The following is a 526178-nucleotide window of genomic DNA, read 5'->3' on the forward strand; positions in this document are numbered from 1 at the left end:
TATTTTGCATTACCATATAATTTAAGACTACAAGTCTGGCAAAGGGCACTGGCCATCTTTTGTAAATGCAGCCAAATCCTCCTGCTGAAAAATGTTCTCTTACACCATCACACTCTGCAACAGCATCAGCAGATCCAACCTCACACTTAAGCTGTTATCAGCTCTTTGCATTAATGCTGACCAGTGTCCATTTTGTTGGTAATACTATGAAAAAGCAGTAGAAATGCATACGGGGCCATTTGGGGAAAAAAAAAAAAAAAAAAAAAAAAAAGTATGTAAGTCAGTTCAGCAAACAATTATTTCAAAATATTAAATGTAACAAGCTCAACAAGCAGACCAGTCCTGTAAAACTCATGGTCTGTTAGAGCTTCAGGAGATCACTAAAATTGCCACCTTAAAGATCCCAGCAGAGGCTCCACACTGCCATTCAAAAGGGTTTTTTGGTTTGGGGGTTTTTTGAAAGAAAATTACCAATAATCAAAAGTAGCATATTCCAGTTCCAATCAGGAATACTGTCGGCACAGTAGTGTTGAATCCAGTCTGGGAAGTTACTTTTCATAAAAATACTTGAAACTTTATTTACCATTGCCTTACTCAGTTGGCATCTATTGCCTCAACTGCTGCAAAAGCAAGAATAAAGCAGGGCTCTCATCATCATCATCATCATCTTGGAAATTTCTGTACTGCTTCATCAATTTACTGTGAAGAGCTAGTCACAGACCTACCTAAGAGTCAGCTAAATACTGAACATCCTAGAAACAGCTGAGAGAACAGATTCAATTCTGAAGACTATGTAAGGATGATGAAAAAAAAGAGAATGGTACATATCAAATCTTATGGCATGAAAGAAAAGAGTTACCAGATCTACAAACTGATGTTACTGTGGGAGCAAGGACACTCTGAATTCACTTGGTCTCTTACACAGGAGGAGTACACAGGAAGCAGAGTAAATAACTGGTTTATAAGAATTCTTCACATTACACTGAAGTGAAAAAACAGTGGAAGAGATGAGAACAGTGGAGCAGTTTTGTGTGTCAGCTGTGCTGCTGGACAGCCGTGACTCATCCAGGACCCTGCAGGCTATTAACTGAGCAATCCATTAACCACTGCTGATTTTCTTTTTGAAAGTCACTTATTTTCCTGTATAAAACAGGGAGGCAATTGTTCCTTGCAGTGGCCAGTCTAACACACACACACACACACACACACACACAGGGCTCTGTTGGTGTTTTGGTTACGTAGCACTCTTGTGCTGCTGAGACAGCTCGGGCCAGGCTGGTGTTTCACATTTCAGAGCTGTGGGCACTCGGCTCAGCTGGCCAGATGTTTCATGGTTCCTTCTGGGTAAGGTCCCCAGTCAAACCAAGACAGCCAAAAAGAAGAAACCTTTTCTTTCCCTTGTTCTTCCTTTTTTTATTCTTTAGTAAGTAAAATGTCCTTTAACTGTGTATCCCTTTTCCTAATTGGCTTTCTAATTATGAAGGTAGCTGATTGTAGTGCATATCAGCTGTGGGTGAGAGCATCCCATCTATTTTAACCAACTTGCTCTTCATATTCCTGCTCTGGAAATCTTAGCCAACCTTAGTCTTGTTATTGATTATCAGATTATCTCATTTCTACCATTCCTGTGCCCGGAAAGATATTTCAGCCATTTCATCCTGCATGCTTTGCTTTTATTTATTTTGTCTCAGCTGCTCTCCCACTGAGAATTCACACTGTTTGTTACTTTGCATTCAATCTTCAGTATTTTTAACACCAGTAGCAGAAGTTAGCTGAGAGCATTGGAAGGAAAGCAGCAGTGTAGATAAGAAAGAGGACAACACAGACACAAGCATTTTATGCTGGATATTACCGTAATTTAGCTTTTCTTTACTTCAGTTAGCTTTACTGGAAGGAACCCTGGACTTCATTCTGGTTAAACATCTGTTGTATCATAATTCTCTCCTTGTTAGGTGACAGCAGGAGGTGACCTACACACAGAGGTTGCAAACTCTCAAAAGTTAAGAAATGCCAGATTCAGGGTTGCCTAATTCAGCTTCTGTATTGTGATACATGCTGTAACTATGCAACTGCATTTTTTCCCCAGGCTTCATGAACATCACGGCACAGATAGTTCTTCTGTCAGAATTTCTTCAGTAATATTTTTATACATATTTTTTCCAATATCTGACCTCATGACTTCAAATATTTCATGAAATAACCTCTACTGGACTCTAAAAAGAACTGCCATTTTACAAAGACAGACACATTAAGAAAGAGGAAATATTAAACAAGAGACAGACCTGCAAAGCAATTTCACTCATTTAAATAAATAGGAATTTAAGCAATTAAAATAGACAACTCAGAATTATAAAAAGAAAATATTTATTAAAGAACAACAATGAAAACTTCAGAGTATTTGGGGACATTTCTGGAAAATAAACCATGTTATCTTGTCTTTAAAAGAGATATATAAGAGCTGCCTTCCCAGTGCAATTCAGAGCTCAGAAGTAACATCAATAATTCTGTCTCTGGCCTGCTGCTGAGCTCTGTTTCCTCTGCATTTTGTGAGATAAGAGACAATCTGAAGCACCAGGCAGGTTTCCCAAGTGTTTTTCATGCAGCCCAAATGGCCCTGTGGTAGAACAGAAACCACCTTTGAGCTGCCTTTGAGTTGGATTGGGTTGTGAATTGGATTTTGAATTGTCTTTCTTTTTACCAGTGCTCAATGTAGCCATATCTTGAACAATGTTTTGTACCTTCAACATGTAAATCACAGTAGCCTTTCAAGAGACTGCCCAATTAGGCAGGAAGAGAGTCAATATTAGCATTTGTTGATCCAGTGCTTCCAGCTGAGAACAGCCCAGCTGGTCAAACACTGTGGGAAGTTGAGGCAGAGTGAGTGAGGATGAAGCAGCAAGGCATTTGTCTCCTGAAAATGCACAGTACATCCTGTCTCCACCCATCATTCTGAGATCCATCTTGCTTTCCACTTGAAAAAAGCTTAGCAGGAGCAAATAAATACTATTATATTGAGCATTTATGGTGAAAAAATAACCCTTTAGAAAGTTATGCCACCTGCTGAGCTCTGAGCTTTCTGCTGGTCATGGAGGGTGAAGCAACGAAAGAAGTTTGTCTTCTCTGGAAGGCAAACAAATCATTTGCCTTTCAAAGCAGATGCTCCAAAGGTAAATATATCTGCAGTTTTGCTTTCAGTTCTAAAACCTTTGTATCTTACCAATAAATCAATGGAAAAGAATAAAGCAAGAAAATATAACCTTAAAAAATAACCTGGATGCATAGAATACAGCAATTTGTGGGTATGCTCTTCTTTTGTAGGAATAAGTCAGAGGTAGTTTTGCCATTGCAGTACTGAATGCTCAGGAAAAAATGAGAAGAAATCTTCTTGTAGTGAGTCAGCTCATCCACCATGTCCCTTTCTTTGTTCTTCAGGTAAGTAAAGTATATTTGCACACCTGACTAAATAGGAAGGTCTGATTTATTGACTTCATTGCTATCTGAATATATAGCACCATTAGAGGAGGAAACTAAGACAGTTATTAAAAGAAGAGCTATGATAAGGCCAAGGAAGTTTCAGTGATATAAACAGAGCCATTTCCTTTAGACTAGCAATTTTTTGTGCTTTATTTAAAGGATGTGACACTATGGTTCAGTATCATTGCCAAATTGGAATGATTGTGCCTGTGAATCACCCATTTCAAAACATAATTCTTACTTACCTTGAAATGGAAAGAATGGAAAATCTAAACAAATAAAGGCATGTGGTTTCCTGGTGTTTGCTCCATAACATGTAGTGCATTGGTAATTAAAGGCATGGCAAATCACAGGAACACAGAATTTAACCCTGAGTCAAATTTCAAACAGGCATGGAGGATGCAGTCTGCCAGCTGTATCCACTTAGGAGAACAAACATTCCTAACAAAAGGCTTCCAAAATCACAACGTGATGCACTACTAACAATTCTACCAATTTATTTTGCATGTTGTGGAGTTCTACATGGATTACAAGCACATAGGCAGAAGATGAGGTAGTCACTGTGAGCAGATTAGAGCATCTGCTCCCCTTGTATCAGGTATAGAAGGAAAAAACCCCAAAAAACTACAACAACAACAATAACAGCAGGGTTCATAAGAAATGAGACAGCAAGAAAGGAATAGCTTTATTGGAGGAGAAATAAAGAGAGCTCCCTCTAGGTGTGAAATGCCTGGCAGCAATGTCTCCTGCATGCTGACACAGGTCTAGTTCAGAAAGTTTAGGAAAATGCAAATGAGTGAGAATCACTAGTATTAAATATTAGTTCCTAAAGTAACATGGAATAATGCTGATCTTTCAGAATTGCATTAAACTGTGCTTAGAGTATCAAATCAAGTGTATTTCAAGTAATTATATATATTTTAGACATTAATTAGCCCATTCTAAGTAAATTTCTCCAGTTAACTGTCCTTAACATTTATTTAGCATAACCATCTCTCTTCCAAATTTGCCACAGTGTCCTCTGTTTTGAGGAATTTCTCTAGTATCACTCCCATTTGAGTTCTGCAACAGCACAGCTTTATTTAAGTATCCACCTAGTCTTTACATTCCAATAGAGAAACCAAGCAGAGAGGAGCAGCAATGCATTAAGGAAGGGTGAAATACTGTGTACATCTGCATTCTGCCACAGCAGCAACCTGCTCTTTCCCTATGACTTGGCAGTCAGGAAGAGCTCACAGACAAGCAATTAACTTTATCCACAAATCAGCTCTATGAAGCCTCATTTATATTGCCTCAAATCAAAAGCACAACAGTCCCACTGCCATAGATTTTTAGAATTCGAAAATAAAACTAGTAATTGCCTTTTTCATTATTGCCTCATGCTGGCTCAAGATACATGTGCAACATTAAACACATTTGCAGCTCTTGGTCTGATTAACTAACTCAAGGCAACAAAACCAAAGGCGTTATGGCCACCATTCCTTCTAGGACAAAAGCTGGAGTCCCCAAAGTGGACTTGAGAGCTCTCTGTTGAATTGATATGGTTTGGGTGTGCTAGAGAATTAATCCTTTCATACAATGTTAGTGCACAGACCAACCACTGAACAATTTCTTTTGCACAATAGAAGGATAAGACTGGATCATTACAATCCTCCTGTGTGACCCCTGGAATAAATTGCGCTATAAGTCTTAATGTATTCATCTTGTTTGAATTGGAGCATTTCCTTCTAAAAAGCATCCAGTTCAGATTTTAGAATGTCCAATAAGGAGAAATTTATTACAATCTTTATTAAATCATTCCACTGGCAAATCACTCACACTGTTTAAGATGTGCCTGCTTGGAATCTAAACTGCCTAGTCTTAAATTTAATTGCATGGCTTCCATTTTACCTCTTTCAGCCAGACAGGAGAGCTGCTGTTATCAAATCTATGCTGCACATAAAGGCAAGCTGCTCCTTTATCTTCTCTTTAATAAACTTTGCTGAATCCTGCTGCAGAGAAAGGTTTCTAAATCTCTTAGTTCCTCTCTTACACCTCCCTGACTAAAAAACTTCCAGATCTGAATGTGGTATTCTGGTAACCTTTGTACCATGGGTAATTACAGCTTGAACAATCTCCTTCCTACTCCTTGGTTCAGACAGGGAAGGACTGGGAGCTCCCTCACCCCCAGAGCCCTTTTCTGTCATTGCTTCCCAAAGCAGCTTTCCCTCACAGAAAAACCCTTCCCTGTTCAGCCTCCAGCAGCGTGGGTTCAGCTCCAGCCCTACCAAATAATGCCCAACACAGGTTTATATACAGAGTCACAACGGGATGGGACTGCTGGGGAGCAGGTCTTGAGCTGTTTATTTTCCAGCATCAGCCTCATGACATGGTTATGACAACGGGAAGATGCCAGCTGCAGCTGAAGCTCAATGTCACAACTCACTTTGAAAGTTTTTTGACCAATCACACAAAGCAAAAGCACATTGACAGCAGTTCTATCCAATCACCATAAGCACACCTACCTTTGTTTAAAACAATGCTTGCTTATTTTGAATACAATACCTGCTTGTAAGCCTTAAGATACAATGCACAGAGCTCCATTAAGCTTAGAACTCTCTCATATCTAGTAGGTATACTTTTCTGTAGCTTAGGGAGTTATTCTAGCCAAGGGCTAACACACAGCATTGTTCTATTTGTCCTTTCTACATCTCACAGAACATTTCTGCTGACCAATCTCATGGCTACTGCTTATCTCTAATCATAGTTCTGCTCTTTCTGAGGCCTGCCTTTTGCAGCTTTCCCAAAACCCTCTGATTTTAAGGGTTCCCTGACCAAACCCCAATTGTTTGGTGCCACCAAGGGCAAAACCCAAGAATTTGGTGCCTGTGAAGGAGCAGCCCCACGTAGATCAGGCACAGCTCACGCTGGGCTGGGCAGAGGCTGCTCAGGGACACAGCCATGCCCCCAGATACTCACCTGGCTGCAGGAAACACAATTCCCAGTCCTTCCCTCACTCTTTGGTGTAACCCCAGCAGAAGGAAAGTTCAGAGGGCTCTCATGAGCACACAAGTGTAATTCAAACAGCATTTACATTTAGAACCATTGTTGTTCTGATACGAGATGGTTTGGGATCTGCTGCAAAGTGTTTACTGAAGACAGAGCTGATAGAAATAGGTAACTCAAGCATGAGCCCAGCAAGCTTTTCCTCAATTACGATTTTAAAAATCTACTAGTTAATGAAAATGCATTTCTGCAAGAATGGGAAAAAATATGGGAGTGAGAAAAAGAATTTGGAAAGAAAATGTAGCATCTGCAGTAGAGACTGGTTGGCATTTTTGTTAGTTACTTACTAAATCTCAATTTATTTCAGTTTCAAATGTATTCTGACTAATTAATCAGCACACAGTCCTGATATATTTATGAAATAGCCAAATACCTGGTCCTTGCATTCAGTTAATGGCCAGTATATCTGTCATTATAGATAAAGCTGCACAGCATGTTAATGTATTTATATGTTGTCTGGTGTATTAACATTTCTTTAAAAAAAGAAGAGAAGAAAGGATTGAAAATAGTAAAACAAGATTTATTGTCTTTAAACATTTAGCAAAGAGATATAAAATGGGCTTAAGAAGTAATTGGAAATTCTGCAGAATAAAAATGTCTGGAACATGAAGAGACTCTCAGTCTCCACTACCATTTAAATTAGCTTTTATATATTCATTGTTTTGTAGATATCCACAACATGATTTTAAGACCTGACAAACAAAGCCACTCTTCATGACTAATGGATATCATTTTTTGGAAGACAAATGCTCCTCCAATAATCATTTTAATGGTCTTTAAATTCTCTAAGTATTGCTCCTGAGAGAAAATATTTAAAATATTTTAAAATATTTGAAATAATGTCTTTCAAATAATGTCCAGCTTTTACATATATAGTCTTGGGCTAAACAATACCAGGGATGTACATACCTGTGAGTGCTCCCTGTGAGGGGAGAGGGGGAAGAGAGGGGGATGTCCATGGGAACAGAACGGCCTGGCTGGAAATGGGAACGGAGAGCAGGGAATTGATCCTGCCAGGGCAGAGATCCGGGGGCCGGGAGCGGCTGAGACACGGCACGGCGGGATGCTGGCACACGGCAACGCGCGGGCACACTCGCTGCTCACACTCACACTCACACACACTCATTCACACTCTTGCACGCTACTCACTCTCACTCTTGCACACTACTCACTCACACTCACGCACACTCGCGCACACACACACACACACTTGCACACCCGCTCACACTCTTGCACACCCGCTCAACTCTTGCACACTCACACTCACTATCATTTCAGACAGGCTGCACTTCACCCCTCAAGCCTGTTTCAGATCTCTTCCCAAATTGCCATTGCCTCTAGAGAATACAGGGACTTTCACTGCCTGCACACAGTAGTTACATGCCTGCATTTTAATCATTCTGCTGCCTTATCATCTATAATCCATCCATAACCTCTTTTGCTTTCATATTTCTAGAAAGAGGTTCATAATTTGGCAGTAAAAATTCATGTTTTATCTGTCTATAGTAAAAGTTGCTTTGCCTCTGCTTCCTCCTGCTTGCCTCTGTGAGATTGTTAATGGACTATTCACTGCCTCACTGCCTGTGCACAATAATGAGTGTATAACAAGATTTCCTATAGAACAACACCTTATAACGTAACCTCATTCATGTTTTCAGGCTCACAACAGCCCAAACCACATTATTTGGAACTCTCATTATGAATAAAAATGAAAAAAGTGCTCAAAAGATCTGTGCAGATTGTGCAGGTTAACCAAGTAGAGAAGACTTGAGACTTTTTTTTTTCTTCAGAAAAACAGATGCGATTGGCTTCTCAGTTCCATGAGCCATGCTAAAAACAGATTCAGGCAAAGAGGGAAAAATTTTATTCTTGTGAGGATGAACTTCCAAACAATAAATAAATGCACAGAGAAACTACAAGCAGGTCTGATCTCAAGGAAAAGCAAGAAAGTGCAAATGAGGACACTGTGGAAAACACTGATGCTTCTTGCACTGAGCCTAGAGCTCAGGGGAAACATTCACACAGGGACATACCTTAGTTTAGCCATTTTTGTACTTTTTCACCAGGCTTGTTGAAGAAAGAAGAAAGGCTCTTTTTTTTAACTTTTTTATTTCCTTTTAATAATACTTTTTTATTCTTTTGCTCTGCCTGAAAGCAAGACAGGCATTCCACTGCAAATAAAAGGACATAAAAAATTTGAAAAAAAAGAGAGGTGAGATCTCAGATCAAGGTTAAAATAAATGAGGAGAGTGGAGTCAGTGGAGAGACCAGCCAGGTGATAACTGCAGATCAGCTCTAATGAGCTGAGATTTTTTTTCCTGCAGGGTATGAGTTACTCTGAGTCAAAGGAATATTTTTAAGTGACAAAGAAAATGCCACAGAGGAATTAATTGTTGCATTGTTGACTACTGGTTAGTCATACATATCACAATATGTGTCTGAGTGATGTCATCTTTTAAACTCCCGTCCCACATGAACATAATGGGGAGATAATTGCAAGAAGCTGGTTGGAATTAATCCAAGGGAAGAAGCAGGAAGCAGAAACTGCTGAAAAGCTTGTTTTAATCTTGAAAAGAGAAGTGTCATTCCATATTTTCCAGGACAAATCCTTCCCTGTCTCTCCATGGTCTCTGACAGAGCAGAGCTCATGTCTTTGTCCCCACATGCTTGTAGGCAAATACAAAACCTTTTTTCTTGTATATCCTACCAACAGTTGATCATACAAATGACTTTTTCTACACTTAGCTAAGATAAGATGCTTTTCAGGACAGATGCTTGAGAGTAGATTTAGGTACTTCCTCAGACAGTGAAAATCTGCTATGAAAATCCAGGTTTATTTACTGCAGTCAATAAAGAATCCTTTTTCCAGAGAAAGGAAATACATTCCTGTTCATAAATTGAAGTGTGTGTAAATAGAATTTTTTTTTCTCCTTACTTAACACTCTCAGCAATCATGACCCCCTTCATTCACAGTGATGGGCTGGAGAAAATAAACTTATTAAATTCATGAAATCCGCACTGTCTGTCCACTTAAATGTATCACAGGACTTGTTTTCTATCTACCACAGTGACAGTATCAGGTAGAAATCATTCCAGTTTGTTTTTTAAGGCTTTTGAGCCAGTTGCCCTGGATTCTAAAGAACTTTCTGTGATGATTTTGAGGGTAGTGTTTTGACAACTGTTTATGATGGATGAGGATCCCTTGCAACAATTCTACACAAATATTTCTCTTCCCTGCCTGTTTGTTTGTGTTACCTGCTCCTGTTCCTGTGTAAATTAGCAAACAGCAATTTGGTAAAGGGGAAAGCCCAGGAGTCTTGGGTATGAGATGGAGCATTGGGAAGAAAGATGGCAACCCTGCAAGCTTCACAGTCCAACTGGTTCAAGGTTATTCATGACTTTATTCTGGTGTTCTTACTAATAGAAGATTAAAATCCTTCTGCAGTGAAACAATTCAATAAAAGGAGTTTAGTGCTATGAGTAAAATGACTGAATTATGCACATAACACTACTTGTCTCATACTAATCCTGGTGAGCTTATTATCTGTTAGGCTTTATTACTGGCACTGGATAAGGGAATGAAGATTTAGAGATCTTCTTAAACTCTTCTAAACTTGCTCTAGAAATGAAGTAAATAATATAGCAGGATGGTAATTTTGGTGGGTTTTTTTTAATCAGGCAATTTCTATGCTACAAAGTCAAGGTGACTTTTGCCATTGCATTTTGTTATGGTGGAAATATTAATGGACACCAAGCAGTCTATTACTCCCACAGAAGGAACAACATCTGTAAAAAGTGTGATAAAACCATTCTTTCAGACTCATAGGCAGGAACATGAGGCCCCAGATACAAGATACAGCTGGAAAGAATGGAAGAATGAGCTGGAGTGCAGAGTCTGACAAAAGCTGAGCTGGGTGGAAAAGTGACTCCCTTATTGTTCAGCGTTGTTTGGCAAAGCCAACAGGCACAGAGAAGAACGTAAGCTGCAAGCAAACGAAACTGCCAAAGGCATCATTCTGACTTGGAGCAAAGATGAAGAAAATAAAGCAGTTTGGAAACAATGAGGGAAGCAAATGCCCCCAACTCTCAAACCATCGGAATAAACCACGATTTTACACACTTCACTCATGCCATCAAAATTTCTTTTACAAATAACTCTGGAAAACTGTAATTATGCATTTAGGACCTTTTGCAAGCATTAACCATGGTTTTACTAAACCAGGCACTGACTCCAGACTTGTTCATCAAGTTATAAAGCTGGTATTTATGCATTGAAAATTGTCGTCATTAAGAAGTGTTGCAAAGGGCTGATTATCACACATTCCACTTGCAAGCAATAAAGCAGCATGCTGGCAATTCCACTCTCATATTTCCAAATGCCATATTAAAAAAAAGCGTATTAATGGTTTGCCACAAATCTTGAAAAATATTCTTTTCCCTATAAATACTACTGAGACAGGCTATTTTCTTGCATATGTATTAATGCATTTAATTGAAAACTCAAGGCAGCTGTTACACTGCTATTCATTTTATTATAATCATAAAAATAATGGATGTTCAACACAGAGCTGAATACAGATTAATGCCAAAGCTATTTACTAATCCCTTTTCCCCTGATCATTCAAGAGACTAACCACAAATTTGAACGGCCAGAAATACAGGAGGAGAACATTTTGTAGCGAGTTCAGCAGGGTACAAATCACAGGCATTTTTTTATTTACTAGGGACTAGAAATCTAGACAATGGAGAAAATAGAGTCCCAAGCAACAGTCTGCAGCACAACCCACAGACACCATTTTGTCTGCAGCCTTTCTTCAGTCAAGCACAGCTAGAAGATGAACAGAGCTTAGCTCTGCCCCCTCCCATGTTCTGGACAACTCAGTGCCTACACCTAATTCCAGATGAAGACTAGATCTTCTCCCACCTGCTCCTGGGGATAGGATGAAACCTTGGCAGCCTCCCTCTCCACACTCAAAAGTTGTAGTGATGGCTTTAAACACAGTTCAAAGATAGAAAAATTAGTGTAGCACACCGAATCCACATAAAAAACCAGGATCTGTCTTTTAACACCAAAAGAAAAGTCCAGTAGCTGTGGATGGAATGATTCTTTCTGACTTCCAGCAGCAGTAGCAAGCTCAGCATTCCAGAGACATCTCCTCCCCTGACACAGCTTCCCATACATTTAGCACACAGAAGAAAAGCAAGAAAAGCCAACACTCAAAACCACCTACTCTGAAGAGAGACCTCAGGAGGGCTTTGGCATTGCTTTTCAGTCAAAAAGGCAAGTTCCTGCATTCCAGTTTTAAAAAATTCTCTACAGTCCTACCTGCATTTTCCAAATCTGTTCCCATATCAATTCAAACTGTGAGAGTTCAGAACACCTGGCAATTAAATACAGATAAAACAATTCTTGGGACCAAAAGGAACCTACTGTGGGATCACACCTTGTTTGCTGGTGCTCCAGCAACCATTTCATACAGCCTCTCTTCATAAAGGTTAGAGTTCTGCCCTAAAATCAGCCTGGATTTTGTCTCCATACTCTTCCCTCGTGCTGTTCCATTTGTGTTAGAAATCCTCCTTAGTGTTTCCAGACCGAAGGCAGCTTGTGGCCACACCTGTATTCCTGGCAGTGCAGTTGGTTTGCTTGAAAAACTCCTCTCTCCAAGATTCTTGCCAACCTAAGAAACTCTTTTTAGCTGTACCAAAGAACACAGGATCTTCAGTCTGATGTTTAAAGGTTCTCATAATCATTTTATTAGGCCTTTTTTCCAAATCTGTCCAATGCTTAAACAACAGGGGAAGCCTGCACTGAGCACAGGGTTGAAAATAAAAATAAAAATTGCTCTGGGTTGCCACATTGCCTCCAAGTTTCTCCTGGTCTTCCCTCCTGTGATGCACAGCAGTCACTTTTTCCCAGATGCAGCCCTCAGGTGGGTTAGTCATTCAATGACTAGAGCAGCAAGGTATTTTCCATGTAGCATCTCCAATTAAGAACTTCCCTCAGTCCCTTAAATTTGAAGTTATGACATTTCATTTTAAAATATTGAACTATTAAAATACTATTGGTCAAGTTTTAAAGGCAAACTTGTTGGACAAGTTTTAAACACAATCTTTTTGGTCATGTCATCTTTCCCAGTTTGTGTCCTCAGCAATCTCATTAACATAAGCCTATTTTTTGTGCCATGGTCTTTTTTCTGCCTCTTTAAAAAAGAAATCATCCCTCAGATCAGTTCTTGAGAAAGTCTTCTGGTAAATTCACTATCTCAATAGTGTGACAATTAGCACAGCTCAAGAAAAGAGCTGATTCCCTCACAGGCAATGTATTATCTGCCTTGGACTTGATGAGCCAAACCACCAATCTGAGCCGAGTTTCATGAACCTTTCCCTTGCAGCAATTCACTCTAACCAAGAACCCTGCCAAGAAAATTGCACATTCAGTTGGTAGCACAGAATTCTAAAAGACAAACATTGTCAAAGCTATATTCACTTATCCTTGACAATGAAGGGAATTAGCTTGTTCTTTACCAAAGGAGAAAGTAGTTATAGCATATTTATCTAGAGCTTCACCTCAATTCACAATGCTCCTATTCCTGGAAAGAGGTCATACTTGTAACTCCCTTTCTTTTCTGGTTTGCTTTATAGATAATGAAACGAAAACATATCAACTGTGAAACAACATGCACTTTTAATTTGTTGACATAAGAAGGACAAGGTTAACCCCACTTTTGTAGTCCTGCAATTAGGATTTTGTCACTATCAAATTTGTACATGCTAATGGCAAACGTCCATTGGGCATTTCAGGTATTGTTACCAACAGAGCTGAGATTTATGTCATTCTGTTGATTGCTTTCTGTATCTGATCATTAAAAATTTAGTTTATTTAGGTTAGAGATGCTTCAAAAAAGGCTTACTGGTTTCAAAACTTCAGCTCAGCAAGTAAAATTATCTCTTAAAACACTCACTGGAAACAAAATCCACATTGTAAAAATGAGAATGTTTGGAAAGTATGTGTGAAGGATTTTAAAAGAGATTTCAATACTATGATATGAATGCCTGGAGACTGTGACTTGCAATGGATTTACCATGCTTGCTTTCCCATTTCAAGCCAGAGAAGGTTTATATATATAAAGTACAAATCTGTGCCTTTACTGGAAGAGCTGTCAAGTGAAAGGATTACACAAATCACTGACAGGTCAGCTGTGTTACAAGCACAACTTGTAACTCTAAGTCTGTCATTAAAAGCTTTTTCCACTAAACTAAGAAGTCTCCTCCCTCACTGTTCACCATTATTTTCCTGTTAAAAAGTAAAGATTTGGAAAAACTTAAAAAACCAATATTTTTTGTAAGCAGAAAATTGCATTATTAGATATTGTGGTGCAATATGTTTCTTCAGCTAGATCTCATCTAAAATTCAAATCCCTGATTTCCTTCTTATCGTTAATTAATGCAGTTCATGCTAAAAACCCTACCCCTAGAAAATTACAATAAAATATTTTATTATTCATCCCAAAAGAAGGCAATAATTTCTATACTACATTCATGAGCCCACATTCCTATCAAACATTAGCAGGGCAGGAGAGCTCCTTGGCAAACACGCCAAGAACCACAGCAGCAGTTCTGCTGACCAGAACCACTGGGGTACCCAACCTCCACACTGATCCTGTCAGGGATTTACATTGAATTGCCTCTAGTCTGACCTGCAGACTTCATTTCAAAGAAAAGTAGACATGTATTTCTCCCTGATTCTCGCTCTCCTTCAAATACTATAGTAAAATCAGCTTACCACAACTTGAAAACCTGCATTGGTTCTCAGGGGACCGGGAGAACCCCACAAAATAATGATCCAGGTACAAAACCAGCAGCTACATCTCTCTGAAAGAGCTCAGACATCACAATAGAGATTTAGGTAAAGAGTGCCATTAAAGAAAACTGAAAAAGCTGTTCCCAACCTCTCTGTTTACTAACAGCAGGAGAGATAAAGACAATATCAATATATCAGGAGATCGCTTCTATTCAATCTACTGAAACTCTGTTGTTGCTTTTAGACACTGTGTTCTATTTAATGACAGTGCATGTTGCAATAGGTGAAAAAAATATATTTTCTGTACATTTATGCAGTCTCAATCTATTTTAGTTGTCAGTGCCTGAATCTCACACATTAAACATTTCTTTTCTGAGGACAAAGTCTGTACTGCAGGCTGCATACTTTTCATTCAAAGTTGTTACTATGTATGAGTATCCTCGTGAAACGTTGAGGATTTTCTCTTTGACTTCCAAGTCTGTAAATTTGTTCACATTTTCGTAAACCAAATCAGAGATCTTTTAATGCATTACAACATCTAAATGCAAAATGCCTTACAAACATATTGAGTCAGAGAATTGGACAGGAAAACAATACTGAATATAAATTTCAGATGAAGCTCTTATTGCCAGAGTTGAGTTCTGAAATTCATGACAAAGATGCCTTTCTTTCAAAAAGGGAAAGAGCCAAGGCCCTGATTTTTAATTGTTCTGAAATATCTCCTGGCCAAAAAAAAAAAAATAGGAAAAATAAAAGCATAATATATCATCTTACTACAATACTCAGACTTTGGAAGAGACATTCTCAGAACTCTTTTCTTCAAAAACAGTATTAAATTTGAAAAGTAGGATAAGTTCTCATTAAAAAGCAGGAAGAAAAAAATCCAGCAAAATATTACAAATTAGCCTAATTTTAACATTAATATTGCACTTTCAAATTCACAAAAACCAAGGTTTTCAAAGCTTTATATTACATTTATCTCAAAAAAAAAAGATAAATTAGACAAATTGTGATGAAAATTATATAAAAAAATAAGAGTATATGCATTATTCAAATCTGACTAGCAGACGAGATTTTCCTAAATAGACTTGATTATATTAATAGCTCTTTGAATAATAGCTGAATGAATAGGGTAGCATAAAATCAGGTTTAACTGAAGCATAATTTGGCATATTAAAGGTGTCACAAAAGATGTACCTGTAATTTGCAAAATTTGTTCCTTTAAAAGTGTAAAATATTCATCGCTCATCATATTTTTTAAATGATGAGCTCAGAACTTTATGAACACCAGATTTCATTAAATCCCCTTGTTGCATCTAAAGACTACCTAACGACTCTGCAAAAATAGAAGAAAATAGAGCTGTGTTTTCCATTGTCTTGAACATAGCAGTAAGTCTGGAAGCAAAGGCACAAATTGCATCTGTCTGCCAGCTCTCTGCTGGCTCTGCACCAAATTACAAAAGTAAGGAATCAGTCACTTTTAGAACAGCTGAGTTTGGGCTGAGTTACTGTTCTGGGCCATTCCACCTCAGATTTTGAGCAGATTATTTACCAGCATTCACCTCCATGTGCAGCACACACTAACAAGATGTTTACAGTCCCTCTGGCCAGCACTTAAATAGAGCTCATGTGCTAGAATTAGTTTGTCTAACTAACCTGGGAGACATTTGTAGTGACATTTAATGACATTTTCACTGTACAAAGCATTAGTGTCATTATTGGTTAAGTTTTAAAGGCTGTATTCTATTAGTGAAACAACGTTAATTTGCTACACATATCACTACAAAGAGAGAGAAGTATTTATCATGCTTTATAAGGCAGTGGGATTCTCACTGTGACAAATTATTCATGCATGCATGGAAAATGCAAATAATCTACCAGATTAGGTAGTGGTACCTGTCTTATGTGCTGCAAATAGTGAGTGCTTTGAGAACACTGAAAAAGTAAGATATATTGACATGCTTTATTGCAGTAAATGCTAGTAAAATTGCAATCACTATTTAAATCTTAGACCTGAAATAAACTCCACAAAAATAGGCCACTGTGACAAGAGGCAGCTCTTTGCAGAATTAGAGCTTCAGAGATTATATTTATCTTACTATTTTATCAGTGTAATGAGACAAATTATTCCCTGAGTATACACTGATTGAACAACATTAATTTCTCAAAATCAAATGAATGGCCAAAACACAAGTTAACAAGTGGTTATCTACTACAAGGCAACATTTTGTACATTATCCATAGTACTTTTTCTCTTTTTTTAAAGGAATTCTTCATTTTAATACATTTTATAACCAGTGGCATGTTGGTAACTAACAGTAGTGTACATAAACACGTCCACAAAATTTGACATTTGAGTTCTATGTTTTGAAACCAACAAGGAATTCTTGGAATTTCCTTTTTGCTTTTCACCTAGAAGTTTAAAGAACAAATCATATGGCCCACAACACTTTAACCCCTCATTACCATGAGTAAATCAGCTAAAGTAACCCTGCACAAGACAGAGAGTGTGCTCAACTGCAACAGAAGATTGTGGGCTCAGACTTGCAATTACTGAACAAGAAGAAATGCTCAAACTCCTTTTGCAAAGTAATACATCCTTGAGGGTCAAATGAGCAATGGGATGTACAAAATTTTACCATCTCCTTAGAATTTCTTCAATTTTATTTTCAAGTTTTACAGAAATTTGCTGAAGTGGAGTTTAGAATCCTTCCTCAAGAACCTAGTAATGAGAACAAGAACCTGTTCGCTCAATGATACTTCCAAGTGTCACAGATTCAGACCAAAAAAAACCAACACTGACATAGAACATGTAAATTTATTGGCATAATCTTTATTTTAAAGAGATCTCTGCAATTCAGTGAAAGACATTTTCTTCAGGTAGTGATTTAGAAAAAAACTTTGTAGTAATTATTACTTTATATTCTTATGCAAATATAAAAATACTAAAAAGATATGACACCTTCCCAGGCCAGAGCCCACATTCTCATTCAATTTCATTTGCAATAATCTCAGATTTAAAAGTAAAAAATTAGTAGTCAAAATAAACATTTATGTACAATTTAATTGGAAAAACCTAACATCTAAGATTAGTTAAACGTATTTTTCAAGGTCTAGGCATGCACTGTCATCCAAACTACAATTCTTTGTGACTTTACAATAATATCTTTTGGGTTTTAACACCTTCAGTATCTCTCTTGTGTAGCCATGTTGAAAAAACACACAGACAAGAGGGGAACTCCATGGGATCTCAAGAAATCATTTAGCATATGCAAAGATCAATTAAGCACTTAGTGATACACTGTAGTCTCCAGTGCAGTCTCCAGATATTATTCAAATGCATTAATATTAATCAAAATTAACATTTATTTCTTTCTGTGCAGTTCCTATTGCAATATTATGGCATCTGAATAAAGCAGCAGCTTCCTGGTTTAAGCATTTCTACTCATCTCAGTAATAACCCAGACAGAGCATATTATGACTCAAATGCAAGCAAGCCTTTCTCATCCAAAGATCTTAGTTTTCATGTTTCAGAGGAATTTTTTTTTTCCCTGAATATTGGTTCTAAAGAAACAGGGTAGCTTCTTCCCAGCTTTGCCTACAGTAAAAACAATGTCCAGGCCAAACTGTAAGAAAACATAAGGCTCTAGGCTAATACATAGAAACAGCAGAAAACCAGGGAACTGCAGCATGAAGCTAGGTACTTTCTCTACAGCTTTATAAACCTCTCTAAAGAGATAAAATAATCCAAACTCCTAGTTGCATATGTCTAAAACTTTTCAGACTATTGGTATCAAAGTGTATGTACAATAAAAATTACCTAATTTTCATAAAATTTCTGAATAAATATATCACCTTGACACTCTCCTCACAGTGACTTCTATGTGTAATTAAATGTTTTAAATTGCAGTTGTCAGAAGTTTGGGTTTACCTTCATTTCTATTAGAAACCTTCCTTTGCAAAGGAAAATCTCAGGTCAGAATACTTGTGCAAAGCAGTCTGAATTCACATCAACAAAATTAGTAACATTCTGATGTATTTGCAAATCATTTTGTATTTCCAAACAGGGGTTGATAAACTGCACAGTTCTCATTCCAGTCGTCCTTGCTTGGCATCACCTATTGCTCCCCACACATCAAATACAAACTCATCTGGAAATGCAAAGTCTCCAAGAGTTTCATCCAAGGCCACTGCAAACTCATCTGGGTTTTTCTTGTCTCTTCCAGCTTCCACAATTGTTGCAGCTAAAAAGCAACAAAACAAAAGAATGTAATTATCATGAAAGTGACAGCTAACACACAGAACCAGGATAGGGATGGATGGGATTTGAGATGTCTGTTTTCAACAGCTGGTGAGGTCAGCTTAGGGACATGCAAATTTTACCAGGTGAATTTAGGATTCAAGAGGAAATTATGCACTTAAAGTTCATGCTTAGGCCTCTAGAAAGTGAAAAAGTTATTTCTGAAAATCTCAGCCAGGTGGGTCAAATTGTACAGAAGGAAGAGAAAGGCTTTGCTGCTGTGCACAAGAAGCTGGAGCCACCAAGGAACATCTTGGTATCCAGGAGAATGAAAGCAGGCGTGATACAATGGAGTTAAACTGTGATATCTTGTATGCCAACACTGTCCAGCATTTTCTCTTTTTTACCAGAGAAGTATCAGGATTTATCAAGTGCCAGAGCACACTTTAGAAATGGCTACACTGGAGCTGCTGCTTAGGACTGACTCCTTAGTTGCTGTGATCATCCCTCACCTTTTGCCACTGCAGCTTCTCAGACTCCAGGAAAACACAGAAGTCTATCCCAAACACTGGATGCTGCCAACCCATGGATATTAGAGCAAATGCAAACCTGTCTTGATCATGACAGGTTTGCACCTGCACCTCCATGAAGGGTGAAAAGAGTCAGCACAGAAATTTCTCCTGGTTAAGCTGGGCCCAGAGCACCACTGGCAGCAAGCTACCATGGTTTGAGGGCAGAATGCTCTGTAAGACACACTCAGCACAAACAGCACTGCTGAATACAGTTTATTTTCTGAGCTGTATCTCTGCTGCACATCCTCTCTTCACAGGAAAATGATGATATAGTACAATAAATGAAACATCAAAGTCTGCTTCATTTTGTGATTACTTTATACCCTTGCCTTAAACTGCTAGACGTCCTCCATCTTTTGTTAAACACCAAATTCCTGCCACTTTCTTCACAAGCATATCAAATTCAAGTGTCAAAGCAAAGGATTTGGTAGCTTCTAGCCTTTTCTTAGAGAAAAGTCCAAATGTAAAATGTGTAATATAGTGCCTGAGAAAGGGAAGGAAGTTTTGAAGCCACAGAAAACATTTTACTGGGACAGTCTGCTATCTACCACATGCACTGTATTGAATCAACATGGCAAAATCTCTCTGAGAAAAATAAAAATAAACATTCCCTGTTCTGAAGTTTTACTACATTTATTTTATTTTGTTGACCTAAAACTCAGCTCAACTTTATTGACAGTTATGAACTTCTGGCAAACAGCACTTGCTGTTGTGCAAACATGTAACAAGCTGTGAGCAAGCGTGAGCCATACTCCACATTGTAAATGTCAACAACAGTAACTCTGAGGAAACTTGATGTTTTGGTTTTAACTGTGTTCAGCTGTGAGGTTCCAATCCCAGTGTGTCAAACTACACAAAGCTGTGCAAGGAAAATGTATGTAAATCTTTACAAATAAACTGCTGTGATGGAAGCAGTTCAAGTGTCCCCAGCTTCCCAGGCACCACTAGCGGTTCTCAAGGACTCTCAAGACCCTACCAGAAGAAACCCTATCCCTGTTGCACTGATTCTCTCTGTGTCCCCTGTGAAGTTCCTCTGACTCTGATTCAGTCAAGTCTGGATGGGAAATGGGCATTAAAGAGGGGACTCTTGTTCTTGGTAAGTGGAACACAAGGATTTGTTCTACAACAGCACTCTCTATTTTCTGACAATGGGGCACAAGAAGGTACTTACAAGGAAGCAAGCCTGGAGATAATGAGGTGAAGGGTATAATTGAAACTTCACAGATTTCTGGATATGAAGCTGGATGTAAACTTACTTTTTATAGACACTGGGAGAAGGGTGGAGAGAAAAGAGCTGTGCGAGGTGGAGAAAGAACAAACACGTCAAGAGATTGTTACACCAGATATTTAGAAATCAAATGAGTAAGGATCTAGACAAGTGTTCAAGCAGAGTGGGAGCAGGAATGCTTTAAGATAAATTGGCCAAGAGATATGGAAGCACCATATGAAGCAGACAGCAGCAATAACACAAGACAACAAGGCATTATATCACAGTCCAGCTGCTCTGGGTGAAGCTTCAGAATTGCACATAGCAAACTGTCATTAACAAAGTGGTACTTCAAACGCAACTTTCTTTAAAGATTTACCTTCCCAAATAACTAAATAGAATTTAAAAAACTGGTTTATTACAGATTTACAAAACTTGAAAACAAAATCCACTAAAAACTTAGCGGATCAACTTTCAACCCAATCAAGCAAGAATCAGAACATCGCCGTGCTAAAGCAGCCTCAAAAAATCCCCCATTTTCACCTGTACTAAGTGTGACCAGCACGGCAGGGCACATTTAATGCAGTGTATTGACTGAGGCACAGCGGCATTCCCAGCCGCTCCTGCAGCCAGAGCCAGGCTCGGTGGCAGCGCGGTGCTGACCTCCAGCGCCGCCCGCCCGCATTGCCGGAGCATCCCCGGGCACAGCGGCACCGCCGGGCTCTGCCACAGCTCCGAGCCCCTGCACTGCCTTCCCGAGGGCCAGCTGCCCTGCCAGCCCGTGATCCCAGCCCCCATTCCCTGCCTGATTCCCCAGCAGCTGCCACAGCCGCAGGACGGTGCTCCCAGGGCGGCAGAACGCGCCCGGTCCCACAGTGACACTGGCGGAATGGATGGCAGAACGCGCCCGGTGGCACGGTGACAGTGGTGGAATCGATGGCAGAACGCGCCTGGTCACACCACTGACATTGGCAGAATCGATGGCAGAACACACCCGGTCCCACAGTGACATTGGCGGAATGGATGGCAGAACGCGCCCGGTGGCACGGTGACATTGGCGGAATGGATGCGCAATTCCCAGGGCAAATCAAAGCCCCTGACTGCCAAGGCATGCAGCAGATACTTGCCAGCTTGAAGGAAACGTTGCTGGTTCTCAGAGGGTGACAGCTTCGTGCCAGATTGTCTCCACTCCCCTCCCTTTTCCCCACTGCTTCTTGTAATCACTTATTGTGCAGCTCTTACAGGAATTTTATTCCAATAGAATATTTTTCCACAGTCAAAAGAGCCTCAATTGTTTTCAGATTTTCTTTTTTTCAGTTCACTTCAGGCAATGTTAATGTCTGATTGATTTTTACATAAAATGTGAAAAGTTCAGCAATCTTAAAAGTAGTGAAAGGAATTAGAAGTCTCATCAACTTTAACTAAGAAGTTAATGTCAAGCTTCCCAGAATAGGAACAAAGTAATATGTTGGCTTTTCAAATACAGTTCCTTTAAAATAATCTCCATGATCTTTCACAAAATCCTTATTTTCATTTTAATGGACACATGGGGCACAAGCCATGTTAGCCACCTTCTGCCTGCCATTCTTATTATCTACCTTACATGGTGGTTTTGCTACCTTTATCCTATACTGTAACTTCTGAAAAAGCTTTTTCGTGACAGAAAGCCTCAATATTTATTTAGCTGTAATGCCATTATAACTTTTGCCTTCATTAAAAGGTAACAAATATTATTGTTCTGTCACTCTAAAGCAGAAAATGAAGCACATTATTGCAGTTTCCAGTATTTAACATTGCTTGGTTTAAGTTTCATGTTGAACATTGTCAGATCTGGTACTCAATAACTATCAGAAATATTTCTGCTTGTTCCATTTTCTTAAATACTAATTCTTCTTGAAGTTTATTTTGTTTAACTGGACTTGCTGCCCTTCCTTTTATTAAAAAAACTCCCATTATTCTCTCAGAGTAAATGAACAGCTGTAAACAATACACTCCTGGATGTATGCAATAAAATCCTTTGGGAAAGGAAGTCTGGTGACAGAAGGAAAAGAAAACAACAGATTCAGGGAGAATATCACTTCAGTTAAAGCATTTAGAGATAAAAACATCTACTGAATATTGATGGGTTGGATTTGCGAGCCAAGAGAAAAAGCTTGGGTAACAAAAAAGGTTTAAACCTGTTAAGATATTTTGACTAGATGGTAAGTTTGAAAAATAAAGTCAAAAATTGAGAAGTTGAGTCCAATTTTTTTAAACAGAAAAGACAGAATATGCAAGGATATTTCAGCCTGATCTCAGTGATAGAAGATTATGAAACAGACTATCTCGTGTGTGATCACATAGCATGGACAGGACAAACAGGGGGTCAGGCCCAGCCAGCATGGGTTTAGGAAAGGCAGGTCCTGCCTGACCAACCTGATCTCCTTTTATGACCAGATGAGCCACCCACAGGATGAGGGGAAGGCTGTGGATGTGCCCACCTGGACTTCAGCAATGCCTTGGATACTGTTCCCCACACCTTTCTCCCAGAGAAGCTGGCAGCCCATGGCTGCACCAGGGGATGTGCAGGCTGGACATCAGGAAAAATTTCTTCACTGAAAGGGTGGTTAAGCATTGAATGGGCTGCACAGGGAAGTGGTGGAGCCACCACAGCTGGAAGTACCCAAGAAATGACTGGGTGTGACACTTAGTCTATGTTTAGTTGGCATGGTGGTGTTTGGTCAAAGCCTGGACTCGGTGATATCAGAGCTCTTCTCCAACCCTAATGATGCTGTGATACATCATGCCTGATAATATTATAGAGAGCAACAGAAAGGAAATAATCATCCAAAAGCAGAAAAACAGAACAAAGGGGAAGAAAATACTGGTGGATGAAGCCAAAAGGTGCTAAAAAAAACTGTGGACAGGAAGCCCTTTTGCCATGATTTACCATCGGTAGCATTCTGGGGTTAGATCCAGGCCTCCTCCCACCCAGAATTTTTGGGATTAAATACAGTCCATAGCAATTCAAGTCTTACTGATTTAAAAAAATAAATGTCAATATTTTTAACTACCACTGTTTCCTGAGTAGCTCCTATTAACCAACTGCTCAAATTCCTTTACCAGAAAGCACTCGTAGAATTTAAAATAACCTGAATTATCTCTCAGCTGTGTATTTAAGTTTTAAAGAATGCTGAAGTCAAGCCTTGGCTCAATTTCTATTATGCCCATAAAATGGCTGAAGAATACATTTCCAGAGCCAACTGCCCCTTCTCTGGATTACATACAGTTTTCAGTACAAAGGGGTAAGGAAGTAAAAAGGTAAAAATGCATCCAAAAGCAGGTATGTAAATCTCAATGGCATTTAGATCTCTGAAAATAAAAACTAAAAACTGTGCCAGAAAATAAGTGCATGCATTTTCTTTAACAATTTCCAAGTATTTTGGTCCAGCCTAGGGATTTGTGTGTAGATTTAGTCAGCCATTCTTGAAACTGTCAAGATACTTAACAAAGCAAAAATTAAGGGCTTTATCTCACCTTTAATCCTGTCTGCAATTTAACATTAGTTTTTCCTTCCTTTCTTTCTAACTTATGTCTTAAAACTGGGGCACTGCTTCAGAATTCAATCACACCATGGAAGTGTCATTTTAATGGAGATGAAAGAGTAACATTAACTGACATCCAAAGATTCTGACAAACAGAAGTGCATGGAAGTGAGCAATGATTGAGATCTTAATCACTTGTCAGCTGCACTTTGTGATGACTTGCATTTTCAACTAATCTGGCTTGAGTAATGAGAGAAATTTCGAGCTAAGTGGTGATTGGCATTCTCTGAATGAATCTTTTCCTCATATTTCACTTTCATGGGTGACTGATCACATCCAGTATGTGAAAAACTGACATGTGTTAATTGAACAGATTTGTGACAGGTGATTAGCTCTCCTTTCCTAAAGAATCCTTGAGCTGTTTAATTGTTTTAAAATGGTAAAGTTGGGGGGTTTGAATCATCAACACTGGCTGTTGTCTCTTAGATTTGAACTTCAAGATATGGCTTCAAAGGTGCAAACTAAAGCTACATGAACCCTACAGTCTTTGATTTCTGACAGTTCTTCTTGGTTTCACTACCTTTTGGGGAGGAAAAGAAGAGGTGAGGGACAAAACAACCACCCAGCTGGGAAGAAAAGAGCCTCTCTATGAACAAAGACCTCTTCTTCTTTGAGTATTCTTCTAAGGCTTTTTTTTTTTTAAGTTTCCAAACTACATACTGAAAGATGAAGGGCATTAGATCTTTTGAGGGGAAAAAAAATTCAAGGAATTCATGGGAAAACTCTACCAGGTGCTTGGCTATTAACTCAACCACATGTGTTGAAAGCTGAACTTCTCAGTCTAGTGTGCAAGAGCCATCCTGTTTACAGTACTGAGAGCCAAAAATACAGGGAACACCAGCTCCCACAGGACTGTTCCCATGGACACCAGAAGCAGAGCACCCACAGCTGCTGATTCCTGTAGGGCAAGGAGCCTGGGGACCTTGGAGGTAACCTGCAAGGACAGGAGCTTCCAGAATCCAGGCTGAGCCAGGGCTGCAACAGCTGCAGGACAAAAACAGCTCCCAGAGGGACAGCTGGCAGGGCACCCAGGGCTTTGAAGCCTGAGCCAGGCTGAGGCACAGAGGTTGCAGGAATGAGATGGACATGGAATCCTCCCTAACCTAAACATGGCTCAGCAGCACACAGACCTCCCAGGAGAGCACTGCATGGCAGCAGCATCACATATTGGAGTGAATGGGAACAGAAATGTTGAGAACTTCTAGATTCCCGGAAATTGGAAAGTTTAGATAGAACCTACAAAACAGAACTCAAGTTTTGGGCAGCTCTGCCCTCTCTTCTATGCCATGAAGCCCAATTCTGCCTTAGACTGAAGCACAAATACTGTTTTAACTACATTTTTTCCTGTGAGAAAACTAGTGGAATCTGCCAAACAGATGCTCGCTGGTAGGAGCACCCACAAAAGGCCTTTTGGCTATTGAGATAACCACCTTTTGTTCTCATTCCATGTGCTAACTGCTGCCCCTCCAGCCCTGGAGCTTCATGCCAGACCTATTTTCTCTTCTGCTTTGCCTTTTCCACTTCTCTCTCATGAAAGGTTTCTTTTCAAGATCACTTTCCATTCAGCCAATTCTTTCCTTTTTCTTGGCTGGTTCTTTTAAGATATTACCATAAGAATAAATACCTTCCTCTTTGTCTCAGTACCAGCAGTTCCACAAGATCCTAGGAGGATTACACCAGCCACAGCAGGCTACAACAGCCAGACTGCAGCTTCTTCCCACACAAACAGAAATTCCTATTTAGTTGTTGTCAGAATAACAAAGAAAAGCAACAGCTGCAAGGACAAGTTTGGTGCATCTTTATGGAACTTATGACACTGGGGTTACATCATTTCTTTCATTATAAATCAATGATTCTTATAACTAGTAAATATTCTGTAAATTTTCTCATGTTCATCAGAACACAGGTTTTAGAGATTTTGATAAATTTGTGTAATTATTCTGTCAGTTGCCTTGCTAAATAGTTGCTTGTTCACTGATGAAGATCTCAGGTTCAAACCTTAGCAATCAACTTTGATGGGTCTATGCCAAGGGGCAAAAAAGCAAATAAACATACTTATTCTGAAGAATTCTTAACCATGGCACACACAAGATCCACTAGAAAATATATACCAGAAAGAATACACTGGTAACAGTTATAGCAAACAACTAAAAAAGTCATGCAATAGTGTATAGCTAATGTGCAGAAAGAATAGAGGATTGATTGAGTAATTACACCATAAGGATCGAAGTGGAAGGGTGATTCTTTTATCAGAAAAACACATTTGTAGAAATACAGGCAAGCTTTTGAGACTGCAGGCTGGACAAATTTTGCTTCACTTACATCCAGAGACTAAAGTACTCAATAAATGTTAGACTATAGAAAATGAGAAATTATTTACTCTTGTAGTAATGTATCTGCTAAAAACTCACCTAATTCAATATCTCTTATGCCCATGTATGTTTCAAGAAGCTCATCCACTTTTTTAATTGCTTTTTCTTCAACTTCAGTTGGCTTTGTTGGAATAAAGGGAGAGAACAAAGGTATGATCATATCCATGCAGATTTCAAAATAACCAGCAATGTGCCAGTGATTATCCTTACTCCCACCTTGGCCCCTAGACTTACAGAATCTAAAACACACTATTCCACTCTCTTTCCCTCTTCTCACAAACATGAGCCTTCCTCCTAATATCAAGCCACACAACTCATGCATTCAAACTGAACAGGAGCCTTGTATCTCCTGACAATACAGACCTCCATCAAATCCTTATCAGCTTTAGAAGAGCCCAGAAGAAATAATATTTATTCACCAAACTCTAATCCTAGTTTTGCACAAATTCATGTCAGTGTATCTAATCAGCCTCTCCAAACAACAACCCTTACACCAGCCCTGTACACTTCAGTGTCAGAAATGGAACAAATTCTTCACAACCATCCCACCTCTTTTTTCCCCCCTTCCCTCTTTTCAGCACCCCTTGGTCTAATCTAAATTCATCCATGCAGTCCATGAACTCAAAATCTGGGTTCTGTACTTCCAGGTTCTTCAGCCCCATCCTATCCCTGCTAGTCATCAACTTCAGTTGTTCTCTTCAGTCCCACAAGCTTTGTAACATCCCATTTTTCCTTCCTACTTATCATCCTTGGGGAAGAATAAATCAGAAGCTGGGTGATCAAACTGCTGAGGGGCAATCCCCACCATACCATCTCCTCCACAGTAGCAGGGCCTTTGGCTCTCAGGCGAAGTGTTTCTCTCCCTTTGGAGATTTTAGCCTCTGACAGAGTTCTGACTTTGGACCTTGGCTCCAGCTTTTCTAAAGACAAAACAAATCCAACAAAAATTAAAAAATCAACCAAAACTACATATACAGTACAATAGAATATGAGGTATCGGTTTTGGTTATTACAGTATCTTCACATTTAGCCTAATTGAGATCTAGACTATGTAAAAACCTAATTATAAATTAACTATTCTAAGTATAGCTTTGCTGACAATTTCTTGTCTTCAAATTGTAATATCTGCTCAACTGCACTGAGGCTAGAACAATTGACCAATATATCTAAGCAGGCCTATGGCATTCATTTCATATATGTACCTTGTGTAATTTGATTTCCCTGTTCTGCAGAGAAGTATTTATACCTTTAAATTAGATAGCAGCTGAAGTCACGGGCCAACTGCTGATTTATTCAGCTCTTTACAGACAGAACACATAGCAGGTTCAGCACTGCAACATTTCTATCTTTCACTGATGCAATGGTGCCAACACTGCTGCTAAGCAGGTGATGATGAGCCACACTGAGCTGAGTTACCAATCTGCTTATCAGCACTCACAGAGCTGAGTGGCCATAAGCAGATCTGCAGGAGGTTTGCCACTGGTTTCACTGAAATTATTTCACAGCTGATGAATCTCTACAAAGAGTATCTGGTTTACACGAAGTTTCCTTTACCTGAATTCAGCCTTTCTTGTTTCGTCCTGGCTAAGGGCACTCCAGTTAGTAGATGGAGCACGGAAGCATTTAAGATTTGGGTTTCTTGTTTCAGGATGCAATTTTACATTCAAGAGTGGCAAGGCTTTAATTTACTTACTGACATGGGAATTACACAGTGAATCTGGAAAGTGCTAGAAGAGAGGAGACAATTCTGCAGAACTGCTTTTATTTGCCCTGTTTTCTCTAACAGATTATTCCTCCTTAATAGCAGGCCTTTCTAATAAGCTCTTCTTTAACATGTTATATTAATTTTGCTCAGATAGACTTCAGCTCATCATTATGCATAAGTGGTCACAAATCTAGACTATTATGCTGAACAGTATGCTTGAAAAGTAAATTTTATTAGCTTTCATGATACAAATAGGTATGTCAAAGTCTCATATATATCCTTAGGATCAACACTTTTTCTTTATCCTTTTATTGCTTCAAGGACAGTTTAAAACATCCTTAAGATTGTCATCATTTCTGCTAGACTTGTTTCAAAAAGTCATTCTTGATAAAAAACTCCCATATTTTTCAAATTCTGTCACCATTATCACCTTAGAACTCATGATTTGAGATAACCTTCGTTTGCAGTACTTTAGACCAAAACACTCTGGCTATCACAGAAACTATTTTTCATGTTCACATAATTAAAATGCAGAGTTTGTTATGCTGCCTTTACTTTGTTTCTATTCATTTTTCACAATTCACAGACGCTTGTGACTGGTACAAATCTTTTATTCTGCGCTACAAGCCTTGCCTAGGGGAGCTGAGACAGCCTGTGTGTATATGGTAGAAGGATGTCCAACCAGTAAATTATGCTTATTTCACATTTCACTGAGAGGAAGAAAAATAAAACTAATTTCACACAGAGGTTTGTCTATTATTTCTGTACCCTCACCAAATTCTGTTGAAATTAACAGGAATTCAGCACCTATTTGTTGAGCAGGATCTGGACCTTGTCTGTCATCTCCTCTGGGGCTATTCTTAGTGCTTAAGCTGCAGCTTAAGCATTATCTTTGTGCCTGAAGCCTGACTGTACCTAAGGCTAAAGGCAGGACGTTTTAACCTACTGAGCACTGCAACTTGCAAGTGAATTTCTGTAGGGTAAAAAATAATGTGCATATTCCAAAAATCTCTCCACAAAGCTCTGGTTGCCTCTTAAATCGATGGCAGAAGAAAGGTATTGCCATGAAATTAGTGCATTTCCTCCTCTACATCAACAGGCAGACTAAAAGGTGTCTTAGTCACCTGACTAAAGTAAAAACTATTAAATTATGACTGAAGTCATCAATCAAATGCTGATTTACCCTGTTCTTTACAAACAGACCATGTAACACTTCTAGCATTGAACACAAATTACAGGCCCATATTAAAAAGAGGTATTGCTGCATTACTAATTGTGATGGACAACACATGCAATTCTTTAGCATAATGTATAACATACACATTTACTTAACAGCAGTACCAACTTACATACAAACACATTAGAGATCAATTCATAACTTCCTTTCCTTACAGAAGCACCAAAAGCAAAAGAAAAAAATCTTTGCATTTCTCTCATTTTCAATTTCTGCTACTATTCTGACACCAAGTGTCAAGACTGGTGTATGACAGTAGCTGTAAACTACTAACACATAAAAAAATTTTGAAAAACGAACATTAAAAATTTTTGCTGCTGTAGTGAAGACAGTGATATTGAATTGACTGTTACTGCAGAAGGCCTCATACAGATTTGTGATTTAGCATCATTTTGAAGTTTTTATTACAGGAAAATGCTATATGGTTTGGGGAGCGGATCCAAACAATTGACATAATAAAATTTGTAACTCGGTCTCTACTTTGACTGCCTGAGCAAAACTTCCCTTTTTTGTTTTCTTTTTTGTTTGTTTTCTCCATTGATAAGAGTTTACATATACAAGAATTAACAGTAGGTGTGCATTCTCCTATTTAAGCAGCACTTCTCATTGCATGCAGGTGGCAAGCAAAGACAGAGCTTTGCAATTCTGCTTTCTTCCAATTCTGTTACCAGCTGCATGACTGGAGATCCACAAAAGGCTGGGGAGGGGGAGAGGGAGAACAGGCAGGCAGCAAAGGAGGTGCTCTGGGGAACCCCAGACAGTGCTTGCTGCAGACTCCTTCTGCATCAGAGAGCACAGACCCCAGTAAAGGGTACAGAAATAGAAAAGCCTGACACACAGAACAACAGGGATTATGTACCAATAGAGGAAAAAAGGAGTTTTGAGGATCAGGACATTAATGAAGTGATCCATGCTTTAAAACTGTGCCTATGAAACAATCCCTGTTCTATTTTTGCAACTTCATGTAGTGGCAGAAGAGACTGAGTAAGGCCCAGGTCAGGTAACCCACACCAGATGACTGCTGGACAAAACAAGATGGAAGACAATCCATTCATAAATCTTCCACTTCAAAGAAAAAAACCTAAATGTACTTTCTTGTAGTAGTTATGTTACCACACATGGACACCTGGCTGCTCTCTGAAAACAAACCCACAATGAAATGCAAGGATGGGATTTTACCACCAAGGTGTTTTACTGAACAAGGTGGACAGTCAGGTCACTCACCAAATGCTTTCAAAGGCTCTACCAACTCCAGCTTAAACTTCTGACCTTTCTCCAGATCTTTTAGCATTTTGGCAACTTCATAATGCCGACACTCTGACACATTTTTCCCGTTTATGGTCTCTATGTGATCACCCACGCAGACAGTTTTGGTTTGGTCCATAATGCTGCCTTCTTTGATTCGCTATTTTGAAAAAAAAAAAAAACCCACCAGAATTAGAAACATTTCTTTAAAAGGTGATTGTTTTTAAGAGGTGACACCACCAAGTTTCAAGAATGTTAGTTAACAATATCAGTATTACTGAGCTTATTATTCCAGCAGTGTGTTTTGTCTATGAGATTATCATAAAACATATTTTGAAAAGCATTATTTTTCAAAGTGTTTTAATAAGCATTGAATATACAATCAGACAGGGAAAAAAAGAATGCAACCACACTTTAGAAGTAAGGAATTCTGAATAACCTAATATTTTTGTGCTTTAAAACTGTTTACAGACATCTCAGCAATGTGAATGGTTATTCAAGTTTTTGGGGGCTTTCTATTTAATTAACCTTGACAAGCATTGGAACCAATTTTTCTCTTCTCAAGTTTAGTCCAGGGACTTAGTAAAAAATTACATACTGTAAAGGGCTGATCTTAACAAGACCCATACTAAGTGCTGAAACTACTGTTCTCCTCATTAAGCTATTCAGCTGTATATTAAAGGATATCCTCTGAAATAATAAAAATTATTTTAACTACCATCTTATGGAAAACACAAATAGTGTAAAGGTCATAACAGAAGTTATAGCTTTTATAAAGTATAATTTTAAAAGTATGGGGAAAAATCTTTAAAATATCTGTATGATTTATGACAGTTTAAATTTCAGTGATTCTGCTTTTTGTTGTTACATACTGCCATATTGGTTCATTGTGTCCATACATCACTTAAGCCATTATTATATAGCTATTGGATAGACAAGCCATGACATAGTAAAATACCTTTTATTTTGCAGACACAAATTTCATTCTAAAGCATTCCTGAAGAACAATCTTTCCAACCAAGACTGGCGTGGCTCAGCTGACTGTGTGTGAGATAACAGTGAGACAAGGCAGAAAAGCAGCTGCCACCTCCCACTGTAGCAGCCAGCCCGGCTGTGCAATCCTCCGCGAGCTGCTCCTGTCCCCGCACAGGGCTGAGCCCACACATGAGAGAGGCAGTGGGAGTGTGAGTGCTCACTGCCACACACTGCACTGCCAGCATTTGAAGCTTCAGGCTCAGTTTAACTCTTTCTAGCCCTAAACAGAAGCCTGGTGGTGACTGTGGATGTGGTACTGTACGTACCAAAAACCAAATGTGCCAAATGCTCCTGTTACCAGGACTCAAAACCTGCCCCACACAGCTTCAATCAATGTTTAGTCTACATGTCAAATATTCATTTAGCTTCTCTTCTTAGCACTTGGATCCACACACTAAAACTGTGGAAATAATATTCACTGGCTGTTATTTGTGTCACTTTTTATCATCACTCCAAGTTAACTGACTGAGACAGTTGAGCTACACTGTTACAGTAATTAAGATGCAATTGCCTGTATTTCAAGTGCTCTACAGTCCATTGAGAAGCTATGAGGATCTATATTTCCCATGCAATGCCTACTCTATTCGATAATGTCTCCTTGTACACCACTCAGTCATACTTCAAGTTCTACTGCTGTTCTTTGAATGCTAATTTGACTCCATAATACCTTTTCCCACCTGCCTGTGTACCCCAAAAACAAATTTGTGAAAGCAGAACGACACCAGGTTTTGTTCTTAGTAAGGCAAAACAAGACTGAATTCCATAGGAAAAAGCCCTGCAGTTCAGTGTCAGGTTTAAAATTGGTTGGGTTACCACATCAAACCTAGAAACTACGGTGTTATTCAAAATGCAGTAAAATAACTACAACCCGTAGCAACCTTCAACAACCTGCCAATCAGTAAATTCAGTATTAATTTTTAATTAAGAACGGGACACAGCCACAATTTTTTAAGGAAAATATATGTACATAAGCAAAAAAAAAAATCAATAACACTTTAGAGACAGTCTCTGCTTAGTCATTTACCTAGAAAATATAGTAATAAAAAAGATGCAGCCTTTACTTTTATATATATGTGTATATATATAAATCAGCATTTTCTATGCTGATTTAAAAGATCCATTAGCTAAATCTGTAACAATAACAAACAAAGTCTGCTCCTAGAAACTCCATAAAACTTCACCTTCATTCCCATGAAGACCGCATCATTTTCATTACAATGCTTATTATTAGACCAGTACAAGGAAAAAGAATATATATTTGCTCAGAGGACTTTTACACAATTTACTGGAAGTTACAGCTTGTCTGGCTAATGTTGTGAGGGTTTTCCAGTGTGCTCCAATTGTGCAGTAGTCTATGTGAGGGCTGTTACCAAGCAAGCACAAAGGGAGTGTCACTGCACAGGGCTGCACTCGCTGCTCACTGAAGCATTGCTTCAATGCCTTCTTTTAAAATGCCACATAAGCAGCAGCATGACTGAATGTTATGGGCTGTATAGATGCCATCACTAGAAATTCACAGTTCTTTATAAACATAAAAGTTAGGCTATGATTTTGCCAAAATGCTTAGTGAAACCTTTATTGCATCTTGACTTTCACAAACAGGACCGCAGTCACATTTTTCCACAACAAAGACAAGCAAACCAGTTCCTAAACCATGTCTTGTTTTATAGCCATGGTAGCTAAGGAATGAACAGAAAATACAACCTCTCCATACAAAAGCTCTGTTTACAGTGAGAACAACGATTGGGGCAGCAGTAATCAAATATAATTGCTAATGCCTCACTAATAATGGGTAACTGGAATATATAAGAGCAAAGAATCTCAAAAAGGCAGAAAATGTGATTAAGGTTCCTAATACCTAGTCTAGCAAGAAGGGCAGCATCATTTCATAAGCCTCTACTTGTCTCAAAACATACTGCCTCTAGGTCAGACAGAAGAGAAGGAAAGCAATTATGATTAATATACTGAGTATGTTACTGCCCATACTTGCTACTCAAGCTCATTGTGGTAATCCACATCCTTGTAATTCACCCTATCTAAGGCAACAATACAGGAAAGCTGAAAAACCACTGTACTTGCCCCTGCTCTTGCACAGCACAAAGGCTTCTACCCTAGGAACAGCCAAAGACTGAAAGAACATGATCTCATTATCACATGAGTGAGAGAAGTTCTATAAGCATCTAATAAATGACATCAGAAAATCAGTTTAAAACAGGAGGGGGCAGATGCAAGCAGTATCTAACACCTACCATCTCAGGGTAGCTCAGGAGATACAATGGTCTCATTGTGAAGCTGGTACACGTTACAGAAGCAACGAAGAAATGAATTGATTTTGAATGACATGCAGTACAGATTAGCTGAACTAATTTTGAATTATGTACCTAAAGAAAAGCAACTTTATTCTTTACTTACCATATATATGATAATAAAAGATCTTATAGTTCTAAAGGATCATGAAACCAATAATTAACCAATTATAGTAACAGGGGCTTCTATAGAACAAAGTATTTCACTGGTAATTAAGTTTACCTTTATAAAGGCACAGCCAGTTCCATTGTCTGTAATGGTAAGTCCCAGCATATCATCAGTTTTAAGAACTTCCACTTCTTTTCGCTGTCCTTTCACATGGGCAAATATGAAATCTTCAAGGCCAATTTGTGCACCTAAGAGCTTGTCCATATCAACTTTATGAGTGTTCAAAGTGCAAAACATGATCTGGGCAGAAGGAAAGCAAACACATTAACAGTGCATTAGGCTTGGTGAGTTTGACAGGAAACCAAAATGAGAGCTCAGTTCAGGCCCTGTGACAGGTCCATAGCTTAAGTGATCCCCTTCTTCTCCAGCTATACCAGGAGAAGGAATGGTCTCCATCCACACAGAAAGCATTGGTAGCTCAAAGTGCAGGTGAGAGCTGGCAGGGAACATAGGAAAGAGCCCTCCCTGAGCCTCTCAAGGCCTGTCTGAGCACACCAGCCCTGAGAGAGGCATCTTGAGCTGCTACAGCTTGCACCAGGTCAGAGTAAGCATACTGAAAAGCCATCACCATCTTTTGCTTCATCATTCACCCACCTCAAATTCCACCTGATCCAAAGATCACTAGGGACTAGTTTAAAACTTATTAGTTGAAAGGAGTTTAATGGGAAGGGGAAAAAAAGAGAGCTTATCAAAACAAAAGAGTCATAAGAGAGCATGAAATGGTTGGTATTGCCCCATGTGTTCCCTCATTAGCTCAGAGCACATTGTCTCCAGTGGGCTTCATTAGTTCCTGCTCTTCCCCAGCATGAGCTGGGGTCATCCCTGTTCCAGTAAAAGCAAGGCTTAATAAAAAAGTCAAATTGCTTCCTTATAAATCAGCTTTTCTGAGGGATTTCCCTTCAGCACTGGATATCAGGCAGTCCTTTTTCTCCCTCCACTTATGCCAGCTCCTCAGCAGGGAGGTTTCCTGTCCTGGCCATAGGCAGGGTGAGAGCAATCCATCTGTGCTGCCTGGGACCAGAGATGCTCCTGCCCACCAGGAGCTGCATGAAGGAATGTGCCAAGCCCAGCACAGCCATCACAGCTGCAGTAATGACAGTGCCCAAGCCTTTCCAAGCTGCAGCAGGAGAACCGTGAGGGCCAAGGGAAGCCCAGCTCCTTCTGGACAGCACGGAGGGCACAGGGCAGCAGCCAAACCAGAGACTCTGTGCTCCCAGAGAAAATTGGGGAGTCCTTAAAATCTACTTGACTGAGGCAAAGACATGGAGTTTCCACATCAGAACACTACACTGCCCTTTTCTTTCCTCCTGGGATCACTGGATGAAAGCAGAAAAATTGAAATGAAAGTAACCAACCTGTTTACATTGATTCCAGGTCAAAAGAAGAGTGGATACTTTTACTAATGTATTTCACAAAGAGCATTCAAGTTTCTGGAGCTTTTTAGGACTTGGATTCTGTAACTATGGGGGTTTTAATCTTAAAAGACTGAAAGTTAATAGAGAGATTGTGTTTCTTGATAGAGGTCTTGTTTAGTTGCTGGTTTTGAAAACAAAACAATAAAAAACCCCCAGCAAACAGCCTCACTTCAATGGCTACTTGCTTATCTCATCTAATCAATCAAACATCCACTGCAATCTAACACCTTATTTAACAATGAAAGTCGGAACAGCACACCCTTAGCAGACATTAGTTTTATTTGCTCGGGTAATGCAAAGGTTTTTAGTTAAACAATACTCCAGATATAACTACACCTAGAGAAATTAATCTGGTTTTAAGTAGAAAATTGAATATAATAATGATGATAATAATAATCTCTAATGATAAACTCCTTTTTAAAACAAAGAAAATTAAAAACAGATGACATCAAGTTCACATACACATTTTCAGCTTTCTCAAGCTACATAACTTTGCCAGTTTAAAATGGTAACTCAGTTCTCTGTTCATTGTTCCTGTGATGAATAACAAGCACTGTCTTTACATTTTAGACATTAGCATCCTTCATCTGACCTTGTCAAACAGACAATCTAGTAAATACTGTCACACCTTTGAATAGATAAAATTGGCAACAGAGCAGAAATGTGATATTTAGAAACTTGATCCAGAGTTTCTCTTTATAGATCTTCATCTGGATGGCATTCCTACTACAGCCTATAAGTCTGCAGAATTTTTTGTGAGTCAGTTCTGTGTTAGCCACAAGGCTGAGAGAGCATCAGCTAGTCAAAAATAAAACTTAAATCATTCTTCATCCTCTTTAGTGAACAACTGCTTTTTCTCAGAAGAGATATATGCAAAGAGTAATGTACTAAAGATGTATCTACCCAGAAGGATATACCAGTACACCATCAACCAGTTATAGCATAGCTTTATTTGTACACAGCTGAGACCTATTCATTCAGAAATGGTACTTTTCATAGATTTTACAAAGGTTAAATATTGGTACCTAATGCCAGATTATATACTTGAATACTTAAACAACAGGTTTCCACTCCCTCAAACTTTTGCATATTTTTAATAGTAATTTTTGTATTCAAAAATGAAACAAGAAAAAAATTCAATGTGCAATTCTCATGGTTAAGTCTTTTCTGTCCTTACCCTAAACCTTCATAGGCATTTGGTCCCTAACTCAGTATACCAGTGCTGTGAATATTTCATGCCAACTTTAGCAAGATATTATAAATCAGAACTGTTACATCAGTCTCAAAGTATCTAGGATACCTCCTTCACCAAGAGTTACCTTCTGCAGCACTCAGAAGAAGGAAATTCCATGTTGCTGGACACTAGGGGCTTATGCACAACTTTATAAAATAGATTTGTCCAATAAGATTACTAACAGATCATTCCCTGTACCCATATTTTCAATTGGAAGAGACCACATTATCCAACAAAACCAGGGCTATATAAAGAAATATAAACATGTGTTATGTAAAGAAATGGTATTAGCTAAGAAAAAGAGGGTTACATGATGTGTTATATAAAGTATGTATGCAGTACCATATTGCATGTTCTATACATTAATTGTACTCTCATCTTCCATATTGAGCTGACACCTTGAGAAGAACTCAAAAATGAGTTGGTTGATAGATTATATACTCAGAAGCTATTGAAAATGTATTCAAAATCTCAGATAACTTTACAGAGATCATAATCACTTTCTGTTTAAGAGGTAGGGAACTGGGAATTTTAATTCTGAGCAAGATGTAACACCCACTGACATATTTCCCTATACATGCAGATGCCATCATATCAAGAAATCACCAATGCATTTTCTAGGTATTACTCACTTTATCTTCCCCAAGGAAAATGTGCGAGCCTTGACCAGCTTCAGCAACAGGAAGAGAGTAACCAGCTCCTCCAAGTTCTAGTGAGCTTTTGGTACTGTCAGGTATTTAGCCTGGTCAATACATTCAAAGGCTTATAAAATTAGCATTCAATGTTTTGCTGTTTGTTTTGGGGTTTGGTTGGGGTTTTTTTCCTTTGGGTTTTTGGTCTTTTTAGACACAAGTATTACAGTGTAATACAGTGTACACAAGTAATTAAAGTGTAAATTTTTCCATCCAATTATTTCCATACTAATATTTCAAATACTTTCAATCAAAGTATTGGAAAAGACACAGCAAGCATCACATGCAATATGGGTGTGACATTTAAGAACTGCTTAGGGAAACAGCAAGCAAACAATTCTTGCCATAGGAATGGGAGGAGGTGTTTTGTAGGGAGTGTTAAGTTTGCTCATTTAAAGTATTCAATCTGTAGGCGTGATTGTGAGCAATTTCTTTCAACAGATAAGCTTAACAATAAAACTTTCAACATTTTGGTGATGAGAATTTCACAAGCTAACCCTTTTCTCTAAAACACACTTCAGATTTTTTATTATTAAAAGGGCAGTCTTGCTCAGAAAGACAAGTTTCAGCAGTGGCTTATTTGTCAGCAGCCTTTCATAAAATTTTAAACTGAACAGGTTTAAATCAAATACTTTTATGAAAGTTTAATGTGGCACAGCCTCACCGTATACTTGACTGTTTTAGCATGAGGAGGCAAGGCCTGTGCAACTACAGCCCACACAAAGCTCAGCAGCTGAATTCCTGCTACTGGAAGAGAAAGAGGGAGCTGCATTTCTGCCCTTACTGCTGCCAGCAAGGTCTGAATTACCCTGGTGATTCCTTACACTGTGAAAAATTCCTCCCACTGTGAAAGAAACCCCAACCTGCAAGGGCTCTGGACAGGCACAGCCATCGAGCATTAAGTTTAGTCCTCCAGCCCCACCACATTTCACCTTTCAAAGCAAACAAAATAATCAAAAGGCAAATTGCAAGTAGGCAAACCAGAAGTCCTTACAGTTTCTATGGGTTAGCATTCCCTTCTTGTCTGATCAAGAAATAGCCCAGCTACAGCTGGACTTTAATATCCACGTTCTCAGTGCCTGATTAGCTACTCTGAATACTTTAAAGCCCTACCATGTGCTCTCACAGGAGAACACCACCACCAAATGCCTTAACAGACCCACATTGTCCTTCAGTCAGTGCTCATTTATTTATCATACAGGCTGCACTCAGCACTTTCACCCGCATGGGGAACATTCCCTGCTACATTCCCAATAGTCAGAGTGGAGTAGTAATCCTAAAAGGCCAAAGCTACACATAAATACTTTTTCCTACTTCAACCTCCATAGAAAAAATAAGGGAAGATATTTCTATTATTTATGCAAACAGAAACATACACGTAACTGTGTGTGGGTTGTGGTTTTAGTTAAGAGTTGCATCTATCTTTTTTTTAGCTCTGTGCTTTCTTGTTGAAAGCTTGTTGAAGTAATCAAGTTAAATGTGATGTACCTCAAACAACACACATAACAATGATGCTGGAAATTATAAAACTTCCTTTTTTTAATGTAACTTTAGCAAGGGGTTTGTTCTCCTTTGCCCAGGGAGAAGGGAATTGAAGTTTCTCTTTACAACACTCTCCACCAGGGTTTAAAATTTTAAATTTTAACATTCACAGATTGGGAGTAGCCAGAAGGTACACAGGAGATAAGAGAACATTATCGACCATTAGCTCCCCAAAACCACCCCCTGGCGTGGCCTGAGACACCTGGTCTGGGAAAAGACTGATAAGAGAACTGAAGAATGAGGACCAACTTAGCAAAGGGATCAATCAAATCAATTGAAGGCAATAGGAGATCGAATACTAAGCATTGTCTAATTTAAGACCAGTAAACAAGAATTTCTTTGGGTTTGTCTGTATCTTTTTTCCTGCAGTTTTGGTGTCAATGACACAGGCAATGTATTGCCAGAAGCGATATTCACTCCTCCTCCCTGGGGAAAGAACAATCACCTTGGACAGAGAAAGTGCTGGACATTGTAAAAGTCAGAGAGGTGAGCAGAAAGGGAGACCTCTGCCTACCCCTCAGCTCAAAAGGGGTAAGAGATATATAAAACACCTACAAGAAAGGATGAGTGCAGGAAAAGCCTCAGAAAGCAGCTGTTGTGTCTCACTCCTTCATAGACACCCAGCAAACATACATCCCCTTTGAAGCTATACCCATCCTGTCCCCATCCTCCCCCACTCATGATCCAGGTCTGCACAGAAGTTTCTGTCAGTGTCTGTCCAACAAATACTGTGTTTTATATAAACTTCTGTCACTGTTGGCAGTCAATCCCAGAACCTGGAATGGATTCTCCAGCAGAAACTGAACTCAGCTGGTCCCGGGAGGTGTGATCCAAAGAGGAAAAGAAGCGCTGTAAGCATGTGGAGTCAAAAGGAGAAGTGACAGATTACAAGTACAGCTCATTCAGAATAGTATTAAAACACTCAGGCAGGAATTTATCCAAGAATCCATTCTGCTGCCTGCCCTGCGGTAACCTCACATCCCATGTTAAATGTATTCACTTCTGCAAAAGGCATCTGAATGCTGTCTGCACAGAGCTGAGCTCTTCCCCTCCACTCCCCCCCAGCATTTTCCAGCCCAGGCACTGCAGGGCGGAGATCCCTGCGATAGGAGCTGTTTCCAAAGGCTGTCACGTGTGGGTATCACACTGCCCGCAGCCTCCAGCAGAGCTGGGTCACTGAAACTTTCCTAGACAGGTAACACCTACAAATGGCATTTGAGTACCTGAGCGTCCTGCAGTTCGCTGAGATGCAGCTTCTGGCATTATTCTTTACACCAGACTATCTGTCCAAAAGCAGTTTTAATGAATAGATACTACAATTTAAAATAAATTCTAATAAATTCACATTTCTTGGCTGTTCACTGATCTATCCCGTTTCTATGCATGACTCTCTGATCTGAATTCTTCACTCTGCCACCTTTACATCAGGAAATATTTTTGTTCACTATTTTCACATCATACAACTTTCTTAAAGCCAACTGAATTTCTGGAGTAGAAGATTTTATGTTCAGTGCCTCCAGCAATAATTCTCCATCCATTTTTAGCAATAAGCCACATTTCAAAAAAAATTAAAGAAATGGAGCACTAGGGAGAAAAAGGAAATAAGAAAATTCTCCAGTCTGGCACATGGCTGGCAATATATGCCATGATATGTGGTGCTTCCTCTAAAACCTCTGAGAGTGTCAGATTATACATCTAACAGGAGAAACAGGAGCACACCATTCAGACAAAATTAAATTTCTCTGTGAAAGCTGCTCTTTCTCAAGTCAGTGGAGCCAAAAGTTTAACAGTGAAAGGAAGAAAACTAAAATAGAAGACAATCTGGTGATTATGAGAACTTGAGAATACAATGTATAACTGAGATGGAACAGAACAAAAGGGAAGCAGCAGCTCAGGATGAAAAGAAAACAAAGGAGCAGAAGGTCAGAAAGCAGCTGGGGAGGTCTGGGACACTGATGCATTGCCTCTTAATTACTTAATGCAACACTGACTGATTAAACTGTATTCACTGCTACCGCCACTTCCCCTTTACAATTTACTATTTGAAATGCTACATCAGGCCACAGCAAACTCAGAACAAAGCCTGTAGTAGTAGTAGTCTTTACAACTTTTTCAAAAGTCATCCACAAAGAAGAAAACAAGTAAAGCTGTACAGCCACACGTAGGCATAATGAAATGTTAGCCCTCTGTTTCAACTTGCCACTCGGAGGTTAAGGTTCAAAGAACCACATAGGAAGAACTTGATATGGCCACTACCTTTTAACTAAGAGAAAACAATGCATTTACAAACACAAATGAATCATTATCCAAACAAATGTTTAGAACATGGCTCAGAAAAAAAAAGATCAAAAAGGCAGCAGAGCTTAAAAAGGAATCCTGTTACAGACTTAAATTTAACTCCATTGGAACAGTGAACACTTTAAAAATAATTACCTGATAAAGCAGAAAACTTTCCAAACATCACTTTCAGCCGAAATTTTAAAATGCAGTACGATTCAGGGCATTTATACCACATGCCTTACCCTTCCAATGCATTCATTCTGGGTATTTAGCCTCATAAATCGTTGTCCCTTTTTTAACTGGAACGCAGCAATGCCCAAGAGCTGTCTCAAACAGCAGCTGGCAACAGGTTAACCGAGACCCTGGAGTTTGGGTCAAGAGGACCATTGTTTTTACCATGCAAGAGCTAAATACAGCCACATGTATGCCTTTTCCCGCACGGTAACGCTCATTTGGAAAAGCCATGGGAAGTTTTTCCTCCCAGGCAGTGCAAAGCAGTCCCGTCCCCACGGGCCCGCGCAAAGGCCGAGGCAGGGCGGTGGGGCAGGGCGCCGAACAGCCCCGGCGCCCGCTGGCGCCCCCGGAGGCCTGGCGGGTCCCGGCCGCGGCGGTGCCGGCCCTACCTGGGCGGGGTGGATGCCGAAGGCCGCCGCGATGCGGGCGTACAGCTCGCGGGCGCTGCCGAAGCCCTCCACGCGGCCCGTGGGGCTGCCGTGCGCCAGCTGCGTGTGGAACTGCAGCCGCGCCGCGCTGGCCGACGGCGCCGGGGCCGCCGCGGGGGCCGGGGCCGCCGCCTCGCTCTCCACCAGCTTGAAGGTCTCCTTGGACTTGTCCTTCTTCTTGTGTCTCAGTCCCAGCGGCATCTTCCGCGCCAGCCCCGGGCTCCTGCGGCCGCCGCCGCCCGCGCTGGACTCTGCCCCCGGCGCGGCGCCGCCCCGGCCCCGCGGCCATCGCGGCCGCCAGGTGCTGCCCGGCCCCGCCCCGGCCCCGCCCCGCCCGGCCCGGCCCGACCGCCCTGGGCACGGAGCGCTGCGGGCCGGGAGAGCCCGAACCGCCCCTGCCCCCTCCGGGCAGCCCGGGGCCAGCGGCGCCGCCCTCAGACCGCTCCAGCGCCGCCACACAGGGGTCCTGTACCCACCTTCCACTCGCTCGTTCATTTCTGCTAAGAGCAAAGCACTGAGTACCGACTAGTATAGATTTATACCCAGCACATAAAAGAAAACCAAAAGTACACAAGGACCTCAGGCTACTCTTTCTCATTTATCACAGACCATAAAACTCTAAGGGTTCATGAAGCAACAGTAACATAACTTAAGAGACTTCCTATTGTACTGGGCAACAGCTCTGAAATATTGAGATTTCCTAGAGAAAATACACTTTTCAAGTCTTTTACACGAATACAAAATATTTCCTCTACTGTGAAATAGAGCTCCATATTGTAGTCGGAAGTTCACATTAGAGGAGATATCTGTGCTCCAAAGTAACCACGCTCACCTCAGTGGAACTGCTCAATAGTGCACTGAATCCACCCAGGATGTGATGAGTGCAAAATTCATGAGCAACATTCAGCACTTCTAAAGGAAACTGCCTGAAAGGCACAGGGAGAAGCAGCAGAGCCTTGCCACATCTTCTGACTTGCACAATAAAAAAGACTAACAGCATTCTGGCACATGGAGTCAGAGCAGGCAGGCAGAGACAATGAATTACTGTGAGGCAGCCCTGAGTCAAAAGTTCTCAGCAGATCTAATCAGAGCACCTCTGATTATATGAAATTACGTACAGATTTTAAACTGCTTATGCTGTGAAGTAAAAAACATTTGAAGCCAATTTGACTTCAGCTTTTCCAAGACAGCATGTAGTAGATTTAAATGAATACTCAAAAATTTATCCAGTTCTGGCTTTTATCCAGTTCTAGTTGAAGACAATCGAATTCAACATTGTTACTAATTTTGTAGGAATTTCCATCAATAAAAAATCTAACAAAACTGCACAAACTTGCCTCCACACTTTAATAGTTGATTGTCCAGTTCAGTTGGAAACCACAGAACTTAAATTGAAGGTTTCTCTGAAATTGCAGAACTGTGTGTACTTTTTCCCCATTACTGGAATGAAATTCAGACAGCATGTTGGCATTCACTGGATCACATTGCAGTGAGATGAGATATTAACTAACAGTACCAAACTATTCATGTTCATCTTGATATTAAGGGGGTTTTGCTGGTTTTCAATTTTAAAAAAGCAACTTCTTTTAAAAGAAGCCTTTTGCCATTTACTAACATGTACTATAAAGGAATTGGTGACAAGTATTTATTTCTTGTCTTGACTCATTCCTTTTCTTGTGAAAAGGTAATTGACTCTTACAACCCAGTTAATACTGTTTATTAATAATTTTGTTAATGAGATTTACTAAATGAACAGTCAAGTTTCCATATATACAGAGGTTGTGCAGATTTATTTAAAAATAATTCACAGACATTAACAGTCCTGATTTAGCTATCTGTTGCAAAACTTTCTTCAGTGGAAGTGTATTTCCGTGTTTCATATGGAGGTGGATGGAGAAAAACAGCTGAAGTTGGTACAAAAACTATGCTGATCCTACCTACAGCTTGGAGCCATGGCATCTGCTTTTAACTATGGAAAGAAAAAATGATGAGGGCAATGGAGCTGATCAAATAAACTGAAGACACAAACAGCAAGGAGCATGTATATGCCATCATTTGTTACATGATGTAACAGGTGAAATGAAACCTTTCTTGTGACATTTAAATCAGAGGAAGATGACACTGCACAATGCCTATTTTCAAAACCTAAACCTAGAAAAGCACATACATAAAATTGCCATAGCAGTCCCCTGCTTTGGAAGGAAGGGTAAAGAAGTGTTGAACACTCAGTTTCATCTCTGTTACTGAAAAGGTTTATTACCATGGACTTCTTTTTCCTAATCTTCAAGTATTATTTATTAATATTGCTCAGATGATGGATTAGCAGTTTCAATGATTTACATTTGATCACCATAACACAATGCTGAGTGGATTGTAGACCTGTAAATTAGTCTGCTGAAGGAGAACCTCAATGAAAAGAAGGCTGTAATGGACAGAAGACATTTGCTCCAACTACAAGAAATCCTATTTTCAGACCCCCTTGAATGTGCACCTTCTAAGGAATCATCTGCCATATTAATGCACACTAGATCAACAGATCCAAATAAGCCTCCAGCAACTCAGGATACTAAGGACCCAAAAATGACTTCAAATTAACTTTTTGAAGAGAGTTAACAACTGAAATAAAATTGCTATTAGCCTTGGTTTTAGAAAGAAAAATAAACCGTGTACTTGAAAAAAAGACAAATTGATTTAATCCCTTCATCCCAAGTATATTGCACACTACAGGCTACCCCATTCCTCACACATACTACTTGGGATGCAAAACTCGTGGCATGCAACAACCATAATTCGTGGAGAATGTATGTGAACAGTCACCTTGCTGGCTATGAAATGCCACTATCAGTGAGTGTTTCACTACACATGGGCTACCTACCCTTACTCAGGTAGGTATTTCAGGTGCTGGTTGGGTGGTGTTAAGGGTTTTTGAATGCAGGGCAGCAGGGTGTGAACGTGGCAGTTTGTCCTTGATAAAGCAATCAGGCATGACTAAACAAGATCCTTGTTTGTACAGCTCCTCCCTTGGGTAAGCCAGAATTTCCAGGGCAACAAGCACAAGGCATTTCCCCTTCCACACCCAAGGGGATCAACAACAGATCTCTATTTTCACTGTTCAAATAATAGAGCAATTAACTGGAGAAGCCTGAAAGAAACAAATCATGCCATCCAAGAGTCAATTGCTGAGCAATCTGACAAATGAAGGGTTGAGATTCTGCACCTCATGAGGGGATTAGTGCCGCTATCTGCCCAGTTTGGGTGCTGAACAGTAAGTGGCTGTATGACAAACTCCCTGGTTCTGTAGGATGTGTTCAGTAAACAATACAGTAAGAACCACTCATGTCAGCTGCAGAAGAAGACTAGCACTTACTGACTGGAAAAGTAGAACTGTCTCTTAAATATACTTACTGTATCATGTTCATGGAAAATATTTTTTAGGTCTAGCACATGAATTCAAGTGCAGAGAATTTCACCCTAAGTTTAGCAAATTTCACTGTTTAAGGAAAACCTATCTGATCCCAAAAAAGTCTGCTTCTGCTGAGTCAGACTAGCATATAAGATGCACATACTAGAAAACAACAGAGTGCATTTCTTCAAATAGGCCTCAGGAAGCTTCCAGCACTACAAAATGGCTGAAAGAATGGAATGCTAACCCCCTCAGGAGAGCAGAAAGCTGTGGAGCAAGCAGAGCACCACAGCAGCAGGAAGGAGAAAGGGTTGCAATGTAGCTTGACCTACTCTTCCAACAGCTTGAGGGTATCCCTAAGGCTTCATGTTGGTGAGATTAGAAAAGGATCTTTAGAAGCAGAGGTTTTCAGACTTGCTGGATGAATTCCAAAGCAAGTAATGACTTCTTCTTTCTATGGCACCTAAGCAATCTTCAAGAGATCAAAAACCCATCCCAGTTTCATGAATGACCATTTTATTTTCATGTATTTCAGTAGTTACAAATATAGTAGTTGACTGAGTATTTGCTTCCTTCTCCCAAGTAGCTTTATTAAATAATCAAGTGGGTTTTAAAACATAGCTTTTAAGCACATTTTTGATTAGAAAAATATTTTTTGTGAATCCTGGATTAGACAGATATTAATGCTTCCTCTCATATTTTGAAGTAATTTTACATGCTGGTTTCTGAAACATATACTTTATCTCTCCATAAGAAAAGAAATACAAGCATTTATTTCATACCAGTTCTATAAGTTTTGTATTTTGAGCTTGAAAACAGTTGGAAAAGTTTAGTTTGCTATACACATATATATATATATATATACACCTCTAAATACACAAGATACTGCAATTCCTCAATTTAACACTACTCCTCTTACCTGAAGATGGTTACAAAAAAAATAGTCTTAGTTGCTGTAACTTTTTTTTTACAAGTTGGATATGGTTACAAGATCCTGGATTACAAAATGCTTGATTCCATTAGCTTTTAAACGGACAAATAGGTATTTTAGGTTGATATGCTTTAAAGCTGTGTAGCTTGTAGCATTTGCCATCATAACAAAATATAAGAGAAAGTTAAAAACCAACTTTACACTTTTTACTTAAAAACCACATAAGAAATGCAATACGGAACATACTGAAATGGAAATTTTTCAACAAACAATATATAGTATTAACAATATGCAGAAGCACTAAGCAGCAATTTTTTTTTCTTTGTAATACTGCTCCAGCAATTGTTTACTTCCTGTAGATTTAGGACTACAACTAACTGGTACTGCAAGAAGAGATCTGCAGTTGAAAAATTGACTTGAACAATAACCCACAGAAATTCTACTCCTTTAAAAAATGGGATTATTCTTACACTCATGTAAAAATTACTGTAAATTAAATCCCAACTTCCATATGATTTACTTTCTGCAGTCACATATACAACACTGCTATTTTGTAGGCTACCCAACAGAGCAGGTAACCTCTACATTTCCACAGGCAAAAGGCTGACAGCAAATCTTGAAATACTTTCTTATGAAAAACAACAACAAAAAAAATCCCAAACCCCAAACCCTTTGAAAGTGTTGTTAAAGCACTGTATTATGGTTTTAAACTCAAGTAATAAAGCATGCCCACAAGGCATTTCTTCCACCAATCCATGCTGCAACCAAGGGAACCAGCCCTATTACTGTATTATAAAACTAGACTATTACAGAGGGCTCTCCATCTCTCTATGCACTTTTGAACTCTAAAGACAACGGACTCATATTTGAATTTTAAAAAAGTAACTCAATTCAAGCATAGAAAGTTTCTGGGCAACCCCTATCCCACACTGACTCTTAAACAAACTTTGCTTTAGATACGACCTAGCTCTTTTTTTTTCTTCGTGGGAGTAAAGTTTGGCCTTTGAAAATAAAGAATACTTGTGATCAGCATGATCCTTAAATACCTGCCCTAGCCAAATGCTTTTACAGGGTTTTTTGTGCATCTTTCCAATCTGGCACAGACCTGCTCCCTACGGAACGGTCACATGAGCACCATCTTTAGGCTAAACCTCATTTACAGAACATGACCCATAGCAAAAAATGCCAAGCCCAAGTTCAAAGAATGATTTTGCTTACAAGAAACCTCCTGGCACCATGTAGTGCAACACCTCTGCTCACACATGGTCAGCTGGAGCAGGCTGCCCTGCACAATGTCCAGTCAGGCTATGAGTATCCAGGGATAGCAACTCCTCAAACTCTTTAGGAAACCTGTTCCAGTGTTTGATCATCCTCTCAGTAAAAATCTGTTTCCTTGTGTTCAGATGGAACCCCTAACTGTGTCCATTTAGTCCAGTCACTGAAAGCTGCTGAGAAGAGCCTGACTCCTCCATCTTCATTCCCTCCTGAAGGAGCCAAGATCTCCCCCAACTCTTTTCTTTCCCATGTCTGCAAGTTCCAGCTCTCTCAGCTTCTCACACGTGGTTCTGTGCTAGAGCTGCTCCACTAAGTTTGTATCCTTCAAGTACCAGGGAGTCCAGCACTCCAGATGGATGCTCATCAGTGCTGAGTAATGAGGAAGGATCATCTCCCCTCACCTGCTAGCAAAGCTTTGGCCTCTGCTGCCACAAGGCTGCATTGCCAGCTCACAATCAGTTTACTGACAGGCTGCTGGCCAGTTACTCCCCAGTGGAGCACTGCCCCTTACAGAACTTGGTGAGAATCCTGTGTCCAGTTGTTCAGCCTGTCGGGGCCCCTCAGAAAGGCAGGACCATCAGCTGGTGGTACTGCTACTCCTCCCATCTTATATGGTTTGTAAACTCCATCCCATAATTCAGGTCATTAATGATGATGACTAGTGTTGGCCCCAGTACTCAGCCAGAGGGTACACCACTAAGTAGCCTCCAACTGGACTTGGTGCCACTGATTAAACTCCCTGTGCCCCATCATGCAGCCAGCTTTTAATCCATCTCACTTCCCACTTATCCAACCTGTACTTCACCAGTCTGCCTGCTGATGTAAAAGGTAAACAACTCAGACTGTTCTCCCAAATCCCCAAAGCTTCTTGGAGATGGCAGTAAGACTGGTCCAGCAAGATTTCCCTGTTGTACAACTATGCTGGCTACCCCGACCACCTTCTAGAAATGCTCTCCAGGAGGATTCTTTTCCATCATATTATCAAGGCCTTAGGTGAAGCTGATTAGCCTGTGGATTCCCAAATCTTCCTTCTTGGTTTTTTTGAAGATCTACTGGAACATCTCTTAATCCCCCTGGCCATTCAAAGATAACCAAGAGTGGCCCTGCAATGGCTTAGCCAGCTCCCTCAACACTTAGGGTGCAATCTGCCAGGCTCACAGAATTCCAGGTAAAGTGCACCCTAACCCAATCCTCCACCACCAACCAAGGTTCCAGATTTCCCCACTAGTCTCAGGGGCCTGGAATTTCTGCATGGTTGTTTTACTGGTAGTGACTGATGCAAAGGCAACACAGAGTACCTCAGCCTTCTCCATGTCATTGGTCACCAGCTTCCCTGCCCCATTCAACAGCAGGCTCATATTTGCTGTTCTTGTCCCTGAAGAACCCTTCTTGCTATTCTGCCTGAAGGCTGAGGAACCATCCCACAGCAAATGGCGACTCTGCCTCCTCAGGCCATGTGCCCTTGGCCACACCCACAATGCAGTCCTGACACTTCTGGAGGCAATAAAGAGAATGCTTTCATTGCACAGGGGAGCTGGTCAGGAGTCCAAGCTGATTTTTCTGGCCTATGCTTTGTGCAGTGGAAGGCAACATACTGAAATGATCTCTCTCATGTGCTCTTTAAAATATTTATACCTTTGTGTATCTCTACTATGATTTAAAATTTCTGTATAAATGTGTAATGTTATAGACACGGTGAGGATATAAGAAATAATGTACTTGGAGGTTCAAGTACTGTATCAGAAATATGCACTGACTTTGTAAAAAAATTACTGTAATTATATTAAGCAAAATAATGACTAAACATTGCTGATTAGGAAGATGTAAAACAAAATGAGTGGTTTTCCCTGTAATTTTTACTGCAGAATTCATCTGTAGGACTTCTACTTAAACCCTTTTCTTCTCATGCAGCATTACAGTATTTTCCCCCCACCCATCCCACAAAACAAAAAAAACCAAAGATTCCACTAGGTGTTACAGATTGCACTTTTAAAGCAGACTCGCCAGTCTTCTGCATTTCCAGTGTCCTATTTTAATCTGTTGACATACACAGTCTTCCATTTTATGAAACTGGAAGATTTCGCCTAAGTACTTCTTTTGATGCTGGAGAAATGTTATCTGGGAAAATTACTTCAAACTCTATAATTAAGTCTCCCCGTTGGTCAGGATTTTTGGGAAATGGCAAACCATATCCTATAATTCTTCTTCTCATCCCAGGCTTTACCACTTCATTGACTGTCATGGGTATGGTTCTTCCTTCTATCGTTGGCACGTTGAAAGAGCTGCCACACAAAGCCTAAAGAAAGATTGTAATAGGAGAAAAAGAAATTGGTCAGAACTTTTTTGTACCTATAATTGAATTTAGATTATTTAAAAGTGACTAGCAATCTAAATACCATTTCTCCTATGCACTTCTCAGATTTCAAAATTTTAATACTGTGTTCCTCTATTAAAAAGAGAAAACTTTAATTTGTTGTTGAGTATCACTGAATTTATGAATGTTACACAATGGCTACTGGAGGGTAATTGAGCTTTTATGTCCTTCAAAGACTTTATCAAATAATAAAGAGAGCTAAGCAGAATGAACTCCTTACTCTCTACAGATGTCAGTCTTCTAAATTTCCAGTGGAAATTTCCATTGGAAATTTAGAATCCCATTTCACTTTTTGTTTGTTTACATTGCACAGGACTTTTTTCCTAATACATTATCAAGCTCTATTATATAAAATTTCAGAACATTTAAGTGTCTATAAGCAGAGGCATTTAGAATCACAGCTGTCTTATGTGAATATTTGTGGTGCCTAAAGAAATTCAAACAATATTGTTGCACCAAAGTTGGAATGTTGCAGACCTGCTTTATCCAACAGTTTATTTTCATTACTAGGATCTCTGAGAGTAAGACTGATTCCTACAACTTCACCTGATTCAGCACACTTAGTATACACTGATAATGTCCAATTTACATAACAATGCAATGAGTCTAAACAGGCTTTTATCTGTGAAGGAACTCTATTACCCACATTAACATTAAATATTGTCTTTTCTCCCTCCCTCACTACTTTAAGTGCTTCACCTCACTTCACACTTTTTGTAGAATTCCTTAAGGTAGCTTAACTTACAAGTTCATTATGAAATCAAGAGTTTATTTCTCTACTTGATACTAATTAAGAAAAAAAAAATACCTTACACACACAGCCACCATACAGCTTTAACCATTGTATCATACTGTAATAACATCAAGAGAATTGTTCTACCACAAGAGAAACTTACCTCCCTTAAGCTGATCTTAACAGGATAGACAATATTTGATCCATCTCTCTTGAAATGAGAGTGAGGTTTATCTTTAATGATAAAAACAATATCAGCTGGAATCGTGTTGGGTGTTTCATCGCCTTCTTTTGGAAAAGTGATCTTGGTGCCTTCTTTCCATCCTCTTTTGATCTCAATAGTGAGGATTTTGTCCTCTGTTCGGACGCTTCTGCCATCTGGGTTAAGCCTTTTGCGTGAAATCCTCATTCTTTTCGTGCAGCCATGATAGATCTCTTCCAGTGACACTTTCAGTTCATGGATTACAGGGGGATCTTGTTTACGACGTAACTGGCTGCCAACTGTATTCCTTTCCCTTGGAAAACCATTCATACTGAAACTACTGAAGGATCCAAATGGGTCACCATCCACCTCCATGTCTTCAGTGTCTCTGCCACCAGGCATCCTCCTCCCAAAGAAGATCTCAAAAGGATTTGTGCCACCAAAGAAAGCTGCAAATGTAGCGTGTGGGTCTCCATGGAAGGAGTACCGGAAGGTGCCGCCCTGGCCATCAGATCCTCCAGCTCCTCCTTTAAGACCTAAACAGGAAAAATAAGGCAAGTTAAAAACAAACTGGGACTTAGTATAAGCTTTCCTGCTGTACAGTGTAATGATATTAGGACTGATGAGTCAGAAAGATATTTGCAGTAGAGTGAAAGGTTTGCTTTTCAGGGAGGATTCACCATGAGAATGTGAGGTACTAACTAGCAATTCAATAGCTTGAACAGCAAGGTTTCTGAAGCTCTACAAAGACTTCAGAAGAACAGGTATTCTGACACTGGCAATTTCATTTCATGTGATTGAAACCAGTTATTTTAATCAATTAGCATCTTAAGAGCAGAAAACAGGTTTGCTTGATTTGAACTCTTCTTACTCTGCAAAGTGTTTTGGGAATTGCATCCTTCTACAAGGTCACTGCTGGGGAAAATTACTCACTATCATATGCAACATATTCCATAGCCTCTACAGCTCAGCTCTAACTCAGTTATTGAGATTTACCCATTTTCCTGCAATTTGTTCTGAGTAAAAGGTAACATGCCAACAGTCAAGTACACATATGCTTCCTTAATATTAAATTTAGAACCCCAAAACTATCACAGCTTGTGTTCCTATGGTACAAAGCATAGGAAGTCTCTTCAATGCAGCCACAAATAAAAGCATCATGGAACTTACTAAGATCCATTTGATACAAAATTCCTTGTAGACACTATCACCATGTCCGTGCTAAATATCAGAAGGTTCTCAACAGTTTTGTTCTCTCTTTCACATGGTGAGATCTAAATCTCATTTTTTCATGCCAAGAACTCTCACTGAAAATCCTCTTGTACTTCCTGCGCTCCCATTTCAAATCAAGCTAAAATCAATTTTTTCAATGCCTCTTTCCCAATAAGTGATCAATTACTTCCTTGTAACAGTGCTCTTCTCCACCAACCATTTTAGGGTGCTTTCTCAGACTATTAGAAGGCTGAAAGTTCTTCTTAAGGTACTTTTGTTTTAAAGTAAACAGTCAAAGTCTTAAACTTCAAATGCTTGTTTTTTAAACTTTTTTTTTCAGTCTTAGATCAACTCAAAACCACAGCTGCTATCATACTTTTATAACCATAGAAAAACGAAGGCTTACAGTATGAGGGAGGCATTCTATAAATTTGAAAGAGGGGTTTGTAGGGGTTTTTTTTAGCTCAGTGTTCTCATGCATAACCTTAATGCTGGGTACCGACATTAACCAGCTAAGACATTAGACATTTCAATACCAGAGCAAAAGTACTTAAACTGGAGTTTGTTGGATGTCAAACATCCTTCTGACACACTACTGTTAATGCCAAATATGCAGATCAGGGGATTCAATCTGTGACAGCAGAAGGACACCTCCTGGAATAGCTGGCCAGAAGTTACTGAAGGTACATCCAGTTCCTGGCTGCAAAAACACTGAGGATTCCTCCTTCTTACAAACCCCAACCCTTTGCATTTCCATTAAAACCCTCTCAAAAGAGCTTAGAGAGTAACTGAGGCATGTGAGATATTCACACATTCAACATTTCAAAAGACCATACTTTATATCTTTGCCCAAAATACTAAATAGAGCTGTTTAATTGTAAAAAACATGGCCCTGAGCAAATAGCAATGAGCAGGCCTACTTGTCACAACGGAAGTTGTTATTTTAAAAGGAATTCCTGATATCATACACATTTATGGAAAGGGATGTTAATGACTTCCTCTGTTGCTCAATCATAAGACTGAAAGTCATGTCGGTCAAAAATTTAAAAAAATAAAAAAAAATCATCCTCTCCAGATAACCATTTTAGGATAAATGTGACATTTCTGAGGCCTCATTCTCTTGGCATGTTATCACTGTTTACAATTAAAGCTAAAAAATTGTTCTGGTATTTCATGACATCAGCCAAATTCTTTCCTCTCTAGGCACAAAGCCAAGGACAACTACAGGCTGGACACCTGGGCTTTTGCTCAGAAGGACTGCTTTGCCTAGATCAAGCAGATTGGCCTTAAGCAAAATTTTTAAAAAAGAATACAAGCCTTTTGAACTGCATCTCAAAAACTGCTCTGGCAAAGGAAGGCAGCAGTAAGAGATCACAGAAAGCTATTCATGGGTGATAGAAACTTATTCTGTTTAGTAACTTTTTGCCTGTCATGTATTTGGGGTTTGAACTAAGCCCCATTAAATAAGGAAATTAAAACTTTACCAGCATTAAAACCCAGCATTTTATACTTAAAATCTCATGAGCAGAACAAATACATTGTAAATACACTGTCTAAAGAGGAACACATACTATGTCTTCACATGTTTACTTTGCTTCATTCAACATGATGAAAGTGACCGACCAAAGCATAACAAAGACATACATACCTTCCTCCCCAAACTGATCATAAATATCTCTCTTTTTGGGATCACTCAGCACTTCATAAGCTTCTGCAACCTCTTTGAACTTTTCTTCTGCATGGGGAGATTTGTTCTTATCTGGATGCCATTTCAGCGCTTGTTTTCGGTAAGCCTTTTTGATATCCTCGTCAGAAGCCCCTTTTTCAATTCCCAGGATAGAATAGTAATCTTTCCCCATCCTGAGCGTTGGAGGAATTCAGATTTTCTTTGCTGTAAAGGAAGCAGCGTCCAGTGTCTTAGCAGGGTGGAGATGCTAGAGAAGGAAAAATAAAAATCAAACTTTGAATCGAAACAAACAGAGCTGCTACAAAACAACAAACTCTAGGCTACATGAAGAAAGCCCGGAGAGGCCGTCCTGTTCCATTCCGTGCCCCGTGGCTCATTTATAAAGCATTACGGAGCGGGCACGCAGCGCCCTCCCCCGCAGGCCGCTCTTTCTAGAACGCCCAGCCCCTCACGTCACTTCCCCGCCGCCGGCCTCGGCTCTCGCCGTCCAGCGCCAGCCCGGCCCCGGAGCGCCCGAGCGGAGCTGAGGGGGGAAAGCGGAGCGGGAACGGCGCCTGCAGCAGCCCGGCACCGCCAGCCCGGCACCGCCAGCCCGGCACCGCCAGCCCGGCACCGCCAGGCGCTCCCGGGGCTCCTCTGCCCGAGCACCAGGCTGAAGCCCACCCAGAGTAATTATAGCGTTTTACTTCACTGTTTCTATAGAAACAGCTGTACATAACTCTTTTCCAAATATATCAACATGGAGCTGTACCCTTTCCAGCAAAGGCTATGAAGAATTTTACACCCGTATCAACGACAAAGCTTCTGAAAGCAAAATTTCCTTTCTTTAAAAATAAAATTAAGCCACTGTCAACCACAGCTGACCATAGCCATATACTATTAAGCAGTAAGAATGAATCTGAGGAAAAAAATACCACTTTGTTTACCACAACTCAAGCCACTAAATTAAAGCAGATCAAAACATAAATCCTGTCTCAGCCTTCTTCTATGGAATAGGAAATACCAAGATTATTATACAAGTATGGCAATATACCAAACAAATAGCTTTCATCTGATGAGATGATAATAACAGAAAAATACTTAGTTCTTACACATTTGTTTTAAAATATATAAAACAAATTCTACTACTGAAGTATTTCTCATGCTCCATAGAGAAAATGCTATGAAGTTTTAGCCTGCAAGATTTCTTTCGTACCTCTGTAAAGAGCTAAAGGTCAAAAAATCAGCTACGTTTGTCAGTAGGTCAATGAACCACATGACAGGTTAACACAACTGAAAAATTACTCCTCCCTGGAACAAAGTATTAGAATACAACACTTTGGGTCATATCCAGATGTTGTCTGTATGAAGACAACTCTAGGCTGAATTATGAAGGAGGCTGCCTTCCTTCTAACAATAAAACCCACTAATCCTCTGACTCAGGGAGCATTACATTTGAAGCCGTTTTCTAGAACCTGCTCAAACTTGCAAGAGACTGGAAAGAAGGGAGAGAAAATGCTTCCTTAACCAGAAAGTACTAGAAAAAGATTTGGAACTTTACTTTCACTTTCTTAGCTTGCATCATCCTCCTAATCCTCACACCATTATCTTTTCTTTTCCAATGTCAGCAACAGAATTTACTAGATTCCTTCCAGAGTTTCTACCTTGATGTGTTCCATCAGTACGCCCATTTCCCAGAATCCTTGCATTTCAGAGCCTGCTGCTTTGTGTCCAAGCCCCACAGGTCCCTGCAGTGTTTGTAACCGCGGCCCCTGGGCTGGGAGCTCACGGCTTTGCCCCGGCACGAGTCAGAGCACAGAGCCCCGGCGGGCCCCGCACACGGCCCCCGGCGCTCTCAGCCCTCACAAACCAGCAGCCGTGAGTCCTGTAAATCATTCAAGCCTTCCAGAAGCACTAAACTACACAGCTAGAAAATTAGTAAGGCCATAAGCCAAGCCTTGATTAAGCATGATTCCGTAAGAAAGCTAAGGAAATTCTCAGATGTACAAATCCAGTAATATACTTGGCCAGAAAGCCACCTCAAAAACATAACAGAAACCCCCTCCCACCATCACTTAACTTTCTCCCTCACTCTACCACAGTAATTCTCCAACTGATATATCACATTATGACTCAATTAACCTTTTACATAATCAGCTATTTGTTTATACAGTCTTCGAATACAACAGCTATATTCCATTTCAGGCATACACAGAAAAAAGTTATCATCCTTCCAGTATCAAGTGGGATCTCTGAAGCTCTTGGATGTAGTCAATCCTGTAAAACAATTTTCCACCAAAACAGGCAGTCTCAGACGTGACTTTCTGTTCTTACAAGCTACTTCAGGGTAATGCCATGGTACTCCTATTCTGTACTGAGAAAGCTAACAGCCTGTATTTGTCCAGTGCTTTTTTACATCACTGGTTTTTGTTACAGTATAAACTAGGGGGGGGAAGGAATTTCAGTTCAAGCTTTATAATGTTGACTGGGGAGAAAAAAAATGGTACATTTTCAAATGTAACAAATTACTAAAATGCCAAACAGACTATTAAAAATGTTATTGCCAGGAAAACTGAATAAAATTTTGAAAACATGCAAAACTTGCCTAATATAAGCAATCTCTTACCTAGAAGATTTTCTATGTTCTTTGATCAAAACCTATGACATTCACTTTCGATACTGGACTTCCTTTTTTTATCAAAAAATGTGTATGAAATACACACTATGAAACTGAAAATTGTTCCTTTAAAAGCTGCACTTCAGAGACAGAGCCTGACTAATGCATTCCACTTGAGAATTGTTGCTTTAAAATGTCTTTTCCATTATTCTCTCAGAACAACTGTAGTTTAACTCACGTACATACGCCAAGAGCTTTAAGTCTTGTTTGGCAGAAAGTGGGGGCAGGGTCACAGGAACAACATCAGCTTTGAATCAGCTGATTTCTTTAAAAAAGCCTTCACAACAAGTGAGAGAAATTACAGAAGCATTCGTAATAACATACTGAACTCAAATTATAGATTAATCATAAATTAGCACCAACGTGTTAAGGAAAAGCTTCTTGGCAGAACAGTGTCAATATTCCCTAGAGTTGAATAAAAATGCTCATTATTTGCTCTAAATTAAACCATTTCTTCTGTACTGCTCACTTATTAAACCACAGAAACAAAACTGAGAAAGACAGGACTAGATCACAGAACAACTTAAAGAGCAAACAAAACCACAAAGGCAAATTCCAGACAGATCACAACTATAAATACACATGTGCACATAAATGTCAAGGCACAGGAGCCAAATCCCTCCCCAGGAAAAGCTTTCACAATTAAGTGCACAATATTTGCAAACCCACATTAATGAATGGAATAAATTCATACTCATCTACAATGGTTTGAAGAAAGCACACCCATATACAATAAAATAATTTCCTGTAACATTATCCATTGTTTTACCTGGAAAAAAAGTCCTAAAACTCTTCTCCCTACCATTTTGAACTGGCTGTAGCTGCTGCCTGAGCTATGTTTGTACCTTATATACAATTTATACTGTGAATAAGACCTGGTACACGCAAGCCCCATTCATGAACTCTATAATTAAATCGAGTTTCAGCACAGAACTATTCAGTAGCTGGTATCATACACAGAAATAAGTTTTGGAGTTTACAAGAGAAGCAATAATTAGTATAAAAAATATATCTAACATAAAATGCAAAGTGGAACCTGCAGAGCATCACAGTTCTTTCTAGTGGATGGCCCTAAAAGAAAAGCTTCATTTAGTAATGCCCTTCATACCACAGTAAGAACCAAATTTATCAAATTTTTACTTGAGTTCTCTGTGGAAACTGCTACTGTGACAGAAGTAAAAAAGTTAACTGTACATAAGAATTCTGGGGCTGACTTTACAGCTAAATGAATAATCATAAAAGCAAAGTGAGATGCCACATGACTTATAATAAATTCATTATATTTAGGTTACACCAGTCCTAGTATCAAGAAATATGTTTTATATTTTCATTGGCAGTATGTCTTTTAAAACAGTGTCTATAATATTACTGGAACATACATTAAATTCTGCCAACAGGCCGAAGGATATATTTTTAAGGTCTTTTGTGGAAAAGCTTACTTAAAATATACATTCCAGAAATTACATGAATTATTGAGTGTAAAATCTCAAACCAGAGATACACTGTTACCACTTCTGAATCCCAAAAATGTATTTTTAAGGATGTGATTCACATAGCCTTCAACTTCATTTGGAAAAGACTACATGACAAGATGTTAGTAATTTTTTAAAAATTAGTTTTAACTTTCTTATTACTTTTTGTAACAATAGACCAAAAGTCAAAAATAAAATGTACAACTGAAAACATTCATCACACTTTAAAACTTACTACAGTTTATGATATGCTAAGTTATGGGTTGGGTTCCTCTCTTCGGGAAATCATTATTTCCATTACACACTGATCAGAACATAGCAAACATACACCTCATATCTGATTCCTGCTGACTAAGTCACAATCTTTACTATGGCTGGAACACAGAAATACTCTTGGAATAAACATCCACATTTTAACTTTTCACTGCTAAGAGGGAATGAACAACTATGTGAAAGCAAGCAGAGCTCCTGGGATTCAGCAGTGATGTACAGATGGATGAAAACACAGGACTGCACTTGGAAACTCAAAAGGAACCATCCAAAGTATGGCCACACAAAGCAACACAAAGAATTTCCATCTACAAGTTAAGACTTCCCCCTTCTACAACAATACACATTCCAAAGGTGCTTTTCAATTCCTTACTCAGATTCTGCCCCATTTCAATCCCTACCCACGCATTTCTCTGAAGGGATTCTTGCTCAGTTCGAGTGATGATCAGCAAAAATGCCAATCCTGCAAAACATTCACCAGGTTCTCTCCCGTAACTGACTATGCCTGTTTAACACACTACTGGGAACTTCAAGGAGTTAAGAATGTCCTCACATTCTTTTGTAAATATCTGTATGGAAAAGCGCAGTGTTTCGGTACAGAGAAATGCCTCCTGTTATTAGCAAAAAAACCCCACATTCACAGCAAAGCTGAAGTTCTCTTTCCTCCGCGAAAGTGTTTGATTTTAACAAGTTCTGCACAATTCACTACTTAAGTTGTAAGTCTGGGGCAAAGAAAACAGAGAAATACTGTAGCCAAACTTCTTTCTTTTAGTTTTACATGTAAAAAGCCCGGGTTTTTGTCCTAACTACCTGCTGCTGTGATGGCTATCACTCAGGAATTTGCCCAAGCCTGAAGGAATTCTGTCCTGAAATAGCCAAATGCAAATGAAGAGTTAGACTCAATCACATATTTATCACACTGCACTAGTCAGGTTTCTGACTCACGTGTCACCAACCTTCTCATGCTGGTTATACAACAAGTAAAGATATTTCACAGAATGAACGGCTTAATGCTTTGTGTGTGCTCTGTTCCCCTCCAAGACTAGCTGCTTTTAATTTGATTGTAAAAAGTCTTATAGCCCTTCTGTTAACTCTTTTAAACAAACATACTGCTGCAATCCAACTCTTTCAGATTCTCAAGTGCCAACACACTGAATGTTTCAATACCATCACAAAGGACTGATTTACTGGATTTATTGGATGTACATATAGTTTATACATAGCCAGGGGCTTGCATGCCCCACACTGTTTTCTCAGCATGAAGACTACACCACTTACTAAAATATACATTGTTTAGAAAAGGTTTAAAAAGTACTGATTAATTCTGATCAGTGACAAAAAGACTACAAGATTGCTTGGTAGCCAGGAAAAAAAAAAAACAACCAAAAAAACAAGTAAACAAGTATTAGGAGATACTAGGACACAAAAATCGCAGAAAACATTACTCATGTAAACACTACAGTGCCAAGAGTCCATCTACACTGTTAACACTCAGCTATTCTGCCCCCTCAACCATGTGTATTATTTAAAATAAAAAATGTTCAGAGAACCATAACAGATAATAAAAAAATGCAACTATTTCCACGTGAGAAACAACTGAGGAGGACTGAATTCTTCAGTCTCCAAAAAACACAGAAGTCACTAAGGTCTGCAAGGTCAACAAATGATGGAGGAAGGAGGAAATGAATCTTTTAAGGTCTATACCCATTGCCAGAGGCGAAGTGTTATCAGAAGAAGCTAGTTTAAATAATGAAATGAAGAAATTCTCTAAGTGATAGAATTCCCTGCCAAAGGACACTGGAGACTCAATAATGGTGTCAGTGGGACACTGAATAAATAAGAATATTCACTGGGACACTGAAAAAATAAAAAAGAGATGCACTGTGTTTTAACAAAAAAACCAGAGCAGGAATGTCAGAAAATTAAAAAGATACTGAAAAAAAATGGGTAGACCTCTACTTGTTTGTCCTGCAGATGTGCTTATTATACAAATATTGGAAAATAATGAATAAGTATACTATACTATATCTGTATTGTTTTCCACCTAAATAGAGAGGTGGTGTTTACAATAAATACACTTTTTAAAAACAGGCATTTAGTTGCACTTGTGAAGATGTTTTCAGTAAACTGAGGCTTAATTTGACATTCACAGTCAAGAGGTTCAGCCCCCCTCGTGCAAAAAGGGGCAGAAATATCTCTAAAAATATAAGGACAGGAGGGGCAGCTCATTGTGCAGCCCAGCACTCCCCAGGGCACAGCCCAGGGCCAGCTGGCACAGCCCAAAGCTCCATTTGCTCGGGGCTGGGCACAGGGCAGCAGCTCAGACCTGAGAACTGGACTGGCTCCCGACCACATCTTCCACCAATGAACCCCGGGGCAGGAGAGCTTCTGTGACCTCATACCAGTGCTATGCACTGATTAACGCAAAAGGACAATGGAAAACCCAGCACAAGTTTCCACAATAAGCCCAGCTGACTTTCCTTGAAGAAACTCGAGTTGAGAAAGCGTTGAGAAGGCATTTATTTCAACACCCTACATAAGGTCAGTTATTACAATTCTGACCCCCAGGAAACATTAGGATGGGCAGTGTGTTTTATTTAGTATCTACTTCGATGGCTGTAGAATAGCACATCATCTCTTTTGGCCTAGAAAAAGGAGGGTATCTAGCACCTGTAACTATTTACTGTTTACCTTAAGCACAGTAGCAATTCCTTCACGCATAACAAAGTTACCCAGTGGGGTTTTTCCACCAAACAATACAAGTAATAACCTGCTGTCTTAAAAAGATACGGAAATAATGAATCAGGGCACCTGTAGAATAAAGATATTCCTCACTGATTAGCTCTTGCAAAAACGTCTCTGTGACTGGCACAGACACAACTCAGATGTGACCTGATCTGAACCTGAAGTCTGTCCTTCCAATGGTTCTCAGCCTACCATTAGGTATTTGGATTTGTTCTATTAACAAAACAAAAAAAAACCAACAAACCACTGCCCCACCACACTGCCGGTTTGGAACATTCATTAGTGGAACACAACACATTATAGAAATATTTTCCTAACGATGAATATACTCCACAGGTTTACACAGAAGGCTGACAAACTCCTGTAGAATTTTATCACTACTTCTGTCATGTTCCATAACTAAGGAACAGACAGAAGTCATGTCTGCAAATTATTTTTTCTTCTTGCAAAAGCATTCGTTTTTTTTTCTGACATAATTAAAAAGCTATCAATAAGAAACAACTGATCAATACAGGCCACACACAAGATAGGGTGGGTGAAAGGTAGGTGGAAGATGCTTGCACAATCCCCATGCAAATTTTCTTTGTTTTCTTGAGGTTTCTTCCCCTTTAATAATGTGAGAAGTTATAGTTTCCAGAAGAAAATGAACTATTTTTTTAGCCTTGATGGAGAGATGAACTGCAAACACAATAAATCCAGCTGAAAAGCGACTCAGCTACACTGTATTGTTTTAATTGCTGTTACACTCATGCAAGATCAAGGTTATTAATGCACTACCAAAAAAGGAACTGCCCACATTTTTGCTGTGGACATGTGATCCCACTGCTCTTACATAAGCAAAAGAAGGTGCTCACACGAGATGCTTTTTCCAGAGTGTGCTCGTCAAAATCCCACCCAGCAGCTCTGATTCATGCAGCCAGTTTTACATGCAAGGCTGAAAACACACACACTGAACGGTGGTACAAAGAGAGGAATTTAAAAAGGAGATGTCAGCACAATGCTGCTCAACGTGAAAGGAGAACAGATGTCAGTAAGAATGTATTTCACCTACAGGAGACAGAAAGACAAGCAGCCCTAGTTATATTTACTACAATCTGCTGGAAGAGAAGTCAAAATAGTTGCTCACTACTCTTTGCAATGTTTTACCACATCCCATAGCTAAGTTATGTTTCATAACTGGTTTCCCCCTTCTCTATCAGCCTAGGAAAGTTTCAAGATAAAAAGCAGCTACTTGGCAGTTAATATCTTAAATTACTTTATTCCTCTAGATTAAATAGTGCATAGCTAGCTAAGAGATAAAGAAGGTAAAACGAGAAAGGTACAACTCAGCAGGAAAATATCTAGGTGTTCTGAAGCAATACCAAATTTCAGTATCTATTCTACCAAGAAACTATCAGAATTCAGACTCAGAAAAGATTTACCTGTTTGGGGTTTTCTTTAATTTATGCTATGATACTCCAACAGTTTGTTTAAAAATAAGATGCTCTGACTCTCACAAATCAAGAAGTACAATTGTTAGCTTAATTAAACAATATCTGAAAGAATACTGCTAGAGATCAGGCCTGGGTAATAAGGAAGTACACCAATCAAGCTTTGGAGCAATCAAGCTTTTCCCACTTCAAGAAGAGAATTCTGAATATTAATTATGCCTTAAATACAGTACTTACTCACTAATTAACAGGTCTTAAATGCATTTTCTTCAGTGCATTGCTGACAGAGGGATATTTTAAGACACTTCCATCCTCTACAGACACTGCTGCATTAATCATTTGCTCTCCTTTCACAGTCTCTCAGTCCCCACCTCAGCCTCTCTAATCCCTATTCATATGCAACTTCCAAGACAGCTCCACCGCCCAACTTTTCAAGCAAGGCCTTTCACTATTCTCCCCCATCGGGGAAGAATTTTTCAGATGCTTACAGTAAATTCTCTGTGCTCTCCAAGCTTTCTTTCCCATGACATGGCCACAAAAACACCCAATCCCCTGGAACAAGTCAGTGCTGAGCACTGATGACACGATCCCGCTGACTAATATTATCCAGCTGCCTTTGGCACAGCGTTCCTTCTACAGAAGGATCCCGTCTCTGCACAGCAGCTGTACCTAAGGAAGGAGTGAGTGTTCTCTGACTTATCCTCCTACATCGGACATACCCAATGCAACGGCGGCTTCATGCCATTTCAGAGCCTCCTGGAAGGTAACCAAAATTTTATATCAAATACATATCAAACGAGATGCACAAGAGTAAAAAAAGCCTGCAAGGGAAGAGCTCTAAAGATTCTTTATTTACTCAGCTTCTCTATGAAGTTTTAATATACTAAAACCTTTTTCTAGGAAAGGCAGAATGACTAAATGTAAGCCAAAATCACCAGCTATGACATTTTTTTCCCCTCCCAAACTCGCTATGTAAAAGTTATCCAAATACTACCCAAATTGTGGATCTGAAAACTGTAATTACTACTTCAGTGCACATGTATTAAATATAAAAACTCATGACAGATCAACAGTTGTTTCTCTCAGCAGTTATTGAAGGGAGTTCCCTACTGATAATGTTGCAGATCCTGGACACACTTTGCCAGTGCAGGAGCAGCAGCTGACAGGATCTGAATCCATTGATCTACACCTCCCAAAGTGAGGAAATCATCAGATTTCAGCCGAGCAGCAATGCCTTGCAGAAAGCAGGGCAGGCACAGGTACAGCGATCACAGTGGCCATCCTTCTCTCAGAGAACATCAGCACTTCTATACAGGCCTTCAGGGTACTGAGGCAGAGCTGAACAAAACATGGTACCCACAGGGTTGCACAGGCAACTGCATGAGAAATGGAATTCTTTACTTATTGACCTTGTGAGAGGTCTCCTTACTTGTACCAGAGAATCACTTCTATCAGAACAGCCTTAGCTTTTAGTCTGGTCACCACAGAGCAAAGCTGAAGTGAATTGTAAAAGAGAAAAACAAAACCAATCAACCCAGCAGAACTCAATGCACTGAAGTGGCTTTGGTTATGCAGAGGATTTGTGTCAGTTCCACACTTTTACACTGATGCTTTTGCAATACCTGAACTAATACAGAAATACCCTGAGGACCTTTTGATAAAAGGATTCTTTCACACACAGCATATGATTACTTTTTCCTCAAAACCATCCATTACTTAAATCTGTGATAACCCACACAAATAAAAGGTTTTCTGACTTGTCAGATATTTACACTCACTGTTTCTCAGTGAATACATCTAGTAGAATATTTTAGTCTGATGATTACTGCAAAAAACAACTTTACGTCCTGAAAACCGTGGGAGATGTCATCATCTGGTAAATTCAGTTAAGGGAGACATCATCCTCCAATCTCTAAAAGAAACAGTGAAGAGACTTTTAAAAATCCATATTCTTCTATTTCTTATACTGCCATCTATCTATCTATCTATCTATCTATCTATCTATCTATCTATCTATCTATCAAGATTCTGAAAGGTAAGATGTTCACTTTTCTACTATTCATCCTTCTTTAGTAAGAGTAGTTACTGTATGAAGTGAACCTTATTTTGCACAGCAAATGCTCTCATGCTCTGGCAGCCCAAGCAAACTACTATTTACATCAAACACATGGAACTTTCTAGAAGGCATCGAGGAAAGAGGCAGTGCAGGCAACTCCTGCAAGTAAGAAGGCAGGACATCCTGCTGTACGCTGCTGTGACATGCCAGCAACATCGAAAAAAATGCAGTGAGCACTGTGAGAGGGTTAGATCCTCACCCCACTCCATTCACAGATTACAGAATCAATTAATCCCTTAGGGATAATTTCTAAACAGAAATATCATCTAATAAAGGGAAATGAAGACAAGAGTGCTTAAGAGATGTGGTTTTCTAGCAGATAGGTTCTAAGTGCCATCATGGGAAACACAGACAGATGAAAGTGCTAATAAAGGTCATTAGATCAACTTAGGAACAGTGAAAATAAAGGCAAAATATTTATATAGCGTACAATACTGTGAGATCGTTCTCCTCTTCAGTTTGCTAAATCTCATACTCTGACTGTAAAGCCTACAGTGACTTCAAGAACTGAGAAGATCGAAGAATAACAGACATCCTAAATATCACTCTCAGCCTTCAAATAAAGCATCACCTCAAAGAGCAGCAAAAAGCTGATAAAGACCCCTGAAGATTAACATTCGCCTATCATCAGTTGTTTATGAATTCCACTAGAACACTTACCATAGCAGACAAGAGTGTTTGTAGTAGCCCAAGGTGTTATGAGTGCCTAAAAACTCCCAGCATTGCATGGCTACTGGCTTGTCTCACAGAACTCAGCAAAGAAACAGCAGCACATTTTGTAACTGTAAAACTCAAAGCACACTGATGCTGCCCTTCATCCAGTCAGGAGAGAGCCAGAAAACACATAGCCACTGGCCAGGAGCGGTTTCAATGTGTCACACTCAACTACTATTGCTCAACTCAAATTATACAAGTAACTACTTGCTACACAGTCAAACTATTAGTAGCTAAAAGAATGAACAAAGAGTGTTTAGCAACAGCAGCAAAGAGCCAAGCATAAGAATTAGATTCCCACACTCCAAGAGTAATTTAACTTTTTCCCCAATCCCTCCAGCTAACACAGCTACATCAATGGAAAGTATAAGCTAATTCTTATATACAGGCTTTTGCAGCCAAAGTCTCAGGGCAGCAAGTTTCACCTGGTTGTAGCAATACACTGTCATCTGCCTAGAAGCATATAGGAATTCTTAACTTTGTGGAATATATTACTCTTTTAACCTTTCTCAACTGCACTACCTCGATAGCATTATGGGAGTTAAAAATCTAGCATTTTTTTAGCTGCCTTTAGTGAAGTTACCTGCACTAGAGAACGCAGGATAATCTGAGCTCAGCAACACTGTGATTTATAGTCTATTGAATTCATCCCAATTACAATCGCCTTAAGGCAGCAAGGAGCTACAAGGCAGCACTGAAGGACAGGGAAGGGAAAACACTGAGAGCTATTTTCTTATGCGAATCCAAGAGTCCCTGCACACAGCCCCAGGCAGACCAAACCCAAACCAACAGCTTCCCAAGTAAAAGCACTGACCACAAACAAACCACACTCACTTCAGGCTGGAAGAGACCTGTCACGCTTCAGTTTAAAAGCAGGTATGGTTAAAAAAAAGGCATGACATTTATGTAAACCAGGAGGCGATGAAAAAGAACAGTTGAATACATAGAAATACTCTTTAAAAATTGTAAAGCATGTCCTCAGAATGATTCAGAACGCCGTCGTACACCGTTCCGCTCTGGTTTTATGCAGTCTATTGCTAGGATTCCTAAGGAAATGTTCTACGACCTTATCCTGATGTGAAGCCTTTACAACACCGTCATACCTATTCAGCACGACACTTCATCCCCACCGGGTCACAGGACCTTAACAGGACCCAGATTAAAGCATTACACACTCCAGTTTTTCATTAAAGCTTATGCTGGCGCAGCCAAGACCACAATCCCCCAGCTCTAAAGATCGTACATTAACAACGAACATTTTCGGCTGTGAAATAAACAACCATGGACAACCGCAGGACGAAGCAAGCGAAGCTCCGCTAGAGGAGAGAGTTGGTCCCGTTTCGCGGGGTGTGGAACGACCCAAAAATCCGTTCGAAACGAGCGGCCGCGCCCGCAGGATGGCAGCGGGCCGCGAGCAGCGGCGGGACGGGCCGGCTGCGGGCCCTGCCCTGGGCCCAACGGCTCGGCCGCTCCGCCGCCTCGGCACCGGCCGGCGAGCCGCCCCCCGCCCCTGCCGGCCGGGCTGCCCCGCCAGGCGCCGAGGCGGCTCCCCCGGAAACGGCGCCCGCGTTATTGGCTGTGACAACGCCCGGCGGCCGCGCATCGCGGGAGCCTCTCCCCGGGGCACCGTCGCGCTCCGGCGGGAAGACAGCCCGGCGCCCCGGACCCCGCCTCAACCCAGGCCAGCGCCGCCGCTGCCACCGCCACAGCCCGAGCAGCAGCTGGGAAGGCAGAGCACCCCTAAAGCGCAGTGCGGCGCGGGCAGGCGGCGCTGCCGCAGCCCCGGGCCGGTCCCGCGCGCCCCCCGCACTCACCGAGCGTCGCCGCCGCCTCAGCCCGGGCCCGACCGCGCTCCCGGCAGCCCCCGCAGCGCAGCCTCCGCTCCTCCGCGCGCACCCGCGGCTCCACAGCAAATGACGCGAGAACTGCGCGCTGCCTCCCCCCACCCCCCCGCGCGCTGTCCTCCCTTCGCCCCACGTGACTCTCCCGGCCCTATCAGCAGCGTCTCCAAGCGCTCGCGCCTCCCGTGGAAACATCGCGATCTCACCCCACCCCCTGCGAGGCGGCCCCGGAGGCCCCGCGGGGCCGGCTGGGCGGGGCCGGGAGAAACGCCGCGAGGCTTCTCCGCCGTTCTCCGGCGCCCACAATGAAATCCCGCCCGAGATCTCGCGAGGTTTCGGCGCGCTCCCCCCGAGCACGATGCCGCGCAGGAATGTGAAAGGCGCGCGCCCGCCGCCATTTTCTCTCTTTCTTGGCAGACAGCGGCAGCGGCCGGAGCGGCGCCGGGGAGGCCATGGCGGACTATTCCACGGTGCCCCCTCCTGCCGCGGGCGCGCCCGGGGGAGGTGGTGGCGGGGCTGGAGGAGTGAACGATGCCTTTAAAGACGCGCTGCAGAGGGCTAGGCAGGTGTGTGTGGCTCCATCGAATCAATGGGGTCTCGGGGCCTGGAGGCCGCGGTCTCGGAGCCGCGGGAACAGTGAGGGCGCTGAGCGCTGGGCTGCGGGGAGCGGGGCCCCTCCGCCAGTGTGTGTGAGTATGAGAGTGTGAGTGTGTGCGTGTGTGAGAGTGTGTGTGAATTGGGGGGAGCTTTGTCCCGTCCCCACGCCCCCTTTGCGCCACCCGCCCGCCCTGGGCCCCGAGGTATTTGTGGCCCCGCTCCGCCATTGCCCGCGAACGGCGCCGGGAGCGGCCCGAGGGGATTCGGTGAGAGGAGCGGCCCCGCGGGCTCCGTCCCCGGCGGCGGGGAGGGCAAATCTCGGCGGGCGAGTAGCGGCGCGTTATCGGGCCGGGCCCGGCGCGGCGGAGGGACGGGCGGGCGAACGGAGGGCGGCGGCTCCGCGGCGCGGGCCGGGCTGTGTTGCCCGCGGCGCCCGCAGCCTGCTCGGACCGGTTGGGCGGCCTGCGGGGCCGGGGCGGCCCTTGCGGAAGCTTTTTATCCCGCAGCTTTAATTGCGGCTTCTGCACCACGGGCCATGTTTTCGTCGCTTCTCGGGAGAAATGTTCGCCTTGCCTGTTAAGCGGTCGCGGTTTTGGCAGTATTAGAGGACGCGGTGTGGTCGGGTTTTGAAATTGTTTGGCCGGTGAGGCCTTGCCGTGAGATACCGCGGTGTTTGGCGAAGAAGGCGTAGAAAAAGTAAATTCCCGTGTAGGAAAAAGGTTTTGGTGTTTCAAGGCCAAGTTTTCGGTTGGGATTTTTTTTTGTAGCTGGGGAAAATTGAGGCGGCTTTGCTGCAGAAGTATGAGCACAAGTCCTTAAATCGCAAAAGAAAGCCTCTATGAACAAAACTGGTTTTGGCCTTTTGTTTAATGATTTGGGGTCTTTTTATTGCGCGTTTTTTAAATCCCTGAAATCTTTTAGAAGACGTGGAATGAACATGGGCCGAATTAATTCCATTTTTTCTTGGCTCACATCTGCCTTTTGTTTAGATTGCAGCGAAAATTGGAGGAGATGCTGGCACAGCAATGAATTCAAACGACTACGGTTATGGAGGGCAGAAAAGACCTCTCGAGGATGGAGGTACGCACTCGTTCCTGCTGCATTTCTTTTCGTGGAGCATGGCCACTGTGATAGAAAGGTTGTTTGTGGATTCGGTTTTTTTTTTCCATAGCAGAGCATTAAAACATTTTGTTCCCCTCATAAATCATGACATATTTTTTCATTTTCAGTTTAGTGGGGAAGTTTTAAATCGTTGTGCTCTAACCTGAAGTGAATGTAAGATTATTTTACAGTATTTTAAATGTGGTTTAAGTGCTGCCAATAGAAAAATGCATGCTGGGGAAAGGGACAGAAATATTCAGGTTGCAAAATGCCTATGCAGGTGTCATTGAAGTCTTTTGTGGTTTTGTGGGATTGGTTACAACTCATAAATTGCAATTAGGGCAGGAAGTGCTGGATTGTTTCATTAACTGTATTACTGCACTGTTTCAAATAAAAGTATTAATGCATTTCATTGTAAAAGCATAGGACTTTAAAAAAACACAGGAAAGTAAATTTACTGCCTTGAAGACGCTTTTGTATAGTGTAATAGTTCAGCCTACAGCACGTGTGAACCCTGATAAGATCATACTTAAATCCTCTGACTTGTTGCAGCTTTTTCGATTTGCCTTGCACTGCAGTAAAGTTTTCTCCTGAAATGTGTGTGTGTCCTCTTCTGTCTCTTACAGAGCATCCACTTTGAACTTAGCAGGGTTTGATATGGTTAATATACACACCAAATCCTATCTAAATTACAGGAAGAAATCTTTAAACTTGCTGAAATGTTCTCATAGGTCTCACAAAAGAGAAATGCCTTTTTTTTTTCTTTTAAGAGGATTGAAACTCAGTCTACAGAATGTAACTAAGGCTTTATATCAGGATTTCTTGTGTCCTACAGTAAAGGTTTTTTTTCTATTAAAGGTGAGGTTTTTAATATACAAAAATGAGCTAATGATGCTTCAGATGATATATGTAATGTATTCTTTTTATTTTATGTGTAGATGGCTCTTGGACAAGTCCGAGCAGTACAACACACTGGGAGGGAATGCCCTCTCCTTTTAAAGGCAGGAATTTTTATTTATTACCTGTGTTTAGTATGTAAACATGACATAAACTAGTGGATCTTTCTGGATTGACACAAATATTTCTTGGAATATGTGGCTGAGTTTTTGCTGCACATAAATAATGGTGGTTCATGTAGCCTTTATTTTGGGGTGGGAAGGAAGCATCTGAAGTGTTATCTTTTCAGATACAGGTTCATGATGCCTTTTATTTCTCTACTGTACAGAAAGGATTTGGACAGTAGTGATGCAGTTACTGTGAATCTGCTTTTTTTTTTTTGAAGTTTTATACTATGAAATGCTTGATATTTGGATAGGGATTTCATATCAATGTTCAGATTGAGATTGCATTGCCATGTGATACTGTTGTATTTTCAGATGTTTGGTCTAGATTTGTGGTCATTGTCAGAATTATTTTTTAAGTTATTGTTGATTTTTGTATGGATTTGATTTTTTTTTTCTTTTTTTACTATAGAAGCATCATTAGCTTGAGCAGCCAACAAAGCTGGACTTTGTTCCTTGTCTTAGTTGAGTTTCAGTGACTGGGTATCTGTGAGCTATCTACACACAGTGCGTTCTGAAAGCTGCCTTTTGTTAAACTGAGAGATACGTGGAGAAACCTAACATCTTTTCAGCTATACTAACCAAGTGCTGAGTGCTCGTCAGATTCTTTCTTTTATTCAGATGATCAACTCCCTGAAATTGGAGGAGGAAAAAGAAAGAGAGGAAAAAAAAGGGGGTTAAAATGCACTGGAAATTTACTATTCACACTAAAAGGCTTAAAGACTTCCTGAATTTCTTGGCAAAAAAAATTTAAAAAATCTTAATTTTGCAGATCAACCAGATGCTAAGAAAGTTGCTCCCCAGAATGACTGTAAGTAATTTTTATTTTGTTGCCAAAAAAACCTTAACAAGTGTAACATTGTCAGAACAACAGTTTGAAAGTGTTCTGGTAGGTGACACTTGAATAAGGGAGATCCAAAATGTGGCTGGGGGTTTGTCTTGCATTGTTGAAGCAGCACGAGTCTGCTTGGTAAAACTGACAGTGGGGGTAGCAACAAGAGAGTCTTTATAGTTTTTAAACCTTTTGATAGCACTTCCTAAAAGTAAACTTGGGCAAAAGTTTGATACAATTGTTATCAAAGGAAAAGCTTAGTTGTAAGCTGTAGCACTTGTTGAATTTAATTTTAACAATGTTTGTTTATAGCTTTTGGAAATCAGCTCCCACCGATGCATCAGCAGCAAAGGTAAGAGTTTTACACTGCATCTTACAGAGGATTTTTATTGAAACAAAGCAGTTTCAAGCAATTTTTCTGAGGAAATTGTATCAATACAGGAAGCATTTATTCTGTCTTTGTGATCGTTTGGAGTTCAGCTTTAGCAAGTCCCAAGTCAGACAGTTAAAATGTACCTACATTGCTCTCCCTTTCTTTCTCCACGGCCTAGGCTGTGGATTGGGCTTAATAAAAGAAAAATATATTGGCTGCTTTTTCTACTTCAGCATAGGTAGCATAGCTAGAAGTTGGAAGCAGATCTGAAGAGAAAGGTGATGCCATCTTGTAAACAGAAAGCAAAGCTGAATGATCTAAAACCAAATAAAATAATTCAGACTACAACTTCATTGTTTTCTCCACTCATTTCTTACCTAAACAACTACATCCAGCTGTTATTCTTGTCCTTTGGACACTTCTGAGATACCAAAATTTGCAACATCCTTTGATGGTATACAGATGAAACTTCAAATGCTACTGAAAAGTAACCTTTTCTGTACTGCATGTCTGTTAATAAATAGAGTGAAGGAAACTTCTGACTGATTTGTACAACACTCGAACCTTTTGTGTTGTTTCTGTGTGTTGTCAGCTTATGTAGAACTGTGCTTGCATAATGACTTTTAAAGTTACTGGAAGACAAATAAGGCAGGCTGATGGTGGGGCAGTAGCTTGCTTTAGTTTAATGGGAGGAGAAATGTAAGTGTGATGCTGGTTTGTTCTCTGCATGGTCATGACTTTGTTTGCCGTTGGCTGTAGGTCTGTGATGACAGAGGAGTACAAAGTTCCAGATGGGATGGTTGGATTCAGTAAGTAGCCCGGCTGTGCTCCTGTGGCATGGTGGGGATGTTGGCAGGTGCTGTTGGTACAAATCACCTTTCTGTCCTTTCTTTCCCCAAGTCATTGGCAGAGGTGGAGAGCAGATCTCGCGCATACAGCAGGAGTCTGGCTGCAAAATACAGATTGCACCTGGTAACTATTTGTTATGGGGGGGGTTTAATTGTCTGTCTGGGGGAATGGGGAGGTGCTTGGTAGGAAGTCCAGAAGATTGCTTCTTGCTTCTCATTGCCTGAACCTTCATTTAAGATACAAGTTAATTTTTTTGTGCTAATCATGACTATGATGGGCTAAAGAAATGCAAAATGGGATACAATGATTATTCTACTTCATTGAATATTAAAATCCAGTAGTTTGTGTATTATGGTTAATTTCATAATCTCTTTCTGATTTAACACTGCTGATGAGTTGGTTTTATTTTATGATTGCAGATAGTGGAGGCCTGCCTGAAAGATCATGTATGCTAACTGGGACACCAGAGTCTGTTCAGTAAGTGTTTTTAACTGATATCAGAACTGTAATCATGATTTTACTCTCATGGCAGCTGACCTGACACACGTGGTGAATGTATACTTGCTTTTGTCCACTGTTGTAGTAGTGGTTACAAGTACAAATGTCCTTACTTTGCATGCTGAATCAAGCAGCAGCTTTTGTTCTGAATTAAGCTTTCATGAGTGTAACTGTATTCAGGGACCTTGAGGAGGTAACTTCATTAAATACAATTGGTAAAGGACCATCTTTTAAATTCCAATATTGGGGTGGTTTTATTATTTTGCAGTTAGTTTAAGTTACTTTTGCAGATTGATTGAGATTGCTTCATATTTCTTAGTGATAATAACCATAATTCTTTTGCAGAAACTTCGAATTTTAAAAATTGCCAAGCAGAATAGGTGTGGGCAAGAGATACTTGCAGGGATACACATTTATGAATGTGTCTTTTCTTTCACAGGTCAGCAAAAAGATTGCTTGATCAGATAGTTGAAAAGGGAAGACCTGCACCTGGATTTCATCATGGTGATGGACCTGGAAATGCAGTCCAAGAAATTATGATTCCAGCAAGTAAAGCAGGATTAGTTATTGGGAAAGGTGGAGAGACAATTAAACAATTACAGGTATATATGTATCATCTTTTAAATATGATGGTTCTGAATGTGGATTGGAGTGAGTATTGACCTCCCTTTTGTCAAACAGGAGCGGGCAGGTGTCAAAATGGTCATGATTCAGGATGGCCCACAGAACACTGGTGCAGACAAGCCCCTTAGGATAACTGGAGACCCTTACAAAGTTCAGGTAAGAGGTGCCTCACAATGAAATGCATTTGAAAATCTGTTTGGATGTTGCAGTACCTGAACAAACTTCTGTTGTTCTTTTAGCAAGCCAAGGAAATGGTGCTGGAGTTAATTCGCGACCAAGGTGGCTTTAGAGAGGTGCGCAACGAATATGGGTCAAGAATAGGAGGAAATGAAGGGATAGACGTAAGCATGGTTGAAAAACTTGTTCACTGTATTTTGAGATGTTCACTTTGAAATGTTAAATTGGGTAATACCACTGAAAGCTTTTAACCAGATTTCAAAAGTTGATTGTGGCATGTAAGTATTACTTGATCATTGCTGGATTTACAACACTAAATTATGTGCAGCTTTCACTTTACATTGCCAGCAGCTATGAATAATTTCAAGTACCTGGATTTTTTTTTATCAAAAAAGCAAGTAAATTTTATGGTCAAGTATATCATGTTACAACATTATTGAAAATTGACTTTGGCCTTTACAGATCTTATTTAAGGCTGGCTGTTAATGCAAGTCACAAGCTAGTAACTTCATCAGGGAGAGGCTTAAAGCTTCATCTGCTGGAATCTGCCTTTTAGATACTCTATAAATTCATTCTTTCTTTTTTATTCTGAGAGGCATAAAATCTGGAATTGCCACCACTATGAGAACTTGTAAAGCATGGGATCACTTTCTTTTTAATGGTTTAGTCCAGTATGTGCTAGGCTTGTGACTTGATAATAAAAAACCCATCCTTAAAAAAGCCTGAAGTGGCATTGGTCTTGCCCTACTTAACAACTCTAACCTTTTCATTATGTGGATATTTTAGTAATATCTATGTCATCAACATCTTGTTTGGTTTTTTTTTTTTTTAGGTTCCAATACCACGATTTGCTGTAGGTATTGTAATTGGAAGAAATGGAGAGATGATTAAGAAGATCCAGAACGATGCTGGGGTTAGGATTCAGTTCAAGCCAGGTTTGTAACATGTTCATAAGTTTTTGTGACTTTACTGTGAATTTACTGAATTGCATATACTGGAATATTCATTTTTATTCCAGATGATGGAACAACTCCAGATAGAATAGCCCAGATCACAGGGCCTCCTGACAGATGTCAGCATGCTGCAGAAATCATTACAGATCTCCTTCGCAGTGTTCAGGTTGGGTAACGTTGTTCAACGTTGTTCAGTGTTTAAAATCTCCTGCCCACCTTTTGGAAAGACCCAAAGTTTTCAAAAATTGTGTGTAACTAGAAAAAAATAATTTAGTTGTGCCATTTGAATCTGCTTCAAAGTTTGGTCTGGAATATGAATGTTTACAGTTACAGTTTTGCAGGTGACCATACTGATTCAAAGTCATGGCATTTCTTGATGTGTCTGGTTTTAGAGTTGGTCCTTGTTTTGAGTTAATTGCTGATATGATCTTACTTTTGGTTGTAATCAGTGTTTAAAAGCTTGTTGTTAGATGAGCCCCACTGCTGCATTTACAGAAGGCAGACAAAAGTTACATCTTTGTATGTGTGAAATTTCTGCTTGCTTCTTTATCCTTTCCTCCTTCACCCTTCATATGCAGAATTGTACAGAACATTTTTTAGAATTTAATTTAGGCCTTCCATAAAAGGTACTGCTTCAACTACCAGACTTGAATAGTGAATATGTTATTTCTTAACAATGATGTAATGTAACTGTTTGCATTTGTTTGCAGTAATTTTATAGAACATGCTCATTTGTTGCTGCTTTTTTTTAGGCTGGTAACCCTGGTGGGCCAGGACCTGGTGGTCGAGGAAGGGGTAGAGGCCAAGGCAACTGGAACATGGGGCCTCCTGGTGGATTACAGGAGTTCAATTTTATTGTCCCTACTGGCAAAACTGGATTAATCATTGGAAAAGGTAATGTATCTTATATATGGACCTTGTGTGTTACTTCAAAAACCACTCAGCTTCTCTGTTTGGACAAATGCCATGCTGCAGAGATATATGATGTTAATAATGCTGAGTTTATATGTTCAGTCCCCATATGGGCCTTTCACTTTAGAGTTGGACTCCATGATCCTTGTGGGGCCCTTCCAACTCAGAATATTTTTGTGACTCTATGGTATTTTTTAAAAATTTTGATTGCCCAGTTTCCCCTGTTTTGAAGACTTTGTATATACTAATGGTACACATAACTTTTCTGGATCCTGGAAGAGAAGGAGCCAGTTACCTTGTCAGCCTCTGTGGGGCTTTTTGTCATTTGGGCTTCCTTGCTCTTTTTATAGGGAGGTTGGGTTATAAATTTATATTTACTGATAACCATGTGTGTCAGTTGATATTAATGTCCAAAATTAGATGTTTACATAAATTTAAAAATACATACAAGATTGTAGGAATTCTTTGCTGACATTTCTGAGTAACTTTTTTATAACCCTTTAATTATTTTTTTTTTACTTGTTTATTGCCATTAAAGCTACACTGAAAAGATTTTATTTGAATTTTTGGAATGTTCTTGAACAGCTCATAAGAATAGGTGCCTTTTCATGTCTTTGTGGCTTCCATGCAGTTGACTTTCTCTGATGTGAATCAATATTTTTTGCTTTTATGCCCATCATAAAAACTCTGTATTGCATTGCAGGTGGTGAAACTATTAAAAGTATAAGCCAACAGTCTGGTGCTAGAATAGAACTTCAGAGAAATCCTCCACCTAATGCAGATCCAAACATGAAGATGTTTACTATCCGTGGGACACCCCAGCAAATAGATTATGCACGACAACTTATAGAGGAAAAGATTGGAGTGAGTGGATAACTGACTGCTTTTTTGTTTACTATTAAACAGAGCAGAAAGCAAATCTCCTTTGTGGAGATTGCTCTTTCCTTTCACTTCCCAGATTAAATTAATCAAATAATAAATTGATAATAATGGTCATCTGGGTTTAAAGTAATAACGAAATATTGAAAAGAAACAGTTCATCTCTTCAACGTCTTACAGTATGCTCTTGAAAATGCCAATTCTGTGTATATGAAAAAATTCTTAAGTTCTAAGATGTCAGTGATACTAAATTGTGTGTTTTGTTTTTCAGTCCAGTTATGTTTGGGTAAAATTCTAATCAAAGTTACACTTTCAGTTTCACAGTGTTTTTGTTTGCCTGTGTGTGCATGTCATCAAATTTACTAGAGGCTTTTTGTGCCTGATCGTGTAAGCAGGTTTAGTTAGTCAGGTTTAGATGTATTGATTTACTTTAGAACTGATAGTCTTGTTAGAGTGTGGGGAGTTCAATGCAATTTGTGGAAAAATCTGTGAGTTTTCTGTAAAATCCTTCACTTTCTCAAGAAGGAGCTGAAATAATTGCAGGTTTTTAGTTGCTGTTACTGCCACAGCTGCCTCTAACTACGTCTAAGCCTAATCAAACTTTAAATAGCCTGTTTTCTGCAGGGAAGTGTCTTTAAAACCAATCAAACCTTTTAGATGTTGAGTGTTTAGACAAATGCTTTTAAAATGCTGGAAAATGGAGACTCTCAAGGTGTATTTTCATCTGTGTCCCACCCTTGTTGCAGGGTCCAGTGAATCCGTTGGGTCCCCCGGTTCCCCATGGTCCCCATGGTGTTGTTCCTGGCCCACATGGACCTCCTGGGCCGCCGGGTCCTGGTGCTCCCATGGGCCCCTACAACCCAGCTCCTTACAACCCAGGCCCTCCTGGTCCTGCCCCTCAGTGAGTATTGCCTCAGCTGGCTTGGCTCTGTGTGGGGTGGCCCTGGCACTGCCTCTCACTGCGTGTGTCATCTTTTCTAGTGGTCCTCCAGCTCCATATGCTCCACAGGGATGGGGAAATGCTTATCCACACTGGCAGCCACCAAACCCACCAGACCCAGGTAAGAAATGCACAGCTGTGCTGCAGTGTTGGAATATTTCAGGTACATCCATTCTGTCCTTACAAGTATATGCATTTTACAGTTACTTGTGTTACACTCCTAAAGCTGAAAAGCTCCTGTTTCTTCTGGCTTTTTTTCACTGATTGTCACTTATGTTTTGCACTTTCCATATGTTCCTTGTGAAATGTTGAAATTTAATTGTTACAGTATGGTTTTTTACAAATGTTACTGATACTGCATCACTATTTATGACACTTTCTGCAAGTCTTGGTTCACTGATTTTGTGCAATTTAGTTTTCTTAAAGTAAATGTTTTTGCATACAGTTCTGTAATAAGGCTGTCTTTAATAGTAAATGACTTTTGTATTTTATTTTAAACAGTCTTTACTGATTTGTATTTTTGCAGTTAATGCTATGATATTTCTAGGTTTTGTTCTATTACAATTTTAAGAGTCTGATGTTCCAGTGTATTTTGTTGACTCCCTTTTTAGGGCTAAAACCTTGGTGAATTGCTGTTAATACAGTAAAACTAGTTAGGGTTGTGTATTTTGAGCTTTTGCTTATCATAGTTTTGTATTTTCTTCTGAAACCTATCTTTGTAGAATTTGTTTCTTCTATTTCTGTTTATCTTTGTCGAGATTGGGAGTTCTTTCTTACTTAATTACAACTTCCAAAGTTGTAGCATCCTGCTTTTCTTAAAGTTTACATCCTTTGGTTGGACTAGAGGATATGGGGAAATGGAACATCAGCCACAGAAGGCATGGTAAGGCTAGATGCTTGAGTTTGTTGTACCTCACTGGTTTGAGGTGGAATTGTAATTCCTCACAATTTGAGCCAAAAGATCTCAATTCCATTTCTGTTATCGATGACAGATATTTGATGATAGCCACTGTTCCTGCCATAGATTCTGTTAGTGGAGAGGGACTCCATGTCTGTATCATGTTTATCTCTTTGCCAAGAGCCCTTGCTGGGTTTAGTTCCCAGACTTCTGCACAAGGTAGCTCTGCATGTGCTCAGTGCAGTGTTTAAAATGCTGCTGACTTCATTTAGAAATAGAATGGCTCAAAGTGACTCAGTATCAGCATAGCAAAGTATTTCATGCAAAACCACTGCTGAAAAGTTACAGCCTGTTTCACACCACCTTTTTTACTCTTCACTTATCTACATAAAGGCTGGGTAAGAAACAATGGCAAATATTCCCTTGATGTCATCTTGATGATTCTGTAACTGGTTTTTTGATGAACACTTACCTTCAAAATCTAATGAAGTTCTCATATGTGCAGTTAAAGTTGATGTTTCTTTTGACTAGCATTTATTTGAATGATTTTTCTACAGTTTTCACTTAGTTACTCATTCCAGTGTAACAAATGGGTTATTTCAGTACTTTTTTCAGAGGTGCTTTCTCCAGAACTGTGCTTGCCCTTGTCATGTGAAAGTGGAGCTAGTTACTACAGTCAATTTTCTTTGGAAATTAATGAATCCAGCTCTGTGTTCTTCTACTCTAGAGAAGTAGCTAAGGAGGAGGGGGAGGAATTGAGCAATGGCTTATTTGATATTTGCAGGTAACCTTAGAATATAGGAAGTGTTAATTTAAATCCACTATTGTTGATGGAAGCAGTGCAATTTAAACAGAAAGTAGTGTGTTAACATTTTTTTCTGTGTGCATTTGAAGTGATTACATCTGACTTTTGTCACAGGATTTCATTTAGCATTAATTTGTTGCTCTGGGTTCTTCTTGAATGCCTTTTTCAGGGGAATTCTTCATCTTCCATTGCTCACTGCCTTACCTGTTTCACGTTTAGGGAGGATTGTATTTCCATTCCCATGTATAGTTACTCTAAAGTATCAGTTCTGTCCATGTCCTTTTGTGAAATTCTCTCCTCACTTGGCTGAGTTTCTTTGCAGATACTTTTATTCTTTAAGACTGCAAATACTGTTCACAATTATATGCTGGTTGTGTAAAACGTATTATGTTCTCTAATAGTAGATTTTCGGGTATTGTCAATTGCCAATCTTGTAATTAATCTGTGATCAGCAAGAATAAGTCATTCCTAGAGGCTAAATGTGAGAAACAGAGCAATAAAACCCTAGGAAGCAGCATCATTGGCCTACCTAGATGTAGATACAAATAATGAATCATGGAGATAGATGCAGAAGATGCAACTGTTTCTATTACTTTTTATACTAAAAAGTTGTAAGTAAACAGTGATGCTTAATAGCCATGTATGTGGATTCAAGTTCTTAAAATGCTGTGTGTTTCTCTATTTTACTGTTACCTTAAAGTTTAAGTGACAAGCATTGCAAACACCTAGTAAGTCTTGTATTCTTCTGTTTCAGAAATATGTATTTGGCATGCCTGCTCCACCGGTGCCAGTGTCATTAGCGTGAGGTTCTAACAAAAGTAAAACCACTGAAATTGTTTGGTGCTAGAGTGATTCATTGCTGCTGCCATTTATTGACATGACTGTTTATTTAAACTTTAAAAATCTGTTTCTATTTACCACATGTAAGATTAATAAGTGGCATTGTAGTAGTAAAGGTTCTAAAGTTATTTTATCTCACCAGCTCTATGAAAGTACAGTTTGTATAGTACATTGGTCTTAAACCTGATCAAAAGTTGATGCTAGAAAGAAAAAATACTTTAGGATGTACATGGATATTTTGTTTAGATGGATTTTTCCTTGGAGGATAATAAGAATGCCTAGGACAGGATTAGTTGAGGACAGCATTCTGTTCATAGTAGTGCTGTTATAAATGCTTGTGTTCTGTTTTCATAGGTAAGCCAGGAACAGATCCCAATTCAGCAGCGTGGGCAGCTTATTATGCTCACTATTACCAGCAGCAAGCACAGCCACCACCTGCAGCCCCTCCTGGTGGACCAGCTACAACCCAAACCAATGGACAAGGTAGATACTGATTGAAAGGGGCACATTTCTCATTGCTGGAGGTGTAAATACCCCATTCTTTTTATTGTTGTCCTCCTGTGTCAGGTAAATTTATTTTAAGCAGCTGGTTTTCTTGGAAAACTGTTGCTTGTAGCCTTCAATATTGCTTTTCATAATTTCAGCAGTAACAAGGGTAATGTATTTGTCTTGGAATATACTCCAAAGAGAATTTTGCTGCAATGTGGGCTGACTTAATGACTACATAGAGCAGTCATAAATAAAAATGTAATGAGCTAAGCTGTTGATTGTCATTTCCTTAAATGGTTGCATCACTTCCCGTGGGTTTAGGACAATTACAGTTGTGGTATGTAGTTGTATTATTTTAATTTTTGTGCCTGGCTGAGGCTTACCACTTGGATTTTGGTATTTTGAATTGCCAGTGGTATTCACTTCCTGAATCTTGGAAACATGTCTTTTTTTACTAGTAGTTTGTAATTGCAGTAGCTTGTACCACAAAGGTTTATAGTGTCAGATTTGAGTCATGTCACGTGGGACTGTTACTGAAATTTTCAGTGATTCTTTGGATTATGTGTGAAACAAACCCCAGTAATTTTAGTTTAACATTTTTTAATGTAATTCAGGAGATCAGCCAAATCCAGCACCAGCAGGGCAGGTTGACTATACCAAGGCCTGGGAGGAGTACTACAAAAAAATGGGTAAGTGTGCTGGGGGTTTTCTGTTGTTTTTTCTGTTCCACATTCACAGTGCAATGTTTTAGGAGACTTGTCTGTTTTGCTGGATGAGATGAGGGCTTCTACCCCCAGAAAGAAATTGAAATGCACAGTCATGTCTTCTGAACCAAATACTGCTGAGAAACAGACTTGAAATTTTGTGTTGTTTTTAGGCACTTCATGGTACTCAGGCTAGTAATCAACTTTACAAAAATGAGATGTCTTTGATCATTGGGAAACAGCAACTTTTAACTGTTTCATTCTGAATATTATAAAGTGCATTTCCTCTGTTTTGAAGTTCACTTTTATCTACTTTATGAAGCTATTTTTTTATGTTTGGTAATTGTTTTCCAGTTCTCTTCAGATTACATATGATATTTTTTCCTTGTGCTTTGCTTTCTGTGTTTCCAGTTACTATACTAAAGCATCATCATTAGCTATCATTTATACTGTGCCTTTTTAAAAATAGTATTTGCTTTGCAGCACTTGAGAGCTGTTTTTAAACTGCAGATTATGTGCTGTTGGTAGCTTTCTTTATAAAACTGAAATCAATGTGCTGGTTAAGTTGATTATTTCATTATTTTGTGTATAAGGAGAGAGTATGTGGCAGAAGGTGTCATTACCTTTTAAATCATGGTTGTGTTCTGTCTGCTGAAAAAAAATGGTTTTATAATCCTTGTGGGAAGCTGAACAAGTTGCCAGTGATATTGCAGTTGGTGTTTTGGATTTTCTTGTACTTAGTCAAGTATGAGTGACCTGAAAATGCTAAAAAACTCCAGAATATGCCCATCCAAACAATAATAGGATTTTCAGAGTGGCTTACTACTGGTGTGATATGACTCTGCTAATCATGGGGAACCCCTAACTGTATTTTTCACTGAACAGTGACTTGAATATTAACCTGAGTCAGAAATACAGTGGCAAAGCCCATGTCCCTTTTCAGACCCTTGTTTCAGGGGCTACTGCTTTGAGTAGCAAATACTCCAACAAGTCTCTCACAGATAACAGTTCCCTTTAAACATGAAGTCATGATCATTAGTAAATGATCCATATGCCACTATCAGAATTTTTAACTTAATCATTTAAAGTCATTCCCATATATTGGGGGCTTGACGTACAGTTAAAGGATTCAGTAATCAAATAGGAGTGGTTTTAAAAGATTCCTTAGCATTGTAGTGGAGAGAAGAAACAAAGCAGTTTACTTTTACTAGAATCACCCTTAATAATGTTGAACTATAAAATCTTCTAGTGTTTCCTTTCTCAGCCCTCCTTAAAGGAGATGTGTTCTGTGTTTCTCATGCTTCCTCTTGTGGTGACAGTAATTTATAAGTAGAGATATTATCTCATAGTAATGATGAAATTGGAAAGAGTGTACCTGGGGATAATTTGTAACCCCGTTAAAGGTAGTTTTTGTTAAAATAATTGTTCAGAAGTGTCAGTTGTAAGCTGTAGTACATTAAAAGTTGTAAAATGTGATAACAGCTCTAAAGATTTTAAGAAATACAAGTTTTGTTAGAAATTCCATTACTGTATAAAAGATGGATAGACTTTCAGAGCTTACCTACAGTGTAAGTGGAAAGAACTAAGTTGTAAGGAGAGTTGGAAAATGGAAGGTTGTCTTTTGATGGTTTTCAGGATCATGCTTTGCCAAATGCTCATGTTCTCTCTCACACTTGGTGTTTTTGAGAGGACTAAAAGATTACACATGGGTAGGAGTAGTGTGAGTAGCTAGGATTCTTCATGTGAATTTTCTTTGTTTAAGTATTTAAAGAAAAACAACCAAGCAAAGCCAACCTTCAGTCTGATACTCTAGAAAACACTTCATTAGAATTTCTGATACTCATGTTCCTTAGAAAGTTGCTCAGTGGACTTGTATTCAAATAAAAAGTGAGTTGGTTTCAGGTAGAACAGGAAACTTTAGGCCCTCATCATGTGGGAGCTGCCCCTGTCTGTTGATAACAGAACAGACAGTTTGGGTGCACATGGAATTGTACAGGGTGCAGGCTTGCGTTTTGCTTGGGTTTGTTTATTTCTTGTGGGGTAATGTGATGTGGTGATTTGTTTTTATTGGGTTTGGGGTTTTTTTTCCCCTAGTATCTTAGAAAAAACTTGCAGAGGTAGTGGTTTTTTGGTAATATCTTAATTCTGACTAGAACTTTGATTTGAAAGAATCCGTTAAGAATATGAATTAATGAGTTTCATAGGACAGTAATAAAAGTTCTGATTTGGAAGCTCAGGAAACTTGAAATAAAGCCCTACATATAAAACCCTTTTGTTTGGGTGCCTGCAAGTGTGTGTGGACAGATACTTAGAGTATAGAGAGTGTTGCTGTGCTTGGAGTCTTGCACATTTAGTAGTGGTAACTGCAAAAACGCCTCTCAGGAATTGTAAAGATTAGTGGTACTGAGAGGGGTGTATTTGGTGTTTCTGAAGTTGGAGGAAAAAGGAAGTAAAGATGTCTGTGACAGATGTTCTGTGGAAGAACAGCACAACTGAAAGGTTGCTGTAATTTTCTTTTTGTTTGGTTTTTTTAGTATGCTGAAGAGTCCCTGTGTATCAGTCTGGCACTGGGATTTTAGTCTGTCAGTTGATTATATTGAAAGAAGTAATTCTGAGCTCTTTTTGAGAGTGTATCTGTACATGCTCTTGTTTCTAGAGATTAGAACTTCCACAAAGTGTGGAAGCACATTTCAGGACTGTATTCTGTAGTGGAGTAAATGTTTACAAAAATTATTGCACTTTTTGAAAAATGTAACCTGCAATAACTTTGAAATTGAATGAAGTATGCCAGCATTGGGGAAGTAAATGAATTGGCATCTGCTGAGCTAATGAATGCAGTCTGTAAAATAAGGTACAATTAGTCTGGGTGGATTACAAAAAGTTTTGCTTCTTGGTATGTATTTAAATACTACTGTTGTTCAGGTCAGCAGGCTTTAAACATAATTCATGATTCTGAATCAAGAGGCTGAAAAAACTGTCCTTACGGTTCCTTAATTTGGATTTACATGGGAGTCATTACATTAAAGTAATAGAATGAGTGTTTAGGCTGAAAGAGGCAGCCACAAGTTTATTCAGAGCCTTGGAGGAATATTGCTGGGTGATATTTGTTGAGATTCTCTCATTTCTGTTGCAACAACAAAGCTGTGCAATTGCAATTCCTTGCAGGTCAAGCCGTGCCTGCCCCTGCTGGGGCTCCTCCGGGCGGGCAGCCGGATTACAGCGCGGCGTGGGCCGAGTACTACCGGCAGCAGGCAGCGTACTACGCCCAGACAAGTCCCCAGGGAATGCCCCAGCATCCTCCAGCGCCACAGGTACAGTCCTGAAGTGCTTTTTGGCTGGCTTCTGTCTCAGTGGTTGTAGATATTTTTTTGCATGTCTCCTGCTTTGTTCCTTTGGGGTATGCATCTTTTTTTCTAGCAAAATAGCTATCAGAATAATGAGTAGATGACTTTGTTTACCTGATAACTTGAGTTCTGTATCTATCCATATGTTTGGTGATTGTTTTTTTTTATTAAAAAAAAGAAGAAAAACTTTCTCCTCCCAGGGGTTTGAAAACCATGCAAGAAGCCACCACCATTTACATTAACCAATTTTTCTTTCTTAAAGGCTTCACTCCTGAGTTAGCTCGATTTAAAGGATTTTCTTTAACTTTTTGTGTATCTCTTATGTATCTCTTCTGCACAGGGCCAATAATAAGAAGTGGACAATACAGTATTTGCTTCATTGTGTGGGGGAAAAAACCTTTGTTAAATGTATGGATGCAGACGCCTTGATGAAGATCTTAAATTTGGTTTAAAAAAATAGTGTTTTTGAAAATGTACAAAATATCTATCACTACTGATAGGAGGTAATATTTCTGTGTAGAAATGAAAAAATGGTTTGTTTTTAGTATTAGTGTAGATGTACACATTCCAGCAAATGTATTTGCAATTATGTGGTCAATGCTTTGTGATATAAATGTACTTTTTCAATGTATACTTTATCACTTTTAAAATGCCTGTTTTGTGCTTTACAATAAATAATATGAAACCTCCTGTGTCGGTAAGTTGGATATGTGGGGATATGCAGTATTGATTATAGGATTGATTTGCAACGCTGAATCAAGGTACCGCTACACAAATGAGTTGGGTTTTTTTCCCCCCCCATAAGCCTTGCTGAGTTTAAAAACTTGTCATTAGCATGTTTTTCCCCTCTTGCAGAATAGCTGTAGATGGAGGATCTCTTTCATTCATTGTATTTTGCTGCCTAGCACCAGTAATCTCGATACCTTAATTTTTTTTCTACTTGATTAAAACTGCATGTGTTTAAGAAGATGATCTTTTGGCATACTTCCATTGCATTAACAGTGAAATTTCCTTTTATACATGACCACTGTTTCAGACCTGTGCAGCTGCTATAACAGATAACTTTTGTTGTTAATTGAATACTTCAAAACTGTTCCTGCATAACTATTCTATGGATTTTTTCAGACTAGTTATAAAACTTACTTTAAGTGTAATGTGCTTAAGCCTTCAGTTTAAAGTAGTCCACTTCAAAACTCAGTGTAGAAAAGTCAATGTGGTAATGCATAGTAGTTACAAAAATTGCGTCTGTCCTTAAACGCTGTTTTGTTTGAGTGATGGGAGTGGTTGAGAACTTCCTGCAGAGCAGATAACTTCTCTTTTTGTAAATATTCAAGTATTTGAATCAACTGATTATTTTTTTATATATACTTGAAGCTTCTTATTGCTCTAATGCTCATACTAAAAAGCTGATTCTCTTGAAATCCTGTGTTTGCTCTTTGCATATTTATTGGCTCTTTGCATATATTAGACTACATGCACTACAGTCTGTCTTGCCATTGTCTGTTGAAGTGCAGGTTTGATCCAGCCAGTATAGAACTAGCTCTATAGGGGTGAGGAGGACTGTGCTGTGTATCATCCTTGATTGTTCCTTCAAGGAGCATTGCACTGTAAGTACATCAGAATGACAAATTGATGAACTGCAACAGTATCTTTTTGTCAATGTTCCACATAATGCAAATGCTGTGCTTGTGTGATATTATGTTGGAATACAGTGCTGGTATCTTAGGAAATCATAATTGCTTCTTAATTCAGAAACATAGGTTTGCTTATATATATACATACACATAATCTGAGTTTTGTGGGTAAGTATTTCTGAAACTTCTAGCAATAGCTAAAGAAAATCATGTTTCTGTTTATCTAAGAGTTTCTTTCATTAGTACTCATGAGACAGCTGTCATTCAGTGTTTTAAAGTATGCATATCATAACATTGAAGTCTTTGAGAACCACTTGTTAGACAGAGTTGTCTTTGTCTCCAGCTAGTTTGCGGATATGTAGTGATGTAGGTATGTTTTAAATAATTCTGTAACTGTTAATTGCTTTCATTTTTGGAACACCATGTTGTTGCTTTGAGAATTAAATTTTTTTAGGGTGGCTGCACAGAGAAGTAAAAGTTAAGGCTTGAAAACTGAAGTAGTTTTTTCAGGTAATCAGCAATGTATGCATTGTGCTGTAGAAATAGAAGGAATTATTTTTATCCTTTTAAAGCTAGGAATTTGCTGGTAGCTTGAAGAAGGCTAGGACAGTATTTGCTATCTTTAGTGTAGGGTATTAAGTTTAATAGTTCAGGTATTTTGCATGGTATTTTGTAGATAACCTTACAGAATGGTGCATTTATTATGTACTAAAGTGAGCAAAATTAAATTCACTGGATTCTTTATCATTCGCAAAATGGAGGCTGTTGATTTTGATTCATTTAAGGTATAAAATCTTTATTAATTGCAAACAGTGCAATTATTTATACTTCACAGTGCCTTCCCAGACCTTCCACCTTAGGTTCTGCTGCAAAAAAGCAACAGGTAAGCACAACCTAAGGAAGTATATAAATTAATATATTTCAGTACATTAATGTTGTCCCTGTGAGATCTTTGTGGTTGTGTATTGAAAAGCAATCTGCTGCTTCCCCAAATGCATTGTTACTCACGGTTCCATTCGAGTGGAAAATCTTAAGTTTTTAAACAACTGTTTATATTTCTAGGTCAATATGTATTTTTTTCTTTTTTTCTTTTTTTTTTTTTTTTAGAAAAGAATGTTAGATTGCAGTAATTGAACTTGATCAGAATAAGTAATTTTTGTTATTTTACCCAAATAGATAATTGTTGCAATTAAAGAATCAAAACCTTTAAAATGTGCAGGAATTGCTTTGGTTAGAAATGTCAACAGCCTTCACAAATGTTTTTTTTATGATAGGGCACTATTCCCATTAATCCGTAAGACCTAAATGTGAAGAATGACTTCTTGTTGTTATCACTGAACTTGATAACTTGTCTTACAGTTCTAGTGTGTTAGTGGAGTTTGCTTATTAATACTTGACATGGTAGGAAAAGAGATTTTGCAGTTTGAGATGAGTATGTTTTAACTGAAAAAGCATGAGCACCAGTTAACAGTACAGCAAATAATATTTTATTGCTATAGCAGTCAGTGTATGCTGTTTCTTGATATTTTTAACTGAATTGCTGAATATTTTGATAGTATAAAATGTTAAATGTCTTACAGATGGTCTGGTACAGGTTTTTATTCTGAGCTTTTGTTGTTGGTTTTTTTTAGCTTAACATAAAGCAGCATCTGTTTGGTTTTTGTTCATTATTCTGCTTCTAAAATGTGCTGCTCCTCTTTCAAAAGTCCTGCTTATCTGTACATCAAAGAAAAATATTCAAAAATACTGCCTTCATTTTCACACACAGTGCTGAAGATGCTGCAAGCACCAAATCATAGCTCATAGAATCAGGTCCTGAGATAGTTACTACCAGTAAAGAGGAATCCTTTGAGTGTTTGCCATTGGTGAGCCGATGAGCATGGACCATAGAAGGGCTCCATGTAGAAGGTAAAATTGGCAAAAGCATAACAGATTTGAAATGTATCCCATACATAATGATATAGGGTATAATTTTTGTTTTGATCACTTTTCATTCTTTAAAGTATTCTTTGTTTGACCATTAATGTTCCATAATCTGTTAAAGTTTTTTAAACTGTGATTTAATAATATAAACCATCTATTTTACTTTATATTCTTCTAAACAGTCAAGCTAATTTTTGAACTGAATTAATAGTTGTGCTTCAGTTTCTCAAGCCACTTAGTATTTCATCTGTAGCTTAACATGTAATTTCATTTTTGATGTGAGAAGAGGGTAGGTGTGTACCATTTGGATTTTGATACTGTGGATTTAGTGTGGGGGTGAGTCATTTGTTCACTTCCTTTTTACATGGTACTTTTTCCTTCAGCTGTTGCTCCTGAAATATCTTGAACAGTCTTTCAGTTGCTAATTTAGCCTGTGGGAGGAGATAGAGAAGAAAAAGCCAGTGTATTGGGATGTTGCTAGTGTGGAAGGTGAGATTTCTTCTGTGTAGCATTTGAGGTGTATTGGCTTCCAGCTTCTCACTGCAGGGCTTACAGGCATGCTGGTCAGTGCAGAGCACCGTGTTCCTTTTCTGTTTCAACTCTTGTCTCCAAACTCAGAGTTCCTGGGACAGCAGTAGATTATTGGAGTTACCCCAGTAGCCAAAAAGATAACTGAATTTGCTTAGAAATGCAGTGAACTTGTCCAAAAGGTGTCTTGAAATGTTTCCTGCTTACCCCACCCATCACCTCTTAGTGTCCCACAGTGAATGTGAAGAGTAAGGAAAGTTTTAAAAGCAAGCATTATGTTCCAAGTAGGAAAAGAATTTTCATATCGCTTTCTGCAGCCTATACTTAATTAGGACATTGAATAAAATACCAGGTGGATTCTCTTTAGGGTGGCTTAATTGTAAGTCATCTGTTTCACTTGTCAGGGAGATAGGATCATGATTCACTTGCACAGCCTATCTTGAATTATTTCATCTTTATACTAGTGATATTTTACTGGATGGTAGAAACTGTTTCTCCCCATTTCTTTCCAGAGTAATTCTTAAGTTTTCCATTGCATGCTAAAAGTTTTTCCATTTTGCTTTTTCTCCAGAAGTGGGGGGAGGAAGGGAGGACTGGGCTTTTCAGAAAGCAAACAGTTGACAGGATTCCCTCTTCCCTAGTAATAGCTTATGAAACTCTTGTGTATGCACAAATATTTCTCTTGCGTGCATGTGAAATGCCTTTTCGTCCTGAGAAAAGTGTTCTCTGCAGAAACTACCCGTGTGTAAACAGAAGATTGGCTTTAAAAGGCAACTGTGATGGGAACAGTGTCTTAGGGAGATGCAGCTTGGACTTGAGGTAAATTGAATGCTTTACAAAAATGTGGTTTTGAGCTTGCATTGACATTGTATGTAATATGGGTACACATTAACTGTATAATGGTTTTGTATGGTTTTTCTCAATAAATGTAAACTGATGAATAATAATAGCAATGGTTTTGTCTTTTTTATGCTCCTATCCCTGCCTTTGTTATTTTGAACTTACAGCTTCAGAGCAAAATTATTGTATCCACCTGTACTTCTGTGAATGACTATCACCCACAAAAAATGAAGTAAAATGTTATTAAATACTAATTTAAAACACCATGCAGCTCGTTACCCTTTTTTAATGAGGCCAGAGAGTGACTTGCAGCAGGCAACTGTAGAAAGAAAGGTTCAGCCACAGTGCTGCGCACAAGTACTTTGAAATGGCACCTTTTTGTGTAAAGTTACTCCTCCCAAAGCTTCACCTTTGTGGTTCAGATGGGTGTCAGCAGAGTGACATCAGTGTTGATGTCAGGAGGACTTAGAAAAAAGTATTACAGTAGGCTTCAGAAAATAGTGTTTATAAATGTGGCAATGAACTGCATTAAGATTGAGAAAATCGGCACTTTGTGAAAATATTCTCATAGATGTCACCGCCTGTTTCGGTGTCATTCGATCAATGAAAAAAAATCCTGAGTCTTACAAGCAGGTGTTGGTACTTTAAAGACTACTATAAACCTAAAGGAGATGGTTTTTATTTGAGATTATCAGCTGCATAGGTTAATCAGAGCAGAACATTTTCAATGTAAACCCATTTTAAAACAAAAGAAGTTATGCTGCTTCAAGCAATGGTGAGCACTTAGGTCATCTTTTATTCTTTAAAAATAGTACACTTGGGTTTTTGAAAATCATCAGGAAGTATTTCCTTTGCCAGTTCAGTGCCTCTGGGATAAGGTAAAACAGCTTAAATATTCAGTGCTCATGCAGGATACACCAACAGATTTACACTACTACACAAGTTCCAGATCGTGTATTCAGCTTTATTCTCTTACACAAGAGTTGGTCTTCAAATGCTGGAGCACTGTGATAATTCAGCTTTTTCCTTCAGTTGATCTTTCATACATTGATTCCTTTTAGTTTCAGCCTTTGATACTAGTTTTTGCATTGAGTAGGGAATTCTCACAATTTGAAGGGTATATTCTTATCTGATGCAGGAATGACAAATTAATGCACATCCTTGCTTTCTTTAGTTGGCCCCATCAGAGAAAGAGATGATGCAGTAAGAAAGTTGAGGGGAAGAAAGATTCCAGCTAAAGTAGAGCATTAGTAGTCATCAGCTAGAAAACAGAAAGAGGGTTAAGAGAGAGAGGAAATTAGATTTTCATAACAGGACAGATAATAAGACTGAGATATAAGCAAATTAAAATGCTAGCTCTTACTTTCAATGGTGAGAATACAGGTGCTAGCAGCTGAGCCTCTATTGTTGACTGCTTTACACATATATTCCCCTTCATCTTCTGGGAAGGTTTCTGGCAAGTAAAGGCAGTAGGTTTCTCCTCTTTCAATGTATTGATAGTCCTCAGAGTCCTGCAACATTTCCCCTTCAAACCACCATGTAACTTCAGGTTTTGGTTCTCCAGTAATTTTAACTGTAAATCTCACTGGCTCGCCATCAACAACTGATGTGTTTTTCAGTGACTTCTTGAACCAGGGAGCTCCAGATCGAGCCTGATCCTCATCTTCACAAGTAGAACCATTAATAATGCTTCCCTCTTCTTCTTCTTCCTCTTCCCTTTTCTGTTTTAAAATAAGTTGAATTTAAAGTAGCAATAGCACTATGACTGACAGTGACACACGTTTCATTACAAGTTACTGTGTTTCTGAGAAGAGGAAATTCCACATCTGTCCTCAATACATTACAATGCACCCAATCTGGGCATGCCACGGGCAGTAAAATGCATTTTAATGAGGCTGGAATGTTGGTGCAAAATACAGGCAGGAATGTCAATTCCATTTTCAGACTATTCACAGGATGTCACATACTCTGACACAGGATGTCAGCAGTGTCTCACGCTCTTCTGCAAGTGTTCAGGTTGGATGGAGCTTTGAGCAGCCTGATCTCATGGGAGGTGTCCCTGCCTACATCAGGGGAGTCAGAACCAGATGATTTTAAGGCCCCTTCAACCCAAACCATTCTTTGATTCCATGGAGAGTATGTGCAAACAACAAAAGCAATTTTATATTATTTCAGCAATTCCTAGCACCTGCTAAAAGAAGCAGAACTTTCCTTTTGCATCTGGTAGTGTTGCCTACAGTGGTAATTTAGAAGCTAAGTTAAATGACACAAGTGGAGAAGATTATTTTGCAATTTATACCTTTTGTAATGCTGCATCGATTTCTTTTTGCTCAAACTGCATGCGTAGCAATTTCTGCTCCTCAATCCTCCTCTGCTCCTCTTCTTCTCTGGCTCTTGCCATTTGCTCAAAACGAGCCTTCATGTTCACTTTGTGAGTAAATGGAGCCTCAGATTTCATGGCTGGTGTCACATCTACATCATCATCCTTGGGAAATAATAATTAAAAACATGGCTTAACTATTATTTATTGCCTTAGACATATATATGATAGCAAAACCAGTATTGTGTTCCCAGAGGTTTTTTTTAACTTAGCAGAGCCACACAGAGACCTGGTTTTTTCAGAAGTTTGTTTGAGTGTAGGGTGAGTTTTGTAATAGTTCATCCAAGGATAGCACAAGATTTTTGCAAAAGTAATTTCAAAAATTCTATGTAAAAAAATATTGCTGAAGTTTTATTCATATAGAAGTTGAGCACTTCTTGGCAATTGTACATCCTCAGTGACTGGATTATTTTGCCATGATGTTGGATTGGGTTTAACACTGAAACAGTTGACCTTATGAAAACAATGAGTGTCAATCATTAAATTAAAAGCTCACAAATAGGACAGACTTGGAGCTGATGCTGAAGTGACTCCTGTGGAGAAGAGCCAGAATGAAGTTCAGATCAGGCTTAGTCCTGTTAAGGTTTTACATTTCATCACAAAAGCTCACACTGAGCATATGGATTCCAGCCCACTTTGGCACTGATAGCTCCATTTCTTGGGGTTTCCCCTCTGAAAAACTGAAGGTTCTGGTCTGAAATACAGATGAATATGAACCCTCTTCTGCTCTACCCTGAGGAGTGAGTGTACATCACAGAGACTTGATCTTCAAATGCTATTGTCTGGATTGGGTAATTGAGTTTTTTATTCCATTCATGTAGTGGAGAATGAATTAAGAGTTCAGAAGGAGAAGCAGTTCAAGTGATGATTAATAGGTAATTCTCAGATATGATGTTTTAAGCCCTCAGACTGGCAGGTTTCAGGTTAAAATGCTGAGTTGTAGGGCTTTGAGCAGAAAAGCAGAACTCTGCTTGACCGAATCACTGATAATAAACTGGTGCTGTCTCTTTAAGGGATGCTGAGGTGTGATGTCCTTAAGCATCCAAAGGAGGGAACACGAAAGAAGGGAAAACATAATTTTGGAAACAGCAAAATTTTATCAAAGCAGCAGCATTTTCCACTGCTGGATCATTAGTGTGCTGGTTAAGTAGATCATTAACATACACAGAATGCAACTTACCTCATGAAATTTTTCAGCTTCCCTTTCTCTGATTTCTTTATCCATGGCTCTTCTCTTTGCCCGCTCTTCTTCAATCTTCTTCTGTATTTCTTCTTGAGACAGTTGTCCTATTTTTTCAAACTTGCTTTTTAAGTTCTTTGCCTGGATAGAACCACTTCTTTTTAGCTTCATCAATTCTTCATATTCTTTGCTTAACTCAAAAGTTTCAGCCTCTTCTTCCAGCTGTTCAGAAATGACAGAATGTGTAAGATGGAAAATGCCCTCATTATTTTTACTACCTATTCTCCCTCCAGATGGTATAATTCAATACATTACAGCTCTGTTAGTTATTTGAAATTTCCCCTGTAATTTTTTTTTACTTTGCTATCTCATGGTGAATGCATTTGTATAATATCTCAACTAGATACAGATTTTAAAATACCTTGCTTGAATATCCCATTTGTTCAAGGGTTGCTGTCAATAAACTGCCCTTCTTGGATTCAGAAAACCAGACACAGACCAATACGAAAAACTTAGCTGGAGTCCAAAATTCACCTCTACTTGCTTGTAACATGATATGAAGTAATCCTCTAAAATACAGCTGTTTTGTTAAAAATAAAATACTGCCTTTTTTATCTTTTCCTAATTCAGTGAAAAAGTAAATGACATTTCAAGATGTTGTGGCTGGAAAAGAAAGGGCAGTTGTGGATCCTGCAGTCAAACCACATGGGAAGCTGTAATTACTGATCTTTTTCTCGCTCCTTTTATGACCCTGATTGTAAAGATGTACATGCATTTTAGCTGGATGTCCCTGTCTCTCCCTGCTTCCCCAGGATTAGTTGAGAACATCACAAGCTAGAGCCTTTACTATTTGCTCAAGCTTTGCAACAAAAACAGTAAAACAATAAATTAATGTTGTGCTCTAACATTCAAAAGGGAACAATAAAAGAATTGCCACCCACAGCCACACTGAAGTGTAAAGTTCATCAGTGTGATGTTTTAAACATTGGCATGTAAAGCAGATTTTGTGTGTGATTTTTAAAATCAACTGTGCCAGTCTTCAAACCCTTGAAACACCAATTAGAAAAAAATTGAGCCCACTGTATTTTTCTCATTAGGTAGCACAGTATCTCTCTAAGGAAAAGCAAGAATATTGCCCTTTCTCTTACTTCTGTTTTTGTATTGTCTTTTGGGAACTAGATATTCTCCCAAGATCATAAATATTATCTAATCATTTTAGTAATTGTCCAGAAATTCAGAAATTATTGCAAAACCAAACTACAAATTCATAACTGTACTTGCTTCCAAGGTGGGAGTGGATAAACACATTTTCCTGATAGATTAGTGACAAAAAAGTCATTATATAAAATGTTTTACAAATAAGATTTTCTATTTTTCTTTCCTTTCACATCATATTGAATGCATTAACTTAAAACTTCTTTCAAAGGAATTTTTCTTTCCAGTCTTAAACTTTTAGTAACAAAGTGATAAATTTTATTTTTACTCAGAGCATACTTAACATATAGTTTGATGTACAAACCTGTCCCATTTCTTGTCTCAGCTGTTTAAATTCTTGCCTTTCCATTTCCAACTTTTGCCTACGCTCTTCTTCTGTGCGCCTCTTTTCCTCCTCCATTTTTTGTTTCAGCAACTCCTCAAAATTAATTTCCAGTTTACCAGGTATGAGAGATTCTTGAGAAAAGGTTTTAAACATTTCTGGTGATTCATCATCCAGCACCTGCTGGAAATTCAGAGCATTAATTATGTCTGTGATGAAATCACAGCATTGTTCAGACACTTGTGGTACATAAAGATAAGTGACTGTTTGTCACATCTGCCCCAGAGCAGACAGGGGCACTGTGCCAGTGTGGCCATTCCTCTGATGCTGTGGGAGGGAGTGCTTTGGGGGTTGGTATTTCACTTTACTTACAGCACTAAACTTTTATAATGAAGATTAGGTGGTTTTTTAAAGTGCAGTATTTTCCCTCTGTAGGGGAGGATGTCCTCTAAATGCACCTTTAGAACCTAAAGCAATTCATTCTTGTTTACTTCAGACAAAGTGTTTGTGTTTAAATGTCATTGCTCTTAATACTGAAGTACATTTATCTGTAATGTTTCTCTTCAGCAATCTGAATTTGTGTTCTAAAGCAGTATTAGTATTCCCAGTAAGGATAAAGGAACAGAACATTCAGAAGCAGCTCTTCTTTTTGCACAAATTGTTTATGTTAAGCTATGTGGCTAGTTTATTGATTTATACACCCACTAGCAGGGGTTTCCTCCTTTCCCTGTCCCTGAATGGCTTCAGAGCAGGGTTAGGCCTGGTTGGCATTGGGAGCAGCTGGCCTATCTTTTGGACTAATCTGTAGATAGTGCCTAGGAAAGGCAGTTTTCATTATGTCCAAAGCAGCAAGTGCAAGAACTAATATTTTATCAGACTGAATTTGTTGAAGTACTAAAATATGAATCTGAACACTACAGAAGCAGCCAGTAGTGACAGTGAGTTATACAGGAATTTTAATGGAAGTTTATGAATAAGAATATATGTGCATGCAGCAATATCAGCTTACTAACAGAGATTGTCTCTACAGGAACGTTCTGTAGCTAAAGGTGAGGTGAGGTCAGGCACTGGTCAGGTACTGAACTGGGGGGTGATGTGGCTTTTGGCACTGCTTGATCAGCACAGGTTTGAAAAGCCTTGTGGCAAACATGGGAGAGCTCAACGTGCCCTAAGTTGTAGGCATTTCTAGCAGCAGTAATCAGTCAAATGACAGCAATAATTAAAGGAGTAATATTTCCATTTGAGAAAGTGCTCTGACTATAAAGGGACAGAGAATAGGCATTTCTGTAAGAGCCTCTGGCACTATTTATATTTATTGCTGCTTACTGCCACTGTAACCCACACCTTTTCTGCTGTTGGTGTTATCTTGGTTCATACCACACTCCTGACCTACTTTGCCCATATCTCTTTATTTGCCACAGCTCTTTCAGTAGATTTTTAGCCCAATCCCACTTAAATTCTACAGATTTTACTCAGATTTTTCTCTCTAAGCTTACAACTGGACTTCAGCACCACCATTCCTTCCATTCTTCATTTGTTTTGTGTAATGAGCATAATTGTTGAAATCATGTTATAGAGAAGTGAAGTCAAAAACCAAAGCTGTGAACTCCTCCCTACAGTGAAAATGATGCCCCACAATTTTTAGAGGCTGCCCATAACTAAATTAGCAAAGCAACATGAAATTCTCTTGCTGGTGGTGCATTAGTTCATAAGCTCATGACTTCAAGAAGATACCAAACCTAAGTGACCACGAGAAGCATCAATTCAGAATTTGCCCTCAAGAGTTCAAAAACTGTGCATGCACTAGCAGCTGTCTCTGTATTTCTAACTGAGTTATGAAAAGCCAGCCACCTTCTCCCTGCTTAAAAACCAGAAAGATTTAGTTGAGCTATGTCATGCACAAAACCTCTGTGGTTAGTTCAGTAAACATTTTAGCCATATTTTGTGAAATTAGGCCATTTTTTTTTTTTCTGCAAAGTGGAAATGGTTGGTAGTGAGAAAATTTCCTGTAACAATCATGGTTTGTAGCGTAGTCAACAGGAAAAGTTTTTTTTGTTTTGTTTTGGGGCTTTTGTGCTAAGACAGGGTTTTTTTGCGGTCTCTACCAGGAAAAGATTGATGGGGGTGAAAGACTGCAGTGTAGAAGTCATCACACTGATGCTGGGGAGCATGGAAATAGCACAGGGAAATGTGAAATAGGGAGATCCAAAAGGAGGTGGCATTTGTGTTTTCCAGCCACAAAACTACCATTTCTACCACTTCCAAAATGAAATTAAAATGAATGAACATTAAAAAGTTCCTGGAATAACAATTTAATGTTCATTTTTACTGCCTATGAAAGGGAGGACTATTATATTTTTAAACATTTTAGGACAATCTTCACTGCTGCTACATTTTGAAGCAGTGGGAAATAAGGAAAACAGATTATTGTATTCTGTTAATAGTAGAAAATGTAGTATTCATATTCAGGATGCTACTTAACAGAGAACTTTCAAGTGCATAAATGCTAAAAATATATTTCAGGTTTTTTTTAGTTACAGACCACTTTGACTGTCTGCAAGTAGAGCAGTCCCAGCCACTGTGCTGGTATGATGGATTACACCCTGTTTATCAGTGAGGTTTTTCTTGCCTGGACACTTGAGTTTAGGTTCCCGCTACACCAAGGCAAAAAAAAGTTTCTCAAGAAAGCAGGAAAAAACAGAAGCAGCACATACTTTCTGGGCTTCCTTTAGTTCTCTGCTGCCTTTTCATAAAAAGTCTCCATAGCATTCTTTTGTTGGATTGAGGGTATTTTTAAGTGGCTTTAGCTTTTGTTTTCTGTCTTTGGAGATACAGACAGACACTATTGTTCAGTACAGCATCACATATAAATCCACATTGTAGCTTCTCTAGGTAGTCTTTCAGCACAAATCTTTGGCCCAATTTCCAGGCAGAGGGAGCCCTGCTGGCAGGATCAGTACTCATACAAAATTTTCATTTCTCTCCCAAGTATTGCTTTGAGTGATCAAGAAAATGTTACTGGGCACACAGTTGGCCTTCCCCAGTTCAGCCACAGAGGATGTAGGAAGGTGCTACCAGATGCCTGGGTTATTCCACAGTTCTAGACTGGCAGGTCCTGCCCTCGCTTTTCAAACAAACACTACTTCATTCCACTTTATACTTTTGTAATTTAATGCTGTATTTCCTGATATCCACCAATAAGTAACTGGCTTATATCCAAAAGCCTGCTGAATCTTGAAGTGGTTGCACTAAGTATGAAGACCACAGTTAAAAGCTCTGTGGCCACTTTTTCTTTATTTTTTTAAATATAAATAGTAATTGCCAACCTCTGAAATCAGGCATCTTTCTGTGCTTTCAAGTAGAGAATGTCAGTCCTAACCCCCTGAAAATTTCTCTCCAGTTTAATCCTAACTCAAATTTTCGAAGTCCTTGCATATGACAGAAATCTGTGTTTGTCAAGGGAAGATAGTATTGCAAAGTGTTCTAATGGTAAACACCACAAGTTATTTTTTGTTTTTCCCTGAACAAGCATTAAAAACATCAAGTAGCAGAGCTCAACCTTTTCATTTTTTCTCCCTGAAGAGCCACAGATGACTGCAAGATACATACTTGCAGTGAGCATTTTTCTACTATGTCATTAATTAGTAGTGCTTTTAGTAGTAAGAATGGACACCCTGTAGAGGTAGGGGAATAAACTTGGAGCTGTAAAAGAAATTGCTCTTCCCAAAAAAATCCCAAAACAATTAACCCTCCTTGTGGAAACATTTTGCTTCCCAAGTATGTTGCATCTAGTGTAATAATACCCACTGGATATGATACCTGCTTTGGACTAAATTATCTGAAATCCTCTCTAGGCTGGCTGTGAGGAGGGATTGTTCTCTGATGACTTTTGGTAAATGAATCTGACTAGTTTACCCCATTACCTTATAATAAATAGTAAGGTGAACTAATTAATAAAGGAGTTGAAGCATGTATTCCTGACTTTATTTAAAAGTTTTTCCCAGAGTTTCTTTCCAGATTGGGATTTAGGTAAAAATTAAATTCTGTGCTAAACCAAAATACCATACCATATTCTTCCTTGCTTCAGCAAATGCTCTTTTCTCCTCTTCTATGCGTCGTCGTGCATCCTCTTCTGCTTTCCTCTTTTCCTCTTCTCTCCTCTGTCTTTCTATCTCCTCAAAACTGAGTCTGAGTTTACCAGGGCGGAATTCTTTAACAGCATTTTCAGATTCTTCATCACCACCTTCATTTATCTTAAGAGAATAGGGAGAGGAAAACGTAGAAAGCACTTATCTAAACAAGAAAAAATATTCTTTATTGCAAATAAATACTCCATTCCTTTCTGATCTTTTCTAAGTACTGTTTTCTCTTTGGGGGAAAAAAAAAAATCAAGACTTAGGTTCCTGTGAGCATCATTTAAATCTTTGTTCTAGCCAGGGGAGCAAGAAAAGAAATTTTCAGTATCCTACACATAGCTTTTATAATTTTTAAAACTGTGTTGAGTGTGTAATTCAAAGAACAGTGTGTTACCAGGAAGAGGCTGAACAGTTAAGTACATACTTTATGGTCTCATTGTTGGATCATTTACTGTAAATCATTCTCTATTCTCTTTATTTACATCATTTTCTTAGATGTTTATATCATCAAGTCTTTTTGTTTGTATAGAAATTGCTTTCATCAGTGCACCACTTAAAGAAATGCTGTACAGTCTTATAGCAAATCTGAATCAGTTAGCATTTTGCTGTTATTCCAGACTGAGATTTTTGTTTCTTTTCTTTTTAGACATTTAATCATCACTGAAGGAGAGGAATTGAGATACTCTGATCTCCTCGCTGTAGCTGCTCTCCAGTGAACTCTTGCGTGCTGAGAGAAGCCTGTGCTTTGCAAGCTGCAATCACGAGCCCCTTTCAGAGGACATCCCAGAGTACTTCATCTGTTCATGGAGGGAGTGACTGGGAGCTGTCAGAGTACTGATAATCCAGATCTCTGTACTCTGAGCAGCCCTGGGACTGGTATGTGGGATAGCCCATTAAGGGAATTAGAGAAATCTTTATTTGAAATTTGTAAGAAAAAAAAAAAAAAGAGAGAATTTAGGGAAATTAACTGCTGAATTCTTAAGAAAAGTGTTTACTTCAAAATTTGGCAGCCACTGGTCAGTAGGTACAGCTTCATGTTAAAAAAAATTCTTTTGATGTAGAGAATTTGTAAATTAATTCATATTACTTGATAAATAAATGCATAAGCATAAGGAAGGGAGATGTGAACTAATCTTCAGTTAGAACACCTAAGTGACTTCATGGAGTTCACTCTACTTCAGTTTCTTCACTCTACTCCTTCACTAGAATCCCTTGCCCCAAACAAAAAAGTCCATTATAGACATAACAGCAAGGTTATTGGTGTGAAACAGCAGCAGGTTATTGGAGGTGGAGATGAAAAAGTAAACCACAGTTTGGGTATCTGCCTAAACCTAGAACTCTCTCAATATGGACCAGTTGGAAATTTGTGTGTTTCTGCTTTCTAGAAGTTCTGTGTTGTTGGTGTTGTTTAATTTTGTTTCTGTAGAATATAAATGTCCTGAATGTTTTGGAAATATAATCGAAGTAGTGATCTAGAGCTGTTTTCCAAAACTGTCCATGCATAATTATTCTCTGTTAAAGCTAGCAAATTTCCTATAAACAATATTTTCCAAGATTTTATGGAAGATTAAAATCTCATTTCTTGTTAATCTTGTTTGTATGTGAATTTTATATGCGAATTAAGAAAGTCATAGTGATCATGACTATACAGGGGAAATGGGGTATGGAAAAATAAGCTAAGCTAAACTATCTGGTTAGCTTAGGTTAATACTAAGTGTATGATTCCTTCAGTGTGATCCAAGAGCAAACTACAGTGAGCTCTGTTTATAGCTGATCTAGCTCTGACTTACGATAAAGAACACATATGGAGGCAGTTTTCTGTAATACAAAACAGGTTCTGTGGGCTGCATTTCTGACAATCTGGGGGACTCCCTCTAGTAATTTATAGTTTGTTGTTGTTTATGTTAGTACATAAAAAAGAGCTGAGCTGTCTTTTTTTTTTTCCTTTCTTCATAAGAGGAGAGTTGTAATTGATGTATATTTCTATCACATTTACAAATAAATATGGGGTTAAGAAACAGCATTCTGTTACTAGGGAATGTTTACATCAAAAACCAATTACTGAGCCATCTGCAGCACTACTTCAGAGAAAACAGACAACCACTCATCTTCTTGAAGGCTTACAGCTTAAGATACTACAAAGTGTAGATAAAAAAATCTACTGAGTTGCTGGCAAAATCAAAATACTGTTATTTTTTGGTTCACTAAAAGAATGTCTAAAACATTATGCCAGTGTGGTTACTGAGTTAGAGCAAAGGTCAAAAATGTCTTTCAAAAACTCATTTCCAGACTCTTAACAGCTTGAAATAGAGATAAGGAAGAAGAAAAGAGAAGAATCACATACAGGAAAGAATGTGCAGATTGTGTACCAGCATGAACAGAACGTGTGCTTACCATTCTCTGCCTGGCTGCTTCAAAGGCACGTTTTTCCTCCTCCAAGCGCTGCCTCGCTTCTTCCTCTGCTTGCCGCCTTTGGTTCTCCTGTCTTTGTCTTTCCAGCTCTTCAAATGTCACTTTCAGCTTACCAGGAGACAGAGGATCTTGAGTTTCACTGTTTTCATTTTCACCCTGGGTAAGAAAAATGAAACAGTTGTATCTTAAGCCAATAAATATCTATTATATAGCTATTTTTGGATCACTGCTTTACCTGGACTAATGAAAGGCACTTGGGTTCCTTAAGGAGTTGGTTTTGTTTCTCATCTTTTAGCGCCATTTCTTCATCCTGTGTCTTTCCTTGTTCTGCTCTCTCTTTTCCTGTGTTCTCAGAGTTTATTTTCATCTTCCCAGATGTCCTGGTGCTTTTTACAGGCACTACTGTAACTAGCAGTGATTCATCCCCTTCCTGTCCAAAAAGATATTTATTACATTTTCATGGCACTTGACTTGTAGGTGGCCTCAGTTCTTAATGAACCTGCTGTTTAATGTGTGTGCACCAAAGCTTCCAAAAGATTTACTTGTATTGAATATTGCCCACAAGAATAAAGTCACTGGTTTTCTTCTAATATCTGAAGAGTATCAAGAACTGAATTATATTTTAAACATAATGGCTGGCAAACTCCTTAATTCCTTTATGGATTTTCATTAACTGTTTGCCATAAAATCTCAAGGTTTGGGAAAGAACAGGTGTAATTTTGAATGTACGAGAATTGTAACCACACTCTACTTCCAGTTTTATATTTATTATGTAAATGATAATAAACTGCAGCTGGAATAAGCCAATAGCTCAACACAGAAATATGTAATTTGTAATTTCTAATATGTAATTTGTCAGGTACAGTAATTGTTTCTTGAAGGATGTTGCTGCTTCAACTCTCTATTTACAATTTATTTGCCAAAATATAATTTACCCATATTTTTCCCTCCTGCCAAATAAGTTAAAACTGATGAATTTGCAGGTTTAGTTTTTTCTTTCCAAAACTGTAGTAGGAGTGTGATTTTCTTGTGTTAGTGAAAGACAGTAGGACCTTTGGGCCCAGTTTTTGAAATGAAACATTTATTTGCAAGATAAATCAAAACCCGTATGGTATATTAGTAAAAAAAATAACAAAGTTAACTGAGTGAGGTGTTCAAACATCTGCATATTGTCAGAATCCCCCTTTAATTTCAAGTTTAAGGCAAAGAGCTTTTAAGATAATTCTTTGCAAAGCCAGAGGACTTAAAAGAATCCCTAATATATATATATATATATATATATATATATATCAGGAAAAGAATTCCTAATATATATAAAATAATTCTGGTGGCTTTGAATATTTACATTTTAGATGTTCTTAATTAGCCACAAAATATTCATAGTGCAGGCTCTGTTTCAGACTTCACTATATTGACTTCAAGTATAGAGATAGTTCCATATACATTAAAAATTTGTTAACTCCTTTGTTGAACTTTAATTAGATATTTCTGTGCTGTTTTCTAAGTTTTCCCAACCCAAATTACAATAATAAAACAAAGTGAATAAAAATGTAGGTGAACATTTCTTTAAAAAAATCTGATTACCTCAGCTGCTGATTCAGTTCCCGTATTGTTAAAGTCATCAATCTATTAAATGAGAATTTCATATGATTACATTAATTTGGCTCTTTGCCTTAGAGTTGCAAACATAGAACTGGAAATTCTTTTTGTATCAGTGATATGTATGTAGCACATAAATTCACAGAGGAGGTAAGGAGCGAGGCTCTGCTGGAATACTTCAGGTAGGTCAGCTTGTCGAGGAAGAGGCAACAAGACATAAAACATCCCACACAAAGTCTGCTAAAGCATTCTCAACACTGCTGAACCAAGAACAGTACTTGAGATGTCCATTCTTCATTTTTTTCAAAAAAAAAAAAATTCAAAAAAACCCTAAAGCAAAGTCATTGATTATTTCTGATTCACATGACATTGTCTTCCCCTCAGCTCCTGAAAAAAGCCCAATGCTGTGTTTGCTTCCTATGCTATGGCCTAAAACTGACACACTTTTTAAAATTCTACATGTAAGTACTTCTGCCTTGCAGGGTACATTAAATATATGCTAGATACAATGCCAATTAAACGTACAATTTTAACCATGTTAGAAGTTCTAGTAGAAAAGACTGTCCAAAAACTGACTTCTCTATAGCACTGCTTTTCATTTCTTACAACAAATTCAAACCTAAATGAAGTACTACTATCATTTGGTTAAACAGAAATTTGCATATGTTTTTAGTCTATAATTTAAATGCTTACTCTCACTGCAGTATTTGCAGCACTGAAGAAAACTTGCAAAAGGGATTAAGTTTGATATCCTACAAAAGACAGAATTTGCTTTATTGGCATCAATAAAAGTTGGAGTCTGTTCATATGTTATATATTTATGCAATGATGATTCGCAAAATGGCAAAGGAATAAAACATGACCTGGATCTTCATGATTTATTATTTTTACTGCATTAGTGTTGTCTCATTTTTACCTGCCACTGGCGTTTTCTTACTACTTCTTGCTTGCCTTAGTTCATGTATCACTGAGCTCTATCCACTAACTTACAGGGAAAGGTTGTCTAAAGTAAGAGTTTATAAAATACAAGAAACATTTTCATATTAGTTTAGTAAACTTATATGCATATGACACCAAAATTTGTGCATGGTTTCTAACAGGTTTATACCTGTGCAGTTTCATCTGCAACTCAACTTTGGAGCTTACAAGAAAATTGTTACTGTAAAGAAATGAAGACTGAACATAATATCTCACTTCCACCCCACTGAGCATCTCCCACGTAAATCTCTACTATGAGAAATCTTAAGATCAATCTTTCTGATCAATACAAAACATTTTTAGTGTTTGTTGTTTACAATTACATCCTGACTGTTGTGATCAGATAAACATACCTCCTGTGCCTTTTTTGCCAATTCTCTTTGAATTTTTCTTTTCTCAATCATATCTTGTTCAATTCTGCGCTTTCTTTCTTCTTCCGTTCTTTTTCTTTCTTCTTCTTGCCTTTGCTTCTCCATTTCTGCAAACTTGCCTTTAACAGTTCCTGTGGACATGAAATGCACAGCTCAGCAGTTCCATCTAACACCTACCCAGGGAATTCTGTGGCCTTTAAAGTCAGGCCTCTCTTACCTATGAGCTTTGGAACATAACCCTTTTCTGTTTTAGATAGTTTGGTCTCATCATCTTCATCAGATCCAAGCAGTTCTTTCATCTAGTTGATGAAGCACAGAAAGTAAAATGTCTTTATAACTTAAATGAAATCCCAGTATTATTGTATTCAAATAATGTGAATTTATATAGATTTTCAGATATAATATTAAATATTATAACACAAAGTATTAGCAAAGAAAATAACCTCCTGCTTTCTCCTGTTCCATTCTCTCTCTCTAACATATTGTTCTTTTCTTCTTTGCTTTTCATCTCTAGATCTCCTTTGATTTCTTTCTTCCCTTGCTTTCTGCATTGCTTCAAATTTATCCTTTACATCACCCTTGTGAAGCTTGGGCACATAGGACTTTTGGACGGGTTTAGATGAAGAAAGCAGAATCTTGGTGAAGATATAGAAGAAATGAAGATAAGAAAAAGAAAGGTGAAACAGATGGACAGAATATTTCTGATAGATTGGATTAGAAAGAATGTAAGAACATAAAACAGAAGTGCAATTGAGATTATGAACTTGGTGCCATGAGCCATCATCAGTTAAGCATCATTATATTTGCTCATAAATAGTCATAAATTGTAAAATATCCAAAACAACATTCAGCATTATATTAAACTATTAAATTAGATACAGATTTTTATTGTTGCTTTCAATCTTAAGCAGTCACCAAAGAGACTCTCTGCCCCTAACATTTAAAAGGGATAAAAAGACATAGATACATAATACAATACATATGAGAGTTCTTCTGCAACACTTCAACAGCCATCTAGAGTCTTGAAATAAACAGTAGTAGTTCTTAATTTAAAACTTGCAATATGCTTACTTTTTCAATATCTAGAAAAAAACAGGAGCCCAGAGATTTTATGTTACAAAGTGCAAAGATCACTGGACCACCAGGGCTCTGATGGTGATGCAGCAAATGAAACTTCTTTGCCAATGGTTACTCTGTGGGTGTCCAAACACCAAAGGTTCCCACTTTCAGAGCTACTGTGAAGTTTTGTCTTTTTACAGTGATGACAACAGGAATGTTCTCAATAAAGTAATACTGAGAAAACTGGCTAAAAACATGCTTTGTTTCATATTTTCCCAGCTACACCAGAAGGTTTTGTTCCTGCTACTCAGTAAGTCTATGTAGCAGAGGAAATACTTGAAGTAGCCTAGTATAATTACATTTTAGCATCAGATGTAAATGTTGCCCGGAATTTCCCCACCAACATTTAAACCTTTTCCATATTTCACCCTCCTCCTCCATGTTTTTCTAATAAGAACATAATTCACAGATTCCATCAAATCTTAAGCTACTTAACAAAACCCCTTTCATTGTCTAAAAATACCAGCAGATTTCCAGTATAATTGTCTTTTACAATTATTTGTAATTATTACTCCTGCAAGCATCAGTTGTAAATTATTACATTGCCTTGATTACTTTAAAATGGGTACATACCTCAGTTTTCTGTGCAATGTCATTCATGGTTACTGTATTGTGCTCTGCACCTGGTATGTTTAAGATGGCTTTCAGTTTCTACCTAAAAGAAACAGTTGTAGTTACATTCCTTTCTTGTCCTTTTAAATGATGCTTTAACCATCTTCCTGTAAATAAGTTTGCATAGGCTGAAATTGATGGATCACAATTTCACTTGGTCCGCTGGGGCTTTTGCAGACATGAATAGGTTCTAAGTATGCCACAGTAATTAAAAGAACAAGCTTATGATTCACTATTCATGCTCATAACTCCTCTATATAGTCCTAGATGTTGGGTTCTAATTTCCCTTTTAAAAAACAACAAAACTCGGAGCCAAGCTCGGGCTGCCCGCGCTGCTCCTGCCAAGCTGCGGTCCCGGGGCTCGGGAGGGGAGAGGGGCCGGGGCAGCGCCTGTGCCATCCCGGCCTGCACCCGGCACACGGTACCGAGTCCCGCTCTCCCTTCCCCAGGGAAAAGGAGCGGCAAAAGCTATGGAATGGGATAGGTAAGCCACGTACAGATAAAGCATTTCTATCATTTAGCTGTCTTCCGGAAATTGCATAGCATTTTTCAGAAGAAAATTGTTAGAAATTTTAAAGTACACTGTATACTAGGAAGCTAACAGAAAGGCACTTTCTCTTCTTTTTCTCTTCTTTTCAGCTTCAGGTCTATCAGAGCTCATGGGAGGAAGGAAATCATGATGTGACTCCAGTGCTACTACTGTTGTATTGTATTGATACTCTGAGTCCCAGGAAAGCCTAAACTGAGTGTGCCAAATATGGTGCAAATAAGGGGCTCAAAGATTTTAAGCAAAAATTCTGGAAAAGCAGCTTAGCACTGGAAGGGATTTCTCACTTGTGGTTTAGAGGAGCTGAAGTCAGGGATTTTCATGATATGGAAAGTTAAGCTCTTATTTTTCAAATTCTCTAAGTGTTAATTGCAAACAGATTATAAACATAGAAATATTTATGTACTTTTGAAAAGAATTAATATTAAGAGTTCTTTTCATGTAACCTCTTCAAAAATACACCAACATCACCAGTGCTCACTGGCACTGCTGTAGCTACACAAAAGGAATGGGATTCTTAGAGATCTTGGGATGTTTTTCCCAATGAAAGCAGTCACAACATATGAAAGGAGAGCATTTAGCTACCAACACTTGTCCTGATTTACAAGTTCTAAACTCTTCAGTTTTGGCTTCAATGGGGATGTTCTGGAGAGCACTTTGGTGCTCCCTTTCCACCAGTTAGTAGGGAAAGTCACACCGTCCTCACCCCACTCCTTCACTTGTAGACTGATAGGAATCCAAGGCATTTCAGTTTCTCACTCATGAACATGTAATCACTAAGTAGCAGTTCCTATTGAGATTTCAGGTCAGCAATAGCATGTTAGAATTGTGTCAAGTGTAGAAAGGGAGATAACTGCATCAGCATTCTGCAGCCTCAGGGTCTCCATAGGCTTTGCCATCCATTTGTACACTGTGCAGGATTTTCCCAGCTCTGTAAGCCTTAGCTGACTTCTATCCATGTAAGTAAAATCCCCACTGTGATCAGTGTAACCTTAAAACTACTGCAAATCTTTTAACTCCCTTATTTCTCTAAGCAGGTCTTAGAGGAAGTTCTCTGTTCTCTTCTTTTGCTGCTCTGCTCATTTAAAGGCTCCTTCCCCACTTGGGGCTGGCAGCCTTTAGCCTTGTACTAAACATCCAGCAGCTGACTCAAAGCTTGACTGCAGGAGCCCATCAGAAAGCAAAGGAATGTCATGAATTGGTGCAATGCTGCACTGAAGTGACCTGGGACACAGACACATGTTACCCTTGACATGGGGCTGGAGCAGAGAACACTCAAAGATAATCTGTCACAAGAAATTCCATCTCACATCAACACCTCAAGGTAAGGTTACCACAAATTGTGACCACAGCAATGTACCCCATGGATAGGGCTTCATCTTAAAGTCATCTGAAAAATTACTATTCCAAAGTCTGGTTTATTAGTGCAATTAATTGTAAGAAGATGTTCCTGAGTTAAGACTTTGTCTTGAACCTTTCTGATAGTTCCAATTACCCGAACCTCAACAGTGGGATAACAAATCTGAAATTTTTCTTAGAAGTGCAAAAGAAGTTGGAAGAAATCTTCTTTGCAAATTCCTGCTGTCTGAACTTCCAAAATAGTGCCAGTCCAACAGGTTGTGGGCCTCCAAGATGGCAGATATGTTTCTGCCATTTGGAATACTGCCATATCTGCTTTTACTTTAGGCTACTTTCCAGTTCATTGGCATCACTAACTCTAATATGTTTGAAGGTTAGCCAGCTGGCTCTAAGGCATTTTGCCTCTGCAAGTCATCCTACCTCCACCTCTGATGCTAAAAGATATTGATATAAAGCACCAGCACACTGCTGAACACGATAGCACCCATGTGTGCACTCCCAGCCCTCTGCATGGCCATTAAACCTTGAGCAGGATGAGCAGCTGGACCCTGCCCCAGCCACCCCTCAGGGCAGATGGGTCATTTCCAATAAAGACAATCAAAATATTGAAGAAAAATGAAGCACTCTTGAGTTTTGGATTGGGTCTGTGAGGCAGTGACCAGGGCTTTGGGAACAACCACTCAGAGAGAAGCTCCTCTGTATCTGCCTCAGCCTCAGGAGAGGCTCACAGTCCATGAACTGGTGCTGAGGAAACCCAAGTGGCTGCATCAGGAAGTCCTGGCACCAACAAATCATGGAAGAACAGTGCCTTCCTCATCTGCCAACAGCCCTGCAGAAGAACGCAGTAATAGATTTTCCAACCCAAGAAACCTTGACCTACTAATTTCCTTTTGAGATGAACTAGTTATATTAAATCACCCATTTATATGTATGTATTCTTGTTTTGTATTTTCATCCAATAAAGGCAATTCTTACTTTTTGAGGCAATGTGAGCCTGCCTGTTTAGTTGCTTACTTCAGAAACTGTTCATCCTATTACAAAGCTGTCCAATCTTAATATTCAGTCTCATCTTTTCTTTCCCAAGATCAACAAAAATGCCCCAGCAGAAGCTGTAAGAGCTCCTCATTGAAGCTTCCCACTCAAAAAGAATCCCAGATGATAATTTTGAACATAACTGTGATCAAAAAACGAGTTCACCTTGTTTCCCTTTGCCATCCCAAACTCATCACTCCAGCATTCACCTGAAAATTGTGTAATTTTTTCTTCTCTCCACATTTTATCTTTCCCACAATTAAATGACATATCTTTGATAAAGTTATCAAGTGTTAGGAGCTTTATACTGAAACTACCAAACTGCAGGGTCCCTTTGAAGGGTCCTCTCCTCAAGAAAAATTTAACCTGCACCCAGTGGTGGTCCTAACTCTGGAACTGGAAAAAAGAGAAAATGCCACTTAATTTGACTGGCTGTTATGCAGAGAGGGAGCTCTAAGTTCAAGTGAAAATTTCACACAAAAGCAATAATACATAGGAAATCAGGAACAGATCAGAAATGTTCTGTAAAATATAAATTACTGCTCTCAAACATCTTACTCATTCACTGTAAATGGACAAGCAATCAGCTCAGATATGCCTTGACCTGTTATGATCACAGCTCTTTTTCAACTTTTCATGCAGCCTCCCTAAAATCTTTGGGGAAGAAAAGTCAAAAAAGAAAACCATTAAGGGGACACAGAAGTTTGATGGCTTACAAGTCCCAAAATCTATCTCCTTAAATTTAATTAATTTCCATTTCTGAAAGCAGGTCATAGTCCTCAAGTGATAAGAAAAAAAAAAAAAGTTGTACAGCTTTAACCAGATTAAAAAAATAAAAAACCTTCCTATAAATAATAAAATTTGCTTTCTTTTTAAAAAAATCTTGTTTTTCAGGGGCTTGATAAGCATCTTCACAGACACAAAAAATACCATCATTTCCCTGAACCAAACAGCACTCTTTACAATAGGAGTATGAAGTCAGGACTTGAAAAAAAGGTCCAGTTCCTCAGTGATTTCTCCTTTCAAAGGGCCCCTGCTCCCCTCCTGGGTACTGTGGGTTATAAATAAGCCCTTCATGGCACGGTCTCAGCTACGTTTACCATCTGTCCCCTCTTTGTGATCTACTTGCAGGGAAGTCTCCATTATATAAGAAAACCAAACTGTGAGAGTTGGAAACTCACTGCTTGCAGCCAAAGCACCAAGCAGAGGCAAACACAGTGCCCAGCACTGGAATATTTAATAAAATATTAAACAGAACTGGACAGAGGAGGGGAAATGGCCATCATTTATGTCCTGCCTGTAACTGCTCTGGAATGACACTACCAGTTGTTGTACCAAATTACAGATACTGAAGTAGATACTAAAATTATCATGCACAGGGGAACATCCTGAGCTGGCATCAACCATCAGCTCCACTGCAGCCAGTGAGTTATGACAATTAATACCAGCTGTCTAAACTTCTCATTTTGTATAAATGCAAAATGCAAAACTACTTCCACTCACTTGTATTTCCTTCATTAAGCCTTCATAATTAAAGACCAGAATGCTTACCAACAAGTGGCCCAGTTAATTTTACAATCTTTTCCTCAATCTTTGAATTTATCACACTTCAGTATCTATTGAGAGTCTTATTTTGTTGTAGAATACTCCTTGCAGATAGGGTGTTATTTATAAAAACATGCATATTATAAAGGATGCCTATGTTTTATACAGCTGTAAACACTCCTAAAGCAGCAGTGCCAATCAGCCCAACTGTTAAAAAATGTGATCACCCTTCTCTGCACAAAAGGTCTGCTGATTCCTTACTCTCTTCTGCTGTTTTGGGGTACACAGGCTCCAGAGCAAACATAATGGGGGTTCAGAGACTGCTCTGGTAGTGGGGAAGCACTGCTGGGATCTTCTGGCCCATGATTTCATGTTCCATGGCATCTGCTGATCCAAATGGAAGTGGCAGTAAATTGTGAACTGAGCTCCCCATGAGATAAACCAGGATATTTTGCCCCACCCCAGAGTTCCTCCATTCCCCGCTGTGTCCAGCAGCTGAAGATGAACCAAGTGCTCTGTTGACTTCAATGACAGGACTTCAGAGACCAAGGAAACACAAATGCTGGCCACGAGGTGCTATTGCAATCTGTATCTTCCCTGCTGACAGGACACAGCCTTTCTGCCTCTTGTCAGAAACGCTCTTGGCCAGCTCAGACTGAAGCAGGGCTGGTCACCCACAGTGGCCGTGGCCTGAGCTCTGCCTCTGCCCAAAGGAGAGGTCTCCAGGGCTTCCTAGAGACACACTGCTGCTTCCCCTGGAGCAGCCCTACCCCGCTGCTGGTGGTGCTGATGCCTGTAAAGAGCTGCATCGTGTGTAGCACCCTCACCTGAGCTGGCACAGCTGCCCTCAGTGCACAGCAAGGGTGGCTTCCATCACCTCCTGCACCGCTCTCCCAGTGCCTCCCCTCAGCCAGCTTGATCACGGCACTGGTTCTCCTTAAAGGAGTTTAAAATCTGGATAACAGCATGAATGCTTGCCTGGCTTCGTTCACTGAGAAAACTACTCATCTAATACATTCCAAACGCAGTCAAAGTATTCCTTACTAATGTCTTAAGCCACCTACCCAGCTCTTGTATTTCACCAGGCTGTGCTTTCTGCATAGACCAGTCATGTTGTCATACTTCTGCATGCTCCTTAATGATACAGTTGGCCCTCCTACAGAACTAATTATAATTCATAATTTCGTTTACTTGGACAATTTTCTAGGAGAGCTAATGTCTCTTAAGACCTGAGATCTAAGGTTAAGAGTACAGTGTTTGCTACCATGCAAGTATTTGCTGATTAACTCTTGAAATTCTAACATGCTTGAAATTAAATATGCTTTTTTCAATACTTGTCAGCTTAAAAGAAGCCCTTATTTACCTAAAACAAACGTGATAATAACTAATTTGCAACCTGTCACAGAAGCCAAATATTTCTTCCAAGCCCCTCTGTTTTACAGCCATCACTCCAGAGCGAAGCAGAACCAATGGACGCATCCAGTACGCCCTCGCTGCTGATACCACACCAACAAAACTGAACTCCGCGCCTAGAGACGCGCGGCTTCCGAAAATCGGGGATTTCGGGGATTTTCAGCTAACTTTAATGAACCGCACATCACTCACCGCGGGTCCCTCACGGCAGGGCGGGACGGCCCTCCCGGGCTCCGCGTCCCCCGGGCCGCCTCACGGGGCCGGGCGGGCAGAGCCCCGCGCACGGCGGCGCCTTCGGTTAAACCGCTGCGGCCGCGCCCGCCCGGCCCGCGCCCTCAGGCCCCGCTCCCTCACGGCTGCGGCCGCACAGCCCCCGGCGCTGCCCGGCCCGGGCCCTCCCGCCGCGGCCGCGGTGCGAACGGGCGGCTGCCCCGCAGCCCTGCGGACAGTGCTGGGATCGGCGGCCGGCGGAGCGAAGCGGTCTCGGCGGCGAAAGGAGACGGCGCTCCCGCCGCGGCTCCGGCCGAGGAGCGCAGCGGGCAGCCCCAGCTCCAGCCCCAGACCCGCCGCAAGCCGGGGCAGCGGGGCCGGCTGAGGGGCGGCGGGGAAGGGAGCGGGGCGGGGGGGCCGGGCCGCGCTGTGCCCCGCGGCGGCGGAGCCGCTCTTACCTGTGCGCTGCCCGCGCTGCGGCTCGGGGCGCTCCGGCGGCGGGCGGGCTGCGCTGCCGAGCGCCCCTTGGCTGCGGCCGCCGCTCCGCCGCTGCAACTTTCCATAAAAGTCGCGACGCGCGCCCGGCGCCCGCATTCCAGGCGAGCCCCGCGCCGCGGCAGCTGGCCCGGCCCGGCCCGGCTCGTCCCCGGCCCCTGCGGCTCGGCGCGCCGTGCCCGGCCCCTCGCTGGCCGCGCGGGGGGCGCAGCCAGCCAGCCAGCCCCCCTCCCGCAGGCAGCAGCCCGGCCAACAGGCTAATTTTGGGCTGGAAGCAGCACCGAGCTATAAATAACCGAGACGGCGAGGCTCAGCTGCGCGTCCCTGGCCGTGCCGGCCCCGCCGCAGGGCAGCGGGCGAGCGGCCGCGGGGGCTCCGCGGGCGCACCGGGACCCACCGCGACCCACCGCCCCCACCAGCTTTCGCCCTGCCCGCGCTGGTCCCGAGCACCGCGGCTTCCCCCGGCTCGGTACCGGCGGGGCTGCGCTTGCCCGGCAGCCCCGGGTCAGCCCCACTCACCGCAACCCCGGCCCCGCACGCAGGGAGCGCTCCGCTGCCCCGGCTCTGCCGGCCCGCGGGGTTTTATACCTACGGCGGTCCGGAGCCGGGTCGGTTAATGGCACATGGAGAGCGACCAACTAATAATAGTAATGTGACAGTCCGCTGATGGAGCGGGGAGGAATCTCCCTAGTGCCAGACTGCGAGAGGCAGAGCGCGGTGGCTCAAAGCAGCGCCTGTCGCTGGGAACTTTACAAAGCAGCGGCCGAAACGTGATTTTATTACATCTGAACACATTCCTTTTCCTGCTTGAAGATGACTTTTTTCCTACATGTTCAGCTGCAAGGTTTCCAGTGCAGAACTTTCCTCTTCCTATCTCCCTTGTATTGTGTCTGCCGGACCGGAGCCCAACTTGCAGTTGGGTTATCAGCATTAGGACAACAAGCACATGCCCTTAGGCTGTGCAGATCTGAAGCACGGTCGCCACAGCTCAGACACGAAAGGCGTTTGCCTTTTGAAGGACAGAGCGGGCACTTTCCCCCAGTGCCACCCCCGTTCTGAAGCACAAGAGCGGCGTGGGGGCTCCTGACTGCCAGGGACCCCCCCGCTGTCAGCAGATGAACACATAAACGTGCAACACACAAAGCAAATCTGGGCAGATCAAAGCACGGGCACGTGGCCCTTCCACAGCAATAGGGGTTAGACTCTTTATGTCCTCTATTTCATTATTTACATTGCTCCATAAAGGAGGTCTAAATCCACAACTGGAACTCAGTACGGCAGTTTGGCTTGGAAATAAGCCTGAAAAAATTGATCTCCTAAAACTAAGTGGAGAGACAACAGCTTGGCTGTTACAACACAACAGCTGTATACAATGAAACTGGACAACCCAAAAGCTGCTCCCATACAATATTTTTTAAATTTATTTAATAAATTTCGTAATAGTAGCTCTTGGTTGATTGCAGGCAGAAAACTCCAATTTCAGGATGACTAACTGGTATCAAAATTCCTCCCATATTAAATGATTTTGCATTAGATTTCAAGAACTGTTCAGATTTAAGTTTCAGATACAGTTATATGAGCAACAGTTGTTTCACTGAAATATTTTATTTTATATACACAGCTGCAGTTCATTTAGGCAATAGAAAGGTCACAAATACTCTTACTGACACTTGATTTGACACATTTACTTTGACAGAAACCAAACTACAAAAAGGAAGAATAATAATCATTAAGAACACATTTAAAGTAAAATTATTATTACAACTAAATTACAAATGATATAAATATTTGATTCTTCATAATCCCTATGCATTCAACATTTCTAATCTTAGGAGTACCGTTATGGAAGAAGAGGATGGCTTTTAAATTTAGTTTGTTCTTATTAGGATCGAAGGTATCATTCAAAACTGCCTAAATTTAGACACTATAAAGTAAATTCTGAGTCTGATCATGAATTACCTAGAGTAGAACTGCATCATGCTATCACTGCTGTGGTGCAGCTCTGGCACTTGTGTTTGCAGAGATGGTGCACTTCTGCATTCTTTAGCCGCAGGGCTGGTTATCAACAAGTGCTGTGTCCAGCCCAAGGGGCAGGCTGTGAGAGCTGGCTGCAGCTCTGTGCTGCAAGGACAGAGCCTTCCCCCACTGCAGCTGGCATCTCTCTGGAGCAAGTTACACACTCAGAATAGATCTTTTAGAAAAAGATTGAAAAAGACTCAGAGGAGACCAAAAGCCCCTGTGCCTGGACATTTCACTGTTTCTCTATCCCCTTCTTTTTTTGGTTTCTTTACCGTTTTTCAATCAAGTCTTTGTTGGTGGCATCTTACAACAACCAGATCCTGTATTTCTTATTTTGTATGGGAAATACATTGGTTCAATTTCCAGTCCAACTCTGTGGACTTTTGAGCTCTGTGAGTGTACAGAAGTGCTCCAGTTTGAAAGGGACACAAATGCTGAAGTCAGATATTATGAAATTCTCCCCATTTTCTAAATAGTATGGTGTTTGATTAGACCTTTCTTATTCTTCTGTTTAAAACAATCCTTTTGTTTTTGACAGAAGACCAAGTTTCCAGGTTTAATTTTTTTCCAAGTGTCTGGAAACATTTATAATCTCATCTGCAACTCCGTTTCTTCAAGAGCTTTTTGTAAATAATATGAAAATCTCAATATACCTCTAATTCCGTGAAGAAGTGCATTTCTGTTTCTTTGTGATATATGTTAAGGTATAATTTTCTTCATACAAATTAATTAGACCAGACAAATCACAGCAGACACTTTGCTCTGTTAGCTACAGGTCATACATTTGCTGTAGAATATGCAGAACACTTACTCTGTTCCTTCTATTTCCAGCTATTCCTATCGATTCTGAATCCAGCAAGACACCCTTATTGTTAAATATAATTTCTTTCATAACTTGCAAAAAGCTGCCAAAATGCACATAGCTTAAACATATTTGTCTTCTCAAAACTTAAGAGAGGTGGGTGAAAAAAACTTCACATGCCTGTATTGAAGACACATTGCAGAGAAAAAAAAATACAGCAAGGAGGATGGTGCCAAGCTCAGCAAGTTAAACAGTGGAAATAGGCCAAGAATAGCATTTGGAATTTCTGGTTTATTACATATAGAGTATACTCTTTTTTGTTAAATAAACTATAATCAGTTGGCATTTCACACAAGTAATATGACACATTTTCATCACTTTTTGTATTTATCAAGTGAGTACAACAAAGGAGCAAAATGCTGGCTTCAGTGAAATCTGTGAATTACACAGGCCCTCATTTTGAATAGCATCCTTTTGGGTTGTGTTTGACGTGAAATTTGAAATGTTGCTAGTCAAAGTTTGTTTTGATATCCTAGATTTTAACAACATGCTTCTCAAGTATCTGAATATTTGAAATTACTCTGTATTTCTTGACATGGGATAGATTCTTGTGGGCTGGCTTTGTGTAGCAAAGGCATGGAAGAGCAGTTTTAGAGCCTAAACTAACTGTGAAGCATTGCTTCAGTTGACAGAAATTCAAAGATCATAATTTATCACCTCTGGAACAGGAAAGGCCATTGCTGCAAGGTGCCTCATACCTTCTGAAGGTGCTGTGCTCCTGTCTGAAGTTCAGGGTTCCATGGCCTGAGCCACAGTTTTACACTGCACAGAGATGGCCACAATTGCACAAATCTCCTCTTAAACAGACACCTGACTTCCCACGAAGAAGGGAGGAAGACACAAATTATTAAATTATAAAACACTGCCTTCAATTCTGTTTCATTATTAATAAATCTTATAATACATACTTATTAAAAATATATTTTGAAATGCTACATATGAACTGAGATTAACATTGGTTCATTTACCACCATATTGAGTAGTAATGGTTTTAGAACAAGAAAGTTTTAAATTAATTGGTGAAGCTAGCTTTTCAAATATAAAGAAGTATTTTAAAACACCTTAGTGATGTTTAGATATTTTAAATAAAAATAAAGTAAAAATTGCATACTGGCAGTCACTCCTGCCCAAATGGTGCTTGCATTTCCTGCACTGCTCCATCACACTGTAGTACAAAATGGCTGCTGACACCCACACAAATGGAGTTCTGGGGCAGGGGCAACATGTTCAGTTCTGTGCGTGTGATTCCTTTATTGCACATGTCACATGAATCAGACACCCCAGTCAAAACACCTTCTAGATCTAGACACCTAATGCTTTGGAGACTCTGCAATGAACATTTTGTACTATAAGCTTTGAAAGGAAACAACTCCATCAGCTTCACTTACGAATTATTTGTGCAAAAGTACAGTATTTCATAAATAAACTTTACCCGAATATTACAGAAAAAAGCTTTGGGATACATGAAATATAAATACAGCGACAGCTGAGCTGCAAAATTAATTTAGGTATATACAGTAATACACTCCCCAGCTCTTTTCACAGATGTACATTTAACCTCCCTGAGTCCTTTTCCATACTTAGCAACACGATGCATTCCCAGATGCTTGCTCAGTAACAGCCACAGTAGAAAAGGGTGGAAAAGAGCACATCTGTGTGCACTCCCTGCCACGTGCCAGGGATTGAAGCTTACTGTACTTTTGCTTCCAGGAGCCCCGTGGTCAGGACAGGCCTGTGGCCACTGACACAGGCCCCAACGTGCCTGAGGGAGTCTGCCCCCAGGTAGGCCAGCAGCAGCTCCGTGTGCCGCATCAGCAGCTGCGTCAGGTCCTCGGCCAGGCTCTCCATGGTTGAGTACCTCACCTTCTCAAAATCAAAAATGTCTTTGAGGAAGAAAAGCACTTGATCCTAGTGGGGGAAAAAAAGGAAGAACTTGTTTTCAGTTACAAAAAGGAAAAAAAAAAGTATGCAATGCTAACAGCTCTTTCTTTAACATGTTCCCAAAAAGCATCCAATTATGTATTATCTTGGTGCTGAGACAGAAGTGTGCTAAAACAGCCTTTGCAAAACAGTTCCAGGCTTAAAACATTCATATGAAAGCACTTACTTCTTATGGTTTCTTACTGTTAGCCTTAATCTTAGGAAAATGCAAATGTATACTAATAAATAAAATCTTAAGTAATTTTAATCCAAAATATTTTAAAAAATTATAAAAGTGGTAATTAAAAAGAAGTTTCAAACCTTGAAGAAGCAGCATAGATCATACAGTGAATTTCTAGGGCCCAAAAAGCCCCAAGCCAAAACAGGGCTGATATGTTCACATATAGCATAGAAATGTGCAAAAAATCCATCAGGCACCTAGTGATGTAAAAATTGTAGACAAAAGTTACACAGTAAATTTAGTATACAGTTCTATTAAGTCTTCCTAAAAGCCTAACACTTCCCGCCTTGGTCTAATAAAATCCCCCAAATGTAGGGAGCTGGGGCACAGAGTTCTACTGCACAGAGAGGTCAGGATGCAAAAGGGGCTGAGGGGAGGCTGCAGCAGAATTCCTGGTGCTGGTGAGGAACCTGGTGCTTCAGGCAGGGAACAGGGCAGGACTGGATGGGATTTGGCTGCGGGGTCATGCAGGGAGCTGGGGCTGACAATCCCAGCACAAGCAGGTGAGATACAAGAATCATGCCCCTGGTGTGCAGAACTCTGACATCTGCATGAGGGGCAGGAAGTCAGAGAAGTGACTGACACCACCACCAAGAGAACCTAAACTAGGTTTGGGAAAACATTTCAGTTAGACTTTTTGCTAAAAATAGGTATTAGGGCCCCAGGAGCTGAACTTCTGCAACTGACAAACCTCTTGTCTAAATTAACAAGTCTACAGGTCTAAAGGCTGATCACTCATTTATTTTGCCAAAACTACAAAAAGAACTTCAAATTTTTAGGAGATGATCAACACCTTTGTTCCATATAATTTGAGGGGCAGCTTACCTTCATTTGCTGTCTTTTTTGCTTCAGTACTGACCAACAACTTGAAGCCACAGCCTAATTGTAAAAATAAAAAAATAAAGCAAGCCTCAAATAATTTTCCATCTCAAAAGAACTCATCTGCAGAATACTGTATTTCTATATTCCACATTTCAGGGACATGTATTTTCTTCAGTTTCAATCTTGTGACAACACAAAGTTTCAAACCATAAAACAGCAGCTGATATAAATAACAAGTTTATATGTAGTTCATATTTGCTATTCCAGATCCATCTTTGCAACATTTTGTAAGTTCAATTCAAATGTAATTTGGCATCCTTGACTGATTTTACAGCTACCACAGTTAGCAACACTCACTGGGTTTAAGTGAGGACCAGTCTTGTATATTAAAGTGTGTGCTCAGACATCAGTAACTATTTTCGATATTAAGTGGCATGTGAACACATTGAAATGTACTTTTTCACTTTAGCAAAAACATTCTTGCAATAGCTTCAGATTCAGCTATGGAGCTTTGTCCAAATATGGACTGTGAAATACAATATACCAACATCAGTACTGGGCTTTTTCCCCTCCCAGCCTCTGACTATCCTCATCTGACTCCCCTCAGTACTGCAAAGAGTTTAATACACACAAAGCACACTGTATCCATGAAACTACAACAATATATTCATGTTATCTTTATTCTTTTCCTCTAGAGGGAATATTTCAATTGAAAAACAAAAAAAGGAGGAGAATTTGCAGTGTACATATAAAAATGGATGAAATGACAGTAGTCTCTGTACCAGCTGACCATGGCACTAGCCTGTGTCTCTAACAGAGGGATGACATCTATCTGGCAAATTAACTGCCACACAGGAAAAATCATTAATTGCAATCAACAGCTGAATACCTGTACTGTATTAATTTACTTTTGTTTCCTTGTACCTTTGTCCCTTATTGCTAAATCTCTGTCTATGAACCAAAACCTGGACCTGATGTCTAAGATGTGGCTAACAGGAACTTCCCTTCTAAAATTCTACTCTCTCAGAGAAAGGGAGGACAAGGTGAAGTATTTTCTCCAATACATTCAATCATTCTCTGTTTTGGGTCAACTTGTAACTTTTAAATTCCTATTATGAAAAACCTGATAGTACAATCTTTTAAATTCTTTTGAGGAAGATCTCAGGCACATACTCAGTACATTGCAATGTACTACAGATCAATTAAGATAATTACACATGAATACTTACAGTTTCTTTAAAAGAGGAATTTAACCAGCGGTTATTTACTACATTCTGTATAGATATTGGTGGATTTTCTAAATCTTCAAATGAATCCATTAATATGAAGTCCAGGACAACATCATAAAAATTCATATTTTTCACCTATATTAAATGAGAACATGATCTAAGTAACCTAGTTTCTCTTTCAGCATGCACCATATTGTAATGCTGTATCAACATGCAGATTAGCAATTGTTTTTAACGAACATTAAAAATACTTTGTCAGTAAAGGAGAAGTTTAAAAAAAAGTGTAGTTTCTGGTACGAAACTGGTGAATGTCATTTCTCTAAATCAGCAATATAAACAATAAAGAGTTGCCTTTCCCACAATTCTGAACTGTAAAAATTTATTTTTAGATCCTATGGCATTAGTAAGAGTAAAAGCACTTTTCAGAAATGCAACTCACTCCTCTAGCAGCAAGTTCCATTTCAGTATTATCCCAGTGATCTGTTTGCTCCAAAAAATATATCATTTCATCAAAGACATCTTCAAATTTCTTTGGATTCTGTAAAGTAAAAGCAATGAGTATCAAGCAAATGTAAAAAGAGATATGGTTGATTTCCCCTGGACAGTGAATTCAGGTAGAAGTTGCATAAACAATAAATCATTGGTAAAAAAAGGATTTTACCTTTCGTGCTTTCACAATTAAAGCAGACAAAATTTTTCTTCCACTTTCAGCAAGAAATATTCTGTTTGATGTTTCTGAAAGAATTATCTAGAAAAAGGTTCAGAAAATATAGACAGGTTCATTCACGGGTTATACCAAATGACCTTAAACATTTCAATCCATTTTAATTATCACCTTTAGTATAGTTAACAAGTTCCTAATAAGCCTTGGTGCAAAGGTTGCAAAGCTAATCATAAAATCTGGACTCCTCTGCAAATACATCTCATTTTAGAATGATAAAAATGTAAATGCAACAAGAAAATATTTAAATACAGATTACATTATAAAAATGCTTGCACAAAGACTAACAGTCAGTTTCAATGCCATGCACAAGACAGACAAATCCCCCCTTACAGTTTACCTGAAAAGCTTGTCGAATACAATGAAGCTTAGCAAGGAAGTCACTGTCTCCTAGACATTCAAACATTTCAGTCCTGTGCAAATAGAAAAGTTTTCAGAGACCATTAAAAAAAAGCAGCACAAGAATATCTATCTAAATCTAATTGCTAGAAAAAATACCTAGTACAAGTAACTTCTAAAAAGTGATTTCTAGACAGGATATTAAACTTTAATTCTTGCTTTTCCTGGAAATACTTAAATAGACATAAATCAGTACCTTAACACCCGTGAATAAATTTTGCCCTCTTCTGCTAAGTGCATGGCTTCTTCATACAGGGGGCAGTGGCAAAGGGAATCCAGACCGTACGTGCTACGAATCTCTCTGTGCTCTGAAAGCTGAAACAACATGTTTTGGAAGTTCACTAAAGAGCTTGCTGATATAATTCTTGTGAAGATAAAACAAATTAAAGAAGTTTTCCTAATGTTCTAATGAAAGATGCATCCTTTTCTGCATCTGCTTTAAACACAGGGGTAACAATTAACAAGTGAACAGAACAGATACACCAGGTCATAAGACTTAACTTTGGGACTCCTAAAATCTGAAAGCTACAGTTTCAAGCTTCAAAAGTTTTTAATTAATAAAATAAAGGCAGCTTACTTCTGTATTTCATTTGCATAGTTAAGTTTTTGAATTGTCTAGTTAAAATAAATTATACCCTAATGGGTCTCAAAGCTGTTAAAAGAAAATAATTGCCAGGACACAAAGTACAGAATGATTGCACCACACAATTCCTTAGGAAGCTGGAAATAGTAACATCCTTCCACCCCTGTTCTAGTTTCACTGGTAAATAAGTCTCCCAGTTACCAAACATACTGTATAAAACATGAATATTCAGTGTTTTATACTACAGGCTCCCTAAATGGCTTTCATTATTGTCAGTGTTAATTCTATGGTTAACATAGAAATAAACATGAACTTGTAGATATTTTTAAAGAAAGAAAACAAACAGATCCATAAATCAAAGCACATAAATAATACAGAGAACTCCTGTTTACAGGGTATCGTGTTCAATCCACAAAACAATGTCTAGCTACAATTTCACTATAAAGATAACATTACATTATTAATAATAATAAAAAAATCTGATGTTTACACATCATTCAGTTTAGTCAATGACCAGAAAATTAATTCTAGCTTTTTTTTTTTTAAATATCCTGCATGGATATTGAAAAAAACAATGTTTCTAGGTTTCTGTGTTTCTGGCCTTTGGGGTCACAGATTAGCACAGGGACTGATACATGGGAATTGGGTGAGGCCCTTGATGATATTTAGCTTTTTTTTTTAAAGAAAACAACAATTCCTCTCAGGCTAACAGTTGAAATAAAATATCAAGAGAGAAAGGTCTAACTTCCTCCCCTGAGAAGATTATTTGAATTACAGATTAATTCCAACAAATAATATTTGGAAAGGGGGAGCAAATTCCTCTACCACTGACTTCTCTTGGCATACAAAAAGTGAAGGGGAGAAAAAGCAAACAAACAGTAAACCAGAAACTAAATGTTTAACTAGAAAAGGTGATTCCAGACAGGCTCTGAAGTTGCACCATTAATGCTCCTGGAGTCATTATGGATTTTCTTTTGATGCTTTCTAGTATTTAAAAATATATTGCTATATCACTATTTTATATGTAAACATATAAAGTACATAGATGAAACAATATAGAGGTGTAACACAGATTATTATGCTTTAAATGGTCTTGCACCCAGTAGGGGCCATTCTTTGAGACTAAATAAGGTGAATGCTTGCCTATATAAACATCCTGCTTAAAGTAAAACTCATTAGAGATGATTTGTAAAGATACATCCACAATTCTAATGTAGAAGAGTTCAGCTACTGGGAAAATTCACAAATTATATTCAATATTTAACAGGATTCAGAGCACACAACATTTTCTAGACAAGAACCTCCCAAGATGGCATCAAAAGGAAAATGAACTCTTCATTGTACAAGTCTCTAAGGACTTGCTGCCTTTGAGGATAAGGTGGGCAGAAGGGTTGGTTTTCAGTTAGATGGCTCACTGTAAGTGCCTTATATCAATTGGCATGTGCTCATGATATTTATTGAGGTACCTGATTTTACCTCACTGTGTACCCCTAAGCACCACATAACTCTCCTCACCAGGGCTTTGGTGCTAACCGCAAGTTCCCAGAAAGCTCCAGCATCCAACACCTTGGCATCACAGGCAAGCTGGACACCTGAAAGCTCCCAGAGTCCCTTCCTGCCGTTCTGCAGTGGCCACCTCTGTGCACACACAGCCTCTGCCACTTTGAGGCTCGTCACAGCCCTCCAGGGATGACAAGGAGCTGTGTCACAGCTACCCCCAGTGCTGGCAGCAGCCAGGAACACAGAGGCTGGGGATGGTGGAGTGGATGTGCCAGCCCCTAAGTGTCTGCTACTTCCTCAGTGTCAGGGAGAAGAAAATAAAAATGCAGACAAAGAAGAGATAGAAGATGATTGACACTATAGCAGCAATCTCATCTTGTAAGGCTTTACTTGTATCCATTCAAGGCTCAAGCAGGAGAGACCTGTTGATGACCACCAAAAGGATATTTCTGATGGCCTGCCCTAAGATCATTACATTAAAATAACACATTCTTCAAAACTCCAAAGCTTGTAGTTCTAACTTGTGTCTAACTGAGCCTGTGTGCTGCAGAGCAGCCTCTGAAGATTACAACATGGACATTGTTCAGATGCTAATCAGATTTCTCTGGACAGTTCAGCTTTAGGGCTGTATCTGCAGTAAGGAGATGCTGAAAACATTGCTCTAAAGCATCCAACCTTTGCCACTTGCAATCATTTTTAGGTCTGAGATGCTCTGACTGCTTTGGTTTAAGGAACAGGCTCAGTACTCTCATTTGCCCCTCACAAGTTGTTTCTTAATAAATAGAAAAAATTCTCAGCTGTGCATCAAGACCTTGTTGACTACTAAAATAACCACCTACGTGAATGTAACAAAAATAAACAATGCTAGACCTTTCAGGAATTCTTGCTTGCTCCCCCTAATAGAGAGGTCACTTAACTGGCACATTCAGCATTCCTTACATTCTGAGAAATTATGTTTACCCTATATTAAAAAAGCTGATGATAATCTCTTTAAAATATAAAGACATTCAGAGAAAAGATTTCCTCAAAAAATGTAAGTAGCTGCAGGATGAAAGTGAAGCATATCTGGGGAGTTGGAAGATGTGATGGTGATTAGTAACTAAAACCTTTGAGATGGCATTTTAATAAATTGAAATGATGAAGCAGGGTGTTCCACCTAAGGTCTGGAAGAAAACAGGAAGGTTATTACTGATAAAAAGCAGCAAAGGCTTTATTCACAAGTCTAAAAAATCTCCCAAGCTTTGGACTAAGGAAAGCAAAGTTTATTTGATAAGAGACCTACAGATTCAGTACTAGTCAAAACATAAAAATAAGATATGATAAATGCATGTGCACTGACAATGAAGAAGCAGCAACAAAGCTCACTGACAGGGAGAGCAGGAAAGAGGTTCTGTTAGGAAGATGGAAAAGAAGCCAGGAAAGAGAGGGCAGAGGCCTTTATTGGCACACTCACTGCTGCATTGTTGCCAAAGGTGGCAGCTATTTTGGTCACAGTAGATGGGAAAGCAAGACTATGAAAAGCATACTAACCCTCATCAACAAGCTGAAGGCAGCCAGGCTCAAATGGGGAAGAAAATACCACTATTTATCACAGCAGGAGTATCAATAACTTAATTAGGGCAATAGTTGTGCTTACCACCCATTCTGCAATGCTTCTAGAGCCTAAGTGTGTTTAAGACTAGAAGCCTGTCTGGTCATGGGGATGGCAACTGTGTCTAAATGTTCTTTAAAAAAGATTCAGGCACCTGTGTATATTGTAGCTGCCAGACAGGCACAACTGTGTATGAGAAGTCATCAAATGAGTGATCCTCAGCACCCTCTTGACCAGCAGCCACAGCCAGATAAGTTTTGGCTCACCCTCCTGCTATCCTGTAGAGCTCATCAAAAGGGCACGTGATGCAAACCCTGCCAAACTGTCCCAGTTTTGTACAGCTCTTTCCTATATTTTGTTCTAACATAACAGCACGACATTCCTGTTGCCTCCTGAGCAGTATCCCTATCAATTTCCATTCAAGCATCTATCTGTGTCTTGTTCTATGAATGTTCTCTCTCCTGCGGGCAGGGAGCTAAATCTGACTGACTGTGTCAGCGCTGAAACATGAACACAGTTTCCAGCCTCCAAAATCAGAGTCACACAAAATACTTAGTCCTGCTCCTTGGGACAGGGTACAGTGTAGAAGGAAGCCAAGGAACTGTCAACACAGAGCTTGCAGCATGATGAGGCCACAAAAAATGGTGCCACGTTCTAATTTCCTGGAAGGTGAAATTATTAATTCCAGTAGGGCATAATCACACCTATGAATTTCAGATTTAAAAATGTTGCTAAACATTTCAATCAAGACATGGAGTTTAGGACAGTTACTGCTATTGTAACTGCAATCAGGGAGCTTATGATGAAGGAACTGCCTTATTTGGCCCTTAGGTGAGACAAATCCAAAGCTGGAAAAGCCCCAGACCACTTAGCCTAAATTAAAACATTCCACTGTTTCCCTAGTGCAAGAAAAAAAAATTAAGAAGTAGATAAGCAAGAGGAAGCTACTTGTCATCATGTCTAGAATAAAAGAATTTGGTATGTCAATTGTAATCCTGTTAAATCAAAGCAATTACTGTTCTCTGCTAACAGCTGAATACACTGGGAAGTTGTTACTGCTCCTTCTCATTGCCATAATGTGAAGCATTTCCCCACCACACACCCTCCTGAGGATGGACAAAATAATAAATCAAGGTAGCAGTGGTTTTGTACCAGAACACCAATTCACAGCTTTATCCTCCCTGCACCACACAATGATGCCCTGTAGCCACAAATCCCTCTAGTTTAGGCCTAGTGGCTCCCACTTAACCCAGAACATTGATGGTGCTCTGGCTCAAACACCAAACTGCAAGTTGTTCATGTTCTATTAATCTTCAGGACTTCTGTCACCTAAGAACTTCACTTGATTCTTCAATAAAATCTGAGAAAAGAGAATTTGTTCTATTGGCAAAGGCTAGAACAACTGGAAAGGATGAGAGAATCTTCATAACTTTATCCTGGAAGAACAAGTTGACAGAAGTGGCTTTGATGTATCAAAATGTGGAGAATATTTTCAGAATACTTAAAGACAATTACATGTCCAATTTTGATTCCAATGGTTTTTTGCAGACACTGGGACAATATAGCTTCAGGAGAGGATGATGATTCCACTGATACATCCTGGGGTTTCTGTTTGCTTGGTTGATTGGTTGGTTTTGCCTTTCCTTAAAGCCAAGCAGCTCAAATGAGCATAAGGGGTTGTTCCCACCCTCACATACTTGCAAAAGCATTATGAAAGTTCATGTGAAAAAATCCCCCAAAAACAAACCAGGTACAAAATGTACAAACCATAATGGTTTACAGCTCCTCTCATGAGCTGGTAGAGCTGAAGCAAGCTTGAATTGTGGTGGTGTCCAAATTACAGCAAAGAGAAACCAGTCTCTATGGATACAGTCCTTGTTAGGAATGCTGGGCACCACAACTTAATGTGAGTTACTAAATCAAGGAAATCACTATTTAATGTGAATTACTAAATCAAGGTAACTGTGTTATGGAAAAACAAACCCCATAAGAGACAGTCAAAACAACTGCAAAGAATGTGTGTGCAATTCTTTCTTTTTGCAACTGACTTCAGTAGCTTAGTTGTGGTGTGTACATGAGAGCAATATCTATCACAAAATGGATCCTTTGAGGCCTCTCCTGGTTTTTGGAGAACAGTGCTATTCAAGATCACTTCAGCTCCTCAGATACTACAGAAGGAGATATTCCTCATTCAACTAAGTGTGTCACTGCTCATGAGTCTCTCTCAAACACCTCAAGGGAGCTGTAGCAGACTCCAGCTAACAGGCTGTAACGCAGAGATGACCATGTGTCCTTTGTGCTCTCATCGCACAGGATTACAGTGAGTTGGATCAGGCACTTTACGTTGCCAAGGGAGCCTCCCAGTGCGGCCGGTCAGGAGGGTCCCTGCAGCCCCACTGCACCTCCAGGGACTGTCACTGCCAGCCCAGGTCCCTTCCCGTGGTGGCTGCAGGGAGCTGGGGGGTCCCTGCACACCCACAGGGCCACACAAGCTCCCCCAGCTCAGCCTCACACCTCTGGCTCCTGCTAAGTCATTTCATCCTGGTGCAACAACAGAGCAACAGCTCAGCCTGCTGCCCTCATATTGTGCATGGAAATAGGTAGCTGTCAACTGTTTATAATTTCCTCCCAAAAAAAAACCCTCCTCCAGGTCTAAACTACACAAAGCCTTCTTCATACTTCTTTATAGTACGGTAAAGCAATAGGAAAAAAGAACAGAAAAATATAAATAATGGTGAAAGGAACTACTATAGCCTCAACTGACTGCTTCTTCACTCATGAAAATGTGATCTATTTTTCAAAAGCAACTTCTGTTTAGGAGGAGTTGGGGATGCATTATGCCAGTACACAAAAGTAAACCCAAAACAACTGGGTCCAATGAAGCCTGTAAATGCTCTATTTTCCCCCACAAGAGAAATATATTTTTGCTTACAACGATTAGCAAAAAATAAGGATTCTTCTGTTCACTGTTGAAATAGATCAATAAATCTTTAAAAAAGCAATCTTTAAGAGTCTTACCTCAGCTGTGGAAACAAAGGAATCCGTGGATGCAATGCTTAACGTATCTCGAAGGCAGAAATCATCCCCATTATCCTTTACAGTAATGTCTGTATTTTTATCTTTAAAATTAAAAAAAAAAAGCTTATTAGACAATCAGAAAATTCCATTTACATCTTGAAAATGTGTTTCATGTGTACTTTAACACAGTATTTCATTTGGAAGGCACAACATTATACTACTGTAAGAGTAAATTCTTTTATGACCCACTAATATAAATGTGACTCTGTTTTTCTGCCTTTAAAGCGGATTTTCAAATATCCAGAATGAAGTGGAAGAAGACAAAAAGACTTGGCCAAGGCTTTGGCCTTTCTTTTATAGACTACTGATGATCTCCTTATCTTATGATATTACTTTGCTACATTGATCTACATCCTCAGTCAAGTTTTTGACTTGGCTGTGTTATGTAACAAACTGCTCCATGTCCTAGCCACCACTTTTATTTTTCTAAATAAAAGTTTATTAATAAAAAAAACACCACCACATTTTAGTTTTACTTGAATTTGCTTAACTTTACTTGAATTTTTTAACATTTGCTTAACTTTCTACTTTTCATGCCTTTTTTCACTTGCAGGTTCTTCTGGAGAGCAAATGAAGCTTTTAATCTTCACTGCATCCTCTTTCCTCAACAAGCTTCATCACTGAAATAGCACATCCAGAAGTATTTCCTACAGTACAAGAATTCTTAAAGCCTTTAAAATAACTGTTATTTTTTCTTAAAATCTTCTGCAATACAGCTTCTCTCAGTTCTGCTTTACTTTAGTCTCAGATTTCAACTCTTGCACTTCTGGGATGGTTTCATTTTCACCATACAGAAACACTTTCACAGAAGGATTAAATTCGTAAGTCAGGAAGTCAGACTTTGGCTTGATGTGACCCATCCTACATTCCCAGTAGAGCAGATACATTTATTTTGGGTTACTTTACCTTCAGACATTACACATGTGTTCCTAAAAGCCTGTTTTATCTCCAAGAGTCAGCAGCAACCAGCTACCCAATGTCATCCAGGCTTGTTGCTAAGGCAATACTTCACTAAAAACTCCGTTACACAGTGGAGTGGCCAAATGCCAATTTACTGGGATGGTTTACTCATCACTTGAAATGCTACAAAGCCACATTACTTAACTATTACTTTGGTGGTTGTTATGGTTTTATTAGTTATGGACTTGGAATGACAGCTCAAAAACTGCACAGAACAAATATCTGTCTTTGGGAATATTCACTGAGGGAAAAAATGATTCAGAGTTTGGACAAAGATTTTACTAGAGCGAGTTAGGCAAATTGCAATCACGACTTCACCACTATTCATATGCAGTCGGATTTTTTTCAGCTCATTCTTACTATTTCTACCTTTTGACCTCTTAAAACCAAGAGGAAAAGTACTGGAGCTTAAAAGTTGGTCGAGAAACAATCACATTCTGAAATGTGAAATGCTGGAACAGAAAAGCAAACTGTGGTTTGTAAAGCACTAGTTTGAGGTCTGCTTAGAATAGATGCGTAACATGATGTTTCTTTCTTATTTCTAACTCGCTATTTGCATTAATTCTCTTCTAATATTACATTAGATGACTTTCTAATATCACTTTTTCACAAAAGTGAAAGTTCAGAGTTTGCTGAACTTGCAATAATACTGTTAAACCCAGGATAGTACAAGCATTCTAGACCGGCTGCAGATTTTTTGGCTCTCCTTTTTTCAACCTCTCCTTTTGCCTAAGCTGCTTTTACTGTTATATGTGAGTTTATAGCTCAATAACAAGAACATATTCCCAGACTGATTCTAAATAGTTTAACTGTGGGTTATGTGGTTGATTACATAGATATGGGAATAATGCTGTTTAACTAAAATGTATTCCACATATGTTAAAAAAATAATTGGTGTAAATGAAGGAATCACAGCCCAGAACAACACAGAATCAGGGGTTCTTCCATAGATCTTGCATTCAGCCTGTTAAAGACTATATGAAGCTCTAGAGTTAATAAAATTTTTACTTAACCTATCTTTGTTGAAAAAGTCATACTTCCAAGTTTTCTAATATGGCCTAAAACTATCATCAAGCCAGTATGCTTTTAACATGTTAATCAGTTGAATATGGAGTATCTGTGTTTTCACTCAAAAAAAACCTCACTGCTACAGAAAAAGACACAAAATTTGCATTTTATGAGGAAGAAAAAGATTAAAAATAAGGCTGGAAATGCTGAGTGAAATAATACCTTTGGCAAGTGATATGTGCACACAAAGCACAGCCTCCCTAAAGAAAACCAAACAGCCTTGTCAGCTATTTCTGACGTTCAGGCCAGCACCACCCTAATACCCTAAAACCTCCTTAGCCAAGCAGGTGCTTATCAATACCCAGGCTGTGAAGGGAGCACGCTCTTATGAAAATTCACCATGGCATTTCACTAGGGTGAAAATTAACTTACAGCTGGAGTACATACCAAGCAAGTACCAGCAGAACATTCTTAGACACAAGAACATGAAAAAAAGAGACAGTGGCACAAAGAGACTCCTGGAATGAACAGCTGCAAGAGGAACCCACCCACCAGCGCCTGCAACTGCTCACACCCTCATCCCTGCTTCTTATGGACTCTAATAACTTCTGGAGGGGAGTTCCAGCAAGTATGTGAGCTTCAAATACACTTCACCTATTTGAGGAGCCAAGGAGTTATTTTGGGTTCACTTCTATTTGTAAAGAGGATGAAGTAGAGTGTCAGATGTTACAATCATGGCTCTTGATTGTAGTGCCTTAAAATGTATCTATGGTCCCTAAATTATACTACAGTGTTAAAAACATGGAAAAGTATGGGGGACTGCTAAAGCTTGTGAAATTACTCCTAGCTTTATAAGGTTTTGCAAACAACTATCTATTTAAAATTAAACAAGATTTAAAAAAGAGACCAGAACCAAGCTATTTTCACATCTATTTACAAATACAAATCCAGAATAATTATTTGTCTTTGTTCTGGTACATTTTCACGATAATACAGAGCACAAAGCTAACCCCCTAAACTCTCAGAGCAAAATCTGACCTTCATAACTGCACAGAAATCAGCTTTTTAGTATTCAACTGGGAAGCATTCACCTTCCCGTAACGTTTTAAAACTCTGAAAACCGTTTCCATGTTATCTTCCTGCCAACCCTGAATGAAACATGGCAGGAGTTCACAAGTGAGTTTGGCACTTAGCTGACACATTTAAAAAAGGAAAGCACTTACCCACTACTAAAGAACTCACTGGGAGTTACAGATTTTTAGTTCCAAGTACCACCATTAAAGTTATGGTTCCCTATTCTGCCCAGCCCTCCCACTTCAGTGGAAAATCAATGCAGTTAAAACATCACAAGCAGAAAAGCAAGATGAGAAAGTAGAAACTTATAAAGTCTGAAGAGGAAAAAACCTTGCAAAGGAACCACTTATGAAAAGTCATGGCACCCTCAGAGCAGCAGGGGCCCAGTGTTCTGCCAGCCCACGTTGTGTGCTCAGAGCCCTTCTACATGTGGCTTCCTGTCCAGTGAAAGGAATTACAATAATCCAGCTCAGACAGCAGCATGAATCAGTTCAGTTCCATGAGAGTGTGCCACAGTCTTCCAGCTAGTCACAAGTGGCACAGTGGTTTGTCACCCCTTGCTGAAACATCCAAAAGCAGCTTTATTTACCTTTATAAATAGTGATAACTCTGAGAGTGCTGATCATCACTTCTACCAAGTAGCTGCTAAAGCATTACATGAAGTCTTAAGAGGATGCACCCAGAAAACAGCGAATTTTACATCATGCCATATTTATAAAAAGAAAACAATCCCAGCCTTCAGGTGCCCCCTTCTTATGACTGGGTCCTACAGCCACAAGTTAAAAAAGCAAGCCAATATTGGAGCAGGGTACCCACAGTGTGGATCTGCTGTTGCAGTATGTGTTTACATTCTCCAGTAACACAAATATCTGGGGGAGCTGGAGGCATCTTATCTAACCACATGAAACCAAAGCTGTTAGTGACTTCAGCATGAAAATGCATTTCAGGTCAGGGTATTTTAAAAATATCTCCCCAAATCTTGTACTCTACCAGTACATCAGCATGTATCAAAGTTCAACATGTCTCATGGTTCTTTATTGTGACTGCTCTGATGCAAACTGAAGTGCCAGATTCCTTTAGGAAACAAAGCCACAGTCCTTCCATGCCCACCAAGCCACAGAAGATACTCCAGCCTGGCTCTCAGCGGGTGCTCACACCTCCAGCAGGGCCCTCTTCTAACTCTGAGCTTCTGCTCACCAGGGTGAGGGCAGGAACTCAGCAGCCAAAGCTGCCCAGAGGGGAAGAGCACAGGAGAGCATCAGACACTCAGTGTTTGCAGCTTCACCCTCCTCCTGGCACTCACAGACCTTTGTCAAGGTAAGCTGTGCCTGGGGTTACTGCTGAGCCTTCAAATGCATCCTTAACAGAAACCTCAGTGGTTTCCATGCAGGGAATAATCTTCTGCTTATGTGTGAATAGAGAGCCAAATCTTACTTCCTTGGAAAAAGTCAACAGAGCTTTCATAATTGTTTCCAAGCACAACTATAAAATTCACATAAAAGCCTTCTACTTAAAACACACTCATACAGGTATGAAAAGATCAATTTTCCAAGACACTGGGTTCTCACCTAATTATCATTATGCAAAACCCAAGATGTTGTTCAGTCACTGTGTTCTGTATCACTTGGATGTTATTAAGACAAAAGTAGTACAGCTGACTAAAAACTGAATTAAAAGCACATGTATAGATGACAGTAATATATTCTTCATAAGTAGAGAATGCTTATAAAAATTTAATAGTACAATCCATTCAGTTTACATACATAAGCAATAAAATGCACCTGAAAACTGTGATGCACTGATTTGCAATATTTCTCATGTGGAAAAAAAGATACAATTTGCCTAAAATTATCTCATAATCTTCAAGAGATTTTCCAAATACTTTGGAAAGAAATAATAACAATTTCTGTGATGTTGATAATAGTTTGACTATTTTCAGACATTCAAGATGCTGACTTTGTCCATAAAGTTATATTACCTGCAGAATACCACATTTAATGGTGTATAAAGCAAAACAACATGGCTACTGCTCTTATATCCTATTGCTCTCATTCTGCAAAGGTAAATAAACAGCACAAAGTTACATGTGTAATAATTTTAGTCTCTTCATGTGAAACTCAAGTGTACCTGAGAAAGGAATGTAAGTTCAATTTATTTCCCATAATCCATGCACACAGGTACATCAAATCAGAGAGAAGTGTTAGGAAATACTATATAAATTTGATATTCTGGAATGGTGATAAATGAAATGAGTCTTTCAAGATTCAAATCTGGTAAAGCATTCTTCCATAAATTTGATAAGAGTTGGAATATTTTCTGATAGTTATTTTTTTAAGCAAAGAAAATACCAAATGGCTAAAAAAATATAGTTTTATTATAGAGAATATGGCATGTGAAAGCTGTGTCTGAATCATCATAGGAGATTTATTGTAAAACCAACATTTCAAAATGGAAAGACCTCATCATGAGAAACTCTATGATCTCAAGGAAGAGGCAGAGTAAACACACGTGGTGCTACATTGCTGAAATCTGGATTTTAAGAAAACACAGCAGCATCTGATATGTATTTTATACCCTGAATTAACACATCATGTGTGCTGACAGCTGAGAAATCAGCTTAGTAAACACAAAATAGATGTATGCATGGGTTTTTCTCTCTGATTTACCTCTCTGACTCTCTACTTTGCAGACATATGATCCTGAAGCAGATTTGAGACATGTATCTTGTGTAAACTACATGTCACTGAGAGGTTTTTCCCTATCACACAGCCTTTCATTTCACTGAAAATGGAAACACTGCACATTACATGGTTCTACACTTACAAAGGGTTACAGTTTTTCACAATTTCTTTACCCTGAACCTAAATATCTTCCCCGATTTTAAGGTTTCAATCCCTATTCTTTATAGAAAAGTTTTGCTTCTGAGCACTCTACTGTTTTCAAGTCCAATAGTTTGGGTAACAGCTTCTGTACTTTGATTTGATTTGAGAGAAAAGATCTGGCAACCAAGTGAATTTGCTCAGCTGTCTAATCCAGACAGTCTGTTTGGGTGGATGTGCAGCACAGAGTTGTCACTGCTCCTCACAGGGGTGCTCCAATCTCCAGCAGCTCAGAAAGAACCACATCTCTGCTGTCCACAGCAAAGCGCAGTTTGAATTCCAGCACTGCTTATTTCAAAGCTGAGACTTTGAGGCCCCAGGCTTTACAGCACAGCCCTGTGGAGCCTGCCAGACACCTCAGTCATCAGATTTAAACGTCACTGCCTTTTCTCAGCTCTTCACTTCTCCAAACCAAGTGCAACCTACTGCTATTTTTGTACAGCCACCTTCCAGTGACAATGGAATGGTCTGTTCAACCCCATTCAGTGTGACAGTACATTAACTCATGGGGATGCAGAGCAGATTGAAGATGCAATGCCACATTTAGAGAAGAAGGAAGCACAAGGTTAACTTTCAGGCTTCCACATCTAGAAATCAGTACCTTCAGCACCTTTCCTATGCCAGAGGCCTCCATAAGCAGGTTAGGTAGAAAGGTCGTCTCGCCAAACTGACAGAGAAGTCTCAAAAGTGAATTTCTCCCTTTGGTCTCAGTTCTTCCACACCTGTGAGTCAGGGGGTACTTAAAAGCAGGATGTTTATACCAGTGCATTACCAAGATTATCCCTTCCTCTTTTCCAAGGCAATTCTCATTGCCCCCTTCTTGCCTTTCCCACTACACATTTCTTCAAAGAGAGATATTACCACACATAGTGATGAAAAGGGACATTAATAACCAGCACCTGTTGCTCAGCTCCTGAAACTTGTGTTTCTAATTATTTCTTCGATTTACTTTTTTTTCAAATCAGTTTCTTAACATGTTATATGAAACCCAAAAGAGCAAACATAGCAGTATTCTGGCACAAAAACTACTTTACTGGACAGAGCATCAGAGTATGGGACCATCCAAGATGATCTTGTTAAACTAAGATTTCTGGGAAGGTTTTTCTTTGGCCAGTACACCATGCCATAGGGATGCTGATATTTCAAAGCAAGAAGGACAGACTGACAAAAGGAATCCACACATTCATTTGTTCTTCCATTAAAAGAAACATATGCTGCCCAGCAGTTGATAATTCCACTTACATGTATGAAGACAGTATCAGAAAAATCTGATACCTTCTCATCCCTGAATTATCAGACAAAGACAGAACCAGCTATACAGGTGGTGATCCTCAGTGAAATAAACATCAAATGGTGCAGACATACATTTGTGTTTTGGGCTCATACTTAGACTCTGTATTCAGAATGTCTGACACAGAAAAACTCTGTAAGAACAGCCTAATAACCTCAGTGTTCCCTTCAATTTCAGGGCAGAACTATTTAACAGAACACTGCAGACACCAGTGACACTGCTCAGGAATGTGACTGGCTTCTGCAAAACCAGCTGCACACAGATACGGTTTAACAACCTAAATTTCTAAGACATATGCTTAATTTAAGCAATAAGACTTAAAGAATATCTGGAGTGCCCCACTGACTGGGACCTACTTGTATTCCACTTGTCCCCAACAATGGGAAAGAATGAGAGAAGAATCCTTATAAGGCTGTACTCTATGTAGAGTTCTGAATGTTTAGTTTACTAAATAAGACAAATTATCAAACTTAAACTAAAAAACCAAATTAATAACACTATAAGGTTGCCAAATGCAGTAGTAACGACATATTAATGCTTGAATCATAATGCAAGTAATTATTAAAGCAACCTGACCATTGCCAATCACCTAAGCTATCTACATTATTATTCAAGCCTTGCTTTATTTCCCCTTACCCTGGTTTACCACAGATAACTAATACATTGACTAGACAGCAACTTTCACTGCATCTGTTTGAGCAGCTGCTAATCAGTGCCAAGCCATGTGGAAATATGCATACATTTACCTTTAAATACTCACAGCCTTTCTCCATGTAGAACAAGGGCAGCTTTAAATAGCAGGAGAGAGAATAAAGCCTGGTGTGATCGACATGTGCTCTTGAATCAGTTACACCACAGCTCTTTGCTACAAAACTGGATTATTAGGTAAGGTGGGACATGTGCACAGTCCAGAGAGCTCACAGAGAATTACAGACAGTAATTTATTTTAAAAACACCCTGTAGTTAGAACCATCAAAAGGGAAATCAGACACATCTCAAACTCAGTTACTTTTTCTAAGAGTTTTAGCAATTAACTGCACAAATAGATGCATGAGAGAAAAATGATACATAAGTAATAAATTTTACTCCCTCCATTGTTATTGTTCACTTTTGCTATAACTTTCTACAAAAAGAAATTTACTCCCACATAGTTTCAACTTTGAAGCATTCAGGCTGAAACAGAAGTTTAAGAAAATTGTAAGATATTAAAAGGCCATTAGAAATTAAATGCTTACACAAGCTACTTGAGCCTTCCAGTTATAGGGTAAACAATTAGAAAAAAATCACACTCCAAACTAAATGCTTGGCAAATAAATGTGCAGAGTTGTAGTGATGGGGCATGGCTAGTGCTAGATAATAATTTAACAGCAATTCTTGAATACTGTGCTGTGTGGATACACCACAATCTTTTATGCCACCTTGATGGGTCAGTCTTCCACTTAAAGAGCAGCAAGATTTAAACATAGTAGACACATTCATTAAGAAAAGTTCTTAGATTTTGGGTATGTGTACATGCTCACAATGTTTTTATATCATTTTAAGTCCTTGAAAATAAATTGCAGGCAGAAGTGTATCTATTTTAGTTCTAACTACTGAATTAATAAAACTATAGTGCAGAGATCTGTATTTGCTGATTTTATGATTCTGTCAATAGTCCATTTTGATATTGCTCTCCAAAGCAATTGGAAAGCTCAAAGTGTTGTTTCTGCACTTCCAAAACTAAGCTACCAAGCCAAGAGAGTTGATTTCCTTGGAAGTCTCTTCAAATTCTGAACTATCACTGCCCTTATCTCCCTAAGCCTGTTCTGGCTCCCCTTTCTTCATTTTGCCCAAAAGTGTTTTAGACAAGCCTCTCTTAAAAGCATACTGCAATGCAAAAAAGAGATTGTTTTCAGAGAAGTCTGAAAGGGGAATTGGCCCCATAGACCAAAACATGTTCCTGATCATCAGTTTCTCTAACCTCACACTGCCAGTACTCAGCCAGAAAAATAAACACTTATCCCACCCTCACTCATTGCCATCTGTCTGATTTTTCCTACCTCTAGACAATATATACAAACTAATAGAAGTTAAGTGCATGTACACCTTTTCTAGTAAGAAAAAGAATCTGCAAACTATAACTTCTTAAGAATGTATCATAAAAACATGAGAGAGGAGAAATAAAAAAACCCAACTTCCTGCATCTGCAGGCCTTTTACCACTTTTACGTAACTTTTCAAAATGCAGGCAAGCAGTTATTAATTCAAGCTCTGACACGTGGGGAAAATAATTACTTTTCTTTACTCAAATAGAAGGTAAATATGTGCTTTTAAAATAATTTTTTAAAAATTGAGAAAGAGACAATTGCAGCTGCCCACATATTGTAAAGAACAAGCAGAATTAGTTGAGATGCATTTTGTGTTAGGAGGCCTGAGCAGGGATGCACAGGAACAGCAAACTGAACAAAGTCTGGGAAATAAAATCATGCTGGGGGATTGTGGCTCCATTATAAGCAGCTTTTAGAGGACCAGCTTGTATTTCATTTGAAGAGAAGTTCCCAAGGGAGAGAGACCTCTTAAGAGAGGAATAATCTGGTCAGAAAAACGAGCAAAGGTGATTTTTATGAACAACAGTTAAGTCCATGTCAGACAAGCAAGTTTTAAATGGACAAGGCAAGACAAAACATGGCAGGAGTCAAGAAGTGAGAGAGACAAGGGCTTAGACAGGAGTTTTGGTGTGGACAGAAAGAAGACAGGGCTCGGGGATGCCATTTAAGGGAAAGCAATGGGGTGTATAAATAGCCTGCACTGCTGGATCTAATGGCAAAGCTGTTGGGCAAACAGTAAGGAGAGTCCTCAAAAACCAGAAACATTCTTTCTCATCTTATTGGAAGTGCTTTTGGAAAAACCTCCAAGCTAATTGACCATAGTAAGTGACCTTGACTTCTCCATTGCTGGGTCAGTGAGGAGTAAAATAGAAATTCTTGAGCCACTTTTGAAAAGATTTCAGTTTCTAGGATTAACATAAAAATACACTCCATGTTAGCAAATAGCTACAATAGATACATATTATGAATACCAATATTTTCCAGCAGCAGTAACTTCTCTGCGTGTCTATGCAAAGCCACTTTGCATTTTTAGTAGAGTACTGCCAAAACTAAGAGTATCACAGAGAAAGTCAAGCATTATAATACTTTTATAGACAAAATGTTTGCAAAAATATTTTGCTTCAGTATCAGACTGAACTTCTAATGACCAATCTTACTCTGTTCAAGCATTGCACCTCAGTGCTTTGTGATAAGGAATTTTATGGACAGCCATTTAGAAAGGAAGTGTTATTAATATTGGACAAAATGCCTTTAAAGGGAAGATTTAAATATTACTGATTAGGGAACAAATGCAATCCAATTCAAACATCTGCACTTTGAGTATCTCTTGGGTGTCAGAAATAAGGAGTTGCAGCAGTAAGTTGTAATATAAGAGACCTCATGTTTTAGCAGTTACTGAACTTCAACAAACTGCAATGGGTAAAGATTATGTTCAAAATATGCATTATTTTTTTAAAAATAGGATTGGAATAACTTCTCTGGGCATTTCCTCAGACTTAGAAATATTGTTTTCTTTCCTTTTCCCTCATTTGTTGGGATGAATACATTTTCACACTTAGAGAAAAAGCTGTTTTCTTTTGTTTCAATTTCAATCCTGTTTAAGCCACTAGAAAAATATTTAGACCTTCTCCAAGAAATTAAGAAATTCTTTGATGGAAATTTATCTTGAAGGAACAAAGCAAGCAAAAGTTTCCAAGCTAACATAAAAAGTTACACGACTCTTAAGTTATTTTATAGAATGTAATACTAGAGCTCACCTAAGTGAAGTATTACAAACTGTTCCTCATTGCAGATTAGGAATTATAATTAGAAACATTTATTGTATATAGGCAAATAAAATACACTCAAAATAATTTTTTTTCCAATAACATTTAGAGGAAGGAAGAAAATACAGGCTGTAGATATTAATCCATGGATAGGAAGACATTAGAGAAGTCTGTGTTAATAAATTATATAAAAATGAGTTTTCAACAGCTTCAGTGATTATGCAAAGATTTTTGTTGGTTTTAAGAGCTGCTGAAGAAAAGGTGCCTAATATGTAAATCAGTTCTCCAAGCAGTTTTGAGACTAGGTTAAAGGCTGTGCTTATTCTCTCCAAAATGCCAGGCATATCTTTGAGTGTGAGAAGAAAATTAAAAAAAGAAACAGACAAACCTTTCAACAAAATCATCCAACAGCACAGACCTTCATGACAGATTTTACTGTGGTAGCTCAAACACTTAATTTGTTTTAAGCTGTGTAACTGATACACAATAAAAAGTAAGTATTATAAAAATTAAAATGTATTAACACGAAAACATTTTAATATTGGCAAAAAGTTTAAGGGCCAGTGTATACAAGTCCCCATCAGTTTGAATGCCCGCATTCCATTTTACAGTAGAAATTAAAATAATAATATGAAGTATTAGGAATTTAGCACTGACAAGGAACAATTTGAGAATTTTCCCCTCTGACCTGAAATTCTGCTTGTAAGTAAAGCTTTTGTTTCTCTCCCAACTCTTTGCATTCCTCCCAAGTTAACTCGACTAACATTTCAGTCTGCTAGAAAAGTACTAAATAGGAAAAAAAAATTGGAGAGAGCTTTCTTCAAGGGCAGACTACTCCAAGTCCTGGAAGCTTTTAACCCTCTACACACCTTTACCTTCATCACTCAGAAATAACAGGATGAATATTTTGTTTCACTGCCTCCTTTCTGATGGAGTGCAGCCTCATGCCTGCCTCAGGACAGCCTGTCTTTGACTTTCCATGCTGGTTCACAGTACTAAAAGAGGTACAGCATAGAAACAACCACAGTTCAGTTCATGATTTGTCAATGGCAGCACTAAGATCTAAATTTGATTTGGTAGAGGGAAATGTTGGGAAGAGTAACATTTAAAGGTTTTGGGAAGGAGCAGCATCTCTGAACAGTAGATAAATAGCAGGAGAGAGGTTTCAGGAACTCCAGAAGTTTGATAGAAAAATTTACAGAGAAAGCCAAAATTGAGAAATTGCTAAAAATTTTCACCTCTCTAAGTTTCCTTCTCAACAAATCTGGAGTTCCTTATAAATCAAATTATAAACATCTCCCATTCTTATAAGGAAGAACAAGAAGTGCCTGTCAGGCATTTATGTAGCACTTGATAGCATCTGTCCAACTGTCAGAGCCTCAACTCCAGCTGTGGCTGATCACAAGCACTTCAGGTAGAGAAAACAGAAGAAAAATCCACAAACCATATCTATCTTTCCTATGTATAAGAGAAAAAAACCAGAGCTAAACATTCTCTGATTATTGGAGCTGGTGAACAGTTGAAACCCTGAAGCACACGAGCTGGTTATAAATGTTTTTAATGAGCTGTAAGTGTCATCACAGAATGGTTTGGGTTGGAAGGGACATTAAAAACCATCCAGTTCCAGCCCTGCCAACACTAGATCAAGTGGCTCAAAGCCCTGTCCAGACTGACCTTCAACACTTCCATGGATGGGGAAATTATGAATTAATATATTAAGGAGAAAGGGTTTATCTTATTCACTCCAAGGCTCACAGAAGAAGGAAAAACAGTAGCAAAGGGAAATGCTGCAATGCCAGAAAGACCACACTGACCATTTAGCCCCAGGTTTGTATCTTCCCCAAAGAATGAAACATCCCTCAAAACAGCACTAAAAACAAATCTTGCCTCTGAAGTGTGTTGAGGGTAGCTTGCTTCAGAACTTCACTTGTTTCACTTGAACAACAAGAAATTTGATCTAGTTATGACTCTGACAACAAGGCCTACAAGTCCCCCAGCACCACATACCTTTTCCATGTGTAAGCAGCTATTCAGAACAAGTCAGTCACCTCTCAGTGTTTTCTTCAATAAGGAGCTGACATGCTCAACATGAACCACAGATTACCTTGTTTTTCCAAAACATGGGAAATTTTTATGGCTTGTTTTGAGCTGTCTACAATTTCCAATCTTCTGAAATACGACCAAGAGACTGGACACAGTATTCTAAAACCACACCAACCCAAGACAGCATCTCTGCCTCTATGCTGCTGCTGTCCTTTGCACACAGCCAAAGGTTAGAAAAGTTTTTTTCTGCAGCAATGTGCCAAGAGCTTACACTGATTATGATGTGCAACTTTCCTAAAGTGTTTCTTTGTGATTTTTCTTTTAAAATCCTCTCACTTATATGTACAGGTCATATCTGAAGGATTGGTAGTACAAATGTAGTTAGTTACTATTTAAAGAGATTATTCAGATCCTTATTACTAATCTTTGCTTTTTGTTAATTCAATACTTTAAATGCCCTAAATTATAAATTTTATCAACTTCCAGCTCTACAATGATTTTATAATCAATTATATGGTTGATAAAATTACAGCATTTAACTAAATATCTTCCCTAAAAGGTAAATCTTTCTTTTAACAGTGGGCAGAAACATAAATAAATGTTCACATCAGTGAGCTAAATATTATCATTTATGCTATACCAATTCACCAAACTGCAGATCTCTCAAAAACCTACAGTCCAAGAAAACTTACCTGCTTTGAAATTGTATCAACTGGCACTAATTAAACACTGTATTATTTTGGCTGTGGTAACATAATTGCAAATTAGCAACTCTTGTTTCACAGGCATGACATGCTGGAGATTGTTCCAAACGATTGGGAAATGCCCATTTATCTCAAAATCTTAACAAACAAACAACCAACTCCCATTCTCTTTTTTCCAAGATAATGAATAGTAAATGGTAGATAAGGATGCTTTCTTGATCTAATTTCTTTAAAAAGTTTTAGGTATTAATTATCCAGGAAAACATCTCAGCTACCTCTTTTGCCACAAATTATAGTCATTCCTACATAGCATAGGACCCTCCATTTCTGTTTCTGTTCAGAACCATAGTTTGTATTTTGCAGTAGAGTATTATTCTTATTCTTAGCAGTACAAAGAAGGCTGTACTATCTTTATTACTTTTGATCACTGGGATTTCATAATTTTCTTGGACTTGCTTATTCTTGTGACTCTTGAACCCTTCCATGCATCACAAGAGCTTTACAGGAGATTGTCCTTCTGATTTTTTATTAAAACATTCTGAAAAAGTGAAGCATCCTTTAATATACTTGCTGTTCAAGTCAAAAATTCAAGAAAGATAATGATGAAAAGCTCCAAATCCTGAACACAGAAAACAGTACCCACTAAACCAGTTCATTACTTTTTCCTCTCTCATCTGGGCCAGCACAAATAAAATTTAAACAATAAAGTAACTCAAGAGATCACAAATTGTTTCTATAAAGAACATCTGAAAGGAATCAAATTCTCATTCTTGGTAAACAAGAATTTAGTTATCACATCTGAAAATGAAATATTAATTGCAAATACTCCCAGGGTAATCAACAAAACAATAACTAAGCACATTGAGCATTCACATGAAGTCCTTTGAGCACCATTTTATTAATTTGGCCTGAAGACAGAAATCACAAATGAAATTCTAATTATAATGGATATACAATGCAACTTGACTGATGGTTTCAGATGAAACCAAACTGAAATGTTCAAACGCGTATTTGCTTTAAGGGTTACATTTCCAGGTGCATGCAGATGAGTCAGAAAGCCAGCTCTGACCCAAATGTAACTCCCCCCTTGTCAAGGCCGTGTTTGGTCGGTGCAGGAGAGGAGGCCAGGAGAGCACAGCACAGCACAGCACAGCACTGCACTGCCACCTCGTGCCAGGCACCAGGCTCCTGCCAGACTGAGCCACAGCCTGCTCTGCCTTCAAACTCTACACTAGTGTGAGAACAGGTGCTTCATCTTGAATTATGACAGGGTACAACAGCATCCATCTTTAATAGCCAATTCTTTCAATAAATATAATCAAACTATCTGTAGTTAATCAGCATGTCAGGCAGCAATTACTCATTATATTCATTGTTGTAACAGCTCAGGCACTCAGAACTGATACATTTCACTCACCAGAGATAAGACCTTTGCTAATGGACATCTGCTTCAGATTAAGTCTTTCTAGTTTAATTTTCCATTTTGATAAAAAAATTATGACAAAAGCATATCAAATTTCATAGTTCAGAAGATGCATAAGACCTCTGAACACCCATGCTATACAAAGGGTCATATATTCTTGCTGTATAAATGTTTAAATACTGATAAGTTACAAAGAAAACATTTCCTTTCAATCCATTGTTATCTAAAATAGAACCACTTCATCAAACACAACATAATAACATAAAGAATGTGATTTTTTGTTGTTGTTGATTTACTGATAAATATAATTTTGCTCAGTGGATTTCTCACTCCTCCCCCCAAGAGCCATAATTACAAGCAAAAGGGATGTAAAGTAGCAGTACTCACCAATATCATTAGCTAGAGCAGCAGGATCAGAGACCCCAAGGGTGGCTTCAAACTCCTCCTGAAGACGATAAGCTCTTTGAAGAAGGGATTCAAGCTTATGAATGAATTCAGCACTAATGATATCCTGCAAGAAGACAGACATTAGCAGCTTTTCTATTTGCTTTCAGCCTGTAAGATTCCTTTGTAAAATCCAAGGATATTAAGCCTTCACAGAACAAACCATGACACATTTCCCACAAACCACACAGGCACACTGTCAGATGAAAACTTCAACATCCACAATAGATACACTTTTCAGAACACACACATATTTTGAGTAATAAAAAATAAAATCTAAATTTAAAAATAATTTAAAATTATCTCTGATGTTTGCTGCACTAGAAATAATGAAAGTAACACATCTGTTTATTTCAAAATATTTTTTAGCATTTCGTTTATAAGAAAGGAGGAAAACAATGAAAGTTTAAGCACATTGTTTGTGAATATGCACAAATTGATTATTTTTCCCTGAGACATTTATCTTTGGCAAGCAGATACCCTCTCACATAATCATAAAAGAAAGAGAGGACCCAAGGGATTACGGGCAGGGAAGTTGTCTGCTTGATAGCTCGATAATACTGTCCAGAAGCAAACACTGATGCATCAGCAATTGCCAAAAGATAAATAATGTTGGCTCCCTTCCCATGCCCTCCTCCAAATAACCAACCAAAAAAGTCAGAAGAAATGAACTCCGATCTCCTTTAAATACAATACAATTAAACTGGAAATTGAATCAATTGTCAAGTTTGGTAATTGAATTTGCAACGATTCAGGCAATAACACAGAACAAATTGTCAGGGCAGCGCCAGTAGATTACAGATGGGATGTACTCACTTCTACACTTTCTTCTGCAATTGCATCTCCTGCTCCCAGCTTAATGGAACCACAGATTGCTTCATCCTCAACTTGCCTGTTACGGAAAGTCAGGGCCTGCTCCCAGCGCCTCAGGGCCTCCTCAAACAGCTCCATACCTAGGGCAGAGCAGGAACAGCTCCAGCTGCACTCACGTGTTACAGACACAGGAAAATATGTAGCTAAAATAAGCATCATTATCACAGAGATGTAAGCTGAAACAACATCACTTCCCAGTCTGTATCAGTATATAGCCAGTACATATTTACCTTCTTTTGGTGTAAAGAAATGTGATCATTTTCCCCATGTGTCAGGGCTTGATTTTAAGGATTACTACTGCAAATAGTGGAGGAAAAAGTGTTCTAGAAAACTAACTTTAGATCAAGTATGATTTCATTATTTTATGGAAATGTTCTCAGACACTTGCCAACAGGACACTGAGAAAGAACACAGTAATATTTTATGTCACTTTACCAAAAAGCTAAGAAATAATTTACATTCATTGTAAGCAGATGCTGAATGTTCTCATTACAACTTACCCATCAAATACAAATTTTCAGGTGTAGTCACTGGAATATTGACAAGCTTAAGGTCATCTTCATCTGCTTTATCCCAGGAATTAGAATTGGCACAAGCACAACTGTGACAAGAGGTGGCACTCTGAACCTTGAAAAACAAAACAGAGTATCCTTAAAAGCACGTTCCTGCCTGAGTACACTACATCCAAGCCATGTGCCCAGAAACTGCTTTCACTCTGTGCTAAGGACAGTGGTTTCTCAGCATCTCTGGCTGCCTGTGCAGTTCATTCAGGAAGCTTCCTTCAGCTCAGTGAAGCCTTTAGATGCGTATCCAATACAAGCTAACAGACATTCAAGAGCCTTAAAACACTTTTACTTACCGAGGCCAGGCTCTGAACTGAACCAGAGTATTTACTGAAAAGTCCTCCATTTGCATAGATACAGGACTGAGATCCTTTTTCCTTGGCAGAGCTCAGAGAAAGAGTCAAGTTTTGTCGACTACTGGAACAACTAGAACCTAAGAGACACATTTGTTTTAAAGTTCTTGCAAACTCAATATTGCTTCTTGTGCAAATCTATCAAGAATTGCATTTACTCTTTCCAATAAAATCCAGTTTAGAAGCAAACAACAATTATTCTTTTATTTACAGTTCTACTTGAGAAATTACACATTAGAATTCATTGTCTGTGACAATAACTATGCATTTTACCTTAATAATTAGCCTATTCTATAAAAAAATCAGATGTGAATTTCTCCATATTGAGATACGCATGCAAGAATGGCAAAACCCATTGTTAACATACTATTGATAAAAAGAGTTTTAATCCTGGTTCATGATTAAAACTTCACCTTTGACAAGAAGCCCAGCTTCTTTAAAAGATACTGTAATTTTGTTTCTAATTTGACCAATTCAAAATTCAAAGTCTAAAAATTTGAACCAACTCAGGTGTTCCATCCTATGGAGATGATTAGAGGGATGGAGCACCTCCCCTCTGAGCAAATGCTAGAAGTTGGGGTTATTCAGCCTGGAGAAGGTTCCAGGGAGACCTTACTGCAGCCTCTCAGTACTTGAAGGGGGCCTATAGGAAACATGGGAACAGACTTTTCAGCAGGGTCTGCTGCAATAGGATAAGGGGTTATGGTTTCAAAACTAAAAGAGGGCTGATTTACATTGGATAACAAGGAAGAAAGGTTTTACAATGAGAGTGCTAAAACACTGGAATGGATTGCCCAGAGAAGTCATGGATGCTCCATCCCTGGAAACACTCAGTGCCAGGTTGGATGGGGCTATGATCAACCTGGTCTAACTGAAGATATCCCTGCTCAATGCAGGGGTTGGATTGGATGAACTTTAAAGGTCCTTTCCAACACAAACTATCCCATGGTCAAAGGAAAATAGTTTGGTTTACTACTACAGTTATGCATACCCATCCCCTCACACAACTTTCTTCCCTCTCCAAGAAAACAACAAATAACCCCAAATTGGGGATTCCATGCCTTACCTTTTTCTGAAGCAGCTGCTTTGGTACACTCTAACACAAGATGAGCTGGCTCCCATGGTGGCACTTTCTTGTTTTTCTTTCCACGTCTTCTTTTAAAGTGATGGGCCAGAAAAATCACAGATATTGCACTCACTGCTGTTACTGTGAAAAGTTTCTTTAACCCTGGGGAAAGCTTTATCTGAAAATAAAAATGTGATTTAATTGCAAATATACATACTGAGAGACAGACTGCAGCACAAAGAACTATAAGTTATATTGTAAATCCACAGACTATGGGGATCTAAGCAAATGACTTTCAAACAAAGATTTGGGTTTTTTAATTTCTTCTTAATGCCAGGACAATGCAGGACTTCAAGTAAATCTCTAACAGCAAAAAACACTGAGAAAGGAACTCACCTTTCCCAACTACACTACTTGCTCTGTGAAAGAGTGGAAGATGCTATTGCCAGCATTAGTGTGGTGTTTCAATTTGAGTAGAACATGTATTTAAACACATTTCTCTAAATTACGTTTTGAAAAAAAAAATTACATTTTATTTTGGATCTCTTTCAGTCATAGGTGTATAAATGTTTAAATCAGTAAATAAGAGCCACATACACAAGCAACTTGTATCAAAAGCTACTAACAAAATTTGTAACATGCAAAATAACAAGGAAAGTGCCATTTAACTGGAAACCACAGTTCACATTCACAAAATCTTCTGGAAACTTATGCTGCTTGAGGAACAGAATGCTGGGAGAAAACCAGATCCACAGCCCTCGGGCCTCATATGGTGTTTGTGTAACACGATTCCTCATACCAGAGAGAGCACACAGAGCACTCTGGCACTCCTGCCTGCTGGGCAGTTGCTAAAGACTATCACCACTGTGCAATGTGAAGAAACACTGAAAGCTTCTCTCTGCACTGAGTTTACAGTCAACAAGTCAAGCACCTTTGGTTTGTTGAGAACCCTGCCCTTCCTGGTACCATGCCTTGACTGAGGTCAACAACTACCACTGGACTCCATGGGGAAAAGGAAATGCCTGGAACACAGCACCAACACAGAGCTTACAAAATTTACAAAAGACTACTGCATTTCACAGAAGAGAGTTAACAACCAAACACCTGAGATTAAAATCTCCAAGATCACAAAATTAAATGTTAGCACATTGCAGTTTCAAAGAACTGCAAAATAATTTTTCTAAATTTGTGTGTGCCTACAAACGTGATCATAAATTGATTAACAGTGAAATGAAAACCTCTAAAAAGAGGAATGTTAATAGTTGCACATAAGGGTATTTAAAAAGGACATGAAAAGAAAAGAGTGATCTTGCAGTGAGAGTTTTGAAGTATTTAATATACAGAAAAAAAGTGGAAATGAGCATATGCAGCTAAGACTGAGAATATCTTACCCTGGTTTTATATGCAGTAAAAATAAAGTACTTACAGGGAACTGTGAAATATGACATAGCTTTTGCTTATAAGTGTGTGATTCAATACAGCAACATTAAAGACCTAGTTTTAAAAGGAGAACTCAGTACTCATTCAAAATTCAATGACAGTTATGTTTAGCTTGTAAGTACAAAAAAATCTACAAGGAAAAAAGACAATTTGAGAATTTTGATATCTTGAGAATCACTGGTTATTACCTGGTTAAGAGAATAGTACCAGGAAAGGGGAAGATGAAACACCCGTAGAGCTACTGTCTTCAGAGAAAATCGTGTCTCAGTAACAGCCTCTTCTGACATGGCTCCTTCTCTCCCATACCTCATTAAGCAAAACTATCTTGAAAACAATCACAGATGGTCTCTGGAATATTCTGGCAAAAGAAGGATACATACTATGAAGATGTAAAGGATGCATAACTATGGAAGGATGCATCCTTCCTAAAAGAAGGATGCATAACTATAGTAGCCCAGGACATTTTTCTTCTACAAGCTTTAATCTCTTCAATCACAGTACATGACTTGTTTGATTGATGTTTTTGACTAGAGGCAAGACTTGGTGCGGAGACAGCAGATTTGCTGGTTCAGCTCAGGCCCCGTGTGTCCAGCTGCTGTGTGCAGATGTGCAGCTGCACAACGCCCAGCACTAAGGAGGGCTCGCTCTGCTTTCATTAGCGGCCGCTCCCGTACTACAGCCTCTAAACCACGCACGGCAACAACCCTGCCTCTGAAACCGCGACTGCTGGAAGAACGTATCTGTCGCCTGAAAGAATTAAAAGATTTGTGAGCAGCTAGAAAAAGTTAATCTCATTCAGCGCCTCGTTTATTTGCAGACACACCACGAGACACAACCACTACAGCCTGACGTAATCTCCCCGCCGCAGGCACACCTCTCTCGCTCCCTGATGCTCAACACAAGGCGAAGCCTCCGAACCGCGACCCCGGCACCGCAACCGCGGCACGGCGGGAGGCCGCGGGGCAGAAGCCACCTCCGCCCAGCCCGGCCGAGCCCTCTCCAGCCCGGGCAGCCCCGGCATCACGGGCGGGCAGCGGGCAGAACCGGGTGCCCTGCGCGCTCCTCAGCCCCCTCCCCGCACCCGCCCGGGTCAAAGCGGCCGCACCTCTCCCCGTGCCCGGGCCGGGTCGCTACAGCTGCCGCACTCAGTTGTCACCTACCTGCCCGCCGAGCACCGGGGCACGGGCAGCTCCCTCCGCTCCGGCCCCGGCGCTGCCCGGAGACCGGCGGGATCCGCTTCCGGCAGAGGGAGAAGCGGCCGCTGTCAGCCGGGAGGAGCGGCTACCACGTGAGGGAAACCTGCGGCGTCAGGACCCCGCACCCGCCATCTTTGCTGCGGGCAGCTCCCGCTGAGGGCAGCCGGGCGGGGACGGAGTGCGCTCCTGGCGCCGCCATCTTTGTGCGGGGCAGCGCTCACATGAGCGGCTGAGGCTCTCGGCGCCGCCATCTTTGTGCGGGGCGCGTCCGCGGCGGCGTCGCGGCAGCCGCGCCCGCCCGGCCGCGCGTGTGCGGGGCGGCACCGGCGGAGCCGCGGCCCGGGCGCGCCCAGCTCCGCCACGGCAGCCCCGCTGCAGCGCCGCTGTCCCCGCAGGCAAGGGCGAGACGCGGGGCTGGTCGCGGCCCGGCTGAGCTCCGGGATCCGTGTGCGGCGCATCCTCCCGGCAGCTCCGGTAAGAGAGGAAGGGCCCGCTGGGGCAGCGGCGGAGGGTTCGGTCTGGCGGGGGCTGGCAGCGCGGCGGGCCGTGTGCCTGGCCGGTCGCACAGCCCGAGGCGCGTTGGGGCGGCGATGGCGGCCGCCCGGGAGCCGTCCCGGCGGTCCCGCAGGGCTGGGCGGGGGCCGGAGGTCGGCGGTGCCCGGCCCGGGGCAGCGGGGCCGTGCGGGGCGGGACCGGCCTCCCCCCGGCTGGAAGCGGCCCCAGAGCTCCGCAGGTCCCCGCTGAAGGTGCGGCTGTGCGGCAGCGGTACCGTGGGCACCGCGCAGTCCCTAAAGCCGGGAATTGACCGAGAAACGGCCCCGTTCGCTCCCCGAGTCACCCGTGCGGATGGATCGTCGGTATGAGGGCTGGAACAGCCTGCGGGAAGAGTCCCGGGTATCACCTAGTGGAAAATCACTGTAGGCTTCTCCTGAGCTTAGGCAAAGCCCGAGTAGGAAAATCCTCTTAGAAATATAGAGGTTAGCTAATGGGTTTCATAGTTAGGATTTAGCGTGGTGGAAGGAAGAAAGGAAAGAGTAGCCTATGTGCCCTGAAAGCCAATATAAAATGAAAACTGTCTAACCTTGTAAGAGGATATACCCTCAACTCCAGAATATTTTAAAATGTCTTTTTTCTGTGGGAACAGTACTTAAGGGCAGAAAAGGAATGTAATGCAAGTGACTTATCAATTTGTGTCTTGCTTGAGTGGGTAGCTCTTGGTGCCTGAGGAGAAAGAGCAGGTACCTTTGACCAGGTTATTGAGTACACTTTTGTCATCTAGTGGGAAAATACCAGGTTTTATGCTAAATATATATAAAGTAAGTTCTCTACCAGAGCTGGAATTGGTGGTGTCATTTTTTCAAGAAATGGGCTGCACTTGTTTATTGTTGATAGGTTAAAAAAAGATAAAAATACGGAGGGATGGGAGATAAAATTCCAAACTGCCTATTGATTGATGGAATATAAAGGAACTTAGGTCAAGAAATAGGAAAGATGAACCTTAATTTGACACAGTAAAAAGACTCATTTAAGTTTGGTAAAAATGTCATTCATGTACAAAAGCAATGGAAGGAATTTCCGTAAAGTTTAATTAAAACAATGCAGATTTTTAGAAAAGTGATAAAAAACATGTATCTTAACAATTGGTATATGCCTAAGGCTATCACTTCAGTGGGCTTTTATAGCTCTGAGTGAATGCTGGTGGGTTTTTTTGTGAATGTGAAGAATATTAATAGGATAAGTAATTACTGAACTTCCAGACCTCCTTAGAATTCTAAGTAATTAAGTGTTCAGGTACAAAGTTGCACTCTGTGTCACTCTTGCTTTGTTGCTATAAAATATAAATAAATGTTAAATGAAATTATTCCTGTCCCTCACTGGTAAAATAACCATGAGTGCAATGAAGGAGCCTGAGCTTACAGATTACTGGTTTGAGATGCTGTTATTCAGAGCTGTACTGACACAATAATAAAAGCCTGTAATGAAGACACAATTGCTGCTTCATATAATTGATGTCTTCAGAATAATCCTTTTATTCTTAAAATCTTCCATCAGCATTCCCTTACTGAACTCTGTAAAATGATCTCTTAAAACAGCTCCATATTTAGAATATCAGTGGAATACATAAAACATACAATTGTTTTTTTCAGTATCTGTTGAAGTGTTAACTACTGTAACTAGGCAGATGAAATCATTAATCCAAAACTTTTTGAAATATTTTAAATTTTGTTTTGTTTCTTTAGGAGATATTGGGTTCCTTCCATGACCCAAAGATAATTTTGGAGATCAGGTGAATTCCATAGTGTTTGATGGGAGTTTTCTGTGGGTGTGATAGGCTTTCCATGGTAGGCACCACACAAGTCTGATGCTGTGGAATTCTGCTGAGCAATAAGCAGGTTGCTGGTCATGATGCTTTGAATTGTAGTCCACATTTCTCTGATGGCTCAATTTTGTTTTACTTGGGGAATGAAAAGACTTGTCAGGAACACAAAAAACCCTCCAAGACTGGACTTGAAGAGCATTTTTTCTTTGAAGTGTGAGTCTGTGCATGCTCAAAGCAAAATTCTGTTGGTGAGTCCTACTTTGGAGCATGAATTGGTTCACTTCATGGGATGGGGTAGTGTGAAGCATTGAGATAGGTGAGCTGCAACCTCTGAGGGGAAGCAATGGGGAGAGCTGGCAATAGACTGCGAGAGAAATCCTCTCCCAGACCTGTGGGAAGCATTTGTTGAAAACCTTATTGCATGAGTGTGGTCACGAGCAGCTGCTGTGGAAACAGGCTGAGAGAGTGGGGCTGATCAGCCAGGGGAGAGAGGGAGACCTTGCACAAGAGACTTGGAGCAGGACTTCAACAAGGGCAAGGATAGGACAGGGGGAATGGCTTTGAACTCAGAGGGCAGGTTTAGTTAGGTATTAGGAAGAAATTCTCTATTGTGAGGGTGGAGAGACACTGGAACAGGCTGTTCAGAGAAGTTGTGGATGCCCCAGGCACCCTGACCTGGTGGGTGGCACCCTGCCCATGGTGGGGCTTTGGAACCAGATGATCTCCAAGGTTCCTTCCAGCCCAAACCATGCTATGATTGTGTGATCTCATGGGATCATGAAATGGAGATATGCTCCAGCCTCAGAACAGGAGTATAGCATGGAATGCAAGGGAAACTACAAATCCTATTGGATTATTTTGGGTTTTTTTTTTCTAGTACTGAAAATGCAGAAAAACAATTTTTGGATGACGCCAACGCAATGCAGAAGCTGGTGTAAAAGCAGATGTGATAATGAGCTGCAGGGGAAGAAAAGCAATCTCTTCACATGGAGTAGGAAGTGGTGAAATGGAGGAAGGTCACTGAGCAAGGGAGGGGCTACCCTGGGCTGGCTAGGACTTAGATGAAGGATGAGTCATGGCTTTTGAATTAATTTGACAGTTTTAGACTTTAACATAAAATTCTACAAAATGTGTTTCTGCAGCTATGTGTATTAAGCTACCAGGGTTATGGCAGAGTTATCACAGTGCTGTGAGATGGAAGGAGGTGTGTAAAGAAATTGTTAACAAAAGGTGAAAGAATGGCCACTCAGCTTTGTTCATATAACGACAAGTGAAGAATTTGTAACATGAACTACACTTCCACAAGGGATGCTCTCCATAAGGACAGGAATAGGGAGCACATCCACAGGGACATGAGTTCGAACAGCTTTGGCCTTTCTGATCATTGTTAGAAGAGAGATGCAGATTGCACCAAGAAACAGAAACTGGCATGAGCAGAACTCCTGGGTCTGGGTTTGTTCAGGACTGCAGGTTTGGATTTGTGGAGTTTTATGTATGAAAAGTTAAATACAAATTAAATACAAATTAAATACAAATCTGGCAGCATGAGGTGAAGTCTCCATTCATTGCTTGTATTACTTATAATAATGCATTCAGAAAGCTTCTGCCATAAAAAAAAAGCCCAAAGCTTTACTAATCCATTATATCAGTCTTTTTAAAGCATTTGTATTAAATCATCTCACTGCATTTAACGTGCTCAGGGCTTTATTTGAAACTCACTTGTCCTTTTTAAACATTTTAACAGACCTTGCAAACTGTGGGAGATGTAACATGCATTCATGTTGCCATTTCTGTTCTGGAAAGGAACCTTGCAGTTCAAAGAGGAATTGCTAATATGATGGAAGTTGAGGAGGTTTGGCATGAAAAACTGTTGCCTTATTTGAAGTGTCTTTCAGTAACAGTGCATATAGATTATAGTCAGTCACTGAACTGAGGAAATGCTTCTCTAGCTGGAGCTTATGTTTTAGAATAATGCATTTTAAGTGTCATGCCACTGGTCCTGGAAGAGAATTCAGATCTCATTTGGAAAAAAAATCCTAAATGTAGTATTTTCAGTCTTGTGAGATAAGTTCTGAAATACCTTATTGAACAACTGTTAACATGATATTAAAAAGACTGAAGCATATATACTTATACTTATGAGTCCATATATACAATTATGTATCTAATAATTATATTATTATATAGTGATTATTTTTATATAAAATGTATTTGTGTATATATATGTGTGTGTACATATATGCATGTAATAGGACATGAAGAAATTTTCCATAACAAATAAGATGTAATACTTCAATAATATTACCTGTGTAACAATGTTTATAGCAATAAAACAGACTATTTATAGACATACACCTATATAGAAAAATGACCAAAGGGAGCTGAAATGGCTCTTGATTCAAAGGGATTTACTGCAAGACAACAGAAGGAACAAGTCAGACATGATAAGCTGAGAGTTTACCTGGGAGAGTGTCTGAGGTGCCCATTAGGCAAGGTTTGATTTCCCCACTCTGTCAGAGCTCTGGGGTGCTCAATATTGAAATGAGTGATTGGTCCTGTAAGTGGAAGGAGCAAACCTTGATCTGCCAAAGCACACAGGCTAAGTGGTGTTGATAGCAGTGCCAAAGGCTGCAGACAGAACAAGGAGGGCACATCACTGAGTTGAAGTTTAGTTGCAAGTCTTGATAAAGGAGTGCTACATTGGACAGATATTGGGCAGAATAATTGAGCAGAACAAGTTAATTTTTTGTGGCCTTTAGAGAGATTGAGTCATCAATAGTAATTGCTTAAGTGACAAAACTGAAACAAAGTTATTGGATAGTCCCTGTCTGAATGAGTCAGTTGGAGTATTTATATAAAAAGAACATTACAGAGTTAGTATTTTTATTTTCCTTCTGTTGTTTTCTGTGCAACTATTGAAATAATAATAACAAAGTGATTGTATGTAGCATTCTTTATTTCTGATAAGTTTCTACGTCTACACCAGAGACCTTGGATGGGCAAAGAGAACAAGATAAAAGTGTTGCTGAGTGTTTAGTGCTACATGTGAGTCACAAGTTTGTCTCCTTTTGATATATAATATGTCTGAATCTAGAATGTGTCTTTGTAAATAAATAAAACCAAGATAAAGTTTCTGTATCCTGTGATAAACAAGTCTTGTGTTTCTGCAGTTCAGCCTCCACAGCTTCAGCAGTGTTGCAAAGATCCTTTTCCAGAACATACAGGCAAAGCCACTGTCAGTTCTAGGTTGGCTTGAAAACCAATGTTTATATCATTTGGGTGCCATGGCAGAGTCTAGAAAGTTAAATAATTGACCCAAATCACCTCTGCTCCATTCAGAATTCTTTTAGTTTGACTTAGAAATCCTTGGATTTCATTTTAGAAGTCAGCAATAGTTTTGGGCTATTGGAGTCTATAAACTTGTTTATATTAACTTAGTCTAAAGAGGCACATTGTTTTATATATATGTTGCATATTTGGTATCTAGTATTGCTGTCTAGTCTAAGGAATTGGGTTTTACTCATTCTTACTTCTCTTGACAGGTGATTCTCTGGTGTTGAAAATTACAGCTACAGCATCTCAGAAAACACAGCTTCAGCCATGTCATCACCCAGCAGCAATTGCCCACACCTGGAATCAGTTGGTGAGATAACAAAGGAGGAATTGATACAGAAATCTCATGTGAGTTGTGGCAATTCACTTTCTTCCTATCACTGTTAACTGGTCAGGTATTTTAGGTACCATGTTAGTGTATCATTAGTTATAAGGTGCATTTAAGTGTCAAGCATGGGTAAAAGCTCCTCTGCTGGAATAGTAGGGTTTAAATAAAGTATGAGAAGAATTGTGGGATTAATGAAGCTGCAAATCTATTTTTCAGCACTTAAAGAGCACCTTTGCCACGATTGATGTTTTATTGGAATCATTAGTTAAAAGAGTTAGCAGAACACCAAGCTGAACTTCTTTTTCATTGAAGCATTTGGTTATTCAGACTGTCAGTGTAATATACCACAACTGACTTCAAGTAGAAACTGTAACAAAGAAATTTATGCTTGAATTTACTTGGGTAACAGTTCTCTTTTTGATGGAGAAGCCACAGTACCAGAAGCCTCCCCTCCCTGAATTTGTTTCAAGCTAGTATTAATAAATGGAACAAGGAAGGATCTTGTAGCTCATTTAAGTAGCTGGGAGGTGATGAAAAGTGAAAACTTTTCTGTCCATGGTGCTTAATTTGTGTAACAGTTCATTTGCTGCTGAGGAGTACAGCATTTCCCTCCTGTTGCATCTTGTTTCTATAAACCTTTGCAGGTAGTGTCTGCAAGAAGCAATTTGAATTTACTAAAAGTTCTATCACTATAATTTCTTTTTATGTTAAATTTATAGAAAGACCAATTATGAGGATTGTGATAGGGTGATATTTATGCCTTGCATAGAAAAGCAATTTTTGGTTTAAAATGAAAACTCAGAGATAAATCTGAGATTTTAGTCAAAAAATATGCTGATCTTGAGATTATGGGAAGCAAAAATTAGATTGCTTGTCAGCATATCCCTTTTTAAAAGCTAACTTTAAAGTCTTAAAGGTATTAATCTGATACTAAGCTTTACAGTATTTTTTTCTCATTTTGTCTTGAAGTTGTGGTTTACTGGTGAAAGTAAGTGAAATAAAACTTGCTTTTGTGTTGAACTTTAACAGGGCACTTGTCAGGACTGTAAAGTCAGAGGACCCAACCTTTGGGCATGCTTGGAGGTAAGTTGTTCTCTTGTTCTGCAATAGAATAATTTTCTAGTAAAGATAAAGTTGGTAGAATTTTTTTAAAGAAACATCTGTCATGAAGTTCTTGAAGTTAGTTTGTTTAACTTATAATTTAAAAGCAAAATTTCATCTGTAGTTCTTTATTTTTTAAATTATTTACCTTCTATCAGGTACATACTTCTTGCAATATGAATAATATGCTTCAAATGAGGTTTTTTATAAGAAGGAAGAAAGCATATTAGTGTTTTTACTTGAGTTATGATACTTTTTAGCTCTTAAGTTTTGAAGGTTTTTTTAATCTTTTCCCTGGGTTGGTAGATCTAAAAAATAATATATTATTCCTGAGTTAATTAAATTACTTTTTATAAGCCTTTCTTAGCAGTTGTAATCATAACATCTAGTAGTAAATGCAGACATTTTACAGAATAATGCATACTCTGACTTTTATTCTTAAGGAAAACAAATAAAAATTCCTTTTTTTGAAACTTGCATAATCTTGTATGAGCATTCTCTTTGTACAAATTTCATACAGTCTTTACCCTGGGTATAGCTCTGTCATAAATATGCTTTTGCCTGACTCTCCTTGCTGTCTACAAAAACCTGTAATTTTCACTGTGTGTAAAGAAAATGCAAATATGTTGCTGAGGGATCTGTGATCCCAACTGGAAAGCATATAGTTAACTTAGTTTTTAAAATGTCTTGCTAGTTCTTTGGATTTTTTGCAGATGTTTACAGAGATTGAAATTTTGCCCTGTAGGCTTGACTTCATTTAATGGCAATTTTTCTTTAAGTCCTGTCAGAAGGATCTCTAGGCTAATGCCCCCTGTAAGTGTTTGTGTGAGCATCTTAAACTGCCCTTCATTTGTGCCCTTTGAGGTGGACAGTGGGAACAATGAAGAGATCAGATTATTTTTGCTCCTTCTTTCAATAACAGAGATGAAGGGGGAAAGCAGCAGTGTTTAATGTCTTTTGTTAGATGGCCTGAATTTTTAATTATGTATAAACAAACCTCTTGGGAGTGGGGAAGAGATGTTGAGGGATGCATCTACCTGGCAGGTGGGAAAATGCTGTGAAACTTAAACTAATGTTTTTTATTTTTCACATAGAGCTCTTAGACTTATTACTGAAAAACTAAATTTTATACTCACATTTCCATAGGAGAGTCTTGTAGTTGCAGTAGGACACTTAATGTCATGCTGTGATGTTTCTCCTCTTGGATGAATTGGCATCTTGTCTTCTCCTTTTTCAGTAGAAAAACCTGGTGAGATCCCAGCATGTAAACAATCTGTAACTTATCAAATAGCTGAGATCATTTAATAGAGAAATTGGTTGTGTTCAGTGACTATTTGATTGTATAAATTAACATGCTTAGAGTTACACAGGTAACCTGCTGTACCCTCCTGTGTGATTGGCCTCACTCATACAAATGAGGAATTAGCAAAAATTGCTTGAAGATAGCAGCTGCAAGATTCCACACTCGACTCAGCCAAATATATTTTGCAATGAACATTGCAAAATGATTAAAATAGGCAATTATTTTGCATGTTATAACTAGAACATGGCAAGTTCTTAGCCATATAGTGCTGGAAACTTATGTAAAGGTGAAGAGGCTAATTAGTTGTGAAGTAATGCTCTGATGAGTAGGCACTGCAGATAGGGGCATGCAGAGATTTTTGTATAAACATGTCTGAGGCTGTTGCCATTCAGTATTTCACCACTCAGACACTGGATTAACTTTGTGTTTTCTCTAACAGTATTTACCAAATAAGGAATTGTAAAAATAGATGTTGTCAGTAATATGAATAAATATATAGGAATTGCCCCAAAAAATTATATTCTGCACATTGCCCATCAGTACGAGACGTTGAGTTAAATCTTGCAGCATTCTTTTTTGCTTTAAGTGATATTTATTGCACTGTTTTCTATGCATGTCTCTTGGTTTGTGTCGGACTCAAGTCCTACAAGTTTGAAATTTGAGTGGATTTATAGGGACTGCCAGTACATTCCTATTCTGTAAACCTTTTTGAGACCACTTTTTAATTCTCTATATTCTGTGTATCTCGCCCAACAGAACAGGTGTACGTATGTTGGCTGTGGTGAATCCCATGATGATCACAGTACCACCCATTCCCAGGTATGTGTTTGCTGGTTACACAGTTCCTTGAAGCAATGCAGTTAAAGAACTTTTATTTCAATGAAGTCAATAACCTGTGCTAGCTAACTGTGGAGGTTTGATTAGCTATAATTGTTTTTCATGTTATAGAGGCAGATCTTGCTAATTTAGGAGTATGTGAGTTTGCAGGTTTTGTGCAGCTGCATAATTATGCAATTCTTCTAAAGAAGATGGTGCAAATGAAAAAAGAAAAGGACAATTAATACTGATGATTTTCAAGATGCCCAGATGAAAGGTTTATTGAGTACCTCAGCTTATGTCTAGTACATCACTACTTCAGTCTAAATTTCTGGGACTGAGGCTGCCTGATGGGTAGGAGCAGGAAAGTTGCATTAATGGGCAGCTGAAGAGGTGCAAGATAGGGAGTGTAAATTACCAGAGAGAGAGCTTTGTTTCTGCAATGTGCTCCTTGTTTCAGATGAAGAAACTGTAGGCTGAGCTGAGCATTTGCTTTCCTGCTCTGTCTGATCTTGGGTCCAGCTTGGTGGGAGCAGTGGAGTGTGGGCACTCTGTCCCCAGCATGCCAAGTTCTGCCAGGGCTGGGCATTCTCTGCATAGGTTTGGGTCTGAACTCACTGTGTGTTCTGGGCACACACGTGTGCAAGGGCAACACGTGCCAAAACAGGGTATTCTGGGCACAGAGAGGTGGCAGAGCTATAAACATGTCATTTCTGAGTTGCTGACTTTGAGACTAATGAAAGTCTTGCCATCAGTTTACAGCTGCTCAGTAAATGCATCTAAAGTTCCACACAGAACAATTTTTGATCCCTACAATTACTGATAAACCTTGGTGAATAGGAAAATGAAAGAATAGTTTATACAGGGGTTTTACAAGAAGTATGTGATGTTATGACTGGGCTTTACCACCACTCCTGATTTTATTTTGTTTTGTTTTGAAACAGGAACTTGAGAAGAAAGAGTATTTATACAAATAGATAGTGCATTAATGTAAATCTATATAAATACCTTCACGGGTTCTTTATCAGCTCTTAAAGCTGAATCACAGTTCTAAAGGCTTTACAATAGACTGAGAAATGAGGTGTTTCTAGAGTAGTTGGAGACCAGATGGTCCCTGAATTTTTGCAGCAAACCAGTAGAAATAAACATTGTAGAGATGGTAGCTCCCATTTTGGCCAGTTACAGATATTCCTTGAAAACCATCTTCATTTCTAACAAGAATAAGAAGGCTTTCTTCTTATTTTTTTAATTACAGAGAGGCATGTTAAATACTGCAGTGTCTTGATTCTGATTGCATCTTATTGCTAGTTTGAGTGATTTGTATTAAAAATGAATGTTTGTGTTAGAATTTAGTAACTGAATTGCTCTTTCTCAATATTCTAATGTGCATACTTGTGTCATTGTTGAAAAACCTAGAATTTTGAAATATCCATTCTAGCTTGCATGTAGCAATATTTAGTTTTTCCCAGTTTGTGAATCCCAGTTGTGGTTTTTGTGCTGTTTCAGGAGACAAAGCACTGTCTGACTGTCAACCTTACCACTCTCCGTGTGTGGTGTTACGCCTGTAGTAAGGAAGTATTCCTGGACAGAAAACTGGGATCTCATTCTCCACTACCAAGTACAAGATTGTCTCACCAAGCACAAGAAAACAGTGTGCAGGTATTTTTTAACCCAAGGGAGCAAAGGCAGCTGTAGAGCTGCAGTAAAAATTATGTTTTCTCTTAAGTGAGACACCAACTTTTCCTCCATTCTTGTGGCTGAACTTTCTGTTAATTCCTCTATATTTTCATAAAACTTTTTTGGCTTTACTGGCATCAGTAGTGTTCACTCTGATTTTTTTTTTTTTCTTAGATAAGTGTTGTCTTGGGAAAAGTTACACTGCAATTGTTTGGAATAATGCTTGTAGCTGAAAAAAGAAGTGCTATTTCTTTATTGTGTGTGTAATATAGCCTGACATACATAACCTGACAGGTAACCTGACAGGTAGCTAGGTTAAAAGTCACAAGTAGAAGTACAGTATTTCTAAATGTGTTCTGCTTGAGACAGGGCAGTAGAAGAGAGCTCATCATGCACTGGTTGAACAGAAAGATAGGCAGTTTTTCAATCTGTATAATAAATATATTTACTTCAAACTTTAGTATTTAATAGTAATGTAATCTGATCATTTTCTCAAACTGCCAGCAGCTCAGTTGGAATATCACTACTGGAATTTAAAAAATTCTGTTGTCTAAAAATTCTTGTCACTTGATATAAAACTGAGTTCAGACTTTTGAATTTCTGTTCTATTATATTTAACCTTCTCTAGTTTTCCAAGGAAACAGGTATAATATGCAGAAAAATCAGCGGAACTTAGAAAGTTTATGAAGCATTTTGTTCAGGGGTTTTATTTATGTGCTCACAAAAGGAGCCTGTAATTCAATAAATGGCTGCCTGTCTACTAGTTTGTTTCTCTATTTGTACATTTTTCTTTCAGGAGTTTTATTTATCTTTATTAACTGTAGTGAGCCATCTGGTGGCACATCAAAAACACCTACATGAGCTTAGGTGATAACTCCTGCCTTAGCTCTTCCATGCTGGCTGCTTTGTTATCCAGGGGGAGGAAATGCCATCCCTGGCTTTGTTTTGGTTCTTCAGCTGTTGTTATAAAATCTCTCAGGGATCTGATAACAAAAACATGAGGGAGTTCTTAGTAAACCTTCTGAGGGTACCTGTGAATTCCTGGTGTTCTCACTTCTGTGCAGTGAGATTTCAAAATACATTCACATAATTTTCCAGTTCTTGATTTGTTGGTAAAATTACACATAAGCTTAATTAAGTGGAAAAGTGATGAATTAAAGTAAATATTCTTTTCCTCCTTTTAAGGATTTTAAAATACCCAGTAATCCCACACTGAAGATTCCATTGGCAGCTGTATTTGATGACTTAGATATAGAAGTGGAAGAAGATGAATTGAAGACCAGAGGTAATAAAAGCAAAACCCCATGCATTATTTTTTTGCTCCAGCTCAGGTGTTTATTTTTGGTTTTGCCCTTCTTGCAGCAATCTTTCTTACTTCAGAGCAGAGGCTGTTGCCTGAGTTTGGCTATTGCCAAAGCATTTTGGAGTAATGTTCACTGCAGTTGGTATTGTAGCCACTCTGGTTCAAGTAGGCTTTTTAAAAATCTGTTCTACTGGTTTTGCCTCTTTGCCCTAAAAGATTCCTGATTTACTTTCCTTCATTTTGAGTAATCCTTTTGTGAGCCTGTAGTATCCTAGTGTGGGTTTTGATTATTTGTTTTCTCCTGGACGTAATTGACTTCATGCACTGCCAAACTTTCTCATATCAAAGATTACCCCACCCTAATACTGAATCTAGTGTAAAGATGAAAATTAGAGTGATGAAATCCTAAGCAGCAAAGCTAATCCCAAGCAGTGAAGCTTTAATCTTTCATTTCATAAGAGAACATAATAATTACTATTTCTTTAAAGCCTCTAATTATTATTGATCTAAAAAACTAAAAACTGTCTGTGTATTTGATGGTAAAGAAAATACTGCTAAGTACCATTTTTCAGAAAAATATGACTAGCAGATTGTTGAGCTGTTATTTTTGAGATACCATTGCATATGTCAAGGCAGTTTGTTTTCCATCAGTGATGAGAGAAAAGTTATTCTAATTTATGCATATGCCACTTTTGGCTGGGCAAGAGTTCTCCTCAGAGTAGCTGCCATGGGGCTGTGGTTTTGGATTTGTGCTGAAAACAGGTTGATAATGTAGAGATGTTTCAGGTATTGCTTAGCAGGGCTTACACACAGTGAACCTTTTCTGTTTCCCACACCACCCACCAGGGAGAGGGTTGGGAGGGGACACAACTGGGACAGCTGACCCAAGTGATCAGGGGGATAATCCATTACATGTGGCATCCTGGGAGAGGAAGAGGGAAGATAGGAACTTTCAGAGTTAGGGTGTTTGTCTTGACAATTATTCATGATGGAGCCCTGCTTTCCTGGAGAAGGCAGAGCACCTCCCTGTCTGGGGGCAGTGGTGGATGAATGCCTTGCTTTGCTTTGCTTGTGCAAACAGCTTTTGCTTCACCTGGTAAATTGGCTTTCTCTCAACCCATGAGTTTTCTCCCTTGTACAACTCCCTGCCCATCCCAGCATTAGGGAGTGAGTGAGTGAGCAGCTCTGGGGTGTTGTGTTGCTGGCTGCAGTTAAACCACAGCAATGGCTCTCATTTCTCCTTCACTCAGCCACTGCCAGCTTTCCTCTCCTGAGTCTGCTGGCATTGCTCAGGAAAGCTGCCTTGTCCCTTCTGTTGTCTGGCACAGCCTTGCAGGATGTGACACCACCCCACTAATTTGCCATCTGCCCTTACATCATTACCCCATGTGTTCTATTCCTAGTTAGTTTCTCCAACCAATGTGTCTTTTGTATATTTTTATCTCTTCTTAGATTATTAATATTTTGGGGAATGTAGCTTACCTTGCAATAATATGCAATTAGAATTGCAGTAAAGTTCCCAGTAATGATGATGGGACTGTTAAGAAACTTATTCAAACTGAAAGGAAGAATCTTCTTTAGCTTTGTTTTAACTTTGCTTCTAAAATTTCTTTTGAAATGCTTTTGATGAAGCAAACATTAGAATATATCTTCACAAGAAGTCTGTTTGAAAACTTTCCTTTTATTACTACAGGCTGGAAAAATGCAGTGAGAGTATCTTCCTGTAGCATGTGCTGCTTCTAAAAAAACGGAAAGAAAATCAAAATCTTCAAACTGTTCTTGCTTTCCAGTTTCATTATAAGAATAATTGTTCTCTTTGTAGCAGAGTTTGGAATGCATGTTCTGATACAGGAAGCAGGATTGTATTTTCATTCAGACAGAAGGACATTGTAAAACTTAATTTTGAAGTCCCATCTATTAGAAATTGTAACTGAAGTAACCCAAGTGGTTTTCAGATGTAGAAAGATTTTATTAGTAACTTTTTATTTTCTGCCATAGACAAAACTACCGGGAGAGTTCCTAGACTTCAGGAATTGCGTAGTCATGAGTACTGATTGCTGAGTGTTTGTCATGATTTTTAATTTTTGGGTCTTACTGATTCTTTGCTTAGAAATGTTACTGTTCCCTCACACAAAATCAATTTTATTTTGATATATTACTTAAATAATGTAATGCTTTAGTAGCCATGAATAGCATAATTCATAATTATGGAGAGAATATATGTCAGTTATAACTTTCATGTGTGTGGAAAAGGTATATGTGACTATCTGTAAAGAATGTAAATAGTGTGACTTAGAAAGTAAACAATGTAGGAAAGTATGAATTGAGCAATCTGTTAATAAAAATAAAGGTGTATCATTGGAATAGAAAAGGACTAATTGCAGGACTAGCCTGGGATAATCACATGTTGAGTAGGTTTTGAATATTGAGGGTAATCTGATTTAGTGTGAATTTGGAACAGAAGAGTGAAATCTTAGAGAAGGTTTTGGTGATGTGATTAGTTACAAATGCAGCATAGCAACAGTTTAACTGAACAGGTAAGTCATTAGGCTGAAGTAAAACTTTGGTGTTGAGAAACATATTTTAAATTAAAATCTGCAGATGTCATAAACCATGGAAAGTGAGTAAGATGAAATACAATCCACTTTTCTGAAGTGTTCTTTAGTTCAGTTGAGATCAGAACACTTCATTACTACTTCTAGTTAGATTGGTATTTGTTTAGGAGTCCTGTGTTTCTTTTCGTTGCAATTCTGCATTATAATTGGCACCAAGTGTTCCATGAGTATTTTGATCAGTATGTATTTTCTAGGAATTATTGGATTAACAGATTTGTATTTATTCTGTTTTCCAGGTCTAACAGGATTAAAAAATATTGGAAACACTTGTTACATGAATGCAGCTTTACAAGCTCTTTCCAACTGGTAAGGAAAATGATAGTTAATGCAATTTTATATTTGCTTATGCATGCATTTTTTCCTGATGGACTTAAGGGGTTTGCAGAGGTGCACTACCATGGAGGAGGACATATATTTGTTGAATCTCAGTCTTGTATACTGCAAGCAATTTATTATGTTATATGGGCCACTCAGCTTTTTCTCTGTTTCATTCTAATGCCTCCTAAATAAGAATATTTTAGAGATGAGAAGAAAATCTGAGAAAAGCTGCAGAAAAAGCAGAGGAAATACATAAAAATAAACTCTTAATTCAAGAGAAGAGATATTAGGATCAGAGTGTGGCTGTACTGCTGAAGTTGTCCTACCAGGAAATGTTTGGTTGCAGCATTTATGAACATAGGAAGTGGAACTGTTCAGTCATAGAATAGCATTACTCTTGTGATATAATCCTGTATGAAATGCAGATTTCCTCCTGTATTTTAACAACCTGAAAAAATTACTGTTTTCTTCTTTTTCCCCAGCCCACCTTTGACGCACTTTTTTCTTGACTGTGGGGGCTTAGCCCGAACAGATAAGAAACCTGCAATTTGTAAAAGTTACCTCAAGCTGATGACAGAACTCTGGCACAAAAGCAGGTATTAAATCATTTTGGTGATGAAATGATAATAAATAAATTCCAGAGTCATGAGGGATGCATTAATCTGCCCTAGGTTTCTAATTTTATTTTATGTGTTCACAGAATTCCTCTTAAAAAAAATTAGGAAGGAAAGACTGACTTGCAGGGCTTAAGCACTCCTTATAACCTGTTATTTTTTATACATAGCAAAGATAGGACAAGAAATAGATTGGATTGCAAGCATTTAGCTCTTAAAAATGCTTATATTTGCCAGAAATACATCTAAAATATTTAGCTATTTTATCCTCTCTGTATCCTTTGTTCCATATCAATATTTTATCAGTGTCTCTTATTTCCTTATATGGAATTTGTGTAATATCTAGCTAAGAAAATACTTCAAAATATAAAAACAAAGGTAAAGAAACAGTAATTATGCACAGAGGCAAGAGTATGTCTGATTTGTTGTCTGATTGTCTGACAAGAAATGTGCCAGAAAAGGCCTGATACAGTCACTGTTTCAGTTGGATGACAGGTGTTTAAAAATCATGTAGTTAATAATTCAATGCCAATATTATGTTTTGTGAAGATTTATTGGTGTTCAATTGCAGGTAATGGTATGATCCCAGTAAAGATAAAAAAAATCCATTTAAATTCTTTATTTTTCAGTGTTTATATATTTAAAACTTTTTTTTTAGGCCTGGATCTGTTGTCCCTACTGGTTTATTTCAAGGAATTAAAACTGTTAATCCAATGTTTCGAGGCTACTCTCAACAGGTAAATCTTTCTGATGCCTTTTAAATCTGCCTAAGCCATAAAATTATCTCTTAATCAGAAATCTAATGCTTAAGATACCTTACTTCCTGTATTTGTTTAAAGCAAATGCAACATAAACTTTAGTTAATATAACTTGAATGTAGATCACTTGAAATGGAATAATCAGTAGTTAGGTCATGTTTTATATTTACTTATATCAAATTCTCAAAAGGCCTTCAGTGTAGAATAACTCCTTTTCTTTCAGGAAAATTCAAGTAATAATATCTGAGCTTCTCCTTTGTGGGAAATAAAGCTGCTAATATTTGAGCAGTCTCAGAAAATAAAGATGCTAAAAAAAAGTTAATATAACAGATTTTTAATATATGTCTGTTAATGATGTTTTAAAAAAAATACTCAGTATTTCCATTTAGTGTCTTGGAAAAAAGCCCCATCATTTGTGTGTTATGGGAACCTCAGGTTGGTAGCTTGTTAAAAGGGCAGGGTTTATTTTATAGGAAAGGCATTCTTCAGTTGCTGCTTCATACAATATCTTGGTGCATTCATACAGTGTGGAGCACTATCATTAAAAGCTTTAGGACTAGGTGAAAAATTTAAACCTTGTAATTAGAAAAGCTTACTAGTGTCTTCTGGGAATCTGCATTTATTAATAGGAACTTTGCTGGTTCCATTATGTTTCATATTTGTGGAGTGAAGGATTAGGACATGTTTTAATGTTCAATTGCTGCATGAGGCTGTAAAGTCAGTGTTTAAATACTAAGCTTAAAGTTCTGTAATCTGCTCATGAATTTCTGAAGTGCCACCTATCTTTCTGAAAAAGCAGAAATTCAGCCTTGAAAACCAAAAAGAAACTGTATGGAAACTTAATTCTTGAAGATATGAATGTTGATGAAAACATCTTTTTCCATGCAGAGCAACACTTAATGAGAACTTTTTCAGTTATGGCTGGATCATAGTTCAGTTGTGTGTTCAGCAGGTTTTGTGGCAACAATTAAAACACAGCAGGGCTTTCATAGCCAGCACTCTCCTAGAGCAAGCTGGGCAGCCATGTCCAATCTTCAGGGAGAAAATTACACTGATCAATGAAGAATGTTTATCTCTTAATTGGTGTCTAGATGGTTTTGTTAATTTTGGTTTTTTGTGAAAGGATTGCCAGCAAGTAGGCATACTGGGGTTTTTTTTCATTACCCAAATCCAAACTCAGTTCTGTAAGTTGCAATTTTTAAGAAAAGAAATGTTTTGTAGTCAGCAGTTTTGAGCTTAATAAGTAATTGCTATGATAGATGGGAATGTTGAGCAGCAAAAATTACGATTATGAACAGCCAGAATACAAAAAGGAAACCAGAAGAAAATAAAAGCAGTAGTAGTTGCCAACAAGAGGCTTTTGTTTTCTCACATACCTGCTTTATTGGATGCTTTCTATTGCCAAGATAGAAATGGATACTGCACTGATTGATGAAATTTGGTGGCTTTTAGGATGTTTTCAAACACAAATTGGACTTGTAGTATTACAGCTCTTTGTGGGAACACATTTGGGAAATCTTGTTGAGGCTTTAGAAGAATTGTATTATTGTTGTCAGTGTGATGCATTGGAAAGTCAGGCTAAGTAACATCATAGTAATTTTACTTCATACCCAGTGAAAGCAAGGCTCTGGTTGATTTTAATGGAGCATTTTATCTCTAAAATGCTCCAGTACAAGCAGAGCTGGGGTCTGACCACGCTGCTGGTACTTGTTTATATTCATCGTTCCAGTAAGCTATGGCAGCATTTTTGCTGGTGTTGTTAAAATAATTTATTTTGGGAATTGGAGTGTTTTGGAGGAAACTTGTGTGATAAGATTATTTGTGACATGCAAGAAATGTATGCAGGAAACAGACATGGTCTGGAAATGAAAGTGGTTTTGAACATTAGACCTGGGACAGAGGAACTGTCTTTATTCCTCATTAACAGCCGGCTTTCATTTTAGTTATCTGTATCCTTTCTGTTGTGAATATCTTCCGGATAAAGTAGAGTAATATGGTAAAACTTGTTTAAAATTCTAGGATGCACAAGAATTTTTACGTTGTCTCATGGATTTGCTGCATGAGGAACTTAAAGAACCAGTTGTAGAACTGGAAGATGCCCAGCCTATGAGTGTTGAAGAGAGTATGGAAGAAGATAAGAGCCAGTCAGACTTAAGCTTTCAGCCCTGTGAATCCTGTGGAAACTGTGATAAAACAGAAAATGACACAATTTTCAAACCTGTCTTAGAGGATCCTGCAGAAACAACCATGTTAATTCAGGATGATGATAACAGTTCAGTCACTTCCAAAGACTGGCAGAAAGAAAAAAGCAACAAACTTAAACGAGCAAATTCTATGGAAGACTTGGAAAAAGACACAAACACTGCTTCAGAGACCACTGAATTTTTAAATAACCAAGGAACTGTCAAAGTACAGATACACAGCAGATTCTCAGGTAATGCATTGCTGAAGTGCCGTTGAAATAGTCAAAATCTTAGCCAGAATATCTGTGGGAGTAGAAGTGAGTTATAGAATGTAGTAGAGGTATAGGCCAAATAAGGTAGGTGGTTTTACTTGTAAACTACGTCCCTACTTAGTAAATTTTTTCAGTTTAGATCTTCTGAATTTGATTTTAATTCCCTTGGTGAGCTAACTGTTTGTACTGGGTAATGTTTCAGATGGAGTGGGGTTTTTTTGTTTCATTCTTAACTTCAAAGGAACTGAAGTGGTGCTACATGCCTGAATGTCCAGTGACCTGACAGTGGGGTTAAATAAGTTACACAACCACTGTGTCTGTTCATTCTGCAGTAATTTTTTTCACAGAATTTGTGCAACTCTGAATTGCAGATTACATCAATGATGTTCACATGAATGATGTATCTGCAGCCCAAACACCATCCTCAGTTGAAGGGATGAACACACGCTTGTCAAACAGCCCTCCAAAGTCATTCCCATCGTGCTCTTCACTGGCACAAGTCCACAAAAAAGGTAGAGGCTCTTTATTTTCTCCTTCCTGGTACTGAATTATTCCACATTATAGTTCTCATTGTGTTTCTTATGTCTTGTGTAACTATGCAGGGTTGTTCCTAAGGGGCTTTTAGCTGGTGGGGAAAAGGGAGTGTTATGTAAGCTGGACATGCAAGATTATTCCCTGTATTTCAATAATCTTCTGATTCTTTTGAAGCATGAATAGTATTTGCCTCCATTTTAGGAAGTCAGATTATTATTTTTAGACAATTTTCTCAGTTGTACCAGTTTGGAGAGAAGAAAAAGGTATGAGAAGTTAGTACCCCCAAAGGTAATGCTGTCCAGAGGATAAGCTCCTTGGTTCTTCAGCAGAAGTTCAGTAAATCACCATTTTAGTCAATTAAGGTTTAAGGAGCAAAGTGTAATTGTACTGTAGATAAACCTGTAAATGCTGGCTGCTTCATGGTAGTTAATGTCCCTGCAGTGCTGAGTATTTCTCTTGGCACTGCAGCAGGAAACCTTTATGAGCATCTGGAATATTTAGACTTTTACTGCCTTTACATATAAGACAGGGCTGCTTTAGGGCATGAGGAACAATATATAATTTTATTTTCCCTGATTTGTCTAACAGTAGATTACTTTAAGCAAAGCTTGTCTTTCATAACTTACTTTTAAGGCATTGCACCAAACCAAATCAAAAAAACAAATACAACTTTAATATTATGATCCTGCTTCATTTGATAGCCTTTGCAGATAAGTTCTGAACATTTTATTATCTTTTTAATGCTTTAGCATTGGTGTTGCATGACAGTGATTTAATGGACTTGAATCATTGACCTCCTTGGCTGGTTTGTTCAGCAGCTTTGACGCTGCATCTGTGCTACTGTCTCCAGTTGTGGCTTTGCCATTACAGGAGGGTTTAGACAACCTGAAGTGAGTCTGTCAGAAGAGGTGCTCGGTCACTGGTGCTTGCCCAGGAGAGGTTGAGAGACCTGGGGTTTTTTAATAAGCAGCTGTTAGGCTGGACTCCAGTTGTACCTTTAGTCTGCCTCAATCCTCTGTCATCAGTGTTGTGATACAGTAATATTGTGATGCTGCCTTTCAGCCCAGCATGGTTGAAACGTCCCAAGAAGATTTGATCAAATTAGGTGTCATATAAAATGTTCCTTTTTATACCTTGAGGGATTCCTGCCAAGATAAATCCATCATGTAGCAATAGGCTGTAGACTTCAAGACTGGCAGTTTGAGTTTTACTTACAGAGGCAAATGTTTCTGGTGATTGTCCCCAATGGCTTGAGGAACCCGCATTAATTGCCTATAATGGCAGTAATGTGATCTCATAATTCCTAAGAAATATTTAGTAAATAGAAAACGGGGCTTGGCTCATAATTTAACTCTGAACATGAGACTTCTACTTATATTACACAAAGTTGAAATGTAATCAGAATCCACTGTGCTTTGCCTTTCTGCAGCATTTTACTTTTGTCATTTTATAGTTTCAACGGTATCGTCACCAAAAAGGAAGAAGCGCAAGAAGTACAGGAGTGTTATCTCTGATATATTTGATGGCACTATAATAAGTTCAGTCCAGTGCTTGACCTGTGATCGGGTAAGAAGAGAAAGTTCTGGCTTTCATTGTGTTCTTTTTTTACTGCTTTATGAATACAGTCATTCTCTGGTAACTTTATATTCTTTTGTGGCAGATTTCCTCAGAAGGTTGGGGTGTTTCATACTCGTTCTCTCAAATTGTAATGATGACTTCTACCAGCACTTTGTGTTTAGAATAGCTTGTATTCATAGAGCTGAATATTTACTCATAGCTAAAAAAACATTCTGAGAATTGATTTACAGCAAGGATGAAGAGAGAAGCTTGCTCTTCAACTTCATTTAGGTCTCATTACTTTTTAATAATGCTCTGAATATCCTAATGCATACATGCTACTGTCTTAAGTTCTCAGGTACCTGATGTTTCAAAGAAAAGATGAGACAGTGATCTAATATAGTGCTGTAACTGTCTTATCAGATAGATTGAGGTTTACAAAATAAGGTCTTTCAAAAAATCCAAGACACTAACTTTTCCAGTGATATGAATCATTGACTGCTTTGTGAAGTTGTCCTAGGGTAATCTGGTGAAGAAATTCAAAAAACAAGCAAAAATTTCTAAACGTGTTTGATGTTTGACTCTGTGGCTATGTGATCACTAAATGAAGCACAGGAGCAAGAAAATGCACAGATGGGTCTCCCTTGCAACAAGTCCAATTGCATCAGGTCAATGTAATGTCAGAGTAAAATGCTGTAGAAACAATGGACTGAAGCTTTCTGAAACAATTTTGTGTAACACAGCCTGAAGCAAAAATCATAGGGCTTTATATGACTGATATGGAGAAAAATAATAATGACCTAAAAAAATATTTCAGTGATAACAATGAGCAAGTTCATTCTAAAAGGTTATTTTTTTGGTTCCTCTTTTTTAGAAAATGAGTTCTTGTTAATGCTTTTTTACAATCATTTCCTACCTAGTGGAATTTTCAGTTATGCAGTGACTTAGTAGTTACTAGTGAATTGTACAGAATTCAGTTTAATTAACCATTTCTCTTCAAGCTTAACTCCACTGTGTTTCATTTATTTTCTTCCTTAGCTGTCTGTAACCCTGGAGACCTTTCAGGATCTGTCCTTGCCTATTCCAGGTAAGGAAGATCTTGCTAAACTCCATTCTGCAAGTCATCAGACATCTCTGGTCAAGGCAGGGTCATGTGGAGAAGCATATGCCCCCCAGGGATGGATAGCCTTTTTTATGGAATACTTCAAAAGGTAAATAATATTTACCTTGTTTGATTCAATTATCTATTTTGAACTTCTAGTTTCTGCTCTTCTGGCAGAACATTTGTTGGTTTTCTTTCTTTTCTGTCAATGATGTTTCAGGTTTGTTGTCTCATGTGTTCCTAGCTGGTTTTGGGGTCCAGTTGTAACCTTACAAGATTGTCTTGCTGCCTTTTTCGCCAGAGATGAGCTCAAGGGTAAGAGGTTAATTACCTGAACATGTTTCTTCTGTGTTTTTTTCCTCCTGTCACAATGAGATGATTAATATCTTCTTAGCTTAATGCAGTTAAGCAGAGGCCACCTGTTAAGGTGTAATACAGTCAGTCCTTGTTCATTTGGGATCATTCATTTCAGAAAGGTAAGCTTCTCATTCAACTGAGTATTTGAGATAAACGCCTATGAAAGCTACTTTAGAAATGTCAAGTCAGTCTGAATTTGGTTTAGTGAAATTGTATCAACTGAAGGCTCATAAAAATTTCAAACCCACTATATTAATATTCATTCTCATAACCTCAATTTGGACATAGTAAATTATTTCCCTTTTGAATTATATAGCATTGCCTCTCCAGATTATACTGTACTGCTTTATAGTTGAAGACATAAAACCTAAGAACCTCTCCTGTAGTTGCTATGTCAACACTATTATGACTATTAAATACTGAAAGCAACTTAAATTCCCTTGACACTTTTTTCTATCAAATGTACACACTTAAAGGATAACTGTTTGGATTTAGAGAATGATGGCTGGTTTTCTTCTCCCTGATGTTTGCAGGTGATAACATGTACAGCTGTGGAAGGTGTAAAAAGTAAGCTGGCTTTTACCTTTGTTTTACTTTGTCTTAATTTGAGGTTTTACTGTTTCTGTTAGTCAAGAGACATTTATTTCTGTTGGGTATGTCCCAATACTGTTCATCTTTTGATATGATCCTGTGTTCTGACTGTCAGAAATTCAGTATTCCCAAGGAATACTTCCCAAGGAAGCACTGACTTACCCTACCACATGTGCTTAATTCTTTCTCATGCCATTCCAATTTAGATGTAAATTGGTTTTGTTTGACAAAATAAAAGTCTTTAGCCCTCTCTAGTACTAGCAGCTTTCCCCTGATATGCAGTAGGTCACTAAGGTGTGTTAAATAAATAATATATGGCTTTAAATACTAAAGAACCAAGAAACAGAAATGGTGTGAAGACTGCTTGAAGCCCTTTATGGTACAGGAACGTTATTCCTTCTTGTATGTGCTGTAGTTAATTTCTTAGAAGTAAACTTAGTTCATTTTTTTTTCCTTTTGCTGGATAATCAGCTTTCATGAAGCCTCAAGTTTTTTCCTGTATGTTAATAGAAACTGTTAGCCAGCTGGGACTCGATTGTTCTGGCTGTTTTGAATTTTTCAGCAGTACAGATTGTCTTGTCTTATGAACCATCATTGTTTGTATCATTTTGGCTACTCCATGTCTAGTCTACATTCCAGAAATATTTTGGGTTTACTAATGCAATGTTCAGCTTAGGCTTTTGCTGATCTAGTGCAATAAAGTAAAACCTTTTCAGAATTAATCATTGGTTGTTTTGGTTTGGTTTTTCCTTTGCTTAGGTTAAGAAATGGAGTGAAATTCTGCAAAGTACAAAAATTTCCTGAGGTACTGTCACAGTATGCACTTTAAAGCATTTTTTCTGCATGATTATGAATGTGGTAAGAGTAAATGAGTTGCACAGAGTAAATTGTGTGTATAATACTGTGTGATGGAAGTCTACCTTTGAATTGGCATTTGTTAAGAATGTGAGCAATGTGGTTGTTCACCCTGTAAGAAAATGAATCTTGTACATGACAAGTGCAGGAATGGAATTTCCCTATGTTACTGCTGTTGGTCTGCAGGCAGTAGCAGCATTTCTATTCTGTGTTAGTATATATTCTACTGTTTATACTGTGTTCACAGAATTAAGCACCACAGCCAGACTGGAAAGCTTTTCTATAGTAACATTTGTAACTTTGCATTTAGAAAGTAATCCAGTGTTACACTTCAAAGCATGAGTTGATATCTGCAATAATCAGGAGGAATTGGTGTCCCCATTACAAGATTGTGCAATATGTGCATTGAGAAAAGGTACATTTTTCAGTGCTGCATCAATGTTAGTAGCCACAGCTGATTAAAACACAGAGTTTATTAATATGCTTGAAGTCACAGGGAAAACTATTCTTTTTGGGATTATAAAAGGAAAAGATGGTACACACAGTTTTTAGGTATTTAATATCAAATAGCATGTATAGTTCTTGACTGAATCTGTCAATCCTTACAGATTCTGTGCATTCATCTCAAAAGATTCAGACATGAACTCATGTTTTCCACAAAAATTGGGACCCATGTGTCCTTTCCCTTGGAAGGCCTTGACCTTCAGCCTTTCCTTGCAAAGGACAGTCCTGCTCAAATCGTGACTTACGATCTCCTGTCTGTCATCTGCCACCACGGGACTGCCAGCAGTGAGTATGGGCTGATTGTTTTATCCTTGCAGCTGCTACATCAGCACTCTTCTTCAAGGGTGATAACTGTATACTGAAGGGTAAAGAGATAAACAGAGGTAATTAGAAAGTGGAAGATGAATGCTGTGATTTTTACCTTGATCCTGAAGATTTAAGGCTTGCTCTGAAAGTGTTGGCACATCTTTGAAATTATATGGTACACCTGAATAAAATTGAAGGTGGAAAAAATTTAACAGGTCCAGGAATATTAAGGAAGAAAACTATTGAACAACATAAATGTGCAAATAAAGTTGCCAGCAGACGACCAGTTGATCAGCTGCTCTACCTAACTGCTGTTTGTGTCAATGCTTTAATATTTGGAAATTGTTTACAAAGAACTACAAAGGTACCAGTAATTTTTTAAAAATATGTTCTTTTGGATGATCACCGCCATTTAACCCCAAAACAGGTGGTAACTGCAATTTGTGGGTAATGAAGAGTAGCTGAATAAACATCTTATTGCTGTCTGTCAAGGTAATTTCTGCCTAGATGATTTCAGCATTTATAAGATTTGGAAAATAGGAGAAAGAAAACATTTAAGCCAGAAATTATATAGGTTTTATGGAAGTTACCCCCTCATACTTCTCAGACTTAAAGTATCCATTGTTTGAGGTTTTTTCCCTTTATTTTTGTTCTACTGGATAGTTTTTCAACTTCTATTTAGTCCTTGCTAAGTCATGCTTCACCTAATCAGTTTAGCAGATATTTGATTATTTACTTACTAGCAGTTAAATATGAATTCAAAAATAGTAATAATTTTAAATATATTAAGAATAGTCTTTGAAACACAGTTAGTTATGATCATGGTATCATGTAGCTGTTCCATATCTGTGCTATTTTCTATTCTAAAGCATACAAAGATTTGAAAAGAGTTTGTTGTGGAGACTGACAAGAGTAAATTGTTCAGATAATCTTGCACTGAATGTCATGGTTCAGGACTGTGTTAAACAGCATGCTGCTTGAAGAGTGTAGGAATGTGCTGAAAGTAGTTCAACTCACCACTAGCTAATAGAAATTTAAGAAAAGCTGATGTTGAGTTTGACAGGAGTTAATTTCAAAGTCGTATCTGCTAACAATTCTGTTTCTCCTATTTAATATTGGGGATTTTATTATGACTTAGTTCCTTTTCATGTGTCACAGAGTAAAATGGCAGCTCTAGACCCTCTTTGCTAACTCTTGCTTCCTGCACCCTAGGTGGACATTATATAGCTTATTGTCGCAACAATTTAAATAACTTGTGGTATGAATTTGATGACCAGAGTGTCACAGAGGTATCAGAATCCACAGTGCAAAATGCAGAAGCTTATGTTCTCTTCTACAGGTAAGGAAGACATCAAAAGTACAATCATACCCCTGTGAGTCATGTATGTAAATAACTTTTTAAGCCATTGGGAAGCTTTCAGATTTAGCTGCCCTGTGAGAATTATAATGGAAGAATTTGACCAATGAGAAAAGCCTATGCTGGAGAAAAACTTATCCTTCAGTTATGTCCTTAACACTTGCTCTGTAAGGGCTAAAGTGTTAATGTTAAAATGAAATCTGCATAGTAAGAGAACTTGAAGCATCAATTAAGAACTAGCCACCTTATTTCCAGTTAGAGGAAGGGAATTCTGCACACAGGGAGGTTTTGCACACAGAAAGTTTTTAACTGTTAGAGCTTTAACTGGAATTGTCCAAAGTATTTATCAGATGGATGGGATGTAGGAAAATAGAGGTTTTAATATATTGTAATTTAATCCATTGTATTATACATTTTATTATGCATTTAATTTAATGCTATTTATAGGCTATTCTGTTTCTGAGAATTTAAATAAAAGGTGAGAAGTCATGTTATGACCATCTTCAGTCTAGGGAACTTTTGTGCTTGAGATAATAAAAGCAACTCAATGTTCAGATTTTAAATTTCTGGTACTAAGATCAAATTTCCACTAAAAGTTGGCTGCAAAATACGTTGTGTTAGAGTTGCATAAAAGTTATCTGCACTGTACACAGGATCTGTATTTGTTTAATGATTCCTGTTTCTGTAATAGAAAGAGCAGTGAAGAAGCACAAAGAGAGAGACGGAGGATATCAGGGCTGCTGAATATGATGGAACCAAGTCTTCTGCAGTTCTATGTTTCCAGGCAGTGGTTAAATAAATTCAAGACTTTTGCAGAGCCAGGACCAATTTCAAATAATGACTTTCTCTGTATTCATGGAGGTGAGACTGTAACTGTGAATCATTTAAGAATAATTTGTCAACTTCTAGCTGTAACAGTGGTGTATACTTGTTTTAATAAAAGGAATTCGACTATGCTAAGTTCATATTATAATTTCTTTGGTAAATTATAACTTCTAAGTAAATTCTTTCTTATTTTAGTAGCTAAGTAGAAATTATACTGTGTTAAGTTGTCCTATTTTTTTCTTTTCTCTGCACATTTGATTTTGTTTATAAACTTTCTTGATTCTTAAGGAGGAACAGTTCCTCTTGTCTGCTTGCTTCTTAAACGTGTATATTCACATTTTAAAACACCCTGTCGCTATATCATCCTCCTTAATACTTTCATCTGCAAATTGAAATTATTTTCTCAGCTTGGGGCTATAAGCAGTGAGAAGGTTTGAAAGCTGCTTTGGAAGAAATTGAGCTGATGCAGCATATCCAGTACATAGCAGTGTGACAATCAAGTAGTAATTCTGTGTATTTTGTATAGGAGCATAAAAATTTTACCTTGTGCTACATGTAAAAAAAACCAAAAATAAGAGCATTGCACTAAGCAAAACACATTTGGGGAAATAGCCATATTTGAGTGCTAACAATCCAAGAAATCATTACTGTGTAGTACCTATTTTCTAATAAAAGTACAATTGTGATAGATTGGAAGATGGAGGTGCTGCCCCTGTTGCTGAACCAAGATTTTAACACAGGATGGTTGTGTCCCTGTAGCCATGTGCAGAGTACCTGTGAGCCCTTTGGCTTTCCCTCTGCAGGGCTTCAGCAGATGACTCTTGATGTACAAGTGCTCAAGTACTTGATTTTCTCTGTTCCCAAGAATTCCTGCATAGTCTGCTGTTGTTTACCATGTGCTTCAACTCAACACTGCTAATTCTGCAAGCCCCTCCATTTCTGCCTTCCTCAAAATCTCTCTGCTCTCAAGTATTCATGCTGTTTGAATTAATTCCTAAAGGTCTGCAGCAAATAAGTGAATTTTGAGTAGACAGTTTGTTAGTGTTTACATGCATAATCAAGATATTTAATCATCCTGACATTTTAACTGTATACCTGAAGAAGCTTTTTGAACTCATTATGTAAAATGGATTCTAGTCCTTTAACTTTAGCCATTCATGTAGTTTGCTTCTGCTTTTTATAACTTTTTCAGCCTCATAAAAGACTAAAATCAGTGGTGTCTGTAAATATAGTAATGGATTATGCCTAGGTAAAACTTATTTAATGTAATTTCTCTGAATTCATTGAAAGGTTCTGTTTTTTATTTATTTAAGGACTTGTAACATAGTCTTCTCCCCTCACTAAAATCCACAAGTGTTTTTTCATTGTTTGGGGGGGTTTGTTTGTTTTTGTTCCTTTTGCAGGTGTTCCTCCACACAAAGCTAACTTCATAGAGGACCTTGTTGTAATGCTACCTCAGAATATATGGGACAATCTGTATAGCAGGTAAGTTTGGAGCTGTAATTGGGAAAAATGCAGTGATAGTTTGAGAGCCAAGCAGCAGCATCAGACTTTAGAATTAGTGGCTCAGGAAAAAGACAGCCCTCTGGGCATCCAGCTGAGTGAAGGGGCTGCCAACAGCCAATTTATAGAATTTCCTTATGCAAAGTAAAAGACTGCAGAGAGTAGTGTGTTATTGGGTTAGTGCTTCAATATTAAAGCAATAAACATGTATGGTATGTATGAAATAACACAAAGTAGGTCAGCAAAAGTACACTTTGCAGAGGTTTTTTGAAAGAGCTCTCTGTATCAGCTTCCTGTTCTCTTGTTGGCTGCAGACAGCTTTTCTTTTATGTTGGCTTTGAATCCATAGCCTCAGCTGCCAGTACTGCTTCAAAATAACTTATATCTGAGTGTTCTGTGTTACTGCCCCACAATTTAATGTCAGTCAGGTTTGAGTGCTTGCTTACAAAGCAGGAATTCTTACAAGCTATGCCTTATTCCAAAGTAACAAAAAGCTGCAGAAGAGCTTTGCTGATGGCTTTCAACACTCTGTATTCCCCTTGCATGAAATATTTTTAACTGTTAATTTCCTGCCACCTGAATGATACATCTAAGGATTTGGGGAGTCTTTTATTGATGTTTTAAAGTTTTGGTGCACACAAGTAAAAAATAAAAACAATGGTATTTGCAGTTTATTTCCCTTTTCCTAGATGTACTGGATTTTTCTTCCATTATCCATTTTGTGTATGTAAAAATAGCCTTCAGAGGAGCAGTGCCCCTGCAGACTTCCATGGATATAATTTCACACAAGAAAAACTTGAGGGAAGGGTCAAGAATAACCTATTAAGAACAAGACTATAAATAAGTTTAGAGGCTGGGGTCAGGGAGGTCGGAAAGCTAGTGGAAGTCTGCAGTGGGATGGAGGAACATGTTTAAGACAGAATTGGCTGGAATTTCCATAGGTTGTTTCTTAGAATAGAATTAGAATCTTCTTTGGTAAAATCACACCTGGTGTATATTGAACAATACTTGCTCGCTGACATGTTTAACCATAGCAGCTCCTTCTGAAGTCTGTGATGAGTTTGAGATGGTTTGTACTGGCATGAGGCCATCAGAACTTGCAAGATGGTCTTAGGATGGAGAACAGAATATTACTAAGAAAATAAACTATGGCTTTTTGGCATCACTGTGACTGGCATGTGTCAGCCTTCTGTTCATACTGACGTTTGCCACGTCTGCAGGTGCTTGATCTTTTTACATGATGTTTTCCACAAGGCTGATTGTTTGGGTTTTTTACTTTTTCTGCAGATATGGAGGAGGACCAGCTGTTAACCATCTGTATGTTTGTCACACCTGCCAAATAGAGTCTGAAAGAATTGAAAAAAGAAGGAAAAATGAATTGGAAATGTTTATACGGGTAAAACAGAACACACTTATCCATTCTGCTACTGGCCAGCACCTGACACTCATGACTAGACCCAAGGGATTACTAGAATTGCACAAGGGATTCCTGTAACAAATGGACTTCATTAAATATCTCTATACCTATATAACACCCCCCTCTCTTAATGGCAGCAGTAGTGTTCTTGTGAAATCCCAGATAACTCTTAGGTGAAAATGTACTTAGAGAAAATTTTTCATGTATTTCTTAAATTGCTTTTTTATAGTATGGAAACAGCCATGTGAGCAGTTACACTGCCAGTGCTCTGTTCTGTGCAGCCTGATACAGTTTAAGTGTAATAATACTGTGCCAAGAAAAATGTAATGGAAATCATTAGTTCTAATTTTAAAGAAAAGGCATTAGAAATATAAACAAACGTAAGTGATTCAGAGTGAAGTAAATATGTTGGTATTGTAATGGATCTGTAAAATTAATATCAAGGAGCTACTATATTTTCCTTGGTTAGAGGATTGTGTGCTTGAGTCTGAATAGTAAAATAACTAGAGGTAATGATTTTGATGTTCCTAAACCAAAATGTGTTTTGAAGTTTTCAGTGAAAATAAGTGCAGAGATACTGGAGTTCCATTTCTGCTATCTCATGAAAGGAAGAAAAATGGAACTGACCCTGTTTTTTCAGTTCTGTTTGTCCTTTAATCACACTTCAGAGATTGTCATATTTTCCATGTTTTTCTAAAATTTTTAGGAATTTTCATTACTCTGGATTATCATGGGATAGAAATTATTATTCATGACATTGAGTCAACCCCATTTGCTTTAGCAGTCAGTGTCTTCCCAGTAAAAGCAGTGATTATATGTGCACTGTTGTGCAAGTATTGTTACTGGTTAGTACACAGAAAATTCTATTGTTCTCTATAAAGATGGCTTTAGGGAATGATTGCAACACTTACTCTTTATGAAACCTCAAGAAGTTGTGTTGATGCTTTAGGTTTATGACTTCAAAGGGGAAGTGTAGCTGTGTTATTACAGAGCTAAAAAGATAATGGTTTGAAGGTTTAAGTGACTTTTTGCTTGTTTCTTCATAATGATGTAAAAAGATCTGTAAGTCATGGAAAGTCCCAGTGTGTTAGTTCACTGTGCCTTGCTTGGAATTGTAGTGCCATCTGCTCAGAATACTTGAGGAAAAAGAAACACAGATGAATATACAGTTCATCACACAAAGAACTTTCCATAAAATTATGGAAGAAAATTTTCAAACCACTTTCATTTTACAAAAATAAAATCTCTGCTTTTTTGCGACTTGAAAGTTCAGCCTTCACAGTAATTATCTATTAGTGTTTGATGAGTAAGCACTTGTGCTTAAGAAGAACTTGTTGCTGCTTTTAGGAAATAAAAGTAATTTCTCAACAAAACAGTAAATCAGCTTTTAGTATGAAGGCTACCACCACTGCTTCAGAATCTCATCTCACCTGTTCACTAGGTGTTTACTTTTTTTATGGTCAGTGATTCTTTAAAATGTTCTGTTACAGTGTAATGGTATGGTGTTAGCACAGTTCAAAGAATTCAGTAGTTTAAAGAAATGAAAGGGCAGAAAACCAGATTTTTTTTTTCTCCCTGTAGCTTAATAGAGCATTCCAAGAAGAAGAATCTCCATCAACATTTTACTGCATCAGCATGCACTGGTTCAGAGAATGGGAAGGCTTTGTAAAGGGTAAAGACAGTGGTAAGTTGTCCCCCATTTCAAAATCTAGGTAATCTTCTGTTGTATTGTTGTTTGTCCCTGCTTTGGTAGAAAACTGTAGGAAGGACAGATAGCAAAGGCAAAGAAAGCTCCTAAACATCTAAGACACAGGTTTTATAGCATCCAGGTTACAGAACATAGGAAAATAATTTACAGCAATGGGATAAGGGGATGGTGTTGGGAGGAATGTTGCTTGTTTGCAGGATGTTTGCTTTTAGTGGCAGCAGGAAAATTGGCTCTAAGTACAGGAGGGAATGGATTTTGTTGTGCAAACTGATGGATGATGCTGCAGCTTCTGGAGGAAAGGTGACCTTGTCAAATGTAAACTCAGATAGCTCAGTAACAACTGTACTGATGTCAGTTTAGCTGACTTCAGATGCCTCTAAAGTTTTAAAATGGAGACTGATAAATTGTTCTACAATCTTATCAGAGTCTGCTCTGGGACACCTTTGGTAAGGGTAAGAATTAGGATTAATTTGTGTTTTATGTTGCTTGAAGACTTAACTGTAATCAGGAATGCTTTGGAAAACTTGCTCTTAATTAAAATGTGATTAGCTTTTAACAACTTAGAATGTACTGTTAAACTGTAGAAGAACAAGCAGTAAACAAATGATCTGTTTTTCCTTTCCTTTGCAAATAGAACCTCCAACCTGCTGTTTGTTTTCAGCTCTCCCAATTTTAATAATTTTTCTATTGCACTAGATCCTCCTGGCCCCATTGATAATGCTAAAATTGCAGTAACAAAATGTGGCAATGCTGTGCTGAAACAAGGTAGGTGTCCAATATTGCTGCAGCCTTATGCATTTGCTGGAAGTTTGGGAAATTTATGATTTTTTAAAATTTATTTATTGTTACAATAAAATGAATGGCAGTTTCTAATTAATCTGTGTTGTGCCCATTTTTGGGTAGTCATTTTATTCTTAAAATGAAGAATTACTATATGCAGTAGACTAATCCAAGTGCAGTTGAGAGTGTAGGAGGTGTTTCAGGAGTAACTTGAAAATGGAGAAAGTGTGCTTTGGCTTTGCATCACTTGGTTTGATGGGGGTTTTCTTAACAAAATTGGGAGACTGTTCTATATCTGTACATAGTTATTTGAATCTTGAAACCTAACTTGAATAGAAGAACATCTCACAGAGAGAGAAAAACCACTGTACATAAAGTCTGTTGCTCATTTTTCTGGAAGTCATTTCATACTGTACATTGCATGTTAGTGAAGTTTTTGCAGATATACAGATTTCTTCATTAATCTTCAGATTTAAATGCTCAATGTCATTTATTTGGAATTCATAGCTACAGAGGAAAACATTCTTATATGACCTGCTTTAGGAAGTCTTTAGACTTTCTAGGAAGCTTTAAATTTATTGCAGCTCAGCCTAAAAGAAGAATCTGCATCAATAAGATTAACATTTATTTAACTGGATTTTTTCCCAATTTTGCTTAATGCCTCAGCATACACTAGATATACCAATAAACCTACCATAAACCTCACCAACTATAGAATGTCAAAAGCTTATTTTAAAAACAATGAGTTTTGGGACTCATGAGTTTTTTAGTGCATTTTAATTATTTAATTAATTTAGTGAATTTGAAATGTAATTAAAATTGAAGCAAATTGGCCAGTTGTTGCTTTACTTTCAGCTACATTGGTACAAATTAGAGCTTGGGTAGAAATAAAGAGGAATAGGATGTATGAAATCTTTCTGATAACTTGTAAGAGGTGGGTATGTCCCTAAATAGGGTCCAGTACTACACATTTCTGTGATTCAGTGCCTGAGTTCACTGTGCCTGTTCAGTTTAACCTGACTGGCTGCAGTCTGGGTGAGTGAGTGAAGATCTACTCCTGTGCCTGCAGAGGTGGAGTTGTTCCTTGAGAGCCTGAAGGTAAAAGAGTAGAAATGAGGCATAACATCATTAGAACTGGCATGGGATCTGCATGGTGACTTCCAGAGGAAGCTTTGCATAGCTGAGTTTGTGTAGCTAAACAGACATGCAGCTCTTTGTACCCTTACAAAGCACCACTGCAGCAGGTGATGAGGACAGAGAAGTACAGGAGGTAGGAGGAGAAGTTTGTAGGGCTGACTTCCTTTTTTTAAAGTATGAGGGTGCTGAAACAAGCTTAACAGGACAAATTAATAATGTCTTATAAGGCTGTCAGGGGAAACTTGCTGTCAAGTAGGGTTTTGATTTGTTATAAGAAGAGAAGGCTTATTCTGGTAGAGCAGAAATGTGACCTCTCTGTGGGTTAATGTGAGGAAATCACTCAGTGACAGATCCTTGTATTGAAACCCAGAGGGGAGGTGTGCTGATGCATCTTGTCTTTGCCACTGGAAAAAGTTGTGGACAATCAGCAATGCTTGAGACAGGAGAGACTTCTAGCCAGAGCATGGACTCATAAGCACAGACTTTAACCAGTGAATGAAATCAGGCTGTGACCCATCAGTGCTACAGGAGCATTGCTGGAGCTCTTATTATCCTGATAATAGTCCTTTGTCTCTGAGAATTTCACTGTGCTTCTCATACTTTTATTCTTTACTATCAGTATTAATTTCTGTGATGAAGCAAGAATCTTGAGTCCTTGAACTTTACTGTGTAATTGATGTGATTGATGTCATTATAATAATATGAGTCATTGTTTCCTGAGTCCCAAGATTTACTGGCTGTGAGCTTGACTGGTGGATATTAGATAAGATATTTATCATAGAATTTTCATGTGTTTTCTGCAATTACTGCATAATTTAGAGCAGATAGTTGTAAGAATCAAGAAGTACAAAACTAACACAAAATAGGTAATTGGTTTTGGCAGCTGGTGCAAGATAAAGCAAAAATAAAGTTTATGGTGTTAAATTTGGATTTGAATGCTTACAGTTTTAAATTTTAATCTGGATTTTTTTTCTATTTTGTATCTGTTCTGGATTTAAATCATTAAAGAATTATTCTAAATAGTAATTAAATCTTAAATTTTTTTCAGGTGCAGATTCTGGACAAATATCAGAAGAAACATGGAATTTTCTTCAGTCAATATATGGTGGAGGTCCAGAGATTATACTCAGACCACCTGTTCCTCCAGTAGAACCTGATATATTGCAAACAGAAGAGAAGATTGAATTAGAAACTCATGGTCTGTAGCTATTGAGGAAAAGATGAACTTGTAAGGAATCCAGCTTCCTTACAAAATGCCCAAAACACATTCCTAAAAGTTTTATTCTCTTATGTCTGTTGGAGGCACAGCTCACTGGGCATTACATTAACTACAGAATAGTAAGTTGAAATATGTATTGCAATTTGTTTAAATAGCGACTGTTTCTCTGTTTTGGAAGGCATGTGGTTTGTACATTTTGGAATGTTTGGTCCATGGGAAAAATGTAGTTTCTGAATTTTTTGCTAAGACTCAAAATCCTATTATATCCTTAGACTTGAAAAACAGGGACAAATTTTAGAGATGTTCAGTAACCCTTCTGATTCCTGATTGGGCTTCTGATATCTACAAACTTTTGCCTGTCTTAATTGTACAGTCTTGACAAGCCTAGGTATGTGAGGAGTATATTTTAAATGGACTGAAATCAAACATAAAGAAAAAGGATTTTCATTTCCTAAATGCTCAGGAAAAAATTGTCTTTTACTTTGCACTGTAAGTATATGAAATGGGTAGTATATAACATCCAAATACTTCTTGTATTTGAGTGGCTCAAACATTAGGGTAGACTGAGTAATGGTTTAGTCAGCAAATGTCATAACTTATTACTACTAAATTTTACATCTTATTATAGTCTTCTGTAACTCTATAAACCTGGCTGGTGTCTTTAATAGTATATGTGGCAAAAAGATTTAGTCTTCTCTAGGGTAACATTTGAGAGCATGAAGTGTGAAATGTAAAATTATTATGGATATGAGTGATATAAATTTCAGAAAATTAAATTGTCTGGTCTCTTGAATTACATTCGTAAGCATTTATATTTGAAGGACTTTATTGTATTGTTAAGAATTTTCATTGGCATGATGACCTTTAATGTCAGGAGCTGGATAAAATGTATATATTGCAAAACTTTATTGAATGATTCATATTGGAATGCAGAATGACACTTGCTCATGTTTTTGCCTGATATTGTTACCAAATAAGCAGCATTATTCAAGACTGGATCAATAAAAAAACCAAAATTAACTGTGGAATAGGCGGGGGGAGCTTTCCTAGATGTTTTTCATTTATTATATAAATACAAAATCCTTTGAAGTAATGCTGTGGTACTGCTCTCACACCCATACAATTATATTTTTTGACCAAGTTTAGACAATGATGTTGACAATTGTAGTTCCAAAGTAAGAAAATGCTGACGTAACATTCCTCTGAATAATTCTATATGTACTTTAAAAACATACTGGTTTGTAGGACTTCATGCTATTCTAGTTCAAAAGCCATCCATCACAGCCCTAGAGAGAATATCCTCTAACAGTAAGTATTTGTAAATGTGATTTGATGTTAGTAGATAAAGCAACTTGAAGCTAATATCACATTACTCCTGTAAAGCATCAAGTGCTTACTGCTGACTTGTGTTACTGATTAAGGTAAAGTTAACTTGCTTATGGACAAGACATTAATAACTTGCTGATGTTGGCCTGTGAGCTACTGTCTGATTTCAAGTATTTTTTTTCCTTTTTTGTTTATTTTTTTTTTTTTGCTAAATTCTTTGATTTAAGGTTCTTTAACATACTAAAGATAAAGACCAATGAATAGAAGAATTTTACCTACACAACGTTCTAAATTGGAAACTCGGGAACTATTTCTCTGGTTAAAGCACAGTACAGTGATCAAGTTCACAAATTTATTCAGTGTTTTCATTAATAGTGCATGGTAGAACAGACTGGCTTTGTAAAATTTGTTAGGGAAAAATGGATTGAGTGTTAGGGGCATCAGCTTGTCAGGGAATGAAGCAGTTCTGTGCTGAGTATTCTGAACATTACAGCAGATCAGACTAAGACTTAAGACCCAGTGATACCAAAACAAAACCTGTTCTGGGTAATAGTAACAAAAGCATCAGATGTGAGGCACAGGAGGTAATTATTCTGCTCTACTTGGCGCTGTGCTTGGTTTGAGATCTCATCTGTACTGTTCCCAGTTTTGAATGCTATATGATGATAAATACAAGTTGAGATTATTTAAGGGAAAAGCAACAAGACTCAGTGTTGAAAAAGAAGTCGTTTTCTCCCTTAAAAGAATGCTGAAAATGCAAGACTTCCAATGTGTAAATAATTGCTGGTTAATACTGAACAGTTTTTTTCTGAGATAAGCAGAGATATTTGCCTCAGTTTTAGCAGCAGGGACATGTGCTGGGTTTAGGAAGCTGATTTCAGGAATCTGGGAGTCTTCTAGTTGGTCTTTGCTTCTGAGTGTCTGACCATAGTCAGACATAATCTGTGATGCATACAGATCAGTAAGGAGACTTTTTACAGCAGCAGAGTTTGTGAAATGCCTTTGTTACTGTGGAAAAAGGCATCTCCCCACTGGAACTCTGTCATACTCAGAAAAAACCAAACCCCTGTGTTTGCAGAGATAAATAGATGTGTTTTAGGACAGTTCCAAAGGGAAGACTCTCTTGCTTTCAGCCCTTTGAGAGCTCTGCAAGGGGTATTATGTCACAGAAATGGAAGTAGTCTTTTCAAGGAAGGCAGTGTGGGAGAACTCCAGATGGATGGTCTGTGTACGCTGGAGGGAAGGCCATAATTCAGAGAATAGGTAAAGGAGAGGCCTTTACTGGGAAAAGCCTACTGTCATGATTCATAGCAAAGAAAGAATGCATCTCAGGAAGAGTCTGTGGAAATTATTTTTTTTCCATAAGCCTTTCACCAGACTATTTGGATTCTTTGTTCATTTGTTTCAAGTTGAGGAAACACAGCAATGTGTTTGTGTGCCAGAGAAAGTGTCACTTCAAGAAGAGAAAAATCCAGTGGACTCCTTGTTTTAGGCCTGGAAATCTAGATATGAGCTGTTAAAAGCCTGCAGTTCAGTGTGGTAACTTGAATCCTCTCTTCTGGGGAAAACTGTGGTGGGTGTCAGCGACTTAGCAGCTCAAAGCTTGATTTCTCTGAATTTCTGAAGGTTTATTGCAAGCAATATAACTAATTGTTCATCTGAAAACCTAACATTGAGGAGACTGCTTCAGATACTGTGTGATGTGGCTGAACAGTGTAATTGGAGGGAAAAAGAATAGCAGAAGAGCTGAATTACTCAGTAGTAAAGTAAGGCAGTTTTGTAATGTGTTTCAAAGGTGAGAGCTACGTTGTCTGGCTGCTGGATGATTAAACTGAGGAGTCCAGAAAGGTGTTTTGTTTCTGCAGGGATCATCCAAGCTGGTCCTGTGTACAGGGATACACATATACTTAGGTCTATTAATATAATTATATTATATATACATATATAAAAGTTATGTGTATGTATATAAACGTGTATAAAAATGCACAACATCTACTTCTCCAGTATCTTAATTGAACTAGAGTCACTACAGTCATTCTTTTGGGGTTTGTGCTGGAATAGTGACCTCGAGTAGCTACATTTGGTAAGGGTTGCTTGGTTTACACTCAGTTCACTGCTGTAGTGGATGTCAGCCCTCCCATCAGTAATGGCTTGTTTCAAGAGAAGATAAAAAAGCATAAAATGTTAGAAATGTGTTTGGCTATATTATAATGTGGATGAAGAGGTTTTCATTTGTGAAGCAAAAGTTCAATATGCCCACAGTTCAATAGTCCTGAATTTTTCTTATGAAATCTAATGTAATTTGATATGCTATGCTAATGCATTATTTAAGAATTCTTCTCAGATTCAGAACTTACATAGTGACTGAGTTTTTCCAGCACTATACATCCTACTTTTCCTAAAGCAGAAGGCATTTATTTTTGATGATACTGCTAACATTTGACTTTTTTTTTTTTTTTAGTACCCCATTACTCATAAGTTCCTTTAGAAAAGCAAGCCTGGGATTTGTAAATTTTATTGAAAAACTTAGATATTATCTGCTTAAAAGGGACCAAGTGCTTTCTTCATATCTGCCATACAACTGTTTTACTGTATTATACTGAACTAAGAAAATTCTATTTCGTTTATTCCTTTTGAATTCCCTATATACATCTGGCTTAGTGCAGTCTAAGCAGTTTTCTCACTGAAAACCTTTCAGTCTTCATTTTGCCCAGGAAATGAGTAAAACAACTAGGCTTTCTCATTCTTCCTAACAGATGGCTTTTCTGGCTTCCCTCTATACTTAAGCCATCCAGAGCTGACAGTTAATAGCAGGAAGCAAAATGAGACTTCTGGGTTTCTGAAGTGTGACAGAGAAAGACAAACCACTTTTAGTGTTAATTCACAGAAATTAATCCAGTTACAAACAAACTTGGTTTATATTAGCCTTCAGAATCTTAGGAGATTAGAAAATAGCCTTGTTCAGTAAAATTTTAGAAGTGCTATTCTCACTAACAATGAAAGCTGTAACTTGTTTTCTTGAATATGTTCTAGTATATAAATATTACATATATATCTCTGTTTAAAACATATGTCTTGTCTTAGGGTAAGCTTCAGGCTAGCTTTAAGCCATTCAACAAGGTGACAAGTCTGCTTCTCCATAGAAACCAGTGAACACTGCCACAGCAAGATAAAATATGCTTCTGCATCTCATGTTACACTTTTGCTTACAATGGCAGAGTCGTGGTTTTTGCAGAAAGTTGGAATTATTTCTTCTATCTCAGAACTTTTCTCTCTTCTGTGTGTCAGCTCAGGCATGCAGCTAGAAAAAGAAAGTCCATTTGTGAGAAACACATCACTGAAATGTCCAGTAGGTTTTCTGCACCTGGACTGATAGAGGTACAACATGCAAAGCCACTCGATGGCAAGTTTCCACATAGGCTGCACATGGGTGTGTGTGTGGGCTTTAAAAAATGCAGTAAGAACTTGATCACTGAAATAGGATGTTAATAAGATGAATAAGCAAGTAAATTCATTCTCTGTTCTGACTTGTTCAAGATTGAGTTGATTAGTTAAAACTTCAACTTCTGATTGTTGAATGGACATGTAAAAATACAGCTGACACTTGACTGGCTGATTTATATACAAGTATAAAATGAACCATCAGTAAAAAAGTAAAGCTGGCATAATAGGAATACACTGGTTTGTTATGCAGTTTTGAGATGCCTTTATGCAATGGTAGTGAATCTTAAAGCACATTTCTTCCTAGTCATTGGGAGCATGGGAGGTACAAAAGTAAAGGAGTCATCTTCCACAAAATATTTTCATAACACAAATCAAGTTGAGAAGATTTCATTTCCAGATAGGTTCCTCCTTCCTCACTTGGAGATCACAAACAATTTGTTATACATAAAAAAAAATCGTAAGATCTGGTTTTGGAATAACTTAGCACATGAGAAAGTAAATCTAAAAGTACTTTTTTGAGAAGAACAAAGAGGGCAGAAGAGAGGAGGCATTTGATTCATAGGTGTAGGAAAAAAGCTTAGAATAAATTGTCAGCTGCCAGAAATGAAAAATAAGAATTTTTGTTTCATATCTCACAGGATACAGCCAAGAGCTTTTCATGTTTATTGTTCATTAATAGTTTTGCTCAGAAATGAATATTTTTCTAGGTGACTAATTTTTTTCTGTCTGGTGTGTTTAATGTTAAACATGCTAAACATGTTAAACCTTATAAAAAAAGATGTCCTGGTTACCATGGGGATACACTGCTTTTTTTTCCCCACCTCCCCTGGGTGTCTGTTAAAATGCCAAACCCAAATGAACATGCAGCACTTGCTCACACTGTGAATGCATGTTTGTTTCCACCACTGCACACTGTGTCTCTTCAGCACCAGAAGTAAGGTTTCTCTGAGATTTTCATTTATTACAAAAGAAATGCACTCATGCATGCCAAAGTGCTAATGAACTGGCAGCTACTAATTCACTTAGACAGTATTTTCAATTTAGTGTTTCATGTACTACCAAGGCTTACAATTTAACTGTAGAGGCAAGAAATAAAACATGTATTAGCCATGAACTCTTGAGTGCCCTGTCTTCTGAATGAATTTTTAGTAAGGGAAATATGCTCTCTTTTAACTCGTTTGCTTGTAGTATAATTAATTTGCTGTCCAACCAAGCAGGGTAGTGGAGATAATCTGTCTTTTGAACTTGATTAGTAGGAATCTGAGCTTCCTCTGTGACCTTACCTTAGCACACTCAAGCGCAGAGACTGGTCTTGCTAAGCTCTTTCTGTAGGTGTTGGAAAAGGCTCAGGTGATAGAGGGAGTCTCTGTGCTTCTGCTCTGCCTTTAAGTTAAATCTGAAAAGGGTCTGCTGTCATTCTGGATTTGAGCCCTGAACAGGAATCTCTTCTTAAACTGTCAGTGGTGCTGGGGTTCACTCCTATGTGATGGCAATTTGTTTGAAATTTTATTTAAATCTTTCACATCCTGTATGCGAGGGCCCAATTCACAAGCTTGTCACTGAAAAGCTTTTCTGTTTGGAGGAAAGGGGCCTAAAGGCTAGGCAGAAAGTGTGCCAGGTCTATTTATTTATTTATTTTATTTAGACACTTCTGTCTTACTTGAAAACTGCTAATTTAATGTTTTTCTGACATTGAACATTCTACATACTGTTTAGAGCAACAACAGAGCCCTTTATTGTGTTGTAAGACCTGAAGGAATATTAAGGTAGCCAAAATAGTAACAGGCATCTTCTGTGACCTGATGCACCTTCATGTAGGTTATGCATAATTCAAAACATTAATGCAGAGCCACTATTACCTGAGAGTGCTCCCAAACATGTAACAAAGGGATGTTCCTGTAGGAGAGAGGAAAGATAAAAGGGATTGTTTGGACAGGAGTTGATAACATCTGTAAGGACTAAAACTCCCTGACAAAACTCACTCCGAGTCTGTGTTGATGGGGATGCTCCAGGGAGGTACATGGAGGTGATGTGGGCTTCAGGCAAAACCACTGTGTCTGTGCAGGTCCAGCTCACCCTCTCATCCTGTTTAGTCAAAACTTCCCTGATTCACGCAAGTAAAATGGCCCAGAACATGGGACTCTCTGGATTGTTGTTTTCTTGAAGCCCGAGTCACATTTCAGACACTACAATAATAACATGCTCGAAGAAACTGCAGTGAAGCAAATTAAAAAAGATACAGTTGGTTGAAAAAGGTAGCAATATTTCTATTTTGAAATATAAAAACCCACTCTTGAGTAGTAAAAACTAAGAAGAATAATACATTCTGAAAAACAAAGATCTTCTTTTTGGTGTGCAGCTTTTATGTTTATTGGGTTGCAATCTAGAAGGTTTTTTTAATAATGCACTACAATCTTGCTGTCATTTCATATCGACCTGACATTGAAGCCTCTACTGAAATTAGAAAAAGCCATTTAAATGGGAATACCTCATATGTGAGGGGTATTTATGCATAGTACTCAATATAGTCTAATGAATTCAGTTATTAAAAACAAGTATTGGATTACTTCACTGCAGCTTCTCAGACCAATTTGAATTAGATTGTCTCTACTTTAAATATACAGACAGAAAATGTGAATAATAACTTCCAAAATTCAGTTAACTTCTGTGATTGGTAACTTGCTTTTTCAACATGGAATATGACTAATTTCAGTAACTAAAGTAAAATCTGCAATAATCTGTGTGGGTTGCAAGACTCCTGAATTGTGTAATGTACTTACCCTTTATCAGTGACTGGAGATAGTTCTCTTTAACTAGGAGCTGAAATTTTATTTCCCCCTACCTTGTTCCTACCCCCCAAAAAAAGGCATAAAACGCAGGCATTCCACACTTAAATGCATCAGTGGAGTATGTCTTCAGGCAGAATAGTTCTTAAAGGTCAGACACAAACCAGAATTGTTTCTCTAAAGGATTTTGCTTCGGGTAGAACCAGTGGAAACATTTCACTGAGGGCAATCTAGCCTTTCTCATATTTATTCTTTATATATGGCAGCTTTAATGGGGAAAAAAAATCAGAATGTGGAGGTCTCCAGAGAACAGAGCAGGCAGAACTGAGCAAAACAGAGGACCTATAACAATATTACATGATTGTGTAAGGATGTGTCATGTATTCAAGCAGAAAATTGTTTAAACTCTGCTAATTTTTTTTTGTTTCCTTTTGTCTCATCAAAAACTATCCTTCAATAACTTTATCTTCTGTAACTATCTACAAGAATGCAAGTACTTTTTCTTCTCTTTCTCCAAAGTGCCACCCCTAATGTACCTCCAGACAAAATTATTGAGGTGATGAAGTAATTAATGGAGAGGTGTCTAAGTGTTGTGCTGAGCCAGCCCTCATCCAGTCCAGGACGCTTTATTAGGTTTGGGCCATGGAAGTTGACCCAACAGAACCTAATCTGGCTTTAGGAAAATTCTCCCTGTCCAAGGCTTGAGTCAGATGAAATAAGCCTCTGGAGCTGAACTGAGCCATAATCTCCCTTGTCCTGTGTGCCCTCTTGAAGAGCCAGTGTAGCTGCAGAGCTGTAGCCAAGGACATAAGCCCCGTTGGAGCAGAGCTGGGGCAGGAACCAGTAATAGCTTGTTAATGCTCTTTGGAGGGCACGGGGGAAAGAGCAGAGCAGCTGTCAGAACTAACCTAGATGTCCTTAGGCTCAGCTTCTCAATTGTGCTGAGTTCCAACGAGTGGGTTTCATTAATCTTTTATCAGGAAAAAGAAATCACATATGATTTGCTCTAATAATAGGAGAAGCAATTAAGCAATTTCAGGGATTGAGATGGGTGGGAACAGTGATGTTGCTGCTGAAAGCAGGAGCTGTGTCACAGCTTCATCAAAGCTGGAACTTGTAATGTTGGCAACTCTCCATGCACAAACGTGAGCTGAGGCATCCCACAAACATGGAGGGATATAAAGCTTCTGCTCTTGTAGAAAATGCTTCTTTGGGAGGGGTCTGATCCATTAATTTATAGCTTGTCCCATTGTAACTTGATGAAAAGTTGTCATTAACACAATTATCCCCTGATCAGAATAGGGGGTGGCTTTGTTGTGCTTTGGGTTTTGTGGTTTGGGATTTTTTTCCCACTACCAACATCGATGAAGCCTGAGAATTTGTTATTGCCTTATAAATGAGTAATACGTAAGGCTGCCCATAATAAATGCAGTACCAGTTACTGGTACAAGATAGGTGCTGTAGCACAGAGGAAGCTGCAGCCACAAGAACTGGAGAGGTGACATAGTTTGGGTAGAGTATATGAGGAACAAGGGACACCAACTGGAAGTGAAAATGTGTTGGAGAAAGCAGTGTGATGCTGCTAGGCAGGAGTATATTCCTTTACACTTAGGAATTATTTCAGAGCTGCTGTAGGATACTGAAGGGAAGGGGCTGCAGGGTAGCACGAGCGGGCGAAAAAGATTTTGAACTGTGGGGAGATCCCAGTAGATGTAGAGCCTGAGGCAGCTTCAAACAAAGCAGGTTTCTCCAGGTTTTAATGTAAATTCTTTTGGGTGGAGGTGTTAGTGAACCAGATCTCAGGCATTTCTACACATGGGCTGCTTTCTCTTCTTTGCATATTGTTAATTTTCCTCTGGAAGATTAACAGAGCCAAACTACACAGTAGGTACACAATGGCTGGATTAAATCCAGGGAAAAGCAGGGAGGGTGCAGAGGTGGGGCAAGAGCCTGAGGAGTATCCCTTTCATTAGCAGGAACCATGACCTCAAACATCACACCATTAGCAGGTTAGCAGGTCTTTGTTAACCTTCCAGCACTAGGCATCCCTGCTTCTTAGGCAAGATGGCAGACCCAATATTTAAGTGTGAATTGAAGGCTAATCCTGGTGTAGGGTGTGGTTACAGGATAGTCGGACTGGTTTAATCCTATTGCCAGAAAGCTACTGGTGCCAAAGGAGGATTGCCTGGTTCCTTGCCTCTACTGGCAGCACTCCCTCCCCCATCTCTCATGCCGGCTCTTGTCACCCCTGTGGTGTGCAGTTTAATTTCTAGATGAAGACGAACACACCAGAAACAGGAACAGATTCTTGGTGGTTTAGGAATTCCAGCTGGTTTAGCGTGTGTGTAGATGAGCAGCAGAGTGGGCAGGAGGAAGGACTGTGGGGCAGGGACGGGGGAAGTGCTGCCTCCCGTGTCAGCAGCCCCTGGAGTCCGTCAGGTCTGCTGCTCAACTGCGTCTTTGCAGGGCCACGGGAATCTGAAAAAAACCCCACCATCAAAACACCCAATCGATTTTACTGAGAAGCAGCTGAGCAGAAGCCTCAGTTCTCCTGTGGAAGCACTAAGGCTTGTCTGCAATGCAATAATATCCTCAGCCATTGCAGCTGTTCAGCTAAGTGAGCATATTTCTAAATGGATTGCGAGGCAGAGCGCTTTGGTGCACACAGGTGCTCCTGCTCGGGCACATGCACAGCAGGGCTGCGAGAGCAGCACAGAATCGAGAGAAAATTCCCTCTCTCTCTTGTGGGATTTCTGTTGGTTTGAATTTGATCACAGAAGACTTCCAAGTCAGCAAGATGTAGGGGAAAGTGAGAACTGCTTGGGAGGCTGGAAAAAGCTGCTGAGGTTTTTCTGCAGACTCTGCAGAAGGAATGTCTGTATGGCTAGACTTGCAATTTGGATAAGTAGGATTTTATTAAATGTGCTTTCTTTACAAAAGTATCTATCATTTGAATACAGTCACTAGCTACCTTTAAAAGCAACTGAAAATATTCTGCAATACTTAACTGTTACAGACAACTGTTTTACCTAAGGATTCTCCAGCAATCTAGAAATGTTAATTATTAAGAGAAAGTTTTTTTTTAATTTAATTAGCATTTAACAGAAAACGGGAGTCTGTGTTTCTTGTCTACACAAAACTCTTCCAAATGCATTTTAACTGTGGTGTTTCAGGAAAAAAGCAATGAGAAGTTCAAGAATAGTCAGAGACAGTAGTTTTGTTGTCTCTGTAGGAGTACAGGTAAATGATGTATTAGAGCAGGCTGTGGGCGGTAGGCAGTAGTAACTCTTGGTGATCGCACACCGGTGGGCTGAGAACCAAGCAGCACTACAGGAAGAAATTTGAAAGCACAATCGATTAATATTTAGTCATAACCCAGAGGGCTGGAGTACCCCACGGAGCCGGTTCTTGCGGCACAGCTTGAGCTCAGTCGGGACACCGTGGTGGAAATTATTTCGGAGCTGCGAACCGAGCAGCCCCGCTTTGGGGGCACGAAGCTTGCACTGGGGGCAGGATCAGCTCCAGCGAGCCAGCGCTGCCCCCGAGCCGCGCTCCCCGTCCCGGCAGCCCTGGAGCGTTCCCGCGCCGCCGGCGGCCGTGCCGGGGCGCCCGGAGCCGCCCGCCGTCCCGCTGCCGCCGCCCGCGCGGGCGGAGCTGTCCCCGTCTCTCGGGCCGCCCCGGCAGACAGACAGACACACACACAGACAGACAGACACCTGCCCGGCCGCGCCGCGCTCCCGGCCCGCGCCGCCGCCGCGCTCCGCCGGCAGGGGGAGCTGCAGGGAGCGGGTCCCGCCGCAGCGCGGGGGGGAGGGGAAGGAAGCGGAAGGAGCCGCCGCCGCGCTGAGGGGAGCAGGCGCTGTGCGGAGCCGCCGCCTGGTGCGGGCGGCACGGAGGGAGCGAGCGGGGCTGCGCGGCCCGGCCGCGCCGAGGAACGGGCGCCAGGTGAGGGCCCGGCCCGGCCCCGGGGGAAGGGGCGGGGGGGGCCCCGGGCGGCGGCGAGTTCGGAACCCGCGCGGGGAGGGGGAAGGAGGAGGAGGGAGCGAGCGGGGGAAGCCCCCACGTGACCAGCGCGTGCGGGGAGGAGGTGGCGGCTCGCGCGCCCCGTTCGAATCAGCTGGCCCGCGGTGGCGCCTCCTGCGCGTGCGCGGCGGCCCCGCCTCCCCCCCGGCTTTACGTGTGCGCGCGCCCGGCGCGGCGGCCCCGGGGCACGTGCGCGGCGCCGCGGCCGCCATGTTGTGTCTGAGCCGCGCGCGGGCACGGTGCGCGCGGGGCGGGAGGCGGGGGCAGGGGCGGGCGGGGAAGGAAGGCAGGCGGGAAGTCTCGCGAGGTCGCGCGGCTCCCGCGGGAGCGGGCCGGGTGCGGGATGGCGGCGGCGCTGGGCGCGCTGGGTAATGGTACCGGGCCGGGGGCGGGACCGGGACCCGCCGCCCCTCCCGCCGCGGAACGGGCGCTCGGGAGCGGGCGGGGCGCGCGCCCCGGGGAGCGCCACTGGCTCCGCGCCGCCGCCTCCTCCCCCCGCCCCGGCCCTGCCCCGCCTCACCTCACATCACCCCGTGCCTGCCCCGCGGCCGCCCCCCCTTCCCTCCCCCGCTCGGGCTCTCCCCGTCCCGCCGCTTCCCCCGCGCTGCTCCGTCCCCGAGGCCCGCCAGCCGCGGGTCCCACAGAGCTCCTCGGGTCTCCCCCGCCGTGCCACCCCCGCAGCGGCTGTCCCCGAGCTCCCCGCGCTGTCCCTGCCGTGCCCGATCCTGGCTGCCGGCCCCTGTTCACAGCCGGGGCTCCCGGGCCCTTCCTCGGCCACCCCGCGGCCCCGGGCCCCCGGCGGTGTCCCCGCCGGCTCGGCCTGCCCTGCGTCCCTGCCCCGCAGCCCCTGCCCCGGCTGTGCCCCCGCTCCCGGCCGGGTTCTCCTGGGCAGCCCAAGCGGTGCCTGCCCCGCAGGGACACAGAGCTCCGAAAGAGAGCTCTTGAACATCCCAAGTCTGCTCTAGATGGAGGCTTTGATATATGTCCCGTTACAGCACAAACTTGTAACATGCAGTTCTGTTTTCTCTTGTGTTTAGAAAAAATTATTCCAGTCATATCCAAGTGTCCCAGCTCAGCAATATTCCCTTTGTCTCCTAATCCTGATCTCTTTTAAGGGAGAGCATATGGTTCTTCTTCTTCCTTATGGTGTTTTGTATTCTGTCCTTGTTTTTATCCAGTAACGTTGGCAGGTTTTGTAGTCTTGGAGTATTTTACTAATCTGGTTCTAGGCTAACACATAACAGAGGCTAAATTTTTTTAAAGGATATATTTTTGAGGCTTTGATGCTCCAAATTTTATTTTGTAAATATGCTTCCAGTTATCATTAAAAAAAACTAGTAGTTCTTCCATGGTTGTACATATATTTGCATGTTTCCATTGGTACTGTCATTATACTGTACTAATCACTACATAGTGATTGTTTACTGAGGCTTTTAAGTGAAGCTCTGCATGTACCTTGTATTTTACATTAAATGCTGACTTGTGCAACCTCTTAAGAACATGCTTTTTGGGTGTATTTCTAACCTGTGGTTGGATACTAGCTTCCCATGCTAGCTGCTCCAAGGATTGGTCATTAGTAGGAACTGGTAGGTTTGGGCTTAGGAAAATTTGATTCTTTACATAAGCAAGTGTAACTTCTGAGAAAAGAAGTTGACAAGGTGCTGTTGTAGTTTGTTTTCAAGCATCTTTTAATCTTACTGTACTGTCTTTTGCATTAATAGTAGTAATACTTGCTTAATCACAAGTGGGAAAATCATGGTATGTGTTAAACAGCAGCAGAGAAAAATGCATCTCTCTAAAGACTATGTGGGAAAAATGTTCAAAAAAACCCCTGTCATCTGAAAATTGTCACTCAAGTGAAGAAACTTCCCATTACCTTAGAAGGGCTTAGCAGTTAAGTCAGTTTGACATGTGACTTCTAGCAAGTCATTAAGAACCTAAAAAACTTTGCTTTCAGGCTTTTTCCAGCACTGTCAGGTTTATTCCACAGAAAAATTCTCTGCTTTGAATGTACAGGCTCGAATTTAAAGGCTTTTTGTGAGGAGTGTTATGCAGTGCAAACGTGTGTGTCAGTAAGGAGCAGCAGTGAATGACCTTACATTGAAATGCTGCTGATCATTTCTGTTTCTGGTGTTTAGTCTGTCATAGGCAGTTGTTGCAATTCTCAGTTGTACCACTGTTAAGTGAAATGATTTTTCCTTTGCCTTGCATACTCCAAGTGTAAGATTGCTAAGTGAGAGGCTATATTAAATAGCTTCATTATTGAGGTATTTAGTGATGGAGCTCAATCATGTGTCTTGTCTCATCACTTTTAACATTTCTGGAAAAAGAGAAATAGCAAATGGGATTCTTTGCCTTGATGTTATTATGGATTTAATGTGCAAAAATAACGAGATCTTTATTTCACAGAATTTGGGAATGTGTCCTAATAAGGGCTTTTGTTCTACAGCTGAGCAGCATGTGACTGCTCTGATGTTTATCAGTGTTTCTAACATACTTGTGTAGTGAGATTACATAGTGAGATATGCTGTCCTTAGTCTCCTACAGAATGAAGGCTTTACACTCACAGCATTTCCAGGAGATTAAAGTTATTGAGGTTTTTTTTGGTTGCTTGCTTGGGTTTTTTGGTCCATTTGTCTGTGACTGGTTCTTCCAGATCATTTTAGGTACTTAGGTTGACTTCTGATCAATAATAGTTGTGTGGTTGATACAAAGTGGAAAGACTTATACTCTGCTCTTTTACCATAAGGGAAATAAGAAATGTGTTTCTTAACATTTCTAAAAGTACTGAGGAAGCTGGAACAGAAGTCTTTGCAGTCTGCCCTGCTTCCAGTTGTGCCTTTTTTCTTGTTTTGTTTTGGGTGTTTTTTCTTCTTTTAAATTATCTTTCACATTTCCCAACCCCTCTTTAAGATGTCTAAGACTAATCTATTGAGGTTTGCTTTGTTTTGGTTTTCCCAAAGTCTTTGCATTGTGTGGGAACTGATGATTTAGATCTCTCTGGTCATAAGGAACCAAATTTGCAAGAGAGAATTTATTCATCAAGTATTTGGCACTTGCATCCATATATAGAGATTGCACTCACAGTTCTAGAAATGCAGTACTGTAGGACCTATCGTTCCCTTTCTCTCAGGTTGGATTAAAACAAATTGTATTATTCCAGACAGATATTTGTAGACCTTGTCCTTAAAAACCTTGAAGAAGAAAATTTCTGTCGATTCTGTAGGCGTGAGTAAAGTTGCAGAAACTGAGAAACTTTCTCACTTATGTAGTGAAGCTTTTTTTTTAAAGTTTCCAAATTAAGTGTTCTTTGCTGTAAGTCATGCTGCTCCTGATAAGAATTTGCTCCTGGTAAATTTTACTCTAACACTTAAGGGTACATTGTTCCAGTTTTAAGAACACTGTAAACATGGGTTGTGGTTGAAAAACTGCTGTGGTTGTAAAAGAACCATGGTAGTTGCAGTTTTCTGAAAACCTTCCTTCTGTTTGAGTAACTCTTATAGACACTTCAGAAGTGCAGAGCTGAACATTGAATGCTGTGTTCTTATTGGACACTTGTGTTCCAAACAAAAGGACCTTTAAAAATATTCCCTTATGGAGTGCAGCTTTGGAATCAAAATACTTAGGGTTTGTAGGTTGATTTATATGGCTTGTGTTCAAAATTTGAGTATTAACAGTTTGCATTTAATTGCTTTCCCTTATACAGACAATTGGTTGTATCTTCTGTCCAAAAGCTTAGTAGCTTAACTTACAATAACTGTTCCTTAGAGTTACTTCAGTGTTTTGTTGCTTATAATGAATTCAGTGAAACACAGACAAACATAAAGCTCAGTGAGTCCAATCCCCTGCCCTTGGAAGCACCCTGGGATCCTTCCCTCTGATGGCAGAGCTCCTCCTTGTGTTGCTCCATCTCTCCCCCCATGGTAAAGTTTTACCTGATGCTGAATTTCAGTATTTTTGCTTTGCATGCAGCTGACTGCTTTGTCTCTTGTTGCTTCAGAAAAGAGTTGATTCTCCTTGTAGCAGTGGCTTGGATTGCTGTTTACTGCTCTCCAGTTTTTCTGGTCTTTTGAACCTCATCACAGGACAAAGAAATATGAATGTGGGCAAGATAGACAATTTGACTGTCCAAGATTTTAAAGATGTTTTTAGTAGTTAAATTTAAATACAGTATTTAAACACAAATATTTGGGTTTTTGGGGGGTGCATATGTGCTGAACCAAGTATCAGTAAGAAGTGTAAAAGTTCATCTTTATATGTTAGTAGCAGAGAAGTGGGATTTTAATAGTATCTTATCATGAGAAGTAGCTGATTTTTTTTAGCTAAGAAGGATGATTCTGATTTTGTTTAAAACACTTCAGTTAGAAAATTTGAAAGTCAGAGAGGAAGGGAGTGTTCCTAAGAGTTTACCTATTGGTACATAAATGATAACATCCTGCTTTTTGTTGATATTTTAGTTTTATTAGCATACATATATGTCCATGAGACCTGAATTTTTCAGAGCTAGTGATGCAGGGGGGTTTTGTGTGAACTGAAGAATCTCTAGTTTAGGAAGGAAAAACAGGGAGCCCAAATTGCAAGTTGGAGGAGCTATGCAACTGGGTTACTGTGCCACACAGAAGTGAATTAAAGAGGGAGGAGAGTGACAGAGCCTCCTGTGTATGTTTGTGTTTGAAACATGCTCTGCCTGTGCAGTGGTGGTGAAGTCAGGAATGTTATCTCCACAGCCAAGGAATCTGAAACACCAAAGATAGATACTGTCAGAGGAGTTCTGCCATGCTGCTTAATTACTTATTAAATAAATGTTTTAAGAACATTGGAGATTGAAGGCATGGGTGTGTCTTTTGCAGTTGTATTTTATGAATTTACTCCTGGTTATTTTTTTGTTTTGTGGCCTGGGTGATAGAACAAAGCAGATTTACTAATTGCCTGGGGAGGACAAATCTGGGAGTGAATGTAAGCATTGGTGTGAAATAGTCTTGGAAAACTGGATCGATGACCTGAACTGTATGGGATGCAGTTCAGCAATCAGAAACACAAACCAGTACCTTTGGCTAGAAATAGTAAATTTAAATATGAGAAACACTTGGCTGGGCAACAGTTCTGTAAATAAGCAGCTGTATCACAAAATGAACACAGTGGAGTCGTGACAATTCTGTGACAACCAGGATCCCAGTGGGATTTATGAACAGGATTGTTGCGTGTGAGAGGGAAGTTGCTCTGCAGCCTCAGTGTAAGGCCTCAGATAATGCAGTGTCTCTGTTCTCTTCCAACACATTTGGAGCAGCTGAGAGGATTTAGAGAAGAGTTGCAATAATGACCTTTGAGAAAGGACTGAAAGAATTGTACTTGTTTAGTCTTTAGCAGAGATGGAGAGACATAATAATAGGCTTCAAATGTGGTAACAAGGTTTGCAACAGAGAATAATGTAATAAACTGTTCTGTCTAGGTGGGAGAAGAAATAATAGTCCTGAGGAGCATTAAAAGAGATTTTGATGTCAGGGAAAACTTCTCAGCTTCAGGAAAGATTATCTATCCAGGACAGATAATCACAGGGTTATATATCTGAGGGAAGTAATGGGATATCTATTGCTGAAAGTGCTCTAGAAAAGGTTAAATAACCTCCTTTTAGAGGTGATTGAAGTGTAGTTTTCTGTCCTTGGCACAGGAGATGACTTTTTAGCATGAGATCTCTATTCATTTTTAGATTTTTGTAATATTGTTGGCCATGATTTAAAAGAGTAAAAAAACAGAACAACATGGTGGAGAAAAAAATTAGTGATGTAACAGGTACAAGATTTAGTAAAAAACCCTCTATCAAATATATTCATTAAAGAGTTTTTATAAAGTATTTATTAAAGCTGACTGTAATGTAATATTGAAGGTCACTTTAATAGAGCTTTCATTGTAGATTTAATATCTGTAACTTGCCTTTAAGTGGTTTTAGTGATCCAAAAGAAAGAAACTGAGCTAGAGTCAAAGTCTTTCAGAAGATTTCATTGAGGAGAAGCAAAGCTCAGAAGGTAAATTCTAATGAGCCAGGGAGTCAGGTGCATTCCAGGCTCTGAAACAGAGCACACCATGCAGCTTCACCTCTCTGTAAAATCGAGATTACAGTTATGTCTGACACATGGATGTTGGGGGTTCATCACCACTGATGAAGTCTTAAGGTTCCTGAAGGGTTTGTTATATATTGCAATTCTAAATTGGTTTGTGTTTCATGTATTAGAAATAGATTTCAGTCTTTTATGCACATTGCTGTGTAATAGCAGTATAAATAAGCTTGAACAGAAATGTGCCTTGTTTACTACATATCCTAGCTTTATACAGAATTTCTTCTTTGGGACTTTTTGGGATGATTTAAAATTATTTGATTAAACTGGAAGAGATAACCTTATTACAAATGAGTTAAAGCTTTTTCAAGTACTGAACAATCTGATAGAACTTTTTGAACTAATTTCAGTTTAATGCCTTATTCTGTGGTTCTTTTTCTATTCAAAATCAGCTGCATACATCCTATGTAACCTTGTTCAAGCATTTCTGATTTTTGAAATTTGACAAAGCTGCCTCGGGGTTAAGGGCAAGTGAAGGATAGGCTTTGAGTCACATATGTGTGAGCTCTGGAATTAGGGAAAGGGTTAAAGGGAAACAAATGTCACATTCTCAGCCATTTCAAAAGAGTGTAGAAGGTTTAGATAAAATTATGCTTTCAATCTATTATAGCCTAATTGTTATTAGACTTTTAGTACATTTTCCCATCTCACCATTTATACAGATTAAAGTTTATGTGTACTTTCACTGCACAGGCTATCAGCATTGTCTTTGTTATACTTGATGGCAAATTGTGACTAAACCATCAAGAAACAAAGTGTTGCTGGCAGGGCACTGGGTTTAGATCCTGCTGGAGTATTTGCTTATATAAACCTGGAAATCAATAAAGAGTGCAAACACTGTTCACCATATTAGACTGATGTCAGAAAAGGAATTGTTCCCTTTCTCAAGTATTTTATATCTTCCAGAGATTTTCCTTCTATGTATCACTGCAGTACAGAGGCTTTTTTGTAGCCTATTATAAAGGGATCATGGTGTCTCATGCAGTAAGGGCACAAAGGCTTAAAGTCTTAGGCAGAGGCAGATGCACCTGAGGAGCTGGGACTGAGGTGCAATTGTCAGACAGAGCAGCTGGCAAAGGCTGCTTTAGCCTGGAGTTGGGAGCAGCAGTTCCTGCAGACCTGCCTGGAGCGGTGTATAGGTGGTGGCTGACTAAAGATTTGGAGTAGAAAGCTGTTAACATTTCAATAGATGCCATGGTTTCTTTGCTTCGGGTTATTTTCCTACTTCCAATGTAAAAAGAAAAGGCAACTTCAAAAATCATATCTTATTGATAATTTCGAAATTAGAATATGTTACTACATGTTTTCCACCCATTACCTTCTTTTCATTTACTTGTGCTTTCTCTGTACATGTCTCTAAAAGTCAGAGTACAACTAGCAGCAAGTTTTACTGGTTAGGGATACATGATTGTATTGCTTTTGTTAGTAGCTCATCTAATTGTCACTTGAAAAGATTTGACAATATTTCTGTGCCTTGCTGTGCTGCCAGCACTGTTCTTTGGGGGTTTCCTTAAAAGCTAGACTTCAGGAAAAAGAAAGCTAACTAGATGTTCTCAGGTTTTCTCAATCCTCACTTATCAACATTTCTGTTTTGTTTATTTATTTATTTAACCTTGGGAAAATAGGCAAAATGAGAAGCCAGTAAAGCTTATGGGTTTTTTTTATTTTTAGCCAGTGTTTTATTTTCAGTGGAATTGTGATGATTATTGCATCAGTTTTCTGGAAATTCTGCTATATTCAGTGCATTCTAAAAAAAGCAGACTGAAAAAAATATCTTTATTCACAGTATTATTGTAGAGGCTGCTACAGTGCAATTACTTTTCATGTGTGTGGATAGTTTTAAATGCACCTGTGAGGAAGTGGTTTCTAACAGAATAAAGTGTAGTTACATAATTTCTCCTAAGTGAGGTCAGGTGAGAGTTTTTCTGGATCATGGGAATTCAGTGATCCTTTGTTAAGAGGATTCCTAAAATACTTCAGATGAAAAAGGTTCTTCATATATCTGCTGTGTGACAGCCAGTGCTGAAAAGGACAATGAGAAACACTCACTCCTTCTATGATGTCCTAGTGCAAATAAAGCTGCCCACACCTCCCCCATCTCAAAGTGAAGTCTGTCTTTTTCAGATTTCTTGACTGTATTTTGGAGATCTGAATTGTTGAACCAAAGTGAATTTTGCAAATCCTTGAGAATCCTCTATTCTCATAAATGGGTTGCTTTTTGGAGTACAGTTTGCTGTCAGGACCATTCAGGTTATACAAGTGTACAGGAACAGATTTGCTGCTGTTAAGATCTTGGTAGGAAGTCTTCTGTTGTTGTTCTGACTGCACCTCAAAAAAAACCAACCAGAAACCTTCACCAACAATACAGGTAACAAATTTCTTCTTAATATTGATGAATTTCAGTTACATCTCTCATGATCTGAAAACATCTCTGGTTGATTCCAGCCCAGAAGCAGTTTTATTGGAAATTCACCTTTTACCTGAAAGGTTTTTTTTTCTTTGATCAGAATTCTGAATATATAGAGAATTTTTTGCCTCTCTTGGGTTCTGGAGGTAAAAGCAGGCCAGTTACTGTCATTTTATCCAGTGTGACTCATGTCTCATTGATTTTCCACTTGAGAGGTAACTCTGATCAGACCTTGTGTTCTGCTTTTAGGGTGTATTTCATAATTGAATTAGTTGCAGTTAGATCAGCTACCCTTTTAAAAAACTTTAACTTAGATTGTTGTATGTCTGTATTTACCTGGGCAAAGAAATTCCCTTGAAGAAACCATCCCAAAAAGTCAGGAGATTGTGAGAAACAGGAGAGCTCTGGAGAAGCTTGCTGTGTGATATTCTTGGGACCATTTTCAGTTTGGATTCATGTGTCACTGCAGCTTTGTTATATGACTTGTACCAAATAATCATGTGGACATTTCTTCTCATCCTGTCTGTTCTGTCAGCAGGCCTGATTTGCAGACGTGGTGTGAGCTCCAGTTTAAGTTGTGTTTGCTTCTCTTCCTTTAAATGTGCCCTTCCTTTGTGTGGGCTGTAGCATGGCTTCCCTGCTTGGTTCACTCCTGCAACTGCCTTGAAAGGAAAGTTTGCTTTTCTAGTACTTAGAAATTAGCTTCTGTTGAAGTGTGGACAACTATTGCTTTTTTGACCTTCACTGACCATACTTTTCATGATGAAATGTCAAAAAGAGTCCGGTGGTTTGAATCAGTAACAAATAAGAATACAGAAAGTTTGCAGGGTTTTTTTCCCCTCAGATGCCTCTCTTTTGTGCCTGAGATTCTGTTAGTGAAGAGTTGCATCAGCTGGATTTCAGTTAAGTTTTCAATAGAGTTTTAACAGATTTGTATTAAATTGAACAGTTAACAGAATGAAAATAGAGTAAAACACGATGCTGTGACCTCTGCTGTGTGGAAACAGACATGAAGAATGTTTCCCCAGCATTCACAATTCCAGAATAATACAGGTTATAGGTGGATATATAGCTATATATAGATGGAAACAATAACCTGCTGGAATTAGTCCTGTGCATCATTTAGAAAACACTTCTATCCTCAGCATGGAAGTTTAGAATTCCAAGATAAGAGGAGCACCCGTGCTGCTTAGGCTTACAGAGCATAAGGGAGAGCCTGAGAGAAGGGCTTCACATTACAGCAAACCTGATCCAAGGACTGTCTGTCACCAAATGCAAAGCCCTGTTTTCCACTGGCACCTGTGCTTATTTCACCATTACAGGGAGCCTGTCTAGGAAGCTAAACTAGAACAAAAATGGCTCTTTTGTAGGGACTTGTTCTTTCCAAATCAGCTGTGAGCTTGGATTGAACACAAAAGCAAATGCATGGGAAAAATAGGAATGATGTGCCTGAGTTACAGGGGAGTGGGATTGCCTCTTTTTGTAGATTAAATCACTTCATGGTACATGAAACCTCACTGGGAAGTCTTGTTGCAAAATTGAAGAGAGAATGATTGAAGGCTCACCAGCAGCCTGTGAATCCACCCTGTTGGTAAAGGAGTGGGAATGTTGATGGTTGTGGTTTTGATTGCTGTGATAGGAAGGTGGAAGGAAAGTGGTGTCTTGGACAAAACAATAAAGAAGGAAATGCTCTTTTGGGAAGTATCTAAATGGATGTGATCAAGCAGGGCCAGAGAAAGGACCACTGCAGTAGTTCAGCTGCAAAATGACAAGGTCCTTATGAGAGTTACCCTCTTGGAGTGACAGTGAAAGGCTTTGGAAGTCAGGCCAGCTGCTGAAAGAGGGTTCAGTCTGTAGAAAAGCTGTTTGCTGTCTTTGTGACCTTCATTGTTGATGGGTGGGTAACCTTTGACATAGGCCCCTGGACTCACCAGTGTATTTTTAATTATGATTCTGGTGTCTCACACATGGATTTGCATTTTTATTTCCATAGTGGCTTTTTAAATACACATACATTGTGGAGTTGCTCCTTTCTTATCACTTAGAGCTTTCTTATCACTTAAAAAAAATAATTTAATACTTTCCTCATTTGAGCAAGGATAATCCACACTGTATGCATGCAGAACTCAGAAAGAAAGCAGCGCCCACCTTAGCTGGCATGTAATTTAAGAGGGGCATTTTAGTCAAAATAGGCAGATGTTTAGAAGATGGTAATTTCAATTTTTATAAATACTGACAGTGATATTTCAATAATATTATTTCAGTGATTGCAGAAGAAAACCCTTTCTCTAGTCTTGTGGTGATGCGAATTTGATGACTCTTTATTTCACCACTGTCTTGAGTCAGAAGAATCTCAAAAAACTGAGCAAATGGGCATTAAAATAGAAACTTATTGTTAGGAATGTGAGGTAATGCATAAGAATAAAAGAACTTTATGCAAAAAAGCCCAACCCTGACTTGAAATCAGCTATTAGTGCTCAGGAAAGTCTTCTGATAGACATTTCTGTAAAGACATCAATTCAGTTTTCACTGTCAAATAAAGTAAATAGAGTTGAGTATTAATAGAAGGGGGTCATGACATAAAATATTAACTATTCTGTGGTAAAAATCTATGACATACATAGGCCATGCTTTGAATATGATTATCCCACACTGATCTGTCTGCTAGACTTAATACAGAAAAGGGCAATAAGAATAATCAAAATTTGGGATAGCTTCTTTATGCAGAACACCGAGGAGATAAACCAGGTAAAGTAACCATTAATTCTGGGATCTTACAGCAAAGGTATGTCCTCAGATACTGTGAAACTTAATTGTTAAAGGTATGAGAGTTTTATGTAGGGTTTTTTCCCTACTGTTATCAAGGAAGGAATGTGTTTAATTGCTTATTGACCTAGGAGAGATAATATATCACTGAGTTATGAGGGCTTTGTGTGTTCAAGATACAGCAAAGGCTGCCTAGGAGATATATTCTTACTGTATTTATTTTTCTTCTTTTATGGCTACAGCATTGTGCTCTGAGTATTACAGTTGTTCACAGCTGAAGAATTTTGTATTTTTTACAGAAATTTTAGATGTTCTCAAAGATAACTGGCAATTAGGGTTGGGCTTTCTTTCTATACTTTTTTTTTTAAAGGTTAAGCAGTTTTATGGATAGTATATAAACTACATTTGTCAAACTCATCCTTACTTAATATTTCATGTCAGCTCTTCAGAGATACTAAGTAAGGAATAAGCACAGTGCTTGTTTTGCTATAATGCTGTTAATTTCCTTAGACTACTTTGTAAAAACTGTGCCTTAGAAAGAGCCAGTTCGGCTTTTTTAGGACATCACTGGCAAACTCTAAGTTATGAATTATTAAAAAGAACCATCTATAAAGCCTTCTGCCTGATATCTTTACTCTAAAAATGTAAATGTGCAAAAGCAAACCATTATGATTTCTAACTTTGTAAATGCTTTTATTGATTATTTTCAAATTCATACTCCAAAGATTCCAAACTGTTTCTATGGCATATTCAGAAAGCTGCTGATCATACTGGTTTTGGTCTTGTAAGACATAAACATTTGGAGTAATCCTATCTCTGTAGCTGAATGTTTTGGAGGGATAAAGTAGGACAGAAGTCAGTTTTATATTGTATTTGTGTAAGTGGGTATCTAAGCCCATAGTAAATAATGTAACCGTTTAGTCTAAGCTTTATCTAATTCCTGCAAATGAGAACTTTCTAAATGTGTTGTCATTTGATACAGTGTGTGAGCAATCCTGGTGTGCAGCTCAGAGACAAAGCAATAAAGAAGAATTTAACTGCAAGTGCAGGTTTTTTACTGCAGTGATGGGTTGGCCATTTAGGGAAGTGTCTGAACTCTGGCAATCTGCTCGTGTTTGCTCAGGATAGGTATGGAAGCTACATAATTCACACTCTCTGACCCACCTTCTGGCAGCTTCTTCCTGCTTCCTGAATCTGTGATAAAATGTGCTGAAGGTATCTTTTTTTTTCTTTTTCCTTTTTTCTTGTGCTTCAAGAAATTCTCTAGTGGCTGAACCTGGAACTTGAATAGCCTTTTAATGTTTCTTCAGTCCTTTAACCTGATGTTACAGGATAATTGCAAGGAATGGTAAAATGAGTGTCTCTCTTTTATTTATGCAAATAGATACTATCAGGAATTTTAGATACCATAACCAGACATGTATTTTTATATAAAAGGTTAAATGTTCTAATTGCTATTCTACTAAAATGTAGTCAGAGTTTGCCCTGAATTATTGAATTAATAAGTGATGAAGTATAAAGTCCATTAAATACTACCATAGTCATGAATCCTATTGTCTTGAGACAAAAGAGGAAAGTCAAATCTGTGAAAAATTGCTTCAGTTTCAGAAAACTAAAATGAGAAAAGGCAAGATGCTATTTAAAGCCTTGAAGTTGGTTTTTTTGTGTGTTTTATTAGGGTAGATAAAACTGCAAACATGCACCTTTGTTACTGGAGCTGAGTGTATGTATTTACAGCATCTATGACATTACAGTTGCAATGGCATGCTTTATGCATGTAGTAGCTTTCCATCATTAATAATACTATGAGGCTTTTTGTTCTCATCCCTGAGAAAGTGTTTCCTAGACAAAGTCAGAAAAACTGAAGTAGAAGGGGAAGCTCTAAATAAAACACAAAAATTTATTCTGCCAATAAAAAAGACAGAGCAAAACAGGAAAAAGCCAATTGAAGGCAGAATGGAGAAAGAGTTAAAATTAAGTTGCTGTGTGAGTTGCATTGGGTATCTATATCTAATCTTGCCTTTTGTTTTTTGCTGGGTGTTTATACCCATTTGTAAAAATGAAAATACAGAATTCTCTTTTTATAAAAACATCAGTGATAGCCTGAATGCTAAAAACTTACGGGAGCTCAAGGGAAGACAAGGAAAATTCATGGAAGAGAAATTCAGTGAAGTTTAGAAAATAGATAGATGTGACATATGACTTAGGAGGACTCTGAGCTAAAAATATTTGGAAGCTATAATGGTATTATGCACAGCAGCTCTTGCCCAACCATCTGCTTATCACGGCTGTTGGAGACAAAGTACTGACTGCAGAGACGTGTGGCTCTGCTCTGTGTGAGAAAAGAGACTTGAAGTTTAATAATGTTGAGCATAATTGATTTGCATTTAAATTTAATGAGGGAGAAGTTTTGAAAGTGAATAGTCAATTAACATGCAAGGGGAATCAAGTGTCTCTGGGCATAGGTGACAGAAATGCTCATGTGCTTAGGCAGGAATAAGTACGTCCCTTTTGCTCTGTAAATGTAGTGCAACATCTCAATATCAAGAAAGATCTTTACAAAGTCCTTGATAAAGTATTCAGCTGCTGGGACAGGGTAACAGAATCAGAATAAATTTTTCGCTTCATAGGCAATCTTTCATTTTATACTTGAACAGTGAGCATGGTTTTGAAAGTAAATTGTCTTGTGTAGTTGCAAGAAATCATAAACTGAGTGTTGCAAAACAAAACCCTGAAGAACAATAAATTGAAAGCAGAATATCTGGGTATTCCTTGTATCACAAAGTTGAATAAAGGAAGCCAAAAGAAAAGCATGTGTAGGGTAAACTGTAGTTGTATTTCAGCAGTGTGTTGACAGGTTAATGTGGGTTTAGAGTAACGGTGTAAAGTCTTAGAAATGCTTTGAAATGTATTTTAAATCTATCAAATATGTATATTTAGCACGTTAATAAGATACCTGGAGAAGAAACAGCTGATGAGTAGTGGTGCTGTATGAAAAGTTGTACTCTCCCAACTTAGTCTTTCAAGGGAATAAATTTGTGACTTTGAAAGATCGAGAAAGTGTGAATCAGACTATTCTGAATTTTTACTGTGCAAGGGCTGTAGGAGCTGCAAAACCTATGAGTAAGCCTGCATCTAGGTGAAAAATGAAAGTGGAGCAAGCCAAAGGTTCTTTGTCAGTGATCACAGGAAAAGCAAAAACCTGTAGGAAAAGAACTAGCAACTCCCTGCATTCTTACAGGGCAATTATGTTAGCAATTAATTAAATTTAATGCCAAAGTATTCAAATGAAAAAATATTCATACTGAGAAAATAAGAGTAACTAAAAGGCTATTATTTTAAATGTAAATGTAGGCTAGACAGAACTTCCTTTGTATTTCCACTTGGTACTGTAAGCATAGGCCAGACAGAACACAGAAAGTGTGGGAAATAAAAAGCAGCATATTGTTTATCAGTAAATGTGCTGGCCTATGAAGACCTTCTGAGCACAGCAAGAGAGGAAAGCAGGGTGGCAATCAAGTAAAACAAAATTACATGTGATGTGGTCATAGTTCTATTTGAATTATATATATTAGACTAGAAAAGTAAATTGGGCTACACAGGTACTGTTAAATCAAGGAAATTGTTCTAACTGTCCTATTTGGAAGTAGTTGGATATGAACAGTAGCAGCTAGAAAAAGGTAGTGTGCTAGTTGAACTGGGAGCAGTCTTGTAATAAAGTCAGTGCTTTTTTTAATAAAGGCCTCTATTAGCTGGAGATGTTCTGTGATTAAAAGGAAGGTATGTGATATTGTTCATATTGCATCTTGGTTTGTTTCCTTTGCCTGAAGACAGGACAGCAGCAAAACAGAAAGCAGCTGCTCCCTGCCCCTTTAAGAGCTTTTCAAAACCACAGTTCCTAATGCACTTAAAACACCTTCAGTACTTGCCAGTGGAAACTCCCAAGCCAAGTAGACTGAAATATGCATAACACTCTTCTTACTCAGAAAACACAAATACAGCCTGAGCATACAGTGAGAACATCAGGCTACAGAGTGTATTGAAACCTCTCTGCTTAACCAGCTCAGTGTCTGTCACAAAGCAGAATGCAGACAGCATCAAAAATAAACATTTTCAGGTGCTGATATCTGCAGTTTTGTCAGGATACCCAAGCATTGGGAGAAAATTTCTGTCTGCCTTCAAGTACTTGAGGGGAGGAAGGCACATCCTTGGTGTAGATGATGCTGACATGCAGCTCACAGAGCAGGAGCGTGCTCAGAGCTGCTTTGAAAGGCTGCAATGCAAAGCTGTCACGGATGGCCAAATATGGCTGTAGCAGTTGTGCTGTGTATTAGACCAAACTGCAGCATGAGGCAATGAAAATAAACAACATCCTCTGTGGAAGGCACAAGGAGGGATGGATCTTTTTACTGCAGATCACTATTTTGAGAACTGCCACAATATTGAGGTTCTAGCATAGAGTACAGTGCTGAAACATGTCAACAGCTGTAGCACCTCAGACAATTTATTTGGAAAATAGATGTTTCTCTGGCTGTTCACCAGAGAAATGACTTGTGTAATACAGTTTTATTAATATGTCACAGTCAGTTGTAATAGAGCCACATGAGCACTTAAAAGAGCTGGGGCTCTTAAAAATAGCTGCCAATCAAAAAGTGACATAAGGCAAGTCATTTACAGTTGGACACAATGGTCTTAAGGGTCTTTTCCAGCCTAAATGATTCTGTGATTCTATGGTAGCAGGCTACTACTGTGTTTAAATTCAAGTTTAAAGCATATTTGGCTTCTAAGCCTGCCCATTACTTTCCCTGGCCCCTTGCATGTGAGAACTCATCTGTGTGCTGGTGGTGGCTGGTGCTATGATTGTACACACAGGATCAGCTGGTGTGCCAAGGGATGCCTGTAATTCTGGAAGCATGAAAATGCACTGGGTGAGAAGACACAGCATGGCCACAGCACAGCTGTGACAAACTGCTTTTTTTTTGCTTGATTGTTTTAGGGATAGTTCTGCATGCCCTCACAGCCCCCAGTCTGTCCAGAATATATTTTCAGCATTTGGAGTGTGATTTAGATCCACTGTTTAGGTGTCCCTCTATTTGTTTACTGTTGTCACTAAGTAATATTTGAATCCTTAGGCCAACTTAGCAACTCCTCTAAATTTAGCTGAGAGTAAACATCTCAGAGCTGTGGAGAGCTTGCAGCTTTCACAAAAATTGTAGCCCCCTTTTTAAGGGGGATTTGAGCCCAATAGCCACCTGCTATACATGGTTTGCAAGCAGTCTGGTCAGTGCATATATGGGTTGGAATTTGTCTCACCATCCTTAAGGTTTGGAGATGGCCAGAGGGAGGAATATGACATTTTTCAGGACATTGGAGGTGTGGTGGGATATGTGGCAGAATGGTGCCACGTTTAGGACTCCAAAGCCAGCCCATTGCTGATCTGCTTCTAGAATAGTGTGTATTCCCCTAGGTAGGGGAAAAAGCCTAGACTGAGGTGAAAGCATTATCAGATGGAAAATAAGTGGTTAAAACAGTTTTCATGGATGTAGATAGCTGGGAAAACAGCCTTCTCACTTTTTGCTTCTCTGGGAAGTGAGGGCATATTTTAAATTTTGAAGAAAAAAATAGAACAAAAACATTTTAAATTTAAAGCAACATTGAAAGTGCTTTACAGGAAATGTTGGCTCACGTGTCCCTTTTCCAAACTCTGGGTTTATGTTTGCCTTAGTATAATATAGGAGCACTTCAGAGCACAGCCCACGCAGGGCACCTGGTTGTGTGTGATGCTGCTCTGAGTTGGGCATCAGCCTTGTGAGGTCATGGAGCTGATGCTGTAATTTTGCATATAAAAAGCTGTATTAATTGTTGCAATTCAAATGCATGCCCTTGACTGAAAAACATCTGGGATAAAAATATGTTCTAGACAGTGTTTCATATAATATGCACTTTACAGTTTACTTCATAAGGTAGCATGTTCATAGTCACTGCTCCAAAAGTAAATCAGACAGAATAATAATTTCCAGTGTAATATTGTACAAAAATGAGCAAATGGTTTATCCTGGCTTTTAAGAAAAAGTATAGGAGCATTGATTTTCTCCCATCAGGTTGCTTTTCATCTGTAAACTGCTAGCAGGGTTATTAAGTACTCGATGAACTCTTAAAATTGCAGCCTACCTAAGCAGCATCTTTTTATGCTAGATATTTTCTGTATATTGTAATAATAACTTCTTCGGGGAATAAATAATAGTTTTCCCATTTATGTAAAACTGTATTCTTTGCTTAAAAGAATAAATCTTATTGGAGCTTTCTCCTAGAGTAACAGTTTGATAAATGGTTACTGTAATTAAGTTAGTGTAATTAATTTTATAATGGCTTTTCAAGAAGCTGTGTGATTTAATGTATCTCAAAGATGTAAGTCACGTGTTTTGGTAATCCTGCACAGGAGATACTCTTTGGATAACAGGACAGCTAATTAGCAATTGAATGGTTTCACATGAAAAAGCCATATTATAATTTAGAGTGGGACTTTCACTTAGGTTGATAAAGTGGATTGGGTAGGTGTGGTGATAAGGATATAGAGGGATGGCCAATAAGTGAGGCTGAGCATATTTTTTTTAAACTGGGGCATGGAATTTATTATAGCTTAAATAATACAGCATAAATAGCTGCTGCTTCAATTTTTACATAGTCTGATTTAATAAGTTAATTCTATCAGACAGTAGTGACTTTATAGTTGTGTTCTTTCTGTCTTCTAGCAGTTCCTCAGGATTTCCTTGTGTCTCTTTCTCCAGTCAGCATCCACTCCTTTTGCCAGTGTAGCTGCTCTCCTTATCTGTGCATTCACATTTAGCATTGCCCTCAGCCTGCCTTCGTCACAGCTCCACCAGGATTTCTGTTCTCAGGCAAACTTCTCTATGCCAAATCCCAATTTCTTACTCCAAAATATGGAGGAAGAAAACCTTCTTGAGGAAACAGTCAGATGTATCTTAAGCAGCAAGAAGGGTTTAAAATAATTTCCATATTTGTGCACAGAAATGAGTAATTATTTTGACTGAAAATTCAGGAGAGAGACAGCAGGGTGGGAATATCAGTCTGAGACAGATGCTTCAATGTATAATTTCAGCACAAACTCTAATTTGGCCAGGATACAAGAAACTGAAAGCAGTTAAAGTGTTTCAGGCTTTAAAGAGAAGAAATTTGAGAAGCAACCACTGTTGCTTTTCTAGAGTTCTGCTGTGAAGTCACACTTGTATAATTCATATTTAGTTTTATGTGAAGTAATTTTTGCAATCTTATCCTGGAATGTCTGGCTGCAAGAGGGGTGATGCTATATCACACCCACCCTCCCAGTAAGTTTCCTCACACAGGTAGCCCAGCAGAGTGAGGAACAGCAGAGCTGCCAGCAGTTGTGCCAGCACTGCTGAGTGAAGGGGTGCAGGGGAGCAGATGTGCATTGCTGCTCATTGCCATGCAACTTTCTGGTTCAGCCTTTTTTGTGGTTTTAGAGAAAGAGTAAGACTGTGTTAGGAGGAGGCTGAGCTTTTGTTTGATTTCATACATCCCGTTATTTAACTACCAGTTCATTCTCGCTGCCCATTATGGGTTTTTTTCTTCAGAAAGAAGTAGAAATAGATCTCCACAAGAAGATTCTTTCTAAAGAGTTTCTTTCCTCTTAAGTAAGAACAGGTTTGTCTAGCCTAGTGAACCCATCTCTTTTAAGGAAGAAAAATAGCATATTGAATTATCCATTCTGGTTCTTTGCAGTTTCAGTTTTGAGTAAAACTTTTCCCTTGCTAGTTTGCTAGCTTTTAAAACCGGTTGATTTATTTTTCCATATGATTCTATTTTTTTCTTTTACTTTCTTTATTTTATCTTACTAGCCTTTTATATATAAGATTAATATAAGTAGTCCCATTCTGAAAGACTATATTTTGACCATATGCAATATAATCCTACCGTGTCAGAGACAGCTGAAATCTCAGAATAACTTCAGTACCATTTATTAATTTTTATTGTTTTTAGGCTTTTGTTATAGCTTTCAGCTGCTTATTGTTACGTATTATTTTAAGATCTCCATAATGTCTTTTGGTGGAGGTTATTTCTGTCATTTGAAAGTACTGCTTGTTTTGATTCATGTAGAATCAGAAGAATAAAATGCTGTTTCCAGAAAACTGATTTCTTGCTAATGTAGTTCTGTGAAACTTGGTGTGTGTGTGGGAAGAGATGCTGGCATACTCTAGATGTGATAGACTGCTGAATATGATTTGTTAAATGTAATTCATCCCTAATTTAGTAATACTACTTTGTTAGGAAGTAATGTATTTTTTATGTGGAGATAATCCAAAATCTTGATAATCTGGTGTCTGTGCAGATTCTCATCTTTTCAGAGGTGCTAATTTTTTTGTCTTGGGCAAATACTTCTGTAAGAGATTAGATTCTGTTTGCATAAATTGCTGCTTTCAGTTTTTCAAGATGTACTGTTGTAACTAACATTCCATTGCTCTGCAGAGAATTTAAGAACTGCTATTTCATACCACAGAGATCCACCAGTTTATTACTTTGGGTAATTATATATGTGTGTCACATTTGCTCTTGTAAATGGTGACTTTGCCTATAGCAGATACTGTCTCTGAAGTAATTTGAGGTTTACTGAAGTATGGTACTAGAGGGTGCTCCTGCTATCAGATATATACAAATACCATATCTGACCTCTAGGAAAAATTTGAATTTCTATCACTGCAGTATTATCACTGAGCGTATTGGTTGTTAGATGAGACTCAGAAGAAAGATAACACATTATTTCTCTTCAATATGAAAATGATTTATTATTCTCTAGATCAGATGAACACACTGTTCTGTTTTCTAGGGTTGAATTGTTGTAGAAGACTTTAGATATTGCCCATTCTCATCAAATAGTGACATCAAACAACTATTGGAGACTTCTCTTGGAAGTCTGTTCTTCCCCACCTGCAGTACGCATTTTTTTTTATTTGTTTAATGTTGTATGTAATATTAATTTATCCATCCTAAGTTCCATATATATAATTCTACCACAGTTACAATAGAGAGCAAATCTCTTGGTTTGCTGGTTTCAGGTCTGGTATACACCCAGTATGTTCAGGTATTCACTGCTTTTTTTCACTGCCTCTTTTCTGGCTTAGGGCCACGTGGAACATGTAACTGCATCCATGTTTCTCAATTCCTTTAAACAGTTTGGCTTGCACTTGACTCTCAGATAGACAGTACTGGCATAATCCAGAAGAAAAGTTGGTTATTCTGTATGTTTGGGAAGGGTTTTCCTTATTCTGCTGTCTTTAACTGTTGTTTTTCATCTCCATGTAAATTTGCTTCTTTGTTGCTAGAAGTTTTCATGCACACAGTTCAGCATCCAGTAGCTTTACTAAATAGGCTTGTGGCTGAGTTAAATAAAAATTATAGCAAAATGTGAATATGATTATATGTATTGGTAGAGTCTGCCTAAAGCTGACTAAGTTTAAGGGTTCTTAAGTGCAAAAAATGCATACCCAGATATGCATCCTATATTGTCATCAAATGCTTGATTGTATGCAAGATATACAGACAATTTTTGCAAGCAGTTGAACTTCAGTCTCACTCTGAAGATTGTCCATACTGGTTAATGTGTGACTATTTCCTGGATGGTTTCAGCAGCAGCATTTGCTCATTGGTTCTTACACAGGTCCTTCCCCACAAGAGACAAATTCAGGGTCCCTTACTTGTGTCAAGCGCTCTGTCTGCATTACACTCTATTTAACCTGTAACTTCTTAATTTTTAGTGGGCTCTGCAGACCAGAGTGTGTTGTTTCTTAGCTGATTATCCCTCTTCAAACTTCTAGTCTTTATTGCAGTATTTCAGTGTTAATGTTGATGTGGTTCTCTGCAGAAAGGCTTTTAGACCTAAAAGCTTACTTAGTTTCCCTTGCACTCTTTATTCCAACTTGTAAATAGCTGCTGAAATGAGTGGTGTACAAAATATTAAATTACTCTTCCATTGAATTTCTCTGCCACAGAAGATGTGGTTGTTCTAAGTGAAAAATGTCATTGTAATTGGTTATGCAATGTAAAGGAATAATAGTTAATTTTCAAGACAGTTTTTCCAAGAAAACTTCAGTGAAAAATTATATAATTGTTCACTTGTTAAGCCCTTGTGAATATTGTTTTTCTAGGTTTTAAGCATAATTAAGGTGCTGTCATTTCACTGTATCCTGATTTAAATTTCCTGGTTTTGTAAATTGTTATTCCCTCCTTCATTCCTGCAAACTGCTACCAGACAAAAAATTCTGACTAAGTAAAACTTTTTTTACCCACCTTGGTTTCTTCTCTGAAGATATTTATGCAGTCTTTTTGCTGTGTCTAAAATGCTTCAGCTGTCCCCAAAGGCAAATGGACACAGCAGGGGTTGTGTCTTTCCTGCTGTGAGTAAAATAGGCTTGTTTTGGGCAAAAGAAAATCAGGAGAGACGAGGTGTACAAGTCTGACAAAATACTGACATTACTATTGCAGCCATTCCTGAAACAACTTATTCATATGTTCTCTACTTAGGACTGGTAAAGTAATTAAAAATTTTGAGATTTGGCCACCTTCTGATTGGCTCACTGTTAATATTTTGTTTAAATGTTTTCTTTGAATGTTTTTTTTTAAATATATTTTGTATTTTTACCAAAGTTACTGAGCTAGTATTTTTATTGGGTATGCTGTTCTTTTGCAATAATTGGTCAAACTTTGTCGTACTTTTAGTGTTTCCAGAGGCATCAGTTAAAGATATCTTTAGGAAAGGCAATAATATGGATTAAGAGTACCATGCATTTTCAAGTGATTGTCTTTGCCTTCTTCTTCCATTCTTTGTTTGTCTTATCATAATGATAGTTCTCTGCTGTTTGCTAAATTGAGAAATCCCACTGAATAAATGAAACCTGATTTGATGTAGTAATCTACATAATAGAATTTGTGGCACTTCATGTAGCATCACTGAAGAAACATCTTCTGTTACTGAACTTCACTGCAATTAGACCTAATTAATCTCATCTCCTCTTATGCAGCTCAGTTTGTATTTTGAATTGCAACTTAATGGTGAATTAATTTTCTGTTCTTACCAGTATGAAATCCTAACTAGGTTGAAAGTAAAGACAATTTTCAGTAATCTAAATATAAAAACTGTGTAGAATGAAGAATATGGAGGAATATCAGTCAGCTTGTGGTTTAGATCATGAAGATTTGAATTGTCAAGAGGAAAAAAAGGTCACTTGTATGAAGTCAATAGAATATGAAGAAAGCTTCAATAACCACTATTCTGTAGTGAATTATGGTGCCTTCACAGTACTAGATGTTCTTAAATTAAATGTGATTGCTGGTGTATTTTTTCAAGTAGTAACTTGGTCTTTGGCACAGATGCCCAGATTGGAGACTATTGAAAGCATTGTGTAACATTTGGATCTGTAGAAGTATTTTGTCTGTCAATATCCAAAATATTTCACTTCCACTACAAACGAGGTGCTACACACTGTTTTCCTTGAATGAAGAACAGGTTTAATGTGAACTCTAGAAAGCATTTTAGTCCCATTGGTCAATGATAGTTATTCAGGGATTTGGAGCCAATATAAGTTTAGAGGTCTGCTCAGTTAATTAAAATTAAACAGCAGAGTTTTTCACTGTGTATCTAATTATAAAATACAGTTCATTTCATAATTCATTAGTTGTAGTAATACCTGTCACAACTTGTTTACTTATGTCTCTTCAAATACCTTCTGAAATTTGAACACTAACACGACTCCTGTGAATAAATTTGCTTGCACATTTAGTGTGATACAGTGAATCACTTAGAAACTACTCAGGAAAGCATTTTACATCTGAAACCTAAATTAACATTTCACATACTTAATTACTTCATAGCATATTAATCTTTCTTTCAGTAGGACACTTTTAAAATTGATACTTTCTTCTTTAAAAAGCTGTTACTCTTTATTTGTCCTGTTGCATTCTTCTTCTTTTCCAGTGTGGCAATTTAAATGTTTTATTGATATCTTTGTCTTTTTCTCAACAGTTTTCAAAATCTGGTTAATGTGATGGCATAAACTAGTAAAGCATTTGGATTACATGATGGATATCAGCAATGGTGATTGATATTATTTGAGTGGTACAGTAAGAGTCTGCTGTATGAAATGCCACAAGTTTACATTTCTTCTAGTTTTGCAATGGTAAGTTTTTTTATATTTTTACTAAGGAAATAATAACTTACTTTCTTGTCACGTAAAAGGTGTATTTCTTGAGAAAGTATCATATCAGCAAATCAGTAAGGATTTCTTTCTTTCATATGATTTCTAAAGTCTCTTGTGTTCAGAAGTAATTACTAACCAAAGTATACATTTGAATTTGGTCAAAGTTATTTTATTGGTACTAATTTGAAATGTCAGTTACTCACCCCTTATGTGTGCTAGCTTAAATTAGAACAACCTAGGGGAAATGGGATCTGTAAATAATGTTTGGGTTCAACCCCAAATGGGATCACTCTCCTGATGGTATTGAGCTTGCATGCAAAGAGGGAGAATATGCAGGCAAGTCTACCCATGTGGAAAATAGGTGTAAAAACCATGATGGAAAACACATAGTGTTGTGCTCTCTTCAGTCAGCTGCTGATGTTTGACCATTTGCTGCTTGACATATTATTTGTATTTTCTCTTAAGGCAGAGTGTGTTGGAGGGCTCACACTTATTTACTTTTAAGTGGACAGAATGAAAGTTAGTGCTGCAGCATCTCTTTAGCTATATTTTCAGGAATACAAACAGTGCACCTTTCCAGGCATTCATCTGAGGCTGCAGGAGTATCTAACAAGCAGGAGGGTTGTAGCAGCACAGATAAATCACAGTTTTGAGAACATTTGAAATTTTCACTTTTTAATTGTCTTTTTCTTTGTTGCACAAAATGATGTGCTGTCATACCAATTGTTTATGAGCTATACCATATTTACACAAAATTAATGTGCTTTCCTCTACAGTTTTGTCCAAAACTACAACAAGCAATGCTGTTAGGATACATTGCTTTCCTTAAGAAATACTGCTTGCATTGTGAATTTCTAAACACACCATACAGTAAATACTGGTAATTGTTAAACAGAATTGTATTGGATGTGAGTGTACTTGTCTTGTCCCATTCCCTTTTCTGTTCTAGGACCATCTGACACTTAAATACTAGATTTGGGAGAATGTATGAGTTTATGTTCTTGTTTTCCCCTTCTGCACTGAAAATGAAAAATGCCTCTTGAAACAATTTTCTCCATTTGTTATTTTCAGCATTTCTAAGTAATGTGTGAAAGGTTTGATTCCATATTTAAAATTTGTAGTCTTCACATCATATGACAGTTGAAAGGATTTGTATAATCTGGAATTTGGGTCGATGAAAAAGGGAAGATGTACCATTATGCACAAATGTGAGATGCATCTATTTGTTAGCAAGGCTATTATGACAGGTCTGTGGTGATATGGAGTTTGACATATTGAACTTAAAAAGATTAAATTAATAGAAGGGTAACAGAGGTAACAGAGTTCTCCTAAGAATTATTTTGAGATGCTGGGTAGGTCAAGTACTCCTACATTTCACCCTGAAATGTGAAATACAGCCACTCTTAAATGGGATGTTTTAAACTTACCTTTGAGTCTGACTTTCCTTAAATCTGATCTGAGTGGTGATCCATCTCAGCAGCTGAAACAGCCTTCCAGTGCCTCAGATGAGATTCCTGATAGAGTTAGGCTTTTGTTGTCAGAAGTCATAAAGAAGTAGGAGAGGCCCCACCTGAAATAAGGAAAATAAGAAAAAATATTTTTGCTTTAAGGACTGGAACAGGTTGCCCAGAGAAGCTGTGGAATATCTGTACTCAGTGTTTTGCAAGACTCAGCTGGATAATGTTCCATGAAACAAAATCTCAATTTACGCCTCATGTTCATTTGAATGGGAGGTTGGATAGAATTGCCTCCCAAAGGCTTTTCCAGCTGGAATGATTTTATGATTCTGATTCAGAAATTTTGTTTTATTTCATTTTTACTAATAACTCTAAGTATTTTTTAGTGGTGTGCTTTATTTTTTTAATTCCTTGCTAAATTAGAATTGCAGTTCTGTTTTGTCATATATGAGAGATTTGTTTTTTCTTTAAGCAACAACTGAGTAAGCAAATGCAGTTTTAATGGTTTACTTCTTAGTCTGTGAAACCATGTAACTGGAAACTGTGGGATATTAAAAATGCAGTCTCGTACTTTTAAGTTGAACAGGAAAATGTAAATAATAATATCAATACGTTATAATATATGTACAATACATAAAAATAGTGTATTTTAGTAACTAGAGCCTAACTGGGACATTCCAGCCTTACATAAGGCACAAATATGAGCAATACTCACACAAGTACTGAAGCCAGAACAACCACAAATACCAAGTCAGCTACTTTGTAGCTGAGATGGAAAAATTTAGTGCACTAAAGAAATGCCACGGAAAGAAGCAGTATGAATACATTGGATGGGCTTATTCAGTTTTACATTGGTACATTTGTGACAATACATTCTTCACATTTTCTCTGTCTCTAGGTGTTATTTAGTATTTTTTCTGACTGTTTTGTTTACATTTTTTTTGAAGGTTTCCCAGTGAGTGGATCACAATGAACATAATTTAGGGACTTGCCATAGTATGGCTGCTTCTCGATCTACTCGTGTTACAAGATCTACAGTGGGTTTAAATGGTTTGGATGAAAATTTTTGTGGTAGAACATTAAGGAACCGCAGTATTGCTCATCCGGAGGAGGTCTCAGCCCATCCTCAGATCCGATCCAGGTCACCAAAGAAGAGGCCAGAGTCTGTGCAAACTCAGAAGGGCAGCAACGGTGGCAGAACTACTGATTTGAAACAGCAGAGTGCTCGGGAGTCATGGGTGAGCCCTAGAAAGAGAGGGCTGTCCACTTCGGAGAAAGATAATGGTGATAAACAAACTGTGGAAAATAGTGAAAAAAAGCAAGCAGAACCTGTTTCACCAGTTTTGAAAAGAATTAAACGCTGCCTACGTTCAGAGGCACCCAACAGTTCTGAGGAAGACTTGCCCACTAAGGCAGAGAAGGAGCCATTGGAGCATAAAAGCTTGGTGTCGGACAATGATGCAGCCTCCACGGGGACTAAGCGAGCTTGTCGATGTCTTATATTGGATGATTGTGAGAAAAGGGAAGTTAAAAAGGTGAATGTCTGTGCAGAAGGGTTTAATAATTCTGCAGTAGTTGAGGAGGTTGCAGGTTATCAGACTGTCAATGGAGTTGGTGAGAGAGACTCAAATTCTCTTAACTGTGATGACTGTCAGGTTGATGGGAGCGCTAAGCAGAACAGTGCTGGTTCCCATACGCCCAAGGACAAAACAGTAGCAGAAAATGGAAACTCATTTGCCCATTCTTCGTTGCTGCTTAATAGCAGCAAAGAGGACAGTGTTGTAGACCATTATGTGCCTTGCACAAACTCTCAAGAACAGGTAAAGTTAGAGGACCACAAACCAATAAATGACTGCTTGCCTGAGGAGCATCCTAATCAGGCATTTGAGCCAGCTACAGGGTCCTTTTCTGAAATCCAGTCATCTTTGTTAAGGGATTCGGAGGAGGAGGTGGATGTTGTGGGAGATAGCAGTGCCTCTAAGGAACAGTGTGCTGAAAACACCAATAGCAACCTGAACACTCACCAAGACAGTGCATCAATCTCAGGTGAACCTGAACCACATTCTTCAGTGCTGAACTGTGTTTCGGCTCAGATGACAAATATGTTGGAACTCCAAGAACACAGATACACGTTGAGAACTTCACCACGAAGGGCTGCCCCTGCCAGAAGTAGCCCTCCTAAAAATAACTCTCCTTGCAGAGAAAATGGACAGGTTGAGGAAAATAATCTTAGTCCTACTGAAAAGAATGTACCTGTAGGTATTAATAATATCAATGGATCTCCCAAAAAGTCTGAAGAAATCAAACAGAATGAAAAAGAGAGAAATAGTAATACAGGGGATCATGGGAGTGATGGACTAAGAAAGCCACTTTCTGAGTCTAGGCTTGTTGCTGGATTTGTACCATCTGCCAAAGAGAGTGCCAACATCCACACTGCAGAGGAGGATGAGGAAGAGCCTGATGTGTATTACTTTGAATCAGATCATGTGGCATTGAAACACAACAAAGAGTATGTGTAACTATGGTAACCATGAATTCTGCTTTTGTTTCTTACCAAAAATTTAATATTATTACCAAAATTATTAAGTATTTAACATAGTTCCACAAAAATTTAAGTGCTTTATAATTTTCATACTCTTCAGTCTTCATTTTTCTTGTTTCTACCTCAAACGAAATTAAACCCTATTTAATATGCAGTATGGTACAGCAATGTGGTTTATACATTTCTAGCAATCAGGATTCTTGAGCCAGAACTTGGTTTTTTTGAGTTTCTTTGGGTATTTGTTTCTTTAAAAATGCATCTGCTATTTATTTTCTCTTAAGAATTAGCCAGAAGGAAAACCAAAGGAATTGCAACCTTTAATTAGATTTCAGTAATTTATCAGCATATCCAATGGACACTGCAGATAAAGCTTATACAGTTGTCATTCTGCTGTACATAAAAAAGTTAGATACTTTTTTCACGTCATGGGAAACAACTCAGCATTATTGTGTTCAGGAAGATGACTTTAACAAATGCAGCAACTTTCTCCAAAGTAAATTGTGTCTACATTGCTGTTTATATTAATTACATGTAAATATAGGAATACCATTATTGTTATTATTGTTATTATTGTTATTATTATGCTCTGAGTCGTTTTGATGTTTATCATGGGAATGTCTGTGAGTAGAACTCTGGTAACTCTGACCTGTGGTAAATGTGCAAGAGCTTTTGAAACAAAAGGGCAATTCACTGAAGAAAGTTTCCATGGAGAAAATTTGTCTTCAGGTAGTAGATCAGGACACAGTTTTTTATTTCAGTCTTTGTAATGCTGTTTTGACTCTGTGTTTTGCTCTTTAGTAGGTGTTCTGTATTTTGTTGTGAGTTCTGAAAGGCCGAGTGCAGATGAGCTTCAGTTTGCTTCCTACAAAGGGTTGAAGCACTGGTAGTAGTTCAGTGTAAATGTTCACAGCACAGTTAATGTGACTGTGGGGCACAAATCACAATGAATGTTTAATCCAGTATGACTGGGTTTCTGATATTAAAGTTGCATTGTTTATATAGTAAAATTTTATTTGGTATTGGATATGGATAAATAATTTTAATCAGAAAATTTTGAATTCAAGCATGGGTTAGACAAACTATGATTTCAAAATAATGATCAAATATTTGCAGCTTCAGCCATCAGTCCAAAGTGGACACTTTCCCAGTAGATAGAAAGAAAATTACAAATGGGGAAAATGGACTGTTGTCTTTTGACTCTCTTAGGATGATTTTGGATCTTTATGAAATATACTTCATCAGAGATGTTAGTACACAGGTTCATTAATAATGTGGTTTGGTGTAGGGAGTCATATTTATTATAAATAGTATAAAAATAGCGGTAGTTTTTTCTATTCTTAAACACAGATCTGAATTGTGCTGGGAAATTCCAGGTGTGTGCCCTAGTGTTAGCTTTTGAACATAGCCAGTTCTGAAGAAATGCTTAGTTGTTGTTCAGATTGGCAGCCTGTCTGTGAGACCTTGTTGGGGAGCTTTTGAAATTGCAAGTAGGACTTGGTAGCTTGCACCTAAGTTGCTGCCTGAATGCAAAATTCCAAAAGCGTTATTGTTTTTATTCTGTGTTATATTTCTACTTTCCCAAAGGGGAGCATGCTACTGAGGGCGGGAGGGAGTGTTAGCCTTATCTTTTCTTCATTTAAAAAAATGTTATAGAACTGGTAAACTACAGCCATCCTTTTTAGTTGTTTGCATTTATAAGAAAATAAGTTTGGTATATTGATGGTTCTGCATGGTAATAGGATCCTTCTGAAGAACTGAAGTCAGTATTTTGACATATAAGTGCAGTTGTCATTTATCCAGAATTTCATGCTTCAAGAGTAAATCAAGTGCACTGCACTATGTCCTCCATCCAGTTTTAAAAATAGCAAAGTTCATTAGAGGATGCTCTTAATTCATATGTAACAGTTTTTGAATAGTGTCTAAATTATACCCTTGTTTAATCATTGGGTACTTATTTTGAAAAGTATTAAAGTAAAAAACTAAAAAAGAAAAACCAAACTCTGCCAGTTTACCTGAAATGTATTCCCTGATGGGTCAGATGCAAAAAATTCCAGGGTTCCCATACTATTAATGCAGGTTCAGCTGGAGGTAAAGGATATTCACTTTGCTTGTGGTAGTTCTGGCTAAGCCAGATGTTCTGGTGTTCTGCCTGTCACATCTTCAGATGGTAGTTTTGGTTTTCTGCCCTTCATCAGTTTGGGATTATTATGGGCAATTATTTCTCTGGTTTATGTTTCTGTTCTCTTTGAAAAGCCAGTTCAGACATGAGCATCTTGGCTAGGTTGAGGAGGCAGATTTTTCCAGGATGGCATTAGTATAATTCTTCAGATGTTCCATGGCAGAAAAAAATACATTCCTCTGTGTCATAGATGCTATTTTATATGGCTGTAGATTTATATTATTTCTTGTTACCTTACATAGCTTGGTGACATATGTATTTGTACACTTGGTTTTCACTCGGCAAGAAATTATTGCGACATTGAGAAAATATGAATATACTGATACATTTAAGAGCTATTGCTATAAGAAAAAAAACCCTAAATGTAAACTGTTGTATTTCTGTATGTATTTTGATGCTTTTTGAATATTAACATGTTTAAGCAATATTCATATATTAATATTTCTGGGAAAACTGGATGATATAATAGGAAAAATAACTATCACATATTATGGAATACTATTACTCAGAGAGAAGGCTGAAATGATGGATGTTCCCACAACTTCTTTATTAAAATAGATCTGTCCTACAAAGACAGAGATGAGATCTCTAAGCAGAAATTTTATCACAACATAGACATTTTTGTAGATAATAACAGACTGATCTGGGGGTTGTATAGTTGTGAAGTGTTGTTAATGTTATCTGTTGCTACACATATAATTGGAATTTTTGTGTATTGTAACTGCTCTTAGAAAAGTATGGTTTAGTGTATATTTGAGATTTTGCTTCTATGTTCTAGCTCAGAAATGTTTGCATTTTCTCCTGAGATACTTTCATCAAGACTGAACTTCCTGATGTAAAACTTTCTACACTGCTGAATTTTATAAGCTGTGCTTAGTATTTTGCATATGTCTTTCCTCAGGCATTTCTCATATCTCTTTGCTGTATCTTTTTATGCTGTAATTCTATCTCACACTGCAGCAGCTTACTTTAATTTTCTGTCTGGTGCAGGATTTTATTCCCAGTACTTTCTGCCTTTGCCCAATGTTTCATTTAGTGGCCTTCTTTGGTTTTGTTTTTTTTTCTTCTTCTTCTTCCTCTCTGTTTCCTTTGAAGATTTGTAATGTTTGGCAGGTATTAGCTGGCACAAAGGCACAATCTGTGTTTGACTCTTAGTCCTGCGTTCTAGATGAAATTGTGATTGAGGAATTGAGGTGTCACAAGCATATAATGTGATACAGATTGCATTTCTAGGACTCTATAAACTGCAGTTGGCCTTACAGAATCCACCTAGACCTGGAGCAAGATCACTGAAAAAGAAGCCTTAGGCATGAGCAGTTCCCTGCAGACATTTAATTCTAAGAGTTAGGACCTTGTTCAGTAGATAGGTATTTTAATATATCTTTATTACTTGATAATATTTAAAATTACAGCTGCTGCACTGGCATTTAAAGTGAAGACAGATCAAATGAGGATTTTAATATATCTCTTAAAACCCAGTCTTGTAGATTCTTACCTGCAATGGGTTGTACTGTTGCAGAGATCTTGGAAATACAGGCAACTGTGCAGGATCATGCAACAATCAGATTTACATATACTTAACAATTGATGATAATACTGTTTATGTCTTTGGATCCACCTCTAATATTATATGAATGTGCGAAAGAAAAACATTTTTAGCATTTCCTGTGGCACAGGTTTATATTTTACTCAGTCACAAACTTTCTGCCTACTGAATCAAATTAAAACAGTTCTGTAGAAAAGTTCATCTGACTGCACTTGAATTGGTAGAATAGGACTTGGTGCACCTTGCCATACCAGTATATTGTAATCATAGAATCATATTTTTATTACATAAACTATTCAGTAAAAGCTAGAGCTCTTAGTTTGCAAGAGGTGATGCCTTGGGCATGTGCTGCATCAGCTTTTTGCTGCCTAGGAATGGGCACACTGTGGGAGCCATTAAATGTCAGGTACATTTGTCACATTCATTTTTCTGCCCTGAACAGAGGCATCTTGCTGGCAGCCACAGCATCGTCCCAGTGAGCAACCCTGGCAAGCACAGTGCAGTCCTCACTTAAATAGTGCATCCTGTGGAAAGTAAAGCTTGATTTCTTTTGGATTTGTGTCCTTTACCCCTTGAACTCCTTCCTTATTTGCCTCCTTTTTCTGCCTGCATCTATGTAGGCACACCGAGAGTCCTCTGTTGCAGCAGCCCACTCCTGGAAGGGAGAGTGAGCTCTCCAGTGCAGAGATGGTTCCTTGTTGGCTGCCTTGGTGTGGTACCTCTGGATGTGTGGGGTGATGGATTGATGGGGGAATGTGACAAGTAACAGCTGAATTCTGCTTGCCTGTCTCTTTTAGTGACAGTAGTTATGGCCTCACCTCCTTTCCAAGCTGCCTGGTTTTGGAGAATGCACAGGAATTCAGTTTGTCTTTCCCATTTCTTTGGTCAACATGGACCAGAAATCTTGGAGGGGAAGAATACACAAATATTTTAAAAAATCCAGCCACAAACAATAAGAAACCTATTATTCTAATACAAGACAATGTAAAAAAAATTGTTTTTCTGCTTGTTCATTTGGAAGTGCTTACCATTTCTAAGAATGCTCATTAGTAAATTCATCTAAACTGGAAAATGAAGGATCAGTAAATAATAAAAATGGTTTTGAGGTGTAGGAAATACCACTTGAAAAAAAATATCAAATGTCATAGGAGTCACAGTCCTGATTTTTTAAAAAAGAGCAAGAAAGCCAAGGAGAGATGGGGCAGTAATGTAGTGACCCAGCACAGCTGTGTGGAGAGTGAGGCTCTGCCTGTGGTTTTGGCTGCTCACACAAGGACTCTTAGAAGCAGAAGCAGTAAATTGTGGTTATGCCAGTTATGTCAGTGTAAAGTTGTGTGGTGGAACAGGGAATAAATTAATGTTACCATAATTGCCTACTTGGTAGGGATCACTAAAATATTAGTAGGCATAATGATGCCACCAAGAAAACAAGAACAAAGTGACTGTCATTTGCTTTGAGAATGGATTGTCTTTATTAGTCAGTTTTAACTAACCCAGCCTGGAATTGCTTCATGACTAATTTTAAGTTTTTGTTCTGGTCTTTCATGAAGTTTTAACAGCATCTCCAGCATGAACTGCAAAACTGACCAGCAGTATCTTTTAAAAATAAATTGCACAAGTACTGCATATTGTACTAGCTGTTTTCAGTCAGCAGGGAGTCCTGATCAATCTAGTTGTTCCTTTGGTACAACAATTCATGCATTTGAGACTTAAAAAGCTCCTTCTTTTTGGTTTCCTTAAAACTTTGTTCTTGGTAGGAATAGCCAACTGATTTTTCATTTTTTGTTATTGCACATCTTTATTTTGCTTTGGATAGCTGAAAGTAAAAACATTGCTGCAGTTTTGTATAGCAGTCTTTGAAAGTTTTGTGCTTCCTAAGCCAAGGACCAGCTGTGTTTGTCCATAGTTTATTATAGTGAGTACTAATAGCACTACATATTTTATTAATTTTCTTACTTATTTCTAACTTTTTTCCACTTGTTCAGCCAAAAAATATCGATGAATGCTTTGTATTGCTGTTAGAAATTCAGCCACTCATGATTGTAGATCATATTCTTGTAATTTGTTTCTAATATTCAGATATCACTGTAACAGATACTTGAGGGGAATTTGTTAATTTGTTCCTATAGCAAGAACACACACCTGAATAATTGAGTGTATGTGTGTGTCTTGTTTGGGTGAAAACCTGCAGAAACTAATTTAGAGTGAGTTGAAGGAGTTCAATAATCAGTGTTGTCAGCTTTCTCTGCTTGTTTTACCTGAGGAGTTCTGTGCAGTTGGGTCAGTTTCAAGGGAACATGGATCACTCTTACTTTGTCTCTGGAATAAAGCTCCTTCTGATTGTTGGCTTTCCCCAGCATCGTTCTAGAGAGGAATATCCAAGTGGGCATGCTGGAGGAATCTGTGATATTTTCCCTCAGTAAAGGAATTGAAACCATTCTCATTAGAGATGATGAGAGGGAACAAGAAAAAGTTTGGGGTTTGCTGTCAGTCTGTCTTTGTGCCATTTGTGAAGAAAACAATTTCTGTCATTATCTCATGTCAGTTCAAGCCTGGAAAATAGAGGAATGACAGGGACCTGTATCTTCTTCCCTGCTGAATGTCACTGTCCTGCAGGCAGATGGTTTAGAGTGCTGTCAACATCAAAAAGCTGTATTAAACTGTGTTAACTGGCAGAGGACTGATGGGTGCTGTTTTGTTGACAAGACTAAAACAAGTTCTGTGTTTCTTTTAGAGGCACAGAGACCTAAATTGCTACTAAAAATTCTGAAAAGTGGCTGGAAATGTGGGTATTTGATAAAGGTGCTTTTGTGCAGCTAATATTAAATCCTGCTGAGTGTGTTGGGCAGGTCTTGATGAAAATGAGGCCTCTAGAAATATATGAGTGTGTGTTCTCTTTATGGGGAAGAGTTAGAAATTTCACAAAGAAGGGGACATCACAAGCTGATGACCAATAAAATACTTTTCAGGCAGTTGAAACACAAAATCTGAAGCTGTTGAAAGAAAGGTAAAATTTGAGTGGAAAATGGTTTTTTTTGCATCCAGGTAAATTACTGCAGTACAATTTACTTTTTTGCCTTAGGATTTGTTGGGTTTTAACAAATGTCCTTTAAAATGTGCTTTCTGGGTTAATTCTGTTTTGCTTTAAACAGGTGTGAGGCTGACATTCAGAAATAGTGCTTTGTGTTCTGTTCTTGGCTCCGTAGACTTGAAGAAGCCATATAATATGTACTTTAGTTGTTTAATGTATAACATAGAGATGCAGTTTAATTATTTACTTACCTTTGAACTACTTTAAGATGTCTGAAGTGTGAATATTAAATATGCATAGTGAAAGTGCAGTAAATGACAGTATGTGTAAAGAAGTTAAGCCAGAGTAGAAAGGAGTTTAATAAGGAGTTGCAGAAAAGGCTGTAAGTAGATTACCTTGGCCATAGTGTCTAAGCATTAGGTAGGTAAAAATCCACCATGTGCTGCTTCCTCCAGGCATAGGTGCTTTTAGAGGCCCTGACAGGGGTTGATATATGTATGCTTTTATTGATTATACCCTTAAACTCTTCTGTTTCTGAAGGGAGATCAAAGAAGAGCCATTCTGCATCAGCCTCTTGTGCTTTTTAATTGCTGTTGTGCTCTATACGTCCAGCATTGAATCCCAGACTCTTCCAGAGTGCAGTTAGAGATTTTTTAAAATCTTAGTTACTCATCAGAATAATTTACAAGAAATTCTGCGGTGTCAAAATTACTGAATTGTAATTACTGTGTTGTGACACTGGCAAAGATTTCAGGGCAAGCTTAGGAGCTGGGAGCATTTTCTGTTATTTCTGAACTCAAAGAAAATAAGCCCAAATGAAAAACCATACTTCTTTGAAATGACAGGGTTGTGTTTGATCTGATTCACAGGTTTCTCCAGGGAGCCAATTTCTTTAACTACAGCTCCTTTCAGATCCTTGGGTGACTTGGAAATTCTAAGTGCAATTAATGTTTCCTTTTTCCTACATATTTTACAGTCTTTACATTTTTAATATCCAATACTTTCTCTTGGCATCTAATGAAGGATGCCAAAATTTTTTTTAGACTTGCTGTTAGTAGACCAGAGTAATAAATGACCTGGGTTGAGCAGGTTGTAATCTGTACTTTGCTGGAGTGCCAGCAGATGGCAATGAAACAAAGACTTGCTCAAATCCTCCTGGTGACTAACAACCAGTTTTGTGTCAGAGCTCTTGGAAATACAAAATAACAAGGATTTTACATATATATATATTAGCTGTGTTTTATTATGAGACACGTACACCCTCATGTAGAACAGTTTCTACCTGCGCAAGAACTAATGAGTACTTCTAAATTACAGTACTCATTTTTAGTGTCAGAGCCCCCCAGAATTGATGGTACTGTACATTTTAACATACTGTGAACTAAATAACTGGAGAAGTGCAGTTAGTTTTGGGAGTGGAAATTGATGACCACCAGCTACACAGCATTTTAGAAGTCAAGAGGATAAATAACTTCTTTTTAATTAGGCATCAGAATACATATTTTTGCAAAGTACTGAGTGATGTAAGGTGAGTGCAGCTGCCAAAGTACTTTCAGCTGACTTTGGATATTGATTTAGAGTTGTTGGTTTTTTTTATTGGTGTGAACGTTATCAACAGCCACTTTATTTTCCCCACTAATTTGATTTAGCTACCTAAAAGATAAAATCTTTGTTTTGTACTATCAATTGCTCACATCACTCATTCAGCTAAGGATATTCTCTTCAAGGGAGGGGAAACCTGCAGAAACCGTGGAGAGACTGTGACTGACAGACTCTTACTGTAAAAATGAAATTTCTTTTAAAATTCTGAATGATGTGGCCCCTTTTATAGGTCAGTGCCAAGTTATTTAGTATAGAAAAAAAGAGTTAGCTTCAGAAACATGCAGTTGTTAAGGCAGATTGATTCCATATTCATATAGTGTTTTCTAAAGGTTGCTGTTAGGTCCTGACACAGAGAAACTAAAATCTGTGACTCTGATGGGAAATGTAAATGCTATTAGAAGGGAAAGAATGGAGGGGAGAGGCATTTTGAAAGTAGATCTCAGCAAACTGGATCAGAATGGAAGTAGGTCTCACTAAGGCAATAGCTGTGCTCTTCTCAAGCTTTGTCACAGGCAAGAGAGGAGGCTGCTGTGTCCCTAATCACTGTTAGAACAAGATTCATGGAAATTAATTGTGTAAGAACTAATTGCTTATGGCATGACTTCCAGAAATCTGGCTCTGCTCTGTGATAATGATTTCATGGAGCAGTCCAAAAGAGTGGAACACTTGTCACTGCAAAAGAAAAACTGAATCAGCAGGAATTTCTGCTGATCAGTGTCAATCTGTAAGAAGCAGCTTTCCTTTTTGAAATATCAGTCCCTCAAACCCTATGTTAATCAAGGTTTTTCAGCAGAGATTCTGAAGCTGTTTTGTGCTGTGGGGAATGATTCAAGTGTTCATCCAGAAGCTTCCTGGCAATTAACATGATGTAAGAACTTGCAAGAGTGTTTCCATAGTGGGATTGTGGAAACAGAATCACATTCTCTGGAGTGAAAGTTTTCCTGCAAAGAAAACTGCTTTGGGTTCTGTATGTGCTAACAAATTAGTATTTAGCACTGAGGAAAGTGTAACTTCAGGCAGAGGAAGGGACCTGTCTGTGAGTTTACTCAAAACTGTTTGGTTTTGGCAAATTTTACAGGATAATTTTCCTTGGTAATTCCTGACAGGTCTTTCAGAGAAAATGATGGAACTGTAGCTGAATGATGTAGAGCTGGTTGCTCTTTGAGTGCCTCATCAAGGGTGGAGCTGGTTTTGCAGCAGATTAGTGAGCTGCTTTTTGTTTTAGAAAAAACTTTCAATTTTGGAGAATTTTAACACAACTGCAGGAGGTAGTTTGGATCAGAATTGCGCTTACTTACAAAGAGTCTGGAAAGACAGAGAGTAGAATTCATAGCCACTTTTTAAAATACTCCTGGAAATTATCAATTCACATGACCTCTTGCATAATGCAGCAGGAGCATTCTGGTAGCATTTGAGGCTAAGAAGCCAGAATTGACAGAGGCTTCAAGAAAGGGCTCAGGGTGTTTGTGTTTTTCTGTAGCTTGCTGCTTTTTCAGAGAAATACTTGGCTTTGTTACAGTCATACAGGGTGAGAGAGCCTGTACAAACCTGTGGGAATAGCAGTTGTTCAAAACTTGAAAGAACATTTGCAGACATACAGCTCACTAAAAGGTCCTGTGGAAGTTGAAAGGGATGTGCAGTGGTTTGGGGAGAATGCAGTTCTGCAGCAAGTACCAGAACATGGAATGTGCAGATTGTGTATTTCAGGACTAGTGTTTTCAGGTTTTTTTCCCAGGCAATGAAATATCCCAAAATCCCTATTTTTGTGTATTTCAGTACTTCTGATACTCATTTGATAAAACTGCAGTCTTATTCTTGGGCTTACAGAATATATTAATGCATAAAAACTGAATATGGAAGTTAAAGTAAATAGCTCCAAGTTAATCCATGTCTTACTACAAAAAAATGCTGGGAAACCTTTTATTCTGAACAATTGGTTCAAAAACCCCTTTTCTCAAATAATAGTGCTACTCTGTAGCCACAGATCAGTATCATGTGACAATGTTGTTTGAATGATCCTGACATTCTTGTATTTTTACTTAATTCCACAAAGACCTCTTCAGTGAGGTCATGTGAATGTTTTAATGAGGGAAGTAATTGAAGTTGAATATTCTTGGATTTGTGTTATTTTTCCCCAAATGTAAATTCATCTCTTTCCATTCTGACTAAATTATTTAAGGCTACCTCATTAATGTGATTTCTTTCTTCCCTTTACACATGTGAATCATTATTAAATTATCACTTCATTTAAATCTCCAACATTTAGTTACATTTACTTCTATGTATTTACATGTTTTAAATGAAATTATTACTTTTTTTCAATTTCATTTAGAAAATCAATTGCTTAATACAATTTGAATAAATGAAGTAAAATGGCTCAAGAAAGAGAAGTAAAATACCTGCCTTTTTTTAGATGCAAATTTGTGCAGCTGCTGAGCCTCTGTTACTGCAGCTCTGTTAGCACAAGTTTGGGCACCTGCTGATGGAAACAGGCTTTTTGTTGTCCAGGGTAAATCCTCTCCCCAGGTATCCTTAAGCTGTTCTGTTGTTCCAGCTGCATCTGCTGGCATCCTGCCTGTTGGATTGCCCTGGAGCCTGCAGGGCCCACACGTGCTGTGGGCAGGGTCTGGGTACAAACCTTCATCCACGGCCACTGAGCGGCCTGAGCCCTGCTGCTGTCCCAGCAGCTCTGATCTCTGTCACCACTTCTGTAAGCTGCTGCTGCTGCTCCTGGAGTTGGTTTTTCACCTGCTGAAAAATAGCCACATCAATTATCTTGCTTTATGCAGAGTTCTTTTGATTAGAAGAAACTGGAGTACTTTCCCAGTAGTGAAAATATTCAGTACTGTTCAATATTAAGCATTTTAGGTCTTGGTTCCATGAAAACCTGAATATATGCAGACAAATGTACATAGTAATAAATTCATAACAGAATGATGTCCTATTGTTTTTAACCAAGCTCAGTATTTTAGTTTCAAACTTCAAAAAGTATAGTAATGTTTTATAAATTTTTGTAAATGCTACATTTGAGTGGAAAGAAGATTACTTTCTCTCATGGAGAGGCAGCAGTTTAATGTCCAGGTAGAAACTTAAATATTTGAAGATACAAAGCCTGTCTTTTGCCTTAAGACTGCTTACTTCTGTCCGCTTAAAGCCTTACCCAATTATTAGTGCAGTCAGTTGAAAAACTCAGTAAACTCTGGGTCTTTTCTGTAGTGCACATGGAATTTATTGTGCCAGGCTTGTCTTTGTTTTAGCAATAAGGGAACAGAAAGAAAATATACTGAAATACTGTACTAGTGAACTGCTCTTACCTGATATTAGTATGTGTATTTTGTGCTGAACTAAATTACAGTTGTAATACGAAATGTCAGAAAATACTGGCATGAAAAAAGTTAATACATAATAATTTGCAACAACAGGGGCCATGGGTAGCTATGGGATTTCAGAAACTGAAGTGGGCAACTGTTACTTTAAAGCTAATAAAAGGTATTAAATGTAGTTAACTTTTTTAAAGGCTGTGTTAAAATGTCCTATGGTTTCCAGAGTCTGAGTTAGCTTTCTGAAAACCAGTTTGGAATGCACTCATTCCTGGGTACAGGCATGTCAGCCCCACCAGTGATGCTTGAACGTGTCTGTGAAATAGACACTCCAAATTGCCTGTGACTCTGGGGGGGCACGTTTGAGGGAACTCTGACATTTTCATTCAGCTTCTGTATTCTTAGGGGAATCTGGTTTGAATTTATTTTGCAAATTACTTTTTCCTTGATTTGTTGTTACATTTCAAAAATTATTCTCATATTCTGCTCTGAGATGGGGCTTCTATAAAATGCTGTGTTTATAGACCATTCCTGTCCAGTGTTTGGATGGTTGAGGGAAATGCTAAAATTCTGTGGTAGCCACTTGTATTGGGGTAGAAGGAAGCTGATGTTGAAGAGAAATTAGCTCATTTTGTTTGTGGTATTTTAACTTTGTAAGCAAAGTGTTGGTTGAAGCTATTGAGAATATGAATATAGTATACCATATTGTTTCAGCTGCTGTAAAATTTACAGATTTAAAGGAAGCCACTGGAGAGTTAAATATATTTTCCCTTATGGGTTTATATAAATTCACGTAGTCTTAAAATTAATTTATTTTTACTTTAATTCAGTAAAAATGTTATGAAATGGTTCAGATAAGCTATGAAATCTGGTAGGTTCTGGCAGATAACCATGGCTAGGTGGGGGGTGTCACTTTTAAAGGCAATTGCAGTGAGATGTTTTCCTTTGTCTCTGTAGTTATCAGAGACTGTTACAGACGATTGCTGTACTCGAGGCTCAACGTACTCAAGCAGTTCAAGACCTTGAAAGTTTAGGCAGACACCAGAGAGAAGCACTGAAAGATCCTATTGGATTTGTGGAAAGACTCCAGAAGAAGGTATTTCTATGGACTTTTCCTAAGTCTTCCTTGGATTTTTTTTAATAACTAGTAATTCAGGCTCTGTAGAAATTGAAGAACATGTATATACTTGCATAAAAATTATGAGCTTAGAATCTTTTAACTGCTGAGCAAAAATAGCTCTTTACTTTCTTGCTAGATCTGTAAGACATAGGTCTTCAATGATTTTATCAGATATGCTTCCTTGCCTTTTTTTTGGTATGTAAAAATGAAATTGTTAAATTTTGAATTATAGTGTAGCTATTTTAAAACAACTTGAAGTCTACACGTGACTGGGAGTATCAGATCAAAAAATTCTCATCTTTCTCATTTGAGAAATGAAATGTTGTGCTTGGAATTAATTTGGTAGGGCATGTTTAAAGAGCAGGAGATGTAGCCTTTATTCCAAACCCAAAGTGAACACTAGAAAACATACCTGTGTTACAGATAACAGAATTGAATATTGTCTGATAGGGGAGAATCCATTTCTATAAGGAAACATTTTCTTTTCAAGCTTTAAAACCCCTGTCGTAACAGGAGTACTGAAGAAAAGTTTTCAGCTTGAATCCTGTATCGCTGCAGCATCTACCACTGGCAAACACATGACCTTCTAGTGTGATAGCAACATATATTTCAGTGAAGAATGAAGTTATGGTTCTGTTTTCCTGGGTCTGTAGATACCTAGGGTATAAGTAAGCGCCTTGGTTTCAGTCATTGTCTTTCTTTTAAGTTTTAATAGCATAAATGAGGTAAGAATGTTGCATTTGCTAGTCTTTTATGGGGAAATACTAAGGACAGTTTCAAGTACTCTGGTGTACTTCTGTCCAAAAAGGACCAAAGGAATAATAGTCTTGCAGTTGACCTTTAAATCAAGAGGTGAGCTTGGCAGAAGTTTTGTTCTAGGCAGAAGACAGCAAAATCAGTGCAAAATAGGCATAGATTTCTCTGATGGGAGGAGATGAGGTATCAGGTGATAAAACTCTGAATCTTTTGGGTTCCTGGGTTAAGAAAGGTGCACCTTCTCAGCTAATGGTGTGTTTAATAAAGGACAGTCAGAAACAGGTTATTGAAGTGTGAAACACTTGATTTCAGCTGTGAAATGCACTCTTTAAAGTTTTATGCTCAATAAGCCATCATTGACCGTGCCGCTGCATATTTTATATGCACTGTTGTGTATAATTCTTGAAAGATCTCATCTTCTCTATAAAAAAACCTGTGCTGCATGGCACTTCAGAAATTCTGGTTTTCTGTTCATCTGTCAAATAAAAAGCAGCATTGAGTTTTGGAGCATTTCAGTATTTGTAGGTTTTAGTTTGGATATAAAGTGATTTTATTAAATATTGCTTTTTACTTTTCATTCTTTTTTTTTCAGGTTGATATGGGTCTTCCATTTCCTCAGAGAGTTGTTCAGCTCCCTGAGATTGCCTGGGACCAATACACCACTAGCCTTGGAAACTTTGAGAGAGAGTTCAAAAACCGAAAACGTAACAGTAGGAGAGTGAAGCTGATTTTTGACAAAGGTAAAAGCAAGTGAGCTTCTGTTACAAGGAAGAAATGACCAGTGTGGGAGTTCAATAATTCTTCCTTTGTGTTGCTTACAGTAGGTATCCCTGCAAGACCAAAAAGTCCTTTGGATCCCAAGAAGGATGGAGAGTCTGTTTCGTACTCTGTCTTGCCTTTAAGTGATGGTCCAGAAGGTTCCACAAACAGTCGCCCACAGGTAGATGTGCAAAAGGAAAGAAAAAAAGTTGCAAAATAGTAAATTAAATTTGTTTTTTCTCTTTTGAATATGGAGTGTGTCTTTACTATTACTTCAAACGTTCATGTTGGTGATGACATGCCATTCCTGTACTCAGATCTTGGAACTAAGCTTTGATTTCAACAGATTTTGTTGTGAAGTCTCATGCTTTGGTTTGGTTTTGGTTTAAGTTAAGTAGAAAGAGGGTTCAAATCAATTATCCCAGCTATAACTTTTCTAAACAGATATTCTATTTTATGTCCTGTATTTGAGCAGATGATAAGAGGGCGACTTTGTGATGAGACCAAACCTGAAACTTTTAACCAGCTGTGGACTGTAGAGGAACAGGTAACAGGAAACTTTAATTTTGTAGCTCTGGAAGCATACATGAGCATAAAAGCAAATTGTGGGATAATGTTTATAGCACTTGGGAGATCAGAAACATGTATTTAGATATTTGACAGCTCATAACTGTACTTGGAAAAATGTATTTATTCCTTTTTGCTGTTGATTTAGAAAAAACTGGAGCAATTGCTTTTGAAGTATCCACCAGAGGAGGTGGAGTCCCGACGGTGGCAGAAGATAGCAGATGAGCTGGGAAATAGAACAGCAAAGCAGGTAACATGTGAAACACTTCCAGAAGTGATCCTTTATCTTCACTTTTTTTTTTTAATATCAGTAAAGAAAATTCAGTGTATTTTCAGTAATCACTTCATTTTAAGAATGTAGCAGCAGGGCCTGCATTTCACCAATAACAATGGATCTCAAATACAGAGTGTTAAATGTGCCCCAAAGCCAAACCTAATTGTTCATTAGATCTTGACAGCATGAATTTAATTCTATACAGCAAGTGCAGTGACACCAGCTGTGCTCAGGCTGAGTTACACTGCAGTGCCTGAATTCCTGCACCTCAGTACTCTAGAGTGGGCTGACATGTAAATATCACAGACAGAAGAAGGACACAGATGAGGAGACACCAAGTATTTCTGCATCTAACTTGTGGGAATTTTTCCCTTAAGATTTCTCCATTTTGACCAGAAGTAAAAAATGCTGATGTTCTGTGTTTACAGTATTTTAATTTCATTTATTTCATTTGTATATTTCAGATAAAAATATAATTCAGTACTTCAGTATACTGGATTTCCTAATTTCTGGTCTTATCTGTATTTCTCCACATGAAAAAATAGACATGCTGATTTCATAATGGAAACCTACTTTCTGTGTCCTAACCATGGATAATGTATTTGGCATTGCTAAGGAGGAGTTTAGCTGCAGCTGGAAGTAAACGACTGAAATTCTTTCTATCACAGTTTTTGCAAGATCTTCTTTGTATTTTTAAAGAAGGGTAATTTTTTCTCTGAAAGCTGTCAAGATGTCTGGAAATAGCACAAATGCAGCACTGCAAGATAGGTACCGGTTAGAGAAGTTATCACAAAGTAGAATCCGGAGGATTTCTCTTCCTGTTATTCTGAATCAATGTAGCAACCCTGTAAAACTTTGAAGACCAGTTACATTTCATTTGACACTGAGTTGTTGCATGTTTTTTCTAGGTTGCCAGTAGAGTGCAGAAATATTTTATTAAATTGACTAAAGCTGGTATTCCAGTTCCAGGAAGAACACCAAACTTATATTTATATTCCAAAAAGGTGAGACAATATTACAGAATCCTGTATTTCTCTTTGCATTTATGTGGAAGTTTAGTTGGAATCAGTAATACTTTTAATAGATTAATCAAGTTAATTAATGAGGTAATCCTTTTCTTTTGCCAGTAGCACTATGGAGTGAATTGGATGTTAATTCTGGTTTCACAATGGCAGCTCTTGGGAAGGTGAAGTGTTCAGGTTGCAGCTGAACAGGCAGGGTAGAGTGATGGTCTTGGGGCACTTCTTCCTCATTTGTAAGTTTACCATAACTGGTCAGGAAGTGATAGTGAAATCCTTGTTGGAAGAAGATGAGGAGCCCTATAACTCATACTGTACAGTAATCTTCTAATTAATAAAGCCATAGAAAATGATGTATAACTGAGCATGCTGAATTAGCTGAGGCATAGGTTTAAGGCCAAAATGTCCATTAAAATACAGTGCTTTTCTGATCTTGGAATGGATGAGAAAAAATATGGTCCCAAAAAAACTTAATTTACAAAAGCAAAGACTAAATTTCTGTGCAGATCAGTCACATATTTTGATTTAAATAATCTTTAAGGTGCTCTTGGGTACTAATAAGGTCCATAGTCAGTAAAAGAGAACAGTGTCAAGTTTCATGAGTGTTTTATTTATTGGATTTGGGGATGGTTTTTTTGTACCTCAATATTTACAAAACTTCTTCAAAACCCCTTACAGTGGCATTTTTTGGAGTAACATTACTGGTTTGCATCCAGGTATCCATGATGTTTTCTGATAAATCGTAAACTTTCCATTGATTGTACAGAAAGGCAAATTTGCACATTTAGTTCTTTGCAAGGTTACAAACAAAAGTTGCTGTCCATGGGTTGATACAAAGATTACCACAGCTGGTGTGTAATGATTAAAGTGTTACACACCCTTAGTTGTCTCCAGGTAATCTCTGAAGTTACTGCAAACAGTGAGTGCTTGTGTTGGAGTCTTTCCAGTTTGCCATCCATCATGGTAATACCATTTTACTTTCACCAGGGTTTAATCTACTATTGTGCTCTGTAAACAGAGGCAGGGAAGGTGCAGACATGACTGTCTGCCCCCTTGTCTACTGGAAAAGTGCTTTCTGGCAGAAGAACCAAAACACCAACTGGAAACAGTGATACCTTAAATACTGTGGAGATTCATCTGTCAGAAATCCAAATTACATCAATGGTTGGGGTTAATTTCTGTAGTATAATAATACTGTGTGGCTGATTTCAACAGGCATTGAAAATTTAGTTCTGAAAATTATAATTGTTTGAGTTCTTTATGTCACTCTACCACTTACAATTACCTTGGCCAAACCTTTTGTTCTTTCCTGTTAATTTTGTTTGGAAAGACCATCATTACAGAATGTGTGTAATGTTGTCAGGCAGCAGATCACTGTATTTCATAAACATTGGGAGTACTTAATCAGTTGATGTGGGACGTTTTAACTGTAATTTTTCACTAATTTGAGCAGTAATTGCACTGTGGGCAAACCCAGTATAATCAAGAGCAAAACATATTTTGTGTAAAATTCTTAACAATCTCACATTGCAAGAGTAATAGTCCCATCACACAGATTTTTCTTAGGCTTCTATCTAGAAGATATCCAATACTTAGGTCAGTTTTTGCAGTGTGATTCACATCCTCATTGCCAGGTCATAAGAGTAAGGTCGTTCTGCCCTGGTTTCTACTAAGCAGCATCCCTGTGCTATATTTGTATCCTGTGTAAGAAATAAAGCAGATGAAAAAGTGAAATCAACAGTGTATGTGGAGAAATTGAGCTCTCAGGCTGCTGATAGAGCTGTCTGCTTAGAGCACAGATTGACAGCACCATGCCAGCTTAGTTACTCCCGGGTCTCCAGTGGGGAAATAGTGTGGCAGAAAGGAAATGCAGGGGCTGTTGGAAGCCTGGGTCATGCCTGTCCTAATTTTGATATTAAGTAACTGTAACTGCAGTGGATCTGCTTTACTGCCGGTAATGGAAGTTTGAAACTGGATGCTAATACTTAAAGCACATAGCTATGGGAAAATAAGAAACATAGATATCTTTCAGGTAAAGATTTGTCTCAAAAGGGATGCTTCACAAGAAAATACTTGCATTTCTCCATGGGGATTGTTCAGGATACTTATTTAAAATGGTTACTGGAGAGGTGAGAAACCTGTTCAGTTTTTGAACATCTTGTTGAAGTTAACTTTGTATATCTGCTCATATGACATATGTCTCTTCTAACTAATGATACTGGAAATTAAGCAGGATGCATCAGTTTATTTTCCTGTATAACTATTACCTACTGCTGGTGAAAATAAAACTGAATCAGAGACTTAGGACTTGAGTATTCGGTTCTTCAATTATGGCTTATCATTTTCAATTTAATCCTTATATAATGTCATTCGTGCACCTGCTTTTAAGCCTAATCTAGAGATATATTTCCCACAGGGAAAATGATCTTTAACTGTCTGCTTTTAAGTAATATTGTGGTTTATTCTTCAGCAAAGGAAGAGAATTCAAATCCTGAGTTCAATTTGTAGGTCACAGCACTGTCATGCTGGCAGTGCTGCAGTATAAGCATAGTCACAGTTTTCCTTTCCTGACTCCAGATCTAGGACTGAATGCAATCTGTTTTCTGTTAACAGAATATGTAAATCACTGTGTCAGCTCAGGCTGAAATGTCATCTAGACATGGATGTATTTTAGAAATGTTTGAAATCTTAATGGAAATCATAAAAACACCAAAACTCGGGTAGTTGGTGATCATAAGGCAGAAAGTGGAAAAATCCAACACAGTAGATCTAGTACAGTAGTCTTAGAAGAAATTCTTGTTGTTTTTGTACTGTAGTAGCTCTGCAGATCAGAGGTACCACCTTCCAGTTGTTATTACAGACTTCATCTCTTCCATTAAGACCAAACAGAGCTAATCTCAAACAGAGCTCTCCTCCTGGTACTTCTGTCTGCATAGAGGCATTCCATCTAAATCATTGTTGTCTTCTGTGCCTTTAGTTTTTAACTGTGCACAACTGTAAAATAAGGCTACATCCCTCTTTAGAGATAAAGGCTTGTACTGTAATATTACAGGTTTGTAACTGATACAGGAACCTTTTGGGGTAAAAGCTCTTGCTTAAAAAGGAGAAAGTACTAACTATTGCAGGTATTCCTTTTGTTTTAGCTGTATGAGCAGCTAGGCACTGTGTAAAACAGTCCTCACTTTTATGATTGTTAGGAAAAACACTTTTCATGTTTACGTTTTTGATTCACGCTGTAGGGTTTTTTTAAGTCGAGGAATGTAAGTTTTGACATTAAATGTCAAACTGCTAGTCTGGAAAGCAGCTAAGTAAGGGGTTGAGTCAGTTTCATTCACCCCAAATTCTTCTTTTTGATATGTAATATTCTCCCACTGGAGAATAAGTAATAGGGGCTGAGTGCCTTTAAGTAACTTCCTTTAAAACAGGCATCATTCTACACCTTCAGACAGCATTAAAGTTGAAAGTTTCTAGATGTGCACTAATGGAGTAATTTATTTCATCTAATGTTTTTTATGTTCCTTTTTCTTGCAGTGGAAATGGAAACCTTTAGGGAGCAGTTCTTTCTAACTCTTAGAATCCTCTTTTTATTGCAATGAATTGCTTTATCTTTCCTGCACCAGGACAATAGGTCTAGACTTGGTTTTTTTTCTAAGGCACAAGCACAAGAAGTTCATAAGTGTTAAGCATGGACCTTTTGTCTCTTGGACCTGTGCAAAATTACTTCCTTGCTTAGTCTCACACACTGTTGGAAGTTTTTTAATATTTTTGCTCTCTGGTCCTCAGTCTTCAAAACTATAACAGCTTTACTTTGTCTTTTACTCTTGCTGTCAGTCTCACTTGTTTAGGTGGTTGGGGTTTTATGGTAAGGGTTCTTTCTTTGCTGCGTTTTTACCAAAGTATTGCACTGTTCATTGAATTCCACTTGTTATGGGGGAGAAGAACTGCAGCTGTGATACAGAGATATAAATATAAGTAATTGGAAACATTATACAATATTTAATGTGAAAGAATAAATTCCAGGCAGTTGTATCAATGAGGATTATCTAAATAATAGCCAAGGAATGTTTTTAAAAATATACCATTTTTTCACTGTAGTCATCAAGTAGACGGCAGCATCCTTTAAATAAACATCTTTTCAAACCTTCAACTTTCATGACATCTCATGAACCTCCAGTTTATATGGATGAAGATGATGACAGATGCAGTTTTCACAGCCATATGGACACTGCAGCAGAAGAGGAAGTATCGGTATGTCATTTCATCAGTCAGAGAATGTCTTGCTTGCTGTCACTTTGACCTTGTTTAGTGTTTAATAGATAAGGCATCTTCACCATAAAATATCATCAAGGAAGTATTAAATTGTAATAAGATTTGTGAGCCATTCTGAATTATAAATACATTATTACTATAACAGCTTCTGACAGCAAAGAATTCAGACCGAATCAGGAAGGAAGTCTGTAAGTCATAAACACTTTTGTCCTGAAATATCTCAAAGAAGTTCTAGCTGCATATTTTTAGTAAGTGATCTGGTACAAGAGAGGTTTGAAAATCTTGTAGATGATATAGTTGGGATTCTGGTTAAAGATGTGTTTTAGAAAGGTTACATAGAGCCCTGGTAAAATTCAAATGCTATTGGCGTCACTGTTTTTTTTAATCTTTTACTGGCTGAATTAATTATGAATTTTGTAAAATCCACTTCAAAGTGTGAACTAACAGAGTGAATTGGCAATCAGCAAGCTTATTTATGTATTCTTAGAGGCACATTCTAGTAGACATCCTAACCCAGTGAATTGCTGCATCATGGAGTGTACTACTTTCCTAATTTATCCCATGCAATAATACAACAGGAATTTAGACATATGTTGTTCCCATTTCCACACAGAATTGTAGAAGGACTATATCCTACTGCTTGGGAGCTGGGCAAGTTTCACAGCTGGTGTGAATCACTGTGGTTTTCCTGTTTTCCTTAGACTGAAGAACCTGACGAGTTAATTCTTTTTTTTTTTTTTTTTGTGAGCCTAGTGACATCTTGTGTGTGAAAAGCTTGTTGCATAACACAAGTACTGAGGCCACCCACTATCAGTCCATTCATTTTTTTACTGACTTTTTTACCTGCACTGCATAGTCTTCCTTCAATATTACATTTACTTATTTACTTCCTAGTCTTAAATCCCATCTGTGCTCATGTTCTGTGTTCTCTCTGTGATGGTCTTCCAGCTCATCCACAGCCATTCCTGATAACTTGGCATAATCCAATAAGAATCTTAAAAGGCCTGGAAAGCAAAATGCATGTTAGAAGAGATGCAGTGCAACCTCTTTTGAGCTAACATGCTTTTATTCTGTATTGGCTTTAAAAACATATTTTCTAATTGTTCTGAACAGTTTCCTGAAACATTTTGGTTTTGCCATGGTGCCCTAACTCATAATTAATGTGGGCACCATAGCAGTTATAATAGTGGTCATGTGCCACACAGTGACATGTTTTTAATTTGGCATAATCTTTTCTTCCTTCACTAGAGTAACATTTCCAGATAGATCCAGTTCTGGCTTTCAGTAAGGTAGAAAGACACAGGAGAGCTCACTTACCCAAAAGGTCCCCACAATCAGTGCAAAATAATAGCAATTTGGAAGCAAAAAGGGATTGTAAACTATATTCAAAATGAAGGCTTCTATTCCAGTGTTACAAGTCAGATCTCTTAGTGACAGTCGTTGTCTTGGAGAAAAATACTTTGTGTCATTTAGCAGAAGAAAAGCAGTGTAGCAGGAAAAAAAGGTTTTCTTTGATTTCACAGTGGAATTACCACATGCTTTTCCTGTGTAAAGACAAAAAGATTTGCCTGATTATTACCAGTCATAACTATTCCTGAAAAATTATGTTTTGGTATAAATGAGTTATTTTCAAGTGAAGACCCACTATTGCTAACAGAGTTCATTTACCTTTCAATTATGATTTCTCAATTTCATGAGTAATCTATAATTATTCTAGAACACAGCTGTTTACTATTCCAGAATGAATTGTCCACACAGGGAGCTATTAAAGGATACTTTATTCAGTAATCAGTTCTTTTGTGACGGGCATTTTTTCTCAGAAAAGCTTTTGAGATTTGTGTGGAAGGTGAATCTCTGTTTTATATTACAGAAAATGTAGCTTATCACTACACAACTGAATTGTGTCATTTAACCATAACTTTTTCTGATAGTTTGCAGCCTAGTCCTTTATATAGGCTCATAATTGCAATTAAATAATTGATAAAGCTGTTCAGAAATGTAGTAAAGCTTCTTTCCCTCACTTCCTTTAATAAACTTACTAAATAATACAGAATCTTCAATCTTCACAGATTCATAAAAAGAGATGGAAATTACACATTCAGGCTACATTAGAAGAATTTTAATCACTATTCTGTAGTTGTAGTTGTTTTTCCTACCTGAAGGTTTCTGTCAGTGTAGGATGTGAAAACTGCTCTACATCAGTGAAGACTTGTCATCTTTGAAAACAGGTGACATCTACCAACTACAGCTGCTACAATAAAATCATTGCCTTGAAATGAGCATCTGAACTAGAATTAGAGCTTCTGTCCTTTCTTAGCAGATCCTCAATCTTTGTTGAGGGAAACTGTGTGAGAAAAAACAATTTGCATGTCTTTGAAAAAGAGAGGAGCATTTGTTGTAGCTCTCTGGCAAAGATGGTTGCACTGGCCTGCAGGGAGACAAACTGCTTCATAATTTATGAAAAAATAGCAGCCTGTTTTTATAAGCTCTTAAGAGACAGTAAAGAGATAAAGGGAGTTGGATAACTGAGTTCTACTCTTTCAGTCATGGCATGGTGCTTCTCATTGCATTTTACTCTTATCAGTAAAGGTGAGAAGTTAATACTGGATATGAGTGTTATGGTTTTAAAAATATGTTTCCAGTATGTTAGAATAATGCCATCAATTTCTTGAATGCTATTAATCATACATAATGATTTATGGAAACAAATTCATGTCTTACTAGTTACTGTATTCCTAAGTAAGAATATTTTTCTGGCTTTTTTTTACCCTGAACAGGATGAAGAGAGTATTCCAGTAACATATCGAGAGTTACCTGAATACAAAGAACTGTTAGAGTTTAAAAAATTGAAGAAGCAGAAACTCCAGCAGATGCATGCAGAAAGTGGGTTTGTGCAGCACGTGGGATTTAAGGTGAGTGCAAGAGATGTTCTTCTGTTGCTCAGTGGAATGTAGAAGTTTTCCAAGAGAATGTGGTTTGAATTTCCTGAAAAGATTTCATGGAATACAGCAAGTTTTGTTGCTTAGTTTTTGTTCACTGAATCTGTTTTCCCTCATTTTGTTTAAGAAAAACAGCCCACATAATTCAGTCTTTCTGGTGGCTCAGCTTTGACTGAATGCTGATATTATATGGAAATTAATAAACATGCTGTTTTTTTCTCACCACATTATGAAAATACAGCTTGTATTAGATCCTTGTTAAATCATAATAGAATTCCATTTGACACTACATTCTGTTTTGACAGTGATTATTAATAATAATTTTCTGATTATGAGTTTGGAGCAATTTTGCTTCCGCCTGAGGCCAAAGAAGGGACAGAAATTTTGGATAAGAATAATAGATTAAAAATGTTTTTTGTTTTGTAGCAACTTCACAATCTAATCAAGTGATAAATGACAGAAGTTGAAGCAAGGACATAAAACAATGTTCAAGTAAAATTAAGAAAAAAAACCATTAAGTTAAACTGATGTGTTTTCTGAGCAACAACCATTAATAGGCAACATGAAAGAAAGGGCACTCTGGAAATCTTATTTTCTGGTTTGCAAGGGATTTTGTGTCTAACTTGCTACTGTAACTGTTGGAATAGGTTTTTTTTCTTTAGTGTTATGGAGATGGATTTATTTTCTGATACCCATTTGCATAAGAATGCAAGGACAGTTCAAGGTTCAGTTCAAATTGACTGTAAAATTAAGACAGCCTCATCAGTTGATACTGACAGATTTAAGTTATTAGACCACCAAGGTGCTTCTTATTTTTGTTGGTTTTAGTTGGCATGGTATGTTTGGTGTTTCATTTTGTGGGGATTTTTTAAATAAGCATTTTCTTTCCCCCAGAATTTGAAGCTTTAATCAGTCAGACCAGACTTCAACAAACTTCTTTTTCTACATAAAATTATCCTGAGAAATAAATTGACATTACACTGTGTCAAGCATTTAAAGTTTGAAAGTTTCTTTGCATTTGACTTTGATTGTATTATGCATTATAGTAAGCTGAGAAATCAGGTGATTATGGGCTGTTTTCCCTCAGGAACTTCAGTCTGTGGGCTGGACAGACCTTACCTAATAAGCAGCCATTGAGAGCAGATTTGGTTCTGCAGAGCCTTTGGCCTCATTTACTGCACATTATTCAACCTGTGCTTTGAATATTGAATTATTGAATCCCTTGTGGGCTTTTTATGGCTTTCACTGCTATAATATCCAAGCAATTTGCAAATACTTCTTTTCTTTATTAAAAAATGAAAGGCATAGTATTATTTCTGTTTCATAGGGCAGAGGGGAGCTGGAGCATAAAAACTGAGGTCAAGGCTTTCCACTGTCTTGGTCCTCAACTTCAGATAACTGGAGCCAATTTTTCAGTTCTAGCATCATTCTGAAGTTGGTATTTTCAAAGAGCAGCTCTTGGTGTGCTCAGTCTCTGCTCACTCCCAGCCTCACCCTGGAAAAGCATCTGTGCCCAGAGGGGAGCAGCTGTGCAGGGCTTGTGTGAGGTGCTGGTGACCCTGAGTGCCTCGGTGGTGGCGGCAGCAGCTGCTGTGACATTGGGATTCACAGGTGCTGAGACGGCAGTTCAGGTTCTGATGGATGGATAGAGGATGAGCTATGGGAGCACAGGCCTGTTTCCCACATCTGTTTTCCTTTTCAGTCCTGTCCTTCTTCATAGTTCAGGTTTTTTAAAAGTTCTCCTTTGCTGCAAGTCCCATTTTCCTGGTTTCTTTCTTTTGATCAAATACTTTTGCCCCTTTTCTGTACCACTGTGAATTTTTCATCTAGTCTTTCATGTTTTGTTTTATCTTTGATTTTTTTCTCTTCATTCCACACTCTTGCATTTGGGATTAGTTCTTGTCTCCTTGCTCAGTTTTAGTTCCAGACCTCTGTTTCCTGCTCTGAACATGTTATTCCCCTTCCTTCCTGGCCATCTGGCTTTAGTTCCAGCCCACCCATGATGTGTTACTGCATTTCCTGAGTTGGAAAGGGCATCCGTGTGCCCTGATCCACAGCCCCAGCAGCCCAACAAGCTCTGCTTGTCTGGTCTTACTGCTTCCCTCTGCCATGGAAGGGCTGACATTGCATGTGGCTGGGCTTGTGTGAAGCATCCCATCCTTGTGCTGTGTCACAGCAGTTTTGGAGCCACCTGAGGATGAGAGAGTCTGCAGGCAGGGCTGGGCTGCTTTGCTCGAGCAGGGTGGTGCCAAGGTGGGGGCATTTGGGGAGTGGGAAGCAAGGCAAAAGCTTGATGGATCCTCAGGGCTCTGGAGGGCCTCTCCTAAAGAATGAGGACTTCTTTATCCACATGGTGAGGGGAATTCAGCTGTGGGGGCTGGCAGTGGCACAGGGACACACAGAGACTCCCATGGATGAGCTGGTGTGCACTGTAGGCATGGGAGTGCCTCCCTCAGCTGCTGCTTCCTCAGTGCTGTTCCCTCTGCTCCACAGTGCGATAACTGCGGGATTGAGCCCATCCAGGGCGTTCGGTGGCACTGCCAAGACTGCCCTCCAGAAATGTCCTTGGATTTCTGTGATTCCTGTTCTGACTGGTGAGCAGCCTGTGCTTCTACTTGCTATTTGTCATTACATTGAATCTCTGTGCTGCAGAATTGCTATGTAGGGTGGAAATCTTTGCTCCAGCACAGAACACATAGCCTGGTTGAATGAAGTGGAAGATAATTTAGCATCTCTTTGTGGGAGATACATTTTGTAAGCAGATTCTGGATGTATAATTTAATTTTCTTTAATACAGTGGACAAATAGATTTGGTACAGTTAAATAAGGGGGGGAATTAGACTTTATGAATGAACTGCTATCCAGTTTGGTTTAAATCTGTTCATATGATCACTTTTTATGAAAGTTAAATATAAGGAAAGTATTTGACTTTTAAACTGTTATCTTTTTCTTTCCCTTGCAGTCTGCATGAAACAGAGATTCATAAGGAAGATCACCAGTTAGAACCTATTTACAGAGCAGAGACATTTTTAGACAGAGACTACTGCATGTCCCAGGGCACCAGTTACAATTATCTTGACCCAAACTACTTTCCAGCAAATAGATGACATGGGAAGCAGATCTACCAACTTGGGTTTACTATCCTCTTTGAAAAATAACAATGGCACCATTGTTAATTCTGTGCACATTTTGGAAAGACTCTGCTTTCCCTGAAATGTCACTCACAGCATGACAGCTTCCTGGGTGTACTTGTCAAACTACAGCTTTGAGCTGTCATGGTTCTAGATCACTGAACAGCAGCTGAACATTCCTAGTGTGCAGAAGGTTTCACTGGGAGACTTTTCTTTCACCACATTAGTCACTTTTAGGTGGTGAATCTAAACAAAAGAAACACATACAAAAGGGTGAGCCAGAAATGAGAGCACACATTAAAGATAGAGTAAATTCCAAAGGCTTTGAAGAACTTGGTTATAATGAGATCCAGAGGAGATGAAGTATTTATATAAAAACAGTTTAGTAGCTTGCAGTTTTGTTGTGAAATAGTTTTCAGCACAGTAACTGACTTCTTTAGGCAAGGTTTTAACCAATGACAGTGTTTGCTTCTAGGCTGTACTCTAAAAATACTCACTGTCTCAGCAATGGTTGGCTACGGGCCTTTATTAAATCGGAGCTGCTTAATCATGTTGACCTTCAATTTTAAAATTTTTTTTTTAAAACCACAACGAACTCTATTTACCAACAGTGAAGCACTACAGGGGGCAACTGTGGCATTGCTTCCTTAACCAGCTCATGGTGTGTGAATGTTATAAAATTGTCACTCAGATATATTTTTTAAATGTAATGTTATATAAGATGATCATGTGATGTGTACAAAATATGGTGAAAAGTGCCAGTGCTAGTAACTGTGTAAAGTCTCTAATACTCAACATTTACTCCTTTAAAATAAAATACACAGCCTTCTGCCTCTGTATTTGGAGTTGTTAGTGCAACTCGTCAAAGAAAACTGCCTAATATAAATCATATATATGGTAATAATTTTTCCTCTTTTGTAGTCTGCACAAGATCCATGAAAGATTGTATTTTTATTACTATTTAAACAGTGATTAAATTTAGCCTGAGCAGTGAGCAAGGGTTCACATGCATTCTTTTATACTGCTGGATTTTGTTGTGCATCATTTAAAACATTTTGTATGTTTCTTCTTATCTGTGTATACAGTATGTTCTTAAATAATGTTCAATTGTCAGGAGAACTGTGAGAAATAAACTATGTGGATACAGTCTGTTTATATATAGAATGCTTGCTGTGACTTCCTTTCTGTGTAGTTCTGACTCTTTAATCAGGATGGAAAGTTTGGACAGGACCTTTGGCTCGGTCACCCAGCGCCGCCTGTGCCGCTCCGGCCGGCAGGATTAGCATTCCAGTTCTCTCCTCCTCACTCACAGACTTCTTTGTCAGACCACAGAAAATCCAGATTTTAGTAGCCTTGGTACAGTGTATACCATTGTCTGAGAAGCTTTGTAATTATTGTGACATATTTTACTTAATATATTTTTTATTGAAATGTATAGCTTGTGATTCAGAAACACTTGATTATTTTATAACTGTAATAGACTTCCAGTTGCTTTGAAGCTAGAATACTCAGAGCAATTAGCTAGAAAACAAACTAATTTGACTTCAAAAGATGGCAATAGGAAGGATAATTGGCTGGCTGCACCTAGTAACTTTAATTATAAATTGATCAGTATTTTTGCAGTAACTTTAGGTGTAGCTATTTTTTGCTTCAGAAGAAAGAATGTAGGCATTTAATCTATTTAGAAAGTAATACAGTACAGTTACTAAAACACTGAGCAAGTATCATATGTAAGAGTATCTCACATATCTCGTATACTTAGATAAATTTAATATACCTTAAAAAACACAACACAAAACTCCCGTGATGTATTTTAGTTTTAATTGGAAAAGATACTGCTCTGAGAGGCTTTCTAAGACCATGAAAATATGCTTTCCACATCATTCATGGTCTTTATAGGAAACTAGAGTTGGTGAAGGTATATTATCGGGAAGAGGATCTGTGGTAACATTAATTTTCTGTTTGTATCCTGAAAAAATTATGGGAATAAAATAAGAAAAGTAAATTAGCGAAAATACTCAGTCATCAGTTTAGGATAGCTTGGAAAGAACAAAAGATCTTGGTATCCTTGGAACAAGGTTGGAAGCCAAAGGATAATTTCAAGTCTGAATCACTCAAGAGTGTCTTGGATAAGTCCTGTTTTATTGAATATGTATAAATATTAATGTTTCCCTATGCATGCATATGCAGCTATTGTTCCTGCATACATTATGAACGTATGCAAATAGGTATCTAATGCACATAACACCAAATCAAGCATGGGATTTTTTTGGTTTTTTACACAGAAAAGACAGAAGAAGCAGAAAGAAAAATTAAACTGAAAGTGTATGGATAATAATTTTTGTAATTCGATTTAAAAAACCCCAACAAAATAGCAGCTGATTGTTGCCTTTGTTCCCATCCTGCACAAGTGTGAGACTCCACACTTTATAACTTCTACTGTAATTAAATATCATAGAAAATACTCCAGAAAACCTACCCAGATGAATTTGCAACTTTGTGGTAACTGCAGAGTGTTCTTTTAAAAAGCAGCAGCAGCAGCTGCTGGTGCACGGGGCTGGTGTGGGCGGAGCTGCCCTGCCCTGGGGAGCTGCTGCTGCTGCTGTTCCATGGCACTGGCTGGAGCTGGAGAAGCACTTCCAGAGCACCAGAGGTAAATGTAGGCTATAGAAGCACCCAGGAAAGAAGGAACATCCATGATGTGAAGGATAAGAACAAAACGTAAAACAGACCCTAAAAAATAATTGAATTGGCATCTACAGGGCCAATGCTAAGGAAGAAAAGGAAACAGAAGAATCTGCCCTGGTTGGAAAAAGGACATACTCTGTAAGCATGCTGATTTGAGCTATATTTTCAAGTCATGTACTGTGCTTTGAAAAGGATTAAACCCACATATACTGTAACAGAAATCACTACTCCTCATTTTTGTACATGTTTTATTTGTATTGTCTTCATTACAAGAAAGGTAACTTTAAAAATGCAAATCTGCTGCATTAAGTACACCTTTGACAGCACAAGCAATCATGCAACCCACTTTCACTGTAAATTCATCCAGTAGTTCCAGTAAGAGGATGCAGTTACTTTACAGCAATGTCAAACAAGCTTTTATTTAGCTGTCAGTATACCAAAGAAACTCCACAATATTTTAGTTAACCTTAACAGAAATACAATAGCACTTTTACAGACTTTTTTGCAGATTACAGATAAATGGCTTACTAAAGGTGCAAGCAATATGAATTAAATAATCCCTGACATTTTCCTGTTTTTTTGGTTTCCCACCCCACCACACCTTCCCAAGTTTTGGCAATGCCAGTACAAGACAACAGATGATGATCTGAATTTTGCATTTGAAATACTTCCAAAGTGAAATTTAGAGATGACATGAGATGTTCTGGCTCAGAACCAACTTTACATATGGACTTTAATAGCTATAGCACAAGTGCTGTTAATATGGATCATTACTGGACTGCACATTTAACTATACAATACAATAATCATTCTCAGCTCACAAAACTGGGAAGTCAGTTACAAAATCATAACATTCCCAGCAGAAGACAAGACTGTCTCAAAAATGGTGTCTGCTTCCCAATAATGGGTTGACAGACTTCCACAACATTCAGCTGTATCTTCAGTGAATTTTTCTCCTTGCAACAGTGTTCTGGGCATGTGTGAAAAGGTTATTTTAACTTGTAGCTTGAGTGATTCCAGCTCCCTTAGAGCTGCATGTTACAGAGAAGAGGTTTCAGGCACTAAAGCCCAAGAACAAGCTAAGTGATACCACAAAAATTAATACTGTTAATAAAAAAATAATAATCAATGGGAAACTTGTGTGCAATAACCCTACTGTCAGTCTGCTGGACAGTGACTGGGGTGGGTGGGGAGCTCCCTGCTGGCCAGGCACTGCCCCCTTTCCCATGGAATGTGTGTGACCATGAAACACAAAACCAGAGCTGCTGCTCACCTTGCTGCTTTTAACCCATGAAGAGCAAACACCCAAGAAATCAAAATACAGTTCTCAGAGTGGGCTTAGCATTCAGACCACTTTCTGTTGGGTGTACTCTCAGAACTAAGATTTCATCTAGGGTAACATGCCACGTGCACAAATTCCAGATAGCTCTCAAGGAAGCAGCTCTGCTTTGACCAGCAAATCATGGCTGTGGGGTGCACGTGGGCAAGGCTGGGTACACACCTCACACACCATTACTGCATTTCTGGTGAAAAAAATGCTGCCTCTTCCTTTTTCAGAAAAGAGTCAATTGTCTTGCAGATTTCCAGGAAAACATCCTCCTGTGTTCCTTCTGCATCAACCTGTGAAGCACAAAAAAAACCAGTTTTGATTAAGTTACACAGAGTTATCTCAGAATCTAAACACTGCAATAAAAAACTGTTCTAATATAAAATGAAGTTGTTCTGCTTCATGGTAGAAGCATTCTAATGTAGAGGAGCAGCTTAATAAACCAGATTACTGATTTTGTTTCCACAGATTTCTGTAAGAAGGTTCTGCAGGCTGGATTGTCTGTAGCAAAGTACATCAGCCAAGTGAGGGAGTTTCAGGCACTCATGTTTTAAAGCGAAGTTACACCTGATGCAGAACAGATGCCAAGGGCTCTTTGCCCATCACTCCAACCTGGCGAGGTCCTGAAGGGCTGCACAGCACTCTGGGTTTTGGCCACTCCTCAGTAATTTAGCAAATCAATGAATTCCAGTGCATTTGTATTTGGTGAGCTGGTTCTGGTTTTATGACATCCTTTGCCCCTATCTTTTATAAGGGCACTGCTTTTGTGGTATAAGAACTCAACTTTCATTGAAGCAATTTTTTTCTTGAGCATCCCAAAGATTCAGTTATCTGACCAAGCTATTTTTCATTACTGTACTTCACAAAAACAAGATGAATTTGCACTCCTGTGCTGAAGATGAGAGAGCTGCATTTCAGCAGAGAGGAATGGCACTTGCAGCCAGTAATACTTGTCTGTGTTCCCTGGAAAACATGAGGCAGAACTGAGCTGTTCTGAGCAAGGAGTTTCATGTCCATCCCATGCTGTGCCACCTGAGGAAGGAGAGCTGTCTTCAGCCCTCACAGCAGTGACAGAAGCAGCTTTCACACTGGCTGTGTACTCCATGCAGATGCTTCTGCTGATTATTCCTTTCCTCAAATGCCTTCTGATATCTGGTCTTTACACAAAAGCAAGATTCTTCTCTGCTTCTCCATGCTTAATCTTTCATTCATGCATGACATGAAGTTTGCACAATATTAAATGGACCAATGTCAACTTTGTGAAAGGATCTTTTCCTGAACTGCATTTTCATCTCCAAGTTGCTGACTAGAAAGCCAGACAATTGTAGTGTTTGAAGGGGACATACCTGCCCATAATACTTTCTGCCATCTCTGGTCTGCAGGAGAATTAAGGGAGTTTCATGTTCAAATAAATGTATTTTTAAATAGGCCAAGAAATTCTGCTCAGATATGATGTTGTCTTGCAGCCAGCTCCTGTACAGCTGACTGCAGTCCATGTACATCTAAGTCCCTCGGTGCTGAGTTTTGTGTGGGAGTCAGCAGCTGCTCCCTGCAGAGCTCCAACAGGGACTGCAGGCGCTCTCCAGAGCTTGGCTTTCACTCCTGGTGGCACCTGCAGATGCTGAGAAGTTCGGTCCCGGTTGCATCCTGTGGGAAGTGCTGGCACATCTCACCAGCCAGAGCTCCAGCACTGGGTACCCAGCCAGGCCAGCCTTCAGGAGCCCTGCCTGGGCCTGTCCCCTTTGGGCTCACTGCAGGGGTGTGTGACAGTGGGAGCTGAGCTGTGCTCGGTGCCCTGTCCCCTTTGGGCTCACTGCAGGGGTGTGTGACAGTGGGAGCTGAGCTGTGCTCGGTGCCCTGGCCACCTCCCTTGGCCCCCTCACTGCCCTTCATGGTGCTGGTACTGGTGCTGCTGGTGCTGCACATCTTTCAGAAGTGTTTAGAAGTGGGGGGTACTTACTAGCAGCAAAGAGAAAACAGGGATGATGAACCATTCTGAACCAAATGTCTGCCTTCTCCAGTTATAACAAAACCAGCAACTCCCATCTCAGCTGCTATCAGACACCTTGTTTGGCCTGTCTCAACTGCCAAGACAACTATTTTCATATGGCCATCCCACAGGAAATATACTGCATGCAGGGGCAAGGCCAGAGCCACTTCAAAGCTCTCATCTTAATATGTATTATTATTATCTTTTTATTTCATAAGTACTTCTGCATTGTCTAACTGATCTAATCTTACAAACACAGCTGATTGCCACTGGCTTTTTGGTGACCTCTTTAGAACTGGGACTGCTACTTATGTCTAGATCTAGGGAGTTGTGATGAAGAATTAGTTCTGTAAGCATGGAAACACCACTCTTTATGATGGGCTGGAATGCTGACTTCCTAGCAGCACAATAAAATATGGATGGGCCTGACTAATGACAGCCCCAGTGCTTCCCATTCTGGCCTCCTAAATAACAAAGGCCCAATTCATAAAACTAACTAAACATTGTGGCACAAAACTAACTTAATGTGCCAATAATTCACATCTAGTACTACAGTAATTCAACAACACTCTCAGCGGCTCCAGAGAAAAAACTGTGAATTTCTCTTCCTCAGATTCTAACAAACCTCATAAATTAGACCTGTTTTCAAGGTTATTTAAGGCTGACTTCTCATAAAACAAGATCCATATACAGTTTTCCACAGTTTTGAAATGCAGCTATGGCCTTTGGTAACTTCCAATACAGAGAAATTTAATGAGCTCATATGAAAAACTACTGGAGTAACCATCCCTATAGTACAATATTGCTTCTTTTGTCATTAAAATCAACCAATTAAGTTTTCTGTCAACAAATCTACCTTTTTGTAGGTTTTGAAATTTAGAGCTCTAAACATATACTGCCACTGAGGAGAACCTGAGTGTCTGTAGAGAGGGTGGCTGAGGACAGACTCTGGAATGAACTCAGTACTTAGAAGCCTCTTACTGAAGGTCAGTCAAGCTCAGCTGTGTTGTCACTAACATTTACGTCTTTGTCACTAGAGTGTGTTAGAAAATCTCTCTGAGACTGTGCAGGACCTGGTTCTCACAGCAATGGATCAAGCTATGTAAATCCACACACTGCCCTAGACCTATTCATATTAGACATGCAGTTTCTGCTGTTTTATCCATGATCCCCTGCTAATGCTTCTGATGGATCTTTCTAGATCAGTTTCTCATCTAATGGGCCACAAAGCACCAAGGGGGGAATAGAGAATCACTTGTGCCTTTGTTCCCCACATCCTTATCTATCGGGGTTAATGGGCCTCTGAGAACCTTTCAAAAGATGGAAATAAACCACATAACTGCTCTCGCTATTACCATTGATTACCCCTCCCTCCCCACAGGCACTCAGAATGGCATCAGCCAGGGAAGGCTCACAAGTGGAAAACGGGGAGAGGGTGGATGGTCACATTTTCTATGATAATGGTTATGGAAAATGTGGCTGCAAGTGGTTTTAGAAAGAAATAGAACAGCACTGAGAAAAAAAATAATGAAAGAAAATAAGTACAGAAAAAACAAACTCCTGTTGGATTTTTAGGCTAAGCTTTCATAGCATGTGATCTGAAAGAGTCAAAGTTTTTGGGCACCCTTAATCCTCTGCTCTGCCCTGCTTGGCTTATTTGTTATAATCATGCCCTTTTCCTCAGACTTTGAACAGGAAACTTGTATGTAAGACACCTACCAGGTGTCTTATGTTAGCTTAGGTAGGATCAGGGTTTTCTTGCTTGACTACCAAGGCATTGCTCTTCTCTTTTACTTACTACCCTCCTACACACTGTCACTTCAAAAAAGCTTTAAAGGATGAGTCAGATATTAAAAACAATCTTTTTCCCCCCTCCTTTTCTTCTCAGTTGAGAGAGAGCCATATATTCAACGGGATTTACATTTTGCCATGTCAAAACACAAGTAGGTGTCTACTAACTTTTCAGATGCACTTTTCTGTCCAGGTGCCTTGGAACTCACTGAGAAATAGATTTCAAACCAACAGTGTCTACCTGCTTACTGCTACTATAATGCATTTTGTTTCATTTCATTTAATGCCATTTATCTGAAGCACCTGATCCTCACGGAAGCAGGCAGCTTGCAGGCAGTGTTTTAGAGAGCACAGCTTTCAGCCCTTGCATCTCCAGTACAAGGTCTTTAATGAAAAGCAGCTACGTGCAGCTCCTTAGGTGGGTGTTCTGGAACTGACTGCAAAAGAAATTACGGGATATTAAATCCCCAAAACATGAATATAAAAAAAAATTGAAAAATTTCTAATGTGTTAGTCTCAACTACTTTACCTTCCAGAACACAATTTAGAAACTGAATGCCTCAGCAGAAAAGTGAGGACACTCTTGCCTTTGCCCTTCATTCTTCAGTCAGTTCATCTTCCCTTGCAAATATGTACACAGTTCTTCATCTCAGCAGGCTGCTGGAAGGATTGCTGTTCTTTATTCCTGTCAGGTTTACAGGTGTTTCATCTGCACCCCCAGCCTTCACCCTCTGTCCATGCATGCCTCAAGCCTCCAGTGCTGAGCAGAAACACAAAGAGGGAATCTTGGCTAAAAGGAAATTTCCAACACAATCCCCATATTTTGTCAGCTTCACCAGGTCACTGTTCTTGTTCAGAGGTCAGCAGAATGGAAAAATGTTCCAGTTCCACATATCACATTAATTAGTTATGAATGCACCTATGCACAATCACTCCAGGTTGGGGAAAGTCAGAAAATCCTGGAGGATTAAAGTGGGAGTGCTGTTACAACCATATACCTTTGTCTCTTCTGTGCAAGTAAAGCAGGGAGAGAATTCCCAATGAGTGCAGAGCAAGCCAGGTCAGAGCTGAGTTTTTCTGTCTGCACTGTGTTTGTCAGACTCCATCCAACCATGCCTTAAAGCCTGTTCCAAATGGAGTAAAGCATTTTTACTCTGTGTTCCAGTGCACAGAGTAAGAAAGCTCCTTTGACACTGTACTCTCACCACACCTTGATGTGGTGTGACAAATCAGTTCCTCCTCTGCTCAGTGCACAGCCAACATCTAATTCCCACACCAGACCTTTTACTGGCCTTCTGCCCAGGACTGAATTTTACATTTGCATATTTAATCAGCCTGAAAACCTTTGGAGTGGATAGGACAAGTTAAATACATCCCACTGTTGTCATGTGCTGTTCCCAGTCTGTGGGAAATTTTGTCCAGTCCTAAATTTAGATTTTAAACTGGAGATATTAAGTTACACCAATATGCCAACCCCATTTTCTTGTTGCACAAGTCTATTTCTGGTTTTCTTTTCTGTGGCCAGGTGGAGATGGGTGCTATAGTCAAGCCCTATAAAACATGATCACTTACACAATTAATACCTAGAATTTAGTGGTCCATAGCCACACACTGCAGTCAGCTGGCTAGAAAAGGTTAATGCTAAATCTTTGTGGAAGTTAGCAGGATTTAGACTTCAATATTCCTCTAGAATCTCAACACCCACTCCTCTGCATGCTTAGAAAAGTGCATTGCTGCAATCCCAAGGGACATAAAGCTCACGTGGGCCTTTCACTGAAGAGCTGCTTCTGTTGAAAAACCAAACCTAGGCAGGAATCAAAGACTCTTTAAGACTCTTCTTCTCCTCCTCTCTTAAACAGCTTCTCTTCAGATGCTTTGGCCATTGCTTATCCTGGGATCACAGACTGATCTAGGTCACCAAATAGCACCTTCATAAAGGCATTGCTTCCCTGGAGCTCTTGGATCCCACAGTTTGCCTAAGGAAAAGAGTACACTAGCCTCTGATCTGTGGTTACATGAGGCCCATGGGCGATTTAAAATAAATCCAGGAATACCGATGAGAATTTATTTGAAGGGGTTTTCATATCAACACTGCTAAATTAACTGGTGACTTTGTCTGAAATGGATAGGAAACACACACAGCTCTCTCAGGAAACAGAGTTATAGAGGCAGCAGCATCTCCATGGCAGCACTAACATCTTCAGCCAGCTTTGGTCAGTGTCGGAGAGTGATAAACCCTCTTAGGAATGAACAAATCCCCAGCACTGAAAATATGTGATGTTTTAATTAAAATGGGAAAGAAAAATATTAAACATGTTAGACTGCCTCTAGGTAAAGTCTCAGTCTTCTGCGTGCATGATATTACAAATTTTAAAAAAACAAAGACTATTTTAGCCTAGCCTGCACCAAAAAAAAAAAAGCAGTCAGAAATTATATTTGGTATATTTGATCAGAAGTTATTATTATTAGTTTTTCTTCTTTCCACCTGAATTTCCTTTCATCATTCAGAGAACATTCAGAGTGGCTGCTAATGTCAATGCTTGGCTGGGTGTAAAATCTGTTTCTATAAATAAGAAACCAACCCCATGTCCTGGGAATTGCAAGCTTCCCCTTGACTCTGCTTTCTTCAACACATGCAGCTTAAATGTATTCACCACTAAAATAGTTTTAAAAGACATTTCCCACAATAACGTTTATAAAGCTGATTTTACAGAGCATTCATACTCAATGATTCCACCTGGAATATGGATATATGGTAAACACCACATTCACCAGAAGCAAGTTCAGACAATGTACAGACACTGTGAGTAAAAGCAGTGTAGACATAGCAAAGCACAGGTATTTTCTAACATGCAAACACACAATGTCAGCTTCCCCAAAACTAATGGTACAAGTACAAATCACATATCCAGCTGTGACCCACAGATTTGGCAGGTTCCTTGAGGAGCTAATGAGCTAGCAGCTTTCAAGAAAGGACTACATGCTTTGCCATTATGTAGGGGACAGAGCAGGAACTTACAGCAGAAGCATTAAGGAAGGGCAAAGAAAGTGCATGTCGTGAGAAATGAGGCAGACCATGACTGCAAAATCTGTGTGAAAGTATTAAGTGCAGTTTCACTCTCTTTGGGGCTGTCACTTCCCTGATGCTTCAGAAAGGGAAACACTGTGGTAGGCACAGCTCCCTGGAATAGGATAGTGAGACAGAGAGCTCTGTTTTCCTTGGCATTGTGCTGTGTTGCTGTATTGTGTATTGTACTGAATTCTTAGCACATCCTTGCAATTTTGGCAAGATAGCTTCTCAAAGTAAAAACAAATAAACCACATAAGCCTTTGTAAGCCTAAAGATTAAAAGTAAGCAGGAATTTTTTTCTGATACTTAGGCTTTGTCTTATGTGCATTTACTGTTGGGGTAAGGAAAGGCCGCAAATCAGAACTCTTCCTTGGAGTATCACTTCTCTCAGCATTGTGTCATCCTGACCTGCCCTCAGGTCAGGATATTGGTGCATGAATTAGCTACACATTCCTCTTTTGGGAACTTTGCAAAGGAGAAAAGTTTGGGGCAGGTGATTTTCATGTTTGCTACGGCCCATCGAAAAAATAGATCCCATAATATTTCCAGAAACTGTTATTGGATTCTTTCTCTTTTAGGACAAGACAGAGCAGTTGGACTAGATGGTTCTGCAGCTGAACTAAGGGACAGTTTGCCATGACAGAGCAGAGAAACAAAGAAAGAAAAAACCCCAAAATCCTATGTAAATGAGTCTCCAGATGTGCCAGCTAAGTGCACTTTTTTCCTGTTTCTCTTGAAGTATTGATTATAGAATAAAAAGAATGCTTAAAATATCACATCCTGAGCAGGTGCAAACCAAGGCAATTCATTGAAATGAATATAACTATTTATTCCAGCCCAAAAAATCTCTCTTGTATGAAGGCCTGTTTTCTTTCAGGATATACACTGACAGTTTTGAAAATTTTACTAAAGGGCTTTGGATTAACATAATCCTTCATCCTAATTCTGAAAGCCCTTATATAGTAATACGTCCTAATACTTGAAGAAAAGCTTTCTAGAATTTATTTTAAATAAGTGATTCTACACAGATGAGTTATTGATTCAGGATATGTTCTCTGACTAAGGATAAATCTGGGGTTTTATTCTTTCAAACTGTACTGTGGAACTCACAAGTTTGCAGAAGTTGCAAACAAACCAGGGAATTATAAAATGAGAACAACTGAAAAGTGTGGGAACAGTTCACAAATGGTGACATGTCAGTGTTTTCCAAATACCGCTAATATAGTTGAAGTAAAAAGCAATAATTTAATTTAAAAGGTCAATTATTTACCTTGCATAACTGTGTCCTGCTTTCATAGTATGCAATCAGAGGGTTTGATGCTTGATAGTAGCTTTCAATCCTGTCCTCGGTGGTTTCAGTGTTCTCAGAGCTCTGACTGCTCATGGTTTCTGCAGAACACTCCAGGCAGAGCACGAGCTTTGGTTCCCCAATCTAGAGACCAAAGAAAACAACAAACACTCAAAGCACTGGCCCAGCAAAAGAGATTTTGTTTGGAAAACACCAAAACAGTCACCAAGGAATTTGTGAGTGAATGGTATTTGTCTATGGGGAAATGATGCTTATCAACAACCACCCCTCACTGTGGCAGCACTAAGGGATGCCAGCACTGAGGAGCAAGGCTGTGCTTGCCTGGGCTCTACACAGAGAGACAAGAGATGGGATCTGACAAATTCTGCCTGCTTGGACTCAAGAGTGTCAGTTCATTATTTGCTGGATGCAAACAGTACAGGACTTATGCAACACTTGACTCAGTTATATTTGTAGCCTTTTTGTTGTTCAATGTGTGAAAAGGGAGTGGTAAACTTAGCTTAGTATTTCAAGATGCAGTAGCAGGAAATGTTCACATAAAAGTGTACCCACTTGAGATGGAAATGAGTAACAACAGGCTCAGGGACACCATCAAATATTCACAGGAATACATCCTGTGGATTACTTTATGTCACACAGTATTTTGGACATGCAAACATGTCCTTGTTTGCAGTGTACCCACACCATTCCTCCCCATGCTGCAAAGGAGGGATGTGATACATTTCTCTGCATTTTCAAATTGGCAAGTAATTTCCAAATTCTGTGGGAAGCTGGTCATTTAATGCTGTTTGGCTAGTGCCAAAGTAGTCATGAGGGAGAGTCTGTCCTTTTCTCTAATAAAAATAAATACAGATTTATTTATTTTGATTCTTAGGCCTGGAAAAGGTCATAAATAATCGTCTCTTTCTACATTTGATCATAGATATTGCAGTATATTATGGGGAAAAAAGAAATGGCAAGAAGGAGCAAAATGTTCTTTACGGTATTTCAGGAGAGAGCCAAAAGTTCTAAACACAAATCGTCATCATTCTCTCCCTGAAATACTCAAAAATATGTATGTCATTTAGCACAAATCTTGGAATGCACTGTCATGCACCCTGCTCAGGCACAGAACTTTCTGACACAAGATTTTGTATGAGCAAAACCTGCTGGGCTGAGTCCAAAGCCATAAATTCCACTGTCTCAAGCAAAAGAAAGGTGTTACAGGATCAGTGGGGAAAAGAAGTTTATTTTTCCATGCAATTATGTATTTAATCCTTCAATGACATGCTCAGTCTTTTTCTCATTCCTTCCCTTTCCAGCAGGGATCTGGAAAACACTTTTTTAGGAAAAAGTGTGAAGTTTTGGAAAAAGATTACTTCACACTAGTGACAATTACAAAATCATATTTTTACCATGCCTACAGTAAAGAAAGTCTAAATGACTGATATATGGCAATTGTCATTGTTATCTTTGTTGACAGCCCCCAAAGGCAGAAATATTCTAAAGGTAAATATTTCCTGTCAGGGCTTCTGCATTTGACTGAGGATGTCTGGACTGTGTTGACCTTTCTACTACCCTTAATGACTTTCTAGGAGAAGGTGAAGCCAAGGGATTATGTCAGACAGTTCAATGACAGGCTTTTATCTACCCATTTTTTCCACACAGAAAACATTAATGCAATTAGCTGTAGCAGCACTGAGTTTGGGGATTAAAAAAGCCAACAAGGCAGTTTTAATAGTGCAAGAGACATAGAGAATTTAAAAAAAAGGTGTGGGCTTAATCAATGATTTAAACAAATGCCCTTTTTGTATAACTGGATTAGGATGGTGAGAAGTTATTTCCTCCCAGTTTTAAATGAGGAATTCCATGGTCTGTTCTAAATTATAATAGAATAAATGGGAAATAATTCCTTTTATCAGTTGTATTGTCACCTTACAAGGAGGATATGAAGGACTCTACTGACTGATAGGATCAGATAATAGGTTCTTGCTTGATACACTCAGTCTGATTTGCTTTTGAAAAATGTACATGATTTTCTTAGAAGTTTCAGTATTGCTGTCTGGAATTCAAACCATTGCAGAAATATCTTTCCTCCAAACTAAAATCCACAAAAAGTTAAACTAATGCGCTTATCAGGTATTACAGCAATTTTTGCTACTTTTTAAAAAATTATGATTTTCCTGACACAATTTAGCTTAAATAATACATACCAAACAAGTCTAATGTTTTGGGTCTTTACTCTGTCTCACTGGGTACATCCTGCCTGGTGCTGTGGAATATATAATTTTAAAATGTTTTTTCATTTTGTAGAAAGACTGAGGAGGGAACAAAATTTTGTGCTTCTGTAGAATTATGGCTGGGTAAAAATACAATTGCATCATAGAAGGGAATTGGGTAAAACTGGCTGGAGAATCAGCTGTTTCTACATATCTCATTCTGTTTATGAGTCAAGCTCTGAAACATAAGCATTATTCTTGATGTCTTCTAAATAGAACAGGTCTTTGTTAACAATTATAAAGCTTTTCACATATAATGTAGATATGTAGCACTATTCATCTGTACTTTGCTGCCACTAATTAGTAAGGCCTGATGTGCACCTTTTTTCATTCAGTTATAATTTAAGAACTTCTCATCGCCCTTTGGAAAGAACTGCAAAGCATTATCTCAAAAACGACTCATTGTAAAAAACTTCACAGTTTTACTGAGCAGCTCACAGCCAGCCTCTGGAAAGTGGATACAAGGCACAACAGGGGGCACTTAGCACATTCAAAACAGTCACTTGAAGTCCTTGTCTTTTACTCCAAATGCCAAATGCAGTCCAGCATCTTTTGCTGCTTTCAGGGAACTGAAGGAGCTCTGCTTCAGCCTGGGATGCATTAGGACTTACTTGCCTGCAATACCTCAGTGCAGGACACCCCAACCTCTAAACCCCACTTCATAATATAGAGGAGTGTCCACAGGACAGCAAGATGTATGCCTGCCAGAGAAACAGCACTGCTGAAATAGTTCCTCCTTAGACACAAAATGAGAGAAATCTCCAGCATCTTTTTAATAGCCTACAGCATTTTATTAAAGGGACTAGTAAGTCAACATTTCTTTGAATGACTTCTATGGCAAATCTCATTGCTCATTATTTCGTCTGGCTTATGATGCCTAAATCTTGCTAGGCTTTTATGGTAATCAGCTAAATAAATAAAGCAGCTAAAGGCTGAGTGAGAAAAGAGGGGATTCACTGTTTTATAAGGTAATAAAGTTTTATCAGTTTTATTACCTTATAAACTTGTTTAGGACATTTTTGGAGTGTAATATGATGTAACATATACTAACTATTATCCCTAATTCACCACTTCTTTTCTCCCAAGCCCTGGCAGATTCATTCACAGGCTCAGACAGAGTATTTCCTGCAGGCTGAGAAATGCACGGCTGAGGCTTCTCACGAGGTCTCAGCACATACTGGGGAAATCGAGAGCTCTCGGAGCTGCCACGCAGGCACTTGCAGAACGCTCTTTTTATGGCTGTGCCACCTGTTACCCACCACAAAAATTAAATCTGGGTTTGGCTGCTGCAAGTGACAGCAAGCTTTAGCAGAGCTGGCTTACTGGTAATAAATATTAACTGTGAAGATACATACTTTTATGATTGTGCATCAGATTTTCATCAAAAGTACAGCATTATCCACTAGAACCAGAAAACTGGTTCTAAAATGATGTTTCCCCCAAATGTTTCGGGTTTACATTAAATTTAGATAAAACCAGCTTCTACTTCTCTTTGTATCCTAGATTCCTTGTAGGTAAGGGCAACAGTTAAATTTGCTACACTGATGGGGTGCCAAAATTTCAGTGATCAGCAGCACAGCTCTCCTGGATTGGCTTTTTACACATCCCTGCTGCAATCAGCTGAAGAGAGGGACTGAAGCAGCACCAGAATTACAGGAGTTACAGCAGCATTACAGTTGTATGGTCACCTTGCTCTCAAACTCTTCTGCATCTTTCAGCTCTTGGGGATACCCATCAATCAGAAATCCTTTTGTGTCCCCTAGCTTGGAAACCATGGCTTCCTTCAGTAGCTCCAGAACAATACCCTGTATAGGAAAGAGAGGGAATTAGTTGGTTAATTAAAAAGAAAGATTGATACCTTTGTTTGTTGCACTGGCTTTAGTTCTACACCCTTGACAACGGCTCTGTGAATGCAGTTGTTTTTCTTGTCCTGCAGGCAGCAGGGCACCCTGCTTTTTATTCTCTCAGGACCGGCTATGCCACACAAATCTGATGTTGCAATCCACCCAAGATTTCCCAAAATACCTTCCAGATAGGTCAGAATATTTCATAGTTTCAAAATGAATGTTAATACCTGTGAAACTCTAGAGCACCGCTGCAGCATTTTCCAATCTGATTGCATTTTGCTATGTCACTGGTGTAATTACATTACATGGAAAGTGACCCCATCTGACCAAACACACTGAAGAGCAAAGCAATCAAAATCAAGCCTGAGCACAGCTTTTAGTTTCCCCTGAGCAAAATTTCCCAGTATCTTTCATTAACAAACACATCCTCTGACCTAGCTGCAGTTGCTGAATACCCACCAAGAGTTGGGACTGTGGACCTGCCATGTAAAAGCCAGGTCCAGCTGAGAACAACCCCCTCTGCCTTCACAATCTCCATTAAGCTGCAGTCCAGCTACTCTGGGATGTCAGCCAGCTCTGCAGGGAACTGCTGCAGGTACTGTAATTTAAAATAGCTGCCAGGAGGACCAGCTCTGAATCTGAAATGTAACGCTATAAAAAGGACATAAAGTTTCTGTTTCCTGTACTTACACTTACATTTTGCAATGCATCTGTCTCACTGTATTTCATGTCTGATTTATTGCCTATGTGAAACATAAAGAAATACTGGCACTGAAAAGGGAAACAAGTGCCACGTATTTGGCAAAGAGGAAATGTCTCCCTGAGGTTACAGATTAATTTTACTGAAATGGGAACCATCAGCTCCAGTATCTATTTCACTGGTTTAGACAATATACCTACCACTGCCTTTGTTTAACCATTAGAACCCCAAATAAAACCATCACTCACGCCAGGCACAGGTTCACCACATTCCACAATGTCTTTGATCAATTTACTTCTCTCTGATAATGACAATAATTCATTTTGGAGAAGGTCACTAGTGGACAGGTGAGTAAATCCATATTTCTTGGCTAACTGTTCACATTGGCTACCTTTGCCAGAGCCAGGCCCACCTATGTGAGGGAAAAAATACCTAGAATTAGAAAAGAACAAAGATGTCGCAATTTTCAAACTATACCCACCAAGAAAATGGGAGGAAATTGATGACACTGTTTTGCAATTTTTAATTTTTTTTTTTTAAGAGAAATTGTCTACAGTAGAACAAGTCATATACATATGATACAGCTTCAGTGAACCCTTCTGATACAGCTACAGTGCTGACTCAAAAATGTCTTGAAGTTGAAGGAGTCACAACAGTGTGAAATCTCTAACAGAGGAGAACCTGTTCCTAAAACACCATTAGCATGTAAAGGAAAAACATGAAACAGCCTGTGGAAAAGGGTATTTCACTCTGCACTCGCTCAGTTTGACAGCTGCAACAAATCGCAGCAAGTAACGTTCACTGCAGCCCCGTGAGGGGAATAACGACGAGCGCCCACCTGCCCCTGCCCACAGGAGCTGTGGGAGAGAGCGCCAGGAGGGGAAGGGCACTGACCCGGGAATGCTGGGGGTGTCCTCCTGGCAGGAATGGCTCCTCCAGCCCCCTGCTTCCCTTGGCCAGCCAGCAGCCTCCAGCTGAGAGCCCAGAGCTCTGCCTGTGCCACTCTGCAGGTGCTGCCTGGCCCAGCTCCTCCATGCCGGCGGCCGCTTCTCCCTCCGCTCCAAGGCCGCGACATGGAAGCCATGGCCTGGAAGGCCATGGCATGGAAGGTCTCTCTCTTCAGGCTCCTGCTGAGGCATTGCAGCCACCTCTGCCTGGCTGGAGAGAGGGACAGCCCACGGAACCTTCTGGAAGCCGCTTGCCAGGTGTCCCAGCGCGGTGCCTTCAGCGCCGCCGGCACAGCTGGGGCGAGGCCCTGAGGCACCATGGCGGTGCCAGGGCATGGCGGGCAGGAAGGTCAGTTCCTGCCGGGAGTTTGTGGAGAAACCCTCACTGCTGTAGCAGCAATTCTGCAGCCTCTGATGGATCTGTTCAGAAGATCTACTGCGGTAGGAGGTAATTACAACCTTGGAGGGAGACAATGCTCAAACTCTTTTCAGTAGGGTTTTTTCAGCAGGTGACCTGTGTTATTTATCAACTGCTGGGACTTGCAGGTAGGGCTACACAGCTGTGCTCTGTGCATTTAAGATGCTAAAAATATGAGGCTTTCCTGTTTCCTTATCCTTCCCCAAACAATTATAGGAATAACACGTTCGCAATAGAACGATTTTAGCACCGTCTCTTGCCTCACTTGAACTTTCTTCTAACTTTTGCATTCAATGTAAGAAATAATTGCTGAGCATATAATTTTCAGAGAAATTACAGTACTGTAGCTGAGACTAAAAATTGGGTCACAAAGGAGTAGCATCAAAGGAAGAGGTTTGTGTTCTGTGATGTGGAGTCTTTTTACTTCAGCTTCACAAGGAGAATAAGCAGCCTGTGGTGTGAGAATCACACCTGTGCTATAATTTTTCTACAACTATCTTTGTTGCAGGCTTATCTTCTGGCCAATGTGGGTTGCATCTTGTTTTTCTGTTGCCATAATCTGAAGAACATTATTGTTTTCTAAAAACACTAGTTGAAAGAAAACAAGGAAAAAATAGGAGTGGCTATAAAGAAACAGATGTAACAAAATTACAGGCAAATTACTAGTAATGAATCCCTTAAATATCAGAGTGGCAATTAATAGTATTTCTGGCCTGTTTTGGGCTTTTTTAGCTCAGGAAGTTTGTTTACACATTTTGTCTTCTGGCCTTGAGTATGCTAACAGTGCAGTAATTTAATCCTATTTATTCGGTGTATATATGCAGTGTTAAAAAACCCCAGCTATAAAGATTATTGTATTCTTTTCCTTATATAACTGTTTCTCTTCTGAATGCAGAGCCCAATGAGAAGTTTCATAATTTCTACTCATACACAAAATTACTAAATCTCTTATTAGAAATAACAATACAAGGACATTTTTTGGTTTCTAGCAGGTAAATATTCAGAAAATTTGATGTGCTTCTAATACCTTTGTGTGTTAGAATTTTAAAAGAGAACATTGTCAGAGTGGCACAATATGCAGGGCATACACCACAATGAGTGTTCCTCCAAAACATTAATCAAAATGGCCATTTTTAATAGAAGAGTTCAAACAAAGCAGAGATTATTATGCTGAGCTCTTTAAAGAGTAAAAACATATTTGATTAAGTTATGTGCTAAAATTGGTAGTTTTTATGGCCACTGGTATTAATTTAGATTCATCTCATGAGTAGCAGAGCATCCCACTGCTTGACAAATGCACACAACCCACTTTATCAAGTCTTGTGCTTTCTTATCCATGAAAGAGACCACAGTTCTTGCTTGGCATGATCTGAGAAGAGACTGAATTCCCCAGGAAGTTCAGCATTGTGGGCTGAGCACAACTTGGCCTTTACATCAGTATTAATTTACATGTCTGAAATGAAAGTACTACCTTGTCTCCCTCTGAAGTTCCTTAGTGTGACTGGAATAGAGCTATTCAGGTGAGAAAAGATGTGACAGTGCATTTTCTTACTAATTAGGTGTTGCCTTCTTGCTCAGATTACATTCTTAAAACACTGCTACATAAGCAGCTTTAACAGCAAATTAATCCTGCAGCCATGAAGCTCACAGTGAATTTGCAGTGTTACAAAAATTGTACCTGTTCTTTTAGTGGATATTCTTCTTAAATCTATTCATTTTTTCTAAAGAAAAAAAATAATGTGAAGAAAGTTTATCTGGAATAACAGCTGCATATGAAACATGACAAAGGCCAGCAAAAAGATTTTTTCAGTTAAGACTTCACTGCAACTTGTTACAGTGTTTTTCATATGGAAAATATTTGAGGCATTGAAAAAGGCACTCGAGTTTTCCCAATGGCTCAATTGTTAGCAGAAAAATATATCCCCACTTTTGTTGTGAAGGCGTAAGATTCTTTGTGAACACTGTTATTTTTTCTCTATGCTGTCATCTTGTGATCTTCCTACGTATACTTGGGAAAAAAACCTGTAGGTTCATGATAACTTGTTATTCAGATTAATCATGTTGTCTTCTGATTTCTATATATGTTATGCAGAGAAAAAGCTAAAGCCTAGCAAACAGCCAGAGGAACTAGGAGTGTGATGTGACCTGTAGGACAATATAGAACTACCAGCAGTTCTTCAATATTAGCATGCTTTTGTATTTTCCTAGTATTGCTCAGTGCAGTGGACCTTGCTTTAAAGCTCATTTGGTAACTTAATAAAAATCCAAAAATTGCAGGTAAAGAAATTAAGAACACTGTATTAATCAGTGAGGTTATTCTTGGAAACAGAACTCTTTGAGTGTCCCTTTGTGCTTTTTGATACAAATGGTAAGCAAGACTATGGAACAGAGCACTAACACAGAAATTAAATGCAGCTCTCTATATTGCTTTTCTGCAGACAAGGCCAGATTAAAAGGTCTATGCAATCCCTTAGAGCAATATTCCCTTCCATTATGTTGATTCATCGGCCTGTGAGAGGGGATCTCATGGTAAATAACTTTCTGGCAGCACTGCTGACTTAGGTGGTTACTTTTTAAATTATTGACAGCAGAAATGCTTCACAGAGAGTCCTTCAAGGAGAGAAAAAGAGGGGTCTCAGTGAGTGTGGTAACAACCAATTGCCCAAGCAACACTTCAGGGTGTTCAGCTGCAGTCAGCCCTGGATCAAAGGTCTCAGCTCTCCTCCCTCCTGCCCCAATGTCCCCCAGCGTGGGAAGGCTGAGCAGCCTGGGCATGTGACTGAAATGAACAGCTCTGACCAGAGCACAGCGTCACCAGCAGAGAATGAATGATGGCAGAGGGAGCTGGGACTGCTGCTGTGAATGAGCAGGGCCAGGAACACGCAATGTGAGCAGTGCATGGACCAGCTTTGCTGCCAGAAGTGCCATGCAGGCAGACTGAGATGCCTCTATTTTAAATCTTACAAGTTTATTATATACCAAAATATCAGGAGCATTTATATAAAAAGCCAGCAATAGGGTTTACAAGACAGTCCCACTATTTATTTTAAAATGTTTCAATTTCAAGACCTTGTTATCATAATGAGCATCATCCCTGTATCAGGGAGAAGTGCCTACAGGGGAAATCTAGCTGCACAAGGGAGCCTCAGAAGTCTGAATTGAAACCAAAATAACCCCAGTCAGTCTGTCTCTAAATTCAAGCAAAAATTTTGGATACTTGATCAGTTTGGCAGTTTTACCAATGCTACTTGGATTTTATAGACAAGTAAAAATAAGCCTTAACTTCAAAATATGGTATTTGAAGGCTTCTCAATAGCACCTCATCTGCTGTTCAAAAATTATTTCAGTCTAAGTGAAACCATACAGGAATTGTACAATTATTTAACAACAACAACAAAAAGGCCTCAACACTTTCTTTGTATTTCTTTTTTCTGAGAAATTATTTTCATTAGAAAACTACATGTTGTGCATGTTGGCAGAGTGATGCAATATCCTGGGACATCACTGAGTTTTCATCCTTCTTAAAGAAAATGTGAAGTTTATTTCACAGGAAATCAGGGAAATCAGCTTTGCACAGCATCCACAGTTAGCTTGGACTGATTGGGGGCTTAATTATCAGTATTGTTCATTCTCAGCTTTTCTGATTGCAGAAGGAGCTGCAATACAGGTATTGTAGCATAATTTACATTGGAAGGGACTTCATCTAGCTAAACCTAGAGTTTTGTGGTATATTACTTGTTGAATTTTAGTGTGTGTGCAAGCTCCTGCCTGCAGCTGATAATGCCTACTTTTGGGTGTAAGTGGTGAGAATATCTTCAGTGTCAGCTAAAAAGCTGGTCGTTCTTACACTGAGTTTAAGCAATTACCAGCTTTAGATCATCAGCAAGAATATAACAAAGATTCTGTAGAGGAGAGTGGTTACAGTCGCTAAGCTTTAAACACCTCATTTACAAGTCAGCGGGGAGTTTGTTTCTGATCCAAAGCGCAGAAAGATCCCTGAACCTCCGGTTTTACTTTCAGCCTCAGCTGAAGCCAACTGTTTTGTGAAGCTCCCGCAGAGGCCAGGGAGGGGGAATGCTCCCAGAAACTGTGCCAGGTATGACACTTCTGTGGATGCAATATGGAATATTGCCGTAGTTAAGAATTAGAAGATCGTTCAACATTCATTGTGGTTAAAATTGATGACATAGGTTTTTTTGTTTGTTTTTTTCTTTTTGTCTTTTAATGACTGGCAATAATTACTTAAGTTTTGAATATTTATTAGAGCATCACCCAATTTTGTCTTTGTGCCTCTTTATATTTTTTTTTCTCTTGAATTTTACCTTGCTGGCCAAATTTATCTTTGTTTTTCCTCTTTTATTATCCTGCTGTTTTCTCTTATATTTTTTACTTGCTGGTACTCTTTCTCTGCTTTACAATATGGATAGAACATTAACGTTGTTTCTTAATTAATCCAGCTTGACTGTTATTCCAATTAATTCCTACATTAGCTGTAATGTAAACTTTTGCTAATTAGATGATTTCTTTTTCTTTCCCTTTTTGGAAAATTTTCAAGTGTAATTAGTGGGAGAGGGAACTGCCTGTTCCTTTCCCTTTGTCATAAACAGTATCTCTGTTTGTCAGGTATGGCAGATGGTGCATTCATTTTGATTTGTTTGTAAACTTCTTCAAATGTACATGTTTAGAATTCTAGCTTCAAAACACCTTTATAAGCATCTTATTATTTCCTCATGAAATAATACACACCTGTGTAATGAGTCAACATCCTTGATGACACCGGAACCCAAGGCAGTTTTTCCCATTCCAGTATCCCACAGCAGCCTGCTCGGACCCAACTTCTCTGCTCCCTCTCTAGTCAGGGTATCATACACTGAACATGCTAGCACTGCTCACTGCAACAGAGCACTTTAACCACTGACATTTGGGGCTTTTTCAACTTCTCCCCACCCCAACAGTTTTGTTCTGCTTCTGTAAGATGTCTTCATATTTTTCTTTCACTGTTGTACCATTCACAAGGACCAGATTTCAGCTCTTGACTGCCATTTCCTGCCTGCAGAAACGTGTGCATGTGGGCAGTGTGTACAGAGCTAAAGCTGCAGTGCCTGTGGATCATCAGGTGATCCCTGCAGATTCACCTGCCTCAAAAGGACTCAAGGCAAAAGAGCTGTGGCCACTCCAGCTTAGCTGCTGCAAGAATTCTGTCTCTGGGAATGCCATTTATTTTCACTACCTAAGTGGAATAAAGTCAAGATTTTGCAGACAAATGAGCAACCACGGGGCTCTCATTTTGTTCAAAAAACCCCAACAAACCCACAAAGAATCTCTCACTCTTCTCATAAGACTTTAAGAAACTTTTTCAGGGGTGCAAGGATGGGAGTGGAGATGGAGGTATTTTGGGAAAAAGAATAAATCATTCTAGATAATTTTTTGAAAATTAACCCACATTTGGACTCAGTAAAACTTTCATAATAATCTTTTTAACAAAGAAAACTGTGTTTTCATTAAGGCACAATTTATCTCTGCTCCCAGAAAGTATTTACTAGAAAATCAGAGCAGGAATAACTAGGAAAAAGGTGTGATTTCCATTTTAAGCTGCAAGATGGCTACTGGATGTCCTATAAAAAATTATAAATGAAAATTTAAAATCACTCCCTGTAAAATAAAAAGATTCCCAGAGGCAAATGAAAAATATGCTTTGCCATGGACAATTTCAGAGACAAAATTCCTTGAGTGTGTTCTGATTTTTTTCTTAAAAATCTGTTTGTGCAAACCCAAATGATTTTTTTTCAATAAGATATGCGGGACAGAATTAAAATTTTTCACTATAGTGACTAGCAGGAAAGGTGTACTTCAGTAAGCATAGATTACAGTTTGCTTAAAGGACTGAAAATTAGGTTTTATGCACCCTTCCTTTAAGAAAAAGTCTCCAGTGAACTCTTCAGTAACCTCATTTTACTTTTTCAAGCACATAAAAATTGAGTTGCAATAAATTGAGTTAACTTGTATTTGACATAAGAGAGCATGAGATAAAATTGCAACATGAGAACACTCTTTTAATAGAATCTTTTAGATTGCAAGGAAGTTCCTGGAATCATTTATTCAAACAACTGTGTTACACTGGGATCAGCCACAGCAGGTTGATCTGAACTCTGTCAGATTGGGGTTTGAACATCTGTAAGCATGGAGGCTCTACAGTTTCTGGGCAACTTGTTCCAGTGTTTGGCTACCTTCATAGTAAAAAAGTGGGTTTTGTGTTCAGGTGAAATTGAATGCATTTTAAGTTGTCCCATTTTCTCTTGTCCTGTCACTGGGCACTGCTGAGAAATTCAGGCTCCCTCATCTTCACTCCCTCCCATCAGGTAATTATTAATACTTAATGGTAAAATCCTGTGGAGCCTTCTCTTCTCCAGGTTGAACAGTCCCAGTTCTCTCAGCCTCTCCTCAAACACAGATGCTTCTACTCCTCAAATATCTTTGTGGTTCTGCACCGCACTCACTCCAGTAAATCATCCTCTCTTGTACTGGGAGCCCAGACTGGACACAGTGCTCCAGATGCATAAACATCAGTGCTGAATAGGGAGGAAGGATCACCTCCCTCAGCCTGCAGGTATTGGAATGTTTTTTGATGCTTCTTGAGTTCTAGTTCTGAATGAAACTTCCATTCACTTATTATTAATTTTGGATGTTTTGTAATTTTTTTTCCCCCAGGAAAAACAATGCACAAATTGATATAGTTTTATGTAAAATCCTCCATGTATCTGGTATCTGTCCTTAGGTCCTTGGAAATGTGTGTTCCTGCTCTGGATTGTAAAGCAGTTCTAAAAACTGCTCAATACAAAAGCAATTATTCTTTCTAAGTAATTAGTACCAAGCTTTAAAATCAATCTTCTGGTTATAATTTGTTTTAAAAGACTGCTCCAAGTTTATGCTAATTATATTACTCACATTCATGTGATAAAAGGCATTAACATGGTGCTTTTACTCCGTGGATTTCCAAAAGGAATATAAAAGTAAACCCTGAACCTGCAGAGTTTCAATGCTAAGGATCATGCCTGGTGAGCAGCCTGTTGGCTTTTAACACAATGCTGAACAGATGTAGAATTGAAACCTGTATTTAACAGAAGTTGCCTCACAAATAAAGGGAAGAAATCTGATATTTTCCAGCCAAATCTTAAACTTCTGAGTTACAATCCAATTTAGTAAATTTTAATTGGTGCTGGTGAGGCAGCTTTGGTGTGGGAAGTCACACAACTCAACTGTAACTGCACAAGAACTAAGGTTGTTTTGAACATGTTCACAATCAAAGGAGCTGCCTGCTCTGAGCTTTACACAACTGTTGATAGTATGGTTAATTGCATATTATTAAATCCTAACTCCCTTTCAAAAGACTAAACCAACATTGTAGAATAAGTATTCTCAGCCAATCTATTTTGCTAAATAAATAAATAAATCACATAGTCAAAGATAAATAACATGGGAATATTCAAGAGTAGCAGTTAAATTAGGAATCCTACTTACCGAAAACAAAAATGATGATTGATTTCCTTAGATCTTCTGAAAAGTCTAAAATGAAAATAAAAATTCTTTAGTGGCAAGAGCTACTAATTTTAATGCCAGCTACTTACCACACCAAATTGTGTAACACTCATGCAAGGGGATCTGATTTTACTAGATTTACTTTCTGCTATAAGAATAGATATGCTTTCTCCATTCCAAAAGGAGCTATTATCCACAAGCCTATTAATCTCTCAGTTTTCATAGTTGTCATATATGACAAAGACATTTTACCTGAAAATAGACCTTGCAATACACATCAGTTCTTTAAGAAAAGGAAGGAAGAGAGAAGCAGATTCATCTTGATGTAAAAATGTGATGCAATTCCTCCTCAGCCACTGCAGTTTCTACTGAGCATATTATTACATTATAATTGCTATAGAATCTTGTCCATCTCCCATTTACATTTTATACTCTCTGAAATGAAGTTCTAAATTTCTCTGAGCCCCAAATTCAGCCAAATAATAACCATCTTAGCTGAAATCCAGGCAATACACTCACCAAAACTACGGTGTGTATTACAGCTTTGTCTTTAACAGAAAGTGTATCTTTTGAAAAAGCAATTCCTTCTGGTCTGAGTCCCAGCCATTGCACTGATTATACAGTACAGAAGGTGATCTTGCACCATGTGAGCCTGCTGAAATTTTATTATATCTTTGAGTTAATCACTTACAAGACACATGTGATTTTGTTAATCACATACAAGACACCTCATACAATTTTTGGGGTTGATTTTGTGGTGAGTAGATCTCTTATTACAAAAAATCTTAGCCATGAAAAGTCTTGCTTTATCCTTTTATTCCTCTTAGACTCTACTTTCCAAGGAGACTTTCATAACTGCCAATTTCTGAAAACACCTATGAGATTTGATGCTGATTAACAGTAGTATTTTCTAATAATTTTTGATCCACTGGCCAAAAGAGTATAGAAACGTGTTTTACAAACTGCAATTTCATTTGAAAGAATTCACATGATAAAAATCCCTTGAGGCACAAACTTCACAATATAACTCACCTGAATTAACTTTACTTTCGAATTAACTATTTAAATAATAGGAAATCAAAGGTTTCAAATTTAAATGGCAATTGACACTGAAAAAGAAACTCACCTCCTGTGCTCTCATAACCAGAAAAACTTGACTGATCCTCCTCCTGTTAATTAAGCAATTGACAAATTGAAATGGATATTCCGCATAGTTTGCATTTCTTCTTATATCTGCTTATCTGTATATCTTAATATGTATTTCTCTAAGGTCTCACTTTTAATCTATGCTGAGATATGGTTTACAGTGTCACAGAAATGCTGTTAGTGCTGTTGCAGTTGCTAGAACATGAGCACAGAGAAGCCAAGGTATCTTGAGATGATTCAGTGTCCCATACAATGAGTGGGGTTCCTCAGGGTTGGGAATGGGGACTGGTGTTGTTTAACAACATTGCTGGTGACATGGACAGTGGGACCAAGTGCACCCTCAGCAAGGTTGCCAATGACACCAAGCTGTGCTCGAGGGAAGGGATGGCACCAGAGGGACCTGGACGTGCTTGAGAGGTGGGGCCATGTGATCCTAATGGAGTTCAGGGCCAAGTACAAGGTACTGCTCCTGTGTCAGGGCACTCCCAAGCACAGTTACAGGCTGGATGGAGAATGGATCCAGTGCAGTCCTGGGAAAAAAGACTCGGAGTCATTGGCTCCACATGATCCATCAGTGTGCATTTGCAGCCCAGAAAGCCAACTGTGTCCAGGGCTGCACCAAAGGCAGCGTGGGCAGCAGGCTGAGGGAGCAGATTCCACCTCTCTGCCCTGCCCTCGTGAGACCCCACCTGGGCGCTGCTCCTGGCTCTGGGGGCCCAGCACAAGGACAGGGACCTGCTGGAGAGAGTCCAGAGGAGCCCACAAAGATGCTCAGAGGGCTGGAACACCTCTCCTAGGAAGACAGGCTGAGAGAGATGGGGCTGTTCACCCTGGAGAGGTCTCTGCAGAGACCTTACAGCAGCCTCCCAGGACCTGAAAGGGGCTGCAAGAGAGCTGGAGAGGGACTATTTCCAAGGAGATAGAGTGACAAGGGGGAATTGCTTTAAACTGAAAGACAGTAGGATTAGATGAGATCTTGGGAAGAAATTCTTCACTGTGAGGACAGAGAGGCACTGGAACATGTTTCCCAGAGATGTTAGAGATGACCCATCCCTGGAAGTGTTCAAGGCCAGGCTTGGGGCTTTGAACAACTTGGTCTAGTGCAACATATCCCTGCCTGCTGGGGGTTTGGAGCAAGATGATCTTTAGGGTCCTTTCCAACCCAGGCCATTCTCTGCTGTAATACTGGTATTGTGAGGAATGGCTCTTCAGTGTCCAAATGCACAATTCCCACATGATAGATAAGCAACCAATGTGCATCCTGAATTTCTTCTGAAGTCACCATGGTATGATCAGCTGTTAATAGTGAGAAAGCAATACTGGAGAAACTTCTAAAAGTGAGCTATAACATAAAGATGGCATTGGTCTTTAATCTCAACTTAAATGTGTTGACCTTCTGCATGTAACACAAGCTACAAGTTGTTATAAAGGCTGTTGAACTACAAGGAGGGACTACACCAGGGAAATGGGGGATGTAGCATGTTTTGTCTCCTGAGATTTAGTCACTTAAAATTATTCTTTTACTGTATATTACAGTCAATGAGAAATTACAAATATTGGCCAGCAATACTGTCAGAATGGGAATTCTTTATTGTTCTGATAAGTGAGAATTATGTATATGCTGGACATATGCTAGATTATGAGATGTCAATATACGCACACCACCAATGCTTTAGCCTGGTCTGTAAAATATCAATAACAGCATTGACAGTAACACATCCTCATGTGACAGTATTACATCATCAGTGCCTAACATCAGCATGAAACATGTTATGTGAGTCATCTCAGTAGCATATGGCAGCACAGCTCTCAGAAATAGCCACCTTTAAATGTGTGGAGCTGCAGGAGTAGATGAAGTGACATGAACTGCAAGGTGACTGGAATGGGTAAACTGCTGCCCACTGTAATTTGCAGGGCTCATGCACTACCCTTGCACGTTTCTCCTTGTATTCCCATCATCACTGAAAATGAAGTACTCTTCATTAGGCTGAAGTACCATTACATTGGTTACACAAATTATTTTCATTTTTTGATTCACAGTAATTCTCAGCCTATTACACTGCAGCAGAAGAACTGCCATCTTAAAAAAAGAAAGGTGTCATTTTCAAATGAGAAATTATTCTCTTTCCTACATTTCAAGTGACAATATTAACCCTATGTCCATTATTTTTGCATGCAATAATACAATAAAATAATTGACCCTGCAGAGCATATATTGCATACAAAAGGCTTCATTTTAGATTCTGCTTCTTATAATGCCTTTAAAAGTTCACAGATCAAAATCCTTTTAGGCACTAAGTTTAGAGTAAAGTCCCTTTAAAAAACAGGATCAGAATTCCAAGCTTACAATCAAATTATAGAATTGCAAGCAGCATGACTTCTTTCAAGTTTTGCTGTTGTTCTCCCCTACGATTGCAGAAACTGAGTCCAACCAGTTTTTGTGCTAGATGTGCTGTTTGCTTTGAGGTCCCTTGAGAGAGTGACAGTCTGGCACCCTGTTTAATGCAGTCCCCTTGTGTTTGCATTTGACAGTATTTGACAGAAAGACTCAAAGATTGAGTCTTTTTAGTCTCTAAACTGTGAATGGCTTGGCCTGTATCAGGCTGGACACACTGCTCTGCCTCCTTAGCAGAGCACTTTGGAAAATAACTGTGGGATTTAGCAAGCGATCACATAAGGCAAAGTCCCTCCAGTTAGACAGCAAATGCTGTTTGACACCAGACTGCCATCAGCAATACAATGATTTAGCAGCAGTCTCTGTACTCCCAGTTTAGCTGTTTCCATGTACTTGAAAGAAAAGTGAGGAAGATTACATCTCATAATGAGCTCTGAGGAAAGATAGGTAGTCTGTAATTTCATATGCTTTACAGTCAAGTTATATCTCCAAATATTATCTGGAAACATATCCATTAGTGGAGCACAGCTGTCTGTGTAACTACTTAAACAATATCAACAGTACATTAAAATAATTGCTAATTAGAGAAGTTTGCTGCCTGTAAAGAATCACTTATTTGACATTTGTCTTTAGAATTGGAAAACATAGGCTTTTGACTGCCATTTTACTTGCCACTTGTGTTGTAATTAGTAAATATCTGACTGGTAGTAGATACTTCATTGGTTAATGACTTTTCAGTTACTGTCATTGCTAGGTTGTGAGCTAAGTCCACAAAATCATAGAATGATTTGGGTTGGAAGATCATCTAGTTCCAACCCACCTTATTCCTGTAGTAATAAACCATGACAGTAAGTCTCAGCAAATAATAATGGATTGATACAGAATTCTTCAGAAGTTTCAATTTTGTTGCCAATGAATCAGTACTCTTAAGGCATATCAATAAAATAGATTTAATTTTTTAATCTACTGAAGGGACATTTTCTTTATGAGGACTTAGTGACAGCTGTTGTGAATGTCAGTTACCTGATGAAATGAGAAAGCTTTCCTGTTACCCAGAAATAACCTCTGCTCCAGTCCTTGCATGTTTTAGTTTGGGTTTTGGTTTTTTTGTTTTACATGGACAAGAGCTCTCCCTTATCACCTCATTGTTGCTTGAATGCTTCTAGAAAAGAGTGTTGAGAAGTGCCTGATACATTTCATTCAGATTTCTAACAGATATAGTCAGAGTTTCTCCTCCAAATTTACCAAAGATGATAAATATCACAGACAGAGGAGAATAGAGGCAGTAGAATGAGACTGAATTTGAAATACAGCGTGACTGCTGCTTAAAATTATGCTCAATTTTCAAGCTTGAATTTCAGAATGTAAATATTCCAAGGAATGTTTCAGACACAAATTATTTAAACAAATAAAAATTACATGTTTCTTTGTTTGTTTTATGCAAGGGCAGTGCTCCCTGGGTATGGATTTTATGAGCCATACCATTAAATTTGATTTATACTTCAAATCAATTTTTCAGCCTGAGCTGCTTTCTGCAAGCTGAGTGTTAAAGTATGCCTCTGTAAAGCAGAGGTGGCTGTGCTCTGACCTCCCCTGCTCCAGAGCTAATAAATAAGGTAAGACACAGTAGGAATACCCTCACACTTCAAGGCTTTTTTTCTCCATTGAAAGTCAAATTTTCTTATATACTTCATACTGCTCAGCAGAGTGGAGTTATTTGAGTTAAAAAGGACTAAAGAAATTAAGATGAGCATACAGAGCTAATGTTTTTCGAGGTGATTTTTATTTGTTCACAATGCATACAACTGCAAAACCATCAGTGTTCATAATAGCATCTACAGAATTCTGACAGATGAGATCACTGTGATTCCCATTTAATTCCAGGTTTCTAGCAGAGACAAAACTCTGTGCCATGCTCTCTTGTGAGAGAGCTGAGGGAGCTGGGCATGGTCAGCCTTGAGAAGGCTGAGGAGGCACCTAATCAATGTCAGTCAGTGTCTGAAGGGAGGTGCCAGAGGATGGACCAGGCTCTGCTCCGTGCTGCTGAGCAGTGGGACAGGAGGCAACAGGCACAAACTGATGCACAGAAGTTCCACCTTGACTGTGCAGGTGACAAGCACTGGCACAGATTGCCCAGTGAGGTTCTGGAGTCTCCCTCACTGGAGACATTCAAGGGTCATCCTGTGCCATGGGCTGTGGGATGACCCTCCTTGGGCAGGGAGGCTGGAGCAGATGATTCACTGCAGTCCCTCTTCCCACCTTCCCCATTTTGTGATTCTGTGATTATTCTTTTAAAACAAAACTTATTATCAATTCTAAAATAATAATAATAATAGAAAATTATACCTATTAGTTAGAGATTAACCCATTTTTAACAGCCAAAAGCCAATATCAAATTATCTAGCTTTTAAATTTGGTTGGGTTTTTTTCAGATTTTGAATTCCTGCTCTTCAAGAACATCAAGAATATCTGTAGGTACTTTAGAGAGGAAAAAGCCAGAATCTGTGTACTATAGTTTGGGGAGATTTGGTTTTTGTTAACTTCTCTACATATTTATAATTTTAAAAATGCATATGATTAATAATCATGAAAGCGAAAGCAAAATCTATTTAGTTTCATGTTGATTTCCAGACACTGGAAAATTTTCAAAGAAATTACCTCTTAAGGGCAACAAGGTATACAACCAGAACACCCCTCTCAGGAGGGTAGCAGCAGTTTGCATCATCACAGCACTGTAAGAGTGTTCTGGTAAACCAAACACCTCATTTGCAATTTTAATATTAATTTGATTTAAAAGGCTGAACTAGAGGGGTCAGCATTATATGTAACTTGAAGAAGAACTGGGGCTTGATTTTTAAATATATTTGTGTTTTAAAGACATTAGAGACATTCAGTAACTATATTATCTATACATAGTTTCTATCACTGACTTTAAAATAGTTCTGTGACATATAGCATTCAGTGAGTTTTCAGTTTGGTCTGTATTTATAGAAAACTCCCAGTGCCTACAAAATTCTTTCTGGAAGTTATCACTATTTTTCCTTTGATATTCTTGTTTTCTGTAAATCACCATCACTCCTTAAATTATTCTTCTCTGTGTGGAGCATTTATGCTGTTTGGTGCAATTTCACCCAGGGACAATTTTTTTTTTTGTTTTTTTTTTTACATCAAGCCATTGTAGCAGAGAAGTGAGGCCTCCTTGTGTACTTGAACTACAAATGTGGGGCTGCTCAACTTCTATTTTAGACAGCTGACAAAAATCCTACTGAATGGTCCCTCACACCAGACACCTCAGCACTCTATGCAGAACCTCTCTGCCCTGAGAGCTGTCTTCTGAGAGGTGAAATTCAGTCGTTTGGGTTTTTTGTTGTTAATGATTTGGTTTGGGGTTTTTTTTTTTAATGTATGTGCATTTTGTGTTTTTTGGGGGGTTTTTTAAACTTAAGATGAGAAAGGCTTTTCTGCAGGCCTGTCTCAACTCAGTTTTCAAAAAGAAAAAGATCTTGGCATGGAGAAGGACAAGAATAGAGTGTTGCAAATAAATCCCCAAACCCAGTGTGCAATCTCAGACCCTATGATTTGCTGCTATTCAGATAAAAATTGACAATTGTGTTCAAATTTTACCTCTCAAAGGCCTTCTCTGCTTAACATTTCACAAGCATATTCAAGGTTTACTATAGCATCTATTTATCTATTATTAGGCAGTTCTGTAACTTTCAACTTCTGCAGTATTTCTAAAGGACTTCTGTGTTAAGAAGGAATTGAACTATCTGAAGAAACAGTCCACAGATTTGAGATGCACTGCTGTGAAGGAGTTCTAAAACTAGGCCACTTTTCACTCTTTATGACTGGTATTTAAGCCCAAAATGACTAACATTGACTGCACAATCCTGGGATACATAAGGAGTAAAAAACCAAGTAGGAAACATATGGCTTTCTGAAAATACATAGGGGATTTTTTTTTTCCAGTGTACCCAGAAAAACCACTTTTCTGCTTTGATACAATACAAATAAGTGATTTTAAGAGCAGTTTAGTATCCCATAGAGAAAAACAGCATCTTTGCAATCACTGCAGTTATATATGAGTATGTAAAAATATACAGGATGTACTTTGACAGTGGTTAAGAAAGATAAAAGAAATAAAAAGGCACTTCCTTCTGCAGTGTTTTAAAATATAGGAATTGTTACAACAAATGTTTTCAAGAAAGGGTTTTGGTAGCTGTCTTTAGGGATGCTGGGCTATGTGAACAAAACCAATCCACAGCCCTGAGTGAGGCCTCTAAATCTAGGAGGCAGAATGGGTTTAAAATACACCTTTACATTTCTTTATCACCTTTTGGTAGAAGAGGAAAAGTTCTGCTGTGGATCCTATTTGCATCAACTGTGTGGGATACCTGATATTCCCTAAGAATTATGCAAGTTCTCTGGACTGTAAAGGTAGAGCTCATAAATTTAGCTGGGAAGTTATATTTTGTCTGTGAAGCATAAAGCCCCACTATGCCAGGGGAAGGGCAAGCTGGTGTGAGGAAAGAAGGGGCAGTATCCTACTGCCACTGCCTACAGCAATGATGGTGAGACACTGTAAATTGTAATGCTTTTACTACAGACACTTCCTCAAGCCACAGAGAAGGACTTTATAATTTACTGCAGAATTATTCAGTGAAGCATAAATGCAGCACCTCTTGAAGAATAATGTTGTCACTGCTGTTTAAATCTCCAGTAACTCACTTGAGCTCACCATCACTTTAACCGAATCCTTATGCCCTGTGCTGCCCACCAGAGCTGCAGGCAGCAACTCTGGGTTCAAAACTAGGAAAGAATTGGAATGCAAAGACTTCAACTAACCTTGGCAGTTTAGCCTCCCCTAATATAAGTATCACCAGAAAGTAAGTTCAAATAACACCTGTGAAAGAAGAAGCAAACAATTGCTTCTGGCATTTCACATAAGAAAGTGCAGGTTGACTCTTTGGTTATTTTTTGCCCATTTTGCCATGGTTTGCATGGGGGAAAATAAAGCAGGAGACTTTCCAACACGTGCCTTTATTACAGTGTACAATGGTGATTTGAAAGAGAAAAAAATTCTTTGCATTGACAAAATTATTTCAAAGCACCAAAATACACATGGTTTGAGCTTATTCAGGAAACATTTTGTAAGGCAAACTGTAGTACTTTGTTTCTGGAACTGGTTTTTTTTTGAAGCATTTAATAGGATAGTTTCCATGGCAACATGAACTGAACAGATTGTTCACTGACTTCAGTACATTTCTATTAAACATCTTTTCTCTGTAGTTAGGTCTGCCTTTTCAGCTCTTTCATGTCTTTGGATGCTTATTCATTTTGTCTTTTTGCAGATATCCTTAAACTAGACTGGACTCCACCTTTGACAAAAAACAAGTGTTGAGAGAAGAGAGTTTTGCAACCATTCTCTGAGTATCTTCTCATTTTCTTTTCTATCCCATATTCCTGTTTTAATCAGTTTCTCTGTATAACCAGAATCTGTAATTCAAATTGATACCACTTTCTATCAGCAAAAGAGAAATGGACACTGCAGAAATGTTCAGCATTAAAAGACCAAATAGCTTCTGGTTACTCTTGGTCATTTTACTAAGACCTGTCATGTTTAATGCTGCACAGCATATATGAATAAAACTGCTGTTACACCAGAAGTTCCTTATGTTCTCAAGTGAAAAGAAAGCACATGATAAATATATGACATTCTAATCTGACTCCTTTAAGTATTTAATTAATGTTTATCTGATTTTGAAAGTCTGAATGAAAATTTATCCTGCTAATGAAGGTGTGCAGTTTGCTCTCTGTAGTATTGTAATCCTAACCCTAAAGTATTGTGTCTGAAGGGTTAAATAAACTTCTTGGACTGAATCTTCAGAGTAGGGAAAAGGGAGTCAAAACAAAGTGACAACTGATAGGAAACACAGTAAATGGAGGAAGATGGTCTTTGGTTTAATCCACAGAGCTTTAGTTAAATGAGGCTTTCACTTTGCTCATGCCCATCAGTTTTATTAATATTTGTGTTCTGCCTCTGCATTGAAAAGACTCTCAGGAACTTTTCATTATGTCTCTTGAATATTTAAGTTTCAAGCTATGCTAATCGGTCAGGCTGGAAATATTATTATAGTCTTGGTAGCAGTGGAATCTGTTTTGCATCAGTTCACTAAAAGCTTTCCTCCTGCTCTCTAAAGCCTGGATTCCTCAGTGCTTTGGACAGGAAACTACACCAAGCTGCAAAATGAATTGTAACTACATGGCAAAAACTTCTAATTGAGAGCCTGTTTCCTCTTTTCCTCTTGTTAGAATGAGTAAGTGTCTTTCAGAGCTTTTTTCCTCCACTTGATTTTGGTTTTGCTTGTGAATTTTTCAAGTGAGCTGTCACATTTCTAATTATAAAACATTCTGAATTTGCAGCAGAGATTGGGTTATTCAATTTATTTCATTGAGTTGATTGCTTGTCATTACTGAAGAGAAAACCTTTTTTTTTTTTTTAAATCTACATTTCCTAGGTCTTTGATACATTTGTGGAGGGGCAAAAAAAAAAAAACAAAAAAACCCCGCAATATTTTCTTTGCACTAATCTAATTGCATTTATCTAATTGAATCACTAAATGCAGTATGACACTGCAAGGGCATGGAAATCTCTCAGTTAAGAACTGGTAACTCCCTGAAAGGCACAAAAATGCATTTCCATGTTTTGTAGATGCGAGGGTGGTGAGGCACTGGAACAGGTTGTCCACAGAAACCGTGGATGTCTCATCTCTGGAAGCATTCAAGGCCAGGGTGAGTCAGTCTCTGAGCAACCTGGCCTAGTGGAAGGTGTTCCTGCCCATGGCAGGGAAGCTGGAACTAAATGATCTTTAACATCCCTTCCAACTCAAACCATTCTATGAAATTTGTGACTTCCTGTTCCAAATATTATTAGAGGCTAAATATATTTTTGAGGTTTTTACTTGAAGTTGACCTGATTTTGACATTTCCCAAATTCTAAAGTTCTGTAAGTGCTTGTACAGGATTGTATCCATTCTCCAGTTGCCTGACAGTGGGTTTTAACTTTTTCTTTAATTACTCTAAATATTCATCAGGCTAGTTAAGGTTCTCCTGAAAGGCTTGTTTTCATGAGAAAATAATTGGATGCTCTTTTCTTCTGGAACTCTTTGATAGGATTCACTGATGCCAATTCTTCAGTACTCCTTTTTGCCTGAATGCACTTGAAATAAACCAAACGGCAGGTTTCCAATAAAAATCCAATTGTTAAAAATAAAAACTTTCTGATCTCTAGAAACAAGGGCATTATATTGGTAGTCTCTCTGGCAAAGCTGAGAAATTGAATAGCAAGTAAAAATGAACACAGTGAGCATTAAAAACCTTTATCACACTTGAGAGTATTCCAGCAGCAAAGAGCCATCCTCATTAAACCAGACACTAGTCACCACGCAAGTTCTGCAAATTGAGAATACTCTTTAAAGTTGTAGCACTCAAAAATGCCTGGCCCAAAATATATTCCTGAAGTCTTATTATGGATTAAAATATCTGAAACTGACCATGTTACTTTGCTTTTATGTTATCCAATCAAGTCATGAGTAGTGTAATCATTATTCCAGAAAAGGCTGTAGAGATTGCTAAGACAAGAACCTTGGCTGGTTCTTCCATAAGTCATTCTCAATGAGAGGTACTGTCTCCTTCATTTATTTACTTATTTCTGTTTTTCAGAAGAATGTATTTCTAAGTAATTCTAAAAACTTATATTATTCCTTTCATAATACAGGATCTCACAGATCTGAGACAAAACCAGAAAAATAGTTATTAATGATTTGGAGAAAAAATGGGGTTTAATTTTTTTTTAAAGGGTATTTCCCTCCAGCTTTTCAGTGCTGTAGGGACTTAGTTATGATTACAATGTTCTAGTTCTTGAAGTCTTCATGCATAGCCAGTAGAAAAGAATCAGCTTACTTTGAATTTAGTTACATAAAGTTAATTGAACCATCATTTATAACATGTACTATTCAAAGCTCAAGCTTTCTCTGAGTTGTTTTAAATTCAATTTCCCCTGCATACTCTTCCAGAAAAGCCAGATCTTAATTTGGACTAGTGTTGCTTTGCACTGTCTCAAGGAGAGGTATCAGATGTTCCTGGGAGCACTTGGCACTCCCACATGAGCCAAGGACTCCATCAGTGCCTGGAACCACAGCACTCCATCTCCTTGCTCCTGCCTACCTGTAGGAGGCATTATTCTGGAAGAACCAATGTACATCTGAACAACTCAGATGCTTTTTTGGTTTAGTTTACCCTGGAGATTTTCCTGGCTCATTCCAAGAATGAGAAAATGCAAAAGTATCTGTGTAAGTCCATTTTAGCTGCACCAAGGCACCCATTGCCAGCTGTGGCTTTGTCTTTTGTGTGACCCCCAACTGCTCTTGTTCAGTGACTACCAAGATGTTCCCCTAAAATTCAGCCATTTTTAGCAGCTCAGCTGTGTAAGGTTGCTTGGAAACCAGCCTTCTTATCCCCCACGTTCTCATGACAGATTTCCTATGCAATAACATCACTGCATGACACATTTGTATCCAGACACACATTCTTTTTCCACTTGAGATTCTCTGAGTAAAGGTTGTTGATGCTTCACACAGTTCGTAAACAGCATGTGGTAAATCACTGGAGGATTAAATCACTGCCACAGTCAAAATGAGCTCAAGTTTTGAATGTGAGCAGTTCCTCAATCCTGAATTTAGTTATTGATCTTTCCATCCTGAGAGTAATTTCTCATTTTGTTTTTCAGACCAGGCAGCTAGGTGGTATTATGACTTCATGGTAATATCCACTCCCTTTTTTGCTTCTGTATATAATACTTGCTTCCATAATTTCAAATTGGTTGCAATTCCTTTCTCCTGTATATTTTCTTAATATTTGTACAAAGCATTTAATATAAACTGTGTGTACATTTATTTATTAGAAATAGAAATATTTAAATTTTTAAATGTTGCAAAAAAGTATCAAGATACCAACTTGCAGTTAAAGTCAGTTGGTGTCAGCCACTTCATATTCATATAGCTGTCCCTGACTGATGGGCTGTTTGCACTGTTTTAGCTTCATTTCTCCTTCTTTGTTAACAGCATTGCACTCTTGCCAGAGTGGCAATGTGTTAGTTTAACAAAATAATGAGAAAACCTAACTGCAACATCTGGCAGAAGGAATATTTGCCATTGACAAAAACAATAAGGTCCCATCATAGTGTTGTCCAATCTCATGTGACAATCACATGAACTCAAAACTGTGCTTTTATGGATGATGTAATATTTCATCAGTGAACTATACAATTTGAAATTATTATGATATCAGTATAATTTTCACATTTCCGTTAATTTTATTTTGCAACTATAAAACTTGTAAATATTATGTAAACATTATAAACCAAGAGAGTGATTTCTTTAGTGTATGTACTCTTCTGAAAGAACCTATTTTAAATGTCATTAAAATGCAAAATTTAACATCAAAACAGCCAAACATAATATAAATATAGATTCTGCTTTATAGGCCGAAACCCCTAAATAATAAAGTCCAGTACAGACAAATATAATGGGAAATTTAGAAGTTTCCTGGGCAGAGAACATTTTAAGAAGGGCTTATGAAAGAATGGGATTTAAAAGGGGATGTGAAGACAGAGGCAAGCTGCCTCCTTGAAAAACAGCCAAGCTGAAATAACTGAGCCAAAAAGAACAGTAAAGGGATCTAAAAATTAAAATAAATGAATGGAGCTAGAACATACAACATTTTGCAGGTGAGGATAAAGTGTTGCATTGAATACTGTGAAAGAAAACCAATGAATGATCCAATCATAATGAAAATTCAGTTTTGTTGGCCCTCATTTTGTCACTAGCTTTGAAATGTCACAAGGAAAGATATCTTTTCCAAGTAATGAGAAAAGAGGTGAGAACATTTGCAACTGCATTTTGTTGAATGACAACAGAAACACAAATTAGCATTCTGTGCCAAGCTGCTTACAAATCTAGAGAGATGTTTGTGGTATTCATGAAGAAAATACAAGCAGAGTCATTCAAAAGTGGAAGACAGGAAGCAAAACATACAAAACCACCACCCTTAAGTACGGTGGTGTGATAGACAGATGGCTTTCTTTCTTTCTTTTTTTTTTTTTTTAATTCTAAGTCATTCTCTTAATGCTTATCCACAGCACATAACAAGTACACAACTCTTATCCTTAGCACAGCATCCAAGCCTCAGGAACCCCCCATGCTTCAGTTTGTGCCCATTGCCTCTTGTCTGGTCACTGAGCACCAGAAAAAGCCTGGAACCATTTTCTCTGCATCCTCCCTTCAGACCTCTGTACACTTTGATGAGGTGCTCCTGAGCCTTCTCTTTTCCAGACTGAACACTCAGGTCTCTCAGCCTTTCCTTGTCAGAGAGATGGCCCAGTCCCTTAATTATCTTAGTGGTCCTTTGCTGGACTCTTTTAAGTATCTCCATATCCTATGTTACCAAATCCAGAGCTGAACAGTATTCCAGATGTGACCTTACCAGTGTGGATGTGAAAATTATAGGGGTAAGATAAATATAACTTCACCACCCCAAGATTCTTCCTATATACAAAGAAAACTCTTATCAAAATTTAGTTTTTAGATGTGGATTGGACAGGTTCAGTAGAAAGGCTGATTTCAACATACTCTAAATCTTCGTTGTTTTTTATTCTTAAAAACGTTTCTTCATAGGGAGAACGTTTTATTTGGCTGTAGTTATATTTCACACTTCTTATAATTTCATACTGCTCTTTGGAAAGGCTTTACTTCTTCTTAAATATACACCACGTTTACAGTGCATTTTAGTAATTCTACTTGTCACATTTGTCAACGTTTTAAAATTTATGGAGGAAACTCAGCAATGCACAGTAATGGAAGATACAGGCTCTTAATACTACAATAATATTAATTCTTTTTTCCTAACCAGGGAGCAACACCTGTGTATCATGAATTTACTTATGTTGCACTTAAGAATCCATTTGCTCTATCCTTAAAGTGCCATCACCTTGTTTAGACAAATTTTATAGCACAGTATATACATAAACTAGAAAACTGTCTAGAGAGAAGCCATATATACAGAAAATTACCTGGTCTTCAAAGTCAAATTCTGTATAAACAGCATCTCCAGAATCCATAATCAGACTGCAATCAAGTTCATTTGGCCCTAAAATAGGAAAGAAAATTAGAATTCAGAAATGCATTGAAAACTTTCACTTAATGTGGTAGAACACTATAATATTTCCAACTGTCTGTATCTCTGCAAAAACTGTGATCCAAGGCACCAACCATTCAGGTTTGCTGGAGTGCCCAGGTGAATGGTATTTCATTAGCAAAGCCTTCAAAATATCCATAAAAGTTACTGCAGATCTTAATAAGGAAGGGCTGTGCTAAATGGTGAATTGTTTTAGCTTGATAGCATATTTATTGGGCAGAGTGTTCTGCATGCCACGACTTGCAACTTTAAATTTCCACACTCAAGGGAGAATACAAACCAGTTTAAGAAAGAGAAAGGAAATACTGATTTCTGATTAGCAGATAAGGGTCCTTGAGTAGTGTGGCTAGGGGACCAAAGCAGCATGCTTCCAGCAGCAATTTCCACCCTCTTCTACCCCTTCCCAAGGGGTCTGTATGGCCCTGCCCCTTCTCCTTGTCATCTTCCTGTGGCAGGACCAGGAAGAATGCAGTCTCTTTCACTTGGGATGACAAAATCCAGTTGCTGAGAAGCCTTGACCTGGCTGAACTTTACAGTTTAGCTTCAGCTGAACTGCTGAAGGTGCAGGACAACAGAAACTGAGCTTGATATTTCAAGAAGCCATGTAGGGGAGGAGTCATTGCTAAACCACAATGGGAGGATAAACCACTAATAATGTTTCTATATAAACATAGGAAGGCTGTAACATGGTCATCATATTCTGGCACTGTCACCCCATTCAGATTATCTCAGTCCTGGGCAATAAAGAAGGAAATGTTCTCCTAAGTCCTCCAGATGGTGCAGCTCTAAACCAAATACTGCACATATTCTAAACACATAAAACTGTCAATAGGCGTGAGACTATAGAAGTCACTTTCACAGCATTAGTAAAATGAGAATAACAAAAATATTGTAATGATACACAGAAACCTAAAAATTATAACCAGCTGGCCACAGATGAGTCCAACCACTCACATCATGTGGGCAGCAACAGGTAACACCAGGGGAAGTGTCAGCTGTGTTTTGTTTTGTCTCCTCGGGTCCTCAGTGAAACAAGATCACTGATGGAGAAAACAACTCCTCCTTTCTGGGTTACAGGTGTCTCTGCCTGGTATGATGCTCCTGCAAGCACTGGCACTGAGGGTACATAGTTTTAAGCCTATTGCTGACCTGGAGTTGTTTTCTCACCATTAGAGTTGTTTGTATGGGTGGCTTGCTGTAACAAGCACTATCAATAACAGATTTTGCAGTTCAATTTGTGCCAGATGCATTTATATATTATCTGGGTTTGTTTGCTTTAGAAGTTTGCATAGTAATAATCTGTGTGGGTGGTGAAGTAAATATCCCTGACAGAGAGAACAGAAGAGAGGAGCTGGATGTCACGATGACCAAAAACTGTAACTGCATGGCACAAATGATGATTCCAGGGTGTCTTAGTTCACAATCCTTATCACAATAACTGCCAAATTAATCTTCAATTTCACTTTCTGGACTACCTAGGAGAAACCAGGGAAAGACCTGTATCTACCATCCGATGGTGATTTTGTTTTGGTTCCTCACTCCACTGCCCCCATCCCCAATGCTCATGTATAGTTTTTCAGATTGCTACAGAGAAATTACAGAAAGGAATTATACTCCTGGTATGGTAGTGTCACACATACACACACAGCGTGTTTTCTGGCATGTACACTTTATGGTCTTTTGAAAATAACTTTCTCTAAAAGATATATGCAAAGAAATAGATTTCCAGCTGCTGAAAGAATCTTTTGATTTATCTTACACAGCTGACATCTCACTCTTAACACCGTGTCATTGTTGATAATATAATTTAACTAAGTCTCAGTTGTCACTGGCACTGGCCTACTCTGACACATCAATCACTGCTAAAGGCACTTGTTGGCACTTTATTAAAGGCACTTGATTAACTGTCACTTAACTACCAAGAGCAGTACATATTCTTAGCTAGAAACATTAGTATGAAATATGGTGCTGCAAACTTAAATGTAAAGGTCAGGCTGAAAATGAATACTCATGCATAATGTATCTTAAGTGATAAAAGCCATAATGGTTATACAATTTTAATATGGTCAAGCATCTTAAAGCCTTTTTCCCTTGAATTAGAATACTGGTGTCCTTGGAAAAGCATAGCTTCTTCCTAGGGTATATTCAAGAAAAATTGAAAATCAGTCTTTTCTTTCATGCTTAATGAAAACTAACAAAACCCATAACCATCCATCTATCACTGAACAACGCTCAGACTTCTTTACCCTTCTCAAATTGCCTAAAGACAAACCCATGAGAAATGAATTGAAGCAAATGGCCACTCCCAAGACAAGATAAAGCAGTTAAGGGACATATCAGAGTTCTTGCGCTATCCCTTGTGCAGCATGAGTAGTTTGCTATGCTCCAGCTCAGTTCGTTGTTGGAGGGAGCATATTTTGCTAAGGTTGGACTAAATCTTCCTCAAACAGGTCTTGCAGGGGACAACAATGAGCTCACTAACTATGGCTTGTAGGCAGGCAGCAGAGGCACAGCAGGGAGCCCCTTGGCAAGGTACTGGCAGTCTGGAATCCTGCTCTAGGCAGATCTCCAGACAAGGCTAAAGCCAAAAGGAGAGCCTTGGAAAGTGCATAATTCAAAACTTGGCTCAGGTTTTCTAAATGTGAGTTTAAATCGGCAGCATTTTATATAAAACCTGTGGCAGCATTTATCTATCAAAGGTGAAATGCACAATGTCATCTTAAGGAAAAGAGTTTGGAAGCAAACATGCCCTGCTACTTTCAGTGAGACTGCAGGCTGCACATCTCATGTCTGACAACAGAACTGTTGATCATAAATAACTTTTACTGCCTTTTCTGAGCAAGTTGCATTGTTTTTCCTTTGCTAAGTTGGTACCATGAGAACTAGGCTATAAAAACAATTCACACTTGTCTATTAGGAGGAAAGGCTTACAGTCTGATTTGTCTTAATTCCTTCAAAAGGGTGTCCCATTCCACCAAATAATCTCTTGGCTCAAATAAACTCTTGATTAACTTGGAGTCTTTCTGTGCTTATATGAACCTTTAGGAAGTGATCTGAGTAACTTTATCAATTGCAAAAGGGGAAACTCAAGTTAAAAATTTAAGAAAGCCCATGAAAGTTCAACTGCCATGGAGAAACAACTTGCCAGCATGTGATCTGAAAAGGTACCCTTAGGGCTTAAAATATGTTTCCTTGATTGCATGAATAAAGTTAAGGAAAGGGACACCTGGTCACTTTCATGTGCCCTGTGTTTTCCTTAGAGGAAAAAAGAGAGGATTTTATTAGGTGCAGTACTGCACAATTAAAAAATAAGGCAGTTGAAAGTTTTTATTAAATCCCCATTAACTGAATCATCAGGTCTCTGGGGAGGAACAGGCTGAAATGCAATCCCCTTTTTTGCCATGTTTTATGTCTTGACACTGAAGGTGTCTTTCATAAAAACTTGTCTTGAGAGGAATCCAAGAGGATCCAGTGACACAGCACAGAGGACAAGGTTAATTAAAGGTGGCTGCAGTTGTACAAGGATGTGCTGACAGGTGCTACCCCTGCCAAGTCTGACAGTCAGGGACAGAGGGGTGCATGGCTGTGCTCAGTCACTTCCTTCACCATGAGGCTGTATTTCATGTTTTATGCTGTATTTTCCATAATGTTTGTTGCTCCTAAGCTGAATTGCACAATATTGATCATGGAAAGCTGAGAGAGTGTGGCTGTCATAGGCAGGTGTGTAATTCCTACCACAGAGATGCAGCCCAAAGCCCAGGGGATCATGGCTGTAAAGTCTCTGGTCCTATAAAACACTTCAGTGTTTTAAGCCTGGGCTCATGGCACTTTCTCTGAAAATGTGTTCATCCTTAAGTTGTCACAAATGCAAATGTCAAGCATTGCTTTTTCACAGTTCACTAAATTAATTTATACAATGAAAATAGACTGTACTGATCTGTCTAAATTTATCTGCAGTTGACTTCACTTCCCATCACAAGGTAGCTATGACCCATCATGCAAATTAATTAAGTCTGCTCCTTGGACCATTTGTGTTTAGCAAATCAGCTAATGAATTTCCAGTCTTTGCTTAAATACATACTTATTTTGAATCCTGCTAGCAATTCTATTCAGTATGGTTCATTGGCTCAAATATGCCCATACTCATATTTTAACAATGATAGTATTCACACAGTTCAGCACTGACTGTCATAAAAGCAATCTAAGCCTATCTCATGAAACATACTGCTTCTCTTAATAACAAGCTTAAACTCAATAAAATAAACGCATCTTTTTATGTTATGGAACATGCTCTGAAGCACCATCTAATAACTCAATTAATACATATTGCATATAAGCATTTGGGCAAGACAAATGCTTAGAAGATAAATTTCAAGTGGAATATTATAGAAGTAATTTGTTGAAGCACTGATTAGCATTAGAATGATTACATTTTAATTTTCCTCTCAGTAAGATGCTTCTAATACAAATTTTATTGCAACCTTACACTGTTGAGTTTCATGACAGGTTGTTGCTCTTGGCAACAGTCTTAATATGTTGTAGAAGGCAACAATGAGAAAATTGTATTTTTATCTATAAACATTTTAGTTGTTTTCTTTTGGTACATATTGTTACAAAGTTGATTACAACTGGATTTTACAGGTATAACATGAATTTGATGTGGAGGCATGAAAATATTAGAAATACTATGTTTATGTTTGCTACAAGGAACTACAGTATACTGCAATATAACTAATAAGATTAGAAGACAAGAAGTGAGATCAAGACATGCTGGAATTGCAACATCTGGAAATTAAACACCTGATCTCATAAAAACCTTCATAGAACCCTCAAATCTCATTATTATCAGGGCTCAATGTAGGCACTAATTAGGTGAATGTGGCATGGCATCTGCTCATGGCTACCCAATTATTTTGGTGAGGGATTTATTAAATAGATCAGACTTTCGAGGAACTGACTGGAACTCATCCAGAATCACAAACAGTTTGTGCAAATTGCTTAGCTCTTGTCAAGCTGTTTGTCAGAGCTTGCACCTTTATGACACTTCTTCCCTCTTCCTCCTGTCCAGAATTTAAATCAGTTAGGGAATCCAGAGGCAATTATCAACACAATGTTGTACAATGGGAATGCCATTTTAGGTTTGTGATCGACCTGTTGCCTCTATGAATAAGGCTAAGCACAAAATAAATAAGTGCGCCATCTAACAGAGACAGAAAGTAATGTTTATTCTTGTGGCTCTTATCTGAAGGGTGGCCACTAGAATCCTGTGGGCTTTTTAGCTGATGCACTTCTTATAATTCTCATCATTGTTCTCAGCCCCAGCTCCCCTTGCGTTCACTGCCCTCGCCCTCCCCACTTTGGTACTTCATCTTTATCACATTTAGAACATTATCCAAAATTTCTTTTTGTGTGCTGGTTCAGAAGGCATTTATGACATCATCTACACATGTAACCCTAGTAGTTGATTCGAAAAACAACCAGGGATGCCATTGTAAAAGGAAGAAGTTGTGAAGTTACTAAGTAACACTCTTCTGCTGCCCTCATGCAAAACATTTCCGACAGACGTTACGTATTTTCAGTGCTTTGATTTTTAGCTTCAATTCTTTTGCAGTCCTTTGTCTCTCAAAGGTTTTACTTCGAAGATATTTAAGCCTCAGTAAGCATAAATAATAAATAAACAAATAAATAAAATCCCCAAACGCTTGACTTATATTCACACACCAATTATTAGGTAGGAAGTACGATCATTAATCTCACAGGACTGATTTTCTGGTGAACACCAAGGTATCACTGGAACTGAAACAGCTAACAACTGAAATTGAAAACTTACATGATTTTTGTATTAATAGTATAGCTTAGTGGACTTGCCACAGTATTTCAAGGCTAACTTGTAGATAAACAAGTTGTTGGATAAGATAAATGAAGTTTCCAAATATAAAGAGATTTTTGTCCCTGATTGGGCAAATGTTTTAGATTGCTCAAGACTGCTACAGTTCCCACATCCAAACTTGAAGAATATGAAAGAGGCATCCCAATGTCAAATGCAGTACAATAAATATGGTTCTTTAAATCTTACATTAACTCACCTGCTGCAGTCTCTTTGTTTGCAAATAGTTTATTGTCAACTGCAGAACTTATGTCAGAGAACACTTCTTCCTCATCTCTGTCTGCGTCAAACTAAAAAAAAAGAAAAAAGTTGGCAATCAGGCACTGCTTACTACTCGGCTGAACATCAACATCTACTGTGACTTCTCAGCCCAAGCCTTCCTGATAGGAGCCTTTCTATGAAGTTTCTGAGAAATATTTGTGCAGTCCATTGCTTTAGGTATGAATCATTTAAATGTTGAAAGTTTTTTCTAGGCTCTGTCTGACAGGTTTCTTTTTATGGCCAGATGACAGCGGCAAGGGGGAAGTTCTGCTACAGTGACATGCTTGACAGTGGGTTTGTGATTTTCCTTATTGTATTTATGATTTTTTATTTATTTAGATCATCACATATTCAGATAGATGAGCCTACTATAAATATCAATATATGGAGTTTTTTGACATGTTCTAGAAATGGAGTTTGAGGGTCTGACTTAAAGACCACTCAGAAGTTCATCCTGCAGCAGTCACCATCTGTCTGGGCAGACATTTATCTAATCTTGAGAAATTCTTCTGCCATTTAGTATTTTCCACAACTCAAAGCACCTAAAAAAAATCTAAAGCAGAAATTTTTTTGTGTTTACCTATTAGAGGGATTACACTTCAATTTGTGTCAAAACCAAGGCTTGTGGAAGAATAGCTGTTAAATAAAGCTGTTAATATAACAGCTGTTAATAAAATAAAAGTTTTGGGCAATTCATTATCAATACACAAGGAGCAGCTTTGGAATGTCCTTGTTGACAGGAAAAGAGTGCTCCTAATGTATGCTAGGGAAGACATATATCATCTTTGTGAGTATGTGTATGCATAAAACCCAGTAAATTGCAATCAGGTTGTGTCTGATCATTATTGTGTAGGTCCCACCACACTTGAAGAGACAACAGAGTTGCTTTCTTATTAATAGCATTCCTCTGAATAATCCAGTTCACCACGAAAAAACACATGATCAATCTCAAAATGTTCTAAAGGTTCCAAGAATTTGAAACACCAACTTTCCTATTCAAAGAACACCAGCTGTGCTTCAGCATTCTGAAAAGTCTGGGCTCTGTAATGAAAGCTTATATTGCCACCCAAAGAAAACCAATTATTTGAAGCTTGCACATAGATTCAGTATTCCCCTCACAAAATGAGAATTGTAATACCCTGAGCCACAGGAAGGCAAGGTAGCTTCCATGGAAAAATTATTTTTGAAAGAAACTAAGTAACCTTGTGAGTTCTGTACTTCAATGAAACACTAAATATTTTAAAATTAAATCCTTTGGTAATTAGTGGAGGCTTGAATAAAAGATAACGGTACTCAAAAAACCCTAGTCAAAACAGCAGTAAAACTTGTATTTTTAGCAGAACTTATCTAAATCCAAAGGTTGCTTTCCTTACTGAAAACAAATTCCTACTTGCTTCAATACATAGCTCTTTGCAACTAAGTCCTCTAGGGGTATCTTAAGGGATGTTTCAGTTTAATTATAGTCAAGGCTTATGTTTTATAGAGGTGTAACGTTATTAAACATTAACTGTATTGTTGTCTGCATTGTTATATTCTTTACCAGCCATGCAGGAAGAAGCAAAGTGTTTCTTCCCTGTGGGGCCAAAAAGGGGTTTGAGGTCTGACCTTACTTTATGGCATGTCCCTCCATGAGGCACTAATGGTGTTTTTGTTTTATGCTGTCTCTGTTTTGTTGGGGCAGAAGAAGATTAGGGAGGACCTCAGTGGATAAGAGCATCCCATTTGGAAACCAATCAAAATCTCTGAAAGGTTTCACAAACCTTCCTAAAGTATACTGGGGGGTTGTACTTGGTTTTATTTTTTAAAGTAAACGATGACTGGCTTAATGATGAATTATCTGGAAAATGCATCTCATTTTCACATGAGTATTGTTAAATTGCAGAGCTTGTCACTGGCATGGTGTTATATAAAAATGATGAAAAATATTTTCTAGATTTTCTCTATTGTAAATAATAGCCTAAGGAAATGCAGGTGGTTGTTGCTGCTGGCAGAGAGAAAATGATTATTGTTTCTAAATAAGCACCCAACAAATCCTAGCCAACAGAAGGAGCTCCACAGAAAAATTGTCTGTGTTATTGAAAATTGCAAATCTCACCAGTCCGTGATGATAAATGGAGGTTTGGTAGTACCATGTATTAAGCTAAGGAAAAAAGTGCAGAATTTTTTCCTCACATCTGTCAGGGAACAAACATCAAGGAAGGTGCAGTTAACTAGAATTTTGAGTGAGGGTGTCATTCAGCCTGGCACTGCCCCTTCAGGGCTGTTTCACCTCCAATGAAACTGCTTGGTTTTGCACATGGTTTATCTAAAACATTCCCAAAACAGGGGGAGATGCCACCAGCCTTTCAAACTGGAGTACAGGAAAGCTAGTAAGACTTGCAGGAAATTCTTGTTTGTGCAGCTTGAAATAAAGTTAGAAATGGAGAAAGCATAAAAAAACCACAAGCAAACTTGTAGTTAAATAACATCTACAGCAGTAGATGAAAATTTCCTCTATTTTAGGACAGGATAGATGTCAATGAAAAGAAAATAAGCCATGTCCAAATTAAACATAACATTGTGGTTTTTGGCACAGGGGTGAAAGCTCCTGGATGCTTGATGCAGTGCCAGTATCCACAGCTGATAAACTGGAGGGGCTTCCAGAGAGGCTATAACAATGATCTTTATCCTGTACCTTTCCATGGAAAGGAAAAATCTGAGAAGTTTTTATACCCAGAAGACAAAATTGTAAGATGCAAGAATGAAGAGCAAATGAGACAAATTCAGAATGGAAGCAAACAGCAAAATTTATTCTTTCATCACTGTCTTTACTGCTTAATTTATCACGATTTGCAATGGATTCCCCATTATTTGAAAATTTTAAATTATTCCTAAAAAGAAAAATATTAATAAAATTAAGCTAGGATCTAATTCAGGGAAGTAGCAGTATTGCTCTACATAGTCAGAACTGTCACTTTGGACTTCATAATCCATTAACCAGGTTCATGGAGGTGAAACACAACTGTTGTTTAGGAAGTGGAAAAATTACCCATCTATTATCACCTGCAGTGAGGAACAATTTCTTCTTAAATAAAAAAAAAGGTGTATCCGTAGAAAAAAGAACATGGCGTCTTGTACCATGGTTTCCCCATGCTTTTAAGAGGTATCTAGTGTAGAAGCCAGATTGCACCACTGTCCCTTAAGTGTTGGTATTTTTAGTTGAAAAGTTGGCAATCCTAGTAAAATAAGGGGAGTCATAAGATTGAGGAAGTTATAATGATTTTCAGCAGCTACAAATGTGATGAGAACACAGTGTTATTATTCATCCTGATTTAGGCAGGCATTTGCTCCTTAAGGATTGAAAACAAATAAGAACTGGTTCTATTTTACCCTTGGTAATACTAAAAGGTGAAATGAGAGACACTGTTGAGGGATAGGTGCTGCTTTACCATTTTTGGACACCCACACAGAAATTTCTGCATTATTGCTGTTCCATCCCTAGTTTGCTTCTCTTAAGAATTACAATTGACTTGTGCAGTTACTTCTAGAGAGAGTGGAAAAATCAAAAGAAAAACGCCAGCAACATGGGAAAACAGCAAAGAAACATGTGAGGAAAAATATGTAAAGTAGTATAATAACCACTGGGATGGGGGGGTGAGAAAAATTAGTTGAAGACTTGTATAGGAAAACCAATAAGCAGAAGCACTGAAATGAGGCTGGAACGTGCAGACTGGGAGTTCAGGGAACTATTATAATACTATAAATAGTAAAATATAATATATTATATAATAAATACTATGTAATACTATTATAAAGTATTTTTAGTGATCCACTTTAACAAAACCAAAAAAATTTTCAAAACACCACAATATGGCAGAATGAGGACATAGGGAAGAGATCTTTCTCTCTAATCCATCCTTTATTTTTAACATTTTCATCCTTTATTTCTAATATTTTCATTCTTATCCATCAAATACTCCAAAATCTCAGATTAATTTTTATATTGTATTTTAACACATACACCAAAAAACCTACAACTGAAATTACACTAGAGCTCACCAATGATTTTAAAAATATTATGCAATTAGCAGAGGTCACAAATTGGTATCAGACAGAAATTTAGAACAAACTGGACTGGAGATATTGACACCATTATTACAATCCTAAGGAATACTCTGGGTTATCTAAAATAAGCACCTTTTTTTTAGCACAGGAGTTTCAAAGAGTATTCATAAATAATTGCAGAGTCCTCATATGTGTATCATTAGTTTCTCAAGTTCCACTTGTATTGAAGGATCTGCTGCTGTCAGTGTAAACAAGCATGGGGGTAAATGTTCAGCAGCCCTGAGTGGAGCTGACAGTTCTGCAGCAACTGCTGGTAGCTTTTCTGTATCCCAAACTCAGGTACTCAAAATAGGTGCAATTCAAAGCCACTAATTTTGTATTTTTCTATTCACAGACTCCTTTATACTAATTTGGCAGTCCATAAACAATGAAATTACTACAAAACACAGGCTTGGGGTTTTTTTTTATTCTTTTCTCTTATTTCATGCCTAAACTCAACAACTTAGTGCCACGGCACACAAGTGTGGCGGTGTTGTGGCAGTTTCCCTCCCCTCACAGTAAAACTGCAAAGCCAGCTTCCAAACTTGGAATATTGAACAGAGCAACAGCAAGGAAATGGCAACTCTCACCTGAGGAAACAACAGTAGCAGAAATAATAGCCTGTCTTTGTACATTTATGTGGAGTAATAGTTTTTGATAGGTAGACAGAGGGAGACCTTCTGTCTTTATGCTGTGATCATTTGAGCAACACCTGACTTACAGCAGTTTGCAGCTGATAATAATGAGTGCCTCGGGCAGTGTGGTGGCAAGAGATGATGGGAAAGACACGGTGCAATTACAGGCCCTTCTAGAGCAGAAAGCAGACAAACTGAAGGAGAGTTGGATGTGATTGGGGGTGAGGGGAGAAATCAATAATTTGGTGGCAGGGTAACAGAAAATTAATGGACTTGGGAGGATGAAGCAATTGCTTGTTTAATAGGGAAGCTGATGGTGCCACAGAGTCGGTTTGGAACATATACACTTTTCATAACACTAACATGCAAAGCCTTTCTGCCTGTGCACATATTCAAGAGCACTGGTTGGTTAATTTTTTTTTTTTCCCCAATAAGGATATTCATCTGGAAGGCTGGTGACCATTATGTGGAAAGCAAATGCATTGTTCTTTTATTAACACAATCATTTTTGCATCATGTTCTCCATTCCTTAGAGGGACTCTGAGCTTCCAGTAGGCATTATCCTCCACCATATTTGTATCTCTAACTCTGTTAATTGAAGTCAGTTTAACATAGTCAGTAACAAACAGTTCAAATGTTTCAGCTATTTCTCTATACTACCATGACCCCTACTGTAAGTATTATAATTATCTTGGAAATCATCAGGTATCAGAACCAAATTAGGCAGCATATGCCTTATTTCACATAGCATTTAAAAGGACGCGATTTGCATGTGTTTGCTCTGGGTTATCTGACTTCTCAGATAAGTTACTTCTAGTAGGAACTTTTCAAGCTATAAATACAGCCAGCATCTCTGCATATAAACCCTGTGTGCATATTCACTTTGGAAATCATTGAAAACTTTCACCCTGATATGTATTACATCTGTTCAGCAGCTTCTATAGTAAAGTTGACTATTTTTAATTATTTTTGAAGATTAACTGAAATCAAAGAAATGCTTTAGTATATGAACATATAGAGATCTTTTCTACCTTGCTAGTACAAACACTTTTCCTTATTTTAAAAAATATACATTTCACTGTTGAAGTTATTTTCACTATGCATTTACTTTTTAAAGGAAATTGCTTCTAAAGAGGCAAATGATATTACAAAGAAACAGAACAGTGGTGTTGAGCATGCAGACAGATCACTTCTGAAGAGCTTGAATGGAAAACTTAATTATGGTCTGAGTTAGGAGATGCTCCATGAATTAATTTTTACTCTGTTCCTGTAGAAGCCAGGAAAACATTCAGCCTGAGGGAGAAATCATCTTACTCTCTACCTCCACTGGGTCTAGAATAAATTGTTTGATTTTTTACTTTAATGCACCTAACCCCAAAGGAAGGAGAAAGACATTACTGATTACAGAGAGTCAGGTATGACTCAAAGCTGTCCAAATCCTCACACAGCCTTAACAGCCCTCTATGCCTTAGCTTGCCTTTCTTATTTACCAGAGCTCAGTGATGCTGCAATAATGAAGCATTAATGTAAAATTCAGTATTTGGAAATGTAGACAAAGGGCACAGAGGTACAAACAAGTGGCATGAAGCTCAGTCAATAAAAGCTGTAATTGTCACTTTGCTTTATAAAGCTCAGGAACATTATAGAAAGACCTAGAATTACCCAGCACTTCCCCAGATGCCTTTGTTTTTTCTTTCCACAATAATAATGTTTGTCTTCCAATAGTTTTTCTTCCACCTTTATCTATGAAAACTCCTATGAGGCTTGGATGTGCCCTTGTTCTTTAGGAATAAACCAGTTAAGGATCAGTTGCTACAGCACAATTCCCTTATTTCTTCCAGTACCCCATGGGATGAATACTGGAATATTCACATTCCCAGTGCACCCAGTTCAGTGAAACAGCTCTGATCACCAATATGTTCATATGTTCATATAAATGCTTTCCTCAATACCTTTTTTTTGCTAATTTTGACTGCAAATGAGGCAGAATGAGCCCTATAACTAAATGACATTAACCAATATGTTTGTGTGCAGAAAGACTTTTCCTGATTAAAGTTTTTAAAATACATACATTTCCCCTTGCCTACAGAGCTCCTGTGTCACTCTTGTTTAAAACATAACCAAATAATTTTCTAGCATCAGCTCCCACAGCATGTACAAATCACAGACAGGCACCCTGAATAAATATACCCTGGCTTCCCCAAAAGGTTCAATGAGCAACAACTGTAATTCAAATAAGAAAACAAAAAAAAATTTTAGAAAAAGTCAGAAATTAAATACATTTCTTCCTATAAATACTATTTTCTTCTATTGACAGTTTGCAAATAATTTCAAAGGAAAACACTGATGCTTCTGCCAAATATAGTCAAATATTTCCCTTTCAAGATCAATAGCATATCTCCTGTTGGCTTTTTTGGAAGAGATTTTGAAAGCAAAATACTAAAATATTGTTGTCTGGTCTTTTACTATTAGATGACTTGACAACAATTATTACCAAAAATATAATTTTTGCCTATGTATCATTACAATTTTCTAAGGAAGAATGCTACCATATGAAACCTAACAAAAAGAATGCCCTGAGTTAATTTCAGCTGCAGATTTAGCCAGTTATTCAAGCACGAGGACTAATGACTCAGCTGCAAGAACAAGTATAGGGTAAACCATAGGCTTAAGCATTGGATGATGTGGGTGTTTCATATGCAAAATCTGCATTTAAGTGAAGAAATAATGTGACATTTTTAGTTATCTAGGACCTTAGCAAGACAAATAATTTCATCTGCAATAGTTGTAGCTTTTTAAAATGGAATTTCACACTGTAAGAATGGGAATGTTTGAAAATTTTTGACTTTTCTATTTTCCTTGGAAGAGAAAAATAAATTTTAATTCTCAGTTACACAGTTCCTGTGTATTAACTAAATTCTGACCCAGAATAAGGAGCATTTCCACTGGGCATCTCTATATTAATAAATTTCATAAATGATACTGGAATCCTTGATATTAAGCCCTCCCTTGTTCATCTCAAGCTAAAAAGTACTAAATTTGCATGAAATAAAAGATTTATCTCTACTAGTAGGACTCCTCTCAAAGAAGATAATATTCAGCAGATGTCAGTCTGAGTTCAGGATGGCTCATAAAGCCAACTTCCAATTGTGCTGCTGCAGGAAGGATTTGCGTTTGTTTCCTGCAGCAAGAAGTGAGCCACTGCTATTTTAATTTCTGTACCAGAAAGTTCTGTTTTGACATCTAAATTATTGGAGCATGTTGTTTCAGAGCAAAAAGGAGACTACTTGATTTATAAATGAAAGCTGGCAAGCTGAGGAGACACTGACAGAAACGATTGCTTTAGTCATCACGGAATATGACATTCTTGCATCCAGCATGTATTTTTTGGAAACAAATGTAGGACAAAATCCCACATGATTATGTAGGCTGAAAGCATTTTTTAAATATCATAAAACACGTGGATGAAGTGGAACTGATTGACATAATTTGTTTAACTTTTTAAAGCTTTTGACAATATTTCTTCCCAGAGGCTATTAAATAAAATATAATTTTAGGGAAACCCTAACTAATAAAATTAATTTATTTTTAAAAGCATTATAAATGTCCAAGAAATGTCTTGGCACAGAGAATGGCCAATGAGTTGGTCAGAAAACTGGAAAGCACAAATTAGAAAAATCACCTTCAGTATGAAAATTAAATCTGAGAAGGGATAGGGATGTGGAAAAGAAATGCATGTAATGTGATAATGTTATATAATAATAATAATAATAATAATAATAATAATAATAATAATAATAATAATAATAATAATAATAATAGTGTTGCAGGAGAAAAATGAAAACAAAGACCCAAGAAAGATCAAAATGAACGCTCTGTAAGCTTTCTTTTATTAGAATTTCACAGCTTTTCTTCTGGCTGTTTGCTTGAGCTAAGTGCTTTACAGAACGCCTGAAACTCCAATACTTGGGGTCTAATACCATAGTTAGTATTAACACATTGTTAACGTATAAATGATTTATTGCAAAAGCAAGCTAAGCAACCTATATTGATTATTCATATAACATTATCTATAAAAATTGCTATAACTGACTTTTCATTCAATATATGCAGAAAATTAGAGCTTTTGATATTCTAAACCAGAATCCACCAGTTTACATTTACTGAACAGTAATTATTTTGTAATTGGGGTTTTCTCTGTATTAAAATAGTTTTGGCTACAGCTCTCCATCAGGGCAGCTCCTTCCCCACTGCTCTGGTTTCCTGTTGGGTGAGACACACGGTGCTGCTCCTCACTCTGAGGCTGTTTGTTTGTTTTCAATGGGACCTGGTAAAAGAACTATCTGTGAAGCTTCCACCTTTCCATTTGCTGCCTTGTGCTAGTATGGGTGGCTCTGGCTGTTTCAACCCTTGATTGCTTTGCCTGAATAAGTTCAATCTTGCAGCTACATAGTGGCATTAATTTCTACTGGGACCCCAGCAAAATATGGGCAACAAATTACAGAATTAATTGCATCAAAGTGTTTGTCTTTGTAATATAAACCAGCTAAAAGTACACAGAAGGTCTGCCTCTGTCAACCTTTCCCAGTGTCGTAGTAATGACTGGGACTCAAACAGTGACTAGAAATAGGAGCTATTGTTGTTTTTAATTTACCTTAAGATAATGAATGTGTGATTTATGTTTGCCTTTATTATTAAAACTTTACTACTGATAAAAATATTACTAAAACCATTCGTGTGATCCAGAGTGAAGGGCATAGGCTCTGGACCCTGGCACTTACAGACCTTGGAAAACAGGAACTTAGTCTTTTGTGTTAATATATTCAGCAAATGTAAGAAGTTCTAAAAGCAATTTGTAGGGATAGAACAAGTTTATTATTAAGATTTTTGATGTTTAGTTTTGATTGCTTGAGTATCTTTAGGCCTTCATTTATGAAGATATCTTCCACTGCACTTTTTTTCTGTTTAGAATTCTAATTAAAAAGAACACATTAAAGAAATTGAAGGTTTGTTTACTTTTGCAGTGAAACAACTTAAAGTGGAAAAAAAGACAGTGTGAATACATCCCTTTTTTTTTTTTGCATATGAAAGGGATTGGGGGAATTATATGTACCTATTCTCCCACGTAGTTTAAGCTGTAGGGAGATAGAAAACTAAATATTTTGAATGTTCCTTTCTCCTTCTATAATGTTTTTGCTTTAATTTTGAATAAAATTACTTGGATAATTTGACAGTAAGAATATGTTTTAACAAAAAAATATTTAAATGGGTTCCCACCGAAAATCTAATTAGTAATCACTAATAAAATTCCAATTATCTCTTTTTGCATATCCTAAATATTTTTAGCTCTTGTAACTCTTAGAGAGTATTATATCAAAGATAAATTATTTTTTCACTTTAAGGGCCATCATCCTCTCCAATAGGCATGATAAATGTTAAGGAGGAAGTATCAATACTCATTCCATCTAAAAGTGGACTTGTGATAATTTATAGAACCAACAACAAGATCTACAGAGCTTTCAAGACAGTTCAGATATGCTAGTTTTTAAAATTACTTTTCTGAAACTGTAATTCAAACAATGAATATGTTTTATACAGCCATTATTGCTAAAAAGGAAACAAAATTTCCTATAGTTTGTACTACAGTGTTCTAGTTCCCAGAAGATTTTGGAAGTCAGTGAACTTCCAGAGAACTGTCATCTCTTATTTGATTCTATTAGTTTTGAGTGTAGTCTCTACTAAAATAGAAGAAAAATAATTTGGAGGCAGATCCTAATTATTTGTAAAGCTTACTCTCTATTGAAATTATGCCATGGGACATGGAGAACTGACTAAATACAAATACTTCATAAAAAAAAGATCTTGCAGACCCTTCTACACTGATGAGAACAGCCCCCATTTCTTTAAGAGCCCTCCGGTGGATCTGAGGGGGTTGCTGGCCTCCTCCTCCCTGCAGTGTGGGAATCAGGAGTCTGCAGAGAGCCCATTAGCTGCTGGCTCTGCAAGCACTCGCTCTTGCATACCAGCTAATTTAGCTCAACACTCCTCTGCCTCCTGTAATGAGACCCTTGGTACTTCCCTGTATGTAATTTCCAGTAGGTTCCCAGCACACCCTCCTCTCAGGGCAGCACAGCTCCTGCACACACAGAAATAGTCACTGGAGAAGGCTGAGACACTCTCTACGTGCTTGTTCTCATCCATACTCCAGTGAAGGAGCTCTCACAAGCTTCTATTCCTGCTTAAGAATTTTTTTATTTGTCCTTTTTCATCCTCAAGCCAAATCATGTACTCAAAAAAGGTTAGATTTAGGCCTTGTTTCATATGGCAAATATCAGTTATCTCCTAGTCAATCTTTTTCCAAGGCATTTTTTAAACCAATTGGCAAAGGTCCCCATGCTTGTGTAATTCATGGGGAAAAAGGGAATCTTGCAGTTTTGCTTGAAACTTTCTCAATGTAAAAATATCAACTGTAACCTCTGACCCCAAAAAATAATTGATATTTACAAAGTATGTTATCAGATTGGGGTTATAACAAACTGCTGTGCAGCCTTAACAAGAAGCTATGAAATAAATTCTTTCAAAAGTTCCCACTAACACGAGTGGTTGTTAAGCTCAGGGTTTCAGCAGGGGCATCTTCCCAAGAAACCCTGACATGGTTTCTGTTGCCAAGGGCTGACCTAACCTATGAGAGAATACCCAAATTTGTTTAACTAATTCGCTATTACAGCTACCCTACTAAATTTACTGATTTTTCTGAGGAGTGGTCTCCTGGCTGTAGTTCAAGGATATAATGAATAGTCCTTAAAACCAAGCTCATTTCAGAATTCACATGGCTCCTAACCCTCTTTCTAAAGATCAAGAGATATGACGGAACATGAAATGCATAAATGAAGAAAACCCTCTGTTCACAGTACTGGAACTGAGCTCATTTGTGTCTTGTACCCCATGAACAGGGTCAGAGATGAAAGCTAAAGTACCCACAAAACCTGTAATGGCCATTGCAGCAGACTGAGGCAACACAGAGGCAGACAGAGAGCAGACAGAATGTTTTTGCAAAAGAAACAGAAATTACCTGCCTTGGGGTGATGTGAATCTGTATTATGTAGAATCTATCAGGTGAAATTCTTGCAGTAAGGTGCAGACACAAAGAGGATTGCAGGATATTTTTTTTCCAATGTCTTAGGGACCAATACATTAAATAAGCAACCTGACCAAGAGCTGTATTGCCCACATTCTAGGTTCCCTTTTAGTAAGGACTCTGCATTTACAGAGAAGTTTGTTCTTTTCAACAAAGCAGACCAAAAAAAGCCCAGAAGGCAGGACTCTTGCAGTGGTAAGAGAGGGAGATGACCTTGGCATTAGAAAAACTATAGTGTTACCAAAATACAATGGATGTTATAATACAAGAAAATATGAGACATGGCATGCCATACAGAGCAGAGAATTTTGAAGTACTGGTATTGAAAACATGAATGTGGAGCTTCAATTTGACATTCTGATTAAAGACAGGAGGTAAAATTCAGCGGAGTACGTAATGAAGAAATGTTAAGATTTGCCTAAAAACAATGTAATTTTAGCTTTTTTTTTTAGCAAAACTGATCAAGGGGTAGCATATTTATGAACAATCCTAGATATAAATAACTGATCGTAGCAAGTTACAGTGAAAAGATGTCACATTTTGTGCATTAATTCTTCATTTCTTTTACTGTGACTGGTTTGACTGACTGTTGGCACAAAAAGAGATGAACAGTTGAGAATGGGGACAGCAGCTCTTCCTTTACAGAAAATGACAATAATTTTGACTTCAGTGTTATAGCTATTCTTGTGAGGCTTCTTTTTCTGATGTATTATTTAACTAGATTACTGAATTGCAGAATGTGATATGGTGACAACAAAGTAAACACATAGTTGTATTCACTGGCCATTAATGAAACAAACTGCAGTACTATGTAAGATGGAAAGATACATTCCAGTGTTAACCCTGGAAGTAATAAGGATGATAACTGAGCTGAAGGATACAGAAGCATATATAGTTATAGTAAAGACAAACCACACAAGATTCACAAGAGAGTCTGTAGATTGGAAAAAATATCTATTCTCTGAGAAGATCTTTTGTATTGAATCAGGAATATTTAGGTTACTTCTACATGGTAAAAAGTGATGCTGTGCAAAGATGTTTATGCTAACACTAAATGATGTACCACAGTTACAAGAAACACAAAATAGCCACATTAGTTGTTTTCTGATGTGTAAGTATCAGAATGTAAGGAGCAAGGATATATTACTTCAGTGAAATGCTGAGTTGATACAATAGAGGTGTTTTCCTAATTAGGAAGCATTTCATACAGTTCTTCAAAGCACTGCTTGGTAGATATTCATTAACTGCATTAGAAAAAATAAAAAGTCCTCCAAACAGCTATCAGAAATGCTCAAAAGGAAATTCTGCAATGGGGAGAATGCCCAAGGGGAAGGCTGTAGTTCTCACTTCAGTGCTGCCTAGTGCAGTGTGTACCCTGAGTCACACAATGGATGAGTAACTTTGCAGCTTTCTCAGTTCTCCACTAACACTGTAGCTGCAGCTAACCTTGTTAAGCCTAAATAAGACTCCAGAATACAGGAGTAAGCCCATAATGTTAAGAGTATCAGACTTTCTGCTGACACTTAAATGGCTTCCATCATTACAACACCTGAGCATTCACAAACCTGAATGCATGTATCTTTATGACGCATTAAAACACAAGAGCATTTTAGGTCTCACTCTCTTTCAGGGTACATCTACAGGAAAGAAAGAACAGGAGCAAATGCTCAAATAATCCCTGAATGGTACTAGATTGGATTACTAGAGGCCAGTTCACTCAGTCTCATTTTGCCCTTTGAATCAAAGCTGAGAATACCATGGCAGAAAAAACATTCAGTTGCCACTTGCATAAGGAAATAAAAAGAGCTAACAACAGCTAATGACAGCAACTTAGATGCAATAAGCAATGACAGATTCAGAAAATAAGGATGTTAAACACTGGGACTGTAGAGCACAAGCTATCAGATGTAGTAACATTTTTATAGGACTGTGAGTATGAGAGCTGAAAGACCGTCTTGATTCTACTGAAGTAGCAACTTTCATGAGCTAATTTTCTTTCATATGCAAATTTTCTCCACCAAACGGCAACAGAGTGGTTTTGCCATAAAATCATGAAGTCACTGACAATGAATTTTTACTGGTGGAAAGATCCACTGGTGGCAATTAGAGCTGGAAATCACTAATGGAACTTTGGGTAAGAAATTGGTTTTTATTGTTTACAGCAATGCACGGCTGAAATGCAGCTTTGGTTTTTCAGTTGGATATTCACAAAATCAGCTGTGGTTCAGGACAGGAAAATTTGCTTATGCATGATAAATATTCCTGATTCAATACAAAAGGTCTTCTCAGAGAAGAGATATTTTTTCCAATCTAGTTTCTTAATATATCTCATCTAAATAAGAAAAATTAATCTTCTTTAAGCATCACTTTAACTACAAGAATGAAATGAGAAGCTGCTATTCACCCAAAGGACACAGCTTAATTACCTTAAGATGAACTGTATAAAATAACTTGAAGAATATTTAGGACATGTTATTTTAAACATCTCCTACAGTTCATTCCTCTGCATGATAACTTGGCTTAATTACTTATCTCAGTTTTAGTTTCAGATCCGTAAAAAAACCTGTCTGTTAATTTTAAACATGTATCAGCTTTCACAGTGCCAGAAATGGATAAAATCTGGGATAGTATGGTTGTCAAAGCCAACATTCCCTCTCTCTTTCTGGAGTTCCTAAATCAGCTTGGCCCATGCACTCATCACTGCCAAATTCTATAGCCAGACTGGTCAAAGTTTGTTTCTTTTTTTTTTCCAAAGTCATCTGCTTCATTCAAGTCACTGGGTGTACAAAAGGCAGGGCAGGTTTCAAATAGCTGGTTGCTGTTTAAATTATCATACTTCCAAAGGTAGAAGAGAATATAGTATTGCACTGATACTATTCACCTCAGCAAAGAATTTCTGCCCTCAAGGTTTCTCTGCATGCTTCTATGTACACAGATGGCAAGTTTCCATCCTTGGTCATTCTCTGGCAGACATTGGTATGTCTGATATACTTGTTGACATAAAGCATAAAATGGGAGACTGAAAATATTTTGAAACTTGGAAGGGTTTATGGTGTACATGCTTCTATATATGCATAAATTACTCATCTATCATTCCCATATAAAATGTGCATATATTTACAAACAGTTTGTTTACACTCATTTCTAGATAAAATTCATTTATGGACCTTCTTTGTATGTTCCTCAAAATCTGACAAAACAGTAACACATAAATAGTGCTGAGATGCAGTGTAAAACCAAGCAGTGATTAGAACATGGGAAACTTGATCTCTAGTTCAGCAGTTTCACAGGAAACAGCTCCAGGTTCTTGCTCTTAGCCCAGTTTTTCTGCAGAAGGGCTGTCAAATATAGAAGAGACACAGAAAACCTTAACTTTCTGTGACTGCAAAGCTCTGGTTACTTGTTTTAGGCTTCAACTTACCTTTCACTGCTTTGAATCACCAAAAAATGAATATGTGATTGTCCTTATTTCCCATCCCACCTCTAATTTTCCCTCTACATAAATTTTAAAATTATTATATAACCATATACATTCATGGAGCCAGATAAAGATTTACCATACAGTACAACAGAGGGAGACTCCTGAATCTCAAACAAAACTTGTGGTCTCAAGGTTCCCACAAACAGCTGCCTACATTCCTTGTTTGATTTGAAAAGGTCCTAAAACATTGAAGGTTTGCTCCAGATGCTCCAGACTGTCTGGGCTCCTCTTTGCATGTCCACTTGGTCATGCCCAAGAAGCCAGAAATACTCTGAAGATCCTATGTAGTAGTCAGGTTAAAAACACATCAAAAATTTTCATTGAAGACTGTTCTTATGGCTGCTGTATTTTTAAAACTACTGAGAGGCTTCTGAAAATATTTTGTTGGCATTGGGCCAATTAATAGGAAATCTCAGCTCAGTTTCCTCTAGAAAACAAAGCAGTTCAAATCCCCATCTGTGACCTGTGGGGAGAAAGGCCACATTCAGACACCAATGGGGCTACATTTGAGGGAAACCACTCCTGCCAAGTCTGTATCACTTTGCAGCCGAGGACGCAAGATCCAGGCATCAGATGGCACGTAAATGAGATTCTGAGCCTGCAGCAGGGAGGTGAGAGCACACGGGGGAGGTGGTGGCTAACAGTCCCTATTCCTAGCAGCACTCCAGGGAAGGAGGAGTGGGATTTTTAAAATTCTCTTTTTAATGATTGTTTAATGCAAAGGCTGAACGGATGCGCGCAAATATCGGCACTGACAAAACAAAGGCATCTACTCATCCTGTGCTCTGCCAAACCAGATGCATGTTCCTCCACTGAGGAGAAGATTCTCTGAGCTGGATTCTGGTTTGGAAGACATGCCTGGCAGAGGCTGCCATTAGGACCTGGAAAGCAGGGTGAGAGCTCCTATGAAGCCTTTCAGAAGAGTTTGCTATCAGTGAGATTTGAATAGACCTTGGGAGATGCTTAAAGGACTGCAGGATCTACATTTCTCTAGGGATGGGCTTAAAATTAAATGAAGAATGAGTAAGTGCAAGTCTTTTGGAATCAGCAAATTGGAATTCAGAAGCAAACAAATAAAAAGCCCAAACCAGCATCTCAAGTAAGGCAGCTGTATGATAACAGAGAAACTTTAGAAATAAACTGTATCTTCAGCAGCATTTTGATAAGTCACAACCTTTAGATAAAGTTCATGTCAGTGTGCAAGTTCTATAGTAAAACTCTTTTTTTAACCAAAACAAGAGAAACAATTTATATAACACAGTTCCATGGGGAATTTTTCTGTGACAGTTGACAGCCATTAGGCTTGTTTGATGCTTATGAGGGCAGACAGCTACTTCCCTCACCCGCAACTGTTTAACTTCTAAATTTGTGCTCAGAATCCATTTCCAGCTTCAGCTACTTTTTCTGGGTTCTCTTTACTTCTCTGACTAATCTGAATGTCATTTTAATGTTTTCATAAGCATGGTAAATTCCCTAAAAGGACAAGTGGAACAATGAAGATATCAGAGAAATCCACATTTCCTGGATGCCATGGGATGCTGTCTTGTTCTGGCTGTTTAAATAAGGGCCAAAGTCTTCTTTAATGTTTAGTATTTTTGTCTCACTACATCCAGTCTTTTATTTTTTCCCCTTAAATGCACACAGACTTATTAATGCATCAAGGTTGACATTGCAGCTCTAGGATTATGTAGATTCACTGTCAATGAGGCAGACTGGACCAAATCCTGCCTCCAGTCAGAGAAACTTCTACTGCTACAACAATGAGCTCTGTAAACTTTTTTCTGTCTAGACCAAGAGATATGTTCTACAAAGAACAGCTAAGCTCTCTGGGAGCAGATTTAATAACTGTTGGCCAAAAAATTTTTGCAACCAGTGATCTCCTCTCCAAGAACTACACCATTATCTATAGTGGATTACAGTCCACATAAATTGGAGATTTGGAAATCTGTGTCCAGAACTGAAGTTCTCTGTTAAACATTAGAGTACTTGAGGTCACCTATGTACCTACATGTTCTTCCTCTTACAACTGAATCAAACTAGTATCTCCCCACCACCACCAGGTAATTTGTGTGCAGTTGTTTTCTCGGTAAACAATACATAATGTTTTAACATTTGTTAAAAGTTCCTGAAACAGTAAATGGCAGCATATGCATCTATTTACATACTCCCTGTCCAATATTGTGTTGTTATACTCTTGGTAACTTCTGAATTTAAATTTGAGTTAAGTCAGGTTCTCATTTGTTAGATTACTGACAGATTGTTAAAATGAATTTTAAACACAGACTGTGTGTTCATGAAAATATCACATATTTACTTCTGTTAATTATAATGAACTTTACATATCATTATCTCAAAGAGGGAGTTTTTCAGAAAGGACAGAGCTGCATTTCCCTATTTCTTAGACGTATCGTAGGTGGGAGCCTCGCCCCTTTCCTTAAAAACAGAAATCAGGATCAGACTGTGAGAGCAGGTACACCAGGCAGAGACTGAGAACATAAGGCATACAGAGCACCAAACAAGAACAACCTGGGTACTGTAGCAAATTATTACAGATCATGTGAAAAAAAAAAAAATGAAGGGGAACACTTACACCAAAGGAACCTAACCAGTAAGAGGTGAAATGAAGAATAAGGCTCTCAATTTTATTAACTAAAGTATGTTAAAAGCAGTATGAAATAACTGTTGGAGCATGAAAATGAATCTTCTTTGGGAATTTAGATTTTTATTTCTTGCTCATAAAGTGTCTAACAGTAGATTATAATTATATATATATAATGCCTGCATATTAATAATATTTAGTGATATTTCAGTGAATTTTTCTTTTCTTTTTTGGTCTGTTATTGATGAAGAACAACACATTTATTAAGTAGATGTATAAAATATGAGCTGTGATTCTAAAATTATAACATCCCGTAAGACAAATGGTCCTGCTTCTCTCCCCGAGTAGAATCGTGATGCTGGCTAGAAGTGTCAGAGATTTACAGCTTTAAATAGCAGTGCTAAGGTGCAGGTAGGGATTTAAGAAAAATGTAAATCTTTTTATTTCCTTCTAGTCAGCGTTGACCTTGTCTGACCTTGCCTCAAGGATTCACTCCTCTGGGAATCAGGCTACTGTAATTCTATTTTATGCTGTTCTAGTTCTTACACTGCTCTTATCTGCATAGTATTCCAGTGTCTTCCCAGGTTCAGCATTATTAGCAGCAGGATGAATGCTATTTTCTTTCTTTCTTTCTTCCTCCTTCTCTAGGGAAATAGCATGAATAAGTGCAATATTTTCTGTATATGCTGTTTCCTTTGTGCTGTAGTAATTTAATCTTTATATTCCATGCTGTCACTTCCATACCCATCATAAACATCTACTTTCTTCAAAAAGAAAAGAAGATATCTAAGGTGAACACTGCAATTTAAATTATCATCAGGACTCTCAAGAAACAGAGTTAAAAAGTAGATGAAACCCCCTTAAGAACAAAATCTTCTGTTTTACAGGTCCCATTACAGAAATGCAATTCTATCCAGATGCCCCACATGCTTTATGCACAAAGGCACATATTTCCTGAAGAGCTAGAAACACATTCCATAAGAGCACTTGTAAAGGCTATAGGAGCATCACTATAAAATACACACTTCCTCAACAATAAAAAAAAAACTTGCAAGAATCTTAGTTCTCTCATCCTTGAAAACCAAGTTAATCAAAATGCTTAACCCAGAGCACATACTCCCTGGAGAAGCTAATGTAATAATTTCCTGGAATTTTCATCTTGAAATTCAGAAAGATGCTGAAGTACATAATTAAGGCTATTAATATTAATTGATGACTTTGCAATTAAGGATGCTTTAACCTGTCATGAGTCTGACCAGCACAGAAAATTAGTCACATTTGCTGTGAGGAGCACATACCAATGTGAACTACTTAAGTTATCAAAGGAAAAGAAACATCTGTGCTCCCATACCACATGTGGTACCAAGTTCTGTGTGTTATTGCAACCAGACACAGTCTGTAACTTGGAACATGCCAATAATTCAACTGTTGCCAACTGCTCAATGAATTAGCTGTCTTCATTAATCACTTAAGTAGGCATGCTATTAACTTAAAACTGAATCAGACTTGTCTAGCCTGTCTTAAAGCAAAAACTACAAGAAGCCAAGTACAGCCCCAACAATTAAGGTTTTGGAGACGTACACTAAAGGACTTACTGTGATAATCAGCCCTTTTTCCTGGAAATATTTAACCAGTGGGATTGCATTCTGCTTGAAATTCATTAGTCTTCTTTGAGTGGCTTTCAGGTTATCATCAGGTCTCCCTTGCTGCTCCGCACGCTTCAGTAACCTTTCTTTCAGCCTTTGACTGGAACATGCCAGAAACACCACCAAATCTGGGGTACAGATCTGTGGAAAGAATAATTCAAGAAGTTTGATTAAGTTGATTATTCAGCACTACAGGACTCAGAAATACCATTATTATGTGAGGGTCAGACATGTTACATTTGCGTAAGTTGGAACTTGATGTAGTCATTAATTTTCTGTTGGTTTTTTTACAGAAAGTTTGCAGGTTTAAGGAGGGGCTTGTTGATCTTATGTGGAGGTTAGTCAACTTGTTTCACCTGATATGTAAGGAAAAAGTTTAATGAAAAAATTTTACTTCACAGCAAAAACCTTCTCTAGGCTATGTTCATCATTTGCATTACCAGATGTCTCCCCTACTTAAATTTTTTTTGAAAGAGCAAAATATAGATGTCTCATACTCTGCAGGAAAATGGATGCATGGTTTCCATCTGGAAACTCTTTAAGTAAGGTGGTATTTAAAATCCAGCAGCCACTGTGTGATGGTAAGGACCAGGTGAAAACAGGCCTGTTCCAAAAGCCACAGTTTCTTATAAAACTTTATCTATTTCTCTAAATCTCTCTAAAACTTCAGTGCACTTTTCAAGAGGTTGGGTAGGACAGCCAGAAGGGTTTTAATTTCCCCTATCCTTTTCAGTCTGTGTGGTGAGCACTGGTATGTGTCACATCCATCCCTGCACTGTGGTTCAGTAGCTAAAGCCTTGTAGTAATGAAATAAAGAAAAAATTTTGAACTCTAGCTCTTTCCTAGTCAAATCTTATTTATAAGATGCTATCAAACATTTAAAGAAGAGATATCTCTGGTACTTGATGTGGGGTAAGCAGTGACGGACCCACTTTCTTAGGAATACGGCTAAATGTTCACAGGCAATCTTTGGAAGTCACCGCTACTTAGTACCTATGGTGAAAAACCAGAAACCTCTACTGATCCTCAGAAATCTCCACACATCTGTTAAATACTTCCAAGGATGGTGGCTCAATCATTTCCCTGCTCCAATGCTTGACAATCCTTTCCCTAAAGCAATTTTTCCTAATATTCAATCTAGGCCTCCCCTGGTGCAACCTGAGACTGTTTCCTCTCACGCGAAAGTCACTCAGACATCTGAATTTGCAGGATTTTTACAATGTGGCTATAAATGTATATAAACTTTATTCATAATATCTGATTTTGTTCTTTCCTCCATCTGGTTGCTGCAAAGACATCTACCTCTCCCTAAAGTTTTCACTGGCTTAGTGCTGTCTTTTAAAACATATTATGTTTAACTTACAGAATTCTCTGTAAGCAGCATTTAAGATGAAAACAGTTCAAGTTATCTGATTACAGATTAGAAAGGACTTATTTTTTCTCACATACAAGCACAAAGTAATTTCTGCTGTTTTTACTTACCCGAACAAAAAGTTTCATACTTTAATTTTAACTAAAAAAACAGTGACTTCCTATTCTAGAAACGACATAATCTAGTTACAATGCAAACAATTTTGGATGCTCAAGACTGTTAAACAGACATTTTTCTTATTATGTTTTCTATCTGCAGAATAATTTTGTCTTTGTTCAGCTTGATGCAATGCAAATTTGAAAGTCAAATTTGAGCTGTACACCAGTATCGCAAAAACATCTACATGTATTCTAACTACTACGATGTAAGTAGTAACTGATTCATATCTTTATGTTAATTATATAGTTGTTATCTTGTTATTGAGGGCCAGAACAAACCAATTAATATTCTGAATGCTCTCTCTGTCTAGGTCTCTCTACCCAAGGATGTTAAATTGCATCAAGACAAACCGTATTTCTAGTCTGAATAGTCAAAAGTTCCTATGTGGACAATCTGGAAAATTAGTAACTAAGTTTAAAAAACAAAATCCCTTCTAAACTGTGTTTCTGTCATTTGAGAGAATACAACATGAAGTATGGTCTGGCCTTTTTTACTGTCAGGCTGAGTGCAAAAAGGTTCTTAGGAAGTCAAAAGAAACCAATACAACTTCTCCAGCCTGAGGTGGTGGTCATTAGCCTTTACAAATGAGGCTGCTGACAGAGGAGCATATGGATATGAGGAAGCAGAAAGTGGTGAGAAAGCAGAGCCATATTCAAACAGTAAAGGACAGTCTGAAAATCAGCACTAGCAAGAAAGACGGTGGCCTCTTTATCATTACAGAAAATTAAATAGGGTTTAAATGAAAATCAAATTATTTTTTACACACATTGTAGATGATTGGAGACATGAGCACACAAACTACAAAGATAATAGTTCTGGTAATTATTTATGAGTATCTATTGGATTTTGAAACAATTAACCTTATAACCTGTTTTTTTAGAATAATTTCCAGTGGGAAAGAAGCTCTTTCCTACTTCTATCACATGTACCTCAACGTCAACAAAACCAGAGTAACTTTCCCTTCCTTTTTCAGACTATCATTAACAGAGTTAGTCTGTTCATGGAATGAATTAATTATGAAAGTTAATTTTACTACCACAGAATAGCTTTAAGGCACATAATTATTCACATAAAACACTATGAAAGTAAGTTTCTGTGTAAGACTTTCATGCAATATGGACATTATTAAAAGTAGCTTGGTTAAATTAAGGTTGCTTCACTAGTAATAGAAAAATAATGAGGAATTTAGAAATTCAAAAAGCATACAGTACTAAAAACCCCCAAATTATGACACAGATAGGTTCTGAAAGAAAACGCTACAGATTTCAAAGCCTGTTAGTCATGGAACACTGTCTGATGAAAGGGAATGGCTGATGTACCTTGCAGCAGACTGAGCACAGAGACATCTCAAGTCCCTGTGTGGATATCCAGCTGATTGAAGCTTCCTAACATACATTACACAGGGATTCAGAAATTACAACTGGCAATCAGGGATCTAGTAAAGTGGAGGACAAAAGGAGTTTATACAAGTGAATAGTTTTATTCAGTACTTCCATTTCTGTGTATCCTAATAATAGTAGCAGGAAGATGGCAAGAAATCTTCAGATGTTCCAAGCCTTGGCTGGCCTCACTTTCAATGCTCAGCACTTCAGGACAGCCCCCACTCAGGCTGTGAAGTGACACCAGACCTCCCCAAATGCAGGGCTGGAGCTTTCGTGCACCACAAGACTTCACATACAGCATCAAATCTTACAGACAGTACCTAAGATAAAGGGATCACTCATGAAATTATCAGCCCTGAAGGAAGAGTGTCTCCTTCTGTCCCACACAAAAATGAGAGTGCAGCTTACCACAATCAATGTCAGTTCTCTAAAGAAACTTCCCACAGGAAGGGAAGGACCCGAGTGCCACCATGGCTCCATCAGGTGCACAAGCTCTTGTCTGTTTTTAGTTCCCACAAACTGCATTGCCTGCAGAAGTCACTTACTGTTTAAGAAAACAGGAAAACACACCCTGGGCACAGTGGGCTTAATTTCTTCCTTTTTTTTTCTAATTGTACAATGAGGATAATAACAAGGCATGATTTGGATGATTCATTAATTAGCTTTAATTACCTCCTTTTGCTTTGAAAACTGAAAGTTCTCTACAGAATTTGAGTACTGTTGTTCTCTATTTTTTTACAACAGCAATAATACAAAAGACACTATCACAGGTAATAATACTACCTTTTTTCTGACACTGTGAGTTTTTAAATCTGAAATACACTTCACTCACAGAAATAAAATGTCAATGAAAACAATGTTTTGAAATTCACAGATCAAGAAACCTAGTTTTAAATGAAGTATTATCAAAAAAATGTTTTGAAGTGTAAAAAAGTAATTCAAGCCTACATGAGGTAGGAAGCCAAAACAGAATCTGATTACAAGATGTCTCTATGAATTCAACTTTTACCTGCAGAATATGCATCTTTATCATCAGGAAGTACTTGAAAACCATGTAAGAAACACAAGGTGCACAAAAAGGTAACATTTGTCCTGTATGCACAGGCATATAGACCTAGTAGCACTTATTATTATTTCTCCTACATGCATTTACAACCTTCAGGATACACCCTTGAAATGCTATTGATATTTCACTCCTGTTTTCATGAAACACTTTGCTTCCTCTTACCTCAACTGTACCTGCCTGCAAGACATGCTTATAAATACTTCTAGCTGCAATGTAACAGAGTAGAGTGAATATATGGATACCTGGGATTACTTCTCTAGAAACATCTATTCTTCTATGTAAATATGAGTATAAATTGCTTTTTTTCTAACAAAAGAGAAGGGGTTTTATGACTCACTTGAAAATAAATCCATTTTTCAAACTCACAACTGTTTTTGAGTGTTACGGCTAGGGAATAAGTTTTGTTCTGAGACTCAGCTTGCAGAAAAGTTGTACAGAACCAACACAGACAGGAGAGCTGGGTTCCTTCATGCTGATTTCCCCCAGTACACACATCCTGTGTTCAAGGCAGAGGGTTTTATTCATGTCCAGCAATGCATGTGAGGTAGCACTGTGGGGCTCAGGGAAGGGAATTTGACTACTTACTAACTGGAACTCAGCTGAAGGGAGAATCTTTGCCTATGGGAACAGACAGGTTTCTGGTTATTCATTTTAAATGAGATGAAGAGCATATGGCATCAACTCAGAATAAAACTGGTGGGTACATCCTCTCATTTTTTAGAATCATATTTACTAGTAAGTAAATCCTACTCTCTTTGAGTCTGAATCTCCTTCCTAAACTGGAACCAGGAGTAAATTGAGAGTAATTCTATGCAAGTTGATGGTGTTATCGACATTAAGCAGCATAAGTGGAAAGATGCTCTCTTTTCTCTGGGGATATTTTCTACATCTCTTCTTGTTAGTGAGAATAGTGTGGTTGTTTGCTAGAAATTAGATGATTACACTCTCTCTCATTATTCCTTGTTAGGCAAAAGATGAAAATGCTCTGGTTCTTAATTCCTGGTATGTTCTACTAGATACTCCTGAGAAAACTGACAGCTCATGAACAATTGCCATTAATTTAACAGTGCATCTTATTCTTGTTGGTAAAGGTTACTAGCAAGCTGGTTTATGTCCTTTGTATGTGTGCTCTCCCTTGTAATTACTTATTTGCTTTTTATAGTTCCATCTTTGCTGGGTTATTAGACCGTTTGCACAGTTTTTTCTTGGTTTAGAAATGCAAAATCATGAATCATGTTGTTAAATAATGAATCCTGCTGATAGAATCTGTTTCTGGTAGCTTCTTTTGAACCATATTCATACTGCCCAGAAAATAAATTTCCAGCACATTGCCTAGGGTATGTAATTAGGCAGACTGGTGTCTTTGGGAACAAGTGATTCAGCTTTCCACCTGTGTCAGGCAGCTAACTAATAAAAATCCCTATCTGTTAACACAAATGCTAGTGATACTAAGAAAGGACTCTGAAGCAGACCTCTGCTTCAGAACTGCTCAGCAGGCACCTCAATCCACTCTGAGCTCAGAGCATGGGTCCTGTCCTGAGGACCAGCAATGGATGAGCTCTCCTTTGTCCACTCTGACTAGCAGAGAAGAGCCCTTGCCCAGAAAACCTGGAAACCTGAGGCCGAGGGTTGCTTACCCAGCAGAAAACTGACCTACAGCTTGTCTTTCTCTGGAGAGTGCTCCAGCTTCCAGAGGAGGAGAATGGTAAGACCATTCCACAGTCCTCCTGATCAGGCTTGGCTTACAGAGAGCAATGTAAAATTCACAGGGAAAAGACAGTGAACAAAGGGACCCCAGCAAAGCAGACTGCTCATGTGGCAGTCCTCAAACTGCTCACACAGGTTCTGGGTACATATTCAGTAGGGGATTGTACCTGGATCAGGGAAGTAGAGATCAGGGAAAAGGGAGATAGAAATTTAGGGGGAGAAGGAATAAATAAGGCACATTTGCCATGATACAGAAAAAATATCTTTACCAGAACAAAAACCTATTGCAAAAACCAGGTCCTTTCCCCTTAAGAAGCTTCTCAACAAGGTTGCATCCACCTCCCTGGTTGCTCTGGAGGTCACACTCTTGGCCAGGAACAGCAGGTTTTCTGTGAGAAGCTCTTTGCAGAGCAGGAGCTTGGCAGTCAGACCCTCAGGCAGCTGCACACACACCTTTGTCACACCTGGAGGGCACTGCAGGCATTGCTTCTGCCTGGAGCTCTAAGTGTCAGCCTTGGAGGAACAGGACTGCTCTCCTCAGCCTCTGAGAGTCCCCAGGCATTTCTCACCGTCCTATATTGTGCCACCCGCACAGTTAGTTCTACTCTATCCCAATTATTCTTGTAATAATTTTCCTAAGGAATATACCTAAGAGTTAAAAATTAACTCAGATTACAGCCAAGATGAGTAGTTATTCATTGGATGTATATGCATTTATAAGAGCATTTTAAACAAAGAATCTGATAAAATTTATTACCTCTGTTTATTATTTAAATTAAGATTTTACTCAAATACAGTCTTGACCTAGGCCATAGAAGACAAAAATTTTCCTAAAATTTCTACAAAAATAGTTTTCCTCTTTTTTAAAGCAGTTGAATTGCATTCATTAATGAACATCCATTGGTTCTAATACCTGTTCTACATTTATTTCACTATTAACAAAAATTACAGGGAGCATATTTTAAGCAAACTATATCTGTACTTACTCTATTGATACTAACAAAGAGGGAAGTTACATATGAATGACTGGAAGTAGTGGAAAAAAACAAACCAAAGCAATAATTGAAATTAACTGTAAAATAAAATTAATTGTTTCTCCTGGGAAGGATAAAAACCATGTGAGAGATTACACAGAAAGTCAAATGGCAATTTCTTGACAAGCCATTGGAGTTCAATACACCAGTCAGAGGCATTTTATTGCAGCATTGCAGGACAGAAGATATTTAACATGCTTCAGCATGCTGGGACTGCAGGTGGCTCGCTGAATTTCAAGATGACAGGTTAATGGTAAATAAACCATTTCCTCCTTGGCATTTTCAAGTGTGTCCTTGAAACCTGAACAACTTTCTGCTATTTCCACTCAGCAGAGATCATGGATACCTATGAAATTTGTGGTTTAGGACAGCTTTATGCCTAGGCTCAAACTGAAAGTCTAAATACATCAGTATTAAATCTGCACTGCTATGCAGGAGTTCAAACTGAGAAAAATACAGAAATTATCATATATTTAAAAGGAATATATAAAATGGAAGTCTTGCTTGGTTTTAAGACATTAAAATTCATGTTTTCATTTTTTCCCTACAACTGTGACTGCTTCGAACTTCACAGCTTTATTAAAAGTACCCCTATCAAAAGTATTGGCAGTATCAACTCTGCTCTTTGGAAATAAGAAATGAGAGGGTCAGGACTTGGCAACAATCCCAGACTTCCAATAAGAGGAATTTACTTATTAAACTCAAAGAGAAAAATACAGGACTTCAACTTGGCTAAAAAGTTCAAAGAAAACTGCGATAAACTCAAAGAATACTGCAGTGCTCATGGCTGAATTCTTCCAGGCTGCAGGAAGGCTGCAATGAGTAGCTGAGCATTCAGAAATGGAGCTGGGGCAAGTGACCAGAATGGCCAATGTGCTGCTGGCTGGTGAGCACTGCTGAAACTCTGAAAACATCACTGATGCCATCTTAAAAACTTCTTTGCTGCTCAAAAAACATGGATGACAGGAACAGTGGTATTAACAAAACTCAATTGGAAAGAAGGGGAGAAAAGCTTAAATTCAAATATAAAATTCCTCTGATGTGTAAAGTGCTTTCTAATGCACTTATTCCAGACTGGCATTACTGCATGGAAGCAGTTTGTTACTTCTGGTTTCTAGATCTGAACAGAAAGAGAAATACTGTGTGTGCTGCAAATGATACATTGCTTTATTTTAGGCACCTTAGTCACTGAGATGCAACGTGTTTTAATACAATTCTGCCTAGCAACATGTTGAGAACTTACTGTCCACATGAGAGTCTGGCAACATAATAAGGAAGAAATCATCATCTTTTAGCTATACCTATGTATGGGAATGTTAGCATAAGTTGGTTTGCTTTGACTAGTTTACTAAAAATAACATTTTTTTCCCAGAGAAAAGTTCAGCTTCTGGATTAGTCAAAGGGACAAAAATGTGCTGGTAGTACCAAGAGCAATTGCAAGTGAAGTTTAACAAGCAGTTGTTATCATGATGCATTTCTATAACAGAATGTTATGCAGGACAGGTACTGTAACTGCAGCTCAGATATACATGTATCCATTTGATTTTTCCACAAAATGAAGAGATTATGAAAGCCCAATGTCAAGTTTTAGTAACAGCTCTATGAGCCATAAGACTGAAGGACGTAATTTAGCATAAATTATTTGTTACATTAAAGATGACTGCAAACACAGCAGAGTTAGATTTTACATGTGCTTTCAAGAGAAACCAGGCACCTCAGTTGTCCTTTTCCTTTTCTGCTACCCCCCACAATTCAGTTTTGGTATTACTACCTATATTCTTGGAGTTTGTATTTGTGTAAACAATGGTAAAGAATTCATATGTGTGACATAAATTTTTCTGCTGTTTTCAGGTACATAAGCATTTGAGACATAATGGTCTCAAAGGGACCATCTGTAGGAATAAGTATTTGCTGATGACAAAGCTAGTGATAGAAATAAGAATTAATTCTTTTTCAAAACTTCTTATCAACAGATCTCAGTGTTCTACAGGCAATGTCTTTGTAAGAACGTGGCACAGGTGCAATTTGCATTTTGTGGGATTTTACCATTTTCTTCAAAGGATGTTCCATTGCTTAGTAGATCTAATTAAAGTTGTCTTACTAGTTAATCAAAACTTTCTTTGCTGAAATTTCAACTAATTATTTCTCACTTTGTCACTTTTGGCTAATGAGAACAATTCTTCTACACAGTGCTAGAAAGAAAGCTGTAACATTTCTCAGCTGCAGAAAACCCCCTACTATCTCTAATTGCAGACCTAGACAAATTATCACAACAGTTAATTACTGAATTCTCCAAAACTCAATTGCACTTCCTATTGAGGAACCTCTGAGTGCCTGGAAAATGTTTGTATGCTTCATGTAAATTACCTGACGTGCCATGGGTGACTGTGAGCCTGTGAAGGATGATCAGTACCATAACTGCTGACAGTCCCTTTTCCTTAACACAAAACCTTCCTACCAAGGTGTGTAGCATCAGGGCTTACTAAACAGAGAATTTTAAAGAAACAAGTATATTTTACTTCTTTAAAATATAAATCCAAGATAAAGCACTGAATGTATCTCACTGGAGATGTTGATATAGGATTGAATGTTGAAATATATATAGCTTTTGAACATTTATTTCCATGGCCTCACATATGTTCATATTACAGGTCAACTGCAAAGAAAGATGGAAATGGGGGAGTCTGAACAGACAGCCTATGCTCCTGTAAAAGGCCTGGAATTCCTTCTTTCCTGTACTTCTTTAGAACAGCTAAGATTGAAAGGTGTCCCTATATGAAGTGCTCCTGGACTTTTTGATAGACTTAGTGGTTTATCTTTCAGGTAGAATCAGGCTTTGAGGAGTCTGATTTATAAATCCCAATTGACTGAGAATGAAGGAACTCTCTGTGACTATAATTAAGTGTTATTGTTGGTTTTCCTTTCCTTAATTTGAGTCTAGGATACTTAATTCCTTTCACTTCCTCCAGTTTCGTATTCCTCATTCTTTCATCAAAAACAACAGCAGCATAAAATTATGCACCAAGAAATGCTCTTAACACTATCACACTGGACAAAAAAAATGACACAAGGAAATTATCATTAAGTCTGTATTTCTGCTGTTTAACTTCTAAAATAGTCAATCTTCCCTTTTGTTAATTATAAGGAGATAGAGCTGGCAGTCACTGCTATTTCCTGTAATAACTATTTTGTCTGTTTCCTTTAATTTCCTCAATTCAGTTTTCTAAATTTTGCCCAGAATAATACCTAATAAAGCACATTAATGAAATGCCTCATTAGCTGCTTTGTTTTGTTACTTCTGCCTTGGTAATGCCACTGAGAATTCTAAGTACAGAAACAGCAGTAGACCAGCAATTGTGAAAGACTTTGGAACATTCTGCATGTAGGCATTCTAAGAATTTAGCTCTGAAACTGCAACCTCTTCTTGTGACCATAACTGTTATGTTAGCAGCACTTGATCAGAAAATGACATCAGCTGTTTGTTTTTCCACTGAATTAAAGTATTTTTAGATTAGTTTAAAATATACACATGAAAACAACATGTCAATAGTACTCAGGAATACAGTTTTAGTTGACTAAACCTTGGAACTGTAGTTTAGAATAACCACAATGACCTTATTTTCTTAAAAAAAAGCACGCTTTCTGGTTTACAAAAGCTTGCAAAGCAAGGGTAGTTTTAGCCTTTTTTTAATTCATCTTTTCAATGCCCTGTAATAAACTTGACACTAAAAGCACTGTGAAAACATGCATTGCCTTAAGTGTGCTTCTCTAAATGGAGATTATGTTGAACAAATAGATATGGAAACATATTATTTTTCTACTTTCTAAATCATTAAGATACAGAAAATATTCACTGTTAGATTTCATGTGTTTTTCTTCTTCATCTTGAGAGGACTTTCATTACAAGACAAAAGGTTTGGATTCTTGGTTATATTATCACATTGTCTTTTTGCAAGATAGTTTGTCTTCAGACAACAGGACATAACGTAACATTATTCTTTTGTCAACCTGTAATTATGTACTTGCAAAGATTTCAAGAGCAATGCTTTTTCTTGGAATCTGACCAATTATTTCAACAAACTTAACTGTTGTAGAGATGTGTAAGTCATTTTAAGAATAAAAACAATCTCTTACTTGGTCCTCAAAGGAGATTGCCTGGGCAACATCTCTGGGAAATCCATCAATCACTATCCCCTCTTCATCAGGGATCTGCATTAATCTCTGCTTTATCTCAGTGATGGTTGTTTCCTTTCACAGAGAAAATAAGTTAGTTATTTAATATTGTAAAGGAAGTTTTCTTGATGGTGCACAATACTACAAGATGTATTGACCCTTGAAAGTAAATATGAACATAGGAAACACTGTACCTGAGGAGCCAGTTCTCCAGTAGTAATTATTTTGGCAATTAGGCTCCATTTTCTATTGCTGCTTGTGTTGTGGATTTTCTTCCTTAACAATTCACCAACTGATATGTAGTTAAATCCATAACGTTCTGCTATTTTCAGACTCTGTGTCCCTTTACCACTTCCTGGACCACCTAGCATGAATCATAGGCAAAATATTAAATTAAGCTTTCATCAGAAGTACCCAGTCACAGCTGAAATCTTTGCTATTGGCACCAATTTTCCAAGCATTATTAGAGTAAATCTCACAGTGGCAAGACTTGTTACCAACCATGTGTCTCATCTACTGGATCATAAACATAACAGTTCATAAAATGAAATTTAAAAAAAAAATACAAATCCACTTGCAAAATAAAACTAAGTCCTCTTTGAGGTTGACCTCATTCTAAAGCCATTCCTGGAATGGAGCTTTTCTTGATCCACAGCAGAGGAGGAGACAAATGAACTATTCCCTTCTTAAGCTCTATGAATCCAGAGATAGAGCCAGATAGTCTGAAGTGCGCTCATGTCAGAAAGAATCATACTTGGTTAAATAAGCCAATTAAATCAATGAACTAATCATGAAATGGAACTAATAAAATCTGCTCCTAAATATGCTTACAAAAGATTCTGAGGTTTCCTTATTTTAAAATAAAAAAAAATTAAATAATCATCTGAGATGTTTCCATAGTGATTTGGTATAAGGACTCTTATTGAACCATACAATACCAGCTTTTGGTATTGATGCTTGAAGCATCTGACAGAGAAGAAATTAGGTTCAGCTGGCTAGACAACTTGAAGAATAAAGAGACCCTTGAATATATGCAGCCCAGGCTAGAAGGGAATCAAAATCACTGAAAACAGCTACATTACATAGCAGGGAAAGCTGCAGGGAAGGTAAGCTGGACAGCAGCAGCAAGAATGCATGTAAAACAATCAGAATATGTCTGAACTAAAAGGACATGTTATGATGTGATAAGCAGAAAATCTGGAACTCAATATTTAAAACTAAGAAATTGTTTTTATAAAAATAAATATTTATGTGTAGAAAAATGTATTGTACTGAAGAGTATAACAAAGCAAACCAAAACCAAATGTTTTGATAATAATACCAATCCTAAGTAGCTATAGTTTGGGGGATTCTTTTGAGAACACTGAATTTTATTTCAACAGAAAAAGAATCGAGATTTATTAAAAATATACACTTTTTATTAATTTAAAAAATACAGCAATGAAATGAAAGAAATGTGAATCCACTGAGCTTCTTGTTAGTAACTATGTAACTCTTTTTATATTATCTGTAATATTCCCATAAATAGCTTTTAAGCATTTTTATAACCAATACAGTTCTGGCTGCAGGATAAGCTTTACAGCATTTGTACACGTATGCTTAGGGCACTCTCTGTAACCAGGCTCCAAGCTGCACCCCAATATCACTGTCACACAACTTTCAGTGTCACCAGCAGTCACTTGGAGCTCTCTGTGCCCCAGGGCTGTGATGCTGATGCTGCACCTGCCCTTTGGAACAAAGACCAGGAGCCATTTCAAGAGTGCACAGAGAATTGTGCCTTTTGCTATCATGTGCCCGTACCCTGCCCACGGTTTAGTTATGTCCCTGGGGAGAAAAAACGGTTTTATCATTATCCAATTAGTTTAAATAATGTTTCTACAAGCACTTATCTGTAACATCCAACTAGACAGCACAGCTACAGACGTTCATAAAACACACATGTAAAAAAATGAAAGAAAAACTATAGCTTATATAGTAAGATCACAACTGAAAAACCTTTTCTCTCATTCAGTTCACTTGGTGTTTCTGTTGTAAAAAGACATAAGTTTCACTCTTCTTTCAGCAGATTACAGCTACTTAGGCTCTACAGCTATTCTTCCATTTCAGTAATTCCAGGTGATCTAGATGGGTTTAGTTTTTCAGCTTGGACTCTCTCCTTCATGGACAGCTTAGCTATCTATCCTCTTAGAATAAAGAATGTTCTCCTTCTGTAGGTACACAAGCATCTGATACAGTAGGAATCATCTTGTCCACTGAAGTGGCTATAAAGCACTTCTGCTCCAGTTCCCCCTGCTCCCTTTCATGCTCAGCCTTCCCCATGAAAAATGCATTTCACTGAACCTTACAAGTTTGAAACAGACATATTGCACCCAGCAACAATAAAAATGCAAAGCATAGGTAATGTGCAGAAAATTAAAAACTGGAAGCAAGGAAAATAGTGCTCGTGTTCCAACACAGATACAAAAGGTGGCAGAAAACCAGAACTGATACCTGATAAAACATCAGTCTGTGATAGTACAAAATAGCTAAAAAAAAAAAACATGTTTGAAACAAGTAGACTTCACACTTCTGTTAGGGAGAGCTTTGCTTTGCCAGTAAAGAGAAACCAAAAAACAAAACAAAACAAAAAAAAAAAGTGTAGCTCAGCACTTCTGTTCTTTCAATCTGAATTGCAATCAGAAAATAGCTAATAAAGTGTTTGGTTTAATATTCATAAACTTCCAACACATTTGTTTCTATCAATCCAAACACATCCCAAACACATAATCCAAATCAATCCAAACATATAATATCAAGATGCTATTATCTGTTTACAATCTGAGGGGAAACATTCAGGTAACAAAATAAGGGAAAAGTGATAGGACAAAATTACTTCCCACAGCAGATCACAATTTATCATACCATGTATCTATTCCTGACTCTTTGATAAATCACACTGACAAACTGTTCACAAGAAAGAAAAAATCAAATCCCTTTCATTTTTTGTTCTTTTAACTTATTCTGAGGTAGATTACTCAAGGAAAGTATGATTATTTTACATATTTTGAGAAGATGTCTAGACTAGGGAACACTTGTTGCATCTAAAATTATGTTTCCTAAAAGGTTTCAAGTAAAGATTTGTGTGCCCAAAAAGTGTTATTAAAGCAATTGTTTTAATCGAATTTTGTTCATTATTTCAATTTTGCATATATTGTTGCAAATTCAGAATTAATTCAACTAAGAATAAAATTTCTGAAAATATTTTTTCTTTTAAAATCTGACTGTGGACTAGATTTAACAAATCAATAGGCAGCTGCCTGCTGACAGCACTTTATTTGATCTAGCCCTGACACTTTGATCTCAAAAGGAAGGTGTATTCTTTTAATATTAAGTAATATATTGAAGAAAGTGCAGCTTAAAAACATACTCAACTAAGGTGCCAATGACACCAGATAATTAATATTTTAAGATCTCTGAATTCAAGCTATACTAACAGTACAAATTTGTTTCTTAAAAGTATATTAGGAAGCAGATTTTTAAATACAATCTCATTTACTAGTGTTATAATGCCTTAGAAACTTAATTTTTGCATTGATTCAGATGAGTGCCCTCCTGGCTGGTTCCATCTGATTTTTCTGAAATCCAGTCATGTGCTCACTATGTAGCTTTATAGCTTTATCTTTCACCAGAGGTTTCTTCTGCAAACCCAGAAAAAGAACAAAGTGCCCACCTTTATAAGTGAGTTCTCTTCAGCCCTGGAGCTACCTGGTTCATTATAAGGATGACAGATATCTCATAAAGCAAAGAAGTTGTAAAAACCTTTATGGAAGCATTAAAAAGATCTTGAGCTAACGCATTAATAAAGAAAAGTTCACCGAATATGCGAAGCAGAAGACAGGTGTTTAACTTCATTTCTGTCCCTGACAGTGACTGGGACCAGCACCACCTGAGCAAGGCAGGATGATCAGTTATCTCTAATTAGACAGAAATACATTATTTCACTGATTTTTTTTTTTGTTGGCATTAGATGCAAACTCAAAATATGCAACACATTTTTTGTGTCCAATATCTCTTGAAATGAACGGTATAATTTTTTTTTCTCTTTTATTCAGTTACTTTTTCCAACATGTGTTTTTATGTGCTTTCTCAATAGAAAGTTGAATTTGGGAGACATTGTCTTGATACTGTACAAAAATGGACAACAGCTGCTAAGCTACATAGAGTATTGTGTTTCTATCAGATCACACTGTAATAGATTCAGAGAAACTCAGTGGGAATATAAACCTGAAATAGCCTTTGTGGAATGTTTACAACGTTCCCTATATAAATGGGAGAAAAGAAAAGCTCTGTAAAATCCATGGTCTGTTCACTGCATGCTGGTGTTCAAGGATTTCACTTCAAATACACCCGTACTCAGTTCCAGAGGTGAAAGCCAATCTCTCTTTATCTCACTTAAATCAAACCTTCATTCATCACTCTCCTGCAATTGAGCTACATAGATTTCAATGCATTAAGAGCCTTCTGTGGTCGCTGAAAAGGAGCCAGTTATTCTCCTTTATGAAAAGGAAATGTAGCTAATTAATTAAGATGAAAGAAAGGTATGTGTTATTTCTCCACCTAATTGCAATCTTCACATTTTGGCAATACATCGAGAGATTTTCATATGGAAATCTATAAACGTGAAACAAAAGATTAGGAAAATTCAAATGCCTTGAGCAATTGCTTTGGCATACCACAGATACTTAAAAAAATGCCTGGTCTTCTGTTTCCAATCTATTCCAGTATCTTGTTTCTGAGAGCTGCTGGATGCAGAGCCTAGAGGACATGCTGTTCCTAGAGTTTCCATTCTGTAGTACAGAGAAGACATTTCTGTTCCCTTTTATTACACTACATATATTTTCTGTTATGGAAGCAGTACCTCTCTTTATTATGAATAAAGCTTTATACACTAAAAATGTAGTTCTCCATCATCAGGCACCTGTGCTGTAAGTCTTTAAGCCATCCAGAGAATCAGATAATTAGGCCTGGTGGTAACATTTCTAAAGACAATCTTACCTAGCTGATAAGGAAACTGATGCAAAGAACTTAAATTCATGAACAGAAAAAAATATTGATTTACACTTAACCTGCAGCTATTTTTTAATAACCTATGCTTGTCTGAGGCTGGAGAGTATGAGCTGCTTAGAAAGAACACTAAACAGCTCACAAGAGAGAACTCTAGGAGAGAGCACAATTAACTAATGTGAACTGAGTGCTCGCTCTCTGTGAAGCTGGAACAGGATTCATTCGCCAAATGGGCCTGAGGATTAATTTACCAATGCAATGAACTAGCGACAGTGTCACTCCAACTGGGCATACCAATCATTTGACAAGGGTCTAAGTATAGAGGACAACAGTTCTCTATCACCTTTTTGAGATGGCTTACACATTATTTTAAAATACCCCATTTTTTGCGATCAGCTTTGAGTATATCTGAGTGTTTTAGTTCAATCCCAAGCATGATTTGGAAGAACACTTTGTTTCACATGGTGCTGCTGCCTTGAAATGCATGAACCAGGTTTAGACAAGATGAAATCAAACTGGCAGATGTGCTCATAAGCAAATCATGAGCTCTCCAGCTGCTAAGAGGCATCCAGTTTACAGAGCACGAGTGCAGGTGCTTGCTGCAACCCCTAAAATCCTTACAGTGGGAATGCCATGTCCAGCACTAACAATTTCACACTCTCAATTGGCCTGCACCACTTGCTATGGCAGATGGAAAAAATGTATTGAAATTCATATAGGCATTCAATGTATTTGCAGTACAAATCAAAAGGCAAAGCAGAAGTGATAAAATCTTGTCAAAATGACGGCCTTCATACCTATGACAAGGATAATTTTTGGTCGAGGTCTTGCAGGGTCAAACACATCGTACTCTTCAATTAGCTCAGCAGTTTCAGAAAGGTCAGTGTCACTTTCTATGGAGAACTGTTGGATCGGAGGCAGCCGGTCGTAGCGTCGGTAGGGGAAGTTAGAGTTATCAGGCATCACTGTAAAACAGTAAGATAAACTGGGAATTGCGGAAATAGGCAGAAAACTCAAAATCTGTTCTGTACACAGATTTAAATAAGTATCATACATAAAGTATAAACATCTCATAATTTTACATTGTGTTTGCTGTTGCTGTATTAAATATTTTTGACCTCGAAATAACCAATTGATTAAATCACAACCACCCAGAGTCAGTTTTCTCTGGTGTATGTTTTCAAGCACACCAGGTTTTCTATGAATATCTGCCCATAGCACCCAGAGTTCAGCAGGGGCCTCGGAGAAGAAAAGCTTTATATTGTGCAGATAACCTCTACTATTAAGCAGGACTCTTGTAGTGATACATGTTGTACACAGAGATAGAGACAGTATTCTTGCTGATTATCTCCATGAAATGTTGGATGGCAAGGAAAAATAACTATGGCAACTGAAATAACAGCTAATTACTCTTTGTTAACATTAAAATAAAATAATTACAGGTATTTGTATGACATCTGCTTAGATTTTATGAGATGCACTTTTTCTAAGAGTTTATAATTTATATTTTATTTAGTAAATTAGCATATGGCTCCAATGTAAATGTAGAAAAACATGCAATGTAACTGCACTGAAGTTGGTGTGTATGTCATCCATAGGGACCAACTGAAAACACAAGCCAAGTTCACTGTGTCATATCTGCCCCATCTTTGCAAATGTTTTCAGTAGGATACAAGAAATCCCTCCACTGATGTGTTAAACATTTACTCAGCAAACATCCATCATTTGGCTGGAATATGATCACAATTTCCTCTCCTGCCTAGCATCCATTACGGCAGGAGAAAAACAAGTGCCAAAAAGCAAGGAAACAGAATTCTTGACTCCTTTGCCTACAGATAATCAGAATGAGACATAATCTATAGAACTATAAAATAATTCAGTTGTGGATGTAAAACCATACACAGTTGAAGAAATAAAATAATTTTAAAATTTAATACATTACCATTCCTGAAAAACGACCTTCGGGACTGTCCTCCATTGAGTGGAGGCAGAGTCTTCTTTTCTGGGCTGACAAAAGTGTCCCATTTTACTTTTTCTGGCCCTCCAAGCTCTTTTACTTTCTGCAAACAGCTTTCCAAATATTCAATTGGGTCATCAGGTTTGTAACACATTAATCCATTCAACAGACTCTGAAATGTAAGATCAGAAATACAGACTGTAATGATAGACGCCAGGGAAAACCAAGCACCTTTACTTTGTCTTTTACTTTGCACACAGAAACACCACATCCCTTCATATTCAGACTCTCTATTGCAATTCAATGCATAAAAGCGAGGCCTGCAAAAAATCAAATTATTTTGGTTTGCCAATGTCATAAAAATTACTAGGAAAGGAAGCTCATGGCTATGTCTTTATAGTGTCTGTTTGCACTAAAATAAAACCCGAAAATACCAAAAAATCCCTCTACATTTTTCTTAGAACTGTCACTGCCAAGTATACGCAGAGCGATGTGCAAGCAAGAGAGCCCCAAAATTTACACATCCTTTGTAGTCTTTGACAGCACTAAAATGTATTTTTTCCTAAAGACCACTGCACCCACAAGTATCTCATCCACATTCTTGTCAATACTTTCACAAGCAATGAAAAGAGGATTTTAAAAAATCATGAGAAATACTCAAGTATCACCTTGATCAGTATCCGGAAAAATACCCCACAACCCCAAAATTCATAGGTGCTTTCTGATTTTATTGATCACAGATTTCAAGCCATTAGCAATCTCCTTTCTACAGTATTAATTGTTCACTCATCGTACTCATGAGCATTGTGGGGGGTGTGAAAGAAAGACTGCCAGGCCCTCTTCTGACACATCTCCTTGACAAAGTGATACATAAGTCATCATCTCACCTCTCCTCGAGACTGCTGCATCCAACCTTCCCTTAACAATGCATGCCTTTCAGGATGATTTCTGTTCTTTTTGCTTTTCCTAATTTTTGTGTGAATAAACTTGAGGGTCATAGTTGGTATTAATAGTAAACATAAATAGCTCCAATTCAGGATTTGATCAGTTGCTATCTACAGTTCATACAGTAATTGTTATTTACACACATTTGAGCTTATAAAATAAGATAGAATTTCTATGTATCCTTGCCCTTACTACAGTACTTAACTGATCACAGCAACTAACAGTGTATTTTTGCAGAAGGCATGCACCAATTTTTAAAAATCAGTAGCTCAAGCTTTGAGCTTGAACAGAAAACCAGTTTTGTCTGCATCTGTTGTTAAACCATTCTCATTCTGTGTAATTAAAACATTAGCATTGGCCGTGTCCTGCAATTTTCAAAATATATAGAAAGACGTCTAGCTTCAGCACAGGCAAGGGAAAATACATATGTGTGTATGTTATATACAGATAACAGGATGTCTGATCCGGGAGGGAAAAAAATCCACATTGCACAGAGAAGTAATTATCAGCCATTAGCAGCAGGTAACTTGTGGGGAGCCAAACAACACCTCACTAAACATTTGCGGCTCTTTTGTTCCCCCCGACCGATGAAAGATGCCTCTCGCCCGCATTCCAAGGCGCTCCTTTGCCCTGCGGACGCCCAAGTTCGCTGCCCGCCGGCGGCGGAGGGAGGCGGCGGCCGCGGCGGGCGGAGGGGCGCGGCCGCGGGGGCTCCGCGGGGGGCGGCGGGCAGCGCTGCCCCGGCCCCGGCCCCGCGCCCACCCGGCCCGGGCTGCGCTCCCCGCGCAGGCTGCGCCAGCCTCGGGCTGCTCCGTCCTTCCAGCCACCTTCAGCCCTGCCCGCCGCGGGGTCCCAGCGCGGAGCATCCCCCGACGGGGCGGAAAACGCCTCCCCCCTGCGCCTCGCCTACCTCGAAAAGCTGCGGGATCTCCCTGCGGGCCAGATACTCCTTCGCCTCGCCGGCGCTCATTCCGCCACGGGGCGGGTGGGCAGCCCGAGCCCCGCGCTGGGCTCGGCGCGGCGATGCAATGCGGGAGCCTCGGCGAGGCTTCCGCGGGCGGAGGGAGGCAGGAGGGAGGCAGCCGCCCGCCTCCCGTGCCCGCTGCTCGCAGGGAGCGAGAGAGAGCACGTTTTCCCCCGGCGGGGAGCGAGAGCGTGCGCAGGCTGCCGGGGAAAGTTTCGGGGGGTGCCCGCGGCGAGGCGCCGAGCGGAGGCGGCGGGGGGCTGTGCCTGGCGCCGAGCCGCGGGCAGGCTGCCCCGGCAGCGAGCGGACCCGCTCCGCCGGCTGCGCGGGGAGCGGCGGCGGCGAGGGCTGGGCACCGGGGAGCGCAGGGTGCTGGGAGCCGCCCGCTGTAACGCGGTCCCTGCCCTTGGCACGGTGTTCGGGCGGCTCGAGGAGCGAGACGTTTCATACACTTTGGGCTGGCAAAAAGCCACGAACTGCGATCAGTCATGAGCATCTGTGATCGGCGAGTCACAGGAAGAGATCTGAAATGATCTCTGGTCTAGCCTTCTGCTCAAGGCAAGGACAGCTTTGAGGTCAGACCAGGTTGCCCAGGGCTTTATTCAATCTCATCTTGCAAAACCTTCCAAGGGTGGCAACTGCAGAGCCTTTCTGGACAACCCATGCTTGTCTGGCCTCGACATGAAGAAGGGTTTTCTCCTATTCAATTATCACCTCCCATGTCTCATTTTGTTCCTTGCCCACCATTGTGAAGACCCCGGCTCCACTTTCATGATGGTCTCCTGTCCAGCCTTGGAGAGCTGCTATTATGTACCTCTAAGCCTGCCACAAGGCTGAACAAGTCCAGCTCCCTCTGCTCGTCTTCAAGAACAAACGCTCTCCCTCCCTTAACCATCTTTGTGGCTGTCCACTCAACTCAGAATCATAGAAAATATTAAGTCCAACTTGTGAGTGAATGGCCTGTACAGGGATCAAATTCACTCCAGTTTGTTAACATCTCTCTTCTACTGGGGAGCCCAAAACCAGGTGCATCATTCTAGATGTACTCTGGGAAGTGTTAAGTAGGGGGTAGCTTTTGTGGTAACTCTGTGGCACACTGGAAGTCTGAGTAGAGTATTTAGGTTGCTGAAGTGTACTATATCAAGTCTGATTTTCCAAATAGTTTTAAACTTTATTATCTTTTCTAACAGAATATCCTTGTATTTTTGCTGAGGCACACCCTAACACAAATAGATTACATAACTGTAAGCTTATAAACAACACTGAACGACTGCTTTCTGTATGTACATCCCTATTTTTCAGACAGATAGGAAAATAGATAGGTCTTCTCCAGTGTCTTTTAAAGAAGCTTCTCCCCATTGCATATGATTTGTGGATCAATATCAGTTTGACAAGCTTCTCCCTCTCAGCTGTAGCCATGTTCCTTGTTTTGCTGTTTCTGTAATTGAACTGCCCTTGTTTTCCTCAGCCCAGCCTCCAGCTTGTTATGCAGCTTTTTCTTTTTTTTCTCCCAGAGAAGCTTCCAGTCCTTGTTCACTCCATGAACTGCTAAATTCTGCCCAGAAGGCAGTCCCATGATCTTCTAGTGACAAATTGGACTGTTTGGTTTTTCAAGTCATCCAAATATTCCCAGCAACTACCACGTAAAGGGCAGCAACTGACATCCCTTCACAGCAACTGACTGATGGATGGCCCACAGGATCATGGAAGGGTTTGGGTTGGGAGGGGCTTTAGAGATCATCTCGTTCTGACCCCCTGCCATGGGCAGGGATGCCACTCCAAAGATCAGGCTATTCAGGGCCCCATCCAACCTGCCTTGGACACTTACAGGATTGGGGCACACAAACTCTCTGGGCAAACGTGTTTCAGTACAAAGCTGCTGGAAAACCACAGCTGAAGTGTCTCTGCAGTTTGGCTTCAGAGCCTTTCCAGCTCCAGTTTCTATCAATCCACTGGTGTCTACTTAGAGAAGCTGAATTGACACTTGCCATATGTTCAAGTAAGACTTTGGTCTTTGCTGAAGAGTTTAATCAGCATTCTGCAGTTTTTCTCATCCTCCCATAAAATCTGGATGTGGTTTTAACCCTACTTTCTTCTGCTGAAATTTTAATCCATCCAAATGTAAATTCATTGAAAAGCACATTGCCTTAATTTTTATTGAGTAAAATGAGTAGGCTCCAATGTCCTAATAAAAAGATATGAGACATAATTGCTTTTAAATTACCTTAAATGAAGGTTGACAAAAGGAAGATGGAATTAAATTAAATAGCTATTTTCTTAAAGTAAGGTCTTTGCTAAGGAGGGCTAATAGAAGATGGCATTCTATTTAGGAACACAGAACTGTGGTTTTGGCATTTTGTGGGTGTAATTTTTTTATTTGTTTCTTGATACAAAAAAAAAAATCATCTGTATTATCATTGTCTTGGATAAATTCCATTTATAGGCTTTCAGAATATATATTTTTATATACTCAACATTTATGGGTAAATTAGTTCCTCATCCAATGTTTGGCAAGAGAAAAATATTTCCTTTCATATGCTTTCCATAGCATCTTCCTCAGGAATGTGAAATATGTTTGTGTAAAGTCTTGTCCTACTTGTTGGGTTTTTTTCAGTTTAGGCTTCCAGACATTTTGTTCAGTTAGATAATGCTAACAGAAAATAAAATAACAGAAATAACCCTCCTGCTATAAAATTATGCATTATTATTATGCACATCTTCATTATTGTTCAAAATGTTGTTTTGTTGCACAAAATCAAATTCTGTGTTGCAGAAATTACCACCTCAGAACAAATACAGCCATTAGGAAATCTATCAGACTGAAGGTGTGCAATGTATCTGGAAAGCATATTTTTGGATCTGATAATACAGTTCCTCCTTGCAGAAGCAATGTTTTATGCGTTTGCTGTCAGAAGGATCCCCTTATTGAAGCAGGGTCGCAGGTGGAAGCTTCTCAAAGGCTCTGAAGAACATTGGCAGTGAAGGATTAAGCAGAGATGAGGCAAAGGGGCACAAAAAGCTGGGCTATTTGTTGTGCAGGTAACATAAAGGGAGCTGTTCAAGGTGAGCTCTTTGCTGGGTAAGTGTCTGATCAAGAGTGCAGGTGGGAGTGAAGTGGTCATACTGCCTTAGAAACTAACGCAGGATGTAAAAATGCTCAAAGGAATGGGAATGCATTTGAGCTCCAGGGCACTGCCCATTCCTGAGGGCATCATTGGTTATTTCCTACCTTTTCTGGAGGGCAAGAAGATACAATAGAAAGAACAAAATTTTGCTATCAAAATGATAAAATTTCTGAAAATTGATCTAGAAAACTTCCTATGGATCTTATAGCATTTGGCAGATTCCATTCTCATTCTTCTTGTTTCCTCCAGAAGCTACATGAAGCTGCACTAAGATGAATCAGTATTTTCAGGGATCAGCTGGGATATGGTGTTCTGGGCCTTCTATTCTTCTTGGTTAAACCAATTACACAACACCCATAGCCTTCAGTCAAACCGTAATTAGGTTCTGTGTTTTCAAAAATCACTTCAGAATACCCTAGTATTTTATAAACTATTTTTTTTTTCTAGTGCCTGTTCAAACACTAGTGGCTGGATCTGTCACACCAGTTGCTGCTCTGCTAGACATCTTTATTAAATCAGAACCAACATTCTTGGATTAATGTGCTTATACAGGCTGATATGCGGACAGCTTGAATTTGTAGATTCTGTAAGTAAACCAATTATGTGCAGCCTTTTTAATAGAACATGCTGAATTATATGCTTCTGATCCAGAAATGGTATGCATTTTAATGTAAATTTGGAACTTACTTGCAGCCTCATATTGCAGTTAGTGTGGTATAAATTAATCCAAGATTGCTCAAATGATATTTTAATTTTTAGGAGAAATCCCTTTCTGAACCCTTTTGCTACAGCATTAACTGGTTTTTTTAAACCTCATGTTTCCCCCACCTTTCTTTTCTACTCTAATACACCATTTTTTCTTTTCTACTCTGATAGACATTTTTCTCTTTTCTACTGGTACCTGAACATGTTACTTTAATGAAGTATATCACTAATTGAAAAGTAGTGAAAAATCAACCAAGAAAAAATCTGATTTCAGGATCTAGATTTTGGTAAGTCCCAGAATTAACATTTTATGTAAATTTTGAGGACACCAAGATGAATAGAACACGGAGGGAAGAAAGAAGACAATGCCACTTAAAAGTTTGAGGATGCATATTTCAATCTGCTGAGAAAAGAAACATTTTAAAGAAATGCTATAATCAAGTCCGTATTTGTTATGATAAACGAAATAGCTAAATAATCATTCTTGTGACCTTTCCCTGAACTGTCCAATTTATCTATATGCATTTTGAGTGGGATGTAGAGGCATCAAACAGGACACATTGTTCTGCTCTTCCAGCCTGCCTGTGCCACCTCAGTGCCCTCATTCTGTTGTTTTCCCGCTGACAGACTGAATTTGTGCCCTGCTGTGGTGTTGCAACAGGGCTCACCCCGAGCTGGGTGCCTGGCAGATTCCCAGCAGCTCTGCTTTCCACGGTTTTCTCTCCCAGGTTCCTCTGCTGGAGCATCAACACCTGCACTTTATTTTTTGATGTATGACTGCCTATATTTGCTTGCACTCAGTTTACCAAGAAATCAGCGTGCTCAGTGCCAGCGAGCTGTCCCCTCTGGGAGATCCCACTGCCCCAGTCTTTGCTCCCTGCCACTGGCACCAATGGTTTTCTTTGGTTTGGTAATCACTGCAAATATTATACAGCACATGGCCAACTCCCTTAGAGTTCCTAAGGGACCAAAACAGAAAGTCAGTATTTCCCATTCACACTTCACTTTTGAGACCAGTCAATTAATTATTAAATATATATACACATTAATTTTGATTCACTCAGGTTTTTTAAAGAAAATATCTTGCAGCAGTAAGTAAATGGCATCAGATCAGCACTTTTATTTTCTTCATCAGCCAAAAGGAACCTCTTGAGCAAGTATTTGTTCACAGATCTGAGATGATCTTTATTTCAGAAGCCGGCATTGTCAGGCATCAAATCAATTTCATATAAGCTATATTCCAGTATGTTCTTATCGCTTATGTTTTTTCCCTAAGTTCCGCGTTTGATGGCCAGGGCTATAACTCCCTGTGCCACCATCTTTAGAAAGTAGTGGTCTAGCATATTCTCAGAATGGAAGTATTTTAAGAGTTCTTAGAGTCCCTTTTCCAGTTTTTCCCTTTCCTGTCCTTTCCAGCTGTTTTAAAACTCTAATACAACTTATCCAAGTTATTTTTAGTGACTACTATTTATAAATCTTACTTGACTACAGTTCTAATGGAGAATGTTTCATTATCATGCTATGGTATAGTTACATCATCTGATCATTTATATACAGAATTAAAATATGTAGTGAAGTCTTTCAATCACTTTTGATAAATCTATGAAAGGATATGGCACAAATGTTGTAAGAATAGTTTTCTTTCTTTCTTCAGAAAAGCTGCTCTTTTAAATGCTGTTGCACCCCACCGACTATTGGCTTTTATGTAATTTTGTTTCCCTTCTAATTTTTTAGCAGTTCTTAAATCTGTCACATGTATTTCTTGCAGGTTCTAGTATTTGCAATAAAAGTTTTTCTTATTCTTATATATCTTTATTTTCAAGGCAAATTGCTGCTTTTTTTCTGTCTTGTTAACATTTCTTAAATAATTCCCAATCATAGTGCATATTTTCATATTTAAGTTTTTATCCTTGATTTGACTTATAATAATTAGATAATATGAGGATATTGTACAGCATTATGTAACTTTATAAATTCAAGGTTATTACCTCAGAAAGTCCTTAAATCTCTGAGAGATGAAGAGCAGGAGGTCCTCTGGAGGTTTTCCTTGTCCCTAAGACACTGGCTCTACTGGGGAGAACACAGATTGAGCACTTACACAGACCTTCTGTCTGATCCATTACAGCCTCTTGATGTTTTTGCTTTTATTTTATGTCAGTTAAACTGGATCTCCCCCTCTCCCGACAGTGTTACAGAAATTGCTCTTTGGGAGGATTATTTAATAAATAAAATTACCAATTTTCAGTAACTGATTAATAAATACTCCAAATCCGTGGATACTGATTTTTCAAAACTTACAAATGTGGTATGGTTTTTGTCCAATAAAGTCCTAAGGATCCAACCACACTTCTAATCTATGCATTATCCCCTGTTAATAATTTCTGTTCATCTAGTTTACTCTTTATGAGCTAAGGGAATTTGTGTAGCTGTAGGAAAAAACCACCAAAATAAAACACAAAAAACCACAGCAAAATTCAGTCAATAAAACAAGCTTGAACTGAATGATGACTTGTGGGTGGTGGTTGTGGGAATAGAAAAGAATTCAAGCACAGCTACAGACCTCATCTTGGGAACACTGTGGAGCTCAAGATTGTTAGAAAGTACAAGTTCCTGATCCTTGGCATTTGGGTTTTATTTCAGTGGTTAAATGGACCAGTGCCATACAACATTATTTCTATAACTTGTTATTCAGTCATACAGTGAAAATCTTCCCTACTTGAAAATCATCTTTCACAAAGTACAGCTCTTGAAATGATAAGCATCTTGACTATTTCTTTTTTTGCTAAATGAATTGCAAGTAATACTAACTTCCTGTATGAAAGCCTTAGAGAAGTCACATAATGATTTCAAGAATTGCTCACACTGAGAAAACTTCAACATTCTTGATGCTTATATCTTTACAGTGGCTCAAAACATTGTGATGTTAAGTCAAAGGGAAAAAAGTATAACTTCATTTGATATAATTTGTTCTTACCTAGGATCAAGAAGGATTCTTGGATGGGCTATTTTCTTGTATGAAAGGCATTTATAAGTGCAGATTTTTTTTCTCTACTGAAAAATGAGGACCATTAATTTTGGTCAGGTACATGGTTGGTACATGTATTCCAAAGAATAAAATAATTCTTAAGGAAAAAAAGATCTTGTTTCACAACATGGCAATTTTTTATAATTAGGATTCACAATGGAATAATGTTGGCAAGTTCAGTTTTCAAAAGTGGCCATGGTGATAACTGTGGCATTCTGGTAAAAAAAGTTTCCTATTCTCATATTCAGTGTGTATCCAGTATTCAGCACAGAGCAGTAGCTGTCAAAATGCTGGTAAGTCACTGGTGTTTACTTCTCCCTGTTAGTTTTCTAAAGCTAAAGCTCATTGTATTTTATATTGCATAATAAAGTGAGGAATGACTGTCCAAACTTTCTTTTCTAGACACAGAAAGGCTGTAACTTTGGCAGGTTTTGGCTCACAACTCTGAAATCTACTGTAAGGAACACATTTTGGGTGGGGGGGAGGATTTTAATTTTGCCCAAGTCATTTTTAATGATCTAATGTTCTTGAACTCATTCCTTTAACTTCTTGTTCTTGCACTGCAATGAATAGAATGCAGTATCTAGAGGTTAAAATATGCACATTATGTAATAATTAGCTACAAATTAGAACATAGAATGTAGGCAAGATAAAGAAATTGCACCTGAAGATACAATAGGCTAAGTTGAGAGACGTGAGAGAAACTGGCAAATGTTTTAACCATAGAAATGTTTTAATTTTAATTTGAAATTCATCCTGCCTTTCTGCTGACATGCAAGAACATTGCCTGAATTTAGTCACCAACTTCAGTGAATGCATTCTTGACAGTATAACAAATGAGAATTGGATCAAACACCTGCTTCCCATAGAAGCTGACACCCTGCCAGATGGCTTATTAGCAAAGATAACTGTTGATGGAACTATCACATGAGGGTTGAACTTGAACTCAGGTTCAACATGGCATGGGGTGAAAACTTTTGGTTAAATAGAAGAAAAGATTATAACTTAGTATTTGATAGAACCTAACACCATGTAGTTTATAACATTGGAAATTACTAATAATCTTCAGCACTTGTTGAATCACCAAGACCTTTCTTTTTCTTGTCATGCTACCCAATAAAATGAAATTGTTGTTGAAGTGCAGGGCTGCACAGGACCCTTGGCTCTGCCTTATAAATACCTTGTTAGAGATTAGGCAATTGTGCTCTGAAAATCAAATCCACCTTGGCTGGATGTTGGAGTCATGACACAAGGCAGGGTTCAGGAGAAGTTAATTAAGGATCACTGCTTTCAGGAGAACTGACAAAGTTCTGCTCCTATCTGAACTCCTTAGCAGCAGAGGCAGGTTACTATAAAATGACATATAAAATGTACAAGTGAGAAACTCAGTGGCTGTGCTTTTCTAATTTATTAAAAAATGTTCATAAATTAAAAAAACAAAAAACAAACCTATTTTAGCTCTTGTGTATTTGACAAAGAGGTCATTGGCTTACAGCTGAGTTGGTATTATTTGGACAAGAGTTGAATATTTGAAGAACCCTTAAATGACTCCTTTCTTTACAATATACAGCTAAATCACCCCTAAATCAGTTTTGGAAATAGTTTTTTGAATTACCCTGTAGTGTAGCTGACATTTTTCTATATACATTGATTGAAAATTATTGATTACTGGCTTTCTACTGGAACCTTACTCTATCAGCCTCTGGGCTAGGGAAAAGTGAAACATGACCTGCAGAGGTAGAATGTACAGCTTCCCTAGCTGACTTCTTTTATTGAAATATGAGCAATTTCTGGAAAAAATATCCTGGTTTTATCATTTGATAGTACCAATACACACACAGACATACTTCCTTTCCAAAATAAATTTTTGATTTATGAACATATGAAGATCTCCTACGAGAGAGAAAATATATTTTGTCGCAAGAATTCACAGGCGATAAATAGCATAACGAATGAAGAATAATTTATTTCACAAAAGGATTTGAAAACAAATATGGCAATTTTAGACCATCATAACTAGACACAGAATTACTGAAGGAAATGGAAAAGATAGTTCATACTCTTCTGGTTTCTAGATGAGGATATAAAGAAGGCAAAATATGTTCAGTCTCCTATGTGACAAAAATGGAAAAGTATCTGGATTAAAAATGCTTCTTACAACATAGTAATATGTAGCAATTTAAAAAATTAAACTGTTTTCCTAATCCTGTGGAAATACGCAGGCAAACAGAATCAGATGAAAGCAAAAGAGAATACAAATTAGCAACACTCCAAATTTTTGAGTAGTGTTTGAAGAATCCAGGTTTGAGATGACATGAAATTAACACTGACTGCCTTGAGATCTTTCTGTGAGTGGCTTTACAGCTAAAAAGCAGTAATTATGTTTACATTTAACAATGTCAAATGATTACCATCTTCATTCTAAAGCTAAGTAGCAAGGAAAGTTATGTACCTTTGACCTCATATAATAATTTGATGTAACTATTCTGAAAGGAATAGTCTTAATTTGTTCTGTTTGTGAAACTTAGATCTGGAATCCTTACATTTCTGTACCTGATAAAGAGATGTATTATTGGGGTTTTTTTGAGATATATATTTAATATGCACATGCAGCTAAAATGCAAGGGGGTTTTTAAGCATTTACATAATACTATAATGAGAAAAATTGTGTTTAAGGAAATCCTTGATAACTAAGAGAGTTCAAGTGCAAGAAGGTGATTTTTGCTGAGATAATACTTTTGCAAATGCATCCATTAAAGTGCTGATTAATTGAAGTTGATTGACTGATGGGTGCCTTTTCTCCATGTAAAAATCAATCACCTTGAATGAACATGTAAATTCAAATGCCTGCCTTAAAATGTAAAAGGTCATTAACTGCACTAAATGTAGCTTTTACATATTCATGTAATACAGATATTTAGCAGCAAAAACAACTAGTTCAGGTCACAGGACAGATACACAGAAATGACAGGCACATATTCATGTGTTGGTAATTCCAATTATCACTAGGTCTTTTTCTTGATGTTCTCTTTCAGTTAGAAAAATCTCATCAGGATACACTCCATAGCACAAAGATAAAAGACAGGTGAAAATGAGGGGCTTGAATTCTTCATTCATGAGTTGCAAAACAATATAGAAAAACTTTCATAGATTTCACAAGAGTTCATTCTTGTATGGGCAGTTCTTCTCAGTTTGCACAATATCATCATTAACTTAGGCCACAGAATTTGGCTTTTAAGAAAGGAAGTATTTGATGGGTTGACAAGGCACTGATTTACTGTCTTGCTGAATATGTTGGTTTTTTCCAGACTTTCTGCTTTAGTAATAGCTCTTTTAATTTTTAAAGTAAAATTCCACCTTGCACTGAGTGCCAGCATTGTCATGGTGAAAAGGCTTTTTACTGACCTGTGCAGAAAGAAATTTCAAAAAGACTTCATTTTTATAAATCATAGCAAAATCTGGCTGCCAAGCACCATGATTTCAATTTATGAAGTAGTTCTGGCACTTGTACTTGGGAAGAGTTTCTGGTAAATGAGCTCACAGAAACAGATACTTTTAATTTCCAAGAGCATGGACTTAGAACTTGTAGTTTATTGAAGGATACTCTATGCTTAGTTCAGCATGAGCACTTTCCACTTGATCCACAGCAGCTTTCACACAATCCTGGTAAATGAAGCTAAAGAGAGAAGAAAATGATCCCTCTGCTTTACACAGTTTGAGTAGAGTGAGAAATTATTAAGGTTTGCTGATCTGCTCTTGAGCAGCTGCTCCTAAAACTACAAGTAAAGTTTTGTCTAAAAATTGGTTGGGCTGTTTCAATCTGCTCTTCCCCAAATTTCCTGGATAAACATTAAGAAGAAGAACAACAACAACAATGTATATTTATATTTTAAAATATTAAGTTATTCCTTTCATTGAGAATATTTCTTTAAATTCCTTAACAGCCTAATTTTGGATTTGTCTTAAATTTTGCTTCTCAAGTCACACTTCCACTAGTCAGGTTTAATGACATTTCAGTACCCATCACACATTGATCTGCATAACCTTTCCTGGCAATATACTGGATTCAGTTTTAGTCACTGTACAAATGTTTAACGTTAATCAATGTTATTGTACTTGGAGCATGAGTAACCTTTTATAAAGTTGACTCAGGGCTCACTGTAGGTCTTATTTCTAACAAGATTTTCATAATACTAACTTTTTCCAGGTAAAGCTGATGTGCATCCAGCCTTTTTTTTCAAATGTTTTGTTGGTTTTCTCATATAGTTGATGAGTAGTTCTCAATGGAATACAAACCCCCTTGCTTGCAAATAAGACAATTACTTGAAAGACAAAAGGTTATATTTAGATTGCAGGCTGAAGACCAGTTTGAGTAGACACAATAGCTTTAAGTATTGGTTTGGGAGCTAAAATGAGTCTATCAGCAACACTGCCCTTTATTTGAGTTAATTTAACCAGCAGAGCTGAGGCCACTTTAGCTCAATCCCTACAGGGAGGACTTTGCTGAGGCACTCAGGTATTGGTGTGTTCAGCACACAGGAGAGATTTATCATACAGATGTCAGGACTGGCAGTGGGATAAAAGTGATGGCTTCTTAATGATTTAAACCACAATGTTCTATCCACTGCTTGAAGACAAAGGTAAAACTGAATCTAAATTTAGCTGTATTTAGGGCAGTTTAATTAAGATTCTTATCTTGTTTCTAATTAAGAAGCCCATGAATTTTCTATTTGAGCATGAACCCTTTTGAAATACCAATGAAAAAATACAACGGGGAGGGTAATTTTAAATAATGTTTTAAATAAATAATACATTGGGGAGGTTTACTGCTGTCTTTTTCCCGATTTTGCTCTTTTAATAATGATTTGAGAAAATATTTTCAGCTTTATCTATTGAGAAAAATACTGGTGCAGAAAGACTAAATGTGACCTAATTAACTATTCCAGTAAGCTGCCACTGTTTTTCCATGTTTTCTTTTCTCATATTTTACCTTTTTTTTTTACCAACAGAATAAACTGTTGGAATGGTTGGTAACTTCTTGTCTTCTGAAGATGTAATACTTGTTTATTTCACAATTCAACAGTATGGAAATTCAATGCCTGGTAATATTTACATCATTAATGACAGAACAGAACTGATGACAAGGTAGATGGTTAATTCATTAAGAACAAATGTCAACTGAATTTCATTGCAGGCTTCAAGGTTTTTGTCTGTGCTCTATTCTGACCTCAGAAGGCCTGTAAAACATTATTCCTATAATCCCACTTTGTAAATAACAGTAACAAATACTGTCTTATTTGATTCCAATGTGGAGTTAAGCCACTTGATACTACGGTTGAACAGAAGTGTGCAGTCTACTGTGTTTAGCCAGAGTACAAAGAGAATCTATTGACAAACACCCTTCAGTACAACTGTTTCAGCTCAGTAAAATTAGAAACAAGGCTTCTTTCAAATAATTTTCCTTTGGAAGTTCTGTATCTATTACTCTCACTATATTAATTTTGCCTACTTTTTATCAGTATTAATTTGCTATTGTAAATCTTTTCAAAGTATGAACATTCTTTAGTCAAGCCAGCCTTCCATTAACCGAAGGGGGGAAAAACACCAATGAGTGAGATCAATCAATAATTTAATTACTGTTGCCATTTCATCAGCTGAGATACCAAACTACAGCAGACTTCTTTTGGCATTTTTAAAATCTATTGTATTGACAGTCAAAAGGAAGAAAGCAATAAATCTGCATTTTTTAGTGGGATAGTAGAGTTCAGCTATTATTGATGATTCCTTTAGAATCACTCTTGTTGACTTATGTCATTGCAAGAGCTTATTTTAATTTTTCTTTTGGAAGCACAACAAATACAGCCAAAGACAGATTTTTTTCTTTTACACAGGAGACAATTATCAGACAGTACATGCAAGTCTAAAACAAACAGGAAAGCAGACACAGAACAGTGATCAAGAGTATAGAAGAAGGAAGAGATGCACTGTGATACAAATAAGTAATACAATCAAGGTTAGTGCCAACAAAGTTACGAATATTTAATTGGTATTTTTGGTACAGGAAAAAATCCAATTTCATGATTAGAAAGTGTCAGGTGAACTCTAGTATCATAAATTCTTGTTTTAGGAGCTTATAGGGTTACACTTGGGATTTCTGCTCCTCCTCAGTGACTTTTTTTCTCCATGCTGGACAGGAACAAGCTGACAGATGGTTCATAAAGGGCAATTTCTAGAGGGTATAGATTAGAGGATTAGGGCCTGAGCAACCTGCTGGAGGAGGAAAGAATCTGGAAGGGCACCAAGCAGTGCAGCAATGTGAACACCAGCTGCAGTTACAGCAGCTTTTTAAACAATTGTTTTAATTACAAATAGGTTTGGAATACACATTTGATGTCCTTTCTAATTACTCACCATGAAGTACAAGACACATTGTGGCAAAGGTCAAGCTAAAGACACTCAGAGCATGAGAAGTACTGTTACTAGCACAGAAACAAAGCAGAATGAAGAAACAGGAGCAGACAGCATAGATCTTTACTTCCAGACAAAAAAAAAATCCTGTACAGGCATGGAAGTATGTACTGAGAGCTGCCTGAGGGAATAAAGATGAAAAAAATGAGGACAAAGCTGTTGGTACTGTCTTACTGGAGAAAAAAAAAGAGACGTGATACCACCTCCAGGAATAATGCCTGAAGCACTGGCACACTCATACATGTCTGATGAATACTAAAGCCCAGAAAGATTGAGCCTGTAAAGAAATAAGAGCCAGAAGTAGAAGGAGAATTAGATCCATTAGAAAAGACACTCCAATAGGCTAAGGGAATTTAGAAGGCAAACCAGAGACAGACCTAAGAAGGTGATGCACAGTATTACACAGAATATTAATGAGAGGGAGTAATGGCCATTCTTTTGGAATATTCCAAAGAGCTTGTGCAACTGAGCTTGCCTTAACTCAGTGCTGCCTCTGCCCTGGGATGGAAAGGCAGCAACAGGACCTGAACATCCACAGTCAAAGAGCAGCCCCTGCAGTGTGGCTGGGGCTGATCCAAACACTGCTCACACGCAGCAGATGACACCAGGGGACACAAGAACTCAGAGTGTGCAGCTATGTATCAGCTATGTATGCAGCTATGTTTGCAGCTTTTGCATCAGGAGCCCACTGAACCTTCCTGGTGATTGCAAACCCAGCTACATGCAACCATGAGAAATACAAGTGATCTTCCACGTAATGAAAATTTGCTATTGTTTCTAACCTGTGTTTGTATCATTCCAATGCCACACAAGGGTTTTTTCCACATTTTCAGTTTATTTTCTTAAGTAGCAAATCATACACAGTGACCTTTAAAGAATGCTATTAAAACTGTAAAGTCTAGCATTCCAAAGAATGAAAAAGTTACAGTCACCTCTGATACAAATTTCAGGAGGTTCAGGAGTTTGTAAGCAAACAGGATGATTTTAAATTTTATTCACAGAAAAGATGTTAATTACTTCCCATGTCAAGAATGTTTCTTGGTAAGCCAAAAGTCACCTTTTGGCCATATTTGACATAATTTTCACATGGTACAAACACCAGGATTTCTGTGTGGTTCAAAGAAGCATCATCAGGATACAGCTGCTGACATTATTTCTGTGTGAAAAGGATGTTACCAAAGGATGAATATTTGTAATAAGTGCAAAGAGCAAGGAAGTAAGCTTAACTAAAAGAAGTTCAGTCACAGGCTCAGACCTTCTGTCACATGTTTCCTGGCCAATTCCACATGGGAGCAGAAAGGTATTGAGGTGCTATCTGAGGCAAGGCATATGAAATCAACTCATTACCAAACTGCATGAATACATGCTTGGAGAGATCCTTTAGTATTATCCTTGTCTATCCTTTAGAATACTGACACATCATGACCACATCTGAGAATGATCAAGAGACCTAAGTGGAAGCATTTGAAGGGGCAAGAAAAAAGCTTAAGTTTGGCCCTAAATTCATTTAGCTTTCTGGAAGAAGATAAACAGTGCAGCTTACAAGCAGGCACGAACAGACATTGACAACCATAGCACTTCTCAGTAAGTTCACAAGAGGCTCACACAGAAGGGTTCAGGCACAACAGGAGCTCGTGGCTATGGTATTCTGAAGGGAGTAAGTACCATCTAATAACAGGTGATTGTTTTTGTCAAGGAAACCAGTGATGCTTTAAAACAGCAAATGTGATGCTATTGAAATTCCAACATCAATACTTGGAAATGTGCTCCTGTCTGAGAAAGTCATTACTGGTGACAAGTACATGGAGCAAGATATAACTTCCATGGTTCAGGGCAGATTCTGCATCTTCACTAATGGAAGGCATCAGGCAATTGAACAAAGTAGTGACAAGATGAGATAGTAGAAATAAAAGAATCATACCAAGTGGTTCAATACATTGAAATAAAAATTTGATGATGCATCAGCTCTGAGGGATGAATACACTACAGGCAAAGCTATAGCAAGGCTTCATGAAAAAAAAAAATCTACCTTTAGGTCCCACTCCCTCCCTTGCCAAAGCTGGTCCCTCTCCCGAGCCGTCCCCTCCGCCCTCCAAGGCAGCCCTGCGGCCACCAAGACCTGATGACACCCTTGGCGCACAGCTCGCCATGCCCTGCCCTCTTAGAGCCCAGGATTTCACGGAATTCTTGGAAGGCGGCTGAGAGGAAGGGCTGCTGTTACCCCGCAGGAGCCAACCGAGCCGAAGGCGGATGCGCGGCCGGTGTTTTCCAGTCCCAGCTCACGACGGAGCCACGGCGCACTCGGGTGCCCAAGGCAACGCCAGACCGGCTGCCATTACCGCCTCTGCCCAGCCAGCCCGGCAGGCTGGGAAAGCCGGCAGAGCTCAGTGCGCGACTAGAGACCCCGGCGCGCTCCCAGCAGCGGCCCCACTCCCGAGGCGCCGGGCCGGCGGCAGCGGGCAGGGCACAGCCCCGGGCCGGCGGCGCTCCCGCCCGCGGAACTTGCGCACAGGCCGCCGCCTCCCTTCCGGGAGCCGCGGCCGGGTCGCGCAGGAGGCGGGCTGAGATGGCGGCTGCCGTGCCCGGCGCCTCCCGGGCCCGCGCCGCCGCCGCGCTGCTGCTGCTGGGCTGCTGCGGCGCGGCGCTGCCCGGCGGCCTCCAGGTACGGGGCTGGGGGAGCCGCGGCGGGGCCGAGAGCGAGCGGGCGGGCGGGCGGCGCCTGGGGCTCGGTGCTGCCGCGTCCCCATCGCCGCCCCTCGGCGGGCAGGGAGAGCGCCCATGGGCTGCCCGCGGAGCTGGCGGCTGTCCGTAGGCTGGTGGCTCGCAGGAGGAGCCCTGCCGGTACCACGGGCACCGATACTGAGCCGCGGTCACCAGCGCTGCCTCCCGGCGGGCGGAGCCTCCCGGCGCTGCCCCGTGGGCGGAACCGCGGCGCTCTGTGTGCCGAGAGCGCTGGTGCCTTGTTCAAGCTGCTGAAAGTTACAAACCCCCAGACTTTTCATCCTCTTGCGGGTTTCTGAAATTCACTTTCTCCCTGCCACATACTGTAACTTGTATTGGGTGTCTGCTGCCCCTTGCCGGAGCCGGCGGGCCCCGTCCGGTGTGCCCCGGGCCGGGCGCGGGCGCTCCCCGGGCGGAGCAGCGGCCTGGGCTCCCCGGCCCGGTGCCCGCCTGTACACGGCAGGTGCCAGTGGGTTTGTCAGGTGGGAGTAATTTCATGTTTCAGCAATTAGCTTAATGCGCTGTGCCCACGCTGCATCTGGAGTGTTGTTTGCTTTTGAATTCTGCGTTATTAACAAGTTGTTATGCTTGAAATTAATTACAACTAGGACCAAACAACCCCCGCACCCTGAACAATAGAAATATTCTTACAATCTCTGGATGACTAATTGAACTGCAGGTTGTTTGCTGCTTGAAGTACAACAGTATTTCTGTTACTGTGTGTTTTGTGTAAGACCATGAGCATCATCCCAGAACTCCTCAGAGTTAATAGAGTCTGATTTAAGGGTCAGCAGATTTGGGTTGTTGTCCCATGACAGACTTATGCCCTTACCTCTGTGAAGTCTTAGCCCCTTGTTGTGTCCTGATTTATGCTCTCTGTTAAGGAGAAAGGGGCCTCTTATCTGCAAAGGAAAGTGGGAACTGTGGAGAACACAGATTTATATAGAAGGTTGCTGTCACAGATCCTGATTTTGGAAGATAAGTGTAACTGCCTTGGATTTAAAGTGGGTTCAAACTGCATATTCTCTTACCTGCTTTTGAAAATTGAATTGAATCGAATCCTAGGCTCTATTCTCATTAAGGATGAAACTGTAGGTCAATAAATCACATTATCTTGTTCTTGGAGTGTCCTTTGGCATAGAGGTGTGTGGGCTTTTTTAACTAAGGTGCAAGTGACTAATAGTTCCTCTTTGTTCTGTAGCAAGTTTCAGGGAAATATTTGGAGCATTAACATGAAATGTGCAAATGTTAAGAAAAACACCTCTCCTCTAGCTTTACTAAGGTCTATTCAGTATTAATGTGTGGTAAACATGTACATTGAACACTATTGTGGAAATAACAAAATGATGAGTGGTCATTTCTTTCTTATTGCTGAAAAATCTAATTTTTTTTCATCTTTCAGGATCAAGCAGAGCAGTTTTTTAGAAGTGGACATACGAATAACTGGGCAGTTTTGGTAAGCATGGTCCAGGTTGTTTTCCTCCTATAACGTTGACAGTTTTTCATCAGGAGCTGCATTTGCAACAGTCATTCAAGAGCCATGCTCATTTGAAAGAAATAGAAAGATAAACATTTGGAAATAAATAAATTTCAAATTGTGCCTGCAAATTCATTACAGTATAGTGAAATTGTCTTTTCAATATGACCGAATTTGAAGCACTCAGTGTGTCTAGCTACATGGCAGGATTCATAAAACAAAAGTTCCAAAAGCATTAAAATAGTTAAATTAACATACTGCATGTTGAAAAAAAGGTGTAATTCTGGTAGCAGGGAAGTCTGGTCTCTTTGAGCAGAAAGGTAGAATTTGTATTATTTTTGTTCTTATTCAATCTGTTAACTTGTGATAACAGACTGGGAATAAGATCAGTTGAGGCAATACAGTGTTTAGATCAACTGTTTGTACCCTTTCTTTTTTCTTTGCCATATAACTTTTATTAGCTTTGAATCATGCTGCACAATTGGTTCTTAATCACAATTCAGGTCTTAATGACTAATTTGTTTCAGAACACTATTGTAATTACTCAGTAGCAGCTGTTTGTTTTCCAGATACTAAAACTGAGCAATATAAAAGGAAAGTTAACAGTAACTAATTGAAGAAATAACTTTTATATTTTACAATGTACAAACTTTAAACTATTAAAACATAATATACTATTTTAATACTATTAACAAATAGATGCTTTTATTAGTACCGATAAAAACACATAAAGAAGGTGGAAAATTAGGTCCAAGAACCTATACTGTCTCTGCTGAACAGATTTTCTGTTGGTTTTATTTTCTCAGTGGTTCCTTGTTGAGTTTTGTAATAGTTGCTACTAATATTTTAAGCAGCAAACCAGGGAGAGGTTACTGCTGTCAGGCACTTCAAACCTGGGATCAAACTGCAATCCCACCTCATCAATAGCTTGAATTAATGTGCTGCAGTGTGGATAGCTATATTTAAAGCTCTGACACTTTCCACTGTGTTCTAAGGGAGGTACTGGAGGCAGGGTGCAGGTGATAGTGCCTTGAAATGTCTCAGCTAAATTGGACACAGTTTGTTTTCAGAGCATTAAGTCTTGCTGGAAGGCAGATGTTCTCATGGACTGATTCCTGTGGGGTTTTCTGGAATTCCTAACTGACAGGGTGATAGATACACAAGGGGATCCTTTCAGGCTGAATTTTATTATTACTTAAGCTACAAGTCAGTTCTTATTATGGAAAGAGTAGTGAAAGAGATGCTATGTGGTGTGACTCACAGCTCTACATTTAGGGCTGGAAAATTAAAAAACTATCTAAATGATTTTTCCTGCATCTCTGTTTTTTGTGATTTTAAAGTCACCTTTTCTAGAAGCTTTTGGAATGTCTGAATCAGAACCTGATTTAGGGAGTGTGTAAGTAAAGGGAATGGCTGAGCCCTGACCCCTTGCCTGTTAGAACAGTAGAAATTAAACTCTGAGAATTTGTATCCAGATTCATTTGTATTTGTATTGGTTAGAGCTTACTTTGCTCTTACTTTGACTCCATAAATGCAAATGTACTCAGGGCATTTTCCCCTGTGTATGGCTTCTGCATGAATTAATTCACTTGTGCCTTTGTGGAAGAATGCTCCCGGAATGGGATTGCCATTGAGATGAGAACTCTTCCTTTGATCTCTCTTCCATTTGATAAGGAGAAAGCAAATGAAAAAAATTTATTTTATCTACTTGCTGTTGCTGGATTATTCCCCAAAGTGCCACCTTCTATATTTAGTAAGGGTTTATAACAATTTTATCTTGAGTCAGTATGCTAGGAACTTTTTTTTGAACTTTTATTATCAGAATTTTTTGCCTTGGGACAACTAAGAATTGCATAACTTATATCATGATTTTCTTGGTGTTACTATATTCTTTCTGAGTTGTTACTATTTTTTAAATATTCCTGTAATCACGTTGTTCTGATGCAATGTGTCAGGCCAGTTTGAATCTTTACACTATTTAATGTGGGTTTTTTTCTGTTTCAAGGTGTGTACATCTCGATTCTGGTTTAATTATCGTCATGTGGCAAATACTCTTTCTGTGTACAGAAGTGTCAAGAGGCTGGGCATTCCTGATAGGTGAGGAAATCTTGGTGGATCCACTTCTTGCAAATGGGCTACTAAAGTTCTCATGCTATCTGAATCAGTATGGAAATACATTTTTCTTCCCAGTTTAACTGGATAAAAGTGAAAAGGAAGAATGCAAGCACATCAACATGATGAAAAGTGCAACAATATTGTTCCAAAGAAAAAGCAGCAAGTTGCATAATAAAATGTTCCTTTTGGAACAGGCTAATTAGATCTAGCGACTAAAATGTACCACTTAGCAAATGGGTGAAAGTAATGTGAAAACTTAAATGCACTAAGCAAAGGCAGTACCTCTGTGAGAGGTGAGTCTTGCTGTACTTTAATTTCCTTTTAGTGTGGAGATGTTGGTAACTGTGACTGTACTAAGATGTAAGACTTCCACATCTGTAACTACATTGGGTCTTTAAAGGCTCTGACCTATAGGAGAAACTCCTGTATATTGACAGTTGCCTTGAAAAAAATCCATTTTGCATGATTTTATTTGACAAACCAGTTTTTTGTCTGTACAAGCTGTGTTTCCCTAGTGATGCACAAGGGTTAGAACAGCATCTCTTCTTTGACAAAGGGAATAGGAAGGTTCTGAAGTATCTTTGTGTTCCTACTCAGAGTTCTAGTGGTGTTGGCACAGCTCCTTCCAGCTGTTTCAGAATGTAACTAATTTCTGTCAGAACTGTGGAAGTGAATTTAAGGCACCAGCATCCATTGTGTAATAACCTGTATGTACCATAGGCTGCTATAGAATTCCTTGTAGTCCTGGTTTTTAATGGTAGTTTAGAGGACTGGTAGTTTCTCCAGCATGTCTGCCTGAAGAAGTGTGGCCTGCTTCATCACTGCAAAATGCATGTTCTGATGGATGGAATTAGTTTGGCATTTTTTTGTCCAAGGTCCAAGTCCAAAACTGCACACTTGGAGTCCCCAGTTAACTCCCACTCAACTTTGAATGCACTGACAGTAACATCCTGTTCCCTGTGTTTCTTATATTTAAAAAAAGAAAAAAAGGAGTGACTTTCTGGTTTTTGAAAGAGTGGAGTTTGAAACTCAATTTTTAGATGCATTTTGGGGTTATAAATCCAAGAGAATGTGCTGCAGAAGTGCTGTGGGCTGAAAGGCGCAGAAAGATGCTTTTGTTCTTGAGGATGTCATTCAGGAGCAGCTGTCTTCTCTCCTGTGCAGCCTTTGAAGCACAGGTGCCCTTGGCACTGCCTCAGAAATTGTGTCATCAATTCTGCCCTTACCTGAGAACTTTCATCTTCTTTGCATCCGTCTGTCTTTACCATTAAAGTCAAAATAAGTGTGAGTTTTAGAAATACTGCAAGAACTATGGTGTGACTGAGATTTCTGTGTTCAGTAGCAAGATCCATTGCTTATCCATATCCAGAGATCTGGAATTAATCTCAAAAAGCCAGCAATGCTTTGGACTAGAGACAAGAGCACTCTCCAAGACATTGGAGAAGACCTAAAAAGAGAGCGAGAGGTAGCTGTTTATTTAGCCTTTACAGCAATTTTTATGTGGATTTGAGCATGTTTTTTCCTTAGGCAAACATACTTTATGTGTTTTTCTTTATTTGCTGCAAGACTTCTTTCAAAATACTGACAAGACAAAAAAAACCTAACCAAATATTCCCAACAAACTTAAAATCACATCCAAAAAATAAACATTTATTATGATTCTTGGAGTTGGTTGGTTTTAGTGCCCTGTAAAAATCTGAATTATTTTATTAAGAGCTCTGGCCCCCTGGGTCCAGGCAAGCCTGTATACTAAAGTTGCTGATGTCAAATATTCTCCTGCTCCTCTTTGGACTTAGTCCTGTGGATAAATGACAGGCAGCTGCATTGCTGTGTGTGACATCTTTGTGATACTTAGGATGCTCAGAAGGAAATAGGGTATAATTCTGCAAAGTTTCACTTGCAATTCTAGGAATCTTTTTAATGATCCAATCTATTGTTGTAATTGTTAAAGAGTGTTGTTCTAAATTCTGTTTGACTGTTATGTGAAAGCAGAATGTCTGAGATAGTTTTTTTCTTATCTTTCACAGTCACATTGTCTTGATGCTGGCAGATGATATGGCATGTAATCCCAGAAATCCCAAACCTGCTACTGTGTTTAGTCATAAAAACATGGAGCTGAATGTCTATGGAGATGATGTGGAAGTGGATTACAGAAGCTATGAGGTAACTGTGCTTTAATTAAAACACTGAGTCTTTATTTTTTAGTGTTAAAGATTTATGCAGCATCTGTGAAGTCTGAGAAAGTCTTTGTTTTCATATTACTGGTTTTGGGCTGGGCTTTTATTATCAGCTGATGAGAGTAAAATACATACCCCTCCCCTCCTTGATATTTGAGTTTGCATTTGTAGTTCATTATACTAGAATCATGTTTAGTGTACCTATTTTAAATAATGGAATAGAATCACATTACCGAAATTGCTCTGGAAATGACTGCTCAGTGTCTCATCTTGGCAACACAAAAATTACTGTGAAAATTTTGGTGTGCAGGTGAATTGTTTATTAGGTAGCTGTACTTCAATTCCTAACCTTAAGCATATGTTCCTAAAATAAAACAAAAGCCATAACTTAATCCTTACTGCAAAGCAATTACTGTATAAAAATCTGCATTCTGTCACCTTTCTTTTCATGTAATATTCCTTCATACCAGGAGGGTCTTTACCAGTTGAGACAAAATTTCAGACCAGTTTCTTGGTTCAATAGTGCTGTAGAATTATTGCTAAAGGTTTATTGGATTGTATTTCAGTATATAGTAGATGTTTTATTTCTCTGAAGCTTTATACAAAGAAGTGAAGACACAGAACTGGAATAGAGCTACATTCCTTTTATCATGTTTTTTCCTGGGTATGGATTTGTTGCTGGCATTTGAGCTGTGCACGTGTACTTAAAAGGGAAGTGGTGTTTTATAGGATGTGTTGGAGTCACCACTCAGATGGATCTCATGTGATCACTCACATTTATGTAACTGAATTGATCTTGTTTTTTCTTTCCTGAGTTGCAGAGGGAATTTAAACTTTTGTTTTTCCATGGTAACACACACTAATGTTGGAGCATTTTGTGAGTACAGGAGCAGCTTTGGCACAATGAAGCTATATGCTGACAGGTTTTTAGATCAATGTAAATGTATTTTAAAATTGTATTTAATAATGGTGGTAGATTTATTGGATATAATTAAGCAACAAGCTGGTGTTAATGGAGTATAGTAAAAAGTACCACATGATTCTTAACCTGAAGTAAAACCTTACACAGAAAATGTTTATGCAGTTTACACCATGCCATACTATGTCTGGTTAGATACACTGCATATTTTAGTGTTCCATTATTTAATTGCTGTAACCTAGCCTGTGGCTGATCAATATTTTTATCTTTAGGAAATGACTTTATGCTTCTATTCATAGGTTACTGTGGAAAATTTCTTGCGTGTTTTAACGGGAAGAATCCCACCAAGCACACCACGATCAAAACGTCTTCTTTCTGATGACAGAAGCAATATTTTAATATATATGACAGGTAATTGCAGGTTTCTGTGTACAATCTATTGATGCTTGCTCAGTTGGATGCGTTTGTTGAAAGCATCAGTAGTCCAAATGCACAAAAGGATCGACCAAAAGATTTTTTTTCTGGTTTCAGCATGTTATTCTAATTAAGAAAAAATGCCTGTAAAGCAGTATTAAGCCAGTATCGTTTCCTGTTGAAATGGTGTATGTGTATTTTTTTTACTGTACTGATATTTTGTTTTGTTGGACTGTTTCTGTAGAAAGAGAATTGTGTTTACCTTGTTTTAGAAAAATGATCTACAAGGCTGTATATCTTCTTTTAACCTACATCCTTGCCCAACTTCTTATTTTTCTGTCAGGCCATGGTGGAAATGGTTTCCTAAAATTTCAGGATTCTGAAGAAATCACAAATGTAGAGCTTGCTGATGCCTTTGAACAAATGTGGCAGAAAAGAAGGTAAGAAATAAGCATTATGTAGACATTGAATATTGAATATCCTGAACATACTCTTAAGTGTGTCTTTCTGGTATGCCTTGCTACCTGCAGCAGTGATACTGTTGGTTGTCCATAAAATTTTCTGAGAGTTTGCATTCAAAGAGCAGAGTTTTAGTTTTTGCTTTCAGCTTCCTGCAGTTAGAGCTGCTCAAAGGAATTGCTCTGGGCAAATTCACATCCTAAAACTGATCAGGGTGAGCTCCTGTTCCTTAGGTTTTGAGCAGCTGCCCTGGTAACTAAAAAGCAAAGTATGTATATGATGTTTAAGTAGAAATGGGTAAGGAGGCTGTTTTCTTTCTTTCAGGTACAATGAATTGTTGTTTATTATTGATACTTGTCAAGGAGCATCCATGTATGAACGATTTTATTCACCCAATATAATGGCCTTGGCTAGCAGCCAAGTAGGAGAAGATTCTTTATCAGTAAGTAGATTTATGTGATCCTGAAGACAGTTTTCAGAATGCCTGAATTAGAAGCACAATTCCTGCTGACTTTTAGCTAAAGATTTCTCTTATTCTAATTGCTGAATGTATAAGGTATTTTGTGGGGGTTTGACAAAACTTGTAACTGTGCTGTCCCAAAGAACCTGGCTAATGAAGGATATCTCTGCTTGCTGGCTAGTATTTGCATTGTCTAGGGATAGCACAGAATCTTATGGGAAGACTGCTGAGAGTTGGGTGTGAGGAATATTCAATCTAGGACTTACTATACTTGATATAAAACAAAACAAAATGCTAACCTTCACCTGCTGTAATCATATCCCAGCTGAATTACAGAAGGAGCCATAGGAGAGATCCCAGCCAGACCAAAAGCAGCTGGTCAGGATTACCTGAACCCATGCACTGCTGTAAGATACACTGGCTCTTCCAGCCCTGTTTTCAAAGTCTACACATCCATGCTGGACTATTAAAAAGGGGTTCCCTGCCTTTTGGACAACATAGATATTGCCAGGATATAGATATATTTATATATATATATATATTTATATATATATATATTATTTATAGATAAACTGCATTGTTCAGCCTATCAGCACTAGGTTTCTTCACAGCTAGCCATTTTCTTTGCATAATTTGCCTAAGAACAAAAAGAATCAAGCTTAACTTTTGCAATATGCTATTACATTCTGTTCCTTCTCCTGAATGGTGAGTTCTCCCCTGCAAATGCCCAATAACTGCTGTGTGTTGTTTTTAAAGCATCAGCCTGACCTGGGGATTGGCGTTCACCTCATGGACAGATACACCTTCTATGTGTTAGAGTTCTTGGAAGAAATCCATCCAGCCAGTCAGACGAATATGAATGACCTAGTAAGTAGGATACTCAACATTCATGAATATGCTAATGACTTTAATAGTTCCAAAACTAATCTATTTTGTCTGTAGGGTTCTTCAAATGCTTTTTATGCTCCTGCTGTTTCTCTCGGAAGCAGCTTTGGAGGGAGGGTTTTTTTGCGATTGTTAAATGTAGTTGTGTAACACTTCAAGGATTGTCCTCATTTGAAAGTGCTTTGCTGGCTCCAGAAAAAAATAACCAAAATTAGCCAGATTTTGTATTTTCGCTGAAAAAAATAATAAGGTATTCATTAGATATTTGTATAAATGGAATGAAGCCTTTGCATGTGAAATATTTTAGCAGGAAGCTTCTAAAATCAGGATAGCAGACACTTTGCAGATGTGGAAAAGCAGGCATTGATGTTGTTTTGCAAAACAACATCATGTGATTAAACAGTTAAAATTCTAACAGTGCACTCACAAATTCCTGCAGAGACTAATTTATCTGTATATCTGCTTAGATTCCAGAGCAAGATAGGTACAAATCCATCAGTGGTTGAACTTAATTATAGCTGAGGCAAACATTACTGTAGATTTCAGGTATGAAGCAGAAGGAAGAAAAGAATCCAACCAGGTAACATATGACAAAATTTATGACAATGTCTCTCTAGCAGTAAGATATATACACTGGTGAGATGACATAAAAGTAAACATATTTTATTTGCTCTATTAACCCTTAATACCTGTTCCAATGCCAGTTTTTTTTGTAGTAATGGGTAGTACTTTGGTACCTTGTAGCAACAAATCCTGCTGTGCCACATCAGTAATCTAAGAGCTACCACTTACAGAACACATTGTCATAGATTCATTTCTGTAAAAGGAGCAGCTGCTCAAAAGTTTTATGCCACCCTCTGTCTACAGAGGATGGTGTTAGCCTGACTGCTACATGTGTGCTAGAATTCTCTCTAAACAACCCACACTTGGCAGATTTTATGTTGATACAGAATTGATTCAATGGCTAAGACTCAAGGTTCTTTTACTTATTTCCATGGGAATGAAATTCTGTCCTATAATATAATACCTTCTAATTATGGGATACAGGTAAGTTTAAAATAAATCTTGATAAAGATAAACATGCAAGTTCTTTATTGATTAAGTATCTTTGACTAGCCTGTTCATTCAAATTAATTTGTGTTAATAATAAAAGGTAATAAAAAGGAACAGTACTTTCTACTGTGTAAGACACTCTCTGGGAAGTGGTATAGGTGTTAATCTGATTATTGTGAGAAGTGTAGAAGTTTGTTAGCTGGCCAGGTACTTTTTGAGCTCTTCAGAGAAGATACCTAACTGTGTTTTGGCTATTATGCCAGATACTCAGGAATAGCTGAGGGAAGTTCTCCATACTCTTAAATTCCTTACATCATGTAAGTTATCTTATCATGCATTGATCTGCTGATTGATGCTTGGGGAGTGGAAGAGAAGGGACACAAACATATTGTGATCTGTGATGATCTGTTCAAGGCCAGGTTGGATGGGACTTCAGGGCCTGGTCTAGTGGGAGGTGTCCCTGCCCTTGGCAGGAACTTGGTGATCTTTAAGGTCTCTTGCAACCCAGACCATTGTGTGATCAGGTATTGAGTTGTAATCTGCACACATTTCAATAAATGTGACCACTTGACTTTGGGTTGGTGCTTTTCAAGGCTTCATCTAAGAGTTCCAAAATGACATATGGTTAGTCCATGGTAAAGATATAAACCTGCTTTTTTGCCAGCAGTTGCAGGAGGTACTCTGGCACTGAAGGTACTCTATCCAACTCTCCAACTCTGATTTTTTAAGTTTAAATTAATGCTTTCCAAGATCAGAGTAACTTGCATTGCTCACTACTTAGCTTTAAAATTAAATGTTCTTCAGTTGTTTGATCTTCTGATATGTCTAAAGTCTTCTCTTTTTGAAGTACTGTGTATTTGTTATACCTCTTCTATCCTGCTACCTCTTTACTTTTCTCTAACCACTCTTGAAACAGCTTCTCTTCACATGCACCTAGGATTTGGATATTGCATTCCTGCAAAGAATGACACATCATTTTTCATAATCCACTCCACCTACTCCCCACCTGCTCCATCTGTGTTGCTAAGGGATAGCATAAAGCTGTGCAAATGACTGACTATAGGTTTGATCACAATTCCCTGAAAATAAAGAATACATTGAAATTTGTACATTTGTACATGGAAATGTTGTACATTTGAACTTTTAAAATAAGATTCAAATAAATTTCTAAATGAGGTGTCATTTATCATAAAATAGCTAAATTGTTGTTAGAAAAGTTAAGATAAAGTCGGGGGAGTTCTTTAGCTCTGTTTGGAAAAAAAAATTAAAATTTGGAAAATTTAATATAGGAAAAAGTGTGCTTAACTCAGCCAGTGTTTGCCTTTTCCTTTTTTTGTCGGAAGACCTTGTTTATTAGTGTTAGTCCGCTGTGGTATAATTGGTTTGCTGTCCTTTCTCAGAATGGTAGTGGATGGGTAGGTTTTTAACACTGAAGTTTTGTTCTCACTGCCACTTTATATTTTTACTCAAATTCATGTCAATATCTTGTAGTAAACTGTTGCAGGACAGGTTAGAATTAGTTGGGTGCAGTATCAGTTTCCCACTTTCATGCTGATGCAGTTTATTAGGACATTCATACTCAAAACCTTGGTGAGAGACTTACTTGTATAACTGCAGCATAATTTATGCTTCAAATAGCGGGATTAAAGCAAATGCTTACTTTTTATGGTTTAGTTCAGAGAATTAGTTTTTATGTTTGTGTCCTTAATTGGAGCAAAGCTGGAGAAAATGGATAGTGTTTTGGTGAAAATGAGAACTATAGCAAATTCGTGTGTGCATTAACAAATGGCTTTTGTATGGGAAGCGTGATGCTGATGAGTCCAGTTCATTTTCACCACAGGGAGGATAACAAAGGGATGATTTGTCCCATCTTTTCTTTAGCAGCTGTGTGACAGCAGCCAGCAAGAGAGTTGGGAATCTTGAAAATAAGAGCTGAGTGTATATGTGTGCTTGTCTGCTTCAGGTAAAGGTGAAAGTGAGCTGAGGTGTCCCTGGACAAGCAGCCTAATGCTGCTTACAGGCTTGGGCTAAAAAGAGATAAATGAGAAACTGGAATGGAGTAGAAGGGAGGAATGGGGAGGTAGAATACGTCCTCTATGAAGAAAAACCAGATAGATTGTTTCCTCTCTGGGAAACTTTTTGTAAGGTAAGACTCTGTTGTCCAGAAAGAATGTGCAACAAAAGCCTGTGCCTTTTGTGTCAGGCTGAGCACAGTATTTCTGCTGGGAAGTATGACCTGAATCTCACAGGTTTTTGTCAGTCATAATCTGGGATAATTCCAAGTTATATTTGCACTGAGCTGATTAGGACCTGTGGTTTTGTCATAAGGATGCAACTTGTAAGAGCTGACCCGTGATGTAATTTAGGTATATGAGCTCTAGTTCCTGTGGTTGATGGACCTGTTTGTGAAAATCACTTGGAAAATGTAAGATTAAGAAAGATGAACACCCCTGTGGAGAGTGACATTCTTAGTCCTGTATGTTAAAACTCGTGTGTAGAACGTTCTGTGTGGCTGGAAGGTGAAGGACTCACATAACCTGCAGTGTCTCCAGGTGATCTGTGTTGTGGCAAGTGTGGTAGGACTTGTGCAAAACAGCTTTGTGTCCAACATGCAATTGTATTGCCTTCAGTGTCTGCTGGGTACATTGTCCGGTTTATCTCAGCTGTTTGAGGGGCCTGAAAAGGCCCGGAGGTGGCCTTGGGGCAGCCCGGGTATCGAAGGACGAGAAGAGGCTTCAGTTCTTCTTTCTGGTTTTATGTTTATTAATTGTTTATCTAAAAGATGTTCTTTCAGCCACCAGAGATCTGCTCAGCAGTCAGCCATGGGCACACTGTCTCTGCCCTCCCGGGCAGCCACGTATCTTTATACCCCTTGCTACGTATACAATATTTATCATTTTTCCCCAATACCATCTATTGTTATAACTCGGTGTACTCTTAGTAATAACCAATCCAAAGGTGCCACCGTGGCCAAAGAAGATGGAGGAGAGGAGGAAGAAGAAGGAGGGTAGGACACACCCCAATTCCTCCATCTTACTCCTCTAAACCCCCCTGTACATAAATCCTAAACCTTGTGTCTCACCCTCTAATTAACTAATCCCTTCACCATTCACCCTGTGAAGCCCTCATCCTTGTCGTCTCCTGTGCAGGGTTAAAGTCCAGCTACCAGACACTTCTGGCAACATTCCAGGAGTCCCGAGGCTCAGCATCTCAGGACTGAAATCTTGAGATCCGACATCTCCCCCTTCTGTTTGCCCCAAGAAAACCTCTTTCACAATCCGATTCATGGCATCTGGGACGACATGGATGAGGACTAGGAGAGCTATTACAATATAAAATCCTAAACTATTAAAACATAAAATCTTACCCTTAAAATTCTTCTCCAAATAGGAGAAATGTCAAAGAAATCTGCCCTTAAAATTCCTCTCCAAATGGGAGAAATGTCAAAGAAATCTACCAGCTGATCAATATATGATCCTTTGTCAGTTTTCCCTGTAATAGGTAAATTTACCCCATTGCCTATTGCAATTCAAGACCTCAAGGAGAAACCCCCCAGAGTCTTTCGTCCTTATACAGAAATATTCAAGACCCCAAAGAGAAAACCCCCCAGAGTCTTTCCGTTCCTCTTGTTTCTCTTCTGAGTTGTCCTTTGCATTCTGAGTCCCGACTTTTGTCTGAGTATTCGTTTCTTCTTATATCTTGTTGAGGAAAATCGCTGCATAGTTGCTGACTCGTTACGAGTTGACACTGTAGCTCTGCTCACAACTGCCTCTTTGTTCCGCGATTGTTGCTGTTTGCAAGCTCACTCAGGGGTTACCTAGTTTTTGATTCAACTGACAATAGGGTTAGAAAACACACAAGCCTCCCCAGGAGGGGAGAGGCTTGGACTCCACGAGGGTTTTTTACCAAAGGCACCAAGTCTGGAGAGGGCCCCTCCTCGCCTGAGACGTCACCGGGGGTCTGGCCCGCCCCCGCCCGCGCTCGGCGCATGCATGCTTTCCGAGCTGCTCTCTGTCTCTCCCGAGGTAATTTTTCCCTCTCCCTTTTTGTTCCGCCTCTGAATTTTCCCCCTTCGGTCTGCCCCGACTCTGTCTCCTCCTCCTCCGACGCTGTGTGTGTGTGGCCTTTCGTCAGTGTGTGCGGCCCGCGCCGGCCACGTCTCGCACCGGGTTTTTTGCGTCACAACCGCGCGCCCCCTGCGTCTCACTGCAGCCTTTCTGGGATTGCGCAATTTCCCCCATGCCGCTGCCCATGTCGGACGCCCCTGCTGCGCTGGCATGTGACTTCTGCCCCGGGTTCTTGCGAGTTTTGCCCGCCGCGCGCATTTCTGCTACCTTGCCGGCCCCGGGGCCGCTGCACCCCCGGCCCTGAGCTTAGCAAAGCCGTATCTGAACACGCGTCTTTTGTTTTTTCTTCAGCCGCGCTCCCCGCCTGCTCCGCCGCTGCCTGGCTGCCGCGAGAAAGCGCCTCCTCCGATCCCTTTTTCTCCTCCCCCTGCTCTCCCTCTGCTCCTGAGTCCTCCATGCTCTCTGGACCTTTTGGACGCTTTTTGGGAGTTTCCCAGGGTTTTTGGGTTTTGAGACCGGGTATTTTAATAATATTTCTTGCTCTTTTTCTCCAAGAGCATTTTCCTCTCGGCCTTTTAAGGCCAGAGCTAATTTTTTCTGGAGTCTTGCTCCCCCCTCTTTTGAGGGCCCCCCCCCGGACGTCTGCTGCGTCTGTTGGGTTATTTCTTCCTGGCCTTTTAAGGCCAGAGCTAATTTTTTCCGGAGTCTTGCTCCCCCCTCTTTTGAGGGCCCCCCCCCGGACGTCTGCTGCGTCTCGGGGTCTTCCTTCCTGGCCTTTTAAGGCCAGAACTAATTTTTTTTTTTTTGTATGTTTGTGTCACACCTTATAAGGCAGACAAAGTTTTCCGTTGTTCCTGGGAAGGTGTGCCCCCATGTTCTTATTTTTCAGGCTTTCTTACCAAATCTCTTGTCAGAGCAGTCTGGACGTCTCGGTCACTGTCCAGCAGATCACGAGAGGAGGTCCCAGGGCGCCTTCTGGTTCCAGTCCGGGCTGTTCTGCTACGAATTGTCTTCGGCAGAAACTGAGAGGTGGAATTCTCAGTGACTGCTGTTTTTTTTGCAGTCTCTGTTGGCTTTTTTTTTTCTTCTTCTCTCTGGTCTTCAGGGCTTTGAAGGTGGTGGTGGTGCCCCCCCCCGAAAGGTTGTGGTGGTCAGAGCTCACCCAGTGGAAGCCAAATGTCCGGTTTATCTCCCCCGAAAGGTTGTGGTGATTCTTGTCCGTCCAGGGACGCCAAGTGTCCGGGTTTATCTCGGCTGTTTGAGGGGCCTGAAAAGGCCCGGAGGTGGCCTTGGGGCAGCCCGCGTATCGAAGGACGAGAAGAGGCTTCAGTTCTTCTTTCTGGTTTTATGTTTATTAATTGTTTATCTAAAAGATGTTCTTTCAGCCACCAGAGATCTGCTCAGCAGTCAGCCATGGGCACACTGTCTCTGCCCTCCCGGGCAGCCACCTATCTTTATACCCCTTGCTACGTATACAATATTTTATCATTTTTCCCCAATACCATCTATTGTTATAACTCGGTGTACTCTTAGTAATAACCAATCCAAAGGTGCCACCGTGGCCAAAGAAGATGGAGGAGAGGAGGAAGAAGAAGGAGGGTAGGACACACCCCAATTCCTCCATCTTACTCCTCTAAACCCCCCTGTACATAAATCTTAAACCTTGTGTCTCACCCTCTAATTAACTAATCCCTTCACCATTCACCCTGTGAAGCCCTCACCCTTGTCGTCTCCTGTGCAGGGTTAAAGTCCAGCTACCAGACACTTCTGGCAACATTCCAGGAATCCCGAGACCCCCAAGCTGGTCTCGGAGGCTCAGCATCTCAGGACTGAAATCTTGAGATCCGACAGTACATAACAGACCTGTTACTTAAGAGACATTCTGTCTTGCCAGGTGTTCTAAATGCTGCAACAAATCTGTCACTGTTCCTTCTGCTTTTGTTAGTGCTGGTTTTGTCTTTCAGGTGTTGCAGCGTGTGTGAGATATAGGGGATCTGATATGTAGTCAAAATACATAGATAAAATAAATAATAAGGTTTGTAGGTGTCACAGGATGTTTGTGAACTTCATGTAAATAAAGCACTTTTGGTATTAGAAGATCCTATGTATTAATTTGTAGGCTATAAATTAGAAACAAGACTGTTGGATTTTTTTTTCCTGATCAAAATGTAGATTTTTTTCTTCTTTATGAAGCCTTCAGCATAGCTACTTCTCAAAGCTTGTTTAATTTTGCATGCCTCCTTTTGGTAAATATGAAGAATTTATGCCCAGTTGTGACTTCTGGAAGGTTATAGCAGCATTGCTGCATCTATATTCAACAATATATTTGTGCATTTATCAGTTAGATGTAATTGATGGTTGGCTTTCACAGGAGCATTTTTAAACTCCAGTGGCATTATTGTAAGGAAAAAGGTTTTCAGAAATGCTTAATCAAGATATTTATGCATTTTAATGCATTTTTTCTACCATTTTTTTCAGCTATGGAGCTTGTACTGAAATAATTGCAAGTTATATATATTATTTATCTTTCTTTTTAGTAGGCGTTTCATTGTGGAAGGTGTATGTAGAGAGTGTTGGATGAGGGGCAGGATGTGATTGCCCGTCTTGGTTTCAGTTCCAGGTCTGTCCAAAAAGCTTGTGTGTTTCCACGCCTGGGCACCGGACAGACCTGTTCCAGCGAGACCCTCAGAACGTTCTGATCACGGATTTCTTCGGCAGCGTCAGGAAGGTGGAGATCACTGCAGAGAGGCTTTCCCTGGACAGGGATGTGCCTGGCCTGGAAAGCAAGTAAGTGGGCATGATTTACACCTGATTTCTGTAGCTTTGTGCCGCAAAAACAAAGTAGTTGTTTAGCTGCCGAGGGAAAAGAACTCTGACTTCCTGTCATTTCCTACGAGGAATCAGGGAGTTAGTGTGGACCTCCTGCTGTCACAAAGTTGTCAGCTGAAAACTTTGTTTAAAAGTCCCCACTCCTTTCCTGACCCTCGTAAATAAATGCTGCTTAAGACCAAGGTGTGGATGTCAACAGCAACAGAAGTAGTTCAGAATTTTCTTTCTTCCTTAACATTTCTTCTTTAGTGCTCAAATATTTTGTTACTGCAATTCCTGCTTGTGGTTGTTTGCCCCTCCCAGATAAGCTCAGAGTATAAGCCATCAGGTTAGGTGTTTGATAACAATTAGCTTTTTAATAAATGCTTTGTTTCAGTTCTCTGAATTCTCTGGCATTTGACATTATTCTGTCCTGAGAATTTCTATTCCTGAGATGCAGTGATTCATTTGATTAAAATTACTGGTGCAAGTTCATTGATTGAAGTCGTAACAGGGCTTCCATTACTTTGTGGATGAAGAAAGAAATATATAAACTTCTTTGTATTTTTGGGATTCTGTTGCCACCTATTGGGAAGATGTAAAGGAAGATTGTTCTGTAGGGTTTATTTAGCATTGTACTTCCATTTCTGTCATGTCTTTTGTGCTTGATGATACTGCCCTGTAGGAGGGGAAACAAAGAATTGAAATATTGTGTTATATCAGGGACTAAATATTTTCAACACATAAATTTATGTAAATTCTTGTCTGCCTTGTTGTTTACTGCTGCTCAAGACAGTGGATAGCAGTTTTATTTATTTTCAAGGTAACAGTAACTCTGGTACTTGTCATTATAAATATCCTGCAAGCTTTAGTGTATTTCATATTTTACTTTCATATTGTATTTATATCTGGATCATATGCATTAGTACATACCATATAAATCTTAAGCTGGTTTTGTGATTCCTTAGTATAAAACAGTACTTAGTGGCATTAAATTGTTTTTTTCACGGAAGAATAAAAAAGCTCTTGGCAAGTAAAAGACATTTGACATTGCTAGTCAAAAACCATGATGAAAACTCACTATGTGGATTTGTGATTTGTGGAAAATTGAAAGGAGAAATTGATTTTGAAGGACTTTACCATTTTGAAACAGGAAATGACTGGCTGGAATTTTCAGCTTTTTTTGTGCGTGTGTTAGTTCGGTGTCAGTAATGGAGAGGTTTTTGGTGCCTGATGCTACTGCGCTGCACACATGGAAGCATGTTGAGAAATGGACATTCATGCACAAAGAGGAATATCATCCTTTTGAAATGTTCTGATATTTAATGAAAGCTGTATTACATTATCATGGCAATCCAGTTAGATCTGTGAAATTGGAAGGGGTGAGGGCATGCTGGTTTAATGTCTGATTTAATAGTTCTCCTTTATACAATTTTCTAAAAAAGTACTTAAGTTCTCAGTGTCTTGTTACCATTTGGAAAGAATTTATAAACAATATGTTTTTAATGGAGGAGAAAGTATGGAATTGGTTAAAAAAGTACTGAAAAATTGCAGTGTAGCTCTAACAGACAATGATGTGGAGTGCTTAATAAATTCCTTAAGCAGAATTCTGAGGTCAGTACCTCTTGATATGACAGCTCTGTTTAGCTTCAAGAAATTTAGGAATTACAACAAATTACATCTTGAAGTGAATTTATTAAATGAAAATGTTAATGCCTTTTAAAAATGCAGTTTGGGAGCATCTGATTTACAAGAACTAGTTACTCGGTTTTTTAAAAATAATGTTTTGAACATTACACACACCTGTTTTTGAGGGTGTTGAGAAGACAGAACACAAATTACATGATTTTTGAATAGGTGCTACCACTAATTGTCCCATAATAATGTAAGAACGACTCCTGAATGAAAGAATATGAGTGCTTATTCTTAATCCTTTCAGTGTCAGTTAAACCATTCTGTGCCTTTTGGGAATGGAATGGCTGTTGACGCTGTGAGGTAAAACAGCTGGGGGAGGATGGGGCTATTCTTTATATAAACCTTTATATAAGCCTATATTCTTTATAAAGCATGGTTTATTCTTTTTTGTTTTATTGGGAGAGAACTCAACCAAGCTTATTAAAAGCTAAATAATCCTTCCAAAATAATTATGACTAATCACTAATCTTGTTCATGCCCAGCATTGTTTTAAAAGCCCTGATGAAGCAGAAGAAGTAACAGAGAATTGAACTTGGGTCCTTAAGAGTTTATAAGATTTATTGACCAAGAGATATCTGATAGATCACAAGTATATACTGCTAGTACATCAAAATTTATGTTACATTGGTTACTGAGTGTAAAGATGTTATTGGTTTAATATTTGATGAAGTCTTGAGGCTTCATTCTTTTATGAATAATGTCCTGTGTTTTATTCTTCCCTCAATGTTAGCTTGATACCTTTTTTGTTCTCCTTTTACATACTGGTGGCAGTAGAATGCTACAGAATGTTTGTGTTACAGAGTATAACCACAAAATGAAATCTGGCCCTCAGCTCTGACACAGTCTTAAGTAGTCTGTGTTGGATCTGATTTGTTTGTTTTAAAGCTGCAGGTGTCACAGGTGCAGATAAGGACGTTAAAAGCCAAATGAACAAAAGAGGTAAACCACTGATTACACAGATTATGGGTAAAGAAGACGCTGTCATGTGAGGCATGTAGCAGGATTGTACTGCTGGCAGACTGTTCAGTTCTCGTCTTGCCCACTGCTGTGACTTTGCCAAATCTTTTCAATGGAAGTTTGTTCTTTTGTTACACAATTGCTTAGCAATTACTTGGTTGTACAGCTCCGCTCCCCGGCCCAGCGTGAGCCGTAGCTGTGCAGCCAGATCAGAACTGGCAGCTTCACGTGGAGCTCGTGCCGTGACATTTGATGAGTGAGGCCTTTGAAGTTTCCTCTGGCTTGGGCTGAGACTCATACAGAGAACAACTACTAATTAACCAGAGAAGAGGCTTTCTTTCTAGCCACGTAGTGGTAGGTGAATATTTGCGAGTAAAAGCTTTAAAAAATAAAGAGAAGGTTCCTCTGCTGTTTCCTTTCTTCATAGCTGGTTCAGTCTAAGCTGTGCTCACTTCAAAGGGCTTGTTCTGCAGCTGCCTCAGTCCTGACAGGATCTGTAGCTGTCAATTTTAGCAGAAAATCTGACAGTCTAGGGGTTCTGAGGCTTCAGATGGTTATGTTTTGTCTAAATCCCCATGCAAGTGCAAAAAGTCAGCATTAAGGAGTAGAAGAAATCCTGCTTCTTTGGAGGAGGAGCCTTGCAGGTTTTGAAAAATCCAATAAATTAGGAGTGTGTCTTTCAAACTTGGATTGTAAGTCTACAGCCAGTTGGAACACTTTCTCCTTTTCAGCTCTTGTCATGAGGAAAAGACCTGTATCAGCAGAAAGTGTTGGTAAAAATTGGGATGAATATTTCCCTTGAGTGTAGTAAGGAGTGAATTAATGACAGCATCATATAAAACCATCCTAATTTCATTGCCTTTGAGAATTAGGCTTTGTATTAATGCTTCTGTTACGAAAAATTGTGATTCTTCACTACTGGCAGTGACTGTTTTCCCAAAAATAAATAAATTGGTCACTTGTGTTAGGAGGGATGTTTGTAACAGGGTAATTATGAGTGATTGGTCCATTTGCAGAATATTACTAGCTAATGTTCTCTCAGTCTATTTTTTGTGGGTGTGTTGGTGTCTCTTTCCCGTCCTTTCTTCTTTTCCACCACCTATTTTCAATTTGATGTGCTTAATAATTTAAGTTGCCGTTGCGTGGTCCTGAAGGCTTGGGGAATCAGCCTTTGAACCAATAGGTAATTTGTTTATTTGGCAAGTAGATGCTGCTCAGCTCAGTGGGCTTTCATTAAAATAAGAATATCTGTGTTTGTTCCGAGATCCCCGTGACACAAATGTGTAGTTCTTCCACGTTTCATAAGTCACTTTTAGGACTAATTCTGCCGGCTCGCGTTGCCGGGCAGGTCCCGGTTCGTGCCGGGGGTCCCGCGCTCCGCGGGCCGGGCAGCGCCGGGGGGGCCCGCGGCCGCTCCCGGCCGGCGCCGGCAGGTGGCGCCATCGCGCCGGAGCGGGAGCGCGGCGGGCGGGGCTGGGACAGGGACCGGGATTGGGGCTGGGATAGCGACTGTACCGGGATACCGGGAGAGTGACCGGGACCGGGACCGGGCCTGGGATAGTGACTGTAACCGGGACAGTGACCGTAACCGGGACCGGGACAATGACAGCGACTGTAACCGGGACAGTGACAGTGACCATGACCGTAACCGGGACCGTTCACGTGCAAGTGAATGGCAGTATTTTATTGGATTCAGCTTTTGAATCAACTTCAGTACCTTTACATTCTTCACAAATGACTTTAATATGCCAGTTGACTTGGGCACGTGTGTTAGGCGGTCTAAAATTGTTGCACGGCAGATTTAGTGGGAAATCTTAAGTATATCTAGTAGATTTTAATATCATCTAGATAGCTTGAGAATATCTAGGTATCAGAGAGTATTTAATGTAGGGTTTTTATTTTGTTTTCCTTTATCCGCTCCTTTTTATACCTTTCCTATGTAAAATTCTTGTTTTGTTTCATTATTTCTTCTTCATCTCTTCTCCCTGTGTGATCTTTACCTGCTATTATTTTTGCAGTTGAGCAGGCTGCTTTATAATTGCAGTCTCCTGAAGTGCTTGTTATTCTTTCTAGTGCTATTTATATGGCGGTCCTGGCTTGATCTTCTTGCTTTGCTGCCCAGGTGCTAAATAAAAATTAATGTCTGTTTCTAGTGGTATTTCTGTAGCTGTGTGCTCTTATGTTGCTGCTGAAGAAGACCATGAAAACAGCTGTGGTATTTGGCATAAGTCTGACCAGGAAATATTTTCATGTAATTTTGGCACGATTTCAGCACTGTGAGGTAACATGGGAATTTCAATAAAACTGTATTACTATTATTTGCTTCCTGTCAGAAGTACCAGAGCTTCCAGTGATGTTTGTTAGGATACCCTTCTTGTGTGATTTCTAGCAGAGTGGAAAAAACAGGGGTGAAGAGAAGCAAGCATCTGGAAGCAGTGACTGTGGAACTCTTAGGTATTTGGAATTTAGAGGCCAAGCTCACATTAACATTTGTTATGCCCTAGAAACGAATCTGTACACATAACTATTAAATTTTAAAGGCTAAAGCAGAATTATTGCTTTTTAAAAATATGGTATTAAGCCATATGCAGATTATTTTAGTCTTTGCTGGTTTTCATATTGTCAAAAAGCTTACCCTTGATTTTTTGAGCACCTGAGGGATGACCTTCTGGATGGTCAGAAATTTTTGCCTCTGAAAATTCAAGTCTTGCCCAAAGCTGTGAAGGGAAGTGCATTCACCATGTATTTATATAACAATTGTTAAAAGACCATAAACTGATCTTGGTCTACACCTTCCAGCCCTCAACAGGAGGGACCTATCTCAAGTCAGACATTTGCTGGACCAAAGCTCTCATCATAGAGCTCTTACATTGATTACTGAAATGCAAGTCCCTGAAGCCCTGTTGGTGTCTTGGTGAGCTGACGATGGTCTGGAAGATTGACATGTGTCCCTGCTTGTTTCTGAAGGCTCTGCCACACTCAGGTTATGCTGCTCAGTGGGCGTACTGGGACCTAGTTCTGTAGCAAAGAGTGAAATGTAAGTTGTGAAAGAAAAGCTGAACTCAAAAAAACCCCAACATTGTATTATTGCCAGGCATCTCTTTTCCATCCAGCTAGGTCTTTGAATAGACCAGTGCAAATTTCTGATATCAGGGGAGCAAGAAAGTCACAATTGCATCAAAGGATGGAAAGAAAACTAGAGGTGATTACAAAAGGCATTTCTGATCACATAAAGCACTGGATTTACAGATGGCTTGCTGAGCACTGTTTAGTATTACTTTATAAAATGAGATTGTTTTATGTGTTTGGTCAAGAGTATCAGAAATCTATAGAAACAGATGCTGAATACATCTAGTGAAGTGCCCAAGCTACTGTTAAGATTATTTTATAAAATTTGTGGGATGGCAAAATATTAACTTTGAGGTGAGATTGATCTTTCAAGATAAGATAGTAATACTGTAAACAAAGAATTGACTGCAAAATAGGATTTATTCAGCATTTTTGCAGGCAGAAGACTGATTGCATGAAGAGTTTGTTATTGGTAAATAGCAGGAGAAAGAAACAAGAAGTAATGGAGTACAATAAAGTCCTCTGTATCCCCTGAAGTGGAACAAGAGAAGAAAGGATGAGGCAGGATACCTAGGGAGCTGGAGGAATACCTGTTCAGGGGTTCCATATGTTGTATCTTTTGAATCCTAGTAAACTTAATTAGTTTAAGTTTACTTAAGTTTCCAGTTGACTATTTGGAGATTCCTGGAATGACAACTGTGGATGTTCAGCTTCTACAGAATGGTGACAGCCAACCTCTGCTCTGCCAGTTAAATTGGGCACAAGTTTATATGATATTGAAAAAGAACTGGAAAGGTTGAAGCCCCCTTAGTCATCTGTCTAGAGATCAGAGCTAATTTGGAACATAAAGGCAGGCAGGATTTCTCTTTCACAATATGAGCTGGGAATTGCTGCTCCCGGTGTATGTAAGTGTGAAGATGTGTTCATATTCTCTAATGTAGCACCAGCATTTATTGCAAACTGAAAGTACTATATTTTTATATGACCAAAATATATACGAGTTTCTTATGGATGCACGAATGGTTCAAATCAGTGGGCTCCCAAAATATGTAGATTGAAACCATGAGATTGTTTAGGGAATTCCCCTTTCACTTTGTACATATGACATGAAATTAGTGGGAGCACTGCATTTCTTGAGCAGCATTTTGGTGACAGGCAGGAATGAGAATTTAGAAGCAAATTTGGAGAGGGAGAATGTGTCTTCTTCCCACCCCAGCCAAGTGTTGAGACAAGAATAGTTCAGTCCACTAGTTTCCAAGAGAAGGCAAGACCACAATGGAGGCTAGAATCTCCTTTCCTGTAGGGAAGGGAAGATTAATTGTTGAGCATTGTTATTCAAAGTTGCTTTAGCATAAATTCCTTGAATTATATGATAGCCATTTAAAATTTCTCTTCTTACTAGTTAAAAAAAGTTGCTGAAGTTGTAGCTGATGTACCAGTTTACTCCACTACTAAGGGAATGGTTTATCAGAAACTGAAACAATTAAAAATGTTGCACCTTCCTCCTGCCTTCTGTTGCTGGATTTTAATTTTACAGTGTTACTTTCTGTGTAATTCTCTGTGTAATTGCTGTGTGAAAAACATACAAAAAAAAAATTCTGGAGGGACCAGATGCAGAGGAAGAGACTGAATAATACTGGTATATTGGTATAATTTTAGACACTGATTGAAGGATAAGGAAAAGCTCTGCTAATCTTTCGGATTAATCTTCAACAGACGATAATCTTTAAATTGATGTTATGCTTTCATTCTTTCTGTGTTTCGTATCTCAATATTTAAAAAATGTTCATTAGACTGTTGGGTTTTCAGCAGTCAGTGATAAATGACAGATACTTGGATTCATACAGATTGAGAATGTAGATGGTGCTTTGTAGAAGTGGGTTCTCTCTTATTCTGAAAAATGTTTGACATGAGCAGTCTGAATACCCTCATGAAGTTAACCATTACTGAAAGTGGGTTTGCTGTCCCGGGGCACTGAATGTTCTTGAGCCAAAGCTGGGTGCGTTTATCCTGCTTGGGAGGGCCAGGGTGGCAGTCAGAGCAGGCCCTGAGCTGCATCTCCCAGACACCGTGGCTTGCAGATTATCCATCTGAGTTTCCTCCCAAGCAGCACAGCTCTCTGAAGGTTAGGAATGGTTAGATCTTCTATGCCATCAGGAAGTGTACCTCAGTGTACACTGTGGGAAAGGAGTAGATAAGAGTATGTTTTTCCTCTTGTTCCACAGTAGTTATTTAAACTTGGCAGGTGGGATAGTGCTTATAACATTACGGTTGTACTAAATAATTTGAGTGAGCTAAAAATCAGAAAAAGGGTGTTCCTAGATGATTCTTGGTCCTGTGTTATCTGCAAGTGAGACAAGTTACCGTAGACATGCTCTAAAATTTCAGTAGTATTTTTGTGTTTGAAATAGTAGGACAAAAGTTACACCTCTGAATAGTTAACAAATTATAACTCTTTTTAGTTTGGGAGAATATAGTGAACCCTGTAGTTGCTCCTAGGTTTATCTCAATTTAACTGTAACATAATATTTAAGCTTCATAGTTCCCCACTGGCTAGTATTTTTTTTCTGTTGGTTACTTAAGAGTCTGAACCATGACTTCCTGCTAGAATAAAATAGGAATGAAGACTTCTTGCTGTAGGTCTAAATTTTAGCTGGGGAATTGGAGCAGAACAGCCACTAAGTGAAACTGCTCTAAATCTCAGCATAGAGGACGTAACCTCTGTTTCTTCCTCAGCTGTCAAATAGAGTGACCTAGTTCCTTTTCCTTTGTGTGTGGTTTCCCTCTGATATAGTTTTTACTAACAGGTACTTTATTACAAAATATTCTGAGCTGACTTCTATCTTATTAGATGCTTATGGATGTCTCCATAAAAATATATGGCATATCTGTAAAATGGATAAATCTGCACTCTGCTGTAATGTTTTAAAACTGGAAACTGTGTGCACACAAAATATGTGGTTAGATAGAAAATTGTCCTTAAATCCAAATTTTTCTATGTGGTTTGCAAATCTAATGGCACTACTGAAAAATATTAGATCTTTATTAATCTATGAGTTTATAAAGTAATTTAAGAAGGACAAGAGAAAATATTAGCTAGCTGTGGCAGGGAGACTTCTCATGCCATAGACTCAAAGATGGTTTACATCAGTCACTCTAAATATTTTAATGTAATAATGATTGTATTGATGTGATGTGTCTGTTCAGTTACTAACGAGCAGCTGTGTCATGAAAACAGCTTCTCCAGTTGTCATTCTTGGGGGTGCTTCCAGCAACACTGGAAGCTGTGGAAAGGTCATGGCTGAGGACTCATTTCCAGTTGGTGGTGGAGTGAGGGAGAAAAAAAAGTAGTTTTTCTATGTAGCTGTACATATTCTGCAAACAGAGGGATTCCATTCTAGTCACAAAATTCTTATTATATTGCACTATTGAGGTTTTGTGCAAACATAATTATTTCTTTCAGACTATGAGAGAGTATGCATCAGCCAGTTCCTAATTCTGTGCCGTATTATGACTGTTCTTGAATTCAGATAATAGTAAATATAAAACATTTAAAATTACAGTGCAGTTCTTAAAAGATTATTATTATCACTGCATTGAATTTTGTGTACATTGATGTGAGTTTTATGGATGAAAATAATAGATGCAAGAGATATCTTAGAATAATAGTGATTAGTAGTTTGATGTGGTATTTATTTATGGTCATGCATTACCGAGGAGGTATTTAGTTGAGTTTTCAGATAGCCCAGGTAATTGTTTCTAACTGGTTTCTAACTGTTTCTTTCTGCTTTCTCTGGATGTAAAATGAAGTCCATTATGAGAGAGATTGAGGCTGGAAAGAAAAAGTGGGGGGAGGGGAAGCTCATTTTACATCTTGGTAATTATATCATAAAATTCAGCTATGGAAGAGACCTAATTGCTGTGTGACTATTGCCTGTATCTTGCTGTGAGCATAAGAGAAAGCTGTAAAAATTGTGGCTGGTGCAAATACCATTGGAAAGGAGATCCCACCTACTGAGGAAATCCAACCATCTTTAATGTACCAAATGAATAGGCAACCTGCACATGGTAACAAACTGAAGTCTCAGTAAAACTAGGGTAATGCAAATTGAAACAGGGAATAATTAATGTATTAATGCCTTTTATGCCTACTGTGCTCATCTAGTGTTACTGTGCTAATCAGATTATTTTGTTAAATGTAATTAGAATTGTAAAAAGAATAATTATGTAATAAAGCTAACTTCACCAGAAATTTGAATAGAAACAAAATTGCTGAAATGAAGTGAAGCAAATTGTAGATTATTTATTTTCACCTGTCTTTGTAAAATAGAAGTGTAATTTTTAGGCATGCTTCTTACATACTGAATTAAAAAAAGTTACTAGGAGAGGAGGGAATCAGGAAACCAATATAATCAGAAATAAAAGCAATATGCATGTTAGTCATCTACTCAAATAAAAAAAATAGTGTGCTTCTGATTATAAAACCTGAAACTAAGGCAAATTTCCATAATCATAATAAAAGGCAAAAGGTGAATTATAACTGTTGAGGCAAATGGATATTGAATGCAACCCATCCCCAAAGAAAGTAATACAAAATTCTTTTCGGAGTTGAATTCCGTGGAGCAGTAATTTTCTTAGCTTGTAAAGCCTTTTTGTTTTTGTTCATGTTTCTGATACTGCTTAAGGAAATTACACCATTAAAGGTAATTAATTTTAGCAAGGGTTGTTTCAATAGCCCACTCTGCTGAACTGGATCAAGCTGTCCCCAGCACAGCCCTGCCTGTAAACATTACAAGTCAGGGGCCAGGTTCAGGTAATTATCTTGGAGTAAAAGTTTAGTCCAGCAATGCTACTTTTGGACCTTGTTTAGTGAGTGAAGTAGTTAATCTCTTTGTTGCCAAAAGTTTGGTGTAGATTTATTCTTTTGAATGTTCAGTTCTGTATATTAATTTAATTTTGTGTCGTTTAATCAGCTCAGTCTGATTGAATGGCTGTGTGTGTTACCTTTGGTGAGTAAGGTGGGAAGTTCTCCTGAAAGGTTATTCCTATCTGGAGCAGAAAAAGATAACCTTGTCCTGTAGAAAATATCAAGAGTGCATCTCCTTTGCATTAATACAAGGGAAAGCAAACCTTTAAGACCAAATCCACATTGAAAAATGTAGCCCTAAACTTAAATATTATTGGAAAAATAAATTTAAACTAGAATCTTAGGGAGGAGTTTTTGGAAATGGCTCAAACCTTTGCATGTATATCATCTATTTGTTGGCATATGCAGTTTGTTTCCTGTAGGTAGCAGATTAACTTGGTAACAGACTGTGTGCTGATCTTAAGAAATACTGGATTAAAGTGGCCAGAAGTATTTTTTACTGTGACAGGAAGATTTGGGCTGGTGTTAATCCATAGTGGAAATGCAGTAAATAACACAGTTCTCATTTAGTTTAGTTGTGTCCTTTTTAGTCTGTGTGAAACAGCAGTGATTACTTTTCTTTCAAAAAGTTTCCACAAAGTCTTCTGTTCCTCAAGCATTGCTATTTTTAAAAATTGGCTTTATCTTTACCTGTGCAATATGCAGATTAAAAGGAAGAAAGAAATGTACTCAGACATTTAAAAACAAACAAACCAACCCTCTAAATACTCCCACTTTAATTGCTAGTTTTCAGAATTTAACAAAACTTAGCATTTTTTTCATTTGCTCTTGTGAAATACCCGGGTTCTCATCTGGTACAGTATCCAGCACCTTAGTCAAAGAACTATTGTTATACAGCAGATAAGATTAAAAAAAAAAAAGTCATTGGGTTTGATGAAAACCTGCATGAACATTGAGGGGAAAAAAGCCAAAGTTACCATGGCAACCACCAGTGCTTTAGAAAATAGCTGAGTAAAAAGAGCAGAAATGTAACAGAAAATATGAGGGCCATTTCATAAAGCATTAAAAATAAAAACGAAATTTAAGGCAAATATGATTACTGCTCAGCTTTTATCTCAGAAATCCCTGATAAGCAGCAGCTTGTCTTTATTTAAAAACAGGATCACTGTTGATAAAGTTTTAGTGTTTAGCCCCATTAGACCCTCTTAAGGAGATATTTTTGTGAATTTGGTTAAAAATGATTGAAAGTTTTATAAGTTGTTGTTGGTTGGGGTTTTTTTCTTACCTTTTTTTTCCCCTGCCAATGGTTTTCTGAGCAACTGCAGTCTTAATCTGTGCAGAAGAGTGGGCTCTGAAAATGTCCTTTATGGTACAAACATGACCAAAAGTCCTATTATTAAATATGGTCCCACAGTGACACTACTGTGAGTTTTTCATGATCACATAGCACTGCCCTTCAGGACAGGAGTAGCAAAGGCAGCTTTAAAATTCATGGGCAAAAATTTCAGGAAACAGCTACATTTATATGTTTAGGGGTGTGAGCTGCCCATTCATAGCACCTTTACTTAAAATAACAGGTACAGTCTGTCACCTGTGCCTTTGTATCTGAACCTATATTCTGGTAGCAGTAATTAACTCAAAGGCTGAGCTCTCATACTTCTTTTGTCTCTTTTGTCTTTCTGAATGGAGTCAGAATTCTGCAGTGCATTGGTATTGGGAAAGAAGTCTTGTGTTTTGCCCGTATATTGCTTCATAGTTGTGCAGGATTAGATTTTATGTGAGTGAGCATCAAGTGTTCATGGGATAAAATGGCAAGCATCTTTTCTTTCCCAATTACTACTTAGCTGTTGTCTTAGATTTGATCTTAGTCCGCATAGAACAAAATGGCCCATGTTGGAACAGTAACCAAATAAGAAAACAATGAAAAAAAATCACTTCAATGTTCTGTCCTGAAAAACTCCTTCATATGAGAATTGAAACAATCTAAAAGTTTGCGTACGAAAAGGAAAACAACACTTTATCCTTTCTTTATAATACAGTCTGATTCAATTCTTGCTTTCTCTTCAAAGGACTGTGTTGTTGTGTGCTAGGCTGCAGCAGAGTTATCCTCTCCCATTGTTAGAAGATGATTCTGAGTAGTAGGAGATGGTACTTAACTGTCCTAGACAGAGCTGTAGCCTGGGGCTTTGCTGCACTCACAGCAGTTCTTACTGGCATCTGTTTATTTTGGAAAAAAAGGGCATTGTTTCTGAACAAACAGATTTTGGTTATTTTATAAACCACTGTGAAACAAAAGTATTTTCCTCTCGTCTGGTCTCATGTGGAAGTTTATAGAAGGGTAAAAAGTCTTGCATCATTCCCCAAAGTCTTCCTGTGCATCCAAATGAAACATTTGTAATAAGTTCTGTATTGTAAAGTGGGTACAGCATTTTTTTTCTCATCTGCTGTTGTCAGAGTTACAAAAACACGTTTGTATGAAAGTGAGAACTGAAACTGATTAAGTTGAAATAATAAAATTATGAATTTTGTAAGAAAGAAAGGTGGTGTGAATTTCTGTAAATGCTTAAGGTCTCTTCTGTGCAAAACTCACATGAAAGATCTATAGGCACTTTGGCACTGATCTCTTGTTTAGTTTCCTCATCTTAAAATGTTCTGTAGTGCCTTTATAGCATGATTTCTGCTCCAGATCAAATGCAACAGACTGCTTACTCCAGTATGTGAGTTCTTCCCTAGGAATTGCCAGGAAAATGATGCATTCTGGACAAGATAATTTTAGTGTTTCAATACAAGCCTTACATGGCATGTTTAATTAATTCTTGTCTATTATCAGGTTGGGGTTTGACCTGATAAATTTTTCCAGTGTGGCTGGACTTCATGTAGTAGTTTTGTGCTGGGGCAGAGGATTATAAAGCAGCCAGGTAATGAGCACAGACTGTGGTGGAACACCCTGGAGCCAGGACAGAGGCAGTGGAGGTGCTCACGCTGCTGCAGCTGGGCTGTGTCACAAGGGGTTGCTGCTCTCTGATGAGCCCTCATTCCTGCAGGCAGAGCCCTTTGCACTGTGTGCCTGCCTCTGCCAGGGGTTTGATTCAAAAGTCCTGCAGAAACCTTCCAAATCTCAGTGTGTGGCCTTGTTACCACCTAACAATGTGTTCAGCCTCTGGAGTTAATGTATGGTATGCTCTGACAAGGTACTGTTGACATGTACTTTGAATTTGAAACTCATAAACACCACTTTATGAAACAGTTTTCTGTGACATCTCTATTAAGTTCCTGCAGAACTTAATACAAGGAAAATAGGTATTGTTGTCATGCATTTGTTGTGCTGTGTTTTTACAGACGTGGGAGCTTAGCAGTGTAGTGCTGTTAGTGGGCTGTGGAGGCTTGAAACATTATATTGTGAGAAAATACAGTCTGTCACTAACATCATGAGGTGGGAACACAACTGACTCACCTCTGACTATTTTGGTAGATGAAACTAAACCCCACTAGGTGGTGCAAGTAAATAAACCACCTTGCAAAATACTTCTCTCCAGATGAATAAACTTGGGGAAAGGATGTCTTTCAGCAAATTAAAGTATATTACTTGATTGTTTACTTGGGATTTTTTCATTTGTGGTTTTGTACAATAGTTATTAAAGTTTAATATTTAATGCTGCCTTATTCTGGTCTTTTCCACATAACAGCCTTCCTATGAGCTGACTGAGGCATTTCCAAGCTTGGCATCTACTTAGAGTATTCCCTCTCAGGATCTCTCTTGTTGCAGTTTATCCTGTGCAGTTTATCCTATGTTTCCCTTTGTGTTTGCTTACCTTTATAGCTCTACTGTGTACATATAGTCAAAACGATTTGTTTGTTCAACGAAAAGATTCCAAACAGTAAGTTACAGTAAGGTACTGTCAATTTACAGTGGAGTGAATAAGATTCCAGTAGAAAATAATTTTGACATATCATATGTATGGTTAGTCTGTAAGGGTTAATGTGTATGTCAAAGAGATCAGTAGTTCTATTGTGTTTTATTTAGAAAAAAACAAACAGAATACCACAAAACGAAATTCCAGACCTTCATGGTACTCCTGAAGTGTCTATAATATAACCTTACCAGTTCATGTTGTGCTTGGCTATTCCATTGTCTTAAATTCAGTCTATATAATCTTTCAATATCATCTGCTCTCCATTGAAAACACCTTTTGTACAGTGGTGGTTTTACTGAAGATGCAGTGGCCCATATATGGTCAACCTATTTTTATAGCCATAAGATCAGTAGCAAAAGTTTTTGAATAACAAGAAACCTCACATTCTTGAGATAAGTGGAAGTCCCCAGGAATTTCTACCTGTGGAGAGCCATCAGCACACTCATGTTCTAGTCAGTAATCGTGTTTTAGCAGAGTTTGTATGGCTTCCCTGTAGACTGCAGGCTGCAGCTTGTGCAGGAAGGCAGCAGTGCTGAAGGGCAGGTCAGTGAGTGCTGCAGGCAGTGGGTGCTGCAGGCAGTGGGTGCTGTTCCTGCTCAGCCACCAGCCCAGCAGAGCTGTCCCTTTCCTGCTGCCACCTGTCCTGGTGTCCGTGTGGGCCCACAGCCGCCCCGGGAGCGCAGCGCATCGCTCAGTGCTGCATCATCGCCTTGCAGGGCAGGACTCTGGGATGAGACAGAGCTGCAGACCCTGAGCAGCTCTCTAGTGAAAGTTCAGTGTATTACTGTGCAGTGTATTTACTGAAATGGAAATTTTTCATTTCAGAGTGACTTAGGTATTCATCAGCTGGGATGGGTATGTTTGCTGCATTCATCCCAGTGTTGACAAATGCGGGGTTTGGGGTTGGTGTTTTGATTGGGGGTTTTTGAGTTTGATTTTTTTTTTTTTTTTGGGCTGGGTTTCTTTTTCTAGGAAATAAGACATTAAAGTATAAAAAGCTCATGACCACAAAATCTCAGTTGACCGGCAGCCATAAAGAATATATGCACTAACCACAAACAGTCAACACATACTCTGAGTTTTGCAGTAAGATTCTGTTGTACTGTAAAGCCTCTACAGAGTACACATAGAAAAATTGCAACTGAGATGCCAGTCTTAAAATGCAGAAAGAAAAGATTTTTTTCATTAGTTTCCTTGGGCAGAGGACCAGTGTACTCACTTGCCATCATGCACTTTTGGCTATTACTAACTCCAAACCCAGAGTTGAACTATAGGTGATGCAAGCAGAAGGGCCTCATGGTATGTCTCTTAAAATACTTAGATATTCCTGCTGTACAAAAATCCAGTGCCAATGATTTTGGTTACTTATACTGGAGTAGTGTGTGAGAGTGCCACTAATGAGTGAGGATCCACTGTAGCTGAGCAATGAACATCTGCATTTGCACACCTTACACCATGGTGTTCTCATTCAAAGTACTCTGAACAGTTTTGGTGACAGGTACATTGAACATTCATGAAACTATGAGAGAAAATGGGTGATTTAAAAAGGAAGTTCGTTTTCCACGAAACATGCAAAACATGAAGAGGTGCAAGACAGAATGTAAACTCTTTACTAGATTTCATATATTTGATAATGGAGCATGTAAAATTCTTCAGAATGAAATCTTTCGTCACTGGCTCGCTTTGTGTTTCTCTTAATTTGGAGGCTTTTCTTTTAAGCATATTACTGTGTAATTGGAGTTGTTTCATTGTTTCTCTAACTGCTACTTATTCCATCTGAAGGTGTCAGAAGAGAAATCTGGCTTCATTATCTCTGCTAAATGAACTTTTAATTTTGCCTTAGTTTTGAAGTTCCCTTTTATGCATACGTCTCTGCATGCACAGCAACACACACACACACACACACACACACACATATATAAATGTTTGGGGTTGTGAAAGACCTAGCAAAAGCACTAGAGAGTTTGTTCTTCTACATAACAAGATGCACTGAGAGGCTGAAATTCTAAAAACTGAGTGACAGATTGGCATTGTGATCTTTTCTGCCTGACACAGCCTCTTGGTGCTGGTATCTACTGATAATATACATTTAACATTCGTATTACTGATGCAATGTTCTGTAGATTATAAATGTTTGCAGAAAATGACTTACAAATAATGGAAGAACAGACCATAAGAATGAGATAAAGACTGAGATTAGATTAAAAATACTAGGCCTCCAATCTTAGTGTAAGTTATAAATCATTTTTTTGTAAACCCTTACATTTGTTCAAAAAGAAACAACATGGAATAATCCTCTGACAAAAGAGTGGACTTGCTGGGGGCTTTTTTGTTTTATTTTTGAAAATAAAGCCAGGTGAACCCATTTTGTTGTATGGACTCCACTGTTGTAAGGCAGTCTTAGAAAGTCATGGTCACCTTAAGTTTGGGCATGAGTGAATACTGAGGGTTTAATTTTAAAAGTTTAAGTCCCATTTTCAAAAATAACTATTTAAGACTAGTCTTTGTTAGACATTTTTTTTAGTGTAATAGTTCTACTAACATATTTTTACTGTCAGCTGGGTCCAACCCATAGAGGTGCTGTTGAAAAATGTGCTAATTAATTTTTTAGGAACTTACATTTCATAGAAGTAGCTTTTGCTTTATTGCATTATAAAGAAGATCTTTGATGATTACTTAAACATTGCTTGGCATTTACCATGCTGCAGAATTGATATGTAAATAAAAGCAAACTTTGTAAATCAATATTCCCTACTAAAATGGTTTTATCTCTTTACTCTTGCAGTAAGACAATTAAATGTGTACAGAGAATTCAATGTAACTGAGAAGAAAGGAATGGGAGGGACATGCCTGTAGCCCTCAGAGCTGTTTGTGTTCCTGCTCTAGCAGGAACTCTCTTCTTGTCCCTGGGACACTGCAGAGAGAAAGGGTGCTGATAGCCTGTGGCACGCTCTGAGCTACTGCATCTGTCCCTTCCCAGCAAGAGGGGTGAGGTAATCACAAATCTGGACTTGGCAGGTGTCTGAGATGCCAGATTTTGTATCAAGTATTTGGATTAGAAACCACCTGTGAATATTGAAGTTTGGCTTCTCCAGCCTATTGCTTGGCTTTGCAGCTAGGAATAACTTGCAAATCCAGCTAAATTTCTTGTGTAGGTATAGCTGACAGGTACTGGAGTTAGTACAGCACTGAATTGAGCACAAGGGCATAAAGTCCCTCTTTCTGTCCCTCAGGCTCAGACCTAGTGGCTTGCCTGGGGAGTTCCCAACTTTGTGTGCCTGTTGGGAGGCTGGCAAGTGGCATGCCATGTGCTTGACCCAGGATAAGTATGATTTGCTGCTTCTTTTGTTCCAGAGACTACTTAAATTGTATGGGCATAAAGGCTATAAAATATGTAAAGTACTGAACTTCATATAGAACATTCTGGTTAGTATACAGTAATCTGTGGTGGACAGGAGACAAGTCATTTTTGGTTCTAATACTGTGAAATAAGTGAGAACAGAAATGCAGACCATAAAATACTAATATGAAGAAAAAAGATGACTGCTTTAAGGAATCAAACATTAATAGATTCTTTGTTCAACATCAGCAGATTCTGTAACCTGCAGTACCTTGGCCTCAGAGAATATAATGTCTAAGTGTTTGTATGTGAACTGAAGGTTTCATCTGCCATTAACAAGAACAAACAAACCAGAATGCAGACAAAAGTAGGGCACAAGTCATCTATAAATAAAAGAAAATCATGGTCCCAGAGATGAAAAAAAGACTGATAAAAAGCTTAAGAGCTACATACATTCTATGCAGCTTTCTATGAAGCAAAGCCCTTCTAAAGTGGTTAGCAATATATTGTTACATAGGTACATGCATTGACAGGAGAATAAAGCATTTATTGCTTGCTGACTGGAGTGCTACTCAATTCTGTGTGCTGTGGCCACTCTTAGAACCCTTAGAGTTGGTGAAAAAGGGGAAAACAGTTGATTATATTTTGTAGTATAGTGTCTGCAATTCTTGGTGTATCTTGGTTGTCTGCATTATGGAAATGTGTTACTGATCATGTTGTAGCAAAGAAGATCAAAAGCAACATCTAGTATTCTGGAGAGACATGATTGCACAGTAAACCATTTCTCAAAAGCCCAGAACTGTAATTTTTATGATTAATTTTCTGAGCACCTAGGGTATAGCATGTTTCAAGAAAATCTGGCTCTATGGCTGGTGCCAGCGTATGCTCCTTTATACACTTGTAGACAGAAGTACAGTTGGTGCCTTCCCTGGTAACATCCTATCCACAGGGGCTGGGGTGTGGCAGGAGGATCAGCAGCCCTGCTGGGAAGGACCTGGAGGTGCTGATGGGCACCAGTGCCATCACCATCAATAAAAGGACAAGCTGCCTTCTGAGCTCCATGAGGAGGAGTCTGATCAGCAGATTGAGCAATACTGTTATCATTTCTCTTTGGTACTGCTGAAGCCCTACCTGAAACTGTGTCTGGCATTTGGCCTTCCCCTTTAATAAAGATTTTGATAAGTTGCCAAGATGGTCAGAACTGAGGGCACACATTGTCTGAGAGAGCTGCTTGAGAGATTTGGGCTTGCTTGACCTTAAAAGGCAGAAATACAATAATAGCAGGCTGCAGCTGTTTGGAATGTAGTTAGAGAGGTGGTTAAGGTAAGAGGCATTGGCTGTAGGTTGTGGCTTGAGAGGTTCAGGTTGTGCATGAGGAGAAATGTTTGCAAAGAAGGGTGAGTTAGCACAGAGAGGTTGTAGAGGTTGTGAAGATTGAGGTGGGCAAAGCCGTGGCTGACCTGACCTCGTGTTGGGAGGTTGAACTGGATGGTCTCTGAAAGTGCCTTAGAAACAAGACTTCTGTAATTCTGTGTGGTTATCTCCCTTGATGGACTGGAATAAAGGGTAAAAAAAGCAAAATGGGAAGCTTGAAATGAAGAGGGTAAGGTAAAAGGTCTGAGGATGGTTTTGGGCAGAGAAAAGGCAGAGAACAATGCTACTTTGACAGATTTGTGTACTGAACTAAACAGTCTCATGAGAAATTATAGCTGGATTGTACATTATGTGACTCTTGAACTGAAAAATAGAAATATATACTGTAGGTGTAGAAATATTGGGACTTAAAATACGTGTATTATGGGGTTTTTAGAAGGTGATTGTTGAAAAGAGTAACAATACAAACCAATACAGATACATTGTTTAGTTTGTGTATGTGTAGGAAGAAACAGTAGTATTAAACACAAAATCAACTTTGCCATAAAGACTAATTGTGGCCACTAAATAATGGAACTGCTCTCCTGGCACGTTCCCAGGTTAATTCTTTGATTTAAAAACATCTTCCTACTGATTTTCCTGACTTGCAGTGCACTGGCAGGTGGTGTTGAATTAGTCTACATAAAGATCGGGCACTCTGGATAAACTTTCAGTTGTGAAAAATAAACAAGTGTGCTTTATCCAGCTGAAAGTATAATTCCAACATGTGCTGGTAGCAGTATTTAAACTGGATGTGTGATGTGGTGGCATGGGAGGATTTGGACTTTGTTCTTTGAGATTACTGTGAAATTCAGTCATAGGTTTCCTGACACAGAGCGATAATTAATAACCTGTGTGGTTTTTAACCACTCTTGGAAATATTTCCCATGCAATTAGGAGGGAATGGATTCAAGGGGCAGATCTGCAGCCCTGGTTCTTAAGGACAACATATACACACATCAAGCTGGATCAAACATTTGCTCAGTGAGGTGGGAAGTGTTCTCTATTGACTGGTTTGAAGCATCAGTAGAAGCTCCACTGATACTGCTGGACTTGTCTTTATAAACATGGCCCAAGATTGGGAAATTTGACACTTGTATTCTTTTTTTTCCCCCCACAAAACCTGCCTGTTGCGAGAATGAATTAGCATTATGCCATGAGCACCTACTTTTAGCTGTGGACTCAAATGGTGATTTTCAGTGATAGAGGAGAGACTTAGTGAGTCTTTTTATCTCCAACTTTTGATTAGCATTTTGTGCTTTAGCAGCATCATCGTGTGGAAGTTTTAAATTAATTCAAAAGAGATTTTCTAATTTACCTAAAATGTGGAATAGTTGAGATAACAAAATGAAGCCCTATAGGTCATGTGGTTTCCAGTAGCAGGAAAGTCAGTTCTGCTTACTTAAGCTAATATTCTTTTTAATTCCTTCTCTCTGTCTTGCCTCAGAATAAAAATAGGAGCAGGCAGAACAGAGAATCCCTTCAGCAACATTTTTTGGCAAAAGTCATTGGCTAGAAATGAGGAGAGAGACAATATTGGTCAGCCTGTGTTAAAACACACTATAGATTTCTATTGCCTCTTTTTAGGATCTTAATATGGCTAAGAATATGTGGCTTGACAAAGGTTAATCACCTGAAATTCTTCACATAAGAAATTGTGTGGATCACAGAAAGACAGAGGAAACATCTGTTGCAGTCAATTTTTATTCAGTTTATGAACTCAGTGTGTCTGGCAGACTCTGGGAACACCAGCAGACCTTTTTGTGATCAGGTCCAAGAGAAAGTGCTGTGCATTCACAGACTTCAGGTATTTTTTAAACTCCAGAAATAAGTATGTGTGACTAGTTTGGGTCAAAATCTTTCACATTTATTCGAAAAGAAATGAGCAGATTACAGAAAGTACTTTGCATTTCTGAAGTGCAAGATGTTTTGCTACTTTATTCCACAGGAATATCTCTCTGTAAAGGCCAGCAAGCTGAAGTAGTTAATTTTACTTCACAATGCAAGTCAGTAGCATCCTTCTTCAAAAAATTACAAAACTGATTTTGTCTAACGCTGATTTAGTTTTTCATCACATCAAAGATATTTTCGCTGTCAATTTATTTTTTTCCTTTATATTCTATTGTCTGTATTTTTGTGCAATCTTCATTTGAAGCTGTCTTTGATAGTCTGCCATCTGCAAACATTACTGAGGGAAGCCACAGCATTTGTGGAAGAGAATCTTGGCTGTGCCTGTGAAATGCCTGCACATTTCCACCACAGCTCCCTCCTCTCCTCATCTTTGGATGTGCAGCAGTGGTTTTCCCATCCGAAGGTGTTCAGACTGCCCAGCAGTGAAGGGCACAGATGAGTGTTAGTGTTGTGAGACAGCCCTGCAAGGTCTCCCAAGGCCACCCTCCAGCTGCCCAGCATTCCAAAGCCCAGGGCTAGGGTGGTGAAGGAAGCTGTTTGCATTTTAGGTCTTTAGAGGGAGACATCCACACTGACCTGAGCAAAGGTTGCAGCAACAAAATGTACACTGAGTTTCGACCCTTTAACTAAAAAACTGTGCCAGGAAGGAGACCTGGCAGTCCAGTTGTGAGGAAGTTCCCTGGAATGATGATGCTCTCAAGTATTTGCTTCTCCTCTTTGTGACTATCCATGTGGTAAACATTCATGTAGACAAATCTGGCATTCTCTTATAAAGATGAGAAAAGCATTGATGAGCATACTCTTGAGAGCAGAGTTAAGCATGATCTCACCTTTTCAAGCACTGGTGTTTTCCATGTATCTTAGTGCTTCTGTTGTTTAAACATACCCAATTCTTAAATATGTATGAAGTTAGGTTTTAACAGATAGATCAAGTACCTGGCACCAATCCAAGGTCTAATTCTTAATCTTCTGTACTATGGATATGGTAGATAAATTTCTCAATGGCCAATTTTAAAAACTATTCACTCAAACCCGACATAGCCCATTTCAGCCTCTCTTTAATAGGAAAGCTAATAACTTTTTCTGATGTGGTGCATAAAGCTCTGGTATTTTGTTTTCTTTTTATTGCCAGATGCAAGTGTGTTCCTGTATTTACAGTCAATAAAGCTATCAGTGCTATACACAGGTTTAGATTAATAATTTCAGCCTTTCAGTCTTGGGTGTCAGGTTTAGGCACTGCTATGTTATTTGCATCCCTTGGGCTTGTGCTGACTGTCCAAGCAGTTGCAATGTTTCTGCTCAGAGCTGCTTCTACAAGGGGGGCACAGCCCATTCCAGCATTTTCATTCACATTAGTCAGAAGTCATGTCTCAAACAAGCCAGGCAGCACTCGAGTTGTACAAGTGGTGTCTGCAGAAAAGAAAGATGGTGATGCCCAAACCCCTTCTTCTCATGCATTTTTGTCTCTGATAGCTCTTTGTACCCTGTTCACACTCTGACTTCCAGTTTGGATAGCTTCAAAAGAGTCGATTCCTTATTAGGACTTACCATCAAAGAACAGGAATTTCAAAAGAGATGCAGTATTACCTGTGCATGGGTCATAGATGTGAAATTCTGTGACTTTTCTGAGCCATCAAGTCTAGGGAACATATAAGAAGGAAGAAATACTAGCCGTAGTCCTGCTGCCTGTTATATTAGTGAATGTTTATATTAACCCAGAGAGCCAGGTTTTATGTTACCTAGACTTTTCTGTCCCTTAAATGTCTTAACAGCCCATTTCTGCCATGAGCAAACCAGTTAGTGATCACATGTGCTTTTTTCCCCCTTGTATTTTTGTAATACTTGCAGAAGATAAAATGCATCTCTGCCCTAAAGCCACTGCAGCTATTCTGTGTAGAAGACCATGGGCTGGGTTTGCACTTGGGGGAGAATGTGCCACCTCCTCATGCTCAGAATTTATTTTTCTTTAGCACACATTGACTGTCTCCCTTAAGAGCGAGCATACAAATATAAATAGCAAATAAGATATTTCACCAAATATCTTGACACGTTTTACTGGATTTAGATTCACTTTCCACAGTTTCTGTTTCATGCTCACTTTCTTTCATCTAAGAGCAGTCGCAGTGGCAGTATAAAAATAGCTTTTAAATTGAATTTTTCAAGATCCTCCTCTTCTGCTATCTCTTACTGCTTCCCACTTCTCTTCTGATTTTACAATTCTTTCTACTCTTCTCCCTGAAAATCAAGATCTCCTTATGCTTTGCATTACCAGCTGTCAGGCATGATGCTGTATATGTTGATATGCCACTGTGTTAGCTTGCTTTGCCACTGTTGGCAGCACTCTGCTGTCATGCTCAATTGAGACAGAAAGGACTGTTTCTTACTGGAAAATTAATTCATGAAAAACTACCTTTGTTTCTGTAATATAATTGTTTTGAAAGAAATTAAACATACAAAGAAAACTGAATTACAACAAATTAGTCCTTAATTTTATAAAGGTTTAAGTGTCAAATATGAATGAACTAAACACAGTGAGGCCAACTAATTTAGTGAAATTACAGCCTCAAATTGCCACATATTATTTCAGCACAAATTCCATCAGCTGAGATGGTTTTGTATTTGGATTTTTTTCCTGACATAACTAGTTCTGAGCAAAAGGGAATGCATCCCCAGGCATCTGGAAATTATCTCTGGAGGGAATAACCAATTTGCTTGTGTCCCTCTGTGAAAGGGACAGACAAGGTCAGAAGAATTGTATTGGAGATGATCTTTATCCTGACGTGTTCTCCTCCTCCACCCTGCAAAAGAGGAGGAAGTAGAACATCCTCTTCTGTGCCGACCTGTTTCTCCCCCTAGGCCTTTCTATCCCTTATGCTTTATGAAGAGGACTGCCTTTTGCAGGTCATCCTGCCAGTCTAGGAGTGCTGGTGGGCTGCTCTTCCTAGGGCTGAAATGAAGGAGCAGTCTTGCAGCAGGTTTCTTTCTCTTGGGCACAGAGTGCCCTGCTGGGCTTTCTTTGCTCCATGGCACAACTGAGCAAGGTAACCAAGCTGATCTCCTCAAAGCCTGGTGGGGCTGCGGCTGTGCTGGTGAGCCAGGCTGGCATCCTGTCCTGCAGCCACCTCGGTGTCATTGTCACCGTCACTGTGGCCCCTGGCACCAGTGTGGCTCACCCCAGCTGGAGAGTGGCTGTGAGTGGCTCAAGGCTCAGCACCTGCCTGGAGCAGCCAGCTGGGGATGCAGCCCCTGCTTTGGGGGAGAGAATGCAGCCATTTGTGAGCTGTATCACGGGGTTTGATCTTACTGGCCCTGAGCTGTCTCTGTTCTTACAGAAATTACTCGTTAAAGCACACCCTTTGTTCCCACTTGCAGGGGATTTTAGGCTTATCTGCAGGAGAGAAGAATCAAAAGTCTTTTGTGGACTTGACAGTTAGTACATCACTAAACACATATACAAAAAGTCCATGGCATTACAGCAAAAAATTTGAGAAAACAGTCCTGAACTTCTCTTCCAAAACACCTGTGTGTGTGTGTGTGTGTAAACATTTTAGAGTGTGGGTATGTAAATGTAGATGTTTATTTAAATACATTAGAATGTCCACCTACCTAATATCTGTTTTATAATTCATTTACATATAAAATATAGTGTAGTTCGAGTGACTTGTTTTTTTCAGAAAGTAAATTAGAAAAAAAAAGTAAAATGTCTTTCTTGATGTTGAAAGGCTTCTATCACCTTAATTTCAATTTAAATCTAATTACTTCAAAATGAATGTTTTTACTACTCTCCCCTTCCTCTTTTTTTTTTTTTAGTTAAGCTTCCTAAAGCTTAAAATTATCATGATAGTTTATCTTTTTTAATCCTTTGTAATTTGAAGGAAAGTCTTTTTTTCTTGCAGTTGACAAGGAGTGTGTTTGACAATGCAAGGGAATGCTGATTTCATGTACAAAGAGAAACTGCCAAATGTACAAGGTCCTTGACACAACAGACAGACAAGCTTTTTTTTTTTGTTTTTCATTTCTGCTAAAATTCATTTATAGTAATTTTTGCTGTTACTTTCAGCTTAAAGTCTTTAATTTTGGGAATTGAGAAACTCTTTTTTTTTAATTTTTAAATTCCCCCAGATTTGCAGTGTCCCTGTAAAAACTTAGAGATAAGCATTCAAGGTATTGATGAATATTGTGTTGTGTGTACAGTTGTTTCATATCTAGAACTATGACTAAAAAATAGGCTTTGGTAGCTGGTATCCATAAATCAAGGTGTTGTGTCAGCTAAGAGGCTCCCAGCAGAACAGAAGTAATTTCCAGTTCACACTGACTGTGATGTGTTTGCCAATCAGGACCAATGACAGAAAGTAGGGAGGAACTGAGTGGAAAGATTCCTTCTACACTCTGTGGTGGAGTTTCTGAGCCCCCTCTAAGCTCTGGTGGTTGCACTGGACTACAACAGCAGTGTATTTCATGTTAAAAGTATGAATTCATCATTGTCATAGTAATCCCAAAACTCTAAAGACCGTATCAGTAAATGAGCTCTATCTGTGGACCAGCTCCAGCAGTTCAGAGCCTGCTTATTTAATTTGTCTTAAGCACATTAAATGGTTCTGGGCAGGCTGTCACTATGATCTTTGAAATATTGCTGTGTTTCTTTTGTTCTCTGCTTTTAAATTTCTTATACAGTAAGGCTTTCATACTCTGTTCATTACAAATTTCTGGATATTCAGACTCCTATTTGAGCTTAAAGCCTTTCAAACCACAGCAGAAATTCAGTAGTGGGAAAGGAGAGAGATGTGCATTTTGTCCTCTTTTTCCACAGCCTGATGACTCCCAGTGCAGACATTAAACCTGAAGTTTCTGACTCTTAACTGGCAGCTGGTCTGCAGGTCAATTAACCCAGCAAGTATGGATCCTTTTTGACTAGAATAGGTATAAGGTTTGAGCCTGAAAAATAATGTCTTGGCCAGAGTTTTTGTCTGAAAATAATTCTACATCAGCTTAGATAAGGGCCTTGTTTTTGTCAGGATCTTTTTTCCCTTCACTTCTTGTCAAAGTGCTCAAATTCCAATATTCAGAAGTCTTCAGAAAAATAGAGGAATGGCTGATGAAAAACTTGAGTGATACTTTGAAAATGTAACACATGCTGTGCAGCTCCAGTAGATGAAAGAAGCGTGGTTGAAGGGTTTAAAACATGCTTTCATATTAATCTACTATCATGTAAATATTCTTTTAAGACACTGCTTATGGATTCCAATTCTTCAGCTGCCACCATAGCTTATTCAAAGTTTAAAGGGTTATGATATATATTCTTTGTGAAGTATTCGCTCTATTTTTTTTTTCCCACACTAGCTTTTTGGCTTTTTGATAACCAGGACTACACACTACTGTACTGGCAAATGCATGAATATTTGTGGTGTTCAACTTCTACCACATCTAAACACTGCTGTGCACTTGCAGCAAAAATGGGAAATGGTGAATAATCCCTCCTGCCTTTTGAGATGGTCATATTTGAATTATGTTGGCAGGATTGAGTGAAAAAGCTTGTATTGTTAACAGTGCTGAATCTGCTCTGTAAATGCATAGGACTTTTTTCCATGGGGATTTCAATCCAGCTTTCACCAGTCCTTGTTCACCTAAAACGAAATGTAAAGGTTTTCTTAGGTTTCTGCTGCTAAATTTGTGCTTTATGTCAGGGAAAAAAATGCACAATGTTATGTACATTTCTGTTTACTATAAATTTGTTCTTTCACTCAACTTCATAAGAAATACATTCCATTATTGTCACAAAATACACTTTTTCTTCATCCTTAAGCAAATCAGTGTCCTGAAACACTTAATTTCTTTAATTTAATTTGGTAAACATTGTACTAACTTTGACACACATGAACTTTCTTTCTTCCTAGGTTTCCAGAGGAGGAGTTGGCAACAGAGCCACTAAAATATGCTGAACAACTTCCTGTAGCTCAGATAATACACCAGGTAAGTCTTTCTATTTTAAAAATTCCTTTGAAAATAAAGAACATCTGTAATACTTAAACTGCTTTTCTAGGTCACACAGAAATAATGTCCTCATGCTGGAAGTATGTATAAACAAGATACTCTTGTTCAGATGACAACTATTAAATTATAAAATCTCATTCTGAACATGGCAACGAAGAGATGCTTGCTGTATGACATGGTTAACACTTCAGAGCTACTTGTTAAAGTTGTTGTGTGTCTGCTGATAGAAAAGAAAAAAAATCCATTAATTTCTCTAAATTTGCATCTTGACCTAAATCGTATTTCCCTTCCTGAAAAAGCAGCCAAAGTTTGGAGTCATTATCGTGGAATAATTGTCATGATGAGTTGAGCAGGGAAGACAATCTTTCCTCCTAACACAATTCTGAATTAGCACCATTTTATTTCTAACTATAGCAGTATCATCATACTTTCTGCTTCGAACAGGGTTTTTTTATTTTGCACAATTTAAAAAAAAGGTTTCTATTTTTCCTAGACTATGCCTTCTAACTTTGTCTTTATTTAAATGCAGTACTGTGGTATTGATTTAAGTAAACAAATGAGGGATGATGTGGACATACAAGCTGGAATTAAAGTTTTTATTGTAACATGTCTCCCCCAACTCATGGCAAGGAGGAAGAAGAGATCTTTTCTGTGCAGAAGATTCTATATTCCCTTCTTGCTCTTTCCTCAGTGTTCATGGCCTGGTTTTCCATCCATCCTGCTGGGTAGGTCAGGTACCCAGTCTGCATTCAGGTGTGTCCTCATTCTTTGCTGTCAGCCACAGAGGGCTCTGCCTGTTGTGTGGAAAAGCTTATGGCCAAACAGCACACATAAAACTTGTGTCAGACATGACTGGGGAGATTTAGCATTCCCCTTCTTGGGGATGACTTAAAGGAAGGGTAAATGACCTCTTCTGTTGCAGTTATTTTGATTTTTTTCAGAATAAAATAAATAATTGTTAAACTTATAAAACTATAACATTATAGATGGGAGTCCTGCTTCAGGGATAAGTAATTACAGTTTTCTTAAGTCAGGGCTAAACAGGTCACATTACTGTTTTCCTAATGGTATCTTGGCCCTATGGAATCTTCCAGGTAATCAAGTATGCTCTGAAAAATTGACTTGAAATTTGGGGAAGATGATGGCAGTTTATGTTGGGAGACAAAATGGTGCAGTCCCTTCACTGCCTTGAGATAAGGAAAATTTCCAGACTGAAAACTGGGACTTGGTACTGGTCAGAGTAGCACTAAGCCAGAGAGGCAATGTTAGATAAAGCTGTGGTTTCAGACTGAGCTCTTTTTAAATGCTTCAAGATCAACAGGAGCAAATAAAAGTCCACTAAGTCCCTTAACAGAATTTTGTAAACAACTTTTTGTGTATTAATTATTATCGTAGATCTTCCCAAATACCTTTGTCAATAAGTGTTTTAAAGCATTGAGTTCATGCTGCAGGCAGTGCTGGTTTTACCTTAAAGGAAACATAAGCTTTATTTTAAAACCTTAAAGTGTACAAGCCTTTCCTGCAAGTTGTAAGCACAAGGGATTTTAAAACTTTTGGCTGAAATCTGCACCTTCGGGAAGAATTTCTGATGTGTTCAGAACATGGAAGATTGGAAATCAGGACCAGTTTGTATGTCAGGAACTCCCTGGTGTTGTCAGAGCTTCAAATGACCCAACAGCCTGCAAATGTCACATTTAAAATTCTGTCTTCATGCCTGACTCTCAGCATAAATGAATTAAACAGCAGAGCAGGCAGCCAGTCAATATGTTCTTAACAGTGAGAGTGAGCAATGAAACAGTTTGGGGGTTGTTTGGAATCAGTAAATAGAAAGTGCATGGAATGGCTCACCTAGAGGAAAAGCTCAAATAGGAAACAGAATTAACCTTTAAAATGGTCGAGCAGACCAAATGTCATAGCAATATTTTTACAGCATTAGGTGGGTAATAACCACAGAGTGTTCATTTGGCCAGTGTGTGTCACACTGCAGTAGAGTATTGTGCTGTGCAAAGGCAAAAAGCTGGGTTCATGTGCTCTTATCTGTTTGCTGAACTTGCCTGTAGTACAGAGCTGGGGTCTGCACAAGGCAGCAGAGCAGACCCAGCAGAACTGTGAATGTCTTGGGTGCAGAGGAGGCAGATAAGGGAGCATTGTTCAGCTGTGGGGACAGAGTTTGGCACCGTGCCCTGGTGTGTGTGAGGCTGATGCCCCGCTGAGCTGCCACCAGCTGAGCGTCACTGCACCAGCATCGTGCTGAATTAGCTCTGCTGAGAACCCCTGGCACCCTTCTGCTGAGGGACCTGGCACCTTGTGCAGGGGCCTTGTTTATATAAAAAGGATTTTTTTGCTCTAAGAATAAAGAAGGAAATTATAAGAAACTAAAAAAGTGACAAGAGTAAAAACAGTGAATAGTATTTGTGGTGTTATGATGCTGTATCCGCATGGATACATACATACTCTAGACATACATAACAGCATCAGTGCTGTGTACTTATAGCATAAATATACATTAAAATTTCACAGTGGTGGACAGGTATCCTAAATTAGTATAATGTATAAAGTACATTTTAATTATACTTTTTAGCCAGCATAGCCAACTTTTTAGCCAACTACTACTATCCAGCTTTAAAATTGGATAAATTTATTCTCCTAAGCAGTACTAAAATAATCCGTGTGCTTTTAACTGAAATAAAAAGCCTCTAGTGCTTGGTAAAGGAATGCAGTCATTAATATAAACTTGTAAAAGTAGAACTGTCAGAGTAATGCCCACATGAGACAGCCTTTTTAATGAGATTCCCTCTGTACAGCCATGCATACAATGCTGCTACTTACAATAAGTTTATGCTACTTAGAGTAAGGCCAAAGAAAAAAAAAACCAAACCAAAACCCAAACTAAAAAGAGGAGAAAAAGAAGATTATTTTAATTCTACATTTGTCTTTAGTCAAAACAGGTCTGGTGGAAGAACAGGGCAAACTGCATTTGAGAAGATTCTTTCCATTTATCATAAATTATATTCATTGCTGGCCTTGCAGTTCAGCAAATCATTTTAATAAAAGTACCTAACTTCAGTGCCAGTGCTTGTGCTTGGAATGTCACTGTGTGTTAACATACTTGGCCTAATCAGGATTTAGGATATTGAAGAGACTTAAATTGTTATAGGTGTCTTACTGATGGAAAAATGTTTTATTGATGAAAGGCACATTTCAGCAGATAAACACTAGATATCCTGATGGTGTTATAATTGAAAACAAAATGAAACAGCAAATTCAGACCACAATCAACTTGCATACTTATTTTAGTTCATTTCAAACCATTAAGCAGATAAATGAACATGCTGTTAAACCAGGATGATATTTCAGGAAAGTGACTTGCAGCCTGTAGTGGAAATTGCACAATTTACTTGAAATCTGACATAGTTTACAGTTGCAGATTTACTTAAAAATAAGGAGTTCCTTAGGTATTTTTTTCATGGGGGGAGTGTTACATGCAATATCCAATTAAAGTAGATAGAGTTTCCTTTTGGAGATATAAGTTTGGTTTGTAGAAGTTTTCCCCTGTGCTTTTGTGTTGCCTGTCCAGGAGCAGGCTCAGTGGCAAATGTCTTCAGTGACTGCAGGAGCTGCTGGGAAGCTGTGCTGACCCTTGGAGGAGGCGTCTCTGTTCCAGGGTCTGGTGGAGCACCGGGAGCTTGGCTCACCCAGCCTTGGGGAATGAGGGTGTTGGCTGCAGTCACCATAGGGAAATTAAACGGGAAATTTATGAAAGATGATGGGAGGGGGATCTCCAGAGTTAAAAATGCACAGCCTGATGGCCATCAAAGGATGCTGCAGGGTTGTAGTTCTGCAGTAATTCTTGTAGGAAGGCCTTTGTTTCAATCATTTCTGTGCTTCTGTGACAAGTTTGCAGCCATTACCCACCCCACCCTCCCCCCAGAAAAAATCCTTTTGCTTTGAAGATCAATTTTTTGTTGATTCTCAGGGCCTCATTCTCACATTGTAGAGGGTGGTTAGTTTATTGCATTTGTTGTTGTTATTCTGGTTTCATGCTGATTTAATTGGCAGAGGTTTTCTTCAGCAGCATTTGCCAGAAATTGTTGAAACAGTATTAAGAAAATAGAACACACTATGTTGTATAGATTTTTTTTTGAAATATCCTTTTATTATCTATAACACAACAATTTTAGCTCTCAGACTTAAAATATTTTCACAGACATTAAAGTGGTTTATGATCTGTGTGAAACGTTCAATATGAAAAGTAACCCATCACATGGTGAGACAGTCTTGAAAACACAACTTTAAAATTCAGGGATCACACCAGCTCCTTGTCCATTGCCTTGTAGCTGCTCTTTGGCAGTTTATACAGTTCAGGAGTTCCCCTCACTCCCAGTCTGCTTCTGTCCTGATGGTGGAGTCTTTGTTCCTATAAATGTTTTATATAGCCATTAGTGTTCAGAACTTTGGCTAAGTGTGCAAGATGTTTAATAGCACAACAGTAACCCAGATTTTTCTTTTTATTTTTGATGCAGACAGGAGGTTTTGTTTATGAATATTAATTTATTAAAAATTTTAAAGTACTTTGATAAGTGATACTTGCATTTTACTGTGTCTTTACAGGCTAAGAGGTTCAAAAACAACTTGTAATACTTAGATGTCTCAGGTTTGATGTGCAAAGTTTTAGACACAGCTATTTATACATTCTTTGAAAATCCATTCATGTAGCTGTGTTTGAAAATAACTTTGAAGCATAGCTTGCTTTTTAGAACTCTGGTCATGGTATTCAGCTGAATGATATCAGAGATAAAATACAACCTTTCACCAAAAGGTCCAAGTTCTGCTGCACCTGCTAGCACAGACACAGGTCTGCTCAGGCAGGGATGCTTTTCTTTGTCAAAAATGGATTTTGTCAGGATGATTGAAAATTGAATTTTTCATACCAAATATTAAAAAGTACGCTGACTTCAGAGGCCAGTTTTATTTTAACAAAATACATCACTTGGCTTCCCACCAAAAAGCCTTGTGACATGTCAGCCTGCCCTAGGAGACCTCAGGCTGTACCACTGCAGTGCTGAGCAACGTGCTGAAGACAAATGCTGTCCCCTTGCCATGGCCCCTTCTTGTGGCCATTTTGGAGTGTCTGGAGAACAGCAGCCTGTCCTGCCTGGGCTCTCCCCTGTCTGGTCCAGACTACAGGTGAGGAAAGCTGTTTCTGATACTCATCATGGAAATGTGCTGTGTGCTCTTCCTCACCAGCTCACCTGAAGTGGTTTTTGGGGCTCAGGCATTCTGTGCAGAGCTAAACCCAGGTGTGCTGTACCCCTTCTGCTGAACCATTCTTCATCTAGGGCACTTGGGATGTATTGGAGTCAGAAATTAATGTGTCTACTATGTTTGGGGGTTTTCCATTTCTTTTCTGTATTAAACATATGTTTGTGAATTGTTTAACCTAGAGGTCATTTGGCTACATTTTATAACTATAATGGAAGAGGTCTCAAGTGGAATCATGACTGGATGTCATCCAGCACATAAGAACTTGCTTTTCCCCTAAATTGTAAACAGTATATAGACTTAACTTCTGTTACTGCTGGATAAGTTAGGAATTCCTTAAATCTTTTGAGCTTTCTTTAAATTGAATGCTGTCTAGTAGAAAACTTGGTACTCAAAAGGATCAGAAGGAAAAGAGCTATTACTGCACACTTTTGCCAACCAAACCAAATATGTCATAGAGCAGCAGAGGTATTCCTGCCAACACCTTGTGCTGCTTGGTGCATATAGGTGCTTTGAAGTTCACTCCCTAAGATTTCTTCTAATCCTAAATTTGATTCAAAAAGTTGAGGTGCAGAATCGTGCTATGTGTATGAGTCATGTAATACATTAAGAATGGCACAGTCCCCTGTTTCTCTGACTCACTGCAGGAAATCACCAAACACAATCTTGACTTGGTTATAATGGTACAGATTTTTTACTGGCATATCATTAAACCAGAGATTTTTCAGGCGTTTTTATCATCTAGTGAACTTCTGCAGAGACAGGAATGGTACTCAGGAGCTTCAAATGTAATCCAGTAGTCAATACAAACAGGTTGTCTCTCTTCTTTTCTTCTTCAGAAATTGCATAGCTCATTAGCCACATGAAACTTCACAACATTCCTGAAATACAGTTTATCTGAGTACAGCATAAAGTATTTTTGTACAATAGAGACAACCTAATTTTTAAAATTCGCTGTTGTTTTTCTCATCAGTTTTTTCCAATCACAGAATACTATGATGTGGAGTTAGCATAAATTACTGATCATTTGTTTTTACTGACAAGACAGGGCTGCTTCTGTTTTGTTGTTTTTCATCTGACCATGATCTTTCCTCTTGGAAGCAGAGATGTAGTAAAACAGTCTCTTCTCTTCCATCTTCCCATTAAAGGACTCTTGTGGGTGATCACTCTCTGCCTATCCAGGACCATTATTTTTCTGTTTCTCAACCAGAGGGGAAGTTCTGCTGGTTTATCTCTTTGTTGTTGAAATATTACATGGAATTTCTTCTTAGTCTTCAAGACAGAATAAAGATAACTATCTGAGAATTATTTTTCTTTCAAATGCTGCCCTCCAAATCTTAAAAATTTAGCAGCAATGATGGGGACCTTTGTTTCTGTATGGCTGGAGTGGCAAAGTATTAATGCATGGGGAGCACTTCCTTTGTCTGTACACAGCACTGCTCAGCAGAGTCAGAAAAGAACCATGAGTGCTTTTTGTTGCTGACCAAGCATTACAGGGGAACTGAATGTAGTATTAGATTTTTTCAATTATAGCTGAATACAATGGATTGGATAACTAAATGCATTGGAAGGTATCTTGCATGAGGAACCTGAACAGTCAGTTGTGTGGTTTCTTGTTTTTAACTGTTTCATACTAGAAATACCACATTGAACATTTTCTGTAAGCCAAGAAGGGGAAGTGTTACCTGTTCCAGTATCCCAGAGACGTTTGAGATGGGGTTTGGTAGCTTCTTGCCAGAACTATTGCATGCATGCTCCACCTATTCTTCCCTGTTTATGCATTAAAACAGGCCCCTTTACATCCTTCCTTGCATTTTTAAAACATTAAACCAAAGTGTATTTTAAAGAATGACCTGTTTTTCCTCTTACACACTATTAACAGTTCATTGAGCACTTCTCAATATGTTCTGTTTGATGTGTATGTACATTATGAGCTCTGGGCATCAGTAGAATCCAGTCTCTGCTGTCACATCTTGGAATGTGACTTTATACCCTCTTCACAGAAATGGCTCCCAGCAAGGTGACAGCAACCCCCAGGCCGTGCTCTCTCTCAAAACCAGTCTCCTCTTCAGGGAGATGCAGTAGCAGGCAACTGATGCAGTGTTTTCAAAATGACTGTTTTAGGCTGCCTAGATCCTGCAGTTTGGATGAAGAAGTTTTAACTCTGATCTGTCAGTTTTCAGAGGTCATGTTTCTTTTCTCTTTCTGAGCCTGTGAAATCCTGACATGTACAGATTGGCATTTTATCTCCATTCTTCTTTGGCACAGGATGGGAGATCAGTTTGACAGACAGCTTGGAGCAATTTAAGGGGCTGCCCCTCAAGTGGCCACACTTCACTCTCACCAGTGCTGGTAGAGTCCTGTGCTCATTAAGCACAGCAATGGTGCAAAGTACTGCTTGAAAAAAAAGGGCATTTTCATCCTGGCTGGGTATGTGACTACAGAATTTCTAAAGCCAACTAGGATACGTAGTATCAGCTAAAACTGATAAAGTGTACTTGTATTCCTGAAAGTTTTTGTTTATATTGCTCATGAGCAGATGAGAGTAAAAATAGCTGTTACTGTGGAAAGTTAAAATGGAAATAAATTTGAGGCTTTTGTGCATATCACGGGAGTGCTCAGTTTGCCCTTGAGAATACTGCTAATATGAGGCTTTATATGTGATTGTAGCCTCATCCATTTTGTGGATTATGAGACATCAGTTTCATACCCACCAGCATATAGAATTGTCAGATGTACTATTAAAAAATATATGAAAATATACCCTGGCTCTATAGTAGCTATAATTGTTAGAGGTGCTGCACTGGATTTGCAGCTTCTTTAAGAGGTAATTCCTGTAACCGTTTCTTTTTAATAAGCACTATTTAAGATGTAAAATGAAGGAAGATGTTCAGGAAATGACTGTAACATGACAGGCTTTAGAGAGTGCTGTAGATCTCTGGGGTTTACTCATCTGAACTTCAAATAACTGCATTTCAAGGGTCGGTAGTAACGGTATAGCCATGGACTCAAAAAATTATTATATTCCTTATATTCAAAAAATTGATTTGCTTCTTGTCAGCTGAAGCAGTCACGTGTTTGAAGATCCTGTGTGCACAAGCCTTTCAATATGCGCTATTGATGTTTCTGTGTCTTTGTTTTGGCATGGGACTGATTGTGCCATGATCCCCTTTTGTTGTTCTTCAGGATCTGCTCACAACCATGATTTCAAGGCGATGGTTACTGTTTCTATTGTGCTTTATCTGTGCTCAGAGCTTTACAGAAACAGACAGGTTCAGAAATGCTTAGAGCTTGAAGTAAACTTCACATAGCAGGTTGGCAAAAAGCAAACCAAGGTTAACAGCAAGAGGTTCTGATTTGCAGACTAAGGCTGTAAAGGACCATTATGTTGATCTCTTCTGACTTTCTGCACAAAGCACACAGATTCTTTATTTATATTCTCCCTTCTTTGTGGCTGTATTGACATCAGGAAGGATAACTAGAAGAAGGGTTTGAGCAGATGCTGGGAGATGTTTATTCAAAACATCGTAATTATGGGGGGAATAAAACTGAGCAGGACAATTGGGGCATGTCAGAACATATTTGTGATTACAGCAAATATTCACAGTACTGCAGCTGGTACTGAAGGACCAACATGTACAGGTCCCATGGGTCTGAGTTACTGACATCATGTGAACTGTTGCACCCTGCTATAGGTAAAACATCAATAGCTGTCTCACTTTGTTTGGGGCAGATGATATTAGAACTGCTGCTGTCACTGCAAATGTAAGGAGGCTATTTTTGAGTTCTGTGCTTTGAGACTCTTGCTCTCCTCTGTGGTCATAATAAGCTTGGCTAATGTCAGCTTTTTTCCTAAAATTATGTCTTCAGCCATTTTCACTTTCAACATTTTAGTCCTCTCTTAAGCATATAATTCACTTTTTTCATCATTCCTTGCTTCCATGATATTTTTATGTGATATATTGGTCTGCATTCATTCACATTTGTTATTTATAAGTTGAAATTCTTAGATATTCTGAGTCTTTTTGGATTTGTCTGCACTGGGTCCCATTTACTTGCTGTTCCTTCAAATATTGGAAAAGTGAATGCTATTTAGGGCAGGGAAGTGAGTTGTCTCCAGTGGGGATAACTGAATAGCTTTTTCAGTACATAATGGTATGCAAATAATATACCTCTGCCTCTCATGGGAACAGACTAAAGAACTGCACAAGCTGTCTGTGACCTCAATAGGTTTGTAGGCATCAGAATAGACCCCTGACTTTTGCTGAAGCAAAGTGTGTGATGTACAAATACTTCAGGTGTGTTTCAGGGCTAAGCAGTGCTGGGGAAAACCTGTGAATTTAGGATGTGGTCCACACAGCTTCGTGTGAATGGCAGTGTATCCCAGCAACACAATACAGCTGATGCACGAGCAGTAGGTTTTAATAGTAGTGACCATTAATAAAACAGATGATGCTTAAAATGTGCTAATTCGTTGTGTTGTAAGAGTGTCTTCATGTACAGTACAAGGTGAGGCTGCAAAACACAGGAAAATGAGAGGTAAGCTGCTCCATTTGCCTGTTTTTATGTTTATGATGTTTTATATGTAAAAGTACCTTTTAAAAATTTTTCTTCTTTTTAGTTTATTTTATTACAGGTTCTAGAGCAATTCAGGAAACAGATGCTGCATTTAAAAAAGCTTTGATTTAGTGAGGCTTTCTGTGCAAGAGAATGCATCCTTCCTAAAACTTCATTTTACTTAAATTAACTTGTATTTCCACTGAGGATGGCTTATATTAAGCACAAAGGGAGGCTTAGCAGTTTAGACTTCCATCAAATAAACTGCATAACTAAAAAGGGAAGATGCCAAGCCTCACATACTTGTACTTGAAAGAATTGTGTTCTCTCTCGTGGGAACTCGAGATTAGAGAAATTATAAAGGCTTTGCATAAAAACAGGGAGTTAGAATTAATTTTTGCTTAAGCGGGGAAGTGTCAAAAGCCTATTATGGTAATTTTTCAATTTTGTCTTAACTGTTCACACATTTTAAAATAGTTGTACAACTGAGTGGAAGCATAATTGATGTGTTGTGGTTTCTTTTTCTTTTCCTTGGGCCATCATAAAACACAGCTTAGGTGCACTTAGGCATGGAAGAAGTAGGTGTGCTAATTAAGTAGATGAAAATTTTCATATCATAGTGAGAAAATTTACCTAATGGATTGGAATAGTACTCTAAGAATGGTTCCCCTATTCTTAATTACATCCAAGTACCAGATATCAATATTACATGAAGACAATTAAGCCACAAAAACCTTAGTGAGAAGACATAATTCCTAGCAGTAGAATTACAGGGTTGTAGAGACTATAATGTTTATTACTATTATTATTATTATTGTTGTTGTGAACAGTAGCACTATAAGTCTACATTTAAAAGAAATTACTTTATTCATTGTCTTTTGATGTATAGTAAAAGCTGAAGATATCGTAGAATGAAGAGCTACTGCTACATTTATTTTTTTTATCTTTCTTAAATTAAAAAAATATAAATCTTGTCTGTATCAGAACAACCAATAAACTGCTGTGGTGTAGTAATTCAAAATTTATGGTTGACCTAGAATAAATTTTAGGACTTCTCTAGGTAACAGAAGACTGATTTATTAAATCCTTTTATTGTAAATCAAATTTCCTTTTCTTTTATTAGATACAGTATTAACAAAATGGATACTGTTCCAGAGTTACTTTTATTTTGGTGATCAGCTTTGCTGTTCCATAGGAGAACTCTTTGGACCAGGCTTTGCATTAGGAATGAGATTTACTGGCAAATGTAAAGTAAGCAGTGCTCCATGGTGGTCATTGGTTAGTGAGACACTGGTTTTTATATACAGAGAAAGGGCCCCTTTCCTAGCTTACAGCTGATTTTTCTGCAGAAGCCTGTTTGGGCTATGAAAATGCTGCCTTTGGCATCCCCAAATTACACCCATCTTGTTAGGCCAGATTTTCTCTGGCTTTGTGTGCAGTAGAAACTGGTGAAAGGAAGAGATTTGCTGTGTTGCAGGAGTGAGGCACATTCTGCTTCAGCACTTTGCTGGTGCTGCTGAATGGCTTCTGTCAGAACCCACTTGCAGTGTCTCTTCATGAACCTTGGAGGGGTCTGATTGTTCTTAGCCCTTCTCTCCCCAAAGCTGTGTTTGGGAATTACCTGACTAAAAGTGTTGTCCTGCAGTTTTGGTGAGATGGGCCTGGAGAGGAGGCTCAGCAGGCACTGTGGCTGATAACAGATCTCTGCTTTCTGACGGGTTCTATTTGTGTCCCTGGAATAAAATGGCAGCAATAACACAGCCAAGTGTGAGCATGGGTGTGTGTTGGGTAGAGGAAAGGAGAGCATGCTGTAAGGTCTTTAGGCAAAGGGAAATGTATTTAGTAGTCTTTATTCTTACTGCATTGCTTGATGTTGCACAGCATTGGTGTGTCTATAAGCACATGTGTCATTTGAGTGTAAGACTAAATTTTTGACCAGTTTGTGTTACCTATCACTAAATATATGCTGGATGGGGACCTTCCTGTATCAAGCACATTACTGAAGTATTTTATAGTACATTGTCCAAGATGCAAGATTTAATTCCATTTTCTGGTGTCTGTTCAGTGTTGTGTAACATTTTCATTTCTTACATAACCTTGTACAGTGCTTATTAATCATTACTTTTTTATTGTTTACACATGAAAGCTTCCCTGATAGACAGTGTTTATTTAAATGATATTCCACTGAGTAGTAAAATTAGCAGTAGGAGTTTTGTTAGATTTTTTTTCTTCTATCCACTGTATTTCTTCTGAGCTTATGCAGTATAAAAAGTAGGTGTTACCAATAAGCTCACATTGATAAGGAAAAATATATATGTTATCCATCTTGATATATTTTGTGGTGCTGTGACAGCAAATACCTTTCTGAACACTTTTCCTCAGGGGAAGGCACTGTTGGCTCCAAATATATTCACACATTTATCCCACTTAACCATGTAATCCTAGGTGTTATTGGTGATTTTTTTGTGTTAAGTTAATTATGTTTTGTTTTCTCTCCAGTAGCATGCTGTGAGGAGCACAGAAATGTAACTCACGAGCTCTTGACAGGACTGATGAATGGCCACAGACAGAGATATTGGCAGGCTGCTCTCTAGTGCTCTGTCTAGAATTGTTTTCCTAAATAATTCAGAGGGTTGAAATTTGATGAAATCATTTCCATTTGAAGAATGAATGGAAGGGGTAAATGAATGAAGACACTGGTAATGGAGCAGTTGTGTTTGTATGTTGGACAGTCAAGAAAGCATCGTGCATCATGGTTCCTGTGCAAATTCCTTGCATGGGGTTGTGATTGAGCCTTGTGCAAGTGATTCCTTCTGTCATGGTGGGCGTTCCTGTGAATTAGTCAGTGATTTCATTCTTTTCAGGAGTGCTTAACATGAAAGCCCATCTACAAATACACGGCTGACACATGGGTGATGAGTGGTGCTTAGAGGGGACTGAATGACAGCTGGACAGTGGAGCAGTAACCTGTGGTTAGTGTAGATGGAGGCAGGAAAGCTGCAACTGGTTTGCCCCTAGATAGAACCATGTGTGATTTCATCCTTTTTAAAGACCCTTTTGGAAGCTGTTGATTCTGTACCTGTCACTGGTGGTCTGTGAGGATGTTGGGAGGGTGTGTCCTCAGCTGCACTCATCCATTCTTCTGGGAAGATGCTCTCTGTGAGCCCCACATGGCATTTGACTGATGAGCTGTGTCATGCAAATGTCACGTGGGAACAGTGATTATTTATGATACCATAAATCTGCTATTCTTTCTTAATGCCTACAAAAACTCTGTGCAGGAATGGGTCTGCTCTCTGGGACTCCTTGTCCTTTGACATATCAAGTGTAACAGAAATGGCTTTTTTGTGGAGGTGTAATTATGTGCAGGCACTAAATGAGTTCCTGTATGACTGCCATGTCCATATTTTATGATTTGTTTTCTATAGCAGCTAGGGTACTCCAAAGTATTGGGTTGATATTTCAGAGCAAGTCTATCTCCTTTTCCCATAAGAGAGTACATACAACATAAACTTGGGTGAGAACACTTGTTTGGCTTATGAGTACAAAACTACTGAATACAGAATCACCTGTAAAAGGTGGGTGGTGGTGGGGAACAAACCGGTCTGTCACCAGCTGTTACTCACTGGTTTGTCACTGAAAATGAAAATGAAATGCAGTAAAAGTACAGCCATACTTGATCTTGCTCCTATAAGTGTGAAGGCATCTTTTGCCTCAGCCCTGCTTCTCCCTCCATTCATTTTGTCATGCCTGCCTTTTGTAATGCTGTTTCAAGCTTTGCAAGCTGGAGCTAGAAAATGTGAAGCTTTACTGCACATGCATATAATGCAGCACAGGGCTTAGGGTAATGGAGAACATTTTAAATTATAGCTGTAGAGATTTGAGAAATGGACATTAAAAACTATGTGTATAAGGATTTCAAATGTAGCTGTTGAAGTATTTGATTAGATCTTGTACTCAATGTGGCATACTCAGTATGAGAACTAATGCAGTCTAACATCTGTTGTTAATGCAGCTTGTCACCTGGCAGTAAATGAATAGATACTTACGGGACGTGCAGACACAGAAGTGTGATTGGAACCATCACTACTACTTTGAAAGAAACAGCATAATAATTTATTAACATCATGGTTTTTCTATATAAACAGAAAAAAAACTTTGATTGAATATGAATACTCAGAATGGCACTTCATCATGGAAGTTCTAAGTATACAATTAATTTTATAAGATTAGGAGTAAAACCTTCCTTAGAAAAATTGATTTAAAACCATTTGAGTGGACTCACCTTGTGGTTCAGAGACATGCTAAGGGAAATCCAAGTCAGAGTTCTAGGAGGATGTAGGAGGGCTGTGCTCCTCAGAAAGGCTGGGCTGGATGAGGCTGCTACTCAGAATAATGATCCCAGATGAAGCAGGTGGGAGCCCATGAGTGCATGTGCCCCCATGTGGGGCCTTGGCTCTGCAGAGCTGAGAGGCTGGCTCTGCCACTGGCAGTGCAATGCTGAATTTGTGTGAACCAGACCTGTCCAGAAGAAGACTGAGATAATCTTTTCCCAGGGGATGGTGAGCAGTGCATGCTCTTGGAAGAACAGTGCTCTGATGTGGCTGCAGACCTTGGTTAGAGATGGGACACTTCACTTGTGTCTTGGCACAGACCACCCGACTCCTTCCTGTCCCTTGCACAACTGCCTGACCCTTCCTCCTCACAGCACAGCCAGCAGACTCTTCCTCCTAGCAGCCAACCCACTCTCTGTAACACCCATCCTTGTTGGACATAGCTGGGACCTGTGGAGGGCAAGGCTGTTACAGTGCAGCTCATCAGGGGTGAGCTTGCTTGCAATCCATTCTGCTGCACTCTGAGAATAGATTGGCCCTATTTACACCATGGTATTTCTGTGAATACAAAATATTCTTGTCCGTCTAGCAGCCTTTGCCTCCTTTGTTCTTTGCTGTCTCTGTCTGCTTAACCCAGAGTTTCAGTGACAGGGACTTGCTTTTATATCTGATGATTTTTGGAGGTTTCTCTCTGCTGAGGTCTGCCTCACCAGTGTGTGTTTTTGTCATGTTCTGACTCCCTGCATTATAAGGACCTCAAGGAGTTTATCTTTCCATTTGTGGCGTGACATTGAGCACTGAATTCTTGCCTTTAGTCTTGTTTTTGCTTATAATCCTTCTCTTGTTTAAATTAATTAAATATAAATGTATTAAAAAAGGAACATGCTTTTCTAAGTAGCGGTAAGTGAGTTTTGAACACCAAGTCTACTTAATTAAGCAGCTCATCTGGTATTTTTGCATGCTTCAGTTGGCATGAACCTTTGTGTTTGCAAATGTAACTCATATATTTGCTGTTGACTTAGGTGGCCTTTTGTGGAAAATCATGATCATGGCTTCATATGTGGGTATGAATTTGATTAAAATATAAAGAACAACCTGCTTAGCATACCTTAAATAGAGGCAGTTGCACCTTTTTTTTTCCCTAAATACAAGCTAATCTGACTTCTCTCATCTCCTCTCTAAAGCATCTGTGAATTCCAGTATGTAGCTCAGTGTCAGCAGAGCAGGTGAGAGCTCAGCCCCATGCCAGGCTGTTGAGGACAGGTAGGAATGGTCTCCGTGTGTTCTTTCTGGAATGGTCTCTGTGTGTTCTTTCAGGAATTGTCTCTGTGTGTTCTTTCTGGGTATAGCAAACCACACACCTGCGTTTGGAGTTCCCCTGGTGTGTCCCCCACAATCCCTGTTGTGTTTGCTGGGTGGGCATCACTCAGCTGAGCACTGACTTGTCTGGGAATTCAACAGCCCTGGCTCCCAGGTGCTGGCAAGGCTGCCTTTGATTAGATGTTGTATATTATGTAATGTATCACAGGTTGGAAGATTAGGGAATAATTGTTAAACCACTAAAAGCACTTTACAGTGCTGTGAAATGTTGAGATAAATCTGAAAGTAGGCAGTAGTAAGTAGAGGCTCATTTTAAAAAAGCCCTTCTAGATTATGAAGTTTAGAAGGAAATGAAAAAGTAAAGCTATCATAACAGTATTGTTCCTATTACAATGATTATACAAAGTAAATGTTAAAATGCAGTTGTTGGTATTGATGTTAATTTAGTTTAGCTGCTGTTTCTTCCCGTACCCTTTGTGAGTTTTTGTTGTTGATGAATGAAGTTCCTTCATTATTTTATTAATATAGGAGATATCAGTAATCATGGCAGTATGGTTAATAAATACAAACCGAGAGATTAGACAAAAGTACTTTAAATTGTTTTGCAGATGAACAGGCACCGTTGATGCTGGAGTTCTCTTATGACTTTAATCCTGCTGTGGGCACAGAGAGGATTAAACTATTACTTGGTGGCTGGAGTTATTTGATTTCCCCCATCCCCTGTGAGGACCCCAAAATTCAAACTGTACCCAACAAATTAGAAGTGCAGACTTCCTCTGAAAGCTTTGAGGACATACTTTATGTTGTGATTTGCTTGTGATACATATAAATTCATCCTGGAAAGAAACTTTGTTGTGTGCTTTATCATAAGAATTACAATAAAGGATTACCCAGTTTGAAGTTCCAAATTGCAAGTAAACTTGAACCGTTGGAGTGCCTCTAGGAAATACATAGTGTGCTCTTGGCACAGTGCAGTGTATAGCAGAATTTAGCTTTTCCAAGGAATTTCCTTCTGTTTGAGATCAGTTTTCTGAGGTGAGAAGCCAGTGGATTGTTCCAGTTTTGGATTTGAAGTTCACCTTGAATTTCAAAGACCTGTTTTGAGACATGGATCTTTTTTTCAGGTTTCTATACTGGTCTTTACAACCAAGCCTCACATAAAATTCTGTAGCTTGAGGAACAAGAAAGAAAACCTTTGGTATGCACTGGAAGAAAAAGGAACATTCATTTAAATGGAGAATGACCAAAAAGAAAATCTGGAAATTCACCCCAGTGAGTGCAAGCACTGCACAGACAAGTGTGTTTCACTTCCCTGCAGGGCTAGGGGAGGTGGAGCAGCCCTCAGAGGATGTGCACAACCTCTCTCCTGGCTGTAGCTGCTGCTGTCTGCCAGGCAGCCCCAGAGCCCTGGGATGTTTTATACCACATGTGCTGCAATAAATAGGCCAAAACTTGGTCTAGGGCACTCAGTGCTGAAAGTGCAGTGAGAATTAAGCAGGGTTTAATTTGAAATCCAATATCTGCCACTTTAATGGACTCGCTGGCACCTAGTGCTTCTGATGTGTTCCTTTGTGCAGTTGCACAGGGTGTTTTGCACTCCTGCTACAAACACACACCATCTGCCTCAGGTTGGGGAGAACATCCCCTGCAACAAGGATCATGTGCACATTCATTTCTAAGCATTTGCACCCTTTCTTAAAGCTCTCTTTGGAAAAAGGTACTGGAGGAGATTGTAGAATTTGTGTATCCCTGTTTCATTTGGTAATTACCTAATTCCTGTCTGTTTGCTCGGCTTTCTGTGCTGCAACTGTTCAGATGTGGATTGTGAGTTTAACCCAAAGTTTACTGCACCAATATTTTTGGGCTTATTGAGAACATTAAGACAGAGTTCTGTTGGAAGATGTTGGATGTTATAGTCTGACAGTCTTCCAGTGTGGAAAACACTTGAATTTATCCTTGTAGATAAGTTTTAGACAGCGTTGTCCACGTGAAATATTAATATGTGATGTTTTAAATCTTATTTCTGTTGTGATGTAACATTTTTAAATTAAACCATTCTTCCTCTAATTAACACTTCAGCTTTTAAAAATTATTTTTTTCATAAAGCTCATTTTAATTGGAGTAACATGTATTGCATGTTTTATGAAACACCTTCATTGAAAGTCTTGGATCCTTTCCATTCAGGTCCCTATAGACCCATCCAGTTTGAAAATACACTGTTTTATCCTCTTCTTAATTACAGTTCTTGGAGCAACTCTCTGTTAACTGTTTTTAAATTCCAGAGGATAATGAGTCTACCAGAACTAGAGAGTGTACAGCAAAAAACTGTTCACAGGAGGAAGCTTGCTGTTGCTTAGCTACCTGTCTTTTTAATTTGGAATCTCCAGCAATTCCATAATGACTAGTCCTTAAGCTGCTAAATGTATTTGTTCATGACAGACTGTACCATTCTGAACTGAATTTCACCTATGCATTACTGCTGTTATTGTGGGAATAACGAGGGTGTTTGGAATGGCATTGTGCTGTGTGAATCACAATACCTAAATATGTCACTTACAGAGGCAGTTCCACCTCTGGTGGTCAGTGCTGGTCAGCACCTCTGGTCAGTGCTACAGTGAAATTCAGAATAACTTGAGCAAAAAGTTGCCTCTGCTCCTCCAGAGCAGTCCCAAATATGAACAAGTTTTGTGTCATCTGTAGGTGGTGCAACCAGTCTGTAGTACACATTCTCACATCAATTTGAAACATAATAGTGATAGATAATAAATTGCAGATCAAACTACTATGACATTTAACATGGTTTTGGTCCACTTAGCATTTTCTTGCAAGTGAGAAAATGCCTGACATGTAAAAATTGCCTGGAGCTCACAGAAATCTGCTGAAATAAGACTCTGAACTAGGCAATAGTCATAGGAGAACTACTGACTTTTTTTTCAGAATCTGTGAAAAAATTTACTTACATTAATGCTATCTGATCAATCCTAAAATTGATATAAAGAGATAGTTTATCTAGGCTTGTGGCCACAGAACTGGTATAAGCATAGAAAGAAATTCTGGCTTTTCTAAACCTTTTTCCAGTATGTGGATCTAAAAAGGATTTTCATTTGCTGTTAAAATGAATTCTTTCTTACTCTAATAGTCTTTCCCATTAGAGAAACCTCTGTGACTCTTCCCCTTTTGCCTACACAGAACAGTCACAGCAGCTTCTGCAGCAGTATGGGTGAGGCACTCTTGTGTTTCTGGGAGGGCATTCATCCCACCCTATAACCCATACCCCATATCCCATAACCCATACCCCATAACCCATACCCCATACCCCATGTGACAAGCACAGCTGGCTGGCACAGGGCATGGGGCAGTGGCTCCATGCCCATGCAGATGGGGCCATGCACAGGTGCCAAGAGCAGCTTTCTGTAAAGGAACTCCAGCACTCCTTGCTGCTGAGCTGACGTGCCCACCTAGCCAGAGTTTTGTTATTGATGCTTTCCGTGTTGTATTTGTTAGGATTTTAGAAAGATGAACTTGTTAGTTTGACAACTAATTATATTTTAATTTAGTGGTGAACTCTCTTGGGAATCTATGAGCAAGTTAATTTAATCGAAATTAGGTATTTCAGCTCTTGTAGGTATACTTTGTGGATTTAAATGTGAATCTGTGTAATCCCATTTTAGATATTCATAAGGTTTTGATGTCCTCATGGAAAATACTGGCCTATTTCAGTATGATTTTGTGCTCAATTAACCATTTAGAGATATTGACTTACAGATATTCAACACAGTTGAATATTTTTGCCCTTTTATTGTGGTATAATATTTATGTGTATATTTCAGTTTCTGGGTCTGTAAATCTTTCTTATTAGGATAATTTATTTTTAAGATTACTGAGTATGTAGCTCTTGTACAGCCTCATATAATTTTCGTCATGCCTTCATGATTTTAATCCTTTACATTTTAACATTGCATCCCCTGACTTTAAAGTGACTATATATATGTCCTTGATTTCCCAGTGCAGAGCCACTGCTGCACTGGCCTCTCTTCCCTTGCACAATTCCATGGAGACTTCAGTACAAGACATGACAAAATGTAAAACCATACTCATAGATCACCTTATAAATATTTATTCATATAAATTCTTTAAAGAAATTAAATTACGTGTTCTATACAAAATAGGAAAGAGAGGCTTTTAGTGTCACTGGCTGCAAATTGAAGTCATTTGTCTTGAAGGGTCAGGTGCCACTTTGTGGTAAGATACTTGTCTGAGATCCAAGAAGGGAAAGATTGATAGTACAAAGAGATTGATGGAACAGGCACTGCAATATGCATATGAAGTTACAGGTTAATTAGGAAGATTTAAACAAGAAAGTCCCTTTGTGTGGAGAAGTGTCATGTGCTGTTACTCTCAGAAGCGAGGTGTGCTGGCAGCCTTTTGAGCAGGCAGAGCTGATTTTCAGAGATGTTTGTGTGGAGATGTGCAGTTGTGAATGTCAGCAAGGTGGCAGATCACCAACAGCACACGCTGCAGCTGCTCGGGGAGCTCAGTGCTCTGCATACAGAGACACCTGCTCTGCTCACATCTTTGGCTTTGTTGTGCTAGATGTAAATTATAATGCTGGTTTTGTGATTCCTGTATCAGAGTAAAATCATTAATATTTCAGACTGCCAAGTTCTTTGGGTGTCTCAGGTGATGTGACTATTTGTTCTACTTTTTAATTGCAGGCACAGCAGAAATTGCAGCACTTACAGAAAAATCCTAAAGCTAAGAATGTGTGGTTTATAAAGGGGAGCTGAGCAGTCAACAAACATTGTTTTTGTGTTGTTAGGAAAGCTGTTTTGAAAGAACAGACACTGCAAACTGTTCCTTCTTTCATTAAAGTTCACCAGCCTCCCTGGTACATTTAGCAGAGAACAGCAAGCTTCTCTGTGTGGATTGATGCTGAAATTAAAACAGCAAAATAGTTTGTAACAGTTATTCACTTGGCAGAAAGAGAATTTTAAATTTGACTTAAATGCAACAAACCCAAAATGGTCTGTGCCCCTTGCGTCCCGTTCTGCACAAGGACAAAATGGTGCAAATCTTCCAGCAAGGCAGGAATAAAAATCTCAGCAAGCGCTTCAGTATTTATTATCGTAATAGTAAATCATCCCTGTCTGCCTGGGAGACCTGTAAAACATACCTGCTGAGGGCAAGAGCAGGCACAGGCCTGAGGGACTGTTACACTTCTAAATACTATAATTCTGGTATTTTTGTCACGATAGTCTTAACTAAAATTTTGCATTCATGTAGTCACCTTATTTTTAGCCCCAGAGACAGATCTTGGGGTACATGGCAGCACTTACCTTCTACAATCCATTTCTCTATTCTCTGACTGTGAGTATCTGAATTTTGGTTTAGTAAGGGAAGGAAGAAGACAGGCAAGTTTTACCTTGTCTAGCTGCTACATGTAAGACAGAAAAGGCCTTCAATTGCAGTGTATGGCTTTTTACTGAAGATGATAAATTTGTTGAAGGGGGACAAAAGTTTGAATTGCAGAATATATTTCTACATTAGGGAAAGGCAGTTAGACTCAATGAGGCCCCTGGGAAATGTGATTGACTTTGAAAACAATCCTATTTAGTTTTATGATATTGCTGAAATGATGAGCCTTCACTTGTTATGTGGTCAGATACCTGTTTATTCACATAATTCTGAGTATAAAAGCAGCTGTAGAAAACATGTAGTGGAAAAACAACACTCTCTTTTCTCTTTCACATTTTCACTTGTAGGAACTGTTTGTCATACTTAAAGAATTCTTCTCTTGTATTCACCTGAGACCAAATACAAGAAAATCTGTCAAAACAAATGAGTTGGAACACGTCCCACGATACCAATACACGCAGGCAAAGTGGTGTCTCAGGCACAGTTCCAGTGGCCTTTTTGTGGTACTTACCCTCCCTGCTTGAGTGGCAGCTTGCCTCCCATTAGCCTCCCCATCCATCACAAAGATGCTTCTACTTCAGGAAGAAATGCAGCTTATTGGTATTGTTCTACTGCAAGGATTATATTTTTGCAGTTGATAAACACAGTGCACTTCTTATTGTGAGAACTAATTACAAATTTTGTTTTTCTTTTTGTTTTCTCTTTTTTTTTTTTTTTTCCAGAAACCAAAACAAAAGGACTGGCATCCACCTGGAGGATTTATTTTAGGACTCTGGGCATTGATCATCATGGTTTTCTTCAAAACATATGGAATCAAGCACATGAAACATGTCTTCTGAACTGGAGCAAAAAAGATACTTGCACTGGCTGCTACTTTGGGTTCCTGGGTATCTCCTGTGTTCCCTTCATGTGGATTATGGTTGTGTTGAAACACTGTGTTGACATCTTGCTTCTAAAGGTTCTTTTGAAGCCATCTCTTCTGCCCCTTTTCCTGGAAACATTCTAAAAAATGGTTTTAAAGTGTTACTGTTATTTCATTTTGTCTTGATTTAAACATATTTTAATGCATTTCTGAGCATTTTTTCTTTTTGGTTAAACTTAAAAAAGGGCAGGAACTAAACCCAGTAATGTTTTCTGTGGTTGCTTCTGGATTGTAAATGGGCAAATTCTTTCCGCCATACTTTGAAGTAAATCTTAGAAGAAGTCACCTCTTACTAAAGAACTGGACATGGTGGAGAACGTTATTTAAGATGTCAATCTGTCAGTAAAAACTTTAGCATGGCATATTGAAAGCTTTCTTCACAAAAATGAAAATACTGTGGAATATATTGATTTCCTTTTTATTATTAGTTTTTGTTAAATAAAACCATTAGATCAGACTTTTCACCTTAGACAGTTCTGAGTCTAGAATTCTGTGAGTTGGTGAAAGTAAAACAAAAATTATGACTTTGCTGAATCTACTTAAAAAGAAGGCCAAAAAATCATGAAAAGACTTCATGTCAATTAGAAACCCTTCACAGATGATGTATTTTCATTGCATATAATATGGACTTGGATGCTTTCAGAATTGTCAGTGCACTGGATTCTGCACTAAAGAAAATCAGCTCTGGCATCAGGATGAAGAACATTATAAATTGTACCATTGTATTCTGTAGTTTCTGAGCCCTTAGAAAATGTGCTTTGTTGCCTGTGTTTTGTAAATTCTGGTTTGACATATTGATGTGTTCTTCCTGGACATTTACTGATGAATGTGTGCTAGAAGAGTTTTGTCTGTATAATAGTGATATTTATGAAGAGAAGAGCAAATCTGTGCATGTGTAGAAACACATCAGTCAGTGAGGAGAAGCTTTTGCCCCGTGCTTTTGGAACTTTTTCTCTCCTTAACCAAAATAAAGCTTACCTGACACAGTCATGGTGTAAGTACTACACACATATCTCTAAAGTTATTAGGAATTATCTATAATCACAGTATCAGAGTTGGTATCTTTTTCTTAGAATATGGTTCTGAGCATTTCCTATTGCACAGCACATACAAATCTGAGTGCATTTTGTCCTTTTTTTTTCTCTTCCAGCTTGATTGTGGCATCCCAGCCTCAGGTGAGAGGAGGTGAACTGTCAGAGCTGTGTGAGCCTGGCAGGGGGAGGAGAAGCCACTGAGGCTTGCAGAGAGCAGAGAAAACAGCAGTGTGGTGCAGCTCAAGAACTAAAGCCTTGTTTTTTTATCTCCAAAGATTTTTAGGCTTGGAGATGTTGAAGGTACAAAATGATCCATTATGGGAAGTTAAACATTTGCCTACTCCGCCTCTTCCTGGCACTTCTTGGTGAAGAGCTGGGATTGTTTTCAGTAGCAGGGGCTTAAGGCCCAGGAGTAGGGATTAGACCTAAAGCATTCCTAAAGTGGGGTAGATAATACTGGACTTGTCTTCTCAGTGTGCTGATCAGAAGCTTTTATATAACTGGTGCACAGATCCTCCCTGCTAAACGATGCCACTTAAAGGGAAAGAGAAACACTCTGTGGGATGGGTCTGAGCAGCATTCCTGGGGCTGGATGTCTGGGTCTCTTCACAGTGTGTTGGGTTTGGGGGTTGTTTCTTTGGATAATGTCCTTCAAAAGCAATGACTTCATATCCAAAATCTGATATAATGGTGATTTTTCATAAAATCAAAAAACTGGGTTTTTTTCCCCCGAGCAATTTCTAATACAAGAATCAAGTAAAATCTGCTGTGCACAGACCATGTAGAAAAGTATAGAAATGAATCCTGCAGAATTCTTTAGAGGATTTGCTTAGCTTTCCTTTCCTAATCCAACTCTTTTTCAATTGTAGTAAATATTTTAATCAAATATTTATTTTATAGGCAAGTTTTGCCACACTTTAAATGTGTACAAAGTCAAGTTGATAGAGTTTTGTGCCTTGCTTCATTTGCAGTAACACTTATTTGCACTCCTCAGGCCTTATTCAATTTTTCTCTTTCCCTCTTTCAGCCACCTTTTGCAGGAAGTGGTAGAAACATCTACAGAACTCAGCTGAATTTTGCCAGTAGCAGTAGATACCAAAGATTCTGTCTTTTTAAAAGCTTATCTGCTTAGGGAAAAGGAGGCAATTAGGTGGGTTATTAAAATGCAATTTATGAATAGAGGCACTCAGTAAGTATGCATGTGAAGGTGATTAAACTGAAGTGAACAACAGTTTGACTGGAATGCAGCAAACTCTGCTTCAGGCATTTTTAACATTTTTGTATGCACAGAAGTGAGGAGTTGAAATGGATCATTCTGAGACACCATCAAGTTGCCTATGCTACACCTATGAGATAGTCTTTTCTATGCTGTGATAGCTTTTGTTCCTTGAACAGTTACAATCTGAAAGCAAGTACAGGAATGTCACAGAATTGTCTGTAGATGTGTGTTGTATATTTATTTTTTTTTATTTAAAGTTAGTAACCTTTTCATTTTCCCTGGGAGGCCTTCAAGCTCAGTTTGGAATGGCCTCTGGGAGTCAGCCATGGCACCCTCAGTCACAAACCGTGTGTTGTGCAGGCCAAGTGTGCTTTGCAGTATGGATGCTTCCTCCAGGGTGCACAGATGATCTTTCTGATGGAATCCAGGAGACAAGCCAGGTGGCAGCTTCCTGATGCTTCTTTGCATGGGAACCTTTTGAGCAGAGTTGAATTCCAGCATTGCGTGACTCTGCATGGATAGGTCTGTGAACTAAGTGTGCCCATGCCTGCAAAACTCAGTGTATTCATGTCTGCACCCTGTGCTGTGGAACTGCACTGGCAGGTCCTGCAATGGGCTTTTAAGATATTGTTTAGAACACTCATGGATGATAAAAATAGATGTTGGTCATTTCAGTTTTTCAGCTCTCTTTCAGGATCACATCTTAAAATGCATCTTTATTATTGAATGAAGAAAAAGTATCTCCCCAGTGCGGTTGTACTCACAGCCAGGTGCTCTCCTGTCCCCTGGAGTGCCTGTGACCAGGCCCAAAGGCTGACACAATGTGTGACCAAGCCGTGCTTCTGTTACAGACTGAAAAGTGAGGTTCCTACAAAAAATGAGTGGAGAAAGAAACCGGGACAGGTGGGAAGACAATCAGTGTTTCTTGGTCTATTCCAGCAGAGCATTTTCATGTTTAATGACTGTTCTGATGAAATGCTGTTCTCTTGGCATAAGCCAATACCAGAGCCTGTTCACAGGTATCCTTACAAACATCATTAGTGATGCTGTGTCTCTTCTAGAGAGTGCAGGGATTTTTTCTTTCAGTTGGTTTTTCCTCCTGAAAGCTGGTATCTGTTATTGATTACAGAAAAGCAAATGCAGTCTGGGTCTAATTCTCCTGCTGAGTGCCTGCACACTGAGCCCATTTCAGTCTCGTTTCAGAGTCAGGGATTTTTATTCTCAGCTACCACATCCACGGAAGTAAATGGAACTTGTGGTCCAGTCTGCTCTCAGAGGGGCATCATTGCCTGCTGGAGCAGGGCTGAGTTGCACTAAATCAGTGATTTGCAGAGGGGCCAAGGCCAGGTTCAGCTGTGAATTTATCCTGGGTGGAGAGTGATAAGGCCAGGGAGGTCTTTCCCTGTACTCCTGTGAGAGGGACTGGAAGGACCAGCAGAGGCAGGGCAGAAGTCTGCAGCTCTGGCAATCCTGTCAGCATGTCACCAAGGGGTTTTTTCATGTTACAGAACCCCTGCTTTCTCTTCTCTGATGGATTCTGAGAAGGAAGGAATAAAAAGATCTGAAAGCTTCCCAAATTATCCTTTCAGTGTAGCTGAGGAAGTGGGATGCTGCTAGTTTCTGGTAAATAGTGAAGATTTCATCCATCTTTGCATTGTGAAGTCAAAAGCTTTTATGTGGTCAGGATTATTTGGACTTGATAAAAACTTGATGAAGTGGAAGGCAGTCCACAAAGTGAGAATGGTGCATTTCAGAGAGTCTGTGGTATCTGGAGAGAAGACAACCTTTGTACATGGTGCAGTGTGGGACGAGGGTTGGGGCAAGAAAGATCAGTGTCCTCATGTGCAGATCTTCAGCTCTGTTTCTGTTACAGAGCTCTGTGTGACCTGGTAGAATTTTATCATGCTTCCAGACTAATTAACCTTTGGATTGAGACAAGCATAAAATATTTCACCCAAGAGACTAATTTATCCATAAAGTTATGAACTGCAGAAAAAAGCATTGTATATAATGAAAGTGTCTTCTCAACCATGTGAAGATCAAATTCATGCTGCAGCTGACAGAGAGGAAAGTTTGGGTTCAGTACCAATAGTTGTTCTGCAGAAGTTTCTGTTCAGTATTCCACAAATGAATCACAGGTGCCACAAAAATTCTTTTTAACCATCACACCAGCACTTCTATACCATAAAGAGTGTAATAGTTTTTTGCATTTCTTAAGTGGTGAAAGGCAAATTTAAATAATGGAGAAAGTTTCTCATAGAAGATTATATGACTTTAATTTATTTCTGCTTTCCCTCTTTCTGTGAACTTTTAAAAATAAAATGCTTTCAGGAAACGTATCTTTAAAGTATCTGTGTTTTGTAATGAAAACTTGCATAGGCTGCATAACATAGTCTGAAATCAGCATTTCTTAGAACTCATTTCACTTGCAAGTTCTTTAAGACTGAGTTACTTTTTCTCCCCTAATGAGGATTTCTGCCTGATTTAGTGATTAAATTGATAATATTTAAGGTTTCCATTCAATGATGTATATCTATTAATGTTTGATTGTGCCATATTTTCTTCCCCATGCAGATTATAGATTTAACTTTTTTGCCTTTCTTTCTTTTCAGGTCTATGTGAGAATAACACCAAAGCCTTGGCCAGTACTGAGCCAGTTTGGCTGCTTTGGCCAACAGGCTTGATAGATATGCAAATTGTACTTACCTACATTATTTTGGTGATGTTGTTTACAACAATCCCTTGAACAAAAGAAGCCACATAAGATGCAAACTGTTTGGACAGTGTAACAGCATTTTTCACACTGCTGTTGACATGGCTTTGGTGACAGCTCAGCAGAGACCAGGCCACCAGGCTGTGGTTTATTCAGGAGATTCATGGTGTGTCATCCCAGTCCCTGTGACAAAACTGACTAATCTGGAATAGCAAACATTTCCTTTCTTGGTCTGACTTACTGGAATAATGCTCTTATATTAAATGTCTGACTAGGCCCACTGGCTCTGCATGTAGTGACTATTTTAAACTGAGACTCTGTCCTTGATATCCAGCTCCAATGTAATGGTACTTATTTCCTTTGCCAAATGCTTTGACATTTACTAACAAAGAGCCTCACTAAATATTAGATTATGTTTGATTTTCTTTAAGTTACTTTTTCTGTACTGATTTTCCTGTTCAGGTTAAGTTTGTAGTTGAAAATATTGTGGCTCAAATTGTGATGATTTCAGGGTCCCCTTACCTCCGTTGCTATTTATAATGCACATGGAATAGCAAATAGGATTTCTGGGGTCATCAGTATATTTGTATATTGTATTTTTTGCATTGTATATTGTATTACATTTTATACAAATGTATATTTGTATTTTTTGCTGTTCTTTTACATGCCCTTCTCTGGAGTGGTCCCTGTTTATATTTTTTTACATATATATATAAGGCTTTCTGCACTTGTTGTTGCTGGTTTCTTTAATCTGCTCCTTCTCTGCAGCATCATTTGCAGTGGAGGGACGAGGAAGAGCTTTTCAGTGTTTCATGTAATGCACATCTACACATGTACAGCCAGTTAAAAAATAATGATGTAGTTGTGGAAATGTTCCAATTTTCTCCAACACAAATGGGCAATCCCACTGATTATCAGTAACCACTTTCAGTTTTGGCCTTGTGTGCAGCCAGGATGCAATGGGGAAGCATATCCTCATAGACTATAAATCTGTTCACTTCTTTTGTCTTTGTGTTAAAACATAAACCTAACCTAAGATCTTGCCTTAAATGAAGCCACACCAAATGGTTCCCTTCAGAAATTCCTTTGTTTTGCTATTGACAGACTATCACCATGCTCTGTGTTTGGATCATAATAGGCTCCAACTGACCTGACAGCCAAAGTTAACTCAGCAAAATCCTAAAACTTTATACCTTGCCACATATGAATTACTCCATTTATCTTCTCTGTACTTCAGGAAGCAGCTAGTGTCCTAAAAGTTACTCATGTTATCTTAACACCTGTCTGGGCTGTGTAAAGAAACTGGCAGATTTAAATAGCACTAGAGATGTCCTAAATAAGACAAACCTGTTCTCAGAAATGAAATTACTAAGATGACTTTCTGTGTCTGCTAAAAAGGGTGCAGTCTTGTTCTCCATATGTGCTGGGTGCTTTGGCATTGCTGTCAGTAAAATGAGAATGCAGTTCCTGTGTTAGATCTCCCATGGAGAGTATGGCAAGGCTGGAACTGGGCTTTAGTGTACAAGGTGATGATCACTGGATGCATTTTTGCATATTTTTCATCTATCTATTTATTTAAATGCAGTCTAGCTCCTGTGTCCTGCATCTAGAAATGGCCTATGGTAGCTACCAAGGGAACAGCGTAGAAAAATAGAGGAAAATATATTGTGACATTTTTCCTGTGGAATTCTGCTTGTACCCTTAAGATGACGCTGTATCCTCTTAGCCTTATTTTCCTATGTTCAGAAAGGTTCCATAGAGTGAGGATCTTACTTTTTTTTTTTTTTTCTGTGTTAACTGTAACTTCTTTGGAAGTTTTTTGCAAACCTAGTTGTGGAATTCCAAGCAGATCCATCACTTGGATCTCTTTGTCCCCTTGCTTCAGAAAACCTTGAAGAACGCCAAACAGATTTGCAAGGCAGGGGTTTGCTTACAAAAGCTGCATTACATCTTAGCCAATCTGTCTTCTTTATGACTCCTGATTTTGTTCTCACAGGTTGCCATCTGTTTTTCTGGATTGCTGGGTTGTCTGTAGTTTTCCTGTCTGTTGTGTTTTCCTGACAACTCCTGGTGAAAGCACTCACAGCAGACAGGGACACTGTGTTGGTGATCTCTGTGCAGCTTCTCTGGTGTGGCCTGGCCTTCAGAGCCAGGCAGGACAAAGGGAGTGTCCCTTCCTCCCTGCAGTGCAGTGCAGCCCTGTGCTCTCCACTGGCCCCTGGAAGGGGCTCAGCTCCCAGGGGCTGCTGGTTCAGGGCCTGGTTCCACTCTGCCTTTGCCTTGGAGTTTGTTCCACAGATGGCCCAGGTGAAATCTCCAGCTTTGCTTCTGCTGTGATGCTGAATCCCCACCCACATGCTGGTCAAAGGGCATCATTTGACATTTCATGTTTTGGTGTAATTTTCAGTGTGAAAAACATTTAACAGTCTAGTGGTTTTAAGGATATTTAGCATAAGCAGTGCCATTTGATACTCATTTTAGAAAAGAGTCTTTGAATTTTATATTGTTCTGCTTCAGCACAGAGAAATTTCACACCACCTTAGACATTTGCCCTTTCCTATTTCCTAGAGTTTTTAAAAAGAATATTTACTAGTTTTTTATTAAACAAGATTGTCCCTAATTTTTTTTCTTCTTACAAAATCCTGTGTTTGTTATATGCAAGGTGTGTCTTTGCAGCAGGCAGCTGGAAGTTCAAAGTGATCAGTATGAACTGGTAGTCCAGGGAAGACAGAGGTATTGGTACCTATAAGGTTTCTGTACTTCCTTTTGTTTTGCTGTACCTTTTGCTGCCTTACAAATAGTCTTTGTTCAACTGCTTATTTTTTTTTAACCCCTAAGCTATGTTTTAATTTGAATTAGAAATTGTGTCTCCTTGCATCAGATTAAATAATTAACTTTCATTACAGAAATTATTACCAGCATTTTTGGAAGAGTTTTTGTGCCACTTACATTCAGCTTACAGAATACTGCAAAGAAATCTGTGCATGACAGCCATTGCTATTGAGCCAGGACATTCCTCTGTCAGCTCCAGCCTGAGTTTGATCTTCATATTCCAGGGGAATAAAGCTACATGGCACAAGGCACATTTCACTCCTTACTGTTTAGATTCCCCTCACCCCATTCCCCAATGCTTTTCCAGCTATTTTTATCTTACTGTTTCCTTGCAACCTTAGAGGTATTTTGGGTAAAAATCACTTAAGTTTCCTTTGAAATCTGCCTGGAAAATGCAGCAGGGAAGCAGGAAGTCCCAGGGAAGCAGCTCCAGAAGGATTTTATCAGTTTCCTGCCTGTGTGAATGGACATGGCAGTACCACTGTGTGTTCTGCTGGATGGAGCCAGGGCTGCCAGTCAGCAGCCCCCAATCTCTCCCAAATCTTGTTCCAAGGCTGTAACTTGGTCTTAATTTTTTAACCTCTCCTTTCCTCAGTTTCCTTATGAAGAATAAAGTGTTAACTTTGTGAGGTCTGTAGCACTTTGGGTGGAAGGTTTCTCCATGTGCATCATGGTTTTGCTTTGTACCATGGTGCTGTCGGCATTGAGCCAACAGAACACAAAGCAGCTGTGGTAATTTTTGTTCTTAGTTGCAGAGATGTTTTCTTTATCATTCTCAATTCCAGCTGCACATATCATGGTGTAAGAGCTACAGTTCTTCAAGATGAAAAATATCTCCTGACAAAGGCAAGTGTAAAAGCCTAAAGGTATGTAAGGAATTCAGAACTAAACTAACATAGATCTTGGAATTGCTGATATCTGTAAACACTGTTTTGCAACAGCTTTTAATATGTGAAATGATGCTCTGCAGATCATGAATCAATCAAATTATAGTGAAGAGTATGAGATGACAGCATAAAGCAGAGAATGGCAGCAGTGCCTAGTTTGTACTACTTATCCCTAGGCTGACAGCATTTTCTGTCATAAATCTGTTTGGTTTATAACTAGGCCATAAAACCTTACATCAGGCTGAAATGCAGCAGGATTCTGTAGTTCAAAAATTGTGCATTTGTAGAGAAATACATCAGTGATTTGTTAATTAAAATTGCAGTGCTTTAACAGTTATTTACATTTCTTCTGCACTCTTATAACTTGTGCTTTTTGGACTCAATTTATGTTCCATGTAAATCTGTGTGATCTATTTAAAACTTGCTGTCTCCTTGGCTTCATCAAATTCCTTTTTATATATACAGGTGTGACTTAGAAAATGCTCCTTCATAATTTTTGTAATTAGATGGGGGACCTTGCTGAAACTTCACAGGAGGCTGATGAGACTAAAGTGAGTTTGGGCTTGTTTTGTTTAAAATATGTGTATGAGGGTAGCAAGAACACAGAGCTATTAACAGAAACTGAACAAGGAATGAGTTACAATGCTTAGCTTGGCTGTCTTAGGAGATTTAGTGCCCTTACATTTCATTCCATTTTTCTTCATATTCTTAGTGCTTCCCCATATATACTTGACACTGAGCAGTCTTGCAGACAGGGAACAAGCCTGTGGAACACAGTGGGGTCTGGCAAGTCTCTGTGTTTCCACAGAATACTGGAAGTAGACCAGTGTACTCTATCTTTAAATGATCCAATTTTAACAGTAACATAGCTAAACATATAGCATACACATCCTGCAGCCCTTGAGTGATGGAAAAACTAAGAGCTCTAGTTTAAAATGAAAAGATCTTTTTATTATTGTATCAGTAATAAAACAGGGACAGAAGCATCAGAGGACCTACTGTGATCTGTACCATGTCTTGCAGTCACATTAGAAACAATCTGTAAATCAGTTTGACAGGTTTCATCAATTGGGGCAATATATGCTGCATACACACCCAGTACACATGTTGAAAGGAATGTTCAAACTGCCATTAGTTCAAAACCCATTCTGTTTTTTATAGAATGCAGTGAAATCAAGTGGAAGAAATAAAACACCATCAGTGAAAGAAGGAGAGGTAAACACCAGCTGTCAAGAGAAAGGTAACATGCACTTGGCATTCAGTTTGTAAGCTGAGTGGTGTGTACCAGGAAGAACACCAAAATAAAGCTTTTAAGGCAAAATACATTATAGATTCTTACTTTTTGATAGTGGGCAGGGCTGCAGCAGGACAGTGGCTCTTGGAGACTTGCACTTCAGGTTCAGGCAGTGTTACAGAGGTGACACCAGTTGGCCCCTGCCAGGGACAGTTCACTTTATCCCCAGACAGCTGTATCTGTGGGGCAGCTGCAGCTATTGCTATCCAGTTTTGGAAAGAGGAAGACCATGGGTTATAAGGGGGTTTAAATGAGTGTTTGGTCCAGTTCTGTGTCTCACCTCTGAGGTTCAGCTTCTTGGATTTAGGTGTTTAAAGGTAGTATCTTTGTTCTAGCTTTTGCACTTGCCTAATGAGAGACACTTTTCATCACCTGAGATATGTTTCATGCAATAGTTACTGATTACTTAAAAAAATTTTGAGATTTGATATTTGTGAAGCAAAAGGAAAAGTAATACTGTAACTGAAATCTTCTTTATTCACAAGCCACATGTAACCCAGTAATTCCCCCTGTGAGGTTCCATACACAGCATGAGCATTGTCCTTCCCCTTTGTCTTGCAGGGACTCACCACATACAGGGACTTCATGGAAAAAAAAGCAGAGTTTAACTTTGCTCCTCTCAGGAGGACAATTTTGTACTCATGGAACACTTTTCATATCCCAGCTTCAGTGTGATCCAGAATCTCCGAGATCAGTGATGATCTTGGGACAGTAGAAAGCAGAGATTTTTGCAGGTGCAGTGCTGTGATCCATGACTACCATGACTGGTATTGTAGTACTGGTAGTTTACCTTCTTCATTCCAGAAATTTGGTCACATTGTGCTGAGCAGCTGTGGCCTGCTTCGTAGTCAGTTGCCTCAGGGGGGTTGCTGGCAGCCTCTTGCAGGAGTACAAGAGGCAAAACAGAACACAACCCATCCAGCCTTAGCTTGTCTTCACTGAGAAGCTGCTGCCATGGCCAGTGGGGGGTTTGGCTTTTTGTGGATAAATTTTGTTTGCCCTCCTTCCTCCCACCCCTATTTAAAAAACAGCAGCTCAATAGCACAGCAGCAAATGCACATTAATATCAAACAGAATTTTCACTACCATTTTCCTATTAACATAAGATGTTAGAATGTAAAGTGAGCTGGATCTGCGCATGGGACCACTCTTGCTGTTAAAGGCTTTAGGCTGGAACAGAGCCCAAAATTCTTAGAAGAAATCCAACATTTCTTGATCAAATATTAATTACATGCCATATAGAATTATATATTTCAAACAAGTTTTATAAATAAAAAGCTAGGCCCTTCAAACCATCAGCAATATTAATTTTGGATTTAAAAGATTATGAAAGATAACCACATAACTGTGAATTAGAAAAATACTGGCCTAGGTTGCATAAAAACCATTAAATAAATACGGAAAGTTTTCACTATGAAAATTCAGTGACATCGCACTTAAAAAAGCCATAATGAGTTAAAGGTCCCTTAATGACACTCAGATTGTGTTTCATGAATCACAGACACAGAGGACGTCAGATGGCCCCAAAAGGTGACAGACTGGGTTCATACAGTTTAACAGCAAGTACTGGGGGTGTGTGCTGCTCCTCCACGCCATTCCTGCCTGCTGCTCCTGCCTGTGCCAGCTGCACACCCTGGGACCCTGCTCCTCCAGGCTGCCCTCTGGCCCAAAGCCCAGAGGCTCCTGTGGGAGGTGCCGTGGCTGGCTCTGTGTGTCCGTGTGTCCGTGCTCAGGCCAGCGGGCTGGGTCCGTGTGTCCGTGTGTCCGTGCTCAGGCCAGCGGGCTGGCTCTGTGTGTCCGTGTGTCCGTGTGTCCGTGCTCAGGCCAGCGGGCTGGCTCTGTGTGTCCATGTGTCCGTGCTCAGGCCAGCGGGCTGGGTCTGTGTGTCTGTGTGTCCGTGCTCAGGCCAGCGGGCTGGCCTCGGGCTGGGCTCCAGGCAGCGGCTGTGGCTCCCAGTCGGGCTGGAAGAAGCGGATGTCGAATGTCCGAGCCCAGTTCTCGAAGACGCGCTTCTCGGTGAGGAAGCGGTGGTGGCTGCCCTTGCGGCCCCGCTCGTGGGAAATGTACATTGTGCACTCGTCTGGCCCCAGAGGCTCGTAGTAGTGATAAGGTACTGAAAGATGATTAGGATCCCTGTGGAAAAAAGAAAATAGATGGAAGCCCAAGATATTCTTTCTTGTTGATTGAAAAGATGCTATCTTTAATGAACTGATGGGCTCAAATCCACTTTTCCTCCCAGTTAAACCATGTAGCTGGTTTTTTTCTTGCATATCTAATACATCAGAATGGGGCAAAGGAGTTTTCTTTGCTTTTTCTTTTGCTCTCCTTTAATCCTCTTCCTCCCAGCTAAATGAAGGACAGCAGTAGCTCAGAAACAAGGGAGAGTGCTGGAGGGCTGTGTTACTACTATGAAATTTGAAGTAAACTGCTTAAAAGAGATTTAAATCTGGATTGTGATTTGTTAAAGGTCCTGCAGAGGTATTTCCTGAACTGGGGAAGAAAGAGGAGATGACAGATGGAGGTGGTGATCTGTGTCACGTCAGCTCAGCTGAGCGTTCCCAGCATGCTGCGCGAGGTTCCGAGAGCACAGCTTCAGTGAGAGCCTGCTCGCCAGGTCAGTGCTACAGGCAGCTGGTGCTGGCATTTTAATCAAACATCTCATGCACAAATTAGTTCTTTATTTTACAACAGTAGTTCTCATGTATCTAAGCTAAAAATTAAACCAGTTCACCCATAGTATCCATCTGACCTTGTGAACCCGTTCACATTTCCCAGCGGGAGATGAGTGACTCGTGGTGACACACTGGATATGCCAAACACCAATTAGATACTTAGGATAAAGTTCATTTTAGCAGTTCTGACCTCAGTGTTTCCATGTAACATTCTGTAAATGGCACATCTGTATTATAATAAGCCAGAGCAATTCATTCTTCTTTTATTTTAATCTCTACCTATACCCATGATGGTTTATTACTTTAGGCATGGGCGTTTTGGGCTGACAGGAACTCACACTCTCTCTGTGTCATAAATACTAAGAGAGCAAGCTATCCCAGACAGAATTACCCAATTGTATCCCTCTCTCCCTAATTGCTACCAGCTATTTTGCTGTAGCAGAAAATTTTCCAGTATCAGCATTTAGTGAAGCCTTGGAGCTGTGCTGTGTTACAGCCTGAGCTGAACAGGACCCCAGCACAGAGCAAGAAATCTGATACAGACTCAGGGCTGTCAGCTCTAATATACAGTTGATTATTTTCATTTTGAAGAGCTAATATTTAAGGTCACTTTCAATTGAATGCATCCACAATCTGTCAGTAGTCTGTGCTGGTCATTATTTTTACTGTGTAATTCTGTCACCTACGCAATTTTCTAATTTTTCTTATTTTGCCATTATCCATATTGTATATGCAGAGTAATGTATGATATTGCTGCTGCTTCCCATTTGTGCCTTAGATTAACGTTTTAATTCGATCAGTCTGCCTTCCTTATAACACAACATGGTGATCAATCTTACAAGACCAGAACAACAATAAAATTACATTTCTAGAATAAGATGGATTCTAAACTTATTAAATATATTCTCACTGGAATACATAAGAGTGAAACAAAATCCTTCATCACCTCACCTACAGAAAATGCATTTGTAATCTAAAGCTGCCCTTCATGTAGAAATTTATTATTTGTAAACTACAACTATTAGAACTCAATCTTCAATTAATTTTTCACTTTTTTGATACATTGGACCTCTTATTGTTGCTTAAATGAATAATTGGTATGGTTACTATAAATGTAATAGGATACATTTTCATGTGACGTGTTTTTGTTAAGAACTACTAAACAAATAGGCCTGTGCCTTTCACTCAGACTGCTCCTCCTTCTTGCACTAAAGCTGGATTTTATTCTTGGGTCCTCAACCTGTATAGCTTGGTATAAATTTACTGCTTTAAAGTTAGGATTAGTAAAGTTGAAATCATATGTCCAACAGACTTGGGAAAAATGCAGCCCCAGTTAAGGGGCAAAGTGACCCTCTCAGGCTGCAGGTCCCTCCAGGCAAGGTGGTCTTGAAGCCAGGGATTCCACATTCCATGGAAGGTTCTGAACAATACCAGTGTTTCCTAAGTGGATGTCCCCAGCTGCTGGCAGGCTGTACCAGGTCACTGCATCCTGTGCACCATGCCACCAGAACCAGCCCAGAGGCACCTGGTGCAGCACAGAGTACAGAGGGCCTGGCAGGGGAGAGGGGCAGGAGCTCAGTGCAGGCAGCCTGCGGGGTCAGGCCTCGTGTGCAGCTCTGCTGGCTGAGCTGGGGCTGAGATCAGGACAGGAATGGGGACTGCTGGCTGCAGACCTCTCTAGGAATACTCTGCAGCTGGCTGAGGTTTTAAAGCTGAATTCCAAAAGCTGTCTTTTAGATTTGGAACTCTGAAGGGTATTTACATAATGGAGGACCTTCTCATTTTATGGGAGTTCTGGATTCCCCCAGATTGCATGCTGGTAAGCTTTGGATTTGAATTCTGGCTTGAGTACACCATAACCCAAATTAACTGTGCTGTGTTATCTTCTAACTCTGCAATTAGCTTGTGTCACCAGCAAATGAAATGCATGAGTAATTTCTATAAGGAAATTGCTTGCCACCTCATTTATTAACATTAAAACAGATGCTGTTTTATCACTGACTGATACTGGACATTAATCAGTATTTTGTCAGACTCTGCATGCATATTAATAGCACAGCTGGGAGGAATCTCTGGAAGTTCCTCTGTAAGATATCCTGAGCTTCCTGCCAGCACAGCATCCATGGAAGTGCCTGTACCCTGCCAGTCAGCTGCTGTTTGCCACTTGAGTGCACATTTTCCCACAGATGGTATCCACCTACAGCAAAAGCTGGAGGTACAACACAAAAGAAAAAAGGCAAGGAAACCAGGCCACCCCATACCACATTCTGGTCAGCCTCTTTCCTTAGAAATGAAGAGCCATACTTAATCAATCCTCTAAAACTATAGGTACTGACATACTTTGTAAAAGAATTCGTATTTTGATGTGTGAGTAAAGGGTCATTTATATGGTGAGTGATGGGCAAGATGCTGTGTCAGGACCATGAAGATTTCTAGATAATCTTTTGCCTTCCATTCCCAGGATCTCCCTTCCCTGACCTCCATAATTAGTCCTGTCTTCCAAACCATGTATGCATTTTGTTATTAAGCTAATGAGGTGAGGCATATGGACCAAAGAGCAGGACTAGCTCACATACAGCTTACAGTTTCTCATAAGCTCCAGCAAATGTAACCAGCAACAACTGCTGCTTTGCATTTGATTAAAGGAACTGAAAGTGGAGAGAGAGAGAGGTAAGAAAACACTAAAGTATTTCAAATACCAATTTTCAGGTGAATTATCATGAAAAATGACCTGGCAGTCAAATGAGGATTCTTACAGGAAAATTATCTGGTTCAATAACTGGAATGAAAATTACTCATATTAGTTAAAATAAGGCTCAGAATTAAGTTTTAAGTTTCTGGGAGTTCCAGAATGCCCATGAAGAGGAGAAGAGTTAAAGAGGGTTCATCTCACTAACCTCCTGAGTTTTCCTTGTGTACAGGAGTACCCTGAGACCTGCAGGGAACCAGCCTTTCTGTCCCTGCTGCCGTAATGCCACAGACAGGGGCTGGAATTCCTACAAACTCACTAAGGCTTGTCTTGTCCTTCCCAGCCCTGCTGCTGAGCACCCACAAAGGGAAGCAGCAGCCCTGCAGTGCCTTCAGGAACTGCTGTGGTATCTGGGCACCACTGTCAGGCTGCTGCTGAAGGGAGGCAAGAGGAGAATCCATCATGTCCCAGTTGAGGAGTGAGTGCTGTGCATGCAGGGCTGCCAAAGGGAATTCTGAGAGGGAAGTGCTTCCCATCTGGAAAGGCCTGGATTGGATCCCTGGGCACTGGAAAAAATACAGCAAGATGTATAGCTTGTCTGTCTTGGGACAAAAGAGTGAGTGAGAGGTGTGCACACTTCAGAGAAATGTTTGCAATGTGCATGGAAGCAGAAGCTTTCATCTTATTACAGAGGGCACAAGGCAGCATGAGAGCAATATCAAGCCATTAACCCTTACTACAGCATAAATCTGTAGCAAGCAAAGGGGCTTGAAATTACTTATAGCTTTGTGGTAAAGTACTAGAAATTTAAAATAATTAGGACACCAAGTCCAGTTCAGCTATGAAACTCAGTGTCCAGTGAAAGTAAATAAAAATGAATCTAAAACACCTTGTTGCAAGTAATAGTGACAAATCTTCTAGTCTCTGTTCCAGACTCCTTCACTAAACTATTTTTTCCTGCACGGGTGCAAAGCAGTTTGGTTAATGATCTTAAGCTAATAATTTGTAGCAGAATCAACAGCATGAGATTCCTGGTACCTTTGAGGTGTCCTTCACGTTACAAATGTGACACTAATTTAGTTCCATGACAGTGATCACCACACTCATTACTTATTCCACAAATTAATACTTAAAAATGAATGGGTATCTATCTGCTGAAGTTATAAATTTGGTGATACTAATTATGAACAGAAATAAGATTTCTTGGTGGTTTTTTTTTCAATCTTAATGATTCTTTATTTGCACAGCAAGTAGAATACCTTCAACATCTAGCACACACACATTTCAGTTGTTTTGTTGGGACTTTTTGTTTTGATTTTTTTTATTTTAATAATAGATTCTTATTCTGACTGAAAACCAGGAAATATGGCTTAGAATTACAGGATATTTATTTCTGCTATTCTGTTCTGTTGTCTTATTTCTTTGAAAGAAAGCACTGTTTTAACTTCTTAATGAGTGGCTGAAGAGCCAGCTAAGAAGGTTAACTATATTTATGGCAAGAAACTCCTTTCACAGATCTTCATGGACAGCTTCTTCCAGGCATGGCAACTACAGTTTCCCCCTTCATTCCCTGAGGAATCAAGCTGAAGTAAAGACATTTCATATTACTTTGATTAAGAAATGACCTTTTTACAACCAGGTGTGTGTACCTTTATGTTAAGATTTTTTTTATGCAGGCTGTAAGAACAATTACATCTTTCACTGGCAGGACTGATCTACAGCCTTTCTTGTGTTATAATTTAAGTCCATTTGATTTCAGTGTATTGATTCTATGAAAGCCTTTCATATGCTCTCAGTGACATTTTTAGTCTCTCTCAAAACAGTTTGTTTGGGTTTAGCTGGCTTTTTTTAATATGTATCTAAACTATTCTGACTTTGTCTGAAATGTAAGGATTACACATTATTTTGCAGTAAAATGCTGTCTTCTGTATTTTTAGATCATCAGTTTAAGAATTACTTCCATGTGCCATGGGAATACAGCCCCTTCTGGAGTAAGACAGACCAGCCACTTACAGAAACTGAAGCAGTATGTGTTGGCCAACTGAGATGACAGAAGAACGAGATGCTGTGGAAGGTATTTGTTGTCTGGCATATCTGATCTAGTTTGCAATTTTCCTTGGAGAATTCATGCTGAAGTCTGGCAGTACATCACAGCATTTATCATCAGTATTTTGTTATAATTTGTAGAAATTCTCACAAAGTGGAGTTTAGTGTTGACATTTTATGCTGTGATTTCTTTGGGGATTTCTACAACGTGCCCAAGGCAAATGCAGATTCCTGAACAATCATTGTAAGTGCTCAGAGGAAAGTCAAAGCAGTCCCATTCTTGGAGACTGACCCAGCACTGCAGCCTTGCCCTCCCTGCCCCTGAAAGGCAACTGGAATTACCCCATGAACCACACTTGAGACAGATCACTACTAGAAAATTTAAGCAAGTACTTTTTGGTGAGAGGGGTTTGTGAGCAGGTGATGAAATGCTGCACTGAGGCCTCATTCCAGACTGGCTCCAGCTCTTCCCAGGTCACCCAGCAGGACAAATGGGATCAGCACCAGCTGTGGGCAGGAACCACTCAGTGCTGGGCTAGTGCTGGGTGGACAGGTGAGACTTATGTCAGCATCAAGATTGCTGCTGTAATACAAATTTGTCTGTGTTCATACTGGTACCTAGTGGCTAATGCAATTTTGGTCTAGCACTGGAAGTTCTGGAGCCTCTCCCTGCGTCACTGATCCACAGTGGGAAAAGCTAACCATGAGCTGGGTCCTGAGCATGGCTGGAGGCAGAAGGGGGCTGGAAAAGGGCACAGGCTGTTGTGTGCACAGCAGCTCCCACTGGCACAGTTGTGCTGCCTCTGCCTCCTGTGACCCACCCCTGCCATGCCCACAACAGGATCACAGCACTGATTCTCTGGGGCCAAATTCATGGGACGGTTTCCTGGACACCATTTAGGAAGCTGCAGGATTGGCATTTGCGTGACAGAGGTACAATAATGTTAATTTGAGTTGCACAGAAAGTTCAATTTAGAAACTAGTCACTGAGAGAACACTGTTCCTCTATTAATTTGGGGGGAACTCGAAAAACAAATTAAAAGTAATGTTTTCCCGTACTTCTTTCTTCAGATTAATTTCATGCCAATTATTCCATTACTTTTAGCTGATAAATATTCAGAGACTAAAAGAAAGCAACAAGATGGATTAATTCTCCCACAGTACAAACAAATTTTTAAAATATTTTATATAACATAATTAAATGCTGTTTGTTGTTTTCAGAATGAGATCATGGGGCATCTCATTAATTGCTTTAAGAGGACTGAAGACTTGTTGCAAAAGAAAAAGATTAAAAGATTCAGATATTTATCTGTAACATTAACTTTGTTGGCTAATAATGGTTAGAAAATAAATCCTACCTGCAGAAATCCGGTGGCACCATGCCATAAACATTTATCCTGTCACAGAGCTCTAATGCGATAGTCATTGTGAACCAGCCGGTGCTAAGCCAAGTGTTGGATATCTTCCTGAAAGCAAAAACATAATTAAGTTTCTAAGCTGGCAAATAATTCTCGAGATTTATTTATTTATTCATTCATTCTGAAGCAATTTCTCGGCATTTTCTTCATTCTTGTAAAAGGCTTTGAAAACTGGGTAACCAAGACTCCTTTGCTCGTCCATCTTTTAATGATTTTTCTGGTGCCTCCTGTCAGTGGAGTAATCTGGGCAGGAACTTTCCTCGCTGTAATTAATTTTAGGTGACCCATTAATATTTAGCTGACCTTCTGACTTGGTTTCTAGAAGCTCCCAGCCTGGGGAAATCATCCTAGGAACCACCCCAGGTGCCATCCCTGCCCGAGGGGAGCCTGACAATGGGAATGAGAGCGATGGCAGGGAGCCCCTAAGGCAGCACCTCTCCTGCCTTCACTGCAGGCTGGGACATGGCTTTAAAAGAAGCTCAACTGATCCCAGTATAAATCAGGCAAAGTAGGAGATACCAGCCTGTAACTGCTCACTGATGTAAGGGATTTAAAAGTTGTGTTTAAATTTTGCTGTATCACAGGTTCTTATCTGCAAAGGTTCACTCAAAGGTCTCCTTTCAAATGGTATTAAAGAATAAGACAGGAATTCTCCCTAATGGCTCCTCACCCAGCTAGGAAAGTCCATCAGGAAGAAGTTGAGGCTTGTGTTATCTGCAGCCCAAAGAGTCCTCAGATCCCTGCTGACAGCCTGTCACAGTGACAGGCTCTCCCTTCATCTCCTACTAAAGCTGAGGCACCAGGGGAGCAAGTGCAGGCTCTGGGAAGGCCTGGGCACTCTACCTGAATGTATTAATGTAGGACCTACATTAATCCCATTCCCCCACACCTCTATCTGCCAGATATCTGTGAAACTTGATCACAGCCCCCCAAAAAAGCACAGCAGAAAACATGAGATTCTCTTCAGAGAAGTCACCAGGAAATCCCAGGTCCTGGCCCAAGTTCCAAGGCCATCTTTTACAGTTTACCCAGTGATAGCAGGATGTGGAACACTCTTGGAAGCAGGGACCTGAGGCCACGAAAGCCACTGCAAGCAAGTGCCAGCAATCACTAACATCTAATTCAGCTGACAGGAGCCACCACACAGCTTCCAAGCTAATGCTAAACAAGCTGGTTCCAAGTAGGTCACCTACAGGGCAGTAGGAGGAGATGTTTTGAGCACTGTCAGATTGAGGAATGCCTTGTACCAAGGTTTCCCATTTCCTCAGGGAATCAGACTACTACAAGGAAAAAAAAAAAAAGAAGTGGTGGTGTCTGTGCCAGCTGCTTAAAAAGACACTTCTAAACATAAGGGAATTCTTTGACTAAATATGCCTGGAGGATGCTGAGGAGCCTAGGTAATTTGTCCTGTCCTTAGTGGATCACCTGGTAATGTTTAAACTCTCGAAACACACATTTTTACTGCTCCTGACACACAGACTTTCAAGCTAAGCTAGCATTTGGAGAATGACATGTTATAAGCATCTCATTATTTCCAATTATGGGGCCTTATTTATTTTCTGACTGTGCACTGAAGCTTGGAGGGGGTGGTGCAGTTTGTCACAATGTCAGAGCTGGGTCATAAGCTCAGTGGAGGTCTTTAGGCACAGTAAAAATATAAAACAGTAAGAATTTTTGGCTCAAAATTATTAGGAAAAAGAATGGTAGGGAAAAGCCTAAAAAATTTGCTTCTCTGCCACCTGAGAGTTTATGAGCTCTGAATCACTAGATAATTCAGGAACATGTTCAGGCTAAGAGTGCTTTGGAGCTTGCACAAGTCCACTGTTCCAGGTGCCCAACACTTACATTCCAAAACCAAGGGAGCAACTGCAGCCAGACATGACCAAGGCTTTGCCCAGGGCAGGACACCCAGCTAGGCTCTCTGCTTAATTTTCTGGGTTAGCTTCTTTTCTGCTTACACACACTTAGGCTGTCATTTAGTGCTTTCCAAAAATAGGAAAACAACTGAATATAACTAAACCGGCTTAGAAGCTGAATAACCAAATAAAGATTCAAAAATTCATTCAAGTACCACTCTGCCCTCTTTAAATACCATGTCTGTAGGACAGCAACACAGAAACAGGGTTACGGTGTCTTGCATTTCCTAAAAGATCTGAGCAAGAGTCCAACAAAAGAATACTATTTTTATACCTAATCAGCAGTAATGAGAGAATATGAAGAACTGTCATGTGCTTATTAGGGGAAATTATCAGATATTCTTTTATATGATGAACTAACACACTGTGCTGATAATTCTGTAGTGCACACTAAATTACAATTAAAGGCCTTTCTGCTCCACCAGAATCTCATTTATAATCTCTTTGGAAATACTCTTCCTGCAGTTATTTCATTTATGCTGCTTTTATCTAATTACTATAATATTGGTTCTGAATCGTATTTTCTTAATGTACCCTTATTCAATTATAAAGTTATTTTCAAGTACAGTTACTTTATAATGCCAAATGTATTGCTCTGCAGCCTTTGTCTTTCACCATGCTATTTAACTGGCAATGTTTTCTGAAGGTTCTTATTAATTTCAAAATATTTTTTTTCCAAAAAGCACAATACATCCAGTTACCTTTCTTCTCATCATTTTCAAGATGGAAATTAATAGTCTGATTCTTGCAACCTTGCAATCATGCTTCTCTCTCCCTCCTTTATTTTTTTGTAGGCACGAATGTCAGGAGTTCAGCAGAAACCCCCAGGGAGCAGCAGCATTCTGGGCCTTACAGTGTTCTGCTCCTGCCCCCACAAGTACCTGAACTTTTTCCCTTACAAATTATTTCCTATCCAAGTTTCTTTTCATTTTCCCTTTCTTCTGTGCAGCTTATTCATTTATTTTCATCTCCTGTTATAATCTTCTTAGCCCTTCAAGTATGCTGTCTGTGCCCTCTAAAGGAGTGGTTCATTCAGAGCAGAGCCTGCAGTTTATTAAAATCAACAGGGCCTGTTCCTCAGGCTGACTTTTGCTGGCATCTGAGTGCCCTTGATTCACTCTGAGAGTTCCGAGTGCCCATGACTGAGTTCACTATAAACTTGTTACAATGTCATTAATGGCTCAAATGCCTTGAGAATATTTCAGGACGTGAGCCTGGTGCCTGTGCAGAAAAAGAAATGCTTCCATCACACTCACTACAGGCCTCTGGCTCTGGATGGGTGATGCAGAACCAGAAAGAGCAGCTTGCCTGAAATTGCACAGCATGTGGCAAAAAAAGAACAGGATGCTGGCAGTGTCAGGGAAGGAAGGAGACCCTGGCTCCCCATGGCAGAACTGAAGTTCTGAGAGTGAGGCACGAAGGGAAGCTGTTCCTCAGAACTGGGAACAGCACGTGATCCTGCCCTGGATCACCAAAAGCACAGTCCAGGAAAGGAGCTGGCAGTGTGCATTCCTTGTGTCCAGGGCCTCCCCCTGGGGCTCATGGTGGCCAGGTTACAGTGCAGTTTGTTGGCTTCCATGCCTTTGTAAATACTGAGCACACAGATAACCCTCTGCACATTGCTTGAAGGGCTCAAATGCTTAATTCACCTTCTCACTCTGCTTTACTCTGGAAAAGACAAACACATCACAACTGGCAAGGTATCTCCTCTTCTTATCCTTCCTTCTTGTTCTGGCAGAGACCCAAATATATCAGTTGGAAGATGAAGAGAAGAACCTTTAATGTTACAATTTAATGTTACAAAACTGACCAAGTTACTCTGTGCTCTGGTTTGAGCCTGAGTCAGCCACAAACTCAGATCTGCTATAACTGAACAGAGCTCTGCAAGCAAACCATGTGGGGTGTGACAAAGGCAGCAAATGCCAAGCAAACATTGCCTTCATCTAAGAGGGTACAACAGTTTCCTCTAACACCGGTTCTGCCTTTCTCATGTAGCCCAGAAAATGAGATCTGTGCTCGAGTCCACAACAGGATCGATCCCTGTTAAAGCTTTGGTGTGTGTGTTTTGTATTTGTAAGGTAGAACATCTGACTGTGAGTTACTGCACAATAAACCTACCCCTTCATTTGTATCTAAGTGGGGAACCTGTGCCATTTTTACAGCAGCATATTTAATAAGAAAAAAACAGAACTTCATTAAAAAGAAATGTCTTTCATTCTGGGAAGTCTTTAGTTTGAATGCCCATTTTCAAATATTATATGTGAAAATATTCAAGTACTGCAGTGGGTCACTTACTACAAATTTGATTTGAAGATCAGCCTACAAGTCTCATAAACAGTCTCATAAAGATGTAACTATCATAATAACTTTCCATTTTCCAGTTGCAAATGTAAGATGAACTGTTCTGAAGCACCTAATGTATGACTAATGTTTATTTGTTTTACAAGAAGTTTTACAGCTGCAATGTTCCAAAAATGCTTAAATTCAATAAACAGCTATTATAATTCACTGAATGGTGGCATTTCCTCTATAAGAAAACATAACCTATCCATTCTAATTTTTCAGCGTCAGTGAAAAAAAACTTTAATGTATATTACCCCAAAGTGAGATTTAAGTAGTTCCTGCCTCCTTGACTCCATAAACATTACATGCAGACTCTGGTATTCTAGGCTGATGAGGCAGTGCTCCATACAAATCATTTTGATGCGTATTCTTTACTTATGTTACCAGTGATGTTATTTGGCATGTCATGCCACATTTCAACTCACGAGGCAGAGGATTTAATGGGCAGGATTGTCCCTCTGAGCAGATCTGAAATTGGTATATATAAACTGCATTATTTTACTACTCTGTGACATCCCCTAGGTGTACCCATGTAAGTTCTCACCTGTCTTTTCCAGTCTCCCGTTTAAAAAGGTCATCAAACTGAAGCATCTTGTGGCGAGAAATCATGTACACCTTTAACTGAGGCAGTATCTGGTTCATCAGCTGCAGGTTATTGTACACCAGGCCTTTGCCATCTCTCCTCATGTAGCTGCTGGGGCCCCAGAAGATGAACACGGCGCCGTGGCTCATGTTTAAGAGTTCGTTGCGGTTGCGGAGGATCCTCTGGATGCTGGAGTGCGCGATGACCCGCAGGCTGGTTTTGTTGCCCACGTCGTTGCCGTAGCCGCGCGTGGGCGCGTCGTTCATGCGGATCACGCACTCGCTCTCGTCGATCCTGCGGCCCTGCCGGCTCCCCAGGAGCTGCCCCGAGCTGGTGACCAGCGCGCAGCTCCTGCAGTGCATCCTCAGCGGCTGCAAAGACACACAGTCAGCTGCAGGCATCTCCCTGTCCCTGCACAGCTGTGCTTTACACCTTCATGGTGCATTTCACAGCAAAAACCTCAGCAAGGTGCAGAAATCTCTCTCTGCAGTCTGCCCAAGTAGCTGGGGCCCTGTTACTGTACTGTGTTGGGGGGGAATATGGGGTAGATGTACAGCCCTTAGAGTTCCTCTGTGGAGCCAAGCCCATTGTGTAAATCCTCCTTTCCAGCGCTGCTTCATAAACACAAATAACAACAGCCTCTCTACTCTTCCCAAGTACTTAGGATTGTCCTTCCTCCACTTGCTATAACAGCTATAATTACAGTATTTTTTATTTTTCCACTTCCTTTTTTTTTTTGGGAAATAATAAATCCTAAGTCTTCCTAAGTTCCTGTGTTCAACCCTGGGGTCAGGACATTTTGCTACAGGAAGAGATTGATACCCTGGCCCAGTGCTTCCCTGCTATTTCCAAGTTACACCACAAGCACTGTGGTGCTCTCGTACCTCCTTTATGGTTCAACAGTCAGAGCTGGTCAGTAATGTCTGTGTGTATTCTACATGACAGTGAGTTAGTGCACTGAACTTTTGCTACCTTGTCAGGTCATGTTTGAAAGTTACTCAGTAAAATGGAATGGGAGGTGCCTGTTCAGTGAGTGCTGACCTAATGGAAGCAGAAGAGTAAAACAAGCTTTCATGAAAATGAAAATGCATGATAAATCATGTTACTGAAGTATGCCACCACCACAGGTATCAATTATAGAGGAGTATGTCACTATCTACTGCTCAGCATGAGAACTAAAAGGTGCAAGGGTTAACAGTATTCCCAAAGTGCTACTTTCTAAGAAGAATACAATAAATTGTGAGGCAAATAAAAACTGTTTGAGGGTGTGCTTTGGTAGCCCTCCAGGAAATAATATCTTGCACTTGGTGTGCATCTTAGTGTCTTTGAAAAACAACAACAACAGCAACAAAGCAAACAAACAACAGTGACCACCTACCCCCTAAAAAAAACCCAAACCAGCCTAACAAAAAAACCAACCAAAACCATCAGATAAACCCCTGGCACAGAGACTGAACTGTAGTTGCTCGATCATTCTGATGTACTCATATACAGGTATCCAATGACTACATCAGTCTGCAGTGAGGCACAGCTTAAAACTCTAAAGCTGAAAAGGATGCATGATGTAGGTTTGACACAATCTCAGGCCCCTGTTTGAAAATGCTTTGGCCCTGAGTACTTGATGAGTGTGTTTTACTGTAGTAATTAGTTTTAATTTTGAAGGTATTAAGTGGTTACAGTTACAGTCTGAGATTCTTTTATTCTGTGAGACTAGCTCATGAATGCTTAATGCTTTTTAATTAAAGAAAAAATAAGAAAAAGCACACAATCTGCACAGTGATTCTACCAGTAAGCCTTGTATTTCCATCTCCCCCAATAAACATCCCTTTCACATCTGTGGACTATAATCCAGAGCTAATGGTATGGGTGAAAATGTTCATGCCTTTGTGAGCCAAGGTTCCTAATGTAGCATTTACGTGCATTTTCCTTTAAGCTTTCGCCTGCCACTTTGATAAATTACCTAGTGAAAGGCTCTAAGGTGAACTAGCTGCTCCACCACCATGCTTGGGAAAGCAAGACAAGGTGTTAATGAGGTTAAAGGAAATGTAGTCAGCACCAATGTTAACTCACACAGGTTTGAATATCCACATAGCAAGGCATTTTCACCTAAACAATCTCTGCTGGTTTCTGGCCTACTGAGCTCCAACTTCCTTCTTCTTTTAAAAAAGCCTGCCACAAAATCCATCAATTGTTAGGAAACAAGGGAGCAGAGCTGTAGAAACTTGGGGAGGGGTCTGAGGCTACCTAATGAACATTAACACCCCCCAGAACATCTGTCCCAGATCTTGTTTGAAACATGTTCCTTCTGGGAAATAGTCTTTAGAGTGGAACAGTCAGGTATTCCCAGCCCCCTCCTGAATGATGCATGGGGGCTGAGCCCTTGTAGCTGCTCCAGGCAAGTCATTTTCAGTTGCCTCACTCAGATTCCTTCAGCTGAAGTCTACAAAACTCGCACCTAAAAACTATCAGAGGAATTCACAGGGAACAGCACAACATTCTCACCCCAGCTGTTTATAATGCTTTGACAACAGTGAGAGCAAGAGGGGAAATGCCATTGGCTGTAATATCATCTCACTGGGAGGCAGCGGTGGCACCAGAAATGTCATCTACTTAAGCAATAATAATGGAAGCACAAGGCAGTTCTTTGGGATTGATGACCAGCTGGAAAAAGTTGATGGCCTGAGAATAACCAGGGGCCATTAAGCCAGAAGAACATTAACTCCACAGAAAACGCTGTTACAGTAATTATTACAGTGATATTTTGGGAAAAAAAAGCAAAGTGAAAAGAAAGCAAACCCCATGAAATATGAGTTATATTTCAGGAGCCTTGCTTCAAAAGGGAGAGGGTGAGAGGAAGGCGAGTTTTATAGCATCTTGTTAATTACTCTGAAGTGTAACATATCATGCATGTAAAAGCTGCTGACATTGAACGTACCCATTGTTAATCAGCAGCCACAGTTCATGTGTACCTGAACTCCCTGGACAGCTCCTTTTGACAGGGCAGAGCACATGGCAACTGCTGCAACACAGGTCAGGCACTTGGGCACCATGAACCAAGTACTGTCCAAAAAATTGCCCAAATCACCTCTCAGTTCCAGTCATCTCAAGACACACATGGAGAGAGGGAGAACCGAGGTTACAGTACAAGTTCACAGAGTGGAGCCCCAGAAGATGGCATATCAGCTGGTGCTTTTCAAGGATTGATGGGCTATCCCGAGGGAATGAAGGCAGCAGGGGAACTCTGTCATGGGATAAACCCCGTAACAGCACCTTTGTGCCCCTGAGGAAGCACAGCTACAAGTATTCCCACAGGCCAAACTGACTCCTGGCAACTCCCACTCCCAGAGATTAGCCCAGAAGTGCTGCTGCTCTATCACAAATCCCTGATTTGGTTAATGAAACAAAAAACAAAGCCATGGTTGTTTCTGTATTTTCCAATTTGAGGCAATTTGCTCTGTTATTGACTTTAAAATCTACATTGTCCAATGATCGAAAAATGTTATTTTCAGACACTTTAATGCTCAAGTGCTCAAGAAGAATAAATTGAAAAATGTTCTTCCTGATACAAAATAAGTTATTCTCAGATATAAATATTTTCTTTGTGATGAAATCAATTAATTTTTTTTGCTTATAGAAGTCTCTTGATTTTAAAGCCAAGATTTAGATAAGAAGACAGCTCTCTCCAGTAAAATCACGAACACTGTAAAACACACTTTTTCTTATACTGAGTCCTTAATGACCTACTTTCAAGACCCCTGGGTTCAGATCGCTCCATTGTCAGTAGCGTAAAAATTTCTGTTCTATAAATAAAAGCCAGAGTATTTTATCTTGGCAATGATGACCTGGCCACAACAACAACAAACCAAATCAAACCAAACAAGCAAACCCACCTCCCCAGAAAAACCCAAACCAAAACAACAAAAATTGACCTGCAGTGAGAACAGCTCACTACTGAGTTCAGCAGAAAAAGACCACGTGTCAGTTCATGAACACCAGCATTCCTCATGGATACATCTGGAAATATCACAGATGACTTCAGAGTGTATTGGGAGACAAGAGATACCATGAAAGTTAAAGAATATCCAAATTTGTTTTGGATGGATACCCTTTAACGAAGCACTTGAGACAAAGTGCAAAATGTTTGTCTTGCACTGCAACACCTCTACTGTTGGCCAGCTCTCTCGTGCCAGAGCTGGGGCTGGGGGCTACAGAGCTGCTCCTCTCTGCAGGAACCAGCCACTGAACTGCATCCCTGAACCAACAGCCTCTCTGCAACAGCTCCCACACCGACTGCACAAGTAAAAGCACTGGTACAAAGAAGACTGATGTACAGGAAAGCAAATCTGTTCCCATGTTCAACTGAAGTAATTCAGTATGTTAATGGTTGAAAAAGCACATATAAACCCTGTAAGTGCCGGTCTTACCAGTTCAGGAGAAAGTGACCTTATTCCAGAGCAGCCTTGCTTTCCTTTTGTTACAAACCAGGCGATTTCTTTGGGAGGAGTTTCATGTCTCTTCCACGTGGTGCCCATTGTGCCTGGCCTAAGCACAACAGCTTGTGACACTCACTGTATGTTACCTCAGTGTTTGCTTTGTATGTTCCTTGCCTTGTGCACAGAACTTAACATTTCCTACGTGATGCTAATGAACCCTGAGTTCACACCATGTTCATGGCCATTTGTTACTTATGGCTTGCCCTTGATTGCTGCATCATCAGCCACCAGCAAAACCACTAAATATTTAAGGCTTTGCCAGTGACACAATATTTTGTCCTGACAGCTTAAATTTTTTTAACTTTCTTGTAGCTTTGAGCAGCTCTTTGGTTTCTCACAAGCTGCTGGCTGGGAACCATTGCTCTGCCAGGCTGGCTGCTCCTTCCCAGTGCTCCTCTCCCAGAGGCTTGGAGGACAGTCCCCTGTCACAACTATATCCCAAGCTGTGCAGGAGCTCCAGCCATGGCCAGCCCACTGCTGGCACATCACAATCAGCCGAATGCTCCAGCACTGGTCAGCCCCTGACATTCTGCACTGCCCCAGCTGTAAAGCTGCTCATGCCATTATGTCCATCCCCCATGACAAGCTACCTGTATTGTTTCTATCAGTGTGCCTCCTTTAGTATTTTCCCTAAAAGACTGAATACTGTAAGGCCAAGTGTACTTTGAGAGATTCCCAACAACCACCTTAAAGTAGAATAGAAACGCTGAGGCTTCACATTTGCCAAGTAACTTGTGTTGTGTGAGCCAATGCAGCGAGCTGTGGGGCTCGAGCTGTCTCATCACTGAAGCACAGCTGTGCACTTCAGAAGTGATTTCCTCAATGCAAGGACTCTGGGAGACATGATCCCAGGAAAATCATGCAGGTCCCCTGATTATTTTTGGTTTGTAATACATTGATGGAATAGTACTTTCATAATACTATGAAAGGAATAAAAAAATTAAAAAGCAGACAAACAACAAACAAAAAACCAAAATAAAACAAACTAAAAAAAACCAAGCAGATAAAAAACCCAACAAAATAAACCCAACCACATACAAGCTGAAAGAGTTTGCTATTTTTCAAGTCCCATCTATGAAATGATGCTATCAAGCCAGTCTTCTCTGAACAGCAGAAGTCATTCAAATGCATATTGGAATATTGCAGGAATATTTATACACTTCTGTGTATAAAAAGCTGGAGCAAAAAAACCAAACTAAAACACCAAAAGCATGAGAAGAGTTTTCAAGTTCAACTTGCTGAGGTAAATGCCCTTTTAAAGTCTCTGTGAGTTTTGATTTTGTGGTGCCTAGTTTGGATCAAAAAGAGGACAGTTTATTTTGCTTTGACCATGACATTTTTACATGTGTATTCATAGAGGGAGTGTAGCTTAATTTCTACACTCTGCATGCCAGCTCAGACTAACCCCTCAAGTTTCATAAATTTTGATTCTTTAGCCATTATGCTAGATAAGAGCACCTTATGCGGGTACAGAATGGTGTCAAAGAGGGGAGAAAATCCTCTGAGCAAATACATTTATAATTATTGCTGAAGTACACTTTTGCAACATTACAGAATTTACCATGAAAACAAACTGCATTAACCACTGAACTAAAAGCACTGATTGCCTTCAAAACTATATCCCAATGACTGATATCACACAAGTAAACAGAAAGGGTTAGGAGATACCACTTGCCCAACATTGTTAATCCTTATGCAAATCCAAATAACAAGCATTTGCAGTGAAACTTTGCAATTCAAAAAAGGTCTGGCAAATCTGCTCATAGAGATAAATGCATGTCTGTTTAAAAAGATAAAAGATAAAACAATTGAATTTCTTATTACTTCTCTTTGTTCCTTGGGCTGTGGAGCTTGAATATGCAAATATTGTGGAAACATTAGCATTGTCATTTCCCATTGACTCCTCTGAGATAGTTATATAACTGGACTCTGCCTTCAGATACTGGATAAGACAGTGAAATTGCCAAACTCCAGCACATGCACTCCTCACACTATGGATCACAGCACCTTATGTTGTATTCTGCCAAGGAATTCTTTTTTTTTTTTTTTTTTTTTTTGCCATGATACACTGAGGGGCATCTGCAAAATCTGTAGGAAAAACACAATAATCCTATTTTGAAATGGTCCTTAAATCTAATTAAATTTCAGAACATGCAGCTATATTATGAAGAGGGAAAAAACCCAACAAATGCACTCCACAAAGCTTTCCGTGGAGCAATTTCCTTAGAAAAAGTCCCGTTAAGCACATTAGTCAATGAAGAGTCTTCTGCTTGTGTGAAGTGTTTTCCGGCACATTAACTCCTTTTCAGGGCACTGCCTGCTAGTCAAAGCTTCCATTAGATTAATTAAAATATGGTTTCTATCTCTGGAAAGAAAAGCCATGAGCTTGGTTACAGGACATTGACCACCTACAGGAACTGAGCCCTTTCTTGTTACATAAAATCCACGAGCAGGAGCAGCAGCACAGGAGATGAACAACGGGGTAACTTTTGGTATATGGGGCACATTTCTCTTCTTATTTTAGAAGCATGATTACCAGGTGCTGATGTTTTCCCCTAAGCCACCTGAAGTGAATATAAGGTGCAACCTTGCAAATTGTCAGCACATATAAAGCTAAGATTTAGAGAGTAGTTTCCATCCTGAAACCTATAAATGTGTCCCATGAGGAAGATTAGTATCAATCATAGGCTTATTGGAGAGGGAGATAGGATACAATGATAACCTGAAGCTATCAACTAGAGTAATGGTCTCAGAAGAAAAAGCAATCAGAGAAAGAAAAGAATATCCTCAGTGAAAGGCAGAACTGGAAAATCAGGCAAGAATGTATCATGTTGATGAACATGAACTGTTATACAAGAGAGAGTATCATATGAACAATACACAGGCTCTAAAGAAATGGTTATTGCCTAATGTTTATCTTAAAAGGAGTGCAAATAGACATCCATATTACATCAAACTGCTTTACTTTTGTTCTGCGGCTAAAGTACTTGCACTATAATGAAACAGAGCCACAGGCATGGTGTCTTAACTATGCAAATTGTTATCACTGAAGTGTCAGAAAAACAGAAATTATAACAATCTTTGGGAAAAGTATTGGACAGTTTGGATTTTTGCTTCAGAATGTTTTCACATCAACTTCTCTGCTTTGCTTTGGTATGTTTTGGCAGTTCTTTCCAGTTTAAATACTTCATGTGAGTATGCCCTCATATGCTCTCTCTGCACCTGTCATGGCTATGCAGGATATTTTTTGAGCTTCAAGCTTCACAGGGTCCCCTTTCTTATCTAACCCAGCTCTAAAGCCAAGCATCACTGATCTTTAAAGTTTGTACCTAAGTTTTAAAATTCAAGCACTTTTTTCTTTCTGTGGCACTATCTGGTTCATCCAAATGCATTTCAACTCTCACTACAACTATTATCTCTACAAGGCAATAATGTGATGGGCACTGCAAGGACAAAGCAAGCCTTTCCAATGGTATCCAGTTTTAACAGCACTTAACACAGCATGCAGAGCCCCCAGAACAGGTCAGATGAAATATAAGACCAAATCTCTAATTAGAAAGTCACTGCCGCCACAGAGAATTTTTCTAAAATATATTTTGTCTTGTATTTCTCTACCTGGTTGAAGTAGACTGAAATAAAAAAATAATGTTCCTTATTCTTTTGAAAGGCATTTGTTCAAAAATTTTATTCAAATGTCTTTCCTTCAAAATCTGTCAAAAACATTCAGCCTCGTGGTCTTTTCATTCTCATGTGGTAGCCCCATGTAATCTTCATCAGCCTGTTTTATGTAAACCAGGCTGTTCTATATCCTACTTCTGTCCCTCTGACTTAATAGCACACCAGAAACTAGAGGACAATTAAAGAAAGCAGATTTAAACCCTTTCTCCCCACAGAAGATACTGAATCTGAATTTAAAATGTTTTTCTGAGGATGTATCAGATTCAATAACACACAAAGTTGTACCACCTCCACAGCAGAATTCCAAGGCAGCCTTCATAATCACGGGCATATTGACACCAAAGACAGATGCTGGAAACAGGTACTGGCAGCTGAAGTGGCCAAAATATCCATTTAACTTGGGAGTGACAGGTTGCAGAAACACACTGCAAATTTCTCCCATGCATATACGTAAAAAAGAAAAAGACAGAATGTTTTGTGCTAAAGTATTTGTATATTTAGTTTTGGATAAAAATCAGATGCAAGAAAACATCTTGAAGACAGGCATATAAACATTTGTGTATCTGCAACTATGTATCACTACAATTTTAACTGATTTTGGACAACTACATTTGAAAAATAAATGTTTTAATTCAGGGGTCAGCTCTTTCAGTTTTGAGGGTTTTGTTAAAAGGTCTCAAGCATTCAAAATATGTCTCTCCAATTGTTCACTATCACCACAGTCCTGATCAGGAGATAAAACAAACACATTTATCCAATCAGGATGTTTGTATTGAGTCTATTTGTCTGCATGCAGGTTAATATGAAATTAAACACTTTGTAGATGGAAATATTTAGCACTGAAATGAACCTGCCAGTGAGGGTTAATTAGACAATCAAGGACAAGAGCTGGCAGACAAGAGTCTGCCAACGTGGCACTGCTGCTCCAAAGAGGTGCTCTTCGGTTTACAGCAGAATGTTCTGCGGGGGTGAAAAGGATGAGGTTAACTGGAATCTCTGGAGGAACCACTGAAAAAGGGTGGCTGGAGAGAAAGGAAGGTCTCCCCCAGAGGAAGGTACCCTGGGCTGCCAGAAAAATGAGAAGAGGGAGCCCTTAAAAAACAGAGCCAGGGAAGAGCTGATAGCAAGCCAGCTAATTACAGGGCAAGAGCAGGGGCTGACCTTGCTGGAAGTGAAGTCTATTTCAGATCTGTGTATTCCACAGATCTTTAGGGCACTGGCTTGTGGCTGTGGCACACAAATGCTTTTATTTATGCTTTACCCCAAGCATGATTCCCAAGCACTTAGTTAACACTCTTCAGTAATATTCCTTACTGAAAGATGTAACTGATTTGAAACTGCCAAAATGATGGAACTTAAAGTCACAGCTACCTAATGCATTTGGTCAAGGAATATGAAGTGCAGGAAGGTGTGCCAGAGAGAATGCAGGAGGTTGGTTTAAAACAGATACTACAAAAATTAAGAAAAAAGGAATCACCTCTTAGTGAACAGCAGCAGAAACAAAACCTTCCTACAAAGAGGTGCAATGTGGAGTCCCAGAGTCACAGGGGATTTCTGAGTGCTTTATACACTTTATCTGCTTTTTATTTTACATTATTAGTCCTAAATTGTTCTCCTGGGATGTGATGTGTGCGTCATTTAAGTGCATTTTACCTGACAGTGGCATTGAACAATTCCTCCTCAGTTCTTCCCGGGTTGGGGGGTGGAGTGTGTTTCACTGGATCCCTCCCTGGATCCATTTCACAATCACAACAGGAGGCAAAGAGAAATCAAAAGAAGGCAGGAACAAAAAGAAAAGATAGGTGGATGCACATATCCAGCACTGCTGTCTTTAGTAACACTGAATGCACATAAAATTCAGCCCACATTGCTATGATAAGATGGGTAACAGTGGTAGTGGTGATGGAAGAATGACAAGGAGAATATGGCAGCACAACCAAGAAGTTCTACATTTCACAAAGTACCTCTCAGTCTTTCATTGTTTAAAAGTCACCATTACTGATGCCTTGACATCTAACTGATAACCTGTCAGCAGGAAGTTTTAAATTCTATAACCAATGTTGGCTTTTCAGGGCTCTGTACCACACCCGGCTGCAGCCCAGGATTCTTCTTTCATGTGAATGAACTTCTGTCAGTTTCCTCTGAACAATAGGCATATTGTAAAGCAGTTTTTCTGCACTGGACATGAAAATGCATCTTTCCAGCTTTACTGCCCCAAACAATGCTCACCCATCTCTCTAGAGGCACCATTTCAACTGTTGGGACAGAGGGCAGGACATTGTCTTCTTGTAAGGGAGAAACACTGGAGTGTCAACAGCCTTTTGTAGGGAAATCTGCTGCCCACATGCCCAGAGTCCTGCTGCTTCTCACTCCTGGCACACCCTCAGATCCCTGAGCTGTGCCCACCTCGCTGTGCATGCCCTGAGCAGGTGAAGGTGCCAGCCCCCAGGCTGGAGCAGCCTCAGCAGGGCTCTGGGCACTGTCCCTGTGCCTGTGCTGGCACCACCAGAACCCACTGGAGGCCACCCCAGCCCTGACACTGATCTCACCCAGCTGGCACACAGGGATAAACAGGGCTGGCACACTGTGACCAACACATCTGCACAGGACAGGGCACAGGGGGACAGACTGCCAGGAGATGGCACGAGAGCACAATCCTGGCTCAGTCACAGGCACCGGGAGCCCAGGAGAGCCCAAAGCACTGACAGAGGAACGCCACCGAGGACAGCTGGCAACCTGACATGCTGAAAACCAGGGTGGACAAAGTGGGAATTTCACCTTGGGCAGGGCAGTGCCTGCTCTGTGTCAGCCCAGATTTGCACAACTGAGGAGAAAAGCAGCATCCTCCCAGGAGAAAGGCCAGCTCCTGCCAGCACAGCACAGCACAGCCGGGAGGAGCCTCTGTCCTGGAAACCCACATTTGAAGAAATGCAGCCAAACTCCACTGATGTGTCAGCACTTAATTACAGCTGGAATGAGTTTCAAATTTTTCCCTTTCTGTCCTGTGTTCTGCTTCCAGAAACACTCACTCAGAAAAAAAAGCAACAGTGCAGGATTTCTACCCCTCAAACATAATAATCACGCTACAGCCCTACTATTATAATTAAACAGAAATTAATTACATTTTTGAGAAGGGGACAGGTTCCAAAGGCTTAGCTGGTTTCCTTTTTAATTACTGTGTAATATTGTGAACACAGCAAAAATCTTCTTTTTAAAATGCTAAATGTGCTGGGGGTTATGTTTGCTTTAACAGACTGCAAAGGATGCTACATTTGCATTTAATTAAAAAATAAGTTATTAAAACAGTTTATTTTGGTTCATTGTATATTTATTTAGCATGTGGATGGTTTCAAATCAGAAATAAGATTTGTTTTTTTCAATCAGGTGTCAACAGACACTTGGGAGAGCACCTAAAACCAACGTATTTTCAAAAGAAAGTTTGTTAATGCAAAAACATTTGACCTGTCGCAACTAGATTATTTTTGAACATTCACCTTTTCCAAAGGAATCAATCTCTATCCCAGAAGCTAAACAGGATGTTACCTTTGTGACAGGAACAAAATAACACAACCCCAGAAACTGGAACACGTGCAGAATCCCCACACCAAGTGTGAGCCACCCTCCAGCCCTGAGTGATCTGAAGAAACAGTTCCTGGGGGTAGATGGCATCGTCCCTTCCAGCTGTGGAAGGGCATTGGTGGCTGTGGGAATGCAGGCTGGGCCTGCCAAACCTGGCAGAGCATTTGGGAGAAAGAAATTCTCATTTTCAGCTCCTGAGCTGCCTTACATGGGAATCGGGCAAAGATTTTGGCAGACGCAAAAAAACAAATGTAGGCATCCAGTTCTCTTGAAATTCAAATGAGGAAACAGCAAAGCTTATTTATGTGCTTTCAGGGTTAGTCAGCAGCTAAGCAAAGATTTTTTTTAACTGAAACTTTAAATTTAGGTTTAGGAGTAGAGCTTTAACTGGGTTAAGTCCTGCTTTACACACCAAAGCTATTCACAGGATCTATCTCTGGGTTTCTGTATTAAATAAAAGTCTTAGGGAACCATTTCTTCATAGCCACGTGTCTGATTCATCACTCCTTGGAAGGCTACAATACATCTGTCATGGAACTCTACTAATTACTAGTAAATCACCAAAGTTGGAAGTGTCAGAAGCATATCCAAAAAGAGTTAAAGTGAAAAGTTGAATATTCAAAGAGCTCTGGGGTGAAATTGTGTCACTTTACAGATGAACCTGTAATCTATGTGAAAATAAATGATGTATAATGATTACAAAATTTGAAATCAAATCTTCACACGGGGACAATTCAATAAGGTTAGGTGATTATAGGACTATGCAGCAGCATCAGTTATGGAGCCAGAAATAGTTTCATGTCCCTCAGAGGCTACAAAAACTCTGCGTTGCTTTATTCACCAACATCAGAGGGCATTCACTTTCATCTAATAGTCTGGGGGGGGTCTCGTCTGGAGGGAAAAAAAATAAATAATGGAAGGCATAAGCCCAGGAAATGACTGGCAATGATCCTAACTTATCATCCAAGCTACCATTTGCTCTGCCAATTGATGGGAAATGAAGTGTGATCAATTCCAGTCCACTGTACATTGTTCCCACTGACTGACCTGCCAACTCTTTGATTGAATAATTAGCTAAGATATCAATATCTGCCATTTTGCACAACGTTCACAAGACAAAACCCTTAAGTTCTCAGAAAATGGACAATCACCACATTATCTGTAACTTCACATTTTCTTTCACATTTGTGGCTAAGCCTTGATATTGCCAAAATATGGAATAAAAACGTAACAGTACATAAGAAGTATTAGAATCCAGGAGCATGAAATCTAGAGGTCAGTGTAACCCCTGAAGTAATACAACATACATTTTTAATCTTACAGATGAATAATAAGCCATATCAAAAAGGATTACATCTGTGCTCCTCATTTACAATAATTCACTCTAAGTACCAACCTATTTTCCACTCTCATACCAGGGCAAGAGGCGTTAACTCAGGTGCTGGGGGGTGACTGACAGCAACGCTGACATTTTAATAGCAGCTACTGTTTAAGAGCACTATCACCATCTTGTGCTTCTTAAATAAAGATTTAATCTACTTTTGATGCAGCAGAGCTCTGCAGACCTGGCAATCTGCTGTTAGGGCACATGGAAAGGTTTCTTTACTCCCATCACCCAGTCCCACACCGGGTGTGTAACAAGCTGTTCCAAAGCCATAAATTAGGCTCAGCAAGGCACTGCCTGACATTATACTTTACATTACAGTCCCAAGCCTGAAGTGCTAGCAAACAGGGACACTGCTCTTACTGTTCTATTTCAGACATAAATGGTGTTAACTTCAAACACAAATCAGTTATTCAGTGCAAAAATGATACATGACTTGTAAATTGGACCCTTTATAAGTATTTTGGCATTTCTAACTTTAGTTCACACACATGGATGCAATTTCCAAGTATCCAGATGTCATAGCCATATCTAAAGACACCTCTTCTCCCAAAACCATTCGGTTGAGGCTTTGAGTGTGCTCACCCCACTTTTGCCCCTAATTCTCATACTTATTCCCCTCCTATATACCAATGAAGAGCAAAACCAGAAAGGGAAACGTACAAAATGAAATTGCAAATGTATCACCTAAAATGAAGGAAAGGGTTGGAGGCTTACAAAGTAGGAATGAAGAAACCATGTGAAAGGGAAAATCACAGAATTACAAAATCAGTTAGGTTGGATAACACCTATCTTACTCCACCTCATGGATGACTAATTTCTTTCCATGCTATGTTGTAATAAATCCTAGCCCTTGCTATTTAAGAACAGCCAAGTCCCAATAAAGACATGTGCTGCTCAGTGCTCACTTTAATGGGCATAAACAGAAGACATTTTGGTTTGACAGGTAGTGGCATCTCAACCCGAAGAAAGCAGATTCATCTTTCTGTCTGGGCTGACAGCAGGTTAAGAGCACAATGCCATAACTTGGTATCAACAAAAGGCTTTCTCTGCACCCCATCCTAGGTCTTTGTTTTTCAACTGGCAGAAAATCTCACACCAGTGCCATCCTAGTGCTGGCAGTTTGTCTGACTGATCACCACCCTGAATTGCTCCAACAGTGGCCACCTATGAAGCACAGGCTATGCAAGTGCTGTGCAGGCAATTCTTACTGTGGAAATGTAAGAATTTACTATTTGCTGATTAATATAGTCTGAGGAAACCTGGTTCTGTGCATTTCACACGTCGAAACACCTCTCTTGTATGTTCTGAATGATGCCCCTTAATTCTATTTGAAGACCTATTATTCAATATTACCTCACAATATTTAACAATGTGTTCATCTCTTCTGAATAAAAGACTGGAATGACCAACTCCAAGCCCACAGGCAGACAAAATGTTAACAGACAGTCTTCATCAGAAATAACTGCAACCTTCCTGTATTACTCATGACAGTTGGCCAGCCTCTTTTGTTTTAATGAAAAAAAGCAACATCCAACAACAAAACAAAATCCACCACAAAAAACTCACAAAAAAAAAGCCCAACCCAAAATAAAAGAAAAAAAAAATTATCTGTGTTTTTTTAACAGGGCTTAGCTCTGGTGAGTATTAATTAAGCACCATGAGTATCACAGAAAAAAAATGCCTCCTTTCTCCCTACTAGCAAGACTAGCAGCAGGTGGGATACAAACCATAAAATATTCTACTCTTTCCAAATTAGCCCAAAGCACAAACTAATACCAGTATTCTCTTTGTTCTTCTCACCCAGAGCAAATCCTACATGAAGTTTGAGAAAGACAGATGCAACTTGAGCAAATTAGCTCCAGGAATCAAACAGCTTATCCAAGAAGAGGTAGGATATCTAGACTTTCACATTTGTGGAATTGGTTAGTAGGCATCAGTGATAATGACAACATGATGGACTGACAAGACTTTATTTTCCTCCAAGACTGGAAAATTCTGATTCCGCTTGGCAATAAATGTGAATTATTTACAGAGTAAAGATTTGGTAGCTACCATGCAGTCTGCTGCACATGGGTGTATGGAATCCTTTATGCCGTAATTGTGCACTATACATGCATGGGTAAAATGAACAGAACTGCAAGTAGAGTACTTCTATATTGAAAAATATTTCCCATGTTAACCATTCATCTTAATACCATGCCTCTTCTTATCTGATTGTTTTACTGAGTATGGGCAGGGGTTTTTTATTCAGCTAAAGCTCACTGAAGGAAGGAAAATATGCAGTTGTTTAGCAGGTCAGGTCAAAATGGATAAAGAAGCCTCAGGACTGCGTAACATGCCAACACGCCCTACAAAATAACATTTACTAAACAGATTTTCACAAGCAGCAATTTCTATTTAGTAAAGCAGTAAATGCTGTCTTGCAATATCTGAGAGAATGAAACATTCTCTGTGAAAATTAGCCATCCAGCATCACAGGAGGTTCCCCTTTATCCAGCATCAGTTAAATTCTGCTGTCTTCTAGGAAGGAGATTAAATTTCTCCTTTAAAACTCTGTTTCCAACTCTCTAATGCACTTTGGCAAGCTTTCAAAGGCAGGCTGGCACCAATGAAATCTCTTTCCAATCCAGGCCACTTTCTTTGCATCCAGCTTCTCTACTCACTATTTTTTCTGTTTTTTCTTTCTTTCACAGTTGCTCACTCCCCGATACATTGGTTTTTTCCTAGGCTAAAATCTCTATGCCATGCACATGCCATTGCAGTGACACAACTAAAATGAAGATGTTACATTAAGAATGCATTTGAAACATCCTGAAATTAATTTTGAAATATGAAGGAAGAAGATCAAAAACTGACAACATGAATGTGAATTTTAAGATGTAATAGAAATCATCTGTGCTTTCCGTAATGGCTTAAATAATTTTTTCTATTTCTTTTGTACTTGCTATGTGACTTAAACTTAGAAATTACAGCACTTGTGGACCTTAGCACACAACCTTCCTTCTAGCAACTATATAAGGTTTTCCTTGACTCAGGCATCACCAGCTGAGAAGAACTGTGGTCTTTGATGATTTTTGTAGTATCTCTGATACTGCTGGACAGTCCCTCTAGGATGAGATCCTGGTGTTCTCCAGCTCAAATCCTAAACTATGAGGAACCATGATCAAGAGTTGCTGGAGAAAAGATATGCCATGAGCAGACACCATGGATTTCATCCATGTAACTTTACTTTGGCATAAAAAAAAGAGCATCTTCTAAAAAGCTCTTCCCTGGTGAGCAGAAAATATACATTATTTTAATTTATTACCAACAGGCCCATTATTACACTGAAACTGACTCAATTTAAAGAACTTTCAACCCCTAAAGGGTTTCAAGCAATTCCCAGTAAATTTCCATGTCTAGATATGACAATAAATTCAGCCTCTTTAGCAGCAAGAATAATCCACCATGGGAATTACACTGCATTTACCATATGTATGCAAATAAATTTGACTAACAAAAACATCAGTTTAAATACAAAAAGTCAAACACAATTTGTATTTATCAGTATTGAGTATAATTTCATCCATTTTCTTTGTTTTGTACCAGAAAAACTGCAAAGGGGTGATTCCTTCACAGCCAGTAATCCTGCTGAGCTTCACCTTTTACCCTGTTTTCTTCAGGAAATTCGTTCCAGCTGCCGAGTGTGACAGGTATGCAGCAATATATGCTTGGTGATGAGCACTTGTGACAGCATTTAGGCTGACCCAGTTTTCAAGGCAGTTCATATATCTTAGTGGGAAAAAAAATCCATATCAATGAAAAGGATAGGAATGCTATTAACACACAATATTGTCTCTACTGACCCCTCCCAAAGAGACAGAACCTTCCTTGGTAGCCAGCCTTTCCCATTCTTAGGCAATTTTTATTCTAGAGACTTGTCATTGTTACAGCAAAACAAGTATATTATGTTTGGAAAAAGCAATCTTAGCAGAGATTCAGCCATACAGTAAAGAAAGTGCTTTTTACAAGGCAAACTGCATCACCCCCTCAATCATGCCAAATTCTGCCAGATTTACATTACAAATCATTCTACATTACAGTCTCCTCTAAAACAACTGTGCCTGGCTGTGATCACATCTCTTCTCCTCTCTCAGCATCTACCTGGGCTGGGGTCTGATGTCCTCCCATCACCATCAACAGTAGCACACAAGAAGTTATTCCCATTATTGACATCCTACAGAAGGCAACAACCTCCACTGCCATTTGGACAAGGCATTGCCCTCAAAAGCTCTAAAATTTCCAACTGCTTTAGTCTTTCTTTGTGGCAAACAAGCAACTACAACCAGTCCTTCCACTGACCAACTACAAAATCAGGCTGACCAATAATGCTCTGAAAGCTTCCTATATCCACTTCTCTGCTTAGCTGTCACATGAGAACAGCCTCGCTTGATTACTACTGAATAGGAACTTCATCTTACTATTTGAAGGGCTGTTTAAGTGGTTTTTACAAGAATAATGGTAGTTTATTGTTTTTGAAACAAGAAATTCTCTGGTCAAAACCAGAAAAGGAAAAAAAAATCCCCCCTCTTCCTCTCTTCCACATCAGATCATTTAATAAAATGGCTGTTATCTCTTACAGCCTAGTTTTTTCCCATATCTCTTAGAGCCTAGCTCAATATTTGGATGCCAGGTGCTTTCTCTCTTACACTGTAAAGCATAATCAGGATTTGAAACTCTCTGCCAGTTGGCCACTTGGTTGCTGAGGAGTAAGGCAGAAAATGCATTTTAGGTTCAATACTCCTTTCCATTACTTAATGCAGAAATAAGCCAAAGAGTGAATAAGGAGCAGAGATGGTGAACAGGGATTGCACAAGAGGCCTGCCTGATGGCTCAAGGAGCTCCTCAACACCCCAGGGCTTTCAGGAGCTCTCTGGTCATTGGAAAAGATGCAGACAGAGCAGGGGCTGAGCCAGCTCCTCCCAGCACTCAGCTCACAGGCCCCCTTGCTCGGATCTCTGTGCCTACAGACACAGCTTCAACCACAACTACAGAGCACTCTGACCCCTACATGAGTTTGTAGTCTAAAGATTGGGGTTGCATCCTTGAGAAAGAACTGTAAATCACTTCTGACCAAGGAAGAATGACGGGTTTGCCTCCTGCACTGTGTATAAGCACACTAACCACCAGGCTACTCTCCATGGCACAGCAGAGGACCTTGTTTAACTGAGGGCTCAGAGGACCTTTGCAAAGTTTACCTTGAGCACCAATTTTTGAAAAAAGGGCAGAGGAACTTATTTTAGGACCAGCATTAGGACAGTGAAGAACTCAGAGCTATGAATAAGCATAAAGATAGATATTTAAGACAACCCCTCCCTCATTGTTTTTTCTATTATCTCCTGGTTTGTATTTAAGTTTTTTTGGTTTTTTTCCCCCCAGATAACTACATTCTCTTTTATACCTATGCTAATGTACATATATCTACTGAATACTACATAAACTAAGCAGATTTGGCATTTTATGTCCATATATAGTTACACCTCTAAAATCTAGACACTAATAGTTTAAATACTTCAAATGTATGACTGTTTTACCCACTTTCACAGACCTTTCTGAATGTTATAGGAGGAGATATTTCCTGCCATGATGCAAAGCATGACTCTACTTATGTAATATGCTTTTGTCTTCCTTTCATGCATCTTTATCTTCATCATTAATTTTGTACCACCACGTAAATCCTAATGTTTATCTCCTGTAAGAATATGAAACACTGTATTGCCTTCACACTAACAGGGAAGCATAAATATTATACCTTCTTTCCCGAAGAGCAATTTCAATGTATTCCTCACAGAGAAGTGTCCTCCTTATTGTTATCCAACATCTGAGAGGCATCAAAGTTGCAGTAATAGTTAGGCTGCTAATGTAAATCACAAACTGTTTTTCAGCACATGTGAACTGGAATCTTACTGCCCTAAACGCTGATACATAAATACAGTTATTTGACATAATGTAATTTCAGAGCAAAATCACATCAGTGCATTGACCTAATACCAAGTTCTGTATGACAGTCTCATATTCTTGGCTGATTACTTAGAAAATGCAGCCTAAACCACCCTGTGCAAGTAAAAAATATCTAACCTATAGAAAATAAGATTAATAACCTTATTGGACAGATGCACTCTGAGATTCTAATTCTGCTTCAATTCCTGTTTAGCAGAAGTTCATTAAACTCCTACATCATGAGTCTGACCTAGAAAAGTAAATAAGTACTCTGCTATTCCCTTTAGAGCCCTGAGTTACTAATAAGGAATTATAAATCTCCAGCCACTTTGTCAAGCAGCCAAATACATCCCAAGTGAAACACAACTGCAAAGTTCACAAAAATGAGACCAACTGAAATGCAAGACTAAAAATGTGATTTTGTTTTATAGACCATGAACTAATACCACATTGTTTCTGCTTTTGTGAAGTACAAATATGAACAAGCAGGAATGCAGTAAATGCAACTAACTTCAGCCACCTAACTTCACCAAGTCTCCACTGGGCCTTGTTTGTCTCCTCCTTGAGCATCAAGTTCCTGCACTTACATAGGACTGTTCATCATAGATGTTTAAGCTTTTATGAAGACAGATTGGTAGTTTAGATGTGAAGAGACTAAGGAGCAAATAATCATAAAAAATTCCAACATTCCTCAGCCAAAGCCACCACGCAAGCCAGAAATGGGTCTGTAATGGGATCACAGTTCCCTGGATCAACTTCCAGCTCTAAACCCCACAGAGTATCGTGGGCATTGCTCCAGCAAAATTATAAGCAGATACATTACTAGAAATTTATGAATAATCACATTGAAGCAGAGCCACAGCCTTCCTGTGCTAAGGGTGAAACCTGAGCTCTGCTGGAAAACCTGGCTTGCTGATAAAACCTTCTTGGCTTCAGTGGGTCTAGGACTTCCCCTCTTATTCTAAATGTTTCCTGAAAATCTGCCTTGGATTTGTTGATTCATCTGTTGGATGACCTCAGTTATACTACCCAGGCTATGTTAAATATAGTAGCTTGAATTGTCATTACCTACAGCAATTAAGCCTATAATTAGATCCCCTTCAATGTCTTCTTGACTTGCAAATGCATCTCTCTGACCTTCCTGGTGCTGTTTTACATTTGACCCTAGAATTTCTTTGGTTGCTTTCCTAATACAGTAGCTCCAAAATTGACTTTGAACTCTCTGGCCAAAAAGCCGAGCCCTGGTTTTAACAGTATAGTGAGAATTACTTCCAATCACGTTTCCTCTCTCTAACTACAAAAGACTTAAGGTTCATTTACAAATCATGCTGCTGCCGCTTATCCCACTGCTTTTGCAAGTGTCCATCAGCAAACAGCTTCGCAGAATATTCTGTATGCTGCTGAAACTTCAGAATTTGCAACTGTACACATAAACATTGGTTGTGGGAAGAATTTGGCTATACTGGTAAGACTGGTAAGCTCGACCTTTCACCTTGCAAGGCTCACTCCATTTGTCATGAGGAAACCCTCCCAACAAGACCATGAAAGCCCTAAAAGCCTGTCTGCTCCCAGAGATGAAGATGTTATGTCTGGTTCACAACAGTCATGTTCTGGCCATGACTAAACCTTCCCAAGTCAAACACTGCATATTTGGCTGCTGCCTTCTGAGGGCAGAGTGGTCTGCACAATGCACATTCTGTGTGTACAGCACTGAACAGTCTGGGACTCTGTGGTATGAAAATAAGTTATAACATGGCTTCTCAGTTTGAATTATACCTGTTGTATTTGTCATGCTGATTTTTAATTCTCTATCCACCTCTAAAGCTGAGATGGCACCGTTAATTACATAGCTGGAACACTGTATCTGTATAAAAATGTGAATGAAATTGTTAAATTAAGATTGCCTCCAAGAAACTGTTGCTTAGACTCATTAGCAATATAATAGTGCAGTAATTGAAATGCATGCAAGAAGCTGTTTATGCAACTGGCCAAGAAATCTGACAGTTACTAAAGGCAATCTTAATCTATACAAAGAGAGGGTTAATTAAAAATATGCAAATAGTTCATGTTCTTGTGTTTCAAACTAGGAGGTACCAAGTGTTTCATTCAAATAGGTGATGAGAAAACAATAGATCCTCTGGAAGATCACAATGAGATGTGAAACACATTGTACAAAAGGTGTTAAAAATCATGTGTTGAAATACAACATACCAGGAAAACAGAAATTAAAATCCTGTGTACTGGTTCAATCTGCGTCCCTTTTAGCATCCCACAGGAAAAATAAACATGTTTTGTAACTACTGACATCTTCACATCAACTTCAGAGACCAAGTCACTGAGGGGGTTTTCCAGCCTCACACAGGGCTTCAAAGACAGCGTGTCACAGGCTTTCAGCTCTGACAGAAAAAGACAGACATGGCTTTGGGCTGTGACTGAGACAATGCTGGACTGTTATGTGGTTAAAACCAGCTAAAATTCCACCAATTTTTCAGTAAACTGAAGAGTAATGCTAGAAACTGGACAGTCTGTGACTCTACTTCAGGCAATTTAATATCTCCTATCTTTTATTTTCCTTTTCTCTCTATTCCATAAAATACCAATAAATCCTCTTTTTCTTTAATCTAAGCTTAATTGGGTTTTTGGCTGTTATCTGGGAAAATTACTTTTTCACATTCCTGAGGGAAACAGAACAGTGTCCTCAGGAGAGCGAACACGTCAGCCTGGTGGTCAAGGTCAGGGGAAAAAACTGTTATCTTCTTTTAAAGAATTGCCTCAAAGGGGTCAGTCATGTCATTATGAACAGAGAAAGGGCTAAATGACTTGAGGATACAATGCACCATCAGGGACCTAGATACACATAATAGTCTACTGGTACTGAGTGGTAGGATTATACACAAACATGTTAGGAATAAGATGGATATCTTAAAAAAACACTTCAAAAGTAATGTGCTGAATGAAATACAGTGCACGTGCAGAAGTCATATCATTTAATTATAAAAGTGTAATTAAAGTGGTGCAATTGTCCTAATGTGGATGGAGACTTAGAGGTACAAAGGTGTTTGTTTCATGATAAGCAAGTCTTAGAAAGCAAGAATAAAGGACATCTCTGGGATAAGGTATCTTGACACTATACATCTATGCCCAAGGCAGAAGACAACTATTTCCATTAGGGATGTGAACATAATGGAAAAAAAAAGTGCACAGAGACCAGTCCCGACAAAAGAGAGCAGAAAAGGACAAAATTGGGTTTTTGATTTAAAAAGCATTTGAAAAAAGCAGTTGTCTTTTGTTTGTACATGAAAGGCATGCCATCATGAACACAAAGGAAACTCTGCATCTCAGTGACGTCCTCCTCAGGGTTTGCACAAACAGGCTTTCCATTAATAGTTCTCCACATTGTGTAATTATAGCAAACAGAAATACACCCACCTCCACAAGGTGCTTTCAATGGAGTTATCACTTTGCAACACTGAGCCTAGCATTTTCATTATTTTTGCTGCATTGTATCACCATGCTGCTTTGAATATTTATTCAAAGCATTTGTGTTCCAAATATTTCCATTTTCAGAATATAATTTAATGTATAGACAGAGCAGCAGACTGTCTGCTTCCTGACAGGGCTGATAAGAACCAAAATGTTTACAAGGCAAAGCTGTCTGAGAAGCAAAGCAACAGACCTCTGCAGGACAGCTGCTCACACAGGAGTATCTGCTGGAAAAACTGAAATACTCACACTGACAGAACCTTCCTACCTGCTAACCACACATGTTCCTCTGAAATACCAACACAACTCATGAGTACAACCAAAGCTATTTTTATTGTGAAAATACTCTACTTTCCCCTTCTGGGGTTAGATGTAGATACAGTACAGATAAATTCCAGGCACCAACCTAATTGAAACGTTTTGCTGTGGCACCAACGCTATTCCATGAGGTTTTTCTCCTCTTAGCTGTGGTGTGCTGGGATGAACATGCATAATTATACATACATACATACACATATATATATATACATACATACATATATATATATATATATAATCTTACTTTGCCTGGATGTCCTCACCAACTCTGTATGCCATGGAAACTCACATCAGAGTTTGTGTTGTTTGTCCGGCATTGAGCACTCTTACCTCCAGCTGCATTCTTTGGCAACACCTCCTGCAATCCTAACTTGCACCCACAATCTACTAAATCCCTATCCAGGATCAAGTTGCTCCCATGGGACAACTGTGCAAGTGATTCAAAAAAATACCTCAATATTCATAATTCTACTGTGGCTGCTTTGTGAGAGGGCTTGGAAGGGAATAAACAACCCTGAAACAAACTGCTTTATGAATTATTCTGATGCAAATTCATACTCTAAAGCACTTCTCTTGTGCTAGAAGAAATGAATATAAACAACTGAGAATATATTTTTATATTTGGATTTACAGGGGTCATTATAAAAGAGTGATTAACTCCAACAACCTCTGCACAAGTACTGATTTAGAGAGTTAGGTGAGAATCATAGTAGTGATTGACAGCCAAGCAATACATTCCCCTAACACAGAGTCACAGTCAAAAAATGTTAAATTCCATTATTCCTATTTCATGATGTGGATTTTAAAATATTTACACCTAGATCTTTAAAACAGATAGACACTGAAATCTGTTAGAAATAAATGCAAATTTTCATCAAACTACTTCTGAAGAACTGACCCTCTGGATTTCTCAGGGTATTATCATCACAGTTAATGTATTCACACAGGAAAGGAATTGGCTCAGTCACAAGCTGAGACTTGCTGCACCCTCCTCAGTGAACAAAATAATCTCATATTAGAATTTTGTACATTTTCAAACTGTTTCAAGGATTAATATTGTTCTGTGCAGCTTGCTCCCTTCCCATAGTGCTGGGTAATATGCTGATATCACTGTAAAATCAGGGTCCTAAACCCATGAAATGGTGAATTCTATGAAAACTAGCAGGTGTTTGAATTCCATGATCCTAGCAGGCTATCATGGCACCCGAGTGCCAGGGAGGTCCAGCGGCTCCCTGGGATGCAGGAGGGCAGGAGGAGGGGGCTCTCCATGGAGCTGGCAGGGCTCAGCCCCAGCTTTCCAGGCAGGGAACAGCCAAGCTGGGGCAGCCCCAGCCCTGGGCAGCTCCCTGGGGACAGGGATGTGCTGAGGCCAGGCCAGGATGGCACCCTGAGGCCGGGCCTGGCTGAGCAGGGCTGGGACACAGCTGGAGGCTGGCACCACTGCAGCGTTGGTGTCAGTGTCACTGCGCCTCAGGCTGGGCTCAAATGGGGCTCCTGGGCTGAGAGAGCTGGGAAGAGCTGTTCACACCCTCCTCCAAAGCAAAAGCAGAACTGCTATGTGACCCCTGCAAAAAGTGTCTGTAGATTTTGAGGAGAACATGCAATGTGTGGGGGAAAGGTCCTGTCATGAAGGAAAGGCTGGGAAACTGTTTGTGCCTGCAGCATGACACCCACAGCAACACCAGTTTCATATCCAATGATCTGAAAGTAGGCATCAGAAAAAGGACACATAGGTCAAATAGTATTTGCAATATTTAGAGGTACCAGCCAAACATTTAGATGGCAATGCCTGTCAGACCTTAGTACAATGATCCCACAATAGCAGGGCTACACCAAGCCACACGAACCAAGTGGCACCATTTACTATTTTACTAGTCTAAAGTATGTCAGGATAAGACAGCAGGCTACAATCTTTCTCCCATATGTATAATTTTGGTGAGTTTCACAAAATGCCAAATTATAAACCTAGTGTAATCATTTTATAAGAAATGAGATCTTTCCAGTTAAGAGGCTTAAACTTGAGATACCGAGCTCAACACAAGAAGTATTCCACTAATAGCAATTTATGGCAGCTTGTGTCTGTCCAACTAATATAGATTTAATTGCCAATAACCCTCCTTTACTTCTGAAAACAACTCGAGACCAGTCTTTCAAAAAAGTCACTACATAATTCATTTTGGAGGATTTTTTTTTTCATCTCTTCCTAATGCAGTTTTAAATTTACATGTTCAATAACACAAGCAACACTTCAGCTCTAAGAGCCAGAACCAATCTTGACCCTCATTTTATCTTAGCTGGAGATAATTACTTGATACTAATGCAGAGTGCCAAAGACATTCTGGAATTTCACTGAATTATTATTAGCCAGATTTTGGATCAAGTCACTCAGTATAACACTGCCTCAGTTTATTTTGCAGTATTCTTGTTTGCTTGCAAATGAAAGCCACAAACCTTGACTGTACTTTCAAATAAACCCACAGACTTGAGGACCAATCTCATAATCTGATATATGAGAGTAATCACATCAATTGGTTTGTACAAATCCTTCTCCAATAGAAGGTTTCCCTGAACCACGTTGAGTGCATTTTCTACACACCAAATGCATGAACAGTACATTCCACACAGGGTACTGTATGTACACAGCAAGTGGTCACTGCTTTTTGTGCAGCTGTCAGGTGAGCACGTGTCAGACTGAGGCAAGCAATACCTTGAAATTCAGTTGTATCTCTGTGGATGACTGGTTAATTTTATGGAGTCTAGACAGAAGTTTGAAAATTAACATGCATAAATTTGAATCAATCATTCCTCTGCATTTAGCAATCACTGCACTACTGATATCTATGGAAAAATGACCAGAGCTGTCTGGAATACCAATAAGAAACTCCCCAGCCTGTCAGCAAATACTGAAGTATTTACATAATCACAATTCTGATCTTTGCAAGGATGTAGGCTCTCTCTAATGAGGCGCCCATGCCCTTAGCAGCTATTAGCATTAAGTAATGGTCAGGCACGGTGCAAAATCTCCATGGCTCAGCCTTGGTACATAGAGCACAGTGTTATGTGTCACATGAGCAAAGACCTGCTAGATTCTCACTAATCAGTTCTGAGAGAGCCAAAGGCTCAGTGATTGTTTCATCAACTCAGGTTTATTCCAAGTATAGCTCATCAGATTACAAGTCTGACAGACGCTGAAGTACCTCAGTGTTGCACAGCTGATGAGCAGTGTCACAACAGCAAACCCAAATGAGGCTGAATCTCTCTTTCAAAACTTATTTTACATATTAAACTTCTCCTTCAGAACATACTTCAAGAATTTGATGTATCATCCCAAAATTCTTTAATATTCATATGCCACTAAAATGCATACTCCAAAACCTCCTCTCACTGTGTGCCTGAAGTGATACCTCTACAGATGCTGAAGTAGTATGAAAAATATGTCCTTTTGTGTTCTTAATGGATCACAACCAAACACAAGGACACAAGATGGCTGATCTGAGAAAGGAAGTCATAGAGACATTAACTGAAAAAGACACCTGATATATGAGGTAATCCTCACAGTAGATGTTTCACATGCATCAGACAGTTGCTTCGATATCAGTGCTCTAAACAAGTATTTCAACCTTCCTTTGCAGCCAAGTAAGCACTTAATAATCTCATCTAGTATATTTTTATACACTGTAGAACATTTTATTCTGTCTACCCCACCCAGCCTAATCAGAAGTGACACACACAGGCATGCTCCCTCACACTCATACTGAGAACCTGTGTTCTGCTACCAAAACAAATCCCTCTGGGTTACAGGAGTTTACAGCCTTCAGGACATTCTGCAATACTGCAGGAACCTTCCATTGCAGAGGCACAAATAATCAGCATAGACATTTGTAGGTAGGCCAGTTACTTATTTTATCTTCTGATGCTTTAACTTCCTTTTTCACTTCCATCCCCTCTCCCCCACCGTGTTTGATAGTTACATCATTTAAATTACCATGTAACTGTATCAATATGAGATAATCAGTTCCCACAATACTTTTATCACAAAAATTTCTCAGATATACTGTATATACTGTATACTGTAACAGTTATTTTATGTTTACCTTGCAACTTCTTGCCTTACCTACTGTCTTTCATCTGACTTAGCCCCCAAATTCTTTAGGCCTGGCAACTGATCTATTTATTACATGTTTATAGATTTCCCAGCACATTGAGGCTTGGTTCCCCACTTGTGCCTTAAAACAAATACACAGTAACAGAAGAGGTTCTCCACTGCAATTCCCCAGGGACCCTTCCCCACCAACATCCCAGTGCTCATTTCTTTCCAGCTCTCTAGCCAAAGTAACACTAATTTGCTTCACTCACAGCAATCTACAACTACAGAAAGGGCAGTTCAGCCCAGCTTGACCCATGTGACCAATGTAATAAGCAGAATTTAACCATCCTTGGGAAAAAAAAATCACTCTACAATCTACTTTGAAGAATTCATGGAGTGTATGCTGATTTACATAAAGTATCAATTGATCTCTGTTCCAAAAGACACTGTCCTTTATACTGATCCTTCTCAAAAACACTTTTCCCATCATTGCACAAAAACTCATGCAATTTATATCCTAGGGTACAACATGAAACTGAAAATGGGGGTGGGGGTTCAACTTTTGTGTGGGCCATTCACTTAAGAGCCAGACTTGATGATCCTTTTGGGCTCCTTCCAACTCAGAATATCCTGTGATCTGGAAATAAAGATTAAATATTTGACTAAACATTCCCTCCCCCCTGCTCCCCCACCCCATCAAAGGGTTTATGAAGCATCAGAAAGTCATAGTCAGTTAGGTATTAAACAGGCATTAAATCAATTCTGAAGTCCCTTTTCCTGAAGTAATCCATACTGAACAAAAAAAAAATTGAATAAAATCTTCACCCTAGTAAATAATTCATGATAAACACAATCTTTGGAATTTGAACACATAATTAAATGCTGTCATCATTAAACATTTATCAAGTTGAAAATATGGAACACTTGAAAACACCCAATTTGTTAGTACAGAGAAATGTGACTTGCCCTGATTATTCACTGAACCCCTGACATACTGTAACATTGGAACTTGAATTACTGCATCAGATGCTTGCTCATAACAGAACATTACAGACTACAAAATAAGTTTTGGGTTTTCAGGAGTTTATTTTCATTTAAGAATCTGAAATTATACACTGAAGGCACTGGTAGTCAAGGAGAACTGTTTAGAAGGAGCTAGGTGAGTCCTGGCCTTGAAATATTTACAGATGTAGGGAAATATTCAGTTACATACATTTAATGGTCAAACTTAAAACATTGTAACAGGACTGTGAAAGGAAATGAATGATTTGCACAATGGATAAAAGTCCTTAATGGCACATCTGTACCTGTCAAACTAATACCCCACCACAGTCACTGCTAAACAATTCCTCTTGAAGAAAAGCAAAATACTGATGATGGTCACAATTTGAACACAGATTCTCTTCACAGAAAATACTTCAAAACCACTTCTGTTTTGAAAATTGTTCATTAAAAAAAAAAAAAAGCAAAACCTAAGCTTCCTGGAAATTTTTCTCTCAATACCAGGGTTACTTGGTTTTCCTAAAATGATTTTTGTTCAAGAAAAACTACAAATATAAAAAATATGCCATACGAAATATAAAATCTGGTTTTGAAATATCAACAAATTAAAAAAAAAAAACAACGCAGAAAAACCCTTGAAATATTTTTTAAATGTTTTTGCTTTCTGGTAGGTCGCCCCTGTAAGAGAGAATTACGAAAGAAACTCATCCTCTCACTATTATCATAATGTGGCTCACAGGTAAACACAAAGTGTATAAACCATATGCAACACATTCAGATCAATTCCACTCACTAAAAAGCAACTGAAGAAACGTTCCTGCCATGCAAGTTATTTGACATTAAATCAATAATTAAAATAAATTTAATTTCACTTGGGATTCCACTTATCTTAGAGCAAAACAAGTAAATAAATCCTATTTGTTTTCATGTTTGTGCTTTCTTTGATCTTCAAAACACAGGGAAATCTACTGCATATTAAAGTAATTTTGTACACTCAATATCATTAATTTCTCCACAAACTAGAGTCACCAAACCTCAGCTTCATTTTAGGACAACTCACAGCAATGCTCAAAGGGATTACCTCTCTCCCACAAGTTATTTATGAATGTCCATTGAAAAACTGCAGAAGTGCAGGCTATTAATTTATCCATTAAATAGCTAAAATAATTTGTTATAATTTGTTATATTATGGACTATTCCTATAGTCCAAAATACAACAAATATACTATATTTGTTATATAGTATAACAAATCCTACGTGTTATAGGATTCCTATACCATTCCTATATAATTTGTTATATTCTGGACTATTGCTGACACTTTATTTCTCTAAGCAATCACCTACAAAGGAAAAACAAATGTTTATAATTGTCAAAACATATCTACAACTCTAGCCAAACAGGCTATCCATAAAAGCTACTGATATATAATAACCAAGAATATTTACAGCTGACTGTAAATATTAACTGACCATATAGGTTAGCTTTAAATAAGTAACTAATATGAAGATTTGGGCACATGGCATCAAATTTAGCTTTATTTGTATTACAGTGTAGCTTGTAATTAACAATAGATTTGTTCAATGCTTAAATTTAAACCCCTTCTTTTTTAGGATTAAGACTTTTTATGAAAAAATAAATACACCTGCAGAAACACAATTTAGAGACAGATCTGTGTAATTAAATAGGATTGAGAAATTCTGCCCAGCTCCAGGCTGGATGCCTGAGCAGATTTACCCCAGGGAGGCCTGGCTTTTTTGAGCTCAGAGTTTCGGGTAATTTGGCTGTGGTCACGGAGGAGCTGCAGTCCTCCAAATCTCCATCTGTGCCTGGACAGGAAAGCTGTCCTCAGGAGCTGCAATACAGATGTGATGCCTGGCATTAGCCAGAGCTATGGGGCTCAAACCTAATTCCTGTTTAAAGACATGGAAGTCTTAGGTGGAATCAAGCTGAGGTATTGATTCTTATTACATGTAATAGGCAAACAAGCATCATAAGCCCCGATTAGTGCCATAAGCCTCCCAGGTGTACTTAGCACAAAGATACAACTGAAGGCTGGGAAAACTGAAAGGCAGAAGTAAAACAAAACATGAAATAAGATTACCTAAGCAAGCAGGAAGTACAAAGTAGAAAGCAAAAAAAAAAAAAAAAAAAAAGACAAGGCTAAAGGCAAGAAAATGTTAAATTTCATGAGGTGTAGTGTTTATGGAGTAGACAAAATCCAGAAGTCTCAAAGAGAGTACTAGGAAATATAATGGATACTGACATGCGATAATTTTTAAAGAGGATTTCTTCAGTAAGTGGGAACACAGTTCATGGTCCTTTAAACATACCTCCTCAGAGAGGATCAGACAAAAAAGCATTCATCAGCTTTCTTCCTGACATCAAAACCTGGTTAAAAAAGGACAGTGATCAAAAGCTCATTCCACCTATCAGACAACCAACCCAGATAACACAGCACGAGGTGCTCACAGGAGGAAAAGCACCCGAGGGAGGGGGCTGGAGCACCAACTCCACACAGGATGAACTCCACTGAGGACAAACCCCAAACAGGATGGGCCCCACACAGGACAGACTACGGGGTGAGCTGCAGACACAGCTCCTGGCAGGATGAAAAGCACAGAGGGCTGTGGCTGCTGCCACTGCTGCTGCTCTGACTTTCAAACTACTGCTTCAGGGAGGAAAATTTCTATCGTGATCTTCTACAACATGAAACCAACAGTAAGTAAATGAACTCTAAGAGGTAATGAAACTACACTTGTTGATTAAAAAGTGCTTGAATTATACTGTTCCCCAGATCTGTGCAAAGAACCAGACCCTGTATCACACTTCTGCCTTAAAATAAAAGAATTATGTTAACACAGAGAACTATGTTAGCAAGAACTATGTTAACACAGACACACACCAACTTTTCACACACACTTGCAAAACACCAATGAAATCCTGCAGAGATCACAAAACAACATGGAAAGGGACTTTTCTTATAGCCAAAGTGAAGGACCTGACTTACAGAGGAAAGCATATGAACTGTGTTAGCTCCAGCCTCAAGCAGACAGTAGCAATCATTTGACCAATAGTGCAGAAGTGTTCAAAAGATTGAATGATACTACATTGTGCTCAGAGCAGTTGAACTTAAACTGCAATCTTAAAATAATTTTTAAAATACCCATAGAATTTTACTCCAAAAAGAAGGAAAGCTACGAAACTCAAAACACTGTTTTATGATTTCAAAAAGCTAGAGCTTGTGCTAATCAATATATAGGATGGGAGACGGGTGTAGACAAGTAGATGGTGTGTGTACAAGTCGAGTTTCTAGTTCAAGAGTTAAGATTCATGACACAAGTTCCTCTGTATTTCAGTTCTTCTCATATTCCAGGAAATAAAATAGTTTCCAGTGTGCACATTGCAATAATCAATTATTATGATTTATTATGATCTCATTGCATATATATATGTGTGTGTGTGTGTATACACACACATACACACACACATATATGGACTTGGAAGTGCTGGGTTAACAGTGGGACTTGATGATCTCAACCTAAATTATTCTACAATTTCCAACCTAAATTATTCTACAATTCCATCACCCTGCCTATATCTCTCTAGTACAAATGGAGAGTATAATGGTATAATTCTACCACAGGTACCAGTCCATTACAGTTCAAGCTAGAGCAAGTCAGTCCTTTAGCACCCTTTGGTTTTAGGACTGCAGATCTACAGTACAATCTCTCATGTCCATCACACACACTACTACACAAAACACTGATACAATTACAACTACCACACCAGCTCAACAGCCTATATGCTAGCTGGACTATGGCTTTCAATTCTACAGAAGTTCTTGGGAAACAAAGCAAAAGGAAATTTATCTCCCAGCTTCCTTGAGACAACAGACTGTATGTCCCAAAGTAAAAAACATTTCTCCCCCACAATAAGAACAGAGAGACAGAATATATTTCAGGGTTTATTACTTAAGATGCCCCACAGAAGTCAGTGATGAATTTAGTACTGACTCCAGGACATCAGAATCTAATGCAAGACATTTTCATTTAATAAATTCTAATCAAGTACAAGATCAAAGTTCTGTCTACATACTTGGAATGCCTAATGTTGTGTTCACCACATCAGGCTACCTGACATTCAGGATGAAAACCAAGATAACCCTAAGGAAGTACTAGTCATTAACATTCCAAAAGACACAGCCAAGGATGCACTACTGAAGGATGTGTTTGAGTGGATAGTTTGAAAAAGCACTGAATTTCAGAGAACCCCCTCCCAGGAGGTGGAAGAAAAGGCCAAACACTGAGCAGCTCTAAATAACCAAAACATTATAGTAAGTGAGCACAGTGAATAGTCACATATCTATTTCCCACTGATTTCAATGGGATTCAGTGTACCATATCTGATAAATTATACTGCACAGCTAGTAAAATACATACAAAAATCACATGAATATTAATGGCCATTTCTCTTTAACTCATAATGCTATAAATAGTATTTTGTATTTTATATTGATTTTAGAGCACTTATATTATGTCCCATCAGAATCAATGAGGAGTGAAAATACAATTACTGAAAATAATTTGCATTAAGATAAATATGATTGACCTTTTAGCCTTTTTTTCATGTTTTCAACAAAACAGCTTGAGAACCAAATTTAAGTTGATAATTACATTTAAGAATAGCACAAAAGACTTGTGACATGCAGAAGCATAGGATGGACCCACAAACAAGGAGAAAATTGCTCAGGTGAATGACAAATACATGGAGAGTTCATCTCATGATTATTTTCTTACAATTTTCTTATTTTCTTTCTGTCTCCTATCAAACTTTTAATCTAAATCAAACACTGAAATCATCAGTAATTTTCTTCCCAAAAACTGGAGTTTAGATTCTATAGCATATGCTTAATCTTCTAACACAACTCCCAACAATTATATCAAAATATCAAATAAATTAATTTCAGTCAAATTTAAGGGCATGAATAAAATAATAACGCTACTTAATAAACATGTCTATGAAGATTCTGTAATTGCCAAGAAAAACAAAACACACCTGAGAATAATCATAAACAAAACCAAAGTTGCTAGCTTGTCTCATTCAGGGTGATAAGAAAAACAAGAAAAAGAATACTGACAGAAAGGTAAATTACAAATAGTAAAATATATCAACACACCATTTTGTAGTTCTGTCACAAACATACTAATGTAAATGCTAAGTTTTTTCATGCAGGACATGAGCATATTAACTTCAGAACCAAAGACTCTCCCCCTTGTCTTCCAAAATATTAATACTGAACTAATATAAGTGTATTTTTTACTGCAAAGGAAACATTTTCCTTACAATTCTTAAAAACTTAATCATGTCTCTTCTACCTCCTGCGTTTTTAAAGCACACAAGTGCTATGGGGTGTTTTTTACAAACTAATGAGATTAGAGACTTACGTTATCACTATCTACCAGTAAAAGTGAAAATGTGTCTCACTGGACTTCAGAGCAGAGGGTTTCAAGTATTATACATCTTAACAGTATATTTCATTTGAATGTACAGCAACAAACTGCACTGAGGTGAGAAAACAACACACAGGAAAAAGAACTTTAAAAAAAAATCACACTGAGATGATGTATGAAGTATAACTGGGAATTTTGAAAGTACTGTTCTCCAACACAGGATTTAACCTTTACTGAAAGAAGACCAAGGAGCAAGTTTCTCTGACTTTACAACAAACGTTACACTATGTTCCACTTTAGCACTGGTGTCTCAAAATTAATTTGAGGTAAACACAGCTGCAATGTAACTAAAAGCTGATTTATATTGTCATCATTTGGCTTCAAAGCGCAAACCGTTCCTTTCGTTAAACCAAATCCACCATAAATCGCAATTTCACTACAGGTGAATTACAAATCCCATGTGTACACCTCTCCATCCACTCACTCACTTTTACTGCAAATAAGAAGATGGACCATTCTCAAAGACAAATCTGGACTGGCACAACTGATGCATCTTTCCATAAGCCTTACTTATGAGAGAATATTGAATCTGGTGTACCCTTGCTCATATCTTCAAAAGTGGTGATTTCATAGACATCACTGGATTAAATACCAAAGAATGCATGCTACTTTCACAGTTAAATATGCTGTGTGAGGTAAAATAAAGATTAACATCACTGAATCATTCCACAAAAAAGTACAAGTCAGCTGCTTGGAAAATACAGGTTGTGATGCCCTGTGTATGGTTTTCCAAGGATTATGATGCTTCACCTGGTGCCAGACCTAAACAATTTAGTTATGCAACTTTGTAAAACAATTGCTTAACTCAGAAGTGGAAACATCTGTGGTGGGCTGACCCTGGCTGGACACCAAGTGCACATCAAAGTTGCTCCATCATTCCCGTCCTCAGCAGAACAGGGAAGAGAAAATAGAACAAAAGGCTCCTGGGCTGAGGTAAAGACAGGGAGAGATTGAGCACCAATTACCTTCTCGGGCAAAAAGGGCTTGACTTGGGGAAATTAGCTTAATTTGCTGTCAATCAAATCAGAGCAGGATAATGGGAAATAAAGCTAAATCTTAAAATACCCTCACTCATCCCTGCTTCCCAGGTTAACTTTATTCAGGATTTTCTCCATCTCCTCTTCCCCAGTGGCACAGGAACTGTAACACCTCATGATGTAGAGCCTGAATTTTCTTGGCTGAGGGCATCTGCTCTGAAACCTGAGGCACATCCAGACACAGATAGATTCACTTGAAGGGCTGGGGTTTTAATCTAAAGATTCCAAAATAGGACTAGCTAGCCTGGTTCTATTTTACACTAAGAGCATTTCATACTTGTGAAATATTATATAGGAGTGTTCAAGTGGGCAGATATTGTGAAGTCAAAAAATGGCTTCAAACTAACCTCTTCCTGAGCCATTAGTACAGACAGCAGGAAACAGTAGAGAATTGAACCACTTTGTTCACCATTGCAAATGGTATTACCAAAAGGAGAGAATAAATTTAGAGATGGCATGGAGCAGCTCTAACTCTCAATAAGGAACAAAGTAACAGTCCAGTTCCAGAAATACTTTGCTACTTGAATTTCTCTTTCAGTCTCAGCTACAGGGCAAAACCCAAAGTAATTTACAATTTAGTAATATTTACAAACAGGATTTATATTTAAAATAGTAAATCTCAAAAAAAAAAAAAAGCATACGAAAGCGTACAAAGCACTGTAGTTCTGTACTCACAGTTTCTGTACCCATATCTCAAGTTTCAAGTCATGTGACAAATCCTTCAATCTCATCAGCTCAATGTTATTTTGTTCGTCTTCCTAGGCTTTTTAATACATTACAGAGCTTTTCTTCATTTCCTCTGATTTAGAACAACATATTTAAAAGGCCTTCAGGACTCACATTAACATCTAACCAGCAGCAAAATATGTCATTTTATTTTATGTCTCTTAGCTCACTGATTACAAAGTTCCATTAACTGAAAGACAGCACCAGTTCACAAAGATAACTCAAGAAAGCTCAGTGGTTTATGCAAGAAGTCCTGGCCTTTCAGGGAACTGCTGAGGCTTGAGCTGTGAGCTAGTCTTGAGAAGAAAACAAAGATTCAGTGTTGCTCATCCCAGAACCACACCACTGAATCATGTCCCTGAGCACCACATTCACCTGTGTTTTTGAACACTTCCAGGGATGATGACTCCATCTCTTCCCCAGGCAGTTTGTTCCAATGCTTGACCATCCTTTCAGGAGAAATTTATTACCTGGAAGAAGAGACCGACTGTCACCTGTCTACAACCTTCTTTCAGAAGCAGTAGCGTCCACTGAGCCTGCTTTTCTCCAGAATTAACAACTCAGCTCCTTCAGCCGCCATAGACTGCAGCCTCACACTCTTTTTCCTAATCTGTAAGAACCTGACAGAGTCGGCCTGACCCTTGCCCTTCCTGTCTTCAGATTTTATTGATCTATAGACTGCAACAGTTCACAGCAGAATCAGAAAATGCCTTTGTACCAGCACAGGAGAGGTGATCAGCAGCTGATGCTCAACATCCTGCAGTCTGCACCCAGCAGCCTCTGCTAATAACAATTGATTGGGCTGCAGACCTGGGCACTAATCCTGCTTCCACTGATTTCCAGGGGAGAATTCCACAGAGGTTTAGGAGAAGCAAGGCTGGGTTCTTTGAATGATGATATTCCATTCATAGCATTTCCTGACCTTGTGTGTCTCTCACCAGCTCTGCAAAGAGCATGGAGGAATGGCCCCAGTTACCCAGGGTTAGGCTTTTGTTCTCCCAAGAAATACAAAGGGGAAAAAGTTACAAGAACGTCTGTCAAAATAAGAGTGTTAGGAGATACACAACAAGAAGTGATGGATTATAATAAAGAAAAAAAAAAGTTATCTGAGTCTGCTTTGCCTGACAGTCTCAACATCACTTGATGGATGATTTGCCAGGGTTCACCATTTGTGAGTCATGTATCCACCTTAAGCTGTAACACTGTGGAACACTGTGTATCTCAGTGTCTAATCAGAATGGCCTGGTCTGAACAATCTCACTCTGAAAAGGGTGTACAGCAGCTTTTATTGCAGGTTTGTTATCCATGATAACATGATTCACTACTTGCAGTTCTCTTCTCAAACTTTCCTAGTTTAAATGAGAAGAATAGAACTGTGTTATCTTTATTTTCACCCTTTGGAAGGGAAGAGAAAAATATTTATTCCTAATCCATAGAAAGCAAAGAAAACTGAGGTCATTTAATCTTTAGCTGCATAATGTTAAGCCTGAAAGAAGACCTCAATTTTTTTCAAAGGTCATACTTTATAAATTCTGTATTTCTGTACCCAGTTGCTCATATCTCACTACTGCTACACATAAAATAATTGAAACCTTTTGTATCTGCACTCTTGTATTTATAATTTCTGTATCTGCTCTGCAGACTTTGCAAATTTTAGGTAAAGAAAACTGAGGGCTATCTAAAGACCAAGCATACAGTGGATGCCCTTACTGTCTAAGCAATTTAAAGAGACCCACTGTTTCAATTTACTAGATCAGACACAGTCACAACCCAAGTGATTCTGCCACAACTCAGTGCCCAAGGAAACTCTGGATCAGCATTCCTGGACAGGTTAAGGAGTCAGCTGGCAGCTTAAACACTACTTCTATTTTTGTGCTTAAAGATGGTCTTAGCAGGTAAATGGCAGGATTCTTTCCTCCTCTTCCCAAACTACTCTTGTTTCATAGTGTGACAGACTTCATACTCCAAAACTATCAGTCAATTATTGACTACATTTATATTCAGATATCTTTTAAATCATCCTATTCGTTGGTCATCTTCTGGAGCCAGGAAAGGATTTTATTTTTGCTTTAAACTAAAATGAGATGGAACTATTTGAATATGCAAAAAGAAGTCTGAAATGTGTTATCATGATTCTTCCCCCCATCAATGAAATTCACATATTTTATTTTTAAATGTAATATATTTTTGATAAAATGTCATATAATAAATACCAAATGCATGATACAGTAGCATATAAAATACACACCAAATATTTCAAAGCATAATAAATTAATGTAAACTAAGTAGTTGGTGCCAGTATGATGAATAGACTGTTTCCCTAAGGACCTGAGGGTGCCTATTTTATGCTGCTCAATGCCTGTGTGTGCATGCCCCATTGAAGTTTATTAGAGCTCCAAACACTGATGTGCAACCCTGCTGTGCACATCAACTCTTATGCCTAAAGAGTTAACCAGCCCTAAGACACCAGAGCTGCTGCCAAGTGGAACACCAAGTGGATGTGGCTCAATATGCTCTAAAAATCCAGGCATTACTCTAAGTGCCCGAGTACTAATTCAGAATGACATGTCAGTGTGTCAGACACAGCTGATGACATTTTGATGGAAGCTGAAAGCCAGAACCTGAAGTGTGATCTACAAAAGCCTCCTTCAGCCACCACCCAAATCTGCATTTAAGGAGCTGCTCTTTCTGTGTGTCTGACAGGTAAATCTGGCAACCTCACAGGACATCCAACACTGCCACCTATGATGAAGTTGGAGGAGTTGCACAGCTCCATAAAACAGATCAGAAAGTTCCTTAGAAATCTCCAAAGAGTTATGAGCTCCAACTCAAAAGATGTGCTTTAACAGCTCCTGGAGAAGGAACTCAAATGCTCTACACACCATTTCCAAGATCTGCAACTGAAACCCACAATTTGTGCTCTCTTTTTGTTACCTGTTACCTGGACTTAACCATCCCCCACCATGGCTCTGTAAAAGCAGAAGGGCTGGACTGAAAGCACACTTTTGTGTTTTTTCTGATGGATGGCTCTGCACAGCAGAGCAGGTATCTCAAATCCATATCAGGTGCATCACTCTCCCAGTCCATTGTATACAACTTCAGTGCCACATAGAATGAGTCTGAAATTTAACCTCCAAGCCATGCATGACAGTCAGGTATCCCAAAGTGATTGCTTGTGTGCCTGTCCCAGGGCTGAATCCTCTCAGTTTTGAATACTCCAGAGCTTTCCAAACTCAAAAATTAAATTCCTCTTTGGGCACTCAAAATCACAACTGTGGTTTGAACTTCTTCGTTCCACTATCTTCCTATGTCATAAGGAATTAATACTCCTGTGCAGAAGTCTCCATGGAATGCTTCTAATGGCACTTGGAGATCCTCAGAAGCAAGGTGCTATACAAGCAGAAAGCATTATTATTTAATGATTTGAGAGAAAGAATCTCTTGTTTCAGAAAAATGGGAAGGTTATAGGTCCATAAATTGCACAAACAGCCACTTAAAATATACTTGAAGGAGTACATAAAATAATTGCATTTGTTGGGGGCTTCTTTTCCTATTACTAAAAAAAAATACAGCCTGATTAGAAAAGTACAGTTTAGGCACCTATCACACTCAAAAGCTTCTCTGCAGTATAGTTTGCCTACTGCTTCAACATACAACCTGTATCACTTCATTGATGAATATTTGCACAAATTGCACTGGTTAGCTATTATCATATAATTATTTAAAAATTCCTCTTCACAAATTTTAACAAGAACAATATTAATTAAGTGGTATAGACATTCACAGTGAAACACAAAGCTCTGATGCCTATAGCACAATATTATGGCTCCTTACAACCAGTTTTGTACCCTTTTAGGGCTAAAATGTTAATGTCAATCTTTCACAATAAATTTAACTTTGCTTCCCAGCTTGACCCTCTTTTTCATACAGTTTTGTTTCAAGTGTTGTCAAGTCTAATGTAGATAAGTCTGGATTTTTAACTAGGAAATGTAGGTTTACAAAATTATCCTCTGTCCTCCCTTCAGTGAGCTGTCACCCTGTGCATATCTTACTTTCATGAATTTAATATTTTGAACACTGCCAACTTTGTCTTCATATTTCACAATATTTCATAAACATAAAGCAAATATGATGCTGCTAAGTAATAGCTTGAAATACAATCTTCTTATAGAAATATGTATGTCTAAACCAGCTTCCCATTTTATTGATTGCTCTGTGCAAAAACATGAAAGCATAAATACTAGGAGTTGATTCGTTTTAATTTCTTTGCACTTAGCCATGGCCTCAGTCTAAAGAAGGATCTAACCAGTCTGACAGTTAAAGATTAACAGTCCTGCCAGACCAACAGGCTTGACAAAGGAGCTTAACTTAATCCTTAAGGCAGTATAAGATGTCTTATGTGTATTACTGCATAGGAGCACAACTTTAATAAACACAGTGTAATGTAATTTTCAGTAGTTTTACTAATGTCAAGTATGGGATATGAAGCAAAAAATAATTTGACAGATCTATTTGTTTTCCAAGGGTAACTATTTTTTAGAGATTAATTCTGTTTTGAATTTCAGTCTCAGTGCTTTGCAAGGACTGGTATACAAAAAAGCATTTAAAAAAAAAAGAGAGAAAAAGAGACAAGCAGATGCAACCTCATCATTCACAATCATGAGGGACTCAATTTCAGCTAAACTGGCTTACACACTGGTCTGTTTCAGCTCGTTTTACCTTTGATCTCAGTCACAAGGTTTTCATTCACTTGCTGTGAACAATGCATTCAATTTTAGGAAGTTTTGAGAACTTAAATAACTATTAGGTCCTTGGACTTAGTATAACATGGATGAGATCACCTCTTGCACCTTCAAAAAGAATTAATCTTCTTTTTTTATTTGCTACAGACTGTGAAAATTAACCAACATACCTGAAAGTTCAAATGTTAGGACATCAATTTTCATGTTAAAACGATTTTTTTTCACATTATGCACTACAAATATGCTATGTCATCTTCATAACATGCTGAAAAATATACCTAGAAAGTGGCATGATTAAAAAATACCATTTCTGAGAGCTATTAATAAAGGTGATGCATCATATCATCAATCAATTTATTCTATATGAGTCTGTCTGAGAGCAGTGATAGAAGCACAGTGGCTCAGTCTCTGTTAGCACACACTCTAATTCCAGATGCTCCCAGGGCAGCCGCCTCACTCTGCTCCTTAGCAATACAAAACCTCAAAGACAGGTCTGCAGGTCCTGTGGGGTGCCTCAAATCTCAGTTTGATCTGAAGATACATGCTCTCACAGTTTACATGATGTCTGGGTATGGGATCTATCGCTCTTCCATCCTGGCAGCACTGGCAGCACTGACAGACTGACACCACCCACGCCTTGTCCTGCAGCCCAGGATGCTGCACACCCTCACGAGAGCAGGAGCATGATCCCTACACTTACAGGTGGGTAACAAGCTGTGCCAGTTTCAGATCAGCACAGCTGGGAGTAAAAGGTGATTCTAAAGCCTCATTTCACTTTCCATCTCAAAATGTCCACAGGCATAATTAAAGATCCCTGAAAGCTTTTTTGTATTACATAAACTGCTACAGATCAAAAGGGTTCACTGTGCTGGAAGAAATCAGACACATTAATAGCAAAGATACCCTCCTGGCCCTGATATCCCTCCTCCACATGTACCAGCTGCACAAAGTACCTCAATTATGCCCTTAAACCATCAGGGACACATCAACACTACCCCTGAGAAGGAATATTCAGCATATCTGTAACTAGGTTCATTGCTTCTTTGCACTGCTACTGAGACATAAAGCAGATACAGCAAAAGTGGAAAATGCAGCTCTAGTTTTGATTCTACTTGTAAAAACCAGAGCTTTTGGCTATTCATAAAAATTAAATCAAAATTAAATCCATTAATATGATAATTACACATGGAAAGAGTAACATTAAGGCTCAAAGGCCTTAAAAAACCAGTCTCTTGTTAGTGAAGATGTTACTAAATATCCTATCAGCAACAATTCTTCACTGACCAAAATAAGGATACAGTTGTCAATATTTTCAAAGCAATATATACATGGTTAGAATATCAGAAAAGACAAATGAAAATACAAACATTTCAAATTAAATAACCTGTGCATACAGAAATAGCCATGTTACAAGCAAGAAAAACCACATAGCTTCATGCTCAAACATGATTTTGTAAAGCAAAGAAATTAAAATCTTTTCTTCAGTGAGTATCTACCCAGTGAAAACAGCAGATTTTGTTCTAAGTGGTGACTCAGATGCTCTGTGAACCAAATTTAGTGTCTCATTTCAAACTTTGAAAACCTGATCCACAACATCATCTATCATATTAGGCTGCAGTACAAGAAAATAATTATGAAAAATAGTCTTTTTTTGTTAAGTGTACTAAACATGTGGCAAACTAATGACCAGAATTTAAGTGAAAAGAGTACTCTCAGTTATATTCTCCAGTCATACAAGGCAAAAAATTCCTGGCAGTGTGGCAGAGGCTGAAAATGCTCCTCTGGAGCAGAGTTAGGAAGCAATCAGGACATGGACCAGGAGCTTTTTTCTGGGAGATGCAGGGAAATACTGACCATGCTCCACACAGCCAAGCACACTCCAGCAGTGCCCAGGAGTCGAGCGCAGCACTCACAGAAGCTCCATGTGAAAGCCACAAAGCCACACCAGTGTGCTGAGTCCAGGACAATAAACCCGGTCTTTCGGTCAAGCTTATTAGTTCTGGCTTAGCAACAGGCAAACTGCAGTGGCTCTGCTGCCAGAGCAGAGCCCGTGCATCTCCAAGCAGCTCAAAGGGAGGGCAGAGTGTGCTCCTGTCTGCTGGCAAAATCCCATCCTGACATATGCTTAGACATCATGTCAGCTGGCACCGGGCAAGCCCTCACTGAAGGGCTGGGTATTATGTACAGTCCCATTCATGGCCGAGGGAGTTCTCAGGGATAATGTGAGCAATATTATAACAAAGTGTCTCATTCTTCCTCAGGCTCATGAATCACTATTAAAAACAGAAAGAAATCTGGAGCGGTGTTACAAAGAGAATACGTAAGGAGGTGAAAAAATGGAAATAGCAGTGACTTTGTTACAGGCATTTTGTTTGTAAAATGTATTTAAGATAGTTAGCAATAACATCAACAATGACCAATTTATGGAATATAAACTCTAAGAAAGAAATTACCTAAATATAACATTTAGTGTTTTATCATGTTTTTTTTTTTAAACAGGAGTTCACCTGCAATTATCCAGACACAGGCAGATGAGCTGAGCAAGGACAGGCAGTGCTAACTCTGCAATGCTTCAGCAGCTGCATTCAGAACACTGGCTGTATTTTGAGGTTTTATGTTTCTATTTTAGAGACAACCAATACGCTGAGATGTGTAAAACTAACCCTTTTGCAGTAGCATTAGGACTAAAACGGACAGCAATCAAATTTAGGAGCACATGTGACATTATTTTAATCTCCATGGATGAAATGAGGCCAAGTGTCAGAAGGACTGACCCAAAGATGTCACACTGAAAGCTCTAAGAAAGCAACGAAGGGACAGGACAGGTTGTGCAACAGCACATACTCCCTGTGAGCCTCTGAGCTCTGCACTGACTGAGGATAAAGCTGGGAAAGCACTGCTTCCATGTATTTGGGCAAAAGCTTTCTCATAAGGACCATGGACAAGTCTTGGAAACCACGTTTTCTCAACATGCCTTTGCTGTGGCTAAAGGTTCGGTCTCTTCAAATACAACGTGTACATAATTTGATATTTGTTAGAACACCAAATGCAATTTCAGTCCTTGGCACCGCACTTGAGAACTGCCCAGATGTGTTGTTGGTGTGTCCTTACCACTATTCCCCAGGCACTCCATGTAGCTTCCGCCTATCTTGACCTCCAAATGCTACAGAAAGCACAGAGCAGAGCCAGCCCAGCTCCAGAGGAAATGTGGCTGCCAAAGACCAGGATTTACTCACTCAGATACAGCGTGACTATTCTGCTTTCAAGCTAACAAGGCTGTCTCAAACTACACCAGGCAGACTCACTGACCCAGCCTCTGCCAGCCTTGGAATCTCTGCATCACTTCATCAGCCCACAGCCACATGCTACCTTCCGTCTGCTGTGTCAGCTGTGGTTGTTTAAAATATACTCTTAGATTATTACATCCCTCCCTTTATTACATTTGGTGTGTACTATGCATGAAATATAATAGAGCTGAAGCAGAAAACATTGTATCGTATGACAAGAGGGATTGAACTGAAAGAGAATAGGCATTGTCTGGATATTAGGAGAAACTTCTTCACTGTAAGTGTGGTGAGGCCCTGGCACAGGCTGCCCAGAGAAGCTGTGGTTACCCCATCCCTGGAAGTGTTCAAAGCCAGGTGCTACAAGGCTTGGAACAACCTGGTCTAGTGGGAAGTGTCCCTGCCCATTGTGGGGCGAGGACTGAAACAAAATAATCTCTCAAGTCCCTTCCAAGCCAAACCATGGCAGGGTTCTAGGATTCTGTAGTTATGTGCTTCCTCAGATGCTGTTTTGTACAAGCCACAAGCATGAAGTTCATCGAAATGAACAAAAGTGTGTCCACAGAGAACAGTAAAGCAGGCAAGAAAGTTTAGAAGAGAATGAGCCTGGCTGTAACTCATGTCACTGCCTGCAAAAGAGTCTGGTATCTCAAGCTGGGAGAAAACGTTCTAACTTCATGCAAGCAAACTGGTAAGCAGCATACACAGTGATGAATGTGGTCTCTAGAACCCTGTTTCTCAGTCAGCCATTTCTTAAACATAACAAAAGTTCCTTTAACTTTCCTGTGCACAAGGCTTGGTACATTTTCACAAATTTGCACTGTGGAATTTTTCTTTTCTTTAGAGCTAGCTACTTAGACTGATGCTCTGCTGCTATTACACCTACTTTTATGACTTGCTATAGCTGTGGGCAACATATATTTTAACAGTACAAAATTTACACAGTACTTTGTTTCTGCAATTTAACATCATGCCAATACCTGAGGATGCTAATAACACACTAGATGCAAAATATATTATTTGCTAAACAAAAATGCACATTCCAAATATACTGAATATTTATTGGGAAACATTTTCCTCTTCCAGGTTATTTCTAACTAAGCCATCCATTCTGTAATGGAAATTTTTTGCAGCTGCAATGAATTCCTAACATGGTGTATTCAACAAGACACATATTTACATATTCTTCTTCTGTGTTACTTACAATAGTCCATATTATTAAATATAAATTAAGAAAACCTGATCTATGCTGCCTATTTACCATATAAACCCATTACTATTCCCTTATCTTGGACAATGAACACTTTATACTACACTGCCATTGTGAAAAAATATTCTACTAATCTATTAAATGTATCAGTTTTCCCTCCCTGTGTTTTAAAATAATCCAATCTTTTTCTGAAGTTGTCTCACCAGGTTTCAGTAAGGATTCAGTATTCACTACTGCATGTAATAAACACAGCATGTTTCCCTTCCTTCCCAGACACAGTGTTACCAGATTCGCCTAACCCAGTTCAAATGTGCTGGATTCTCTACAGCAATGTGTACGGGTTCCTCAGTGCCCAGCTCTGTCTTTCATATGGACTACCAAGGGACACCTCAGAGCTCCACTTCCCCAGCTGCATTTTGCACTTCTGTTGCAAACAAACACTCCGAAGGCAGAAAGCTTCAGCCTTGACTAGTTCCCTCTCCTCCTATGTGACTCCTATTTTTTACTGCAATTGGTTATTTTTGGATTGACAAGAGAGAACAATTAACAGCAGGTTTTGAACTGAAAGTACTTGCTTTTCCAGCTGACAGCAAACCTTAGTGGTTAACCCAGTGTTAGCACTTCAGGTTTTAACTCTTAGAGAAAGAGTGATGACTAATGGAGATTGCGTGGAGATGAGGCAAAACAGAGTGAGGTTAAATACCATGATGCTTCACCTCACCTTCAAAGTAGCTTTTGTGCTGTCACATCTGCTTATATCAGCACCAAACGACTGCTGATTTGATCATAATTGCCCTAATTAGAAGTTCAATTAATGCACTGAGTTCTTCCTATCAGTGCCACCTCAGCACCAAGGACGAGCACACAGTGTTACAGAGCAATGCAGGTTACAGTCCTAAGGAAGGTCACTGGGAAAAGGAAACTACCTGCAATCCACTGCTTTGAGGAAATCACATAGTTAGGATGCCACTCAATATCCACTTATGCCCCAGGACAAGCAGAAAGGGAGAATTTAAAGAACTCTATTGAGAGATATCCATCAGCTGTGAGCAAAAATTACATTTCCTGTCATTGAAAACCTCATTTAGTTCAGACTTGCTTCCACCAAGGATTAAGAACCTTCAAAAGAACACTTTGTCTTCACAGGAAGATGAAAATAGCCTAGAATGCTCACAGTGAAAGATCATGTGAAAAAGAAGTTCACAATATAGCAACTTTAAATGGTTATCAAATATAATATACTTCAACACATACTAAAAATACAAATGTGGTCATTGAAATTAATGCTGAAAGTGAAGAGAAAAAAAATTACGGAGTTTTGCATGAGAGCTGAACAAATTTCACCAGTAGACAAAATATCACCAATTCCCTGCCTGAAAGTACTTTGCAAATCCACTGAATTAAGAATTTTGTATGTTCACAAAAGAAGACAGGTAAGCAGACAGGGAAACAGACAGCATCCACATATTAAAATATTATCTGTATGATATTCATAAAACCAAAAGGAGCGTATTTACTCATTCTTCATAAATTTCATTTACTCTTCTTTCATAAATCAGGATAATTTCTGAAAAGTTCATATAATCCAGAATCAGTAAAAAAAAAAGTGCAATAATGAACATCTTCATGCTTCTGCAGTTTTTCTTCTACAAAAAAAAAGAAAAAAAGAAAAGCAAAAAAACCTGTAAAAAATCCACCAAACGAACACTCTGTTTTGGTCAGTTGCAAAAATAAGATAACATATCATGACCAATATCAGATATTGCAGTGAGATGTGACTTTTTTAAAATGTGAGAAAATTAAAACACAATTCTGCATCAACTGTCAACCTGAATACCTACTACTTATGTTTTTACTGAAATAAATCATCAATATCTTGTGAAACAGTCTCTGAAATAAACTTTTTGCTTCAGTTTCTATGAAAGAATAAGGCTATATCACAAAATGTCACAAATTACATAGGGCAAGATCTTCACCCAGTATAAACTCCAAAACATTCTCTTGTTTTCAGTATTACAACAATGATTGTCACTCCTTTATCTTCCCAATCACCAGGAAATGATCAGAACATGGATAGTTTGTGGTTGGGCAGGTTTTTATCCATCATTCTACATTAATGAACATTTACAACATCATGCACTAGATGCATACCAAGCATCTTCCAGTTTTCAGGGACATTTCAATATTTAATAGTACCTGTGCTCTTTTGAGATGACTTTTTAAAGCAACAGATGCTGACTTCTGCCTGGACCATTACCCCTGCTAGATTTAGATTTTATCTTTAACAGCACTTGTTTTAGAAAGAATTAGGCAATAGTGTTAACTGTAAAATATGACTTGCTTATTATCCTAGTTAACATCTCTCTCAAGCACACACTGGAGTCAGAATTCTACAAAAGATGGGTCCAACAGAACACAGCCTTTTTCATAAAATAAATATATAAACTGCACAGCACCTGATATATGTAAACATTTAAAAATATTTCAAGATATTCTAAGTAGAAGCAGTGCTATGCTAGAACGACTGGTTCCTTTCAGACATGCCAAGCAACCTGGAAAACAGGAAGATGTACTATAATTTGCTGTCATTGCTGTGAGCTCTGTATTGCCCTCTGTGAGCAGCTAGTGCACACAGAAACTACTAAAAATTTTAGACAAGGATCACCAAAATGAAGGTAAGCCTGAAAAAGCACACTACTGCAGTACCTCAAAAGTAAGAAACTGTAAAGCACAGGACAGTCATTACTTAAAAGCTGTGTAAATCTGGAAAAACAATTGTCTCTGCTCCCTGTGTGTAGATATTCAATTATGTTTCCTGACAGTCATGGTATTTTTTTTTAAGATGACAACTTTATAAGGATTTAAATAAACCTACAGCTTATCAGTGGTAGGTAACTATGGCACCTAAAAATACAAAAAGCCAGGCAGCCAAGAGAGCACTGAGCAAAGGGCGTTTTGGACTCCCACCTTGCCCAGGTCTCAGACAGATGGAAGAGTCCCCAACAAGGTTATTCTAGAATAAAGTCTCCCCCTTGTGGATCTCTCACATAATAAAAACTCCATCAAATCCTTAATTGTGTAATAAAGTTTGTGTTCCTTCCTTTGCAGGTAAGAATTTCAGTGGCAAATATGAACATGTAATGAAATCATAGTACATGGTTTACATAACTCTGTGGGCTTGATCCCACCTCAGGCAACACAAGCTGTTTTGCTGTAAGATACATTTTGGTTCTGTGATAAATTCATTAAAAAAACAATAAAACCTTCAAAATAATTTGATTCCTTCTCAACTCTATGTTTAGTTATGAAGGCTGGTTTAGTGAAGCCCCTCAAAACTATCCAGCCCCAAACTGTCAATGGTTTAGTGAGGTAAAAATTAAAATTCCAAACTCATTTGACTTAATTACTAAAAATAATATAAAGCATGGCAAGATTCCCATCTGATTTTAAGTGCACAAAGTTTACTATCCCAAAAAAAGTAGTTTCACCCAAGAGCAACTTCTTGCAACTCAGAGATTAAGGAGCTATAGCAGCACTATTTGCAGAATGACTCTTCCTCAAACACTTCATTAACTACACTATTCTCTGATCTGCATTAATTTAGAGCGATCATCAAGATTTCTTTGCATATGATAATTCACATTATCATAAATTAAGAAATCATTGTGATCACTTAAATTATCATGCTGATCTCAATTTGCTCTTAAGGTATTTAAAAGTATTTCTAATAAATCATACATTTTGACTGCAGGATTGATTTTAATTTTTTTTTATTTTCTAAGGAACAAAATCCTTGATGGCTTGAAATATTATTCAATTACATACGTGACAAACTCATAATTTATTTGCAGCACCAACTGTTGAGTCAATACTGCGTAAAAAGCCTTTTAACTATCCAGAGACGTTCTCACATTCATTTCAGAATCGTAATATAATGGTTAAATATTTATTTCTTGCAAGTTCTGGAATAGTGCTAGGTTTCCTACTTTCATTAACATTCTCTTATTTGTATGCAGTAATCGCTTTAAAAATATTAGCATTGTAATTTCTTGCTAGCACTATGATAAATCAACAGAAAGGCTTATCCCCATGCCTCCCCAAAGAAGAGCATAACTCTGCTTCCCTCAATGCCAGTGACAAAACCTCTTTAATTTCAGGATAACACCCACAGAATTCATGAAAGATGTCACTTTGACAGTGTAGGACTCTTGTCCTTTCTAACTGCAGACAGATGCAGCAGCTAAGCAGAGCTATACTCAAAGTGCCTCTGTAGGAGCCAACAGCTCCTTGAACTAGAACTTCTTCCCTTTGTTTCAGTCCTTGACCTCTCAATAACAACTATCAGCAAACCATATTTTCTCTTCAAAATCTGACATTTTTTTAGGATATAACATCTAGCTATTGGGAACAAAAAGAGATATTATTTGTTCATTTCAAACATCCATCAACAATGTCTGTCAACTGCTGTTACTGTGGGACATGCAGAGGTGAAACGACAAGGATCCACTTGAATCTCTGAATCCAAAGCATTTCTGATATTTTTTTGTTCCAAGAATTCAGCTCAACAAAAATTAAGTATGCACTGCTAAACTGTGAAAGGCTACTAAAGCTAAGTACAGGGGTTCTGATCTGTGATGCTTGACTCATGGAAAAATGGGCTTGCAGGAACTATGAAAGCAAAGACTAGAAACTCATGCAAAAAACATCTTCAACCTAGAAAAAAAAAAAAGACATTTTACTCTATTCTCAGAGACTGCCTGCTTATCTTGACAGTATGGATGAGGAACTACAATTCTTACTGAATATAAAATAAAAGGAGAAAAATAATTGGTAATTATAATATTGCAGGCTATATTTCAAAACCATTGTTACTGAGTACTAAGTGCCCAGATTTTCTGGCAAATAGTCTCCATACAGATCATCCAGCACTACTAAATGAGCTGTATTGCTAGTAGTGACAGACATTTGTAATACATGATATTTCACAATGAGGATAATTGTTAAATTTTATCCCTGAAGAGAAACATCTTTACTACCACATCCTTACACAGCTCATGTGTCAATACTCACATAGTGATTATGGATCACTAACTTCAGTAGCTGGCAGACAGCTCCTACATATATGTGCATACTTACTCTCATTAAATGCACCAGAATGGGTACAACACCACGAACATGAAAGGAGATTTTCCTGTTAAAGCAAATTATGGGATCCAGAAACAAGCACAAGAATGATCCAGACATTCAGTCTACTGCTACCTGTTACTCATGCATGAACCAAGGATGATTTCTGTATAATGGTCATTCAGTTTCAGGTCATTCAAGCTGACAAATAATTCCAAGATTCTATATGGGAAATTAAGGAAGCCACACTGTGAAAAATCTACCATTCATTGTCATTTCACACCATCACCTCTGTGCTATCACAGTAACATGTACCATTGCTGAATTCATTGCTGCCTTACCCTTGCAAGCCTGTTGTCCTCAAACAACAGATACTCCTCATCTCCTTCCAGACCTCCCCGTCTCTTCAAAATCATGTCTTTTTCACAGCTACAGAATTTTACCTTGCTTTCTTCCTGCAGCTCTCTTCACATTCCTTAAAACTTCCCCAATTCCCTCATTTCACTTGCTATTCAAGCTGTCTTCTCTGCAGTTTCCAATGTCCCACCCAAACCACAGGTTCTCTCAATATGTCTCACCATTCCTCAGTTCTTGCTCTCCCTGTTCTCTCACCATCACCAATCTTTCATCCTTCTTTTTGCAAACCATGAATTTCTGTGATTTTTTGCATTCTCCATTTTTTATTATGGATGAAACCTATCTATTCTGGGATTGTAAATCCATGACAAGTACATGGACTACCAAATGAAATTACAAAAATAAATACATTATTAAGAGACAAAGCGCCTTTCTCCCCTGTCTCCTTACGGTAATGCAGGGTCCTCACTGCTCTGTATACCACAGTGGCACAGCTCTCTGCATGATCTCGTGTGCATATAATTCAGACAAAGCAAGCAGGGAACACAGCAGGGATAGCACAATATTCTTTCTGACCCACAGAAGTTAGGTGGAAAAGTTATTAAACCTTCAGGAGATTATTACTGTGAGGCATGAGCTGTGTGAAATGAAATTCAGAAATAGAGTATCTGTGGGGTTTGGGCCATATTACAATATATTAAAAAACCAAAGGATCATCTTTCTCCATGTTTCCACAAGGAAACATGAAAATTATGCTGGAAAATAACATATCAGTGATTTTAAGTATGGCTGGTTAATGAGGGGTGTTTGTGAGTCTGGAGAAACCAGCGTGAGGTATTATCAGAATCAGAAGACTACTCACACATGCATCCCAAAAAGCCCACAGATGTCTTTTCAGTTACTGCTGGATATAACAACCATGAACACATCTATCTACACCTATCATACAGTCACGTTCAAGAAGAACAAAAGAATTACAACAGTACACGTCAGACAGTAGGAAGCCCATGGCCAAACTTGCTTTTTCTATAGGCATTACATCTGAGAATTTCCAGGAGAACCATGTAAGAAAGCAAATAAAGCCTACAAGGCACCATCATGTGTTATTTTTCTGTGCTAAGAGCCCTACAGATAACTCTTGCATAGAAAGTTATGCCAGAAGGAACAATAAAAACCTCTGTATATCAAAGTCACTAGGACCTTCACACAGTACCTCCAAACTGAGCCCAGTAAGTTGTCTGACAACATATCTTTCAGGAGGTTGTCAGTCTGGATGTGAAAACATAAGAAAGTTGTGAATCCTCACTCCTCTTGTTTATTTTTAAAGTAAATTTTTACTGCAAGATGTGTGTGCACTAAACAATATCTGGGGTTTTGGAAGAGGAAGACCTTGAAATTTCCAGCTGAAAGCAACAAACCAAACACCAAACAAAAAGCAGAGGAATCTGCCCCCTAAGAAAACTACTGAAGCTTGAGTATCTCTTTGGCATAGATGTGCCACCTTGCTCACTTTATGTCACTACATCAGTCCTGTGAGCCATCAAAGCTTAGCCTGCCTATCTCTGGTAAACAAGTATTATAGTCTGACAATACAGCCTGGTAATTCCTCTGTCAAGGGGAGGGACATCATTTTGCTCACCATTAAAGTGCCCCAAATTTCTAGAATGGAAACTACGGGTGACAACTTCTGCTTCCCAGAAGGGGGGATGAAAAGGTCATTTGTGCAGGAGACTTTTTTCATTTTTCCTATGACAAAATGAGCTAAGAATAAACACCTACCTATTGACTTTGCCCTCCAGTAAATAAACCTCATTCTTTAACTCTTACTAATATCATCTTAAACATACATTTGTACTGTACCTAGAGCATACAACATTAAAACCACTTCATCTTTCCCTCCCCCTTTCTACTGTGCAAGGGAGAAGAGAAGCAGCGCTGCACAAATACCCAACCGCGGGCTGAAGCCCGGCTCCTGACCCCGGTAATTCCTACTCTTGGGCCAGGCTAAGCCTGGCAGGCAGCGAGGCCGGCAGGGCACGTCGACCCCGCCGAGAGGAACCGGGCACCTCACGGGGGCAGGAGGAGAGCTCGGCAGCTCCGGGCTCGGTGCCCCCGAGGGGGCCGGGAAGGAGGGGCGGTCCCGCGGCTCACCTTGTGCTCCAGGACGCTGATGTAGCCCTCCAGGAGGCCGGCCCCGACGGGCAGAGCCGGGTGGCGCTGGCCGCGTTCGGGCGGGCGGCTGGGCACCGCCGCCACCTGCTGCTGCCGCCGCCGCGGCTCCGGGTGGCCCCCGCCGATGCCGATGCCGCCGTACATGAGCAACAAGCTGGTGCACATGGTGGTGAGCGCCAGGCAGACGGCCAGCCCGTGGCGCTGCGGGGGGCAGAGAGAGAGCCGGCTCAGCGGGCTCCCCCCGCCTCGGGGCCCGGCGGGGCGCGCCGCTTCCCCGCCGGCGCACCCGCAAGTTTCACCCGCCACACACACCCGGCAGAAGTGCGAGGAGAGAACTGGGGAAGCCCCTCCGTCCTCCTCCTGTCCCCTCGCCAGCCCGCTCCCGTGGCTCCCTCCTTCTCCCCCAGCCCTGCTTCCTCGCCTCTTCTCCCCTCCGTGCGCCCGGCTACCCGGCGTCTCTCATTCCCGTGCCGCCGTCCCCTTTGGGCAGCTCATCCGTGCATTTTAACGAGTGTTAGGGACTGTAGCGCTTCCCCCCGCCCAGATACCTCCAGCCTCGTCCTTTAAGCAGATCGGTTTTCTGTACGCTCCTTAAAACGCACACACACACAAAACCCCCAAACCACGAGCAACACGAATAAAAGAAAGCAGGCGGAAAGTTCTTGGTCGCCGCCACCAAGGTTCGGTCGCCTTCGCGCGATGCCGGAGAGCCGCGGGGATGCAGCCCGGCGAAGGCTGGAGCGTGTGCAGGGTGCCCGGGGCAGCTCCGCTCCGCGCCGCTCCCCTGCTCTCCTCCCCGCCGCCGGAGCCGGGATGAGCCGTGCCAACAATGCACTTACCATCAGGGTCTTCATTTTGTGCGCCTCCCGGCCGCCAGTCCTCCCGCTCCCCGCTAGGCTCGGCATGGCGGGGAAGCCGCAGACATGGCTCGGCCAGGGAAGCGCCGCCGTGGCGGGGATTAGGGGGGAATTACACTCGGCCGGACCCTCGGAGCCTGCCAGAGCCGGGTCCTCGGCTGCCCCGCCTGCCTCCGCCTCCGCCTCCGCCTCCTGCTGCCGGCGCAGCGGCGACTTCAGGGCAGGTGGAAGTTAACTTCTGCCTCCGCTCGGGCGCTGCTCCGCTGCCGAGCCCGCGGCGCGGGGGGGGGCGGCGGCGGCGGGATCGCCGCGGGCACCGGGCGGGCACTGGGCGGGCGGCGCCCCGAGCGAGCAGGAGCAGGGGCTGGAGCTCCTTCCTTCCTTCCTTCTCTCCCTCCCTCTGCCCAGGCCTCTGTCCTGCTTGTGGTAGCGGGGCACGACCTTCATGTTACATTATTTGTATTTTTCCCTAGCGGAAAATTTCTCGTTCTCCCACCGCTACCTGGCTTTCCTGGAGCTGGCAGCGATCAGGCAATACTTTAAATTCACGTTAGTAAAAAAAATTGACGCCCTCAACTCCTTGTGCGGTGCTGACAATGCCCCCTCACACAGTCTTGCCTAAGCTCTAACAACCGGTTTCAAACCCTTTTGACAGAAGCTTTCTTCATCTTATAAATGAAATCTCACAGACTTGCTCCCCATGCCATCTCTCTGGTTTCTGAAGGCGGACATTTTCCCACTCTCACAAGCAGCCTTCTAAAGTTTTTTATTCTTTCTTTGTGTTAATAGTGTACAGTTCAGTTGTGAAAAGTTTATGAGACCCCAGATTGCAAATATCTTTTGCTGTGGGAATCCCACGTTTATAAATGTGCCTCTTCTACACAAGCCATTTTTAGGGTTGATCTCAACGAAGTTACTAGACTGACAGCATTAAAAAAAAATCTATCTCCTAATCATGAAATTATTTCACTTGAAACTACTCATCGAAATAGTAGCTCTAATATATGGCTTCACATCTAACCTACAGCTATGTGGTATTAAAAATTATATTAAGGAGAAAACTATCAACAGAGTAACTCAACCATGGTCACAATAGCACGTTTCTCAAGGCTGGAATTGTCATTGAAATCAATTTTTTATCTTTGTTAATTCATTGGAGGACTAACAGTGAAACAAATATACCATCTCTAGCATGGGCACAGCATGCTGCAATTAGTGCCTTTTAAGAGAGGAAAAAGAAAGATGAAGGTGTGGTTCACCAGCGGATAACGCAGTAAACACAGCTTTATCACTCCACGGAAGACACCAGTTACACACCCACTGTTTATGCGGTTTGTAGGGTTGGTTTCAACAGCACCAGTTGTTCAGACAAACAGAGCAATGTAAGAAGAACCTTATCAGGTCTTGGTAATTCTTTATTATGTGGTTGCACTTGATACTCAAATTAGTGAAACAAAGGGCCAGCTTGATGAATCATTAAAGCAAATTATCTGTGGCTTTCCAAGGCTTCCTATAAGAGACTACAGAAGGCAGCTCATGCATTTTACAGTGCTGTTTCTCAACTACCAGCAAGCAGGTTGCTGGTGACTGACCTTTCTGAGTCTTTCATATATATTTTGCAGTGCCAAAGTGAAGCATCATTTTTATGATTTAGGCTCCTGGCTGTATGTTAGACATCTGTTACACAGTATGTCTGACCAAATTCATTAAACTTACGGGTTTTGGTAGAATAGGCTGATTTAAAAATCTACTGATAAAGGAGACAAACTAAATTTTCTAATTTAATGGTTGACTTGAATAATGTCCAGCTTTCTGCTTGTCAAATATTTAATTAGATTGCCATTTTGGTCATAGACTGTATTCTTGGCAGTCAAATGCTCACTGAAACAAATACAGTAGTGTAATGTAAATCCTATGGAGGTTTTTGTGTAAGCACAGGAACTTTAAAAATCATCTGGAAAACAGCCCAGCTATTTAATTTAATTTTAAATTCCTATGAACTAATATGAACTAGCTATCTGGAGGTTTGGGGGTTTTAACACTATTGGAATCTGCATACATGTAAATATGAATCTGTATACCCAACAGCCAGATTTGCAAGGAGAAGAGCATAGGCTGCACTTAAGAGCATTTAATCAACTTGGAAATGAGTCAATACAGAAAACTTCTTAAAGTCCATTTGACTTTCTGCTTCAACCAATTTATTTTCTATATGCAAGGGATAATGAACGACCCATGCATTTCTCTTCCTCCTTAGAGCTGGGGGTAAAGACAGATTAAAACATAAACAGATGTTTTCCCTAGCCCAGGAGAAAAAGGGGTAGAGTGGTAGTAGGGCTTTCCAACCAAATCTGACTGAGGAGAGCTTTTCATCTGCATGGAATGGTCTGGGTTGTCTCCTCTTCAAACTTACCCTTCCCATTTTCATCTTTCTTGTAGCTACAGGCTGACAAAATAGCCATATGGAATAAAAATCTGCTCGTGGCAGCTTCAGGAAGACCTAAGATGCTAATGACAACATAAAAATCCATGCAGAGTGAGAAATCTGTGAAAGAAGTAGTGGTGCAGAGAGAGACAAACCTCTCAACACTGACAGTGGACTTGGAGCAACAGAGTTCTTTCACTGATTCCTAAATAAAACCGCTCAAACGGCAACTTCCCCTGAGATGTCTGGATGTATGAAATAACCCCCTTTTTGTAATGTATTTTAGCCCAGTTTGTCTTTCAGATATTTCCTTAGATAGATATAAAATAACCCTTTCAAGCTATGGCTGATTTCTCATGAAGCTCCTATAGAGATTATATGGCATAATTTACACCTTACTCTAATGCACAGTTATAAACATACTTTCCACATGATGGTCGGCTTGCAATGAGTACTCAAGTGGAGGAGCCTCCATGCCAGTGCACCTCAGCAACTGGTAGCCAAAATATTCAGTGGAATTCGGCAATGGTTGGTGTTTCTGTGGATGATCCAGATGTTGTTTTCCCTAAGTGCATTGTCTACCACCTGTGTGATCTCGCTGTGCCTGTCTCCTTTCCACCATGGCCAGAGGCAGAGAGTCTGCACATGCAGACTCGGTAAACAGAATGCCTCTAAACTGGAAGCTGTAGCTACCCTTCAGTCTTGTCACCTCCTCAGAGCAAAAGCCCAGACAGTCTTAAATGTTTAATTATTTTGAGACTCATTGGCAGTGTGGTTCTTTTGCTGGGAAAATAATGTATTTTAGAGAACTGATTTAGATCTGTGCCTAATTTTAAAAAGAATAAGAAAAAGGGAATTTTTGTTTATCTACTACCCTTCACAAAAGAGTGAGAAGAAAAGGGATCTGGTGTGATATAAGTAGTTAAACTCTAGGTGAGTTCTGCATGTCACTCTGCAGGAGTGCTGAAAGCACTTAAATACATTCCCATCACACTCTGTGTATGAAGGTGTTTTTCAGAAAAATATTGGTGATAGAAGTGCTTAAAATAGATTGGAGGGGTGGGGTTAACTGTATCGGGACCACTTTGATATCCTTATGCCTTTGAAATGCAGAATGAGTTACTAAGATTTGATAGGCAGAAAACATGAGAAAATATTTGTCAAATATTTAAAATTAATCTAAAAGTGACTCCTGGTAAGTTGCATCATTCTGTCATTTCCGTTATATTCTGTGATCTGTGAAGCCCTGGATCTGTCTCCAGGAGCTGGACCTCTTGGCTCTACTGAAATAAATTCCTACAGCCATTTTATCCATCTCTGCTTGCTGGGGCAAGGAGCTCCCTTGGAAGTGTAAAGCTCCCACTTCTGCAGCCCCGTGAGGTTGGAGCTTAAACCATGATCACCAGCATAGAACAGAACAGTGCTTGTCCTGGGCCTGCAGCCAGTGACATTTGGGAGGATGGCTGGGAGTGCCACATTTCAGAGAAAAGAAGGGAGACTTTTTTTGACTGACTACCTAGAAAAGCAAGACTAAAGGTGCTAAGGAGGTTGGAATATGATGGGAATTTGTGTGGATTAATGGACAGCAGGGCAGTCAAAAGTACATATAAAATGAAATACATCACACTGATATCACCTCCATGTGTTGTTTTATTATTTATGCCTATATGAAATTTTAACCTCTTTTTCCTGAGAAAAAGGGCTGCATTTTTGCCTTGCAACACAACCAATGGAAAACATTCAGCAGCCAGCAAAGTAATGAGCCTACACTATAGATTTTTCAAACTGCCCAGTGACTCATGAAATGCTTCTCAAAACTGGAAATATGCATTGAGAATTGGTCAAAAAATGTAGAAACAATATTATAGATCAGTCAATACTGCCTCTCCTTTATGAAAGCAGGCTGTCTTTGAACTTCTGACAGAAGCAAACAGTGATAGATGCATAAAGAAATGAAATATTGCATGGAAATGGAAGTGCAAATGAAAACAGGAGGGGGAAATAGTGAGATAAGATCTGCTGAATCTGCTGGTTTTTTCCTTCTTATTTCTTAGCTTCCTCCTCAATCTAAAAAAGGTGCTGGATTTCAGAAACAATGTCTAAGCTCAACTGAACTGACTCCTCTGCTTTAAAACCACACATGAAACACTGTTCTTCATTCTAATCACTTTTTTGGAGAAGTTAAACAAGACACATCCTGGAATATACAGTGCACTCAAAATTGCTCATCTAAAGTCAGAAACTTTGAAGATTAAGAAATTAGCAGAGAAGGCTTGAGATGGAGTTCACCAAATGCCACTTGTGGGAGCAAAACAGGCATGACCAGGAGCTCCTTCATGGCATTTTGTTTTAGCATTCACTACCAAAACAAGAGAAGGAAGTCATATATCCTGTGTGTAAACAAAGCACAGATTTAACACATGGACCAAAGCAACTGAGGTTGATTTGGTATGATTGGTGAGAGACTGGATAAATTTAAATTTGGGGTATCTTTGCTGTAACATATGAGATCTTAAGAGGATCCTGAAGGGCTCAGTTTTCAGTCTACATATGTTTGTTCCTTTGGAGAGAAAAACTACACCAACAGGAAGTCAAAGTGTTAAACACAACAGAATTTCTAAACTTTAAAAAAAACCAAGCAAATATCAGACGTGAAGCATCAGAGAAAAAAGGAAGCAAAGAAGGATAAGTGCTCATTATGGATTGGTTTGCAGTTATGTATTATTAGAAAGTCGATAGAAAAGTCTCCTGCTATTTCTAACACAAACACAAACATCGCTTATGATGACAGGCTGAGCAAAAACTGTGGCAGCAAGGGGATCCACTGGCATCCAACTGAAAAGGCACAATCATACAATCAAGTAAAGTCCTTGAGTGACCAAGCTATAGAGATCTTATGTTGGTAATAGCTACTGTTCTTATCTACATGTTTAGGGGAATCATCTTTACTATTCACGTAGTATATCACTATATATGCATATGTGTTAATTCAGAGCAATAATGCTAATGTACAGTAGCTGTCAGTGACTTCTGTCATAGCTCAGCAAATTCATGCTTGAGTCATGCGTGCTCCTGAAATTATGTAGTGGCCACCTTTGCAATGTACAAATTTCTTCTGTTTACCCAGCACACTCCAGAGACAGATACATAAATAAAGTCCTGGGGGGCTCACTGTAGTTGCTGAGAGCTCCTGAGTACTCTTGTTTCCCAAGAAGCTGACAGAGATGGAAGGAGGATCTCTGCATTCAGGTGAACTCCCTGTTGTTTCTGGCTGTTTGCAGAGCCAGATGGGGACAGACCTCTGCTACCAGACACCAGAGATCTCGGCTGGGGGTGCAGTCATTTGAAAGGTATGCTGACAGTGGCCATGTTTATGTAGCTTCCTTGGTTAATTGCAATTGCACATGGAATCTAAACCTACCAGAGAGTACAGAGTACAGCAGTTATAAATTTATTTCCTATGTCCAGATCAGGTCCTGCAAACCACCCTAGACAACTCTTCTAGCCAGGATAAATGAGTATTGTAGGAACTAACCTGGGAGAGTTTCTTCACTGCAAGAGATACCTAACTGGATGCTTGAAACCAGCTGCTGAAACAGATGGATTGTTTTCCTTTACGATGTGCTGTGTCCTTGTTTAAACATTTCTGCCATATTATTGATATTTGTCACTCTTAAACAAATACAGAAAACAAGCCTTCTCTGTTCCATACAGGATAGATATCTTGGATGTCTACTGGATCCTCAAATCATGGATTATAGCAAATACATGGCTACATACACTCCTTTTTCTTTCTAACACTTCAGGGCAGAGGACCAAATTCAGCTCAGCTGCAGAGCTGGATCCAACATTTCCTGCAGCAGCTGTACCGTCCTTTCTTTGAATTGCTAATAATACATGTTATCACATTCTCTAGCCTTTATCATCCCCACCTGCCTCATGGTTTTTATTCAAGTGACAGGACCTCAAAAAATCATGTACTTTTCCCAATCATGACATATATTTTATTCAATGTGATGAATATATCTCTGTCCTCTCCCATAAACTACAGGGCCAGGAACATACTAACTGGAGTTTTGCCCCAGTACTTTTACTGCCATCTGATTATTTCCTTGGTGGGAACAAGGAAACCCTTGGTGAATTTGAGGCATTTGGCCTCAAACACTCATATTTATCTATTTACTTAATTTTCCCTTGTTTTTTTTAAAATGGTTTATTTGAGTTTAAATGGGATTAATTTGACGTCTTTCTCTTTGCAATAGTTTTGCATGGTATCTAATTTTATTTGTTACCAAAAGCCCCCAAATTCCATAAGGTTCATTCAGTTTTGTATGTGCTTGGTACTTGAAACGTGAAGCTGAGATCTGTAGAGCATGTGCTGTTTCTGTCCTGACTTCAAATAAATGAGGCCTTAGGCCATTTATGGTTTAGACCATAAATTCAGATGTCAAAGGAACAGGTGGCAACGTGACACAAGCTGTTCTTGCTCATTGTATGAGCTTCCTCTGCTCAGTGTCCTACCGCTTCATCTCTGTCACAATCCTGAGTCACTCTCCAGCAGTGGCTCCTCCACTTTGGCGGGTTCAGTTTCTGTCCATTGATAAATGAGAGCTTCTCTGCTTCTAAGCAATATCAGCCTGGAAAATGCAGAGCTTGGAATGTGAAAGCACGTCTCTTCTGGCACATTAACTCAGGCACAGAACCACATCACTGACTAAAGCCTTCTGGGATGAAGCTGGCTCACATCACCCAGTCTGGAGCCTGTGCAGAGGAGCTCAGGTCCATCTGCACACCAACTCCAGCTCACGAGCACTCTGCTGTGTTGAAGGACTGTGGGATGTGGTTCAAGAACTTGCAAACAGGAAAGAACCAAAGCTTAGCAAAAAAGTGAATAAATAGGTATGATATATTAGTATGAAATAATGTAATACTTCTGGGTTTGTTTGGTTACTGCATTTGGAGATTTTTTTGGTATATATTTTAATATCCTTTTAATGTTTTAGTAAGCAAACATTGACAGTGTTTCTTCCTAAGTGAGGAGAGAAGGAATTATGTTGGAAGGAAACCAGTGTTGTTTGTATAGCTGACTCAATCATTTTAATCAAACTGACTTCGTAAATTTCTTTGGATCCTCAAAATTTTTTTCCTAAGCACTATTCATAATTAAGGGTTGTCTACACACTAGCTAGTCCTCACAAAATCTATGTGGCTTCGTCTCTATTTCCAGAAGACTGTTGTGTAATGAGGGTAAGGAATGTTGCTCACTCAACTCCGAGCTGTCACCTTATAACTGTGAATATTCAGTATCTTGGGTATTGAAATCCACAAAGCCTAAAGTTAGGCACTGAAAATTAGAAGGCTGTTTTGGGAACTTGAACCTTCTTGACTCCTAAAACCCAAGGATTCTTATTTCTCTTATTCCCGAGAATTGCTGCAATAGCAACCTCTCCCATCTCAGCTTGAAAGAAGTTTCAAACAGAATGGGGTGGGAAGTGACCTCACACAAACACTGGCTTAGAATATTACTTGACTTTGATTCTGCATGTTTCTAGCTACCATAAGTTATGAAGCCCCATAGACTTCCCTGAATTACAATTAGCAGTTATCAAAAGCTGATGAGACACATGAGAGACTAATGTGCATTGGAAAAAAACTGTTTTCCTCGCTCTCACCAGAAGACAAAGACAGGCTATGCACAGGCTCATTTCATGAGAAGCTGAGCCAGCCTCTATTAGCAAATGTTTTAAGCATATGGTCCAACTCTGGTTTGCAGTTTCTTTCCCTCAGCCCTTTTTGCTTTGTATTGTCTGTCTAGACAGCAAGGCACAAGGACCTACAAGAAACCATGCAGACCTGAACCAGAAACCATGAACCAGGAGCCATGATCACTGCAGTGCTTTCAAATTACTGTACTAATTGTTCCAACAGTACTCCTACAACTAACACCCAACAGAAACCGTTCTCAAATCCCTCCATTCTCATCTTCAATGAAAACCACTTGTGTTCTTTTCTTTCCTTTTTTTTTTCCCAACTTTTCTTGGTCCAGCCATTGAGCAGCTGGACTACGTCCTCCCTGGCTACTCTTCCCCACCATCTGCTCCACCACGTATGCCCCAAATCTATTCCATACAGAGCTCCATGATGTAGTTGGCTAATGACTGGTCTGCTTGGCAAACTGCTTTTCAACAGAGCACTTTTCAACAGGGTGATTGCTAGCAGAGCTCCTTGTCTGTAGCTATATTATTACAGCATGTCTTTCTGATTAATTAGAAATGCAGTACTGTAAGTTTTAGTTTCACAGTCTGGATATTATTAACTAACATTCAGAAGAAAGACTGCTCTCTTCACAGCTTTACATATTTGAAGGGTGAGAGAGGAAGGGGAAGGCATTAGAGGAGGGTGGAAAGAGTATGTGCAGCAAATGCAGAAACAGCGCAAGGTGAGAAGCACTTTGAAGGGTGTGTCAGGGATAAACAATGTCTTAGCATCACAGACAGTCCAGAAGTCAATCAAAATGTTATGAAAATCGTAAGTCTGATGTGCACAGTTTCACTCAAACAAACAGAAAAGAAATCTGTGGGGTCTAAAGCTGCCCATGGCTGCTGACATTTCAAGGCAGCTAATCAGAATTTAGAAGTTGAAGATGGTATACAGAAAGTATGGTATGCAATGGATGCTCCCTGATCATACCTAATGTAACTGAAATAACATTTCTGAATCTTAATAAAGAAGTGGTGTAAAGGGAAATAACATCTTTGCTTCCCTCTGCCTGGAGCACAAGATCCATGAAAAGGGAGGCTATTTATTCAAATCTGTGTGATTAAAATATATTCCTAAACTCAAACCTAAGTATTTCTGTATAAAGATGTTACTGCTCAGCATGCTGGGCTGCCTTGAAAATACAGCTCTGGATCTAAGCTGGATCTTTGCCTTATCTTTTATCTCACCCAAAGCTGCTTAGTCTTTGTGTACACGTGGCCTGACCTATCACTTTTATAGTCTATTGCTATTGAATTGTTCATAAATCTTGTAATCATTAGACAAGGTTAGCCTTCACATTTCAAAAGGGGATTTTTTTTTTTGCCAGCTGATGTTGGCTGGATTTTTTTTCATCTTTGTAACACTGCATTATGCAAACCAGGTGCTGACCAGCAGATACTTCCCTGACTGCAGGGTGCTGATTCTGGCAACATTGAAACAGACTGAAACATATACCAATATAGGTTACATTGATCCATTTTATTCCTAAATGCAGGTATTAACAAATTGGCAAAGTTATTGGCCAATTGACTCAAAGTATAAGCATTAAAATAATTCATCCTGAACAATGCGTGGTTTTATTTTATGTTTAGTACAGTAGGCTCACCTGCACGAATTTGCTGTGCTTGTTTAATATCCTCTTTAAGATGAAAAATGATGCCAGTCCTGTGGTAATAGCATCTTTTGACGCTGAGAAAGCATTTCACTGGATTGAATGACAGTTTCTCTTTACTATGATGGAAATTTTAAAATTTGCTGTAAATGTATTGCATCAGTTACACTGTTCTGAGCAAGGATGCATACTAATGTCACAATACTATCTCAATTTTGACTTTCGAGGGAGACTAGTCAAGGGTGCCCACTTTCAGCGCTATTTTTGCTAAGAGAAGCAAACCAGTCTTCAAAATATTGGGGAGATTGGGTGGCAACTTTAAAGTAGATTGCATTAGAGCTGAGAGGCATTTTAACTGCCCTTAAAATGGTGTCCCATTTTGTTATACATCAGTAACCCTTTAAAGACTCTAAAAGAGAGTGGGCCCTGAAATTAGCATTGGCTAACTGTTATTTGTTCTTGCTCATCTTTGCCTTTCAGTAACATAGTAAACTGAGGAATCCTGAAGGAAAACCAATCTAAAATGCTTAAATACTAATCTTCCATTCTCATACCATAAAGAATGTTGCAGCTGTAGGCACTTTTTGAAGATTAGTTACTCCTATTCTCTGAAGTTATTTGTATTTATGTACTTGTTGTAGGTTCAAATACGTGGTCATCTAAATTAAATACACATCCAGTCAAACATTTAGGAATAAGGCACTCTAGTTCCAAAAACTGAGTTTTCAGTAAGTGCTTAGAAGTTAAATACAAAATCAGTAAATAAAATTCAACAAATGTAAATTGAAAGGCAAAATGAACTCATTCTGATGAGTTAATATAATTCCCTTATGGAATGCTGGTTTCCATACTATAATTAATTTTAAACACTAAACCAGTATGTCTGGGTTTTGATAATTATAAAAATGCATTCATCCATGTCCTTGAAAATTATTAATATTTATCATAAGAAATATCCTGTAGACATTAAGAACCAAGGGAGACAGTGTTTTCAGCAAATTCTTAAACAGCTTTACTAAAACAATAATGGAGTTTTAAATACTTGTGAGTCCTAACCAGAGAGACATATAGGGCTAAATCTCAAAGTCTCCTCCCTAACATCTACCTCATAAATCACTCAGGCAGAACTTGCACTGAATCTCAGATTCAAAGATTTCAGGACTAACTGTCCCTTGTGCTCACTTCATTCCTGTTCCACTCCAGGGAGCCAAGAGTATCAAGTGTTCTAAAGGGATGAGGCCACAATGATCTTATAAAAAGATTATGGAAGACCCTATAGTTCTCTTTCCTTGTCAATGATAAGGAAACTGCATCATGACACTTTTGAGTAACTTCTCTGACATTTCAGCAACACTGATTATCTGTATTTCTGTTCATGGATATTTTAAGCCTCTCAGCACATTTGGACCTAAAGCTTCACTTGTAAGGACTCAAACTCATCATCAGTAGCAATAAGATGCTTCCCTTAAGTCAGCAGGAGTCAGTGGGGGGTTTGCTTGCATAGAAGCTGCTGGATCAGATGCCTGCAATCTAGTTACATGTTGGCTTACAGGTTATGATAAACCTGAAAAGCAGAAACTGGAACCAAATATGAGTTAAAGCATTTTGTAGTTTCAAAAATTAGGTTCCATTTTAGTTTCTTTTCCATTAAAAAACAAAAACAAAAACCCAACAAAAAACCAAGCCCACATATCTCACTAATTACTGAAATGAAATTTGACCAGAATGTGCTTTCCTTCAAAATATACTCCAATCCAAAGTCAGGAAATAGCAATTTCATGGAACAGATGATTCGAACACACACACTAACATATGTATGTACATCTATCTATGTATACATATGTGATTATAGATCTCAAAACTTCCTTGGTTGATAGGTTAGGTCTTAAACTTTAGATAATTTGTTTGAGAGAGAAAGCAGAGACTCACCCACAGCAGCAAGGATTACAATAGCAATGATCAGTAAAACCCACTGTCCCCTTCCAAAATTATAGGCAAATATCAGTTTACATTTTAATGAATTGCTGGGAAACAACTGTCATCTCCACAGATCGGGCAAGGGAGCTGATTGTTTGTTGGAATGCTAGGAAATCTTTACAACATTTTGTGGCTAATTTCTGCAACAGACTGAAGGAGCTGGGTTTTCAGAAGGTACCCCGAGTTTTTATTTTTTGATTTTGCTGAAGCTAAGCAGCTGAGCTCTGTTTGTGATGGGGACTGTGAAAATACAGAGGACCAGAGGAACAGAGGAAGTAAGAAAAGGTGTGTATTCCATGTCCTATCTCTACTCAATAACTAAAGGAGGTGGGAGCCCAGAGATGTCACTACAGGCAGATGTGCATCACTCCCTGTGCACTGGTGAGGAAGCAACCTGTGCTCCCACAAAGCAAATTACCTTACTGCTCTTTCATCTACCAATGGACAGGCTCCAACCAGCAAGTTAGATAACATGGTAAATATAGGCTGACAAAAGAAACAATGAGATTTACACTAATATAGAAATATTGAAGCTATACAGGATAACCACTGTGGTGCAAAACAAATGCAACAGCTGATGATGTTTTAAGGATAAGAACTTCTTACCTCTGAAAGTGAAGTTTTAACTGGTTTGCCCTCTCTCTTTGACATTTCTAATTTTGTTCACCTTGCTGACCACCAAGAGAGGAGTGAAAAGAGTTGGAGTGTGTGATTGTAGGGTGCTATTTTTTATGTCAGCATTCTTCATTATTGAGTTGGCTGTTTATGCTGCTGGTGTGTAATGTTGTGAAGCAGATGAGCTGGTAAAGTATGAAGGGTATTCTATAACCTTTGCTGTACTTTGAATTACTGCACAGTAACTTAAAATTCAGAAAGGCTGCTCTGAGAAAAATCAAAATACAATAAGATAAACTCCATTAGGAACTGATGCACTAGGGTTGTTGTTAGAGGAGGGCAAAATGGTCTAATTAATAGCTATTGCATTAAACTCATGCTGCAGTTGCAATAATGGCACTGATAATATTGATGGCATTGAAGATAGAGTTTAGTTTAGAATGGAAATGAGCAGAGTATTCATCTTGAACTGCATATTGCTGTAGGCAGTGGAAGGCCTCAGAGCTTCTTTGTTTTGTTGTTCCGCTGTTCAGCTGTTTTTCTTTGATAGTGCAGCTCCAAGCTATTAATATATATATTTACTCAGGACAGAGCTTGTTCATTTCACTGAAGCCCCACAGCTGACATTTGGCTGTACTGAAGAACAAGCATTTATTGGATTTCATTCCTGCTGTTTGGTTTTTCAGGGACAGCTACATGTAGGTGGGTAGTTATCTAAGGGGTTCCCCCAACTCCTTTATAATTTTTATAAAACATTTCTCTCTCTTATTTGGCCTGTGAAAGCTGTTGGCAGCAGGGAATGCCAACTCCTGCATCCTGAGATAAGGTTTCATTCTCATCAGTATTTGGTCTCCATTCAGACTCCTGTTGATATGTTCTTCCTTTCCCTTTTCTGATCTATCTGTTTGGCTTATGTTATTGTTCAGAAATAAACACATCACAGTCTTCCAGTAACCAAGCTGATTTATGTAGGTAAATGAGCTCTTCATCAAATGTCAGTCAGTAAAGCTCCTGCCCACTCAGATATTAATGCCCACTGTCTCAAAAACACCATTTATTAATATGAAATGTCAAATCCCAGAACTGAAACAAAAATGACTGAATAGGACCAAAACCTAGTAAGCAATCCAGATCTTGGAATATATCTTGGGAATTCATCATAATAACTGACACCCAAAACCACTTTGATTCCAAATGGGTCATGCCATACAACTAAGATCAAGTCAGCCCTGTGATCAAAAGAAAAGAGACAAATTTGTGTATGCTGGATAAAAATCTTTTCTGTACCATTGAATTTGGTGGCAAAATTATTCTTGCCAAAGAAAGATTAATTTCTTTGTCTTTATCCAGACTTCATTCACCTGTCATGTAAACTTCAAGGCTGCAAGTGCTATTCCAGGTGGTACAGAGTTGCAACCGAGCATCCTAGGAGTTTTCTCAGGTAAAAAACTCTCAAATACCCAGCTGGACAAGTTTACCACACAAAGAGTGTGCTAGGCCTCCAGACACACTGTACAAAACAGCTAGAGCATCCATTTAGCCAGATATGGGCAGATTCAGCTAATTAAAGAATATTCCTCTGATGAAGGACTGGTGTAAAAGCTCTGAACTTCTCACTTCAGAACAACAAGAAATTGGTATCCACTTTAAATACCTCCCTGACTTCAGGAATGGTCTCTTGTGGTAGAGGAGAGCCTTTCTGCTCCCTCAGTGAGAGTAAAATGCTGGGTCATTTGGTGTTGAAACTTCTCTGAGTGAGTCTTATCTGTTGCCTCAGGAGCATACTTATTACTTGCTTTGTTTATGTTTTAATTTACTTTCCCTAAAGATAACACTTCAAAGCAGCAATTAATATTCTTGTAACCTCTTTACTGGTTCATCTTAACACCTGTTCATACATTTACAAAGAGAAACTCTGCATAAAGAAAGCAGCAAATACAGGAAGTATTGTAGAGGCCTCAACATATTCCCAGCCTTTTCCAATAATTTCTATGTTTTGTATTAAGAATAATTGTGGGTTTTGGTTATTCTAGGTTATGAATTTGTATGATGGCTTAAGCAAGTTAACAGCTTGGTCTTGATCTACATCCCAAAAATCTCTTAGTCCAGAGCTGTTGATAGCACAGCTGACTGCTCCATTTCACCAGTTATAATGTGTCACAGAGCCATGAAATTCTCCTTTTCCAGGACCTTTCTCTGCTATTCCCTGGATTTTGAAACGAAAACTTTTCCATGCATTTGCCAAGCTTGTCCAACCACTGGCATAGATCAAAACCAGTTATAACTGCAGCTGAGAACACACTAGAGCAGTAGAAGCAGAAGCACTGAAAACTTTCCTTCCCAAAAAGCCACGATTCCCATAGTTGTCTTGGTGTGTAAGGTCCAGTCCCAAATTACTGTGGAGAGGAGAGCATCTCTAGCCCAGGTTCTCAGCAAATGTCAATCTCCCTATGGCCACCAACTCCAGAGCAGCTGCCAAAGCAAGCCTTAGAGCTGATTCTGCTATTTGCTCTCCCCAGAATTAAGAAGGGTTATTTTTAATTAGCATTTCTGCCAGTACCTTGCCTCACTCTGTGTAGTCTTACATGGATATGTTAATACGTGGTTTTTTGTTCATGATTTGGATTAGGAATGGCTGGCAGGTATTCAGTCTGGATTCACCCACTTCTACAGAGGAAAAGTTATCAGCTTTGCTTTTCCATTAGATTTATAGGATTACAGCTGAAATCAGACCCGGATCCAGGGAGTTCTATTATCTCTGATCAATAAGCAATGAACAGGGGTAATATTGTTCTTCTAATATGGACACAGCATCTCCATAGGATATTGGAATAGCATTCAAACAAGGAATCACAAATCTAGTTTACTGGGAGATACCATTTACTAACCAAATTTCTGTTCAATTCTTCAGTCTAGCTAAACTGGGGATAAATCCTCTCACCTGCCTTATATAAATGAGAATGATATTTTACTTGCTACAGGATTTACAGAATATTAATATCTTATACTAAGAAGAAGTTTATGAAAGAGGTATTTAACAGATGATGGTAGACCTTTAAGGACCTATGTTCTCTCTCAGGATCTGTGCAGAAGAGGTGCTGAACTTTGGCCTCCTGTTCTGACATGCTTGGACAGAAATAACCTTCAGACTTGCCAAAGCTTCCTCTTATGTGGGAATCAACAGAGGGGAAATATTCTTGCATTTTTACATTCATTTAAGAAAGCTTCATTACACTAATTTTGTTAATTGGTTACTAAACTGCTTACCCTAAATCTTCATTTCAAGTCTACATCTGCTCTCATTTTTTACCATATCTTAGTATTTTATACAGTATTTATTTTCTTTTCCTTTTTTTTAAGTGGCTACCAATGCACCTAAGGCTATTTTGCTGTACAAACTCCTGCTTCACTGCTTTTTACCTTTCTGTGAACTACAGAACATTTGTTTGCAAAATAAGCTTCACGAGTCCATTACTGCATTCAACAGCATTTCCCCCCCTCTCTTCTGCTACCCCATGCAGGGTGTCCATTCTGTCTGGCCAAAGCAAACGCAGCAAAGCCAAGGCTGCCAGATAGAAATTCCTATTTTGTTTGACCTTGCTGGGACAAGTGGTGATCTGTGTTATCTACATATTAAAAGCATCCTTCAGGGTCAAAACCTGGCCATTAGAAAGCAAGGATCAGTAAGAATGCATAAAAGTTGTCCCCAAATGAAATGCTTTCTAGAATTGCATCAGCTTTATCAAGAAATGGCAGCTTACAGCACTACACACATCTTTTTATACTGTCAAACATAAACGCACAGGAATGTATAGGACATGATTGGCAAGTGCAACCACCAGATCTGCCAAAAAATTTGTGCACCTTGCCAAATAAATGGCAGTCAGACTGGGCAGTACAGACACTGACTATGGCCCTGGCACCTTTGAGCAGTAAACCTTTGCCCTGCTAATAAATGGTAAAACACAATTGCATTTTTGTTTACCAACATATAGTCAGAACAGCATTATCTCAGTCCTTGAAAAGAAGACTCACTCTTCTTTATTTCCCCTTTCTTCTCCATTTTTTTCCTCATTTTTTTAGACAAATAATTTCATGTTCTCCTCCCTATGCTGCCAGTAGTATGTTCTGTTACCAGTCATGAGTGATGTTCTGAGCACTGGAGTGCACAACCTGTTTTAATGAGCTCTGGCAGAACATCAGACTCATTCCCCCACCCCCTGTCTAATTACAACCTGCCATTTGTGTGACTCTGTTCCAGGATCTATCAGCAGATCTATTGGATACACCTATTTCTAGGGATTTATAAAAAAGCAATAATAATGAGCTTAAAAATGACTGAAGAATGGCATGCAGCTGCAATATTTTTGTATCCTTTCTACACTATTTACCCCATTGGCTTAAGATGTTTTTGAGGCCTATGTAAAGAGAAAAGTTTCCTGCAATTAACATATGCTGTCAATTAATTCACCTTTGGTACTTGAAGTAAAGTCATGAAAGTCTTTGGTGGCAATACAATTTGGAAAGTTTCACCCATAGTTCAAAGCTCTCATCCTGCAAGGACAAATACACATATTTTACTTGCTGCAATTTAGCAGATGTGTTTATATCTAAAGGATGACTGATGTGTCTAAGAGTCAAGCCTGATGAAAGTCTTCAGCAGACCTCAATCTGCACTAACAGGCTGAAGCTACTTTTGCCTCCTAAATATTGTTATTTAGGAGGTAAAAATTAGTTTAAAACAAAGCATTTGAAAATTACTTTCAGTTCTACTCATGTGCCAACCATGATTTTTTCTGGACTCAGATCCTGGCAGAAAGATAAAGGATATATATCTAAGAATTTTGTATGTGGGCCAGCCAGGGACATAAATTGCTACAGAAAAATGCCACTCTCATGATTAAGGACAGGTCTTCACCATCCTTTTCTAATTCTTCCAAATTTTGCTGAAATAAAATCTGCTTATGAACCAATCAACATGGTGCTTAAGTTGCTTTTGAAAATTCTAAGGCTTTATGGATAGAAATACATACAGAGACACACATATGTGTGTACAAAAAAAAATGCTGGTTTGATTTTCTAAGCTGTCAGTCATTCTCTAACAACTGTAGACTGCAATCCAGGACAAAATCAAAACATACCCTCCCTGCCTGCAGAGAAGGGTCATAAAGGTTTTAAGGTTATAAAGCCATCAGCTTACACACTAATCAGATCTTAAAATATTTGCTGTCTGTTTAGTAGGATTGACTTAGGGTCCACTCAAGAGATTTGGAAAATAAAGGTATCAATCTTCACAGTTGTTACCTGCTCAAATACAGGAATGAGTCATTTACTTTGCTTATTCCTGTAGTAGGACACAGTTCAAATTTCCTACAAATCAATCTCAACTTCACCTGGTTACTAAGTAGTCAACTGCAGTACTTTGTTATTAGCCCACTTTCTTGGTAATTCTGTGGCCTGAGCCCAAATGTGGGAGGTCCCATCAGGCTCCAGGAAGAAAACTAAAGGTGACTGAACAAGTAAAACATGTAAGAGCAAATGCAGATCTGCAATTCCCACTACCCACTCATGTCTGGCTTGCCTGAGTGGTCCAAGAATCACTACTGTGTACAGAAAATTAATTAAATATTTCATTTAAATTCTACACCTGACATTTCCTTACTGTTGTACCAAGAGTATACAATAAAGACAGTACTTGATCTTTTTTTCCTTCTACATAGTTATCAATAGAGCAAAATTGATAATCTGAAGAAAGAGGAGCTTTATAGGACATAATTTTTTTTTTATTATTGAAAGTCCACTTCACTCCATGCAGCTATTTAATATGCTTTTTTATTTATTTCTGTATTGCATTTTCAAATCTCTGCTTTGTTCTCTGAACACTGCATGCCATGGCTCATGGACTGACTTTGTCTGTGCCCAGTATCTCCTGCTTTCATCTACAGAACTTTTTCTGGCTCTGTTAACTGGAACATGTTCCTCAAGGGCTGGTTAAAGAGTGGATGATGGGGCATTACTTCCCTTATCCAACACACATGGATCTTCCCATAAGACAATGCACAGGCAATATCTGTGCTGTTTATCAGCCTTCCTTTGCTTTTGTAAATCAAGAATGTAATCTAGTTAATAGGTTTCCCCCTGTATGCCTATTTACATTTCTACAGCTTAATATATTCCATAAATTAAAAGGTTGAAGGGGCATATTTCAAGTTCAAACTCTGGCTACAGTTTTACAAGCGAAGGCTGCAATAGCTGTAAAATCCCAATTTCCAGAAGTACTAAATTAGTTAATTTTGCAGACAATGGTAAAATGGTAAACACAGATGTAATAAGAAATATTATCAAATCATTCTAAATTAAAAGTTGAGGAGTTCCATTTACCTGCATCAACCTGTGACTGCATCAGCACCTGATGACATATATCTCTACATCTTATGGGTTCACCTTTTTTGCTGCCTGTCTTTCATGGATCCCTAGCTTTCTCCTAAATGTCCACACAAATAAAAACTTTACTCTTTAAATGACTCAGTCATGAACTGCTACATCTACACTACCAAGAAATCCCAGGTTTTATTAGCTGGGACTGCCATGTTCTGTTTTCTGCAGAACAGAATGGCATTGTTTGATTAAAGGGCCTGCAGGTACTAAAAAGGTGGTGTTTTGAGGAGGACATTCAGAATCTGTTGATTTTGTCAAACTTTATTTTCCAGTTTCATTACACTTAGCAGAAGTCACTTGCTGCTCCTAGAGAAGCTGGATGCATAGTGGCCATGGCCAATGATGATTTTTAAAATTATAATTTATAGGTTATTTCATTTAAATCAATCTTCAGGTATTTCTTCTCTCAATAACCTGAACTAACATATAATGTTAGGGTTCCTATAGACCTGGGATTTGCTGCAAGTCTTTATGACTTTAAACATGACTTTTACTTGGCACTCACTTTTCCTATGTAGAAAGCAGAAATAACAGTGGCTTTGTGGGAATGGTGTGTGGATATACAAATTTAATGGCTGTGAGACATTCCAGAACTGTTGAGAGATGGCCACAGAAGAATTCAGGTAAAATCTCTAACACTAATGGAGTGATCCAGTGAGGGTTATAGTAACACTCCAAGCTATAGAAACACTTCAAGCTGGCCGAACGCTTTTGGAAGGCCAGTGTGAATTAATGACCAGCCTTGGTTCTCCATTTGGTTTTCTGGTTGCCGTTCCTTTTAGAAACAGTGTGAAGAATGCAAAGAGAGGTTCCGTTTCCCTGTTTGACAGTTGCCAAAGGAGTAATCCTTCATACTATTTTACTTGCATCCTATTACCCATGTCAACAAAACAGTGATAACTAAAATGAGCTCCAGTGTGGGTTTGGAGTATCTCTCTCCTGACCTCTGTATACAGGTAATAATTTCTAAGGCTATTCATAGTTTCTGAATATATATAGAAGGCTGTATAAGGCCTGAATACAGCTCCTTTGTATTTGCAAGGTTGCAAAATAATGGAGTTTAAACCTGAAAATTAAGGTATACAAGAGAAAATTTCATGAGTCATAAAAGTAAAGATTCTAGACAAAGACTGTTCAACATGGATCTAACCTTCATTACTGTAATTTTTCATGCTATGAGCTGATTCAAAATAGTAGGGATGCTCCCTGGTAGTGCCCATTAATCCTTTGGTGCATACTAAAGAATGGACTCCTAGAGTGGTAGATATTGAAGTTCAAGGATGCTGAGAGTCATGAAAGGCATCAGAATACACTATAATCCTGCTGATAAAGGAAGGAAAATGCCAAGCAGCCAGTGCAGCTTCCCAAATGTCTACTCAAAGAATGGAGGGCAGCAAGAATGTTCTGGAAATTGAAAGAATTACATATAGATGAACAGAGCTGGACAAAGATAAGAGCAAGTGATTGTGTACAGAGGTAATTTTAGTTAAAGAAGAAACAGTGAATAAAAGAATATTTGAAGATATCAAAAAGAAAAAGTACACTAATGAAAAATTAGGCCAGGTAATAATCAGGAGGATTATCTTACTAATGACTCAAAACACAGCTGAGCTTCTCACACTGTGGGTTTGGGTTTTTTTTTCTTTTTAGTTCCGAGTTTGGTCTGTAAAAAAGAGAAATAAGGAAAGGTGGTGTGGATAGCAAAGAAAGAAGCAAAGAAAATCTGTTATTTCTCTATACCTGGCTCAGGAGCCCAAAGTTTTACTACCCTTCCCTAGGGCAGATTCACCTGGAGACAGACACATTTTCTCCAGATCTCTACCTTCACTTCAGGGAAAGTTTGCTGAAAACCCAAAAAGTTTCAATGAACTGTTGTTATCGATGAAACTTGACTTCAGCATATTTATTTCTACAATTAGCTAGAGTAACATTTGCAAGAGGGATCCTGAGGCTGGCCGGGCTGTAAAACAAGGAGTTTGTATCAAGTGAGTCCTCTCTGACTCAGTTTATATTGCTTTAATTCTAAGAGGTGGGAACAGAACTGTGCATGGAAATATATGACCAAAGGGAGCTAGACAAGGCCTCAAGAGGAGCTCTTATTCTGACACCGAATAGGTAATAGTTGGCCAATTTCCTTTTCCCAAAATCCTCTGCAAAAGCTTGCTAAACTTCTAGAGGTGGTCTGTTCCCAACTCTTTTCTTATAAATCAGAAAGATTTCCTAACATCAGAACAACAACATGTGTTTCAAAGAGATCAATTTCTTTCTTTTTTATTGTCAGTAGAAACAGGGAAATAAAACCCCCATACCATTGTCTTTTCCATGACAACATTTTGCAGGTGATTATTACATTCAGCTGCTTCTTTAGCAATCAATTCTATCAGCCTTTCATTTCTAAGCCTTGTGTTCTTGCTGGCATTCTCTCAGCTTTCTCCAAACTGTCCACACGCTGAAGTGTGAGATTGCAAGTGGAGAACAGTGGTCCTGGAGAGCCCCAGCAGTACTAAATATCATGGCATAATTAGATCACACTCCTGTTCCACACTTCATGGCAGCATTTGCGTTCTTTTTCATCCAGCATCACATTTGGGGAATGATTCCTATTCAGTTGATGGCCAGATAATTATCTGCAGTTATTTTGCACAGCTAATCAGTTCACAGTGTGTTGGTGTTTCCATGTAGAGATCTGCCTCTATTGGATGTCACCTTACTGATTTCAGAATGTTTATCCAACATTTGGCAATGTTTTTCCATCACCATTTCCAGTTTTAATCTCCCCCTCACAGACCCTCCCAACCTTTTGGTCTGATCTACATTGAATTTCTTTTTTTATCCTCTGTTTCACAATCTCAATCAATAGCAAAATGCTTATAAAACCAGACACAGGAAAGATCCTTCTGGGTTTGCACTTATTTTGTCATTAGAGCTTGATGTATCAACAGACTTTACAAAATATCTCTCACACAACCTTATTAAAAATGTATTGAAATTATCTCAGATGTCACCACTATTTTAGCGACAGCAAGCAAAAATTGCCACAAAATGGGGGCCAGAATGCTTTAACAGTGACAATTTAAAGGAAGTAGAAAATAAATATTTCATATATTTCATATATCAGCATATAATTTCATACTAAATTTGCCAGTTTTATATTTTAGTCAAGGAGTAATCATACAAAAAAAAAAAAAACCCTTTTAAATGTTAGAAATATGAGTAAAAATATTAAGAATTCAATCCTTCCTCCAAAAATTCAAGTCACGCTTTGTTATGCACTGCAATTCCATAGAAAGGACACACTGGAAAGTCGAAAGAGAGAGCCAAGCATGGTAAATTAAACCTTACAGTGGATATCTGAAGAAGCCAAAACAGTAACTGGCTCTATATTGTAGAAATACTGTATCACAGCCCAATGAGGTGATAATCTTTCTCCCCATGGCTTTGGTGACACTGCACATGGAATTCTGTACACAGATTTTGGCACTCTAATACTGCAAAAGTGCCAGTGAACTAACCATAATTCAGAAAAAAAACCTGAGGGGGTGTGTGTGGATTAGAGAGGATGCTTTTGAAGAAGGATTAGAAGAACTGTTAAGATTTGCTTTAAAAAAGGCTATAGGGAATATTATAACATCTACAAACATCTACATTTGACAAGGAAGAAGTGAAGTTTTTCAGTTATAAAATAGATTACAATAATAAATTTCAAAATGAAGGCAAAACCCCAAACATTACCAGAATATTAGAAGGAGCTTCCTAAGTCTGTGGCCAATATATGTGTAACACTTTTATTTTAGCTTGGGTAACAGGGTGCAGCCTCTTGGGCCACTCTCACCAAAAGTAAAACATTTGCAAGCATTTATTGGCTTCAATATTTGGCCTTAGGTGAAAGAAGCAATGATTTCAGTAATTGATGTAGGACTTAAACAGGAGGCTCAGAGAATGTCTAAAATGGGTTAAACAAGAGAAAAGTAATAGTCCTTCAACTACTACACATAAACCCTTTTTTTCTATGAAAAAAGTTACTTCTTAGAATTTCCATTGTTTCTATCACAATGTGTTTTTTTTTAAAAACACTGTTCATATCTGGTTTTAACACCTAAATCAGCCTATGAAATGGTGTATGTTTAACTGCAGTCCATATATATTTATTGATTTTTTTAAAAAACCCATCCTGTGATTTATTTTTAAATAACTAGCTTCAGTTATACTTCTGTAGAAGCTCACACAATTTATTGATAGACATTTTCCCAAAAAACTTAAACAGAGAAATATTAGGTACATGACTGCTTCTGTACTTCAATAACCACCACTGATAGAGAAAATAGTGGAAAAAGCCAGAGATAAGGAATGGATTATTTTTTTGTTGTTTTGGCAGACAGATCAGCATTACTTTAGACATTATTATTAATATTCATATTGTGCCCCAGGATACTCACACAAAGCAATAAGAAAATTTTAAAAGGATTTTAGCAGAGACTTTTAATCTGTTTCAGACATTTTATCAAGTTATAGAAAACTGACAATGTCAAAATCCAGAGACTGCCAGCTGTCTCTGATGAAGTTATCAAAATCTGATGAAAGAAAGCTGTGCTACAATTGCTAGTCAGGAAGCCTGGCCCGGTTTGCTTCCATACTTGCTGATGAAACAAAAGTTACAGCTTGTAGAGAACAATTGGATATTTCCATGTGTTATTCCAGTAATAGCTTTCCCTGTCTCTTGCTTCCAGCTACCAGCAACGCTCGCTCGCTAAAATCTGACAAATGGACCGTGTTCAAAGTTGGCTAATTGGCACCTCAGTAGTGTGGACGTGACTTCTGTCTCCTCAAGCTCTGACAGTTCATCTGCTCTCAATGGTAACTTCCAGAGAAAGCCCAGACTATTCTTTTATCATCCATTGCTGTACAGTCACAAGCACTTGCTGTCACAATTGTCAATATACCCGAAACAAAACTATTGTAAAAAACAGTTTCTGTGCAGTCTTGAAGAATTTTAGATGATGCAAAAATGCCTCATAAAGATAACATAGTATGGTAAAACAGCAACTAAAATATTCTCAAGGCCTATAAAGAACCTATAAAGTTGAGGCCTATAAAATTGAACCTGATTTTGGAAAGTGTAGGATTGGGAAAGTCAGAAGTATGCAGCAATTTAAATTTAGTTAGGATTCATAAAATAAATACATTTCTGCAAAAAACGTAGGATATGGAGGTGCCACAATTTATAATAATCAAATTGTCCATTTGATAATAATTTTACTCTTAAAATACATCATAAATATTTTCAATAACTGATAGTTTACACTGGTTTAAACTAAATCAAATGTTCCCTAACCCTGACTGCTTTCAGAGTGAAATCTACAATGGCAAGTTAGCAGACAGTGCACTCACCTGGACTATGCCTGTTGCACATGACAGGGAGCCCTCACTAGCATTTGGGAAAAGGCATGTTAATAGTCTTTGCAGCCTAATAAACACTGAAAAAAAATCCCAGTCAGCTTGATTGTTCTCACCATGACTTCAATTAAGCAGTGTACTTGGAGAGGACATGGTTTGAACAGGTAAGTGAGCAACACCTTTGATGTAAGGGCTCTGTTTGAGCTGAACTTGCAGTTTGTTATTTGTTTACCCAGTCTTAAAGCAAGATGATGCAGAAGGAATCACACAGACAATATCTGGACTTCAGGTAGTCTGGTCAGTAATGAACTAATGACATGAGATCATGGCTAAGTATGTCTTCACGACCAGCATCTTTGTGTTAGTTAACTCCAGAGTTAGTGTTAGTTAACTTAACAGAGTTGAAGTAACCAAAGTGAAAATATGAACAAGTATTTTCTTCTTGTAGTTCAAATGGGGTTTTTTTTAGTAAATCTCAGATATCATCTCGTTAAATTTGGAGCATTCAGAAAATGGATAACACCCCTTCCTTTTTTAAATATAAGTTTTACAATCATTTTAAGTGTTTTGTAAATTAGATATAGCAGCCTTCTCAAAATTTTGGAGGAAAAGAGGGGACAAACATAGCCAGACACTTGGTAATGTATGTCAACAATGAGCTCCCATTCAGAGATTTTTCCATAAAAAAATTTTATCCACTGCTATGGCAAGTCATTGCTGACTGTATGAACAATTTCAGTAACCACTAACATATGTGAAGTCTTTTTCATATGACTCATCACTATCAATAAAGCTCAAAAATGAAATCGAGAATAAGAAAGATTGGGTTGATTTGTAACTCATAGCTCAGTCAGAAAAACCGTTATAAAAACAGATTGTTAAACAGTTGAATTTGTCATGGTCTCAAACTAAAAAACCTTCACCTCATTCTAAAAAGCATCAGTAAAATGAAAATAATAATTTTGGGTTTGTAAGAAATATCTTGGCAAGCAATGACTAAATAAAATAACCTTATTTTATTAAGTGTTCTCTACTTCAAGGCTGCAACTTCCACTCTATGTTCCACCACCTCTGAGTGCAGGGCTAGTCAAAAACAAATTGATGCAAGGATGTGAGAGAAAGGGCACAGCAATATTTCCTCCACTTCTCTGAGCTGGCTTGCGGTAGTCTGAACTACAACTAAGTCTGGAGGTGACCTAATACACGGCAAGGCAGACCTCTTTTTATCATATCTTGCACACCCAGAGGAAACTCAGACTAAAGAATAGATTCACCTCCCTCTCAGGAAGCCAAGCCACCGGTGACCAAAAGGCCACGTGAGGCAGGGCACGATGCTGGGGTGTTTGTGAGTGTGATGGGTCACATGCCTGAGGAGTATTGCAAGAGCTGGCAAGAGCTGCTGAAGGTTATCATAAGCCTTGTGCATCTCTGCTGGTTAAGCTCTGAAAGGCACTGCTGCTTGCAGACAGTCCTGGGGTGTTTGTGAGTGTGTACAGGGGCAGTGATTCCTTCCACAGTTCACTGCCATATATTACACAAGTTTCTGGGAACATCCACGCTCTTATGACATGGGCACATATTAATACCTGCAATGCCAGAATCTAAAATAAAGGTGCATGAAAGTACTGGGTCTGATGATAATTTGCACTAAGGAAACTGTACCTGCTTTTGGCCATGTTATGAGGCTGTAAACAGGGAGCAAATCTCAGCAGATCTTTTTAAACACTCCTCTCCATCGCTCAACACGTGTCAGACACTTCAAGTAATCATAAGAATCAGGCCCCAACAAAAACCAGCACAACATAAATTCAAATGGCTAATAACTACACTTTCAGTGCATTGCAGCAACCATATGGAGATAAATTCATAATGTAATTAAAACAGTTCAGAAATTCAGAAAGTGAAACACTGTATTTGCAGTTTCATTCACAGCCAGATTAAATGGTGTTATTTTGCTCATCTCATAGAAAATTTAATTCATATTTTTTGAGGAAGTGTCTACATAAGCATCTTTTTTGTATAGTTCATGAAAATAACAGAGGAGTAAGACCATTTATTAACTGGAACCTGACAGCGTGTACACATGTGGTCTTATTTGCATAATTCAATTTAACTTCTGTGGAACTACAGACATGAGCAAGCACCTCACGTCTTTAAAAGTTCATAAGATCAACCTGTGTCTGTTTTTCTCCTTCAGTATTGTTAAATTTGGTCCAGTGTAACCACACGTGAGTACTGGACTGCAAAAGCATAAATTAAGGACTGATGATCCTTCACATACTGGTTTATACTGTAAAATAATATTTGCTAAATAAAAATTGAAGAAAGAATGACCTTAGGCTTGATATTTCCATTACATTGAAAAATCTAACAAAAAAGAAACAAATCCATTTTACAAAGAAAGTAAGAATATGAACAGTTAAATGCTACTGTATTGACTTGGCAAGGTAATGGAAAAAACAGTGTTTTTGTTTGTAGAAGTTACTATTCTGCAGGTAATTTGCACTACTTAAGCTGTTATTTTTCTATTTATTCTCTGGAATTTAGATGGGAAAAATTAGCATTTTTATTCCTTTTACATTGTCCTAAAAAACCAAACATATGTGTCTCCTGCAATGGAGATGCACACAATATCCAGGACTTCTATTTTCCTTTTTTTATTTAACTAATACTGTCATAGAAACTTTTTAGCTCTGGATGAAAAATTGCATCTCAATGACTTTACAGAATGTCAAAAACTGTTAGGTTAATAAAGCAGATTTTTAGCTACTTGGCTTTATTCTCCTGTGCATAGCTCTCACTACCCCTATTTTCCTTCATTTGATCATGAGACTAGCAATAAAACTTCACTTCACCTTAATAAAATAGAGTCAAAGCATATCATTTAATATATCTCTATTTTATTTTAAATAGACACTGATTGCTGATCTGAAAACATATCATTCTATACCGTTGTACCTTTCTGCCTCATTTTTCCATTTATATCCATTGTTGACTGTGATGGAATTATACTAGCAAAACAATATGATCCCAGCCTTGAGAAGGTGTCTCTCTGCTAGGTCAAACAATTTGCCATAATGAAAATTGCAGAAAGAAAATAAGTGCATTCACTAAACAGTCAAGAACATTGGCCTTTCTTCTCCATGCCTCATGATAACAGATTGGCCTTGCCAAGTTCCATCACAAAAACATTTTCATCTGTAGAAGATATTATAATTCTTGTTTTGAGTGATTGCTTTTAGATGACACACAGCAATAAATGCAAACTTTATTTTATTTAGTGACCAGCGCTTCTGAAAGGCTGCAAGCCGACTAGAGCAGCAGAATATTGAATACATAAAACTGCTGTTAAAGAAGGTTAAGGCTGTGTCATAAACTATCTAAAATGTTATTATTATTTCAAGCTCAAGCTGATATGCTGGTGTACTGTTGGGAGAAAAGAAAAGAATACAATAGCAGGAGTAAAAGCAGAGTGAGTCAGAAAAAGTCACTGTAGTAATGACTTTGGGATTATTCCAATACAAAAAAGGGCAGATCCACTGTGGGTTACAGTCAACATCAGTGATACCATATCAAAGTCATTCTACTCCCAAGCCACAGGAAGTTTTCTTTCCAGCTAATAGTCTAGAAGATGCAAGGATTGGCCTCGTTTGCAATTAATACAATCTGAACAAGAGCCATAATTTGGGAATAGAAAGTTAAACTACATTTCTTCCATATTTTCTGTTTCACTACTACTTTTTACATCTGGAATGTAGTTGATGGCAGTTCATGCAGAACAGGCAGAAAAAAGGTCCTGTTTACTGCACAGGTATTTCAGTTGGATGAACAAGCAGGAGTTGTTATAGAATTTACCATTCAAATTACAACACCTTTATACACATGCACTTCTCTCCACTCCCATGCAGCATCCTGGGGAGTGAGAACCTTTTCAAGGTTCTTTGGCTCTTTAAGCCTCAAAAATGTTGTTGGGCATCCATCAATGCCACAGAAGCACGTTCCCAGATCACTCCTACGTGTACTTTTATTTGCCCCCATAAAAGTAGGCTCAACTCTGCCTCTCAGCACTGACTTCAGCACTGTCTGGTAAGAAAAAACCATTTACCTTTTCCAGAAAGTTGAAGAGCAGCCTCCTACTTTCACAGAGCTTGGCCGGAATAGAGCCTAGCCCTGACATTACTTCTAGCACATTTCAGAGATCATGATATATTCCAAGTCCCATCCAGCACTCAAGCCCCAGTGACACAGCACTCTGTTCCTCCCCTTGGGAAGCACTTTGCCTTCACATTCAGTTTATGGATGGTCCTAACTCTTTCAGTGAAATTTCACCTATGAACTTGAGCCTTAAACAACTTGAACTTTACTCACGTATGAAAAAAACAGGGCAAAATCCTTGCCATTCTTTTCAGATTATGCTGCAGACTGTTCCCTCAGCCTCGCAGGCCTACCCACAGCTCCTCCAGGGTGACAGGAATTGCCTAAGGCTCATGGGCAGGTTTTAGGCTGCACAGCCAGGAGGAGTTTCAGCACTTGCAGCCTCCTCTTGATAGCACTGCTGAGTTGAATTGATGATTTCTGCACAATTGTGCTGTTATAGCCATAATGGCTGGTGGGTAAAAGAGAGAAGATGATGATACTTTTAACAACTGTAATGAAAAATGTAAATGGGAATTATTTCTAGCCTGTGTGAATACAAGCTCTATTTATTAACTAAGTGTTATGGCTTGCAGAATGGCTTGTGATTTACTTGTGAATTGTACATCTGGTAAAAGCATCTGAAATTCACAATCTGATAATCTGCTGACTGTGACATTCTTGGATTTTAAATCAAGAATATGTTTCTCTTGTATCCAGTGCCCCAAAGAGCTAAAACTGGGGTAAAATTAATTACATCTTTTCTACTACCTATTTGCTTATATTAACGTTAATCCCATAATAATTTTTTCCCCCAGAATACTAGCTGGTGGATTTTTTCTCTCATCCTTTGTATCTCCTTGAATTTTATAATCCAGGGATCCTGGAAAGCAAAGCCTGTTCTGTAGCTGTAAAGCTGACAATTACAGTCAAAATTTGCTACATCTACTTTGCTCAAAAAGAACCCCTCCAGAAGAGAACAGGACATCTGAATGGCATCTTCAACACCTTGGCATATCTAGTATAACTGCAATCTGGTGCCAGGCACTGAAAGAATTAATTACCCACTACCTCAGCACGGGAAACATGATGATAACAAGCAGATAAATGTCATGTATGCAGACATGATGTGGTAACAACTTTCTCCTTTGATAATGATGTAGATTTGAGCTGCAGTTTAGAAGTAGGAATCAGAAGGTTTTTCTTTGCCTTTCTCTGTGGAAAGTCTACCTCCACACAGAAAATAACAAGCTGATTTTCTTTGTGACCTCCTTTCTTTCTGTTTTTGTCTTCAGTGTATGCTCTACAATATGGGAAGGAATTTGAATGGTAAAAATGTTTCTCTTTTAAAGTATTTAAATTAAAATATATCTTTTTCTATAAATCAATCGTACTTCGTATCATATTATTTTTATTATAATGTGTGAGGGAGAAGATAGAAGATACTGCATTGACTGATAGGAAATGCTGCAATTTTAGGTTAATCACTGAAAAAAATTACAGCTTGGTAATGAGGTTAAGAATGAAAATGTGGTCTATAAAAAAACCTTATGTGATATACATTTCAAATGCAGTTTTAATCAACCCCTTATGGAGGAGGATGAAGTCTAAGTAATAAAAATGACATACTGCTTCTGAAAGTTTTAAAGTGACATGAAGTTATATCCTAAAAAGAGGCTGAATAACCTCACAAATACTTATCGGGTATCATGTATCAGCTTTGCCAGGAAACTGATTGGGGCTGACAACGGCTGTTACCAGCAATCTCCAGGACAGCTTCTCCATGCTTGTCAGCAACAAAAACTAATGCAAGTGTTAATATAGGTGTCTTAGAGCCATTTCTCAGTGTTATTTTAAAAAAGAAAATTGTGACCAGATATCACAGAAAAACCAGATAGATGACAGTGTCTTACAAAAAAAAAAAAAAAACAAAAAAAAAAAAACAAAAGAGGATTCCTAATGGTTTTTACTTATTTTTTAGAATAAAAATTTGTTATCAGGTCAAAATGCAACATTTCAAATCAAGAAGTCCCTCTCACACAAATAACAAGTAAACTCTAGCATACTTATTAACGTGTCTAGAAATGCCAAGTAATGAAGCAAGGGGCATTGGAAAGGTTGTTTTATTACCACAACCATAGCTAACACTAGGAGCTAGGCTTCTTTTACAACAAAGAAAAAGCCCAACAAATTTAACATGACAAAAGATAAATCAGTGCTCTCGAAAAGCTATTAAGCCATAAGTGTTAATTTCCCTTAGTTAAATCTTTGCTCCATCACCTTGTTATATATGAATCATTTCATAAAAGTGAAAAAATGGTGCTTTAGAAATATTAAAGTCATAGTTTTATGGCTTCTTGAATAGGTCAGGTTCTTAAACTTTCAGTAAAGGGTATCTAAATGCAGCTATCTTTATAAAAGCTAAAAAAAGATGACAAAGTGCAGTGGAGAGAATCTGTGAAAAATCAAGAATACAGACATATCTCAGGTCTCATTGACTTTTAGAAACACTTTGAACAACAGCTGTAGCCACTGGGGTGCTGTAATGACATAGCCCATTATAAAAAGTAACACTAAGTAAATGTAGGAGTGGAAATTTAACAATTGGACGTTTAATGGCTGCAATTATGGCAAAAGAATAATGAACCTATTAGACAGAAGAACTGGCAATTACTCTAAGGCTTATTGCAATACAGCTGTGAAAAAAGTAATACAGAAGCATGCTTAAAAATGGTTATTAAGGGGGGATAATGCATTCTGTTTACCTTGACAGAAGCAATTTTTCTTCTGAAATGAAATGGAGCTTTTTGGCTATCAGACATGGGAGCTCAGATGTGATGGATCCTGCTATTTAAAGGTAATGTATTTCCAGATATGCTTTTCTAGGTATAAATGATGTCTACACAAGACTATAACAGCTAGATTTATCAGTCAACAAACAGACAGAGGAAGATGTTTAAGAACATGCAGAAATGAAAAATAAATAGCATGCAAAAATTTAAGGTACCCTCTAAGCAGTCTAAGTAGCTGCTGTTCATGAGTGAAAATATTAAGTATTAGTTGTCTCTTACCAAGACAGATTAGGTGCCAGACCTGTTAGAGACCTTACAAAATTCCCACATTGGGATTCAGATAAGATTTATTTGGCTAACCTAATTTTCAGCTGTATACATCCAAGTGAGGGTGCAAGGGAATGGAAAGGAGTAAGGAGTGAAACAGGTGAAACAAGGAAGGCTGCAGAGGAAAGCCTCAATTATCTCATTTGGAAGGGAAATGTTTGCTTAAAGCAGTGTATCATTTTCAAAAGTAGCTTCTTTTAGACAGCCAGAGGCAACAATTAAGGGTGGGAAGTTGGAGAAAGTCTTGGTACAAGATACAGGATGTGATGTTTGTCCACATATTAAGTGATCTGACAGAAATTCAGAGGACAGCCATTTCAACGTTGCCCAGGCCAATGATTTAACTGGGGACTGTGTTAAGCATTGTGGAAGTAAAATGTTCCATACCAGGTAATGAAATTGTTTTTAAAACACACATCCTAAGCTTAACTAATAATCAGAATGTGTTGATCAGCTTTTTACATCATTTAGTGTGCCATGACAGATTTATTAAACACACCAGCTCTCAGCCGTTCCCACAGAAGGCTCAAAACTTAAAAATGGATTTAACTTGGAATGGCAGAGAATGCAACCAAAGAAAGGACCTCAGGGCTCCCATTTTATCATTTGGTGCAGATGGTTAGAAAGAAACCAAGACTTGACTTTAAAAGGCAAAGCAAATAGGATTAACTAATTGAGGAATTACTTAAAGGCACAAATCATAATGCCTTATGAATGCTTTTTTTAAGGCCAGGAACAAAATAATCAAAACCTTATGCACTAACAAAATTCTTGTCAATGGCTTTGCCCTGAGCTTGCTAGGATCATGGAAATTAACATGTACAAAAATGGGGAAAATCTTGGCTTAAACAGCATGACAATTAGCAATCTGTGTGTATTTGGTTCAGGTCCTGGGACTAACTTTGCCTGTATTATGTAGCCATGGCTGCTCAAAGCAGTGGAAAAACTGCTATGAGAGACCATAAAAATGTTTCTGTTTGCTCTAAATTATTCAGTAGGTGATTTAGGCCCAAACCCAGTGTGAATATGGGTATGGAAAAGTGGCTTTGAGCTTTGGCTCAGTTTCCTAGCATGGGAATTAATTTTGAGAATGAAAGGGTGAGTTGGAGATTGACCTACTGACTTAAAAAGGTGTTTGTCTAAAACCAAATGAAATCAAAATCAAGCTATCCTTAATGTGTAGCAAATGTCCCCCTTGTGCTGTGGTACTGTTGTTACAAGCTTTGGTTACTCCATGGAACTGGTTCCATACAGACATATTCCCTGCATAGTTTCCTCATGAAGTGTCAGCTGCTGAACAGGAGTGAGAACCATATAGGCTATGGAGAAACATGTCCTAGAGATAGCAGAGAAGATCTCTAAGGAGCTCTAAGGTAAACATAACCCTGTATTTCTCATCCAGAGTCAGAACTCATTTACTTCTGAAGTGTAGGCTGTTTATTTATTCCTAAAATATGTAAATATCTATATTTATAGATGACTTGTGAATTATAAAGTGAGAAAATACAGTATGATAATCCCCCTGAAAGAGAAACTACATTTACCTGTAAGTGTACCCTGAAGTTAGTGGCACTCAAACCATCACTTCTCAAGAATGCCTGCCAGACAAAATGTTGTGATGCTATAAATTGTGTCTCTTTCCCCACATACCCTTCCTCCTTGTTTCCTTCATCTTCCCTAAGATACTGCTCTGCAGGTTTCAGACCGTACTTACACTGGCAGTGCATTGCATCAGCATGCAAATTATAGATACATCCTGCAGTGTGTGAGTGGCTGTTCTGTCAGTGCCTCAAACATGAGACTTCTCCTTAGGCTGCAGTGTATCCGTGGTGTCTCTGGCTGGGAAGGTGGTGTTTTCACACATTCAACTCAAGCATGACTAAGGATGGAGCTTTAAAAGCATAGCCTGTTTGATTAGTGTTGATCTAATCACATCAGAAACTAGT

At 38.9% G+C, this 526178-nt stretch overlaps 10 protein-coding genes across 46 annotated transcripts; 4 read left to right on the plus strand and 6 right to left on the minus strand.

Annotated features, from left to right (window-relative positions):
- Window positions 1-17157: 17157 nt before the first annotated feature.
- On the minus strand, window positions 17158-42033 carry GIPC2 (GIPC PDZ domain containing family member 2). 3 transcript variants are annotated; one of them, XM_064720085.1, is made up of 7 exons: window positions 41776-42033; window positions 34044-34229; window positions 30459-30639; window positions 27106-27215; window positions 26335-26416; window positions 20389-20426; window positions 18520-18564 (listed from the first exon to the last, which is right to left on the minus strand). In XM_064720085.1, exons 1-6 carry the CDS (start codon window positions 42013-42015, stop codon window positions 20392-20394), a joined length of 834 nt encoding a protein of 277 aa, XP_064576155.1. In that variant the 5' UTR covers window positions 42016-42033; the 3' UTR covers window positions 18520-18564; window positions 20389-20391. The 3 variants fall into 3 exon arrangements, with proteins under 3 accessions (XP_064576154.1, XP_064576156.1, XP_064576155.1); XM_064720084.1 differs by lacking the exon at window positions 20389-20426 and having other exon boundaries at window positions 17158-18564; XM_064720086.1 differs by lacking the exons at window positions 20389-20426; window positions 41776-42033 and adding an exon at window positions 41306-41681 and having other exon boundaries at window positions 17158-18564.
- A 3677-nt stretch (window positions 42034-45710) lies between these two features.
- DNAJB4 (DnaJ heat shock protein family (Hsp40) member B4) lies at window positions 45711-67002 on the minus strand. The gene is made up of 4 exons (XM_064719670.1): window positions 66849-67002; window positions 53593-53878; window positions 50694-51268; window positions 45711-49719 (listed from the first exon to the last, which is right to left on the minus strand). Exons 2-4 carry the CDS (start codon window positions 53801-53803, stop codon window positions 49486-49488), a joined length of 1020 nt encoding a protein of 339 aa, XP_064575740.1. The 5' UTR covers window positions 53804-53878; window positions 66849-67002; the 3' UTR covers window positions 45711-49485.
- Window positions 67003-67231: 229 nt separating this feature from the next.
- Window positions 67232-100327, plus strand: FUBP1 (far upstream element binding protein 1). 17 transcript variants are annotated; one of them, XR_010441148.1, is made up of 22 exons: window positions 67233-67441; window positions 68462-68552; window positions 70407-70445; window positions 70779-70818; window positions 71599-71648; window positions 71740-71811; window positions 72108-72165; window positions 72626-72788; window positions 72868-72966; window positions 73050-73151; window positions 73820-73922; window positions 74006-74106; window positions 74693-74834; window positions 75556-75716; window positions 76478-76632; window positions 76713-76792; window positions 79569-79697; window positions 80318-80392; window positions 83573-83718; window positions 85261-87293; window positions 98556-98785; window positions 100199-100327. XR_010441148.1 is itself a non-coding variant. In XM_064719190.1 (20 exons), exons 1-20 carry the CDS (start codon window positions 67328-67330, stop codon window positions 85297-85299), a joined length of 1911 nt encoding a protein of 636 aa, XP_064575260.1. In that variant the 5' UTR covers window positions 67232-67327; the 3' UTR covers window positions 85300-88783. The 17 variants fall into 17 exon arrangements, 7 of the variants coding, with proteins under 7 accessions (XP_064575260.1, XP_064575257.1, XP_064575255.1 ...); XR_010441151.1 differs by lacking the exon at window positions 100199-100327 and having other exon boundaries at window positions 85261-85358; window positions 86221-86268; window positions 98556-99853; XR_010441145.1 differs by lacking the exons at window positions 98556-98785; window positions 100199-100327 and having other exon boundaries at window positions 85261-85358; window positions 86221-86268; window positions 87154-88783.
- NEXN (nexilin F-actin binding protein) lies at window positions 89438-112176 on the minus strand. 14 transcript variants are annotated; one of them, XM_064719178.1, is made up of 14 exons: window positions 112121-112137; window positions 104962-105043; window positions 103713-103904; window positions 103487-103568; window positions 103252-103400; window positions 101906-101947; window positions 100557-100751; window positions 100304-100477; window positions 97841-98026; window positions 93756-93956; window positions 92237-92458; window positions 90976-91161; window positions 90040-90397; window positions 89438-89937 (listed from the first exon to the last, which is right to left on the minus strand). In XM_064719178.1, the coding sequence occupies exons 2-14, from the start codon at window positions 104986-104988 to the stop codon at window positions 89924-89926; spliced, it is 2028 nt and encodes a 675-aa protein (XP_064575248.1). In that variant the 5' UTR covers window positions 104989-105043; window positions 112121-112137; the 3' UTR covers window positions 89438-89923. The 14 variants fall into 14 exon arrangements, with proteins under 14 accessions (XP_064575248.1, XP_064575242.1, XP_064575241.1 ...); XM_064719172.1 differs by lacking the exon at window positions 112121-112137 and adding an exon at window positions 111565-111742 and having other exon boundaries at window positions 93756-93953; window positions 104962-105039; XM_064719171.1 differs by lacking the exon at window positions 112121-112137 and adding an exon at window positions 111565-111742 and having other exon boundaries at window positions 104962-105039.
- An 823-nt stretch (window positions 112177-112999) lies between these two features.
- MIGA1 (mitoguardin 1) lies at window positions 113000-147838 on the minus strand. The gene is made up of 16 exons (XM_064719194.1): window positions 147700-147838; window positions 146728-146897; window positions 145100-145277; window positions 143977-144113; window positions 143618-143744; window positions 143061-143197; window positions 142188-142311; window positions 126507-126607; window positions 120011-120129; window positions 119756-119828; window positions 119356-119442; window positions 119134-119232; window positions 118695-118829; window positions 117469-117522; window positions 116724-116840; window positions 113000-116390 (listed from the first exon to the last, which is right to left on the minus strand). The coding sequence occupies exons 2-16, from the start codon at window positions 146848-146850 to the stop codon at window positions 116172-116174; spliced, it is 1830 nt and encodes a 609-aa protein (XP_064575264.1). The 5' UTR covers window positions 146851-146897; window positions 147700-147838; the 3' UTR covers window positions 113000-116171.
- A 181-nt stretch (window positions 147839-148019) lies between these two features.
- USP33 (ubiquitin specific peptidase 33) lies at window positions 148020-183456 on the plus strand. Of its 4 annotated transcripts, XM_064719412.1 has the most exons (25): window positions 148020-148209; window positions 153042-153100; window positions 153598-153736; window positions 154746-154799; window positions 156877-156939; window positions 158443-158595; window positions 159799-159898; window positions 162768-162837; window positions 163332-163445; window positions 164122-164200; window positions 166241-166655; window positions 167048-167188; window positions 168664-168776; window positions 169806-169977; window positions 170080-170184; window positions 170760-170793; window positions 171577-171622; window positions 172281-172461; window positions 173695-173821; window positions 174531-174700; window positions 176068-176149; window positions 177455-177563; window positions 179166-179268; window positions 179989-180057; window positions 182258-183456. In XM_064719412.1, exons 3-25 carry the CDS (start codon window positions 153656-153658, stop codon window positions 182413-182415), a joined length of 2739 nt encoding a protein of 912 aa, XP_064575482.1. In that variant the 5' UTR covers window positions 148020-148209; window positions 153042-153100; window positions 153598-153655; the 3' UTR covers window positions 182416-183456. The 4 variants fall into 4 exon arrangements, with proteins under 4 accessions (XP_064575482.1, XP_064575483.1, XP_064575484.1 ...); XM_064719413.1 differs by lacking the exon at window positions 153042-153100 and having other exon boundaries at window positions 169806-169978; window positions 170090-170184; XM_064719414.1 differs by lacking the exon at window positions 153042-153100 and having other exon boundaries at window positions 169806-169978; window positions 170114-170184.
- A 10366-nt stretch (window positions 183457-193822) lies between these two features.
- On the plus strand, window positions 193823-249183 carry ZZZ3 (zinc finger ZZ-type containing 3). Of its 3 annotated transcripts, none has more exons than XM_064720071.1 (13): window positions 193823-193929; window positions 217349-217502; window positions 219928-221489; window positions 234158-234296; window positions 235669-235816; window positions 235898-236016; window positions 236311-236382; window positions 236551-236652; window positions 237585-237680; window positions 241791-241943; window positions 244742-244876; window positions 247397-247497; window positions 247866-249183. In XM_064720071.1, the coding sequence occupies exons 3-13, from the start codon at window positions 219979-219981 to the stop codon at window positions 248008-248010; spliced, it is 2721 nt and encodes a 906-aa protein (XP_064576141.1). In that variant the 5' UTR covers window positions 193823-193929; window positions 217349-217502; window positions 219928-219978; the 3' UTR covers window positions 248011-249183. The 3 variants fall into 3 exon arrangements, with proteins under 3 accessions (XP_064576141.1, XP_064576144.1, XP_064576142.1); XM_064720074.1 differs by having other exon boundaries at window positions 235901-236016; XM_064720072.1 differs by lacking the exon at window positions 193823-193929 and adding an exon at window positions 194330-194375.
- Window positions 249184-250953: 1770 nt separating this feature from the next.
- AK5 (adenylate kinase 5) lies at window positions 250954-334638 on the minus strand. The gene is made up of 14 exons (XM_064720075.1): window positions 334188-334638; window positions 332318-332504; window positions 331173-331340; window positions 325527-325696; window positions 325294-325407; window positions 314389-314580; window positions 294796-294886; window positions 288585-288661; window positions 275042-275084; window positions 273898-273942; window positions 265263-265426; window positions 264156-264272; window positions 260171-260332; window positions 250954-252342 (listed from the first exon to the last, which is right to left on the minus strand). Exons 1-14 carry the CDS (start codon window positions 334245-334247, stop codon window positions 252235-252237), a joined length of 1698 nt encoding a protein of 565 aa, XP_064576145.1. The 5' UTR covers window positions 334248-334638; the 3' UTR covers window positions 250954-252234.
- Window positions 334639-350070: 15432 nt separating this feature from the next.
- PIGK (phosphatidylinositol glycan anchor biosynthesis class K) lies at window positions 350071-417076 on the plus strand. The gene is made up of 11 exons (XM_064719551.1): window positions 350071-350226; window positions 351688-351741; window positions 353768-353859; window positions 355905-356040; window positions 357273-357384; window positions 357731-357827; window positions 358171-358288; window positions 359063-359173; window positions 366926-367098; window positions 394180-394255; window positions 415887-417076. The coding sequence occupies exons 1-11, from the start codon at window positions 350131-350133 to the stop codon at window positions 416001-416003; spliced, it is 1182 nt and encodes a 393-aa protein (XP_064575621.1). The 5' UTR covers window positions 350071-350130; the 3' UTR covers window positions 416004-417076.
- Window positions 417077-425695: 8619 nt separating this feature from the next.
- Window positions 425696-493193, minus strand: ST6GALNAC5 (ST6 N-acetylgalactosaminide alpha-2,6-sialyltransferase 5). The gene is made up of 5 exons (XM_064719955.1): window positions 492741-493193; window positions 491881-492102; window positions 439694-440103; window positions 434831-434938; window positions 425696-428198 (listed from the first exon to the last, which is right to left on the minus strand). The coding sequence occupies exons 1-5, from the start codon at window positions 492804-492806 to the stop codon at window positions 427967-427969; spliced, it is 1038 nt and encodes a 345-aa protein (XP_064576025.1). The 5' UTR covers window positions 492807-493193; the 3' UTR covers window positions 425696-427966.
- Window positions 493194-526178: the final 32985 nt, after the last annotated feature.

The sequence above is a fragment of the Zonotrichia leucophrys genome, chromosome 8 (genome assembly GCF_028769735.1).
Source record: "Zonotrichia leucophrys gambelii isolate GWCS_2022_RI chromosome 8, RI_Zleu_2.0, whole genome shotgun sequence".
Lineage (NCBI taxonomy): Eukaryota > Metazoa > Chordata > Aves > Passeriformes > Passerellidae > Zonotrichia > Zonotrichia leucophrys.

Excerpts from the sequence above, each read along its gene's own strand:
- GIPC2 (XM_064720084.1), bottom strand. The coding sequence starts at position 42,015 with ATGCCGCTGGGACTGAGACACAAGAAGAAGGACAAGTCCAAGGAGACC. Across the intron at positions 34,230-41,775 it reads TCGGCATCCACCCCGCCCAG|ATCATGTTTTGCACTTTGAA; the intron begins GTAGGGCCGGCA and ends CCTTCTGCCCAG. Across the intron at positions 27,216-30,458 it reads AGAGCCTTTGAAAGCATTTG|AAAAGCTGGAGCCAAGGTCC; the intron begins GTGAGTGACCTG and ends TTTTGTCTTTAG.
- DNAJB4 (XM_064719670.1), bottom strand. The coding sequence starts at position 53,803 with ATGGGGAAAGATTACTATTCTATCCTGGGAATTGAAAAAGGGGCTTCT. Across the intron at positions 51,269-53,592 it reads TGATCAGTTTGGGGAGGAAG|GTCTTAAAGGAGGAGCTGGA; the intron begins GTATGTATGTCT and ends TTTCCTGTTTAG. Across the intron at positions 49,720-50,693 it reads TTAAGATCAGCTTAAGGGAG|GCTTTGTGTGGCAGCTCTTT; the intron begins GTAAGTTTCTCT and ends ATCTTTCTTTAG.
- FUBP1 (XM_064719185.1), top strand. The coding sequence starts at position 67,328 with ATGGCGGACTATTCCACGGTGCCCCCTCCTGCCGCGGGCGCGCCCGGG. Across the intron at positions 73,152-73,819 it reads GAGGAAATGAAGGGATAGAC|GTTCCAATACCACGATTTGC; the intron begins GTAAGCATGGTT and ends TTTTTTTTTTAG. Across the intron at positions 79,698-80,317 it reads AACCCAAACCAATGGACAAG|GAGATCAGCCAAATCCAGCA; the intron begins GTAGATACTGAT and ends AATGTAATTCAG.
- NEXN (XM_064719171.1), bottom strand. The coding sequence starts at position 111,669 with ATGGAAAGTTGCAGCGGCGGAGCGGCGGCCGCAGCCAAGGGGCGCTCG. Across the intron at positions 100,752-101,905 it reads GAACTGAATCAGCAGCTGAG|GAAGGGGATGAATCACTGCT; the intron begins GTAATCAGATTT and ends CTTTTTGGACAG. Across the intron at positions 91,162-92,236 it reads AAGCTGAAAAATTTCATGAG|GATGATGATGTAGATGTGAC; the intron begins GTAAGTTGCATT and ends TTATTTCCCAAG.
- MIGA1 (XM_064719194.1), bottom strand. The coding sequence starts at position 146,850 with ATGAGGTATGGGAGAGAAGGAGCCATGTCAGAAGAGGCTGTTACTGAG. Across the intron at positions 143,198-143,617 it reads TGAAAATTTGTATTTGATGG|GTATGGAGCTGTTTGAGGAG; the intron begins GTAAGTTGTAAT and ends GCTCTGCCCTAG. Across the intron at positions 119,829-120,010 it reads ATTTATTCACGGGTGTTAAG|GACTGAAATGTTTGAATGTC; the intron begins GTACTGATTTAT and ends CTATTTGCACAG.
- USP33 (XM_064719412.1), top strand. The coding sequence starts at position 153,656 with ATGTCATCACCCAGCAGCAATTGCCCACACCTGGAATCAGTTGGTGAG. Across the intron at positions 170,185-170,759 it reads CGCCAGAGATGAGCTCAAGG|GTGATAACATGTACAGCTGT; the intron begins GTAAGAGGTTAA and ends TGATGTTTGCAG. Across the intron at positions 174,701-176,067 it reads CTTTCTCTGTATTCATGGAG|GTGTTCCTCCACACAAAGCT; the intron begins GTGAGACTGTAA and ends TTCCTTTTGCAG.
- ZZZ3 (XM_064720071.1), top strand. The coding sequence starts at position 219,979 with ATGGCTGCTTCTCGATCTACTCGTGTTACAAGATCTACAGTGGGTTTA. Across the intron at positions 235,817-235,897 it reads GAAGCTGATTTTTGACAAAG|TAGGTATCCCTGCAAGACCA; the intron begins GTAAAAGCAAGT and ends TGTTGCTTACAG. Across the intron at positions 236,653-237,584 it reads GAAATAGAACAGCAAAGCAG|GTTGCCAGTAGAGTGCAGAA; the intron begins GTAACATGTGAA and ends TGTTTTTTCTAG.
- AK5 (XM_064720075.1), bottom strand. The coding sequence starts at position 334,247 with ATGAGCGCCGGCGAGGCGAAGGAGTATCTGGCCCGCAGGGAGATCCCG. Across the intron at positions 325,697-331,172 it reads AAAAATTATCCTTGTCATAG|GTGGTCCAGGAAGTGGTAAA; the intron begins GTATGAAGGCCG and ends GATTCATGCTAG. Across the intron at positions 275,085-288,584 it reads AATTTGACTTTGAAGACCAG|GAGGAGGATCAGTCAAGTTT; the intron begins GTAATTTTCTGT and ends CTTAATTAACAG.
- PIGK (XM_064719551.1), top strand. The coding sequence starts at position 350,131 with ATGGCGGCTGCCGTGCCCGGCGCCTCCCGGGCCCGCGCCGCCGCCGCG. Across the intron at positions 351,742-353,767 it reads CGAATAACTGGGCAGTTTTG|GTGTGTACATCTCGATTCTG; the intron begins GTAAGCATGGTC and ends TTCTGTTTCAAG. Across the intron at positions 394,256-415,886 it reads TAGCTCAGATAATACACCAG|AAACCAAAACAAAAGGACTG; the intron begins GTAAGTCTTTCT and ends TTTTTTTTCCAG.
- ST6GALNAC5 (XM_064719955.1), bottom strand. The coding sequence starts at position 492,806 with ATGCCGAGCCTAGCGGGGAGCGGGAGGACTGGCGGCCGGGAGGCGCAC. Across the intron at positions 492,103-492,740 it reads ACAAAATGAAGACCCTGATG|CGCCACGGGCTGGCCGTCTG; the intron begins GTAAGTGCATTG and ends TGCCCCCCGCAG. Across the intron at positions 428,199-434,830 it reads GTGCCACCGGATTTCTGCAG|GGATCCTAATCATCTTTCAG; the intron begins GTAGGATTTATT and ends TTTTTTCCACAG.